Source organism: Ammospiza nelsoni, chromosome 10, assembly GCF_027579445.1.
Source record: "Ammospiza nelsoni isolate bAmmNel1 chromosome 10, bAmmNel1.pri, whole genome shotgun sequence".
NCBI classification, from domain to species: domain Eukaryota; kingdom Metazoa; phylum Chordata; class Aves; order Passeriformes; family Passerellidae; genus Ammospiza; species Ammospiza nelsoni.
This window is the reverse complement of record NC_080642.1, coordinates 26,414,276-26,844,406: the sequence shown is the minus strand read 5'-3', so window position 1 is coordinate 26,844,406 and position 430,131 is coordinate 26,414,276. Positions and strand designations below refer to the sequence as shown.

The 430,131-nt window shown below is 51.1% G+C and overlaps 1 protein-coding gene and 1 pseudogene across 1 annotated transcript; both read left to right on the top strand.

The window, feature by feature from the left end:
• The first annotated feature begins 26,018 nt into the window (after positions 1-26,018).
• Positions 26,019-429,480, top strand: LOC132077835 (zinc finger protein 208-like; annotated as a pseudogene).
• Positions 277,899-287,502, top strand: LOC132077838 (synaptonemal complex protein 1-like). Its single transcript, XM_059479743.1, is given in 17 exon segments — positions 277,899-278,243; positions 280,325-280,387; positions 281,051-281,113; positions 281,962-282,024; positions 282,026-282,082; positions 282,665-282,724; positions 282,727-282,780; positions 283,449-283,541; positions 284,445-284,519; positions 284,968-285,027; positions 285,165-285,295; positions 285,495-285,506; positions 285,668-285,701; positions 286,207-286,327; positions 286,330-286,373; positions 286,673-286,759; positions 286,845-287,502. Coding segments are annotated over 16 exon segments (1,161 nt in total). The 5' UTR covers positions 277,899-278,243; the 3' UTR covers positions 286,989-287,502.
• Positions 429,481-430,131: the final 651 nt, after the last annotated feature.

Genomic DNA, 430,131 nt, shown 5'->3' with positions numbered 1-430,131 from the left:
CACACAGGGGGATGTCCTTGGTGCAGCGCCGGGACACAGCAGTGACAGGAGGGTGCAGCCGCAGGCTCTCCTTGATGCACATGGTGGTGAAGGGCAGCTGGGATGGGTCCTCGCTGGGGACAAGTGGGGGTGGCACGTGTCCCCGAGCCACATGACCGGGGTGGCCCTGGGGATGTCTCACCATTCAATGTCTGCAGTGTCCTGGCCAGCCAGGAGCTCCTGGACCTCCTGGCAGCATCGCTCCTGGTGCTCAGGATGGCTGGCCAGGTTGTAGAAGAGCCATGCCAGGCCACTGGCCGTGGTGTCATGGCCTGTGGGGACACTGGGTGAGTGAGGGGACACTGAAGGGCCTCTTCCCCAATGGCACCTGGGAGCTCGTGCTCACCCTCAAACATGAAGGTGTCAGCCTCAGCCGCGATGTCCTCGTCCGACAGGGTGCGGCCATTCTCGTCCTGCAGGGGCAAGGTGAGCCACAGGCCACTGGGGTCACCAGTCTGTGGCCACCTGGGGCCAAATCCCATCCATGGCCACCACCCTATGGCACCACAATCCCACTGGCCACCAGCTCTATGGTCAATACTGCCCATGGCCACCACTGTTCCCCTGTGGCCACCAGTCTATGCCCAAGCCCCCCATGGCCACCAGCATCCTACTGACCTCTATGGCCAATCCTTCCATGGCCACCACCACTCTCTTGACCACTTCCATGTTCCATGGCCACCCCCCCAGCCCCACCTTGGTGAGCAGCAGGATGTACTTGCTGGGCCGTCTGCACCAGGGACAATGGGGGGACACTGTGGCCACCAGCATGGATGATAGCAGGACCATTGGGGCCACCAGAATGGCCAGCAGGGACAGTGATTGGAAAGGATGGCCAGTGGGGACCGTGGCAGAGCCAGCACAGCCACCAGGATGGCCAGCAGGTGTGGAGAGTATTATTAATAATTGGTTAGCTGAGAAAGGCCATGCTGACATAATGCCGCTGGTTAAGCTGAGAGAGGGAAGTCAGCAGTCAGTAAGCTGAAAGGAGAAGTCAGCAGTCGGTGACCAATGAGAGGCAAGGACAGAATGCCCTTGCCGCAACATGAGGATAGGGAAGAGAGATTCTTCCTGAGAATATGTAGAAAGTATCAAAAGTATAACCATAAGAATGCAGAAGTAGGCGTAGTTGCTGATATGTAACTAACCAATCCTGAGCTCAACTTCTGCAGTATGTATGAAGCTCATTATGAACTGTATTTAACCTGCTGTACTGATCAATAAAATTGGGCCTGTGATGATCTAATTGATGTCCTGGTCTCCTTCCGTCGACAAGCAGGGACAGTGGTAGGGTCACCAGGGCCACCAGGATGGCCAGCAGGGACAATGGTAGGGTCACCAGGGCCACCAGGATGGTGTCATGATCCGCTCGTACAAGCAGGGGTCATGATGGTTCGTTAACTGATCTCAGAGTGCAGAAGCAACACGGAAGGGGATTTTAGTATCAATCAAAACAAATGCACCTTTTATTGAGTGCCCACAGCAGATGTGATAGGAGGATTAGAAAGGAGAATAAAGGACAGAGAGAAAGAGAGGGAGAGAGAAAGAGGGGAGGAATAGCTGCCAGTGGAGAGATGAAACCCTCATGGTCCAGCCAATAGATCCGTCTTGTCACGTCAGGGAGAATCTCAAAGTGTTGGTTCTATTATAGTCCTCCACCAAGGGGGGGAACAGGTAAGTCTATTGAAACCACCGAGAGGGAACAGGTAAGTTTACGGACAGTCCATGTTCTCAGCAGTGAGTGAGACCAATTGGTCCAGGGAACACACCTGCAGGCAACACTTGGCAAACATCTGGCTTCAGTCCGGCCAGCCCCCTGTGTTAGAGTTATCGGGGTCTCAGTCTCAGCCCTTGGGAGGGGGCTTCAGTCTCCGTCCATCACAGTGGTCGTGAGGCAGATGAGGGAAACTTCACACTGTCTCTTACAGATGATCAGTGGGGACAGGTGACACTCACTCCTGGCAGTGGCTCTCGTGGCTGAAGATGCACTTCTGGAGCGTGTCCAGGGCGAGGAGGCTCAGGGGCTGCAGCACCTCCAACTCCACTGGCCCCCACCAGCTGCCACTGCTGCTGCCGCCCACTTATGGGGAAGGACTGGGTTGGGGAGGGAACAGGGAGGGGATCAGGGACAGGGGATAAATTTGGGGGTGGGACAGGGGTGGGAGAGGGGGAGGAGTTGAAGAGAGGGTGTGGAACAGGGATGTGGTGATGAACGAGGGATGGGGTTGGGGTTTGGGTGCAGCTTTGAGTTTGGGATATGGGACAGTAAAGAATTTGGGTACGGGGCTTGGGGTGCAGGACGGAACTCAGGATGCAGCAGTGGGTGCAGGACAGAATTTTGGGTGCAGGACTGTCCTACAGTGATGTTATGATGGTTGTATCCCCATCCATGTGTTCTGTTTATGCTGGATATTATGTTCTGTGCCTTCAAGACTGGCTCTGAAGTTTTGTTTTGGTTTTGTTATCAGCCGCTCCCCCACGGCTGGCAGGACACAGAGACAGGGCAGTACATGGTGCTGCTTTTGCTTTTTTCTTGGCTTTTTGCTTTGCTCTTGCTTTTGTTTCTGCTCATTAGTTAGTTTAGTTAAGCACTTCGAATTTTTCCCTGGACTGTTTTCCTTTCCCTTTTTTGGAACCACTCGAACCTGCTCCAGACTGGGACCTGTAAAACACCGAGAGTTTGCACCTTGTGGCTGCAGCAGCTGCCCCAGCACCGGAGGGACTGATAACAGAGCGACCACTCCCAAGAGAGACTTTCTGAATTTGTCATCTTTTTCAGAGTGGTGAAAGAGTGTTGTCACCTGGTATTGTTCATTTTGTGTGCTGGGGGTGCTTTGCCTGTTAAATAAACAGGTTCTTTCCACTTCACTCCAGGGAATCCTTCCCGACCCGGTTGGGGAGAGGGGCTGTGTGGGTTTGCTTTCTGGAGGGGCCCCTTTGGAGGTTTTCTCCCAAATTTGCCCTAAACCAGGACAAAATTTGGTGCCCAATGTGTGGGGCTTGAGAGAGAGTGGAAAAACCCCTGGTCTGACTGCCATTACTGCCATTTTGTTGCCATTACTCTGTGTTGGTATAAAGCAGTTAATGGCCATGCTTTTTGAATTCATAATGTCTCTTGGGGTGGAGGCTTGCATACATTTCTGGTCCCTAGGTGCGGAGGATCATTAACGGGACATCACACCATGATCAATATGATCAAGTGAAGCCAATTTATTACAAAAAGCAAGCCATATTTATACTGTTCTCTATTGTTCACACCTCAAGCTAATACGTGATTGGTTAAATCCTTTTTGCACATGCATTTTGACATTTCAGTTAATTTTAGCTTGTCTTTCTTCTTCATGCATCTTGCTGTGGTTTTCTTGTCTGCCTTTGCATCCTGAACCTGAGTGTGTTGTTCTTCTTTTGTGTCTTTCAAGGGCACGGTGACCTTACTAAGTTTCTATGAAGGCTGGATTGTGCATATGTTGCATATATCCATTGTCCTGCAAAAAACCCTCAGCACTCCTCCCAATGCTTTCTGGTCATTCAAGTGCCCTTCAGCTGACTGGTTTCATGCTTTGAGCTTCAGGGAATTGCCCAATCTTTCTGAAGCTCAAATAAATATCGTATTAGTCAACATCTTAATTGTGTTTATATCTCACAGAATTACCTTTTCTTTTGTCTTTGTCTGAAACTGTTGCTGTACGGAAATCTCTGGGGGATGGTGGACATGTCAGATGGTGCTGGGACATCCCAGTGCACTTGGACCTTGGCTCTGCACAGGAGAGCACTTCATCCCCTTTCTCTCTTTTCCTCCCTCTGGGCATGGAGGGAGCTCCTGACTTCAGTGTGTGACTCGTGTGTGCAAAGAGCAAATCTGGGCAGAACTGGGGCAGGGAGGGTTTGGGGAGACCTTGGGATCTGTGCTGGGCACAGAAGGTGTTTTCCATTGCTCTGAGGCTGTCTGCGGTGGAAAGTGGATTTAATATCCAGCAGAGGGATGACTTTTGCATTCGATGGAGCTGTGCTTTCCCTTGGCTTTGTTGGCTGACAAGAAATGAACATCCCTCTGTGTCTCAGGCAGCTCCTTCTCCAAGGAAAGCAGGTGGGAGTTGGAGCCAAGGAGCTGAAAGCTGCAGGTGCAGCCTGGGCTGGAGGGAGCTCGGATTTGCACAAGGCTGCTCTGAGTGCCCGGCCTTGGATTGGGGGAAATGGTGGGGTGGGGGCAGGGACAGAGTCTGATTGATTGTCAGCCGTGAAGGGTCTTGATTTTCATATCTATTCCAACTGCATGAGGAGGTACTTGGATTCAGTGTCAATTGAAGATTGCACATATCAATTTATTAACAGGGAAAAAAACCTAAACGGGACCTAAGAAATCTTTTCTCACTGTTTTTTAAAATAGAATATATTAAGTTTGAATGCACTTCTGAAATCTGCTCAATTAACCACACAATATTTAAAAACTGAAATCAAATTATCCCCAGAGGCTTGGCTTGTTAAAGTGTTCTAAATGTTAATGAGCCCTGGGACACTGAATTCCTGCACTGAAGAGCTGAAGGCTGAACAAGCCTCTGGAGTTGTAAAATTCAGCAGCAGCCTCCAAGCTGCTGAGGATGTCAGCAGCCCCCACTGAGGCCATCCCTGCCCAGAGACCGTGGGGGAATGGGCAGACAAGGAGAGCGTCCCTGGGGCTGGGGCAGCACAACTCAGAGGCACCAGTGGCTCCAGCTGGGAAATGGAGTGTGGAATGTGGCTGGGAGCTCAAAAGAACAAAACAGCCTTTACTGGGAACTTCAGAAAAATCAGAGGAACTTTGGCAAAAGGGTTAGTATGACATTCAATCAACAAAAACCAATTCTCAAAGCACTGACTTGGCCCATTCACCTTCGCAAACTCTTAGCGTGATCAATTTTAAGTTACTCAAATTTTACAAGAAGCGTGAATTAAAAAGAGAGAAAGACAAAAATGATACAGAGAAGCACACAAACAGCTACCAACTCCTGGATTCCAGCAGTGTTCAGATAGAAATTCCAAGAGGAGGTAGGTTCAAGATGTGTGCTTGCATTGTGGTCAGCCTTTAATACCCCTTGGTCTCCCTGGGCCCTTCCCCCAGGTGGGACTTGGGCTCATTTGGTCCCTCAGGAGCTGGGCTGGGGGCTGCAGGGGTGGCTGTGGAGCATTGCCTGTGCTGTGCCAGGGACTGGCAGCCACTGCTGGGCTGGGATAGAGGCTCTGGGGGGATTGGGGTTCCAGGGCAGGGCAGGGCTGGGGTTCCAGGGCAGGGCAAGTTTGGACCTGCCCCTTCCTCCCCCACACACAAAATGTTTCTAGCCAACAATCTCCTCCAGTCTGTCACTACAGGGAATGCTGGAAGTGAAATCCCAATTGTGGCCATGGGCACCTGGCTGAGAAGGACAGTTCTTTTCCATAGGAAGGAAAGAACAGAGCCTCAGTGTTTGGAAGGCAGGTGAGAGTCTCACTAGGCAAGGCCAGCCAGACTTGTCAGGAATGGCAGATTTTTGTCTGGGAGCAGTCTTTGGATTTAGGGAATTCTGGAGGTGGAACCCAATCTCAGCCATGCATGCCTGGAGAAGTAGGACAGTTCTTTCTCATAGGGAGGAAAGCACAGAGCCTTCCCCAGTGTTTTGGGGACAGACGGGAGGTGACTCATCTGAAACCACTGCCTGCCACACTTGTCCTGGCAATATTCCTATGGGAAAAATTTGGAGTTGAAATCCCAGTTCTGGCCATGGGTATTTAGAAGAGATTGACAGTTCTTTTCCTAGCAAGGAAAGCACAGAGCCGCAGTGCTCCAGGAGCTGATGAGAGGCAGCGCTTGACATTCCAACATCAGCCAGAGCTGTCCGGTGGCCCCTGGGAGGCCAAGCCAGCCAGGCCTGTTCCATGTTGCCTCAGTTCCATGGGAGCCAATGGTCCCTTGCTTCCATGTGTCCCTGAGGTGCCATAATGCCCCCTTGGTGACACGAGGCCCTGAAGGGTCCCAATGGTCTCCGTGGTTCCATCAGGCCCCACAGAGCCATAATGGTCTCTGGGTTCCATGAAGCCCCGCTGTGTCACCAAGGCCCCTTGGTTCCATGGGCTCCAGTGGTGCCACAATGATCCCCTTGATTCCATGAGGTTCCCTAGTGTCACCACGGTGTCCTTGGACCCTCTGGGACTCTCAGTGTGTTCCCAGTCACCCCCAGTATGGTTACAGACCCTCCCAGTATATCCCAGTTGCCCTCAGCACACTCACAGTCATTCCCAGTCACATCCACTTGGCCCAGTAAGGTTCCACTTTCCACCAGTATGATCCCAGTCACTCCCAGTGAAGGGAGGGGACCGGGACAGACTGGGACAGGCTGGGATGGACTGGGACACCGGGATACACCAGGATAAACTGGGATACACTGGGACACACTGGGACACACTGGGACGAAGCTGGGAGCAACTGGGAGCAGCTAGGACCAAGCTGGAAGCAACTGGGATCATCATGGCATCAGAGTAGGATCATACTGGGAGGGACTGGGTCTGTGCTAGAGCCAACTGGGATCATACTGGGAGGAAATGGAACTATGCTGGGATAAATAGGATCATACTGGGAGCAACTGGCACCACACTGAGGGTGACTGGGATCCTTCTGGAATCATACTGGAAGTGACTAGGAGCAGGCTGAGGGCAATTGGGACCATGGTGGAGCAACTGGGATATACAGGAAGTGACTGGAATCATGCTGGAGGTGACTGGGAGTGGCTGTGAGCAAATGGAATCATACTGGAAGCTACTGGGAGCAACTGGGAGTGAGTGGAAACACATTAGGGACAACTGGGATGTACTGGAAGAGACCAGGAATGACTGGAATCACAAAAGAACCATAAAGGAAGTTACTGGAATAATACTGGGAATATCTGGGAGTGACTGGAATCCTACTGGGAGTGTCTGGAATCCTACTGGGTGATTTGGAGTGACTGGGACCATACTGGGGGCAAACGGCACCGTACTGAGAGTGACTGGGTTCATCCTGGAATCATACTGGGAAGGACTTGAACCATACTGGGAGTGCCTGGAACTATAGTAGGGGTGAATGGGAACACCTGGGATCATGCTGGGATCATGCTGAGAGTGACTGGGATGATACTGGGATCACACTGAGTGTAACTGGAAGTGACTGGGACCATCCTGGGGGTGACTGGGAGCCACAGGGCCCATGCTGGGAGTGACCTGGGGGGAACTGGCCCAGCTGGGGCTCAGGGTTGTTCTCCCCCAGGGCTGCCCTGGCTCCTGCTGCTGTCCCTGGCCCCACAGAGCCGAGGGACAGGGGACAGCTGAGGGACAGGAGACAGGGGCAGGGATGTGGATAGGTAGAAGGGAGTTCCAGGGGGTCCTTGAGCCCAGGAAATGGGAGTCCAGGGTTTCCCAAAAAGGGGGGACCAGGGTGGGGACACTCGGGATGTTCAGGAAGGGGCAGTTCAGGGTGTCTCTGGTTTTGCACAAAGCTGGAGCTGGGGGCTGGGAAAGGCAGGAATGGGGGTCCAAGGCATTCCAGGGCGTCCCAGGGTCAAGACAATGGCCAGTCTGGAGGCTGGGAGCCATGGGATGGCCAGGAAAAGGGGAGCAGGGGGTCCTCATGTCCAGAAATGGGGTGTGAAAAATGCATGTATTTTATGATTGGCTTTTTGCAAATATTAAAATGAATATTATATGTGTTGTGTTAGAAAATAATGCTGTATTAATTTTCTTCAGTACTGTGTTAAATATAGTTTTAGGTTATAAAAATTGTTAAAATAGAAACGATGCTATGTAAGATGCTTTGTTTAAAAGAAAGGACTTGCAGCAAGGTAGCAGCCACAGGACACCTAGATCTTTCAGAGAAAAAGAATTTATGGCCTTCTTATTGGAAGAAACAAACTTCTTCCCACCTTGGAGGCGCTATTAGGATTAGAAGGAAGAAGTTGACACTGATCAGACAGAATCCTGTGTTTGAATGGAATTTATGCATCATGTATGAAGTGTATGAATATGCAACGGGCTATTGTTCTTAAGGGTTAATCCTTTGTTACCGGGGATCCTTTTTCGGGCCCATGATGCCCAGAAAAAGGTACCCGGACATCCGTAACTCTTTGTTTTTCTTGTCTCGTATTGTCTTAATTCAATTTGTCCAAATTGTTATTACTCTAATTGTGTTACTATATAACCATCTTATTGCTATTAAACTTTAAAAATTTTAAAAACAAGTGATTGGCGTTTTTCACAATTTGGTAGCAGAGGATGGTTGCTAACACCTCGCTGCCGGTGCTTTAGGAGAGTCAGAGTGGGCAAGGCGCGCCCTGCCCTCTTTGGCAGCCTCGCTCTGCTTCCCCTGAAGTGACAGACAGACGCAGGTTACGATCTGTGGACAAAAGGAGACAATAAAACAAATAAAAGGGAAAAAGGCTCCCTACAACCGCGGTAATTAGCCCCTAAGACTCGTAGTGCGCACGAATAACCCGGGAAGGAAAAAGGATTGGTAAGTACTTCTGGGGGGGGCAGGCACGGGGGATGAATGCGTGTGAATGAGGGAGGGCTGGTTGTCCCAGACCTGCACAGTGAGTGCGGAGTCTCCCATGCTGTGTTTCCGTATTTTTGCGAGAAAAGCGGCCAGTAAAGAGACGAAGCAATTGATAAGAGAGTGAAAGAATCCCCCGGGGTAACTGGGACTGGGTCTCAGGGAGGGGTTGGACCCCTCGGAGGTGGGGAGCAAGGTTTCCTAGCCCAATCCACTAGGAAAAAGGACAGGAGGGGCCCCTAAAACCTGCTGGGTTGAGGGATTTATATTCCAAGAGCATCCAAGAGCAGGGTTGAGCAGAATTCTGTCGGACTGAGGATATGCCCCAGAACACTGAGGGTGGGACAACACAGCTAGATTGGGGGATGAAAATTTTGCCTAACAAGATCCAGGGTTGAACAACACAGCCGGATTGAGGGATAAAAAATGCCCAAGAACATCCAGGGTTGGACAACACAGCAAAACAAATTAAATGCCCAAGAGCATCTGTAGTTGTACCACACCTCTGGGTTGAGGGACAGAAAATGCCCAAGAGCATCTGGGGTTGAACAACACAGCTGGATTGAGGGAAAAATACCCAAGAGCATCTGGGGTTGGACAACACAGCAGGATTGAGGGAAAACTTGCCCAAGAGCATTTGGGGTTGGATAACACAGCTGGGTTGAGGGATATCCAATAGCACCAGGACTGGCCACTAACACCTAAACTTGTAATAGGTGATGTGAAAGTAAAAGGTACCTTATTGCTGTTTTGTGGTGTGTGAGAGTGAGACACCCACAGAGTCAGCCTCAACTTCCCGGGCGGGTGGGAAGGGGGAGGCAGCGGAAAGAGGAGTGAGTGACCTGCACACCAGGCTGTAGCTCCCGGCTGGGTGGGGGCTTCTGGGCTGAAGAGGAGTGAGTGACCTGCGAACCAGGCTAGCGTTCCCTGGGCGTGTGAGGGGCCGTAGCTGAAGAGTGTGAAAGACACGCAGACAGCCTCACAGGGGAACGGACACCAGAGGCAGCCAGAGTCAGGGCCCTTCTAGGGGGCCTGGTGACACTGAGACCTGGAGGTAAACCCCAAAGCAAAAGAGGGGGCCACAAGGACCTGTGATTTTCTAGCAATAAGGATCCACTTTGTGTCTTGAGAGTGTGAAGGAATGTGTGAAAGTGAATGAGAAATAAAAGTGAGTGAATGGAGACGAATGAAAGTATAGGTAATGTCGATTGTGCATTTTAAGCCTTACCATATCTCCTTGGAGGGAGGTGGATTGTATTGAAAAGCAGTGTGAAAAAAAGGGGTTTTGGGTGTAAGTAGCTGAAAGAAAAGTGGTATTTAAGTTGTTAGTAAAAAGTGAAAAACGGAAGCAGGGGACGAATAGATAGAATATTGAAAAATGAGACAGAAATCCAGTAATGTGAATACAGGAAAAGAAAAACAGGAAAAAAATTACCAACAGAATTACCCCAAGATAGCACTTTGGGAGTTATGTTAACAAACAGAAATACAACTCCTTGCAAAATACAGGGTATGCAGAAGTTGATGAGAAAAAACATGCAAACTTGTGAATTATATACTTAAAAAGAGCATTAGAAAATTTAACACAAAAGAAAGGAGTTATATATTGATTCAAGGCATGCCTTTAGAGTAGCACATACCTTAAGAAAAATTTAAAAAGGGAGATTACTTAATTAAAGAAGAAAAAGATTAGTACATGAGAAACTTATTTTCGAGGTTTTAGAGGCATTAAAACTACCTAAGGGAGATAGCAATACTACATATTAAAGGACACCAAAAGGTAAAGACCCAGAAATAAGAAGAAATAATTTGGCAGATCAGGAAGCTAAAGATGCAGCAGAAAATAGAGCTGAAAGAGTTAATATTTACTCCAAATTAAGAAAAATTGGAAATTCCAAAGTTTAGAGAAGCAAAAAAAGGGAATTAAAACAAGATAGGTGGCGAACAATATGAATTGGGGAAATTGAAACACCTTGATGGAAGACAATTAGATAATAAAACGCTCACTAGGGAATAACAGAGGACATGTATCAAAAAAGCCCGGTGGGATACTCAGGCTTTGTGTGTTCATTTTTTTAAAGAACTATGGGTGCACTGAGACTTTTAGAGTAGAAAAACAAGTACCTGAAACATGTATAATTTGCCAAAAGATAAATAAAAGGGTGATAAGAAAAACAATATGAGAAGGTCGTGAGTTAGCTCGTCGACCATTTCAAAGTATCCAAGCAGAAGTTTAGATTTGTTAAGCTCTGGATTTATTTGTAAAAACCGTTTAATCCAGAAGAAAAAGAGTATACCACATGCTGGGGAGGGGGGAGGCTGTAATAAAATAACACTTTTGAAAGGCAATAAAAGCAAAACGGGGAAAGTATAGAGCTGAGAACAAATTACCTCATCCATTCCCGTTCGTTCCCCCACTCGTTCGCACCAGCCCTCCCAGCCCCTGTGCCGGCTCCGGCACACTCCGTCTGTCCCAGTCCGTCTGTCCCAGTCCGTCTGTCCCGGTCCGTCTGTCCCGGTCCGTCTGTCCTGGTCCGTCTGTCCCGGTCCGGCCGCCTGGCCCGCGGCCGCTCCGCAGTTCGTGCCGGGGCTGGGGGCCTGTCCTGCCGTGTGCACCGTGGTTACCGCGCTGATCGCACCGAGGGGGTCCCGTCTGTCCCATCCCCGGCTGCCCTGACTCTGTCGGCTCCCGCCGCTGCAGCCGGGGTCAGTCCCGGCTTTGTCTGTGCCGGATCAGCCACCGTGAGCCGTGAGGGGGCGATCCCCGCTCCAGCTCGGCCTGCACCGGAACGGCCCCTCGGGCGATCCGAACCATAGACCCCGCCTTTGGAGCCCCCAGACCCTGAGCTGTGCCGATCCCCTCGGGCGATCCCAACCACAGACCCCGCCTTTGGAGCCCCCAGACCCTGAACTGTGCCGATCCCCTCGGGCGATCCCAACCACAGACCCCGCCTTTGGAGCACCCAGACCCTGAGCTGGGCCGATCCCCTCGGGCCATCCCAACCACAGACCCCGCCTTTGGAGCACCCAGACCCTGAGCTGTGCCGATCCCCTCGGGCCATCCCGGCTGCAGACCCCGCCTTTGGATCACCCAGACCCTGAGCTGTGCCGATCCCCTCGGGCCATCCCGGCTGCAGACCCCGCCTTGGGAGCCCCCAGACCCTGAGCTGGGCCGAGTCTCCCCGTCCTGCCCTGAGCTCCATTCCCTTGGTAACCACAGCTCCGGCTGCTCAGGGAAACTCTCTAAAGGAATCACTTTATCGAAACACTAAAAGTTCAGTTAGAAGAAAGCCCTCTCCTGATTCTTCCTAAAAATACGGGAGAAAGGCTGTAGAAGATAAAAATCCAAAAAGAATGAGATAAAGAGATTGGTCTATTTCCATTAAGAGAGGTTCTCATAGGAGGGGACGGATCAGAGTTTGTAAATGCTCCTTTGACTTCATCTGAGGTCTGAAATTTTAAGAAATAAATAAAAGGGATATTTGGAGAATCCCATAGGCATAGCTGAACAATTAGACCAACTTTTAGGTCCAAACATTTATACTTGAGAAGAGATGCGGTTGGTAATGAAAATAATATTTTTCTCAGGAAGAAAAGCAATCAGAGCAACTGAAATAAAAGCTTAAGAAAAAGATAGTGGAGACCCCCAGAGAAGACAAAATGCCAACTGTACCTCCTGAGTGGGGTTAAAATAATGAGGAGGGGAGTAAACACATGAATTGTTATCGTAATTACATAACCAAGAGAATAAATGAGACAGCATATCAAAGGCGAAATGCCAAAACAAAAGGTTTTTGAAGGGCAGCTTTTAAAGGGGAAAGAAGAAACTCCAACTAAATAGATAAACAAACTTGAGAGAAAAAGGAAAATGGTCCTAAGTAAGCGGAAGATCTGAAAATCTTTAAAGAAATGGGCACATAAAATAAATAAAGTAATAGGTTCTAATTTTTTTTGGAGACAAGTACCATCTGGAGCCTGTGATAACTTTAAAAGTGGGAGAACTGGAATTTGTAATAGACACAGGGGCAAAGAGAACCTGCCTGTTAAATGTCCCAAAAGGTTATAATGTAAGCAAACATATAGTGAAAGTAACAGGGGCAAAAAGAGAAAGTTTTAAATTTCTAGTCATTAAAGATGTGGTAATTGAAGGAAGAAACTAAAATTTAGATGGGAGATGTGTTATTGGTCCCAGGGGCAGGTAGCAATTTATTGGGAAGAGTCTTACAAGTGCAATTAAGAATAAGAGTTATATCAGAAAATAGGAAAATGACAGGTAGAGTTTTGAAATTAGGCCAAGAGGATGAAGGAAAAAAAATCAACAAAGAAGTTTAGGCAGAAGAAAGAAATAGGGGAAGATTAAATATCGACCCCATAAGGGTTACAATTGAGAGAGAAGAAAGAGAGAAGTTGAAGTAGAGAGGTAGTTGAGAAACTCTGAGATGTTAGAATGTGAAGTGATGACATCTTGGTGCTAGAAGAGAGTAGAAGTGTGAATGAAGGTTTTTGTATGAAAGGCAGAGAAATGTCTTAACACATGGTTGTTGGGAGGTTATTCAATGCCACACTGGGGTCCGGAAAAGCCTTAGCAGAACGGGCCCTGCTTGAAAGGAAAAGAGGATAAGTTGCCTAGAGAAAGAGAAAGAATGTCAGGAGCACCTGAGCACCGGGAGCACGCCAAGTTTGGGGTTGTCAGGGCTGGGAGGTGTCTGAGCGCTCCCTAGAGCGGCGGGGTCTCGGGGCTGCGGCAGGGACCGATCCATGGAGGTGCCCCGGGCGGCGCTGGCAGCAGAGGACACAGGTTTGCGGCCAGGAGCGGGCTGGCTCCGGGGCAGAGCTGCCGGGGGGCTCCCACACTGTCGGGGTGCCGAGCCCAGGATGGCAGCGTCGGCCCGGGAAGTGGGCCGGGAGAGAGAAGGAGAGAGAGAGAGAGAGAGAGAGAAGGAAAGAGAGAGACAGAGAGAGAGAGACAGAGAGAGGGCAAAAGAGACCCAGGGCAGCCCCCAGGGTCCCCATGCCCGGGGCTGCTCTCCCCGGCTCCGGCCCTGCAGCCAAGGGGCCGCACCGGGGGAAGGGCCAAGAACAGCACTGACAGCAGGGCTGTGAAAAGAGGGGCAGGGGGGACTAGCACTAAAAGATAAAATCAAAGCAGAGATTGCTGACTCTCCAAACCTCACAAAGCGGTTTGTTTTTCTTAAGTAAGATGTTTTTTGGTTTTTTTTTTCCTTTTGTGTGTTTTGCTTGCTGTTAAAGAGTTTTGTTTTTTTTTTTTTTTTTTTTTTTTTTTTTTTTTCTCTGAATAATAGGTTTGTAAAGCTAAAACAATTAAATGCTGCCCCAAAAGTAAAAAGCAATAGATGTAATACATCTCGTGTTAAAATTGGTCTAGCTTTTCTTATTTAACTAACTGTAACTCACAGAAAGAAGAATTTGCCTCTGCAGCTATTAGCACGGTTGGATAGAAGAAGAGGCTGCTATGGAGAAAGCCTTTAGCTAAACCCAGAAAGTTTGGGGAAAAAACCCACGAATCGTAAAAGTTAACGCAGTATTATCTTTCTTTTATTACTATGCTATTAAGAAGTCCTTTCAAGGTACTACTGAAGCAACAATCAGAATCACAGAAAGAAGGTGAATTCATGCCAGCAGAATCAAAGGACTTGTGAAGAAACCTGAGGAATGGACTATCACATTTAAACTGGGTGATACTGAACTGACTTTCCAATGGGGACTGGGTGGTAATAGTTTAGAAAAACCCAAATTATCCGAGAAATGTACAAAGAATAACACTGAATTAAGAAATAAGACAACACTTATATCACTAGTTTCAAGCACTGCCTGAACAAAACATCTCCTTGGGGGAGGAAAACTTCAGATAGAAGGATCAAGACTGTGTTTGTATTCTGACCTTAGCCTGAGAATTGTACAGGGGAGAAGGGGAATTACCATTTCCATTAGTAAGCTTCATTTGATTCATTCCAATACTGGACATGCTAGCTGGGTTATAAGTAAATGCTTAAATTGTCAGAGTAATTAGTATTGTAATTCACAAAATTTATGCTCTGTTTGCAAAAAGGCGTTAAAGTAATAACTTTGTTTTGTGGATGGGAAATTCTAGTGCCTGTTGAATGGGAGATACCTGAGGAAAGGTAGGAGACCACAGTTAAAGAGTGTCGAAAACAATTTGCCTAGAAATTAGTTAAGAGAAAGTGAAAAGGAAATAGAGGGCGAGACCGGATTGGCCTCGGTATTCGCCACCGAGAAGATCAAATACACCTGCTGTGGGATGCAGCCTCACAGGCATGGGAGGTGGGAGTATAAGCCATACTGGCCCTCTGTTATTCCTGTTTCCAGCACTCATTTGTTGCCTTTTCCCTTTCGGCATACCAGCAAGATCGTGTCAAAAATGCTACAGAAAGCATCACATAGAAAGAAACCAAAGTTCCTCTTTTATTACACACACCTATGTCAACAGCCACTGTTATGACCCATCCAAATTAAGAACCTGTAGGCAAAATGGAGTAAATTATTGGATTACAAGAAACTTAAGAAAAAGTGGTAATAGATTTGGAATTGAATGTCCAAAAGGAGAGAGATGGATTTGTTTTAAATTTAATCTTGAAGACACAGTTCAAGATTTGGTAAAAAAAGAAATAATAAACGAAAAGGTAAAACCAGCACAGCAATCTAACTCTGCATTGACTCCAAATTTTCTGTTGAATCGTATTACAAGACTCCAAGCAGTTACAGAAATGGTAGCAAATAAGGCTGCCCAAGCATTAGAGTTAATATTAAGCCAGCTAAGCCAAACAAAAACTGTAGGATATCAGAATAAGTTGGCTTTAGACTATTAATTGGCCTAAGAAAGGGGTGTTTGTGGAAAGTTCAATATATCAGATTGTTGAAAATTGATGACCACAGAAAAGTCATTCTAGCAAAAGCAAAAGAAATCAAAGAAGAAAAAATATATATGCATACAGTAACCCAGGTACCAGTCCAAAAATTAGAAAACAATGTTAAATCTAACTGGTGGGGGAATGTATTACAAGAAATTAAGATTTTTCATTTTGTGTTACAACTGTTTTTATGTTTCTTCCTTGTGTAATCCCCTGTTTTATTTGGCCAGTATAGTCCAGAAGATGCAAGTAGATAAGAAATATTGTTCAAGCCAAATTATTTACAAAGAATAAGTGTGGGGATTGTGAAAAATGCATGTATTTTATGATTGGCTTTTCGCAAATATTAAAATGAATGTTATATGTGTTGTGTTAGAAATTAATGCTGTATTAATTCTCTTAAGTACTGTGTTAAATATAGTTTTAGGTTATAAAAATTGTTAAAATAGAAACTATGCTATGTAAGATGCTTTGTTTAACAGAAAGGACTTGCAGAGAGATAGCAGTCACAGGACACCTGAATCTTTCAGAGAAATTTATTTATTGAATTTATTGCCTTCTTATCAGAAGAAATGAACTTCTTCCCGCCTTGGAGGTGCTGTTACGATTAGAAGGAAGAAGTTGACAATGACCAGACAGAATCCTGTGTTTGAATGGAATTTATGCATCACATATGAAGTGTATGAATATTCAACGGGCTATTGTTCTTAATGGTTAATCCTTTGTTACCGGGGGTCCTTTCTCGGGTTCCTCATGCCCAGAAAAAGGTACCCGGACATCCGTAACTCTTTGTTTTTCTTGTCTCATATTGTCTTAATTCAATTTGTCCAAATTGTTATTACTCTAATTGTGTTACTATTTTTTGAACCATTTTATTACTATTAAACTTATAAAAATTTTAAAAACAAGTGATTGGAATTTTTCACAGTCCCTCAATGTACCAAAACCCCAAATCCCAAAAAGAGCCTCCCAAAATACTCTAAACTCCCCCAGACTCAGCGGGGCCGTCCTGGATCAGGGGGCACCGGCCGGTGGAACAGCAGACACTTCAGGGGGCCCTCGGAGCTTTTTGGGGAGGGGGCACCATGGGAGACCCCCAAAAACCGGAGGGGGGGGAACCCCTGCTGTGCCCCTGCCCCCTGAAACCCCCAGACCCCGGTTCAGGGTGGGCCTGGGACCCCTCGGGACTCCCAAATCTCCCCCGAGACTACTCCAGGAACCCCCAACCCCCAAGAGCTCCCCCAGGGTTGGCCCAGGACCCCCTGAGAGCCCCCCAGACCCTGCCCCGACCCCCTCTCAGGCCCCTCCCGCTCCCGTCCCGGCCGCCTCAGCAGCTCCCGGAGCGCTCCCGCCGCTCCCAGCGCCCCCAGGGCACCCGCCCGAGACCGGGGGGGCCGGGACCGGCAGGAGATGGGGGGGGGGGCCGCTCCCGGCTCGCCTCTGATTGGCTGAGGCAGCGCGGAGGAGGCGGGCGTTGTTATGGAGAGGCGCGCCGTGATTTGTTGGTTTGCGAAGTGCAGCGCAGTCATTGGTTGGCTCGGCGAGGCGCGCCGCTATTGCCTTGGGGAGCCCGCGCACGCGGCGGAGGTGAGCCGGGGGGAAACTGGGGGTGTTTGGGGCAGGTCTGAGGGGAAATTGGGGATTTTTGGGGGCATCGACGGGAAACACGAGGGTGTGCGGTGGGATTGGCGAGAATGAGGGGATCTGAGGTGGGTCTGAGGGGGCTTAGGGAGCTTTGGGGGAGCTTGAGAAGGTCTGGAAGGTTCTCAGGTGGGTTTAGGGAGATCTGAGGGGAATTGGGAGGGTCTGAGGGGATTTTGGGGGATTGTGAGAGGAACGGTGGGGTTGTGAGGGAATCTTGGGGATTCTGAGGTGGCTCTGGAGAAATACGGGGGAGTCTGAAGGGATTTCATAGGGTTTGGGGGGGATTGAGGGGTCTGTGGGGGATGTGGGGCAGTCTGATGGATTTGGGGGGGGGTCTCAGGTGGGTCTGGGATGAATTTTCGGAGGAAATGGGGGGGGTCTGAGAGTCCTGGGGAGGTTTTGGTGTCCAGGGCGGTGCTGGGCCAACCCTGGGGGACTCTGGGGGGTTTGGGGATCCTGGAGGGGTCCCGGGGGAGATTTGGGGGTCCCGGGGGGTCCCAGGCCCACCCTGAACCGGGGTCTGGGGGTTTCAGGGGGCAGGGGCACAGCAGGGGTTCCCCCCCCCTCCCCGGTTTTTGGGGGTCTCCCATGGTGCCCCCTCCCCAAAGAGCTCCGAGGGCCGCCTGAAGTGTCTGCTGTTCCACCGGCCGGTGCCCCCTGATCCAGGACGGCCCCACTGAGCCTGGGGGGTTCTGGGGGCATTTGTGGGGATTTCGGGGTTTTGAGAGGGGTTTTGGGGATTTCAGAGTGGCTTTTTAGGGCATTAGGGGATTTTGTTGGGGGTTTGGGGAGAATTATTGGGGTTTTTGGAGGAGAATTATTGGGTTTTGGGATGGTTGCGTGATTTTGGGGGGGTTTTGTTGATTTGGGGTGTTTTGTTCGGGTTTTGGGGTTTTCTTGGGGGGGAATTTGTTGAAATTTTTGGGATTTTTTTTTAATTTGAGTGAGTTCCACTGGGATTTTTAGAGATTCTCTGGGGTTTTTGAGGGTTTTTTTTATACTTATTGGGGATTTTGTGGCATTTTAGTGGAATTCTAGGGGGGCTTTGGGGCATTCCCTGGGTGTGGGGACAGGCTCAGAGGCACCAAAATCTCCTTAAAAGCCCCAAAAGTCCCAATAAAACCCACTGAATCCCAATTAAATCTCTCAAAATTCCATTAAAACACCCTAGAATCCCAATAAAAGCCCAAAAATCTCTTGAAATCCTAATCATCCCAAAAATCCTGATTAAACTCTGCAAATCCCCCAAAAATGTCCCCAAAACCATAAAATGTCCCACAAAATCTTCCCCCAAGATCCAAAGAAATTCTGGCAACACCCAAAAAATCCCACCAAAAGTCCCAAAAAACCCCAAATCCCCAGTGAATCCCACTGAATGCTCCCACAATGCCAATAAAATGCCCACAGAGTCTCCTGAAAATCCCAATAAACCCTCCAGAATTTCTGAGAATCCCAAAAAATCCTAACAAAATCCCAGTAAAAGCCCCAAAATTCAAAAACAGCCACAAAAATTTCAATAAACCCCCAAACACTTCCAGAAAAACTCCCCCTCAAAATGCCAATAAAGCCCCCCAAAATCCAAACCCCCCAAAATCCACAAAACCAGCCACTCCCAGTCAATCCCAGTATGATTCCAGTCGCTCTCAACGAGATCCCAGTGTAACCCAGTATGGATTCAGCTGCTCTCACTGTGATCCCAGTGTGATCCCAGCTGCTCCCAGCATAATTCCAGATGTGCCCAGTTCCTCCCATTATGATCCCAGTTGTTCCAAGATTAGTCCCAGTCCCTCCCAGCAGGGTCCCAGTCGTGTCCAGTTGCCTCCAGGGTAGATTCAGTTTCCCCCAGCATCGTGCCAGTTACTCCCAGCGTGATCCCAGCTGTTCCCAGTGTGGTTCCAGTCCCCCCAGTATGGTTAGAGACACTCCCAGTATGTTTTAGTTACCTCAGAATGATCCCAGTCTTCCCCAGTCACTCCCAGTTTCCTCTAGCACAATCCCAGTTTCTATCTGTTGCTCAAAGGGTGGTCCCAGTTGCTCCCAGTATGATCCCAGTTGTAGTCTCAGTCCTCTCAGCACGGTTCCAGTACCTTCCAGCCGATCCCAGTTGCTCCCAGTGTGTCACATTTTCCTCCCAACACGGGCCCAGTAGCTCCCAGTAACCCCCAGTCAGGTTCCATTCACACCCAGTATAATCCCAGTATGAGTGTAGCCAGTCCCAGTATGACCCAAATCACTTGCAGTCTAATCCCAGTTGCTCCCAGTCACTCCCAGTCTGATGCCAGTGCCCCCAGTGTGATCCCAGTTGCTCCCAGCATGGACGCAGCTGTTCCCAATGTGCTTCCATCACTCCCCTGTTGTTACAGACACTCCCAGTATGGTCCCAGTTGAACCCAGTTGCCCCTGCTCTAGTCCCAGTTACTCCCCATACGGTCCCAGTCCCTCCCAGCATGGTCCCACTCACTCCCAGTTGCCCCCAGCATGGTCCCAGTTGTTCCCAGTGTGGTTCCAGTCCCCCCAGTATGGTTACAGACACTCCCAGTATATCCCAGTAGTACCCAGCATGTCTGTAGTCATTTCCAGGCACTGCCAGTGGCCCCAGTAAGGTGTTAGTTATCCCAATATGATCCCCCAGTCATGCCCAGTATATCCCAGTTGCCTCCAGCATGCATCCAGTCCTTCCCAGTTTCTCCAGTTTGCTTGCAGCATCGTCCCAGTTTCTCTCAGTTGCGCCCAGTAGCCCAAAGTGTGATCCCAGTTGCTCCCTTTCAGCCACAATATGATCCCAGTAAGCTCCAGTTTGATCCCAGTCACATGCCAGCCCTCCCAGTGTGGTCCCAGTGTAATCCCAGTTGCTTCTCCCAGTAAGGTCCCAGCTGCCTCCAGCATGGTTCCAGTTGCTTCCTGGATCAACCCAGTCAGTCCCAGTATGATGCCATTTGCTGCCAGCATGCTCCCAGTCAGGCCCAGTATGGGGGATGATGTGCAGGGTGTGTTCCCAGTCACTTTCAGTTACTCCCAGTATTAGTCCAGTCCCTCCCAGTATGATCCAAAAATGATCCCAGTGTGCTCCCAGTCCCTGCCAGTATGAACCAGTTGTGCTCCACATGGTTCCAGTTGTTCTCTTTCACCCTCACTTTCCTTCCCGTCACTCCCAGTATCTCCCAGTGTACCCCAGTTCCCTCCAGCATCTTTCCAGTTCTTTCCAGTATGATCCCATTTGTTTACAAGCACTCCCAGTCAGCCTCAGTGTAGTGGCACTCACTGCCAGTATGATCCCAGTCACCTCCAGCATCATCCCAGTTGAAGTTCAGCAGTTTCCAATCACCTGCAGCATGCACCCAGTCACTCCCACTTCCTCCCAGTTGCTCCTATCATGTCCCCACTTGCTCACAGCTACTCCCAGTCATCCTCAGTATAATCCCAGTCACTCCCAGTGTATCCCATTTGCCGCTAACATGGTCTCAATTGCTCCCCGCAGGCTCCTGCTCACTCCCAGTATGATCCCAGTATGATCCCAGTGTCCATCAGTGCGATCACACGCTGGCCTGCAATGGCAGTACGATCCGAGTATGATGTCAGTACAAACACAGTACAATCCCAGCCACTCCCAGTATGTTCCCAGTATAATATCAACACAAACCCAGTACAATCCCAGTACAATCCTAGTATGATGTCAGTACAAACTCAGTACAGCTCAAGTCACTCCCAGTACGATCCCAGTCCAGCCCAGTCCCTGGCAGTGCTGCCTCTGCTGGGATCCCCCAGCCCTGTGTGCGTTCCCCCCCGGCGGATGTGCCGAGAGGAGCCCCAAGGGCTGGCAGTGGCCAGGCAGGGTCCCCAGCAAGGCCCCCAGTTTGCCCAGTTTGCCTCTCCTTTGGCCCGGGCCGGGCTCCCCCCGCCCACAGCGGCTGGGAGCAGCCGAGAGCCCTGCGCTGCCCATCCCGACCTGTCCCCGCTCCTGCCACGGGCTGCGAGGGCTGCGGGAACGGGGGCCTTCCTTGAATTCTCAGCCCCCACCCGTGGGATCATCGCCCCTCACAAAGCGCAGGCGAGCGGCGATTGGGGGGGGGGGGAGCTCAGCCCAGATATCCCGGGGGGTCCCTGGGTTGGGTTTTTGGGGGGATGTTTGGAGAATGAAGCAGTCCAAGGCTGAGCAGAAAAGGCCCCTCGGGGGGACATCGAGGGGTGCCGGTGGCGGCTGCCGGCAGAGGTAGCCTGGAGGAGCAGAGCCCTGTGTCCCCCAGGAGCCCAAAGTGGGGAGCCCAGAGAGGGGGCACCTGCGGGATGGGGGGCGATGCTCTTGGGTTCCAGAGTTCAGGCAGCGCTGGAGCCGCATGATTCCGGCCGTCCTGTGCTCCCGCCGCTTCCTGCTGCCGCTCCGCCTCTTCCTCCCTCCTCCTCGTCCAGTCCCGGAGCCCTCGCAGCCGGCGTGAGGAGCGGGGATGGAGCCGGGTCAGGTCGGAACGGGGCGAGGGGTGGGGGGATGGCAGCAGTGGGAGTGACTGGGCTGTACTGGGATCATCCTGGGAGCAGCTCGCGGGTGACTGAGTTCTACTGGGACCATACTGGGATCACACTGGGAGTGAGGAGGAGCAGCACGATAGCTCTAGCGCTGGGGGCGCTCCTGGGGCCTGGGGGGCGGCGAGAGCTGAGGGGGATCCCCAGTACCGGGACGCTCTGATCGCCCATCCCGGAGCACCGGGGGTTCCTGAACCCCCATTCCTGGGCACCGGGATCCCCTCGAGTCCCCATTCCCGGGCATGGGATCCACCCTGCACCCCCTGATCCGGCACCAACAACCCCCGCACCCCCATTCCTGGGCAGGGGATCCACCCTGCACCCCCTGATCCGGCACCAACAACGCCCGCACCCCCATTCCTGGGCAGGGGATCCACCCTGCACCCCCTGATCCGGCACCAACAACCCCCGCACCCCCATTCCTGGGCAGGGGATCCACCCTGCACCCCCTGATCCGGCACCAACAACCCCCGCACCCCCATTCCCGGGCATGGGATCCACCCCGCACCCCCTTCCCGGCCATCTTGCCTCTCCCAGCCCCTAGAGCCCCCTTTTCCTTCCCGCAGAGACCCCCTGGACCCCAGTTCCTGCCTTTCCCAGCCCCCAGCCCCTCCTTTCCTTAACACCGAGGACACCTGGGACCCTTATTCCCGGCCATCCCGGGTTTTCCCACCTTTTGCTGGGAATGGGGACACCGGGGATCCTTGGAGCTCCCTTTCCTGCATGCAGGAACCCCCTTAGCCCAGCCCGTGCCCCCTCTACCCACCGTAGCCTCCCCTTTTCTCAGTCCTGGAACCCCCAAACCCCATTCCCTGCTTGCCCAGCTCTCCCTTTGGTTCCCCCGTGCCCCCCAGCCCCCAAATCTCGGTGTCCCCCCAGTTCTCCTGTCCCTGCGTTCTCTGCCCGTGGCGCTGTCGGAGCCCGGCCCGGGCTTCCCCCAGTTGGTGTCCATGGGGTCCCTGGCTGGGATCCCCTTCCAGCGGGATCTCGGCACAGCCAGAGCCGGCACCACGAGCGGCACTGGCACGGGGCCACCGGGGAGCTGCCGCTGCTGCAGCTGCATCCTGCCATTCCCAGTTGCTCCCAGTTCCTCAGTGGCTGTGCATTCGGCTCCCAGCATACGCCTGGCAGCTCCCAGCACCCCCCAGACAGGGACTAATCACACCCCCTGCAATCCCAGTCCGATTGTAGCTACTCCCAGTATGATCCCAGTAACTCCCAGTATGATCCCAGTCAGTCCCAGTATGATCCCAGTTACTCCCAGTATGATCCCGGTCACTTGCAGTGTAACTCCACTCACTCCCAGTCGGATGCCAGTGGCCCCCAGTATGATCCCAGCTGCTCCCTGTCAATGCCAGCATGACCCCAGGAGCCTCCAATATAATCCCAGTGATTCCCAGTCTCTCCCAGTATATCCCAGTCCTCCCCAGCATGCTTCCAGTCACTCTCAGTTCCCCTCAGTTGCTTTCAGCATGATTCCAGTTGCTCACAGCCATTCCCAGTTAATCCCTGTATGACTCCAGTCATCCTCAGTGTGATCCCAGTCTCACCCAGCATGGATCCAACTGCTCCCACTGTCAAACCAGTATGATCCCAGTTGCTGCCAGAGTAGTTCCACTTGTTCCCAGTTCCTCGCAGCATGGTCCCAGTTGTCCCTAGAATAGTCCCAGTCCCTCTCACCGAGGTCCAACTCACTCCCAGTTGCCCCCAGCATGGTCCCAGCTGTTCCCTGTGTGCTTCCAGTCCCCCCAGTATGGTCACAGACAGTCTCAGCATATCCCAGTTGGCCTGGTACAGTTCTAGTTAGATCAGAATGATCCCAGTCTTTTCCAGTTCCTCCCAGTTGCCTCCAGCATGATCCCAGTTTCTGGCAGTTGCCCAAAGTGTGATCCCAGTGGCTCCCAGGATGACCCCAGCAGGAGCAGTAGTCACTCCCAGTATGGTTCCACTCACTTCTTGGATGATCCCAGTCACTCCCAGTATGATGCCAGTGGCCCCCATTATGATCCCAGTTGCTCCCTGTCAATGCCAGGATTACCCCAGGAGCCTCCAGTATGATCCCAGTGATTCCCAGTCTCCCCCAGTATATCCCAGTCAGCCCCAGCATGCTCCCAGTCACTCCCAGTTCCCCCCAGTTGCTTTCAGCATGATTCCAGTTGCTCACAGCCACTTCCAGTCACTCCCAGTATGGTTCCAGTCACCCCCAGTATGACCCCAGTCAGTCCCAGATACTCCCAGCGTTATTGCAGTCATGCTCAGAGTGACTCCCTGGCACTCCCAGTGTGGGCCCAGTTGCTCCCAGTCACTTCCAGTATGGTTCTAGTCAGAACCAGCACCTTCCCAGTCACTCCCAGTATGATCCCAGCCATTTCCCATAGGATCCCAGTAGGATCCCAGCATGGGCACAGCTGCTCCCATGATCATCCAGTGTGGCTCCAGTTGCTGCCATTTACCCCCTTTGTGGTTTCAGTGTATCCCAGTTGCTCCCAGCATGTTCCCAGTCATTCCCAGCTGCCCTGAGTTGCTTCCAGCCTGATGCCAGTTGCTCACAGCCACTCCCAGTCACCCTCAGTGCAGTCCCAGTGGCTGCCAGTATGATCCAGTATGATGCCAGTCACTCCCAGCATTGGCCAGCTCCTCCTACTGTGATCCCAGTAGCCCCCAGCAAGGTTCCAGTCACTCCCTGTTCCTCCCAGTGTGATCCCAGTTGTTCCAGTATAGTGCCAGGTACTCCATAGATGATCCCAATCCCTGCCAGCATGGTCCCAGTCATGCCCAGTTGTCCCCAGTGTACATCCAGTCATTCCCACTCGCTCCCAGGTACCCCCAGCATGGTGTCCCAGTTCTCCCCAGCATGGTCCCACCTGTTCCCAGTGTGGTTCCAGTCATCCGAGTATGGTTAACAGACACTCCAGGTATATCCCAGTGTCCCTCAGCATGCTCACAGTCATTCCCAGTCACTCCCAGTGGAAACCAGTCCCAGTGCTGCCACTGCTGGGATCCCCCAGCCCTGGTGCGCTCCCCCCCGGCGGATGTGCCGAGAGGAGCCCCAAGGGCTGGCAGTGGCCAGGCAGGGTCCCCAGCAAGGCCCAGTTTGGATGTGCAGCCCCCAGTTTGCCTCTCCTTTGGCCTAGGCCGGGTTCCCCCCGCCCGCAGCGGCTGGCAGCAGCCGAGAGCCCCGCGCTGCCCATCCCGACCTGTCCCAGCTCCATCCCCGCTCCTGCCGAGTGCTTCGAGGGCTGCGGGAACAGGGCACCGAGAGTGTGACTGCTGCTGGAGGAGGAGGAGGAGGAAGGGAAGGGCAGGGATGGAGGGGGTGGCGGGATTAGGGGGGAGGAGGGATGGAAGAGGAGAGGGAGGAAGAGGAGGGACAAAGGAGAATCAAGGAAAGAAGAAAACCACGCGGTCATTCCTCCCCTGAATTCGCAGCCCCCACCTGTGGGATCATCACCCCCCCCTCACCATCGAGCAGGTGAGTGGGGAGGGGGAGGGAGCTCAGCCCAGATATCCCGGGAGGTCCCTGGGTTGGGTTTTTGGGGGGATGTTTGGAGAATGAAGCAGTCCAAGGCTGAGCAGAAAAGGCCCCTCGGGGGGACATCGGGGGGTGCCAGTGGCGGTGCCGGCAGAGGCAGCCTGGAGGAGCAGAGCCCTGTGTCCCCCAGGAGCCCAAAGTGGGGAGCCCAGAGAGGGGGAACGCCGCCATTGGCGGGAGCCTCAAGAGCCTGGAGAGGGGCAGGGGGGACTCCTTGGAGCCGCTGCAGCCCAGAGCAGAGAATGAGGGGAGAAGGGAGCCCAGGAGCTCAAACAGCCCCGGCATCCCGAAATGGGGAGAGCGAAGAGGGGGGAGCTTTTGGCATTGCTGGGACTGCCAGCAGCCTGAGCAGGGCAGGCACCGAGGAGAATGGGGGCCCCCAATCCAAGCGTGACCCCAGCAGCTGGGACAGGGGGAACCCCCAAACACCAAAGAGGAGGGACCAGGCACAGGAAACTCCTGGGAGGCTTTTCCAGGGCTGAATCTTGGTGTTTGGGAGGTTTTTATGCCACCCAGATTGCCAGTGACTCCTAGAGATGGACTTGGGCAGAGGGACCTTCAAACTCAATGTGCTCATCCCTTGTTTTCCCCAAACCAGGATTTCCCATTCCCAACCCTTGGGAGGCTGCAAGGCAGAGGAATATGCCCCAGGACACTGATGCAGGTGAGGAGGAAGTCAGTGCCCTTTTCCCCTCTGTGCTGCTCCATCTCCTAGCCCAGCATGGCCCCGGCTGCAGCTCAGCCCTGGCGGGATCTCCTTGCCCTTGCCTGTGGTATGGAGGCAAATCCCATCCTGTCCTTGTCCTTCCTCCCCCAGAGCAGGAGCTGAGCATGGAGAGCAGGGAGGACAAATGCCCGCGGCAGAACCTGGTGGAAGAGGCCGTTTTGAGCGGCTCCACAGCGCAGGAATCCAACACGGAGGAAAAGCCCTGGAGATGCCGCACGAGGAAGGGCTGCAAACGCAGCTGGTGGGGATCTGAGGGGGAAAGAGCCAACCTGGGCCGCGAAGGCGGCCAGAGATGGAGCCAGAGCTCGGAGCTGGTGCTCCATGAGCAGCTCCATGATGGGGAGAAGCCCCAGAAACGTGTGCAGTGTGGGAAGAGGTTCCGGATGAGCTCCAACCTGATCAAGCACCAGAGGACCCACACTGGGGAACGGCCCTACGATTGTGATCAATGCAGGAAAAGATTTAAGACCAGCTCCCATCTCCTCCAGCACCAGCGCACGCACATGGAGGAGATGCCCTTCCACTGCCCCGACTGTGGGAAGGGATTCAGGCACAAGTCCCATCTTGTCATGCACCAACAAACCCATACTGGGGAGAGGCCCCATAAGTGTGAGGAATGTGGGAAGAGCTTCAGCCGGAGCTCCAGCGTGATCCGGCACCAGGTAATCCACACCGGGGAGAGGCCCTATGAGTGTGAGGAATGTGGGAAGAGCTTCAGCTTGAGATCCCAGCTGATGAGGCACCAGGTGGTCCACACTGGGGAGAGGCCCTACGAGTGTGAGGAATGTGGGAAGAGCTTCAGCTGGAGCTCCACCCTGATCAGGCACCAGAGGACCCACACTGGGGAAAGGCCCTATGAGTGTGAGGAGTGTGAGAAGAGGTTTAGCTTGAGATCCGAGCTGAATCAGCATCAGAGGACCCACACTGGGGAACGGCCCTACGAGTGCGATCAGTGCAGGAAGAGATTTAAGTCCAGGTCTGATCTCCTCCAGCACCAGCGCACGCACACAGAGGAGAGGCCCTTCCGCTGCCCCGACTGTGGGCAGGGCTTCAGGCACAATTCCCATCTTGTCATGCACCGACAAATCCATAGTGGGGAGAGGCCCCACGAGTGTGAGGAATGTGGGAAGAGCTTCAGTCGGAGCTCAACCCTGATCAGGCACCAGAGGACCCACACTGGGGAACGGCCCTACGAGTGTGGGGAGTGTGGGAAGAGGTTCAGACAGAGCGCCAACCTGATTCAGCACCGGAACATCCACACTGGAAAACGGTCGCACAGGTGTGGGAAATGTGGAAAGAGCTTCAGGCTGCATTCCCAGCTGATCCGCCACCAAAAGATCCACACAGGGGAGAGGCCCTACGAGTGTGATAAATGCAGGAAGAGGTTTAAGACCAGCACCTATCTCCTCAAGCACTATTGGATTCACAGAGAGGAGAGGCCCTTCCAATGCCCCGACTGCGGGAAGGGATTCAAGCGCAACTGCACCCTCATCACCCACCGGCGCATCCACACTGGGGAGAGGCCCTACAAGTGTGAGGAGTGTGGGAAGAGCTTCTCACAGCGCTCTCACTTGAACAAGCACCAACGGAGCCACCGGTAAGGGAAGCCCTGCGAGTGCCCCGAGTGCGGGAGGAGCTTCGTGCGCTGCTCCAGCTCCATCCCCCACTGCAGGAGGCACTTTGGGCACAGCCCTGGTCACTCACATTCCTGTGATCCATGTTGGGAACACACCTGGCTGCTTCTCCTTTACGTTTGGCCTGAATTTTCCTCTGCTTCATCTTCATCTCTTAAAAGCAGCCAAACAGGGTTAAATGAATGAAATTGATCAAAGATGTCCAAAGTCCCTCCATTAATCAGGAGTTTGAGGGGGAATTTAGGACTTGGGGACACATTCTGTGTGGAGTGGCTCTGTGTCTAAGAGGCAGGAATTTGATTTCACCTTTCTTGTGTTGCTAAGAACTCCTCCCTTGACCCAAACCCCAACTCCAGCCCTGGGATACCCTATAAAAACCCCATGGCTCTGCCTTTGCTCTGTCTGTCGGGGGTCAGAAATGGATTCTGGAGCTTTCTCAAACCAAGACCCAACTTGTTTGTTCCCGACATCAGCAGCTGTGGCCTCCCTGGATACCATGAACTCTGGAGAATGGGGGCAGCCAGTGAGGACAGGTCCTCGATTGCAAGGTAAGTGTGTTTTCTGTTTGCCATCTGTCAGAGGTGGGGCAGTTATCTTCTGTTCATTGGGCAGTTTATCTCTTCCACAACCAATCCTCCCTCCAGGAGATATCTTCTGATAATGGACTGGCCATTAATTATTAATTATCTGCTGTTAATGGGCCATTGAGTGTCCCTGCATGGCTGATAAAATGACATCCTGCCATTAGGTGATGCTCCGCCCAGGAGGAGGAGCCAAGCATTCCTACCTGGATAGAATCTGAGGTTTGGAACACCACAGCAGCCTTTTCCCACTGGATTCCCAGAGGATCAGCCTTTTCCCACTGGATTCCCAGAGGATCAGCCTTTTCCCACTGCATTGCCAGAGGAGCAGCTGTCTTCTCCACTGGATTCCCAGAGGACGGAAGATTCCCCAGCCCATCTGCAGCAGCCCGGACCTTCAGAGGAAAACTCCACCCTTCTCCAGGCTCCCTGCTCCAACAGAACCACACCTGGCACTGCAGGAGGGCTGCAGCCACCATTGACTGGGACTGCTGCCAATACCCTGACCCACAAGGTGTCAGGTACTGTTCTGACTCTGTCAGTGGTTTTGTTTGTTTGTACTACAGCATTTGTATTTTTAATTTTTCCTTATAAAACCTGTTATTCCTATTCCCATATCTTTGCTTGAGAGCCCCTTAATTTCAAAATTACAACAATTCAGAGGGAGGGGGTTTACATTTTCCATTCCAGGGGAGGAACCTGCCTTCCTTAGCTGACACCTGTCTTTTCAAACCAAGACAATAACAGTTACTTTAACACACAGATATAAAATACATTTTAATATCTTTGAAAAGCCAATATTATAATATATGTGTATAATGATAGTGACCTTAAAAACATGGGACTAGAAAGCTTATGAGGAGGGGAATTTCCAGTAAGGGAAGCAAAATTCCCAGTACTGGGACTGGGCCATGGGACCGACATCTACCATCATTCAGCGAGAGGTTTATTTTTATGGATACGTATTATAATATTGGCTTTTCACAGATATTAAAATAGATTTTATATGTGTGATGTTAAAGTAACTGTGTTGTAAAGATATAGTTTTGTTTTCTGTCATTAATTAAGCTTAGTGAAATGGCTGCTTGTGTTAAACTGCCTGCTTGAATGGGATAACATCCAATGCACGCAGGATGAGGACACCTGTACAGATCTGCCAACTATCAGCACTCCCCGTCTGAAGGCAGAGTGGACCAAGGCCCAAAAACTGGAGGTGATAAGAATGGACTAAAACCACAACCAAGGAATCTGCATGCCCTAAAAAGGCAGATCCAAGGAAGAGCCATGCTAAACCGTTCTTGAAGCATGTAAACTAGTTTGGGGTAAAGTTTGCTGTGCATGAGGGTCTGTGAATATGCAACAGGCTGATGTAAGGGGAAAGGTATTTCAGGGGGATCCCCAGTGCCAAGATGCACCCGGCTGTGATAACCTTTGCTCCATGGTCCTGGTCTCCCATTGTCCTTTATTAAACTTTTTACATTTTCACAGGAGAGTGAACGTGTTTTTCACATTTAGGAACAGTTTAAGATTTTTTGTTTTTCATGGGAGGGAGTTTTGAAGTGGCTAATCTGCCTGCAACAAGGACCATTTCACGGGCTCTTGTCACCTTTCCTGACAAGTCTGCTGCAGCTCATGGAGGGTAAAGCCCTGGAGGCTCGTTGGGGGCGGTTATGGATGATTGCAGGCAGCGCCTCGATGCCCTGGATCAGCGGTGCCCCCTCCTGGGAACCCCCACATTTTGGGGGAGAATTTGGAGGGTTTTGAGGAGATTTGAGGGAGATTTTGTCTGGGTTTGAATCCTGTGCCAAATTTGGTGTCGGGGAGGTACCAAAACCACCCAAAATCCACCCAGAATTGACCCAAAATTACCAAAAATTAACCCAAAATTTCCTCCAAATCCATCCTCTGGGGGTTTGGGGGAGATTTGGAGGGATTTTAGGGGAATTTTAGGGGGGAATTTTTAGTGGGTTTGAATCCTACGCCCACTTCGGCATGCATGAGGTACCCAAACCCCCCCCAAAATCCACCCAAAATTTTTCCTGAAGTGGTTGGGAGGAAGTTTGAGGGGGTTTGAGTGAATATGGGGGTTCCGGGGGAGATTTTATGGTGGTTTTTGGCAGTCATCATCATCCAAAACACAACACCCCATGCCAAAGCCTAGACCAAACCCTAAGGACTGTGCCCCCCATGGAGAGGAGATCAAAGAACTGCACCCCTTCTGGGGAGGAGATCAAAAGCCAGAGGAGACTGAGCTATTAACTCATTAAGTAAAAACATATTCATTTAATCAAGTATCATAATTTCTGTGACTTTATCCTTTGTAATTAAGTCTCGAATGCTTTTCTATTCCTTGTTAATTTAGCTGAATAATATTCATTTTGGTTTTGTAAACTATTAAGTCGTATTCCTGATCTTATATATGTGGTCCCATATGTCTAATAAACCACAAACTTACAATTTAGCAGCAGTTTTAATTGAGATAAAATAATATGATCAAATAGCATCCAGTAGTTACAAAAAGAAATTTGGCAGTGGTTCAGATGAAGCATAAGCAAAACCCATCGATCGGGGTACGGGGAGGGCTTCCCACCCTGCCTCATGTGCAAAAGGCAAAAGGATCCCAACACAACTTATATACTGTGTGCTAATACATATTCATCAATATTTTCCTGTAAATCTCCTCCTATTTCCGGTTCTTGAAATCTACATCACCACAGCACACACAGCGCATGCTTCCGCTGTGGCTAAGGGGGCTTCTGGCTCTTTGCTTCTCTTCTTGGAGGAAGGCCAACAGTCTTCCTCGCTGTCCTCTGAATAACCTGGCAGGTTGTGCACGTGCCCCAAGTCCTGTGTTATGTAAGTAAGCACTGTGTTCCAAGTAAGCCTTATTATTTTATAGATAAGAGCACTATTCTAGACTCCCTGTCTGGAATTGTCCCAACTTTATTCATGTCACGGCCGATCCTGTCCTGGGAGTTGTCTTAACTTTGTCTTGATGTCAATTCTGACTTGGGAGTCTTCCTAACTTTTGTTCATCCAGTCTCCCATATCCTGTTTCCTACATGTATCATCTAAAAGAAACCCATGTGCTTCATAACATTAATCACATATACCTTTCCAATTATTTTCCAAAAATATTTATATAATTACAATTTTGTTAGCACAAATCACATCCATTTATCACAGGAGGCCAAAAACTTGGAAAAGGAGGAAAGAAACACTCCAATAATGACAAAAAAATCCCAATTTATTTTTGACAGCAAATGAACACCGGCCGCCCTCCAGCCCTCCCAGCCTGGCAGGCTGAGTGGGGCCATTCCCATGGCATGAGGTGCTGGCAGCCTGCGGAGAGAAACCAGAGAGCCACGGTCAGTCGCAGCAGGCTCCTGTGCCCCTGTCCTGCCATGGCTGTGCCTGGGCCAGGCTGCTGGCTGTGCTCAGAGCCCAAACCTCCCGACCCATTCTCTGTTTTTAGAGAAGGGCAGCGTTTCAGGCCACGTTCCACCTCCTCTGCTTAATCACAGCACAGCAACCTCCTCAGCAGCTGCAAGAGCGGGATGCCCGTGTGCCCGCTGCCGCCTGCCCTGAGCCATTCTGCCAGCTGAGCTGTGGAGCCGGGTGCCCACCTCTGGAGAGTTGCTGCCAGGAGAGGAGCCGATCCCGCACCAGGTCCTTGTCCTTCTGGAAGGGGCTGTCCCCACAGACCGTGGCCCCTGGGGTAGCGCTGGCACTGGACGCTGCAGGCGCTCCCCCGTCCGGTCCGGGAACCAGGTGTAATCCTCCTGGGAAAAACAAAGAGCAAAAGCACGAAAGTCAATTCAAAACGAGACCTGGAAACAAAGCACAAAGCTTGTCACCATTTCACGGCCCTGTGGAGGGTCTGACCACTCCATGTGAGAATTAAACCTGTCCACGGGTGGGGAAAATCCCCACCTTTCCTGCCCATAAACGCAGCCCTTCCTCAAGGGGCGGCAGAGCAGACCAGCTGGGGCACAGCTTCAGAACCCGTCCCCCTCTGCTGCCTCCCATCCACATGGATGGATGCTTTTGTCAGGCTGGCTGCCCCCGCCTCAGCCCGTGCCAGGCTGGCTGGCAGAAGCTGTCAAGAAGGCCAGGAGCTGGCTCTCCTTCCACAACATCCGTCCCCTGTCCCACCAAAAAGCAGCTCGGCGGCCGGCAGGAAAATTAATATTCCCCAGCGCCGCCGAGTGGGGAACCTCCGGCACATGGCCAGGCTGAGCCCTGCTGTGCCTGGAAGCACCAGCATCCCCCCGTCCCTGCGCCGGCTGGGGACTCCTCTTGATTACATTGGGGCACAGAGCGTGTCCTCCAGGCAGGGGCCGCAGCCGAAGCCAATGGGCTCTGCCCCGCCGGCGGCCAGCTCCAGGATGGTGTTCCCAGCTCCAGGATGGTGTTCCCAGCTTCACGTCGTGCTCCAGAAGAACATGCCAGTTGTGCCTTGGCTTGTGGGGACATCACGATGCCATTGAGCTGCAGGGGGATGTTTCCCCTCTCCCAGTCCGTGGCACCTTCACTGCACTGCCACCACTTCTCCAATGGGACGGGCAGCATGGAGCCGCTCCCTCCACAGCTCGCGGGGACCAGCGGAAGCATCTCCTCAGCTGCGCTCTCTCCTCCGCGCCGCGGCCGCAGGGAAACGCTCCGGGGTTTACTTCCAGTGCCACGAGACCCGTGCCGGTGCTACTTGCTGGGCTCCTGGATCCTACTGTGCACAGGGATGGATCTCTGCTGTCTTCTGGGCCAGGCAGGGCTCCTGCAGCCAAGAATGCTCAAAAAGGTCCTCCAGTGATGGCCTGTCTGTGGGGGTCCATGCAGAAACACCACCTGATTAGGTGCTGCCACTCTGTGGAGAGAAACCAGAAACCACCGCTCAGCGGGACAAGGCTCCTGTCCATGCTCTCCCACATTCCACAATGCCCAGGCCACCAGGAGTGCTCAGAGCTGCACCCAAAAGCTTCCTATTGATCGTCTCTTGTGGATGACACCAGCAGAGAGGCACAGGTGCCACCTCCTTCAGCTAAGCCCAGGAGATCCACTCCTCACCAGCTGCAAGAGTAGGATGCTTATGTGCCAGCTGCCTCTCACAACCCTGTTCTTCCCCTCGTGCCTTGAAGGCACATCCCCACCTTGAGACATCCAGGAAGAAGAGCTGGCCCTGGACAATGTCCTCGTTGGTGTGGAAAGGAAAGTGCCCGCAGACCAGCTCATAGAGCAGGATGCCCAGGGACCAGATGGTGGCTGGCTGGCCATGGTAGCAACCAAAGAGGATCCACTCCGGTGGGCTGTACTCTGATGCTCCTATGGGGGACACAGGCGCAGCTCATCAGGCCCATGCTGCTCCCTCCCTCCCAGCCAGCTCCCGTTCCACAACAGCCAGCCTCTGCCCTGCCAAAAAGCAACTTGGCTGCAGCTGGCTGAAGAAGGATTCCCCCTCCTTCCCTCCCTCCTTCCTTCCCTCCCTCTTCCCCCTCTGCCAGACAAAGGGGAACTTTGCTGCCCTGCTGGGCCCTGGCTTTGGGCTCACCTGACATCTGGGTGTAGAGGATCGTGCCGCAGCCGAAGTCGAGGAGTTTCGCCTCACCCGTGGCCAGGTCGACGAGGACATTCTCGGCCTTGATGTGGTGGCGCAGGACGCCCTGGCTGCTGCAGCGCCACACGGCCTCCAGCACCTGGCAGAGCAGCCCCCGCGCCACGGACTCCGTCAGGAACCGCCGCTCGTGCAGGAAGTACCAGAGGTGCTGACAGCGCTGCGGACGCTCCATGAGCAGCGCGAAGCCCTCGGGCACCTCGAACCAGTCCAGGAGCCACACGACACCGCGGAAGCCAGGCCGCAACACCTTCCACAGCAGCGCCGGCTCCAGGGGCACAAGGGCGCCCTTGCGCTGCTGGGGGACAACGATGCCGTCAGCGGGGCCGATGCTGCGCCGTGCCTCGGGCAGCCCCTGCCCGGCCCCGCCGCGGCTCGCCATGGCCAGGCCCGGGGCGCTGCGTGGCCCCTGCTCACTCCACGCTCGCTGCCCTCGCAGCGTTCCGGCTGCTGCCCTGCCGGGCCTCGCCTCAGCCCCGCCCGGCACGGCCCGCCGGCTCCTCCCGCTGGCCCCGCTCACTTACCAGCCATGCCCACTCCGAGATGCGCTCCCGGGACACTCTCTTGATGGCCACCTGCGAGCCAAGGCCAGTGGTGGACTGAAGATCACGCTTGGTTAAACGTGTATAAGCTGGAGAACACGCAGAATAAAAAATCTTTTTTCTTCTTGGACCCTGATCACAAGTGTATGTCACATCCGGCCTAATGGTGACAGCTGCCCCATCTCTGGGTCAAGAAACGAGTATTGTCTGACAGGTAACTTATCGACAAACTGAGAAAGAAATTAGTACATGGGCATGCAGATTTCTGAAGGGAGGAAAGAAAAGTGTTGACAAGAATAAGCCTAAATTTTAAATGCCTGAAACACTCAAAAATAACATGTTTTGGGCTATTGTACCATATGTTACACAGGGTTCAAACAAACCACAACTCATTAGTATCTGGACTTCATTGCCCACTATGCTTTGAAATGTTGCTAAAGGCACTTTGTGTCAAAGATCCAGTTCCTGTAGGTCACTGTAGATGTAGATCAAAATCCTACCAAAAAATCCGTGTCCAAACCAGCAAGAGTGAGACTTTTGTCCTTGGCAGTAGCTTCCAGGTGCTCCTGGAAACTACCAGGCCTAGACACAAAGATGTGCATTTAACAAAGGGAGAGAAGCACCATGCTTAGCTCTAACTGTGACCTTTGCTAGCAGATCTACTAGCAGGTAATAAATTCCATTTGTTCTGCTCTTAGCCAGAGCCAAGATGGGAATCAAAGTCTAGATCACAGGAGAAGATCACAGTAGTCTCAGCTTTTCCAAATGAGGAAAAATACAAAGGATGGTAAATTTGTGTTGGGTTTACAGGGTTTTTTTACAGATCAATAGACAAGTGATGAAGCTTAAAAGATGACAGCAAAGGAAAATCAACAGATATGCTGAAACTGCGTGAAGACGAAGGAGACTTCAAATTAACTGAAAAGCTGCACAGAAAGCTTCTCTACTTTTTGCAGATGCTTCAAGTTTTAAATGAAAAAATCTAGCAGCACTTCCAACTTCTTTTTATCAATTCTAGAATAAAGACAATGAAAACTGTGTACTGCTGCTTACAGTATGAAGGAAAGCACAGGAAGCCATTAGAGTAAGAACAATTGTGTTTAGAAGGCTGAGGCACCCTTTGGGGTAGGAGGAATGGGGAGGCGTGGAAATCAGGCCCGTGGACACCATTCAAGGAGCATCCAGGCCCTGAGCAGTCCCTCACAGTGGGTATCCCAGCAGATGGAGTCCAAATGCAGCCACAGCTGGGTGGGAAATGTGCCGGGCTGTTGAGCCGTGGTTAGCAGGGGCTCCTCCATCAAATTGTTCCCTGACAGGTGTGGTATGCTCTGTGTGTGTGTGCCCAACAGCTGGCAACAGCAGGCTGGCCCAGATGTGGGAAAAAGCCAAGGAGGCAGCAGAGTGGGAATGGGGCTCTGCAGGATTCCCTGGTGGTTGCACACACCCGTGGGGGATGAGGCTGGCCCAGATGGTCCCTGGGGCTCTGAGCTGAAAAGGGGGGAAAAGAGAAGCAGGGAGGAAGGGCCAGATGCCACTATGACAATGCCATTCCATCCCATAGGTGACATAGTGAGAGGAGGGTGGGAACCAAATGGTGATTGCTGCTGATCGCCCTGACATCTCCAAGACAAGAGGCCCAGAAAGGACTGCACATCTGCCTCCTAGTGTTGTCCTGAATGGGAGCTCATCTCCTGGCGTTCATTATCTGCAAGTCTTGCAGCTTCCCAGGGACACTCCACACTTCAGGTAAGCAAAGCTGCTTACCTCACTGTGTTCTTTGGGCTTCTGAAAGGGACTGTCCACTCAGCTACAGCCTGGCAAGGAAGGGAGTCTTACAACACTCTGGATATTTTAGACTTTTATTGGCATTTGGGCTGAAACAAAGTATCCCCTCGCTACTTCTCCATCTTCATCCTTCGGTCCTGCAGGTGGCCTGTTCAGGCTGACAGCTTGGAGCGCCTGCAGGCTCCAGTTGGGCTGCAGCCCAGCTTTTCCTCTCACAGCTTAATTCTTATTATGACAATTCCTTCATTTCTACTTAAAAGCTTTCCTAAATTAACAACACTCTATTCTAAGCTAAACAATCTTCTTTTATCTAAGCTATCTACGTTCCATAATCCTTAAAACTTGATCCCTATATTTCCTAATTTTTTTCAACTTTCATCTTTTTGAGAAAGAAAAAACAACAGAGCTTTAAACTGAACCTAACACACAGCTAACCTAACCTAATCTAACCTAACACCTATGTGCGAGGGCGTTCGCGGCCCTATGTCCGGCTAGCAGAAGGGGGTGAGAATGGCCGACGCCCCTACGCATCGGAGGCCAGCCCCTCTTGGCGTCTTGGCCTTGGGCTGGGCTGGATCTCGGAATCGGACTACTTGTGCTTGAGAGGACGAATAAGGAGGCGACCACTTGCTAGGGGTATCACGTCGGTTTATTGGAGAATCCCACAGCAGAGGGCAACCAACGGAGGGTAGAACCCCCAGCAAATGGCACCGAACAGGGGAAGCAACAAGGTTTTAAAGGCAAGGGGTGGAGAAGGGAGGGAAACCCGGCAAACCAATCTGTGAATAGATAGGGAGGTACACAACATAAGTGACATGAGGATATAGCCAATAAACGTAAAGCAGAGGAGGGGCCCCGGGACACCAGCCAACCACAACCCCCAGAGAGAAGAAGTTTCTCGAAGCCTGGGAGGAGTGGGGGGTGATTGACAGGGCCCAGGGAGGAGGGAAGACTTACTTACAAGGCAAAGCCTGGGAGGGGAAATTACATAACATAAGAGATTGGCAGTGCAGGGGAAGGGGTATCCATGGTAACTTAACTGTCAGGTCCACAGTGGCGGGAAAACTGTGTAGGGAGGAACCATTTAACACAGAACAAAGGGGGAGCATACATAAAATAGGGGAGAAAACTGGAGAACTTAAAAACACATCACAACAACCTAAACTGAGCAAATATGAAAACTGTCACATTTCCTATCTATGGCACAGCTCCTCTTAATACTCGGGGGATGGCTGAAGCTCTGCCTCAAGATGACACATCCCCTTTTCACAGAATCACAGAATTACAGAAATTCTAGGCTGGAAGAGACCTGTAAGATCAACGAGTCCAACCCATGTTCTAACACCTTAACTAGATCATGGCACCAAGTGCCACATCCAGTCTTTTTTTAAAGTGTTTGAGGGATGATGACTCCACCACCTCCCTGGGTAGATGATTCCAGTATTTGACCACTCTTTCTGTAAAATACTTCCTCCTTAATTCTAGCTTGCATCTCCCTTGGCGCAGCTTGAGACTGTGTTCTCTTGTTCTGTCTGTTGTTGCCCGGAGAAAGAGACTGACCCCCAGCTCACCACAGCCACCCTTCAGGAAGTTGAAGAGGGTTATAAGGTCACCCCTGAGTCTCCTTTTCTCCAGGCTGAACAACCCCAGCTCCCTCAGTCGTTCTTCATACGGCTTGTGTTCCAAGCCCCTCACCAGCCTCGTTGCTCTCCTTTGGACACACTCAAGCATCTCAACGTCCCTCCTAAAATGAGGGGCCCAGAACTGGACACAATACTCCAGGTGAGGCCTCACCAGTGCTGAGTCCCTCCTCTTGGCTGGCGGGGCATAAGGGCCTCCTCAGGCGCAGGTGTCTCCTCTCCAGTCTTCCTGCACTTGCTTGGCTGAAATGATCAGAGCAGCCAGGCTGGAGGCAGGATTGCCTGAGGTCACAAAGGGATGTTGCCCAGAGGATAAAGAACAAAGAAAGGAACTCTTACTTTCCAGGATCCTACCCTCACGGGCTCATGCAGGATTCCCTGGCTACCAGGAAGACACACAAAGAGCACCAAGGGCAGCGTGTCTCCCTGCGCCTTCCTGTCCTGGGAGCTGTCTGTGCCACGTGGCCCACACTCCTCCTCATCCCTTCATGCAGGTGTCCTCAGCTGACAGGGCTTTTTGCCCCTTTGCTTTTTCTTACCCGCAGGAGTTCCTGGGCAGAGCAGCGCCTGTCCTTGTCTGCCTGCAGGCAGCAGCGGAGGAAGTCATGCAGGAGAGCTGAGTGGTGCCTGGGCTTCTGCAGTTTTGGGGGCCCGTTCCTTTCTATCAGTTCATAAACCTACAGCAAAAGGATGCAAGAGGACACTGCACCTGCTCCTTTGCTAGCCACATCAGCTCTCTCCACACAGAGCCCTCTTGCTAAGCTGCACCTTACCCTGAGACGGGCTTCCCCCTCGTAAGGAGCTTCCCCTTCCACCATTTCCAGCCCCATGATCCTCAGGGACCAGATGTCCACTTTGGGGCCATAGGCTTCTCCTCTCACCACCTCCGGTGCCATCCAGCTGGGAGTGCTGACGCTGGAGCTGCGCTTGTTGGGCTCAGGGCTGAGCTGAGCACAGAGGCCAAAGTCACCTGAGGACAAAAACAAAGTCTGTCAAAGCCAGCTACCACTGGCAAAGCGGCCAAAACCATTGCCCACTCCAAGCCTGACCAGGCCATGCTGAATCGAGCTGAAAAAGCAGCTCAGCTCTCCTTTCACGTGCCTGGAGCCAGGCAAACAGGGCATTGGCCACTTCCAAAACACCCTCACCATTCACGCACTGGCCAAGCGGCGCTTCTGCCCAAGCGGCACTCACCAAAATGCAAGCACATGGCATGTGCTGGAAATGCTGCAGCCCAGCAGGGATACCCATCCAACTTGACAGATCCATCCATGCCCACAAGGACGTTGTTGCTTTTGATGTGTCTGTGGATGACTTGGCGGGAATGAAGGAAATGCAGTCCTTGCAGGCACTGAGAGAGAAAAAGGAGGGAGGGAAAGTTAACGTGCACGATCTGATTTCATCCCACCAGAAAGGAAAGAGCTCGATGGGATTGACGGCTTTCTCAGGCAACTGTGAGCGAGGGCGCAGCATCATGGTGCTGTCACCAAGAAGAGCTTGCTGCTTCAACACTCTTGGAAGTTTTTTCTCGATTTCCAAGCAAAGGCATCTGGGCTTCCAAAAGTTCCACCGGCCTTCGGTAGGAAGCGCGTCACCTTTGGCTGGGAGGCAGCATGGCAAAAATTTTTGGGGAAGCCTAGTGGCAGCAGAGGAGGAAGCAGCACCTTAGAGCTGTTCCAGAATCCATCGCCATCGGGGCTGCAATGCTATCCTTTGAAGCTAACGCCAGCTCCTCTCCCTTAGCTTGAAATTCTGCCACCTGCATGCTGCCTTCCAGTGGCAAGGAATGTAGGACAGACAGACAGGCTCCAGGAAAACATTGCCAGGCAAAGCTGAGAAGAGGAAGCAAGTGAAACCAAGTGAGTGAGCGAGCACCAGTGCCACAGGACAGACAGGATGGAAGAGTGCAAGAACAGAGCCTGAGGAGTGCGGGGACAGTGGCAGGCAGTTCACTTCCCATGCTCTTTCTTCTCCTGTGTGTCGTGACATCAGCAGTAGCAGCAAAGGAAAGGTGAGAGCAAGAAATCTCGGCTCTCCTTAACCTCCAGCTGGCAAGCGGCATCCTGGGCAGGCTCGGGGAAGCACAAGTGGGATCCCTCACCTCCTGATAGACAGTGCCTATCTGTCCTTCCTCCAGGTACACTGCCCCGAGCACATCAAACAAGGTGCCACCATCCATGAACTCCAAACTCCATGGCCAGCCAAAGCTCTGCATCCATCAGGTAGCTGAAAGAAGAAAACCACAGCATGGAGAGACAGCAATGGGCACAGCCTCAGTCACCCCAGAGCCTGCTCTCCAAGCTACGTGTGCCACAAGAGGTTATTGAACACCAGCTCCACCTCCTCCCATGCTCTGGAGACCAGCAGAGAAATCATCAACAGCTCCCTTCTCTGCCGGTGACCAAAGGGCATAGTCTCTTGGGGCTTGCACTAGCTAAAGCTACGTTGACATGAGAATACGCCAATCTGTCTAAGTAGGCAACGATATTGGGACTCCTGTTGTCCCTCATGGCCAGGATTTCATTGGCAGCCAGCTCCTCGGACATCCCCTCCTCAAGTGACATGATCTTGATTGCCACCTGAAATGACCTTGGCCACCATTCCCTTGAGAAGACGCACCCTGCTCAAGATCACAAGGAGCACGGAGCGAGTGCTGGTGCAATGAGGCAGCGGGCAGGGCCAAAGTGCCTTGTCACTAGACAGCAGAGCTTAGCAGAAGCACCAAAGGCCATCCCAAATGCATTCTGCCCCCTGAGCCTAGACTGTACTTTAGAGGAACAGCCTCTGCTGCAGACATGGACCTGCCAGCCAAACCTCCAGGGAGAGCTCACAGCAGTGGGGAAAGTGCTCCAGAGCTGCAACATGCCATGGGGCTGTTGGCACTTTACCTGTTGTCCGCTGCTGGTGTCAAGGGCTCTATAAACAGCTCCAAATCCCCTGGAAAGACAAAAGCAGACGAAAGAGCCCTTTAGCCCTTGGCACTGGAATCAAGCCTAGGCAGCAGATCTCCCCAGGCTGCCTGCATGCCTTCCTTAGAAAATGCCTGGCTGCGGCGTCTCTTCGGCCAACAGCACGTCAGCCCGCGAGCCCTCTGCCTTGCGGGGCAGGCTGCCCAAGGGAACACTAAGATGCAGCATGAAGACCAAGGGCCGCTGGAAACCTCCAAGGCTCAGCCAGGTCATTTCCAAACCTAAGGGGAACTCTCCTCCTTGTGCGGGTGTGTATGCATGTGTGTGTCAAATAAGTGAGAAAAATTAAAGTCAGAAGACTGTCCTTGAGAATCTGACATTTCTTGAATGGCAAGGTGCTCTTTCAGGCCAGAAAGCTGCAGGGGTAGGGGATTTCCCACGTCCTTCTCCTCATTGCTGAAAGCAAGACAATGCCAGCATCAACTTGTCTTTGATGAGGCCTTCGGATTGCTTGGACCGAGCAGTCCAGGCAGGCAACAGGAGGTCAAGCCAGAGCCTGACCATGATTGGAGCTTGCCTGACTTCACGCTTGATATTGCACCAGCCAAAGACCTGGCTCACACTTTTGTAAAAGGAGCCGACGCCACGCTTACCCTCATCCCAGTTCTTCAAGTGCCGTGTATTTGCTCGTTGCCTGGCCCACACTCACAATGCTCCCTGAAAGACAAAAGCAGTGCAGGGCGCTCACTCGCACACAGAGACGCTGCTGCCCAGAGCCTCCCAAAGGCAGCCCCGCTGCCGGCAGCTCTGGACCCTTTGCGGTCTCTTGGCTTCCAGCTGCTGAGACCAGAAAGTGGGAGGGCCATCTTCTCCACCTTGCATCAGGTGGCCTTTCCAAGAAGGCCTTGATTTCCTTCAAGCACTGCATCCCATGCCATAAGCCCAAATGAGGAGCTCTTAAGAAGGGGGCCCTAAGAGGTCACCAAGGGCCTTTGCAGCCTCTGCAGGTACACCCACCATCACTGGCAGGTCCACTGCCAGGGGCACAAAGTGTCTGAGCCGGAGAAGGAGTAAGAACAGGAGCCCGAAAACAGCTGGGGCCAGAGAGCTCCCTGGAGCCTAGTCACTTGCTAGGTGCCAGCCTTCTGCTCAAGCAGAAACAATCTCTGCTTTTGTCTTTGGCACAGAAGGCAGCCCAGGCAGAGCCAAGCCAGGTCCAGCCACCCTCACAGGCAGCAGGAACTCCCTGAGCGCTGCCGCACTGCCTCAAAGCACAACAGGTTCTGCAGAGAGGCCTAAATTCCTCTGAGACCGAGGGGCAGCTTCTGGCACAGCCTACACCCAGACACGCACACAACACACTGCTCTGGCAGACAAGAAATGCACCCGCTCCTCCCTGTTCAGGCTCTGCTCCTGCCTCATCTCGGGCTGCTGGGCTGCGCTGCTGCTGTCAGTGCCAGCAGCGGGGGCGAGCTGGCTGCTGCAGGCCACGCTGCTCCAGCGGCACCAGGTTGAATTGCAGAGCCTGTGCTGAGCTGGGACAAGGAAGGATTGCCCGTCAGAAGGGCGGCTGACACACATGCCCCGTGGAGCGCACAGCCAAAACAAGGCCTTGGCAATGTACTGTTAGCCACCGCCAGGCCTCTCCAGCTGGGGCGTTTCCCATGTCCCCTTCTCAAAGGCAACTCTGGGAAAAGCCCAAAGGCTGCTTGGATCCAGCCTCTCACGGCCACCTGCATGCTCCATGTTTGCAGATTTTCTGCAAGACACTGGCAACAAGGTAGCGATGGGGCTGCCAAGATCCAGAAAGAGATCAGAGCAGGGCCCTAGAGCCTCATTGCTTTCCTCCCCCTGTCTTTCCCTGGCCAATGAAATCAGCCCGGAGCTGGCATGCAATGGTCTGCTCAGAAGCCCACAGCATGTCCCTTCTCTGATGTGTTTCACGGATTTCCCCTCTCCGTGGCAGCCTTTGGGGAGCGGCCCTTCGGAGACGCCTTCCAGCCCTGCCCAGACCCACCTGCCCTTTACAATGTAGGGCTGCCAAGGATTCTCCTCTTCAAACTCTGCTCTGAGCGGCTGGAAGTGAAGCACAGCCTGAAGCTAATTAGTCCATGGACACAGCAGGTCCCTTCCAGGGGCCAGTGTCTCCCAGGTCCCCTGCAAGGCTGTCAACTGCGTCTTTGGGCCGCTCCGTCTGCTGACCACAGGCAGCCTGCACTGACAATGGGCACAAGGGGCTGACTCCTACACTGAGAATCATTGAATGCTGCCTCCTGTCTGATGCCAAGAGACATTCTCGGGCCCTCTCAGCATGCCAGCTTAAATGTCCAACTTCAGAACCCATTGGCCAGGGCTGCCTGGCTTGCCTGAAGCAGCACTACGTCACAGTAGGCACACAGCCGCCAGCATATTCAGCCACCAGCAACAAGGGCTGCTCCAAAACTGGAAGCCTGGCCCTGCACCAAAGGCAGTGGCAAGTTCAGCTGCCACTTACTGGCTCTGCACGTTCAGGCTGTGGAGGGACAGCAGCTGGAGGCTTGATGTTCCTTTGCTCCTCTTCAGCCTCTTCCTCAATGACAGAGGCAGCCAGAGGAGCTTCTGACCCTGCTGTTGAGCCCTGCAGACAGACAGAAGTGAGAGAGATGAGCAAAAGCCAATCCCTTAGGAGCTGCTTTCTATTGAGCTGGGAAAGGACCCAGAAGAAGGGGAAATCATAGACTTTGATCCAAGTGGGAGTCTGAGGCATGAAAACCCGAGGAAGTTGGCTGAATGAGGTGCTACTCCATCTTGCTGTGCATTTGAGCTTCCCTGCTGCCTAGAAGCAGCAAGATGCCTTGGAGCTGTCCCATTTGCCTTTCATCTCTTGAAAGGCTCTTCACTGGAAAATCAGCAAACAGCCAGTGCTCCCTTTGCTGCTGCTGATGCCACCGGGCAGTTGGCCTTTCTTTCAGCCTCCCACACTGGCACTCCACACTCAACTGCCGCACAATTCTCACATGCCAGCAACGTCACAGCTTCCTTTGCCACTCACCAAAGGACAGGCTTGCCTCCATCCGCGTGTCAGGTGACCTGCAGCAAGCAAGGGAAAAGGAACCAGAGGCCCTTAGAAAAGTGCCTGTGCTGGCCACTCGCACAGCACAAGGCAGTCCCAACACAGAGCATTTCCCTTTCCCAACATGCCTGCAGGAGCAACAGCTCTTTCCCACAGCAAGCAAGAGAACAACAAGGGCGCTATAGTAGGCTCTGTCTACATTTGGGCCTCTTTTGCCAAGAGAGAAATAGAAACACGGTGGTGGAAATGCCCCTTGCTCTTCAACACTCTGAGGTTCTGTTGTGCCCACCAGCTCAAGCAACATTTTCCTCTTCTCTTTCCTGCATTTTAGATAGATATTCTTTTAAATGGCATGCCCTAATTGCCATCCCTTGGCTGAAGATGATAGCCCAGCAAAGCTTCCACAAAGGGCCCCTTCCCTGTGGCAGCTCCCTGCTGAAGCAGCCCAGGAACAGCTGCTGGACTCAGCAGCAAACCCTCCCTGCATTGGACTTTGTGCTGCATGGCCAAGGGAATCGCAGTCTTGGCACAGCATCAAAGGGTCAAGTCACGCAGCCAAGGCCTCTAAGGGGCAGAATTTGGAGTGAGAGGTGCTTTTCTTTGCTCCTGGAGAGAACCACAGAGTTGCTAGAAGTACTTCTGAGGATCTCCCCGCAGAGTCTGCAATTTGCAGCTTCCCTTGCTTGAGGCAGCAAGCGGAGGAAATGACAGACTCCGCTGCCGCGAACTCTCTTGGGGAGGGAAGGCAGGCGCTGCAGGTGGCACGGCAAATACTCTGCACCTGCCACCCAGTATACAGATGCCGCCTTTTTAGCTGATGCTGCTGGCAGGACATTGACCAAAGTGGCGGCATCTTCATGGCCATTTTGTTCCCAAATAAACTGGGTCACTGGTGCGGCATCAAGAGCAGAGTGAAGCAAAAGGCGGGTGATGCCAGCCCCAGGAGAAACCTTTACTTATGAGTCAGCTGGGTCAGGTAGTAGCCAGAATAGACAAGAAAAAAGACCATGCAAACCACAGCACAGACCTGCCTGATCATTTTGGCAGCGCTGTGCGAGTTTGCACACTGAATGCCACCCAAGGGAAAGCCCAGACTCCTCTCGGGGTGCAGACCATCTGCTGAGAACTCCTTGAGCACAAGGATCCTCCTGCAGGGAACGAGCGGAAGAGCTGCTCTGGACAAGCAGGCCTTGCACGCACCAGAACAACGCTGTGCTGCCAGCACTGTGATGTGGCACCGCTGCCTTGACCTCACAATAGCAGCTGCTCTGTGGCTTTCTTGTGCCCAGCAAGCCAACCTTCTGTACAGCTGATGCCACAGAAAAGCCTGGCAAGTTCTCCTCACTCATAAAGCAGCAGAAAATGTCCTCCCAGTCCATAAGGCAGTGCTCAAGGCATCCCAGGGGAACTCAGAAAATGCGCCAAGCCAAGCGACATCCAAGGAATCCAAGCAAACATGCCCTTTGGTCCCAAAAGCTTTGCCTGAAAGCAAGGCTGCTTCTTCTAGGTGGCATCGAAGCTGGTTCTGAAAAGTCTCACTTCTTCAATGTCATTTAGGGGGAAAAAGAAGCAAAGATAATAAATTTCCAGGAGTATTTTAGGCTGTAGTCTCTTCTTGAGCACGTGGGTGCATGCTGTCCTTTGTTCTGACTTGCTTTGGAGGCTGCCCTCCCTTTGCATCAGGGACAGGCTGGCTTAGGTCTTGACGCAGAGCTCCTGTGGTCCTGCTTGCTATTTCTCTGGCAACTGAAAGTCTCAGAACATCCCAAAGAGACGTGCGCTGATTCTTGGACTGCCACACTTTCGTTGTGTCAGAGCTCTGGCAGCAGCCTGCAGCCCGCTGCTCTGCAATGGCCTGCAGGTGTCGATCCCAAAGGAGGCCCCTTTGCAACAGTCCAAAGCTGCAGTGGGACAGATGTTTGCCCAAGCTCCATGCTCCCTGTAAGATTCCCTCCAGAAATTTGGATAGCTGCATCCCAGTACAAATGAGATGCCGTCACTCCCTTCTCTGTCAAAATCTTGAGGCAGACCCAGGAGGCCTCTTGAAAATGGAACAAAATCCTGGGTGGGAGGGGGAATGAAGTGCATGCAACTCCTCTGCAAATCAGCTCTGTTCACCCATGGAATCATGAGCCTTGGCTTAGCTTTCTTTTGTGGTGACTGAGCACAGACATGTCATCTGATATTCCACAGGACCGTGTCTTTGAGGAGCTTTAGAATGGGCCCATCAGACTTTGGATTTATAGGATTGGATTGCACTTCCGCCATGTGGAAGATCTGAAGAGCACATGTGAGTAGGAAGAAGGTTTGCCTTACCATCCCAGGACATGTCAGCTACTTTTTATTTTAAGGAGATTTTTCACAAGTAGTGGTGACTTGAAGACATCCCTGGATTTGATTGCCCATTCTGAGTCACAGTATTGCAGGTTGACTTTTTAACCCAACACTTTCAAAACCAGGGATTACCCAAATGGTTTTTCTCAATCTTCTACAAATTTACCTCTGCTTTGTGAGCAAAGTTTCCTTATGGCTTTTTAATCAACTCACAGATCTTCTAATTTCCCCTACTTTGGCTTAAAGTACTAAAGCACCTCTTTTTGAAATGCAGCTAAAATGCAACTGTTTCTGCTACTTTGTGTATCTTTTCTTCCATGAGATGGAAATAGTCAGTTTTGCTCTGCTTTATAGCATATTTCATAATTGTAGGACTGAAAACAGACCACAGGAACTTCTCCCAGCATTAGAAAGTATGTAGAATAGCATTATAAAGATGCTCTGGCAATATTCATTTTATGCTTTATATGTAACTTTATTGAATTTATACTTCAGAGTAAATGTTACCTTGCAGAATTTCAGCTCAATTGTAGGAATTGATTTCCAGCAGTCTAATTTTCCTGTAAGACTGGACAGGGAAACTAATAATTTAGGAAAATGAATTTTCCACATACATGTGCAGTACTGTCATGTCCGCCTTATTCTTGAAATGGCTCCATCTCGTTGACTGAGCCCACAAGAAACTTAGTTTTTCTTGAAAAGAAAGTAATCTGGTCCGTTAAATTACAAAATGGCATCTGAAACACCTCTCCAAAGTACTATGTGCTTCTAGGACCAACAACTCCACGGTAGATCCCTGCTGTGGATGCATCCCTCAGAATTAAAATCAAGCATCCTTGGGAATCTCGAGTTTGATTCAGAGATATCATGGTCAAAAGTCACACCTTAAAACACAGCTCCCATCAGTTTTAAAATAAAATAAAATTCTTCCATATATGTGCAATTCAGAGATGAGGAGGAAGGGAGGGAATGTACTGGAGGTTTCTGAGAGGAGGAAAAAAATATTATAAAACTACTCATCCTTGTTCATTATTGCACCTGAGTGAACTCCTTGCTGGTCAATTATTAGAGTAAAATTACAAAATGATCAGCAACTCTATTAAAGTTTAAAGGTTTAACTTAAGAGTTATGTTCCCTCCTTCCCATACTACTGCTCTGGGGATGGGGCACATTGTCACTCATTTCTAATGGAGTAGAGGAATATATTACTTCAAGTGGATTCTGTCCAAGAACACAATGTGAGCTATTCTAAGTAGTAAGTAAAGTTGCAAGAACTGAGAAATTTGTCAGAACCCTATTTTTCCATTGCTTTTTCATTCTTGGTCCATAAATTCCTTTGACAAGCCAGATTGTACCTGGGACTAAATTTTCAAGTACACTCAGGTTTCAGTATGTCCAGCTCTCTCAGTTGCTAAGGGTTGGACATTTATACATTTACTGAGACCCCTGGTGCTGAAACCAGCCTCATTTCATCTCCTCCTGTCCTGGCTGATCTCCCCTCTTTCCTCTTCCACCCACTGGCTTTTCTCTCCTCCCAGCCCCCTGTGAATAGCCTGGCTCTGTTCTCCATCCCCTCCTCGCTGGCACTGCCAGGCTGGGGTGAGGAGCCCCTCAGCCTTCCCTGCTCCAGGCTGGACCAGCCCAGCTCCCTCAGCCTCTGCTCACAGCCCAAGGGCTCCAGTCCCACCTTGGAGGCCTTTCCCAGACCCTGCCCCAGCTGCCAGACATCTTTCCTGCCCTGGGCAACCCAAACCCGGCCACAGTGACCTGGATAATCCCCGTCCTTGATGTCCTGGTCACACAGCCCTGGCCCCTTGTCCCCTGTCAGGCTCTGGGGTGGATCCTGTGGAACATCCTTTGGTGGAGGCTGTGGCTCCAGGTGGGCTGGGGGGATCCTGGGGGACAGGGACCCTGCTGGGCATGAACAGCATTGGACTTGTTGGGAGAAACTGTGAGGGGGAGCTGGGGCAGAGTGACCAACCCAGTGACCTGACACAGCCCTGCTGGGATGCCACACAGCCCCTCTGTGATGTCACAGCCCATTCTCTAATGTCACACAGCTGGTCTCTGATGTCACAGCCAACTCTGTGATGTCATAGTCTGCCCTGTGATGTCACAGCTGGATCTCTGATGTCACAGATATGGCCTATGATGTCATAGCTGCTCAATGACTTCAGATACCCCACTCTGTGATGTCACAATCCACTCTGTGACGTCATGTTACCAGATAAATTGTCTCAACCAGCTGAGCTCACACCTGGTTCTCCACAACCCCAGGCCTGTGGAAACCACACAATGCCCATTGTGTGAGAAGGGGAACTGGAAGTTCACCAGCCTCAGTGTCCTGCCAGCTCAGCCAGGCCCACAGGAACATTGGGATCCACAACCACCAGGGACCAGCAGAGAGACCCCCAGGACAGAAGAACACATGGGTAAAGGGGAGGGGAAATATGTAAATGATTTTGGAGAAATGATTATCACATGTGTGAAAAAGAATAGAAAATCACCAAATTTGCAGACGACACCAAGCTGGGTGTGAGTGTGGATCTGCTGCAGGAGGGCTCTGCACAGGGCCCTGGACAGACTGGATCCAGGGCCCAAATCCAACAAGGTGAGGTTTAACAAGTCCAAGTGCCGGGTCCTGCACTTTGTTCACAACAACCCCTGCAGCACTACAGGCTGGGGACAGAGTGGCTGGAGAGCAGCCAGGCAGAAAGGGACCTGCAGGCACTGATGGACAGCAGGCTGGGCATGAGCCAGCAGTGTGCCCAGGTGGTGAAGAAGGCCAATGGCTCCTGGCCTGGATCAGGAATGGTGTGGCCTGCAGGAGCAGGGCAGGGATTCTTCCCCTGTGCTCAGCACTGCTTGGGCAGCACCCTGAATGCTGTTTGCAGTTCTGGGGCCCCAATTTAGGAAGGACATGGAGGGGCTGGAGCGTGTCCAGAGAAGGGCAACAAGGCTGGGGAGGGAGCACAAGAGTTTTGAGGAGCAGCTGAGGCAGCTGGGGTTGCTTATCCTGGAGGAGGCTGAGGAGACAAGGCAGTGTCAGGGCACAGGTTGGACTTGATGATCTCCAAGGCCTTTTCCAACATTGCTGATTCTGTGATTCTCTGGAACACCCTTGGAGCAGTTGCAGGAGGAGCCCTGGGCCTCCTCTTCAGGAGCTCCAGCAGCCCAGGTCCCTCAGCTTCTCCTGCCAGCCCCAAAGCCCATCCTGTCAGTCCTGCAGAGCCTCTGCAGCTCCTCCTCACTGCCCAGAACAGGGAGCCCCAGAGCCAGACACAGCAGCCCAGATGTGCCCCCCTGGCCTGGGGTGCCTCTGGCAAGGGAGCAGCACCAGGCACTGCAGGAGCCTGCAGACAATTCCTGCAGCACTTGTAGGATGATCCTGCTGCCCAAGGGACGTTCCCATGGTGCCAAGTCAGGAACTGCAATGGGGAGTGGGGCCAGAGAGGGAAGGGCAAACAGGGATGGGCTGTGTGCAGAGGAGGGAACAGGGGTGGGCAATGGGAAGACATTTGTATCAGGAAGAGGAAAGAAAGCAAAGGTGAAGCCAAGGAAATGCTCTGGGCAGTTTGGGGGTGGCTGCCAGGCAGCCCTGGCTCTGAGCAATAGCATCTGCAGTGGGGCAGGAAATTCCCAGCTGATGGGAACAAACTTTCTGGCTGACTGCAGAGGCCAGGACAAAGCTGAGTGGTTTCCCTGGTGTCCCCCAGCCCTTGCTGGCCCCAGGGGCTGATGGCATTTGTGCTCCCTCAGGTTCATGTCCCCACACCAACAGCATGGGGGTGCTCCAGCCTGCAGTGTGCAATGCAAACAGGGGCTGCTGAGCCAGTGCTGCCGTGTCTGTGCCTGCAAGGATGGGGCACCTGTGTGAGCTGGGGCAGAGGCCAGGGCTGCAGAGGGGGGATGTTGTTGGCAGCTCCATCAGGAGGCTCTGGGACGCTGCCCTGGGCTGTGCAGCGCACTGGGGATGGATCAGCCCCTGCTCTGCTGCTCCTTCCCGTCTGCCCCAGGGCCCTTGCAGAGCACCAGCTGTTGCTGCCCTCAGCTGCCACGGCATCCCTCAGGACAATGTGGTGCCAGGACTGCTCCAGGTACAATTACAGTGACACTCCTTGGTGCCACCAGGTGCCATGGCAACGGCCATGGAGGACCATTCCTTGGTTAGGTGCCATGGCAACCAATTCCCGGCCCTGTTGTGATGGTTGGTGGCCATGGAAAGCTGATGTGGCCCCTTGCTCAGGGCTGGTGTCAGTGCCAAGAGCCAGAGGGGATCCCTTGCTGGGGGCTGTGCCATGGCCACCTGCCCTGTGCCGCGCTGGCCGCTCAGGCACCAGGAACCAGCAGCCACCGGCGCTGCCAGGGCCAAAGGCCAGGTCAGCCAGACAGAAAGGGGCAGGGCTGGGCACTGTTTCCATGGCAACCGGCACTGGGGGGACACCTGGGTCACCTGGCCTGGCAGTTGCCATGGAAACCCCCGGCAGGGACTGAGGGCACAGCCCCTGGCACTGAGACACTGCTGGGCCGGGGGCTGAGCACAGGGCTGAGCATGCAGAGATGGTTTTGTTCTTGCTGAGCTGCAGCACAGCCAAGGCCTGTCCTGCCCCTCGTCCAGCCACGCTGGGGAGGGGCTGGGGCTGCGGGGGAGCTGGGCAGGGGACACAGCCAGGACAGGGGACCCCAACTGAGCCCGGGCATATCCCAGAGCAGAGCACATCATGCTCAGGGTGTGAAGGGGGGAACAGGGAGGAAGGGGGGAATTTTGGAGGGAGGGCTTTTGCCTTCCCAGGGAACACTTAGGCAAGAGGGGGCCCTGTTTCACCAGTGGGCAGGGGCACTACCAAAGGCACAGACACCAGCTTAAGGAATTCTGTCATTTATATCATGCACAGCTGCCAAGAATTACAAAAGGATAAGCTCAGCAAAGCACATCATCATTAGCAAAGAATTACAAAAGAAGCTCAGCAATCCATCATAACCCATCATTACATTTTGATGACCAATCCCTTTGTGAAACACTAGAGGTGTTTGTGGCAGATAAAGATTCTGGCTGACTATCAAGGTACACCTTACAGACATCAGTAGTACTTTAGTGACACTGTTCTTCATTCTTTTTTCTCAATCTCATTCAAATTAGGAACAAGAATTCTGCTGTCCATGGAGCAGGCACCTTTTTAATTCCAGAATAATGCCCCCAGGCCCTTTGCTGTTCAGCTTTCCCATGCTGTCTGTGGCTAACAAGGCTTGGGGGGGCCCTTTCCCCTCTGGCTGGAAGGGGCCGGGTCCCAGTCCCTGAGGGGCACCCAGGCTCCTGGATGGAATTCCTGTGCAAGTCCCTCAGTGTCACAGCAGCCTTCACATGGAGCCCCGTGGATCAGAGCATTTCCCAAAGCGGCCCTTGGGGCAAACAGGGAGATCTGGTCTGGCAGGATGTGTAAAACAATATCCTGGCAGATCTACTTGTTCTCACACAGAATCCTTGGCTGCAGGGACACATTCCCATTGTTCCTGTCCAGGTTCCAGGACTCAGAGTTATCTTTCCTAGCAGCTGCTCCTTCAGCTGCCTCGGGAGGGCCTTTTGGCCTCGGGACCCACACTCTCCACAAACAGTGGTGGCTGGAGGTGGATCTCCTGTTTTCACAATTGTTCTTAAAATTGCAAGATCAATAATTGTGCTACCTGTCATGGGGTTGAATAATCCAATCTTGTTCACTATTATTTAACAGAATTACTGTAATTTCTCCTGGATATTCTGCATCAGTTCCTCTTGCCATGACAGGAACACTTTGCAAGGCCAAGCTCCAAGTGAGCAGTTACCAAAGCAAAGTGTCCTGGAGGAATCTGAATTCCTATTTCAGAACTGATAGCTCTCATTGGCTTTGAATTTATCATAATGAATTCTAATGCATGAAGGCCCAGCCCTGCAGCCTCTGGGCTGGCCCTGCCAGGGGCCATCACAGCCAGAACAATTTCCCAGGCAGCCCAAGTCTCACTGCCCATGGCTGGATTTGCAAATTGGGGGCAGCCGTGCACAGCCAGGGGGTTTCCATTTCCCCCATGGGCCATTGTGAAGGGCATGGAGCACATCTGGGAGATGGGTTCTCCATGGGCAAAGGTTCCCATCTCCTCATCTTTGCAAATGCTCTTTTTTAAGAACCCCTTCACCCTTTTAACCAATCCTGCAGCTTGTGCATAGTCTGGTACATGAAAAACCCTGCAGGCAAAATCACTGTATTTTTCACAGGAACAGACAAAGGACTCTGCATCACAGTATCAGCAAATCCTGTAAAAATAGCCAATTTCCTCCCTTTCTCCCTTTTTCATTGTATACAATCTCACAAAGTTGACCACTGACACTAGGGTCCTGGCCAATCCTGTTCTGTAGGGTATTTAGTGTTACATCCCTGAGCAGCCAAAGATACCAAATTAGTATTTTCAGCAATATTTCACATTATTATTATTATTTTGTATGTACATATTGATATAGAAATATATATAGACATATATATAAATCTATAAACATAAGTATGAAGGTCTTATTATACTTTAAACATGTATATAGTTATTTATTATATTGAAATTTCACTTGCACAAGTGCATCTGAGCTCAACATTAAAACCTTCTTCTGTTGCTCCATAAGCAACAGAAAATTTGTTCCTTCTGAAGGTGCTGTTCCCAATGTACTCTTAACAAATTCATCTTTGTCTGCCCAAACCCACAAGGTCTTTTCCTTTTCCATTTGCAATTTTTGGATGCATTTGAAGCCATCCAGGGGTGCAGCTTCTTTTACCCGTCTGCCCCACTGCTCACACGGGGCTCTGACCTCAGCCCACTCCAGAGCCAGGGAACTCCAGGGAAGGGCTTCCCAGCTGGCAATTTCTGATGGCACTGATTCCTCACATTTACATTGAACAAGTGACATTTTGTTGGGATCTGGCCAGACTGTGCCAGTTTTGTTTTGCCAGTGGGCAGGGTCAGCACCAAAGACACAGACTCCAACTGAAGGAATCAGTGTCATTTCCTGCAGCTCAGAGCAGCAAAGAATCACAAAAGGAGCAGCTCAGCAATGCACCCAACCATCCCCACCAAAGAGTGCCTGCAGTGATTAACAAAGATCCAGCAGCATTTACCCTCAGCCTTTACCATCCCCCAGACCCACACAGCAGCTGGGGAAGCTGTCACAGCCAAGGGCTGCAGAGCCACTCCTGGGCACTGGGAATTCCTGCAGGTGCCTCCAGCCCCAGGTGAGGCTCCAACCCCGCTGGGAGAGGGCCCAGCTCTGACAGTGCTGAATGAACAAACTGACAGCACTGCTAGTGTGGCAACATCTGCTTTCATCCTCCTCTTGGGTCCCTCCCAAAGCCTGGCCAGGGCTCAAGGAGGAACCAAGGGAGCTGACTTTGACCATACAGCCCCAAACAAGGCCAGATGTCAGATTTCATGGCCTTGTCTGGCTTCTAAATACACAAAGGTCAATACATGTTTCACTAATGAGTGGCTACATCTATCACAGGGCTGATGACCATGCATACTTCATTAGGGAGCAGATACAAAGATAACCTTTGCTTGGAAGGTTCATCCAGAGGCCACCTTTGGCTCAGGGCCTGCTGTCCAGGCCTCACTCAGGGTTGGTGTCCAGGCCTTGGCACTCCAGGGACGTGGTTTACTGCTGGGCTTGGCACTGCTGGGTGAGCGGCTGCACTGGGTGAGCTCAGAGGGCTTTTCCAACAGAAAGGATTCTGTGATTCCATGATTATATCCACTGCATTCAGCTGGGGCTATTTTAGCAGCATTACTTTGCTCCAAAAGTTCCCTCTTGCCCAGCTCCTGTGGCCTGAGGCTTCAGCTCCTTCAGCTCCTGGTGCTGAGCTGCTCATGCTGAACAAGACGGCTCGGAGAGAAGAACACAGTCCATGCAATTCCTTCTGGGACACGGAGAGGGGAGGCTGTGCAAACAGGAGCATTGTTTGCTGTGGCCTCCTCTCTGCCCTTCACGCCTTTCAGTGCTTTGAACCAGCCAAGAGCTTTCTCCAAGAGTGCAATGGAGCAGCTGTTCCTACTCCCAGGCCTGGCTCTCTCCAGTCTCTGCCCTTGCCTGCTTCTGTCCCTCTTGCTGTGCCCTCTGTTCCCCCAGGGCTCGCTGGCTGCTGCCCAGGACTGTGGCACTGGCACAGATCCAGTGCTCCAGAGCCTCCTTTCTGTGCCCTTGGAGCTGCCTGGGCACAGCAGCCTTTTCCATCTGGAAGCTCCCCATGGACAGGGAGTGCCCAGCTCCGTTCCTTGCACAGCCTCCAGGAGCCCAGGGCTGCCATCTCCAGTCCCTGCTGCCACTGGGGGCTCCCAGGTGCCTCAGGCTGCTGTGACACCGCTGCACACGGGAGGGAAGAGGGGCAGGGGCTGTGCTCAAAGTCAGCTCCCTGTGCTGCTGCTGCTGCTGCTGCTGTGGGGTCATTTGTGCAGCCCTGTCTGCCCAGAGTCAGGGATCAGATCCTGCCAGTCTCTTCCAGCCCTGGCTGCTCAGAGTTTGGGCCTTGGAGCCTCAGGTGGCCAAAGGCAGCTGCTGCTGCTCCCTCTGTGTGCCCGTGTTCAGCAGTGCTGCTCCATCAGTCTGTGCCCAGCAACGGGGAAAAGCCTCAGCCCTGCAGGGCCAGGAGCTGCCAGGCTCTGCCTGAGCAGCTCAGCCAGCAGGAAGGGAGCTGCTCCACACGGGAACCAGGAGCAAAGGACATTGCTTTTGTAGGACATGTTTTCTATTAAAAGGAAAAAAGGGGGAAAAGGAAAAAAAATTGATAAATTGTAAAAGATAAGCATAAAATCCAAGTGTTAGTGAAAAAACATAACATACAGTTAATGAAAAAAAAAACCATAAATGCCAAGTTACATTCTTTGCATTAACAGGTAAATGATCTTTTTAAAAAGAGAACTCAGTTATTTACATTGTAAATGTGCTGATAGCATGGATCCATCTTTGTGACCTCAAAAGCCTCTTAAAAGATTTTGGGCTTTGTGTCCAACACTGGTATTTGAAATTGTGGTCGAAGCAAGAGGAAATTGCTTTGTACCCTTCCAGCTCCATGCAGGACTGGGAATGGAAACTCTGTCAAAGCCCAAATCCTTTAGAAGATGACCTTCCTTCTCAGCCTGGGAATGAGCCACACATTCCCTTTGAAACTGCCAGGGATTTCTTAGAGACACAAAGTCCCACTTACGGCTTTTTCCTCTGGTTTGGAAGTGCAGAAGGGCAGTTCTCCATCCATCAGCTCCAGACTGCACTGCCTCAGGAGCACGGCCCGCTTGCCAGCTTTGGCCCACTCGTGGCACTGCTAGAGGAGGAACAAAGTGCAATTGCACAATTCCAGCCAACAAAGAAGCAAGAATGGGACAGACAAAACACCCTGTACAGATCCAGGAATTCAGCCGGGACTGTGGAGAGTTTGGGTCCTTGCCAATTGGATGTGTGTCCCCAGCTGCAATCTCTGGGCCTGCAGCAGAGTCTCACTCACCTGCCAAAGCAGAAAGCTCAGGCGCTGTGCTCACAACGGGCTCGTCTGATGCAGAGCTGTCAGAGCAATGTGAGGGCAGAGCCAGCCCAGCTGGGCCCAGGGCTGAGCCCAGCAGAGCCCTGGCAGAGCCCAGAGCAGCCTCAGCACCCGCAGAGCCCGGCTGCAAGGAGAGAAAGCAGAAAGTGCCCGTCAGCTGAGGGCTCCTGTGCCCTTGTGCCAAGGCCTGCGGTGCCCAGGCCATGCTGGCTGTGCCCAGAGCTGTGCCCAGAGCTGCCCATCCCTGCTGCCTTTGGCAGCAGAGCAGGAGGGCAGGACATGTGCCCAGCCTGCAGCCAGCCATGGCACATCCAGCCCTCAGCAGCTGCCCAGAGCAGGATGCTCCTGTGCTCGCTGCCAGCTCCCAAAGGCTCTGATCCCACCCTGCCAAGCACACAGGGACCCACCTCACGCCAGCCACGGCTGCAAGAAAAGCTGCTCCCAAACCATGGCCTCAGCCTTCTCCAAGGGCACGGCCCATCCACCCCACAGCTGCTCCCAAGCACTTCCCCATCCAGACTGGACCACCTCGAACGCTTTCTCTGGAAAAACAAACAACACATTCTTGAAAAGACATTAGATTCAAAAAGGGAAAACAAGAAAAACAGTAAAAACTCTTATCTCTGTAAGGGCCTTGAGGAAGGCCCAACCCCTGCATTCCAGGGAAAAACCCAGCCATGGCTGTGGGAAGCCCACACTTTCTCTCTTCCCCCCTGCACTGCCCCCCAAAATCACGGTGACTCCAAAGCAAACCAGGGCAGTGGAGCAGCCCAGCCCTTCCTTGCCTGCACAGCAAAGCAGCCCCAGCACGGGTTCTGGAGCCCCACCTCTGCTCCCAACATGGGGCTTTGTTTGTGTTGGGCTGGCTGCCCCAGCCCAGCCCCACCCTGGGGCATGGGGGGTGCTGGGGGCTGTTGGCAGAACCAGGAGCCCACTCCCATTTCGTACCCACCCCAGCCCATCCTCCCAGCCCTGCCAAAAGCAGCTGGGCAACGACTGAAGAATGAGTTGCATCTGCCCCAGCAAAGGGAGAGCCTTTGGTTCCCAGCCAGGCTGGGCCATGCCCAAATCTGGCAGAATTTCCTCCGGTGGGGACTCATCTGCAAATTCCCTGTGAAGTTTGGCTTGTGCCAGAATCAAAGTCAATCACCTTCAGCCTCCCGTGGCCAGGCTGAGGAAGAGCTTGTCATCCTTTATGTCACCCTGGCTGTCTCCAGCAGCAGTAGTAGCAGCAGCAGCAGCAGCACCAGCAGCATCCCCACCCGGTACAGCTTCTCCAGGGGCTCCTTCTCCTTCCCTGGGGGGAGACCAGGCTCTCAAGGCTCTGCCCAGGGCCCCAGCTGTCAGGGAACCAGGACAAGCAAAACCAGCTTGGATGGCGGCAACCAGTGCTGGGCAGAGCAGCTCAGCTCCAGCACAAGGGCTGTGTGTTCCCATCCCATGACCCCGGTGCAGTGACATAGGCAGCACAAAAAGGGCTGGGTCCCTTTGCTTCTGACTGCCACGGCATGTGCGTAGCTGGAACTTACCAGGACCCTGGATACTCCAGGCACCTGGAGAACCATTCCCAGCAATTGGGAAAATCCTAGGTGCTCCATCCACCCATAGATGAGGTCTCCAAATTTGCCCCAAAATTGGATCCAGCTTTTAGAGGCCAAAAAGAGCAAGTCCAAGTGACTTGATATTTTTAGCCCAGAAAGCCCTTCAGCTGATGGCACACTTCACAATCAGCAGGGGACACAGCTAGGCCAAAGCCCAGACCCTAGCTGGGAAATGAAGAAAAGAAAAATCTTAAAGAAAAGGAAAATTACCCCTGGCACAGGTTGCCCCAGCAAAGACAGCCTCCCAGATCAGCTCTCCTCCTAAGTCGTCCGGCAGAGCAGGCACCCGAGCCCCGACAGGCGAGGCCGAGTCCTCCATGCCCTGCGCAGCTGATCCTGCAGCCTCTGGATGGTGGAATATCGCCCACGCTGTATTGCCAGGAGGTCATGCAGTGTTTCAAGTGCCAGCTGCGACACGGCACTGCTCCTGTCCCCCGTCAGGTGTTCCAGGGCTGCAAGAGAGAGGAACAGAGGCACGGTCAGAGCCGGATCTGCGGGGAGCCCAGGAGAGCCCCCTGCCAGGGCCATCCCAGCCGGCTCTTGCCATAGCCAGGAGGGAGCAGGGAGCAAGGGGATCAGCCCGAACCTGCTGGCCACCAATGGCACACGTGGCCCTGAAATCTCACGGGAGCAGAGACCTCCGCAGCTGGGGCAAAGCTTGCAGCTCTCCCCCCGGCAGCCCCCGCTGGCAGCCCGCTGCCCTCACTTACCAGTGCAGATCATCTGCAGCTCTTGCTGCTGCCCCCTCAGGTGCTGCCCGGCCATGCCTGTGAACACAGAGCCTGTCACGGCCCCAGCGGCACAGCTCCCTGCCAGCGGCGCTGCCGGCGCTGTGGCCACACGGGCTGCTGGCCCGGCAGGGCTCAGCCCGGCCCTTGCCGCACGCTGCCGGCCCAGGGCACGGCTGCCAGAGGGCGGCAGCAGCAATGCCCAGGCCAGGCGGGGCTCCACGGCGCCGGGCCCAAGCAGCAGGCAGGGTTGGGGCCGAGCTGAGGCTGGCCGGGGAGGAAAAGGTCAGCCTGGGCTCGTGGCTCACCCATGAACCTGACGGCCGCCTCTCGCAGGGGCTCCTGTGGGCTCTGCAGGTAGCGCAGGGCCCGGCGCAGGTGCTCGGCCGCTCGGCTCCTGTCCTCTGCCAGCTGCAGAGAGCGGCAGGAGGGAAGGGTTGGTGCGGGCTCAGCCCCTGGGCCGGGTGCTGCCTGCGCCCAGCCCCGGCCTCCCCTCCCCGCACAGCCCTGAGGCGCGGCCAGCAGCCGCTGGCCAAGGGCTCCTGAGGGCAGGGGGCAGAGGGCCGGCTGCTGCCCGGGGAGCCGCGGTGCCGGCCCGCCCCACAGCCCCGGGGCTCCATGGGCACCCGGCTCGGGCCCACGGGAGCCTGGAGCAGAGCCTGCACGGCCCAGAGAAGGCAGTGGCGTGTGGGGCTCAGGCTGACGGCCCTCGCTGCAGCACTGGGCAGGGACGCAGCTGCCGGCCGCACTCATTGAGCAGCGCGGTCAGGGGGCTTCTCCAGCCTGAGGCTGGGGCTTGCAGGCCGTCCTTACCAGGGCCTTGCCGAACCTCCAGGTCTGATCCAGCTGCAGCATGTGTTGGAGATCCTTCCTGTGCAGGAATGTGGCTGAAGAATGCAGCGTTTCCCGGGAGTCCTGGAGAGCAGCAGAGACCTGGAGATAGCACCAGAGCCCAGAGCCCAGGACCCGCACAGGTCCCTGCACCAAGGCCAGGAGGAGGCTGCAGCTCATGAGGTCCCAGAGCAGGAGGCAGCCAAGCCCCCCAGCCAGGGGGCCAGCAGCAGCCGCTGAGTCCTCACCTCTGCCACAAGCTGGTTCTCGTCATGGCAATGGAAGAACAGTGGGAGCAGGTTCTGGCGCACGTGTGACTTCAGGGCCTTTTTTTCCTCTTCTGGCCAAAAATACAGCATCTCTCGGAAGATGAACATGGAGCACACCTGCACCTGGCTATCATCCTGTATGAAAGAAAGAAGAGACTTCAGCATCGGCTGCTTCACACCCATCTGGGCACAGGCCTGAAAATGCACAGGGCACAAAGTTTGCGGGCAGCAGCCGGTGGCCATGGCTGGAGGCACAGAGCCTTACGTTGTCAAAGAGCGGCAGGAGCGCCTCAGCCAGCTGCAGGGCGAGGGGGCTGGCTAGCGGGGCACCATTGCACAGGAACAAATGGCTGAGGAGAACCACGGTCATCCTAAGCATGTTGCTGTCATTTTCCTGCAGCAGCTCCACGAGCCTTTCATGCAAGCTCCACATTCTTACTGCGGCCTGCATGGAAAATGAGTGTGTGAAAGGCCATCCTGCTGCCACAGGGCCCAGAGGCCAAAGGCCTGTGCCAAAGCACTGGAGCAGCTGAAGCGGGAGGCAGGACAGCTGGGAGCAGCTGCCTCAGCACCCCAAGGCCAGGCAAGGCCAAGCGACTGCCTTGCCCATTCCCACGCTGGCAGCATGGTTTCAGCCACTGCCGCCTTCTCACCGAGACACTGGTGCCAAGCACCAGGAGGCCTCTGAGGGCCAAGCGACGCATCTCCCTGCACTCGCTCTGCAGCTTCTTGGACATGACCTCCAGGACGCTGTCACGGCATTCACTCAAGTCCAGGCAGTCCAGGATCTGAAAGGCACGAGGCCAGTGACGGGGGAGCCGCACAGGGCCGGGCCCAGGCAGCAGCACAGGGCACGGGCACCGTCCTGGGCAGCTGCAGCCGCGAGAGGGCACAGAGCCGGGAGGCAGCTCAGCCAGGCAGCGCTGGCCTTCAGCCTCACCTCCACAAGGAACGCCATGGCCGCCAAATCCCGGCATGGCTTGTCTTTGCAGAGCAGCCCGAGCAGGTGGAATGCAATTGTGGAACACAAGGCTTCAGATGTGTGGTGCATTTCTCTGATAGGAGGAAATCGCAAGCAAAACCCTGAGGCAGCAGGGCTAAAGCTCTCCCAGGACTGACTCACAGAAGTCTGGCCTTTCTCCAGCACCCAGCAAGGGGGAGCCAGGCCCTCTGGGAGGTGGCTGCTCTTGGGCACGCCCCTCTCCCAGCCTTTTGCAGTCTCCTTGGCCGTCCCTTGGTGACAAGGCCTTGTGGCCCAAGACCTCGGGCCCCACTGTGTGGGGCACCCCGGGAACAGGGCACAAATGCCAGGGGCAGTTGGGGAGCAGGGGGTCTCACCTGGCCAGCATGCCCACAGCACAGTGGTGGGTGTCAGCACAGAGCAGCATGTCCCAGCCATGCTTGTCTTCCATTGCCACCACCACATCCTCATAGTGCAGTCGGCAGAGCAGGGCCTTCAGGGTCTGCTCTGCAAAGCTGTGTGCAGAGAAAAGCCCAGGTCATGCTGGGAGCACTGGCTCCTGGTCTGGGCACGTGGCAGGGACAGGAGGACTTGCATGCAGCACCTGCTGGGGCTGGTGGCAAGGCCGTGTTGCTGCTGACATCCCTTCCAGCAGGTGTTGGCCGCCTCTGGCATATCTAAGGTGCTGAAGAGCACTTGGAAGAGCAGATACACAAAGAGGCAGGAGAAATGCACGGTCACCACATGTGGGACGCAGGGCATCTGGAGGATCTTCCACATCACCACAGTTGCCTGCAAAGGACAGAGCAGCCCGAGCTCAGTGCCGAGGTGTCCATGTGGCAGGGCCCAAGCGTGGCAGGGAGAGGCCAGCGGAGATGCAGGGGGAGCACGGGGCCTGGTGGCTCTGAAGCTGCCCCTGGGCCAGGTTTCAGCCTAGCAGGGAGAGGCAGTGAGACACCGTGATGGAGGGAGGATGGAGACCTGATGGAGAGGTGAGCTTGGGCTGAGCAAAGGCCAGTTGCAGAAACTCACAGCCAGGGCAAGGACAGCCGTGTGGTCCCCATCGGAGGTGCATATGCTGTGCTCTGGCCAGCTGGCCAGCACGTCAAGGAGTACGAGCATGGCCGTCTCTGCAGTCCTGCACGAGCACATGATGCTCTTCCACATGGTCAAAGCAGCTCTGTAGGGTTAGAGCTCTGTCTCAGGGGGGTTTGGGACACAGCACTGTGGCCTGGGCCGCAGCGGGGAGCTGAGCTGGCTGCCAGCTCTGCCTCTGCCCACTGGCCCTCAGCACACAGGCAGCCCAGCCCCGTGGGGACTGGCCCCTGAGGAACAGGGAGGGAGTATGGCAGCACGGTGGGGACTGGCAAAGGGAGGAGCCAGAGACCCCTGGAATTCTCTGTGTGTCAGACCACTGGGACAGGCTGTACAGAGTGATGGGCTGCTGAGCCCTGAGCCTTGTGGGCCCGTGGGCCCTGTACCTGTCACATGATGGGGCCACACGCAGGAGAGCCATCACCACATCAGCGGGCTGTGCCTCTGTGAGATCCAGAAGGGGCCTGTGCAGGTTGTACTCAGGAAACTCATTTGCCACGAACCACTGGTGGATGTACCTGACCATGGCGGGCACCTGGAGAAGGCACAGGGAGACTTGGAAAGCTGCCAGAGGGAGTCATGTGCCCAGCTGCCCCAGAAAAGTGCTTCCCTTGCCACCACACTGCCATGGCCTCAAGGCTTACAGTGAGCAGCAGGCGTGGCTTGGGAGGCCAAGCAATTGCTGGAAGGATGGACGCCAGGCCACAAGCTGCTTACTTGCTTTGGACTGGAAGGACCCTCCTCCACAAGCATATCCAGCAGGGCAGCACTGGTGTTGGTTTTGAAGATGGGAGGGTATGCTCTGACCACGGTGCCCATGACGCTGGTCTCTTCCTCCCGAATCCTCTTCATGAATTTGCACACCATCTGTAGCAGAAGGGCAAGAAGCTGGGGATGTTGCATGGAGTGCTCCACACGGGCTAAGCAGGGACAGCAGGCCCAGCCCAGGTGGGGGTGGCTGCAGGTACCTGCGCTGTTCTTCGGAAGCGGCCACGGGTGCGCTCCTGCTTTTGTGTGCGCTCCAGGGCTGCATCTGGCAAAGAGCAAGCGCAGCCAGAGCTGAGGGGCTGCGGGAGAGGCCGGAGAGCATGGCCCAGACCTGCGCTGCCCAGGCAGGGAGAGCCCCGGGATGCTCCAGGGGATGAAGCACGGCCACTGTGGGGTGTCTGCCAGGCCCCTCTTCCATCCCGTCCGTGGGCATTTCTCCAGGGGATGGGATGGGATGGGATGGCATGGCATAGGGCCAAGTTAGCTGCAGGCTCCAGCCCTACAGCCCAGCTCAGCCACTCACCCTCCTGCGGTGGTTGGAACGGCACGACCTCTTCGGTCTCCTGTGCTGGAGCAGCACCAGGGCCTTCTTCCTCGTCCTCCACGCCGACCAGCTCCTGCAGGGCCTCCTGCGCCGTCCCTGCGGGCGGGACGCGGCGGTCAGTGCTCGGCTCGGGGCCAGCAACGGCCCCCGAGCGCCTCTCACCCGCCCCGGGCCGGCCATGCCCAGGCGTTCGTTCTCGGGAACGCGGCACGGGAGGCTCGGGGCCGGCGGCCGCGCTGCCGAGCGGCGGAGCTCGGGCCGGGGAAGCCGCGGCGGAGGCGGCGGGAGCGGCCGCGCCGCGTGTGTCCTCCGCGGGCCCCGGGAGGAGCCCGGGCCGGGGCCGGGACTGGACCCTGCCTCGGGTCCGGGGCCGGGCTCGGGCCAGGCGAAGGCAAAGCGCGGCGATGCCGCCCCGGCCCCCGGCGCTGATTCCCGCCCGGCAGCGCCACCACCAGTACGGCCAGAGCCGGGCGGAGGCGAGACCGCGGCGGGACGGCCGGGGCCGGGCACGGGGCAGCCCCGCCCGGGGCCGGGGGCGGGCCGGGGGCATGGCCCGGCCCTGCAGGGGAGAGGGAGGCGGGGAGAGGAGAGGGACGTCGGGCTAGGGACCCCGAGAAAAGGGTGCCCGACAGCGGGAAAGGGACAAAGAGAAAGAGAGAAAGAGAGAGAGAAAGACTATTCGAAACTATCTGCTTTGCTGCTGCTGCCGCTATTGCTGCCGCCGCTGCTGCCGCCGCTGATGCTGCCGCCGCTGCCGCCGCTGCAACTGAAGCACCGGGGCCGTTCGTCCCCGTGTCCGTTCCCCGCTCGCCCCACGAGCCCCACGTTCGAGCCCCGCGCGCCCCGGGGACAGCCCCTCCGTCTGCCCAAACACGGGAACTTTGCAGCCGTGAGCCCGGATGCAGAGCCCTGACTCCTGCACTCTGGCATAGCGATCCCCTCGCTTGCTGCTGTGCATTGTCCTTGCTTAGGGTCAGACACTGCCGGGCCACCTTCCCTTGGGGTAGGATTCCTACCTGACCCGAGCACTGCACTTTCATCTCCATGTTGCTTTCCAGTAAAAACAGGGGAAGGAAAACTGCGTCTGGCTCATGGTATTTTAGAGTGGCTAAAAATCCCTAAGTCACCTGTCTTCGAGGTGAGGTGCATCTGGAATTACTGGGATGGAGAAGTAGTGCAACATGGAAAAGGGGAGCATATAAATTAATAGAGAAAAACATCTTGAATTGTTTCTTTCATTTTCATTTCACTTCTGGAAAGCTGTTTCAGTTTTCCAGGAATCTTATCCTGTCTGCTCTTCCCAAGAATCTCTCATGGAGAGCAAGGTCAAGCTTCTGTCGCAAGATATGCCACCAGGAAATTAGGCCACTGGTGAAATTTGCATGATGACAGTTTGTGCTGGTTTAGGGCAAATTTTGTGAGGAAATCTCCAAAAGGGGTCTGTCTAGAAAGCAAGTTCAAGCGGCCTCTCCCCCTACTAGTCAGGAAAAGACTTCCCTTGAGAAAAGTGAAAAAACCCCAGTTTATTTAACAAGTGAAGTATTCACAAGCATGAAAAATGAATAATATTAAATAAAACCTCGGAGAGTGCTGAAGAGATGGCAAATTCAGAAAGTCCTTTTTGTGGGTTGCAGTTGGCTCACTCAATCTCTTCTAAGTCCCTTTGGTGCTGGAATGCAGCGTCCCAGACCTTGGTGGGTCACAGGTGTGAGCTGCCGGTGTTTGTCTGGTTTTCAGTCCAGAGCAGGTTTAAACAGTTCCAAGAAAAAAGGAAGCCACAGTCCGAGGAACTTCTCTTCCTAAGCTAGCTAAAACCAAATTACTAGACCTGGGCTGTGAAGGCATTAGGAAATTTCCAAATCTGGGCATTGGCGGTCCCAGCAAACACCAGAGCTGGATGGTGTCATTGCCAGGGATAGAAATCTGCCAGATTTGGGCTCTGCTGGCATCGGGAAATTTCCAAATCTGGGTAGTGATGCAGCAAACACAAGATGTGGGTGGTACCAGACCCAGTAGCAGGAAGCTGCCACAGGTTTTAGCTTTCTGTGCCAGCAAATTGCTGGACACGGGTGGTGCTGGAACAGGGAAATTTCCAGATCAGGGCACTGGCAGTGCCAGCAAACACCAGTGAAAGCTTCTGGTCCTCGTCTGGACCGTTGACCAGTGGTTTCACAGAGAACCAGCTCTGGCCACTTTACAGACAGAGACTGCTTTCATCTCGTTGTCTGGAAACAGAACTTTACTGAAGGCAAACACAACAAACAGGATGGCATGCACAGTACAGAGAGTGAAGCAGAAAAAGGCCTGGGTCCAGGGTCTAGCAGGAATATTTATACATTTATTTATGGGGAGGAGTTAAGGTGGGATCTGAGGGAAGGATCCAAGAGGAAGGAACGATTAAGAATATTACAATTTTGCAGCAAAAAGTAACCAATGGTAGCAAAGAGAACTCAGAACTTTCTAGTAACAATCTGCATAACTGAACAAGAGGATTATGGGCGGGAGCTCCTGCTCACCCTAAAGAGGGTTTTCCCACAGCCTTAAGCCGATGTCTCATTCTTTTAAACCAACCCAAACGCAGCAGATCTGGGCGCTGCCAAGTTTGGGCTTTCTTTGCCAGAAAATTGCTGCTTTTCGGTTTTGCTGGCACCGAGAAATTGCCAGATGTGGGCACTGGCAGTGCCAGTGCACACCAGATCTGGGTGGGGAATGTGCCGGCACCCGGAAATTGCCAAATGCGAACCTTCTCTGCCAGCACATTGCTGGAATTATGCTGTGCAGGCATCTGAAAAATTCCGGATCTGGGCACTGGCGTCATCAGCAAACATGAGATTGGGTTGCTTTAAATACCTTTTAAATCCAGGTATTTGCTTGATTTAGGCTTTCTTTGCCAGCAAATTGCTGGAATTGGGCTGTGCCAGCACCAGGAAATTGCCATGTTTGGACAATGGCAATGCTGGAAAACACCAGATCTGCGTGGTGCCGGCCCCAGGTATTTGCCAGGTTTTGGATTTCCGTGCCAGCAAATTGCTGCACTTGGGCTTTGCCAGCACTGGGAAATTTCTGCATCTGGGCAATGGCAGTGCTGGGAAACTCCAGGTCTGGGCAGCAACAGAGCCAGCAGTGGAAAATTGCCAGATTTTGGGGTTTTTTGCCTGCAAATTGCTGCACTTGGGCTGCACCAGCACCAGGAAATTTCTGGATCTGGGCACTGGCAGTTCTGGGAAACACCAGTTTGTGAGAGCCGAAATGAGGGATGTGGGACTCCAAATGCTCTTCAAAATGCAGTTTATTGTTTCCAAGGTGATACAGCAGTCCAGGGTCGTGGGTGACAGAGCTGTGCTGCAGCTGTCAGCTCCAGCTGCAGGCCTGGGGACCCTTAGTTTAGGTTACAAATGCATTATATACCTTTCCTTGCTGAGCATCTTAATACAGTAGAACTAATCTATACCTTAACTTTTACCTATAGCCAACCATAACTACTATAATTACCATATTCATGTTACTATTCTCCAATCACTAAAAGTTAGTACATTACAGTTTAAGCTAAAAATTGTTTTCCAGTTTTCTTGCAGTGGAAAATTCTGAGACCTTTGTTCTACTTGCAAAATTTGCTGACTTGTTTGCCTGTGCTCTCTTTCTGCTTGGTAAAAACATATTCTTGTTTGAAGTGGGTTTATCCTTTGCTCTAAGTCATAAAAACCCCTTCTAACTAACATACACTTTGCCTTCTTAGCTATCCAAAAAGACTGGCTCATCCATTCTTTTCTTTTCTATCAAAACTTGCTTTGATTTCTATTCTTCTTCAGACATTATATTCAAAAATCTTTCAGCCAAGCATACATATCTATGAGACTTTCTTGTCAAACTGCATCCCAGTATAGTGCTCAAGTGCCTGAGACCAAGAGGGCCTGGACAATGGGGACAGTTCTTTTCTATAGGAAGGAAACAACAGAACTCCAGGGTTTTGAAGGCACATGAGAAGCAGTTCCCAGAGGCCAAGGCAAGCCATACCTGTCCGTCGTTGCAGCTTTTGTCTGAAAGCAGCCCCTGGATATATGGGGAGTTTTAGGGTGGAATTCCGTTTCAGCCATGGGTTCCTGGACAAGAATGACAGTTCTCCATAGGAGGGCAAGGGCCCCTCACAGCCCCTCATGGCCCCTCACAGTCGCCCACAGCCCCTCACATCCCCTCAGGGCCCCTCACGGCCCCTCACAGCCCCTCACAGCCCCAGACGCGGGGCTCCTCCCAGAGGAGGAGGGGTCGGGCCTGGTTGTTCTCCTTTCATTTCAGTCCCTTCACAGCCACGAGTGCAGAAAGGCTGAAATGGAGCCTTTCCCCAGCATTTCCCTCGGGGTTAACTGCGGGCTGAAGCTCTGTGCTGGCACTGGCCCCAGCGCCACCATCCCTGCAGCCGCCCGGCCTTTGCTGTCCCCCCGTGTCCGTTCCCTGTCCCCGAGTCCCGCCCGGCTCTGGCAGCAGCAGCAGCCGCAGCGCAGGGGGCGCCGGCCCGGCCCAGCCGGGGCTCCCGGCCAGGAGCAGCAGCAGCGCCGGCCCCTTCCCGCCTGCTCCTGCCTCTGCTCCCAAGGGCTTTTTCCAGCTCAATTCTGGATTAGAGCAGCCATCACCCACACACAGCCCTGATTGCTCAGGGCCCGCCTGTGCTGCCCTGAGCCAGCCCTCAGAGGAAGAAAGGATCGGGCTCCAGCGCTGTTTTCAACACTCTTTTACTCACCCTGAGCAGACAGCAGGAGGCTGCTGGTGCCTTTGCCTTGGCAATTGGAGATCACGGCTGCTCTTGGCCCTCTTCTGCTTGCCACCTGAATTTTATCAGTACAACAGCACTTGCCTCTTTCAATCACTGCTACCCACTGTGCTTTTGTGATGGTGAACTCAGTGTTTTTGTCACAGGCATCATGATTAGCAGAGATTAAAATGTTCACAAGTCCTTGAGCAGTAAGTTGAGGGGAATGAAAGCCTCACAGACCACTTTTGCAGCACTCAAACACCGCCCTGCTGCTGCTGCTGTTGAAATAGAATCAACCTACAGAGACCATCAGAGAAATTGCCTCTGGAGTGGCAAATCAAATGAAAAAATCCACCAGGAGAACGAAAAACCAGAAATTGACTGCCTTCATTGCTTCCTCAGAGCAGCAGAAAATGGAGATGCCCGGAGGTATTTTGCACTGCTGCTGATCCCACTTGGAGCCCAGCTCTCTGCAGAGTCCCAGCGGGAACCTGAGCCCAGCCCAGGGAGCTCCCAGAGTGTCCTGGAGATTCTTTCTCTGCATTCCGTCAGCCTTGCATTCCCCAGCAAGTCCCCAACAAAACCTCCTGTTCTCTTGGGTTAGAACAGGCACAATGAAAAACTCAGCAATGGCACAATTGCCCAGCCCACAAGGAAAAGAAAGGACAAGTTGTCAAGGAATCCAAACATTTGTCTTGCTTTGCCGCAGAAGTCGTGCTGTACTCATGGTGTGGAAAGCCAAGAGAAGCTGCAGTTGGGGGCACATCTTGTGACAGAAACTGCACCTTGTTCTCCAGGAAAGGTTCTTGAAAAGGGCAGACAGGACTGGGGAGAAGATTCCTGGGGAAGTTAAACAGCTTTCCAGAGGTGAAATGAAAATGGAAAGGAACAATCCGAGATGTTTTCCTCTATTTATTTCTATGCTCCCCATTTCCATGTTGCACTACTTCTCCATGCCATGAGTTCCAAATGCATCTCACCTCTAAGATTGGTGACTTAGCGAGTTTTAGACACTGTAAAATACCATGAGCTACGCACAGTTTGCCTTGCCCTGGTTTTGTTGGAAAGCAATGCTGGGGCCATCAGTGCAGTGCTTAGGTCAGGCACGAATCCTGCAGGCGGGGAATGTGCCCTGCCAGTGTCTGAGCCTCAGCAGGGACAATGCACAGCAGCGAGTGAGGGATTTGCTGTGCCCCGTGCAGGAGTCAGGACTCTGGATCTGGGCTCAACACAGCGAAGTTCCCGTGTTTGGACAGACTCAGGGGCTGCCCCGAGGGCAGCGAATGGGAGAGTTCCTGGCTGGGAGAGGCCCCAGCAGAGGAGATGATCTTGTCCCTCCTCAAGGCCCTTTGAGGGTCTTCAGGCCGCTTTGCAATGGAGGTTTTCTTTTATAAGATTTTTTTGGGGGGATCCCACCACTCCAAGTGTGTTTTTTCCTTCCCATTTTAGGGTGTTTGTGGGGCTGCAGCCACACAAGCCCCTTTCAAGGGGGGATCATGACAATTTTAAGAGGCATTTTTATGGGGCCCCCACTTCAAGCCCCTGCAGGGGATGTTTTGCCTCCCAGGGTGGTTTTTGGGGTTCTCTCTACCATTGCCACTTTAAGGACCCCCACTATGGTCGGGTCCCATGATAAGTCCCCTTAAAAGGGCAACACCACTCCTGTTGATTCCAGACACTGGAGCCCGGGAGGGGGAGTTAGAGATCCTGGGAATGTTTGGAGTCCCAAGGGATTTTGGAAGTCCCAGGAGGGTTTTAGAGTCCTTGGGTGATGACGATGGGGACTCAGTACTGGGTATAAACTGTTGTGAGGGCTTCCTGGGGAGGTTTTGTATATACTGGTGGTTTTGGGGGGTCATGGTGGATTTTTGGGGGTTCCCAAGGGAGGTTTTCTGGTGTCCAAAGGGGGGATTAGGTGATGCCAGGGGGAACCCAAGGCTGTTTTGGGGTACCTGCTGTCCTGGGTTGACTATATGGTGCTTTTATCCCAAATCGTCTCATTCTGTTTATGTTGAATAATAAGTTTTGCACCTTTAAGAGTGTTCCAGAGAGTGAAGGGTGGGGAGAGAAGAAGCGTGCAGTTTGTTTTCAGACACTGCACTCCACTCCTCCACACTCTTCCTCCTGGACTGTTGTTGTCTGTGGACAGACAGTGGGACGGAGCTCTTCTGCTTTTTTAGTTAGCTAGCTGAGGCAAAGAAGTTCCCTGGACTGTTTTTTTCCCCTTTTCTTTGGACCTCTTGAAACTGCTCTGGAATGAACACCCAGGGGAGCACCAACAGCTGCAGCTGTGGCCCACCGGGCCAGGCCTGGCCTGCGACAATTCCAGCACCGGAGGGCCTGATCAGAGACTGAGCTGCAACCCGAGGACGGGGTTTTCTCAGTTTGTCATCTCTTTTAGAGTGGCAAGGGGTCTCATTGTTTGATATTGTTTTGGTTTTATTGTTTAATAAACAGTATTTTCCACCTTTCTCCAAGGAGGTATTTTTTCCTCCCGGACCAGTTGGGGGGAGGGGCCGATTGGATCTGCTTTTCCCACTGGAGCTCCTTTGGGGGATTCTTCCCCAAATTTGCTCTAAACCTGGACAAATACATCTATTGGCGCTCAACGCACGGCTGGAAAAGGTGGAAAAAAGCTCTATTAATTGTGCGTTTGTTGTTGTTAAAGCAGTTAGTAGCCATGCTTGAATACGTACTGTCTCTGGGGGTGAAAGCCTTCGTGGCGCTCTGGACTATAGACCTTTTTGAGGTTTCAATACCTTTCTGGTCACTAGGATTATTGTCCATAACATGTAATTTTTACGGTGGAGGGGTACGAATTGGAATAGCTGTTGTGCTGTCCTTGGTGATAATGATTTATAAAGCGTTTACAAAGATACTGGCCTCTGTTTATGATAGGTATGGTTTATGGTTTCTTCATCCTGCCCTGCATCCCAATTCCACTAGTACATTTTGGGAATTTATTAGTAATTACACTCAGTCTGTTAGAGGAGGAGCCAAGAATAAGGCTTTCCAGCCTTTCCTTCCCTTCTTCTCCTTTGGATCTGTTATGTCACTTTTTGAGAATGTTCAGTTTCCGCTGAATGTTAAAGAGACCATCTTTCTGGTATTTAAATTGGTAAGCTTCCTCTAATGGTCTGCAGCTTCTCTAGAATGAGGGCTGAGATATCCAGAGGAGCTGGTGAGACCCCTGACCCCGAAGCAGATGCAGGTGTGAAAAATCCTGAGTGGTGTGGAAAATGGGAAAATATAGGCCAGGCCCTGAAGGAATTTTCTAATCCTGTAGACTGTGATTTTCCACAGGAACAAATTCAGAATGCAGCAGAAGTGGGGAAATACCTAAAAGAGAAGTGCCATGATGATTCTAAGGAGAAAACACTAATTGCAATAAGCTGGGCCCTGGCCTATGCTTATCACACTCTGTTAGATAGTGTAGGGCAGCAGACAGAGGCAGGGGGGCAGGGAGATAAATCAGCTATCCCAGTCACTCAAGCTGTAGCCAACAGCCCAGGCTCAAAGCCAGCAGCCAAACCACACAGTGAGCCTAAGCCAGCATCTAAACCCATGGCTGTTGCTACCAGTACTAGAAGTGGGAAATGCATGGAAAAAACTAATCGTCTAGTGGATGATGATGATGATGGTGATACAGGAGAAGGAACCTCAGTGCCTCCTGACATAAAATCAGGAGTCCAAGCAGCAGGTGCAAGATCAGACGCAAATGTTGAGTCCTCTTCCCTGAAGGACCTTCGTGGCTTACAGAAGGATTACACCCGACGACCTGATGAATCCATAATTAGTTGGTTAGTTTGGCTCTGGGATGCTGCAGGCAAGGCTACAATTCTGGATGGCACTGAAGCCAGGCATTTGGGATCCCTGTCACAGGATCCTGTCATCGACCAAGAAATTATGAGGGGGGCTAATCCACGCAGCCTCTGGTCACGGGTCTTGGACAGTGTTGCACATAGACACCAGTGTGCAGATGATCTCTATATGCAACAAACTCAGTGGAAGACCATAGAGCAAGGGATCCAATGCCTGAGAGAAATGGCAGTGGCAGAGATTGTCTTCTCAGATGATGTGACAACTAGGAACCGAGACTTAGTACCATGCACGCCTGTGATGTGGTGGAAACTTGTACGACTTGGGCCACACGAATATGCTTCTGCCTTAGCCATCATGAATAGGGATGAGAGGGATGAGACTGTGCTGGACATGGCAAGGAAGCTCCAAGCATATGCAGGTGCTGTGCACGGCCCAACACGTGCCAGAATTGCAGCAGTAGAAACACGTCTGCAGAACTTAGAGGATAAGATAGAGGAGAATCATAAGAAGCTCAGAGAGGAGATTAAAGAAGACCTTCTCCAAATCTCGGCAGTATGGATCAGAGGTTCTGGTATCCAAGGCAGACGTTTCCCAGGTGGTGAGAGAAGGTACACCCCACGGGCTGAGCTGTGGTTCTACCTGTGTGATTGTGGAGAAAACATGGGGAGGTGGGATGGAAAACCTACTGCTGTTCTGTCACGACGGGTGCGTGAACTGAAGGAAGCCACCAGGAGGAAAGCAGCTCCAGTTGCCCGTAGCTGAACAGCCAGGTATGATGATGATGACATGTCTGATCCCCTCAAAGGAACATCCAAAACATACGCCCAGGGAAAGAAGGATAACCAGGCTTAGAGGAGCCCTGCCTCTAGCCAGGTAGAGGCCAGGGAAAATCGTGTTTTCTGGTCTGTGTGGATTTGTTGGGCTGGCACATTGGAACCACAAGAGTACAAAGCTTTGGTCGATACTGGTGCACAATGCACATTAATCCCATCAAAACATGTGGGGACAGAGTCTGTTTCTATTTCTGGTGTGACAGGGGGATCCCAGGATTTCACTTTGGTGGAAGCTGACGTGAGCCTAACTGGAAATGAGTGGACGAAGCATCTTATTGTGACTGGCCCAGAGGCCCCATGTATTTTGGGCATGGACTACCTTTGAAGCGGGTATTTCAAAGACCCAAAAGGACTCAGGCATTTGGGATAGCAGCTGTAGCGACAGAGGGCATCCAGCAATTGAACACCTTGCCTGGGTTGTCTGAGAATCCATCTGCAGTAGGATGCTGACGGGAGAAGAGCAACAGGTGCTAATTGCTACTTCCACAGTGCATCGCCGACAGTATAGAATGACTCGAGATGCTGTGATCCCCATCCATATGATGATCCGAGAGCTGGAGAGCCAAGGGGTGGTCAGCAAGACCCACTCACCCTTCAATAGCCCCATCTGGCCTGTGCGAAAATCTGAAGGAGAATGGAGATTGACTGTGGACTACCGTGCATTGAATGAAGTGACTCCACCACTGACTGCTGCCCTGACAGATATACTAGAACTCCAGTATGAGCTTGAGTCCAAGGCAGCAAAGTGGTATTCCATTATAGACATTGCCAATGCATTTTTCTCCATCCCTCTGGCAGCAGAATGCAGGCCTCAGTTTGCCTTCACATGGAGGGGAGTGCAGTACACCTGGAACCGACTGCCCCAGGAGTGGAAGCACAGCCCCACCATCTGCCATGGACTGATCCAGGCTGCACTGGAAAAGGGTGAGGCTCTAGAACATCTGCAGTATATTGATGACATCATTGTGTGTGGGAACACAGCTGCGGAAGTGTTTGAGAAAGGGAAGGAAATCATCCAGATCCTCCTGGGAGCTGGTTTTGCCATTAAAAAGGGCAAAGTAAAGGGACCAACTCGTGAGATTCAATTCCTGGGAGTGAAGTGGCAAGATGGACGGCATCAGATTCCTACAGATGTCATCAACAAGATCACAGCAATGTCTCCACCCACCAATACAAAAGAGACATAAGCTTTCCTAGGTGCCATAGGTTTTGGGAGGATGCATATTCCTGAGTACAGTCAGATCGTGAGCCCTCTTTACCTGGTCACCTGCAAGAAGAACAATTTCCAGTGGGGCCCTGAGCAGCAACAAGCCTTTGTCCAGGCTTGGTGAAAGAAGAAAGCCTTGGTCCTGTCCCGTCCTGCAGTAGCCCTTGGCCCAGTCAGGACAGGACCAGAGGTAAAGGACATGCTCTACTCTGCAGCCGGGAACCATGGCTTGTCCTGGAGCCTTTGGCAGAAGGTGACTGGGGAGATTCAGGGTCGACCACGGGGATTTTGGAGTCGAAGCTACAGAGGGTCTGAAGCCAATTATACTCCAACAGAGAAGAAAATCTTGGCTGCCTATGAAGGAGTCCAGGCTGCCTCGGAGGTAATAGGCACTGAAGCACAACTCCTCCTGGCACCCCGACTACCAGTGCTGGGGTGGATGTTCAAAGGCAAGGTTCCTTCCACTCACCATGCCACCAGTGCTAAATGGAGCAAGTGGATTGCTCTTATCACTCAGCACACCTCTATAGGTAAACTGAATCACCCTGGGATTTTGGAGGTCATTACAAATTGGCCCGAAGGTGAGAATTTTGGTGTCACAGATGAAGAGGAACAAGAACCAGTGACATGTGCTGAAGAGGCTCCTCCCTATAACCAACTGCCACCAGAGGAAACACGCTACGCTCTCTTCACTGATGGTTCCTGTCGCATCGTAGGGATGAACCGGAAGTGGAAAGCAGCCATATGGAGCCCCACATGACAGGTTGCACAAGCTACCTAAGGAGAAGGTGGATCAAGCCAACTTGCTGAACTCAAAGCTATTCAACTGGCCCTAGACATGGCAGAAAGAGAGAAATGGCCAAAGCTCTGCCTCTGCACTGATTCATGGATGGTAGCCAATGCTCTGTGGGGATGGCTGGAGAGGTGGAAAAAAGCTAACTGGCAACGTAGGGGGAAACCAATTTGGGCTGCTGATGAGTGGAAAGACATTGCTACCAGGGTAAGGAGGCAACCTGTGAAAGTCCGCCATGTAGATGCCCATGTACCCAAGAGTAGGGCCAATGAGGAGCACCAAAACAATGAGCAGGTAGACCAAGCTGCAAAGATAGGGGTGTCCAAAATAGACCTAGATTGGGACATAAGGGAGAATTATTCCTAGCTCGATGGGCCCATGATGCCTCAGGCCACCAGGGCAGAGATGCCACCTATAAGTGGGCACGAGACCGAGGGGTGGATTTAACCATGGGCAGTATTTCTCAGGTTATCCATGACTGTGAGACGTGTGCTGCCATCAAGCAGGCCAAGCGAGTGAAGCCCCTGTGGTACGGTGGGCGGTGGTCCAAGTACAAGTATGGGGAGGCCTGGCAGATTGACTCCATCACACTGCCCCAGACACGCCAGGGCAAGCGCTACGTGCTGACCATGGTGGAAGCCACAACTGGATGGTTGGAAACCTACCCTGTGTCTCATACTACAGCCCGGAACACCATCCTGGGCCTTGAAAAGCAAGTTCTGTAGAGACATGGCACCCCTGAGAGGATCGAGTCCGACAATGGGACTCATTTCAAGAACAGTCTTATCAACACCTGGGCTAGGGAACATGGCATTGAGTGGGTGTACCATATCCCCTACCATGCACCAGCTGCAGGAAAAGTGGAGAGGTACAATGGACTACTAAAAACTCAGTTGAAAGCTTTGGGTGGGGGATTTTTCAAAAATTGGGACCAGCATTTAGCAAAGGCCACCTGGTTAGTTAACACCCAAGGTTCCACCACCCGAGCAGGTCCTGCCCAGTCTGAGTCCCTGAATATAACAGGAGACAAAGTCCCAGTGGTAGATATCAGAGGTTTATTAGGGAAGACTGTGTGGATCAATTCTGCCTCGAGTACAGACAAACCCATTTGTGGGGTTGTCTTTGCTCAGGGACCAGGTTGCACGTGGTTGATAATGCAAAGAGATGGAACAACACGATGTGTACCTCAGGGAGATCTGATTGTGGGGTAAGAATGATATGCAAAATCACTGTTCATTGGATGTTACTGCCATTGTCTGTACATTAAACCATATAGAAGGAAATATGTAAGTGTTGAAGGTCTGGGCAAGTGGAAGATGGAGAAGAAAATGTGTGTCAAAGGTCTGAGCAAGTGATAGATGGAGCTTTAAGTGACTAAAGTGAAAGGGGGAATCCTGCAGCTCTGTAATATAGGGCCTGGATACAGTGGTCCAGTGTGGGGATGTGAAGAGGGCATGATGTGTATTGCTTGTAAATTTTGGGGGAACAGATGGAAATTTTGTATAAATAATGCATGATGTGTGGTAACATGTTGATGATATGGGGATAAAGGGTGGAATGTCCTGGGGTGACGTTATGATGCTTGTATCCCTATTCATATGTTCTGTGCCTTTAGGACTGTCTCTAAAGAGTGAAAGTTTGTTTGGGTTTCTCTTATCAGGGACACAGAGACAGGCAGTACATAGGGCTGTTTTCGCTTTTTGCTTTTGGCTTTCTGCTTTGCTTGCTCTCTCTCTGCTGTCGCTTCTGCTTGCTTTTGCTTCTGCTTATTAGCTAGTTCTAGCTAAACAGTCCAAATTCCTTCCTGGACTGCTTCTCCTCTCCTTTTTTCTTCGACCATCTCTAACCTGCTCTGGACTGGGACCTGGGAACACCGAGGGTTGCACCGTTTGGCCTGCAGCAGCTGCCCCAGCACCGGAGGGACTAACAGAGCAACCACCCCTGAAAGAGACTTTCTGATTTTGTCACCTGTTAAATAAACAGGTTCTTTCCACTTCTCTCTGAGGAATTCTTCCCGAACCGGTTGGGGGGAGGGGCCGTGTGGGTCTGCTTTCTGGAGGGGCCCTCCTTTGGAGGTTCTTTACCAAATTTGCCTTAAACCAGGACAGATGTATAAGGGGAAAATATTTTCCAGAACTCTAAAACTAGTATCAAAAATACAGATGTGTGGTGGAAACAAGAATGAAACATTTGGGGATTTCTCTCTACAAAAGATATTTCTAAATATTTCTAAAGATGAAAAGTGAAGACAAAATGAGGTCACTTTTCCTGGATTCTAAAACTACTTAGAAAAATCTTTACTACTATAGTAATTGGGAAGAAATACTTGGGGATGTGTCTCTACAGAAAAACTATTTTGAAATATTTCGACAAATTTCTAATTTCTAATACTGAAAAACAAAGAAAATGGGGTTGCTTTTTCTAAGGAGCCCCATGCTGCTGCCTGACCCCTGGGCTCCCCCAGCCTTCGGGACCCCGCCACTGGTCACAGCAGCCCCTGCCTGGCTCCTGCCTGCCCACACCGTGGGCATCCACAGCTGCTTCTGGCAATGGAGCTCAGCCAGTGCTGCTGCCGGCTGGGCTTTGCTGCTGCTGCCACCCAGACATTGGCTGTCAGCTCCATCTCTTCATGGCAATAGAAGAAGGGGCCATCAGCTACTCCTGCAGAGGTGGGTCAATGTCTGTGTTGTTGAGAGGGCATGGCCAGGGGGCTCAGGGGCAGAGGAAGGGACATGTTGGACTCCAGAGGGGCTGGATGTTGCTGGGCTGCTCTTGGGGTCTCTAAAAAAATCGGGAATGGGTTGGGACGGGACAGAGGAAGATCAAAAATGAGATAAAGGCAGCTTGGGGATACACATGGGGAGAGAAGGTGGCAGTGGGATCTACAGGGGCCTAAGAGGTTTCCTTGATGGCTGTTCTGGCGTCTTCTGTTCAGAACTCCTGACAGGGCTGACCAGGCCCTCCGGGTGTGAGGTGCAGCCGCCTTTCAACTCCTGTCCAGAGGTGGAACTATGGAAAGAAGAGGTGGCTGAGGCCCCAGCCGCCAGTGGCACACAGGGAGCCCCCTGCACAGCTGGGCCCAGAGCTGGCAAGGCTCCCCAGCATGGCTGGAGCTGCTGGCACAGCTTGGCCCAGCTGCACAGCTGTCCCTCAAGGCCCCAGCAAGCAGGGCACAGCTCTGGGCAGGCTCCCTGGCCAGGAGCAGGCCCCAGAGCGCCTCTGCCTTTCAAGGGCAATCTCGTCCCTGCTCTTGCTCCTCCCCACCGTGCTTTGCCTCTGCCCTGTGCCCCTGGGCCTGCTCTGGGCTAGGCAGCATCAGTGGGAGCCAGCACTGGCTGCAGCCCCAGTGGGCCCCCCGGGACAAGGCCCAGCAATTAGGAGGCCAATGAAAGCTCTCGGCAGCAGCAGAACCCTCAGCAGAGTTCTTTGGACAATCATGGACTGGCCACCCCTACACTGCCGCCTCACTGGGAATGTTTCCTATGTACAGTAGAATTTCAAAAGAAGCTGTTTGAGGGAAAGGTGAACTAAACACTCACTGTCTCCTCTTCAAGTAAGTCCAAATTCAGGCAGAGGATAGGATGAAGATAAGCTCCAAAACAAGCAGGCCTGCCAGTAACCCTAGCCAGCAGCCTGTTCCCTGACAGAAACCCCTTCCAAGGCCCTTCTGGGCATCAGGAACATGTGCTGTGGTTCCAGCTGCACCTGTGGGAGCAATGGGGAGCGTCAGCCCGTGGTGTGCTGCACTGCTGAGCTGGCAGCATGGTGGATGCGGGCGGGATGTTCTCCATTTCCCCCAGAGCTGGGGCCTGCAGGCACCTTGCCGCCCCTTGGCACAGGCTGTGCCACCCAACAAAGCCCAGCAGGCCGGGAGGAGAGCCCGGGGGCAGTGCAGCTTCTTGGGCAGTCACTGCTTGGAGGGACACGGGCCAAAGCCATCCCTGAGCAGCCACTGCCAGCCCTGGCCCTCCCTGCCCCGTGACAGCTCCCCCAGCCCCAGGGCGCAGAGTCAGGCCCTGTCAGGACCCAGTGCAGCCCCTGCCCAGTCGGGAGCCAAGGCTGGATCTGGCCCTGGGCTTGCGGCAGGGCTCCCACTCGGGGCTGCTCCTCTGCCTTGGGCCTCTGGGCACTCAGGGCCAGCTCCAGAGCAGCTGCAGCGGGAGGGACGTTGGTGCACCAGTCCCTTTTCCCCAGGGCTGTGAACGAGCTCCAGAGGTGCCTCCAGCTTTGGCTGCTGCCGGGCCGTGCAAGGGCAGGCCCTAGTGGAAGAGCTGCAGCCACCCAGCCCTGCCAAGGGCTGAGCCCCACTGAGCCCGGCACAGCAATTACCTTCTAAGCCTGTGCCCGTGCCCATGCCTGTGTTTGGCTTGGCCTTCCTTCCTGCAGCAGAGGCTGCCAATCGGCCTCTGCTTCTTTGGGGAAACACCTCCTTCTGTCCTGCCTTTTGGCCCATCACTTGAGAAACAAAAAGTACACCTTAACAGATGGAAAAATTCTCCATTTCTTTAATGGCATGTTCAGGACGTCATGCTTATGAAAAATCGGGTGTAATCAACAAATCATCTGGTCTTTTTCAGCTGGGCCAGGGCCCACCCTCCTCCAAACAGCTGCCAGTGCTGAGCAGAAGTTGTGAGGTGATCGTGCAGGGCGAGGGCACACACATGCATGGCTCTGTTCTGGCACCTGCAGTGATGCCCCCCTGGCTGAGCTTTGGGCTCTGAGCTGGCAGCTCTCCCAGGGGAAAGGCCTTGACCTACCCTCACCATCTCCCAGAGGTTCAATCCTGAACGTGGGCTGGGAATCCAGATCACCTTTACCAACAGGCTCAGCTGCAAAGAAAGGCAGGACACAACAGCTCCAATGGCACTGCTGAAGATTCTCCTTCAGGCCTGAGTGGCAGTGAGAGCACCTGGGTGATTGGTGCCCTCCAAGGCACTCCCTTGGCTCTGCCTTCCACTCAGGAGCAGGGCCAGGGGGACCTCGTGCCTGCAGTGACCCCACACTGGGATTGAAGGAGCCCCTTGCAGGGCAGTCGGGGCAGAAAGGACTCCCTGGAGCTGCCAGCAGCTCCAAACCCAGCCCCAGGCAGGGCCAGGGCTTGGCAGTGGCAGCAGGAGCAGCTCAGGCTCCCTGGGGGCAGGAAAGGAGCTGAGAAAGGCTCAGCCCTGGGCCCAGCCCCTTCCCTCTCTGCTCTTCTCTGTGGCTGCACAGAGCACACAGAAGGACACAGTGCCATTGCACATGGGAGGAGGATGGACAGCTAAATGCCCCTTCTTCCCACTGACAGCGATCCTGTGGGATCTCTCAGGGCTCCAGAAGGGAGCAGGGCAACATTTCCAGAACTGATCAACCTTCAGTGAAATTTAAGGGGAATGGCACAAATGAGATCTTGCCACACTGACACAGATTATTCTGGCAGGAAAGGTACATTGAGAACTTGCCTTCAACATCTAGCAAGGTCTTCAAGTATCATTCACCAGCATTTCCAACTACTCCAAGTCACGTGCCAGTCGAGAAGGGAGCACAGATGCTGCAGAACCATTTCCATGGTGTGCTGAGATCCCCTTCTGTCTTGGGGAATTGGGCACTGCAAGGGGGTGGGGTAAGGCTGTGGGAGCCTGTGGCTCCTGGTCACTCTCCACGCTCTTTGCAGGTCCTGTGCAACATGCCTGGAGGAGCAGCTGGAGCAGCCCAGGGCCCTGGGGCTCTCTCCCTCCCACACAGGAAACCCTCACTAAATGCTTGGGGAAATCTGCAGTGCCACTGCTGTCTCTCCCAACCTCCGTCCCTCCCTCCTGCTTGCCCACCTACCCATGGAACAGCTCCCACAGCCCACGGGCACATGGCCAGGGCCTCTCAGGACGCACTGGAGCCTTGCTCTCCCCCTCTGCCCTTTCCCCACCATGGGCACTCTGTGCAGCTGCTCCCAGGTTTCGGGACGTGTCTCCCACGGAGGGAGCCCAGCAGGACAGCTCAGTACCCGAGTGCCCTGAGCCTGCTCGGGATAATTCCTCTGGGCTGTGCTCGTCTTGTCCGGGCTGTGCCCGCAGTGCCAAGCAGCAGAGAGGGCAGCTCAAGCCTTGGCAGGACTCAGACCCAGAGGCACAGCAATTAACTCCTGTGACTGTGCCTGGCATCGCCTCCCTTCCTGCAGAAATGCCACCTTCCATAGAGCCTCTCTGTCCATCCCTTGAGAAATGAAGAGGCACAGCTGGATCAGATGGAATCATTGCACATTCAGTAGGCGGCTTCTTCAGGAGGCAATACTTGTCCAAAACATGGATAAGGATCAGGAAAATCTTGATGCCCCCAGGCCTTTGGGGCTGGCTATGGCCCTCCCTCCTCCAACAGCCACACCTCAGGATGTGCCTGGGGACCGAGAAAATGCAGGGGATCTTTGGTGAGTTTGGGCTGCGTGTCAGCTGATGCCCAATGCCTTCCTGCAGAGGCTGGGGAGAAGCTGCAGCCAGGCCAGGCTGGGAAACTGCCCTGCAGGGCATAGAGGCAGCAGCGGGGCAGCGAGGCTGCCATGGATCCCTTCCCGCTGTTCCGGGCACGGCGTGTCCAGATGTGCAGCCAGAGCCCTCGGCTGCTGAGCCCCAGGACAAGGCTGAGGGAAATGCACCCACAATTCCCTTTGAGCAGTTCTCTCACCATGTGCTTCAGGATGTTGTTTGGCCCCTGGTGGGGAAAGGGCAGAGGTGGGGTGAGGCTGCCATGGATCCCTTCCCGCTGTTCCGGGCTCTGCTCTGACATGGGGGACCCTGGCTCACTCTAGGATCTCTCCCAGGTCTCCTCCCAGAGCTTCATCCCACAGCTCAGCCCAAAGGGCCAGACAGATATTAGGAATTTCACAGCCTACCATTGGTGACTCATAGTCAGAATGCACAGGAAAACTCTAGGGGTGTTTCAAAATACCAGATGCTGTGTTGTTTCCTTCCCACTGCAGATTTCCCATTTCCCCAGCCTCAGTCCCTGGCAGCCTGCCTGGATGTTCTCCCCGCGCCGCTTCTGCAATCCCACTCGTCCAGGTCCTCTTGGTTCTGTGGGCAGCCCTTCGGGCCACTGAGGCCCTGTTCCTCCTTTGTTTGTGAGCATGTCCGAGTGAGAGATGATTCAAGGGCTCAGCACCCAGACCTCCAGCAGCAGTGGTCAGTTCCTGAGCACACTCGGTGGCCACAGGCAGCTGCCCATGGCTCTGGCAGGGATGTGAAGGGGAGGCCGTGCAGGGGAGCAGCCCCCACGCCCCCGCCCTGCCCATGGGGGCCTGCAGCCCATGGGGATGGAGCAGCAGTTTCTGGTTGTAAAAGTCCATCCGAAAATCCTTCATTTTTTGCCTCACAATTGTCATGAGAAAAGACCACCGAAAGGTTAAAAACTGTTGAGCCAGTTGGGAAAGAAAGTCTCATGCTTATTCAGTGTGTTCACAGGTGGTGTTTTCAGAACATGCCATGCTGAACTCGAAGGGGCATGCTGCCCTTTTCTGAACAATGGAACTGGACTTTCTTGCGACCTCCTGACTTGGTTGGACTGAGCTCTGGGGGGGCTCCCCCCCTTCCAAGAGAAGACCCCTCTCGCCTGCCTTTAACCATCGTGACAGACAAACAGAGATGTGAGTCCCCTCATCAAGGACCCAAGACAAGACAAGAAACCCCCCTGGCACCCCCCTGGCACCCCCCTGGCACCCCCTTCCAGAGACTGGGACTGAACCCCCCCCCAGCTTGGGGAGGGAGGGAAAAACTGCCCAGAATAAACGTACCTGCGAGCATTCAGCCATGAAAACAATGGAATAACATGCCCCTCCTCCTGTTCCTATTCTCTTCCCCTCCATGGAAACCTCATTTCGGCCACCCTTCCCCCAACAAAAAACGGTGTATTTTTGGGGTGCAATCCGACCATCCTTTGAGATCTCCCCGAGACGTGCATCAGTGAGCTTCGACGGCTGGACCCCCGAAGGACAACGACACTTTTTGGTCGCTATAGCCCCTACCTGACCCTTCTTTCCTCCCTCTTCCCTTGTCTTACCCTTTTCTTCCCTAGATTCCCTAACCAAACACATATTCAGCTGTGGTTATTATCAATAAAATTGCATTTTGTTGATTTGTTACTGCAAAGCCCCTGTGCCTTGTTGGTTATTTTTTGCACCAAAAAATCATCCGTCACCCGTTTATTCGGGCGGACCTCGACATGGTCTCTTAACTGCTTCGTGTGCTGGAAAGGCTGGGCTCGCGTGGACTCTCGAATTGTCCCTGCTGCCGAGCTCCGGCCGGCAGCACTGAGCCTTGTGCACTGGAGACACTGTCCATGGCGGCACCGGCTGAGCCGCGGAGCTATGCTTGCAGTCTGTTAAGGTACAGTCTATTTAGGTTGCCAAGTCGAAACTAAGGCTCCTGCTGGCCGCAGGGCGGAGGGAGAAGCGCTCACACAGGGAAAGTGGTCCAGTCCTGCACTGCCGGCCGCATTGGAGCGGGGCAACCCCCCCGCACTGGGCTTCCTGTTTCGCGAGATGCGCTGTAGGCTGACTGACTGCGTGAGCCTGACCCAGTGCAGCATCCGTGGCGGGGCAGGTCGCTTCCCCCTGCGGCAGGGCTCTGCTCCCCCTGCTGCTGCCACCGCTACCGCCGCTGCAGTGCAGCATCCCCGGTGGTGCGGGTCACTCCCCCCGCAGCGGGGCTCGGCTTCCCCTGCCGCCGCTGCTCGCAGCCACTCGGAGCTGCCGCTGCCGCCCCAGGTGAGCTGCCTGCCGTGGCTGCTCCCCATGGCACAGTGCCCATGCTGAGTTCAGAGTGGCACAGCCCCGCAGGCACCCCGAGCAGCTGCTGCTGCCGCCATCACAGCAGGGCCGCTGATTTATTGTGCATCTAGTTGCAGCGCCAGCACCACAACTCATGTTTTTGCAAGTCTATATGCAGCAATCTCGGGAATTCTCTTCCCAAGTCAACATTCTATAGTCCACGCTTTTCTAAAAAGCACTTAAATGTTCATACACCGCTTGTCTGCCCATTACCTTCTAACCTGATTTTTCAGCGCGCTGCAGCCCTTTGCAAGACGTCGGTGGCTTTCTGTCAGCTGGACTCTCCTATGAGGTCACCAGCGCACTGAAGCCCACCCTTACACCTTTCTTCAAGTTTCCTCTATAGTATCGCCTGTTGCACGGATCCTGCCTTTTGTGCCTCCCGGCCTGCGTTGGGACTGACACCAAAATACTGCACCGGACCATGGCTCGCAGGTTCAAATCAGCCATAAGACGTCATCTCCTGTTCGGGCGGCCATTTGTTGCAGAATGAGCCATTTGTTGGGGATGAGCCATTTGTCGGGTGCCGGGAAAACTTGGGACGCTCAATAGGAGAATCAGCAAGCTCCGTTTATTGCAAAGAGCATCAAACTTTTATACACAACAAATAATAAGCTCATGCATATTCTGTAAGTTAGCAGTCTATTGCTTATATGTTACTGGGCTTCCAAGGGTTGCAGGGTGAAGAGAGAGGCGAGAATCTTGACCTCATGTTCAGAAGGCTGATTTATTATTTTATGCTATATATTACATTATTACTATGCTAATACAAATAGAGAGAAAAAGTCTCAGAAGCTTACTAAGCTAAGAATAGAAAAAGAATGAATAAATAAAGGAGCTCTCTCTGATTCTGTCCCAGAGAGAGCTCGATCTTTGATTGGCCCTTAATTGCAACATGGGCCAATCACAGGTGCACCTGTTGCATTCCACAGCAGCAGATAACCATTGTTTACATTCTTCTTCTGGGGCCTCAGCTTCCCAAAAGGAAAAATCCCAAAGAAAGGATTTTTCACAAAAGATATCTGTGACACTTATATACGGATATCAGCTTCTTCATTCCAAAGGAGCTACATTTGCTTTTTCTCATGTCTCTAGTCTCTCAACTACAGCACTTGTTATAGTAACACAGCTATGCTCTCACCTTGCAGGTGCAGAACTTAGATTAGCTGTGTTCTTGTCATGCAGCTATTTCTCTACAATGAAGGGTCTTGATTTTTCATATCTATTCAGATTGCATTAGAAGGTGTTGGGGGTCAATATCAATTGGACGTTAGTGATATCAACTTATAAACACGAATAAAAAACAGGAAAAAGCAGTTCACTTTGCAATGTTTTCAATACAATATATTCACTTTGCATTAACTTCTGAAGTCTGTCTAATTAACCACAGAAGAATTGAAAATTTTTATTATTCCCAGGGGCTTTAAATGAAATGTTCAGGTGTTTTAAAAAATGTTTCTGAGTATTTTTCACTGAATTCCTGAACTGAAGAGCTCAATCAAGAAGAGGCCTCTGGAGTAATAAAATTCATCAGCAACCTCCAGGTGGCTGAGGATCCATCCCCATCAGAGCAGCAATGAACAGAAATGGGCACAGCTTTGTGGCTGCCCCAGCTTTGGCATGGGCCCTTATTACTGCTCTGACACGTTGGGTCACCAGATATTACTGCGCCTGAGTGGGTCGCAGCTGGTGAGAGAGAGACGGTGAATCTTGTTTCTTGAATCAGAAGGCTTGATTTATTAAGATATTATATATAATACATTATGACTATACTAAATAGAATATAGAGAGAGGTTTGCAGAGCAGCTAGGCTAGGCTAAGAATAGATAGAAAGAAATCACAACAAAAGGACTCAGTCCCCTGGCTTACACTTTGTGATTGGCCCTTAATTATAAACATAGAAAATGAGCCAATCAGGAAACTCCTGTTACATTCCACAGCATCTGATAATAATTGTTTACCTTGTCTTCTGAGGCCTCTGGCCTCCAGAAGACACAGAAATCCGAAAGAAAGGATTTCTGTGGAGAAATGTCTGCGACAGGCCCTGGCTGGAGCAGGAGCAGTTCTTGAGGGCCCCAAGGCCGGGGCTCTTGTGCTGCCCTGGGCAGATGGGATGGCAGAGCTGCAGAGCTCTCAGCACCTCAGCCCGAGAGGAGCAGGGCAGCCAGGGAGCCTCCTTTGGCCTTGGCCAAGCACCTTCCCCCATGGCTGTGGCTGAGTCCTGTGGCAGCTGCAGCTGCTGCTGTGCCCTTGCCAGGGGCTGAGGCTGTGGGCCAGTGCCCAGAGCAGCCTGGCCTGAGCAGAGCTGTGGGGCCAGAGCCGGCTGGGCTGGGCTAGGCTGGGGAGAGGCCCTTGGTGCTGCCCAGAGCTCAGGGCAGCTGGCAGAGCTTGCAGGGAGCTGGGCTGGGCTCAGAGAGCCTGGCCCAGAAACCATCAGTGTCCATCTCAGCCTGGCTGAGCGTGCAGGGGCCAAGAAGAGCAGCCCAGGGTCTGCAAGTTCTCTTTGTGGGAGATGAGCTTGTGATCTCTGAGCCCTCTAAGTGCTGGGGCTGCACTTCCAGCTCCAGAGGAGATGTGACAGATGGGGGCAGAGACAAAAATAATTTCTGCTGGATTCTTTCTGGTGTTTGCTTATACAGGTGTCCTGGTTTAGGACAAATTAGGGGAAATCTCCAAAAGGGAGCCCCCCAAAACAAAACAAACCTCCAACCACCCCTCCCCCAATACCGGGTTCGGGAAGGAATTTCTCGGAGGAGCAAAGTGGAAAACAAAACCTATTTATTTACAAGTAACAAAAGAGCACTCCCCAACACAAGAAAAGAAAAGAAACCAGGCTGTATTGTGGAGGGCGCGGAGCTTCTCTTGCAAACTCCAGGGGTCCTGGACGTCCAGGTCAGGTCCGAGCCAGTCCAGTATCTTCAGGGGAGGATAAGAAGGAGGGAACAAAAGAAAAGGAAAAAAACCAGCGTAGAAAGCAGAAAGCAAGCAAACAAGCGGCTAGCCAAGCCAAGCAGCCAAAAGCCAAAAGTGAAAGTGCCTGGTCACACTCCCTCCTCTCTTCCCCGCCCCGCCGCAGCAAGACGGCCGGGGGTGGGGGGGGGGGGGGGGGGGAAGAGAGAGAAAAGGCACAGCTGCCAGACACACCACACAGTATTGGGATAAAGGCTGTCACCCCACGACACTCCACCCCTTATCCCATATTGTGAACATACAATAAAAAACTTTCACTTACTCACACCTTTGACACTTACGCATTCCTCTCATCTTACTTGCTCAGACCTTTGACACTTACAGTTTCCTTCTGTCTCACATTCAACAAACAATGACATTCATATATGAGTCTCATCCCACAATCAGGTCTCCCTGAGGTACACACCGTGTTGTTCCATCTTTCTGCATTATCCACCATGTATAACCTGGTCCTTGAGCAAAGACAATCCCACAGATGGGTTTGTCTGTACTCGAGGCAGGGTTGACCCATACAGTCTTTCCCAACAAACCTCTGACATGGGCCACTGGCGCTTTATCCCCATCTACTATATTAAGGAGCTCACACTGAGCAGGACCCGCTCGGTTGGTGGAACCTTGAGTGTTAACTAACCAGGTAGCCTTTGCCAAATGCTGCTCCCAGTTTTTTAAAAATCCCCCACGCAATGCTTTTAAGGTGGTTTTTAACAATCCATTATACCTTTCCACTTTCCCTGCAGCTGGTGCATGATAGGGGATATGGTATACCCACTCGATGCCATGTTCCCTAGCCCAAGTATTAATAGGATTGTTTTTAAAATGAGTTCCATTATCTGACTGAATTCTCTCGGGAGTACCGTGCCTCCAAAGGACCTGCTTTTCAAGGCCCATGGTAGTGTTACGGGCTGTAGCATGAGACACAGGGTAGGTTTCCAACCATCCCGTGGTGGCTTCTACCATGGTTAGTACATAGCACTTGCCTTGGCGGGTTTGAGGCAGTGTGATGTAATCAATCTGCCAGGCCTCCCCGTATTTGTACTTAGACCACCACCCCGCATACCCGAGGGGCTTCACCCGCTTGGCCTGCTTGATGGCAGCGCACGTCTCACAGTCACGAATAACCTGAGAGATACTGTCCATGGTTAGATCCACCCCTCGGTCTTGTGCCCACTTATAGGTGGCATCTCTACCCTGGTGGCCTGAGGCATCATGGGCCCATTGTGCTAAGAATAACTCTCCCTTATGCTACCAGTCGAGATCTATCTTCAACTCCCCTATCTTTGCAGCCTGATGGACTTGCTGGTTGTTTTGCTGCTCTTCATTGGCGCTACTTCTGGGGACATGGGCATCTACGTGGTGAACCTTCACAGGTAACTTCTCTAACCGAGTAGCGATATCTTTCCACTCTTCCGCAGCCCAAATTGGTTTTCCTCTGCGCTGCCAGTTGGCCTCTTTCCATCTCTTCAGCCATCCCCATAGAGCGCTGGCTGCCATCCAAGAATCGGTATACAAATAGAGCCTTGGCCACTTCTCTCTCTCTGCAATACCCAGGGCCAGTTGAATAGCTTTGATTTCAGCAAATTGACTTGATTCACCCTCTCCTTCAGTAGCCTCTGCAATCCGTCAAGTGGGACTCCATACAGCTGCTTTCCACCTCCGTTTCATCCCTATGACGCGACAAGAACCATCGGTGAATAGAGCATAACGTGTTTCTTCTACTGGCAACTGATTGTAGGGTGGAGCTTCCTCAACCCGGGTCACTGGCTCTTGTTCCTCATCCGCGACACTAAAGCTTTCACCTTCGGGCCAATTTGTAATTATTTCCAGAATCCCAGGGCGATTTAACTTCCCAATTTGAGCGCGCTGCGTAATGAGGGCAATCCACTTACTCCATTTAGCACTGGTGGCATGGTGGGTAGAGGGAACCTTTCCTCTGAACATCCATCCCAGCACCGGTAGTCAGGGTGCCAGAAGTTGTGCCTCTGTACCAATCACCTCCGAGGCGGCTTGGACTCCTTCATAGGCGGCCAAGATTTCCTTTTCTGTTGGAGTATAGTTATCTTCAGACCCCCTGTAGCTCCGACTCCAAAATCCCAATGGTCGGCCTCGGGTCTCGCCAGGTACCTTTTGCCAAAGGCTCCAGGACAGACCATGGCTCCCGGCTGCAGAGTAGAGCACATTCTTCACATCTGGTCCCATCCTGACTGGATCAAGGGCTACAGCATGAGCGATCTCCTGCTTGATCTGGACGAAAGCTTGCTGCTGCTCAGGGCCCCAATGGAAGTCGTTCTTCTTGCAGGTAACCAGATAAAGCGGTCTCACAATCTGACTATACTCAGGGATGTGCATCCTCCAGAAACCTATAGCACCTAGGAAAGGTTGTGTTTCCTTCTTATCAGTTGGTGGGGACATAGCAGTGATTTTGTTAATAACATCCGCAGGAATCTGACGCCGTCCATCTTGCCACTTCACCCCCAAGAACTGAATTTCTCGGGCAGGTCCCTTGACTTTGCTCTTCTTAATGGGAAATTTGGCTTCCAGGAGAATATGAATTACCTTCTCTCCTTTCTCGAACACTTCTATTGCCGTGTTCCCCCACACAATGATATCATCAATATATTGTAAATGTTCTGGAGCCTCACCCTCTTCTAGTGCAGCCTGGATCAGTCCATGGCAGATGGTGGGACTGTGTTTCCACCCCTGGGGCAGTCGGTTCCAGGTATACTGCACTCCCCTCCATGTAAAAGCAAACTGAGGCCTGCATTCTGCTGCCAGAGGGATGGAGAAAAACGCGTTAGCAATATTGATGGTCACGTACCACTTTGCTGCCTTGGACTCCAGCTCGTACTGCAGTTCCAGTATGTCCGGTACAGCCGCACTCAGTGGTGGAGTCACTTCATTCAAGGCACGATAGTCCACAGTCAATCTCCATTCTCCGTCAGATTTTCGCACGGGCCAGATAGGGCTGTTAACGGGTGAGTGGGTTTTACTGACCACCCCTTGGCTCTCCAGCTCTTGGATCATCTTGTGGATGGGGATCACGGCATCTCGATTCGTCCAGTACTGCCTGTGGTGCACTGTTGAGGTGGCAATTGGCACTCGTTGCTCCTCTACTTTCAAGAGTCCTACTGCAGATGGGTTCTCTGATAGTCCAGACAAGGTATTCAATTGTTTAATACCCTCTATCTCCACTGCAGCTATTCCAAAAGCCCACCTGAATCCCTTGGGATCTTTGTAATAGCCATTCCGAAGGAAGTCTATGCCCAAAATACATGGAGCCTCTGGACCAGTCACAATTGGATGTTCCTGCCACTCCTTCCCAGTCAAGCTCACCTCAGCTTCCAACAAAGTCAACTGTTGTGATCCTCCCGTCACTCCAGCAATGGAAACAGGTTCTGTCCCCACGTGTTCCGATGGCATTAAGGTACACTGTGATCCAGTGTCAACCAATGCTTCATAGTCTTGTGGCTCTGATGTGCCAGGCCATCTGATCCACACCTTCCAAAAAACCCAGTTCTCCCGTGCCTCTTCCTGGCTGGAGGCAGGGCCCCTCTAAGCCAGATTGTCCTTCTTTCCTTGGGTGTATGCCTTAGAAGTTCCTTCAAGGGGATCGGACATGTCATCATCATCATCATACTTAACATCTCGGCTACGAGCGACCGGAGCTACTATCTTTTTGGTGATACTTCCTCTTTTCTTCAAATCACGCACCCGTTGTGCCAAACAGCGGTGGGTTTTCCATCCCATCTCCTCATGTCTTCTCCAGACTCACGCAGAAAAACCCATAACTCAGCCTGTGGGATGTACCTTCTCTCCCCATCAAAGGAGCGCCAGCGTTGGATACCAGGGCCTCTAATTTGTACAGCTGAGATTTGAATAAGGTCCTCCTTAATCTCTTCTTGGAGTTTCTTATGATTCTCCTCTATTTTGTCCTCTAGTTTCTGCAGTCGGGTTTCCACTGCTGCAATTCTGGCATGAGTTGGGCCATGCACAGCATCTGCATACGCTCGAAGCTTCTTTGCCATATCGAGCACAGTCTCATATGTATCATCCCGCTTCATTATTGCTAGGGCAGAAGCGTATTCAGGTGGCCCAAGTCGCACAAGTTTCCTCCACATTACAGGTGTGCATGGTACCAGGTCCGGATTCCTAGTTGTGTCATCTGAGAAAATGAGCTCTGCCACCGCCATCTCTCTCAGGCGTTGGATCCCCTGTTCTATGGTCTTCCACCATGTCTGCTGTATATAGAGATCATCCGTACACAGGTATCGTTCTGCTATGCTTCTTAGGACCCGTTCCCAGAGGCTGTGAGGGTTAGCCCTGCTCATCATACCTTGATCGATGACAGGATCATGTGACAGGGATCCCAAATGCCTCGCTTCGGTACCATCCAAAATCGTAACCTCCCCTGCAGCATCCCAAAGGCGGACTAACCAACTAATTATAGATTCGTCAGGTTGTCGTCTGTAATCCTTTCTTAGGCATCTGAGGTCCTTCAGAGAAAAGGAGTCAATATTAGCTCTAGATTCTGTGCCCCTTGATGTGGCGTCTGATTTTGGTGAGGGTCCTTCTCCTGCATCATCATCATCATCATCCTCCACCTTTCGATCGGTTGCATCATCATCATCATCCTCCACCTTTCGATCGGTCTTGCCTTTACACTTTCCACCTCTTGTATTAGCTGCAACAGCCATGGTTTGGGGCCTACTGTCTGATTCAGCTGCTAGCCTGGAGCCTGGGATGTTAGCTGCAGCCTGGGTCACTGGGGTAGTAACTAACTTATCTCCCTGTTCCCTTTCTGCTATCTGCTGCTCCACAGTATCTAGCAGAGTACGGTAAACAAATGCTAAGGCCCAGCTCACTGCAGTAATCCTTTCTTCCTTAGTATTACCATGGCACTTCTCCCTCAAATACTTTGCCACCTCGACTGGATTCTGAATTTGATCAGATGGAAAGTCCCAGTCTATAGGATCAGAAAATCCCTTTAAAGTCTGGCCCATATCCTCCCATTTCCCACTCCAGTCAAGATTTTTCCTGCTTTGTTTTACTCCTGAGTCAGGAATGTCTCTAACCCCTCTAGAAATTTCAGCTTTCATTTTATACACACTCTAGACAGTATAGAAAAGGCTTAATAAATTAAATGCCAGAAAGATGGTTTCTTTCAAACTCAGGGGAAATTCAGTATTTTCTAATAGAGATGTCAACAGTTTGGAGGAGAAGAAGGAAGACACAGGCTGAAAAACCCCTTCCCCTTCTTCTCCCCAAACAAACTGAGTACACAGCCATAACAACAGTCCATACATTCCTGACCGACACATCATCCCACATAAGACCAGTACAATGACTATTCTGGTTAGTGCCCCCTGCTTACAAAAGCTACTTATTAGGGACAACACCAGAGCTGTTTTTGAGTAAGGAAATAACCCCAGGGACCATAAGGGTAGCAAAACTTCAAAAACCCCTAGAGACCAGAAATACTGGCAAACTTCCCCTCCAAATGACATTATGAATCACCAATATGCCCACAAAATAACCAAAACCAAAATATTATTGTTATAGGGTTTTTTTCCACTGTTTTTTTTTTTTGGCCTCGATTTCCCGGCCAACGCACCAAAAAATATACTGTCCTGGTTTAGGACAAATTAGGGGAAATCTCCAAAAGGGAGCCCCCCCAAAACAAAACAAACCTCCAACCACCCCTCCCCCAATACCGGGTTCGGGAAGGAATTTCTCAGAGGAGCAAAGTGGAAAACAAAACCTATTTATTTACAAGTAACAAAAGAACACTCCCCAACACAAGAAAAGAAAAGAAAACCAAAACAGACTGTGTTGAGAGGGCGCCACTCTTCTTTGCAAGCTTCGGGTGTCCTGGAGCTCTCAGGTCAGGTCCGGAGCCGGTCCAGTATCTTCAGGGGAGGGTAAGAAAGAGGGAACAAGAGAAAAGAAAAAAAACAGCGCAAAAAGCAGAAAGCAAGCAAGCAAAGCGGCTAGCCAAGCCAAGCAGCAAAAGCAAAAAGCCAAAGAGGCCTGGTCAAACCCTCCCTCCTCTCTTCCCCGCCCCGCCGCGGCAAGTGGGCCGCAGGGGGGGGGGGGAAGAGAGAAAAGGCACAGCCGCCAGACACAACACACGATATTGGGATAAAGGCTGTCAACCCATGACACTTGTGTTTCGCTGTCTTTTGGAATTCGTGCCGGAGCGGGAGTGCTCTCTGCCCTTCCCCTCCGGCTCTGCAGCGCAGCCTGCTCGGCTCTCTCCACGTGGTCAAGGTATATCTCTCTCTCTCTGTGCGGGGGAGGGGGGTTCTCTGCACACGCGGCACGGGGGGGCCCCGGTTTCAGCTTGCCACGTGGCGTGGCTGCTCTCTCTGTTCCGCGGGGAGGCTGCATTCCATGACAGGGGAGGCTTTGTTTCTGCCTTGGCTTGGCAGGGCGTGCCCTGCTGCTGCTGCCCGGGAATTTTAAAAGCAGTATATACAGCTGCCTTGTGAAGCTTTAGTCTGTTTCCTATCTGTGGATTTTTTTAGAAATTGGTAGCTGATTTTGGCTTTGTTTTTGGTCAGGTGGTATTTAGTACTTTGCCTTTTACATCTAACATGGGTTTGAAACTCAGCATTGTACAAAAAGGGATGTATTATAATATTGTTAGCATTTTAGACAGTGGTAATGTTAAGTTCTCAAAGGGAAAATTGAAACAGTTTATAAGATGGCTTTTTCTGCACTTCCCATGAGCAACAGCACCTGCAGTGGGACAGGAAACTCCCAGCTGATGGGAACAAACTTTCTGGCTGACTGCAGAGGCCAGGACAAAGCTGAGTGGTTTCCCTGCTGTCCCCCAGCCCTTGCTGGCCCCAGGGGCTGATGGCATTTGTGCTCCCTCAGGTTCATGTCCCCACACCAACAGCATGTGGGGTGCTCCCCCTGCTCTGTGCAATGCAAACAGGGGCTCCTGAGCCAGTGCTGCCGTGTCTGTGCCTGCAATGATGGGGCACCTGTGTGAGCTGGGGAGAGGCCAGGGCTGCAGAGGGGGGATGTTCTTGGCAGCTCCATGAGGATGTTCTGGGACGCTGCCCTGGGCTGTGCAGCGCACTGGGGATGGATCAGCCCCTGCTCTGCTGCTCCTTCCCGTCTGCCCCAGGGCCCTTGCAGAGCTAGCCATGCTGTTTGCCCCCAGCCTGCCTACGGCCAGCCTGGAGCTGCTCACGGATGTTTTCTGTGCTGAGCATTGGCCTGGCCGTGTTCTTGAGAGAGCCTGGGCAAGGAGCCTGGAGCCCCCAGGCCCTGTGCTGAGGCGTCAGCGCTGCCCCAGCAGTGCCCATGGCCTGTCCCTGCTGCAGCCCCGGCACTGCCACCCCCAGGGCTGTGCCCGGCCCCGAGAGCACTCAGGCCCTGCAGCAACACCAGGGCCACCAGGGCAGCGGAGCAGGGCCACGGCAGCAGCACTGGCAACACCAAGTGCTGCTGGGCCCAGCTCCTGTGCCAGCACTGATCTGCCCCCAGCTCTGCACACAGACATTGCTGCTGCACCTCCAGAGAAAGCAACAAAAGGGCATCTCTGCAGAAAACTTTGCTTGGAGATCCTTTAGTTCCTTTAAATCCACCAAGAGCGCAGCCCCTCATTGACACAGTCCGTGGCCACAGGCAAGGTAGAGAGAAACAAAATGAAAAATGGCACAGAAAATATAATTTTTTTGTGGACAATATGAAAAAAAGAAAACAAAGGAAAAGAATCCCCAAAATGAAGCCAGTAAGAAGTATTAAAGATGATTTTTATTACAAGTTATTTGTGATTTTTACTACAAATGATTTGTAATAAAAGAGAAGATTAATGTTTTTTAAACTATCCAGTCATCAGTCTCCATACTGCAGCCTTGAGCTCCTGGTTCCTCAGGCTGTAGATGAAGGGGTTAAGGGCTGGAGGCACCACCAAGTACAGAACTGACAGGGCCAGATCCAGGGATGGGGAGGACATGGAGGGGGCTTCAGGTAGGCAAATGTGCCAGTGCTGAGGAACAGAGAAACCACAGCCAGGTGAGGGAGGCAGGTGGAAAAGGCTTTGTGCTGTCCCTACTCAGAGGGGATCCTCAGCACAGCTCTGAAGATCTGCACATAAGAGAAAACAATGAACAGAAAACAACCAAATACCAAAGACACACTGACAGCAACTATTACCGCGACCTGAGTGGGTCGCAGCTGGAGAGAGAGAGACGGTGAATCTTGTTTCTTGAATCAGAAGGCTTGATTTATTAATATATGGTATAATACATTATGACTATACTAAATAGAATATAGAGAGAGGTTTGCAGAGCTGCTAGCTAAGCTAAGAATAGATAGAAAAGAATCCACAACAAAGTTGTGGCCAAGGACTCAGTCCCCTGGCTTGAACTGGTGATTGGCTCTTAATTATAAACATAGAAAATGAGCCAATCAAGGTGTTCCTGTTGCATTCCCCAGCAGCTGATAATAATTGTTCACCTTCTCTTCGGGGGCCTCTGGCCTCCCGAAGATGCAGAAATCTGAAAGAAAGGATTTCTGTGAAGAAATGTCTGTGACATCTCACCTTTTCTAAATTGTATAAAAATAAAAGAAAAAATGCTGATGTGGAATGAACAGGAAATTCCTTCACCTATAAAATATAGAAGACTAATAAATCACTAAAACAATCCTACAATATAAGAAAATTGCCAAAAACAATTCAAAGGAAATTGAAGTCCATGCAGCTGAGTTTCAGGAGCAGTCCAAGAGCCGAAGTTGTTTCCCTTGGAATATCTGAGAGTCCTTTTGGTCCTGAAACAGACTGCTGCAAAAGAGTTCCATCAATAGTTATCAAAAACCATTGACAGTCTTAATACAATTTAAAACAATTTAAAACAATTTGTACAATTTTGAAATGTCCTTTCTGCTGGCCTTTCTGTGCTTCAGCGCTTCAGAGCTGCTGCCCACGATTTTCAATCTTTTTTTATTTAATTTTTAATTTTTTTTTATTTTTTTTTTTTATTTGAAAAGCAAAAGAAGTAGCAACCGAGCAGAGCAGTGCCAGAGAAGGAAAGGCCCTGGGGGCCCTGGCCCATACTGGACCAGGAACCCCAAAACTGGCTCGCACAGGGGGACCCGGACCGGTAGGACAAACCAGAATCCCCAAAAACGTCAGGAGGCCTCGCAGTGGGCCCGGCCCAGAAATTTCCTGAGCCAAACGGCCCAGGCCAAACCCATGAGGAAGGCTCTGCATTCCCGCAGGCCTGAACCCTGCTGCCAGTAGAATGGCAGCACGGGTAGTGAGACGCTTCCTTTCCCCTAAACCACTGAGGCATGCCAGCAGCAGGGAAATAGAAGCCTTCCCCAGCAATCCCATCTGGGGTCTGGAGATGTTTGTTTCCCACAGCATCACGGCACCACCCCCACTGGGCTGGGGACCAAAGGCAAAACTTTCGGGAGCCCCCTCCCCCTCGCCGCTAGGGCACAAGAGGGGCGGCAGAGATGGCAGCCTCCATAGGACAGCAACCGAAACACCACCCCCCAAACCGCCGAGCTTGAAAGCCGGCAGCCGGACTGCCGCAAGAGTCAGCTGGCGGGCAGCCCCCACTCCACTGAAGGAGAGACCAGCCTCCGGGGCCGCTTCCTGGGGTGGGCCCAGGGCTGGTGGGCCGGCCATGGGGGGCACCGGGCTGGGGTGGGGGCCCGCGGGGCTGTGGGTGACGCTGGGGCTGGCCTGGAATGCGGCAGTGACTCTGGCCGCGGAGGAGCCGGCCGAGGAGGGAATCACACTGATCGTGGGATCAGCCGCGGGCTGCTCCGAGAATCCCGCAGGTTCAACGGCGTTTTCAGCCCCATCCTGAACAGGAACTGTCTCGGCTGGAGGAGGCGGGGACGCGCGGGAACACGCTGTTGCTTCGTCCCTTGGCTCTGAAAGCGGCGGCGGGCACGGCACCAGCGAAGCTGGGAGAAATGGCGGAGCGTCGCTGTTGCTTAGCAACAGGTCAATTGGCGAAAGTGCTGTCTCTTCTTCCTTCTCCGACGCTGAGCCGGAAGCTGGAGACGCATCCTCGTCACCTAGCAACAGCTCAGGGACCGGAAGTGCTTCTTCAGTCTCCGACGCAGGCTCTTGCAGGGGCGTGGAGGAAGCCTCAGAGACCGGTGCCGCCCCCATGTCTGAAGGCGGAGTCTGAGAGGCCGGCGCTGGCTTGAGCGGCCGCTCCCATCCCCCCAGAGAGAGAGAAGGGGGGGGAGGAGAAGGCTCCATCTGAGCATGCTCCGGAGCAAGAGTAAAAAAACTTCTTCGCGCCGCGAAGTTTCGCCCCCCCCCCGCCGTGAAGCAGGGGGGGCTGGGAAGAAAAATGTCCTCCCCCACCGCGTCTTCTGCCAAAGGTGGTGGAAACGGAGCTTGGCCATAACAGTTAGAGATCCATTGAAAACAAGCTGCTCTGCGTTTCAGGACAGGGAAAAGCTTTATAAATGCTGGGTAGATAGAAGGCAACACGCGTCCCTCAATGTAGACGCACTGGATAATGGAGTCCATGCACTCCCAGACAAAAGCATCCAAAGCATACAGAATATCAGCAAAGAACCCAAAAAGCTTTGCCCATTGAAAGAACCCATAGATATCTGTTTTTGACAAAAAGCAACCATCTTCTCTGCACCAATATTTCCAGAGGGCAATAAGCTTTTACTCTGAAGGAGAGAATTGAATCTCTTCTGGCAAGGCATGTGTCTGCCAAACGAACAGCCACAAGCTACGAAGGGCTGGTTCATCAGGGATAGAAAAGTGAACAGTACCTTTTGAAAGAGTCCAGCTTGCTCTGGCCAGCTCCACAGGTCTGCTGCTCTTTTCCATCATCTTTCCTGATCGTTTTCCAGAAGAAGGTTCTGTTGTGGTCAGCCTTGGCTGTGAACTCTGTCCAAATCAGGATCTTCAGTTCTTCAGCTCCTGGCTTGAATCCAGTTTTGTGGTCACTTCAAAGCAACCATCAAATGCCACACATACAGGATTTTTACCCAGTGCAGCAATTTTGCTCCTCTGGTCTTATCAGATTAATTTTTGCTCTGACACGAGGGGTCACCAGATATTACAGCGACCTGAGTGGGTCGCTGCTGGTGAGAGAGAGACGGTGAATCTTGTATCTTGATCAGAAGGCTTATTTATTAAGATATTATATAATACATTATGACTATACTAAATAGAATATAGAGAGAGGTTTGCAGAGCTGCTAGCTAAGCTAAGAATAGATAGAAAAGAATCCACAACAAAGTTGTGGCCAAGGACTCAGTCCCCTAGCTTGAACTGGTGATTGGCTCTTAATTATAAACATAGAAAATGAGCCAATCAAGGTGTTCCTGTTGCATTCCCCAGCAGCTGATAATAATTGTTCACCTTCTCTTCGGGGGCCTCTGGCCTCCCGAAGACGCAGAAATCTGAAAGAAAGGATTTCTGTGAAGAAATGTCTGCAACAAGCAACAAGTCCCAGTTCCCTGAGGTAGGATCTGGAGCAGGAGAGCTTGAGGATCTGGGGGATATCACAGAAGAACTGGCCCAGGGCATTGCCGTGGCACAGGGGCAGGGGGCAGGGAAAATGTATTGGCTGTGTGTAGCAGAGCATTGAGAAAGGCACTGGCCCAGGCAGCTGCTGCCATGCGGGCACAAGCTCTGCTGCCCAGGAGGGTCCCGTAGTGCAAGGGTTTGCAGATGGACACGTAGCGGTCATAGCACATGATGGTCAGGAGATAAAACTCTGATCCAAGAAAGAAGAAAACCAGAAAGAGCTGTGAAGCACATCCTGTGTAGGAGATGTTCCTGGTGTCCCAGAGGGAATTGTGCATGGCTTTGGGGACAGTGGTGCAGATGGAGCCCAGGTCGCTGAGGGCCAGGTTGAGCAGGAAGAAGAACATGGGAGTGTGCAGGTGGTGGCCGCAGGCTACGGCGCTGATGATGAGGCCGTTGCCCAGGAGGGCAGCCAGGGAGATGCCCAGCAAGAGGCAGAAGTGCAGGAGCTGCAGCTGCCGCATGTCTGCCAATGCCAGCAGGAGGAAGTGCCTGATGGAGCTGCTGTTGGACATTTGCTGGGGATGCACAGGGGACCTGTTAATGGAGAAAAGGACAGTGACAAGTCAGCAGAGGCTGCTTTGGGCCAAACCTGGGCCATCTCGTACAAACAAACCCTGCTGGGACTCACCCACCCTTGTTTGGGAAAACCTTCACCCAGGTCCCTGCCTGAGCTCCAGTTTTGCTAGCTGAGTGTGCCAGGGGCAGCCAGATCTGTGTGTGGGGGCTCTCAAGGAGCTATCCCTGCCCTACTGCCCTGGGTTTGTGGCCACGTGGCAGAGGGACAAGCCTGGATAGTCAGGATTTGTCAGGGGAATCACTACTAATGGAGATAGGCTTTGTAGCATCTGCAATCTCAAGACCAAATGATGGCAGGAGTTGGTTTTAGGAATTGTGTTCCTATCCACAGATCATTCCTGGCTCTCTGAGGTCAGAAATCCCCAGCATTTCTGCTGCACTCAGAGTTTGCCACTGAGAGATGGGAGAGGCAAAGATTCCCTGTGGCTGAGGGAAGATGAGGGGCTGGATGGGCTTGTTCCCAGCTGCCCTGGCTTTGCACCTTTGGCTGCAATCAGAGCACAATCACACTCCTGGGTCAGCCTGGGATAAACCAGACCCTGCCCAGAGCAGAGGGATCCCTGAATGTCTCACCCTCCCTAAAGGTCTCTGGGCAAGGTCTCAGCACCCCCTTGTGCCAAGGACACTCACGGCTCCCTTGGCAAACCCAGCAGCATTTCCTCAGCTGTGGCAGCTCTGCCCTTCCCCGTGGGACAATCAGGGAACTCCCAGAGGCTCTGGCACAGGTTTGCACCCAGGAGGGCAGCTCAGAGCTTGGAAAGGCACAGCAAGGAGATCCCTGGCTGTGCCCATGATGGGATCCAAGGGAGGGGGTTCAGCTCATTCCCCTTTCCCATGGACTGCTTTGCCCACAGCCCCACAGGTGCCAGGCAAGCTTGGACACCCCATTCCCATGGACACCCCTGCCTGGCAGGAATGCCAAGGGCAGTGCGTGACTCAGCTGCTGCAAATGCCAGAGCCTCCCTGAGAGCAGCAGATAACAGTGACAATATCAGGGCAGGGCAGAACCAAGAGAAGATGTTGTGGTGCTGTGCCTGAGAGGGCAGGGCAGAGACAGCCAGGCACTCAGGACAGTGTTCCCATGCCCAGCTGTGCCCGGCACCTCCCACACACCAACAGTGCCCTCATCCTGCCCCCAGCACTGCTCTCTTCAGCCCCCTGTCCTTCCCTGAGCATCTCCCTGGGCCTGGACATTCCCTCCTGAGAGGAGCCTTGTCCCTGCCAGCACTCACAGAGCCCATCCCAGCCTGTGTGCCCTGGCTGGGCCCTACAGAAACCTGCCTGTGTGCAGGGCCCTGGCTGGGGCAGGCTCTGTGTGCAGCTGCCAAGGGCAGCTCAGGAGAGCCCTGCTGGGCCCTGCAGAGGTGATGCTGCTGCTGTTCAGGGCTGAGGAGTGGCTGAGGGCCCTTTGGGAGGCTCCCAGCAGAGAGACTGACCACCCAAAGTTACAGTTCTGGAGTCTCTGTAAATGTTCAACCATTCCTTTGGTGATCCTGTGTGTCCCTTTCAACTCAGAATGTTCTGTGATTCTGGGATTATAATTCCTGTTCTGCTTCTCTTATCCCCCTGTTGTCTAAAACCCAAAGAGAAAAAAAACCCCACTTGCAACAGTGTTAGAACAGTAAAGTAAAAACCACACATTTATTGGAAGCTTCCAGGCATCCCAGTGGGGATGGGGCACAGCCGGGGCCTGATTTCAACGCTTTATTAAGGATGATTAATTAGGATATTTAACAGGAAAATCCAATGGGAGGTTCAGTTTCCCTAGTTACACACCCCTGGCAAAACCTGTTGGATTAGGTCCAAGGGCTTGTTTGCCAAAAATTTTTGTTATTACTGCTCACATTCTGGTCAATCCAAAAAATGTTCCTGTAGGTCCTCTTCCTGATAATAAGACTACACAGTATATCAGAAATATATTTAGACTGTCTAAACTGTCTATTGTTCTAAAATCTACGAGAAAGGTTAAGAAACATACTAGAGCTAATTAAGGATTGTGGTTATATAAGCGTATAATAATAGTTTAAGAGTTGTTAAGAGTTTAATAGAGTAAAGATTATAGTTTTATAACTATATAATAGCAATTTACAGAACTATGCATATATTAAAAAAATATAAAAAGCTAAAATCTTTCTGTCATCACCCCAAATTTCCCATCCTTCTCCAAATAGGAAATTGAAACACTCTCAGGAAAGCTCCTGATCTTTACAGCAATCCCTGGCTTACCTTCTTTGGGAAGTGCCCTCTGGAGCTGTGCCCAGGCTGGTCTGGAGCTGGGAGCAGCCCTGCCCCACCCAGCCCCTCTCAGCAGCTGCCCCTGCCCTGCTCAGGGTGGCTCCTTCCCCCCAGAGCTTCTCCCCAGCACTGAGAGCAGCTCCCCGGGCCGGCTGAGAGCTGTCCCTGGCAGGCAGCAGAGTCCGTGGCCCAGCACAGCGCCCTGGGCTGCAGGACCCTGCTCTGCACGACAGCCCTGGGCACCCCTGGCTGCAGCCCCGGCTGCTCAGCCCTGCAGCAGAGCCTGGCAACAGGAGCTGCCTTGGGCTGTGCCTGGGCTGGGGCAGCAGGGAAAGCCAGCCCTGCCCTAGGGCCACAGCCCTGCCCTGGAGCAGCTCTGAGTCCTCCTGAAAGGTCCTCAAAGCTGTGGGATGTGCCAGCTCCAGGAGATCTCTGCAGGAACTGCAGCTTCTCTTCCCACAGCCAGGGAATGACTGTTTCAAACCTGGGACGATTTCTGCTCTAGTGAACCCCGAGTGAGCTCTGCTCTGTGCTCCCAGCCCAGGCTGAGTTTAACCCTTCTGTGCCTCTGTGCTGTGCCCAGGGTGGCTGCAGGCAGTGCCCCAGCCCTGCTGGGCTGTGCACAGGAGCTGCTCCTGGCCAGAGCTGTCTCTCTGCAGCGCTGCCCTTGCCAGGAGCTGCCTTTGGGCCAGGAGCCTCTGTGCAGGTTTTTCAAAGGACTTTTTGTTTGGCTTTTGCCTTGAAGTCTGTGACAGGTTTGTGCAATCCTGGCCTCCAATTATCTGCTGTAATTAGTCCCTGGAGAGGCTTTGTCAGTAACAACACTCAGTGGCCTCATTAATCCTTCAAGGTACTCAGATATTTTAAGGTATTTGGTGTTTCCCTTTTGATAAAGACTCTGTGAGATGTTTGTGCAATCATGGCCCCAATTATCTGCTTGAATGAGTCCCTTGAGAGCTTTTCATTAACACTCAGTGGGGCTCATTAATACTTTGAGATATTCAAGGGTTTTAAGGTACTTTAGGATTTAAGAGTACTTTTAGATACTTTAAGGAATTTTCCTTCCCACACTTAGTCTCTAAGGGGTTTTTGTGCCATCCTGGCCTCCAATTCTCTCCTCCAAGAAGTCCCTGAGGAGGCTGTTTTGGGTATCTTTCCCGTTTCTGTTTTACAACAAAGATGAAACTGAAAGAATTTTGTAAGACTTTCTAAAAGCATCCAAACAAACATGGGACAATTAACAATACAACAACAACCACTAAGAGAATTATTAGTCCTGTTTTAGCTAGACATCATCCAACCCTTTAGTCCCTTGGATTGGAAGAGTTTATTGAATCAGTCTTTGTTTTCCACTTGAAGATTCTTGAACCCTTCCTTCAGTACCTGAATGCTCTTGTGGATTGACTCACTGTGGCTGAAGAGGTTCATGCAACACACGCCCTCAGAGTCTACACTGCCATGCCCATGTGCCCAGAGTAAAAGCTCTATCACTGTTCTGCAAGGTGGCATGTCTGATGGTCTCTATGTCTGAGAGCATGCCACTCAATGTGAGGGAGGTAGCATTGGTTTGCTCACTTAAGAGGCACCCTAGATGGTCTAATTGTCCTAAAGCTTTAGCTGCAGCCACCCAAGGTAGTTCAAATTGGGGGTTCTACCATCCAATACCTGGATTAAAGCTTTCAAAGCCATCTCTTTGATATCATCCAATACTTCTCTGGAGATACCTGCTGCCTGATCATCTGGTAGGCTGTGTTGTCCTTCTCCAGCTAGGTGGTTGATTGTCAATTCTGCCCTTGCCTCATTATTAGCATAGTCTGCTATTAATTGATTTAGTAAACATTTCCATCCCCCTTCCCACAGAGGTGACAACATTCTGGTCATATTCTGTATTCTGTAGGTGACAACAACATGGTCATAATACATTTTAAATCATAGGGGGTTCAGACATGTGCTGTAAACATGGCCCTCATTAGGTCATTAAAACAAGGTAAGTCCTTTCTATGTTTTTTAGCTGCCCTACACAGCTCCTTGATTTCCCCATAAACCAGTGGCTGATACCTGGGATGCTGCCCCCTTCTTTCATAACATACAGGGGCAATGAGTATTTTCGAGACTATTTGCCACTCTCCTTCCTTAACAGCTTCTTTCTGGATCCTTTCCTAGGAATCTTCTGGTGTTGATGGGCAAGGTGGCTCTGGGGAATCCAAACTGTCTTCTGGGGAGGAAGAAGAACTTGGAGCAGAAATATTTGGATTAGAAATAGTGTGACAGTTGGGCTTAGTATATGTGACCACAGGGTTATATTGTTGCTGGAGGGTGAGGTAAAGGGCACTGCCATTTTGTCAGGTGTTGGGAAGGAAGGGCCTTGATTTAGGATGGCAGACTTCCAGACTGGCCTTCTGGAGGCATGCCCCAGGGTGAAGGTGGAATGATTGACAGTGGGGCATGACCCGCAGTTGTGGGGGTGGAGTCTGGAGGTTCATTCAGGGCAGAATAGAAGGTTGTGGTAGCAGGAAGTGGAGGAGCCAAGATGGAGGGAGGATGGTTGGGCGCTCGAGTGACATATGGTCTCCTTCCATTTTAACTCTCAGAGGCATGATACTCGAAGACAGCATGGCCATTGCCATCTTGGACCAGTGTGGAAGGTCTGAAAAAGGCAGGTTTGAGGGGAGGTCCCGAGTTAGGTGTGACCAATGGATTGAGTTTTCAACACACTGCTTGCTGGTGAAGGGTCTCAAGGATGGTGTGGAAGATGGGGCGCATGTGGTGTGCAATGGGGTCCCTTTTGATCAAAAGGTTGTACAATTTAACTCCCAATGAGTCCCAAAACTGGTGTGGATTTGAGTGGTATTGATTTTGTCAGCAGAGGTGTCTGGAAAATTTTTAATGATCCACCCCTGATTGATTTTAATTCATTCTTTGAAGATATTATGTCATGATCAGTGAGAATAAAAGCATCCATATATGCTCCTTTCTACTTTTAACATCTGGCTGCCCATTTTTCTCTTTCTCTGCCTTATGGGGAAAAGCCACTGGAACACCCCAAATCAGTTATTGAACGTGGTTGCATATTGTAAAAACACAGTGGCAAAATGGGAAATAAATGTCTTGCATTTCCCCAAACCCACCTGCAATCCTATGCAGGTGAAACTGTCGTTGTCCCTGCTGATCCTGGGCAAGGTCCCTTGAAGCAACGATGTATCCAATCGGCCAAGCACAATGCAAAATCCTGGGGAGCACGGGCGTATCCATCAGCTAACCCCAGCTGACGTGACTGACACAGGGAGCTCTGAATGTCATGGTCCCTATTCGGGTGCCAAATGCGACAATGAAGGTGGCTGCAACAAAGCTCTCTGGGTCCATGACTTCAGGGCAAGGGTGCCAAAAATTAAAAGGGGCAGGATGAATGGAGTGGTTTGAAAGGAACTTTAATAACAGGGTGAAAAACAATAAACATGGAGAAGTCAAGAACAGTATGAGGGGCAGGATCCAAAAACCCGAGACAAAGGGGAAGCAACAACATGTACACTTAGAAGTAGAACACTCTAGAACAATAATATAGGGGAAACAAGTAACCAATAGGGGAGTAGAACTTGAACAAGATAGCATAACAACACGAAAGGCTTATTGAGTAACTGTCAAGTTCACCCTAAGTTAAACAAATGATTCCCAGGGCTTGAAACTCAGGCCAACTTCTTCTGGGGTAAAATCAGACTGACTCTGAGTTACAGCTGGGCTAAGTCCCACGCCACTGCTTTGCGCTGGCCCCTTGAGTCCATGTGGCCTACAGGGCCGCAATGATGTCCTTGGTTCCATGAGACTCCACAGTGTCACAATGGTCCCTTGGATCCATGGTGCTCTACAGTGTCACAATGGTCCCTTGATTCCATGGTGCTCCGCAGTGTCACAATGGCCCCTTCATTTCACAAGGCTCCCAATCTGACATTGGTCTCCATAGGAAGGAAACCATGGAGCCCCCAATTTCAGGACCTGATGAATGGCTGCCACCAGAGGCCAAGGCAAGCCTGACCTGTCTGTCCTGGCAGGTTTGCTTAGAGCAACCCTTAGATATTTGAAATTATGAATGTGAAGTCCTAATTTCAGACATTTGTGCCTGGAGAAGAGGGGTGTTTTTCTTCCATTAAAAAAAAAAGCAGAGAGCCCTTTCTGGTGTTTGGAAAACAGGTGAGTGCTGCCCCTAAAGAGGCAAAGACCAGCCAGACCTGTCTTTCCTGGCAGCTTTTTTCTGGCAGTAATCCTTGGATACACAGAAATTTGGAGGTGGAATCCTAATTTTGGCAATGGATACCTGGAAAAGATTGACATTTGTTTTCCATACAAAGGAAAGCCCAGACCCCCAGTGTTTAAGGGGCAGATGGCAGTGGCCTTCCACATTCCAAGGTCAGTCACACCTGTCAGGTGACCCCTGGGAGGCCAAGGCAGCCACACTTATAGCATGTTCCCTTGGCTCCACAGGACCCTGCAGTGCCACAATGGTTCTCTTGCTTCCATGATGTCTTCAGGTGTCATAATGGCCCCTTGGTTAGACAAGTCCTTAAGGATCCTAATGGTCTCCATGGTTCCACAAGGCTTCACAGTGTCATAATGGTCTATTGGTTCCATGAACCCCCCTCTGTGTCTCTGTGGCCCCTTGGTTCCATTGGGGCCAGTAATGCAACAATGATCCCCTTGTTTCTGCAACTCCCCACAGTGTCACAATGGCCCCTTCCTTCCATGAGACCCTGCAGGGTCACAATGTTCCTTTGGTTCCATGGGGCGCCACAGTGTTACAATGGTCTCCATGATTCCATGGGGCCTCGCAATGTCACAATGGTCTCCATGGATCCAAGGTGCCCTGCAGGATCACCACGGCTCTTTGGCTCCACAAGGCCCTGAAATGCAGCAATGGCCTCTTGGTTCCACAAAGCCCCGCTGCTTCACACTGGTCCCTTGGGACCATGCAGCCCAACAGAGACAGAAAGATGTTCTTGGTTCCACAAGGCCCCACAGTGTCACAGTAGCCCCTGGGATCCATGGTACCCACAGGGTCACAATGTTCCTCTTGGTTCCTTAAGGGCCTAGAGTGTAACAGGTTCCACAAGGGCCTGCAGTGTCACCATGGCCAATTGGTTCCACAATGCTCCGCAGTGTCACAATGGTCTCCATAGGAAGGAAGCAATTGAGCCCCAGTGGTGCAGGGGCAGTCACCAGAGAGGCAGTCACCAGAGGCCAAGTCTAGCCAGACTTGTGTCACCCTGATTTTTTAAGATTTTCTAAGCCTTCTGATGTTGACATTTTTGTAGTGAACTTTCTTATACACTTTCTGTAAATAATTTATTGTTTTGCATTCCTTTATGAAGGAGGAGAGAGTTGAAGGGCTGTTGGTTTGACCAGTGTCATTGGAGAGGTGGCACTGTCACCTTCCAATCCACTGTCACTATTGGGAAACTATAAATGTTGGAGTCAGAAAATAAACTTCCCTTTATTCCTTCACCTTGAGAACAGCAGTGTGTGCTTCTGTTCTTTCTTGTCCTCAAGTGACATCTGGTGACTGCCGGCATGTACTGCAGCCTGGGCTGAGACACAGAGTCGGGATTGCCGGTGAGGTTTTATTGTCACCCCTCTTTGGTGCTTTGCCTGCCATTCTTGGGGTAATGGCAACTGCTGTGGGTTTCAAGGAGGATTCCCTCATTTTGGATCTCTGGAGGGAGGTCCTGGAGTGGAAACAGGTTTCTATTTCCTGGAATGATTTTGAGAGATTGTTTCTGTGGACCCGTGAGCGAGGGCCCTTTTTGATCCCTGGGAAGGCGTTCTCCAGGGAGGAGTGGTGTCTCATGGGGCTCCGCTTCATGGAGGCCCTCTTTGATGGTTGCACTGTAGACGTGGGATCGCTGCTGGGGCAGTGGAAAAAGTGTGAGGAGCTTTGGCGAGGGTCTGGTTCTTGTACCTCTCAGAGTTCCCAGGGAAGGCCTTCTGTCTCGAACATGGACGAGGGGGAGTTTGAGTTTCTGTGCGATGTGGAGCTCTCTCCCCCGCCCTGGGACGGTGTGCTGGGGGACGGGTCCAACTTGGGGGATGGCGATTGTTCCCCTGGGGTGGATTTTGCTCTTGGCCAGCTGTTCCCTAGCCCGGGGGGCTGTCTGCATTCGGCAGGCCATCCTCGCCTCGCCCTGTGCAGGCGGCGGGGCAGAGGGCGTGCTGCCCTCTCTTTGTGCCTTCCCGGTGCTTGAGGATCAGCCTCCACCTCAGATTGAGTCTGATTCGTTGAGGACACTCTGTCCGAACTGCGGTGTTTCCACGACGCTCCCCATGAGCACAGCAGGGGCATGTTTGCCCGCCTCTGAGTCGGGCTCATTTGTGGGAGGGGTGGCTTTGCCCATCTCTGAGTCTGTGCAGTCTGCCGGGGATGCGCAGTCGGTGGAAGCCGCCGGGTGTGGGGCCATGGACAGTGTTCCGTCCAGTCCCACTTCAGTGGGTGGGCAGCCCAGCCCACTCCTCTCGGCAGGGGGAGTGTCTGCTGTGGAGTCTCACGTCTCAGGTCAGACGCTCACAGGGCCTCTGCCGGGCTCCCTTGTGCTGCCCCGCAGTGACGCGGCTCCACAGGCTGCATCTCTCATGGCACCCCGCCCCACCCCCATACTGGGTGATGGGGGCCCCACACTGGTCTTGTCCCAGTCCACACCGGGTTTGCGGGCCGTGCTGCTGGCACCTGTGCCTGCCAAGGCGCCCCCTGCCAGGGCTGCAGCGCAACAGGGCACTGAGGTATTTACCTTTAGCGCGAATGCTTACATGGCTGGCAGGAGGCCAGTGGCTGCCCGGGGCTGTGGCCCCTCCTCGTCAAATTTGTGGATGCTTCCCACGTGCCAGATGACTCTGTGTCCGAGGAACCCCGGGTATTTCTGGCAAGAAGCTAATACTAAGATCGACAAGATGTGTCAGCCTGCTTCCTTGCGGCATCTGCAGGGTCATGGAGGGGGCTCCTCTGGCTCTGCCAGTGCTGCAGGGGGTGCAGAGGAGAGTGGTGTTGACCTGGCTCTCAGTCAATCATCTGTTCTTGTCCCTGTGGGGCGCTTTGTTGGATGGTCCCCAGGCTTTCCCTGTGCTCAAGGGTGTTACTCATAACACCCATCAACCCCTTTTGTATAAACTGGAGAAGGAAGTCCGTGATGCGGTTACTCAGCATGGTTTGGGGTCTGCTGAGGTTATGCAGACTCTCCGGAGGGTTGCTACAGACGTGCTGACGCCTCATGACCTCCGTTGTGTGGCGTGCTCTCTTTTTGACCCTGTGCAATTTGATGGTTTTGAGAACAAGTGGGCTCATTTGGCAGCCCAAGCGGTGGTGCAGAATGCTGCATTGGCACCGCAGGACCCCAGGCATGGGATTGTCGCTGACATGCTGTTGGGCATGGGGCTTTATGCCAATGTTCGGGGGCAGGCTGGATTCAATCCCCTTGTGCTTGACCAGTGCCACACGTTGGGCTTTGCAGCGATTGTTCGGACCCTGGAAATGGCTACTCCGAGGCAGCCGTTTGTGACCATTGTCCAGGGGGTTGATTTGATGAGTCTTTCATGGCATTTGCAGCAAGGCTGACGGAATCTGTGGAGAGGCAGGTGCCTGATCCTGTGGCAAGGAGGATTGTGATTGCAAACCTTGCGAGGTGTAATTGCAATGATGCTTGTAGGAGGGTCGTAGTGGCTCTGCCTGGTTTTCCTACTGTCTCCCAGATGGCGGAGGCCTGTGCGGACATCATCCCCTCGGGTCAGGAGCTGGCTGCCGTGGCTGCCGCTGTGCAGCCAGTCTGGGTGGCACCGCAGGGCAGGCGGGCACAGCAGAGCAGTCTGGCAAGAAGCAGGGGAAGAAAGCACAGAGGGTCAAATTCCCCATGTTTTTGTGTGGTTGGTGTGGTAGGCCGAATCACATGTCCAATGTCTGCAAGGTGACTGTTCATGTTAATGGCCAGGCTTTACTGGGCTTGGGAAACGTGAAGCGGAGTGCGCAGCAGGGACGCACCCAGACACAAGCTTCTCTCCATACCCAGGAGCCGATGGAGGTCTCCTTTGCTGGCATGCAGCCAGCACCCGAGGATCAGCAGGTGTGGATGTCTGCACCACAGCAACAGTCGTAAAATACACAAGGTTCCCCTGGATGCCTTTGGTCCCTTGGGCGGGGGCATGAGTGCTCTCCTGATGGGGAAGTCTAGTGCCACCCTTCAGGGCATCATTGTGCACCTGTAGGTCATTGATGCAGATATCACAGGGCAGATTTCTGCCATGGTCTCCATACCTACCCCCTCCTGTCACGATCCCGAAAGGGATGCGACTTGCTCAACTTGTGCCTTTTGAGTCCTCTGTTCGCAGGACAGCTGACCAGTTGTGTAGAGCTGGTGGCTTTGGATCCACTGGGCTGCCTCCAGTTCACCGGACTGCTGTCCTGACCAAGGACCGTCCCGAGATGCTGTGTACCCTGTCCGTTCCTGGTGCGACGCCGTTGGAGATCCACCTCCATGAGCTTCTTGACAGCAGTGCTGACATCACGGTTCTCTCCCTTGCCGCCTGGCCCCCAGAGTGGCCCTTGGCTCCAGTGGGGATGTCTGTTATGGGCCTGGGAGGGACGGCACAATGCTACGTGAGCCTGCTGCCCATGCTGGTTGCGAACCCAGAGGGACAGATGGCCTGGGTTAGGCCTCATGATACTTTTACTCCTGCCAACCTCTGGGGGAGGGATGTTCTGTCTGTCTGGGGGGTGCGCATCGGGACAGATTTTTGATGTGGGCCACTGCAATGAAGAGCGCCTCCTATTCAGCAGCTGGTGGACAAACCTGTCTCGGAGTGGCCCCTCCTTCAAGATAAATTGGTCGCCCTTCAGAATCTGGTGCGGGAGCAGTTGGACCAGGGTCATCTGGAGCCTTCTACCATTCCCTGGAACACTCCTGTCTTCTGCATCAAAAAGAAATCTGAGAAATTGAGGTTGTTGGAAGACCTCCAAAAGATTAATGTCATGATGGAAAGCATAGGAACATGGCAAGTGGGCGTGCCATCCCCTACCATGCTTCCCGCAGACTGGCCGGTCCTCATTGTGGATCTGAAGGATTGTTTCTTTACGATTCCTTTGCATACTGATGACAGATCGAGGTTTGCCTTCTCAGTGCCAGAGATTAACAAGGCTGAGCCTGCACAGAGATATCAATGGTGGACATTGCCTCAGGGCATGCACAATTCTCCTGCCATTGGTCTGTGGTTCTCCTGCCATGCCAGTGGCCTGTGGCCCATGCCTTGTCTGGAGTTCGCAAGCAGTTTCCTGATGTGAGTCTGTATCATTATATGGACGACATTTTGGTGGCTGCGTCCACCCAGGATGAGGTGCTGAGGATTCAGCCTCGGTTGCTCGATGCTTTGCATGCTCATGGACTGCAGGTGGCTCCAAAAATTGTTCAACAACAACCGCCTTGGAAGAACTTGGGGGTCAAAATTCTGGAATGGATGATCTGTCACCAGGAGGTGCAATTTGTGCATTCTGTGAAGACAGTGAATGATGCTCAGAAATTTATAGGTGTCATCACTTGGTAACATCCATACTTGGGACTAACCGACCCACAGCTGTCTCCTCTGTATGATTTGTTGGAAGGAGACTCTGATCTAAAGTCACCTTGCACACTGACCCCTGAGGCGCCTAAGGCGTTGGAGGTGGTTCAGCAAGCTGTTTCGGCTTGCCGAGTTTATTGCATTGATCCCTCCGTTGATGTCACTGTGTTCAGCACCACTCCAGATTCGCATCCCACAGGTATCATTGGTCAATGGAGTGACAAATGGTCTGATTCCTTGCACATTTTGGAAGGGGTTTTCCTGCCCCATCAGCCTCAGAAGATGGCAACTGCATTGTTTGAGCTGATGCTCACTTGATAATCAAATGCCGGCAACAGCGTTTGCAATTGGTGAGTGCAGATCTTGCAAAGATCATACTCCCGGTGCAACGGGAGGATTTTGACTGGAGCTTTGCAAACAGTGTGTCCCTGCAGAGTGCTCTGGAAAACTTTTCAGGACAGATCATTGATCATCTGCCCAGTCATAGGCTACTGCATATGGTGAAATTCAGACAAATCTCTTTGTGGCCCAAAAATAGCCAGGAACACGTGCAAGGACCCACCGTCTTCACTGACGTTTCAGGGAGAACAGGAAAGGCCATTGTTAACTGGAGGGACGGATCAGAGTGGCAGGTTCTGGAAGGTCATGAGGATGGATCAGCCCAATTTGTTGAACTGAGTCCTGCTGTCATGGCATTTGAGAAATTTTCCCTGGAACCTTTCAACTTGGTCACAGATACTGCCTATGTGGCTGACATCGCACAGTGGTTGGGTCATTTGGTTTTCAAGGAGGTCAGTAATCCTGCCTTGTTTCATTTACTGAAGACCTTGTGCTGTGCCATTTAGGCCCAGGTTCATCCATTTTATGTTCTGCATGTGAGGAGTCACACCAATTTGCCAGGCTTTATAGTGGAAGGTAATGCAAGGGCTGACAAGTTGTCTAACCCAGCGTGGGTAGCGCCTCAGCCTGATACACATGCGCTGACCAAGGCATCCCATGGGTTTTTCCACCAGAATACACATACCTATCAGAAGTAGTTTCAACTGATGCCAACTGAGGCTCATGACATTGTTGAGTCATGTAATGACTGCCTTTGCCGGCAGAGGTAAACCCTGGAGGCCTTAGGGCCTTGGAGCTTTGGCAGACCAATGTCACCCAGATTGCCGAGTTTGGCCGGCTCAAGTATGTGCATGTCCTGGTGGACACGTTCTCCTCTGCGATGTGGCTTTGGCTCACACTGGGGAGAAGGCCCGTGATGTCCTCTCCCACTGGAGGCGGGCCTTTGCTGTTCTGGGCATACCTTCTGCTGTGAAAACCGACAATGGTCCTGCTTACGCATTGCAAAAGGTGCGGCAGTTCCTGCAGTTGTGGGGTGTCTCACACAAGTTTGGTATCCCTCATTCTCTGACCGGTCAAGGTATTGTAGAATGCCCTCATGGTATTCTGAAGCAGGTTCTTCAAAAACAAAAATGGGGAATGCAAGGTGAAACCCCCCACAGTCGGTTGGCAAAAGCTTTGTGCACAATCAGTCATCTCACTGTGCCACAGAACTCAAATAATCCTGTCATTTTGAATCACCATCTCTCATTGCAGGCTATGGACGAGGCACATCAGCCTTGAACAAAGGTTCTGGTGCAGAATTTAGTCACCAAACAGTGGGAAGGCCCCTATGAGCTTATCCCTTCGGGGAACAGGTATGCTTGTGTATCCACATACACTGGGGTATGCTGGGTACTGTGGGATCTCAGCACCTCAGGATGGAGGTGCAGAGTGGCCGAGAACACCCTTGGGGGGCTCGGGAGTCCTGGAATGTTGCCAGAAGTGTCTGGTGGCTGGACTTTGATCCAACACAGGAAATGACACCTGTATGAGGACTGGGAAGGTTTCACTGAGTGAATTGTGAAGGGATAAGTTAGTTAGAGTGTAAAACACAGGGTTTAAGATTTCTGTACAGGGGGGTCTAAAGAAGTAAGATGGAGGAATTGAGGCGTGTCCTGTTCTTCTTCTTCTTCTTCTTGGCCTCCATCTTCTGTAGTGATGGTGGCACTTTGAGATTGGTTATTACTAAAAGTGCACCGGTTAATAAAGGTAGAAGATATTGAAGAAAAATTATAAATATTGTATACGTAACTTCAAGTATAAAGATAAGTGACCGCCCCGGGGGCTCGCAGTGAGCCCATGGCTGGCTTGCTGTGCAGACCTCTGTCGAGCTGAAAGAAAATCTTTTAGATAAACAATTAATAAACACCGAGACCGAGACAAGATCAGAAGTCTCTCCTCGTCCTTTGAAGCGCCGGGCTGTCCAAAGCCACCCTGGGCCTTTCCAGGCCACCTAAACAACTGAGAAAGCAACAGGTACCTTTGAAATGTGTTCGCCCTGACCTGCGACCGCAGAGACAAAATCCAGCTGATGAGCAAGATGGAAACTGTGACCAACCTGAAAGGCATCAAGCGCTTGAATCATTGAGTGATGACTCGGATGCAGATGATGAGAGTGATCGCTCTGATGATTCCTCAACAAATGGACGCTAAACATTGTTCACGTTTTCTTTTTCATATTGTTCATTTTCTTTTCTTTTTTTCTTTTTTAAATGGAAAAGGGTGAGATGTCACCCTGGTTTTTTTTAAGATTTTCTAAGCCTTCTGATGTTGACATTCTTGTAGTGAACTTTCTGACACAACTTTCTGTAAATAACTCATTGTTTTGCATTCTTTTATGGAGGAGGAGAAAGTCGATGGACTGTTTGTTTGACCAGTGTCATTGGAGAGGTGTCACTGTCACCCTCCAATACGCTGTCACTTTTGGAAAACTATAAATGTTGGAGTCAGAAAATAAACTTCTCCTTTTTTCTTAACCTTGAGAACAATGGTGTGAGCTTGTGTTCTTTCGTGTCCTATAGTGACACTCCTGGGCCAGCGACTCCCTCTGAGTGGGGCCTCTCCCAGCCGGGAACTCTCCTGTTTGCTGCACTCGGGGATCCTGAAAAACGACAGAGCCTGGGCCGATCCCCCCACTTCTCCAGGCTCAGCCCTTTGCCCCCTGGGGAGATGGCAAAGGATCCACAGGGAGCATTTCCTGTCCTCAGGGGAATTGCTCACTGGTGCCTTGCACTGACTTTTTGTGTCTGTGTGGACACAGGAGTGCCTTTGCTGGGGAAATGTGGCAGAAATGCTGCTCTCTGAGGGGTTGGAGTGCCTGAGATAGCTGAGTCAGTCAGGCCTGTAAGGTTAAGTCAAAAGGTCTAAGTTAAGTTAAAGGCTGCTAAGAGTACTTTTGCTAAGTTGTTAAGTTAAAGTTATTAGCTAAGTTAAACATTTTTATGTGTTATTCCTCTATTAAATTGTTAAGACATAGGTTTTAAGTTTGGTCAAATAATGTTAAGTGCTGTTCTTTTCCTAGATTGTGAAGTTGAAGGTATCAGTTAAGTCCTGTTAAGTGTGACCTCTGATAAGCTTTTGGGCCATATTCCTTTTATCCTTGCCCTCACTGTCCTTGTGTTTCACACACACAGGGACAGTTCTTGCCTAATTTCTGGTTTGATTGCCTGGATTTGGTTTGGTTTTGTTATTGCTTTGTTTCCTTGGTGTTCCTGAAGTGTCCAGTCAGGAGCAGAGTGACTCTTGCCAAGGAACTTTGTGCTGCTATCCCTTAATATTAAATCTGGTTTTTGCTGTTCCCTTGCTGGGGATTTTTTCAGCGCTCTCAAGCTCTCATTGGTACCAGGGTGAAGGAGCCCTGGCCCAGGCTCTGGCCCTGGGGGACATGGGGACACTGCTGGGGGTCCCTTTCCCCTGTGCCACCCCCAGGGCCCCGTCCCCCCGTCCCCGTGTCAGGCTCTGGGGTCGATGTCGTGGAACATCCTCTGGGGGAGGCTGCGGGGCCAGGGCCAGGAGGACCCGGGGAGACAGGGGACCCCGCTGTGCACGAGCAGAGTTGGACTGCTCTGGGGGGAACTGTGAGGGGGGCCGGGGCAGAGTGACCTCCCCAGTGACCTCACACAGCCCCTGTGATGTCACACAGCATCCTGTGATGTCACACGGCCCCTGTGATGTCACAGACCCAACTCTGAGATGTCACGCTGTGATGTCATCCAGCTGCTCTGTTGTGGTAGTGTTCACAGGGGTCCCAGAATGAGGGAAGAGACGAGAATCTTGACTCCATGTTTCAAAAGGCTGATTTACTATTTTATGATATATATTATATTAAAAGAAATTATAAATTAAAACTATACCTAAAGAATAGAAGAAAGTAATTAATCAGAAGGCTAGCAAGGAGTAGAAAAGAATGGAATGACTATAAAATCTTGTGACTGACCAGAGAGTGCGAGACAGTCCTGTGATTGGCCATTAAGTAGAAACAACCACATGAGACCAATCAGAGATGTACCTGTTGCATTCCACAGCAGCAGATAATTATTGTTTACCTTTTGTTTCTGAGGACTCTCAGCTTCTCAGGAGAAAAATCCTGGCAAAGGATTTTTCATACAATATGTCCATGACACTCTATGATGTCACAGTAGACTCTGTGATATCAAAAAGTCACACTGTGACATCATAGTCTGTTTTATGATGTCATCACCAGTTCTGTGATGTTAATCAGTCACCCAGTGATGTCACAACCCACTCTCTGATGTCACAGAGACACCCTCTATGAGTCTGCACTATGGTGTCGCACCCTGCTCCATGACATCACAGCCAGCTCTGTGATGCTCTTTGACATCACAGCCTGCTCTATGATGCCATACAGCCATGCCATGATGTCACAGCCTGCTCTGTGATGTCCCACAATCCCCTGCATGTTGCTGTAGCAACCGATGAACTCACACAACAAACTCTGTGATGTCATAGCCCAATCTGTGACCTCACACATCCCACTCTGTGCTGTCACACAACCCCTTGCTGACATCACAGTTGCTCTGTGCCTCTATGACACAGCCACAGAGGTGCTGCTGTGACACAGCCCCCTCTGGGACATGCCACAGCCCCTGCCAGTGCTGAGCCCCTGTGAGCTCTGTCTGTGCCCTGCTGGTGTCCCTGAGGGGCCCTGGCAGTGCCCCAGCTCTGCTGGGCTGTGCACAGGAGCTGCTCCTGGCCAGAGCTGTCTCTCTGCAGCGCTGCCCTTGCCAGGAGCTGCCTCTGGGCCAGGAGCCCGGCCCAGCTCAGCAGCACAGACACAGCACAGAGACTTTAATGAGCCTCTGGGACTTTGGTGCGCTTTGCATCAGACACAGTCCCTCAGAGAGGGCTCACAAATTTTCTCAAGAACCCAATGTAAGATTGAAACACTGAAGATTCTTGTACTTTGAGTAGATCCCTGTGAGGCACAAGACTGACAAAGTGTCCCCAGGTTCCAGCTAGAGCAGAGAACTGGTGGCAGTGATGACAATTTGGGGCAAGCAGGGGAAAGGTGTTTCTGATGCTGAGAAAACCTGTGTCTCTGTCCCTGCAGGCCGTCGGCATCCCCCAGCTGCCCCACCTGGCTGGGCCCTTCCTTTGCTGACAGCTCTGACTCCTGCCTGCCCCTGCCTGCCCACACAAAGCCTTGGGCTGCTCCAGGCTCCTGCTGGGGGACGTGCTGCACCACAGCCCTGCCCTGGCAGGGAAATTCTTTTCTCCTGCTGTCCAGTCTGGGTCTTCCCAGCTGCCCTTGGAATTATTTCTTTCTTTCTCTGGCTGTCCTCTACTATGTCAAAAAGATCCAACATCTCTGAAACCACCCTTCAATCCCTCCCAGGGCTCTCCTCTGCTGTCTTCAGTCTCCACCCCACTGAGCACAGAGCTCCTGTGTCTCTATACAGTGGTCAAGTGCCTGAGGCCAGGAGCACCTGGACAAGAGGGACAGTTTTTTTCCATAGGAAGGAAACCTCAGAGCACCAGGGTTTGAAGGCAGATGAGAAGCAGTCATCAGAGGCCAAGGCCAGCCAGATCTGTCTCTCCTTGCAGCTTTTGTCTGAAAGCAACCTTCAATATACGGGGAGTTTTTGGGGTGGAATTCTATTTCAGCCACGGGTTCCTGGACTGGAATGACAGTTCTCCATGGGAAGAAAAGGGCAGAGCCCCAGTGTTTCAAAGGCTGATTAGAGGCGGCCCCAAGGAGGCCAAGACCAGCCAGAGCTGTTGTCAGGAATACTTTGACAGACAGAATTTGGAAGGCCAAATCCACTTTTGTCTGTGGGCATCTGGACAAGAAGGACAGTTCCACGGGAATGAAAGTACAGAGCCCCAGAGTTTCAAAGCCAGATGAGAGCTGGATCCTCAGGAAGCCAAGGGAACCTGGATAGTCCGGGCAGCTTTTGTCTGGGAGCTATCCTTGGATATAAGGAATTTCAGAGGCTGATTCTCAATTTTGTCCATGGATGCCTGGACTTGAGAGATGGTTTTTTCCATGAGAAGAAAAGCACAGGTCCCCAGTGTTTTGAAAGCAGATGAGAGGTGATCCCCAGGAGGCCAAGGCCAGAACAGAGTGGATTGTGTGAAGTCACAGATTGGGCTATGACATCACAGAGTTTGTTGTGTGAGGTCATTGAACAGTTACACAATAATAGAGGGGACTGTGTGACATAACAGAGCAGACTGTGACATCATGGCATGGCTGTATGTCATCATAGAGCAGGCTGTGAGGTGAAAGTGTGTGCTGTGCCATTACAGAGTGTCAGTATGACATCACAGAGAGGGTTTTATGACATCATTGAGGTGGTAGTGACATCACACAGCTGTCTATGACATCATAGAGTAGGGTGTGAGGCCATAGAGCAGATCCTACCATCATAGAACGTGGCTCTGTGACATCAGAGAATGGGTTGTGACATCACTGGCTGGCTGTAAAATCATAGAGCAGGCTGTGAAATTACAGGACAGATTCTGACATCACATGGTGACTCTCTGATATCACAGAGTCTTCTGTGACATCACAGTGCTGCTGCATAACATTCCAGGATGACATCCCAGAGTTGGCTCTGTGACATCACAAGGGTGCTGTGTGATGTTCCAGAGTAGTCTGTGACATCACATGAGACTGTGTGACATCACAGGGGCTGTGTGAGGTCACTGGGGAGGTCACTCTGCCCCGGCCCCCCTCACAGTTCCCGCAGAGCAGTCCAACTCTGCTCATGCACAGCAGGGTCCCCTGTCCCCCCAGGTCCCCCTGTCCCCGTCCCCGCAGCCTCCCCCAGAGGATGTTCCACGAGATCGACCCCAGAGCCTGACACGGGGACGGGGGGATGGGGCACTGGGGGTGGCACAGGGGAAAGGGACCCCCAGCAGTGTCCCCATGTCCCCCAGGGCCAGAGCCTGGGCCAGGGCTCCTTCACCCTGGTACCAATGAGAGCTTGAGAGCGCTGAAAAAATCCCCAGCAAGGGATCAGAAAAAAACAGCAAAAATTTAATATTAAGGGATAGCAGCACAAAGTTCCTTGGCTAGAGTCACTCTGCTCCTGACTGGACACTTCAGGAACACCAAGGAAACAAAGCAATAACAAAACCAAACCAAATCCAGGCAATCAAACCAGAAATTAGGCAAGAACTGTCCCTGTGTGTGTGAAACACAAGGACAGTGAGGGCAAGGATAAAAGGAATATGGCCCAAAAGCTTATCAGAGGTCAAACTTAACAGGACTTCACTTAACCTTAACTGATACCTTCAACTTCACAATTTAGGAAAAGAACAGCACTTAACACTATTTAACCTAACTTATCACCTATGACTTAGCAATTTAATAGAGGAATAACACTTAAAAATGTTTAACTTAGCTAATAACTTAAACTTAACAACTTAGACAAAGAACAGCCTTTAGGAGCATTTAACATAGCTAAGACCTTGTGATTTAACCTCACTTACAGGCCTGATTGACTCAGCTATCCAAGGCACTCAAGCCCCTCAGAGAGCAGCATTTCTGCCACATTTCCCCAGCACAGGCACTCCTGTGTGCACACAGACACAAAGAGTCAGTGCAAGGCACCTGTGAGCAATTCCCCTGAGGGCAGGAAATGCTCCCTGTGGATCCTTTGGCATCTCCCCAGCAAAGGGCAAAGGGCTGAGCCTGGAGGAGTGGGGGGATCGGCCCAGGCTCTGTCATTATTCAGGGATCCCCGAGTGCAGCAAACGGGAGAGTTCCAGGCTGGGAGAGGCCCCACTCAGAGGGAGTGGCTGGCCCAGGAGAGCTCCAAGGGCTCCTTTTGGAGCGCTGTTTGCAGGGCCCCACGAGAGGGGCTTCAGTCCCAGCAATGGCTCATCCTGGCTGCACTTGGCATCAACAGCTTACTTTGGCAGTGTGAGAACAGGGATGTTGTGCCACTGAGGGAACAAAAACAGTTCCCAGGGCTGCTCCTCCAGAAACCAGGAGCTGGTGGGGCAGCAGCAGTGCCTGGAGCAGACAGTGTTTGTGATGAGCTGCAGAGGAGCTGAGCCCAGGGGCTGTTGGCCCAGGCCGAAGCCCAAGGAGCATTTCTCAGCTGGCAGGGCGGCCTGAGAATGGAAGGGGGAATGCAGCAGCACAGGGCCCATGGAACCAAGGGACCATTGTGACACTGTGGGGCTTTGTGAGACCAAGGGACCAGTGTGACACTGTGGGGCCTTGTGAGACCAAGGGACCATTGTGACACTGTGGGGCCTCATGGAATCATGGAGGGCGCTTTGACATTTCTGGGCCTCATGGAACCAAGGGGACTGTACTGATGCTGTGTGGCTCCATGGAATGTAGAGATTATTGTGACACTGAGAGGCCTTATAGAACTTTGGAGGACATTATGACACTTTGGGGTGTCGCGGAACCGGGGGGCCATTGTGGCACTGCAAGACCTCATGGGCCAAAGGTCCATTGTGACATTGCAATCATGAAATGATGAAGACACCATTAAGACACTTCCACAGCCTCATGGAACCAAGGGGCCATTGTCACACTGAGGGCTCTCGTGGAATCATGGAGACCATTGTGACACTACGAGGCCCCAGGGAATAAGCAAAGCATCATAACACTTTGAGGCCTCATGGAACTAGTGAGACCAATGTGACCCTGGGGGTCCCCACAGAACCAAGAGGACCATTGTGATACTGTGGGGCCTTGTGACACCAAGAGGTCCTTTGTGACACTGCAGGGCTGCATGGAACCAAAGCTCCAGGGTGGCACAAAGAGGCCTCCAGTCATCATTGGTCCATTGTGACACTGTGGAGCCAAAGGAGACGATTGTGACACTGCAAACCCCCAGGGTCCAAAGGTCCATTGTGACATTGCAGTGCTCATGGAATAGAGGAGTGATGTGACATTGTGGGGCCTGGAGAACCACGGAGACCATTGTGACACTGCAAGGCCTCATGGAATTGTTGGGACCATTGTGACACTTCATGGCCTTCTAGAACCTAGGGGACCATTGTGACACTGTGGGACCCTATGCAAACAAGTCACCATTGTGGCACTGTGGGGCCTCATGAATCCAAAGCAGCATTGTGGTACTATAGGGCCCCACAAAACCAAGGGACCACAGGACAGCTCTGGCTGGTTTGGCCTCCCAGGGGCCGCCTGACTGGTCCAGCTGACCTTGGCATGTTGAGGGTCTCTTCTCATCTGCTGCTGAAACACTGTGATTCCATGCTTTTCTTGCCATGGGAAAGAACTCTCCTCCTCCTCCAGACACCCATGGCCAGAATTAAGGTTTCACCTCCAAATTTCCTTATTTCCAGAGATTGTTCCCATAGGAATATTGCCAGGACAAGTCTGGCTGACAATTTTTTTCACAAGGATCACCTCTCATCGGTCCTCGAAACACTGAGGAAGGCTCTGTGCTTTCCTTGCTATGGGAAAGAACTGTCCTGCTTCTCCAAGCACTCATGGCCAAGACTGGGCTTCCACCTCTAAAATTCCCTGTGTTCAAAGAATGGTCCCAGAAAAAATCTGCTCTTACTGACAAGTCTGGCTGGCCTTTACCCAGTGAGGCTCTTGCCTGCCTTCCAAACACTGGGGCTCTGTGCTATGGAATAGAACTGTCCTTGCCCAGGTGCCCATGGACAGAATTAGGATTTCCACCCCCAACATTGTCCATTGTGAAAGACTGGAGGAGATTTTTGGCTGAAAACATTTCATGTGTGGGGGAGGAAGGGGCAGGTCCAGACTTGCCCTGCTCTGGAACCCCAGCCCTGCCCTGCTCTGGAACCCCAATCCCCTTAGAGCCTCTATGCAGCCCAGCAGTGGCTGCCAGTCCCTGGCACAGCACAGGCAATGCTCCACAGCCACCCCTGCAGCCCCCAGCCCAGCTCCTGAGGGACCAAATGAGCCCAAGGCCCACCTGGGGGAAGGGCCCAGGGAAACCAAGGGGTATTAAAGGCTGACCACAAGGCAAGCACACATCTTGACCCTACCTCCTCTTGGAATTTCCGTCTGAGCAGTGCTGGAATCCAGGAGTTGGTAGCTGTGTGTGTGCTTCTCTAAATCTTATGTTTTTCTCTCTTTCTGTGTCTTCTTCTTCTTCTGTTTCTGTGCTCCTGCAAATTTTGATTAACATTAAATTGAACAGGCTTAGAGTTTATGAAGTTGAATGGGCCAAGTCAATGCCTTGAGAAGTGTTTATTGTTGATTGAATATCTGTCATAGTCTGACGTGAGAAGAATTTTTAAAAGTAGTACAAAAGTTTTTGTGTAACTGACAACCTGTTAAACCACTAAGATACTGAACACACCACTGTGAAACACATATGTTAAAAATCCTCAGGAACCTCCTCTTTCTTGTCCAGTCAACAAAGAAGCAGTGGGCCCTGGCCCTGGCCTGCATCTGAACCAAACCAAAGCAAACCAAACCAAACCAAATCAAACTAAACCAAACCAAATCAAACCAAACCAAGCAAGAGCCCCTTCTCCCCTCCCCAGGCTGCGCCCTCCCCATCGGCCTCATTCTAACCATACTAAACCCCAACAACTACCAAACAGGGAAACAGAAGAGGCCACAAAACCCCAACCAGAACAAAACCAGCCACAGCTATTAAAATCTTACCATCAAGTGTCGTGGGTTGACAGCCTTTATCCCAATATCGTGTGTTGTGTCTGGCAGCTGTGCCTTTTCTCTCTTCCCCCCCCCCGGCCGTCTTGCTGCGGCGGGGCGGGGAAGAGAGGAGGGAGGGTTTGACCAGGCCATTTTGCTTTTGGCTTTTGCTGCTTGGCTTGGCTAGCCGCTTTGCTTGCTTGCTTTCTGCTTTTTGTGCTGTTTTTTTTCCTTTTCTCTTGCTCCCTCTTTCTTACCCTCCCCTGAAGATACTGGACCGGCTCCAGACCTGACCTGAGAGCTCCAGGACACCCGAAGCTTGCAGAGAAGCGCCGCGCCCTCTCAACACACAGTCTGTTTTTTTGTTTTCTTTTCTTTTCTTGTGTTGGGGAGTGTTCTTTTGTTACTTGTAAATAAATAGGTTTTGTTTTCCACTTTGCTCCTCCGAGAAATTCCTTCCCGAACCCGGTGTTGGGGGAGGGGTGGTTGGAGGTTTGTTTTGTTTTGGGGGGCTCCCTTTTGGAGATTTCCCCTAATTTGTCCTAAACCAGGACAATATACTTTTTGGTGCGTTGGCCGGGAAACGGAGGCCAAAAAACAGTGGAAAAAAACCCTATAACAATAATATTTTGGTTTTGGCTATTTTGTGGGCATATTGGTGATTCATAATGTCATTTGGAGTGGAAGCTTGCCGGTCGTTCTGGTCCCTAGGGGTTTTTGAAGTTTTAATACTTTTGTGGTCCCTAGGGTTATTTCCTTACCCAAAAATAGCTCTGATGTTGGCCCTAATAAGTAGCTTTTGTAAGCGGGGGGCACTAACCAGAATAGTCATTGTGCTGGTCTTATGTGTGATGATGTGTCGGATAAAAATGCTGGACTTTATTTCAGGAATGTATGGACTGTTATTATGGTTGTTTACTCAGTTTGTTTGGGGAGAAGAAGGGGAAGGGGCTTTTCAGCCTTTGTCTTCCTTCTTGTCCTCCAAATTGTTGACATCTCTATTAGAAAATACTGAATTTCCCCTGAGTTTGAAAGAAACCATCTTTCTGGCATTTAATTTATTAAGCCTTTTCTATACTGTCTGGAGTGTGTATAAAATGAAGACTGAGATTTCTAGAGGGGTTAGAGACACTCCTGACTTAGGAGTAAAACAAAGCAGGAAAAATCTTGACTGGAGTGGGAAATGGGAGGACATGGGCCAGACTTTAAAGGAATTTTCTGATCCTATAGACTGGGACTTTCCATCTGATCAAATTCAGAATCCAGTCGAGGTGGCAAAGTATTTGAGGGAGAAGTGCCATGGTAATACTAAGGAAGAAAGGATTACTGCAGTGAGCTGGGCCTTGGCATTTGTTTACCGTACTCTGCTAGATACTGTGGAGCAGCAGATAGCAGAAAGGGAACAGGGAGGTAAGTTAGTTACTACCCCAGTGACCCAGGCTGCAGCTAACATCCCAGGCTCCAGGCTAGCAGCTGAATCAGACAGTAGGCCCCAAACCATGGCTGTTGCAGCTAATACAAGAGGTGGAAAGTGTAAAGGCAAGACTGATCGAAAGGTGGAGGATGATGAGGATGATGATGCAGGAGAAGTACCCTCACCAAAATCAGAGGCCACATCAAGGGGCACAGAATCTGGAGCTAATATTGACTCCTTTTCTCTGAAGGACCTCAGAGGCCTAAGAAAGGATTACAGACGACAACCTGACGAATCTATAATTAGTTGGTTAGTCCGCCTTTGGGATGCTGCAGGGGAGGTTACGATTTTGGATGGTACTGAAGCGAGGCATTTGGGATCCCTGTCACATGATCCTGTCATCAATCAAGGTATGATGAGGGGGGCTAACCCTCACAGCCTCTGGGAACGGGTCCTAAGAAGCGTAGCAGAACGATACCTGTGTACGGATGATCTCTATATGCAGCAGACATGGTGGAAGACCATAGAACAGGGGATCCAACGCCTGAGAGAGATGGCGGTGGCAGAGCTCATTTTCTCAGATGATACAACAACTAGGAATCCGGACCTGGTACCATGCACACCTGTAATGTGGAGGAAACGTGTGCGACTTGGGCCACCTGAATACGCTTCTGCCCTAGCAATAATGAAGCGGGATGATACATATGAGACTGTGCTCGATATGGCAAAGAAGCTTCGAGCGTATGCAGATGCTGTGCATGGCCCAACTCATGCCAGAATTGCAGCAGTGGAAACCCGACTGCAGAAACTAGAGGATAAAATTGAGGAGAATCATAAGAAACTCCAAGAAGAGATTAAGGAGGACCTTATTCAAATCTCAGCTGTACAAATTAGAGGTCCTGGTGTCCAACGCTGGCGCTCCTTTGATGGGGAGAGAAGGTACATCCCACAGGCTGAGTTATGGGCTTTCCTGCGTGAGTCTGGAGAAGACATGAGGAGATGGGATGGAAAACCCACCGCTGTTTGGCACAACGGGTGCGTGATTTGAAGAAAAGAGAAAGTATCACCAAAAGGATAGCAGCTCCGGTCGCTCGTAGCCGAGATGTTAAGTATAATGATGACGATGACATGTCTGATCCCCTTGAAGGAACTTCTAAGGCATATGCCCAAGGAAAGAAGGACAATCTGGCTTAGAGGGGCCCTGCCTCCAGCCAGGAAGAGGCACGGGAGAACTGGGTTTTTTGGAAGGTGTGGATCAGATGGCCTGGCACATCAGAGCCACAAGACTATGAAGCGTTGGTTGACACTGGATCACAGTGTACCTTAATGCCATCGGAACACGTGGGGACAGAACCTGTTTCCATTGCTGGAGTGACAGGAGGATCACAACAGTTGACTTTGTTGGAAGCTGAGGTGAGCTTGACTGGGAAGGAATGGCAGGAACACCCGATTGTGACTGGTCCAGAGGCTCCGTGTATTTTGGGCATAGACTTCCTCCGGAATGGCTATTACAAAGATCCCAAGGGATTCAGGTGGGCTTTTGGAATAGCTGCAGTGGAGATAGAGGGTATTAAACAATTGAATACCTTGTCTGGACTATCAGAGAACCCATCTGCAGTAGGACTCTTGAAGGTAGAGGAGCAGCGAGTGCCAATTGCCACCTCAACAGTGCACCGCAGGCAGTACCGGACGAATCGAGATGCCGTGATCCCCATCCACAAAATGATCCGAGAGCTGGAGAGCCAAGGGGTGGTCAGTAAAACCCACTCACCCTTTAACAGCCCTATCTGGCCTGTGCGAAAATCTGACGGAGAATGGAGACTGACTGTGGACTATCGTGCCTTGAATGAAGTGACTCCACCACTGAGTGCGGCTGTACCGGACATACTGGAACTGCAGTACGAGCTGGAGTCTAAGGCAGCAAAGTGGTACGTGACCATCAATATTGCTAACGCGTTTTTCTCCATCCCTCTGGCAGCAGAATGCAGGCCTCAGTTTGCTTTTACATGGAGGGGAGTGCAGTATACCTGGAACCGACTGCCCCAGGGGTGGAAACACAGTCCTACCATCTGTCATGGACTGGTCCAGGCTGCACTAGAAGAGGGTGAGGCTCCAGAACATTTACAATATATTGATGATATCATTGTTTGGGGGAGCACGGCAATAGAAGTGTTCGAGAAAGGAGAGAAGATAATTCATATTCTCTTGGAAGCTGGATTTGCCATTAAGAAGAGCAAAGTCAAGGGACCTGCCTGAGAAATTCAGTTCTTGGGGGTGAAGTGGCAAGATGGACGGCGTCAGATTCCTGTGGATGTTATTAATAAAATCACTGCCATGTCCCCACCAACTGATAAAAAGGAAACACAAGCTTTCTTAGGTGCTATAGGTTTCTGGAGGATGCACATCCCTGAGTATAGTCAGATTGTGAGACCCCTTTATCTAGTTACCCGCAAGAAGAACGACTTCCATTGGGGCCCTGAGCAGCAGCAAGCTTTTGTCCAAATCAAGCAGGAGATCGCTCATGCTGTAGCCCTTGGTCCAGTCAGGACGTGACCAGATGTGAAGAACGTGCTCTACTCTGCAGCCGGGAGCCATGGTCTGTCCTGGAGCCTTTGGCAGAAGGTACCTGGCGAGACCCGAGGCCGACCATTGGGATTTTGGAGTCGGAGCTACAGGGGGTCTGAAGATAACTATACTCCAACAGAAAAGGAAATCTTGGTCGCCTATGAAGGAGTCCAAGCTGCCTCGGAGGTGATTGGTACAGAGGCACAACTCTTTTTGGCACCCCGACTACCGGTGTTGGGATGGATGTTCAAAGGAAAGGTTCCCACTACCCACCATGCCACCAATGCTACTTGGAGTAAGTGGATTGCCCTCATTACGCAGCGCGCTCGAATTGGGATGTTAAATCGCCCTGGGATCCTGGAGATAATTACAAATTGGCCTGAAGGTGAAAGCTTTAGTGTCGCAGATGAGGAACAAGAGCCAGTGACCCGGGTTGAGGAAGCTCCGCCATACAATCAGTTGCCAGTAGAAGAAACACGTTATGCTCTATTCACCGATGGTTCTTGTCGTGTCATAGGGATTAAACGGAGGTGGAAAGCAGCTGTGTGGAGTCCCACTCGACGGGTTGCAGAGGCTACTGAAGGAGAGGGTGAATCCAGTCAATTTGCTGAAATCAAAGCTATTCAACTGGCCCTAGGTATTGCAGAGAGAGAGAGGTGGCCAAGGCTCTATTTGTATACCGATTCCTGGATGGCAGCCAATGCTCTATGGGGATGGCTGAAGAGATGGAAAGAGGCGAACTGGCAGCGAAGAGGAAAACCAATTTGGGCTGCGGAAGAGTGGAAAGATATCGCTACTCGGTTAGAGAAGTTACCTGTGAAGATTCGCCATGTAGATGCCCATGTCCCCAGAAGTAGAGCTAATGAAGAGCAGCAAAACAACCAGCAAGTCCATCAGGCTGCAAAGATAGGGGAGTTGAAGATAGATCTCGACTGGTAGCATAAGGGAGAGTTATTCTTAGCACGATGGGCCCATGATGCCTCAGGCCACCAGGGTAGAGATGCCACCTATAAGTGGGCACGAGACCGAGGGGTGGATCTAACCATGGACAGTATCTCTCAGGTTATTCGTGACTGTGAGACGTGCGCTGCCATCAAGCAGGCCAAGCGGGTGAAGCCCCTCTGGTATGGGGGGCGGTGGTCTAAGTACAAATACGGGGAGGCCTGGCAGATTGATTACATCACACTGCCTCAAACCCGCCAGGGCAAGCGCTATGTACTAACCATGGTAGAAGCCACTACGGGATGGTTGGAAACCTACCCTGTGTCTCATGCCACAGCCCGTAACACTATCTTGGGCCTTGAAAAGCAGGTCCTTTGGAGGCACGGTACTCCCGAGAGAATTCAGTCGGATAATGGAACTCATTTTAAAAACAATCCTATTAATACTTGGGCTAGGGAACATGGCATGGAGTGGGTATACCATATCCCCTATCATGCACCAGCTGCAGGGAAAGTGGAAAGGTATAATGGATTGTTAAAAACCACCTTAAAAGCATTGGGTGGGGGGTCTTTAAAAAACTGGGAGCAGCATTTGGCAAAGGCTACCTGGTTAGTTAACACTCGAGGTTCCACCAACCGAGTGGGTCCTGCTCAGTCTGAGCTCCTTAATATAGTAGATGGGGATAAAGCCCCAGTGGCCCATGTCAGAGGTTTGTTGGGAAAGACAGTATGGATCAACCCTGCCTCGAGTACAGACAAACCCATCCGTGGGATTGTCTTTGCTCAAGGACCAGGTTATACATGGTGGATAATGCAGAAAGATGGAACAACACGGTGTGTGCCTCAGGGAGACCTGATTGTGGGATGAGACTCATATATGAATGTCATTGTTTGTTGAATGTGAGACAGAAGGAAACTGTAAGTGTCAAAGGTCTGAGCAAGTAAGATGAGAGAAATGTGTAAGTGTCAAAGGTGTGAGTAAGTGAAATGAAAGTTTTTTATTGTATGTTCACGATATGGGATAAGGGGTGGAGTGTCGTGGGTTGACAGCCTTTATCCCAATATCGTGTGTTGTGTCTGGCAGCTGTGCCTTTTCTCTCTTCCCCCCCCCCCCCCGCCGTCTTGCTGCGGCGGGGCGGGGAAGAGAGGGGGGAGTGTTTGACCAGGCCTTTTTGCTTTTGGTTTTTGCTGCTTGGCTTGGCTAGCCGCTTTGCTTGCTTGCTTTCTGCTTTTTGCGCTGTTTTTTTTCCTTTTCTTTTGTTCCCTCTTTCTTACCCTCCCCTGAAGATACTGGACCGGCTCCGGACCTGACCTGAGGGCTCCAGGACACCCGAAGCTTGCAAAGAAGCGCCGCACCCTCTCAACACACAGTCTGTTTTTTTCTTTTCTTTTCTTTTCTTTTCTTTTCTTTTCTTTTCTTTTCTTTTCTTTTCTTTTCTTTTCTTTTCTTTTCTTTTCTTTTCTTTTCTTTTCTTTTCTTTTCTTTTCTTTTCTTTTCTTTTCTTTTCTTTTCTTTTCTTTTCTTTTCTTTTCTTTTCTTGTGTTGGGGGAGGGGTGGTTGGAGGTTTGTTTTGTTTTGGGGGGCTCCCTTTTGGAGATTTCCCCTAATTTGTCCTAAACCAGGACATGGACACACACAGTTCCCTCCATCTTGCCCCCTGAACCCCCATACCAGAAACCCCAAAATCTACTTTTTCACCCCGTAATAGCTTCACTAATATGCTACCTAAACTGTTGTGGCTTGCTGATCTTCATAGAAGGTTGGTAACTTGCTCCATGGGTCATAATCAAAACCAGAGGGGCATTCTGGGCTCTGTGCCAGCGTCTCTGAGCCCCCTGGCAGGGGTCTGGGCTGCTCAGGACAGCCAGAGGGATGTCCTGGGTCCTGACAAATCTTGGTTTCACAACAATGACAAACCCTGCTTCAGAGCCTAGACATAACAAGAAAACTACAGGTACATCTTAATCCCCGAGCCCCCTGCCCATCACTGGGGACTCTGGGGGTTTCTCCCCCTGTGCCAGTGTAGGATTGATGGGGGTAGCACGGTCAGGACGCATGGAGATGAGAGATCTCTGCAGCCAGGTCGTGGAACTTGGGGTTTATTGCAAAGGGCCTGGGTGCAGGGCCCTGCTGGGATTTGGGGTTTATTGCAAAGGGCCTGGGTGCAGGGCCCTGCTGGGATTTGGGGTTTATTGCAGAGGGCCTGGGTGCAGGGCCCTGCTGGGATTTGGATTTTATTGCACAGGGCCTGGGTGCAGGGCCCTGCTGGGATTTGGGGTTTATTGCAGAGGGCCTGGGTGCAGGGCCCTGCTGGGATTTGGGGTTCATTGCACAGGGCCTGGGTGCAGGGCCCTGCTTGGAGCTGCAGCCACAGCTCGGAGCAGGCCTAAGAGAAGAGAGGGGGAGAGAGGATGAAAGGGTAAGAGAGTAAAAGCATATGAGAGTAAAAGGGGTAAGAGCATCAAAGGCAAGAGCTAAGAGACAAGAGGTAAGAGCAAGAGTAAGAGAGGTAAGAGCTAAGACAGCGAAGTTCCCGTTACAATACAATAAATCTTCTTCTATGTTGAATATTCTGATTCTCACTAACCAATCTAGTACAATATAGAAATCCTACAGCATTTCCATACTGCCTGTAAGAATCACTGCATTACCATACAGGGCTACATTTTAAACCCTAAAAACTCCTCTGTGGACCCCTTCTTGTAGGGGCAGCTCTGACCCTGGGACCTGCCTGCAAGCAGAGGGAATTGTTCCATCAAAAGGGGATTACTTTCAGTGGCCTCACCGTTATTTTCCCATTGTTCAGTAACTGAGGGATCTCAAAGCTTGCTTTCATTTCAATCTCGCTTATAGTTTCCATATTCTCAAAATCTTTTGCCAGACAATCATATTTGTAAGGCTTTCCTCTTTCGTCTTCCCCAACACCCCAGAGCCGGCGCTGCTGCGGCCGTGGGGCAGAGGGGCTGTGAAAGGGGGATCCGGGATTGGAGCGGGAGGAAGGGGAGGGAGAGGAGAAGCGGAGGAGCAGGAACAGGAGCAGCACGGAGGGAGCAGCCCGAGGAGGAGCAGCAGCCGGGAAGGAGCATTGCGGGGTTCCACGGCGAGCCCGCAGCTCGGCTGGGCCCGGCAGCATCGCATTGCCCCGCGTCCCGCAGGTGAGCGCCGAGGGGAAGCGGCAGCTCCGGAGGGGTTTTGGGGGGGAAGAGGAGGATTCTGCTGGGGTTTGGACCTTGCCGATTCCGGAGTTGGGAAAAGTGCGTATTGTAGGGCTCTATGCAGATATGTACTGTGGGAATCCATAAAATCAGAGGGGTTTGGGAAAGCTGCAAAAGGCAGGCCTCGGAGACAGCAGAACTGTGAGTAGAGCACAGCCATGAGATAGGTCAGCAGAAAAATTATTTAAACTGTAGAAAAAGCAAGGGCAAATAGAACAATGGCCTGTGTATTAACGCTTGTCTGAATAGCTCTCTAAGCTGCAGAAAGTTTATTTAGCAAGATATTAGGAAAGTTGAAGCTTAAGAATGGAGCTCTGTGCGTTGTGTTTTAAGGCTTACAAGCAGGTATTGTATTCGAAATAAGCAAGCATTGTTTTAAGCAAAGGTACGTGTGCTTATGGCGTGTGAAAAACGGCAATCACTTGTTTTTAAAATTTTAAAAGTTTAATAGTAATAAAATAGTTCTACAAATAGTAATACAATTAGAGTAATAATAATTTGGACAATTTGAACTAGGACAATACGAGACAACAAATATAAAGAGTTACGGACGTCTGGGTACCTTTTTCTGGGCAGCACGAGCCCGAAAAAGGATCCCCGCTAACGAAGATTAACCCTTAAAAACAATAACTCATTGCATATTCATACACCTCATAGATTATGCATAAATTCCATTCAAACATTCAAACACAGGATTCTGTGGTTCTGGTCAGTGTCGGCTTCTTTCTCTGAATCCTAACAGTGCCTTCGAGGCGGGAAGAAATTCGTTTCTTCTGATAAGAGAGCAATAAATTCTTTTTCTCTTAAAGGTTTAGGTGTCCTGTGGCTGCTATCTTGCTGCAAGTCCTTTCTTTAAAAAAGTATCCTACATAGTATCATTTCTATGTTAACAATTTTTATTACCTAAAACTATATTTAACACGGTACTTAAGAGAATTAATACAGCATTACTTTCTAACACAACACATATAATATTCATTTTAATATTTGCAAAAAGCCAATCATAAAATACAGGCATTTTCACATTTACCATATGTATTTTGATGTATTGATGAGTAGTGCTGTATTAACAGTTTAATAATAAATGTAGTCTTGTAATTAAAAGGTAACTTTTGCAGTTAGAAGAACTATGTTAGTGGGGTTTTTTTAAAGAAAGGAATGAGGCACTCGCATCAGATAGCAGCCACAGGACACCTGAATCTTTCAGAGAAAAGAATTTATTGCTGTCTTATCAGAAGAAATGAACTTCTTCCCACCTCAAAGGGGCTGTTAGGATTACAGGGAAGAGGTTGATGATGGCCAGACAGAATCCTGTGTTTGAATGGAATTTATGCATCATGTATGAGGTGTATGAATATGCAATGGGTTGTTTTTTTTAAGGGTTAATCCTTTGCTAACGGGTGTCCTTTTTCGGGCTTGTGCTGCCCAGAAAAAGGTACCCAGACGTCCATAACTCTTTATATTTGTTGTCTCGTATTGTCCTAGTTCAAATTGTCCAAATTATTATTACTCTAATTGTGTTAGTATTTGTAGAACTATTTTATTACTATTAAACTTTTAAAATTTTAAAAACAAGTGATTGGCATTTTTCTCAGGAGTTGAGTCCCAAATATATTTTGGTCGCTGAGAGAGGTATTTTTAATTCATTTGATGAGAGTATATTTTTGGATCTCTCAGGAATGCAAAGGGGAGCAGGCGAAGCGTTGAGTGCCTGGAGTGGAGGTATGCTGGGGAAAGGGGACCCTGGAACACCTGATATAAAATTTCAATGGTCAATCCAAATTTTACTTCTATACCTTTTATTTTAAAGCAAGCAAGCAGCGCTGGGTGGCCGGGGAGTCACTGCTCCATTCACAACACACAGTTCAGTAAAGTATATATACTGTTTTTAAGCCTACAAAGCAGTTTCTAATGTGCTTGGTTAGTCCAAATGAGCAAATATCAATAAGCTGGGAGCAGTAATTTCATAATATTTCTAGGTGGTCATTGATTGGTATCCTTGTAGTTGTCTGGAGGGAGGCCTTGCACTGGTGTCTGCTACATGATTTTGTCAAGTGCATCAAGCTTTTTATTATACAGAAGCTTTTAATTGCTTTGTTGCAATATCTCTTAGCTTTACCCCAACTTCCTCTAATTTATTCTAAGCATCAGTCATCTTGCTACCTCATCTCTTTTGCTCTACTGTACTTCTTTGATTTTGATGCTTTTTTTGGCTGTTTGGTCAGAAAGTTTCAAAAGCTTTCTTTGTGTCTATTTTGGACACAGCAGATAGAAGCATTTGCTGATTCCATTGCCAATTGGCATGAATCACAAAAACAATTTCCACAGAATCAGGGGAGGGTGAGCCCTGGGACCCCCCAAAACCCCCTCAGCATGCCTGAGCAGGACCTGGGAGATGGGGGGATGCCCAGGACCCACAGGCCCCCCAGCAGCTCTGAGAAGAGGGACCCCCATAACCCCAAAGTGAGGACACTGGAAACAGGGAACTCCTGGGAGAGGTTTTTGGACTTCTTGATTTTTGGAGGTATTTCTGGCCACCAGACACCCGGTGACTTCTATAGATGGACTTGGCCAGTGGGACCATCAAAGGCAATGCACTCACATCTTGTTTTTTCCCCAAACCAGGATTTCCCATTCCCAAACCTCATCTGGATGGAGAAGGCTGTGAAGAAGAGGAAGATGCCCCAGGGGCACTGAGGCAGGTGAGGAGGAAGTCAGTGCCCCTTTCTCCCTCTCTCCTGCTCCATCTCCCAGCCCAGCATGGCCCCGGCTGCAGCACAGCCCCACTGCTGATGCTGTCCAGTCAGGGATGCACTGGGGGGATCTCCTTCCCCTTCCCTCTGGCACACAGGCAAATCCCATCCTCTCCTTGTCCTTCCTCCCCCAGGGAAGGAGCTGAGGATGGAGAGCAGGGCAGACAAATCCCCATGGCAGAACCTCGTGGCAGAGGCCATTTTGAGCAGTTCTAGGGCGCAGGAATCCAACGGGGAGGAAAAGCCATGGAGATCCCTCAGGAGGAGGGGCTGCAAACCCAGCCCAGGGTGCTCCGAGGAGGAAAGACTCAGCCTGTGCCAGGAAGGCAGCCAGATCTGGCCAGATCTCTGAAGTGGTGGTCCATGAGCAGATTGACAATGGCAAGAAGCCCCACCAGTGCTTGGAATGTGGGAAGAGTTTTGGCAGGAGCAACCACCTGCTCATCCACCAGAGGACCCACACTGGGGAATGGGCCTATGAGTGTGGGCAATGTGGGAAGAGCTTCAAGTTCAGCTCCCACCTCATTGTCCACCAGAGGATCCACACCAATGAATGGCCTTATAAATGTGGAGAATGTGGGAAGGGCTTCAGGAGGAGCTCCAGCCTGAAACTCCACCAGATCATCCACACTGGGATACGACTCTTTGTATGTGGGGAATGTGGAAAGGGCTTCCGTGACAGATCCTGCCTGATCATCCACTAGACAGTGCACACTGGGGAATGCCCCTACACATGCTCAGAGTGTGGGAAGAGCTTCATTGAGAACTCCAGCCTGATTCTGCACCAGAGGATCCACACTGGGGAGAGGCCCTACAAGTGCAGGGAATGTGGGAAAAGCTTTAGGCAGAGCTGCCATCTGAATGCCCACCAGAGGATCCACACTGGGGAGAGGCCCTACAAGTGTGGGGAATGTGGGAAAAGCTTTAGGCAGAGCTGCCATCTGAATGCCCACCAGAGGATCCACACTGGGGAGAGGCCCTACAAGTGCAGGGAATGTGGGAAAAGCTTTAGGCAGAGCTGCCATCTGAATGCCCACCAGAGGATCCACACTGGGGAGAGGCCCTACAAGTGCGGGGAATGTGGGAAAAGCTTCAGTCAGAGCACTAGGCTGATTCTGCACCAGAGGATCCACACTGGGGAGAGGCCCTACAAGGGTGAGGAAGGTGGGAAAAGCTTCAGGCAGAACTCCAGCCTGATTGCCCACCAGAGAATCCTCACTGGGGAGACACCCTATGAGTGTTCTGAGTGTGGGGAGAGGTTTCAGAGCTGATACCGTCTCCTCAAGCATCAGCAGATTCACACAGAATAGAGGCCCTTCTGCTGCCCTGACTGCAGGAAGGGCTTTAAGAAAAACTCTACCCTCGTCACCCACCAGCAGATCCACACTGGGGAGAGGCCCTGAACGTGTTCCAAGTGTGAGAAGAGCTTCTCCCAGAGCTCTACCGTGACTCAACACCAAGGGAGGCAACAGTAAGGGATGCCCTACAGCTGCCCTGTGTGCAGGAAGAGTGTTGCCTTGATTTTTTAAGATTTTTTGAGTCTTCTGATGTCTACATTCTTGTAGCAAACTTTCTCAAACATTTTCTGTAAATAACTTCTTGTTTTGCGTTCTTTCATAGAAGAAGAAAAATTTGATGGACTGTTAGTTTGTCCAGTGTCATTGGAGAGGTGGCACTTTCACCCTCCAATCCATGGTCACTTTTAGAAAACTATAAATGTTGGAGTCAGAAAATAAACTTCCCTTTTCTTTCCCTTGAGAGCAGCAGTGTGTGCGCTCGTGTTGTTTTGTGTCCTACAGTGACAGGAAGAGCTTTGAGCGCTGCTTCAACTCCATCCCCCGTTGGGGACCCCCACTGGATGGTCCACAGTGACCCTCACTGTGCAGAGACTTGGTCATCCATGGTCCTGGTGATCCGTGTTGGGAAGACACCTGGCTGGTGGTCTCCACATCTTCCTGGCTCTCCTTGGGCACTTGAACACGGCCAGAGAAAAATCCATTGGGATGCAAACAGACATCAGAATTTCACAGGGGACAGCATAGTTTTTTACTTTTGACACCAAAAAAGTCTCACCTTTTGCATCCTATCATTCTTCGGGTGGCATCCAGGAACTCCAAATGGTGTTGGAGGTCTTTTCCAACCTGAATCATTCCATGATTCTAATTCTCTCTGGCCCACCGGCATCTTCCACAGCCAAATGGTGATGGACTGGGGCAAAAAACCAGGATTTTGGAGACAATGGAGTAGAAACTCCTCTTAAAAAAGGTCGTTCCTACTCACCCAAGCACATGGATACTCAGCAGCAGGGACACATAAATGCTTTTATTTTGGCCTTTATTTTCTTTCATTTTTCATTATCCTTCACCCAACATTGGGGTAAATATAAAGTCATTTAACTAACACACGGATGGTGACATTGTGGGACATGGGTGGGGACATGGTGGGGATGGGGACAAGGACCTGCGTGGGGATGTGGTGGGGATGGGGACAAGGACCTGGGTGGGGATATGGTGGGGATGGAGACAAGGACATGGCTGTGGATGGCGATATTGGGCATGGGGGGTGTCACAGATAGAGATGGTGACATGGGGCTCTATGGCCATGGAGGAGGACATGGGGGACATGGCCATGGATGGCGACACAAGTGACCTAGAGACAAGTCCATGGGTTGACATGTCCATGCCATGGGGTGTCCCATGGCCAAGGACAACACATCCCCACCACCACCATGATACTGTCCCTTTCATGCTACCATTTATTCCCTGCTCCTCCCCACTGTCATCCCACTGTGAACCCAGCTAGGGAGAGGGGTGGCACCTGGGGACACTCCTGTCCCCACTCAAGCACATGCCTGGGGCCAGAGAAGCAGAGAAGGGGATCAAGGACGACGGGGACCGTTCCTTGCTGTTCTCCAGACTGAACCTCAAAGGACTGAACACCTGGGGTGACACCAACACAGTCACACCGAGGGGACACAGCTGTCACCACCATGGTGACAGGGACACCTCAGAGGGTGGCCCTACCTCAGGCTTGGGCCAGAAGTCAGGGTTGTGGTGGGTCCCGTAGATGCTCATCAGGCAGATGACCCCTGGTGGGATGGGAATGGCCACTTTGGGGACAGCAGATGAGGGTGGGTGGTGACACTGGGGACACCCTGGCCATGCCATACCCTTGGGGATGACACGGCCATCACACAGGGGGATGTCCTTGATGCAGCGCCGGGACACAGCAGTGACAGGAGGGTGCAGCCGCAGGCTCTCCTTGATGCACATGGTGGTGAAGGGCAGCTGGGACGGGTCCTCCCTGGGGACAAGTGGGGGTGGCACATGTCCCCGAGCCACATGACCAGGGTGGCCCTGGGGACGTCTCACCATTCAATGTCTGCAGTGTCCTGGCCAGCCAGGAGCTCCTGGACCTCCTGGCAGCATCGCTCCTGGTGCTCAGGATGGCCGGCCAGGTTGTAGAAGAGCCATGCCAGGCCACTGGCCATGGTGTCATGGCCTGTGGGGACACTGGGTGAGTGAGGGGACACTGAAGGGCCTCTTCCCCAATGGCACCTGGGAGCTCGTGCTCACCCTCAAACATGAAGGTGTCAGCCTCAGCCGCGATGTCCTCGTCCGACAGGGTGCGGCCATTCTCGTCCTGCAGGGGCAAGGTGAGCCACAGGCCACTGGGGTCACCAGTCTGTGGCCACCTGGGGCCAAATCCCATCCATGGCCACCACCCTATGGCACCACAATCCCACTGGCCACCAGCTCTATGGTCAATACTGCCCATGGCCACCACTGTTCCCCTGTGGCCACCAGTCTATGCCCAAGCCCCCCATGGCCACCAGCATCCTACTGACCTCTAATGGCCAATCCTTCCATGGCCACCACCACTCTCTTGACCACTTCCATGTTCCATGGCCACCCCCCCAGCCCCACCTTGGTGAGCAGCAGGATGTACTTGCTGGGCCGTCTGCACCAGGGACAATGGGGGGACACTGTGGCCACCAGCATGGATGATAGCAGGACCATTGGGGCCACCAGAATGGCCAACAGGGACAGTGATTGGAAAGGATGGCCAGTGGGGACCGTGGCAGAGCCAGCACAGCCACCAGGATGGCCAGCAGGTGTGGAGAGTATTATTAATAATTGGTTAGCTGAGAAAGGCCATGCTGACATAATGCCGCTGGTTAAGCTGAGAGAGGGAAGTCAGCAGTCAGTAAGCTGAAAGGAGAAGTCAGCAGTCGGTGACCAATGACAGGCAAGGATAGAATGCCCTTGCCGCAACATGAGGATAGGGAAGAGAGATTCTTCCTGAGAATATGTAGAAAGTATCAAAAGTATAACCATAAGAATGCAGAAGTAGGCGTAGTTGCTGATATGTAACTAACCAATCCTGAGCTCAACTTCTGCAGTATGTATGAAGCTCATTATGAACTGTATTTAACCTGCTGTACTGATCAATAAAATTGGGCCTGTGATGATCTAATTGATGTCCTGATCTCCTTCCGTCGACAAGCAGGGACAGTGGTAGGGTCACCAGGGCCACCAGAATGGCCAGCAGGGACAATGGTAGGGTCACCAGGGCCACCAGGATGGTGTCATGATCCGCTCGTACAAGCAGGGGTTGTGATGGTTCGTTAACTGATCTCAGAGTGCAGAAGCAACACGGAAGGGGATTTTAGTATCAATCAAAACAAATGCACCTTTTATTGAGTGCCCACAGCAGATGTGATAGGAGGATTAGAAAGGAGAATAAAGGACAGAGAGAAAGAGAGGGAGAGAGAAAGAGGGGAGGAATAGCTGCCAGTGGAGAGATGAAACCCTCATGGTCCAGCCAATAGATCCGTCTTGTCACGTCAGGGAGAATCTCAAAGTGTTGGTTCTATTATAGTCCTCCACCAAGGGGGGGAACAGGTAAGTCTATTGAAACCACCGAGAGGGAATAGGTAAGTTTACAGACAGTCCATGTTCTCAGCAGTGAGTGAGACCAATTGGTCCAGGGAACACACCTGCAGGCAACACTTGGCAAACATCTGGCTTCAGTCCAGCCAGCCTCCTGTGTTAGAGTTATCGGGGTCTCAGTCTCAGCCCTTGGGAGGGGGCTTCAGTCTCCGTCCATCACAGTGGTCGTGAGGCAGATGAGGGAAACTTCACACTGTCTCTTACAGATGATCAGTGGGGACAGGTGACACTCACTCCTGGCAGTGGCTCTCGTGGCTGAAGATGCACTTCTGGAGCGTGTCCAGGGCGAGGAGGCTCAGGGGCTGCAGCACCTCCAACTCCACTGGCCCCCACCAGCTGCCACTGCTGCTGCCGCCCACTTATGGGGAAGGACTGGGTTGGGGAGGGAACAGGGAGGGGATCAGGGACAGGGGATAAATTTGGGGGTGGGACAGGGGTGGGAGAGGGGGAGGAGTTGAAGAGAGGGTGTGGAACAGGGATGTGGTGATGAACGAGGGATGGGGTTGGGGTTTGGGTGCAGCTTTGAGTTTGGGATATGGGACAGTAAAGAATTTGGGTACAGGACGGGGCTCGGGGTGCAGGACGGAACTCAGGATGCAGCAGTGGGTGCAGGACAGAATTTTGGGTGCAGGACTGTCCTACAGTGATGTTATGATGGTTGTATCCCCATCCATGTGTTCTGTTTATGCTGGATATTATGTTCTGTGCCTTCAAGACTGGCTCTGAAGTTTTGTTTTGGTTTTGTTATCAGCCGCTCCCCCACGGCTGGCAGGGCACAGAGACAGGGCAGTACATGGTGCTGCTTTTGCTTTTTTCTTGGCTTTTTGCTTTGCTCTTGCTTTTGTTTCTGCTCATTAGTTAGTTTAGTTAAGCACTTCGAATTTTTCCCTGGACTGTTTTCCTTTCCCTTTTTTGGAACCACTCGAACCTGCTCCAGACTGGGACCTGGGAAACACCGAGAGTTTGCACCTTGTGGCTGCAGCAGCTGCCCCAGCACCGGAGGGACTGATAACAGAGCGACCACTCCCAAGAGAGACTTTCTGAATTTGTCATCTTTTTCAGAGTGGTGAAAGAGTGTTGTCACCTGGTATTGTTCATTTTGTGTGCTGGGGGTGCTCTGCCTGTTAAATGAATAGGTTCTTTCCACTTCACTCCAGGGAATCCTTCCCGACCCGGTTGGGGAGAGGGGCTGTGTGGGTTTGCTTTCTGGAGGGGCCCCTTTGGAGGTTTTCTCCCACATTTGCCCTAAACCAGGACAAAATTTGGTGCCCAATGTGTGGGGCTTGAGAGAGAGTGGAAAAACCCCTGGTCTGACTGCATTTTTGTTGCCATTACTCTGTGTTGGCATCAAGCAGTTAATGGCCATGCTTTTTGAATTCATAATGTCTCTTGGGGTGGAGGCTTGCATACATTTCTGGTCCCTAGGTGCGGAGGATCATTAACGGGACATCACACCATGATCAATATGATCAAGTGAAGCCAATTTATTACAAAAAGCAAGCCATATTTATACTGTTCTCTATTGTTCACACCTCAAGCTAATACGTGATTGGTTAAATCCTTTTTGCACATGCATTTTGACATTTCAGTTAATTTTAGTTTGTCTTTCTTCTTCATGCATCTTGCTGTGGTTTTCTTGTCTGCCTTTGCATCCTGAACCTGAGTGTGTTGTTCTTCTTTTGTGTCTTTCAAGGGCACGGTGACCTTACTAAGTTTCTATGAAGGCTGGATTGTGCATATGTTGCATATATCCATTGTCCTGCAAAAAACCCTCAGCACTCCTCCCAATGCTTTCTGGTCATTCAAGTGCCCTTCAGCTGACTGGTTTCATGCTTTGAGCTTCAGGGAATTGCCCAATCTTTCTGAAGCTCAAATAAATATCGTATTAGTCAACATCTTAATTGTGTTTATATCTCACAGAATTACCTTTTCTTTTGTCTTTGTCTGAAACTGTTGCTGTACAGAAATCTCTGGGGGATGGTGGACATGTCAGATGGTGCTGGGACATCCCAGTGCACTTGGACCTTGGCTCTGCACAGGAGAGCACTTCATCCCCTTTCTCTCTTTTCCTCCCTCTGGGCATGGAGGGAGCTCCTGACTTCAGTGTGTGACTTGTGTGTGCAAAGAGCAAATCTGGGCAGAACTGGGGCAGGGAGGGTTTGGGGAGACCTTGGGATCTGTGCTGGGCACAGAAGGTGTTTTCCATTGCTCTGAGGCTGTCTGCGGTGGAAAGTGGATTTAATATCCAGCAGAGGGATGACTTTTGCATTCGATGGAGCTGTGCTTTCCCTTGGCTTTGTTGGCTGACAAGAAATGAACATCCCTCTGTGTCTCGGGCAGCTCCTTCTCCAAGGAAAGCAGGTGGGCGTTGGAGCCAAGGAGCTGAAAGCTGCAGGTGCAGCCTGGGCTGGAGGGAGCTCGGATTTGCACAAGGCTGCTCTGAGTGCCCGGCCTTGGATTGGGGGAAATGGTGGGGTGGGGGTAGGGACAGAGTCTGATTGATTGTCAGCCGTGAAGGGTCTTGATTTTCATATCTATTCCAACTGCATGAGGAGGTACTTGGATTCAGTGTCAATTGAAGATTGCACATACCAATTTATTAACAGGGAAAAAAACCTAAACGGGACCTAAGAAATCTTTTCTCACTGTTTTTTAAAATAGAATATATTCAGTTTGAATGCACTTCTGAAATCTGCTCAATTAACCACACAATATTTAAAAACTGAAATCAAATTATCCCCAGAGGCTTGGCTTGTTAAAGTGTTCTAAATGTTAATGAGCCCTGGGACACTGAATTCCTGCACTGAAGAGCTGAAGGCTGAACAAGCCTCTGGAGTTGTAAAATTCAGCAGCAGCCTCCAAGGTGCTGAGGATGTCAGCAGCCCCCACTGAGGCCATCCCTGCCCAGAGACCGTGGGGGAATGGGCAGACAAGGAGAGCGTCCCTGGGGCTGGGGCAGCACAACTCAGAGGCACCAGCGGCTCCAGCTGGGAAATGGAGTGTGGAATGTGGCTGGGAGCTCAAAAGAACAAAACAGCCTTTACTGGGAACTTCAGAAAAATCAGAGAAACTTTGGCAAAAGGGTTAGTATGACATTCAATCAACAAAAACCAATTCTCAAAGCACTGACTTGGCCCATTCACCTTCGCAAACTCTTAGCGTGATCAATTTTAAGTTACTCAAATTTTACAAGAAGCGTGAATTAAAAAGAGAGAAAGACAAAAATGATACAGAGAAGCACACACACAGCTACCAACTCCTGGATTCCAGCAGTGTTCAGATAGAAATTCCAAGAGGAGGTAGGGTCAAGATGTGTGCTTGCCTTGTGGTCAGCCTTTAATACCCCTTGGTCTCCCTGGGCCCTTCCCCCAGGTGGGCCTTGGGCTCATTTGGTCCCTCAGGAGCTGGGCTGGGGCTGCAGAGGTGGCTGTGGAGCATTGCCTGTGCTGTGCCAGGGACTGGCAGCCACTGCTGGGCTGGGATAGAGGCTCTGGGGGGATTGGGGTTCCAGGGCAGGGCAGGGCTGGGGTTCCAGGGCAGGGCAAGTTTGGACCTGCCCCTTCCTCCCCCACACACAAAATGTTTCTAGCCAACAATCTCCTCCAGTCTGTCACTACAGGGAATGCTGGAAGTGAAATCCCAATTGTGGCCATGGGCACCTGGCTGAGAAGGACAGTTCTTTTCCATAGGAAGGAAAGAACAGAGCCTCAGTGTTTGGAAGGCAGGTGAGAGTCTCACTAGGCAAGGCCAGCCAGACTTGTCAGGAATGGCAGATTTTTGTCTGGGAGCAGTCTTTGGATTTAGGGAATTCTGGAGGTGGAACCCAATCTCAGCCATGCATGCCTGGAGAAGTAGGACAGTTCTTTCTCATAGGGAGGAAAGCACAGAGCCTTCCCCAGTGTTTTGGGGACAGACCGGAGGTGACTCTCCTGAAACCACTGCCTGCCACACTTGTCCTGGCAATATTCCTATGGGAAAAATGTGGAGTTGAAATCCCAGTTCTGGCCATGGGTATTTAGAAGAGATTGACAGTTCTTTTCCTAGCAAGGAAAGCACAGAGCCGCAGTGCTCCAGGAGCTGATGAGAGCCAGTGCTTGACATTCCAACATCAGCCAGAGCTGTCCGGTGGCCCCTGGGAGCCCAAGCCAGCCAGGCCTGTTCCATGTTGCCTCAGTTCCATGGGAGCCAATGGTCCCTTGCTTCCATGTGTCCCTGAGGTGCCATAATGCCCCCTTGGTGACACAAGGCCCTGAAGGGTCCCAATGGTCTCCGTGGTTCCATCAGGCCCCACAGAGCCATAATGGTGTCTGGGTTCCATGAAGCCCCGCTGTGTCACCAAGGCCCCTTGGTTCCATGGGCTCCAGTGGTGCCACAATGATCCCCTTGATTCCATGAGGTTCCCTAGTGTCACCACGGTGTCCTTGGACCCTCTGGGACTCTCAGTGTGTTCCCAGTCACCCCCAGTATGGTTACAGACCCTCCCAGTATATCCCAGTTGCCCTCAGCACACTCACAGTCATTCCCAGTCACATCCACTTGGCCCAGTAAGGTTCCACTTTCCACCAGTATGATCCCAGTCACTCCCAGTGAAGGGAGGGGACCGGGACAGACTGGGACAGGCTGGGATGGACTGGGACACTGGGATACACCAGGATAAACTGGGATACACTGGGATACACTGGGACACACTGGGACGAAGCTGGGAGCAACTGGGAGCAGCTAGGACAAGCTGGAAGCAAAAGGGATCATCATGGCATCAGAGTAGGATCATACTGGGAGGGACTGGGTCTGTGCTAGAGCCAACTGGGATCATACTGGGAGGAAATGGAACTATGCTGGGATAAATAGGATCATACTGGGAGCAACTGGCACCACACTGAGGGTGACTGGGATCCTTCTGGAATCATACTGGAAGTGACTAGGAGCAGGCTGAGGGCAATTGGGACCATGGTGGAGCAACTGGGATATACAGGAAGTGACTGGAATCATGCTGGAGGTGACTGGGAGTGGCTGTGAGCAAATGGAATCATACTGGAAGCTACTGGGAGCAACTGGGAGTGAGTGGAAACACATTAGGGACAACTGGGATGTACTGGAAGAGACCAGGAATGACTGGAATCACAAAAGAACCATAAAGGAAGTTACTGGAATAATACTGGGAGTATCTGGGAGTGACTGGAATCCTACTGGGAGTGTCTGGAATCCTACTGGGTGATTTGGAGTGACTGGGACCATACTGGGGGCAAACGGCACCGTACTGAGAGTGACTGGGTTCATCCTGGAATCATACTGGGAAGGACTTGAACCATACTGGGAGTGCCTGGAACTATAGTAGGGGTGAATGGGAACACCTGGGATCATGCTGGGATCATGCTGAGAGTGACTGGGATGATACTGGGATCACACTGAGTGTAACTGGAAGTGACTGGGACCATCCTGGGGGTGACTGGGAGCCACAGGGCCCATGCTGGGAGTGACCTGGGGGGAACTGGCCCAGCTGGGGCTCAAGGTTGTTCTCCCCCAGGGCTGCCCTGGCTCCTGCTGCTGTCCCTGGCCCCACAGAGCCGAGGGACAGGGGACAGCTGAGGGACAGGAGACAGGGGCAGGGACGTGGAGAGGTAGAAGGGAGTTCCAGGGGGTCCTTGAGCCCAGGAAATGGGAGTCCAGGGTTTCCCAAAAAGGGGGGACCAGGGTGGGGACACTCGGGGTGTTCAGGAAGGGGCAGTTCAGGGGGTCTCTGGTTTTGCACAAAGCTGGAGCTGGGGGCTGGGAAAGGCAGGAATGGGGGTCCAAGGCATTCCAGGGCGTCCCAGGGTCAAGCCAATGGCCAGTCTGGAGGCTGGGAGCCATGGGATGGCCAGGAAAAGGGGAGCAGGGGGTCCTCATGTCCAGAAATGGGGTGTGAAAAATGCATGTATTTTATGATTGGCTTTTTGCAAATATTAAAATGAATATTATATGTGTTGTGTTAGAAAATAATGCTGTATTAATTTTCTTCAGTACTGTGTTAAATATAGTTTTAGGTTATAAAAATTGTTAAAATAGAAACGATGCTATGTAAGATGCTTTGTTTAAAAGAAAGGACTTGCAGCAAGGTAGCAGCCACAGGACACCTAGATCTTTCAGAGAAAAAGAATTTATGGCCTTCTTATTGGAAGAAACAAACTTCTTCCCACCTTGGAGGCGCTATTAGGATTAGAAGGAAGAAGTTGACACTGATCAGACAGAATCCTGTGTTTGAATGGAATTTATGCATCATGTATGAAGTGTATGAATATGCAACGGGCTATTGTTCTTAAGGGTTAATCCTTTGTTACCGGGGATCCTTTTTCGGGCCCATGATGCCCAGAAAAAGGTACCCGGACATCCGTAACTCTTTGTTTTTCTTGTCTCGTATTGTCTTAATTCAATTTGTCCAAATTGTTATTACTCTAATTGTGTTACTATATAACCATCTTATTGCTATTAAACTTATAAAAATTTTAAAAACAAGTGATTGGCGTTTTTCACAATTTGGTAGCAGAGGATGGTTGCTAACACCTCGCTGCCGGTGCTTTAGGAGAGTCAGAGTGGGGAAGGCGCGCCCTGCCCTCTTTGGCAGCCTCGCTCTGCTTCCCCTGAAGTGACGGACAGACGCAGGTTACGATCTGTGGACAAAAGGAGACAATAAAACAAATAAAAGGGAAAAAGGCTCCCTACAACCGCGGTAATTAGCCCCTAAGACTAGTAGTGCGCACGAATAACCCGGGAAGGAAAAAGGATTGGTAAGTATTTCTCGGGGGGGCAGGCATGGGGGGATGAATGCGTGTGAATGAGAGGAGGGCTGGTTGTCCCAGACCTGCACAGTGAGTGCGGAGTCTCCCATGCTGTGTTTCCGTATTTTTGCGAGAAAAGCGGCCAGTAAAGAGACGAAGCAATTGATAAGAGAGTGAAAGAATCCCCCGGGGTAACTGGGACTGGGTCTCAGGGAGGGGTTGGACCCCTCGGAGGTGGGGAGCAAGGTTTCCTAGCCCAATCCACTAGGAAACAGGACAGGAGGGGCCCCTAAAACCTGCTGGGTTGAGGGATTTATATTCCAAGAGCATCCAAGAGCAGGGTTGAGCAGAATTCTGTCGGACTGAGGATATGCCCCAGAACACTGAGGGTGGGACAACACAGCTAGATTGAGGGATGAAAATTTTGCCTAACAAGATCCAGGGTTGAACAACACAGCCGGATTGAGGGATAAAAAAATGCCCAAGAACATCCAGGGTTGGACAACACAGCAAAACAAATTAAATGCCCAAGAGCATCTGTAGTTGTACCACACCTCTGGGTTGAGGGACAGAAAATGCCCAAGAGCATCTGGGGTTGAACAACACAGCTGGATTGAGGGAAAAATACCCAAGAGCATCTGGGGTTGGACAACACGACAGGACTGAAGGAAAATTACCCGAGAGCATCTGGGGTTGGACAACACGGCAGGATTGAGGGAAAACTTGCCCAAGAGCATTTGCGTTTGGATAACACAGCTGGGTTGAGGGATATCCAATAGCACCGGGACTGGCCAGTAACACCTAAACTTGTAATAGGTGATGTGAAGGTAAAAGGTACCTTATTGCTGTTTTGTGGTGTGTGAGAGTGAGACACCCACAGAGTCAGCCTCAACTTCCCGGGCGGGTGGGAAGGGGGAGGCAGCGGAAAGAGGAGTGAGTGACCTGCACACCAGGCTGTAGCTCCCGGCTGGGTGGGGGCTTCTGGGCTGAAGAGGAGTGAGTGACCTGCGAACCAGGCTAGCGTTCCCTGGGCGTGTGAGGGGCCGTAGCTGAAGAGTGTGAAAGACACGCAGACAGCCTCACAGGGGAACGGACACCAGAGGCAGCCAGAGTCAGGGCCCTTCCAGGGGGCCTGGTGACACTGAGACCTGGAGGTAACCCCCAAAGCAAAAGAGGGGGCCACAAGGACCTGTGATTTTCTAGCAATAAGGATCCACTTTGTGTCTTGAGAGTGTGAAGGAATGTGTGAAAGTGAATGAGAAATAAAAGTGAGTGAATGGAGACGAATGAAAGTATAGGTAATGTCGATTGTGCATTTTAAGCCTTACCGTATCTCCTTGGAGGGAAGTGGATTGTATTGAAAAGCAGTGTGAGAAAAAGGGGGTTTTTTGGGTGTAAGTAGTTGAAAGAAAAGTGGTATTTAAGTTGTTAGTAAAAAGTGAAAAACGGAAGCAGGGGACGAATAGATAGAATATTGAAAAATGAGACAGAAATCCAGTAATGTGAATACAGGAAAAGAAAAACAGGAAAAAAAATACCAACAGAATTACCCCAAGATAGCACTTTGGGAGTTATGTTAACAAACAGAAATACAACTCCTTGCAAAATACAGGGTATGCAGAAGTTGATGAGAAAAAACATGCAAACTTGTGAATTATATACTTAAAAAGAGCATTAGAAAATTTAACACAAAAGAAAGGAGTTATATATTGATTCAAGGCATGCCTTTAGAGTAGCACATACCTTAAGAAAAATTTAAAAAGGGAGATTACTTAATTAAAGAAGAAAAAGATTAGTACATGAGAAACTTATTTTCGAGGTTTTAGAGGCATTAAAACTACCTAAGGGAGATAGCAATACTACATATTAAAGGACACCAAAAGGTAAAGACCCAGAAATAAGAAGAAATAATTTGGCAGATCAGGAAGCTAAAGATGCAGCAGAAAATAGAGCTGAAAGAGTTAATATTTACTCCAAATTAAGAAAAATTGGAAATTCCAAAGTTTAGAGAAGCAAAAAAAGGGAATTAAAACAAGATAGGTGGCGAACAATATGAATCGGGGAAATTGAAACACCTTGATGGAAGACAATTAGATAATAAAACGCTCACTAGGGAATAACAGAGGACATGTATCAAAAAAAGCCCGGTGGGATACTCAGGCTTTGTGTGTTCATTTTTTTAAAGAACTATGGGTGCACTGAGACTTTTAGAGTAGAAAAACAAGTACCTGAAACATGTATAATTTGCCAAAAGATAAATAAAAGGGTGATAAGAAAAACAATATGAGAAGGTCGTGAGTTAGCTCGTCGACCATTTCAAAGTATCCAAGCAGAAGTTTAGATTTGTTAAACTCTGGATTTATTTGTAAAACCCGTTTAATCCAGAAGAAAAAGAGTATACCACATGCTGGGGAGGGGGGAGGCTGTAATAAAATAACACTTTTGAAAGGCAATAAAAGCAAAACGGGGAAAGTATAGAGCTGAGAACAAATTACCTCATCCATTCCCGTTCGTTCCCCCACTCGTTCGCACCAGCCCTCCCAGCCCCTGTGCCGGCTTCGGCACACTCCGTCTGTCCCAGTCCGTCTGTCCCGGTCCGGCCGCCTGGCCCGCGGCCGCTCCGCAGTTCTTGCCGGGGCTGGGGGCCTGTCCTGCCGTGTGCACCGTGGTTACCGCGCTGATCGCACCGAGGGGGTCCCGTCTGTCCCATCCCCGGCTGCCCTGACTCTGTCGGCTCCCGCCGCTGCAGCCGGGGTCAGTCCCGGCTTTGTCTGTGCCGGATCAGCCGCCGTGAGCCGTGAGGGGGCGATCCCCGCTCCAGCTCGGCCTGCACCGGAACGGCCCCTCGGGCGATCCAAACCACAGACCCTGCCTTTGGAGCCCCCAGACCCTGAACTGGGCCGATCCCCTCGGGCGATCCGAACCACAGACCCCGCCTTTGGAGCCCCCAGACCCTGAGCTGTGCCGATCCCCTCGGGCGATCCCAACCACAGATCCCGCCTTTGGAGCCCCCAGACCCTGAACTGGGCCGATCCCCTCGGGCGATCCCAACCACAGACCCCGCCTTTGGAGCCCCCAGACCCTGAGCTGTGCCGATCCCCTCGGGCCATCCCAACCACAGACCCCGCCTTTGGATCACCCAGACCCTGAGCTGTGCCGATCCCCTCGGGCCATCCCGGCTGCACACCCCGCCTTTGGATCACCCAGACCCTGAACTGTGCCGATCCCCTCGGGCCATCCCGGCTGCAGACCCCGCCTTGGGAGCCCCCAGACCCTGAGCTGGGCCGAGTCTCCCCGTCCTGCCCTGAGCTCCATTCCCTTGGTAACCACAGCTCCGGCTGCTCAGGGAAACTCTCTAAAGGAATCACTTTATCGAAACACTAAAAGTTCAGTTAGAAGAAAGCCCTCTCCTGATTCTTCCTAAAGTACATGAGAAAGGCTGTAGAAGATAAAAATCCAAAAAGAATGAGATAAAGAGATTGGTCTATTTCCATTAAGAGAGGTTCTCATAGGAGGGGACGGATCAGAGTTTGTAAATGCTCCTTTGACTTCATCTGAGGTCTGAAATTTTAAGAAATAAATAAAAGGGATATTTGGAGAATCCCATAGGCATAGCTGAACAATTAGACCAACTTTTAGGTCCAAACATTTATACTTGAGAAGAGATGCGGTTGGTAATGAAAATAATATTTTTCTCAGGAAGAAAAGCAATCAGAGCAACTGAAATAAAAGCTTAAGAAAAAGATAGTGGAGACCCCCAGAGAAGACAAAATGCCAACTGTACCTCCTGAGTGGGGTTAAAATAATGAGGAGGGGAGTAAACACATGAATTGTTATCGTAATTACATAACCAAGAGAATAAATGAGACAGCATATCAAAGGCGAAATGCCAAAACAAAAGGTTTTTGAAGGGCAGCTTTTAAAGGGGAAAGAAGAAACTCCAACTAAATAGATAAACAAACTTGAGAGAAAAAGGAAAATGGTCCTAAGCAAGCGGAAGATCTGAAAATCTTTAAAGAAATGGGCACATAAAATAAATAAAGTAATAGGTTCTAATTTTTTTTGGAGACAAGTACCATCTGGAGCCTGTGATAACTTTAAAAGTGGGAGAACTGGAATTTGTAATAGACACAGGGGCAAAGAGAACCTGCCTGTTAAATGTCCCAAAAGGTTATAATGTAAGCAAACATATAGTGAAAGTAACAGGGGCAAAAAGAGAAAGTTTTAAATTTCTAGTCATTAAAGATGTGGTAATTGAAGGAAGAAACTAAAATTTAGATGGGAGATGTGTTATTGGTCCCAGGGGCAGGTAGCAATTTATTGGGAAGAGTCTTACAAGTGCAATTAAGAATAAGAGTTATATCAGAAAATAGGAAAATGACAGGTAGAGTTTTGAAATTAGGCCAAGAGGATGAAGGAAAAAAAATCAACAAAGAAGTTTAGGCAGAAGAAAGAAATAGGGGAAGATTAAATATCGACCCCATAAGGGTTACAATTGAGAGAGAAGAAAGAGAGAAGTTGAAGTAGAGAGGTAGTTGAGAAACTCTGAGATGTTAGAATGTGAAGTGATGACATCTTGGTGCTAGAAGAGAGTAGAAGTGTGAATGAAGGTTTTTGCATGAAAGGCAGAGAAATGTCTTAACACATGGTTGTTGGGAGGTTATTCAATGCCACACTGGGGTCCGGAAAAGCCTTAGCAGAACAGGCCCTGCTTGAAAGGAAAAGAGGATAAGTTGCCTAGAGAAAGAGAAAGAATGTCAGGAGCACCTGAGCACCGGGAGCACGCCAAGTTTGGGGTTGTCAGGGCTGGGAGGTGTCTGAGCGCTCCCTAGAGCGGCGGGGTCTCGGGGCTGCGGCAGGGACCGATCCATGGAGGTGCCCCGGGCGGCGCTGGCAGCAGAGGACACAGGTTTGCGGCCAGGAGCGGGCTGGCTCCGGGGCAGAGCTGCCGGGGGGCTCCCACACTGTCGGGGTGCCGAGCCCAGGATGGCAGCGTCGGCCCGGGAAGTGGGCCGGGAGAGAGAAGGAAAGAGAAAAGGAGAGAGAGAGAAGGAAAGAGAGAGAGAGAGACAGAGAGAGAGAGACAGAGAGAGGGCAAAAGAGACCCAGGGCAGCCCCCAGGGTCCCCATGCCCGGGGCTGCTCTCCCCGGCTCCGGCCCTGCAGCCAAGGGGCCGCGCCGGGGGAAGGGCCAAGAACAGCACTGACAGCAGGGCTGTGAAAAGAGGGGCAGGGGGGACTAGCACTAAAAGATAAAATCAAAGCAGAGATTGCTGACTCTCCAAACCTCACAAAGCGGTTTGTTTTTCTTAAGTAAGATGGTTTTTGGTTTTTTTTTTTTCCTTTTGTGTGTTTTGCTTGCTGTTAAAGAGTTGTTGGTTTTTTTTTTTTTCTGAAGAATAGGTTTGTAAAGCTAAAACAATTAAATGCTGCCCCAAAAGTAAAAAGCAATAGATGTAATACATCTCGTGTTAAAATTGGTCTAGCTTTTCTTATTTAACTAACTGTAACTCACAGAAAGAAGAATTTGCCTCTGCAGCTATTAGCACGGTTGGATAGAAGAAGAGGCTGCTATGGAGAAAGCCTTTAGCTAAACCCAGAAAGTTTGGGAAAAAACCCCACGAATCGTAAAAGTTAACACAGTATTATCTTTCTTTTATTACTATGCTATTAAGAAGTCCTTTCAAGGTACTACTGAAGCAACAATCAGAATCACAGAAAGAAGGTGAATTCATGCCAGCAGAATCAAAGGACTTGTGAAGAAACCTGAGGAATGGACTATCACATTTAAACTGGGTGATACTGAACTGACTTTCCAATGGGGACTGAGTGGTAATAGTTTAGAAAAACCCAAATTATCCGAGAAATGTACAAAGAATAACACTGAATTAAGAAATAAGACAACACTTATATCACTAGTTTCAAGCACTGCCTGAACAAAACATCTCTTTGGGGGAGGAAAACTTCAGATAGAAGGATCAAGACTGTGTTTGTATTCTGACCTTAGCCTGAGAATTGTACAGGGAAGAAGGGGAATTACCATTTCCATTAGTAAGCTTCATTTGATTCATTCCAATACTGGACATGCTAGCTGGGTTATAAGTAAATGCTTAAATTGTCAGAGTAATTAGTATTGTAATTCACAAAATTTATGCTCTGTTTGCAAAAAGGCGTTAAAGTAATAACTTTGTTTTGTGGATGGGAAATTCTAGTGCCTGTTGAATGGGAGATACCTGAGGAAAGGTAGGAGACCACAGTTAAAGAGTGTCGAAAACAATTTGCCTAGAAATTAGTTAAGAGAAAGTGAAAAGGAAATAGAGGGCGAGACCAGATTGGCCTCTGTATTCGCCACCGAGAAGATCAAATACACCTGCTGTGGGATGCAGCCTCACAGGCATGGGAGGTGGGAGTATAAGCCATACTGGCCCTCTGTTATTCCTGTTTCCAGCACTCATTTGTTGCCTTTTCCCTTTCGGCATACCAGCAAGATCGTGTCAAAAATGCTACAGAAAGCATCACATAGAAAGAAACCAAAGTTCCTCTTTTATTACACACACCCATGTCAACAGCCACTGTTATGACCCATCCAAATTAAGAACCTGTAGGCAAAATGGAGTAAATTATTGGATTACAAGAAACTTAGGAAAAAGTGGTAATAGATTTGGAATTGAATGTCCAAAAGGAGAGAGATGGATTTGTTTTAAATTTAATCTTGAAGACACAGTTCAAGATTTGGTAAAAAAAGAAATAATAAACGAAAAGGTAAAATCAGCACAGCAATCTAAATCTGCATTGACTCCAAATTTTCTGTTGAATCGTATTACAAGACTCCAAGCAGTTACAGAAATGGTAGCAAATAAGGCTGCCCAAGCATTAGAGTTAATATTAAGCCAGCTAAGCCAAACAAAAACTGTAGGATATCAGAATAAGTTGGCTTTAGACTATTAATTGGCCTAAGAAAGGGGTGTTTGTGGAAAGTTCAATATATCAGATTGTTGAAAATTGATGACCACAGAAAAGTCATTCTAGCAAAAGCAAAAGAAATCAAAGAAGAAAAAATATATATGCATACAGTAACCCAGGTACCAGTCCAAAAATTAGAAAACAGTGTTAAATCTAACTGGTGGGGGAATGTATTACAAGAAATTAAGATTTTTCATTTTGTGTTACAACTGTTTTTATGTTTCTTCCTTGTGTAATCCCCTGTTTTATTTGGCCAGTATAGTCCAGAAGATGCAAGTAGATAAGAAATATTGTTCAAGCCAAATTATTTACAAAGAATAAGTGTGGGGATTGTGAAAAATGCATGTATTTTATGATTGGCTTTTCGCAAATATTAAAATGAATGTTATATGTGTTGTGTTAGAAATTAATGCTGTATTAATTCTCTTAAGTACTGTGTTAAATATAGTTTTAGGTTATAAAAATTGTTAAAATAGAAACTATGCTATGTAAGATGCTTTGTTTAACAGAAAGGACTTGCAGAGAGATAGCAGTCACAGGACACCTGAATCTTTCAGAGAAATTTATTTATTGAATTTATTGCCTTCTTATCAGAAGAAATGAACTTCTTCCCGCCTTGGAGGTGCTGTTAGGATTAGAAGGAAGAAGTTGACAATGACCAGACAGAATCCTGTGTTTGAATGGAATTTATGCATCACATATGAAGTGTATGAATATTCAACGGGCTATTGTTCTTAATGGTTAATCCTTTGTTACCGGGGGTCCTTTCTCGGGTTCCTCATGCCCAGAAAAAGGTACCCGGACATCCGTAACTCTTTGTTTTTCTTGTCTCATATTGTCTTAATTCAATTTGTCCAAATTGTTATTACTCTAATTGTGTTACTATTTTTTGAACCATTTTATTACTATTAAACTTATAAAAATTTTAAAAACAAGTGATTGGAATTTTTCACAGTCCCTCAATGTACCAAAACCCCAAATCCCAAAAAAAGCCTCCCAAAATACTCTAAACTCCCCCAGACTCAGCGGGGCCGTCCTGGATCAGGGGGCACCGGCCGGTGGAACAGCAGACACTTCAGGCGGCCCTCGGAGCTCTTTGGGGAGGGGGCACCATGGGAGACCCCCAAAAACCGGAGGGGGGGGAACCCCTGCTGTGCCCCTGCCCCCTGAAACCCCCAGACCCCGGTTCAGGGTGGGCCTGGGACCCCTCGGGACTCCCAAATCTCCCCCGAGACCCCTCCAGGAACCCCCAACCCCCAAGAGCTCCCCCAGGGTTGGCCCAGGACCCCCTGAGAGCCCCCCAGACCCTGCCCCGACCCCCTCTCAGGCCCCTCCCGCTCCCGTCCCGGCCGCCTCAGCAGCTCCCGGAGCGCTCCCGCCGCTCCCAGCGCCCCCAGGGCACCCGCCCGAGACCGGGGGGGCCGGGACCGGCAGGAGAGGGGGGGGGGGGGCCGCTCCCGGCTCGCCTCTGATTGGCTGAGGCAGCGCGGAGGAGGCGGGCGTTGTTATGGAGAGGCGCGCCGTGATTTGTTGGTTTGCGAAGTGCAGCGCAGTCATTGGTTGGCTCGGCGAGGCGCGCCGCTATTGCCTTGGGGAGCCCGCGCACGCGGCGGAGGTGAGCCGGGGGGAAACTGGGGGTGTTTGGGGCAGGTCTGAGGGGAAATTGGGGATTTTTGGGGGCATCGACGGGAAACACGAGGGTGTGCGGTGGGATTGGCGAGAATGAGGGGATCTGAGGTGGGTCTGAGGGGGCTTAGGGAGCTTTGGGGGAGCTTGAGAAGGTCTGGAAGGTTCTCAGGTGGGTTTAGGGAGATCTGAGGGGAATTGGGAGGGTCTGAGGGGATTTTGGGGGATTGTGAGAGGAACGGTGGGGTTGTGAGGGAATCTTGGGGATTCTGAGGTGGCTCTGGAGAAATACGGGGGAGTCTGAAGGGATTTCATAGGGTTTGGGGGGGATTGAGGGGTCTGTGGGGGATGTGGGGCAGTCTGATGGATTTGGGGGGGGGTCTCAGGTGGGTCTGGGATGAATTTTCGGAGGAAATGGGGGGGGTCTGAGAGTCCTGGGGAGGTTTTGGTGTCCAGGGCGGTGCTGGGCCAACCCTGGGGGACTCTGGGGGGTTTGGGGATCCTGGAGGGGTCCCGGGGGAGATTTGGGGGTCCCGAGGGGTCCCAGGCCCACCCTGAACCGGGGTCTGGGGGTTTCAGGGGGCGGGGGCACAGCAGGGGTTCCCCCCCCCTCCCCGGTTTTTGGGGGTCTCCCATGGTGCCCCCTCCCCAAAGAGCTCCGAGGGCCGCCTGAAGTGTCTGCTGTTCCACCGGCCGGTGCCCCCTGATCCGGGACGGCCCCACTGAGCCTGGGGGGTTCTGGGGGCATTTGTGGGGATTTCGGGGTTTTGAGAGGGGTTTTGGGGATTTCAGAGTGGCTTTTTAGGGCATTAGGGGATTTTGTTGGGAGTTTGGGGAGAATTATTGGGGTTTTTGGAGGAGAATTATTGGGTTTTGGGATGGTTGCGTGATTTTGGGGGGGTTTTGTTGATTTGGGGTGTTTTGTTCGGGTTTTGGGGTTTTCTTGGGGGGGAATTTGTTGAAATTTTTGGGATTTTTTTTTAATTTGAGTGAGTTCCACTGGGATTTTTAGAGATTCTCTGGGGTTTTTGAGGGTTTTTTTATACTTATTGGGGATTTTGTGGCATTTTAGTGGAATTCTAGGGGGGCTTTGGGGCATTCCCTGGGTGTGGGGACAGGCTCAGAGGCACCAAAATCTCCTTAAAAGCCCCAAAAGTCCCAATAAAAACCACTGAATCCCAATTAAATCTCTCAAAATTCCATTAAAACACCCTAGAATCCCAATAAAAGCCCAAAAATCTCTTGAAATGCTAATCATCCCAAAAATCCTGATTAAACTCTGCAAATCCCCCAAAAATGTCCCCAAAACCATAAAATGTCCCACAAAATCTCCCCCCAAGATCCAAAGAAATTCTGGCAACACCCAAAAAATCCCACCAAAAGTCCCAAAAAACCCCAAATCCCCAGTGAATCCCACTGAATGCTCCCACAATGCCAATAAAATGCCCACAGAGTCTCCTGAAAATCCCAATAAACCCTCCAGAATTTCTGAGAATCCCAAAAAATCCTAACAAAATCCCAGTAAAAGCCCCAAAATTCAAAAACAGCCACAAAAATTTCAATAAACCCCCAAACACTTCCAGAAAAACTCCCCCTCAAAATGCCAATAAAGCCCCCCAAAATCCAAACCCCCCAAAATCCACAAAACCAGCCACTCCCAGTCAATCCCAGTATGATTCCAGTCGCTCTCAACGAGATCCCAGTGTAACCCAGTATGGATTCAGCTGCTCTCACTGTGATCCCAGTGTGATCCCAGCTGCTCCCAGCATAATTCCAGATGTGCCCAGTTCCTCCCATTATGATCCCAGTTGTTCCAAGATTAGTCCCAGTCCCTCCCAGCAGGGTCCCAGTCATGCCCAGTTGCCTCCAGGGTAGATTCAGTTTCCCCCAGCATCGTGCCAGTTACTCCCAGCGTGATCCCAGCTGTTCCCAGTGTGGTTCCAGTCCCCCCAGTATGGTTAGAGACACTCCCAGTATGTTTTAGTTACCTCAGAATGATCCCAGTCTTCCCCAGTCACTCCCAGTTTCCTCTAGCACAATCCCAGTTTCTATCTGTTGCTCAAAGGGTGGTCCCAGTTGCTCCCAGTATGATCCCAGTTGTAGTCTCAGTCCTCTCAGCACGGTTCCAGTACCTTCCAGCCGATCCCAGTTGCTCCCAGTGTGTCACATTTTCCTCCCAACACGGGCCCAGTAGCTCCCAGTAACCCCCAGTCAGGTTCCATTCACACCCAGTATAATCCCAGTATGAGTGTAGCCAGTCCCAGTATGACCCAAATCACTTGCAGTCTAATCCCAGTTGCTCCCAGTCACTCCCAGTCTGATGCCAGTGCCCCCAGTGTGATCCCAGTTGCTCCCAGCATGGACGCAGCTGTTCCCAATGTGCTTCCATCACTCCCCTGTTGTTACAGACACTCCCAGTATGGTCCCAGTTGAACCCAGTTGCCCCTGCTCTAGTCCCAGTTACTCCCCATACGGTCCCAGTCCCTCCCAGCATGGTCCCACTCACTCCCAGTTGCCCCCAGCATGGTCCCAGTTGTTCCCAGTGTGGTTCCAGTCCCCCCAGTATGGTTACAGACACTCCCAGTATATCCCAGTAGTACCCAGCATGTCTGTAGTCATTTCCAGGCACTGCCAGTGGCCCCAGTAAGGTGTTAGTTATCCCAATATGATCCCCCAGTCATGCCCAGTATATCCCAGTTGCCTCCAGCATGCATCCAGTCCTTCCCAGTTTCTCCAGTTTGCTTGCAGCATCGTCCCAGTTTCTCTCAGTTGCGCCCAGTAGCCCAAAGTGTGATCCCAGTTGCTCCCTTTCAGCCACAATATGATCCCAGTAAGCTCCAGTTTGATCCCAGTCACATGCCAGCCCTCCCAGTGTGGTCCCAGTGTAATCCCAGTTGCTTCCAGTCTCTCCCAGTAAGGTCCCAGCTGCCTCCAGCATGGTTCCAGTTGCTTCCTGGATCAACCCAGTCAGTCCCAGTATGATGCCATTTGCTGCCAGCATGCTCCCAGTCAGGCCCAGTATGGGGGATGATGTGCAGGGTGTGTTCCCAGTCACTTTCAGTTACTCCCAGTATTAGTCCAGTCCCTCCCAGTATGATCCAAAAATGATCCCAGTGTGCTCCCAGTCCCTGCCAGTATGAACCAGTTGTGCTCCACATGGTTCCAGTTGCTCTCTTTCACCCTCACTTTCCTTCCCGTCACTCCCAGTATCTCCCAGTGTACCCCAGTTCCCTCCAGCATCTTTCCAGTTCTTTCCAGTATGATCCCATTTGTTTACAAGCACTCAGAGTCAGCCTCAGTGTAGTGGCACTCACTGCCAGTATGATCCCAGTCACCTCCAGCATCATCCCAGTTGAAGTTCAGCAGTTTCCAATCACCTGCAGCATGCACCCAGTCACTCCCACTTCCTCCCAGTTGCTCCTATCATGTCCCCACTTGCTCACAGCTACTCCCAGTCATCCTCAGTATAATCCCAGTCACTCCCAGTGTATCCCATTTGCCGCTAACATGGTCTCAATTGCTCCCCGCAGGCTCCTGCTCACTCCCAGTATGATCCCAGTATGATCCCAGTGTCCATCAGTGCGATCACACGCTGGCCTGCAATGGCAGTACGATCCGAGTATGATGTCAGTACAAACACAGTACAATCCCAGCCACTCCCAGTATGTTCCCAGTATAATATCAACACAAACCCAGTACAATCCCAGTACGATCCTAGTATGATGTCAGTACAAACTCAGTACAGCTCAAGTCACTCCCAGTACGATCCCAGTCCAGCCCAGTCCCTGGCAGTGCTGCCTCTGCTGGGATCCCCCAGCCCTGTGTGCGTTCCCCCCCGGCGGATGTGCCGAGAGGAGCCCCAAGGGCTGGCAGTGGCCAGGCAGGGTCCCCAGCAAGGCCCCCAGTTTGCCCAGTTTGCCTCTCCTTTGGCCCGGGCCGGGCTCCCCCCGCCCACAGCGGCTGGGAGCAGCCGAGAGCCCCGCGCTGCCCATCCCGACCTGTCCCCGCTCCTGCCACGGGCTGCGAGGGCTGCGGGAACGGGGCACCGAAGGTGTGGCTGCTGCTGGGGGAGGAGGAGGAGGGAGGGAAGGGCAGGGTTGGAGGGGGAGAAGGAGGCGGGGTTAGGGGGGAAGAGGGATGGAAGAGGAGAGGGAGGAAGAGGAGGGACAAAGGAGCATCGAGGAAAGGAGAAAGAAGCACTCAGTCGTGCCTTCCTTGAATTCTCAGCCCCCACCCGTGGGATCATCGCCCCTCACAAAGCGCAGGCGAGCGGCGATTGGGGGGGGGGGGAGCTCAGCCCAGATATCCCGGGGGGTCCCTGGGTTGGGTTTTTGGGGGGATGTTTGGAGAATGAAGCAGTCCAAGGCTGAGCAGAAAAGGCCCCTCGGGGGGACATCGAGGGGTGCCGGTGGCGGCTGCCGGCAGAGGTAGCCTGGAGGAGCAGAGCCCTGTGTCCCCCAGGAGCCCAAAGTGGGGAGCCCAGAGAGGGGGCACCTGCGGGATGGGGGGCGATGCTCTTGGGTTCCAGAGTTCAGGCAGCGCTGGAGCCGCATGATTCCGGCCGTCCTGTGCTCCCGCCGCTTCCTGCTGCCGCTCCGCCTCTTCCTCCCTCCTCCTCGTCCAGTCCCGGAGCCCTCGCAGCCGGTGTGAGGAGCGGGGATGGAGCCGGGTCAGGTCGGAACGGGGCGAGGGGTGGGGGGATGGCAGCAGTGGGAGTGACTGGGCTGTACTGGGATCATCCTGAGAGCAGCTCGCGGGTGACTGAGTTCTACTGGGACCATACTGGGATCACACTGGGAGTGAGGAGGAGCGGCACGATAGCTCTAGCGCTGGGGGCGCTCCTGGGGCCCGGGGGGCGGCGAGAGCTGAGGGGGATCCCCAGTACCGGGACGCTCTGATCGCCCATCCCGGAGCACCGGGGGTTCCTGAACCCCCATTCCTGGGCACCGGGATCCCCTCGAGTCCCCATTCCCGGGCATGGGATCCACCCTGCACCCCCTGATCCAGCACCAGCAACCCCCGCACCCCCATTCCCGGGCATGGGATCCACCCTGCACCCCCTGATCCGGCACCAACAACCCCCGCACCCCCATTCCTGGGCAGGGGATCCACCCTGCACCCCCTGATCCGGCACCAACAACCCCCGCACCCCCATTCCTGGGCAGGGGATCCACCCTGCACCCCCTGATCCGGCACCAACAACGCCCGCACCCCCATTCCCGGGCATGGGATCCACCCCGCACCCCCTTCCCGGCCATCTCGCCTCTCCCAGCCCCTAGAGCCCCCTTTTCCTTCCTGCAGAGACCCCCTGGACCCCAGTTCCTGCCTTTCCCAGCCCCCAGCCCCTCCTTTCCTTAACACCGAGGACACCTGGGACCCTTATTCCCGGCCATCCCGGGTTTTCCCACCTTTTGCTGGGAATGGGGACACCGGGGATCCTTGGAGCTCCCTTTCCTGCATGCAGGAACCCCCTTAGCCCAGCCCGTGCCCCCTCTACCCACTGCAGCCTCCCCTTTTCTCAGTCCTGGAACCCCCAAACCCCATTCCCTGCTTGCCCAGCTCTCCCTTTGGTTCCCCCGTGCCCCCCAGCCCCCAAATCTCGGTGTCCCCCCAGTTCTCCTGTCCCTGCGTTCTCTGCCCGTGGCGCTGTCGGAGCCCGGCCCGGGCTTCCCCCAGTTGGTGTCCATGGGGTCCCTGGCTGGGATCCCCTTCCAGCGGGATCTCGGCACAGCCAGAGCCGGCACCACGAGCGGCACTGGCACGGGGCCACCGGGGAGCTGCCGCTGCTGCAGCTGCATCCTGCCATTCCCAGTTGCTCCCAGTTCCTCAGTGGCTGCGCATTCGGCTCCCAGCATACGCCTGGCAGCTCCCAGCACCCCCCAGACAGGGACTAATCACACCCCCTGCAATCCCAGTCCGATTGTAGCTACTCCCAGTATGATCCCAGTAACTCCCAGTATGATCCCAGTCAGTCCCAGTATGATCCCAGTTACTCCCAGTATGATCCCGGTCACTTGCAGTGTAACTCCACTCACTCCCAGTCGGATGCCAGTGGCCCCCAGTATGATCCCAGCTGCTCCCTGTCAATGCCAGCATCACCCCAGGAGCCTCCAATATAATCCCAGTGATTCCCAGTCTCTCCCAGTATATCCCAGTCCTCCCCAGCATGCTTCCAGTCACTCTCAGTTCCCCTCAGTTGCTATCAGCATGATTCCAGTTGCTCACAGCCATTCCCAGTTAATCCCTGTATGACTCCAGTCATCCTCAGTGTGATCCCAGTCTCACCCAGCATGGATCCAACTGCTCCCACTGTCAAACCAGTATGATCCCAGTTGCTGCCAGAGTAGTTCCACTTGTTCCCAGTTCCTCGCAGCATGGTCCCAGTTGTCCCTAGAATAGTCCCAGTCCCTCTCACCGAGGTCCAACTCACTCCCAGTTGCCCCCAGCATGGTCCCAGCTGTTCCCTGTGTGCTTCCAGTCCCCCCAGTATGGTCACAGACAGTCTCAGCATATCCCAGTTGGCCTGGTACAGTTCTAGTTAGATCAGAATGATCCCAGTCTTTTCCAGTTCCTCCCAGTTGCCTCCAGCATGATCCCAGTTTCTGGCAGTTGCCCAAAGTGTGATCCCAGTGGCTTCCAGGATGACCCCAGCAGGAGCAGTAGTCACTCCCAGTATGGTTCCACTCACTTCTTGGATGATCCCAGTCACTCCCACTATGATGCCAGTGGCCCCCATTATGATCCCAGTTGCTCCCTGTCAATGCCAGGATTACCCCAGGAGCCTCCAGTATGATCCCAGTGATTCCCAGTCTCCCCCAGTATATCCCAGTCAGCCCCAGCATGCTCCCAGTCACTCCCAGTTCCCCCCAGTTGCTTTCAGCATGATTCCAGTTGCTCACAGCCACTCCCAGTCACTCCCAGTATGGTTCCAGTCACCCCCAGTATGACCCCAGTCAGTCCCAGATACTCCCAGCGTTATTGCAGTCATGCTCAGAGTGACTCCCTGGCACTCCCAGTGTGGGCCCAGTTGCTCCCAGTCACTTCCAGTATGGTTCTAGTCAGAACCAGCACCTTCCCAGTCACTCCCAGTATGATCCCAGCCATTTCCCATAGGATCCCAGCATGGGCACAGCTGCTCCCATGATCATCCAGTGTGGCTCCAGTTGCTGCCATTTACCCCCTTTGTGGTTTCAGTGTATCCCAGTTGCTCCCAGCATGTTCCCAGTCATTCCCAGCTGCCCTGAGTTGCTTCCAGCCTGATGCCAGTTGCTCAGGAGGAGCTGGAGGAGGAGGAGGAGGAAGGGAAGGGCAGGGATGGAGGGGGTGGCGGGATTAGGGGGGAGGAGGGATGGAAGAGGAGAGGGAGGAAGAGGAGGGACAAAGGAGAATCAAGGAAAGAAGAAAACCACGCGGTCATTCCTCCCCTGAATTCGCAGCCCCCACCTGTGGGATCATCACCCCCCCCTCACCATCGAGCAGGTGAGTGGGGAGGGGGAGGGAGCTCAGCCCAGATATCCCGGGGGGTCCCTGGGTTGGGTTTTTGGGGGGATGTTTGGAGAATGAAGCAGTCCAAGGCTGAGCAGAAAAGGCCCCTCGGGGGGACATCGGGGGGTGCCAGTGGCGGTGCCGGCAGAGGCAGCCTGGAGGAGCAGAGCCCTGTGTCCCCCAGGAGCCCAAAGTGGGGAGCCCAGAGAGGGGGAACGCCGCCATTGGCGGGAGCCTCAAGAGCCTGGAGAGGGGCAGGGGGGACTCCTTGGAGCCGCTGCAGCCCAGAGCAGAGAATGAGGGGAGAAGGGAGCCCAGGAGCTCAAACAGCCCCGGCATCCCGAAATGGGGAGAGCGAAGAGGGGGGAGCTTTTGGCATTGCTGGGACTGCCAGCAGCCTGAGCAGGGCAGGCACCGAGGAGAATGGGGGCCCCCAATCCAAGCGTGACCCCAGCAGCTGGGACAGGGGGAACCCCCAAACACCAAAGAGGAGGGACCAGGCACAGGAAACTCCTGGGAGGCTTTTCCAGGGCTGAATCTTGGTGTTTGGGAGGTTTTTATGCCACCCAGATTGCCAGTGACTCCTAGAGATGGACTTGGGCAGAGGGACCTTCAAACTCAATGTGCTCATCCCTTGTTTTCCCCAAACCAGGATTTCCCATTCCCAACCCTTGGGAGGCTGCAAGGCAGAGGAATATGCCCCAGGACACTGATGCAGGTGAGGAGGAAGTCAGTGCCCTTTTCCCCTCTGTGCTGCTCCATCTCCTAGCCCAGCATGGCCCCGGCTGCAGCTCAGCCCTGGCGGGATCTCCTTGCCCTTGCCTGTGGTATGGAGGCAAATCCCATCCTGTCCTTGTCCTTCCTCCCCCAGAGCAGGAGCTGAGCATGGAGAGCAGGGAGGACAAATGCCCGCGGCAGAACCTGGTGGAAGAGGCCGTTTTGAGCGGCTCCACAGCGCAGGAATCCAACACGGAGGAAAAGCCCTGGAGATGCCGCACGAGGAAGGGCTGCAAACGCAGCTGGTGGGGATCTGAGGGGGAAAGAGCCAACCTGGGCCGCGAAGGCGGCCAGAGATGGAGCCAGAGCTCGGAGCTGGTGCTCCATGAGCAGCTCCATGATGGGGAGAAGCCCCAGAAACGTGTGCAGTGTGGGAAGAGGTTCCGGATGAGCTCCAACCTGATCAAGCACCAGAGGACCCACACTGGGGAACGGCCCTACGATTGTGATCAATGCAGGAAAAGATTTAAGACAGCTCCCATCTCCTCCAGCACCAGCGCACGCACATGGAGGAGATGCCCTTCCACTGCCCCGACTGTGGGAAGGGATTCAGGCACAAGTCCCATCTTGTCATGCACCAACAAACCCATACTGGGGAGAGGCCCCATAAGTGTGAGGAATGTGGGAAGAGCTTCAGCCGGAGCTCCAGCGTGATCCGGCACCAGGTAATCCACACCGGGGAGAGGCCCTATGAGTGTGAGGAATGTGGGAAGAGCTTCAGCTTGAGATCCCAGCTGATGAGGCACCAGGTGGTCCACACTGGGGAGAGGCCCTACGAGTGTGAGGAATGTGGGAAGAGCTTCAGCTGGAGCTCCACCCTGATCAGGCACCAGAGGACCCACACTGGGGAAAGGCCCTATGAGTGTGAGGAGTGTGAGAAGAGGTTTAGCTTGAGATCCGAGCTGAATCAGCATCAGAGGACCCACACTGGGGAACGGCCCTACGAGTGCGATCAGTGCAGGAAGAGATTTAAGTCCAGGTCTGATCTCCTCCAGCACCAGCGCACGCACACAGAGGAGAGGCCCTTCCGCTGCCCCGACTGTGGGCAGGGCTTCAGGCACAATTCCCATCTTGTCATGCACCGACAAATCCATAGTGGGGAGAGGCCCCACGAGTGTGAGGAATGTGGGAAGAGCTTCAGTCGGAGCTCAACCCTGATCAGGCACCAGAGGACCCACACTGGGGAACGGCCCTACGAGTGTGGGGAGTGTGGGAAGAGGTTCAGACAGAGCGCCAACCTGATTCAGCACCGGAACATCCACACTGGAAAACGGTCGCACAGGTGTGGGAAATGTGGAAAGAGCTTCAGGCTGCATTCCCAGCTGATCCGCCACCAAAAGATCCACACAGGGGAGAGGCCCTACGAGTGTGATAAATGCAGGAAGAGGTTTAAGACCAGCACCTATCTCCTCAAGCACTATTGGATTCACAGAGAGGAGAGGCCCTTCCAATGCCCCGACTGCGGGAAGGGATTCAAGCACAACTGCACCCTCATCACCCACCGGCGCATCCACACTGGGGAGAGGCCCTACAAGTGTGAGGAGTGTGGGAAGAGCTTCTCACAGCGCTCTCACTTGAACAAGCACCAACGGAGCCACCGGTAAGGGAAGCCCTGCGAGTGCCCTGAGTGCGGGAGGAGCTTCGTGCGCTGCTCCAGCTCCATCCCCCACTGCAGGAGGCACTTTGGGCACAGCCCTGGTCACTCACATTCCTGTGATCCATGTTGGGAACACACCTGGCTGCTTCTCCTTTACGTTTGGCCTGAATTTTCCTCTGCTTCATCTTCATCTCTTAAAAGCAGCCAAACAGGGTTAAATGAATGAAATTGATCAAAGATGTCCAAAGTCCCTCCATTAATCAAGAGTTTGAGGGGGAATTTAGGACTTGGGGACACATTCTGTGTGGAGTGGCTCTGTGTCTAAGAGGCAGGAATTTGATTTCACCTTTCTTGTGTTGCTAAGAACTCCTCCCTTGACCCAAACCCCAACTCCAGCCCTGGGATACCCTATAAAAACCCCATGGCTCTGCCTTTGCTCTGTCTGTCGGGGGTCAGAAATGGATTCTGGAGCTTTCTCAAACCAAGACCCAACTTGTTTGTTCCCGACATCAGCAGCTGTGGCCTCCCTGGATACCATGAACTCTGGAGAATGGGGGCAGCCAGTGAGGACAGGTCCTCGATTGCAAGATAAGTGTGTTTTCTGTTTGCCATCTGTCAGAGGTGGGGCAGTTATCTTCTGTTCATTGGGCAGTTTATCTCTTCCACAACCAATCCTCCCTCCAGGAGATATCTTCTGATAATGGACTGGCCATTAATTATTAATTATCTGCTGTTAATGGGCCATTGAGTGTCCCTGCATGGCTGATAAAATGACATCCTGCCATTAGGTGATGCTCCGCCCAGGAGGAGGAGCCAAGCATTCCTACCTGGATAGAATCTGAGGTTTGGAACACCACAGCAGCCTTTTCCCACTGGATTCCCAGAGGATCAGCCTTTTCCCACTGGATTCCCAGAGGATCAGCCTTTTCCCACTGCATTGCCAGAGGAGCAGCTGTCTTATCCACTGGATTCCCAGAGGACGGAAGATTCCCCAGCCCATCTGCAGCAGCCCGGACCTTCAGAGGAAAACTCCACCCTTCTCCAGGCTCCCTGCTCCAACAGAACCACACCTGGCACTGCAGGAGGGCTGCAGCCACCATTGACTGTGACTGCTGCCAATACCCTGACCCACAAGGTGTCAGGTACTGTTCTGACTCTGTCAGTGGTTTTGTTTGTTTGTACTACAGCATTTGTATTTTTAATTTTTCCTTATAAAACCTGTTATTCCTATTCCCATATCTTTGCTTGAGAGCCCCTTAATTTCAAAATTACAACAATTCAGAGGGAGGGGGTTTACATTTTCCATTCCAGGGGAGGAACCTGCCTTCCTTAGCTGACACCTGTCTTTTCAAACCAAGACAATAACAGTTACTTTAACACACAGATATAAAATACATTTTAATATCTTTGAAAAGCCAATATTATAATATATGTGTATAACGATAGTGACCTTAAAAACATGGGACTAGAAAGCTTATGAGGAGGGGAATTTCCAGTAAGGGAAGCAAAATTCCCAGTACTGGGACTGGGCCATGGGACCGACATCTACCATCATTCAGCGAGAGGTTTATTTTTATGGATACGTATTATAATATTGGCTTTTCACAGATATTAAAATAGATTTTATATGTGTGATGTTAAAGTAACTGTGTTGTAAAGATATAGTTTTGTTTTCTGTCATTAATTAAGCTTAGTGAAATGGCTGCTTGTGTTAAACTGCCTGCTTGAATGGGATAACATCCAATGCACGCAGGATGAGGACACCTGTACAGATCTGCCAACTATCAGCACTCCCCGTCTGAAGGCAGAGTGGACCAAGGCCCAAAAACTGGAGGTGATAAGAATGGACTAAAACCACAACCAAGGAATCTGCATGCCCTAAAAAGGCAGATCCAAGGAAGAGCCATGCTAAACCGTTCTTGAAGCATGTAAACTAGTTTGGGGTAAAGTTTGCTGTGCATGAGGCTCTATGAATATGCAACAGGCTGATGTAAGGGGAAAGGTATTTCAGGGGGATCCCCAGTGCCAAGATGCACCCGGCTGTGATAACCTTTGCTCCATGGTCCTGGTCTCCCATTGTCCTTTATTAAACTTTTTACATTTTCACAGGAGAGTGAACGTGTTTTTCACATTTAGGAACAGTTTAAGATTTTTTGTTTTTCATGGGAGGGAGTTTTGAAGTGGCTAATCTGCCTGCAACAAGGACCATTTCACGGGCTCTTGTCACCTTTCCTGACAAGTCTGCTGCAGCTCATGGAGGGTAAAGCCCTGGAGGCTCGTTGGGGGCGGTTATGGATGATTGCAGGCAGCGCCTCGATGCCCTGGATCAGTGGTGCCCCCTCCTGGGAACCCCCACATTTTGGGGGAGAATTTGGAGGGTTTTGAGGAGATTTGAGGGAGATTTTTTCTGGGTTTGAATCCTATGCCAAATTTGGTGTCGGGGAGGTACCAAAACCACCCAAAATCCACCCAGAATTGACCCAAAATTACCAAAAATTAACCCAAAATTTCCTCCAAATCCATCCTCTGGGGGTTTGGGGGAGATTTGGAGGGATTTTAGGGGAATTTTAGGGGGGAATTTTTAGTGGGTTTGAATCCTACGCCCACTTCGGCATGCATGAGGTACCCAAACCCCCCCCAAAATCCACCCAAAATTTTTCCTGAAGTGGTTGGGAGGAAGTTTGAGGGGGTTTGAGTGAATATGGGGGTTCCGGGGGAGATTTTATGGGGGTTTTTGGCAGTCATCATCATCCAAAACACAACACCCCATGCCAAAGCCTAGACCAAACCCTAAGGACTGTGCCCCCCATGGAGAGGAGATCAAAGAACTGCACCCCTTCTGGGGAGGAGATCAAAAGCCAGAGGAGACTGAGCTATTAACTCATTAAGTAAAAACATATTCATTTAATCAAGTATCATAATTTCTGTGACTTTATCCTTTGTAATTAAGTCTCGAATGCTTTTCTATTCCTTGTTAATTTGGCTGAATAATATTCATTTTGGTTTTGTAAACTATTAAGTCGTATTCCTGATCTTATATATGTGGTCCCATATGTCTAATAAACCACAAACTTACAATTTAGCAGCAGTTTTAATTGAGATAAAATAATATGATCAAATAGCATCCAGTAGTTACAAAAAGAAATTTGGCAGTGGTTCAGATGAAGCATAAGCAAAACCCATCGATCGGGGTACGGGGAGGGCTTCCCACCCTGCCTCATGTGCAAAAGGCAAAAGGATCCCAACACAACTTATATACTGTGTGCTAATACATATTCATCAATATTTTCCTGTAAATCTCCTCCTATTTCCGGTTCTTGAAATCTACATCACCACAGCACACACAGCGCATGCTTCCGCTGTGGCTAAGGGGGCTTCTGGCTCTTTGCTTCTCTTCTTGGAGGAAGGCCAACAGTCTTCCTCGCTGTCCTCTGAATAACCTGGCAGGTTGTGCACGTGCCCCAAGTCCTGTGTTATGTAAGTAAGCACTGTGTTCCAAGTAAGCCTTATTATTTTATAGATAAGAGCACTATTCTAGACTCCCTGTCTGGAATTGTCCCAACTTTATTCATGTCACGGCCGATCCTGTCCTGGGAGTTGTCTTAACTTTGTCTTGATGTCAATTCTGACTTGGGAGTCTTCCTAACTTTTGTTCATCCAGTCTCCCATATCCTGTTTCCTACATGTATCATCTAAAAGAAACCCATGTGCTTCATAACATTAATCACATATACCTTTCCAATTATTTTCCAAAAATATTTATATAATTACAATTTTGTTAGCACAAATCACATCCATTTATCACAGGAGGCCAAAAACTTGGAAAAGGAGGAAAGAAACACTCCAATAATGACAAAAAAATCCCAATTTATTTTTGACAGCAAATGAACACCGGCCGCCCTCCAGCCCTCCCAGCCTGGCAGGCTGAGTGGGGCCATTCCCATGGCATGAGGTGCTGGCAGCCTGCGGAGAGAAACCAGAGACCCACGGTCAGTCGCAGCAGGCTCCTGTGCCCCTGTCCTGCCATGGCTGTGCCTGGGCCAGGCTGCTGGCTGTGCTCAGAGCCCAAACCTCCCAAACCATTCTCTGTTTTTAGAGAAGGGCAGCGTTTCAGGCCACGTTCCACCTCCTCTGCTTAATCACAGCACAGCAACCTCCTCAGCAGCTGCAAGAGCGGGATGCCCGTGTGCCCGCTGCCGCCTGCCCTGAGCCATTCTGCCAGCTGAGCTGTGGAGCCGGGTGCCCACCTCTGGAGAGTTGCTGCCAGGAGAGGAGCCGATCCCGCACCAGGTCCTTGTCCTTCTGGAAGGGGCTGTCCCCACAGACCGTGGCCCCTGGGGTAGCGCTGGCACTGGACTCTGCAGGCGCTCCCCCGTCCGGTCCGGGAACCAGGTGTAATCCTCCTGGGAAAAACAAAGAGCAAAAGCACGAAAGTCAATTCAAAACGAGACCTGGAAACAAAGCACAAAGCTTGTCACCATTTCACGGCCCTGTGGAGGGTCTGACCACTCCATGTGAGAATTAAATCTGTCCACGGGTGGGGAAAATCCCCACCTTTCCTGCCCATAAACGCAGCCCTTCCTCAAGGGGCGGCAGAGCAAACCAGCTGGGGCACAGCTTCAGAACCCGTCCCCCTCTGCTGCCTCCCATCCACATGGATGGATGCTTTTGTCAGGCTGGCTGCCCCCGCCTCAGCCCGTGCCAGGCTGGCTGGCAGAAGCTGTCAACAAGGCCAGGAGCTGGCTCTCCTTCCACAACATCCGTCCCCTGTCCCGCCAAAAAGCAGCTCGGCGGCCGGCAGGAAAATTAATATTCCCCAGCGCCGCCGAGTGGGGAACCTCCGGCACATGGCCAGGCTGAGCCCTGCTGTGCCTGGAAGCACCAGCATCCCCCCGTCCCTGCGCCGGCTGGGGACTCCTCTTGATTACATTGGGGCGCAGAGCGTGTCCTCCAGGCAGGGGCCGCAGCCGAAGCCAATGGGCTCTGCCCCGCCGGCGGCCAGCTCCAGGATGGTGTTCCCAGCTCCAGGATGGTGTTCCCAGCTTCACGTCGTGCTCCAGAAGAACATGCCAGTTGTGCCTTGGCTTGTGGGGACATCACGATGCCATTGAGCTGCAGGGGGATGTTTCCCCTCTCCCAGTCCGTGGCACCTTCACTGCACTGCCACCACTTCTCCAATGGGACGGGCAGCATGGAGCCGCTCCCTCCACAGCTCGCGGGGACCAGCGGAAGCATCTCCTCAGCTGCGCTCTCTCCTCCGCGCCGCGGCCGCAGGGAAACGCTCCGGGGTTTACTTCCAGTGCCACGAGACGCGTGCCGGTGCTACTTGCTGGGCTCCTGGATCCTACTGTGCACAGGGATGGATCTCTGCTGTCTTCTGGGCCAGGCAGGGCTCCTGCAGCCAAGAATGCTCAAAAAGGTCCTCCAGTGATGGCCTGTCTGTGGGGGTCCATGCAGAAACACCACCTGATTAGGTGCTGCCACTCTGTGGAGAGAAACCAGAAACCACCGCTCAGCGGGACAAGGCTCCTGTCCATGCTCTCCCACATTCCACAATGCCCAGGCCACCAGGAGTGCTCAGAGCTGCACCCAAAAGCTTCCTATTGATCCTCTCTTGTGGATGACACCAGCAGAGAGGCACAGGTGCCACCTCCTTCAGCTAAGCCCAGGAGATCCACTCCTCACCAGCTGCAAGAGTAGGATGCTTATGTGCCAGCTGCCTCTCACAACCCTGTTCTTCCCCTCGTGCATTGAAGGCACATCCCCACCTTGAGACATCCAGGAAGAAGAGCTGGCCCTGGACAATGTCCTCGTTGGTGTGGAAAGGAAAGTGCCCGCAGACCAGCTCATAGAGCAGGATGCCCAGGGACCAGATGGTGGCTGGCTGGCCATGGTAGCAACCAAAGAGGATCCACTCCGGTGGGCTGTACTCTGATGCTCCTATGGGGGACACAGGCGCAGCTCATCAGGCCCATGCTGCTCCCTCTCTCCCAGCCAGCTCCCGTTCCACAACAGCCAGCCTCTGCCCTGCCAAAAAGCAACTTGGCTGCAGCTGGCTGAAGAAGGATTCCCCCTCCTTCCCTCCCTCCTTCCTTCCCTCCCTCTTCCCCCTCTGCCAGACAAAGGGGAACTTTGCTGCCCTGCTGGGCCCTGGCTTTGGGCTCACCTGACATCTGGGTGTAGAGGATCGTGCCGCAGCCGAAGTCGAGGAGTTTCGCCTCACCTGTGGCCAGGTCGACGAGGACATTCTCGGCCTTGATGTGGTGGCGCAGGACGCCGCGGCTGCTGCAGCGCCACACGGCCTCCAGCACCTGGCAGAGCAGCCCCCGCCCCACGGACTCCGTCAGGAACCGCCGCTCGTGCAGGAAGTACCAGAGGTGCTGACAGCGCTGCGGACGCTCCATGAGCAGCGCGAAGCCCTCGGGCACCTCGAACCAGTCCAGGAGCCACACGACACCGCGGAAGCCAGGCCGCAACACCTTCCACAGCAGCGCCGGCTCCAGGGGCACAAGGGCGCCCTTGCGCTGCTGGGGGACAACGATGCCGTCAGCGGGGCCGATGCTGCGCCGCGCCTCGGGCAGCCCCTGCCCGGCCCCGCCGCGGCTCGCCATGGCTGGGCCCGGGGCGCTGCGTGGCCCCTGCTCACTCCACGCTCGCTGCCCTCGCAGCGTTCCGGCTGCTGCCCTGCCGGGCCTCGCCTCAGCCCCGCCCGGCACGGCCCGCCGGCTCCTCCCGCTGGCCCCGCTCACTTACCAGCCATGCCCACTCCGAGATGCGCTCCCGGGACACTCTCTTGATGGCCACCTGCGAGCCAAGGCCAGTGGTGGACTGAAGATCACGCTTGGTTAAGCGTGTATAAGCTGGAGAACACGCAGAATAAAAAATCTTTTTTCTTCTTGGACCCTGATCACAAGTGTATGTCACATCCGGCCTAATGGTGACAGCTGCCCCATCTCTGGGTCAAGAAACGAGTATTGTCTGACAGGTAACTTATCGACAAACTGAGAAAGAAATTAGTACATGGGCATGCAGATTTCTGAAGGGAGGAAAGAAAAGTGTTGACAAGAATAAGCCTAAATTTTAAATGCCTGAAACACTCAAAAATAACATGTTTTGGGCTATTGTACCATATGTTACACAGGGTTCAAACAAACCACAACTCATTAGTATCTGGACTTCATTGCCCACTATGCTTTGAAATGTTGCTAAAGGCACTTTGTGTCAAAGATCCAGTTCCTGTAGGTCACTGTAGATGTAGATCAAAATCCTACCAAAAAATCCGTGTCCAAACCAGCAAGAGTGAGACTTTTGTCCTTGGCAGTAGCTTCCAGGTGCTCCTGGAAACTACCAGGCCTAGACACAAAGATGTGCATTTAACAAAGGGAGAGAAGCACCATGCTTAGCTCTAACTGTGACCTTTGCTAGCAGATCTACTAGCAGGTAATAAATTCCATTTGTTCTGCTCTTAGCCAGAGCCAAGATGGGAATCAAAGTCTAGATCACAGGAGAAGATCACAGTAGTCTCAGCTTTTCCAGATGAGGAAAAATACAAAGGATGGTAAATTTGTGTTGGGTTTACAGGGTTTTTTTACAGATCAATAGACAAGTGATGAAGCTTAAAAGATGACAGCAAAGGAAAATCAACAGATATGCTGAAACTGCGTGAAGACGAAGGAGACTTCAAATTAACTGAAAAGCTGCACAGAAAGCTTCTCTACTTTTTGCAGATGCTTCAAGTTTTAAATGAAAAAATCTAGCAGCACTTCCAACTTCTTTTTATCAATTCTAGAATAAAGACAATGAAAACTGTGTACTGCTGCTTAGAGTATGAAGGAAAGCACAGGAAGCCATTAGAGTAAGAACAATTGTGTTTAGAAGGCTGAGGCACCCTTTGGGGTAGGAGGAATGGGGAGGCGTGGAAATCAGGCCCGTGGACACCATTCAAGGAGCATCCAGGCCCTGAGCAGTCCCTCACAGTGGGTATCCCAGCAGATGGAGTCCAAATGCAGCCACAGCTGGGTGGGAAATGTGCCGGGCTGTTGAGCCGTGGTTAGCAGGGGCTCCTCCATCAAATTGCTCCCTGACAGGTGTGGTATGCTCTGTGTGTGTGTGCCCAACAGCTGGCAACAGCAGGCTGGCCCAGATGTGGGAAAAAGCCAAGGAGGCAGCAGAGTGGGAATGGGGCTCTGCAGGATTCCCTGGTGGTTGCACACACCCGTGGGGGATGAGGCTGGCCCAGATGGTCCCTGGGGCTCTGAGCTGAAAAGGGGGGAAAAGAGAAGCAGGGAGGAAGGGCCAGATGCTGCTGTGACAATGCCATTCCATCCCATAGGTGACATAGTGAGAGGAGGGTGGGAACCAAATGGTGATTGCTGCTGATCGCCCTGACATCTCCAAGACAAGAGGCCCAGAAAGGACTGCACATCTGCCTCCTAGTGTTGTCCTGAATGGGAGCTCATCTCCTGGCGTTCATTATCTGCAAGTCTTGCAGCTTCCCAGGGACACTCCACACTTCAGGTAAGCAAAGCTGCTTACCTCACTGTGTTCTTTGGGCTTCTGAAAGGGACTGTCCACTCAGCTACAGCCTGGCAAGGAAGGGAGTCTTACAACACTCTGGATATTTTAGACTTTTATTGGCATTTGGGCTGAAACAAAGTATCCCCTCGCTACTTCTCCATCTTCATCCTTCGGTCCTGCAGGTGGCCTGTTCAGGCTGACAGCTTGGAGCGCCTGCAGGCTCCAGTTGGGCTGCAGCCCAGCTTTTCCTCTCACAGCTTAATTCTTATTATGACAATTCCTTCATTTCTACTTAAAAGCTTTCCTAAATTAACAACACTCTATTCTAAGCTAAACAATCTTCTTTTATCTAAGCTATCTACGTTCCATAATCCTTAAAACTTGATCCCTATATTTCCTAATTTTTTTCAACTTTCATCTTTTTGAGAAAGAAAAAACAACAGAGCTTTAAACTGAACCTAACACACAGCTAACCTAACCTAATCTAACCTAACACCTATGTGCGAGGGCGTTCGCAGCCCTATGTCCGGCTAGCAGAAGGGGGTGAGAATGGCCGACGCCCCTACGCATCGGAGGCCAGCCCCTCTTGGCGTCTTGGCCTTGGGCTGGGCTGGATCTCGGAATCGGACTACTTGTGCTTGAGAGGACGAATAAGGAGGCGACCACTTGCTAGGGGTATCACGTCGGTTTATTGGAGAATCCCACAGCAGAGGGCAACCAACGGATGGTAGAACCCCCAGCAAATGGCACCGAACAGGGGAAGCAACAAGGTTTTAAAGGCAAGGGGTGGAGAAGGGAGGGAAACCCGGCAAACCAATCCGTGAATAGATAGGGAGGTACACAACATAAGTGACATGAGGATATAGCCAATAAACGTAAAGCAGAGGAGGGGCCCCGGGACACCAGCCAACCACAACCCCCAGAGAGAAGAAGTTTCTCGAAGCCTGGGAGGAGTGGGGGGTGATTGACAGGGCCCAGGGAGGAGGGAAGACTTACTTACAAGGCAAAGCCTGGGAGGGGAAATTACATAACATAAGAGATTGGCAGTGGAGGGGAAGGGGTATCCATGGTAACTTAACTGTCAGGTCCACAGTGGCGGGAAAACTGTGTAGGGAGGAACCATTTAACACAGAACAAAGGGGGAGCATACATAAAATAGGGGAGAAAACTGGAGAACTTAAAAACACATCACAACAACCTAAACTGAGCAAATATGAAAACTGTCACATTTCCTATCTATGGCACAGCTCCTCTTAATACTCGGGGGATGGCTGAAGCTCTGCCTCAAGATGACACATCCCCTTTTCACAGAATCACAGAATTACAGAAATTCTAGGCTGGAAGAGACCTGTAAGATCAACGAGTCCAACCCATGTTCTAACACCTTAACTAGATCATGGCACCAAGTGCCACATCCAGTCTTTTTTTAAAGTGTTTGAGGGATGATGACTCCACCACCTCCCTGGGTAGATGATTCCAGTATTTGACCACTCTTTCTGTAAAATACTTCCTCCTTAATTCTAGCTTGCATCTCCCTTGGTGCAGCTTGAGACTGTGTTCTCTTGTTCTGTCTGTTGTTGCCCGGAGAAAGAGACTGACCCCCAGCTCACCACAGCCACCCTTCAGGAAGTTGAAGAGGGTTATAAGGTCACCCCTGAGTCTCCTTTTCTCCAGGCTGAACAACCCCAGCTCCCTCAGTCGTTCTTCATACGGCTTGTGTTCCAAGCCCCTCACCAGCCTCGTTGCTCTCCTTTGGACACACTCAAGCATCTCAACGTCCCTCCTAAAATGAGGGGCCCAGAACTGCACACAATACTCCAGGTGAGGCCTCACCAGTGCTGAGTCCCTCCTCTTGGCTGGCGGGGCATAAGGGCCTCCTCAGGCGCAGGTGTCTCCTCTCCAGTCTTCCTGCACTTGCTTGGCTGAAATGATCAGAGCAGCCAGACTGGAGGCAGGATTGCCTGAGGTCACAAAGGGATGTTGCCCAGAGGATAAAGAACAAAGAAAGGAACTCTTACTTTCCAGGATCCTACCCTCACGGGCTCATGCAGGATTCCCTGGCTACCAGGAAGACACACAAAGAGCACCGAGGGCAGCGTGTCTCCCTGCGCCTTCCTGTCCTGGGAGCTGTCTGTGCCACGTGGCCCACACTCCTCCTCATCCCTTCATGCAGGTGTCCTCAGCTGACAGGGCTTTTTGCCCCTTTGCTTTTTCTTACCTGCAGGAGTTCCTGGGCAGAGCAGCGCCTGTCCTTGTCTGCCTGCAGGCAGCAGCGGAGGAAGTCATGCAGGAGAGCTGAGTGGTGCCTGGGCTTCTGCAGTTTTGGGGGCCCGTTCCTTTCTATCAGTTCATAAACCTACAGCAAAAGGATGCAAGAGGACACTGCACCTGCTCCTTTGCTAGCCACATCAGCTCTCTCCACACAGAGCCCTCTTGCTAAGCTGCACCTTACCCTGAGACGGGCTTCCCCCTCGTAAGGAGCTTCCCCTTCCACCATTTCCAGCCCCATGATCCTCAGGGACCAGATGTCCACTTTGGGGCCATAGGCTTCTCCTCTCACCACCTCCGGTGCCATCCAGCTGGGAGTGCTGACGCTGGAGCTGCGCTTGTTGGGCTCAGGGCTGAGCTGAGCACAGAGGCCAAAGTCACCTGAGGACAAAAACAAAGTCTGTCAAAGCCAGCTACCACTGGCAAAGCGGCCAAAACCATTGCCCACTCCAAGCCTGACCAGGCCATGCTGAATCGAGCTGAAAAAGCAGCTCAGCTCTCCTTTCACGTGCCTGGAGCCAGGCAAACAGGGCATTGGCCACTTCCAAAACACCCTCACCATTCACGCACTGGCCAAGCGGCGCTTCTGCCCAAGCGGCACTCACCAAAATGCAAGCACATGGCATGTGCTGGAAATGCTGCAGCCCAGCAGGGATACCCATCCAACTTGACAGATCCATCCATGCCCACAAGGACGTTGTTGCTTTTGATGTGTCTGTGGATGACTTGGCGGGAATGAAGGAAATGCAGTCCTTGCAGGCACTGAGAGAGAAAAAGGAGGGAGGGAAAGTTAACGTGCACGATCTGATTTCATCCCACCAGAAAGGAAAGAGCTCGATGGGATTGACGGCTTTCTCAGGCAACTGTGAGCGAGGGCGCAGCATCATGGTGCTGTCACCAAGAAGAGCTTGCTGCTTCAACACTCTTGGAAGTTTTTTCTCGATTTCCAAGCAAAGGCATCTGGGCTTCCAAAAGTTCCACCGGCCTTCGGTAGGAAGCGCGTCACCTTTGGCTGGGAGGCAGCATGGCAAAAATTTTTGGGGAAGCCTAGTGGCAGCAGAGGAGGAAGCAGCACCTTAGAGCTGTTCCAGAATCCATCGCCATCGGGGCTGCAATGCTATCCTTTGAAGCTAACGCCAGCTCCTCTCCCTTAGCTTGAAATTCTGCCACCTGCATGCTGCCTTCCAGTGGCAAGGAATGTAGGACAGACAGACAGGCTCCAGGAAAACATTGCCAGGCAAAGCTGAGAAGAGGAAGCAAGTGAAACCAAGTGAGTGAGCGAGCACCAGTGCCACAGGACAGACAGGATGGAAGAGTGCAAGAACAGAGCCTGAGGAGTGCGGGGACAGTGGCAGGCAGTTCACTTCCCATGCTCTTTCTTCTCCTGTGTGTCGTGACATCAGCAGTAGCAGCAAAGGAAAGGTGAGAGCAAGAAATCTCGGCTCTCCTTAACCTCCAGCTGGCAAGCGGCATCCTGGGCAGGCTCGGGGAAGCACAAGTGGGATCCCTCACCTCCTGATAGACAGTGCCTATCTGTCCTTCCTCCAGGTACACTGCCCCGAGCACATCAAAGAAGGTGCCACCATCCATGAACTCCATGGCCAGCCAAAGCTCTGCATCCATCAGGTAGCTGAAAGAAGAAAACCACAGCATGGAGAGACAGCAATGGGCACAGCCTCAGTCACCCCAGAGCCTGCTCTCCAAGCTACGTGTGCCACAAGAGGTTATTGAACACCAGCTCCACCTCCTCCCATGCTCTGGAGACCAGCAGAGAAATCATCACCAGCTCCCTTCTCTGCCGGTGACCAAAGGGCATAGTCTCTTGGGGCTTGCACTAGCTAAAGCTACGTTGACATGAGAATACGCCAATCTGTCTAAGTAGGCAACGATATTGGGACTCCTGTTGTCCCTCATGGCCAGGATTTCATTGGCAGCCAGCTCCTCGGACATCCCCTCCTCAAGTGCCATGATCTTGATTGCCACCTGAAATGACCTTGGCCACCATTCCCTTGAGAAGACGCACCCTGCTCAAGATCACAAGGAGCACGGAGCGAGTGCTGGTGCAATGAGGCAGCGGGCAGGGCCAAAGTGCCTTGTCACTAGACAGCAGAGCTTAGCAGAAGCACCAAAGGCCATCCCAAATGCATTCTGCCCCCTGAGCCTAGACTGTACTTTAGAGGAACAGCCTCTGCTGCAGACATGGACCTGCCAGCCAAACCTCCAGGGAGAGCTCACAGCAGTGGGGAAAGTGCTCCAGAGCTGCAACATGGCATGGGGCTGTTGGCACTTTACCTGTTGTCCGCTGCTGGTGTCAAGGGCTCTATAAACAGCTCCAAATCCCCTGGAAAGACAAAAGCAGACGAAAGAGCCCTTTAGCCCTTGGCACTGGAATCAAGCCTAGGCAGCAGATCTCCCCAGGCTGCCTGCATGCCTTCCTTAGAAAATGCCTGGCTGCGGCGTCTCTTCGGCCAACAGCACGTCAGCCCGCGAGCCCTCTGCCTTGCGGGGCAGGCTGCCCAAGGGAACACTAAGATGCAGCATGAAGACCAGGGGCCGCTGGAAACCTCCAAGGCTCAGCCAGGTCATTTCCAAACCTAAGGGGAACTCTCCTCCTTTTGCGGGTGTGTATGCATGTGTGTGTCAAAAAAGTGAGAAAAATTAAAGTCAGAAGACTGTCCTTGAGAATCTGACATTTCTTGAATGGCAAGGTGCTCTTTCAGGCCAGAAAGCTGCAGGGGTAGGGGATTTCCCACGTCCTTCTCCTCATTGCTGAAAGCAAGACAATGCCAGCATCAACTTGTCTTTGATGAGGCCTTCGGATTGCTTGGACCGAGCAGTCCAGGCAGGCAACAGGAGGTCAAGCCAGAGCCTGACCATGATTGGAGCTTGCCTGACTTCACGCTTGATATTGCACCAGCCAAAGACCTGGCTCACACTTTTGTAAAAGGAGCCGACGCCACGCTTACCCTCATCCCAGTTCTTCAAGTGCCGTGTATTTGCTCGTTGCCTGGCCCACACTCACAATGCTCCCTGAAAGACAAAAGCAGTGCAGGGCGCTCACTCGCACACAGAGACGCTGCTGCCCAGAGCCTCCCAAAGGCAGCCCCGCTGCCGGCAGCTCTGGACCCTTTGCGGTCTCTTGGCTTCCAGCTGCTGAGACCAGAAAGTGGGAGGGCCATCTTCTCCACCTTGCATCAGGTGGCCTTTCCAAGAAGGCCTTGATTTCCTTCAAGCACTGCATCCCATGCCATAAGCCCAAATGAGGAGCTCTTAAGAAGGGGGCCCTAAGAGGTCACCAAGGGCCTTTGCAGCCTCTGCAGGTACACCCACCATCACTGGCAGGTCCACTGCCAGGGGCACAAAGTGTCTGAGCCGGAGAAGGAGTAAGAACAGGAGCCCGAAAACAGCTGGGGCCAGAGAGCTCCCTGGAGCCTAGTCACTTGCTAGGTGCCAGCCTTCTGCTCAAGCAGAAACAATCTCTGCTTTTGTCTTTGGCACAGAAGGCAGCCCAGGCAGAGCCAAGCCAGGTCCAGCCACCCTCACAGGCAGCAGGAACTCCCTGAGCGCTGCCGCACTGCCTCAAAGCACAACAGGTTCTGCAGAGAGGCCTAAATTCCTCTGAGACCGAGGGGCAGCTTCTGGCACAGCCTACACCCAGACACGCACACAACACACTGCTCTGGCAGACAAGAAATGCACCCGCTCCTCCCTGTTCAGGCTCTGCTCCTGCCTCATCTCGGGCTGCTGGGCTGCGCTGCTGCTGTCAGTGCCAGCAGCGGGGGCGAGCTGGCTGCTGCAGGCCACACTGCTCCAGCGGCACCAGGTTGAATTGCAGAGCCTGTGCTGAGCTGGGACAAGGAAGGATTGCCCGTCAGAAGGGCGGCTGACACACATGCCCCGTGGAGCGCACAGCCAAAACAAGGCCTTGGCAAGGTACTGTTAGCCACCGCCAGGCCTCTCCAGCTGGGGCGTTTCCCATGTCCCCTTCTCAAAGGCAACTCTGGGAAAAGCCCAAAGGCTGCTTGGATCCAGCCTCTCACGGCCACCTGCATGCTCCATGTTTGCAGCTTTTCTGCAAGACACTGGCAACAAGGTAGCGATGGGGCTGCCAAGATCCAGAAAGAGATCAGAGCAGGGCCCTAGAGCCTCATTGCTTTCCTCCCCCTGTCTTTCCCTGGCCAATGAAATCAGCCCGGAGCTGGCATGCAATGGTCTGCTCAGAAGCCCACAGCATGTCCCTTCTCTGATGTGTTTCACGGATTTCCCCTCTCCGTGGCAGCCTTTGGGGAGCGGCCCTTCGGAGACGCCTTCCAGCCCTGCCCAGACCCACCTGCCCTTTACAATGTAGGGCTGCCAAGGATTCTCCTCTTCAAACTCTGCTCTGAGCGGCTGGAAGTGAAGCACAGCCTGAAGCTAATTAGTCCATGGACACAGCAGGTCCCTTCCAGGGGCCAGTGTCTCCCAGGTCCCCTGCAAGGCTGTCAACTGCGTCTTTGGGCCGCTCCGTCTGCTGACCACAGGCAGCCTGCACTGACAATGGACACAAGGGGCTGACTCCTACACTGAGAATCATTGAATGCTGCCTCCTGTCTGATGCCAAGAGACATTCTCGGGCCCTCTCAGCATGCCAGCTTAAATGTCCAACTTCAGAACCCATTGGCCAGGGCTGCCTGGCTTGCCTGAAGCAGCACTACGTCACAGTAGGCACACAGCCGCCAGCATATTCAGCCACCAGCAACAAGGGCTGCTCCAAAACTGGAAGCCTGGCCCTGCACCAAAGGCAGTGGCAAGTTCAGCTGCCACTTACTGGCTCTGCACGTTCAGGCTGTGGAGGGACAGCAGCTGGAGGCTTGATGTTCCTTTGCTCCTCTTCAGCCTCTTCCTCAATGACAGAGGCAGCCAGAGGAGCTTCTGACCCTGCTGTTGAGCCCTGCAGACAGACAGAAGTGAGAGAGATGGGCAAAAGCCAATCCCTTAGGAGCTGCTTTCTATTGAGCTGGGAAAGGACCCAGAAGAAGGGGAAATCATAGACTTTGATCCAAGTGGGAGTCTGAGGCATGAAAACCCGAGGAAGTTGGCTGAATGAGGTGCTACTCCATCTTGCTGTGCATTTGAGCTTCCCTGCTGCCTAGAAGCAGCAAGATGCCTTGGAGCTGTCCCATTTGCCTTTCATCTCTTGAAAGGCTCTTCACTGGAAAATCAGCAAACAGCCAGTGCTCCCTTTGCTGCTGCTGATGCCACCGGGCAGTTGGCCTTTCTTTCAGCCTCCCACACTGGCACTCCACACTCAACTGCCGCACAATTCTCACACGCCAGCAACATCACAGCTTCCTTTGCCACTCACCAAAGGACAGGCTTGCCTCCATCCGCGTGTCAGGTGACCTGCAGCAAGCAAGGGAAAAGGAACCAGAGGCCCTTAGAAAAGTGCCTGTGCTGGCCACTCGCACAGCACAAGGCAGTCCCAACACAGAGCATTTCCCTTTCCCAACATGCCTGCAGGAGCAACAGCTCTTTCCCACAGCAAGCAAGAGAACAACAAGGGCGCTATAGTAGGCTCTGTCTACATTTGGGCCTCTTTTGCCAAGAGAGAAATAGAAACACGGTGGTGGAAATGCCCCTTGCTCTTCAACACTCTGAGGTTCTGTTGTGCCCACCAGCTCAAGCAACATTTTCCTCTTCTCTTTCCTGCATTTTAGATAGATATTCTTTTAAATGGCATGCCCTAATTGCCATCCCTTGGCTGAAGATGATAGCCCAGCAAAGCTTCCACAAAGGGCCCCTTCCCTGTGGCAGCTCCCTGCTGAAGCAGCCCAGGAACAGCTGCTGGACTCAGCAGCAAACCCTCCCTGCATTGGACTTTGTGCTGCATGGCCAAGGGAATCGCAGTCTTGGCACAGCATCAAAGGGTCAAGTCACGCAGCCAAGGCCTCTAAGGGGCAGAATTTGGAGTGAAAGGTGCTTTTCTTTGCTCCTGGAGAGAACCACAGAGTTGCTAGAAGTACTTCTGAGGATCTCCCTGCAGAGTATGCAATTTGCAGCTTCCCTTGCTTGAGGCAGCAAGCGGAGGAAATGACAGACTCCGCTGCTGCGAACTCTCTTGGGGAGGGAAGGCAGGCGCTGCAGGTGGCACGGCAAATACTCTGCACCTGCCACCCAGTATACAGATGCCGCCTTTTTAGCTGATGCTGCTGGCAGGACATTGACCAAAGTGGCGGCATCTTCATGGCCATTTTGTTCCCAAATAAACTGGGTCACTGGTGCGGCATCAAGAGCAGAGTGAAGCAAAAGGCGGGTGATGCCAGCCCCAGGAGAAACCTTTACTTATGAGTCAGCTGGGTCAGGTAGTAGCCAGAATAGACAAGAAAAAAGACCATGCAAACCACAGCACAGACCTGCCTGATCATTTTGGCAGCGCTGTGCGGGTTTGCACACTGAATGCCACCCAAGGGAAAGCCCAGACTCCTCACGGGGTGCAGACCATCTGCTGAGAACTCCTTGAGCACAAGGATCCTCCTGCAGGGAGCGAGCGGAAGAGCTGCTCTGGACAAGCAGGCCTTGCACGCACCAGAACAACACTGTGCTGCCAGCACTGTGATGTGGCACCGCTGCCTTGACCTCACAATAGCAGCTGCTCTGTGGCTTTCTTGTGCCCAGCAAGCCAACCTTCTGTACAGCTGATGCCACAGAAAAGCCTGGCAAGTTCTCCTCACTCATAAAGCAGCAGAAAATGTCCTCCCAGTCCATAAGGCAGTGCTCAAGGCATCCCAGGGGAACTCAGAAAATGCTCCAAGCCAAGCGACATCAAAGGAATCCAAGCAAACATGCCCTTTGGTCCCAAAAGCTTTGCCTGAAAGCAAGGCTGCTTCTTCTAGGTGGCATCGAAGCTGGTTCTGAAAATTCTCACTTCTTCAATGTCATTTAGGGGGAAAAAGAAGCAAAGATAATACATTTCCAGGAGTATTTTAGGCTGCAGTCTCTTCTTGAGCACGTGGGTGCATGCTGTCCTTTGTTCTGACTTGCTTTGGAGGCTGCCCTCCCTTTGCGTCAGGGACAGGCTGGCTTAGGTCTTGACGCAGAGCTCCTGTGGTCCTGCTTGCTATTTCTCTGGCAACTGAAAGTCTCAGAACATCCCAAAGAGACGTGCGCTGATTCTTGGACTGCCACACTTTCGTTGTGTCAGAGCTCTGGCAGCAGCCTGCAGCTCGCTGCTCTGCAATGGCCTGCAGGTGTCGATTCCAAAGGAGGCCCCTTTGGAACAGTCCAAAGCTGCAGTGGGACAGATGTTTGCCCAAGCTCCATGCTCCCTGTAAGATTCCCTCCAGAAATTTGGATAGCTGCATCCCAGTACAAATGAGATGCCGTCACTCCCTTCTCTGTCAAAATCTTGAGGCAGACCCAGGAGGCCTCTTGAAAGTGGAACAAAATCCTGGGTGGGAGGGGGAATAAAGTGCATGCAACTCCTCTGCAAATCAGCTCTGTTCACCCATGGAATCATGAGCCTTGGCTTAGCTTTCTTTTGTGGTGACTGAGCACAGACATGTCATCTGATATTCCACAGGACCGTGTCTTTGAGGAGCTTTAGAATGGGCCCATCAGACTTTGGATTTATAGGATTGGATTGCATTTCCGCCATGTGGAAGATTTGAAGAGCACATGTGAGTAGGAAGAAGGTTTGCCTTACCATCCCAGGACATGTCAGCTACTTTTTATTTTAAGGAGATTTTTCACAAGTAGTGGTGACTTGAAGACATCCCTGGATTTGATTGCCCATTCTGAGTCACAGTATTGCAGGTTGACTTTTTAACCCAACACTTTCAAAACCAGGGATTACCCAAATGGTTTTTCTCAAACTTCTACAAATTTACCTCTGCTTTGTGAGCAAAGTTTCCTTATGGCTTTTTAATCAACTCACAGATCTTCTAATTTCCCCTACTTTGGCTTAAAGTACTAAAGCACCTCTTTTTGAAATGCAGCTAAAATGCAACTGTTTCTGCTACTTTGTGTATCTTTTCTTCCATGAGATGGAAATAGTCAGTTGTGCTCTGCTTTATAGCATATTTCATAATTGTAGGACTGAAAACAGACCACAGGAACTTCTCCCAGCATTAGAAAGTATGTAGAATAGCATTATAAAGATGCTCTGGCAATATTCATTTTATGCTTTATATGTAACTTTATTGAATTTATACTTCAGAGTAAATGTTACCTTGAAGGATTTCAGCTCAATTGTAGGAATTGATTTCCAGCAGTCTAATTTTCCTGTAAGACTGGACAGGGAAACTAATAATTTAGGAAAATGAATTTTCCACATACATGTGCAGTACTGTCATGTCCGCCTTATTCTTGAAATGGCTCCATCTCGTTGACTGAGCCCACAAGAAACTTAGTTTTTCTTGAAAAGAAAGTAATCTGGTCCGTTAAATTACAAAATGGCATCTGAAACACCTCTCCAAAGTACTATGTGCTTCTAGGACCAACAACTCCACGGTAGATCCCTGCTGTGGATGCATCCCTCAGAATTAAAATCAAGCATCCTTGGGAATCTCGAGTTTGATTCAGAGATATCATGGTCAAAAGTCACACCTTAAAACACAGCTCCCATCAGTTTCAAAATAAAATAAAATTCTTCCATATATGTGCAATTCAGAGATGAGGAGGAAGGGAGGGAATGTACTGGAGGTTTCTGAGAGGAGGAAAAAAATATTATAAAACTACTCATCCTTGTTCATTATTGCACCTGAGTGAACTCCTTGCTGGTCAATTATTAGAGTTAAATTACAAAATGATCAGCAACTCTATTAAAGTTTAAAGGTTTAACTTAAGAGTTATGTTCCCTCCTTCCCATACTACTGCTCTGGGGATGGGGCACATTGTCACTCATTTCTAATGGAGTAGAGGAATATACTACTTCAAGTGGATTCTGTCCAAGAACACAATGTGAGCTATTCTAAGTAGTAAGTAAAGTTGCAAGAACTGAGAAATTTGTCAGAACCCTATTTTTCCATTGCTTTTTCATTCTTGGTCCATAAATTCCTTTGACAAGCCAGATTGTACCTGGGACTAAATTTTCAAGTACACTCAGGTTTCAGTATGTCCAGCTCTCTCAGTTGCTAAGGGTTGGACATTTATACATTTACTGAGACCCCTGATGCTGAAACCAGCCTCATTTCATCTCCTCCTGTCCTGGCTGATCTCCTCTCTTTCCTCTTCCACCCACTGGCTTTTCTCTCCTCCCAGCCCCCTGTGAATAGCCTGGCTCTGTTCTCCATCCCCTCCTCGCTGGCACTGCCAGGCTGGGGTGAGGAGCCCCTCAGCCTTCCCTGCTCCAGGCTGGACCAGCCCAGCTCCCTCAGCCTCTGCTCACAGCCCAAAGGCTCCAGCCCCACCTTGGAGGCCCTTCCCAGACCCTGCTCCAGCTGCCAGACATCTTTCCTGCCCTGGGCAATCCAAACCAGGCCCCAGTGACCTGGATAATCCCCGTCCTTGATGTCCTGGTCACACAGCCCTGGCCCCTTGTCCCCTGTCAGGCTCTGGGATGGATCCTGTGGAACATCCTTTGGTGGAGGCTGTGGCTCCAGGTGGGCTGGGGGGATCCTGGGGGACAGGGACCCTGCTGGGCATGAACAGCATTGGACTTGTTGGGAGAAATTGTGAGGGGGAGCTGGGGCAGAGTGACCAACCCAGTGACCTGACACAGCCCTGCTGGGATGCCACACAGCCCCTCTGTGATGTCACAGCCCAGTCTTTAATGTCACTGAGCTGGTCTCTGATGTCACACCAGAGTCTGTGATGTCATAGTCTGCCATGTGATGTCACAGCTGGATCTCTGATGTCACAGATATGGCCCATGATGTCATAGCTGCTCAATGACCTCAGATACCCCACTCTGTGATGTCACAGTCCACTCTGTGATGTCATGTTACCAGATAAATTGTCTCAACCAGCTGAGCTCACACCTGGTTCTCCACAGCCCCAGGCCTGTGGAAACCACACAATGCCCATTGTGTGAGAAGGGGAACTGGAAGTTCACCAGCCTCAGTGTCCTGCCAGCTCAGCCAGGCCCACAGGAACATTGGGATCCACAACCACCAGGGACCAGCAGAGAGACCCCCAGGACAGAAGAACACATGGGTAAAGGGGAGGGGAAATATGTAAATGATTTTGGAGAAATGATTATCACATGTGTGAAAAAGAATAGAAAATCACCAAATTTGCAGACGACACCAAGCTGGGTGTGAGTGTGGATCTGCTGCAGGAGGGCTCTGCACAGGGCCCTGGACAGACTGGATCCAGGGCCCAAATCCAACAAGGTGAGGTTTAACAAGTCCAAGTGCCGGGTCCTGCACTTTGTTCACAACAACCCCTGCAGCACTACAGGCTGGGGACAGAGTGGCTGGACAGCAGCCAGGCAGAAAGGGACCTGCAGGCACTGATGGACAGCAGGCTGGGCATGAGCCTGCAGTGTGCCCAGGTGGGCAAGAAGGCCAATGGCTCCTGGCCTGGATCAGGAATGGTGTGGCCAGCAGGAGCAGGGCAGGGATTCTTCCCCTGTGCTCAGCACTGCTTGGGCAGCACCCTGAATGCTGTTTGCAGTTCTGGGGCCCCAATTTAGGAAGGACATGGAGGGGCTGGAGCGTGTCCAGAGAAGGGCAACAAGGCTGGGGAGGGAGCACAAGAGTTTTGAGGAGCAGCTGAGGCAGCTGGGGTTGCTTATCCTGGAGGAGGCTGAGGAGACAAGGCAGTGTCAAGGCACAGGTTGGACTTGATGATCTCCAAGGCCTTTTCCAACCTTGCTGATTCTGTGATTCTCTGGAACACCCTTGGAGCAGTTGCAGGAGGAGCCCTGGGCCTCCTCTTCAGGAGCTCCAGCAGCCCAGGTCCCTCAGCTTCTCCTGCCAGCCCCAAAGCCCATCCTGTCAGTCCTGCAGAGCCTCTGCAGCTCCTCCTCACTGCCCAGAACAGGGAGCCCCAGAGCCAGACACAGCAGCCCAGATGTGCCCCCCTGGCCTGGGGTGCCTCTGGCAAGGGAGCAGCACCAGGCACTGCAGGAGCCTGCAGACAATTCCTGCAGCACTTGTAGGATGATCCTGCTGCCCAAGGGACGTTCCCATGGTGCCAAGTCAGGAACTGCAATGGGGAGTGGGGCCAGAGAGGGAAGGGCAAACAGGGATGGGCTGTGTGCAGAGGAGGGAACAGGGGTGGGCAATGGGAAGACATTTGTATCAGGAAGAGGAAAGAAAGCAAAGGTGAAGCCAAGGAAATGCTCTGGGCAGTCTGGGGGTGGCTGCCAGGCAGCCCTGGCTCTGAGCAATAGCATCTGCAGTGGGGCAGGAAACTCCCAGCTGATGGGAACAAACTATCTTGCTGACTGCAGAGGCCAGGACAAAGCTGAGTGGTTTCCCTGGTGTCCCACAGCCCTTGCTGGCCCCAGGGGCTGATGGCATTTGTGCTTCCTCAGGTTCATGTCCCCACACCAACAGCATGGGGGTGCTCCAGCCTGCAGTGTGCAATGCAAACAGGGGCTGCTGAGCCAGTGCTGCCGTGTCTGTGCCTGCAAGGATGGGGCACCTGTGTGAGCTGGGGCAGAGGCCAGGGCTGCAGAGGGAGGATGTTGTTGGCAGCTCCATCAGGACGCTCTGGGACGCTGCCCTGGGCTGTGCAGCACACTGGGGATGGATCAGCCCCTGCTCTGCTGCTCCTTCCCATCTCCCCCTGGGCCCTTGCAGAGCACCAGCTGTTGCTGCCCTCAGCTGCCACGGCATCCCTCAGGACAATGTGGTGCCAGGACTGCTCCAGGTACAATTGCAGTGACACTCCTTGGTGCCACCAGGTGCCATGGCAACGGCCATGGGGGACCATTCCTTGGTTAGGTGCCATGGCAACCAATGCCCGGCCCTGTTGTGATGGTTGGTGGCCATGGAAAGCTGCCCTGGGCCCTTGCTCAGGGCTGGTGTCAGTGCCCAGAGCCAGAGGGGATCCCTTGCTGGGGGCTGTGCCATGGCCACCTGCCCTGTGCCGCGCTGGCCGCTCAGGCACCAGGAACCAGCAGCCACCGGCGCTGCCAGGGCCAAAGGCCAGGTCAGCCAGACAGAAAGGGGCAGGGCTGGGCACTGTTTCCATGGCAACCGGCACTGGGGGGACACCTGGGTCACCTGGCTTGGCAGTTGCCATGGAAACCCCCGGCAGGGACTGAGGGCACAGCCCCTGGCACTGAGACACTGCTGGGCCGGGTGCTGAGCACAGGGCTGAGCACGCAGAGATGGTTTTGTTCTTGCTGAGCTGCAGCACAGCCAAGGCCTGTCCTGCCCCTCGTCCAGCCACGCTGGGGAGGGGCTGGGGCTGCGGGGGAGCTGGGCAGGGGACACAGCCAGGACAGGGGACCCCAACTGACCCCGGGCATATCCCAGACCAGAGCACATCATGCTCAGGGTGTGAAGGGGGAACAGGGAGGAAGGGGGGAATTTTGGAGGGAGGGCTTTTGCCTTCCCAGGGAACACTTAGGCAAGAGGGGGCCCTGTTTCTCCAGTGGGCAGGGTCACTACCAAAGACACAGACACCAACTTAAGGAATTCTGTCATTTATATCATGCACAGCTGCCAAGAATTACAAAAGGATAAGCTCAGCAAAGCACATCATCATTAGCAAAGAATTACAAAAGAAGCTCAGCAATCCATCATAACCCATCATTACATTTTGATGACCAATCCCTTTGTGAAACACTAGAGGTGTTTGTGGCAGATAAAGATTCTGGCTGACTATCAAGGTACACCTTACAGACATCAGTAGTACTTTAGTGACACTGTTCTTCATTCTTTTTTCTCAATCTCATTCAAATTAGGAACAAGAATTCTGTTGTGCATGGAGCTGGCACCTTTTTAATTCCAGAATAATGCCCCCAGGCCCTTTGCTGTTCAGCTTTACCATGCTGTCTGTGGCTAACAAGGCTTGGGGGAGCCCTCTCCCCTCTGGCTGGAAGGGGCCGGGTCCCAGTCCCTGAGGGGCACCCAGGCTCCTGGATGGAATTCCTGTGCAAGTCCCTCAGTGTCACAGCAGCCTTCACATGGAGCCCCGTGGATCAGAGCATTTCCCAAAGCGGCCCTGGGGCAAACAGGGAGATCTGGTCTGGCAGGATGTGTAAAACAATACTGGCAGATCTACTTGTTCTCACACAGAATCCTTGGCTGCAGGGACACATTCCCATTGTTCCTGTCCAGGTTCCAGGACTCAGAGTTATCTTTCCTAGGAGCTGCTCCTTCAGCTGCCTCAGGAGGGCCTTTTGGCCTCGGGACCCACACTCTCCACAAACAGTGGTGGCTGGAGGTGGATCTCCTGTTTTCACAATTGTTCTTAAAATTGCAAGATCAATAATTGTGCTACCTGTCATGGGGTTGAATAATCCAATCTTGTTCACTATTATTTAACAGAATTACTGTAATTTCTCCTGGATATTCTGCATCAGTTCCTCCTGCCATGACAGGAACACTTTGCAAGGCCAAGCTCCAAGGGAGCAGTTACCAAAGCAAAGTGTCCTGGAGGAATCTGAATTCCTATTTCAGAACTGATAGCTCTCATTGGCTTTGCATTTATCCTAATGAATTCCAATGCATGAAGGCCCAGCCCTGCAGCCTCTGGGCTGGCCCTGCCAGGGGCCATCACAGCCAGAACAATTTCCCAGGCAGCCCAAGTCTCACTGCCCATGGCTGGATTTGCAAATTGGGGGCAGCCGTGCACAGCCAGGGGGTTTCCATTTCCCCAGTGGACCATTGTGAAGGGCATGGAGCACATCTGGGAGATGGGTTCTCCATGGGCAAAGGTTCCCATCTCCTCATCTTTCCAAATGCTCTTTTTTAAGAACTCCTTCACCCTTTTAACCAATCCTGCAGCTTGTGCATAGTCTGGTACATGAAAAACCCTGCAGGCAAAATCACTGTATTTTTCACAGGAACAGACAAAGGACTCTGCATCACAGTATCAGCAAATCCTGTAAAAATAGCCAATTTCCTCCCTTTCTCCCTTTTTCATTGTATACAATCTCACAAAGTTGACCACTGACACTAGGGTCCTGGCCAATCCTGTTCTGTAGGGCATTTAGTGTTACATCCCTGAGCAGCCAAAGATACCAAATTAGTATTTTCAGCAATATTTCACATTATTATTATTATTTTGTATGTACATATTGATATAGAAATATATATAGACATATATATAAATCTAGAAACATAAGTATGAAGGTCTTATTATACTTTAAACATGTATATAGTTATTTATTATATTGAAATTTCACTTGCACAAGTGCATCTGAGCTCAACATTAAAACCTTCTTCTGTTGCTCCATAAGCAACAGAAAATTTGTTCCTTCTGAAGGTGCTGTTCCCAATGTACTCTTAACAAATTCATCTTTGTCTGCCCAAACCCACAAGGTCTTTTCCTTTTCCATTTGCAATTTTTGGATGCATTTGAAGCCATCCAGGGGTGCAGCTTCTTTTACCCGTCTGCCCCACTGCTCACACGGGGCTCTGACCTCAGCCCACTCCAGAGCCAGGGAACTCCAGGGAAGGGCTTCCCAGCTGGGAATTTCTGATGGCACTGATTCCTCACATTTACATTGAAAAAGTGACACTTTGTTGGCATCTGGCCAGACTGTGCCAGTTTTGTTTTGCCAGTGGGCAGGGTCAGCACCAAAGACACAGACACCAACTGAAGGAATCAGTGTCATTTCCTGCAGCTCAGAGCAGCAAAGAATCACAAAAGGAGCAGCTCAGCAATGCACCCAACCATCCCCACCAAAGAGTGCCTGCAGTGATTAACAAAGATCCAGCAGCATTTACCCTCAGCCTTTACCATCCCCCAGACCCACACAGCAGCTGGGGAAGCTGTCACAGCCAAGGGCTGCAGAGCCACTCCTGGGCACTGGGAATTCCTGCAGGTGCCTCCAGCCCCAGGTGAGGCTCCAACCCCGCTGGGAGAGGGCCCAGCTCTGACAGTGCTGAATGAACAAACTGACAGCACTGCTAGTGTGGCAACATCTGCTTTCATCCTCCTCTTGGGTCCCTCCCAAAGCCTGGCCAGGGCTCAAGGAGGAACCAAGGGAGCTGACTTTGACCATACAGCCCCAAACAAGGCCAGATGTCAGATTTCATGGCCTTGTCTGGCTTCTAAACACACAAAGGTCAATACATGTTTCACTAATGAGTGGCTACATCTATCACAGGGCTGATGACCATGCATACTTCATTAGGGAGCAGATACAAAGATAACCTTTGCTTGGAAGGTTCATCCAGAGGCCACCTTTGGCTCAGGGCCTGCTGCCCAGGCCTCACTCAGGGTTGGTGTCCAGGCCTTGGCACTCCAGGGACGTGGTTTACTGCTGGGCTTGGCACTGCTGGGTGAGCGGCTGCACTGGGTGAGCTCAGAGGGCTTTTCCAACAGAAAGGATTCTGTGATTCCATGATTATATCCACTGCATTCAGCTGGGGCTATTTTAGCAGCATTACTTTGCTCCAAAAGTTCCCTCTTGCCCAGCTCCTGTGGCCTGAGACTTCAGCTCCTTCAGCTCCTGGTGCTGAGCTGCTCATGCTGAACAAGACGGCTCAGAGAGAAGAACACAGTCCATGCAATTCCTTCTGGGACACGGAGAGGGGAGGCTGTGCAAACAGGAGCATTGTTTGCTGTGGCCTCCTCTCTGCCCTTCATGCCTTTCAGCGCTTTGAACCAGCCAAGAGCTTTCTCCAAGAGTGCAATGGAGCAGGTGTTCCTACTCCCAGGCCTGGCTCTCTCCAGTCTCTGCCCTTGCCTGGTTCCGTCCCTCTTGCTGTGCCCTCTGTTCCCCCAGGGCTCGCTGGCTGCTGCCCAGGACTGTGGCACTGGCACAGATCCAGTGCTCCAGAGCCTCCTTTCTGTGCCCTTGCAGCTGCCTGGGCACAGCAGCCTTTTCCATCTGGAAGCTCCCCATGCACAGGGAGTGCCCAGCTCCGTTCCTTGCACAGCCTCCAGGAGCCCAGGGCTGCCATCTCCAGTCCCTGCTGCCACTGGGGGCTCCCAGGTGCCTCAGGCTGCTGTGACACCGCTGCACACGGGAGGGAAGAGGGGCAGGGGCTGTGCTCAAAGTCAGCTCCATGTGCTGCTGCTGCTGCTGCTGCTGTGGGGTCATTTGTGCAGCCCTGTCTGCCCAGAGTCAGGGATCAGATCCTGCCAGTCTCTTCCAGCCCTGGCTGCTCAGAGTTTGGGCCTTAGAGCCTCAGGTGGCCAAAGGCAGCTGCTGCTGCTCCCTCTGTGTGCCCGTGTTCAGCAGTGCTGCTCCATCAGTCTGTGCCCAGCAACGGGGAAAAGCCTCAGCCCTGCCGGGCCAGGAGCTGCCGGGCTCTGCCTGAGCAGCTCAGCCAGCAGGAAGGGAGCTGCTCCACACGGGAACCAGGAGCAAAGGACATTCCTTTTGTAGGACATGTTTTCTATTAAAAGGAAAAAAGGGGGAAAAGGAAAAAAAAATTGATAAATTGTAAAAGATAAGCATAAAATCCAAGTGTTAGTGAAAAAACATAACATACAGTTAATGAAAAAAAAAACCCATAAATGCCAAGTTACATTCTTTGCATTAACAGGTAAATGATCTTTTTAAAAAGAGAACTCAGTTATTTACATTGTAAATGTGCTGATAGCATGGATCCATCTTTGTGACCTCAAAAGCCTCTTAAAAGATTTTGGGCTTTGTGTCCAACACTGGTATTTGAAATTGTGGTCGAAGCAAGAGGAAATTGCTTTGTACCCTTCCAGCTCCACGCAGGACTGGGAATGGAAACTCTGTCAAAGCCCAAATCCTTTAGAAGATGACCTTCCTTCTCAGCCTGGGAATGAGCCACACATTCCCTTTGAAACTGTCAGGGATTTCTTAGAGACACAAAGTCCCACTTACGGCTTTTTCCTCTGGTTTGGAAGTGCAGAAGGGCAGTTCTCCATCCATCAGCTCCAGACTGCACTGCCTCAGGAGCACGGCCCGCTTGCCAGCTTTGGCCCACTCGTGGCACTGCTAGAGGAGGAACAAAGTGCAATTGCACAATTCCAGCCAACAAAGAAGCAAGAATGGGACAGACAAAACACCCTGTGCAGATCCAGGCGCTCAGCTGGGACTGTGGAGAGTTTGGGTCCTTGCCAATTGGATGTGTGTCCCCAGCTGCAATCTCTGGGCCTGCAGCAGAGTCTCACTCACCTGCCAAAGCAGAAAGCTCAGGCGCTGTGCTCACAACGGGCTCGTCTGAAGCAGAGCTGTCAGAGCAATGTGAGGGCAGAGCCAGCCCAGCTGGGCCCAGGGCTGAGCCCAGCAGAGCCCTGGCAGAGCCCAGAGCAGCCTCAGCACCCGCAGAGCCTGGCTGCAAGGAGAGAAAGCAGAAAGTGCCCGTCAGCTGAGGGCTCCTGTGCCCTTGTGCCAAGGCCTGCGGTGCCCAGGCCATGCTGGCTGTGCCCAGAGCTGTGCCCAGAGCTGCCCATCCATGCTGCCTTTGGCAGCAGAGCAGGAGGGCAGGACATGTGCCCAGCCTGCAGCCAGCCACGGCACATCCAGCCCTCAGCAGCTGCCCAGAGCAGGATGCTCCTGTGCTCGCTGCCAGCTCCCAAAGGCTCTGATCCCACCCTGCCAAGCACACAGGGACCCACCTCACGCCAGCCACGGCTGCAAGAAAAGCTGCTCCCAAACCATGGCCTCAGCCTTCTCCAAGAGCATGGCCCATCCACGCCACAGCTGCTCCCCAGCACTTCCCCATCCAGACTGGACCACCTCGAACGCTTTCTCTGGAAAAACAAACAACACATTCTTGAAAAGACATTAGATTCAAAAAGGGAAAACAAGAAAAACGGTAAAAACTCTTATCTCTGTCAGGGCCTTGAGGAAGGCCCAACCCCTGCATTCCAGGGAAAAACCCAGCCATGGCTGTGGGAAGCCCACACTTTCTCTCTTCCTCCCTGCACTGCCCCCCAAAATCACGGTGACTCCAAAGCAAACCAGGGCAGTGGAGCAGCCCAGCCCTTCCTTGCCTGCACAGCAAAGCAGCCCCAGCACGGGTTCTGGAGCCCCACCTCTGCTCCCACCATGGGGCTTTGTTTGTGTTGGGCTGGCTGCCCCAGCCCAGCCCCACCCTGGGGCATGGGGGGTGCTGGGGGCTGTTGGCAGAACCAGGAGCCCACTCCCATTTCGTACCCACCCCAGCCCATCCTCCCAGCCCTGCCAAAAGCAGCAGGGCAACGACTGAAGAATGAGTTGCATCTGCCCCAGCAAAGGGAGAGCCTTTGGTTCCCAGCCAGGCTGGGCCATGCCCAAATCTGGCAGAATTTCCTCCGGTGGGGACTCATCTGCAAATTCCCTGTGAAGTTTGGCTTGTGCCAGAATCAAAGTCAATCACCTTCAGCCTCCCGTGGCCAGGCTGAGGAAGAGCTTGTCATCCTTTATGTCACCCTGGCTGTCTCCAGCAGCAGTAGTAGCAGCAGCAGCAGCAGCACCAGCAGCATCCCCACCCGGTACAGCTTCTCCAGGGGCTCCTTCTCCTTCCCTGGGGGGAGACCAGGCTCTCAAGGCTCTGCCCAGGGCCCCAGATGTCAGGGAACCAGGACAAGCAAAAGCAGCTTGGATGGCGGCAACCAGTGCTGGGCAGAGCAGCTCAGCTCCGGCACAAGGGCTGTGTGTTCCCATCCCATGACCCCAGTGCAGTGACATAGGCAGCACAAAAAGGGCTGGGTCCCTTTGCTTCTGACTGCCACGGCATGTGCGTAGCTGGAACTTACCAGGACCCTGGATACTCCAGGCACCTGGAGAACCATTCCCAGCAATTGGGAAAATCCTAGGTGCTCCATCCACCCATAGATGAGGTCTCCAAATTTGCCCCAAAATTGGATCCAGCTTTTAGAGGCCAAAAAGAGCAAGTCCAAGTGACTTGATATTTTTAGCCCAGAAAGCCCTTCAGCTGATGGCACACTTCACAATCAGCAGGGGACACAGCTAGGCCAAAGCCCAGACCCTAGCTGGGAAATGAAGAAAAGAAAAATCTTAAAGAAAAGGAAAATTACCCCTGGCACAGGTTGCCCCAGCAAAGACAGCCTCCCAGATCAGCTCTCCTCCTAAGTCGTCCGGCAGAGCAGGCACCCGAGCCCCGACAGGCGAGGCCGAGTCCTCCATGCCCTGCGCAGCTGATCCTGCAGCCTCTGGATGGTGGAATATCGCCCACGCTGTATTGCCAGGAGGTCATGCAGTGTTTCAAGTGCCAGCTGCGACACGGCACTGCTCCTGTCCCCCGTCAGGTGTTCCAGGGCTGCAAGAGAGAGGAACAGAGGCACGGTCAGAGCCGGATCTGCGAGGAGCCAAGGAGAGCCCCCTGCCAGGGCCATCCCAGCCGGCTCTTGCCATAGCCAGGAGGGAGCAGGGAGCAAGGGGATCAGCCCGAACCTGCTGGCCACCAATGGCACACGCGGCCCTGAAATCTCACGGGAGCAGAGACCTCCGCAGCCGGGGCAAAGCTTGCAGCTCTCCCCCCGGCAGCCCCCGCTGGCAGCCCGCTGCCCTCACTTACCAGTGCAGATCATCTGCAGCTCTTGCTGCCGCCCCCTCAGGTGCCGCCCGGCCATGCCTGTGAACACAGAGCCTGTCACGGCCCCAGCGGCACAGCTCCCTGCCAGCGGCACTGCCGGCGCTGTGGCCACACGGGCTGCTGGCCCGGCAGGGCTCAGCCCGGCCCTTGTCGCACGCTGCCGCCCCAGGGCACGGCTGCCAGAGGGCGGCAGCAGCAATGCCCAGGCCAGGCGGGGCTCCACGGCGCCGGGCCCAAGCAGCAGGCAGGGCTGGGGCCGAGCTGAGGCTGGCCAGGGAGGAAAAGGGCAGCCTGGGCTCGTGGCTCACCCATGAACCTGACGGCCGCCTCTCGCAGGGGCTCCTGTGGGCTCTGCAGGTAGCGCAGGGCCCGGCGCAGGTGCTCGGCCGCTCGGCTCCTGTCCTCTGTCAGCTGCAGAGAGCGGCAGGAGGGAAGGGTTGGTGCGGGCTCAGCCCCTGGGCCGGGGGCTGCCTGCGCCCAGTCCCGGCCTCCCCTGCCCGCACAGCCCTGAGGCGCGGCCAGCAGCCGCTGGCCAAGGGCTCCCGAGGGCAGGGGGCAGAGGGCCGGCTGCTGCCCAGGGAGCCGCGGTGCCGGCCCACCCCGCAGCCCCGGGGCTCCATGGGCACCCGGCTCGGGCCCACGGGAGCCTGGAGCAGAGCCCGCACGGCCCAGAGAAGGCAGTGGCGTGTGGGGCTCAGGCTGACGGCCCTGGCTGCAGCACTGGGCAGGGACGCAGCTGCCGGCCGCACTCGTTGAGCAGTGCGGTCAGGGGGCTTCTCCAGCCTGAGGCTGGGGCTTGCAGGCCGTCCTTACCAGGGCCTCGCCGAACCTCCAGGTCTGATCCAGCTGCAGCATGTGTTGGAGATCCTTCCTGTGCAGGAAAGTGGCTGAAGAATGCAGCGTTTCCCGGGAGTCCTGGAGAGCAGCAGAGACCTGGAGATAGCACCAGAGCCCAGAGCCCAGGACCCACACAGGTCCCTGCACCAAGGCCAGGAGGAGGCTGCAGCTCATGAGGTCCCAGAGCAGGAGGCAGCCAAGCCCCCCTGCCAGGGGGCCAGCAGCAGCCGCTGAGTCCTCACCTCTGCCACATGCTGGTTCTCGTCATGGCAATGGAAGAACAGTGGGAGCAGGCTCTGGCGCACGTGTGACTTCAGGGCCTTTTTTTCCTCTTCTGGCCAAAAATACAGCATCTCTCGGAAGATGAACATGGAGCACACCTGCACCTGGCTATCATCCTGTATGAAAGAAAGAAGAGACTTCAGCATCGGCTGCTTCACACCCATCTGGGCACAGGCCTGAAAATGCACAGGGCACAAAGTTTGCAGGCAGCAGCCGGTGGCCATGGCTGGAGGCACAGAGCCTTACGTTGTCAAAGAGCGGCAGGAGCGACCCAGCCAGCTGCAGGGCGAGGGGGCTGGCTAGCGGGGCACCATTGCACAGGAACAAACGGCTGAGGAGAACCATGGTCATCCTAAGCATGTTGCTGTCATTTTCCTGCAGCAGCTCCACGAGCCTTTCATGCAAGCTCCACATTCTTATTGCGGCCTGCGTGGAAAATGAGTGTGTGAAAGGCCATCCTGCTGCCACAGGGCCCAGAGGCCAAAGGCCTGTGCCAAAGCACTGGAGCAGCTGAAGCGGGAGGCAGGACAGCTGGGAGCAGCTGCCTCAGCACCCCAAGGCCAGGCAAGGCCAAGCGACTGCCTTGCCCATTCCCACGCTGGCATCATGGCTTCAGCCACTGCCGCCTTCTCACCGAGACACTGGTGCCAAGCACCAGGAGGCCTCTGAGGGCCAAGCGACGCATCTCCCTGCACTCGCTCTGCAGCTTCTTGGACATGACCTCCAGGACGCTGTCACGGCATTCACTCAAGTCCAGGCAGTCCAGGATCTGAAAGGCACGAGGCCAGTGACGGGGGAGCCGCACAGGGCCGGGCCCAGGCAGCAGCACAGGGCGCGGGCACCGTCCTGGGCAGCTGCAGCCGCGAGAGGGCACACAGCCGGGAGGCAGCTCAGCCAGGCAGCGCTGGCCTTCAGCCTCACCTCCACAAGGAACGCCATGGCCGCCAAATCCCGGCATGGCTTGTCTTTGCAGAGCAGCCCGAGCAGGTGGAATGCAATTGTGGAACACAAGGCTTCAGATGTGTGGTGCATTTCTCTGATAGGAGGAAATCGCAAGCAAAACCCTGAGGCAGCAGGGCTAAAGCTCTCCCAGGACTGACTCACAGAGGTCTGGCCTTTCTCCAGCACCCAGCAAGGGGGAGCCAGGCCCTCTGGGAGGTGGCTGCTCTTGGGCACGCCCCTCTCCCAGCCTTTTGCAGTCTCCTTGGCCGTCCCTTGGTGACAAGGCCTTGTGGCCCAAGACCTCGGGCCCCACTGTGTGGGGCACCCCGGGAACAGGGCACAAATGCCAGGGGCAGTTGGGGAGCAGGGGGTCTCACCTGGCCAGCATGCCCACAGCACAGTGGTGGGTGTCAGCACAGAGCAGCATGTCCCAGCCATGCTTGTCTTCCATTGCCACCACCACATCCTCATAGTGCAGTCGGCAGAGCAGGGCCTTCAGGGTCTGCTCTGCAAAGCTGTGTGCAGAGAAAAGCCCAGGTCATGCTGGGAGCACTGGCTCCTGGTCTGGGCACGTGGCAGGGACAGGAGGACTTGCATGCAGCACCTGCTGGGGCTGGTGGCAAGGCCATGTTGCTGCTGACATCCCTTCCAGCAGGTGTTGGCCGCCTCTGGCATATCTAAGGTGCTGAAGAGCACTTGGAAGAGCAGATACACAAAGAGGCAGGAGAAATGCACGGTCACCACATGTGGGACGCAGGGCATCTGGAGGATCTTCCACATCACCACAGTTGCCTGCAAAGGACAGAGCAGCCCGAGCTCAGTGCCGAGGTGTCCATGTGTCAGGGCCCAAGCGTGGCAGGGAGAGGCCAGCGGAGATGCAGGGGGAGCACGGGGCCTGGTGGCTCTGAAGCTGCCCCTGGGCCAGGTTTCAGCCTAGCAGGGAGAGGCAGTGAGACACCGTGATGGAGGGAGGATGGAGACCTGATGGAGAGGTGAGCTTGGGCTGAGCAAAGGCCAGTTGCAGAAACTCACAGCCAGGGCAAGGACAGCTGTGTGGTCCCCATCGGAGGTGCATATGCTGTGCTCTGGCCAGTTGGCCAGCACGTCAAGGAGTACGAGCATGGCCGTCTCTGCAGTCCTGCATGAGCACATGATGCTCTTCCACATGGTCAAAGCAGCTCTGTAGGGTTAGAGCTCTGTCTCAGGGGGGTTTGGGACACAGCACTGTGGCCTGGGCCGCAGCGGGGAGCTGAGCTGGCTGCCAGCTCTGCCTCCTCCCACTGGCCCTCAGCACACAGGCAGCCCAGCCCCGTGGGGACTGGCCCCTGAGGAACAGGGAGGGAGTATGGCAGCACGGTGGGGACTGGCAAAGGGAGGAGCCAGAGAGCCCTGGAATTCTCTGTGTGTCAGACCACTGGGACAGGCTGTACAGAGTGATGGGCTGCTGAGCCCTGAGCCTTGTGGGCACGTGGGCCCTGTACCTGTCACATGATGGGGCCACACGCAGGAGAGCCATCACCACATCAGCGGGCTGTGCCTCTGTGAGATCCAGAAGGGGCCTGTGCAGGTTGTACTCAGGAAACTCATTGGCCACGAGCCACTGGTGGATGTACCTGACCATGGCGGGCACCTGGAGAAGGCACAGGGAGACTTGGAAAGCTGCCAGAGGGAGTCATGTGCCCAGCTGCCCCAGAAAAGTGCTTCCCTTGCCACCACACTGCCATGGCCTCAAGGCTTACAGTGAGCAGCAGGCGTGGCTTGGGAGGCCAAGCAATTGCTGGGAGGATGGACGCCAGGCCACAAGCTGCTTACTTGCTTTGGACTGGAAGGACCCTCCTCCACAAGCATATCCAGCAGGGCAGCACTGGTGTTGGTTTTGAAGATGGGAGGGTATGCTCTGACCACGGTGCCCATGATGCTGGTCTCTTCCTCCCGAATCCTCTTCATGAATTTGCACACCATCTGTAGCAGAAGGGCAAGAAGCTGGGGATGTTGCATGGAGTGCTCCACACGGGCTGAGCAGGGACAGCAGGCCCAGCCCAGGTGGGGGTGGCTGCAGGTACCTGCGCTGTTCTTCGGAAGCGGCCACGGGTGCACTCCTGCTTTTGTGTGCGCTCCAGGGCTGCATCTGGCAAAGAGCGAGCGCAGCCAGAGCTGAGGGGCTGCGGGAGAGGCCGGAGAGCATGGCCCAGACCTGCGCTGCCCAGGCAGGGAGAGCCCCGGGATGCTCCAGGGGATGAAGCACGGCCACTGTGGGGTGTCTGCCAGGCCCCTCTTCCATCCCGTCCGTGGGCATTTCTCCAGGGGATGGGATGGGATGGCATGGCATGGCATAGGGCCAAGTTAGCTGCAGGCTCCAGCCCTACAGCCCAGCTCAGCCACTCACCCTCCTGCGGTGGTTGGAACGGCACGACCTCTTCGGTCTCCTGTGCTGGAGCAGCACCAGGGCCTTCTTCCTCGTCCTCCACGCCGACCAGCTCCTGCAGGGCCTCCTGCGCCTTCCCTGCGGGCGGGACGCGGCGGTCAGTGCTCGGCTCGGGGCCAGCAACGGCCCCCGAGCGCCTCTCACCCGCCCCGGGCCGGCCATGCCCAGGCGTTCGTTCTCGGGAACGCGGCACGGGAGGCTCGGGGCCGGCGGCCGCGCTGCCGAGCGGCGGAGCTCGGGCCGGGGAAGCCGCGGCGGAGGCGGCGGGAGCGGCCGCGCCGCGTGTGCGCTCCGCGGGCCCCGGGAGGAGCCCGGGCCGGGGCCGGGACTGGACCCTGCCTCGGGTCCGGGGCCGGGCTCGGGCCAGGCGAAGGCAAAGCGCGGCGATGCCGCCCCGGCCCCCGGCGCTGATTCCCGCCCGGCAGCGCCACCGCCAGTACGGCCAGAGCCGGGCGGAGGCGAGACCGCGGCGGGACGGCCGGGGCCGGGCACGGGGCAGCCCCGCCCGGGGCCGGGGGCGGGCCGGGGGCATGGCCCGGCCCTGCAGGGGAGAGGGAGGCGGGGAGAGGAGAGGGACGTCGGGCTAGGGACCCCGAGAGAAGGGTGCCCGACAGCGGGAAAGGGACAAAGAGAAAGAGAGAAAGAGAGAGAGAAAGACTATTCGAAACTATCTGCTTTGCTGCTGCTGCCGCTATTGCTGCCGCCGCTGCTGCTGCCGCTGCTGCCGCTGCCGCCGCTGCCGCCGCTGCAACTGAAGCACCGGGGCCGTTCGTCCCCGTGTCCGTTCCCCGCTCGCCCCACGAGCCCCACGTTCGAGCCCCGCGCGCCCCGGGGACAGCCCCTCCGTCTGCCCAAACACGGGAACTTTGCAGCCGTGAGCCCGGATGCAGAGCCCTGACTCCTGCACTCTGGCACAGCAATCCCCTCGCTTGCTGCTGTGCATTGTCCTTGCTTAGGGTCAGACACTGCCGGGCCACCTTCCCTTGGGGTAGGATTCCTACCTGACCCGAGCACTGCACTTTCATCTCCATGTTGCTTTCCAGTAAAAACAGGGGAAGGAAAACTGCGTCTGGCTCATGGTATTTTAGAGTGGCTAAAAATCCCTAAGTCACCTGTCTTCGAGGTGAGGTGCATCTGGAATTACTGGGATGGAGAAGTAGTGCAACATGGAAAAGGGGAGCATATAAATTAATAGAGGAAAACATCTTGAATTGTTTCTTTCATTTTCATTTCACTTCTGGAAAGCTGTTTCAGTTTTCCAGGAATCTTCTCCTGTCTGCTCTTCCCAAGAATCTCTCATGGAGAGCAAGGTCAAGCTTCTGTCGCAAGATATGCCACCAGGAAATTAGGCCACTGGTGAAATTTTCATGATGACAGTTTGTGCTGGTTTAGGGCAAATTTTGTGAGGAAATCTCCAAAAGGGGTCTGTCTAGAAAGCAAGTTCAAGCGGCCTCTCCCCCTACTAGTCAGGAAAAGACTTCCCTTGAGAAAAGTGAAAAAAACCCAGTTTATTTAACAAGTGAAGTATTCACAAGCATGAAAAATGAATAATATTAAATAAAACCTCGGAGAGTGCTGAAGAGATGGCAAATTCAGAGAGTCCTTTTTGTGGGTTGCAGTTGGCTCACTCAATCTCTTCTAAGTCCCTTTGGTGCTGGAATGCAGCGTCCCAGAGCTCGGGGGGCCAGAGGTGTGAGCTGCCGGTGTTTGTCTGGTTTTCAGTCCAGAGCAGGTTTAAACAGTTCCAAGAAAAAAGGAAGCCACAGTCCGAGGAACTTCTCTTCCTAAGCTAGCTAAAACCAAATTACTAGACCTGGGCTGTGAAGGCATTAGGAAATTTCCAAATCTGGGCATTGGCGGTCCCAGCAAACACCAGAGCTGGATGGTGTCATTGCCAGGGATAGAAATCTGCCAGATTTGGGCTCTGCTGGCACCGGGAAATTTCCAAATCTGGGTACTGATGCAGCAAACACAAGATGTGGGTGGTACCAGACCCAGTAGCAGGAAGCTGCCACAGGTTTTAGCTTTCTGTGCCAGCAAATTACTGGACACGGGTGGTGCTGGAACAGGGAAATTTCCAGATCAGGGCACTGGCAGTGCCAGCAAACACCAGTGAAAGCTTCTGGTCCTCGTCTGGACCGTTGACCAGTGGTTTCCCAGAGAACCAGCTCTGGCCACTTTACAGACAGAGACTGCTTTCATCTCGTTGTCTGGAAACAGAACTTTACTGAAGGCAAACACAACAAACAGGATGGCATGCACAGTACAGAGAGCGAAGCAGAAAAAGGCCTGGGTCCAGGGTCTAGCAGGAATATTTATACATTTATTTATGGGGAGGAGTTAAGGTGGGATCTGAGGGAAGGATCCAAGAGGAAGGAACGATTAAGAATATTACAATTTTGCAGCAAAAAGTAACCAATAGTAGCAAAGAGAACTCAGAACTTTCTAGTAACAATCTGCATAACTGAACAAGAGGATTATGGGCGGGAGCTCCTGCTCACCCTAAAGAGGGTTTTCCCACAGCCTTAAGCCGAGGTCTCATTCTTTTAAACCAACCCAAACGCAGCAGATCTGGGCGCTGCCAAGTTTGGGCTTTCTTTGCCAGAAAATTGCTGCTTTTGGGTTTTGCTGGCACCGAGAAATTGCCAGATGTGGGCACTGGCAGTGCCAGTGCACACCAGATCTGGGTGGGGAATGTGCCGGCACCCGGAAATTGCCAAATGCGAACCTTCTCTGCCAGCACATTGCTGGAATTATGCTGTGCAGGCATCTGAAAAATTCCGGATCTGGGCACTGGCGTCGTCAGCAAACATGAGATTGGGTTGCTTTAAATACCTTTTAAATCCAGGTATTTGCTTGATTTAGGCTTTCTTTGCCAGCAAATTGCTGGAATTGGGCTGTGCCAGCACCAGGAAATTGCCATGTTTGGATAATGGCAATGCTGGAAAACACCAGATCTGGGTGGTGCCGGCCCCAGGTATTTGCCAGGTTTTGGATTTCCGTGCCAGCAAATTGCTGCACTTGGGCTTTGCCAGCACTGGGAAATTTCTGCATCTGGGCAATGGCAGTGCTGGGAAACTCCAGGTCTGGGCAGCAACAGAGCCAGCAGTGGAAAATTGCCAGATTTTGGGGTTTTTTGCCTGCAAATTGCTGCACTTGGGCTGCACCAGCACCAGGAAATTTCTGGATCTGGGCACTGGCAGTTCTGGGAAACACCAGTTTGTGAGAGCCGAAATGAGGGATGTGGGACTCCAGGTGGCTCTTCAAAATGCAGTTTATTGTTTCCAAGGTGATACAGCAGTCCAGGGTTGTGGGTGACAGAGCTGTGCTGCAGCTGTCAGCTCCAGCTGCAGGCCTGGGGACCCTTAGTTTAGGTTACAAATGCATTATATACCTTTCCTTGCTGAGCATCTTAATACAGTAGAACTAATCTATACCTTAACTTTTACCTATAGCCAACCATAACTACTATAATTACCATATTCATGTTACTATTCTCCAATCACTAAAAGTTAGTACATTACAGTTTAAGCTAAAAATTGTTTTCCAGTTTTCTTGCAGTGGAAAATTCTGAGACCTTTTTTCTACTTGCAAAATTTGCTGACTTGTTTGCCTGTGCTCTCTTTCTGCTTGGTAAAAACATATTCTTGTTTGAAGTGGGTTTATCTTTGCTCTAAGTCATAAAAACCCCTTCTAACTAACATACACTTGGCCTTCTTAGCTATCCAAAAAGACTGGCTCATCCATTCTTTTCTTTTCTATCAAAACTTGCTTAAATTTCTATTCTTCTTCAGACATTATATTCAAAAATCTTTCAGCCAAGCATACATATCTATGAGACTTTCTTGTCAAACTGCATCCCAGTATAGTGCTCAAGTGCCTGAGACCAAGAGTGCCTGGACAATGGGGACAGTTCTTTTCTATAGGAAGGAAACAACAGAACTCCAGGGTTTTGAAGGCACATGAGAAGCAGTCCCCAGAGGCCAAGGCAAGCCATACCTGTCCGTCGTTGCAGCTTTTGTCTGAAAGCAGCCCCTGGATATATGGGGAGTTTTAGGGTGGAATTCCGTTTCAGCCATGGGTTCCTGGACAAGAATGACAGTTCTCCATAGGAGGGCAAGGGCCCCTCACAGCCCCTCATGGCCCCTCACAGTCGCCCACAGCCCCTCACAGCCCCTCAGGGCCCCTCAGGGCCCCTCACGGGCCCTCACAGCCCCAGACACGGGGCTCCTCCCAGAGGAGGAGGGGTCGGGCCTGGTTGTTCTCCTTTCATTTCAGTCCCTTCACAGCCACGAGTGCAGAAAGGCTGAAATGGAGCCTTTCCCCAGCATTTCCCTCGGGGTTAACTGCGGGCTGAAGCTCTGTGCTGGCGCTGGCCCCAGCACCATCATCCCTGCAGCCGCCCGGCCTTTGTTGTCCCCCCGTGTCCGTTCCCTGTCCCCGAGTCCCGCCCGGCTCTGGCAGCAGCAGCAGCCGCAGCGCAGGGGGCGCCGGCCCGGCCCAGCCGGGGCTCCCGGCCAGGAGCAGCAGCAGCGCCGGCCCCTTCCCGCCTGCTCCTGCCTCTGCTCCCAAGGGCTTTTTCCAGCTCAGCTCTGGATTAGAGCAGCCATCACCCACACACAGCCCTGACTGCTCAGGGCCCGCCTGTGCTGCCCTGAGCCAGCCCTCAGAAGAAGAAAGGATCGGGCTCCAGCGCTGTTTTCAACGCTCTTTTACTCACCCTGAGCTGACAGCAGGAGGCTGCTGGTGCCTTTGCCTTGGCAATTGGAGATCACGGCTGCTCTTGGCCCTCTTCTGCTTGCCACCTGAATTTTATCAGTACAACAGCACTTGCCTCTTTCAATCACTGCTACCCACTGTGCTTTTGTGATGGTGAACTCAGTGTTTTTGTCACAGGCATCATGATTAGCAGAGATTAAAATATTCACAAGTCCTTGAGCAGTAAGTCGAGGGGAATGAAAGCCTCACAGACCACTTTTGCAGCACTCAAACACCGCCCTGCTGCTGCTGCTGTTGAAATAGAATCAACCTACAGAGACCATCAGAGAAATTGCCTCTGGAGTGGCAAATCAAATGAAAAAATCCACCAGGAGAACGAAAAACCAGAAATTGACTGCCTTCATTGCTTCCTCAGAGCAGCAGAAAATGGAGATGCCCGGAGGTATTTTGCACTGCTGCTGATCCCACTTGGAGCCCAGCTCTCTGCAGAGTCCCAGCGGGAACCTGAGCCCAGCCCAGGGAGCTCCCAGAGTGTCCTGGAGATTCTTTCTCTGCATTCCGTCAGCCTTGCATTCCCCAGCAAGTCCCCAACAAAACCTCCTGTTCTCTTGGGTTAGAACAGGCACAATGAAAAACTCAGCAATGGCACAATTGCCCAGCCCACAAGGAAAAGAAAGGACAAGTTGTCAAGGAATCCAAACATTTGTCTTGCTTTGCTGCAGAAGTCGTGCTGTACTCATGGTGTGGAAAGCCAAGAGAAGCTGCAGTTGGGGGCACATCTTGTGACAGAAACTGCACCTTGTTCTCCAGGAAAGGTTCTTGAAAAGGGCAGACAGGACTGGGGAGAAGATTCCTGGGGAAGTTAAACAGCTTTCCAGAGGTGAAATGAAAATGGAAAGGAACAATCCGAGATGTTTTCCTCTATTTATTTCTATGCTCCCCATTTCCATGTTGCACTACTTCTCCATGCCATGAGTTCCAAATGCATCTCACCTCTAAGATTGGTGACTTAGCGAGTTTTAGACACTGTAAAATACCATGAGCTACGCACAGTTTGCCTTGCCCTGGTTTTGTTGGAAAGCAATGCTGGAGCCATCAGTGCAGTGCTTGGGTCAGGCACGAATCCTGCAGGCGGGGAATGTGCCCTGCCAGTGTCTGAGCCTCAGCAGGGACAATGCACAGCAGCGAGTGAGGGATTTGCTGTGCCCCGTGCAGGAGTCAGGACTCTGGATCTGGGCTCAACACAGCGAAGTTCCCGTGTTTGGACAGACTCAGGGGCTGCCCCGAGGGCAGCGAATGGGAGAGTTCCTGGCTGGGAGAGGCCCCAGCAGAGGAGATGATCTTGTCCCTCCTCAAGGCCCTTTGAGGGTCTTCAGGCCGCTTTGCAATGGAGGTTTTCTTTTATAAGATTTTTTTGGGGGGATCCCACCACTCCAAGTGTGTTTTTTCCTTCCCATTTTAGGGTGTTTGTGGGGCTGCAGCCACACAAGCCCCTTTCAAGGGGGGATCATGACAATTTTAAGAGGCATTTTTATGGGGCCCCCACTCCAAGCCCCTGCAGGGGATGTTTTGCCTCCCAGGGTGGTTTTTGGGGTTCTCTCTACCATTGCCACTTTAAGGACCCCCACTATGGTCGGGTCCCATGATAAGTGCCCTTAAAAGGGCAACACCACTCCTGTTGATTCCAGACACTGGAGCCCGGGAGGGGGAGTTAGAGATCCTGGGAATGTTTGGAGTCCCAAGGGATTTTGGAAGTCCCAGGAGGGTTTTAGAGTCCTTGGGTGATGACGATGGGGACTCAGTACTGGGTATAAACTGTTGTGAGGGGTTCCTGGGGAGGTTTTGTATATACTGGTGGTTTTGGGGGGTCACGGTGGATTTTTGGGGGTTCCCAAGGGAGGTTTTCTGGTGTCCAAAGGGGGGATTAGGTGATGCCAGGGGGAACCCAAGGCTGTTTTGGGGTACCTGCTGTCCTGGGTTGACTGTATGATGCTTTTATCCCCAATCGTCTCATTCTGTTTATGTTGAATAATAAGTTTTGCACTTTTAAGAGTGTTCCAGAGAGTGAAGGGTGGGGAGAGAAGAAGCGTGCAGTTTGTTTTCAGACACTGCACTCCACTCCTCCACACTCCTCCTCCTGGACTGTTGTTGTCTGTGGACAGACAGTGGGACGGAGCTCTTCTGCTTTTTTAGTTAGTGTTAGCTAGCTGAGGCAAAGAAGTTCCCTGGACTTTTTTTTTTCCCCTTTTCTTTGGACCTCTTGAAACTGCTCTGGAATGAACACCCAGGGGAGCACCAACAGCTGCAGCTGTGGCCCACCGGGCCAGGCCTGGCCTGCGACAATTCCAGCACCGGAGGGCCTGATCAGAGACTGAGCTGCAACCCGAGGACGGGGTTTTCTCAGTTTGTCATCTCTTTTAGAGTGGCAAGGGGTCTCATTGTTTGATATTGTTTTGGTTTTATTTTTTAATAAACAGTATTTTCCACCTTTCTCCAAGGAGGTATTTTTTCCTGCTGGACCAGTTGGGGGGAGGGGCCGATTGGATCTGCTTTTCCCACTGGAGCTCCTTTGGGGGATTCTTCCCCAAATTTGCTCTAAACCTGGACAAATACATCTATTGGCGCTCAACGCACGGCTGGAAAATGTGGAAAAAAGCTCTATTAATTGTGCGTTTGTTGTTGTTAAAGCAGTTAGTAGCCATGCTTGAATACGTACTGTCTCTGGGGGTGAAAGCCTTCGTGGCGCTCTGGGCTCTAGACCTTTTTGAGGTTTCAATACCTTTCTGGTCACTAGGATTATTGTCCATAACATGTAATTTTTACGGTGGTGGGGTACGAATTGGAATAGCTGTTGTGCTGGCCTTGGTGACAATGATTTATAAAGCATTTACAAAGATACTGGCCTCTGTTTACGATATGTATGGTTTATGGTTTCTTCATCCTGCCCTGCATCCCAATTCCACTAGTACATTTTGGGAATTTATTAGTAATTACACTCAGTCTGTTAGAGGAGGGGCCAAGAATAAGGCTTTCCAGCCTTTCCTTCCCTTCTTCTCCTTTGGATGTGTTATGTCACTTTTTGAGAATGTTCAGTTTCCGCTGAATGTTAAAGAGACCATCTTTCTGGTATTTAAATTGGTAAGCTTCCTCTAATGGTCTGCAGCTTCTCTAGAATGAGGGCTGAGATATCCAGAGGAGCTGGTGAGACCCCTGACCCCGAAGCAGATGCAGGTGTGAAAAATCCTGAGTGGTGTGGAAAATGGGAAAATATAGGCCAAGCCCTGAAGGAATTTTCTAATCCTGTAGACTGGGATTTTCCACAGGAACAAATTCAGAATGCAGCAGAAGTGGGGAAATACCTAAAAGAGAAGTGCCATGATGATTCTAAGGAGAAAACACTAATTGCAATAAGCTGGGCCCTGGCCTATGCTTATCGCACTTTGTTAGATAGTGTAGGGCAGCAGACAGAGGCAGGGGGGCAGGGAGATAAATCAGCTATCCCAGTCACTCAAGCTGTAGCCAACAGCCCAGGCTCAAAGCCAGCAGCCAAACCACACAGTGAGCCTAAGCCAGCATCTAAACCCATGGCTGTTGCTACCAGTACTAGAAGTGGGAAATGCATGGAAAAAACTAATCGACCAGTGGATGATGATGATGATGGTGATACAGGAGAAGGAACCTCAGTGCCTCCTGACATAAAATCAGGAGTCCAAGCAGCAGGTGCAAGATCAGACGCAAATGTTGAGTCCTCTTCCCTGAAGGACCTTCGTGGCTTACAGAAGGATTACACCCGACGACCTGATGAATCCATAATTAGTTGGTTAGTTTGGCTCTGGGATGCTGCAGGCAAGGCTACAATTCTGGATGGCACTGAAGCCAGGCATTTGGGATCCCTGTCACAGGATCCTGTCATCGACCAAGAAATTATGAGGGGGGCTAATCCACGCAGCCTCTGGTCACGGGTCTTGGACAGTGTAGCAGAAAGATACCAGTGTGCAGATGATCTCTATATGCAACAAACTCAGTGGAAGACCATAGAGCAAGGGATCCAGTGCCTGAGAGAAATGGCAGTGGCAGAGATTGTCTTCTCAGATGATGTGACAACTAGGAACCCAGACTTAGTACCATGCACGCCTGTGATGTGGTGGAAACTTGTACGACTTGGGCCACACGAATATGCTTCTGCTTTAGCCATCATGAAGAGGGATGAGAGGGATGAGACTGTACTTGACATGGCAAGGAAGCTCCAAGCATATGCAGATGCTGTGCACGGCCCAACACGTGCCAGAATTGCAGCAGTAGAAACACGTCTGCAGAACTTAGAGGATAAGATAGAGGAGAATCATAAGAAGCTCAGAGAGGGGATTAAAGAAGACCTTCTCCAAATCTCGGCAGTATGGATCAGAGGTTCTGGTATCCAAGGCAGACGTTTCCCAGGTGGTGAGAGAAGGTACACATCGGAACCACAAGAGTACAAAGCTTTGGTCGATACTGGTGCACAATGCACATTAATCCCATCAAGACATGTGGGGACAGAGTCTGTTTCTATTTCTGGTGTGACAGGGGGATCCCAGGATTTCACTTTGGTGGAAGCTGATGTGAGCCTAACGGGAAATGAGTGGAAGAAGCATCTTATTGTGACTGGCCCAGAGGCCCCATGTATTTTGGGCATGGACTACCTTTGAAGTGGGTATTTCAAAGACCCAAAAGGACTCAGGCATTTGGGATAGCAGCTGTAGCGACAGAGGGCATCCAGCAATTGAACACCTTGCCTGGGTTGTCTGAGAATCCATCTGCAGTAGGATGCTTGACGGGAGAAGAGCAACAGGTGCTAATTGCTACTTCCACAGTGCATCGCCGACAGTATAGAACCACTCGAGATGCCGTGATCCCCATCCATATGATGATCCGAGAGCTGGAGAGCCAAGGGGTGGTCAGCAAGACCCACTCACCCTTCAATAGCCCCATCTGGCCTGTGCGAAAATCTGAAGGAGAATGAAGATTGACTGTGGACTACCGTGCATTGAATGAAGTGACTCCACCACTGACTGCTGCCCTGACAGATATCCTAGAACTCCAGTATGAGCTTGAGTCCAAGGCAGCAAAGTGGTATTCCATTATAGACATTGCCAATGCATTTTTCTCCATCCCTCTGGCAGCAGAATGCAGGCCTCAGTTTGCCTTCACTTGGAGGGGAGTGCAGTACACCTGGAACAGACTGCCCCAGGAGTGGAAGCACAGCCCCACCATCTGCCATGGACTGATCCAGACTGCACTGGAAAAGGGTGAGGCTCTAGAACATCTGCAGTATATTGATGACATCATTGTGTGTGGGAACACAGCTGCGGAAGTGTTTGAGAAAGGGAAGGAAATCATCCAGATCCTCCTGGGAGCTGGTTTTGCCATTAAAAAGGGCAAAGTAAAGGGACCAGCTCGTGAGATTCAATTCCTGGGAGTGAAGTGGCAAGATGGACGGCATCAGATTCCTACAGATGTCATCAACAAGATCACAGCAATGTCTCCACCCACCAATAAAAAAGAGACATAAGCTTTCCTAGGCGCCATAGGTTTTGGGAGGATGCATATTCCTGAGTACAGTCAGATCGTGAGCCCTCTTTACCTGTTCACCTGCAAGAAGAACAATTTCCAGTGGGGCCCTGAGCAGCAACATTGCCTTTGTCCAGGCTTGGTGAAAGAAAAAAGCCTTGGTCCTGTCCCGTCCTGCAGTAGCCCTTGGCCCAGTCAGGACAAGACCAGAGGTAAAGGACATGCTCTACTCTGCAGCCGGGAACCATGGCTTGTCCTGGAGCCTTTGGCAGAAGGTGACTGGGGAGATTCAGGGTCGACCATGGGGATTTTGGAGTCGAAGCTACAGAGGGTCTGAAGCCAATTATACTCCAACAGAGAAGAAAATCTTGGCTGCCTACGAAGGAGTCCAGGCTGCCTCGGAGGTAATAGGCACTGAAGCACAACTCCTCCTGGCACCCCGACTACCAGTGCTGGGGTGGATGTTCAAAGGCAAGGTTCCTTCCACTCACCATGCCACTAGTGCTAAATGGAGCAAGTGGATTGCTCTTATCACTCAGCACGCCTCTATAGGTAAACTGAATCACCCTGGGATTTTGGAGGTCATTACAAATTGGCCCGAAGGTGAGAATTTTGGTGTCACAGATGAAGAGGAACAAGAACCAGTGACACGTGCTGAAGAGGCACCTCCCTATAACCAACTGCCAGCAGAGGAAACACGCTACGCTCTCTTCACTGATGGTTCCTGTCGCATCGTAGGGATGAACCGGAAGTGGAAAGCAGCCATATGGAGCCCCACACGACAGGTTGCACAAGCTACCTAAGGAGAAGGTGGATCAAGCCAACTTGCTGAACTCAAAGCTATTCAACTGGCCCTAGACATGGCAGAAAGAGAGAAATGGCCAAAGCTCTGCCTCTGCACTGATTCATGGATGGCAGCCAATGCTCTGTGGGGATAGCTGGAGAGGTGGAAAAAAGCTAACTGGCAACGTAGGGGGAAACCAATTTGGGCTGCTGATGAGTGGAAAGACATTGCTACCAGGGTAGGGAGGCAACCTGTGAAAGTCCGCCATGTAGATGCCCATGTACCCAAGAGTAGGGCCAATGAGGAGCACCAAAACAATGAGCAGGTAGACCAAGCTGCAAAGATAGGGGTGTCCAAAATAGACCTAGATTGGGAACATAAGGGAGAATTATTCCTAGCTCGATGGGCCCATGATGCCTCAGGCCACCAGGGCAGAGATGCCCCCTATAAGTGGGCACAAAACCCAGGGGTGGATTTAACCATGGACAGTATTTCTCAGGTTATCCATGACTGTGAGACGTGTGCTGCCATCAAGCAGGCCAAGCGAGTGAAGCCCCTGTGGTACGGTGGGCGGTGGTCCAAGTACAAGTATGGGGAGGCCTGGCAGATTGACTCCATCACACTGCCCCAGACACGCCAGGGCAAGCGCTACGTGCTGACCATGGTGGAAGCCACAACTGGATGGTTGGAAACCTACCCTGTGTCTCATGCTATGGCCCGGAACATCATCCTGGGCCTTGAAAAGCAAGTTCTGTAGAGACATGGCACCCCTGAGAGGATCGAGTCCGACAATGGGACTCATTTCAAGAACAGTCTTATCAACACCTGGGCTAGGGAACATGGCATTGAGTGGGTGTACCATATCCCCTACCATGCACCAGCTGCAGGAAAAGTGGAGAGGTACAATGGACTACTAAAAACTCAGTTGAAAGCTTTGGGTGGGGGATTTTTCAAAAATTGGGACCAGCATTTAGCAAAGGCCACTGGTTAGTTAACACCCGAGGTTCCACCACCCGAGCAGGTCCCTCCCAGTCTGAGTCCCTGAATATAACAGAAGGAGACAAAGTCCCAGTGGTAGATATCAGAGGTTTGTTAGGGAAGACTGTGTGGATCAATTCTGCCTCAAGTACAGACAAACCCATTTGTGGGGTTGTCTTTGCTCAGGGACCAGGTTGCATGTGGTTGATAATGCAAAGAGATGGAACGACACGATGTGTACCTCAGGGAGATCTGATTGTGGGATAAGAATGATATGCAATATCACTGTTCATTGGATGTTACTGCCATTGTCTGTACATTAAACCATACAGACATGAGATAGAAGGAAATGTGTAAGTGTTGAAGGTCTGGGCAAGTGGAAGATGGAGAAGAAAATGTGTAAGTGTCAAAGGTCTGAGCAAGTGATAAATGGAGCTTTAAGTGACTAAAGTGAAAGGGGGAATCCTGCAGCTCTGTAATATAGGACCTGGATTCAGTGGTCCAGTGTGGGGATGTGAAGAGGGCATGATGTGTATTGCTTGTAAATTTTGGGGGAACAGATGGAAATTTTGTATAAATAATGCATGATGTGTGGTAACATGTTGATGATATGGGGATAAAGGGTGGAATGTCCTGGGGTGATGTTATGATGCTTGTATCCCTATTCATATGTTCTGTGCCTTTAGGACTGTCTCTGAAGAGTGAAAGTTTTGTTTGGGTTTCTCTTATCAGGGACACAGAGACAGGCAGTACATAGGGCTGTTTTCGCTTTTTGCTTTTGGCTTTCTGCTTTGCTTGCTCTCTCTCTGCTGTCGCTTCTGCTTGCTTTTGCTTCTGCTTATTAGCTAGTTCTAGCTAAACAGTCCAAATTCCTTCCTGGACTGCTTCTCCTCTCCTTTTTTCTTCGACCATCTCTAACCTGCTCTGGACTGGGACCTGGGAACACCGAGGGTTGCACCGTTTGGCTGCAGCAGCTGCCCCAGCGCTGGAGGGACTAACAGAGCAACTACCCCTGAAAGAGACTTTCTGATTTTGTCACCTGTTAAATAAACAGGTTCTTTCCACTTCTCTCTGAGGAATTCTTCCCGAACCGGTTGGGGGGAGGGGCCGTGTGGGTCTGCTTTCTGGAGGGGCCCTCCTTTGGAGGTTCTTTACCAAATTTGCCTTAAACCAGGACAGATGTATAAGGGGAAAATATTTTCCAGAACTCTAAAACTAGTATCAAAAATACAGATGTGTGGTGGAAACAAGAATGAAACATTTGGGGATTTCTCTCTACAAAAGATATTTCTAAATATTTCTAAAGATGAAAAGTGAAGACAAAATGAGGTCATTTTTCCTGGATTCTAAAACTACTTAGAAAAATCTTTACTACTATAGTAATTGGGAAGAAATATTTGGGGATGTGTCTCTACAGAAAAACTATTTTGAAATATTTCGATAAATTTCTAATTTCTAATACTGAAAAACAAGGAAAATGGGGTTGCTTTTTCTAAGGAGCCCCATGCTGCTGCCTGACCCCTGGGCTCCCCCAGCCCTCGGGACCCCGCCACTGGCCACAGCAGCCCCTGCCTGGCTCCTGCCTGCCCACACCGTGGGCATCCACAGCTGCTTCTGGCCATGGAGCTCAGCCAGTGCTGCTGCCGGCTGGGCTTTGCTGCTGCTGCCACCCGGACATTGGCTGTCAGCTCCATCTCTTCATGGCAATAGAAGAAGGGGCCATCAGCTACTCCTGCAGAGGTGGGTCAATGTCTGTGTTGTTGAGAGAGCATGGCCAGGGGGCTCAGGAGCAGAGGAAGGGACATGTTGGACTCCAGAGGGGCTGGATGTTGCTGGGCTGCTCTTGGGGTCTCTAACAAAATCGGGAATGGGTTGGGACGGGACAGAGGAAGATCAAAAATGAGATAAAGGCAGCTTGGGGATACACATGGGGAGAGAAGGTGGCAGTGGGATCTACAGGGGCCTAAGAGGTTTCCTTGATGGCTGTTCTGGCATCTTCTGTTCAGAACTCCTGACAGGGCTGACCAGGCCCTCCGGGTGTGAGGTGCAGCCGCCTTTCAACTCCTGTCCAGAGGTGGAACTGTGGAAAGAAGAGGTGGCTGAGGCCCCAGCTGCCAGTGGCACACAGGGAGCCCCCTGCACAGCTGGGCCCAGAGCTGGCAAGGCTCCCCAGCACGGTTGGAGCTGCTGGCACAGCTTGGCCCAGCTGCACAGCTGTCCCTCAAGGCCCCGGCCAGCAGGGCACGGCTCTGGGCAGGCTCCCTGGCCAGGAGCGGGCCCCAGAGCGCCTCTGCCTTTCAAGGGCAATCTCGTCCCTGCTCTTGCTCCTCCCCACCGTGCTTTGCCTCTGCCCTGTGCCCCTGGGGCTGCTCTTGGCCAGGCAGCCTCAGTGGGAGCCAGCACTGGCTGCAGCCCCAGCTGCCCCCCGGGATAAGGCCCAGCAATTAGGAGGCCAATGAAAGCTCTGGGCAGAAGCAGAACCCTCAGAAGAATTCTTTGGACAATCATGGACTGGCCACACCTACACTGCAGCCTCACTGGGAATGTTTCCTATGTACAGTAGAATTTCAAAAGAAGCTGTTTGAGGGAAAGGTGAACTAAACACTCACGGTCTCCTCTTCAAGTAAGTCCAAATTCAGGCAGAGGATAGGATGAAGATAAGCTCCAAAACAAGCAGGCCTGCCAGTAACCTAGCCAGCAGCCTGTTCCCTGACTGAAACCCCTTCCAAGGCCCTTCTGGGCATCAGGAACATGTGCTGTGGTTCCAGCTGCACCTGTGGGAGCAATGGGGAGCGTCAGCCCGTGGTGTGCTGCACTGCTGAGCTGGCAGCATGGTGGATGCGGGCAGGATGTTCTCCATTTCCCCCAGAGCTGGGGCCTGCAGGCACCTTGCCGCCCCTTGGCACAGGCTGTGCCACCCAACAAAGCCCAGCAGGCCGTGAGGAGAGCCTGGGGGCAGCGCAGCTTCTTGGGCAGTCACTGCTTGGAGGGACACGGGCCAAAGCCATCCCTGAGCAGCCACTGCCAGCCCTGGCCCTCCCTGCCCCGTGACAGCTCCCCCAGCCCCAGGGCGCAGAGTCAGGCCCTGTCAGGACCCAGTGCAGGCCCTGCCCAGTCAGGACCCAAGGCTGGCTCTGGCCCTGGGCTTGCGGCAGGGCTCCCGCTCGGGGCTGCTCCTGTGCCTTGGGCCTCTGGGCACTCAGGGCCAGCTCCAGAGCAGCTGCAGTGGGAGGGACATTGGTGCACCAGTCCCCTTTCCCCAGGGCTGTGAACGAGCTCCAGAGGTGCCTCCAGCTTTGGCTGCTGCCAGGCCGTGCAAGGGCAGGCCCTAGTGGAAGAGCTGCAGCCACACAGCCCTGCCAAGGGCTGAGCCCCGCTGAGCCCGGCACAGCAATTACCTTCTAAGCCTGTGCCCGTGCCCATGCCTGTGTTTGGCTTGGCCTTCCTTCCTGCAGCAGAGGTTGCCAATTGGCCTCTGCTTCTTTGGGGAAACACCTCCTTCTGTCCTGCCTTTTGGCCCATCACTTGAGAAACAAAAAGTACACCTTAACAGATGGAAAAATTCTCCATTTCTTTAATGGCATGTTCAGGACGTCATGCTTATGAAAAATCGGGTGTAATCAACAAATCATCTGGTCTTTTTCAGCTGGGCCAGGGCCCACCCTCCTCCAAACAGCTGCCAGTGCTGAGCAGAAGTTGTGAGGTGATCGTGCAGGGCGAGGGCACACACATGCATGGCTCTGTTCTGGCACCTGCAGTGATGCCCCCCTGGCTGAGCTTTGGGCTCTGAGCTGGCAGCTCTCCCAGGGGAAAGGCCTTGACCTACCCTCACCATCTCCCAGAGGTTCAATCCTGAACGTGGGCTGGGAAGCCAGATCACCTTTACCAACAGGCTCAGCTGCAAAGAAAGGCAGGACACAACAGCTCCAATGGCACTGCTGAAGATTCTCCTTCAGGCCCGAGTGGCAGTGAGGGCACCTGGGTGATTGGTGCCCTCCAAGGCACTCCCTTGGCTCTGCCTTCCACTCAGGAGCAGGGCCAGGGGGACCTTGTGCCTGCAGTGGCCCCACACTGGGATTGAAGGAGCCCCTTGCAGGGCAGTCGGGGCAGAAAGGACTCCTTGGAGCTGCCAGCAGCTCCAAACCCAGCCCCAGGCAGGGCCAGGGCTTGGCAGTGGCAGCAGGAGCAGCTCAGGCTCCCTGGGGGCAGGAAAGGAGCTGAGAAAGGCTCAGCCTGGGCCCAGCCCCTTCCCTCTCTGCTCTTCTCTGTGGCTGCACAGAGCACACAGAAGGACACAGTGCCATTGCACATGGGAGGAGGATGGACAGCTAAATGCCCCTTCTTCCCACTGACAGCGATCCTGTTGTTGCCCGATTGATAAATGACACAAAACTCGGATAAGTTTTGTGGGTGCTTTATTAAGGGCCCGGTGAACTGGGGGACTCACGTCCCAAAGTCCGAGCCCCCGAATTCGCGTATGGGTGCTTCCCTCTTATACATGCGATTCACAACAAAGTCTCTAAGGAACAGTTTCCCCGTTCCCCTTGCCTGGTCACAGACCCCTTGTGATACATTCCTTGGTTCACAAATAAGATCATTAATCCTCTGCTTATCTTATTCTAAGAGCATTGTATGCTGCCTCTAGACAGTTTAGCATTCTTACCTTCTTGCACTAGTTTAATTATTTATTAAATCTCTAAGACTACCTGCTAGGTAACACACAAAACCCAACACACTTTCAACGGCTACAAAACTACTTTTTAACAAACCAGTTCACACACAACTCACTATAATTAAATATTTTGCTAAATTTCATTTCTTTTCCAACATTTCCCCCCTTTTGAGCATCCTTCAGTCCTGCTGCAAGGATGCTCAATCAACAGTAACATCTTCATAACGAGGTGGGGAGTGTTCTTCATTCTGCCGCCCACGGGTCATCGCCTTCAGCAACCGGAGAGATCGCCTCTTTTCCTTTTCAATCACACCTAAGAGGCATCTGGTGGGGTCCGCTCCATGATTCCCGTAGCGGATCCGTGATCCACTTCTTGACGTACACCTGGTCCTCAGGCTGGATGTCGTGGACAGCGTGAGCGGTCTATTCCACTGTAACGTATTTCTTAAAGAATTCAAGATCTTATTAAGTGACATAACATACTCTGCAATCGCCTGGTCCCCACTCACATGTACCTCCCCTTTTAATACAGTTGCATTATATGGTTTGCCATATAATATCTCATATGGACTTACGCCTACCTTTTCCTTTGGTTTAATTCGAATTCTGAGTAGGGCCAAAGGCAAAGCTTGGGGCCAGTGCAGTTTAGCTTCCTGGCAAATCTTTTTGATTTGTCCTTTCAGGGTTTGATTCATCCTTTTCACCTGCCCACTAGACTGAGGTCTCCAGGGGGTATGCAAATTCCAGGTTATATCTAACATTCGTGCTAATTCCTGCACTACCCCGGCTATAAAATGCGGACCCCTATCTGATGACAATTCTAAAGGTACTCCAAATCTTGGTATTATTTCTTTTAACAAGGTTTTTATCACCTCCTTAGCCTGATTAGTTCTACACGGAAAAGCTTCCGGCCACCCTGAGAATGTACATACATACACTAACAAGTATCTGTATCCCTGTGCCCTAGGCAATTCGGAAAAATCAACTTGCCAGTAATCTCCTGGTTGTGGCCCGACTTGCAACTTTCCCATTTGTATTTGTCTCCTACTGGATTATCTTTCAAACATACTGGGCACATTGCATTAACTCTTTTTGCCATTGTTAACATCTGATTAGAGATTATCTCATTCTTCAAAAATTTTACCAATACTTCTGCCCCCCAATGACATTTATTATGTTCTGATTCTAAAATAAATTTCATTATGCGGGTAGGTACCACTATTTGTCCCATTGGTGTAACGTACCACCCAAGTTGATTCTTCTGTGCCTCTAGCAAGTTTATTAGTTTTCCATCTTCTATTGAATATTTGGGCTCCTGATTCAGGTATGGGGTAGCCGGATTTGTTCTTACCGGTACCAATGCCATTTAAGTCCATACTTCCCGTGCCACTTGCCGAGCTGTAACATCAGCAAATCGATTTCCTCTGTAAACATCTCCTTCTGCAGTCTGATGTCCTCTAACATGCATTACTGCAACTGCTTTGGGACTGTGTACCGCATCTAGTAGCTGTAGCACTTCTTCCCGGTGCTTGATGTTGGTTCCCTGTGAATTCAAAAGCCCCCTTTCCTTCCATAACGCCCCATGTACATGAACCACACCAAAGGCATATTTAGAATCTGTCCAGATATTAACCCTTTTGTCCTTGCTCAAATACAGGGCTCTGGTGAGTCCAATCACCTCTGCCTTCTGGGCCGAAGTTCCAGGTAACAAAGCCTTTGCCTCTATTACCTGATCCAATGTTACCACTGCATACCCGGCATAGCGAGTCCCATTCTCGACAAAACTGGATCCATCAGTGTATAGTTCCCATTCAGGTTCTTCCAATGGTTCATCCTTTAGGTCGGGTCTGCTGGCATATACTTGTTCAATTACCTCTACGCAATCATGCACCAGTCCCCCAGCCTCCTGGTCACTGCGTAAAAACTCTGCTGGATTAACATGATTAGTAGTCCTTATTTCAATATCATCCTGTTCTCTCAGGATGGCCTGGTATTGCAACATTCGACTGGATGATAGCCAGTGACCCCCCCTTTTGCTCCAAAACGGCCATGACCATATGGGGAACAAACACTTTCATTTTTGCCCCCAAAGTCAATTTCCGGGCCTCTTGAATAAGAATTATTGTTGTCGCCACGGCTCGTAAACACGAGGGCCACCCGGAACTTACCGAATCCAGTTGTTTAGAGAAGTATCCCACTGGCCTCTTCCAGGATCCCACCTTCTGGGTGAGGACCCCCAATGCCAGTTTTTGCCTCTCATTCACGTACAACTGGAATTCCTTGGTCACGTCAGGGAGTCCTAGGGCTGGGGCCTCCTTTAGTGCCTGCTTCAATTCCTGGAAGGCCTTCTTTTGCTGTGTCGTCCACTCCAACCGATGCTGCTTCAAGGCCTCATATAGTGGCTTGGCTAGGAGACCGAAATTCATGATCCACAGTCGACACCATCCCACCATTCCTAGAAAAGATCTCAATTCCTGATGGTTACGAGGCAAAGGAATAGCACATATTGCCTCTATTCGGTTTACTCCCAAACGTCTCTGCCCTTGTGTGATCTCACAACCGAGGTAAATAACGCTATTTTTGACCAATTGAGCTTTTTCCTTAGAAACCCGATACCCTGCTTGGCCAAGCATGTTGAGTAATTTAATTGTTAATTCCACGCACATTTCCCTTTCCTTAGTAGCCAGAAAAATGTCGTCCACGTACTGCAGGACTACATACAAGGATGGGGATATTGTTACCTGGGTTATCTTCCATTCCTCCAGCTCCTTGGCCAGTTGGTTTCCAAAAATAGTAGGGGAGCATTTAAATCCCTGTGGGAGTCTCGTCCACATAAGCTGCTTCTTTCTCCCAAAATCAGGACTCTCCCACTCGAAGGCAAAATATTTCCTACTCTCTATTGCCAGTGGGATGCAGAAGAAGGCATCTTTAAGGTCAATCACTGAGAACCATTTAAACTCCTCTGATACAGATGTTAACAAAGTATAAGGATTAGCAACAACTGGATGTATGTCTTTCACTATTTCATTAATAGTCCTCAAGTCCTGTACCAAACGGTACTTACCATTAGGTTTCTTTACTGGAAAAATTGGAGTATTATACTCCGATTCACATTCCTGTAATATTCCTTGAGCCAAAAATTGTTTAATTAACGGGGCTACTCCCCTCCTTGCCTCAAGCTTCAAGGGGTATTGCTTTATCCTCACTGGTCGGGCCCCTTCCTTTAGTTCCACCTTTACTGGCTGTGCAGCTTTAGATTTTCCGGGGACCCCTGACTCCCATACCCAGGGTACTACAGCCTGCTCAATTTCTTCTGAATAGGAGAGGCATCCACTTCCTTGATCACAAAAATGCCTGCTATTTGTTCCTCAGGTATTTCCAATTTCACCCTTCCCCCTTCAAATATTATTTTCACATTAAGTCGGGACAACAGGTCTCTGCCAAGAAGGGGTGTGGGGCAGTTTGGCATATACAAAAATTGGTGATCTAATTCTTTCTTCCCAAACCTGAGATTTAAAGGTTGTAAAAATGGTTGTTCCTCTAGCTTCTCTGTTGCCCCCACCACCTGTACCATTGTGTCACTCAAAGGTCCCAAACGTCTATTGAGTACAGAATAAGTAGCTCCAGTGTCTACCATAAATTCTTGATCCTTTCCACCTATTTCTAAAACTACCCTTAAATCCTTTTCTAGTCAGCTTTGATTCTGATAGTTTCCCAAAACTAGTGCTTGAGCGACTTCTGTTGGTCCTCCCGTGAATCCTCCCACAGGGGCATTTCCCATTGGGGCTGTCCTTAATCCCATGTTTCCCATGCCCATACCTCCTCTAACCGGGCATTCATTTTTCCAGTGTCCCAATTGTCGACAAAACGCACACTGGTTTGGATCCAACCTCCCCATGTTAGGTGCAAACCCAAATCCTCCCCGACCTCTTGGCAACCCCCTCTGTCCGTGATTAGCTCCTCCCCGACCTCGACCCCTAATGGGTCTTCCTCCTGCCCCTGCCTGTTGCATTACAGCCAGAATACTAGCTTGTTGTCTTTTTGCAGTTTCTTTTTCCCTGTTGTTGTATACCTTCCACGCTACCTCCAGCATTTTATCCAAACTTCTAGTATCCTCTCCTTCCAGCTTTTGTAACTTTTTCCTAATATCCTCTTGTGATTGCCCCATAAACAACAATGCCAATTGAAGTTTTCCTGATTGATCCTCTACATCTAAATTAGTAAACTTCCGAGCCATGTCTTTTAATCGTTCTAAAAAGGCAGACGGAGACTCATTCTTGTCCTGCTTGACCGAATACAACTTAGACCAGTTCATAGTCTTAGGTATTCCTGTCCTAATTCCTTCCACCAACAATTCCTGATATCGTTTTACAGCCCTTATTCCTCCCGTAGAGTTTGGGTCCCACTTAGGTTCCTCACTTGGTACCAATTCATCAACTGTCTCATTTAGTTGTCTCAACCGAATTTCCTCACGAGCCTTTTCTCTAGTGGCTCTAATAACCATTTCCTTTTCCGTGGAATCCATTATAGTATCTAATAATACCTGTAAATCATTCCAGTCCGGATTCTGAGTCTTTATTACCAATTTAACCACCCTTGCCACCCTTTCAGGATCCTCCCGATAACTCCCCGCTGATTGCTTCCATATTACCAGATCCCCGGGGGAGAAAGGCACCTTTATAAGTATCCTTTCTCCCTGTGGTCCCACAGCTTCCCTCAACGGCGCAATTAACTGTGGCCCCTTCTGCCCCTTCCTTCCCTTGCGAGTCCGCCCTGCTAACGGAGTTCTTTTAACACTCTCATTCTTTTCACCATCACCACCATCACTATCACTCTCACTAGATCCCGTTTTTATAGCTATATCCGCAGGGGGAGCAGGGGGCACATTAGGAGCAACTGGAACCCTTGGAAGTGCTATACAATAGGACAAATCTTCCTCGACTGAAGGATACAAATTACGCTCCTTTCTTTCTTTACATCCCACACACTCCCTTTCATCATTCACTTCTAAAACCAAGATACCACATTCCTTTTGCCATTCCTCTTTCCGATATAAAACGAAAAACAAATCCAAATATGGTATTTCATCCCATTTCTCATTTCTCCTTAAAAATTGCATCAAAGATTCCATTATCCCCAATTCCAGTGTACCATTCACCGGCCATCCCGCTTCCCCAATCTCATATTCAGGCCACTAATGATTACAATAACCTATCATTTTACTTTTATCCAATTCTTGATAATACCCTTCACTTTTCTACCGTTTCAATATACAACCTAATGGTGTATTTCCAGGTATTTTACCATTGGCTTGCACTAAGGTTTTAAAAGTTTTAAAAGACATCATATTACGACCTTTAATTCTACTATTAATCCCAATAAACCAATATACCTTAAACCAATATACCTTCTCGCCGTCCTTCCCTAAAACAAACAGGAGGCGAGTTCCGGTCCTGCGTCCTTAGACGTCTTATGGCCGGAGCCTAGGCTTTTTTACCAACCACCAAATCCAAATCCAATTACCACCTTTTTCCAATATAAAGCACCTTCGGGCTTACCTTGGCAGTTGTCCAACAGGCGCGGGGTGTCGGTCACGACCGATGACTCCCCGAGAAGTGCTCGGTGCCGGCTTGGAGTAGATCGGGACGCGAACCGCCCCAGCAGCCCTTGGAGTCCTGCCGCGGTCGCCAGAAAACTGTTGCCCGATTGATAAATGACACAAAACTCGGATAAGTTTTGTGGGTGCTTTATTAAGGGCCCGGGGAACTGGGGGACTCATGTCCCAAAGTCCGAGCCCCCGAATTCGCGTATGGGTGCTTCCCTCTTATACATGCAATTCACAACAAAGTCTCTAAGGAACAGTTTCCCCGTTCCCCTTGCCTGGTCACAGACCCCTTGTGATACATTCCTTGGTTCACAAATAAGATCATTAATCCTCTGCTTATCTTATTCTAAGAGCATTGTATGCTGCCTCTAGACAGTTTAGCATTCTTACCTTCTTGCACTAGTTTAATTATTTATTAAATCTCTAAGACTACCTGCTAGGTAACACACAAAACCCAACACACTTTCAACGGCTACAAAACTACTTTTTAACAAACCAGTTCACACACAACTCACTATAATTAAATATTTTGCTAAATTTCATTTCTTTTCCAACACTGTGGGATCACTCAGGGCTCCAGAAGGGAGCAGGGCAACATTTCCAGAACTGATCAACCTTCAGTGAAATTTAAGGGGAATGGCACAAATGAGATCTTGCCACACTGACACGGATTATTCTGGCAGGAAAGGTACATTGAGAACTTGCCTTCAACATCTGGCAAGGTCTTCAAAGTACCATTCACCAGCATTTCCAACTACTCCAAGTCACGTGCCAGTCAAGAAGGAGCACAGATGCTGCAGAACCATTTCCATGGTGTGCTGAGATCCCCTTCTGTCTTGGGGAATTGTGCACTGCAAGGGGGTGGGGTAAGGCTGCGGGAGCCTGTGGCTCCTGGTCACTCTCCACGCTCTCTGCAGGTCCTGTGCAACATGCCTGGAGGGGCAGCTGGAGCAGCCCAGGGCCCTGGGGCTCTCTCCCTCCCACACAGGAAACCCTCACTAAATGCTTGGGGAAATCTGCAGTGCCACTGCTGTCTCTCCCAACCTCCGTCCCTCCCTCCTGCTTGCCCACCTACCCATGGAACAGCTCCCACAGCCCACGGGCACATGGCCAGGCCCTCTCAGGATGCACTGGAGCCTTGCTCTCCCCCTCTGCCCTTTCCCCACCATGGGCACCCCATGCAGCCGCTCCCAGGTTTCAGGACGTGTCTCCCACGGAGGGAGCCCAGCAGGACAGCTCAGTACCCGAGTGCCCTGAGCCTGCTCGGGACAATTCCTCTGGGTTGTGCTCGTCTTGTCCGGGCTGTGCCCGCAGTGCCAAGCAGCAGAGAGGGCAGCTCAAGCCTTGGCAGGGCTCAGACCCAGAGGCACAGCAATTAACTCCTGTGACTGTGCCTGGCATCGCCTCCCTTCCTGCAGAAATGCCACCTTCCATAGAGCCTCTCTGTCCATCCCTTGAGAAATGAAGAGGCACAGCTGGATCAGATGGAATCATTGCACATTCAGTAGGTGGCTTCTTCAGGAGGCAATACTTGTCCAAAACATGGATAAGGATCAGGAAAATCTTGATCCCCCCAGGCCTTTGGGGCTGGCTATTGCCCTCCCTCCTCCAACAGCCACACCTCAGGATGTGCCTGGGGACCGAGAAAATGCAGGGGATCTTTGGTGAGTTTGGGCTGCGTGTCAGCTGATGCCCAATGCCTTCCTGCAGAGGCTGGGGAGAAGCTGCAGCCAGGCCAGGCTGGGAAACTGCCCTGCAGGGCATAGAGGCAGCAGCGGGGCAGCGAGGCTGCCATGGATCCCTTCCCGCTGTTCCGGGCACGGCGTGTCCAGATGTGCAGCCAGAGCCCTCGGCTGCTGAGCCCCAGGACGAGGCTGAGGGAAATGCACCCACAATTCCCTTTGAGCAGTTCTCTCACCATGTGCTTCAGGATGTTGTTTGGCCCCTGGTGGGGAAAGGGCAGAGGTGGGGTGAGGCTGCCATGGATCCCTTCCCGCTGTTCCGGGCTCTGCTCTGACATGGGGGACCCTGGCTCACTCTAGGATCTCTCCCAGGTCTCCTCCCAGAGCTTCATCCCACAGCTCAGCCCAAAGGGCCAGACAGGTATTAGGAATTTCACAGCCTACCATTGGTGACTCATAGTCAGAATGCACAGGAAAACTCTAGGGGTGTTTCAAAATACCAGATGCTGTATTGTTTCCTTCCCACTGCAGATTTCCCATTTCCCCAGCCTCAGTCCCTGGCAGCCTGCCTGGATGTTCTCCCTGCACCGCTTCTGCAATCCCACTCGTCCAGGTCCTCCTGGTTCTGTGGGCAGCTCTTCGGGCCACTGAGGCCCTGTTCCTCCTTTGTTTGTGAGCATGTCCGAGTGAGAGATGATTCAGGTGCTCAGCACCAAGGCCTCCAGCAGCAGTGGTCAGTTCCTGAGCACACTCGGTGGCCACAGGCAGCTGCCGATGGCTCTGGCAGGGATGTGAAGGGGAGGCCGTGCAGGGGAGCAGCCCCCACGCCCCCGCCCTGCCCATGGGGGCCTGCAGCCCATGGGGATGGAGCAGCAGTTTCTGGTTGTAAAAGTCCATCCGAAAATCCTTCATTTTTTGCCTCACAATTGTCATGAGAAAAGACCACCGAAAGGTTAAAAACTGTTGAGCCAGTTGGGAAAGAAAGTCTCATGCTTATTCAGTGTGTTCACAGGTGGTATTTGCAGAACATGCCATGCTGAACTCGAAGGGGCATGCTGCCCTTTTCTGAACAATGGAACTGGACTTTCTTCCGACCTCCTGACTTGGCTGGACTGAGCTCTGGGGTGGCTCCCCCCCTTCCAAGAGAAGACCCCTCTCGCCTGCCTTCAACCATCGTGACAGACAAACAGAGATGTGAGTCCCCTCATCACGAACCCAAGACAAGACAAGAAACCCCCCTGGCACCCCCCTGGCACCCCCCTGGCACCCCCTTCTAGAGACTGGGACTGAACCCCCCCCAGCTTGGGGAGGGAGGGAAAAACTGCCCAGAATAAACGTACCTGCGAGCATTCAGCCATGAAAACAATGGAATAACATGCCCCTCCTCCTGTTCCTATTCTCTTCCCCTCCATGGAAACCTCATTTCGGCCACCCTTCCCCCAACAAAAAACGGTGTATTTTGGGGTGCAATCCGACCGTCCTTTGAGATCTCCCCGAGACGTGCATCAGTGAGTTTCGACGGCTGGACCCCCGAAGGACAACGACACTTTTCGGTTGCTATAGCCCCTACCTGACCCTTCTTTCCTCCCTCTTCCCTTGTCTTACCCTTTTCTTCCCTAGATTCCCTAACCAAACACATATTCAGCTGTGGGTATTATCAATAAAATTGCATTTTGTTGATTTGTTACTGCAAAGCCCCTGTGCCTTGTTGGTTATTTTTTGCACCAAAAAATCATCCGTCACCCGTTTATTCGGGCGGACCTCGACATGGTCTCTTAACTGCTTCGTGTGCTGGAAAGGCTGGGCTCGCGTGGACTCTCGAATTGTCCCTGCTGCCGAGCTCCGGCCGGCAGCACTGAGCCTTGTGCACTGGAGACACTGTCCATGGCGGCACCGGCTGAGCCGCGGAGCTATGCTTGCAGTCTGTTAAGGTACAGTCTATTTAGGTTGCCAAGTCGAAACTAAGGCTCCTGCCGGCCGCAGGGCGGAGGGAGAAGTGCTCACACAGGGAAAGTGGTCAAGTCCCGCAATGCCGGCCTCATTGGAGCAGGGCAACACCCCTGCACTGGGCTTCCTGTTTCGCGAGATGCGCTGTAGGCTGACTGACTGCGTGAGCCTGACCCAGTGCAGCATCCGTGGCGGGGCAGGTCGCTTCCCCCTGCGGCAGGGCTCCGCTCCCCCTGCTGCTGCCACCGCTACCGCCGCTGCAGTGCAGCATCCCCGGTGGTGCGGGTCACTCCCCCCGCAGCGGGGCTCGGCTTCCCCTGCCGCCATTGCTCGCCGCCACTCGGAGCCGCCGCTGCCGCCCCAGGTGAGCTGCCTGCCGTGGCTGCTCCCCATGGTGCAGTGCCCATGCTGAGTTCAGAGTGGCACAGCCCTGCAGGCGCCCTGAGCAGCTGCTGCTGCCGCCATCACAGCAGGGCCGCTGATCTATTGTGCATCTAGTTGCAGCGCCAGCACCACAACGCACGTTTTTGCAAGTCTATATGCAGCAATCTCGGGAATTCTCTTCCCAAGTCAACATTCTATAGTCCACGCTTTTCTAAAAAGCACTTAAATGTTCATACACCGCTTGTCTGCCCATTACCTTCTAACCTGATTTTTCAGCGCGCTGCAGCCCTTTGCAAGACGTCGGTGGCGTTCTGTCAGCTGGACTCTCCTATGAGGTCACCAGGGCACTGAAGCCCACCCTTACACCCTTCTTCAAGTTTCCTCTATAGGATCGCCTTTTGCACGGATCCTGCCTTTTGTGCCTCCCGGCCTGCGTTGGGACTGACACCAAAATACTGCACCGGACCATGGCTCGCAGGTTCAAATCAGCCATAGGATGTCATCTCCTGTTTGGGCGGCCATTTGTTGCAGAATGAGCCATTTGTTGGGAATGAGCCATTTGTCGGGTGCAGGGAAAACTTGGGACGCTCAATAGGAGAATCAGCAAGCTCCGTTTATTGCAAAGAGCATCAAACTTTTATACACAACAAGTAATAAGCTCATGCATATTCTGTAAGTTAGCAGTCTATTGCTTATATGTTACTGGGCTTCCAAGGGTTGCAGGGTGAAGAGAGAGGGGAGAATCTTGACCTCATGTTCAGAAGGCTGATTTATTATTTTATGCTATATATTACATTATTACTATGCTAATACAAATAGAGAGAAAAAGTCTCAGAAGCTTACTAAGCTAAGAATAGAAAAAGAATGAATAAATAAAGGAGCTCTCTCTGATTCTGTCCCAGAGAGAGCTCGATCTTTGATTGGCCCTTAATTGCAACATGGGCCAATCACAGGTGCACCTGTTGCATTCCACAGCAGCAGATAACCATTGTTTACATTCTTTTTCTGGGGCCTCAGCTTCCCAAAAGGAAAAATCCCAAAGAAAGGATTTTTCACAAAAGATATCTGTGACACTTATATACGGATATCAGCTTCTTCATTCCAAAGGAGTTACATTTGCTTTTTCTCATGTCTCTAGTCTCTCAACTACAGCACTTGTTATAGTAACACAGCTATGCTCTCACCTTGCAGGTGCAGAACTTAGATTAGCTGTGTTCTTGTCATGCACCTATTTCTCTACAATGAAGGGTCTTGATTTTTCATATCTATTCAGATTGCATTAGAAGGTGTTGGGGGTCAATATCAATTGGACATTAGTGATATCAACTTATAAACACGAATAAAAAACAGGAAAAAGCAGTTCACTTTGCAATGTTTTCAATACAATATATTCACTTTGCATTAACTTCTGAAGTCTGTCTAATTAACCACAGAAGAATTGAAAATTTTTATTATTCCCAGGGGCTTTAAATGAAATGTTCAGGTGTTTTAAAAAATGTTTCTGAGTATTTTTCACTGAATTCCTGAACTGAAGATCTCAATCAAGAAGAGGCCTCTGGAGTAATAAAATTCATCAGCAACCTCCAGGTGGCTGAGGATCCATCCCCATCAGAGCAGCAATGAACAGAAATGGGCACAGCTTTGTGGCTGCCCCAGCTTTGGCATGGGCCCTTGTTACTGCTCTGACACGTCGGGTCACCAGATATTACTGTGCCTGAGTGGGTCACAGCTGGTGAGAGAGAGACGGTGAATCTTGTTTCTTGAATCAGAAGGCTTGATTTATTAAGATATTATATATAATACATTATGACTATACTAAATAGAATATAGAGAGAGGTTTGCAGAGCAGCTAGGCTAGGCTAAGAATAGATAGAAAGAAATCACAACAAAAGGACTCAGTCCCCCGGCTTACACTTTGTGATTGGCCCTTAATTATAAACATAGAAAATGAGCCAATCAGGAAACTCCTGTTACATTCCACAGCATCTGATAATAATTGTTTACCTTGTCTTCTGAGGCCTCTGGCCTCCAGGAGACACAGAAATCCGAAAGAAAGGATTTCTGTGGAGAAATGTCTGCGCCAGTCCCTGGGCCTGGAGCAGGAGCAGTTCTTGAGGGCCCCAAGGCCGGGGCTCTTGTGCTGCCCTGGGCAGATGGGATGGCAGCAGGGACTGCAGAGCTCTCAGCACCTCAGCCCGAGGGGAGCAGGGCTGCCAGGGAGCCTCCTTTGGCCTTGGCCAAGCACCTTCCCCCATGGCTGGGGCTGAGTCCTGTGGCAGCTGCAGCTGCTGCTGTGCCCTTGCCAGGGGCTGAGGCCGTGGGGCAGTGCCCAGAGCAGCCTGGCCTGAGCAGAGCTGTGGGGCCAGAGCCTGCTGGGCTGGGCTGGGCTGGGGAGAGGCCCTTGGTGCTGCCCAGAGCTCAGGGCAGCTGGCAGAGCTTGCAGGGAGCTGGGCTGGGCTCAGAGAGCCTGGCCCAGAAACCATCAGTGTCCATCTCAGCCTGGCTGAGCGTGCAGGGGCCAAGAAGAGCAGCCCAGGGTCTGCAAGTTCTCTTTGTGGGAGATGAGCTTGTGATCTCTGAGCCCTCTAAGTGCTGGGGCTGCACTTCCAGCTCCAGAGGAGATGTGACAGATGGGGGCAGAGACAAAAATAATTTCTGCTGGATTCTTTCTGGTGTTTGCTTATACAGGTGTCCTGGTTTAGGACAAATTAGGGGAAATCTCCAAAAGGGAGCCCCCCAAAACAAAACAAACCTCCAACCACCCCTCCCCCAATACCGGGTTCGGGAAGGAATTTCTCGGAGGAGCAAAGTGGAAAACAAAACCTATTTATTTACAAGTAACAAAAGAACACTCCCCAACACAAGAAAAGAAAAGAAACCAGGCTGTATTGTGGAGGGCGCGGAGCTTCTCTTGCAAACTCCAGGGGTCCTGGACATCCAGGTCAGGTCCGAGCCAGTCCAGTATCTTCAGGGGAGGATAAGAAGGAGGGAACAAAAGAAAAGGAAAAAAACCAGCGCAGAAAGCAGAAAGCAAGCAAACAAGCGGCTAGCCAAGCCAAGCAGCCAAAAGCCAAAAGCGAAAGTGCCCGGTCACACTCCCTCCTCTCTTCCCCACCCCGCCGCAGCAAGACGGCCGGGGGTGGGGGGGGGGAAGAGAGAGAAAAGGCACAGCTGCCAGACACAACACACAGTATTGGGATAAAGGCTGTCACCCCACGACACTCCACCCCTTATCCCATATCGTGAACATACAATAAAAAACTTTCATTTCACTTACTCACACCTTTGACACTTACGCATTCCTCTCATCTTACTTGCTCAGACCTTTGACACTTACAGTTTCCTTCTGTCTCACATTCAACAAACAATGACATTCATATATGAGTCTCATCCCACAATCAGGTCTCCCTGAGGCACACACCGTGTTGTTCCATCTTTCTGCATTATCCACCATGTATAACCTGGTCCTTGAGCAAAGACAATCCCACGGATGAGTTTGTCTGTACTCGAGGCAGGGTTGATCCATACAGTCTTTCCCAACAAACCTCTGACATGGGCCACTGGGGCTTTATCCCCATCTACTATATCAAGGAGCTCAGACTGAGCAGGACCCGCTCGGTTGGTGGAACCTCGAGTGTTAACTAACCAGGTAGCCTTTGCCAAATGCTGCTCCCAGTTTTTTAAAAATCCCCCACCCAATGCTTTTAAGGTGGTTTTTAACAATCCATTGTACCTTTCCACTTTCCCTGCAGCTGGTGCATGATAGGGGATATGGTATACCCACTCGATGCCATGTTCCCTAGCCCAAGTATTAATAGGATTGTTTTTAAAATGAGTTCCATTATCCGACTGAATTCTCTCGGGAGTACCGTGCCTCCAAAGGACCTGCTTTTCAAGGCCCATGGTAGTGTTACGGGCTGTAGCATGAGACACCGGGTAGGTTTCCAACCATCCCGTAGTGGCTTCTACCATGGTTAGTACATAGCGCTTGCCTTGGCGGGTTTGAGGCAGTGTGATGTAATCAATCTGCCAGGCCTCCCCGTATTTGTACTTAGACCACCACCCCGCATACCAGAGGGGCTTCACCTGCTTGGCCTGCTTGATGGCAGCGCACGTCTCACAGTCACGAATAACCTGAGAGATACTGTCCATGGTTAGATCCACCCCTCGGTCTCGTGCCCACTTATAGGTGGCATCTCTACCCTGGTGGCCTGAGGCATCATGGGCCCATCGTGCTAAGAATAACTCTCCCTTATGCTACCAGTCGAGATCTATCTTCAACTCCCCTATCTTTGCAGCCTGATGTACTTGCTGGTTGTTTTGCTGCTCTTCATTGGCGCTACTTCTGGGGACATGGGCATCTACATGGCGAACCTTCACAGGTAACTTCTCTAACCGAGTAGCGATATCTTTCCACTCTTCCGCAGCCCAAATTGGTTTTCCTCTGTGCTGCCAGTTGGCCTCTTTCCATCTCTTCAGCCATCCCCATAGAGCGCTGGCTGCCATCCAAGAATCGGTATACAAATAGAGCCTTGGCCACTTCTCTCTCTCTGCAATACCTAGGGCCAGTTGAATAGCTTTGATTTCAGCAAATTGACTGGATTCACCCTCTCCTTCAGTAGCCTCTGCAATCCGTCAAGTGGGACTCCATACAGCTGCTTTCCACCTCCGTTTCATCCCTATGACGCGACAAGAACCATCAGTGAATAGAGCGTAACGTGTTTCTTCTACTGGCAACTGATTGTAGGGTGGAGCTTCCTCAACCCGGGTCACTGGCTCTTGTTCCTCATCCGCGACACTAAAGCTTTCACCTTCAGGCCAATTTGTAATTATTTCCAGAATCCCAGGGCGATTTAACTGCCCAATTCGAGCGCGCTGCGTAATGAGGGCAATCCACTTACTCCATTTAGCACTGGTGGCATGGTGGGTAGAGGGAACCTTTCCTCTGAACATCCATCCCAGCACCGGTAGTCGGGGTGCCAGAAGGAGTTGTGCCTCTGTACCAATCACCTCCGAGGCGGCTTGGACTCCTTCATAGGCGGCCAAGATTTCCTTTTCTGTTGGAGTATAGTTATCTTCAGACCCCCTGTAGCTCCGACTCCAAAATCCCAATGGTCGGCCTCGGGTCTCACCAGGTAGCTTTTGCCAAAGGCTCCAGGACAGACCATGGCTCCCGGCTGCAGAGTAGAGCACATTCTTCACATCTGGTCCCATCCTGACTGGACCAAGGGCTACAGCATGAGCGATCTCCTGCTTGATCTGGACAAAAGCTTGCTGCTGCTCAGGGCCCCAATGGAAGTTGTTCTTCTTGCAGGTAACCAGATAAAGGGGTCTCACAATCTGACTATACTCAGGGATGTGCATCCTCCAGAAACATATAGCACCTAGGAAAGGTTGTGTTTCCTTCTTATCAGTTGGTGGGGACATAGCAGTGATTTTGTTAATAACATCCGCAGGAATCTGACGCCGTCCATCTTGCCACTTCACCCCCAAGAACTGAATTTCTCGGGCAGGTCCCTTGACTTTGCTCTTCTTAATGGGAAATCTGGCTTCCAGGAGAATATGAATTACCTTCTCTCCTTTCTCGAACACTTCTATTGCCGTGCTCCCCCAAACAATGATATCATCAATATATTGTAAATGTTCTGGAGCCTCACCCTCTTCTAGTGCAGCCTGGACCAGTCCATGACAGATGGTAGGACTGTGTTTCCACCCCTGGGGCAGTCGGTTCCAGGTATACTGCACTCCCCTCCATGTAAAAGCAAACTGAGGCCTGCATTCTGCTGCCAGAGGGATGGAGAAAAACGCGTTAGCAATATCGATGGTCACGTACCACTTTGCTGCCTTGGACTCCAGCTCGTACTGCAGTTCCAGTATGTCCGGTACAGCCGCACTCAGTGGTGGAGTCACTTCATTCAAGGCATGATAGTCCACAGTCAGTCTCCATTCTCCGTCAGATTTTTGCACGGGCCAGATAGGGCTGTTAAAGGGTGAGTGGGTTTTACTGACCACCCCTTGGCTCTCCAGCTCTTGGATCATCTTGTGGATGGGGATCACCGCATCTCGATTTGTCCGGTACTGCCTGTGGTGCACTGTTGAGGTGGCAATTGGCACTCGTTGCTCCTCTACTTTCAAGAGTTCTACTGCAGATGGGTTCTCTGATAGTCCAGACAAGGTATTCAATTGTTTAAAACCCTCTATCTCCACTGCAGCTATTCCAAAAGCCCACCTGAATCCCTTGGGATCTTTGTAATAGCTATTCCGGAGGAAGTCTATGCCCAAAATTCACGGAGCCTCTGGACCAGTCACAATTGGATGTTCCTGCCACTCCTTCCCAGTCAAGCTCACCTCAGCTTCCAACAAAGTCAACTGTTGTGATCCTCCCGTCACTCCAGCAATGGAAACAGGTTCTGTCCCCACGTGTTCCGATGGCATTAAGGTACACTGTGATCCAGTGTCAACCAATGCTTCATAGTCTTGTGGCTCTGATGTGCCAGGCCACCTGATCCACACCTTCCAAAAAACCCGGTTTTCCCGTGCCTCTTCCTGGCTGGAGGCAGGGCCCCTCTAAGCCAGATTGTCCTTCTTTCCTTGGGCATATGCCTTAGAAGTTCCTTCAAGGGGATCGGACATGTCATCGTCATCATCATACTTAACATCTCGGCTACGAGCGACCGGAGCTGCTATCTTTTTGGTGATACTTCCTCTTTTCTTCAAATCACGCACCCGTTGTGCCAAACAGCGGTGGGTTTTCCATCCCATCTCCTCATGTCTTCTCCAGACTCACGCAGAAAAACCCATAACTCAGCCTGTGGGATGTACCTTCTCTCCCCATCAAAGGAGCACCAGCGTTGGACACCAGGGCCTCTAATTTGTACAGCTGAGATTTGAATAAGGTCCTCCTTAATCTCTTCTTGGAGTTTCTTATGATTCTCCTCTATTTTGTCCTCTAGTTTCTGCAGTCGGGTTTCCACTGCTGCAATTCTGGCATGAGTTGGGCCATGCACAGCATCTGCATACGCTCGAAGCTTCTTTGCCATATCGAGCACAGTCTCATATGTATCATCCCACTTCATTATTGCTAGGGCAGAAGCGTATTCAGGTGGCCCAAGTCGCACAAGTTTCCTCCACATTACAGGTGTGCACGGTACCAGGTCCGGATTTCTAGTTGTTGTGTCATCTGAGAAAATGAGCTCTGCCACCGCCATCTCTCTCAGGCGTTGAATCCCCTGTTCTATGGTCTTCCACCATGTCTGCTGTATATAGAGATCATCCGCACACAGGTATCGTTCTGCTACGCTTCTTAGGACCCGTTCCCAGAGGCTGTGAGGGTTAGCCCTGCTCATCATACCTTGATCGATGACAGGATCATGTGACAGGGATCCCAAATACCTCGCTTCGGTACCATCCAAAATCGTAACCTCCCCTGCAGCATCCCAAAGGCGGACTAACCAACTAATTATAGATTCGTCAGGTTGTCGTCTGTAATCCTTTCTTAGGCCTCTGAGGTCCTTCAGAGAAAAGGAGTCAATATTAGCTCCAGATTCTGTGCCCCTTGATGTGGCCTCTGATTTTGGTGAGGGTACTTCTCCTGCATCATCATCATCATCATCCTCCACCTTTCGATCGGTCTTGCCTTTACACTTTCCACCTCTTGTATTAGCTGCAACAGCCATGGTTTGGGGCCTACTGTCTGATTCAGCTGCTAGCCTGGGGCCTGGGATGTTAGCTGCAGCCTGGGTCACTGGGGTAGTAACTAACTTATCTCCCTGTTCCCTTTCTGCTATCTGCTGCTCCACAGTATCTAGCAGAGTACGGTAAACAAATGCTAAGGCCCAGCTCACTGCAGTAATCCTTTCTTCCTTAGTATTACCATGGCACTTCTCCCTCAAATACTTTGCCACCTCGACTGGATTCTGAATTTGATCAGATGGAAAGTCCCTGTCTATAGGATCAGAAAATCCCTTTAAAGTCTGGCCCATATCCTCCCATTTCCCACTCCAGTCAAGATTTTTCCTGCTTTGTTTTACTCCTGAGTCAGGAGTGTCTCTAACCCCTCTAGAAATTTCAGCTTTCATTTTATACACACTCCAGACAGTATAGAAAAGGCTTAATAAATTAAATGCCAGAAAGATGGTTTCTTTCAAACTCAGGGGAAATTCAGTATTTTCTAATAGAGATGTCAACAGTTTGGAGGAGAAGAAGGAAGACACAGGCTGAAAAACCCCTTCCCCTTCTTCTCCCCAAACAAACTGAGTACACAGCCATAACAACAATCCATACATTCCTGACCAACACATCATCACACATAAGACCAGTACAATGACTATTCTGGTTAGTGCCCCCCGCTTACAAAAGCTACTTATTAGGGACAACACCAGAGCTATTTTTGAGTAAGGAAATAACCCCAGGGACCATAACGGTAGCAAAACTTCAAAAACCCCTAGAGACCAGAAATACCAGCAAACTTCCACTCCAAATGACATTATGAATCACCAATACGCCCACAAAATAACCAAAACCAAAATATTATTGTTATAGGGTTTTTTTCCACTGTTTTTTTTTTTTGGCCTCGATTCCCGGCCAACGCACCAAAAAATATACTGTCCTGGTTTAGGACAAATTAGGGGAAATCTCCAAAAGGGAGCCCCCCCAAAACAAAACAAACCTCCAACCACCCCTCCCCCAATACTGGGTTCGGGAAGGAATTTGTCAGAGGAGCAAAGTGGAAAACAAAACCTATTTATTTACAAGTAACAAAAGAACACTCCCCAACACAAGAAAAGAAAACCAAAACAGACTGTGTTGAGAGGGCGCCACTCTTCTTTGCAAGCTTCGGGTGTCCTGGAGCTCTCAGGTCAGGTCCGGAGCCGGTCCAGTATCTTCAGGGGAGGGTAAGAAAGAGGGAACAAGAGAAAAGAAAAAAAACAGCGGAAAAAGCAGAAAGCAAGCAAGCAAAGCGGCTAGCCAAGCCAAGCAGCAAAAGCAAAAAGCCAAAGAGGCCTGGTCAAACCCTCCCTCCTCTCTTCCCCGCCCCGCCGCGGCAAGAGGGCCGCCGGGGGGGGGGGGGGGGGGAAGAGAGAAAAGGCACAGCTGCCAGACACAACACACGATATTGGGATAAAGGCTGTCAACCCACGACACTTGTGTTTCGCTGTCTTTTGGAATTCGTGCCGGAGCGGGAGTGCTCTCTGCCCTTCCCCTCCGGCTCTGCAGCGCAGCGTGCTCGGCTCTCTCCACGTGGTCAAGGGATATCTCTCTCTCTCTGTGCGGGGGAGGGGGGTTCTCTGCACACGCAGCGCGGGGGGGCCCCGGTTTCAGCTTGCCACGTGGCGTGGCTGCTCTCTCTGTTCCGCGGGGAGGTTGCATTCCATGGCAGGGGAGGCTTTGTTTCTGCCTTGGCTTGGCAGGGCGTGCCCTGCTGCTGCTGCCCGGGAATTTTAAAAGCAGTATATACAGCTGCCTTGTGAAGCTTTAGTCTGTTTCCTATCTGTGGATTTTTTTAGAAATTGGTAGCTGATTTTGGCTTTGTTTTTGGTCAGGTGGGATTTAGTACTTTGCCTTTTACATCTAACATGGGTTTGAAACTCAGCATTGTACAAAAAGGGATGTATTATAATATTGTTAGCATTTTAGACAGTGGTAATGTTAAGTTCTCAAAGGAAAAATTGAAACAGTTTATAAGATGGCTTTTTCTGCACTTCCCATGAGCAACAGCACCTGCAGTGGGACAGGAAACTCCCAGCTGATGGGAACAAACTTTCTGGCTGACTGCAGAGGCCAGGACAAAGCTGAGTGGTTTCCCTGCTGTCCCCCAGCCCTTGCTGGCCGCAGGGGCTGATGGCATTTGTGCTCCCTCAGGTTCATGTCCCCACACCAACAGCATGTGGGGTGCTCCCCCTGCTCTGTGCAATGCAAACAGGGGCTCCTGAGCCAGTGCTGCCGTGTCTGTGCCTGCAATGATGGGGCACCTGTGTGAGCTGGGGAGAGGCCAGGGCTGCAGAGGGAGGATGTTCTTGGCAGCTCCATGAGGATGTTCTGGGACGCTGCCATGGGCTGTGCAGCGCACTGGGGATGGATCAGCCCCTGCTCTGCTGCTCCTTCCCGTCTGCCCCAGGGCCCTTGCAGAGCCCCAGCCATGCTGTTTTCCCCCAGCCTGCCCACGGCCAGCCTGGGGCTGCTCACGGATGTTTTCTGTGCTGAGCATTGGCCTGGCCGTGTTCTTGAGAGAGCCTGGGCAAGGAGCCTGGAGCCCCCAGGCCCTGGCCTGAGGCGTCAGCACTGCCCCAGCAGTGCCCATGGCCTGTCCCTGCTGCAGCCCCGGCACTGCCACCCCCAGGGCTGTGCCCGGCCCCGAGAGCACTCAGGCCCTGCAGCAACACCAGGGCCACCAGGGCAGCGGAGCAGGGCCACGGCAGCAGCAGTGGCAACACCAAGTGCTGCTGGGCCCAGCTCCTGTGCCAGCACTGATCTGCCCCCAGCTCTGCACACAGACATTGCTGCTGCACCTCCAGAGAAAGCAACAAAAGGGCATCTCTGCAGAAAACTTTGCTTGGAGATCCTTTAGTTCCTTTAAATCCACCAAGAGCGCAGCCCCTCATTGACACAGTCCGTGGCCACAGGCAAGGTAGAGAGAAACAAAATGAAAAATGGCACAGAAAATATAATTTTTTTGTGGACAATATGAAAAAAAGAAAACAAAGGAAAAGAATCCCCAAAATGAAGCCAGTAAGAAGTATTAAAGATGATTTTTATTACAAGTTATTTGTGATTTTTACTACAAATGATTTGTAATAAAAGAGAAGATTAATGTTTTTTAAACCATCCAGTCATCAGTCTCCATACTGCAGCCTTGAGCTCCTGGTTCCTCAGGCTGTAGATGAAGGGGTTAAGGGCTGGAGGCACCACCAAGTACAGAACTGACAGGGCCAGATCCAGGGATGGGGAGGACATGGAGGGGGCTTCAGGTAGGCAAATGTGCCAGTGCTGAGGAACAGAGAAACCACAGCCAGGTGAGGGAGGCAGGTGGAAAAGGAGGGAGGCAGGTGTGCTGTCCCTACTCAGAGGGGATCCTCAGCACAGCTCTGAAGATCTGCACATAAGAGAAAACAATGAACAGAAAACAACCAAATACCAAAGACACACTGACAGCAACTATTACCGCGACCTGAGTGGGTCGCAGCTGGAGAGAGAGAGACGGTGAATCTTGTTTCTTGAATCAGAAGGCTTGATTTATTAATATATGGTATAATACATTATGACTATACTAAATAGAATATAGAGAGAGGTTTGCAGAGCTGCTAGCTAAGCTAAGAATAGATAGAAAAGAATCCACAACAAAGTTGTGGCCAAGGACTCAGTCCCCTGGCTTGAACTGGTGATTGGCTCTTAATTATAAACATAGAAAATGAGCCAATCAAGGTGTTCCTGTTGCATTCCCCAGCAGCTGATAATAATTGTTCACCTTCTCTTCGGGGGCCTCTGGCCTCCCGAAGATGCAGAAATCTGAAAGAAAGGATTTCTGTGAAGAAATGTCTGTGACATCTCACCTTTTCTAAATTGTATAAAAATAAAAGAAAAAATGCTGATGTGGAATGAACAGGAAATTCCTTCACCTATAAAATATAGAAGACTAATAAATCACTAAAACAATCCTACAATATAAGAAAATTGCCAAAAACAATTCAAAGGAAATTGAAGTCCATGCAGCTGAGTTTCAGGAGCAGTCCAAGAGCCGAAGTTGTTTCCCTTGGAATATCTGAGAGTCCTTTTGGTCCTGAAACAGACTGCTGCAAAAGAGTTCCATCAATAGTTATCAAAAACCATTGACAGTCTTAATACAATTTAAAACAATTTAAAACAATTTGTACAATTTTGAAATGTCCTTTCTGCTGGCCTTTCTGTGCTTCAGCGCTTCAGAGCTGCTGCCCACGATTTTCAATCTTTTTTATTTAATTTTTAATTTTTTTTTTTTTTTTTTTTTTTTTTTTTTTATTTGAAAAGCAAAAGAAGTAGCAACCGAGCAGAGCAGTGCCAGAGAAGGAAAGGCCCTGGGGGCCCTGGCCCATACTGGACCAGGAACCCCAAAACTGGCTCGCACAGGGGGACCTGGACCGGTAGGACAAACCAGAATCCCCAAAAACGTCAGGAAGCCTCGCAGTGGGCCCGGCCCAGAAATTTCCTGAGCCAAACGGCCCAGGCCAAACCCATGAGGAAGGCTCTGCATTCCCGCAGGCCTGAACCCTGCTGCCAGTACAATGGCAGCACGGGTAGTGAGACGCTTCCTTTCCCCTAAACCACTGAGGCATGCCAGCAGCAGGGAAATAGAAGCCTTCCCCAGCAATCCCATCTGGGGTCTGGAGATGTTTGTTTCCCACAGCATCACGGCACCACCCCCACTGGGCTGGGGACCAAAGGCAAAACTTTCGGGAGCCCCCTCCCCCTCGCCGCTAGGGCACAAGAGGGGCGGCAGAGATGGCAGCCTCCATGGGACAGCAACCGAAACACCACCCCCCAAACCGCCGAGCTTGAAAGCCGGCAGCCGGACTGCCGCAAGAGTCAGCTGGCGGGCAGCCCCCACTCCACTGAAGGAGAGACCAGCCTCCGGGGCTGCTTCCTGGGGTGGGCCCAGGGCTGGTGGGCCGGCCATGGGGGGCACCGGGCTGGGGTGGGGGCCCGCGGGGCTGTGGGTGACGCTGGGGCTGGCCTGGAACGCGGCAGTGACTCTGGCCGCGGAGGAGCCGGCCGAGGAGGGAATCACACTGATCGTGGGATCAGCCGCGGGCTGCTCCGAGAATCCCGCAGGTTCAACGGCGTTTTCAGCCCCATCCTGAACAGGAACTGTCTCGGCTGGAGGAGGCGGGGACGCGCGGGAACACGCTGTTGCTTCGTCCCTTGGCTCTGAAAGCGGCGGCGGGCACGGCACCAGCGAAGCTGGGAGAAATGGCGGAGCGTCGCGGTTGCTTAGCAACAGGTCAATTGGCGAAAGTGCTGTCTCTTCTTCCTTCTCCGACGCTGAGCCGGAAGCTGGAGACGCATCCTCGTCACCTAGCAACAGCTCAGGGACCGGAAGTGCTTCTTCAGTCTCCGACGCAGGCTCTTGCAGGGGCGTGGAGGAAGCCTCAGAGACCGGTGCCGCCCCCATGTCTGAAGGCGGAGTCTGAGAGGCCGGCGCTGGCTTGAGCGGCCGCTCCCATCCCCCCAGAGAGAGAGAAGGGGGGGGAGGAGAAGGCTCCATCTGAGCATGCTCCGGAGCAAGAGTAAAAAAAACTTCTTCACGCCGCGAAGTTTTGCCCCCCCCCCGCCGTGAAGCAGGGGGGGCTGGGAAGAAAAATGTCCTCCCCCACCGCGTCTTCTGCCAAAGGTGGATGAAACGGAGCTTGGCCATAACAGTTAGAGATCCATTGAAAACAAGCTGCTCTGCGTTTCAGGACAGGGAAAAGCTTTATAAATGCTGGGTAGATAGAAGGCAACACGCGTCCCTCAATGTAGACGCACTGGATAATGGAGTCCATGCACTCCCAGACAAAAGCATCCAAAGCATACAGAATATCAGCAAAGAACCCAAAAAGCTTTGCCCATCGAAAGAACCCATAGATATCTGTTTTTGACAAAAAGCAACCATCTTCTCTGCACCAATATTTCCAGAGGGCAATAAGCTTTTACTCTGAAGGAGAGAATTGAATCTCTTCTGGCAAGGCATGTGTCTGCCAAACGAACAGCCACAAGCTACGAAGGGCTGGTTCATCAGGGATAGAAAAGTGAACAGTACCTTTTGAAAGAGTCCAGCTTGCTCTGGCCAGCTCCACAGGTCTGCTGCTCTTTTCCATCATCTTTCCTGATCGTTTTCCAGAAGAAGGTTCTGTTGTGGTCAGCCTTGGCTGTGAACTCTGTCCAAATCAGGATCTTCAGTTCTTCAGCTCCTGGCTTGAATCCAGTTTTGTGGTCACTTCAAAGCAACCATCAAATGCCACACATACAGGATTTTTACCCAGTGCAGCAATTTTGCTCCTCTGGTCTTATCAGATTAATTTTTGCTCTGACACGAGGGGTCACCAGATATTACAGCGACCTGAGTGGGTCGCTGCTGGTGAGAGAGAGACGGTGAATCTTGTATCTTGATCAGAAGGCTTATTTATTAAGATATTATATAATACATTATGACTATACTAAATAGAATATAGAGAGAGGTTTGCAGAGCTGCTAGCTAAGCTAAGAATAGATAGAAAAGAATCCACAACAAAGTTGTGGCCAAGGACTCAGTCCCCTAGCTTGAACTGGTGATTGGCTCTTAATTATAAACATAGAAAATGAGCCAATCAAGGTGTTCCTGTTGCATTCCCCAGCAGCTGATAATAATTGTTCACCTTCTCTTCGGGGGCCTCTGGCCTCCCGAAGACGCAGAAATCTGAAAGAAAGGATTTCTGTGAAGAAATGTCTGCAACAAGCAACAAGTCCCAGTTCCCTGAGGTAGGATCTGGAGCAGGAGAGCTTGAGGATCTGGGGGATATCACAGAAGAACTGGCCCAGGGCATTGCCGTGGCACAGGGGCAGGGGGCAGGGAAAATGTATTGGCTGTGTGTAGCAGAGCATTGAGAAAGGCACTGGCCCAGGCAGCTGCTGCCATGCGGGCACAAGCTCTGCTGCCCAGGAGGGTCCCGTAGTGCAAGGGTTTGCAGATGGACACGTAGCGGTCATAGCACATGATGGTCAGGAGATAAAACTCTGATCCAAGAAAGAAGAAAACCAGAAAGAGCTGTGAAGCACATCCTGTGTAGGAGATGTTCCTGGTGTCCCAGAGGGAATTGTGCTTTGGGGACAGTGGTGCAGATGGAGCCCAGGTCGCTGAGGGCCAGGTTGAGCAGGAAGAAGAACATGGGAGTGTGCAGGTGGTGGCCGCAGGCTACGGCGCTGATGATGAGGCCGTTGCCCAGGAGGGCAGCCAGGGAGATGCCCAGCAAGAGGCAGAAGTGCAGGAGCTGCAGCTGCCGCATGTCTGCCAATGCCAGCAGGAGGAAGTGCCTGATGGAGCTGCTGTTGGACATTTGCTGGGGATGCACAGGGGACCTGTTAATGGAGAAAAGGACAGTGACAAGTCAGCAGAGGCTGCTTTGGGCCAAACCTGGGCCATCTCGTACAAACAAACCCTGCTGGGACTCACCCACCCTTGTTTGGGAAAACCTTCACCCAGGTCCCTGCCTGAGCTCCAGTTTTGCTAGCTGAGTGTGCCAGGGGCAGCCAGATCTGTGTGTGGGGGCTCTCAAGGAGCTATCCCTGCCCTACTGCCCTGGGTTTGTGGCCACGTGGCAGAGGGACAAGCCTGGATAGTCAGGATTTGTCAGGGGAATCACTACTAATGGAGATAGGCTTTGTAGCATCTGCAATCTCAAGACCAAATGATGGCAGGAGTTGGTTTTAGGAATTGTGTTCCTATCCACAGATCATTCCTGGCTCTCTGAGGTCAGAAATCCCCAGCATTTCTGCTGCACTCAGAGTTTGCCACTGAGAGATGGGAGAGGCAAAGATTCCCTGTGGCTGAGGGAAGATGAGGGGCTGGATGGGGTTGTTCCCAGCTGCCCTGGCTTTGCACCTTTGGCTGCAATCAGAGCACAATCACACTCCCGGGTCAGCCTGGGATAAACCAGACCCTGCCCAGAGCAGAGGGATCCCTGAATGTCTCACCCTCCCTAAAGGTCTCTGGGCAAGGTCTCAGCACCCCCTTGTGCCAAGGACACTCACGGCTCCCTGGGCAAACCCAGCAGCATTTCCTCAGCTGTGGCAGCTCTGCCCTTCCCCGTGGGACAATCAGGGAACTCCCAGAGGCTCTGGCACAGATTTGCACCCAGGAGGGCAGCTCAGAGCTTGGAAAGGCACAGCAAGGAGATCCCTGGCTGTGCCCATGATGGGATCCAAGGGAGGGGGTTCAGCTCATTCCCCTTTCCCATGGACTGCTTTGCCCACAGCCCCACAGGTGCCAGGCAAGCTTGGACACTCCGTTCCCATGGACACACCCCTGCCTGGCAGGAATGCCAAGGACAGAGCCTGACTCAGCTGCTGCAAATGCCAGAGCCTCCCTGAGAGCAGCAGATAACAGTGACAATATCAGGGCAGGGCAGAACCAAGAGAAGATGTTGTGGTGCTGTGCCTGAGAGGGCAGGGCAGAGACAGCTGGGCACTGAGGACAGTGTTCCCATGCCCAGCTGTGCCTGGCACCTCCCACACACCAACAGTGCCCTCATCCTGCCCCCAGCACTGCTCTCTTCAGCCCCCTGTCCTTCCCTGAGCATCTCCCTGGGCCTGGACATTCCCTCCTGAGAGGAGCCTTGTCCCTGCCAGCACTCACAGAGCCCATCCCAGCCTGTGTGCCCTGGCTGGGCCCTACAGAAACCTGCCTGTGTGCAGGGCCCTGGCTGGGGCAGGCTCTGTGTGCAGCTGCCAAGGGCAGCTCAGGAGAGCCCTGCTGGGCCCTGCAGAGGTGATGCTGCTGCTGTCCAGGGCTGAGGAGTGGCTGAGGGCCCTTTGGGAGCCTCCCAGCAGAGAGACTGACCACCCAAAGTTACAGTTCTGGAGTCTCTGTAAATGTTCAACCATTCCTTTGGTGATCCTGTGTGTCCCTTTCAACTCAAAATGTTCTGTGATTCTGGGATTATAATTCCTGTTCTGCTTCTCTTATCCCCCTGTTGTCTAAAACCCAAAGAGAAAAAAAAACCCACTTGCAACAGTGTTAGAACAGTAAAGTAAAAACCACACATTTATTGGAAGCTTCCAGGCATCCCAGTGGGGATGGGGCACAGCCGGGGCCTGATTTCAACGCTTTATTAAGGATGATTAATTAGGATATTTAACAGGAAAATCCAATGGGAGGTTCAGTTTCCCTAGTTACACACCCCTGGCAAAACCTGTTGGATTAGGTCCAAGGGCTTGTTTGCCAAAAATGTTTGTTATTACTGCTCACATTCTGGTCAATCCAAAAAATGTTCCTGTAGGTCCTCTTCCTGATAATAAGACTACACAGTATATCAGAAATATATTTAGACTGTCTAAACTGTCTATTGTTCTAAAATCTACGAGAAAGGTTAAGAAACATACTAGAGCTAATTAAGGATTGTGGTTATATAAGCGTATAATAATAGTTTAAGAGTTGTTAAGAGTTTAATAGAGTAAAGATTATAGTTTTATAACTATATAATATTAATTTACAGAACTATGCATATATTAAAAAAATATAAAAAGCTAAAATCTTTCTGTCATCACCCCAAATTTCCCATCCTTCTCCAAATAGGAAATTGAAACACTCTCAGGAAAGCTCCTGATCTTTACAGCAATCCCTGGCTTACCTTCTTTGGGAAGTGCCCTCTGGAGCTGTGCCCAGGCTGGTCTGGAGCTGGGAGCAGCCCTGCCCCACCCAGCCCCTCTCAGCAGCTGCCCCTGCCCTGCTCAGGGTGGCTCCTTCCCCCCAGAGCTTCTCCCCAGCACTGAGAGCAGCTCCCCGGGCCGGCTGAGAGCTGTCCCTGGCAGGCAGCAGAGTCCGTGGCCCAGCACAGCGCCCTGGGCTGCAGGACCCTGCTCTGCACGACAGCCCTGGGCACCCCTGGCTGCAGCCCCGGCTGCTCAGCCCTGCAGCAGAGCCTGGCAACAGGAGCTGCCTTGGGCTGTGCCTGGGCTGGGGCAGCAGGGAAAGCCAGCCCTGCCCTAAGGGCCACAGCCCTGCCCTGGAGCAGCTCTGAGTCCTCCTGAAAGGTCCTCAAAGCTGTGGGATGTGCCAGCTCCAGGAGATCTCTGCAGGAACTGCAGCTTCTCTTCCCACAGCCAGGGAATGACTGTTTCAAACCTGGGACGATTTCTGCTCTAGTGAACCCCGAGTGAGCTCTGCTCTGTGCTCCCAGCCCAGGCTGAGTTTAACCCTTCTGTGCCTCTGTGCTGTGCCCGGGGTGGCTGCAGGCAGTGCCCCAGCCCTGCTGGGCTGTGCACAGGAGCTGCTCCTGGCCAGAGCTGTCTCTCTGCAGCGCTGGCCTTGCCAGGAGCTGCCTTTGGGCCAGGAGCCTCTGTGCTGCAGGTTTTTCAAAGGACTTTTTGTTTGGCTTTTGCCTTGAAGTCTGTGACAGGTTTGTGCAATCCTGGCCTCCAATTATCTGCTGTAATTAGTCCCTGGAGAGGCTTTGTCAGTAACAACACTCAGTGGCCTCATTAATCCTTCAAGGTACTCAGATATTTTAAGGTATTTGGTGTTTCCCTTTTGATAAAGACTCTGTGAGATGTTTGTGCAATCATGGCCCCAATTATCTGCTTGAATGAGTCCCTTGAGAGCTTTTCATTAACACTCAGTGGGGCTCATTAATACTTTGAGATATTCAAGGGTTTTAAGGTACTTTAGGATTTAAGAGTACTTTTAGATACTTTAAGGAATTTTCCTTCCCACACTTAGTCTCTAAGGGGTTTTTGTGCCATCCTGGCCTCCAATTCTCTCCTCCAAGAAGTCCCTGAGGAGGCTGTTTTGGGTATCTTTCCCGTTTCTATTTTACAACAAAGATGAAACTGAAAGAATTTTGTAAGACTTTCTAAAAGCATCCAAACAAACATGGGACAATTAACAATACAACAACAACCACTAAGAGAATTATTAGTCCTGTTTTAGCTAGACATCATCCAACCCTTTAGTCCCTTGGATTGGAAGAGTTTATTGAATCAGTCTTTGTTTTCCACTTGAAGATTCTTGAACCCTTCCTTCAGTACCTGAATGCTCTTGTGGATTGACTCACTGTGGCTGGAGAGGTTCATGCAACACATGCCCTCAGAGTCTACACTGCCATGCCCATGTGCCCAGAGTAAAAACTCTATCACTGTTCTGCAAGGTGGCATGTCTGATGGTCTCTATGTCTGAGAGCACGCCACTCAATGTGAGGGAGGTAGCATTGGTTTGCTTACTTAAGAGGCACCGTAGATGGTCTAATTGTCCTAAAGCTTTAGCTGCAGCCACCCAAGGTAGTTCAAATTGGGGGTTCTACCATCCAATACCTGGATTAAAGCTTTCAAAGCCATCTCTTTGATATCATCCAATACTTCTCTGCAGATACCTGCTGCCTGATCATCTGGTAGGCTGTGTTGTCCTTCTCCAGCTAGGTGGTTGATTGTCAATTCTGCCCTTGCCTCATTATTAGCATAGTCTGCTATTAATTGATTTAGTAAACATTTCCATCCCCCTTCCCACAGAGGTGACAACATTCTGGTCATATCCTGTATTCTGTAGGTGACAACAACATGGTCATAATACATTTTAAATCATAGGGGGTTCAGACATGTGCTGTAAACATGGCCCTCATTAGGTCATTAAAACAAGATAAGTCCTTTCTATGTTTTTTAGCTGCCCTACACAGCTCCTTGATTTCCCCATAAACCAGTGGCTGATACCTGGGATGCTGCCCCCTTCTTTCATAACATACAGGGGCAATGAGTATTTTCGAGACTATTTGCCACTCTCCTTCCTTAACTGCTTCTTTCTGGATCCTTTCCTAGGAATCTTCTGGTGTTGATGGGCAAGGTGGCTCTGGGGAATCCAAACTGTCTTCTGGGGAGGAAGAAGAACTTGGAGCAGAAATATTTGGATTAGAAATAGTGTGACAGTTGGGCTTAGTATATGTGACCACAGGGTTATATTGTTGCTGGAGGGTGAGGTAAAGGGCACTGCCATTTTGTCAGGTGTTGGGAAGGAAGGGCCTTGATTTAGGATGGCAGACTTCCAGACTGGCCTTCTGGAGGCATGCCCCAGGGTGAAGGTGGAATGATTGACAGTGGGGCATGACCCGCAGTTGTGGGGGTGGAGTCTGGAGGTTCATTCAGGGCAGAAGAGAAGGTTGTGGTAGCAGGAAGTGGAGGAGCCAAGATGGAGGGAGGATGGTTGGGCTCTCGAGTGACATATGGTCTCCTTCCATTTTAACTCTCAGAGGCGTGATACTCGAAGACAGCATGGCCATTGCCATCTTGGACCAGTGTGGCAGGTCTGAAAAAGGCAGGTTTGAGGGGAGGTCCTGAGTTAAGAGTGACCAATGGATTGAGTTTTCAACACACTGCTTGCTGGTGAAGGGTCTCAAGGATGGTGTGGAAGATGGGGCGCATGTGGTGTGCAGTGGGGTCCCTTTTGATCAAAAGGTTGTACAATTTAACTCCCAATGAGTCCCAAAACTGGTGTGGATTTGAGTGGTATGGATTTTGTCAGCAGAGGTGTCTGGAAAATTTTTAATGATCCACCCCTGATTGATTTTAATTCATTCTTTGAAGATATTATATCATGATCAGCGAGAATAAAAGCATCCATATATGCTCCTTTCTACTTTTAACATCTGGCTGCCCATTTTTCTCTTTCTCTGCCTTACGGGGAAAAGCCACTGGAACACCCCAAATCAGTTATTGAACGTGGTTGCATATTGTAAAAACACAGTGGCAAAATGGGAAATAAATGTCTTGCATTTCCCCAAACCCACCTGCAATCCTATGCAGGTGAAACTGTCGTTGTCCCTGCTGATCCTGGGCAAGGTCCCTTGAAGCAACGATGTATCCAATCGGCCAAGCACAATGCAAAATCCTGGGGAGCACTGGCGTATCCATCAGCTAACCCCAGCTGACGTGACTGACACAGGGAGCTCTGAATGTCATGGTCCCTATTCGGGCGCCAAATGCGACAATGAAGGTGGCTGCAACAAAGCTCTCTGGGTCCATGACTTCAGGGCAAGGGTGCCAAAAATTAAAAGGGGCAGGATGAATGGAGTGTCTTGAAAGGAACTTTAATAACAGGGTGAAAAACAATAAACATGGAGAAGTCAAGAACAGTATGAGGGGCAGGATCCAAAAACCCGAGACAAAGGGGAAGCAACAACATGTACACTTAGAAGTAGAACACTCTAGAACAATAATATAGGGGAAACAAGTAACCAATAGGGGAGTAGAACTTGAACAAGTTAGCATAACAACACGAAAGGCTTATTGAGTAACTGTCAAGTTCACCCTAAGTTAAACAAATGATTCCCAGGGCTTGAAACTCAGGCCAACTTCTTCTGGGGTAAAATCAGACTGACTCTGAGTTACATCTGGGCTAAGTCCCACGCCACTGCTTTGCGCTGGCCCCTTGAGTCCATGTGGCCTACAGGGCCGCAATGATGTCCTTGGTTCCATGAGACTCCACAGTGTCACAATGGTCCCTTGGATCCATGGTGCTCTACAGTGTCACAATGGTCCCTTGAATCCATGGTGCTCCGCAGTGTCACAATGGCCCCTTCATTTCACAAGGCTCCCAATCTGACATTGGTCTCCATAGGAAGGAAACCATGGAGCCCCCAATTTCAGGACCTGATGAATGGCTGCCACCAGAGGCCAAGGCAAGCCTGACCTGTCTGTCCTGGCAGGTTTGCTTAGAGCAACCCTTAGATATTTGAAATTATGAATGTGAAGTCCTAATTTCAGACATTTGTGCTTGGAGAAGAGGGATGTTTTTCTTCCATTAAAAAAAAAAAGCAGAGAGCCCTTTCCAGTGTTTGGAAAACAGGTGAGTGCTGCCCCTAAAGAGGCAAAGACCAGCCAGACCTGTCTTTCCTGGCAGCTTTTTTCTGGCAGTAATCCTTGGATACACAGAAATTTGGAGGTGGAATCCTAATTTTGGCAATGGATACCTGGAAAAGATTGACATTTGTTTTCCATACAAAGGAAAGCCCAGACCCCCAGTGTTTAAGAGGCAGATGGCAGTGGCCTTCCACATTCCAAGGTCAGTCACACCTGTCAGGTGACCCCTGGGAGGCCAAGGCAGCCACACTTATAGCATGTTCCCTTGGTTCCACAGGACCCTGCAGTGCCACAGTGGTTCTCTTGATTCCATGATGTCCTCAGGGGTCATAATGGCCCCTTGGTTAGACAAGTCCTTAAGGATCCTAATGGTCTCCATGGTTCCACAAGGCTTCACAGTGTCATAATGGTCTATTGGTTCCATGAACCCCCCTCTGTGTCTCTATGGCCTCTTGGTTCCATTGGGGCCAGTAATGCAACAATGATCCCCTTGTTTCTGCAACTCCCCACAGTGTCACAATGGCCCCTTCCTTCCATGAGACCCTGCAGGGTGACAATGTTCCTTTGGTTCCATGGGGCGCCACAGTGTTACAATGGTCTCCATGATTCCATGGGGCCTTGCAATGTCACAATGGTCTCCATGGATCCAAGGTGCCCTGCAGGATCACCACGGCTCTTTGGCTCCACAAGGCCCTGAAATGCAGCAATGGCCTCTTGGTTCCACAAAGCCCCGCTGCTTCACACTGGTCCCTTGGGACCATGCAGCCCAACAGAGACAGAAAGATGTTCTTGGTTCCACAAGGCCCCACAGTGTCACAGTAGCCCCTGGGATCCATGGTACCCACAGGGTCACAATGTTCCTCTTGGTTCCTTAAGGGCCTAGAGTGTAACAGGTTCCACAAGGGCCTGCAGTGTCACCATGGCCAATTGGTTCCACAATGCTCCGCAGTGTCACAATGGTCTCCATAGGAAGGAAGCAATTGAGCCCCAGTGGTGCAGGGGCAGTCACCAGAGAGGCAGTCACCAGAGGCCAAGTCTAGCCAGACTTGTGTCACCCTGATTTTTTAAGATTTTCTAAGCCTTCTGATGTTGACATTTTTGTAGTGAACTTTCTTATACACTTTCTGTAAATAATTTATTGTTTTGCATTCCTTTATGAAGGAGGAGAGAGTTGAAGGGCTGTTGGTTTGACCAGTGTCATTGGGGAGGTGGCACTGTCACCTTCCAATCCACTGTCACTATTGGAAAACTATAAATGTTGGAGTCAGAAAATAAACTTCCCTTTATTCCTTCACCTTGAGAACAGCGGTGTGTGCTTCTGTTCTTTCTTGTCCTCAAGTGACATCTGGTGACTGCCGGCATGTACTGCAGCCTGGGCTGAGACACAGAGTCGGGATTGCCGGTGAGGTTTTATTGTCACCCCTCTTTGGTGCTTTGCCTGCCATTCTTGGGGTAATGGCAACTGCTGTGGGTTTCAAGGAGGATTCCCTCATTTTAGATCTCTGGAGGGAGGTCCTGGAGTGGAAACAGGTTTCTATTTCCTGGAATGATTTTGCGAGATTGTTCCTGTGGACCCGTGAGCGAGGGCCCTTTTTGGTCCCTGGGAAGGCGTTCTCCAGGGAGGAGTGGTGTCTCATGGGGCTCTGCTTCATGGAGGCCCTCTTTGATGGTTGCACTATAGACGTGGGATCGCTGCTGGGGCAGTGGAAAAAGTGTGAGGAGCTTTGGCGAGGGTCTGGTTCTTGTACCTCTCGGAGTTCCTAGGGAAGGCCTTCTGTCTCGAACATGGACGAGGGGGAGTTTGAGTTTCTGTGCGATGTGGAGCTCTCTCCCCCGCCCTGGGACGGTGTGCTGGGGGACGGGTCCAACTTGGGGGATGGCAATTGTTCCCCTGGGGTGGATTTTGCTCTTGGCCAGCTGTTCCCTAGCCCGGGGGGCTCTCTGCATTTGGCAGGCCATCCTCGCCTCGCCCTGTGCAGGCGGCGGGGCAGAGGGCGTGCTGCCCTCTCTTTGTGCCTTCCCGGTGCTTGAGGATCATCCTCCTCCTCGGATTGAGTCTGATTCGTTGAGGACACTCTGTCCGAACTGCGGTGTTTCCACGATGCTCCCCATGAGCACGGCAGGGGCAAATTTGCCCACCTCTGAGTCGGGCTCATTTGTGGGAGGGGTGGCTTTGCCCATCTCTGAGTCTGTGCAGTCTGCCGGGGACGCGCAGTCGGTGGAAGCCGCCGGGTGTGGGGCCATGGACAGTGTTCCGTCCAGTCCCACTTCAGTGGGTGGGCAGCCCAGCCCACTCCTCTCGGCAGGGGGAGTGTCTGCTGTGGAGTCTCACGTCTCAGGTCGGACGCTCACAGGGCCTCTGCCGGGCTCCCTTGTGCTGCCCCGCAGTGACGCGGCTCCACAGGCTGCATCTCTCATGGCACCCCGCCCCACCCCCATACTGGGTGATGGGGGCCCCACACTGGTCTTGTCCCAGTCCACACCGGGTTTGCGGGCCGTGCTGCTGGCACCTGTGCCTGCCAAGGCGCCCCCTGCCAGGGCTGCAGCACAACAGGGCACTGAGGTATTTACCTTTAGCGCGAATGCTTACATGGCTGGCAGGAGGCCAGTGGCTGCCCGGGGCTGTCGCCCCTCCTCGTCAAATTTGTGGATGCTTCCCACGTGCCAGATGACTCTGTGTCCGAGGAACCCCGGGTATTTCTGGCAAGAAGCTAATACTAAGATCAACAAGATGTGTCAGCCTGCTTCCTTGCGGCATCTGCAGGGTCATGGAGGGGGCTCCTCTGGCTCTGCCAGTGCTGCAGGGGGTGCAGAGGAGAGTGGTGTTGACCTGGCTCTCAGTCAATCATCTATTCTTGTCCCTGTGGGGCGCTTTGTTGGATGGTCCCCAGGCTTTCCCTGTGCTCAAGGGTGTTACTCATAACACCCATCAACCCCTTTTGTATAAACTGGAGAAGGAAGTCCGTGATGCGGTTACTCAGCATGGTTTGGGGTCTGCTGAGGTTATGCAGACTCTCCGGAGGGTTGCTACAGACGTGCTGACGCCTCATGACCTCCGTTGTGTGGCGTGCTCTCTTTTTGACCCTGTGCAATTTGATGGTTTTGAGAACAAGTGGGCTCATTTGGCAGCCCAAGCGGTGGTGCAGAATGCTGCGCTGGTACCACAGGACCCCAGGCATGGGATTGTCGCTGACATGCTGTTGGGCATGGGGCTTTATGCCAATGTTCAGGGGCAGGCTGGATTCAATCCCCTTGTGCTTGACCAGTGCCACACGTTGGGCTTTGCAGCGATTGTTCAGACCCTGGAAATGGCTACTCCGAGGCAGCCGTTTGTGACCATTGTCCAGGGGGTTGATTTGATGAGTCTTTCATGGCATTTGCAGCAAGGCTGACTGCATCTGTGGAGAGGCAGGTGCCTGATCCTGTGGCAAGGAGGATTGTGATTGCAAACCTTGTGAGGTGTAATTGCAATGATGCTTGTAGGAGGGTCATAGTGGCTCTGCCTGGTTTTCCTACTGTCTCCCAGATGGCGGAGGCCTGTGCGGACATCATCCCCTCGGGTCAGGAGCTGGCTGCCGTGGCTGCCGCTGTGCAGCCAGTCTGGGTGGCACCGCAAGGCAGGCGGGCACAGCAGAGCAGTCTGGCAAGAAGCAGGGGAAGAAAGCACAGAGGGTCAAATTCCCCATGTTTTTGTGTGGTCGGTGTGGTAGGCCGAATCACATGTCCAATGTCTGCAAGGTGACTGTTCATGTTAATGGCCAGGCTTTACTGGGCTTGGGAAACGTGAAGCGGAGTGCGCAGCAGGGACACACCCAGACACAAGCTTCTCTCCATACCCAGGAGCCGATGGAGGTCTCCTTTGCTGGCATGCAGCCAGCACCCGAGGATCAGCAGGTGTGGATGTCTGCACCACAGCAACAGTCGTAAAATACACAAGGTTCCCCTGGATGCCTTTGGTCCCTTGGGCGGGGCATGAGTGCTCTCCTGATGGGGAAGTCTAGTGCCACCCTTCAGGGCATCATTGTGCACCTGTAGCTCATTGATGCAGATTTCACAGGGCAGATTTCTGCCATGGTCTCCATACCTACCCCCTCCTGTCACGATCCCGAAAGGGATGCGACTTGCTCAACTTGTGCCTTTTGAGTCCTCTGTTCGCAGGACAGCTGACCAGTTGTGTAGAGCTGGTGGCTTTGGATCCACTGGGCTGCCTCCAGTTCACCGGACTGCTGTCCTGACCAAGGACCGTCCCGAGATGCTGTGTACCCTGTCCGTTCCTGGTGCGATGCCATTGGAGATCCACCTCCATGAGCTTCTTGACAGCAGTGCTGACATCACGGTTCTCTCCCTTGCCGCCTGGCCCCCAGAGTGGCCCTTGGCTCCAGTGGGGATGTCTGTTATGGGCCTGGGAGGGACGGCACAATGCTACGTGAGCCTGCTGCCCATGCTGGTTGCGAACCCAGAGGGACAGATGGCCTGGGTTAGGCCTCATGTTACTTCTACTCCTGCCAACCTCTGGGGGAGGGATGTTCTGTCTGTCTGGGAGGTGCGCATCGGGACAGATTTTTGATGTGGGCCACTGCAATGAAGAACGCAGAGTGTCCTACGCCTCCTATTCAGCGGCTGGTGGACAAACCTGTCTCGGAGTGGCCCCTCCTTCAAGATAAATTGGTCGCCCTTCAGAATCTGGTGCGGGAGCAGTTGGACCAGGGTCATCTGGAGCCTTCTACCATTCCCTGGAACACTCCTGTCTTCTGCATCAAAAAGAAATCTGAGAAATTGAGGTTGTTGGAAGACCTCCAAAAGATTAATGTCATGATGGAAAGCATAGGAACATGGCAAGTGGGCGTGCCGTCACCTACCATGCTTCCCGCAGACTGGCCAGTCCTCATTGTGGATCTGAAGGATTGTTTCTTTACGATTCCTTTGCATACTGATGACAGATCGAGGTTTGCCTTCTCAGTGCCAGAGATTAACAAGGCTGAGCCTGCACAGAGATATCAATGGAGGACATTGCCCCAGGGCATGCACAATTCTCCTGCCATATGCCAGTGGTCTGTGGCCCATGCCTTGTCTGGAGTTCGCAAGCAGTTTCCTGATGCGCGTCTGTATCATTATATGGATGACATTTTGGTGGCTGCGTCTACCCAGGATGAGGTGCTGAGGATTCAGCCTCGGTTGCTCAATGCTTTGCATGCTCATGGACTGCAGGTGGCTCCAAAAATTGTTCAACAACAACCGCCTTGGAAGAACTTGGGGGTCAAAATTCTGGAATGGATGATCTGTCACCAGGAGGTGCAATTTGTGCATTCTGTGAAGACACTGAATGATGCTCAGAAATTTATAGGTGTCATCACTTGGTAACATCCATACTTGGGACTAACCGACGCACAGCTGTCTCCTCTGTATGATTTGTTGGAAGGAGACTCTGATCTAAAGTCACCTTGCACACTGACCCCTGAGGCGCTTAAGGCGTTGGAGGTGGTTCAGCAAGCTGTTTCGGCTTGCCGAGTTTATTGCATTGATCCCTCCGTTGATGTCACTGTGTTCATCACCACTCCAGATTCGCATCCCACGAGCATCATTGGCCAATGGAGTGACAAATGGTCTGATTCCTTGCACATTTTGGAAGGGGTTTTCCTGCCCCATCAGCCTCAGAAGATGGCAACTGCATTGTTTGAGCTGATGCTCGCTTGATAATCAAATGCTGGCAACGGCGTTTGCAATTGGTGAGTGCCGATCTTGCAAAGATCATACTCCCAGTGCAACGGGAGGATTTTGACTGGAGCTTTGCAAACAGTGTGTCCCTGCAGAGTGCTCTGGAAAACTTTTCAGGACAGATCATTGATCATCTGCCCAGTCATAGGCTACTGCATATGGCGAAATTCAGACAAATCTCTTTGTGGCCCAAAAGTAGCCAGGAACACGTGCAAGGACCCACCGTCTTCACTGACGTTTCAGGGAGAACAGGAAAGGCCATTGTTAACTGGAGGGACGGATCAGAGTGGCAGGTTCTGGAAGGTCATGAGGATGGATCAGCCCAATTTGTTGAACTGAGTCCTGCTGTCATGGCATTTGAGAAATTTTCCCAGGAACCTTTCAACTTGGTCACAGATACTGCCTATGTGGCTGACATCGCACAGTGGTTGGGTCATTTGGTTTTCAAGGAGGTCAGTAATCCTGCCTTGTTTCATTTACTGAAGACCTTGTGCTGTGCCATTTAGGCCCGGGTTCATCCATTTTATGTTCTGCATGTGAGGAGTCACACCAATTTGCCAGGCTTTATAGTGGAAGGTAATGCAAGGGCTGACAAGTTGTCTAACCCAGCGTGGGTATCGCCTCAGCCTGATACACACGCGCTGACCAAGGCATCCCATGGGTTTTTCCACCAGAATGCACATACCTATCAGAAGTAGTTTCAGCTGATGCCAACTGAGGCTCATGACATTGTTGAGTCATGTAATGACTGCCTTTGCTGGCAGAGGTAAACGCTGGAGGCCTTAGGGCCTTGGAGCTTTGGCAGACCAATGTCACCCAGATTGCCGAGTTTGGCCGGCTCAAGTGTGTGCATGTCATGGTGGACACGTTCTCCTCTGCGATGTGGGCTTCGGCTCACACTGGGGAGAAGGCCCGTGATGTCCTCTCCCACTGGAGGCGGGCCTTTGCTGTTCTGGGCATACCTTCTGCTGTGAAAACCGACAATGGTCCTGCTTACGCATTGCAAAAGGTGCAGCAGTTCCTGCAGTTGTGGGGTGTCTCACACAAGTTTGGTATCCCTCATTCTCTGACCGGTCAAGGTGTTGTAGAATGCCCTCATGGTATTCTGAAGCAGGTTCTTCAAAAACAAAAATGGGGAATGCAAGGTGAAACCCCCCACAGTCGGTTGGCAAAAGCTTTGTGCACAATCAGTCATCTCACTGTGCCACAGAACTCAAATAATCCTGTCATTTTGAATCACCATCTCTTGTTGCAGGCTATGGACGAGGCACATCAGCCTTGAACAAAGGTTCCGGTGCAGAATTTAGTCACCAAACAGTGGGAAGGCCCCTATGAGCTTATCCCTTCGGGGAACAGGTATGCTTGTGTATCCACATACACTGGGGTATGCTGGGTACTGTGGGATCTCAGCACCTCAGGATGGAGGTGCAGAGTGGCCGAGAACACCCTTGGGGGGCTCGGGAGTCCTGGAATGTTGCCAGAAGTGTCTGGTAGCTAGACTTTGATCCAACACAGGAAACGACACCTGTATGAGGACTGGGAAGGTTTCACTGAGTGAATTGTGAAGGGATAAGTTAGTTAGAGTGTAAAACACAGGGTTTAAGATTTCTGTACAGGGGGGTCTAAAGAAGTAAGATGGAGGAATTGAGGCATGTCCTGTTCTTCTTCTTCTTCTTTTTGGCCTCCATCTTCTGTAGTGATGGTGGCACTTTGAGATTGGTTATTACTAAAAGTTCACCGGTTAATAAAGGTAGAAGATATTGAAGAAAAATTATAAATATTGTATACGTAACTTCAAGTATAAAGATAAGTGACCGCCCCGGGGGCTCGCAGTGTGCCCATGGCTGGCTTGCTGTGCAGACCTCTGTCGAGCTGAAAGAAAATCTTTTAGATAAACAATTAATAAACACCGAGACCGAGACAAGATCAGAAGTCTCTCCTCGTCCTTTGAAGCGCCGGGCTGTCCAAAGCCACCCTGGGCCTTTCCAGGCCACCTAAACAACCGAGAAAGCAACAGGTACCTTTGAAATGTGTTCGCCCTGACCTGCGACCGCAGAGACAAAATCCAGCTGATGAGCAAGATGGAAACCGTGACCAACATGAAAGGCATCAAGCGCTTGAATCATTGAGTGATGACTCGGATGCAGATGATGAGAGCGATCGCTCTGATGATTCCTCAACAAATGGACGCTAAACATTGTTCACGTTTTCTTTTTCATATTGTTCATTTTCTTGTCTTTTTTTCTTTTTTAAATGGAAAAGGGTGAGATGTCACCCTGGTTTTTTTAAGATTTTCTAAGCCTTCTGATGCTGACATTCTTGTAGTGAACTTTCTCACACAACTTTCTGTAAATAACTCATTGTTTTGCATTCTTTTATGGAGGAGGAGAAAGTCGATGGACTGTTTGTTTGACCAGTGTTATTGGAGAGGTGTCACTGTCACCCTCCAATACGCTGTCACTTTTGGAAAACTATAAATGTTGGAGTCAGAAAATAAACTTCTCCTTTTTTCTTAACCTTGAGAACAATGGTGTGAGCTTGTGTTCTTTCGTGTCCTATAGTGACACTCCTGGGCCAGCGACTCCCTCTGAGTGGGGCCTCTCCCAGCCGGGAACTCTCCCGTTTGCTGCACTCGGGGATCCTGAAAAACGACAGAGCCTGGGCCGATCCCCCCACTCCTCCAGGCTCAGCCCTTTACCCCCTGGGGAGATGTCAAAGGATCCACAGGGAGCATGTCCTGTCCTCAGGGGAATTTTTCACAGGTGCCTTGCACTGACTTTTTGTGTCTGTGTGCACACAGGAGTGCCTTTGCTGGGGAAATGTGGCAGAAATGCTGCTCTCTGAGGGGTTGGAGTGCCTGAGATAGCTGAGTCAGTCAGGCCTGTAAGGTTAAGTCAAAAGGTCTAAGTTAAGTTAAAGGCTGCTAAGAGTACTTTTGCTAAGTTGTTAAGTTAAAGTTATTAGCTAAGTTAAAGATTTTTAAGTGTTATTCCTCTTTTAAATTTTTAAGTCATAGGTTTTAAGTTAGGTCAAATAATGTTAAGTGCTGTTCTTTTCCTAAATTGTGAAGTTGAAGGTATCAGTTAAGTCCTGTTAAGTTTGACCTCTGATAAGCTTTTCCATATTCCATATTCCTTTTATCCTTGCCCTCACTGTCCTTGTGTTTCACACACACAGGGACAGTTCTTGCCTAATTTCTGGTTTGATTACTTGTATTTGGTTTGGTTTTGTTGTTGCTTTGTTTCCTTGGTGTTCCTGAAGTGTCCAGTCAGGAGCAGAGTGACTCTTGCCAAGGAACTTTGTGCTGCTATCCCTTAATATTAAATCTGGTTTTTACTGTTCCCTTGCTGGGGATTTTTTCAGCTCTCTCAAGCTCTCATTGGTACCAGGGTGAAGGAGCCCTGGCCCAGGCTCTGGCCCTGGGGGACATGGGGACACTGCTGGGGGTCCCTTTCCCCTGTGCCACCCCCAGGGCCCCGGCCCCCCGTCCCCGTGTCAGGCTCTGGGGTCGATCTCATGGAACATCCTCTGGGGGAGGCTGTGGGGCCGGGGGCAGGGGGACCCGGGGGGACAGGGGACCCCGCTGTGCACGAGCAGAGTTGGACTGCTCTGGGGGAAGCTGTGAGGGGGGCTGGGGCAGAGTGACATCCCCAGTGACCTCACACAGCCCCTGTGATGTCACACAGCATCCTGTGATGTCACACGGCCCCTGTGATGTCACAGACCCAACTCTGAGATGTCACGCTGTGATGTCATCCAGCTGCTGTGTTGTGGTGGTGTTCACAGGGGTCCCAGAATGAAGGAAGAGACGAGAATCTTGACTCCATGTTTCAAAAGGCTGATTTACTATTTTATGATATATATTATATTAAAAGAAATTATAAATTAAAACTATACCTAAAGAATAGAAGAAAGTATTTAATCAGAAGGCTAGCAAGGAGTAGAAAAGAATGGAATGACTATAAAATCTTGTGACTGACCAGAGAGTCCGAGACAGTCCTGTGATTGGCCATTAAGTAGAAACAACCACATGAGACCAATCAGAGATGTACCTGTTGCATTCCACAGCAGCAGATAATTATTGTTTACCTTTTGTTTCTGAGGACTCTCAGCTTCTCAGGAGAAAAATCCTGGCAAAGGATTTTTCATACAATATGTCCATGACACTCTGTGATGTAACAGTAGACTCTGTGATATCAAAAAGTCACACTGTGACATCATAGTCTGTTTTATGATGTCATCGCCAGTTCTGTGATGTTAATCAGTCACCCAGTGATGTCACAACCCACTCTCTGATGTCACAGAGCCACCCTCTATGAGTCTGCACTATGGTGTCACACCCTGCTCCATGACATCACAGCCAGCTCTGTGATGCTCTTTGACATCACAGCCTGCTCTATGATGCCATACAGGCATGCCATGATGTCACAGCCTGCTCTGTGATGTCACACAGTCCCCTCTATGTTGCTGTAGCTGCTCAGTGACCTCACTCAACAAACTGTGATGTCATAGCCCAATCTGTGACCTCACACATCCCACTCTGTGCTGTCACACAACCCCTTGCTGACATCACAGCTGCTCTGTGCCTCTATGACACAGCCACAGAGGTGCTGCTGTGACACAGCCCCCTCGGGGACATCCCACGTCCCCTGCCAGTGCTGAGCCCCTGTGAGCTCTGTCTGTGCCCTGCTGGTGTCCCTGAGGGGCCCTGGCAGTGCCCCAGCCCTGCTGGGCTGTGCACAGGAGCTGCTCCTGGCCAGAGCTGTCTCTCTGCAGCGCTGCCCTTGCCAGGAGCTGCCTCTGGGCCAGGAGCCCGGCCCAGCTCAGCAGCACAGACACAGCACAGGGACTTTAATGAGCCTCTGGGGATTTGGTGCTCTTTGCATCAGACACAGTCCCTCAGAGAGGGCTCACAAATTTTCTCAAGAACCCAATGTAAGATTGAAACACTGAAGATTCTTGTACTTTGAGTAGATCCCTGTGAGGCACAAGACTGACAAAGTGTCCCCAGGTTCCAGCTAGAGCAGAGAACTGGTGGCAGTGATGACAATTTGGGGCAAGCAGGGGAAAGATGTTTCTGATGCTGAGAAAACCTGTGTCTCTGTCCCTGCAGGCTGTCGGCATCCCCCAGCTGCCCCACCTGGCTGGGCCCTTCCTTTGCTGACAGCTCTGCCTCCTGCCTGCCCGTGCCTGCCCACACAAAGCCTTGGGCTGCTCCAGGCTCCTGCTGGGGGACGTGCTGCACCACAGCCCTGCCCTGGCAGGGGAATTCTTTTCTCCTGCTGTCCAGTCTGGGTCTTCCCAGCTGCCCTTGGAATTATTTCTTTCTTTCTCTGGCTGTCCTCTACTATGTCAAAAAGATCCAACATCTCTGAAACCACCCTTCAATCCCTCCCAGGGCTCTCCTCTGCTGTCTTCAGTCTCCACCCCACTGAGCACAGAGCTCCTGTGTCCCTATACAATGGTCAAGTGCCTGAGGCCAGGAGCACCTGGACAAGAGGGACAGTTTTTTTCCATAGGAAGGAAACCTCAGAGCACCAGGGTTTGAAGGCAGATGAGAAGCAGTCATCAGAGGCCAAGGCCAGCTAGATCTGTCTCTCCTTGCAGCTTTTGTCTGAAAGCAACCTTCGATATACGGGGAGTTTTTGGGGTGGAATTCTATTTCATCCATGGGTTCCTGGACTGGAATGACAGTTCTCCATGGGAAGAAAAGGGCAGAGCCCCAGTGTTTCAAAGGCTGATTAGAGGCGGCCCCAAGGAGGCCAAGACCAGCCAGAGCTGTTGTCAGGAATACTTTGACAGACAGAATTTGGAAGGCCAAATCCACTTTTGTCTGTGGGCATCTGGACAAGAAGGACAGTTCCACGGGAATGAAAGTACAGAGCCCCAGAGTTTCAAAGCCAGATGAGAGCTGGATCCTCAGGAAGCCAAGGGAACCTGGATAGTCCGGGCAGCTTTTGTCTGGGAGCTATCCTTGGATATAAGGAATTTCAGAGGCTGATTCTCAATTTTGTCCATGGATGCCTGGACTTGAGAGATGGTTTTTTCCATGAGAAGAAAAGCACAGGCCCCCAGTGTTTTGAAAGCAGATGAGAGGTGATCCCCAGGAGGCCAAGGCCAGCACAGAGTGGATTGTGTGAGGTCACAGATTGGGCTATGACATCACAGAGTTTGTTGTGTGAGGTCATTGAACAGTTACACAATAATAGAGGGGACTGTGTGACATAACAGAGCAGACTGTGACATCATGGCATGGCTGTATGTCATCATAGAGCAGGCTGTGAGGTGAAAGTGTGTGCTGTGCCATTAGAGAGTGTCAGTATGACATCACAGAGAGGGTTTTATGACATCATTGAGGTGGTAGTGACATCACACAGCTGTCTATGACATCATAGAGTAGGGTGTGAGGCCATAGAGCAGATCCTACCATCATAGAACGTGGCTCTGTGACATCAGAGAATGGGTTGTGACATCGCTGGCTGGCTGTAAAATCATAGAGCAGGCTGTGAAATTACAGGACAGATTCTGACATCACATGGTGACTCTCTGATATCACAGAGTCTTCTGTGACATCACAGTGCTGCTGCATAACATTCCAGGATGACATCCCAGAGTTGGCTCTGTGACATCACAAGGGTGCTGTGTGATGTTCCAGAGTAGTCTGTGACATCACATGAGACTGTGTGACATCACAGGGGCTGTGTGAGGTCACTGGGGAGGTCACTCTGCCCTGGCCCCCCTCACAGTTCCCCCAGAGCAGTCCAACTCTGCTCGTGCACAGAGGGGTCCCCTGTCCCCCCGGGTCCCCCCGTCCCCGGCCCCGCAGCCTCCTCCAGAGGATGTTCCACGAGATCGACCCCAGAGCCTGACACGGGGACGGGGGGCTGGGGCCCTGGGAGTGGAACAGGGGGACAGGGACCCCCTGGCAGCGTCCCCGTGTCCCCCAGGGCCAGAGCCTGGGCCAGGGCTCCTTCACCCTGGTACCAATGAGAGCTTGAGAGAGCTGAAAAAATCCCCAGCAAGGGATCAGAAAAAAACAGCAAAAATTTAATATTAAGGGATAGTAGCACAAAGTTCCTTGGCAAGAGTCACTCTGCTCCTGACTGGACACTTCAGGAACACCAAGGAAACAAAGCAACAACAAAACCAAACCAAATACAAGTAATCAAACCAGAAATTAGGCAAGAACTGTCCCTGTGTGTGTGAAACACAAGGACAGTGACGGCAAGGATAAAGGGAATATGGCCTGAAAGTTTAACAGAGGTCAAACTTAACAGGACTTCACTTAAACTTAACTGATACCTTCAACTTCACAATTTAGGAAAAGAACAGCACTTAACACTATTTAACCTAACTTATCCCCTATGACTTATCAATTTAATAGAGGAATAACACTTAAAAATGTTTAACTTAGCTAATAACTTAAACTCAACAACTTAGACAAAGAACAGCCTTTAGGAGCATTTAACATAGCTAAGACCTTGTGATTTAACCTCACTTACAGGCCTGATTGACTCAGCTATCCAAGGCACTCAAGACCCTCAGAGAGCAGCATTTCTGCCACATTTCCCCAGCAAAGGCACTCCTGTGTGCACACAGACACAAAAAGTCAGTGCAAGGCACCTGTGAAAAATTCCCCTGAGGACAGGAAATGCTCCCTGTGGATCCTTTGGCATCTCCCCAGCGGGTGAAGGGCTGAGCCTGGAGGAGTGGGGGCATTGGCCCAGGCTCCGTCGTTGTTCAGGATCCCCGAGTGCAGCAAACGGGAGAGTTCCCGGCTGGGAGAGGCCCCACTCAGAGGGAGTGGCTGGCCCAGGAGAGCTCCAAGGGCTCCTTTTGGAGCGCTGTTTGCAGGGCCCCAAGAGAGGGGCTTCAGTCCCAGCAATGGCTCATCCTGGCCGCACTTGGCACCAACAGCTTTCTTTGGCAGTGTGAGAACAGGGATGTTGTGCCACTGAGGGAACAAAAACAGTTCCCAGGGCTGCTCCTACAGGAACCAGGAGCTGGTTGGGCAGCAGCAGTGCCTGGAGCAGACAGTGTTTGTGATGAGCTGCAGAGGAGCTGAGCCCAGGGGCTGTTGGCCCAGGCCGAGGCCCAAGGAGCATTTCTCAGCTGGCAGGGCGGCCTGAGAATGGAAGGGGGAATGCAGCAGCACAGGGCCCATGGAACCAAGGGACCATTGTGACACTGTGGGGCTTTGTGAGACCAAGGGACCATTGTGACACTGTGGGGTCCTGTGAGACCAAGGCACCACTGTGACACTGTGGGGTCCTGTGACACCAAGGGACCAGTGTGACACTGTGGGGCCTTGTGAGACCAAGGGATCATTGGGACACTGTGGGGCCCTGTGAGACCAAAGGACCATTGTGACACTGTGGGGCCTCATGGAATCATAGAGGGCACTTTGACATTTCTGGGCCTCATGGAACCAAGGGGACTGTACTGATGCTGTGTGGCTCCATGGAATGTAGAGATTATTGTGACACTGAGAGGCCTTATAGAACTTTGGAGGACATTATGACACTTTGGGGTGTCGCGGAACCAGGGGGCCATTGTGGCACTGCAAGACCTCATGGGCCAAAGGTCCATTGTGACATTGCAATCATGAAATGATGAAGACACCATTAAGACACTTCCACAGCCTCATGGAACCAAGGGGCCATTGTCACACTGAGGGCTCTCATGGTATCATGGAGACCATTGTGACACTATGAGGCCCCAGGGAATAGGCAAAGCATCATAACACTTTGAGGCCTCATGGAACTAGTGAGACCAATGTGACCCTGGGGGTCCCCACAGAACCAAGAGGACCATTGTGATACTGTGGGGCCTTGTGACACCAAGAGGTCCGTTGTGACACTGCAGGGCTGCATGGAGCCAAAGCTCCAGGGTGGCACAAAGAGGCCTCCAGTCATCATTGGTCCATTGTGACACTGTGGAGCCAAAGGAGACGATTGTGACACTGCAAACCCCCAGGGTCCAAAGGTCCATTGTGACATTGCAGTGCTCATGGAATAGAGGAGTGATGTGACATTGTGGGGCCTGGAGAACCATGGAGACCATTGTGACACTGCAAGGCCTCATGGAATTATTGGGACCATTGTGACACTTCATGGCCTTCTAGAACCTAGGGGACCATTGTGACACTGTGGGACCCTATGCAAACAAGTCACCATTGTGGCACTGTGGGGCCTCATGAATCCAAAGCAGCATTGTGGTACTATAGGGCCCCACAAAACCAAGGGACCACAGGACAGGTCTGGCTGGTTTGGACTCCCAGGGGCCGCCTGACTGGTCCAGCTGACCTTGGCATGTTGAGGGTCTCTTCTCATCTGCTGCTGAAACACTGTGATTCCATGCTTTTCTTGCCATGGAAAAGAACTCTCCTCCTCCTCCAGACACCCATGGCCAGAATTAAGGTTTCACCTCCAAATTTCCTTATTTCCAGAGATTGTTCCCATAGGAATATTGCCAGGACAAGTCTGGCTGGCAATTTTTTTCACAAGGATCACCTCTCATCGGTCCTCGAAACACTGAGGAAGGCTCTGTGCTTTCCTTGCTATGGGAAAGAACTGTCCTGCTTCTCCAAGCACTCATGGCCAAGACTGGGCTTCCACCTCTAAAATTCCCTGTGTTCAAAGAATGGTCCCAGAAAAAATCTGCTCTTACTGACAAGTCTGGCTGGCCTTTACCCAGTGAGGCTCTTGCCTGCCTTCCAAACACTGGGGCTCTGTGCTATGGAATAGAACTGTCCTTGCCCAGGTGCCCATGGACAGAATTAGGATTTCCACCTCCAACATTGTCCATTGTGAAAGACTGGAGGAGATTTTTGGCTGAAAACATTTCATGTGTGGGAGAGGAAGGGGCAGGTCCAGACTTGCCCTGCCCTGGAACCCCAGCCCTGCCCTGCCCTGGAACCCCAATCCCCTCAGAGCCTCTATGCAGCCCAGCAGTGTCTGCCAGTCCCTGGCACAGCACAGGCAATGCTCCACAGCCACCCCTGCAGCCCCCAGCCCAGCTCCTGAGGGACCAAATGAGCCCAAGGCCCACCTGGGGGAAGGGCCCAGGGAAACCAAGGGGTATTAAAGGCTGACCACAAGGCAAGCACACATCTTGACCCTACCTCCTCTTGGAATTTCCGTCTGAGCAGTGCTGGAATCCAGGAGTTGGTAGCTGTGTGTGTGCTTCTCTAAATCTTATGTTTTTCTCTCTTTCTGTGTCTTCTTCTTCTTCTGTTTCTGTGCTCCTGCAAATTTTGATTAACATTAAATTGAACAGGCTTAGAGTTTATGAAGTTGAATGGGCCAAGTCAATGCCTTGAGAAGTGTTTATTGTTGATTGAATATCTGTCATAGTCTGACGTGAGAAGAATTTTTAAAAGTAGTACAAAAGTTTTTGTGTAACTGACAACCTGTTAAACCACTAAGATACTGAACACACCACTGTGAAACACATATGTTAAAAAACCTCAGGAACCTCCTCTTTCTTGTCCAGTCAACAAAGAAGCAGTGGGCCCTGGCCCTGGCCTGCATCTGAACCAAACCAAACCAAACCAAACCAAACCAAACCAAACCAAACCAAACCAAACCAAACCAAGCAAGAGCCCCTTCTCCCCTCCCTGGGCTGCGCCTTCCCCATCGGCCTCATTCTAACCATACTAAACCCCAACAACTACCAAACAGGGAAACAGAAGAGGCCACAAAACCCCAACCAGAACAAAGCCAGCCACAGCTATTAAAATCTTACCATCAAGTGTCTACCTCCACCCCAACACAATTAAAACTAAAAACTCCTACAACCTTCAACCCATACAAAATAACCCCACCACTAAAATTAAACATGTAAAAACCAAATAACCAACCATAAAACTAATCCTAACACAACTTCCACCACAGGTTACTGGCGGGTCAGTTGTTAATCCTTTCAATACTTACATCCTCCCTCAAGTAAGGGCAAAAAACAAAATACAAACATTAAAAAAAAAAAGATAAGACCATCAAAGTCAGTAAAGAAGAAATTAAACCCCAAATAAAACAGAAAAAAAACACCTTAATATTAAAACTAAAATCCTCTTACAAACTATAAAGAAAAGACTATTTTTCTTTATTACATATAAAACTATAAAAAATTAAAATATTCAAAATAATATCAAACAAAAAAGTCTTTACTAAAAAAACAAATGTTAAAATAAATGTAATTTCATAAAAAGTTTAAGCAGAAAGAAAATAGCAATCCAGTACCCCCAAGAGAAGATCTCTATTCCTAGAGATAAAAATGATTTTAAAAGTAAATAATAAAAACATTTACCTTTAAATAACTAATCTTTAAAACAAAATCCCATAGGTCTACATGGCCCATCAACAAGCTGTAAAAAAGCTTGGAGCAATAAAAAAAATATATTCATAATAACAAATTCCCCCAGACAGTTGTTATGCATGAGAGAATTAAGAACCACAAAAAAACCTAATTTTTCCCCTTTTAAAAAATCTTCATAACCTTAACAAGAAAAAATTTCTCTCCCTAAGTAAAATTAAAAAAGACTATTCTTGAAATAGTAAACTAATTAGAAATTTTAAGTTTACTTTGTTTCCATTGTCAGTAAAAAGAAAAAGTTGGAAAGAAAAAAAAATGTACTGAAAAGTTTTTTTAATTCTAAATGCCTTTTGTACTTAGACTGCTTTTAATGAAATTTTCTTTATACCCTTTTAAAATTTTAAGCCTACTTTATGTTTCTCATACTCCCATTTCAGAACAAAACAAATACATAAATAATTAACGGACACTAAAACCCATTACACTCCCAGAAGTAATCAATACATTAATTAAGAAATCTCAAGAACAGAAAAATCTTAAATTGACAAACGACAACCACTATGATGTCATAATAAACTTTTTGCCAAGTTTCTCTGCTTTTCTAAAGTACTCAGTAATAGCTGGTTTGTTGTTTTGAGCTCCTGAGAATCTCTTGTTGGTATTTCTCCAATGCCTCAAACTCAGAGTACACAAACAATTGTAATTCCTTTTAAATATCTCCTTGAGAGAGTTGTTCAGCGTTTGGAAGTCAGGGCTTGTCTGTCCTGCTTGGCACAGCCCAGGCAGGGCTTTCCCAGCCACATTCCACACTCCATTTCCCAGCTGGAGCCGCTGGTGCCTCTGAGTTGTGCTGCCCCAGCCTCAGGGACGCTCTCCTTGTCTGCCCATTCCCCCACGGTCTCTGGGCAGGGATGGCCTCAGTGGGGGCTGCTGACATCCTCAGCACCTTGGAGGCTGCTGCTGAATTTCACTGCTCTAGGGGCTTGTTCAGCCTTCAGTTCTTGAGTTTAGGAATTCAGTGTCCCAGGGCTCATTAACATTCAGAACATCTTAACAAGCCAAGCCTCTGGGGATAATTTGATTTCAGTTTCCAAATCTTGTGTGGTTAATAAGAGAGATTTCAGAAGTGCATTCAAACTGAATATATTCTATTTTAAAAACAGTGAGAAAAGATTTCTTAGGTCCCGTTTAGGTTTTTTTCCCTGTTAATAAATTGATATGTGCAATCTTCAATTGACACTGAATCCAAGTACCTCCTCATGCAGTTGGAATAGATATGAAAATCAAGACCCTTCATGGCTGACAATCAATCAGACTCTGTCCCTACCCCCACCCCACCATTTCCCCCATCCCAGCCCTGGCACTCAGAGCAGCCTTGTGTAAATCCGAGCTCCCTCCAGCCCAGGCTGCACCTGCAGCTTTCAGCTCCTTGGCTCCAACGCCCACCTGCTTTCCTTGGAGAAGGAGCTGCCTGAGACACAGAGGGATGTTCATTTCTTGTCAGCCAACAAAGCCAAGGGAAAGCACAGCTCCATCGAATGCAAAAGTCATCCCTCTGCTGGATATTAAATCCACTTTCCACCGCAGACAGCCTCAGAGCAATGGAAAACACCTTCTGTGCCCAGCACAGATCCCAAGGTCTCCCCAAACCCTCCCTGCCCCAGTTCTGCCCAGATTTGCTCTTTGCACACACGAGTCGCACACTGAAGTCAGGAGCTCCCTCCATGCCCAGAGGGAGGAAAAGAGAGAAAGGGGATGAAGTGCTCTCCTGTGCAGAGCCAAGGTCCAAGTGCACTGGGATGTCCCAGCACCATCTGACATGTCCACCATCTCCCAGAGATTTCCGTACAGCAACAGTTTCAGACAAAGACAAAAGAAAAGGTAATTCTGTGAGATATAAACACAATTAAGATGTTGACTAATACGATATTTATTTGAGCTTCAGAAAGATTGGGCAATTCCCTGAAGCTCAAAGCATGAAACCAGTCAGCTGAAGGGCACTTGAATGACCAGAAAGCATTGGGAGGAGTGCTGAGGGTTTTTTGCAGGACAATGGACATATGCAACATATGCACAATCCAGCCTTCATAGAAACTGACTAAGGTCACCATGCCCTTGAAGGACACAAAAGGATAAGAACACGCTCAGCAGCAGATGGTTCAGGATGCAAAGGCAGACAAGAAAACCTGCAGCAAGATGCATGAAGAAGAAAGACAAACTAAAATTAACTGAAATGTCAAAATGCATGCGTAAAAAGGATTTAACCAATCATGTATTAGCTTGAGGTGTGAACAATAGAGAACAGTACAAATATGGCTTGCTTTTTGTAATAAATTGGTTTCACTTGATCATATTGATCATGGTGTGATGTCCCGTTAATGATCCTCCGCACCTAGGGACCAGAAATGTATGCAAGCCTCCACTCCAAGAGACATTATGAATTCAAAGAGCATGGCCATTAACTGCTTTATACCAACACAGAGTAATGGCAACAAAAATGCAGTCAGACCAGGGGTTTTTCCACTCTCTCTCAAGCCCCACGCATTGGGCACCAAATTTTGTCCTGGTTTAGGGCAAATTTGGGAGAAAACCTCCAAAGGGGCCCCTCCAGAAAGCAAACCCACACAGCCCCTCTCCCCAACCGGGTCAGGAAGGATTCCTTGGGGAGAAGTGGAAAGAACCTGTTTATTTAACAGGCAAAGCACCCCCAGCACACAAAATGAACAATACCAGGTGACAGCACTCTTTCACCACTCTGAAAAAGATGACAAATTCAGAAAGTCTCTCTTGGGAGTGGTTGCTCTGTTATCAGTCCCTCCGGTGCTGGGGCAGCTGCTGCAGCCACAAGGTGCAAACTCTCGGTGTTTTCCGGGTCCCAGTCTGGAGCAGGTTTGAGTGGTTCCAAAAAAGGGAAACAGTCCAGGGAAAAATTCGAAGTGCTTAACTAAACTAACTAATGAGCAGAAAGAAAAGCAAGAGCAAAGCAAAAAGCCAAGCAAAAAGCAAAAGCAGCACCATGTACTGCCCTGTCTCTGTGCCCTGCCAGCCATGGGGGAGCGGCTGATAACAAAACCAAAACAAAACTTCGCTCTTCAGAGCCAGTCTTGAAGGCACAGAACATAATGTCCAGCATAAACAGAACAGACAGCTGGGGATACAAGCGTCCTAATGTCACCCTAGGACAGCACAGTTATTCCAAACTGCCCCCCAGCAGCCCTCTCCTCACCCATGCCATCTGCTGGGGCTGTGCCAGCTTCAGGAGATCCCTCCAGGGCCTGCATTACCTGTGTGAAAAATGTATATTGTATGACTGGCTTTTCACAAATATTAAAATGAATATTATATGTGTTGTGTTAGAAAGTTATGTTGTACTGATTTTCTTAAGTAGTGTGTTAAATCTAGTTTTAGGTTATAACATAATGTTAAAATAGAAACTATGCTACATAAGATACTTTTATAATTAGAGTATTAATAATTTGGACAATTTGAATTAGGACAATATAAGATAATAGAAACAAAGAATTACAGACGTCTGGGTAACTTCTTCTGGGCAGCATAAGCCTGAAAAAGGACACACATTAACAGAGGGTTAACCCTTAAAAACAATAGCCTGTTGCATATTCATACTCCTCACACATGATGCATAAATTCTATTCAAACACGGCATTCTGTCTTCTTCCTCTGAATCCTGACGGCGTCTTCATAGCTGAGCAGGCAGGAAGAAGTTCGTTTCTTCTGATAAGAGAGCAATAAATTCTCTTTCTCTGAAAGATTTAGGTGTCCTGTGGCCGCTATCTCGTTGCGAGTCCTTTCTTTAAAAAAAGTATCTCATATAGCATAGTTTTTATTTCAACATTACGTTATACCCTAAAACTAGATTTAACACACTACTTAAGAAAATTAATACAGCATAACTTTCTGACACAACACATATAATATTCATTTTAATATTTACGAAAAGGCAATCATAAAACACGCATTTTTCCCACGGGAGGACTGGGCTCCCCCAGTTATTCCCTATGCAGGCGGGACCCCCCTTCCCCTCAGAGCTCTCCCGCGCTGAGGGGCCGCTGCCGCTTCCCGCCCTTCGCGCCAGCCCTCAGCGGCCGCCGGGAGCTGGGGCAGCCCCGCCCGCCCTTTTATCGGAGCCATGGAGAATGAAAACCGCTTTAAATTGTTCATGCCGCCGCGCCTGAGCGCTGGGCAGGTGTCTGCGGGCAGATCCCAGGTGAGCGCTCGGCCGCGGGGCCGCTGAGGGCGGTCCATACCACACCCCCCCCCGGCAGCCCCCTCGGGCTGTGCTGCTCTGGAGGCCGCGGCTGAGGAGGGGACGAGGGGAAAGTGCAGGGGCCCTTCCCGGGGACACGGGGACAGTGCTGGGCCCGGGAAGTGCCCCGGCAGGGCCCCGAGCTGGAGCACACGCACACCTGCTCCTTGCCCCGGGCTGGAGCACACACACACCTGCCCCTTGCCCCCAAAGAGCCCCGGGCTGGAGCACACACACACCTGCCCCTTGCCCCGGCAGAGCTGGAGCACACACACACACCTGCCCCTGCATAGGCCGGGACGGCTCCTGCACTGGACTCATTTCTGTGCGTATGCCTAGAGTGGCACATGCACAGACATCTTCGGTTTGAATTTCAAAGACTTTTGTTGTTGTGTTCTCTCAAAACTGAAGGGAATCATCTTCTGGAGCTTCCGCTCTGTGTTGTAAGTCCGCGTTTGCTGTGGGTAATTCAGCCCAGAGGGTGAGCAGGGCTCTATCGCTGACCGGGGTCTGTGTACAAATCACCAATGGGTTGGGGCTGCTGAGGAACTGCCTTGAGCTGTTTTATTTTCCAGCATCAGTCGTATTACATGGTTGTGACAATGGGAAGATGCCAGCAGCTCACATCCCAGGCAGCAGACAAAGAACTTAATGTTACAACTTACTTTAAAAGTTTTTTGACCAATCACACAAAGCAAAAGCAGATTGATAGTAGTTCTATCCAACCACTATACGCACAGGTACCTTTGGTTAAAACAATGCTTGCCTTTTTTGAATACAATACCTGCTTGTAAGCCTTGAAACACAATGCACAGAGCTCCATTATTAAGCTTAGAACTTCCTAATACCTTGCTAGATAAACTTCTCTGTAGCTTAGGGAGTTATTCTAGCCAAGCATTAATACACAGACCATTGTTCTATTTGTCCTTACTTTTCTACTTTTTGCATAATTTTTCTGCTGACCTATCTCATGGCTGCTGCTTGGCTCTGATCACAGTTCTGCTCTCTCTGAGGCCTGCCTTTTGCAGCTTTCCCAAACCCCTCTGATTTTATGGATTCCCACAGGCCCCACTCAGATGCTCGCACTGGCATTGGTGTCTTGGTCTCACCAGATCAGGTGTGCTGTGAAAATGTTCTGTCCCCACACTGAGGTATGAGAATTCAACAAGTTATTTTTTCATGTCGAAGCTCCTTATGAAATATGTTGAGAATCAAACAGGATATTCTGACATCAGATGAGTTAGCTGTTTACAGGATGAACTTATGTGACTTCAAAAACTTGTAAAAGGGTATTTTCATATTGAAACATAATCAGATATGGTTTAGAAGTGCCCTTGGAAGTAAAGCAAAAAAGAAATATCAACTACTGAAGTCTTCAGAAAAGTAATTTTTCTCCTTGAGTCCTTTGCCATGCACCAGTGCCCAGACAGGCAGGAGCTGCTGAGTTCCCTGCTTTGAAAGCTCCCCTTTGGCCACAGTCTATAAATCAAACTGCAGGACACCAACAGTTTGATCAGCCACTGGGAAGTAAGAAGTGAGTTCCAAAGCCATTACCAATACCTTGGGCTTTGAAAATTGTAGGCAGCTCTTTAATTAATGACACATTCTATTTTCACATCATCTGTAGGGATTTTTTCTGGCTTTTATAATTCTTCTTTGCAAATCTACTCTTAAGGAACTAATTTTTAAATTTGTGCAGGGTATTAACAGACACTCAGTTGATGAATTTAAGCTGCCATTCGATGTGTCGAGCTGTGGCGAAATCACTGATTCAGGTACGATTGGAATATTTGCCATGCATCTTCTTTAGATTTTTATATATTGTCAAGTTTTAATTTTCATGAGTAGTCTCACAGTTTCATATCTGTAACTGTTAAATACAGTTTCACTGTTACTTTTTTTAGAAATACATTGATCAAAATCTCTTCATGTTTCAGATACAATTTCACAGCAAGTGAAACTTTGCTCTGAAGTAGATGAAGAGGTCAGCTAAGTATCAGCTCTGCACATGTAATTCCTTGGGGTCTTTTGAATTTGTTCCCAAACAGCGCCTAAAGCATTATTCAGTAGATATTTCAGGGCTAAAGGAAGTAGTCAGAAGAGAATAAGGTTTTCTGTCTCCTGTTTAAAGCTGAATCCCTTTAGAGGAGATACTTGTGATTTAGTGAACATGCCTGGAAATGAATCTTTAAAAATTAAGGTGATTGCAATGTTGTTGTTGTTTTCTCTTTGTTTGAAGTGTCTGCAAAGTCTATGAGCTTTAATTAGAGTAAGATTTAAACACTTAAGTATCCTTGTGGAACTGCTTCTGAATACTCTGTTGAGGGGCAGAAGGGTTGAAGTCAGAGTATTATTTGGAAAACTGAAGTGGATTATCCCAATTGCCTGGTCTGGCTTTATTTTATCTGTAAAACAATGAATTCAGTGGTTTCCTCAAGCACTGGATTCCTTTCACAGTGTCTTTACCAGCACATCTCTGCTTTAGCACAACTCAGTACAGCTCATTTTTTTTGCAATAGCTTCTGTACTTTGCAGCTACAAAACACTGTTTGCTAGCACAAAACACATTTCTTGTGCTCTCCCTGCTGATTTTCCTATCCCTGACAACTTTTTAGACTTTTTTATCCTAAGCTATTGAAGTACCATCAGGACTGTAACAAAACTGTGATGCAGCCAGAACAAGGATGTTGTTTGGGGCTGTTGTAAGTGAACCAAAGGGCCCTTGGGGCTCATGTGTTGCTCTCCCTGCCTCAACCACTGGCCCAGCCCTGCTTGTAGGGCACTTTCAAGGTGTTCTAAGGGCACAAGGGTGGTACTTTTCCTTCCTGCTCCGTGTGTGAGCAGAGAACTGCTGGGACACTTGGATATTTATAAATCCCTGGGTCCAGATGGGATCCATGCCAGGGTGATGAGGGAGCTGGTAGATGAGCTTGCCAAGCCTCTCTCCATCATTTATCAGGAGTTGTGGCTCACTGTGAGGTTCCAGATGATTGGACACTGGCCAGTGTGACACCCATGTACAAAAAAGGTAGGAAGGAGGATCCTGGTAATTCCAGGCCAGTCAGCCTGGCCTCAGTGCCAGGTGAGATAATGCAGCAGTTCACACTGAGTGCTATCACACAGCACTCCCAGCATGGCCAGGCTATCAGACCCAGCCAGCAGGGCTTTACCAAGGGTGGGTCATGTCTGACCAACCTGGGCTCCTTCTGTGAGCAGGTGACCGCCTGGTGTGTGCAGGAAAGGCTGTGGGTGTTGTGTATCTGGGCTCCAGCAAGGCCTTTGGCACTGTCTCCCACAGCACACTCCTGGAGAAGCTGCAGCCATGGCTGGGACAGGAGCACTCTGTGATGGGCTCAGAACTGGCTGCATGGCCGGGCCAGAGAGTGATGGTGAATGGTGCTGCATCCAGCTGGCAGCCAGGCACCAGTGCTGTCCCTCAGGGCTGTACTGGGACCAGTTCTGTTTCATATTTTTATAGATGACATGGGTGAGGGCATTGAGTCCTTCATGAGTAAATTTGCAGAGGACACTAAGCTGGGAGCTTGTGTTGATCTATTGGAAGGAAGGAGGGCTCTGCAGAGAGACTTAGATCAGTGGAATGGATGGGCAGAGTCCAGCAGCATGAAGTTTAATCAGTCCAAGTGCTGAGTTCCACATTTTGGCCACAAAAGTCCCCTACAACGTTCCAGGCTGGGGACAGTGTGGCTGGGCAGTGCTCAGGCAGAAAGGGCCCTGGGGGTGCTGGTGACAGCTGGTTGAACATGAGCCAGCAGTGTGCCCTGGTGGCCAGGAAGGCCAATGGCATCCTGGCCTGGATCAGGAATGGTGTGGCCAGCAGGAGCAGGGAGCTCATTCTGCCCCTGTATGGGCACTGCTGAGGCTGCACCTTGAGTGCTGTGTCCAGTTCTGGGCCCTCAGCTTAGGAAGGACGTTGAGACGCTGGAGCACATCCAGAGGAGGGCAGCAAGGCTGGGTAGGGGTTTGGAACACAAGCCCTGTGAGGAACGTTTGAAGGAGCTGGGGCTGTTTAGCCTGGAGAAGAGGAGGCTCAGGGGTGACCTTATTGCTCTCTACAGCTTCCTGCAGGGAGGTTGGAGCCAGGTGGGGTCGGTCTCTTCCACCGGGCAGCACTGACAGAACCAGAGAACACAGTCTCCAGCTACATCAGGGAAGGGATAGGTTGGATATTAGGGAAAAAATTTTCACTAAAAGAATAATGAAGCACTGGAATGCTCTTCCCAGGGAGGTGGTAGAATCTCCATCTCTGTATGTGTTTAAAAAAGCCTGGACATGGCACTTGGTGCTGCAGTTGAGGTGTCAGGGCATAGGTTGGACTCGATGATCTGAGAGGTCTCTTCCAACCTCATTCTGTGATTCTGTGATTCTGTGATTCTGTGATTCTGTGTGTGTCCATGGCAATATCACAGGTACTCCTGGGCAAAGTCTCTGAAGCTGCTTTTACTTAACTCAGCAGTGTCTGTCAGAAGGAGAGGACAGAAATGTGTGAAGAACCTGCTAGAAGGAATTTTGGCTTCACTGATAATTCTGGCAAAACTTTTATTGATTTTGGTGGACTGCAGTTGTCTGTGTCTTTAAGCCCATCTATTTGGTGATGTCTGAAGGGGTTTTGGGATATTTCATTGTATTTGTATCTCCTATGTGCCCTGTAATGCCTTTTGATACATACACAGAGGATGCACAAAGATTTAAACTTGGGCTCCTGATCATATATAAGCTTATATCACCATCTGTGGAAAAAAAATATTACTCTTGTGATGTTTCTAAGAGATAAATACATTATCTACAACAGTATTAATTAGATATTATATACTATTAATTAGATAGTATTTGAGATTAACTTGTGGAACCTGTTTTAATAGAATCCAGAAACAACGAATGAATTGTTCTCAAAACTCTACAAAGAGGCTGAGATGATCAAGCAGTGGAAACTGACTGTGGAAACTGAACTAAACCAGAAAGAAAGAAAACTCCAAGAGAATAGAAAGATTATTGAAGCACAGAATAAAGCCATTCAAGAACTGCAGGCCAGTATTGTATAGTGTACATTGAATAGATGAAGTTCAGTGCTTCCTGATTCAGTATGACACTATTATTGATACAATTAAATATTAAAGACTGTTGCAGTTTGGTTTGTGCCTTGAGAAAATGATTATTTTGAGAAGTTGCAGGCACCTGTCCTGTGTGAGGGTGTGTATGAAGAATATACCTGTAAATGTCTCAGTTGCTGGTAAATGATTGTTCATTAATTATTACATCTTTCATGCAAAAGATGACTCAGCATGTAATACCAGATAAAACAGACTTCTGTCTACTGATGCCCCAAATGACTTTTTCATGAGAGATTTGAGAAGTTCAAGTGCATTTCTAATATATATTTTCAATAACAGTGTCTTTTTGCATTTGTTCCCTATGAAATCTGTTTGAAAATGAGAAACTCCATTTGAAACTGGAAGATGAGATATGTGAAAATAAAGATCTCTTGAAAGAGTAAGTAATAGAACCAAGGATATATTTTTGTGGTGGAAATAATCAGTTTCCATGTGGGCAGTTTTGTGTAGCTGTTAAATTTTGAAGGTCATTTCCATTGTTGCTCCTTAGGTGCACAAAGCACTGTGCACTCCTGTGCAAACATGATATTTTCCCCTCCTTCAGAGCTGCTGCTTCGGGGCATCTGTGTAATCTGCTCAAGGAAACCTGCACTCGCTTCGCAGAGAAGACCAGCAAATGTAAATGCTTTTTTAGTTTTTATTTATCAGAGTAAATGTACTTTTAGCTTGCTCTAAATTCACAAACAGAAGCAAGAAGAAGAAATTTCTCCTGCTGTTCAGAAAAGTTCTGCAGTTGAGATCTACTGGATGTGGCTCTCAGAATGAGAAATGAATTTTAAGTGGCTCACAAAATTGGAAGTGAAGCCCCAGGTCTAACAGACTTGTGGTTTGTAATGCTGAATGCAGAGGGCTTTAGAAGGCAGTGAGATTGTTTGCTGCAAGGTTGCCAGCCTGGGAGCTCCTTGGGTGCCCAAACAGTGCTCCAGGTTTGAGGCAGTGCCCACAGCCCCGACTGGCACTGGAGCCACTGCAGGGCAGGGCTCCCCAAGGCTGCTCAGCCCATTGAAGCTTTGCAGTCCCAGCCACACTCTGGGAATATATTCAGACATGAGAAGTGACACTTCATGCCTGGTTTTAGGCAGTAGAATCTACTCTGAATTCCCAGCACTCTGAAACAAATTTCCCTAGCTGACATTTCCTGTTTTCAGCCATCACACATTTATGGGGAAAAAAGGTCTTAACCCCAAGGTATAATGAGTAACTGGAATTCTTCTCATGAAACTGAACAAGCCAAGTCAGTTGGATAACTTAATGAAGTTTAAATTCTTGAGGTTTTAAAATATGTTCTTGATTGGAAATCCTACTTTATATGTAGTTTAGAATCGTTATTATAATAATTAGAATTTTACTAACTTGATCCTGGATACTTAAATGTCTGTTTCTTTTTAGCCTTAATTCTAGAAACACTTGTATATAGATGTGTTGTTCTTTTTTGATAGCTGTTTCTGTTACTGTTCTCTTTTTAATTGTTTTCTTAGGAAAAAATAGTATCAATCACAAAAGTGAAAGGAAAGAAGGAAAATATGGACCTGGAGTGTTGTTGCAATTTTATAATGACAGCTCTGTGGGTATAGGTATCTGCTGATAGGAAGAAATTCAGTGCTAACCCTAGATTACAGTTTATAAATACTACTAACAGTTCTGATACATTATTATTCAACAGCATTAATACTATAATAATTAATATGGTCACATAAACTGATCCAGAATTACACTTTTCACAGAAAAAAAAATCTTAGGAAGGAAATTTAAAAGCTGAGCTTGCTCAGTGTTTCAATGAAATACACATTTTCCCTAGATTCTGTAACTTTTGGCACCATGTTTCATAATGACTTATTTAATAAGAATGGAGCTGAGAATTCCTTTTTTAATTCATTTTGCTGATTGAGTGTAATGACTTGGGCAGCTGGCATTCTTGTTCAAAAGAAAAACTTTCTCATATGTTCTTGCTTTGATAGATGAACAGGAAAAGGAAGCAACAATACAATTGTATGAGGAACTTCACAGCAACATAGAAGTAAGTGAGCAAGCTGGATGAAAGGAATGTGAGTTATGTGAGCTGAGCTGAGTTCCATGTTTTTGTTGGGATACTGTTTGTATCCATCCTGTGTGGGTATCATGTCATGTGTGATGCAGGAAGTTGGGTTTTCAATCCCTTTTCAAGAATTATTTTTGTGTTCTATCAAACACATTCAATGGAGAAGGTGCAGCAGTGTGTGGGATGTAGATCCTGTGATCTGGGTGATGTGTGCTTAGTGCTGGGTCACTGCCACAGCTTCTGGCTTCTCTTTGGGCTCTGTTTCACCTCCCTGCTGGTTCCTTAGAATGGCTGAGGTGGGCAGCAGCCCCTGGAGAAGTTCCAGGGTTTCCAGTATTGAACTTCAAATATAAAATTTTGTTTTTAGAGAATGACAGTGGCATTTGAAGAGCTTCGTGTGCAAGCAGAGAACGACAGATTGGAAATGAGTTTCAAATGTGCGAATTCTGTTTATTGTGTTTATGCAGCTGGCTCAGTTTTGTACTTCATAGCTTGTGTTACACATGCAGTGTCAGGGCAGAGAAATGTGAAGGGCTGGAATGGTGAGCAGCTCACACTGAGACACTGGGACCCTTCTTTTATTCCTGCTGCCTTTGGTCACTGCCTGGCCCCTTCTGTTGCTGTTCCACTGGGCCAAAGCTGGAACTTTATTTCTCAAACAGTCACTCAAAATTGAAGTTTTGTCTGTGAAGTACAGTCTAGAGATCAATACTTACTTCCCATAGTTTGTTTATTTAAATGACAATGCACTAGTGTATAGCTACAGAAACTTTAGCTAAATGCTCTCTCTCTGTATGTATAGCCTGGTATGTTCCTGTTTCATTTTCACATGCTCTTTTCTGTTTGTATTTTGATTATAAAATCAAACATTGCCTCAACAATTACTCTGGGGAAACAAATGGTACAGCTGTACAATTCCAAGCAGTCTTAAAGTGGAAGTTGTATTGAACTTGGAGTATATTTCAGCTAGAATGTTAACTATGGATGTTACTGTATCTCCAAAGTAAAAGAAGAAGCAAAAAAAGTGGACAAGTTTGAGAAAGAATGCAAACTGGAAGTCAGTCAAAAGGAAAAGCAGGTTTGCTCGTTTTACTATCTAAGATGTAGAGCTTTATTTGTGCCTAAAGGGGCAATGCAAGAGCCAAGAAGTGTTTCTGGGCATTAGTAAAAAAGACAAAATAACATCTGAAGCTGCATTTAAGTCAAATTCTGCTAAGTTTAGTGGTGTTTCAGTACCTTTAGTCTCCTGGAATTTATGGTTTGATTTTGAATTGGAGAACTTTTTTGTTTAGATTTATGTGACTTGATCAATATTTGGCTAAGATTATATCTAGCCAAATATTATCTATCTATCTATCTATCTATCTATCTATCTATCTATCTATCTATCTATCTATCTATCTATCTCATCTTATCTATCTATCTCATCTTATCTATCTAATCTAATCTATCTATCTAATCTAACTTGAATGACAGCAAAATGGCTGCTAACCATACCTAGAGTACAAATGAAAATCAATATCTGTCCCTTCTCCAGACTTCATGATGATATTTCTTGCACTTTTCTAGATTTCAGCTCTTACCATACAGAGACATGAAAAAGATGATGTCATAAAAGACATCAAGGCTCAGCTGCAGACGTCACAAAATAAGATTGCTGACTTAATGGAAGCAAAATGTAAGAGTTCTGCCTGCTGTGTTTAAATGTAATTGTTTCTAGAATTGAAATGTAGTTGTTTATGATTGTTTATTTATTAGATGTAATTGTTTATAGAAGCATAGGAAACAGGGCCATGATAGTCTTATTCTGTTGCTGGTTGGCAGCAGAATTTTGGGGCCTTGAAGGCCTTATTTTTGTTTGGAGCAGGAGCTGCTCATGTGGGAGCAGGACTGGCAGGGCAGTTTTTAGGGGGAGTCAAGCAGTGAGAGCTTTTGAAAATTGCAAGGGGAAAATATGTTGCTTCAGTTTTGCAAATGTACAGTCAGGCAGATGTCACTGAGGACACTTTTCAGAACTTGATTTTCAATATTTTTAAGCCATCTTTATTCAAACTTTATATATTATTTTATAGTAGATGATATTAGTACCATTGATCTTTGTTACATTCTTTAAATGTATGTAATTTTCCATTTTTAGCAGCATTTTTTAGTAAATATCCTATTTTTAAAAATATAAACATCTTTTTTTGTTTAGTACATAATGAAGAAATGTTAAAGGAATCCCAGGTCAGTAAAGAACATTTGAGGGCAGAGCTGGAAGAGGCTAAAATTCCATTGCAAAAGGCAGAGGTACCCCTTGCTTATAGTTTTACAGTAGAAATAGATTAGATGAGCATTTGCATAAATAATAATGGATACTTTACACATGAAACAGCTGTAGCTGTTTGTTGCAAAACATGTTTAGAAATGATATCATGTCTTGAAGGTGTCTCAAAAGAAGTTGGAAACTGAATTCCAGACTACAGTGAAGACATTAATTCAGGTCACTGGAGAAAAGGAAGAGCAGGAGGAAGAATGTAAAAAACTGAAGGCTTTGCTTGCAGCCCTGACAGAGGAGTTTGAGACTTCTGTTGCCAATTTGAAAAGCTTGCTGCAAGAAGAGCAAAATAGGTAAATGAATGAGTTTAAATTCCAAGAGTGATCTTACAAGTTGCAGTCTATGACAAAATCAAGAACAATTGGAAATGAAGCTGAAATTTGGAGGTTTTTTCCCCACAGTGGTCTAAATGCAGAGAGTTTAATGTAATTTTTTTTGTTTGTGATAGTTGATACTGTATAAAAACTAAATTTTTGCCCCTTCCAATTTTCACAATTCTCTCTTTAAGAAATACAGATTTCTGTAGGTATATATTTGTTTACTTTTATGTCTACTGTTCTGAGGTTGTAAAAGTGAAATTTGATGTGTGTTGCAGGCAGATCTATCACCTGCCTGTTGGAAGGTAAATGTTCTTAAAGTGCTTGTGCTAAGACTTTGTCTTATTGTCCTTGAAGTTTCAAATGCAGTGCTTTTTACTCTACATTTGGGGTTTTTAATCTACCATTTTCTTAGATTAAAGAAATCTGAAGATGATTCAAAGCTGCTTACCTTGGAGCTCCAGAATAAATCTGCTGAACTGGGTAAGACTTGTAGAAAGGCAGAAAATGAGCTGGGCAGTAATAAAAATGTTTTCTGCTGTTGTCTGGAAATGGACTGTCTCTTGTAGTTGAGAAATGATTTTACAGTACCTGTGCCTGTCAGGAATGCCTGGATTTATTTTTACTCAGCTGATCCCTTTTCTTTGGGGGTCATTGGTGCTGGCAGCAGCCACAGGGCAGTGCTGTGCACAGCTCCAATAGTCAGACTATTCATGCATTAATTCCTCTGGAGATAATTTTGGTTTGCAGCTCAGAGCAGCAGCACTGCAGGTGCCAGGAGTGACTTCTGCAGCAGAGATAAAACCCTCCCATGGAGGTTTCTGTGACCCTCCCCATGCTAGAAGTGGAATGATGCTGGCAGGGGTTGTCTTTAAATATCATCAATTTGATATCCTGTGGTTTCTAGGGATGTGCTCCTTAGTCCCCAGAGTAAGAGCTCTGCCTTGCTGTTGAGAACTTGCAAAAAATCCCAGAATTGTGAATGTGCACATAGAAACCATCTGGAAGTTAGTAACAACTAGTTTCCTTTCTCAGCATATCCATCTGATACCTTCAGCAGTTCAGATTTTTTTTCTGGAACAATGCAGGTGCATCAATACTTGGAGAACACTCCAGTCTTACAGTCCATGGTTTATTTGAAGCTATATTAGTGGAAAACATAATAGGCTCTAAATTTTATTTAAGATAAATATTTAGTTTCTCTTCAGATATAGATTTGCTAATGTCTGAATCATTTTCTCAAGTCTACATTTAGATTAAGTCATAAATTAGCTTTTCAGTTTCTTAACTTAATCCAACAAGTTTTGAGAACTGGGTATTGCAAAAGGGTAAATGTTTTATACTGCCTGCTAAATATGAAAAATCATTTCTGTTCCATTCATTTTACATTCCATGTGCTGTAAAAGAGATGACTAAAGTGAAATGTGATAAAGAAGTGCAACTTGAAGAGCTGTCAGAAACTCTGGTGAATGTTCATTTTATTAATCTCATGGCATTTGCTCTTCATATGAAATTCCTCTTGCTTTGTAAGTATCTTAAATGCCATAAATAAACTCTTCTCTAGTCAACCTTAACATTTCTACTAAACTTTCTCACACACAATTTCAATGTTTTCTTTGAAGAACTTCTTTATTGCCTCTGTTTTTCTTGTCTCCTGTGCTTTTGGTTTTTCTTGTCTCCCATGTTTTTGGTTTTCCATCTCAAGGTTTTTGGTTATTTCCTTCTTTGTTCATGCCCATTCAAATGCCACTCCCTCTGGATATAAAGTTTTCCCATTTTTCCTTCCTTCCAGAAAGGTAATTAGCTCTGGCCTCTGTGAACCCTGCTGTGCTGTGACACAGGCCCATTTTCTGTCACAGCAGTCTAAGCTATATGAAATACACTCTTAACAGAGGTTTATTTTCATTATGATTTTATATTTACAAGCCTAACAAGAATCCATATCAACTAAAGTTAAGATAGTCTGAAATCACGTGTGCATTTTACTGTGTCTGCTTGTTCTTATAATCTGTGCATTGAATGTTCTGAACTAAGTTTCACTCATTTTCTAAAATGGACGACTTTTATTGAAGAAGAATCTTGAGGCTACTGTAGAAAATATGCAGAGAGAGAAAAATGTGGAGAGAGAAATGAAAATGCTCTCCAGATGAGAGAGGTCTGAAGCAGGGCAATAGTAACATGTTTTTAGAAATAGTGAAGTTACACATCATGACTTGGATTCAAGTTTATACATAAGAAACAGCACCCAGAGCAGGGTCCCACCCTAATTGTGCAGCCCAGGTAATGAAACTCACAGCAGGGGACAGACATGAACAGCACCGGTGTCACAGTTCACTGTCTCACACCACTTCCAGATCCCAGCAGAGATTGTAAAGATCCAATCTGGATAATCCATGACATGGATGTTGTTGGGTTCTTCTGAAAGCCTTGTGCTCTTAGCTCATGTCTGATAACCTCCAGCAGTTGGAGTTTACTCATGGATACTGAAAACTCTTCCTTTTCATTTTGCAGAAAGAATTCCAGGATTTGAAAGCACAGCTGACATGTACAGCTGAGAAGGAACAAGATTATTTAAAGCAGCTTGTGACTCTGAAAACAGATCTTGAACAAGAGGTGTATGACCATTTTGAAAATATAATATTGAATTAGTTTTGGTGTAATATAGAAGTTTCTTTAATCCACAGTGAAATGAACTATGATTGTTTTCTAATGGAAGTTTTGAACCACATATATGCCATTAATTATATACTTACATTTCTAAATTCCACTTTCTCTATTTGTATATATTCTATGGCATATGTAGTTGTTCCATATCTCTCTGACTTATTTAACAAGAAGAGAAAGTTTCTGAATTCATTGCTAATCTTGCTTTGAACTACATCACCTTTACTAACCATTATATTTATATAAAAGTTGACTCTGATTTTCTTTCCTTCTTCTGTCACCTTTTTACATCTCTCTGACTCTGCTGCAAAGCTTATATTTGTAGATAAAGGCCTGGACTTTTTTTCAGCATGGAATAACACTTGATAATGGGTAAGTTTAATTTAAAAGGAGAATTCAAAATGTATCTTCTTATTCTTCTTGGGCATTTGATTTAAATTAGGTTAAAGAATGAACAGCTAACAGTGTATCTCAGTAAGCTTTCACTAGAGAAAGAACAAACAGCACAAGAGAAAAATGCTGTGGCTGCAAAACTCCAGAAGCTGCAAGAACAACAAGAGGCAAGTTGTAAACTTCCAGCTTTCTTGAAAGGACAACATTCAATTTGACAAATTACTCAGTTTCACAAATTAGATGATGAGCTGCAACATGACTTGGGTCTGTAGAGTACCTGAGCTATTTTTTGTATTTGAATTGGAAAGGAAGTGTATTTACACTTGTGAACAAGGCAGGTCAGTGTGCTTTGGATGTCTTTGAATTGTTTAAGAAGTCACTTTGAATTTTATTTCTTTGCTGACACATGGGTCTTTATTTAGGATAGTAAGAAAGAAGAAGAAAATACAAAGCAGTTAGTTGAAAACCTAGAAGAGGCAAATAGCCAGCTAAGGCAAGTAAAAACAAATAATAATAACTGATATTGTTAAAGGAAGTAGACTCAGTTTGTTCTGTTTAAATGCTGCTTTCTGGGATTTTTTGATTAATGTTTTTCTAGATTACATAGCTAAACAGAAACTATTCAGAATTGCTGTTGGCCAAGTAGAATTTTTCTCAGATTAGAAATACCAATTGCTGCAGGAGCAATGTTTGCCATCATTTTGTATTACACAGTAGGAGCTGTCTTGTTTTGCATTAGACATCTCAGGTGTGAAAGAAATTAAAATGGAAACTGAAGGTTATGGATTAAATGTGACGAGGCAAAACTGGATCAGAGTTACTCTCTGTGTCCCCAGTTCAACAGACAGGCAGCTCCCGTGTTTCACAGCTGCATTGCAATAGTCCAGGTCAGGATGTATCTTCCTTGGGTTCCTGGAACATCTTTTCCTACTTAAAAGAAGTATGGACTGTTCACATATTGACTTACTGGGCATGTTGCTGCATTTTAACAACATTTTCATTGAGCAGCTTATGAAGTTCCCATCAACACCAGCAGCTCTTTTCAGAAAATAAAATCTGGGTTTATTAGAAGTACTGAAAATAAGTTAAAGGCAATAAGGAAATATTTACTAATGCTTGTTAATTTGGCACTTAGAAATCAACTGGAGTCTTTGAAGGAGAAAATGGCAAAGACAGGTGAAGAGATGAAAAGTTCACTGGATGAAAGAGAAGAAAATGTATGTCCTGTGTCATGAAAATATCTCACAGAACCTGCAGGGCGGCATTCAATGTAAAATCTTTGTTGGGGTTTTTTCTGCAAAGCTCTGCCTGGGGGATGTGATCTCTGCCAGAGGTTTCTTCTTTCCCAGCTGCTGCCGGCTGTGCCCTTGTGTGTCCACATGTGAGCCCTGGTATTTCAAAAGACAAGCACAGTCACTGGGATGTTCACTCTGTGCTGGAAGTTTAATATTAAAGATTTGTTTGTTTGTTTTCAGGCAAACAGAGAACCTGCTTTTCTGTTTTTTCATATACCCACTCAGTGATGGATGGGCTCTGGATTAGCTTTTTATATGTAGTGTGAGTTTGAGCTTAAGTAGATTCAAACATTTTTACTTTTCTTTCTATTGGTTCAAAGCAACCTGGGGTTTTTAGCAAATTTCAAAATTTCATTGTAAAAGTCAAAGATTTACAATTTAATTTCAGGTTAAGAGAACTGAGAATGAAATTTCAAGACAGGAAAGCCATTGAAGATTCTAGAAAATAATTGGGAAAATTCATTTTTTCATGGATGTAGGGAACTTCACACAAGAGCATTTTTTAAATTGTGAAGATCTTGGGGTTTTTTTCTTCTTCTTTCTTAACTCCATAACCACTAAAGAACTGGTTCACTCTTATTAATTAACATCTTGTGGTACTTTATGGCTAAAACTCTGATTATTCTAACATGGCAGCTGGTGTTTCAGTCCCATTGGAACAAACCAGACTGGTGCAAGTGCAGGTTTGAGAACATCTACAGGAATTGCTCACATAGGGAGTCATTTGTAGAACTTACTAATTCATGTCTGAAATATCTCTTTCAGATGAATAATTTAAAGAAACAGATGGAAAATAAAACCAAATGCATTGAAGAGTTGCAGCAGGAGGTGTGTAGAGATTTTAAATGTCACAAATACATAAGCACATTATATTTTGGGTTGCCCTTTCAGCAGGTTTGTGTCTGCTGTGATGTCTTTAGATACACCTATGTAATTTAAAAATTCTCCTTTCTTATCCTAACCCTGAGCAAATTAGAGAGTCATCTTAGGGATCACTTGATTTGTTAAATGAGCCTTCATTTGAAAAGAGCAATTACAAAAATAATATCTTTAATAAACTTCTACTCTTTTTCATTTAGTGCATAGTGTTATTTATGTACGTGTATGAGTATCTCAGTTAGAGAGTAGAAAAGAATTCTGCACTGGCACAAACTGTAGTAACTTCACTGTAAAAATAAAGAACTTGTGGTTTTGGTCATGACATCTTCACACCTTCTGTCAGCAGCATCTTAGTTTTAATTCCCATTCTGCACCTCATTTGTTATTCCCTGCTGCTGCTCAGGAGGAGCCTTTCTTAAGGTCATGAAGAAACAGTAATTATCACAGAAATTAGCTGAACATTCATTTGTTTGAAGAATTGTTCTGGAACCTGAGCTAGACAACAGAGAGTTATTTGCTTGATGAAAGCTAGAATTTCTTGATGCAGTTAAACCATGACATAATTCTGTTAACTTATTAAGGTACAAGGCTTGTTTTGTTTAATTTCAACAGAATAAGGTGCTGAAAAAGAAAATTACTGCAGAAAGCAAGAAAAGCAATACTTATGAAGGGAAGGTAGGTTTGAATAACATCATGTAGAAGATGAGGTGAGTGTTTTTAACTCCCAGTGTAAGTAATGATAATACTTGTTAAATACATTCTGAACTGGTTTTTGGATCTGGGATACAGACTTTGCAGGAATGAGCTCATAGTTTTTAGAAGATGCTTCCATTTTTAATCATTGGGCACTGACTATTGGACATTTAAGAGATGGATTCACATTGCAATTAATGATGTTTCCAATCTGTTCCTTTTTTTTTCTTTTGTTGATAGTGGACTGAACAGGGTTCAGCAACCTCATTGTAACAGAAAAGCATTTAAAAGAAATATACATATATATAAAAATATATTACTCTTTTTAGTCTGTTCTTTAAATGTGTTCTGCAGTGGCAATCCCTCTGATGGGAATGTTGTGTCCAGCTTTGGGTACTGCACTTGAAGAAAAGTGGAGTTTTTTGAGGATATTCATATGATAAACTTAAAAGGAAAAACTGTAATCAAAATGCACAGCTGGGAGGAAAATGTACCATAAAACCTGTGAAAATCTGATACAGATTTACAAGAGAGAAAAAACAAACATGTGTTTGTTTTTTCTTGAGGCATTCACAGCATTTAGGGTGAGTGCTTAGGGCAGTCTTCCCCATTGTGCTGTTGCCATTGTTCCTTTGAGTATTTTCTAACTCACTTCAGGCCAAAGTTCAACTCTTTATTAAAAAAAAAACACCTGAACTTTTAAATAGGAAACACTTGAATCATATACCTGAAAAGTAACAGTGTTTGTGCTCAAAAATAAGAGGTAAGAAAAAATCATTAACATAGTAATTCCTAAACAAATAAGAGCAGCAATTCTGCATTCTCCAAAGGTGAATAAATTGCAGTTAGAGATGGAAAATATGAACAAGCAACATAAGGAAGAAGTTGACATCTATCTATAAAAAAGACATAGAAACAAGAAAAGTAAATGAAAATAAACTTTGTGAAGAGGTGAGAGGTGTTAATTTTTACTGCAATTTAATTTTTTTTAATTTAAAATGTTTTTATGAAGCTTTATTGGCCAGAGTCCTTGCTCATATTTCAGTCTTATTAACATAAATGGAACTTGTTGTGAATCCCTGTGAGCAAAGCTTTAGTACATTAGGTGCTTAGGTTGAAGTATTTGAATATGTCTTTGAAAATGAGAACTCCATTAAAAATTCTTTCTTTCAAGATACAGTTCAAAGAAATTCCACCCTTGCTATAAGGTCAGCCCAGTTAAATTAGATTATAACTTCTCCCATATTAGTATTTTTCTGCCCACGCATTTTTTGATGGCAATGCTAAGAAATGTTAGGGCAGAGTGCTTGAAATGGCATTTTGGTTTGCAGTGAGCTTGCCTGCCATGGCTGTACCTTTGATCTTGCCCATTTTACCAATCTGCAGAAAAGATGAGGGATTGCAAAGGGATCTTGAAAGCAAATAAAGCCCAAGTGGGATTGCAAACTTTGTACCACAGGGAGAAGAAGAAATTAAGATTTAAAAGAAATGTATTGCTATGTTGATGAATGAAATGCAATTTATTACTAACAGGTAGAAAAGATGAGGTTGCTTTGTAATGAAACTGCAATGATACAGAGAGAAACTGATGCCAGATATCTTGTCAGCACAAGATAACTGAGATGGTGGCACTGATGGAAAAGCACAAGGTCAGAGATTTTCCTGCTTGCTGTGGTTTGCAATGGGTGATACCATGTCAATACCATGTTTATAACTTGTGACACCACGTTAATGACCTTTCAAAAGCAGAAACAGGCCTGAGTCTGGGAAAAGGAAGCTGAACACATGCTGGACTTTGCATCATCTAAAATCCAATTCATTTGAAGATTTTGAAAAGATTCCTATGGGCAGATAAATTCCAGTCATCTAAACTTCTGGGATTTTTAGATTTTTGTTTTCAGTTCAGGCTTCCTTTGATACCATCTGAATGCAATATTTTCCAGTATCAGTTTGGCCTCTTTCTCAAAGGTTACCTAGTGACTGTCAGCAGTTTAGCCTGACACATTTTAGTTTACCTTTCTATTCCTCATTTTGCAATATCTTTAGCAGATACATTAATAAAGATGGCACAGCTGGCTCTTAGTGCTGAGCACATATTGCTGCACAGAAATAAAGCACTCTCTGCCAGTCCACAAAATAATACTTGAATTGAGCATTTCCTGTTTTACAGTTTCTGCAGAAGCATCAATGAATCTTTTCTTTATGAATCTTAAGAGCCTGGTTTGAAAAAATGATGTTTTAAGACTGGATAACTCTATAATTGTAACATTTAGTCACATGTTTTGAGTTGGTTGTTGGTTTGGTTTTTTTGACACAGAATGAATATGATAAAATGGTTGAAGAAAAAGATGCAGAGTTAAAAGTATGTAAAATGAAACAGCAAAAGCAGTTCTCATCAGAAAGAGCCCTGGTAAGGAGCACTTTGCAATGGTCAATAATTCAGGGAAGGGGCTGATGTCCTTGTGTAGGGGTTTTATACTGGCTAAGTGCAGGCACACACAAAAAAACATTCACTCATTTTTCTTTGCTATTGTTGAGCAGAGGAGGGGAAAGAAAAATTCAAGGACTGAGTTAAGATAAAGATTAGGAGAAAAACACTTTGAGGGTAAAGCAGATTCAAACTTAAATAGTATCAAAAATTATTATTAATAGAATTAAAAGTGAGTAATAAGAGTTAATATAAACCTTTAAAACACCTTTTGTTCCAATCCCTCCCTCTTGCCCACCGTCAGCACAGAGAGACAAAAGATGTGATCTTCAGTCAGTTTGTGACTTCTAAAGATCTTTTTTCAATTTGCTTAGAGTTTCTTTTCCTGCTGTGCTCTGGGGTCTTCCCACCAGAGACATTCTCTGGGAACTTTTCCGGTGTGGTTTGAATTTTTACCAGTAGCAGTCCCACCCAACCTGCTGCAACAGATCTTATTCTGGGCACTAAAAACTCCAAATGTTTCTAAAAATAAATTGGAGTAGCAGTGTGTTTGTGTCTGCTCCTCCAGATAGTGTGTCATGTTCTGACTCCCGACTTTGAATAGGAAACTTTTGTTTTAAATATTTAGATTGTGCCCTTTACCCCTGCTCTCCCAAGGGTTTTAAGGTATTACCTTGAACATTTCTGATCAAGTACCTGTTTCTGACAGTGCTTCAGTCTTTTGTAAACAAGCTAAAGCAAAGCTTCAAGTATAGGGCTGAAAAGCAAATAGAATTATCTTGTGTACCTAATGAGTGTCCCTGTTAATTACTGCCTCACTTGGGACTGTTTTCCTTTTTCTGGGCTGTGCAGAGTTAACCCTGTCCTTTATTTAACAGTTTGTAGGAAAATGAGCTGTCATGTTTGAAAAAGGAACTGTCCTCCCTTAAGGCACAACTGAGAGCAGAAATAGAAGAAAAGGTGGAGTTTTTTATTCCCTGAGCACTGGGGGTGAGAGGTGTGGCCTGGGCTTGTGCTGTGGGAGGAGTTGGATAAGAAATGAAACTGAACAGAAAAACAGTGACTTTGGAATGCTGGGGTTGTGCTAAATCTGGTCATAGATTTGTGTGAACTTTGTAACAGTCTGTGATTATAGATTATATATAAATAAACAAACAACAAAACAAAACTCTCCTTTATTTTTGGTAATTTTAACTGGCTAAAGCAAAAAAGTTCCCTAAACTGCAGGGTTTTTTTCAGTGACTTTTGAATGCTGGGGTTGTACTAAACCTGGTCACATTTTTCATATTTTTGTGTGAACTTTGTAACAGTCTGTGATTATAGACTGTGCTCTGTCATTACACCAAGAAGATTTTTAACAACTGAAATCAAATAAATACTTCCTTGCTGTCACATAACTCTTTTGTAGGAGAATCTTGTAAAAGAGCACTCTGGCAGTATGATTCCTGACAGTGAAAAGAAACACAAGGTAACTTCAACTTTTTAATTGCTTTTAGAATTTGGGAGTGTTTATATGTGTAGAGTCAATTGAAGTGCCATGAGAATTTATTTGCATTCAACAAAAGACATTGGAATGCTTTTGACTTCAAACTTTTTATATTATAGAAAATACAAACTTATGTTCCTAGGACTCCTAAACCTTGTTTAGATCTATATAGTGAATCTATTAATGTAAAAAATAGAAAGTCTCCAAATTATATTCCTAAAATTAAAAAAATAAAAGTAAAAAAAAAAATGTGTTCGTCAGAACAGGAAGTCCCTTGGGCAGTCCAACATTGAAGTTTTGTAACTCCTAACAGTGAATTTTTCTTGTTGCATTTTTCTGCCTGTATTTCTTACTTCTCTGTAGATGATTTTTTTTTCCCCCCTGGGATAAGAAGGGGTTTTAAAGGGTCACACCATTCCATGGAGATATTAGACAGCAGTTTCTGGAAGGGCTCCCAGTGTGTAATTTTTCTTGCTCAGTTGCTGATTTTTTATGTCTCTAGAATTCTTTTACTTAGTCTTACAAGTGTCCATTTGTAAAGGCACTTTTCCTCTATGGAAGAGAAAAAAGCTGATCTAGCTGTAAAAATGGTCAAAGTATCAAAGTAGTCCTGAGTGCAGAGCTCACCCTTCTTCCCTGTCAGGAGTTCACTTGTGGTTTTCACAGTGGAACAATGGAATCCAGCACCATTTTGATGTTATCTGTCTAAAAAAGGACTGCACTGGGCCATTCAATGCTTCTCTGTTTAACTTCTAATGAAAAAACTATTTTAAGTAACACCAATCTTGATGTAGCTATCAATCTTTCTCTGAAAGTTTTTCCTGCAGTTTTGTTTGTTCCCATTTTCTTTGATGTTTGATAGAGTCCAGCGTAGTGGCTACAGTTCAGAATAACCTGAATTTCTGCAGATAAGCATGGAGAACTTAAATACAATGTACAATGAAACTCAGCTCTTCCATAGCTTCCCCTTCATTCTCCTAATTTGGCAACAAAAATAGTATAAAAAATTATATTTCCACCCCACTTTGTTTGGGTCTTTGCTCCATGTTTGGATGGAAAGATCAGAGTTCCACCATTTCTGTCAGGTGAATTCTTGGAAAATCAGACTGTAAACTGGCTTTAGAGTCCATATTTACCCTATAAAATATGATCTAAAAATAGAAACATTTTCTTTCCCAGACATATGTTATAAAGACTCCTCCAAGGGATAAAATGCAGAGTGGAAGAAGCACAAACCTGCCTGCAGAGCAGAGCAGCAGGAAAAAGCAGAAAGTGCTTGTGCAGCTGACACTCAGTCAGACAGCTCTGAGCACACTGACCTCCTGAGAGCCAGAGAACAAATCATGGGCTGAGCAGCTCTTTGTGCTCATTGTTGGGGCTGAGAATGAAATAAAGAGTTTGGGCTTCCACATTCCAGCCAATATTTATGTATATTTTTAATTTATTGGTTCTTTCTGGAATTGTAGTTGTATGTACATAATTAACATTCTTTTTATTGAACTGTTATGCCTCATAATGACAACTTTTCTTTTTCATAATTTAATATCCTTAGGCGGAAAGAAAAAGTAATTTTAATATAGTGTGACTAAGTAACTTTTAATTTAACTTTCAACTTTTAATCATGTAGAGCATAGTCTCGGAAGAAAAAACATTTAAAAATTTGTACAAAGATTATCCACAAGCTTCACAGTTACATTCCACAGCACCAAAAAAGGTATGCTAGCCTTTCCTAAGATTAAAGCAAGCAGTTAATCAGATTGTTTACAGAAACTAAAGGATGGCTTTATTTTCCTTCCCAGAGCCCAGCTCCATGCAGTGTGAAATCTCCAGGCTCTGCTCTGAAACTCAAAACCATGAGGAGGATGCGCCAGGCGGGCTGGACTATGCTCTCCAAAATGGACAGGAAAAGGAAAATTAAAGATAATGTAAAGCTCTTTGCTTAAAATGCAGAAATGCCCAGTGCCCTGGCATTGCTTGCACGGTTGTTCTTCTCTCAGAGTTAGGAATTTGTTGCTTTTTTCTGTCATATTCAGTGTGTTTAATAATTCAAAATGTTGGGACAAAAATGAGCCAATTTTAAATTTTGAAATAAATAGAACTACATAGAAAGTTGTTTCAAAGCTGTTTCTGGCATTATAAACTCTGGTTTTAAAAACTTCTGTTCTTTTACATTTGCTCTGTTTTTCTAAACACATAAATACTTAGTGGAAGAAATGTAGCTGTTAAATCAATGTTCTTTTACCTGAAGTCCTCTTGCTTTTTTCTGCATTTTAATGGCTGTTAGACCTGTCTTTTTAGACTGTTTTGTTTTCAGTATGTTAAAATGGTTTTGAAACTTCTAAAATTTCAGTAGAATTACTTGTATTTAAAAAGATTTCACAAGGAGTAAAATATGCACATTATAAGATTGTGAAAACAATGTTAAGATGCCATTAAATTCTTTATCTGAAATATAAAGTGTGGGACTATTTGTTGTTGCTTTAAATATTTGAACACAGACAGAAATCACCCACCAGCCTTCCTAGGGACCAGCAGAAGTGCAAGGATAGATTAGAACATCTATTTCTGTATTAATCCTTGATTAATCTGCATCAGGGTCTCTGGCTGGTCAGAGTGACCCCGAGAAAAGTTCCAAAGTCTCTTTTCCCAGCCCGGCGCTTGAAGAAGGGGTCAGGGCTCTTCATTTCTCAGTCTCAAGGTTGTTTCATTTATCTTATCTGTAAAAAATTTTCTCCTGCCCTGCCAAGGTCAGCTCAGCGGGACAGTCTGAGGCATTCTGCCTCCCCCGGGGCAGTGTTATGTCTTTATACTACAAACTGCGTGTACAATGTTTACAATTACTTTCCAATACCTATCATCTATGTTAGACAGTGGGCTTTTACTCTAAACCAATCTGTAAGTGCCACCATCACAGCAGAAGAAGAAGGAGAAAGCTGGACACACACAGTTCCCTCCATCTTGCCCCCTGAACCCCCCTACCAGAAACCCCAAAATCTACTTTTTCACCCCGTAATAGCTTCACTAATATGCTACCTAAACTGTTGTGGCTTGCTGATCTTCATAGAAGGTTGGTAACTTGCTCCATGGGTCATAATCAAAACCACAGGGGCATTCTGGGCTCTGTGCCAGCGTCTCTGAGCCCCCTGGCAGGGGTCTGGGCTGCTCAGGACAGCCAGAGGGATGTCCTGGGTCCTGACAAATCTTGGTTTCACAACGACAAACCCTGCTTCAGAGCCTAGACATAACAAGAAAACTACAGGTACATCTTAATCCCCGAGCCCCCTGCCCATCACTGGGGACTCTGGGGGTTTCTCCCCCTGTGCCAGTGTAGGATTGATGGGGGTAGCACGGTCAGGACGCATGGAGATGAGAAATCTCTGCAGCCAGGTCGTGGAACTTGGGGTTTATTGCAAAGGGCCTGGGTGCAGGGCCCTGCTGGGATTTGGGGTTTATTGCAAAGGGCCTGGGTGCAGGGCCCTGCTGGGATTTGGGGTTTATTGCACAGGGCCTGGGTGCAGGGCCCTGCTGGGATTTGGGGTTTATTGCAAAGGGCCTGGGTGCAGGGCCCTGCTGGGATTTGGGGTTTATTGCAGAGGGCCTGGGTGCAGGGCCCTGCTGGGATTTGGGGTTTATTGCAAAGGGCCTGGGTGCAGGGCCCTGCTGGGATTTGGGGTTTATTGCACAGGGCCTGGGTGCAGGGCCCTGCTGGGATTTGGGGTTTATTGCACAGGGCCTGGGTGCAGGGCACTGCTGGGATTTGGGGTTTATTGCACAGGGCCTGGGTGCAGGGCCCTGCTGGGATTTGGGGTTTATTGCACAGGGCCTGGGTGCAGGGCACTGCTGGGATTTGGATTTTACTGCAGAGGGCCTGGGTGCAGGGCCCTGCTTGGAGCTGCAGCCACAGCTCGGAGCAGGCCTAAGAGAAGAGAGGGGGAGAGAGGATGAGAGGGTAAGAGAGTAAAAGCATAAGAGAGTAAAAGGGGTAAGAGCATCAAAGACAAGAGGTAAGAGCAAGAGTAAGAGAGGTAAGAGCTAAGACAGCGAAGTTCCCGTTACAATACAATAAATCTTCTTCAATGTTGAATATTCTGATTCTCACTAACCAATCTAGTACAATATAGAAATCCTACAGCATTTCCATACTGCCTGTAAGAATCACTGCATTACCATACAGGGCTACATTTTAAACCCTAAAAACTCCTCTGTGGACCCCTTCTTGTAGGGGCAGCTCTGACCCTGGGACCTGCCTGCAAGCAGAGGGAATTGTTCCATCAAAAGGGGATTACTTTCAGTGGCCTCACCGTTATTTTCCCGTTGTTCAGTAACTGAGGGATCTCAAAGCTTGCTTTCATTTCAATCTCGCTTATAGTTTCCATATTCTCAAAATCTTTTGCCAGACAATCATATTTGTAAGGCTTTCCTCTTTCGTCTTCCCCAACACCCCAGGCCGTGGGGCAGAGGGGCTGTGAAAGGGGGATCCGGGCTTGGAGCGGGAGGAAGGGGAGGGAGAGGAGAAGCGGAGGAGCAGGAACAGGAGCAGCACGGAGAGAGCAGCCCGAGGAGGAGCAGCAGCCGGGAAGGAGCATTGCGGGGTTCCACGGCGAGCCCGCAGCTCGGCTGGGCCTGGCAGCATCGCATTGCCCCGCGTCCCGCAGGTGAGCGCCGAGGGGAAGCGGCAGCTGCGGGAGGGGTTTTGGGGGGGAAGAGGAGGATTCTGCTGGGGTTTGGACCTTGCCGATTCCGGAGTTGGGAAAAGTGCGTATTGTAGGGCTCTATGCAGATATTTACTGTGGGAATCCATAAAATCAGAGGGGTTTGGGAAAGCTGCAAAAGGCAGGCCTCGGAGACAGCAGAACTGTGAGTAGAGCACAGCCATGAGATAGGTCAGCAGAAAAATTATTTAAACTGTAGAAAAAGCAAGGGCAAATAGAACAATGGCCTGTGTATTAACGCTTGTCTGAATAGCTCTCTAAGCTGCAGAAAGTTTATTTAGCAAGATATTAGGAAAGTTGAAGCTTAAGAATGGAGCTCTGTGCGTTGTGTTTTAAGGCTTACAAGCAGGTATTGTATTCGAAATAAGCAAGCATTGTTTTAAGCAAAGGTACGTGTGCTTATGGTGTGTGAAAAACAGCAATCACTTGTTTTTAAAATTTTAAAAGTTTAATAGTAATAAAATAGTTCTACAAATAGTAATACAATTAGAGTAATAATAATTTGGACAATTTGAACTAGGACAATACGAGACAACAAATATAAAGAGTTACGGACGTCTGGGTACCTTTTTCTGGGCAGCACGAGCCCGAAAAAGGACCCCCGCTAACGAAGATTAACCCTTAAAAACAATAACTCATTGCATATTCATACACCTCATAGATGATGCATAAATTCCATTCAAACATTCAAACACAGGATTCTGTGGTTCTGGTCAGTGTCAGCTTCTTTCTCTGAATCCTAACAGTGCCTTCGAGGCGGGAAGAAGTTCGTTTCTTCTGATAAGAGAGCAATAAATTCTTTTTCTCTGAAAGGTTTAGGTGTCTGTGGCTGCTATCTTGCTGCAAGTCCTTTCTTTAAAAAAGTATCCTACATAGTATCATTTCTATGTTAACAATTTTTATTACCTAAAACTATATTTAACACGGTACTTAAGGGAATTAATACAGCATTACTTTCTAACACAACACATATAATATTCATTTTAATATTTGCAAAAAGCCAATCATAAAATACAGGCATTTTCACATTTACCATATGTATTTTGATGTATTGATCAGTAGTGCTGTATTAACAGTTTAATAATAAATGTAGTCTTGTAATTAAAAGGTAACTTTTGCAGTTAAAAGAAGAACTATGTTAGTGGGGTTTTTTTAAAGAAAGGAATGAGGCACTCGCACCAGATAGCAGCCACAGGACACCTGAATCTTTCAGAGAAAAGAATTTATTGCTGTCTTATCAGAAGAAATGAACTTCTTCCCACCTCAAAGGGGCTGTTAGGATTACAGGGAAGAGGTTGATGATGGCCAGACAGAATCCTGTGTTTGAATGGAATTTATGCATTATGTATGAGGTGTATGAATATGCAGTGGGTTATTGTTTTTAAGGGTTAATCCTTTGCTAACGGGTGTCCTTTTTCGGGCTTGTTCTGCCCAGAAAAAGGTACCCAGACGTCCATAACTCTTTATGTTTGTTGTCTCGTATTGTCCTAATTCAAATTGTCCAAATTATTATTACTCTAATTGTGTTAGTATTTGTAGAACTATTTTATTACTATTAAACTTTTAAAATTTTAAAAACAAGTGATTGGCATTTTTCTCAGGAGTTGAGTCCCAAATATATTTTGGTCGCTGAGAGAGGTATTTTTAATTCATTTGATGAGAGGATATTTTTGGATCTCTCAGGAATGCAAAGGGGAGCAGGGGAAGCGTTGAGTGCCTGGAGTGGAGGTATGCTGGGGAAAGGGGACCCTGGAACACCTGATATAAAATTTCAATGGTCAATCCAAATTTTACTTCTATACTTTTTATTTTAAAGCAAGCAAGCAGCGCTGGGTGGCCGGGGAGTCACTGCTCCATTCACAACACACACAGTTCAGTAAAGTATATATACTGTTTTTAAGCCTACAAAGCAGTTTCTAATGTGCTTGGTTAGTCCAAATGAGCAAATATCAATAAGCTGGGAGCAGTAATTTCATAATATTTCTAGGTGGTCATTGATTGATATCCTTGTAGTTGTCTGGAGGGAGGCCTTGCACTGGTGTCTGCTACATGATTTTGTCAAGTGCATCAAGCTTTTTATTATACAGAAGCTTTTAATTGCTTTGTTGCAATATCTCTTAGCTTTACCCCAACTTCCTCTAATTTATTCTAAGCATCAGTCATCTTGCTACCTCATCTCTTTTGCTCTACTGTACTTCTTTGATTTTGATGCTTTTTTTGGCTGTTTGGTCAGAAAGTTTCAAAAGCTTTCTTTGTGTCTATTTTGGACACAGCAGATAGAAGCATTTGCTGATTCCATTGCCAATTGGCATGAATCACAAAAACAATTTCCACAGAATCAGGGGAGGGTGAGCCCTGGGACCCCCCAAAACCCCCTCAGCATGCCTGAGCAGGACCTGGGAGATGGGGGGATGCCCAGGACCCACAGGCCCCCCAGCAGCTCTGAGAAGAGGGACCCCCATAACCCCAAAGTGAGGACACTGGAAACAGGGAACTCCTGGGAGAGGTTTTTGGACTTCTTGATTTTTGGAGGTATTTCTGGCCACCAGACACCCGGTGACTTCTATAGATGGACTTGGCCAGTGGGACCATCAAAGGCAATGCACTCACATCTTGTTTTTTCCCCAAACCAGGATTTCCCATTCCCAAACCTCATCTGGATGGAGAAGGCTGTGAAGAAGAGGAAGATGCCCCAGGGCACTGAGGCAGGTGAGGAGGAAGTCAGTGCCCCTTTCTCCCTCTCTCCTGCTCCATCTCCCAGCCCAGCACGGCCCCGGCTGCAGCACAGCCCCACTGCTGATGCTGTCCAGCCAGGGATGCACTGGGGGGATCTCCTTCCCCTTCCCTCTGGCACACAGGCAAATCCCATCCTCTCCTTGTCCTTCCTCCTCCAGACAAGGAGCTGAGGATGGAGAGCAGGGCAGACAAATCCCCATGGCAGAACCTCATGGCAGAGGCCATTTTGAGCAGCTCTAGGGCACAGGAATCCAACGGGGAGGAAAAGCCATGGAGATCCCTCAGGAGGAGGGGCTGCAAACCCAGGCCAGGGTGCTCCGAGGAGGAAAGACTCAGCCTGTGCCAGGAAGGCAGCCAGATCTGGCCAGATCTCTGAAGTGGTGGTCCATGAGCAGATTGACAATGGCAAGAAGCCCCACCAGTGCTTGGAATGTGGGAAGAGTTTTGGCAGGAGCAACCACCTGCTCATCCACCAGAGGACCCACACTGGGGAACGGGCCTATGAGTGTGGGCAATGTGGGAAGAACTTCAAGTTCAGCTCCCACCTCATTGTCCACCAGAGGATCCACACCAATGAATGGCCTTATAAATGTGGAGAATGTGGGAAGGGCTTCAGGAGGAGCTCCAGCCTGAAACTCCACCAGATCATCCACACTGGGATACGACTCTTTGTATGTGGGGAATGTGGAAAGGGCTTCCGTGACAGATCCCGCCTGATCATCCACTAGACAATGCACACTAGGGAATGCCCCTACACGTGCTCAGAGTGTGGGAAGACCTTCATTGAGAACTCCAGCCTGATTCTGCACCAGAGGATCCACACTGGGGAGAGGCCCTACAAGTGCAGGTAATGTGGGAAAAGCTTTAGGCAGAGCTGCCATCTGAATGCCCACCAGAGGATCCACACTGGGGAGAGGCCCTACAAGTGCAGGGAATGTGGGAAAAGCTTTAGGCAGAGCTGCCATCTGAATGCCCACCAGAGGATCCACACTGGGGAGAGGCCCTACAAGTGCGGGGAATGTGGGAAAAGCTTCAGTCAGAGCACTAGGCTGATTCTGCACCAGAGGATCCACACTGGGGAGAGGCCCTACAAGTGTGAGGAAGGTGGGAAAAGCTTCAGGCAGAACTCCAGCCTGATTGCCCACCAGAGGATCCTCACTGGGGAGACACCCTATGAGTGTTCTGAGTGTGGGGAGAGGTTTCAGAGCTGATACCGTCTCCTCAAGCATCAGCAGATTCACACAGAATAGAGGCCCTTCTGCTGCCCTGACTGCAGGAAGGGCTTTAAGAAAAACTCTATCCTCGTCACCCACCAGCGGATCCACACTGGGGAGAGGCCCTGAACGTGTTCCAAGTGTGAGAAGAGCTTCTCCCAGAGCTCTACTGTGACTCAACACCAAGGGAGGCAACAGTAAGGGATGCCCTACAGCTGCCCTGTGTGCAGGAAGAGTGTTGCCTTGATTTTTTAAGATTTTTTGAGTCTTCTGATGTCTACATTCTTGTAGCAAACTTTCTCAAACACTTTCTGTAAATAACTTCTTGTTTTGCGTTCTTTCATAGAAGAAGAAAAATTTGATGGACTGTTAGTTTGTCCAGTGTCATTGGAGAGGTGGCACTTTCACCCTCCAATCCATGGTCACTTTTAGAAAACTATAAATGTTGGAGTCAGAAAATAAACTTCCCTTTTCTTTCCCTTGAGAGCAGCAGTGTGCGCTCGTGTTGTTTTGTGTCCTACAGTGACAGGAAGAGCTTTGAGCGCTGCTTCAACTCCATCCCCCGTTGGGGACCCCCACTGGATGGTCCACAGTGACCCTCACTGTGCAGAGACTTGGTCATCCATGGTCCTGGTGATCCATGTTGGGAAGACACCTGGCTGGTGGTCTCCACATCTTCCTGGCTCCCCTTGGGCACTTGGACATGGCCAGAGAAAAATCCATTGGGATGCAAACAGACATCAGAATTTCACAGGGGACAGCATAGTTTTTTACTTTTGACACCAAAAAAGTCTCACCTTTTGCATCCTATCATTCTTCGGGTGGCATCCAGGAACTCCAAATGGTGTTGGAGGTCTTTTCCAACCTGAATCATTCCATGATTCTAATTCTCTCTGGCCCACCGGCATCTTCCACAGCCAAATGGTGATGGACTGGGGCAAAAAACCAGGATTTTGGAGACAATGGAGTGGAAACTCCTCTTAAAAAAGGTTGTTCCTACCCACCCAAGCACATGGATACTCAGCAGCAGGGACACATAAATGCTTTTATTTTGGCCTTTATTTTCTTTCATTTTTCATTATCCTTCACCCAACATTGGGGTAAATATAAAGTCATTTAACTAATACACGGATGGTGACATTGTGGGACCTGCGTGGGGATGTGGTGGGGATGGGGACAAGGACCTGGGTGGGGATGTGGTGGGGATGGGGACAAGGACATGGCTGTGGATGGCGATATTGGGCATGGGGGGTGTCACAGATAGAGATGGTGACATGGGGCTCTATGGCCATGGAGGAGGACATGGGGGACATGGCCATGGATGGCGACACAAGTGACCTAGAGACAAGTCCATGGGTTGACGTGTCCATGCCATGGGGTGTCCCATGGCCAAGGACAACACATCCCCACCACCACCATGATACTGTCCCTTTCATGCTACCATTTATTCCCTGCTCCTCCCCACTGTCACCCCACTGTGAACCCAGCCAGGGACAGGGGTGGCACTTGGGGACACTCCTGTCCCCACTCCAGCACATGCCTGGGGCCAGAGAAGCAGAGAAGGGGTTCAAGGATGATGGGGACCGTTCCTTGCTGTTCTCCGGACTGAACCTCAGAGGACTGAACACCTGGGGTGACACCAACACAGTCACACCGAGGGGACACAGCTGTCACCACCATGGTGACAGGGACACCTCAGAGGGTGGCCCTACCTCAGGCTTGGGCCAGAAGTCAGGATTGTGGTGGGTCCCGTAGATGCTCATCAGGCAGATGACCCCTGGTGGGATGGGAATGGCCACTTTAGGGACAGCAGATGAGGGTGGGTGGTGACACTGGGGACACCCTGGCCATGCCATACCCTTGGGGATGACACGGCCATCACACAGGGGGATGTCCTTGGTGCAGCGCCGGGACACAGCAGTGACAGGAGGGTGCAGCCGCAGGCTCTCCTTGATGCACATGGTGGTGAAGGGCAGCTGGGACAGGTCCTCCCTGGGGACAAGTGGGGTGGCACGTGTCCCCGAGCCACATGACCGGGGTGGCCCTGGGGACGTCTCACCATTCAATGTCTGCAGTGTCCTGGCCAGCCAGGAGCTCCTGGACCTCCTGGCGGCATCGCTCCTGGTGCTCAGGATGGCCGGCCAGGTTGTAGAAGAGCCATGCCAGGCCACTGGCCGTGGTGTCATGGCCTGTGGGGACACTGGGTGAGTGAGGGGACACTGAAGGGCCTCTTCCCCAATGGCACCTGGGAGCTCGTGCTCACCCTCAAACATGAAGGTGTCAGCCTCAGCCGCGATGTCCTCGTCCGACAGGGTGCGGCCATTCTCGTCCTGCAGGGGCAAGGTGAGCCACAGGCCACTGGGGCCACCAGTCTGTGGGCCACCTGGGGCCAAATCCCATCCATGGCCACCACCCTATGGCACCACAATCCCACTGGCCACCAGCTCTATGGTCAATACTGCCCACGGCCACCACTGTTCCCCTGTGGCCACCAGTCTATGCCCAAGCCCCCCATGGCCACCAGCATCCTACTGACCTCTATGGCAAATCCTTCCATGGCCACCACCACTCTTCTTGACCACTTCCATGTTCCATGGCCACCCCCCCAGCCCCACCTTGGTGAGCAGCAGGATGTACTTGCTAGGCCGTCTGCACCAGGGACAATGGGGGGACACTGTGGCCACCAGCATGGATGATAGCAGGACCATTGGGGCCACCAGAATGGCCAGCAGGGACAGTGATTGGAAAGGATGGCCAGTGGGAACCGTGGCAGAGCCAGCACAGCCACCAGGATGGCCAGCAGGTGTGGAGAGTATTATTAATAATTGGTTAGCTGAGAAAGGCCATGCTGACATAATGCCGCTGGTTAAGCTGAGAGAGGGAAGTCAGCAGTCAGTAAGCTGAAAGGAGAAGTCAGCAGTTGGTGACCAATGAGAGGCAAGGACAGAATGCCCTTGCCGCAACATGAGGATAGGGAAGAGAGATTCTTCCTGAGAATGTGTAGAAAGTATCAAAAGTATAACCATAAGAATGCAGAAGTAGGCGTAGTTGCTGATATGTAACTAACCAATCCTGAGCTCAACTTCTGCAGTATGTATGAAGCTCATTATGAACTGTATTTAACCTGCTGTACTGATCAATAAAATTGGGCCTGTGATGATCTAATTGATGTCCTGGTCTCCTTCCGTCGACAAGCAGGGACAGTGGTAGGGTCACCAGGGCCACCAGGATGGCCAGCAGGGACAATGGTAGGGTCACCAGGGCCACCAGGATGGTGTCATGATCCGCTCGTACAAGCAGGGGTCATGATGGTTCGTTAACTGATCTCAGAGTGCAGAAGCAACACGGAAGGGGATTTTAGTATCAATCAAAACAAATGCACCTTTTATTGAGTGCCCACAGCAGATGTGATAGGAGGATTAGAAAGGAGAATAAAGGACAGAGAGAAAGAGAGGGAGAGAGAAAGAGGGGAGGAATAGCTGCCAGTGGAGAGATGAAACCCTCATGGTCCAGCCAATAGATCCGTCTTGTCACGTCAGGGAGAATCTCAAAGTGTTGGTTCTATTATAGTCCTCCACCAAGGGGGGGAACAGGTAAGTCTATTGAAACCACCGAGAGGGAACAGGTAAGTTTACAGACAGTCCATGTTCTCAGCAGTGAGTGAGACCAATTGGTCCAGGGAACACACCTGCAGGCAACACTTGGCAAACATCTGGCTTCAGTCCAGCCAGCCTCCTGTGTTAGAGTTATCGGGGTCTCAGTCTCAGCCCTTGGGAGGGGGCTTCAGTCTCCGTCCATCACAGTGGTCGTGAGGCAGATGAGGGAAACTTCACACTGTCTCTTACAGATGATCAGTGGGGACAGGTGACACTCACTCCTGGCAGTGGCTCTCGTGGCTGAAGATGCACTTCTGGAGCGTGTCCAGGGCGAGGAGGCTCAGGGGCTGCAGCACCTCCAACTCCACTGGCCCCCACCAGCTGCCACTGCTGCTGCCGCCCACTTATGGGGAAGGACTGGGTTGGGGAGGGAACAGGGAGGGGATCAGGGACAGGAGATAAATTTGGGGGTGGGACAAGGGTGGGAGAGGGGAGGAGTTGAAGAGAGGGTGTGGAACAGGGATGTGGTGATGAACAAGGGATGGGGTTGGGGTTTGGGTGCAGCTTTGAGTTTGGGATATGGGACAGTAAAGAATTTGGGTACAGGATGGGGCTCGGGGTGCAGGACGGAACTCAGGAGGCAGCAGTGGGTGCAGGACAGAATTTTGGGTGCAGGACTGTCCTACAGTGATGTTATGATGGTTGTATCCCCATCCATGTGTTCTGTTTATGCTGGATATTATGTTCTGTGCCTTCAAGACTGGCTCTGAAGTTTTGTTTTGGTTTTGTTATCAGCCGCTCCCCCATGGCTGGCAGGACACAGAGACAGGGCAGTACATGGTGCTGCTTTTGCTTTTTGCTTGGCTTTTTGCTTTGCTCTTGCTTTTGTTTCTGCTCATTAGTTAGTTTAGTTAAGCACTTCGAATTTTTCCCTGGACTGTTTTCCTTTCCCTTTTTTGGAACCACTCAAACCTGCTCCAGACTGGGACCTGGGAAACACCGAGAGTTTGCACCTTGTGGCTGCAGCAGCTGCCCCAGCACCAGAGGGACTGATAACAGAGCGACCACCCCAAGAGAGACTTTCTGAATTTGTCATCTTTTTCAGAGTGGTGAAAGAGTGTTGTCACCTGGTATTGTTCATTTTGTGTGCTGGGGGTGCTTTGCCTGTTAAATAAACAGGTTCTTTCCACTTCGCTCCAGGGAATCCTTCCCGACCCAGTTGGGGAGAGGGGCTGTGTGGGTTTGCTTTCTGGAGGGGCCCCTTTGGAGGTTTTCTCCCAAATTTGCCCTAAACCAGGACAAAATTTGGTGCCCAGTGTGTGGGGATTGAGAGAGAGTGGAAAAACCCCTGGTCTGACTGCATTTTTGTTGCCATTACTCTGTGTTGGTATCAAGCAGTTAATGGCCATGCTTTTTGAATTCATAATGTCTCTTGGGGTGGAGGCTTGCATACATTTCTGGTCCCTAGGTGCAGAGGATCATTAACGGGACATCACACCATGATCAATATGATCAAGTGAAGCCAATTTATTACAAAAAGCAAGCCATATTTATACTGTTCTCTATTATTCACACCTCAAGCTAATACGTGATTGGTTAAATCCTTTTTACGCATGCATTTTGACATTTCAGTTAATTTTAGTTTGTCTTTCTTCTTCATGCATCTTGCTGCAGGTTTTCTTGTCTGCCTTTGCATCCTGAACCTGAGCGTGTTCTTCTTCTTTTGTGTCCTTCAAGGGCACGGTGACCTTACTAAGTTTCTATGAAGGCTGGATTGTGCATATGTTGCATATGTCCATTGTCCTGCAAAAAACCCTCAGCACTCCTCCCAATGCTTTCTGGTCATTCAAGTGCCCTTCAGCTGACTGGTTTCATGCTTTGAGCTTCAGGGAATTGCCCAATCTTTCTGAAGCTCAAATAAATATCGTATTAGTCAACATCTGAATTGTGTTTGTATCTCACAGAATTACCTTTTCTTTTTTCTTTGTCTGAAACTGTTGCTGTACGGAAGTCTCTGGGGGATGGTGGACACGTCCGATGGTGCTGGGACATCCCAGTGCACTTGGACCTTGGCTCTGCACAGGAGAGCACTTCATCCCCTTTCTCTCTTTTCCTCCCTCTGGGCATGGAGGGAGCTCCTGACTTCAGTGTGCGACTCGTGTGTGCAAAGAGCAAATCTGGGCAGAACTGGGGCAGGGAGGGTTTGGGGAGACCTTGGGATCTGTGCTGGGCACAGAAGGTGTTTTCCATTGCTCTGAGGCTGTCTGCGGTGGAAAGTGGATTTAATATCCAGCAGAGGGATGACTTTTGCATTCGATAGAGCTGTGCTTTCCCTTGGCTTTGTTGGCTGACAAGAAATGAACATCCCTCTGTGTCTCGGGCAGCTCCTTCTCCAAGGAAAGCAGGTGGGAGTTGGAGCCAAGGAGCTGAAAGCTGCAGGTGCAGCCTGGGCTGGAGGGAGCTCGGATTTGCACAAGGCTGCTCTGAGTGCCCGGCCTTGGATTGGGGGAAATGGTGGGGTGGGGGCAGGGACAGAGTCTGATTGATTGTAATCCATGAAGGGTCTTGATTTTCATATCTATTCCAACTGCATGAGGAGGTACTTGGATTCAGTGTCAATTGAAGATTGCACATATCAATTTATTAACAGGGAAAAAAACCTAAACGGGACCTAAGAAATCTTTTCTCACTGTTTTTTAAAATAGAATATATTAAGTTTGAATGCACTTCTGAAATCTGCTCAATTAACCACACAATATTTAAAAACTGAAATCAAATTATCCCCAGAGGCTTGGCTTGTTAAAGTGTTCTAAATGTTAATGAGCCCTGGGACACTGAATTCCTGCACTGAAGAGCTGAAGGCTGAACAAGCCTCTGGAGTTGTAAAATTCAGCAGTAGCCTCCAAGCTGCTGAGGATGTCAGCAGCCCCCACTGAGGCCATCCCTGCCCAGAGACCGTGGGGGAATGGGCAGACAAGGAGAGCGTCCCTGGGGCTGGGGCAGCACAACTCAGAGGCACCAGCGGCTTCAGCTGGGAAATGGAGTGTGGAATGTGGCTGGGAGCTCAAAAGAACAAAACAGCCTTTACTGGGAACTTCAGAAAAATCAGAGGAACTTTGGCAAAAGGGTTAGTATGACATTCAATCAACAAAAACCAATTCTCAAAGCACTGACTTGGCCCATTCACCTTCGCAAACTCTTAGCGTGATCAATTTTAAGTTACTCAAATTTTACAAGAAGCGTGAATTAAAAAGAGAGAAAGACAAAAAAGATACAGAGAAGCACACACACAGCTACCAACTCCTGGATTCCAGCAGCGTTCAGATAGAAATTCCAAGAGGAGGTAGGGTCAAGATGTGTGCTTGCCTTGTGGTCAGCCTTTAATACCCCTTGGTCTCCCTGGTCCCTTCCCCCAGGTGGGACTTGGGCTCATTTGGTCCCTCAGGAGCTGGGCTGGGGGCTGCAGAGGTGGCTGTGGAGCATTGCCTGTGCTGTGCCAGGGACTGGCAGCCACTGCTGGGCTGGGATAGAGGCTCTGGGGGGATTGGGGTTCCAGGGCAGGGCAGGGCTGAGGTTCCAGGGCTGGGCAAGGCTGGACCTGCCCCTTCCTCCCCCACACACAAAATGTTTCTAGCCAACAATCTCCTCCAGTCTGTCACTACAGGGAATGCTGGAAGTGAAATCCCAATTGTGGCCATGGGCACCTGGCTGAGAAGGACAGTTCTTTTCCATAGGAAGGAAAGAACAGAGCCTCAGTGTTTGGAAGGCAGGTGAGAGTCTCACTAGGCAAGGCCAGCCAGACTTGTCAGGAATGGCAGATTTTTGTCTGGGAGCAGTCTTTGGATTTAGGGAATTCTGGAGGTGGAACCCAATCTCAGCCATGCGTGCCTGGAGAAGTAGGACAGTTCTTTCTCATAGGGAGGAAAGCACAGAGCCTTCCTCAGTGTTTTGGGACAGACGGGAGGTGACTCTCCTGAAACCACTGCCTGCCACACTTGTCCTGGCAATATTCCTATGGGAAAAATTTGGAGTTGAAATCCCAGTTCTGGCCATGGGTATTTAGAAGAGATTGACAGTTCTTTTCCTAGCAAGGAAAGCACAGAGCCGCAGTGCTCCAGGAGCTGATGAGAGGCAGCGCTTGACATTCCAACATCAGCCAGAGCTGTCCGGTGGCCCCTGGGAGGCCAAGCCAGCCAGGCCTGTTCCATGTTGCCTCAGTTCCATGGGAGCCAATGGTCCCTTGCTTCCATGTGTCCCTGAGGTGCCATAATGCCCCCTTGGTGACACGAGGCCCTGAAGGGTCCCAATGGTCTCCGTGGTTCCATCAGGCCCCACAGAGCCATAATGGTCTCTGGGTTCCATGAAGCCCCGCTGTGTCACCAAGGCCCCTTGGTTCCATGGGCTCCAGTGGTGCCACAATGATCCCCTTGATTCCATGAGGTTCCCTAGTGTCACCACGGTGTCCTTGGACCCTCTGGGACTCTCAGTGTGTTCCCAGTCACCCCCAGTATGGTTACAGACCCTCCCAGTATATCCCAGTTGCCCTCAGCACACTCACAGTCATTCCCAGTCACATCCACTTGGCCCAGTAAGGTTCCACTTTCCACCAGTATGATCCCAGTCACTCCCAGTGAAGGGAGGGGACCGGGACAGACTGGGACAGGCTGGGATGGACTGGGACACCGGGATACACCAGGATAAACTGGGATACACTGGGATACACCGGGACACACTGGGACGAAGCTGGGAGCAACTGGGAGTAGCTAGGACCAAGCTGGAAGCAACTGGGATCATCATGGCATCAGAGTAGGATCATACTGGGAGGGACTGGGTCTGTGCTAGAGCCAACTGGGATCATACTGGGAGGAAATGGAACTATGCTGGGATAAATAGGATCATACTGGGAGCAACTGGCACCACACTGAGGGTGACTGGGATCCTTCTGGAATCATGCTGGAAGTGACTAGGAGCAGGCTGAGGGCAATTGGGACCATGGTGGAGCAACTGGGATATACAGGAAGTGACTGGAATCATGCTGGAGGTGACTGGGAGTGGCTGTGAGCAAATGGAATCATACTGGAAGCTACTGGGAGCAACTGGGAGTGAGTGGAAACACATTAGGGACAACTGGGATGTACTGGAAGAGACCAGGAATGACTGGAATCACAAAAGAACCATAAAGGAAGTTACTGGAATAATACTGGGAGTATCTGGGAGTGACTGGAATCCTACTGGGAGTGTCTGGAATCCTACTGGGTGATTTGGAGTGACTGGGACCATACTGGGGGCAAACGGCACCGTACTGAGAGTGACTGGGTTCATCCTGGAATCATACTGGGAAGGACTGGAACCATACTGGGAGTGCCTGGAACTATAGTAGGGGTGAATGGAAACACCTGGGATCATACTGGGATCATGTTGGGAGTGACTGGGATGATACTGGGAACATCCTGAGTGTAGCTGGAAGTGACTGGGACCATCCTGGGGGTGACTGGGAGCCACAGGGCCCATGCTGGGAGTGACCTGGGGGGAACTGGCCCAGCTGGGGCTCAGGGTTGTTCTCCCCCAGGGCTGCCCTGGCTCCTGCTGCTGTCCCTGGCCCCACAGAGCCGAGGGACAGGGGACAGCTGAGGGACAGGAGACAGGGGCAGGGATGTGGATAGGTAGAAGGGAGTTCCAGGGGGTCCTTGAGCCCAGGAAAGGGGAGTCCAGGGTTTCCCAAAAAGGGGGGACCAGGGTGGGGACACTCGGGATGTTCAGGAAGGGGCAGTTCAGGGGGTCTCTGGTTTTGCACAAAGCTGGGGCTGGGGGCTGGGAAAGGCAGGAATGGGGGTCCAAGGCATTCCAGGGCATCCCAGGGTCAAGCCAATGGCCAGTCTGGAGGCTGGGAGCCATGGGATGGCCAGGAAAAGGGGAGCAGGGGGTCCTCATGTCCAGAAATGGGGTGTGAAAAATGCATGTATTTTATGATTGGCTTTTCGCAAATATTAAAATGAATATTATATGTGTTGTGTTAGAAAATAATGCTGTATTAATTTTCTTCAGTACTGTGTTAAATATAGTTTTAGGTTACAAAAATTGTTAAAATAGAAACGATGCTATGTAAGATGCTTTGTTTAACAGAAAGGACTTGCAGCAAGGTAGCAGCCACAGGACACCTAGATCTTTCAGAGAAAAAGAATTTATGGCCTTCTTATTGGAAGAAACAAACTTCTTCCCACCTTGGAGGCGCTATTAGGATTAGAGGGAAGAAGTTGACACTGATCAGACAGAATCCTGTGTTTGAATGGAATTTATGCATCATGTATGAAGTGTATGAATATGCAACGGGCTATTGTTCTTAAGGGTTAATCCTTTGTTACCGGGGATCCTTTTTCGGGCCCATGATGCCCAGAAAAAGGTACCCGGACATCCGTAACTCTTTGTTTTTCTTGTCTCATATTGTCTTAATTCAATTTGTCCAAATTGTTATTACTCTAATTGTGTTACTATATAACCATCTTATTGCTATTAAACTTTAAAAATTTTAAAAACAAGTGATTGGCGTTTTTCACAATTTGGTAGCAGAGGATGGTTGCTAACACCTCGCTGCCGGTGCTTTAGGAGAGTCAGAGTGGGGAAGGCGCGCCCTGCCCTCTTTGGCAGCCTCGCTCTGCTTCCCCTGAAGTGACGGACAGACGCAGGTTACGACCTGTGGACAAAAGGAGACAATAAAACAAATAAAAGGGAAAAAGGCTCCCTACAACCGCGGTAATTAGCCCCTAAGACTAGTAGTGCACACGAATAACCCGGGAAGGAAAAAGGATTGATAAGTATTTCTCGGGGGGGCAGGCATGGGGGGATGAATGTGTGTGAATGAGGGAGGGCTGGTTGTCCCAGACCTGCACAGTGAGTGCGGAGTCTCCCATGCTGTGTTTCCATATTTTTGCGAGAAAAGCGGCCAGTAAAGAGACGAAGCAATTGATAAGAGAGTGAAAGAATCCCCCGGGGTAGCTGGGACTGGGTCTCAGGGAGGGGTTGGACCCCTCGGAGGTGGGGAGCAAGGCTTCGTAGCCCAATCCACTAGGAAACAGGACAGGAGGGGCCCCTAAAACCTGCTGGGTTGAGGGATTTATATTCCAAGAGCATCCAAGAGCAGGGTTGAGCAGAATTCTGTCGGACTGAGGATATGCCCAAGAACACTCAGGGTGGGACAACACAGCTAGATTGAGGGATGAAAATTTTGCCTAACAAGATCCAGGGTTGAACAACACAGCCGGATTGAGGGATAAAAAATTGCCCAAGAACATCCAGGGTTGGACAACACAGCAAAACAAATTAAATGCCCAAGAGCATCTGTAGTTGTACCACACCTCTGGGTTGAGGGACAGAAAATGCCCAAGAGCATCTGGGGTTGAACAACACAGCTGGATTGAGGGAAAAATACCCAAGAGCATCTGGGGTTGGACAACACGACAGGACTGAAGGAAAATTACCCGAGAGCATCTGGGGTTGGACAACACGGCAGGATTGAGGGAAAACTTGCCCAAGAGCATTTGCGTTTGGATAACACAGCTGGGTTGAGGGATATCCAATAGCACCGGGACTGGCCAGTAACACCTAAACTTGTAATAGGTGATGTGAAGGTAAAAGGTACCTTATTGCTGTTTTGTGGTGTGTGAGAGTGAGACACCCACAGAGTCAGCCTCAACTTCCCGGGCGGGTGGGAAGGGGGAGGCAGCGGAAAGAGGAGTGAGTGACCTGCACACCAGGCTGTAGCTCCCGGCTGGGTGGGGGCTTCTGGGCTGAAGAGGAGTGAGTGACCTGCGAACCAGGCTAGCGTTCCCTGGGCGTGTGAGGGGCCGTAGCTGAAGAGTGTGAAAGACACGCAGACAGCCTCACAGGGGAACGGACACCAGAGGCAGCCAGAGTCAGGGCCCTTCTAGGGGGCCTGGTGACACTGAGACCTGGAGGTAACCCCCAAAGCGAAAGAGGGGGCCACAAGGACCTGTGATTTTCTAGCAATAAGGATCCACTTTGTGTCTTGAGAGTGTGAAGGAATGTGTGAAAGTGAATGAGAAATAAAAGTGAGTGAATGGAGACGAATGAAAGTATAGGTAATGTCGATTGTGCATTTTAAGCCTTACCATATCTCCTTGGAGGGAGGTGGATTGTATTGAAAAGCAGTGTGAGAAAAAGGGGTTTTGGGTGTAAGTAGCTGAAAGAAAAGTGGTATTTAAGTTGTTAGTAAAAAGTGAAAAACGGAAGCAGGGGACGAATAGATAGAATATTGAAAAATGAGACAGAAATCCAGTAATGTGAATACAGGAAAAGAAAAACAGGAAAAAAATTACCAACAGAATTACCCCAAGATAGCACTTTGGGAGTTATGTTAACAAACAGAAATACAACTCCTTGCAAAATACAGGGTATGCAGAAGTTGATGAGAAAAAACATGCAAACTTGTGAATTATATACTTAAAAAGAGCATTAGAAAATTTAACACAAAAGAAAGGAGTTATATATTGATTCAAGGCATGCCTTTAGAGTAGCACATACCTTAAGAAAAATTTAAAAAGGGAGATTACTTAATTAAAGAAGAAAAAGATTAGTACATGAGAAACTTATTTTCGAGGTTTTAGAGGCATTAAAACTACCTAAGGGAGATAGCAATACTACATATTAAAGGACACCAAAAGGTAAAGACCCAGAAATAAGAAGAAATAATTTGGCAGATCAGGAAGCTAAAGATGCAGCAGAAAATAGAGCTGAAAGAGTTAATATTTACTCCAAATTAAGAAAAATTGGAAATTCCAAAGTTTAGAGAAGCAAAAAAAGGGAATTAAAACAAGATAGGTGGCGAACAATATGAATCGGGGAAATTGAAACACCTTGATGGAAGACAATTAGATAATAAAACGCTCACTAGGGAATAATAGAGGACATGTATCAAAAAAAGCCCGGTGGGATACTCAGGCTTTGTGTGTTCATTTTTTTAAAGAACTATGGGTGCACTGAGACTTTTAGAGTAGAAAAACAAGTACCTGAAACATGTATAATTTGCCAAAAGATAAATAAAAGGGTGATAAGAAAAACAATATGAGAAGGTCGTGAGTTAGCTCGTCGACCATTTCCAAGTATCCAAGCAGAAGTTTAGATTTGTTAAACTCTGGATTTATTTGTAAAACCCGTTTAATCCAGAAGAAAAAGAGTATACCACATGCTGGGGAGGTGGGAGGCTGTAATAAAATAACACTTTTGAAAGGCAATAAAAGCAAAACGGGGAAAGTATAGAGCTGAGAACAAATTACCTCATCCATTCCCGTTCGTTCCCCCACTCGTTCGCACCAGCCCTCCCAGCCCCTGTCTCCCATGGTGCCCCCTCCCCAAAGAGCTCCGAGGGCCGCCTGAAGTGTCTGCTGTTCCACCGGCCGGTGCCCCCTGATCCAGGACGGCCCCACTGAGCCTGGGGGGTTCTGGGGGCATTTGTGGGGATTTCGGGGTTTTGAGAGGGGTTTTGGGGATTTCAGAGTGGCTTTTTAGAGCATTAGGGGATTTTGTTGGGAGTTTGGGGAGAATTATTGGGGTTTTTGGAGGAGAATTATTGGGTTTTGGGATGGTTACGTGATTTTGGGGGGGTTTTGTTGATTTGGGGTGTTTTGTTGGGGTTTTGGGGTTTTCTTGGGGGGGAATTTATTGAAATTTTTGGGATTTTTTTTTTTAATTTGCGTGAGTTCCACTGGGATTTTTAGAGATTCTCTGGGGTTTTTGAGGGTTTTTTTATACTTATTGGGGATTTTGTGGCATTTTAGTGGAATTCTAGGGGGGCTTTGAGGCATTCCCTGGGTGTGGGGACAGGCTCAGAGGCACCAAAATCTCCTTAAAAGCCCCAAAAGTCCCAATAAAGCCCACTGAATCCCAATTAAATCTCTCAAAACTCCATTAAAACACCCTAGAATCCCAATAAAAGCCCAAAAATCTCTTGAAATCCTAATCATCCCAAAAATCCTGATTAAACTCTGCAAATCCCCCAAAAATGTCCCCAAAACCATAAAATGTCCCACAAAATCTTCCCCCAAGATCCAAAGAAATTCTGGCAACACCCAAAAAATCCCACCAAAAGTCCCAAAAAACCCCAAATCCCCAGTGAATCCCACTGAATGCCCCCACAATGCCAATAAAATGCCCACAGAGTCTCCTGAAAATCCCAATAAAACCTCCAGAATTTCTGAGAATCCCAAAAAATCCTAACAAAATCCCAGTAAAACCCCCAAAATTCAAAAACAGCCACAAAAATTTCAATAAAACCCCAAACACTTCCAGAAAAACTCCCCCTCAAAATGCCAATAAAGCCCCCCAAAATCCAAACCCCCCAAAATCCACAAAACCAGCCACTCCCAGTCAATCCCAGTATGATTCCAGTCGCTCTCAACGAGATCCCAGTGTAACCCAGTATGGATTCAGCTGCTCTCACTGTGATCCCAGTGTGATCCCAGCTGCTCCCAGCATAATTCCAGATGTGCCCAGTTCCTCCCATTATGATCCCAGTTGTTCCAAGATTAGTCCCAGTCCCTCCCAGCAGGGTCCCAGTTGTGTCCAGTTGCCTCCAGGGTAGATTCAGTTTCCCCCAGCATCGTGCCAGTTACTCCCAGCGTGATCCCAGCTGTTCCCAGTGTGGTTCCAGTCCCCCCAGTATGGTTAGAGACACTCCCAGTATGTTTTAGTTACCTCAGAATGATCCCAGTCTTCCCCAGTCACTCCCAGTTTCCTCTAGCACAATCCCAGTTTCTATCTGTTGCTCAAAGGGTGGTCCCAGTTGCTCCCAGTATGATCCCAGTTGTAGTCTCAGTCCTCTCAGCATGGTTCCAGTACCTTCCAGCCGATCCCAGTTGCTCCCAGTGTGTCACATTTTCCTCCCAACACGGGCCCAGTAGCTCCCAGTAACCCCCAGTCAGGTTCCATTCACACCCAGTATAATCCCAGTATGAGTGTAGCCAGTCCCAGTATGACCCAAATCACCTGCAGTCTAATCCCAGTTGCTCCCAGTCACTCCCAGTCTGATGCCAGTGCCCCCAGTGTGATCCCAGTTGCTCCCAGCATGGACGCAGCTGTTCCCAATGTGCTTCCATCACTCCCTGTTGTTACAGACACTCCCAGTATGGTCCCAGTTGAACCCAGTTGCCCCTGCTCTAGTCCCAGTTACTCCCCATACGGTCCCAGTCCCTCCCAGCATGGTCCCACTCACTCCCAGTTGCCCCCAGCATGGTCCCAGTTGTTCCCAGTGTGGTTCCAGTCCCCCCAGTATGGTTACAGACACTCCCAGTATATCCCAGTAGTACCCAGCATGTCTGTAGTCATTTCCAGGCACTGCCAGTGGCCCCAGTAAGGTGTTAGTTATCCCAATATGATCCCCCAGTCATGCCCAGTATATCCCAGTTGCCTCCAGCATGCATCCAGTCCTTCCCAGTTTCTCCAGTTTGCTTGCAGCATCGTCCCAGTTTCTCTCAGTTGCTCCCAGTAGCCCAAAGTGTGATCCCAGTTGCTCCCTTTCAGCCACAATATGATCCCAGTAAGCTCCAGTTTGATCCCAGTCACATGCCAGCCCTCCCAGTGTGGTCCCAGTGTAATCCCAGTTGCTTCCAGTCTCTCCCAGTAAGGTCCCAGCTGCCTCCAGCATGGTTCCAGTTGCTTCCTGGATCAACCCAGTCAGTCCCAGTATGATGCCATTTGCTGCCAGCATGCTCCCAGTCAGGCCCAGTATGGGGGATGATGTGCAGGGTGTGTTCCCAGTCACTTTCAGTTACTCCCAGTATTAGTCCAGTCCCTCCCAGTATGATCCAAAGATGATCCCAGTGTGCTCCCAGTCCCTGCCAGTATGAACCAGTTGTGCTCCACATGGTTCCAGTTGCTCTCTTTCACCCTCACTTTCCTTCCCGTCACTCCCAGTATCTCCCAGTGTACCCCAGTTCCCTCCAGCATCTTTCCAGTTCTTTCCAGTATGATCCCATTTGTTTACAAGCACTCAGAGTCAGCCTCAGTGTAGTGGCACTCACTGCCAGTATGATCCCAGTCACCTCCAGCATGATCCCAGTTGAAGTTCAGCAGTTTCCAATCACCTGCAGCATGCACCCAGTCACTCCCACTTCCTCCCAGTTGCTCCTATCATGTCCCCACTTGCTCACAGCTACTCCCAGTCATCCTCAGTATAATCCCAGTCACTCCCAGTGTATCCCATTTGCCGCTAACATGGTCTCAATTGCTCCCCGCAGGCTCCTGCTCACTCCCAGTATGATCCCAGTATGATCCCAGTGTCCATCAGTGCGATCACACGCTGGCCTGCAATGGCAGTACGATCCGAGTATGATGTCAGTACAAACACAGTACAATCCCAGCCACTCCCAGTATGTTCCCAGTATAATATCAACACAAACCCAGTACAATCCCAGTACGATCCTAGTATGATGTCAGTACAAACTCAGTACAGCTCAAGTCACTCCCAGTACGATCCCAGTCCAGCCCAGTCCCTGGCAGTGCTGCCTCTGCTGGGATCCCCCAGCCCTGTGTGCGTTCCCCCCCGGCGGATGTGCCGAGAGGAGCCCCAAGGGCTGGCAGTGGCCAGGCAGGGTCCCCAGCAAGGCCCCCAGTTTGCCCAGTTTGCCTCTCCTTTGGCCCGGGCCGGGCTCCCCCCGCCCGCAGCGGCTGGGAGCAGCCGAGAGCCCTGCGCTGCCCATCCCGACCTGTCCCCGCTCCTGCCACGGGCTGCGAGGGCTGCGGGAACGGGGCACCGAAGGTGTGGCTGCTGCTGGGGGAGGAGGAGGAGGGAGGGAAGGGCAGGGTTGGAGGGGGAGAAGGAGGCGGGGTTAGGGGGGAAGAGGGATGGAAGAGGAGAGGGAGGAAGAGGAGGGACAAAGGAGCATCGAGGAAAGGAGAAAGAAGCACTCAGTCGTGCCTTCCTTGAATTCTCAGCCCCCACCCGTGGGATCATCGCCCCTCACAAAGCGCAGGCGAGCGGCGATTGGGGGGGGGGGGAGCTCAGCCCAGATATCCCGGGGGGTCCCTGGGTTGGGTTTTTGGGGGGATGTTTGGAGAATGAAGCAGTCCAAGGCTGAGCAGAAAAGGCCCCTCGGGGGGACATCGAGGGGTGCCGGTGGCGGCTGCCGGCAGAGGTAGCCTGGAGGAGCAGAGCCCTGTGTCCCCCAGGAGCCCAAAGTGGGGAGCCCAGAGAGGGGGCACCTGCGGGATGGGGGGCGATGCTCTTGGGTTCCAGAGTTCAGGCAGCGCTGGAGCCGCATGATTCCGGCCGTCCTGTGCTCCCGCCGCTTCCTGCTGCCGCTCCGCCTCTTCCTCCCTCCTCCTCGTCCAGTCCCGGAGCCCTCGCAGCCGGCGTGAGGAGCGGGGATGGAGCCGGGTCAGGTCGGAACGGGGCGAGGGGTGGGGGGATGGCAGCAGTGGGAGTGACTGGGCTGTACTGGGATCATCCTGAGAGCAGCTCGCGGGTGACTGAGTTCTACTGGGACCATACTGGGATCACACTGGGAGTGAGGAGGAGCGGCACGATAGCTCTAGCGCTGGGGGCGCTCCTGGGGCCCGGGGGGCGGCGAGAGCTGAGGGGGATCCCCAGTACCGGGACGCTCTGATCGCCCATCCCGGAGCACCGGGGGTTCCTGAACCCCCATTCCTGGGCACCGGGATCCCCTCGAGTCCCCATTCCCGGGCATGGGATCCACCCTGCACCCCCTGATCCAGCACCAGCAACCCCCGCACCCCCATTCCTGGGCATGGGATCCACCCTGCACCCCCTGATCCGGCACCAACAACCCCCGCACCCCCATTCCTGGGCATGGGATCCACCCTGCACCCCCTGATCCGGCACCAACAACGCCCGCACCCCCATTCCTGGGCAGGGGATCCACCCTGCACCCCCTGATCCGGCACCAACAACCCCCGCACCCCCATTCCTGGGCAGGGGATCCACCCTGCACCCCCTGATCCGGCACCAACAACGCCCGCACCCCCATTCCCGGGCATGGGATCCACCCCGCACCCCCTTCCCGGCCATCTCGCCTCTCCCAGCCCCTAGAGCCCCCTTTTCCTTCCCGCAGAGACCCCCTGGACCCCAGTTCCTGCCTTTCCCAGCCCCCAGCCCCTCCTTTCCTTAACACCGAGGACACCTGGGACCCTTATTCCCGGCCATCCCGGGTTTTCCCACCTTTTGCTGGGAATGGGGACACCAGGGATCCTTGGAGCTCCCTTTCCTGCATGCAGGAACCCCCTTAGCCCAGCCCGTGCCCCCTCTACCCACTGCAGCCTCCCCTTTTCTCAGTCCTGGAACCCCCAAACCCCATTCCCTGCTTGCCCAGCTCTCCCTTTGGTTCCCCCGTGCCCCCCAGCCCCCAAATCTCGGTGTCCCCCCAGTTCTCCTGTCCCTGCGTTCTCTGCCCGTGGCGCTGTCGGAGCCCGGCCCGGGCTTCCCCCAGTTGGTGTCCATGGGGTCCCTGGCTGGGATCCCCTTCCAGCGGGATCTCGGCACAGCCAGAGCCGGCACCACGAGCGGCACTGGCACGGGGCCACCGGGGAGCTGCCGCTGCTGCAGCTGCATCCTGCCATTCCCAGTTGCTCCCAGTTCCTCAGTGGCTGCGCATTCGGCTCCCAGCATACGCCTGGCAGCTCCCAGCACCCCCCAGACAGGGACTAATCACACCCCCTACAATCCCAGTCCGATTGTAGCTACTCCCAGTATGATCCCAGTAACTCCCAGTATGATCCCAGTCAGTCCCAGTATGATCCCAGTTACTCCCAGTATGATCCCGGTCACTTGCAGTGTAACTCCACTCACTCCCAGTCGGATGCCAGTGGCCCCCAGTATGATCCCAGCTGCTCCCTGTCAATGCCAGCATGACCCCAGGAGCCTCCAATATAATCCCAGTGATTCCCAGTCTCTCCCAGTATATCCCAGTCCTCCCCAGCATGCTTCCAGTCACTCTCAGTTCCCCTCAGTTGCTTTCAGCATGATTCCAGTTGCTCACAGCCATTCCCAGTTAATCCCTGTATGACTCCAGTCATCCTCAGTGTGATCCCAGTCTCACCCAGCATGGATCCAACTGCTCCCACTGTCAAACCAGTATGATCCCAGTTGCTGCCAGAGTAGTTCCACTTGTTCCCAGTTCCTCGCAGCATGGTCCCAGTTGTCCCTAGAATAGTCCCAGTCCCTCTCACCGAGGTCCAACTCACTCCCAGTTGCCCCCAGCATGGTCCCAGCTGTTCCCTGTGTGCTTCCAGTCCCCCCAGTATGGTCACAGACAGTCTCAGCATATCCCAGTTGGCCTGGTACAGTTCTAGTTAGATCAGAATGATCCCAGTCTTTTCCAGTTCCTCCCAGTTGCCTCCAGCATGATCCCAGTTTCTGGCAGTTGCCCAAAGTGTGATCCCAGTGGCTCCCAGGATGACCCCAGCAGGAGCAGTAGTCACTCCCAGTATGGTTCCACTCACTTCTTGGATGATCCCAGTCACTCCCAGTATGATGCCAGTGGCCCCCATTATGATCCCAGTTGCTCCCTGTCAATGCCAGGATTACCCCAGGAGCCTCCAGTATGATCCCAGTGATTCCCAGTCTCCCCCAGTATATCCCAGTCAGCCCCAGCATGCTCCCAGTCACTCCCAGTTCCCCCCAGTTGCTTTCAGCATGATTCCAGTTGCTCACAGCCACTCCCAGTCACTCCCAGTATGGTTCCAGTCACCCCCAGTATGACCCCAGTCAGTCCCAGATACTCCCAGCGTTATTGCAGTCATGCTCAGAGTGACTCCCTGGCACTCCCAGTGTGGGCCCAGTTGCTCCCAGTCACTTCCAGTATGGTTCTAGTCAGAACCAGCACCTTCCCAGTCACTCCCAGTATGATCCCAGCCATTTCCCATAGGATCCCAGTAGGATCCCAGCATGGGCACAGCTGCTCCCATGATCATCCAGTGTGGCTCCAGTTGCTGCCATTTACCCCCTTTGTGGTTTCAGTGTATCCCAGTTGCTCCCAGCATGTTCCCAGTCATTCCCAGCTGCCCTGAGTTGCTTCCAGCCTGATGCCAGTTGCTCACAGCCACTCCCAGTCACCCTCAGTGCAGTCCCAGTGGCTGCCAGTATGATCCAGTATGATGCCAGTCACTCCCAGCATTGGCCAGCTCCTCCTACTGTGATCCCAGTAGCCCCCAGCAAGGTTCCAGTCACTCCCTGTTCCTCCCAGTGTGATCCCAGTTGTTCCAGTATAGTGCCAGGTACTCCATAGATGATCCCAATCCCTGCCAGCATGGTCCCAGTCATGCCCAGTTGTCCCCAGTGTACATCCAGTCATTCCCACTCGCTCCCAGGTACCCCCAGCATGGTGTCCCAGTTCTCCCCAGCATGGTCCCACCTGTTCCCAGTGTGGTTCCAGTCATCCGAGTATGGTTAACAGACACTCCAGGTATATCCCAGTGTCCCTCAGCATGCTCACAGTCATTCCCAGTCACTCCCAGTAGAAACCAGTCCCAGTGCTGCCACTGCTGGGATCCCCCAGCCCTGGTGCGCTCCCCCCCGGCGGATGTGCCGAGAGGAGCCCCAAGGGCTGGCAGTGGCCAGGCAGGGTCCCCAGCAAGGCCCAGTTTGGATGTGCAGCCCCCAGTTTGCCTCTCCTTTGGCCTGGGCCGGGTTCCCCCCGCCCGCAGCGGCTGGCAGCAGCCGAGAGCCCTGCGCTGCCCATCCCGACCTGTCCCAGCTCCATCCCCGCTCCTGCCGAGTGCTTCGAGGGCTGCGGGAACAGGGCACCGAGAGTGTGACTGCTGCTGGAGGAGGAGGAGGAGGAAGGGAAGGGCAGGGATGGAGGGGGTGGCGGGATTAGGGGGGAGGAGGGATGGAAGAGGAGAGGGAGGAAGAGGAGGGACAAAGGAGAATCAAGGAAAGAAGAAAACCACGCGGTCATTCCTCCCCTGAATTCGCAGCCCCCACCTGTGGGATCATCACCCCCCCCTCACCATCGAGCAGGTGAGCGGGGAGGGGGAGGGAGCTCAGCCCAGATATCCCGGGGGGTCCCTGGGTTGGGTTTTTGGGGGGATGTTTGGAGAATGAAGCAGTCCAAGGCTGAGCAGAAAAGGCCCCTCGGGGGAACATCGGGGGGTGCCAGTGGCGGTGCCGGCAGAGGCAGCCTGGAGGAGCAGAGCCCTGTGTCCCCCAGGAGCCCAAAGTGGGGAGCCCAGAGAGGGGGAACGCCGCCATTGGCGGGAGCCTCAAGAGCCTGGAGAGGGGCAGGGGGGACTCCTTGGAGCCGCTGCAGCCCAGAGCAGAGAATGAGGGGAGAAGGGAGCCCAGGAGCTCAAACAGCCCCGGCATCCCGAAATGGGGAGAGCGAAGAGGGGGGAGCTTTTGGCATTGCTGGGACTGCCAGCAGCCTGAGCAGGGCAGGCACCGAGGAGAATGGGGGCCCCCAATCCAAGCGTGACCCCAGCAGCTGGGACAGGGGGAACCCCCAAACACCAAAGAGGAGGGACCAGGCACAGGAAACTCCTGGGAGGCTTTTCCAGGGCTGAATCTTGGTGTTTGGGAGGTTTTTATGCCACCCAGATTGCCAGTGACTCCTAGAGATGGACTTGGGCAGAGGGACCTTCAAACTCAATGTGCTCATCCCTTGTTTTCCCCAAACCAGGATTTCCCATTCCCAACCCTTGGGAGGCTGCAAGGCAGAGGAATATGCCCCAGGACACTGATGCAGGTGAGGAGGAAGTCAGTGCCCTTTTCCCCTCTGTGCTGCTCCATCTCCTAGCCCAGCATGGCCCCGGCTGCAGCTCAGCCCTGGCGGGATCTCCTTGCCCTTGCCTGTGGTATGGAGGCAAATCCCATCCTGTCCTTGTCCTTCCTCCCCCAGAGCAGGAGCTGAGCATGGAGAGCAGGGAGGACAAATGCCCGCGGCAGAACCTGGTGGAAGAGGCCGTTTTGAGCGGCTCCACAGCGCAGGAATCCAACACGGAGGAAAAGCCCTGGAGATGCCGCACGAGGAAGGGCTGCAAACGCAGCTGGTGGGGATCTGAGGGGGAAAGAGCCAACCTGGGCCGCGAAGGCGGCCAGAGATGGAGCCAGAGCTCGGAGCTGGTGCTCCATGAGCAGCTCCATGATGGGGAGAAGCCCCAGAAACGTGTGCAGTGTGGGAAGAGGTTCCGGATGAGCTCCAACCTGATCAAGCACCAGAGGACCCACACTGGGGAACGGCCCTACGATTGTGATCAATGCAGGAAAAGATTTAAGACCAGCTCCCATCTCCTCCAGCACCAGCGCACGCACATGGAGGAGATGCCCTTCCACTGCCCCGACTGTGGGAAGGGATTCAGGCACAAGTCCCATCTTGTCATGCACCAACAAACCCATACTGGGGAGAGGCCCCATAAGCGTGAGGAATGTGGGAAGAGCTTCAGCCAGAGCTCCAGCGTGATCCGGCACCAGGTAATCCACACCGGGGAGAGGCCCTATGAGTGTGAGGAATGTGGGAAGAGCTTCAGCTTGAGATCCCAGCTGATGAGGCACCAGGTGGTCCACACTGGGGAGAGGCCCTACGAGTGTGAGGAATGTGGGAAGAGCTTCAGCTGGAGCTTCACCCTGATCAGGCACCAGAGGACCCACACTGGGGAAAGGCCCTATGAGTGTGAGGAGTGTGAGAAGAGGTTTAGCTTGAGATCCGAGCTGAATCAGCATCAGAGGACCCACACTGGGGAACGGCCCTACGAGTGCGATCAGTGCAGGAAGAGATTTAAGTCCAGGTCTGATCTCCTCCAGCACCAGCGCACGCACACAGAGGAGAGGCCCTTCCGCTGCCCCGACTGTGGGCAGGGCTTCAGGCACAATTCCCATCTTGTCATGCACCGACAAATCCATAGTGGGGAGAGGCCCCACGAGTGTGAGGAATGTGGGAAGAGCTTCAGTCGGAGCTCAACCCTGATCAGGCACCAGAGGACCCACACTGGGGAACGGCCCTACGAGTGTGGGGAGTGTGGGAAGAGGTTCAGACAGAGCGCCAGCCTGATTCAGCACCGGAACATCCACACTGGAAAACGGTCGCACAGGTGTGGGAAATGTGGAAAGAGCTTCAGGCTGCATTCCCAGCTGATCCGCCACCAAAAGATCCACACAGGGGAGAGGCCCTACGAGTGTGATAAATGCAGGAAGAGGTTTAAGACCAGCACCTATCTCCTCAAGCACTATTGGATTCACAGAGAGGAGAGGCCCTTCCAATGCCCCGACTGCGGGAAGGGATTCAAGCACAACTGCACCCTCATCACCCACCGGCGCATCACACTGGGGAGAGGCCCTACAAGTGTGAGGAGTGTGGGAAGAGCTTCTCACAGCGCTCTCACTTGAACAAGCACCAACGGAGCCACCGGTAAGGGAAGCCCTGCGAGTGCCCCGAGTGCGGGAGGAGCTTCGTGCGCTGCTCCAGCTCCATCCCCCACTGGAGGAGGCACTTTGGGCACAGCCCTGGTCACTCACATTCCTGTGATCCATGTTGGGAACACACCTGGCTGCTTCTCCTTTACGTTTGGCCTGAATTTTCCTCTGCTTCATCTTCATCTCTTAAAAGCAGCCAAACAGGGTTAAATGAATGAAATTGATCAAAGATGTCCAAAGTCCCTCCATTAATCAAGAGTTTGAGGGGGAATTTAGGACTTGGGGACACATTCTGTGTGGAGTGGCTCTGTGTCTAAGAGGCAGGAATTTGATTTCACCCTTCTTGTGTTGCTAAGAACTCCTCCCTTGACCCAAACCCCAACTCCAGCCCTGGGATACCCTATAAAAACCCCATGGCTCTGCCTTTGCTCTGTCTGTCGGGGGTCAGAAATGGATTCTGGAGCTTTCTCAAACCAAGACCCAACTTGTTTGTTCCCGACATCAGCAGCTGTGGCCTCCCTGGATACCATGAACTCTGGAGAATGGGGGCAGCCAGTGAGGACAGGTCCTCGATTGCAAGATAAGTGTGTTTTCTGTTTGCCATCTGTCAGAGGTGGGGCAGTTATCTTCTGTTCATTGGGCAGTTTATCTCTTCCACAACCAATCCTCCCTCCAGGAGATATCTTCTGATAATGGACTGGCCATTAATTATTAATTATCTGCTGTTAATGGGCCATTGAGTGTCCCTGCATGGCTGATAAAATGACATCCTGCCATTAGGTGATGCTCCGCCCAGGAGGAGGAGCCAAGCATTCCTACCTGGATAGAATCTGAGGTTTGGAACACCACAGCAGCCTTTTCCCACTGGATTCCCAGAGGATCAGCCTTTTCCCACTGGATTCCCAGAGGATCAGCCTTTTCCCACTGCATTGCCAGAGGAGCAGCTGTGTTCTCCACTGGATTCCCAGAGGACGGAAGATTCCCCAGCCCATCTGCAGCAGCCCGGACCTTCAGAGGAAAACTCCACCCTTCTCCAGGCTCCCTGCTCCAACAGAACCACACCTGGCACTGCAGGAGGGCTGCAGCCACCATTGACTGTGACTGCTGCCAATACCCTGACCCACAAGGTGTCAGGTACTGTTCTGACTCTGTCAGTGGTTTTGTTTGTTTGTACTACAGCATTTGTATTTTTAATTTTTCCTTATAAAACCTGTTATTCCTATTCCCATATCTTTGCTTGAGAGCCCCTTAATTTCAAAATTACAACAATTCAGAGGGAGGGGGTTTACATTTTCCATTCCAGGGGAGGAACCTGCCTTCCTTAGCTGACACCTGTCTTTTCAAACCAAGACAATAACAGTTACTTTAACACACAGATATAAAATACATTTTAATATCTTTGAAAAGCCAATATTATAATATATGTGTATAACGATAGTGACCTTAAAAACATGGGACTAGAAAGCTTATGAGGAGGGGAATTTCCAGTAAGGGAAGCAAAATTCCCAGTACTGGGACTGGGCCATGGGACCGACATCTACCATCATTCAGCGAGAGGTTTATTTTTATGGATACGTATTATAATATTGGCTTTTCACAGATATTAAAATAGATTTTATATGTGTGATGTTAAAGTAACTGTGTTGTAAAGATATAGTTTTGTTTTCTGTCATTAATTAAGCTTAGTGAAATGGCTGCTTGTGTTAAACTGCCTGCTTGAATGGGATAACATCCAATGCACGCAGGATGAGGACACCTGTACAGATCTGCCAACTATCAGCACTCCCCGTCTGAAGGCAGAGTGGACCAAGGCCCAAAAACTGGAGGTGATAAGAATGGACTAAAACCACAACCAAGGAATCTGCATGCCCTAAAAAGGCAGATCCAAGGAAGAGCCATGCTAAACCGTTCTTGAAGCATGTAAACTAGTTTGGGGTAAAGTTTGCTGTGCATGAGGGTCTATGAATATGCAACAGGCTGATGTAAGGGGAAAGGTATTTCAGGGGGATCCCCAGTGCCAAGATGCACCCGGCTGTGATAACCTTTGCTCCATGGTCCTGGTCTCCCATTGTCCTTTATTAAACTTTTTACATTTTCACAGGAGAGTGAACATGTTTTTCACATTTAGGAACAGTTTAAGATTTTTTGTTTTTCATGGGAGGGAGCTTTGAAGTGGCTAATCTGCCTGCAACAAGGACCATTTCACGGGCTCTTGTCACCTTTCCTGACAAGTCTGCTGCAGCTCATGGAGGGTAAAGCCCTGGAGGCTGCTTAGGGGCGGTTATAGATGATTGCAGGCAGCGCCTCGATGCCCTGGATCAGCGGTGCCCCCTCCTGGGAACCCCCACATTTTGGGGGAGAATTTGGAGGGTTTTGAGGAGATTTGAGGGAGATTTTGTCTGGGTTTGAATCCTATGCCAAATTTGGTGTCGGGGAGGTACCAAAACCACCCAAAATCCACCCAGAATTGACCCAAAATTACCAAAAATTAACCCAAAATTTCCTCCAAATCCATCCTCTGGGGGTTTGGGGGAGATTTGGAGGGATTTTAGGGGAATTTTAGGGGGGAATTTTTAGTGGGTTTGAATCCTACGCCCACTTCGGCATGCATGAGGTACCCAAACCCCCCCCAAAATCCACCCAAAATTTTTCCTGAAGTGGTTGGGAGGAAGTTTGAGGGGGTTTGAGTGAATATGGGGGTTCCGGGAGAGATTTTATGGGGGTTTTTGGCAGTCATCATCATCCAAAACACAACACCCCATGCCAAAGCCTAGACCAAACCCTAAGGACTGTGCCCCCCATGGAGAGGAGATCAAAGAACTGCACCCCTTCTGGGGAGGAGATCAAAAGCCAGAGGAGACTGAGCTATTAACTCATTAAGTAAAAACATATTCATTTAATCAAGTATCATAATTTCTGTGACTTTATCCTTTGTAATTAAGTCTCGAATGCTTTTCTATTCCTTGTTAATTTAGCTGAATAATATTCATTTTGGTTTTGTAAACTATTAAGTCGTATTCCTGATCTTATATATGTGGTCCCATATGTCTAATAAACCACAAACTTACAATTTAGCAGCAGTTTTAATTGAGATAAAATAATATGATCAAATAGCATCCAGTAGTTACAAAAAGAAATTTGGCAGTGGTTCAGATGAAGCATAAGCAAAACCCATCGATCGGGGTACGGGGAGGGCTTTCCACCCTGCCTCATGTGCAAAAGGCAAAAGGATCCCAACACAACTTATATACTGTGTGCTAATACATATTCATTAATATTTTCCTGTAAATCTCCTCCTATTTCCGGTTCTTGAAATCTACATCACCACAGCACACACAGCGCATGCTTCCGCTGTGGCTAAGGGGGCTTCTGGCTCTTTGCTTCTCTTCTTGGAGGAAGGCCAACAGTCTTCCTCGCTGTCCTCTGAATAACCTGGCAGGTTGTGCACGTGCCCCAAGTCCTGTGTTATGTAAGTAAGCACTGTGTTCCAAGTAAGCCTTATTATTTTATAGATAAGAGCACTATTCTAGACTCCCTGTCTGGAATTGTCCCAACTTTATTCATGTCACGGCCGATCCTGTCCTGGGAGTTGTCTTAACTTTGTCTTGATGTCAATTCTGACTTGGGAGTCTTCCTAACTTTTGTTCATCCAGTCTCCCATATCCTGTTTCCTACATGTATCATCTAAAAGAAACCCATGTGCTTCATAACATTAATCACATATACCTTTCCAATTATTTTCCAAAAATATTTATATAATTACAATTTTGTTAGCACAAATCACATCCATTTATCACAGGAGGCCAAAAACTTGGAAAAGGAGGAAAGAAACACTCCAATAATGACGATGACAAAAAAATCCCAATTTATTTTTGACAGCAAATGAACACCGGCCGCCCTCCAGCCCTCCCAGCCTGGCAGGCTGAGTGGGGCCATTCCCATGGCATGAGGTGCTGGCAGCCTGCGGAGAGAAACCAGAGACCCACGGTCAGTCGCAGCAGGCTCCTGTGCCCCTGTCCTGCCATGGCTGTGCCTGGGCCAGGCTGCTGGCTGTGCTCAGAGCCCAAACCTCCCGACCCATTCTCTGTTTTTAGAGAAGGGCAGCGTGGCAGGCCATGTTCCACCTCCTCTGCTTAATCACAGCACAGCAACCTCCTCAGCAGCTGCAAGAGCGGGATGCCCGTGTGCCCGCTGCCGCCTGCCCTGTGCCATTCTGCCAGCTGAGCTGTGGAGCCGGGTGCCCACCTCTGGAGAGTTGCTGCCAGGAGAGGAGCCGATCCCGCACCAGGTCCTTGTCCTTCTGGAAGGGGCTGTCCCCGCAGACCGTGGCCCCTGGGGTAGTGCTGGCACTGGACGCTGCAGGCGCTCCCCCGTCCGGTCCGGGAACCAGGTGTAATCCTCCTGGGAAAAACAAAGAACAAAAGCACGAAAGTCAATTCAAAACGAGACCTGGAAACAAAGCACAAAGCTTGTCACCATTTCACGGCCCTGTGGAGGGTCTGACCACTCCATGTGAGAATTAAACCTGTCCACGGGTGGGGAAAATCCCCACCTTTCCTGCCCATAAACGCAGCCCTTCCTCAAGGGGCGGCAGAGCAGACCAGCTGGGGCACAGCTTCAGAACCCGTCCCCCTCTGCTGCCTCCCATCCACATGGATGGATGCTTTTGTCAGGCTGGCTGCCCCCACCTCAGCCCGTGCCAGGCTGGCTGGCAGAAGCTGTCAACAAGGCCAGGAGCTGGCTCTCCTTCCACAACATCCGTCCCCTGTCCCGCCAAAAAGCAGCTCGGCGGCCGGCAGGAAAATTAATATTCCCCAGCGCCACTGAGTGGGGAACCTCCGGCACATGGCCAGGCTGAGCCCTGCTGTGCCTGGAAGCACCAGCATCCCCCCGTCCCTGCGCCGGCTGGGGACTCCCCTTGATTACATTGGGGCGCAGAGCGTGTCCTCCAGGCAGGGGCCGCAGCCGAAGCCAATGGGCTCTGCCCTGCCGGCGGCCAGCTCCAGGATGGTGTTCCCAGATCCAGGATGGTGTTCCCAGCTTCACGTCGTGCTCCAGAAGAACACGCCAGTTGTGCCTCGGCTTGTGGGGACATCACGATGCCATTGAGCTGCAGGGGGATGTTTCCCCTCTCCCAGTCTGTGGCACCTTCAGCACACTGCCACCACTTCTCCAATGGGACGGGCAGCATGGAGCCGCTCCCTCCACAGCTTGCGGGGACCAGCGGAAGCATCTCCTCAGCTGCGCTCTCTCCTCCGCGCCGCGGCCACAGGGAAACGCTCCGGGGTTTACTTCCAGTGCCACGAGACGCGAGCCGGTGCTACTTGCTGGGCTCCTGGATCCTACTGTGCACAGGGATGCATCTCTGCTGTCTTCTGGGCCAGGCAGGGCTCCTGCAGCCAAGAATGCTCAAAAAGGTCCTCCAGTGATGGCCTGTCTGTGGGGTCCATGCAGAAACACCACCTGATTAGGTGCTGCCACTCTGTGGAGAGAAACCAGAAACCACCGCTCAGCGGGACAAGGCTCCTGTCCATGCTCTCCCACATTCCACAATGCCCAGGCCACCAGGAGTGCTCAGAGCTGCACCCAAAAGCTTCCTATTGATCCTCTCTTGTGGATGACACCAGCAGAGAGGCACAGGTGCCACCTCCTTCAGCTAAGCCCAGGAGATCCACTCCTCACCAGCTGCAAGAGTAGGATGCTTATGTGCCAGCTGCCTCTCACAACCCTGTTCTTCCCCTCGTGCCTTGCAGGCACATCCCCACCTTGAGACATCCAGGGCAGGAAGAAGAGCTGGCCCTGGACAATGTCCTCGTTGGTGTGGAAAGGAAAGTGCCCGCAGACCAGCTCATAGAGCAGGATGCCCAGGACCAGATGGTGGCTGGCTGGCCATGGTAGCAACCAAAGAGGATCCACTCCGGTGGGCTGTACTCTGATGCTCCTATGGGGGACACAGGCGCAGCTCATCAGGCCCATGCTGCTCCCTCCCTCCCAGCCAGCTCCCGTTCCACAACAGCCAGCCTCTGCCCTGCCAAAAAGCAACTTGGCTGCAGCTGGCTGAAGAAGGATTCCCCCTCCTTCCCTCCCTCCTTCCTTCCCTCCCTCTTCCCCCTCTGCCAGACAAAGGGGAACTTTGCTGCCCTGCTGGGCCCTGGCTTTGGGCTCACCTGACATCTGGGTGTAGAGGATCGTGCCGCAGCTGAAGTCGAGGAGTTTCGCCTCACCCGTGGCCAGGTCGACGAGGACATTCTCGGCCTTGATGTGGTGGCGCAGGACGCCGCGCTGCTGCAGCGCCGCACGGCCTCCAGCACCTGGCGGAGCAGCCCCCGCGCCACGGGCTCCGTCAGGAACCGCCGCTCGTGCAGGAAGTACCAGAGGTGCTGACAGCGCTGCGGACGCTCCATGAGCAGCGCGAAGCCCTCGGGCACCTCGAACCAGTCCAGGAGCCACACGACACCGCGGAAGCCAGGCCGCAACACCTTCCACAGCAGCGCCGGCTCCAGGGGCACAAGGGCGCCCTTGCGCTGCTGGGGGACAACGATGCCGTCAGCGGGGCCGATGCTGCGCCGCGCCTCGGGCAGCCACTGCCCGGCCCCGCCGCGGCTCGCCATGGCCGGGCCCGGGGCGCTGCGTGGCCCCTGCTCACTCCATGCTCGCTGCCCTCGCAGCGTTCCGGCTGCTGCCCTGCCGGGCCTCGCCTCAGCCCCGCCCGGCACGGCCCGCCGGCTCCTCCCGCTGGCCCCGCTCACTTACCAGCCATGCCCACTCCGAGATGCACTCCTGGGACACTCTCTTGATGGCCACCTGCGAGCCAAGGCCAGTGGTGGACTGAAGATCACGCTTGGTTAAACGTGTATAAGCTGGAGAACACGCAGAATAAAAAATCTTTTTTCTTCTTGGACCCTGATCACAAGTGTATGTCACATCCGGCCTAATGGTGACAGCTGCCCCATCTCTGGGTCAAGAAACGAGTATTGTCTGACAGGTAACTTATCGACAAACTGAGAAAGAAATTAGTACATGGGCATGCAGATTTCTGAAGGGAGGAAAGAAAAGTGTTGACAAGAATAAGCCTAAATTTTAAATGCCTGAAACACTCAAAAATAACATGTTTTGGGCTATTGTACCATATGTTACACAGGGTTCAAACAAACCACAACTCATTAGTATCTGGACTTCATTGCCCACTATGCTTTGAAATGTTGCTAAAGGCACTTTGTGTCAAAGATCCAGTTCCTGTAGGTCACTGTAGATGTAGATCAAAATCCTACCAAAAAATCCGTGTCCAAACCAGCAAGAGTGAGACTTTTGTCCTTGGCAGTAGCTTCCAGGTGCTCCTGGAAACTACCAGGCCTAGACACAAAGATGTGCATTTAACAAAGGGAGAGAAGCACCATGCTTAGCTCTAACTGTGACCTTTGCTAGCAGATCTACTAGCAGGTAATAAATTCCATTTGTTCTGCTCTTAGCCAGAGCCAAGATGGGAATCAAAGTCTAGATCACAGGAGAAGATCACAGTAGTCTCAGCTTTTCCAGATGAGGAAAAATACAAAGGATGGTAAATTTGTGTTGGGTTTACAGGGTTTTTTTACAGATCAATAGACAAGTGATGAAGCTTAAAAGATGACAGCAAAGGAAAATCAACAGATATGCTGAAACTGCGTGAAGACGAAGGAGACTTCAAATTAACTGAAAAGCTGCACAGAAAGCTTCTCTACTTTTTGCAGATGCTTCAAGTTTTAAATGAAAAAATCTAGCAGCACTTCCAACTTCTTTTTATCAATTCTAGAATAAAGACAATGAAAACTGTGTACTGCTGCTTACAGTATGAAGGAAAGCACAGGAAGCCATTAGAGTAAGAACAATTGTGTTTAGAAGGCTGAGGCACCCTTTGGGGTAGGAGGAATGGGGAGGCGTGGAAATCAGGCCCATGGACACCATTCAAGGAGCATCCAGGCCCTGAGCAGTCCCTCACAGTGGGTATCCCAGCAGATGGAGTCCAAATGCAGCCACAGCTGGGTGGGAAATGTGTTGGGCTGTTGAGCCGTGGTTAGCAGGGGCTCCTCCATCAAATTGTTCCCTGACAGGTGTGGTATGCTCTGTGTGTGTGTGCCCAACAGCTGGCAACAGCAGGCTGGCCCAAATGTGGGAAAAGGCCAAGGAGGCAGCAGAGTGGGAATGGGGCTCTGCAGGATTCCCTGGTGGTTGCACACACCCGTGGGGGATGAGGCTGGCCCAGATGGTCCCTGGGGCTCTGAGCTGAAAAGGGGGGAAAAGAGAAGCAGGGAGGAAGGGCCAGATGCCGCTGTGACAATGCCATTCCATCCCATAGGTGACATAGTGAGAGGAGGGTGGGAACCAAATGGTGATTGCTGCTGATCACCCTGACATCTCCAAGACAAGAGGCCCAGAAAGGATTGCACATCTGCCTCCTAGTGTTGTCCTGAATGGGAGCTCATCTCCTGGCGTTCATTATCTGCAAGTCTTGCAGCTTCCCAGGGACACTCCACACTTCAGGTAAGCAAAGCTGCTTACCTCACTGTGTTCTTTGGGCTTCTGAAAGGGACTGTCCACTCAGCTACAGCCTGGCAAGGAAGGGAGTCTTACAACACTCTGGATATTTTAGACTTTTATTGGCATTTCGGCTGAAACAAAGTATCCCCTCGCTACTTCTCCATCTTCATCCTTCCGTCCTGCAGGTGGCCTGTTCAGGCTGACAGCTTGGAGCGCCTGCAGGCTCCAGTTGGGCTGCAGCCTAGCTTTTCCTCTCACAGCTTAATTCTTATTATGACAATTCCTTCATTTCTACTTAAAAGCTTTCCTAAATTAACAACACTCTATTCTAAGCTAAACAATCCTCTTTTATCTAAGCTATCTACATTCCATAATCCTTAAAACTTGATCCCTATATTTCCTAATTTTTTTCAACTTTCATCTTTTTGAGAAAGAAAAAACAACAGAGCTTTAAACTGAACCTAACACACACCTAACCTAACCTAATCTAACCTAACACCTATGTGCGAGGGCGTTCGCGGCCCTACGTCCGGCTAGCAGAAGGGGGTGAGAATGGCCGAGGCCCCTACGCATCGGAGGCCAGCCCCTCTTGGCGTCTTGGCCTTGGGCTGGGCTGGATCTCGGAATCGGACTACTTGTGCTTGAGAGGACGAATAAGGAGGCGACCACTTGCTAGGGGTATCACGTCGGTTTATTGGAGAATCCCACAGCAGAGGGCAACCAACAGATGGTAGAACCCCCAGCAAATGGCACCGAACAGGGGAAGCAACAAGGTTTTAAAGGCAAGGGGTGGAGAAGGGAGGGAAACCTGGCAAACCAATCCGTGAATAGATAGGGAGGTACACAACATAACTGACATGAGGATATAGCCAATAAATGTAAAGCAGAGGAGGGGCCCCGGGACACCAGCCAACCACAACCCCCAGAGAGAAGAAGTTTCTCGAAGCCTGGGAGGAGTGGGGGGTGATTGACAGGGCCCAGGGAGGAGGGAAGACTTACTTACAAGGCAAAGCCTGGGAGGGGAAATTACATAACATAAGAGATTGGCAGTGGAGGGGAAGGGGTATCCTTGGTAACTTAACTGTCAGGTCCACAGTGGCGGGAAAACTGTGTAGGGAGGAACCATTTAACACAGAACAAAGGGGGAGCATACATAAAATAGGGGAGAAAACTGGAGAACTTAAAAACACATCACAACATCTCCCCGTTTCTTAACAAATAAAAATAAAAAGAAACTAGAACGTCCATAAAATTTCAAAGTTCGGGAATCCACGGCCGGCCCAGCTATTTCTCGCCTCCTTCGAGCTGGAGTTCGTCAGTCTCTAGGTGTTCCTGAGGCTGCCCAGTTGACCTCTCTTTGTCAGCATCCTCTTCAGCCTCTGGGGTGAGGTCTTCCAGCTCGAAGGGCACTTCTGATGGAATAGTAGCATGGTTCACAGCTGGCGAGATGGCCTTCGCTATCAGTTTTCGGACCAGTCTGTGGATCAACACAATCACAACTGAAATGACAATTAAGCTCAACACAACTTTAGCAACTGATTCTAGAATAGAACTGGCCCACCCGCTGAGGCCCCAACCCTTAAAGATGTTCCCCAGCCAGTCGGATGTTTCTTGTTTAACCTGGTGTAAAAGGTCTTGGAGTCTTCTGGTGGAATGTCTGGCGTCCTCAGCTCGAGAGGACAGGTTCAGACAGCAGAGGCCCTCAAACTCCTCACAATGATGGTGGTGGAGCAGCAATAGAAAATCTATTGCTGCTCTATTTTGGAGTGTCGCCTTCCTTGTTATTTCCTCGTCAGTGAGGAGGTCGTAAAGCGCAGCTGATGTAAGATTCGCTTGTTTAGCTACCCAACACTCAAGGCGGCCCAATTCACCTAGAGCCTTCGCCACCGATATCCAAGGCAACAGAATGGTAAAGGCAACAGATTTTGAGTGCGACCAATGCGTAATTTCGTCATCACAGTCTTCTGTGAGATCCTTCAGATCTCTTTTGGCTCTGCTCAGTTCAGCTGTGATGTTTGTTCTCTTCCAATTAATAATTTGGGTGATGTTGGGAGTAAACAGCGTCAGCCGGCCAAAAGTGCACGGCCCTCCGACCAGGCCAGAGGGGATGCCTGCCCACGCTTGGTCGCCACAAATTAGAAACACGCCTCTTGGAAGGAGTAAGGGGTCCATCCAGTAGTGGTGGGGCCGAGGATTTTAAGAACGGCCTGGCACCACTGCCTGGCTTGGTACTCTTTCTTGGACTGGTGGACCACCTCACTACCCTTCTCAACGGGGGTAATGCTGTAATCGAACTGAAAACAAATGGAGGCGTTGGCTGACCCGAGGAGATGTAATTCGGTGGGCTCGGAGGGTACAGGATCCAGCCTGACCACTCCGTCTCTCCAGGCATTGGATGAATCAAAACTGGGGAGAATGGTGAGACTCTGGGATAGGACTGGGGAAAAGGCACGTTGGAACGTAACAGGGAACTCGCCTGGAGAGAAGGGGATCCCCACAAGGCAAGACGACATCGGGTCCTCTGCTGTGCCGGTGTCTAGGCATATACTGTCCTGTCCTAGCGATTGAGCCAAGGCACACCAGACGTTGACCTTTGGCTGGGGGATGACCCACGGCTCCGAAGGTGACAACAGGAATCTGCAGGTCGCCATGAACATCATCAGTAGACAAGGGTTGGGAGCCAGCGCTGTTGACACCAAGGCCATTGAGGAGATGTAACTAAAACGAAAGAGACAAGTAAAAGTATCACAAAATCACAAAAATGGTTCCTCTCCAAATAGCCAACTTAGATAGAACGTGCGAGGGGTAATAACCGGAGCAGGGGGTGAATGGGAAGCAACATAACATAAGAGATCCAGGGGTGGAGGTGAAGAAGGAGGGGAGGGCTCCTCAGTCACAGGGAGGAGATCAGGAGAGAAAGACAAAGGATGATTGCGTGACTTCCTCCGCCGACGCCAACAAGCCTGCCGGACCTGTGGTACCGCCTCCTGCTTTGTCCTCTGCTTCGGGACGAATGGCCTGACCCATTTGGATGGTATCCACTTGGGGCCTGAGGGAGTGGACACACACGCGTATCCCCTCCCCCAGGTCACCAGGTCAAAAGGGCCCTCCGTCCGCCAGGTCTCCGGATCTTTTACAAGAACCGGGGGCCTGGCTTTCGGCTGCAGCTGCTGGTGACTGCCGAAGTGCCGGACCACCGGAGGATTCTGGCTGTCAAAAGAGCAGTTGAAAAAATTAAGTGTATATAAAGCTCTTGCCAGTCGGACGTGGGGGGTTTCCACCTTCATCGCCGATTGTTGTCGGGATAGGATCTTCTTAAGGCTCTGGTGGGCCCTTTCCACCATGGCTTGGCCTGTCGGGGAATAGGGGATGCCAGTCTTGTGCACTATTCCCCATTGCTGCAGGAAGCTCCGCAGCTCCTTGGAAATATACGCAGGGCCATTATCTGTTTTTAGGGCCCTAGGGATGCCCAAGACAGCGAATGCCTGAAGCAGATGCTTCTGGACATCCACTGCCTTCTCTCCTGTGTGGGCAGAGGCATAGATAGCCCTGGAGAAAGTGTCCACTGAGACATGGATGTAACACAGTCGACCAAAAGATGGGACATGTGTTACGTCCATCTGCCACACCTCGCAGCTTGCCAAACCTCGGGGGTTAGCCCCCGAGGTCACAGTGGGCATTTGGTCCTTTTGGCACTGGGGACATGTGGCCACTATCGCCTTAGCCTGGTCCTGCGTAAGATTGAACTGCAAACCAGGCCAGGCGCATTCTGATGGAAGAGCTGGTGGCTGATTTTAGCCTGGCCGAACATGTCTGGGAGAGGGCCCTGCATCACGGCAGCTGCGGCCAGGGAATCAGCTTGATGGTTGCCCTCCGCTATGAACCCAGGCAGCTCAGTATGCGACCTAACACGTATAACATAAAAGGGATGCTCGTGGTGGGAGACCAATTCCACGAGCTTATTAAGTAATTCAAACAATCTCTTGTTGGACACTTCTTGAAGAACTGCTTGTTCAGCCCGAGACACTACACCCGCGACATACGCAGAATCTGTGACCAGATTAAAAGGTTCAGGGAATCTCTGAAATGCCCTGACGACTGCGTCTAACTCAGCAATCTGTGGAGAACCCTCCACAATAGCAACATCAGTCTCCCACTGCTGAGTCTGAGGATCCTTCCAAGTCATTACTGACTTGTGGGATGCTCCAGACTCGTCCGTGAAAACTGTCATGGCATCTAGTGGCTCCCTGCTTTGGACCTTTCTCAGAGATAATTTAAACTCCGAATTAAACAATTTGTGGGCCAGCCGATCTACTGCGATGCGCCCAGTGTAGCTATCGAGTGCAAACTGTAGATATTCATTAGTTTGCAGCAGTTCTTCAAAGGTCCTTAATTTAAGTTGGCCCAATTCCAATTTAATTGGGATATGTATGCATGAAAAATCGCATCCTGCCAACTCCCTGATCCTCGATCTTGCCTTGAGGATCAGTTCGGCTACCAACTCTTGTGGCCTTGTCATTCTTTTGGACCGATGATGACTGAGGAACACCCACTCTATTATTAAGAGGGGGTCACCCAGCCCTTGGTCCCTTACCTCGATGTCCCATTGGTGAATGATGCCATGGAGGTGTGGCAACTTTCCCAGTATTATGAACTTAAAGGGCAGGCCCGGGCGATACCGGTGGGCCTGCCTGGCCGAAATGGCCTTTTGGATTTTCTCCAAGGCTACCCGTGCCTCTGGGGTGAGAGCCCTAGGGGAACTAAGCCCCTCTCCCCCTTTCAACAAACTGAAAAGGGGGGCTAGATCTTCGGTCGAAATGCCCAGCCAGGGTCTCACCCAATTTAAAGACCCACACAGTTGGTGAACATCCGCTAGGGTCTGGACTTTTGTCCTAATAGCCAATTTTTGCGGAACAATGGTCCGCTTGGTGATTTCAAGGCCCAGGTATTTCCAAGGTGGCATCCGCTGAATCTTATCCTACTGGAGCTCGAACCCTGCAGCAACCAACGCATTGGTTGTCAGGCCCAGCACATGGGCAAGCAGACTGTGGTCGGGTGCACACACGAGGATGTCATCCATGCAATGATGAATGATGACAACATCCCCGAGGGCTGTACGTATTGGAGACAGCAGCGAAGTGACATACCATTGGCAGATCACAGGGCTGTTCTTCATGCCCTGTGGTAGTACCCGCCAATGATAGCGCTTGGCTGGGGACTCACGGTTGATGGACGGAACCGTGAATGCGAAAGGCGGGGCATCGTCAGGGTGAAGAGGAATTTGAAAAAAACAATCCTTTATATCTATCACTGCCAGATCCCAATTTCGGGGGAGCATTGCTGGGGAGGGCATCCCTGGCTGGAGAGACCCCATATCTACAATTTTATCAATAATTTGGCGAAGGTCGGTCAGGAGCCGCCACTTATCTTTATTGGGCTTCTTGATAACAAAAACTGGAGAATTCCAGGGAGACATTGTCTCCACAATGTTGCCCTTAAGTAGCTGCTCCTGAACGAGCTCGTTGAGTGCCTTCAATTTTTGTTTATTAAGTGGCCACTGCAAGACCTGTACTGGTTCATCAGTCAGCCAATCCAGCTTCCAGGTCTGGCGCTCTTCAGTGGCCACTGCCTGAAAAACCTGAGGAGCCTTCGGAAGGTAAATTTTGGCTCCCCACTGGGCTAGTAGGTCTCTCCCCCAGAGAGGCTCGGTGTAATCTAATACGAACTGGGCGTACAGAAGCCAATTGCCCATCTGGCCCCGTAATTTGGACAACGCTCCTTGATTGTTTGGCCAATTGAAGCCCTCCAACACCCTGAATCATGCCGGCAGCGTTTGCAAGCCCCAATGTGACGGCCACTCCTGAGAGGGAATGATCGTCACATCTGCCCCCGTGTCCAATAGACCCCTCACGATCTTCCGGTCCCCGCCCAACGAAAGCTGACAAGTCAGGCGGGGCTTCTCCCTCCCCACTACCTGCGCCCAGGCCACCGTCGGAGGCGATGATTGCTCCGGAGTCTTCTTCCAATGATCTTTCCCTGGAACTGGAATGGCCTGGGCGATAACCTGTCCTTTGGGGAGGAAGAGCGGAGGTCGGACACAGTACAGCCCTACCGCGAAACGGTCCCGGTCGGTAGTTACCAAACCCGGGATGATGTAAATGTCTCGCGGCGTGTGCTTCGTGTCTCCAACGACGGTCCACCTCCAACGTCCTAATTTCCTCCAGTGACCCGGATGTTGGAGGTCGACAGACACCAGCTGTAAATCACTATTAGGAAGATGTATGTCTCTAGTGAGCTGCAGCCTGTAAGGAGAAGCAGAGGACATGGTGTTAAGAGCAGGTGTGGGCTGAATACCACAGGTGTGTGTCACGTCTGGTGAAAGGTAAGACAAATCCGGCAAAGCATAAGGCGGCTCTCCTTTATCTCCCTCCTCCCCGCTGGATGTTATTTGTCCCGCTGCACTTATATCCTCGCGCAGGGAGGGGCTGTGCTCTTGGTCTAGTTTTTTTGCTTCTTATTTTCCTCCCTTTCCCGCTTCTTGCGGTATTCTAGGTAGTCCAGTCACATCGGGCACTGGGGCATCCAGTGCCCGGTCTTACCGCAAAGATGGCAGGGGTGGGTGGCCGTTGATCTCCTGCCGGACCCTGGTGTTGGGGGTCCAGCAACGGGGGCAGCTTCCAGCTCAAGGAAGTCCGGCTCGGGGCATTCTACAAAAGCCACTGATGACCTCTTAGGTCGCGATGTTAAGGCGACCTGGCCAACCACGGCCTCTATCATGGCCTCTACCGTGGGCCGGGGACTTCGAGGGAGTGTTTTGATTGCCCTTCGACACTCCGAGTTGGCGTTACTATATGCCATTCTTTGGAGCGTCTTCTCCCTGTCCTCGTCCCCGGTCGCCTGCGCCTCCACATATCGGTAGAGGCGCCCGATAAAAGCCATGTAAGGCTCTTGTGCCCCTTGCCAAACCTCCTCGTCCTCCCACTGGGAGGTTACCACCTGCAGCTTGTAAAAAGCCCGCTCGGCTGCCCTGGTGGTCTCCACAAGCTGCGGCGGGAATAGAGCCTTTGCTTGTACTGCCCCCTCTGCCCATTGTCCCTCGCCCAACAGATGTTCCAGAGAAACCACCAGCCCATCCGCATCATGAGATGTTGAAGGACTCCCCCAGAGAAATGGGAGAGCCTCCAAGATCTCCCTCCTCCATTCCGCCACCCAGACCCGGAACTCCATGGGCCTAGTAAGGCTGGAGAAGAGGGCCCTCAGGTCTGCAGGCACCAGATCTCCCCGCGCAAGGGCATTGCGGAGCATCCCCCGGACGTACTCAGGCTCCCGGGAGTAGTCCTTCTGCACTTTGCACAGTTCTTTGATCTGGGCCTGTGCCAGTGGCACCCATTGGGCCTGAGAGCTCCCCTCCCCGCTGAGGTGGTAGGTGACCGGAGCGGCTTCCAATAAAGGCGCCTGCTCCGGCTTCCGGTCATCCACCCCCCCCCCTCCCGGAACACAAAGCGTGGGAACCGGAAGGGGGAGCATGGGAACCGGAACTGGAGGAGGTTGAGGCGGGGTCTGGCAGTGAGGCGGGGCGAGGGAATGGGCGCGGCACACCACCCCTCTCCGCCTCCTTGGTGGGGTTTGGAGGCGGAGCAGAATACAAAGGCAGAGTGGGGGAGGAGTCAACGAGGGGCAGAACTGGGGGAGGAATCTGGGGAAGAGCCGAAGGAGGAGCAGAGGGTGGAGAAATGGGTGGGACGGAGGGCGGATACAAAGGAGGGACACCCGAAAAAGGGCTTGGATCAAGGGGAAGGAAGGGGTTGGCGTCAGGGAGGAAAGGGTTAGGAGAGGAAGAAGGAGCCCTGGCGGGAACGGCCGCATGGCCGCCGCCATCTTGGGCTCCAAGGGAGCCATTTTGAGAATCTTCAACAAACCGTACAACCTTGGGATTTAAAACTGGGGACTTGGGTACTGGGGCAGAGGGTGAGGGAAGAGAAGGAGCCTGGCCAGGGCTCCTCGAAGGGGGAGGCTGAGCAGGTCGAGGGGGAGCAGGGGCAGGATGGACCCCCTGCCTCTGGTCGGCCCTTAAGATCCCCCTCGAGGGCTCCTGCCTACGGGATACGGGTAAGGTTTGAGGGGCAAGGGCAACAGAACGAGGGGAACGAGGGGATAAACTAGAACCAGCGGGATCTTTCTTAAGCTCCCCAAACGCATGGAGTGCCGCATGCACTCTGTGCGCCCAATAAGCCACGGTGGCCAACTTCGCCTCCCCGGAATTTATGGCCTCGTCTAATTTTGCTATAACAGCTGCCCAATATCATGGCACACTGCGCGAGGGCGTTCGCGGCCCTATGTCCGGCTAGCAGAAGGGGGTGAGAATGGCCAACGCCCCTACGCATCGGAGGCCAGCCCCCCTTGGCGTCTTGGCCTTGGGCTGGGCTGGATCTCGGAATCGGACTACTTGTGCTTGAGAGGACGAATAAGGAGGCGACCACTTGCTAGGGGTATCACGTCGGTTTATTGGAGAATCCCACAGCAGAGGGCAACCAACAGATGGTAGAACCCCCAGCAAATGGCACCGAACAGGGGAAGCAACAAGGTTTTAAAGGCAAGGGGTGGAGAAGGGAGGGAAACCCGGCAAACCAATCCGTGAATAGATAGGGAGGTACACAACATAAGTGACATGAGGATATAGCCAATAAACGTAAAGCAGAGGAGGGGCCCCGGGACACCAGCCAACCACAACCCCCAGAGAGAAGAAGTTTCTCGAAGCCTGGGAGGAGTGGGGGGTGATTGACAGGGCCCAGGGAGGAGGGAAGACTTACTTACAAGGCAAAGCCTGGGAGGGGAAATTACATAACATAAGAGATTGGCAGTGCAGGGGAAGAGGTATCCATGGTAACTTAACTGTCAGGTCCACAGTGGCGGGAAAACTGTGTAGGGAGGAACCATTTAACACAGAACAAAGGGGGAGCATACATAAAATAGGGGAGAAAACTGGAGAACTTAAAAACACATCACAACAACCTAAACTGAGCAAATATGAAAACTGTCACATTTCCTATCTATGGCACAGCTCCTCTTAATACTCGGGGGATGGCTGAAGCTCTGCCTCAAGATGACACATCCCCTTTTCACAGAATCACAGAATTACAGAAATTCTAGGCTGGAAGAGACCTGTAAGATCAACGAGTCCAACCCATGTTCTAACACCTTAACTAGATCATGGCACCAAGTGCCACATCCAGTCTTTTTTTAAAGTGTTTGAGGGATGATGACTCCACCACCTCCCTGGGTAGATGATTCCAGTATTTGACCACTCTTTCTGTAAAATACTTCCTCCTTAATTCTAGCTTGCATCTCCCTTGGCGCAGCTTGAGACTGTGTCCTCTTGTTCTGTCTGTTGTTGCCCGGAGAAAGAGACTGACCCCCAGCTCACCACAGCCACCCTTCAGGAAGTTGAAGAGGGTTATAAGGTCACCCCTGAGTCTCCTTTTCTCCAGGCTGAACAACCCCAGCTCCCTCAGTCGTTCTTCATACGGCTTGTGTTCCAAGCCCCTCACCAGCCTCGTTGCTCTCCTTTGGACACACTCAAGCATCTCAACGTCCCTCCTAAAATGAGGGGCCCAGAACTGGACACAATACTCCAGGTGAGGCCTCACCAGTGCTGAGTCCCTCCTCTTGGCTGGCGGGGCATAAGGGCCTCCTCAGGCGCAGGTGTCTCCTCTCCAGTCTTCCTGCACTTGCTTGGCTGAAATGATCAGAGCAGCCAGGCTGGAGGCAGGATTGCCTGAGGTCACAAAGGGATGTTGCCCAGAGGATAAAGAACAAAGAAAGGAACTCTTACTTTCCAGGATCCTACCCTCACGGGCTCATGCAGGATTCCCTGGCTACCAGGAAGACACACAAAGAGCACCGAGGGCAGCGTGTCTCCCTGCGCCTTCCTGTCCTGGGAGCTGTCTGTGCCACGTGGCCCACACTCCTCCTCATCCCTTCATGCAGGTGTCCTCAGCTGACAGGGCTTTTTGCCCCTTTGCTTTTTCTTACCTGCAGGAGTTCCTGGGCAGAGCAGCGCCTGTCCTTGTCTGCCTGCAGGCAGCAGCGGAGGAAGTCATGCAGGAGAGCTGAGTGGTGCCTGGGCTTCTGCAGTTTTGGGGGCCCGTTCCTTTCTATCAGTTCATAAACCTACAGCAAAAGGATGCAAGAGGACACTGCACCTGCTCCTTTGCTAGCCACATCAGCTCTCTCCACACAGAGCCCTCTTGCTAAGCTGCACCTTACCCTGAGACGGGCTTCCCCCTCGTAAGGAGCTTCCCCTTCCACCATTTCCAGCCCCATGATCCTCAGGGACCAGATGTCCACTTTGGGGCCATAGGCTTCTCCTCTCACCACCTCCGGTGCCATCCAGCTGGGAGTGCTGACGCTGGAGCTGCGCTTGTTGGGCTCAGGGCTGAGCTGAGCACAGAGGCCAAAGTCACCTGAGGACAAAAACAAAGTCTGTCAAAGCCAGCTACCACTGGCAAAGCGGCCAAAACCATTGCCCACTCCAAGCCTGACCAGGCCATGCTGAATCGAGCTGAAAAAGCAGCTCAGCTCTCCTTTCACGTGCCTGGAGCCAGGCAAACAGGGCATTGGCCACTTCCAAAACACCCTCACCATTCACGCACTGGCCAAGCGGCGCTTCTGCCCAAGCGGCACTCACCAAAATGCAAGCACATGGCATGTGCTGGAAATGCTGCAGCCCAGCAGGGATACCCATCCAACTTGACAGATCCATCCATGCCCACAAGGACGTTGTTGCTTTTGATGTGTCTGTGGATGACTTGGCAGGAATGAAGGAAATGCAGTCCTTGCAGGCACTGAGAGAGAAAAAGGAGGGAGGGAAAGTTAACGTGCACGATCTGATTTCATCCCACCAGAAAGGAAAGAGCTCGATGGGATTGACGGCTTTCTCAGGCAACTGTGAGCGAGGGCGCAGCATCATGGTGCTGTCACCAAGAAGAGCTTGCTGCTTCAACTCTTGGAAGTTTTTTCTCGATTTCCAAGCAAAGGCATCTGGGCTTCCAAAAGTTCCACCGGCCTTCGGTAGGAAGCGCGTCACCTTTGGCTGGGAGGCAGCATGGCAAAAATTTTTGGGGAAGCCTAGTGGCAGCAGAGGAGGAAGCAGCACCTTAGAGCTGTTCCAGAATCCATCGCCATCGGGGCTGCAATGCTATCCTTTGAAGCTAACGCCAGCTCCTCTCCCTTAGCTTGAAATTCTGCCACCTGCATGCTGACTTCCAGTGGCAAGGAATGTAGGACAGACAGACAGGCTCCAGGAAAACATTGCCAGGCAAAGCTGAGAAGAGGAAGCAAGTGAAACCAAGTGAGTGAGCGAGCACCAGTGCCACAGGACAGACAGGATGGAAGAGTGCAAGAACAGAGCCTGAGGAGTGCGGGGACAGTGGCAGGCAGTTCACTTCCCATGCTCTTTCTTCTCCTGTGTGTCGTGACAGCAGCAGCAGCAGCAAAGGAAAGGTGAGAGCAAGAAATCTCGGCTCTCCTTAACCTCCAGCTGGCAAGCGGCATCCTGGGCAGGCTCGGGGAAGCACAAGTGGGATCCCTCACCTCCTGATAGACAGTGCCTATCTGTCCTTCCTCCAGGTACACTGCCCCGAGCACATCAAACAAGGTGCCACCATCCATGAACTCCATGGCCAGCCAAAGCTCTGCATCCATCAGGTAGCTGAAAGAAGAAAACCACAGCATGGAGAGACAGCAATGGGCACAGCCTCAGTCACCCCAGAGCCTGCTCTCCAAGCTACGTGTGCCACAAGAGGTTATTGAACACCAGCTCCACCTCCTCCCATGCTCTGGAGACCAGCAGAGAAATCATCACCAGCTCCCTTCTCTGCCGGTGACCAAAGGGCATTGTCTCTTGGGGCTTGCACTAGCTAAAGCTACGCTGACACGAGAATACGCCAATCTGTCTAAGTAGGCAACGATATTGGGACTCCTGTTGTCCCTCATGGCCAGGATTTCATTGGCAGCCAGCTCCTCGGACATCCCCTCCTCAAGTGCCATGATCTTGATTGCCACCTGAAATGACCTTGGCCACCATTCCCTTGAGAAGACGCACCCTGCTCAAGATCACAAGGAGCACGGAGCGAGTGCTGGTGCAATGAGGCAGCGGGCAGGGCCAAAGTGCCTTGTCACTAGACAGCAGAGCTTAGCAGAAGCACCAAAGGCCATCCCAAATGCATTCTGCCCCCTGAGCCTAGACTGTACTTTAGAGGAACAGCCTCTGCTGCAGACATGGACCTGCCAGCCAAACCTCCAGGGAGAGCTCACAGCAGTGGGGAAAGTGCTCCAGAGCTGCAACATGGCATGGGGCTGTTGGCACTTTACCTGTTGTCCGCTGCTGGTGTCAAGGGCTCTATAAACAGCTCCAAATCCCCTGGAAAGACAAAAGCAGACGAAAGAGCCCTTTAGCCCTTGGCACTGGAATCAAGCCTAGGCAGCAGATCTCCCCAGGCTGCCTGCATGCCTTCCTTAGAAAATGCCTGGCTGCGGCGTCTCTTCGGCCAACAGCACGTCAGCCCGCGAGCCCTCTGCCTTGCGGGGCAGGCTGCCCAAGGGAACACTAAGATGCAGCATGAAGACCAGGGGCCGCTGGAAACCTCCAAGGCTCAGCCAGGTCATTTCCAAACCTAAGGGGAACTCTCCTCCTTGTGCGGGTGTGTATGCATGTGTGTGTCAAAAAAGTGAGAAAAATTAAAGTCAGAAGACTGTCCTTGAGAATCTGACATTTCTTGAATGGCAAGGTGCTCTTTCAGGCCAGAAAGCTGCAGGGGTAGGGGATTTCCCACGTCCTTCTCCTCATTGCTGAAAGCAAGACAATGCCAGCATCAACTTGTCTTTGATGAGGCCTTCGGATTGCTTGGACCGAGCAGTCCAGGCAGGCAACAGGAGGTCAAGCCAGAGCCTGACCATGATTGGAGCTTGCCTGACTTCACGCTTGATATTGCACCAGCCAAAGACCTGGCTCACACTTTTGTAAAAGGAGCCGACGCCACGCTTACCCTCATCCCAGTTCTTCAAGTGCCGTGTATTTGCTCGTTGCCTGGCCCACACTCACAATGCTCCCTGAAAGACAAAAGCAGTGCAGGGCGCTCACTCGCACACAGAGACGCTGCTGCCCAGAGCCTCCCAAAGGCAGCCCCGCTGCCGGCAGCTCTGGACCCTTTGCGGTCTCTTGGCTTCCAGCTGCTGAGACCAGAAAGTGGGAGGGCCATCTTCTCCACCTTGCATCAGGTGGCCTTTCCAAGAAGGCCTTGATTTCCTTCAAGCACTGCATCCCATGCCATAAGCCCAAATGAGGAGCTCTTAAGAAGGGGGCCCTAAGAGGTCACCAAGGGCCTTTGCAGCCTCTGCAGGTACACCCACCATCACTGGCAGGTCCACTGCCAGGGGCACAAAGTGTCTGAGCCGGAGAAGGAGTAAGAACAGGAGCCCGAAAACAGCTGGGTCCAGAGAGCTCCCTGGAGCCTAGTCGCTTGCTAGGTGCCAGCCTTCTGCTCAAGCAGAAACAATCTCTGCTTTTGTCTTTGGCACAGAAGGCAGCCCAGGCAGAGCCAAGCCAGGTCCAGCCACCCTCACAGGCAGCAGGAACTCCCTGAGCGCTGCCGCACTGCCTCAAAGCACAACAGGTTCTGCAGAGAGGCCTAAATTCCTCTGAGACCGAGGGGCAGCTTCTGGCACAGCCTACACCCAGACACGCACACAACACACTGCTCTGGCAGACAAGAAATGCACCCGCTCCTCCCTGTTCAGGCTCTGCTCCTGCCTCATCTCGGGCTGCTGGGCTGCGCTGCTGCTGTCAGTGCCAGCAGCGGGGGCGAGCTGGCTGCTGCAGGCCACGCTGCTCCAGCGGCACCAGGTTGAATTGCAGAGCCTGTGCTGAGCTGGGACAAGGAAGGATTGCCCGTCAGAAGGGCGGCTGACACACATGCCCCGTGGAGCGCACAGCCAAAACAAGGCCTTGGCAATGTACTGTTAGCCACCGCCAGGCCTCTCCAGCTGGGGCGTTTCCCATGTCCCCTTCTCAAAGACAACTCTGGGAAAAGCCCAAAGGCTGCTTGGATCCAGCCTCTCACGGCCACCTGCATGCTCCATGTTTGCAGCTTTTCTGCAAGACACTGGCAACAAGGTAGCGATGGGGCTGCCAAGATCCAGAAAGAGATCAGAGCAGGGCCCTAGAGCCTCATTGCTTTCCTCCCCCTGTCTTTCCCTGGCCAATGAAATCAGCCCGGAGCTGGCATGCAATGGTCTGCTCAGAAGCCCACAGCATGTCCCTTCTCTGATGTGTTTCATGGATTTCCCCTCTCCGTGGCAGCCTTTGGGGAGCGGCCCTTCGGAGACGCCTTCCAGCCCTGCCCAGACCCACCTGCCCTTTACAATGTAGGGCTGCCAAGGATTCTCCTCTTCAAACTCTGCTCTGAGCGGCTGGAAGTGAAGCACAGCCTGAAGCTAATTAGTCCATGGACACAGCAGGTCCCTTCCAGGGGCCAGTGTCTCCCAGGTCCCCTGCAAGGCTGTCAACTGCGTCTTTGGGCCGCTCCGTCTGCTGACCACAGGCAGCCTGCACTGACAATGGACACAAGGGGCTGACTCCTACACTGAGAATCATTGAATGCTGCCTCCTGTCTGATGCCAAGAGACATTCTCGGGCCCTCTCAGCATGCCAGCTTAAATGTCCAACTTCAGAACCCATTGGCCAGGGCTGCCTGGCTTGCCTGAAGCAGCACTACGTCACAGTAGGCACACAGCCGCCAGCATATTCAGCCACCAGCAACAAGGGCTGCTCCAAAACTGGAAGCCTGGCCCTGCACCAAAGGCAGTGGCAAGTTCAGCTGCCACTTACTGGCTCTGCACGTTCAGGCTGTGGAGGGACAGCAGCTGGAGGCTTGATGTTCCTTTGCTCCTCTTCAGCCTCTTCCTCAATGACAGAGGCAGCCAGAGGAGCTTCTGACCCTGCTGTTGAGCCCTGCAGACAGACAGAAGTGAGAGAGATGGGCAAAAGCCAATCCCTTAGGAGCTGCTTTCTATTGAGCTGGGAAAGGACCCAGAAGAAGGGGAAATCATAGACTTTGATCCAAGTGGGAGTCTGAGGCATGAAAACCCGAGGAAGTTGGCTGAATGAGGTGCTACTCCATCTTGCTGTGCATTTGAGCTTCCCTGCTGCCTAGAAGCAGCAAGATGCCTTGGAGCTGTCCCATTTGCCTTTCATCTCTTGAAAGGCTCTTCACTGGAAAATCAGCAAACAGCCAGTGCTCCCTTTGCTGCTGCTGATGCCACCGGGCAGTTGGCCTTTCTTTCAGCCTCCCACACTGGCACTCCACACTCAACTGCCGCACAATTCTCACATGCCAGCAACGTCACAGCTTCCTTTGCCACTCACCAAAGGACAGGCTTGCCTCCATCCGCGTGTCAGGTGACCTGCAGCAAGCAAGGGAAAAGGAACCAGAGGCCCTTAGAAAAGTGCCTGTGCTGGCCACTCGCACAGCACAAGGCAGTCCCAACACAGAGCATTTCCCTTTCCCAACATGCCTGCAGGAGCAACAGCTCTTTCCCACAGCAAGCAAGAGAACAACAAGGGCGCTATAGTAGGCTCTGTCTACATTTGGGCCTCTTTTGCCAAGAGAGAAATAGAAACACGGTGGTGGAAATGCCCCTTGCTCTTCAACACTCTGAGGTTCTGTTGTGCCCACCAGCTCAAGCAACATTTTCCTCTTCTCTTTCCTGCATTTTAGATAGATATTCTTTTAAATGGCATGCCCTAATTGCCATCCCTTGGCTGAAGATGATAGCCCAGCAAAGCTTCCACAAAGGGCCCCTTCCCTGTGGCAGCTCCCTGCTGAAGCAGCCCAGGAACAGCTGCTGGACTCAGCAGCAAACCCTCCCTGCATTGGACTTTGTGCTGCATGGCCAAGGGAATCGCAGTCTTGGCACAGCATCAAAGGGTCAAGTTACGCAGCCAAGGCCTCTAAGGGGCAGAATTTGGAGTGAAAGGTGCTTTTCTTTGCTCCTGGAGAGAACCACAGAGTTGCTAGAAGTACTTCTGAGGATCTCCCTGCAGAGTATGCAATTTGCAGCTTCCCTTGCTTGAGGCAGCAAGCGGAGGAAATGACAGACTCCGCTGCCGCGAACTCTCTTGGGGAGGGAAGGCAGGCGCTGCAGGTGGCACGGCAAATACTCTGCACCTGCCACCCAGTATACAGATGCCGCCTTTTTAGCTGATGCTGCTGGCAGGACATTGACCAAAGTGGCGGCATCTTCATGGCCATTTTGTTCCCAAATAAACTGGGTCACTGGTGCGGCATCAAGAGCAGAGTGAAGCAAAAGGCGGGTGATGCCAGCCCCAGGAGAAACCTTTACTTATGAGTCAGCTGGGTCAGGTAGTAGCCAGAATAGACAAGAAAAAAGACCATGCAAACCACAGCACAGACCTGCCTGATCATTTTGGCAGCTCTGTGCGAGTTTGCACACTGAATGCCACCCAAGGGAAAGCCCAGACTCCTCTCGGGGTGCAGACCATCTGCTGAGAACTCCTTGAGCACAAGGATCCTCCTGCAGGGAGCGAGCGGAAGAGCTGCTCTGGACAAGCAGGCCTTGCACGCACCAGAACAACGCTGTGCTGCCAGCACTGTGATGTGGCACCGCTGCCTTGACCTCACAATAGCAGCTGCTCTGTGGCTTTCTTGTGCCCAGCAAGCCAACCTTCTGTACAGCTGATGCCACAGAAAAGCCTGGCAAGTTCTCCTCACTCATAAAGCAGCAGAAAATGTCCTCCCAGTCCATAAGGCAGTGCTCAAGGCATCCCAGGGGAACTCAGAAAATGCGCCAAGCCAAGCGACATCCAAGGAATCCAAGCAAACATGCCCTTTGGTCCCAAAAGCTTTGCCTGAAAGCAAGGCTGCTTCTTCTAGGTGGCATCGAAGCTGGTTCTGAAAAGTCTCACTTCTTCAATGTCATTTAGGGGGAAAAAGAAGCAAAGATAATAAATTTCCAGGAGTATTTTAGGCTGTAGTCTCTTCTTGAGCACGTGGGTGCATGCTGTCCTTTGTTCTGACTTGCTTTGGAGGCTGCCCTCCCTTTGCATCAGGGACAGGCTGGCTTAGGTCTTGACGCAGAGCTCCTGTGGTCCTGCTTGCTATTTCTCTGGCAACTGAAAGTCTCAGAACATCCCAAAGAGACGTGCGCTGATTCTTGGACTGCCACACTTTCGTTGTGTCAGAGCTCTGGCAGCAGCCTGCAGCCCGCTGCTCTGCAATGGCCTGCAGGTGTCGATCCCAAAGGAGGCCCCTTTGCAACAGTCCAAAGCTGCAGTGGGACAGATGTTTGCCCAAGCTCCATGCTCCCTGTAAGATTCCCTCCAGAAATTTGGATAGCTGCATCCCAGTACAAATGAGATGCCGTCACTCCCTTCTCTGTCAAAATCTTGAGGCAGACCCAGGAGGCCTCTTGAAAATGGAACAAAATCCTGGGTGGGAGGGGGAATAAAGTGCATGCAACTCCTCTGCAAATCAGCTCTGTTCACCCATGGAATCATGAGCCTTGGCTTAGCTTTCTTTTGTGGTGACTGAGCACAGACATGTCATCTGATATTCCACAGGACCGTGTCTTTGAGGAGCTTTAGAATGGGCCCATCAGACTTTGGATTTATAGGATTGGATTGCATTTCCGCCATGTGGAAGATCTGAAGAGCACATGTGAGTAGGAAGAAGGTTTGCCTTACCATCCCAGGACATGTCAGCTACTTTTTATTTTAAGGAGATTTTTCACAAGTAGTGGTGACTTGAAGACATCCCTGGATTTGATTGCCCATTCTGAGTCACAGTATTGCAGGTTGACTTTTTAACCCAACACTTTCAAAACCAGGGATTACCCAAATGGTTTTTCTCAAACTTCTACAAATTTACCTCTGCTTTGTGAGCAAAGTTTCCTTATGGCTTTTTAATCAACTCACAGATCTTCTAATTTCCCCTACTTTGGCTTAAAGTACTAAAGCACCTCTTTTTGAAATGCAGCTAAAATGCAACTGTTTCTGCTACTTTGTGTATCTTTTCTTCCATGAGATGGAAATAGTCAGTTGTGCTCTGCTTTATAGCATATTTCATAATTGTAGGACTGAAAACAGACCACAGGAACTTCTCCCAGCATTAGAAAGTATGTAGAATAGCATTATAAAGATGCTCTGGCAATATTCATTTTATGCTTTATATGTAACTTTATTGAATTTATACTTCAGAGTAAATGTTACCTTGCAGGATTTCAGCTCAATTGTAGGAATTGATTTCCAGCAGTCTAATTTTCCTGTAAGACTGGACAGGGAAACTAATAATTTAGGAAAATGAATTTTCCACATACATGTGCAGTACTGTCATGTCCGCCTTATTCTTGAAATGGCTCCATCTCGTTGACTGAGCCCACAAGAAACTTAGTTTTTCTTGAAAAGAAAGTAATCTGGTCCGTTAAATTACAAGATGGCATCTGAAACACCTCTCCAAAGTACTATGTGCTTCTAGGACCAACAACTCCACGGTAGATCCCTGCTGTGGATGCATCCCTCAGAATTAAAATCAAGCATCCTTGGGAATCTCGAGTTTGATTCAGAGATATCATGGTCAAAAGTCACACCTTAAAACACAGCTCCCATCAGTTTTAAAATAAAATAAAATTCTTCCATATATGTGCAATTCAGAGATGAGGAGGAAGGGAGGGAATGTACTGGAGGTTTCTGAGAGGAGGAAAAAAATATTATAAAACTACTCATCCTTGTTCATTATTGCACCTGAGTGAACTCCTTGCTGGTCAATTATTAGAGTAAAATTACAAAATGATCAGCAACTCTATTAAAGTTTAAAGGTTTAACTTAAGAGTTATGTTCCCTCCTTCCCATACTACTGCTCTGGGGATGGGGCACATTGTCACTCATTTCTAATGGAGTAGAGGAATATATTACTTCAAGTGGATTCTGTCCAAGAACACAATGTGAGCTATTCTAAGTAGTAAGTAAAGTTGCAAGAACTGAGAAATTTGTCAGAACCCTATTTTTCCATTGCTTTTTCATTCTTGGTCCATAAATTCCTTTGACAAGCCAGATTGTACCTGGGACTAAATTTTCAAGTACACTCAGGTTTCAGTATGTCCAGCTCTCTCAGTTGCTAAGGGTTGGACATTTATACATTTACTGAGACCCCTGGTGCTGAAACCAGCCTCATTTCATCTCCTCCTGTCCTGGCTGATCTCCCCTCTTTCCTCTTCCACCCACTGGCTTTTCTCTCCTCCCAGCCCCCTGTGAATAGCCTGGCTCTGTTCTCCATCCCCTCCTCGCTGGCACTGCCAGGCTGGGGTGAGGAGCCCCTCAGCCTTCCCTGCTCCAGGCTGGACCAGCCCAGCTCCCTCAGACTCTGCTCACAGCCCAAGGGCTCCAGTCCCACCTTGGAGGCCTTTCCCAGACCCTGCCCCAGCTGCCAGACATCTTTCCTGCCCTGGGCAACCCAAACCCGGCCACAGTGACCTGGATAATCCCCGTCCTTGATGTCCTGGTCACACAGCCCTGGCCCCTTGTCCCCTGTCAGGCTCTGGGGTGGATCCTGTGGAACATCCTTTGGTGGAGGCTGTGGCTCCAGGTGGGCTGGGGGGATCCTGGGGGACAGGGACCCTGCTGGGCATGAACAGCATTGGACTTGTTGGGAGAAACTGTGAGGGGGAGCTGGGGCAGAGTGACCAACCCAGTGACCTGACACAGCCCTGCTGGGATGCCACACAGCCCCTCTGTGATGTCACAGCCCATTCTCTAATGTCACACAGCTGGTCTCTGATGTCACAGCCAACTCTGTGATGTCATAGTCTGCCCTGTGATGTCACAGCTGGATCTCTGATGTCACAGATATGGCCTATGATGTCATAGCTGCTCAATGACTTCAGATACCCCACTCTGTGATGTCACAATCCACTCTGTGACGTCATGTTACCAGATAAATTGTCTCAACCAGCTGAGCTCACACCTGGTTCTCCACAACCCCAGGCCTGTGGAAACCACACAATGCCCATTGTGTGAGAAGGGGAACTGGAAGTTCACCAGCCTCAGTGTCCTGCCAGCTCAGCCAGGCCCACAGGAACATTGGGATCCACAACCACCAGGGACCAGCAGAGAGACCCCCAGGACAGAAGAACACATGGGTAAAGGGGAGGGGAAATATGTAAATGATTTTGGAGAAATGATTATCACATGTGTGAAAAAGAATAGAAAATCACCAAATTTGCAGACGACACCAAGCTGGGTGTGAGTGTGGATCTGCTGCAGGAGGGCTCTGCACAGGGCCCTGGACAGACTGGATCCAGGGCCCAAATCCAACAAGGTGAGGTTTAACAAGTCCAAGTGCCGGGTCCTGCACTTTGTTCACAACAACCCCTGCAGCACTACAGGCTGGGGACAGAGTGGCTGGAGAGCAGCCAGGCAGAAAGGGACCTGCAGGCACTGATGGACAGCAGGCTGGGCATGAGCCAGCAGTGTGCCCAGGTGGTGAAGAAGGCCAATGGCTCCTGGCCTGGATCAGGAATGGTGTGGCCAGCAGGAGCAGGGCAGGGATTCTTCCCCTGTGCTCAGCACTGCTTGGGCAGCACCCTGAATGCTGTTTGCAGTTCTGGGGCCCCAATTTAGGAAGGACATGGAGGGGCTGGAGCGTGTCCAGAGAAGGGCAACAAGGCTGGGGAGGGAGCACAAGAGTTTTGAGGAGCAGCTGAGGCAGCTGGGGTTGCTTATCCTGGAGGAGGCTGAGGAGACAAGGCAGTGTCAGGGCACAGGTTGGACTTGATGATCTCCAAGGCCTTTTCCAACATTGCTGATTCTGTGATTCTCTGGAACACCCTTGGAGCAGTTGCAGGAGGAGCCCTGGGCCTCCTCTTCAGGAGCTCCAGCAGCCCAGGTCCCTCAGCTTCTCCTGCCAGCCCCAAAGCCCATCCTGTCAGTCCTGCAGAGCCTCTGCAGCTCCTCCTCACTGCCCAGAACAGGGAGCCCCAGAGCCAGACACAGCAGCCCAGATGTGCCCCCCTCGCCTGGGGTGCCTCTGGCAAGGGAGCAGCACCAGGCACTGCAGGAGCCTGCAGACAATTCCTGCAGCACTTGTAGGATGATCCTGCTGCCCAAGGGACGTTCCCATGGTGCCAAGTCAGGAACTGCAATGGGGAGTGGGGCCAGAGAGGGAAGGGCAAACAGGGATGGGCTGTGTGCAGAGGAGGGAACAGGGGTGGGCAATGGGAAGACATTTGTATCAGGAAGAGGAAAGAAAGCAAAGGTGAAGCCAAGGAAATGCTCTGGGCAGTTTGGGGGTGGCTGCCAGGCAGCCCTGGCTCTGAGCAATAGCATCTGCAGTGGGGCAGGAAATTCCCAGCTGATGGGAACAAACTTTCTGGCTGACTGCAGAGGCCAGGACAAAGCTGAGTGGTTTCCCTGGTGTCCCCCAGCCCTTGCTGGCCCCAGGGGCTGATGGCATTTGTGCTCCCTCAGGTTCATGTCCCCACACCAACAGCATGGGGGTGCTCCAGCCTGCAGTGTGCAATGCAAACAGGGGCTGCTGAGCCAGTGCTGCCGTGTCTGTGCCTGCAAGGATGGGGCACCTGTGTGAGCTGGGGCAGAGGCCAGGGCTGCAGAGGGGGGATGTTGTTGGCAGCTCCATCAGGACGCTCTGGGACGCTGCCCTGGGCTGTGCAGCGCACTGGGGATGGATCAGCCCCTGCTCTGCTGCTCCTTCCCGTCTGCCCCAGGGCCCTTGCAGAGCACCAGCTGTTGCTGCCCTCAGCTGCCACGGCATCCCTCAGGACAATGTGGTGCCAGGACTGCTCCAGGTACAATTACAGTGACACTCCTTGGTGCCACCAGGTGCCATGGCAACGGCCATGGAGGACCATTCCTTGGTTAGGTGCCATGGCAACCAATTCCCGGCCCTGTTGTGATGGTTGGTGGCCATGGAAAGCTGATGTGGCCCCTTGCTCAGGGCTGGTGTCAGTGCCAAGAGCCAGAGGGGATCCCTTGCTGGGGGCTGTGCCATGGCCACCTGCCCTGTGCCGCGCTGGCCGCTCAGGCACCAGGAACCAGCAGCCACCGGCGCTGCCAGGGCCAAAGGCCAGGTCAGCCAGACAGAAAGGGGCAGGGCTGGGCACTGTTTCCATGGCAACCGGCACTGGGGGGACACCTGGGTCACCTGGCCTGGCAGTTGCCATGGAAACCCCCGGCAGGGACTGAGGGCACAGCCCCTGGCACTGAGACACTGCTGGGCCGGGGGCTGAGCACAGGGCTGAGCACGCAGAGATGGTTTTGTTCTTGCTGAGCTGCAGCACAGCCAAGGCCTGTCCTGCCCCTCGTCCAGCCACGCTGGGGAGGGGCTGGGGCTGCGGGGGAGCTGGGCAGGGGACACAGCCAGGACAGGGGACCCCAACTGAGCCCGGGCATATCCCAGAGCAGAGCACATCATGCTCAGGGTGTGAAGGGGGGAACAGGGAGGAAGGGGGGAATTTTGGAGGGAGGGCTTTTGCCTTCCCAGGGAACACTTAGGCAAGAGGGGGCCCTGTTTCACCAGTGGGCAGGGGCACTACCAAAGGCACAGACACCAGCTTAAGGAATTCTGTCATTTATATCATGCACAGCTGCCAAGAATTACAAAAGGATAAGCTCAGCAAAGCACATCATCATTAGCAAAGAATTACAAAAGAAGCTCAGCAATCCATCATAACCCATCATTACATTTTGATGACCAATCCCTTTGTGAAACACTAGAGGTGTTTGTGGCAGATAAAGATTCTGGCTGACTATCAAGGTACACCTTACAGACATCAGTAGTACTTTAGTGACACTGTTCTTCATTCTTTTTTCTCAATCTCATTCAAATTAGGAACAAGAATTCTGTTGTCCATGGAGCAGGCACCTTTTTAATTCCAGAATAATGCCCCCAGGCCCTTTGCTGTTCAGCTTTCCCATGCTGTCTGTGGCTAACAAGGCTTGGGGGGGCCCTTTCCCCTCTGGCTGGAAGGGGCCGGGTCCCAGTCTCTGAGGGGCACCCAGGCTCCTGGATGGAATTCCTGTGCAAGTCCCTCAGTGTCACAGCAGCCTTCACATGGAGCCCCGTGGATCAGAGCATTTCCCAAAGCGGCCCTTGGGGCAAACAGGGAGATCTGGTCTGGCAGGATGTGTAAAACAATATCCTGGCAGATCTACTTGTTCTCACACAGAATCCTTGGCTGCAGGGACACATTCCCATTGTTCCTGTCCAGGTTCCAGGACTCAGAGTTATCTTTCCTAGCAGCTGCTCCTTCAGCTGCCTCGGGAGGGCCTTTTGGCCTCGGGACCCACACTCTCCACAAACAGTGGTGGCTGGAGGTGGATCTCCTGTTTTCACAATTGTTCTTAAAATTGCAAGATCAATAATTGTGCTACCTGTCATGGGGTTGAATAATCCAATCTTGTTCACTATTATTTAACAGAATTACTGTAATTTCTCCTGGATATTCTGCATCAGTTCCTCTTGCCATGACAGGAACACTTTGCAAGGCCAAGCTCCAAGGGAGCAGTTACCAAAGCAAAGTGTCCTGGAGGAATCTGAATTCCTATTTCAGAACTGATAGCTCTCATTGGCTTTGAATTTATCATAATGAATTCTAATGCATGAAGGCCCAGCCCTGCAGCCTCTGGGCTGGCCCTGCCAGGGGCCATCACAGCCAGAACAATTTCCCAGGCAGCCCAAGTCTCACTGCCCATGGCTGGATTTGCAAATTGGGGGCAGCCGTGCACAGCCAGGGGGTTTCCATTTCCCCCATGGGCCATTGTGAAGGGCATGGAGCACATCTGGGAGATGGGTTCTCCATGGGCAAAGGTTCCCATCTCCTCATCTTTCCAAATGCTCTTTTTTAAGAACCCCTTCACCCTCTTAACCAATCCTGCAGCTTGTGCATAGTCTGGTACATGAAAAACCCTGCAGGCAAAATCACTGTATTTTTCACAGGAAGAGACAAAGGACTCTGCATCACAGTATCAGCAAATCCTGTAAAAATAGCCAATTTCCTCCCTTTCTCCCTTTTTCATTGTATACAATCTCACAAAGTTGACCACTGACACTAGGGTCCTGGCCAATCCTGTTCTGTAGGGTATTTAGTGTTACATCCCTGAGCAGCCAAAGATACCAAATTAGTATTTTCAGCAATATTTCACATTATTATTATTATTTTGTATGTACATATTGATATAGAAATATATATAGACATATATATAAATCTAGAAACATAAGTATGAAGGTCTTATTATACTTTAAACATGTATATAGTTATTTATTATATTGAAATTTCACTTGCACAAGTGCATCTGAGCTCAACATTAAAACCTTCTTCTGTTGCTCCATAAGCAACAGAAAATTTGTTCCTTCTGAAGGTGCTGTTCCCAATGTACTCTTAACAAATTCATCTTTGTCTGCCCAAACCCACAAGGTCTTTTCCTTTTCCATTTGCAATTTTTGGATGCATTTGAAGCCATCCAGGGGTGCAGCTTCTTTTACCCATCTGCCCCACTGCTCACACGGGGCTCTGACCTCAGCCCACTCCAGAGCCAGGGAACTCCAGGGAAGGGCTTCCCAGCTGGCAATTTCTGATGGCACTGATTCCTCACATTTACATTGAACAAGTGACATTTTGTTGGGATCTGGCCAGACTGTGCCAGTTTTGTTTTGCCAGTGGGCAGGGTCAGCACCAAAGACACAGACTCCAACTGAAGGAATCAGTGTCATTTCCTGCAGTTCAGAGCAGCAAAGAATCACAAAAGGAGCAGCTCAGCAATGCACCCAACCATCCCCACCAAAGATTGCCTGCAGTGATTAACAAAGATCCAGCAGCATTTACCCTCAGGCTTTACCATCCCCCAGACCCACACAGCAGCTGGGGAAGCTGTCACAGCCAAGGGCTGCAGAGCCACTCCTGGGCACTGGGAATTCCTGCAGGTGCCTCCAGCCCCAGGTGAGGCTCCAACCCCGCTGCGAGAGGGCCCAGCTCTGACAGTGCTGAATGAACAAACTGACAGCACTGCTAGTGTGGCAACATCTGCTTTCATCCTCCTCTTGGGTCCCTCCCAAAGCCTGGCCAGGGCTCAAGGAGGAACCAAGGGAGCTGACTTTGACCATACAGCCCCAAACAAGGCCAGATGTCAGATTTCATGGCCTTGTCTGGCTTCTAAATACACAAAGGTCAATACATGTTTCACTAATGAGTGGCTACATCTATCACAGGGCTGATGACCATGCATACTTCATTAGGGAGCAGATACAAAGACAACCTTTGCTTGGAAGGTTCATCCAGAGGCCACCTTTGGCTCAGGGCCTGCTGTCCAGGCCTCACTCAGGGTTGGTGTCCAGGCCTTGGCACTCCAGGGACGTGGTTTACTGCTGGGCTTGGCACTGCTGGGTGAGCGGCTGCACTGGGTGAGCTCAGAGGGCTTTTCCAACAGAAAGGATTCTGTGATTCCATGATTATATCCACTGCATTCAGCTGGGGCTATTTTAGCAGCATTACTTTGCTCCAAAAGTTCCCTCTTGCCCAGCTCCTGTGGCCTGAGGCTTCAGCTCCTTCAGCTCCTGGTGCTGAGCTGCTCATGCTGAACAAGACGGCTCGGAGAGAAGAACACAGTCCATGCAATTCCTTCTGGGACACGGAGAGGGGAGGCTGTGCAAACAGGAGCATTGTTTGCTGTGGCCTCCTCTCTGCCCTTCACGCCTTTCAGTGCTTTGAACCAGCCAAGAGCTTTCTCCAAGAGTGCAATGGAGCAGCTGTTCCTACTCCCAGGCCTGGCTCTCTCCAGTCTCTGCCCTTGCCTGCTTCTGTCCCTCTTGCTGTGCCCTCTGTTCCCCCAGGGCTCGCTGGCTGCTGCCCAGGACTGTGGCACTGGCACAGATCCAGTGCTCCAGAGCCTCCTTTCTGTGCCCTTGGAGCTGCCTGGGCACAGCAGCCTTTTCCATCTGGAAGCTCCCCATGGACAGGGAGTGCCCAGCTCCGTTCCTTGCACAGCCTCCAGGAGCCCAGGGCTGCCATCTCCAGTCCCTGCTGCCACTGGGGGCTCCCAGGTGCCTCAGGCTGCTGTGACACCGCTGCACACGGGAGGGAAGAGGGGCAGGGGCTGTGCTCAAAGTCAGCTCCATGTGCTGCTGCTGCTGCTGCTGCTGTGGGGTCATTTGTGCAGCCCTGTCTGCCCAGAGTCAGGGATCAGATCCTGCCAGTCTCTTCCAGCCCTGGCTGCTCAGAGTTTGGGCCTTGGAGCCTCAGGTGGCCAAAGGCAGCTGCTGCTGGTCCCTCTGTGTGCCCGTGTTCAGCAGTGCTGCTCCATCAGTCTGTGCCCAGCAACGGGGAAAAGCCTCAGCCCTGCAGGGCCAGGAGCTGCCAGGCTCTGCCTGAGCAGCTCAGCCAGCAGGAAGGGAGCTGCTCCACACGGAAACCAGGAGCAAAGGACATTGCTTTTGTAGGACATGTTTTCTATTAAAAGGAAAAAAGGGGGAAAAGGAAAAAAAATTGATAAATTGTAAAAGATAAGCATAAAATCCAAGTGTTAGTGAAAAAACATAACATACAGTTAATGAAAAAAAAAAACCATAAATGCCAAGTTACATTCTTTGCATTAACAGGTAAATGATCTTTTTAAAAAGAGAACTCAGTTATTTACATTGTAAATGTGCTGATAGCATGGATCCATCTTTGTGACCTCAAAAGCCTCTTAAAAGATTTTGGGCTTTGTGTCCAACACTGGTATTTGAAATTGTGGTCGAAGCAAGAGGAAATTGCTTTGTACCCTTCCAGCTCCACGCAGGACTGGGAATGGAAACTCTGTCAAAGCCCAAATCCTTTAGAAGATGACCTTCCTTCTCAGCCTGGGAATGAGCCACACATTCCCTTTGAAACTGCCAGGGATTTCTTAGAGACACAAAGTCCCACTTACGGCTTTTTCCTCTGGTTTGGAAGTGCAGAAGGGCAGTTCTCCATCCATCAGCTCCAGACTGCACTGCCTCAGGAGCACGGCCCGCTTGCCAGCTTTGGCCCACTCGTGGCACTGCTAGAGGAGGAACAAAGTGCAATTGCACAATTCCAGCCAATAAAGAAGCAAGAATGGGACAGACAAAACACCCTGTACAGATCCAGGAATTCAGCCGGGACTGTGGAGAGTTTGGGTCCTTGCCAATTGGATGTGTGTCCCCAGCTGCAATCTCTGGGCCTGCAGCAGAGTCTCACTCACCTGCCAAAGCAGAAAGCTCAGGCGCTGTGCTCACAACGGGCTCGTCTGATGCAGAGCTGTCAGAGCAATGTGAGGGCAGAGCCAGCCCAGCTGGGCCCAGGGCTGAGCCCAGCAGAGCCCTGGCAGAGCCCAGAGCAGCCTCAGCACCCGCAGAGCCCGGCTGCAAGGAGAGAAAGCAGAAAGTGCCCGTCAGCTGAGGGCTCCTGTGCCCTTGTGCCAAGGCCTGCGGTGCCCAGGCCATGCTGGCTGTGCCCAGAGCTGTGCCCAGAGCTGCCCATCCCTGCTGCCTTTGGCAGCAGAGCAGGAGGGCAGGACATGTGCCCAGCCTGCAGCCAGCCATGGCACATCCAGCCCTCAGCAGCTGCCCAGAGCAGGATGCTCCTGTGCTCGCTGCCAGCTCCCAAAGGCTCTGATCCCACCCTGCCAAGCACACAGGGACCCACCTCACGCCAGCCACGGCTGCAAGAAAAGCTGCTCCCAAACCATGGCCTCAGCCTTCTCCAAGGGCACGGCCCATCCACCCCACAGCTGCTCCCAAGCACTTCCCCATCCAGACTGGACCACCTCGAACGCTTTCTCTGGAAAAACAAACAACACATTCTTGAAAAGACATTAGATTCAAAAAGGGAAAACAAGAAAAACAGTAAAAACTCTTATCTCTGTCAGGGCCTTGAGGAAGGCCCAACCCCTGCATTCCAGGGAAAAACCCAGCCATGGCTGTGGGAAGCCCACACTTTCTCTCTTCCCCCCTGCACTGCCCCCCAAAATCACGGTGACTCCAAAGCAAACCAGGGCAGTGGAGCAGCCCAGCCCTTCCTTGCCTGCACAGCAAAGCAGCCCCAGCACGGGTTCTGGAGCCCCACCTCTGCTCCCAACATGGGGCTTTGTTTGTGTCGGGCTCGCTGCCCCAGCCCAGCCCCACCCTGGGGCATGGGGGGTGCTGGGGGCTGTTGGCAGAACCAGGAGCCCACTCCCATTTCGTACCCACCCCAGCCCATCCTCCCAGCCCTGCCAAAAGCAGCTGGGCAACGACTGAAGAATGAGTTGCATCTGCCCCAGCAAAGGGAGAGCCTTTGGTTCCCAGCCAGGCTGGGCCATGCCCAAATCTGGCAGAATTTCCTCCGGTGGGGACTCATCTGCAAATTCCCTGTGAAGTTTGGCTTGTGCCAGAATCAAAGTCAATCACCTTCAGCCTCCCGTGGCCAGGCTGAGGAAGAGCTTGTCATCCTTTATGTCACCCTGGCTGTCTCCAGCAGCAGTAGTAGCAGCAGCAGCAGCAGCACCAGCAGCATCCCCACCTGGTACAGCTTCTCCAGGGGCTCCTTCTCCTTCCCTGGGGGGAGACCAGGCTCTCAAGGCTCTGCCCAGGGCCCCAGATGTCAGGGAACCAGGACAAGCAAAACCAGCTTGGATGGCGGCAACCAGTGCTGGGCAGAGCAGCTCAGCTCCAGCACAAGGGCTGTGTGTTCCCATCCCATGACCCCGGTGCAGTGACATAGGCAGCACAAAAAGGGCTGGGTCCCTTTGCTTCTGACTGCCACGGCATGTGCGTAGCTGGAACTTACCAGGACCCTGGATACTCCAGGCACCTGGAGAACCATTCCCAGCAATTGGGAAAATCCTAGGTGCTCCATCCACCCATAGATGAGGTCTCCAAATTTGCCCCAAAATTGGATCCAGCTTTTAGAGGCCAAAAAGAGCAAGTCCAAGTGACTTGATATTTTTAGCCCAGAAAGCCCTTCAGCTGATGGCACACTTCACAATCAGCAGGGGACACAGCTAGGCCAAAGCCCAGACCCTATTTGGGAAATGAAGAAAAGAAAAATCTTAAAGAAAAGGAAAATTACCCCTGGCACAGGTTGCCCCAGCAAAGACAGCCTCCCAGATCAGCTCTCCTCCTAAGTCGTCCGGCAGAGCAGGCACCCGAGCCCCGACAGGCGAGGCCGAGTCCTCCATGCCCTGCGCAGCTGATCCTGCAGCCTCTGGATGGTGGAATATCGCCCACGCTGTATTGCCAGGAGGTCATGCAGTGTTTCAAGTGCCAGCTGCGACACGGCACTGCTCCTGTCCCCCGTCAGGTGTTCCAGGGCTGCAAGAGAGAGGAACAGAGGCACGGTCAGAGCCGGATCTGCGGGGAGCCCAGGAGAGCCCCCTGCCAGGGCCATCCCAGCCGGCTCTTGACATAGCCAGGAGGGAGCAGGGAGCAAGGGGATCAGCCCGAACCTGCTGGCCACCAATGGCACACGTGGCCCTGAAATCTCACGGGAGCAGAGCCCTCCGCAGCTGGGGCAAAGCTTGCAGCTCTCCCCCCGGCAGCCCCCGCTGGCAGCCCGCTGCCCTCACTTACCAGTGCAGATCATCTGCAGCTCTTGCTGCTGCCCCCTCAGGTGCTGCCCGGCCATGCCTGTGAACACAGAGCCTGTCACGGCCCCAGCGGCACAGCTCCCTGCCAGCGGCGCTGCCGGCGCTGTGGCCACACGGGCTGCTGGCCCGGCAGGGCTCAGCCCGGCCCTTGCCGCACGCTGCCGCCACAGGGCACGGCTGCCAGAGGGCGGCAGCAGCAATGCCGAGGCCAGGCGGGGCTCCACGGCGCCGGGCCCAAGCAGCAGGCAGGGCTGGGGCCGAGCTGAGGCTGGCCAGGGAGGAAAAGGGCAGCCTGGGCTCGTGGCTCACCCATGAACCTGACGGCCGCCTCTCGCAGGGGCTCCTGTGGGCTCTGCAGGTAGCGCAGGGCCCGGCGCAGGTGCTCGGCCGCTCGGCTCCTGTCCTCTGCCAGCTGCAGAGAGCGGCAGGAGGGAAGGGTTGGTGCGGGCTCAGCCCCTGGGCCGGGTGCTGCCTGCGCCCAGCCCCGGCCTCCCCTCCCCGCACAGCCCTGAGGCGCGGCCAGCAGCCGCTGGCCAAGGGCTCCTGAGGGCAGGGGGCAGAGGGCCGGCTGCTGCCCGGGGAGCCGCGGTGCCGGCCCGCCCCACAGCCCCGGGGCTCCATGGGCACCCGGCTCGGGCCCACGGGAGCCTGGAGCAGAGCCTGCACGGCCCAGAGAAGGCAGTGGCGTGTGGGGCTCAGGCTGACGGCCCTCGCTGCAGCACTGGGCAGGGACGCAGCTGCCGGCCGCACTCATTGAGCAGCGCGGTCAGGGGGCTTCTCCAGCCTGAGGCTGGGGCTTGCAGGCCGTCCTTACCAGGGCCTCGCCGAACCTCCAGGTCTGATCCAGCTGCAGCATGTGTTGGAGATCCTTCCTGTGCAGGAATGTGGCTGAAGAATGCAGCGTTTCCCGGGAGTCCTGGAGAGCAGCAGAGACCTGGAGATAGCACCAGAGCCCAGAGCCCAGGACCCGCACAGGTCCCTGCACCAAGGCCAGGAGGAGGCTGCAGCTCATGAGGTCCCAGAGCAGGAGGCAGCCAAGCCCCCCTGCCAGGGGGCCAGCAGCAGCCGCTGAGTCCTCACCTCTGCCACAAGCTGGTTCTCGTCATGGCAATGGAAGAACAGTGGGAGCAGGCTCTGGCGCACGTGTGACTTCAGGGCCTTTTTTTCCTCTTCTGGCCAAAAATACAGCATCTCTCGGAAGATGAACATGGAGCACACCTGCACCTGGCTATCATCCTGTATGAAAGAAAGAAGAGACTTCAGCATCGGCTGCTTCACACCCATCTGGGCACAGGCCTGAAAATGCACAGGGCACAAAGTTTGCGGGCAGCAGCCGGTGGCCATGGCTGGAGGCACAGAGCCTTACGTTGTCAAAGAGCGGCAGGAGCGCCTCAGCCAGCTGCAGGGCGAGGGGGCTGGCTAGCGGGGCACCATTGCACAGGAACAAACGGCTGAGGAGAACCACGGTCATCCTAAGCATGTTGCTGTCATTTTCCTGCAGCAGCTCCACGAGCCTTTCATGCAAGCTCCACATTCTTACTGCGGCCTGCATGGAAAATGAGTGTGTGAAAGGCCATCCTGCTGCCACAGGGCCCAGAGGCCAAAGGCCTGTGCCAAAGCACTGGAGCAGCTGAAGCGGGAGGCAGGACAGCTGGGAGCAGCTGCCTCAGCACCCCAAGGCCAGGCAAGGCCAAGCGACTGCCTTGCCCATTCCCACGCTGGCAGCATGGTTTCAGCCACTGCCGCCTTCTCACCGAGACACTGGTGCCAAGCACCAGGAGGCCTCTGAGGGCCAAGCGACGCATCTCCCTGCACTCGCTCTGCAGCTTCTTGGACATGACCTCCAGGATGCTGTCACGGCATTCACTCAAGTCCAGGCAGTCCAGGATCTGAAAGGCACGAGGCCAGTGACGGGGGAGCCGCACAGGGCCGGGCCCAGGCAGCAGCACAGGGCACGGGCACCGTCCCGGGCAGCTGCAGCCGCGAGAGGGCACAGAGCCGGGAGGCAGCTCAGCCAGGCAGTGCTGGCCTTCAGCCTCACCTCCACAAGGAACGCCATGGCCGCCAAATCCCGGCATGGCTTGTCTTTGCAGAGCAGCCCGAGCAGGTGGAATGCAATTGTGGAACACAAGGCTTCAGATGTGTGGTGCATTTCTCTGATAGGAGGAAATCGCAAGCAAAACCCTGAGGCAGCAGGGCTAAAGCTCTCCCAGGACTGACTCACAGAAGTCTGGCCTTTCTCCAGCACCCAGCAAGGGGGAGCCAGGCCCTCTGGGAGGTGGCTGCTCTTGGGCACGCCCCTCTCCCAGCCTTTTGCAGTCTCCTTGGCCGTCCCTTGGTGACAAGGCCTTGTGGCCCAAGACCTCGGGCCCCACTGTGTGGGGCACCCCGGGAACAGGGCACAAATGCCAGGGGCAGTTGGGGAGCAGGGGGTCTCACCTGGCCAGCATGCCCACAGCACAGTGGTGGGTGTCAGCACAGAGCAGCATGTCCCAGCCATGCTTGTCTTCCATTGCCACCACCACATCCTCATAGTGCAGTCGGCAGAGCAGGGCCTTCAGGGTCTGCTCTGCAAAGCTGTGTGCAGAGAAAAGCCCAGGTCATGCTGGGAGCACTGGCTCCTGCCCTGGGCACGTGGCAGGGACAGGAGGACTTGCATGCAGCACCTGCTGGGGCTGGTGGCAAGGCCGTGTTGCTGCTGACATCCCTTCCAGCAGGTGTTGGCCGCCTCTGGCATATCTAAGGTGCTGAAGAGCACTTGGAAGAGCAGATACACAAAGAGGCAGGAGAAATGCACGGTCACCACATGTGGGACGCAGGGCATCTGGAGGATCTTCCACATCACCACAGTTGCCTGCAAAGGACAGAGCAGCCCGAGCTCAGTGCCGAGGTGTCCATGTGGCAGGGCCCAAGCGTGGCAGGGAGAGGCCAGCGGAGATGCAGGGGGAGCACGGGGCCTGGTGGCTCTGAAGCTGCCCCTGGGCCAGGTTTCAGCCTAGCAGGGAGAGGCAGTGAGACACCGTGATGGAGGGAGGATGGAGACCTGATGGAGAGGTGAGCTTGGGCTGAGCAAAGGCCAGTTGCAGAAACTCACAGCCAGGGCAAGGACAGCCGTGTGGTCCCCATCGGAGGTGCATATGCTGTGCTCTGGCCAGTTGGCCAGCACGTCAAGGAGTACGAGCATGGCCGTCTCTGCAGTCCTGCACGAGCACATGATGCTCTTCCACATGGTCAAAGCAGCTCTGTAGGGTTAGAGCTCTGTCTCAGGGGGGTTTGGGACACAGCACTGTGGCCTGGGCCGCAGCGGGGAGCTGAGCTGGCTGCCAGCTCTGCCTCTGCCCACTGGCCCTCAGCACACAGGCAGCCCAGCCCCGTGGGGACTGGCCCCTGAGCAACAGGGAGGGAGTATGGCAGCACGGTGGGGACTGGCAAAGGGAGGAGCCAGAGACCCCTGGAATTCTCTGTGTGTCAGACCACTGGGACAGGCTGTACAGAGTGATGGGCTGCTGAGCCCTGAGCCTTGTGGGCCCGTGGGCCCTGTACCTGTCACATGATGGGGCCACACGCAGGAGAGCCATCACCACATCAGCGGGCTGTGCCTCTGTGAGATCCAGAAGGGGCCTGTGCAGGTTGTACTCAGGAAACTCATTTGCCACGAACCACTGGTGGATGTACCTGACCATGGCGGGCACCTGGAGAAGGCACAGGGAGACTTGGAAAGCTGCCAGAGGGAGTCATGTGCCCAGCTGCCCCAGAAAAGTGCTTCCCTTGCCACCACACTGCCATGGCCTCAAGGCTTACAGTGAGCAGCAGGCGTGGCTTGGGAGGCCAAGCAATTGCTGGAAGGATGGACGCCAGGCCACAAGCTGCTTACTTGCTTTGGACTGGAAGGACCCTCCTCCACAAGCATATCCAGCAGGGCAGCACTGGTGTTGGTTTTGAAGATGGGAGGGTATGCTCTGACCACGGTGCCCATGACGCTGGTCTCTTCCTCCCGAATCCTCTTCATGAATTTGCACACCATCTGTAGCAGAAGGGCAAGAAGCTGGGGATGTTGCATGGAGTGCTCCACACGGGCTGAGCAGGGACAGCAGGCCCAGCCCAGGTGGGGGTGGCTGCAGGTACCTGCGCTGTTCTTCGGAAGCGGCCACGGGTGCGCTCCTGCTTTTGTGTGCGCTCCAGGGCTGCATCTGGCAAAGAGCAAGCGCAGCCAGAGCTGAGGGGCTGCGGGAGAGGCCGGAGAGCATGGCCCAGACCTGCGCTGCCCAGGCAGGGAGAGCCCCGGGATGCTCCAGGGGATGAAGCACGGCCACTGTGGGGTGTCTGCCAGGCCCCTCTTCCATCCCGTCCGTGGGCATTTCTCCAGGGGATGGGATGGGATGGGATGGGATGGCATGGCATAGGGCCAAGTTAGCTGCAGGCTCCAGCCCTACAGCCCAGCTCAGCCACTCACCCTCCTGCGGTGGTTGGAACGGCACGACCTCTTCGGTCTCCTGTGCTGGAGCAGCACCAGGGCCTTCTTCCTCGTCCTCCACGCCGACCAGCTCCTGCAGGGCCTCCTGCGCCGTCCCTGCGGGCGGGACGCGGCGGTCAGTGCTCGGCTCGGGGCCAGCAACGGCCCCCGAGCGCCTCTCACCCGCCCCGGGCCGGCCATGCCCAGGCGTTCGTTCTCGGGAACGCGGCACGGGAGGCTCGGGGCCGGCGGCCGCGCTGCCGAGCGGCGGAGCTCGGGCCGGGGAAGCCGCGGCGGAGGCGGCGGGAGCGGCCGCGCCGCGTGTGTCCTCCGCGGGCCCCGGGAGGAGCCCGGGCCGGGGCCGGGACTGGACCCTGCCTCGGGTCCGGGGCCGGGCTCGGGCCAGGCGAAGGCAAAGCGCGGCGATGCCGCCCCGGCCCCCGGCGCTGATTCCCGCCCGGCAGCGCCACCGCCAGTACGGCCAGAGCCGGGCGGAGGCGAGACCGCGGCGGGACGGCCGGGGCCGGGCACGGGGCAGCCCCGCCCGGGGCCGGGGGCGGGCCGGGGGCATGGCCCGGCCCTGCAGGGGAGAGGGAGGCGGGGAGAGGAGAGGGACGTCGGGCTAGGGACCCCGAGAGACGGGTGCCCGACAGCGGGAAAGGGACAAAGAGAAAGAGAGAAAGAGAGAGAGAAAGACTATTCGAAACTATCTGCTTTGCTGCTGCTGCCGCTATTGCTGCCGCCGCTGCTGCCGCCGCTGCTGCTGCCGCCGCTGCCGCCGCTGCAACTGAAGCACCGGGGCCGTTCGTCCCCGTGTCCGTTCCCCGCTCGCCCCACGAGCCCCACGTTCGAGCCCCGCGCGCCCCGGGGACAGCCCCTCCGTCTGCCCAAACACGGGAACTTTGCAGCCGTGAGCCCGGATGCAGAGCCCTGACTCCTGCACTCTGGCATAGCGATCCCCTCGCTTGCTGCTGTGCATTGTCCTTGCTTAGGGTCAGACACTGCCGGGCCACCTTCCCTTGGGGTAGGATTCCTACCTGACCCGAGCACTGCACTTTCATCTCCATGTTGCTTTCCAGTAAAAACAGGGGAAGGAAAACTGCGTCTGGCTCATGGTATTTTAGAGTGGCTAAAAATCCCTAAGTCACCTGTCTTCGAGGTGAGGTGCATCTGGAATTACTGGGATGGAGAAGTAGTGCAACATGGAAAAGGGGAGCATATAAATTAATAGAGAAAAACATCTTGAATTGTTTCTTTCATTTTCATTTCACTTCTGGAAAGCTGTTTCAGTTTTCCAGGAATCTTATCCTGTCTGCTCTTCCCAAGAATCTCTCATGGAGAGCAAGGTCAAGCTTCTGTCGCAAGGTATGCCACTAGGAAATTAGGCCACTGGTGAAATTTGCATGATGACAGTTTGTGCTGGTTTAGGGCAAATTTTGTGAGGAAATCTCCAAAAGGGGTCTGTCTAGAAAGCAAGTTCAAGCGGCCTCTCCCCCTACTAGTCAGGAAAAGACTTCCCTTGAGAAAAGTGAAAAAACCCCAGTTTATTTAACAAGTGAAGTATTCACAAGCATGAAAAATGAATAATATTAAATAAAACCTCGGAGAGTGCTGAAGAGATGGCAAATTCAGAAAGTCCTTTTTGTGGGTTGCAGTTGGCTCACTCAATCTCTTCTAAGTCCCTTTGGTGCTGGAATGCAGCGTCCCAGACCTTGGTGGGTCACAGGTGTGAGCTGCCGGTGTTTGTCTGGTTTTCAGTCCAGAGCAGGTTTAAACAGTTCCAAGAAAAAAGGAAGCCACAGTCCGAGGAACTTCTCTTCCTTAGCTAGCTAAAACCAAATTACTAGACCTGGGCTGTGAAGGCATTAGGAAATTTCCAAATCTGGGCATTGGCGGTCCCAGCAAACACCAGAGCTGGATGGTGTCATTGCCAGGGATAGAAATCTGCCAGATTTGGGCTCTGCTGGCATCGGGAAATTTCCAAATCTGGGTAGTGATGCAGCAAACACAAGATGTGGGTGGTACCAGACCCAGTAGCAGGAAGCTGCCACAGGTTTTAGCTTTCTGTGCCAGCAAATTGCTGGACACGGGTGGTGCTGGAACAGGGAAATTTCCAGATCAGGGCACTGGCAGTGCCAGCAAACACCAGTGAAAGCTTCTGGTCCTCGTCTGGACCGTTGACCAGTGGTTTCACAGAGAACCAGCTCTGGCCACTTTACAGACAGAGACTGCTTTCATCTCGTTGTCTGGAAACAGAACTTTACTGAAGGCAAACACAACAAACAGGATGGCATGCACAGTACAGAGAGTGAAGCAGAAAAAGGCCTGGGTCCAGGGTCTAGCAGGAATATTTATACATTTATTTATGGGGAGGAGTTAAGGTGGGATCTGAGGGAAGGATCCAAGAGGAAGGAACGATTAAGAATATTACAATTTTGCAGCAAAAAGTAACCAATGGTAGCAAAGAGAACTCAGAACTTTCTAGTAACAATCTGCATAACTGAACAAGAGGATTATGGGCGGGAGCTCCTGCTCACCCTAAAGAGGGTTTTCCCACAGCCTTAAGCCGATGTCTCATTCTTTTAAACCAACCCAAACGCAGCAGATCTGGGCGCTGCCAAGTTTGGGCTTTCTTTGCCAGAAAATTGCTGCTTTTGGGTTTTGCTGGCACCGAGAAATTGCCAGATGTGGGCACTGGCAGTGCCAGTGCACACCAGATCTGGGTGGGGAATGTGCCGGCACCCGGAAATTGCCAAATGCGAACCTTCTCTGCCAGCACATTGCTGGAATTATGCTGTGCAGGCATCTGAAAAATTCCGGATCTGGGCACTGGCGTCATCAGCAAACATGAGATTGGGTTGCTTTAAATACCTTTTAAATCCAGGTATTTGCTTGATTTAGGCTTTCTTTGCCAGCAAATTGCTGGAATTGGGCTGTGCCAGCACCAGGAAATTGCCATGTTTGGACAATGGCAATGCTGGAAAACACCAGATCTGCGTGGTGCCGGCCCCAGGTATTTGCCAGGTTTTGGATTTCCGTGCCAGCAAATTGCTGCACTTGGGCTTTGCCAGCACTGGGAAATTTCTGCATCTGGGCAATGGCAGTGCTGGGAAACTCCAGGTCTGGGCAGCAACAGAGCCAGCAGTGGAAAATTGCCAGATTTTGGGGTTTTTTGCCTGCAAATTGCTGCACTTGGGCTGCACCAGCACCAGGAAATTTCTGGATCTGGGCACTGGCAGTTCTGGGAAACACCAGTTTGTGAGAGCCGAAATGAGGGATGTGGGACTCCAAATGCTCTTCAAAATGCAGTTTATTGTTTCCAAGGTGATACAGCAGTCCAGGGTCGTGGGTGACAGAGCTGTGCTGCAGCTGTCAGCTCCAGCTGCAGGCCTGGGGACCCTTAGTTTAGGTTACAAATGCATTATATACCTTTCCTTGCTGAGCATCTTAATACAGTAGAACTAATCTATACCTTAACTTTTACCTATAGCCAACCATAACTACTATAATTACCATATTCATGTTACTATTCTCCAATCACTAAAAGTTAGTACATTACAGTTTAAGCTAAAAATTGTTTTCCAGTTTTCTTGCAGTGGAAAATTCTGAGACCTTTGTTCTACTTGCAAAATTTGCTGACTTGTTTGCCTGTGCTCTCTTTCTGCTTGGTAAAAACATATTCTTGTTTGAAGTGGGTTTATCCTTTGCTCTAAGTCATAAAAACCCCTTCTAACTAACATACACTTTGCCTTCTTAGCTATCCAAAAAGACTGGCTCATCCATTCTTTTCTTTTCTATCAAAACTTGCTTTGATTTCTATTCTTCTTCAGACATTATATTCAAAAATCTTTCAGCCAAGCATACATATCTATGAGACTTTCTTGTCAAACTGCATCCCAGTATAGTGCTCAAGTGCCTGAGACCAAGAGGGCCTGGACAATGGGGACAGTTCTTTTCTATAGGAAGGAAACAACAGAACTCCAGGGTTTTGAAGGCACATGAGAAGCAGTTCCCAGAGGCCAAGGCAAGCCATACCTGTCCGTCGTTGCAGCTTTTGTCTGAAAGCAGCCCCTGGATATATGGGGAGTTTTAGGGTGGAATTCCGTTTCAGCCATGGGTTCCTGGACAAGAATGACAGTTCTCCATAGGAGGGCAAGGGCCCCTCACAGCCCCTCATGGCCCCTCACAGTCGCCCACAGCCCCTCACATCCCCTCAGGGCCCCTCACGGCCCCTCACAGCCCCTCACAGCCCCAGACGCGGGGCTCCTCCCAGAGGAGGAGGGGTCGGGCCTGGTTGTTCTCCTTTCATTTCAGTCCCTTCACAGCCACGAGTGCAGAAAGGCTGAAATGGAGCCTTTCCCCAGCATTTCCCTCGGGGTTAACTGCGGGCTGAAGCTCTGTGCTGGCACTGGCCCCAGCGCCACCATCCCTGCAGCCGCCCGGCCTTTGCTGTCCCCCCGTGTCCGTTCCCTGTCCCCGAGTCCCGCCCGGCTCTGGCAGCAGCAGCAGCCGCAGCGCAGGGGGCGCCGGCCCGGCCCAGCCGGGGCTCCCGGCCAGGAGCAGCAGCAGCGCCGGCCCCTTCCCGCCTGCTCCTGCCTCTGCTCCCAAGGGCTTTTTCCAGCTCAATTCTGGATTAGAGCAGCCATCACCCACACACAGCCCTGACTGCTCAGGGCCCGCCTGTGCTGCCCTGAGCCAGCCCTCAGAAGAAGAAAGGATCGGGCTCCAGCGCTGTTTTCAACACTCTTTTACTCACCCTGAGCAGACAGCAGGAGGCTGCTGGTGCCTTTGCCTTGGCAATTGGAGATCACGGCTGCTCTTGGCCCTCTTCTGCTTGCCACCTGAATTTTATCAGTACAACAGCACTTGCCTCTTTCAATCACTGCTACCCACTGTGCTTTTGTGATGGTGAACTCAGTGTTTTTGTCACAGGCATCATGATTAGCAGAGATTAAAATGTTCACAAGTCCTTGAGCAGTAAGTTGAGGGGAATGAAAGCCTCACAGACCACTTTTGCAGCACTCAAACACCGCCCTGCTGCTGCTGCTGTTGAAATAGAATCAACCTACAGAGACCATCAGAGAAATTGCCTCTGGAGTGGCAAATCAAATGAAAAAATCCACCAGGAGAACGAAAAACCAGAAATTGACTGCCTTCATTGCTTCCTCAGAGCAGCAGAAAATGGAGATGCCCGGAGGTATTTTGCACTGCTGCTGATCCCACTTGGAGCCCAGCTCTCTGCAGAGTCCCAGCGGGAACCTGAGCCCAGCCCAGGGAGCTCCCAGAGTGTCCTGGAGATTCTTTCTCTGCATTCCGTCAGCCTTGCATTCCCCAGCAAGTCCCCAACAAAACCTCCTGTTCTCTTGGGTTAGAACAGGCACAATGAAAAACTCAGCAATGGCACAATTGCCCAGCCCACAAGGAAAAGAAAGGACAAGTTGTCAAGGAATCCAAACATTTGTCTTGCTTTGCTGCAGAAGTCGTGCTGTACTCATGGTGTGGAAAGCCAAGAGAAGCTGCAGTTGGGGGCACATCTTGTGACAGAAACTGCACCTTGTTCTCCAGGAAAGGTTCTTGAAAAGGGCAGACAGGACTGGGGAGAAGATTCCTGGGGAAGTTAAACAGCTTTCCAGAGGTGAAATGAAAATGGAAAGGAACAATCCGAGATGTTTTCCTCTATTTATTTCTATGCTCCCCATTTCCATGTTGCACTACTTCTCCATGCCATGAGTTCCAAATGCATCTCACCTCTAAGATTGGTGACTTAGCGAGTTTTAGACACTGTAAAATACCATGAGCTACGCACAGTTTGCCTTGCCCTGGTTTTGTTGGAAAGCAATGCTGGGGCCATCAGTGCAGTGCTTAGGTCAGGCACGAATCCTGCAGGCGGGGAATGTGCCCTGCCAGTGTCTGAGCCTCAGCAGGGACAATGCACAGCAGCGAGTGAGGGATTTGCTGTGCCCCGTGCAGGAGTCAGGACTCTGGATCTGGGCTCAACACAGCGAAGTTCCCGTGTTTGGACAGACTCAGGGGCTGCCCCGAGGGCAGCGAATGGGAGAGTTCCTGGCTGGGAGAGGCCCCAGCAGAGGAGATGATCTTGTCCCTCCTCAAGGCCCTTTGAGGGTCTTCAGGCCGCTTTGCAATGGAGGTTTTCTTTTATAAGATTTTTTTGGGGGGATCCCACCACTCCAAGTGTGTTTTTTCCTTCCCATTTTAGGGTGTTTGTGGGGCTGCAGCCACACAAGCCCCTTTCAAGGGGGGATCATGACAATTTTAAGAGGCATTTTTATGGGGCCCCCACTTCAAGCCCCTGCAGGGGATGTTTTGCCTCCCAGGGTGGTTTTTGGGGTTCTCTCTACCATTGCCACTTTAAGGACCCCCACTATGGTCGGGTCCCATGATAAGTCCCCTTAAAAGGGCAACACCACTCCTGTTGATTCCAGACACTGGAGCCCGGGAGGGGGAGTTAGAGATCCTGGGAATGTTTGGAGTCCCAAGGGATTTTGGAAGTCCCAGGAGGGTTTTAGAGTCCTTGGGTGATGACGATGGGGACTCAGTACTGGGTATAAACTGTTGTGAGGGCTTCCTGGGGAGGTTTTGTATATACTGGTGGTTTTGGGGGGTCATGGTGGATTTTTGGGGGTTCCCAAGGGAGGTTTTCTGGTGTCCAAAGGGGGGATTAGGTGATGCCAGGGGGAACCCAAGGCTGTTTTGGGGTACCTGCTGTCCTGGGTTGACTATATGGTGCTTTTATCCCAAATCGTCTCATTCTGTTTATGTTGAATAATAAGTTTTGCACCTTTAAGAGTGTTCCAGAGAGTGAAGGGTGGGGAGAGAAGAAGCGTGCAGTTTGTTTTCAGACACTGCACTCCACTCCTCCACACTCTTCCTCCTGGACTGTTGTTGTCTGTGGACAGACAGTGGGACGGAGCTCTTCTGCTTTTTTAGTTAGCTAGCTGAGGCAAAGAAGTTCCCTGGACTGTTTTTTTCCCCTTTTCTTTGGACCTCTTGAAACTGCTCTGGAATGAACACCCAGGGGAGCACCAACAGCTGCAGCTGTGGCCCACCGGGCCAGGCCTGGCCTGCGACAATTCCAGCACCGGAGGGCCTGATCAGAGACTGAGCTGCAACCCGAGGACGGGGTTTTCTCAGTTTGTCATCTCTTTTAGAGTGGCAAGGGGTCTCATTGTTTGATATTGTTTTGGTTTTATTGTTTAATAAACAGTATTTTCCACCTTTCTCCAAGGAGGTATTTTTTCCTCCCGGACCAGTTGGGGGGAGGGGCCGATTGGATCTGCTTTTCCCACTGGAGCTCCTTTGGGGGATTCTTCCCCAAATTTGCTCTAAACCTGGACAAATACATCTATTGGCGCTCAACGCACGGCTGGAAAAGGTGGAAAAAAGCTCTATTAATTGTGCGTTTGTTGTTGTTAAAGCAGTTAGTAGCCATGCTTGAATACGTACTGTCTCTGGGGGTGAAAGCCTTCGTGGCGCTCTGGACTATAGACCTTTTTGAGGTTTCAATACCTTTCTGGTCACTAGGATTATTGTCCATAACATGTAATTTTTACGGTGGAGGGGTACGAATTGGAATAGCTGTTGTGCTGTCCTTGGTGATAATGATTTATAAAGCGTTTACAAAGATACTGGCCTCTGTTTATGATAGGTATGGTTTATGGTTTCTTCATCCTGCCCTGCATCCCAATTCCACTAGTACATTTTGGGAATTTATTAGTAATTACACTCAGTCTGTTAGAGGAGGAGCCAAGAATAAGGCTTTCCAGCCTTTCCTTCCCTTCTTCTCCTTTGGATCTGTTATGTCACTTTTTGAGAATGTTCAGTTTCCGCTGAATGTTAAAGAGACCATCTTTCTGGTATTTAAATTGGTAAGCTTCCTCTAATGGTCTGCAGCTTCTCTAGAATGAGGGCTGAGATATCCAGAGGAGCTGGTGAGACCCCTGACCCCGAAGCAGATGCAGGTGTGAAAAATCCTGAGTGGTGTGGAAAATGGGAAAATATAGGCCAGGCCCTGAAGGAATTTTCTAATCCTGTAGACTGTGATTTTCCACAGGAACAAATTCAGAATGCAGCAGAAGTGGGGAAATACCTAAAAGAGAAGTGCCATGATGATTCTAAGGAGAAAACACTAATTGCAATAAGCTGGGCCCTGGCCTATGCTTATCACACTCTGTTAGATAGTGTAGGGCAGCAGACAGAGGCAGGGGGGCAGGGAGATAAATCAGCTATCCCAGTCACTCAAGCTGTAGCCAACAGCCCAGGCTCAAAGCCAGCAGCCAGACCAGACAGTGAGCCTAAGCCAGCATCTAAACCCATGGCTGTTGCTACCAGTACTAGAAGTGGGAAATGCATGGAAAAAACTAATCGTCTAGTGGATGATGATGATGATGGTGATACAGGAGAAGGAACCTCAGTGCCTCCTGACATAAAATCAGGAGTCCAAGCAGCAGGTGCAAGATCAGACGCAAATGTTGAGTCCTCTTCCCTGAAGGACCTTCGTGGCTTACAGAAGGATTACACCCGACGACCTGATGAATCCATAATTAGTTGGTTAGTTTGGCTCTGGGATGCTGCAGGCAAGGCTACAATTCTGGATGGCACTGAAGCCAGGCATTTGGGATCCCTGTCACAGGATCCTGTCATCGACCAAGAAATTATGAGGGGGGCTAATCCACGCAGCCTCTGGTCACGGGTCTTGGACAGTGTTGCACATAGACACCAGTGTGCAGATGATCTCTATATGCAACAAACTCAGTGGAAGACCATAGAGCAAGGGATCCAATGCCTGAGAGAAATGGCAGTGGCAGAGATTGTCTTCTCAGATGATGTGACAACTAGGAACCGAGACTTAGTACCATGCACGCCTGTGATGTGGTGGAAACTTGTACGACTTGGGCCACACGAATATGCTTCTGCCTTAGCCATCATGAATAGGGATGAGAGGGATGAGACTGTGCTGGACATGGCAAGGAAGCTCCAAGCATATGCAGGTGCTGTGCACGGCCCAACACGTGCCAGAATTGCAGCAGTAGAAACACGTCTGCAGAACTTAGAGGATAAGATAGAGGAGAATCATAAGAAGCTCAGAGAGGAGATTAAAGAAGACCTTCTCCAAATCTCGGCAGTATGGATCAGAGGTTCTGGTATCCAAGGCAGACGTTTCCCAGGTGGTGAGAGAAGGTACACCCCACGGGCTGAGCTGTGGTTCTACCTGTGTGATTGTGGAGAAAACATGGGGAGGTGGGATGGAAAACCTACTGCTGTTCTGTCACGACGGGTGCGTGAACTGAAGGAAGCCACCAGGAGGAAAGCAGCTCCAGTTGCCCGTAGCTGAACAGCCAGGTATGATGATGATGACATGTCTGATCCCCTCAAAGGAACATCCAAAACATACGCCCAGGGAAAGAAGGATAACCAGGCTTAGAGGAGCCCTGCCTCTAGCCAGGTAGAGGCCAGGGAAAATCGTGTTTTCTGGTCTGTGTGGATTTGTTGGGCTGGCACATTGGAACCACAAGAGTACAAAGCTTTGGTCGATACTGGTGCACAATGCACATTAATCCCATCAAAACATGTGGGGACAGAGTCTGTTTCTATTTCTGGTGTGACAGGGGGATCCCAGGATTTCACTTTGGTGGAAGCTGACGTGAGCCTAACTGGAAATGAGTGGACGAAGCATCTTATTGTGACTGGCCCAGAGGCCCCATGTATTTTGGGCATGGACTACCTTTGAAGCGGGTATTTCAAAGACCCAAAAGGACTCAGGCATTTGGGATAGCAGCTGTAGCGACAGAGGGCATCCAGCAATTGAACACCTTGCCTGGGTTGTCTGAGAATCCATCTGCAGTAGGATGCTGACGGGAGAAGAGCAACAGGTGCTAATTGCTACTTCCACAGTGCATCGCCGACAGTATAGAATGACTCGAGATGCTGTGATCCCCATCCATATGATGATCCGAGAGCTGGAGAGCCAAGGGGTGGTCAGCAAGACCCACTCACCCTTCAATAGCCCCATCTGGCCTGTGCGAAAATCTGAAGGAGAATGGAGATTGACTGTGGACTACCGTGCATTGAATGAAGTGACTCCACCACTGACTGCTGCCCTGACAGATATACTAGAACTCCAGTATGAGCTTGAGTCCAAGGCAGCAAAGTGGTATTCCATTATAGACATTGCCAATGCATTTTTCTCCATCCCTCTGGCAGCAGAATGCAGGCCTCAGTTTGCCTTCACATGGAGGGGAGTGCAGTACACCTGGAACCGACTGCCCCAGGAGTGGAAGCACAGCCCCACCATCTGCCATGGACTGATCCAGGCTGCACTGGAAAAGGGTGAGGCTCTAGAACATCTGCAGTATATTGATGACATCATTGTGTGTGGGAACACAGCTGCGGAAGTGTTTGAGAAAGGGAAGGAAATCATCCAGATCCTCCTGGGAGCTGGTTTTGCCATTAAAAAGGGCAAAGTAAAGGGACCAACTCGTGAGATTCAATTCCTGGGAGTGAAGTGGCAAGATGGACGGCATCAGATTCCTACAGATGTCATCAACAAGATCACAGCAATGTCTCCACCCACCAATACAAAAGAGACATAAGCTTTCCTAGGCGCCATAGGTTTTGGGAGGATGCATATTCCTGAGTACAGTCAGATCGTGAGCCCTCTTTACCTGGTCACCTGCAAGAAGAACAATTTCCAGTGGGGCCCTGAGCAGCAACAAGCCTTTGTCCAGGCTTGGTGAAAGAAGAAAGCCTTGGTCCTGTCCCGTCCTGCAGTAGCCCTTGGCCCAGTCAGGACAGGACCAGAGGTAAAGGACATGCTCTACTCTGCAGCCGGGAACCATGGCTTGTCCTGGAGCCTTTGGCAGAAGGTGACTGGGGAGATTCAGGGTCGACCACGGGGATTTTGGAGTCGAAGCTACAGAGGGTCTGAAGCCAATTATACTCCAACAGAGAAGAAAATCTTGGCTGCCTATGAAGGAGTCCAGGCTGCCTCGGAGGTAATAGGCACTGAAGCACAACTCCTCCTGGCACCCCGACTACCAGTGCTGGGGTGGATGTTCAAAGGCAAGGTTCCTTCCACTCACCATGCCACCAGTGCTAAATGGAGCAAGTGGATTGCTCTTATCACTCAGCACACCTCTATAGGTAAACTGAATCACCCTGGGATTTTGGAGGTCATTACAAATTGGCCCGAAGGTGAGAATTTTGGTGTCACAGATGAAGAGGAACAAGAACCAGTGACATGTGCTGAAGAGGCTCCTCCCTATAACCAACTGCCACCAGAGGAAACACGCTACGCTCTCTTCACTGATGGTTCCTGTCGCATCGTAGGGATGAACCGGAAGTGGAAAGCAGCCATATGGAGCCCCACATGACAGGTTGCACAAGCTACCTAAGGAGAAGGTGGATCAAGCCAACTTGCTGAACTCAAAGCTATTCAACTGGCCCTAGACATGGCAGAAAGAGAGAAATGGCCAAAGCTCTGCCTCTGCACTGATTCATGGATGGTAGCCAATGCTCTGTGGGGATGGCTGGAGAGGTGGAAAAAAGCTAACTGGCAACGTAGGGGGAAACCAATTTGGGCTGCTGATGAGTGGAAAGACATTGCTACCAGGGTAGGAAGGCAACCTGTGAAAGTCCGCCATGTAGATGCCCATGTACCCAAGAGTAGGGCCAATGAGGAGCACCAAAACAATGAGCAGGTAGACCAAGCTGCAAAGATAGGGGTGTCCAAAATAGACCTAGATTGGGACATAAGGGAGAATTATTCCTAGCTCGATGGGCCCATGATGCCTCAGGCCACCAGGGCAGAGATGCCACCTATAAGTGGGCACGAGACCGAGGGGTGTATTTAACCATGGGCAGTATTTCTCAGGTTATCCATGACTGTGAGACATGTGCTGCCATCAAGCAGGCCAAGCGAGTGAAGCCCCTGTGGTACGGTGGGCGGTGGTCCAAGTACAAGTATGGGGAGGCCTGGCAGATTGACTCCATCACACTGCCCCAGACACGCCAGGGCAAGCGCTATGTGCTGACCATGGTGGAAGCCACAACTGGATGGTTGGAAACCTACCCTGTGTCTCATGCTATGGCCTGGAACACCATCCTGGGCCTTGAAAAGCAAGTCCTGTAGAGACATGGCACCCCTGAGAGGATCGAGTCCGACAACGGGACTCATTTCAAGAACAGTCTTATCAACACCTGGGCTAGGGAACATGGCATTGAGTGGGTGTACCATATCCCCTACCATGCACCAGCTGCAGGAAAAGTGGAGAGGTACAATGGACTACTAAAAACTCAGTTGAAAGCTTTGGGTGGGGGATTTTTCAAAAATTGGGACCAGCATTTAGCAAAGGCCACCTGGTTAGTTAACACCCAAGGTTCCACCACCCGAGCAGGTCCTGCCCAGTCTGAGTCCCTGAATATAACAGGAGACAAAGTCCCAGTGGTAGATATCAGAGGTTTATTAGGGAAGACTGTGTGGATCAATTCTGCCTCGAGTACAGACAAACCCATTTGTGGGGTTGTCTTTGCTCAGGGACCAGGTTGCACGTGGTTGATAATGCAAAGAGATGGAACAACACGATGTGTACCTCAGGGAGATCTGATTGTGGGGTAAGAATGATATGCAAAATCACTGTTCATTGGATGCTACTGCCATTGTCTGTACATTAAACCATATAGAAGGAAATATGTAAGTGTTGAAGGTCTGGGCAAGTGGAAGATGGAGAAGAAAATGTGTGTCAAAGGTCTGAGCAAGTGATAGATGGAGCTTTAAGTGACTAAAGTGAAAGGGGGAATCCTGCAGCTCTGTAATATAGGGCCTGGATACAGTGGTCCAGTGTGGGGATGTGAAGAGGGCATGATGTGTATTGCTTGTAAATTTTGGGGGAACAGATGGAAATTTTGTATAAATAATGCATGATGTGTGGTAACATGTTGATGATATGGGGATAAAGGGTGGAATGTCCTGGGGTGACGTTATGATGCTTGTATCCCTATTCATATGTTCTGTGCCTTTAGGACTGTCTCTAAAGAGTGAAAGTTTGTTTGGGTTTCTCTTATCAGGGACACAGAGACAGGCAGTACATAGGGCTGTTTTCGCTTTTTGCTTTTGGCTTTCTGCTTTGCTTGCTCTCTCTCTGCTGTCGCTTCTGCTTGCTTTTGCTTCTGCTTATTAGCTAGTTCTAGCTAAACAGTCCAAATTCCTTCCTGGACTGCTTCTCCTCTCCTTTTTTCTTCGACCATCTCTAACCTGCTCTGGACTGGGACCTGGGAACACCGAGGGTTGCACCGTTTGGCCTGCAGCAGCTGCCCCAGCACCGGAGGGACTAACAGAGCAACCACCCCTGAAAGAGACTTTCTGATTTTGTCACCTGTTAAATAAACAGGTTCTTTCCACTTCTCTCTGAGGAATTCTTCCCGAACCGGTTGGGGGGAGGGGCCGTGTGGGTCTGCTTTCTGGAGGGGCCCTCCTTTGGAGGTTCTTTACCAAATTTGCCTTAAACCAGGACAGATGTATAAGGGGAAAATATTTTCCAGAACTCTAAAACTAGTATCAAAAATACAGATGTGTGGTGGAAACAAGAATGAAACATTTGGGGATTTCTCTCTACAAAAGATATTTCTAAATATTTCTAAAGATGAAAAGTGAAGACAAAATGAGGTCACTTTTCCTGGATTCTAAAACTACTTAGAAAAATCTTTACTACTATAGTAATTGGGAAGAAATACTTGGGGATGTGTCTCTACAGAAAAACTATTTTGAAATATTTCGACAAATTTCTAATTTCTAATACTGAAAAACAAAGAAAATGGGGTTGCTTTTTCTAAGGAGCCCCATGCTGCTGCCTGACCCCTGGGCTCCCCCAGCCCTCGGGACCCCGCCACTGGTCACAGCAGCCCCTGCCTGGCTCCTGCCTGCCCACACCGTGGGCATCCACAGCTGCTTCTGGCAATGGAGCTCAGCCAGTGCTGCTGCCGGCTGGGCTTTGCTGCTGCTGCCACCCAGACATTGGCTGTCAGCTCCATCTCTTCATGGCAATAGAAGAAGGGGCCATCAGCTACTCCTGCAGAGGTGGGTCAATGTCTGTGTTGTTGAGAGGGCATGGCCAGGGGGCTCAGGGGCAGAGGAAGGGACATGTTGGACTCCAGAGGGGCTGGATGTTGCTGGGCTGCTCTTGGGGTCTCTAAAAAAATCGGGAATGGGTTGGGACGGGACAGAGGAAGATCAAAAATGAGATAAAGGCAGCTTGGGGATACACATGGGGAGAGAAGGTGGCAGTGGGATCTACAGGGGCCTAAGAGGTTTCCTTGATGGCTGTTCTGGCGTCTTCTGTTCAGAACTCCTGACAGGGCTGACCAGGCCCTCCGGGTGTGAGGTGCAGCCGCCTTTCAACTCCTGTCCAGAGGTGGAACTATGGAAAGAAGAGGTGGCTGAGGCCCCAGCCGCCAGTGGCACACAGGGAGCCCCCTGCACAGCTGGGCCCAGAGCTGGCAAGGCTCCCCAGCATGGCTGGAGCTGCTGGCACAGCTTGGCCCAGCTGCACAGCTGTCCCTCAAGGCCCCAGCAAGCAGGGCACAGCTCTGGGCAGGCTCCCAGGCCAGGAGCGGGCCCCAGAGCGCCTCTGCCTTTCAAGGGCAATCTCGTCCCTGCTCTTGCTCCTCCCCACCGTGCTTTGCCTCTGCCCTGTGCCCCTGGGCCTGCTCTGGGCTAGGCAGCATCAGTGGGAGCCAGCACTGGCTGCAGCCCCAGTGGGCCCCCCGGGACAAGGCCCAGCAATTAGGAGGCCAATGAAAGCTCTCGGCAGCAGCAGAACCCTCAGCAGAGTTCTTTGGACAATCATGGACTGGCCACCCCTACACTGCCGCCTCACTGGGAATGTTTCCTATGTACAGTAGAATTTCAAAAGAAGCTGTTTGAGGGAAAGGTGAACTAAACACTCACTGTCTCCTCTTCAAGTAAGTCCAAATTCAGGCAGAGGATAGGATGAAGATAAGCTCCAAAACAAGCAGGCCTGCCAGTAACCCTAGCCAGCAGCCTGTTCCCTGACAGAAACCCCTTCCAAGGCCCTTCTGGGCATCAGGAACATGTGCTGTGGTTCCAGCTGCACCTGTGGGAGCAATGGGGAGCGTCAGCCCGTGGTGTGCTGCACTGCTGAGCTGGCAGCATGGTGGATGCGGGCAGGATGTTCTCCATTTCCCCCAGAGCTGGGGCCTGCAGGCACCTTGCCGCCCCTTGGCACAGGCTGTGCCACCCAACAAAGCCCAGCAGGCCGGGAGGAGAGCCCGGGGGCAGCGCAGCTTCTTGGGCAGTCACTGCTTGGAGGGACACGGGCCAAAGCCATCCCTGAGCAGCCACTGCCAGCCCTGGCCCTCCCTGCCCCGTGACAGCTCCCCCAGCCCCAGGGCGCAGAGTCAGGCCCTGTCAGGACCCAGTGCAGCCCCTGCCCAGTCGGGAGCCAAGGCTGGATCTGGCCCTGGGCTTGCGGCAGGGCTCCCACTCGGGGCTGCTCCTCTGCCTTGGGCCTCTGGGCACTCAGGGCCAGCTCCAGAGCAGCTGCAGCGGGAGGGACGTTGGTGCACCAGTCCCTTTTCCCCAGGGCTGTGAACGAGCTCCAGAGGTGCCTCCAGCTTTGGCTGCTGCCGGGCCGTGCAAGGGCAGGCCCTAGTGGAAGAGCTGCAGCCACCCAGCCCTGCCAAGGGCTGAGCCCCACTGAGCCCGGCACAGCAATTACCTTCTAAGCCTGTGCCCGTGCCCATGCCTGTGTTTGGCTTGGCCTTCCTTCCTGCAGCAGAGGCTGCCAATCGGCCTCTGCTTCTTTGGGGAAACACCTCCTTCTGTCCTGCCTTTTGGCCCATCACTTGAGAAACAAAAAGTACACCTTAACAGATGGAAAAATTCTCCATTTCTTTAATGGCATGTTCAGGACGTCATGCTTATGAAAAATCGGGTGTAATCAACAAATCATCTGGTCTTTTTCAGCTGGGCCAGGGCCCACCCTCCTCCAAACAGCTGCCAGTGCTGAGCAGAAGTTGTGAGGTGATCGTGCAGGGCGAGGGCACACACATGCATGGCTCTGTTCTGGCACCTGCAGTGATGCCCCCCTGGCTGAGCTTTGGGCTCTGAGCTGGCAGCTCTCCCAGGGGAAAGGCCTTGACCTACCCTCACCATCTCCCAGAGGTTCAATCCTGAACGTGGGCTGGGAATCCAGATCACCTTTACCAACAGGCTCAGCTGCAAAGAAAGGCAGGACACAACAGCTCCAATGGCACTGCTGAAGATTCTCCTTCAGGCCTGAGTGGCAGTGAGAGCACCTGGGTGATTGGTGCCCTCCAAGGCACTCCCTTGGCTCTGCCTTCCACTCAGGAGCAGGGCCAGGGGGACCTCGTGCCTGCAGTGACCCCACACTGGGATTGAAGGAGCCCCTTGCAGGGCAGTCGGGGCAGAAAGGACTCCCTGGAGCTGCCAGCAGCTCCAAACCCAGCCCCAGGCAGGGCCAGGGCTTGGCAGTGGCAGCAGGAGCAGCTCAGGCTCCCTGGGGGCAGGAAAGGAGCTGAGAAAGGCTCAGCCCTGGGCCCAGCCCCTTCCCTCTCTGCTCTTCTCTGTGGCTGCACAGAGCACACAGAAGGACACAGTGCCATTGCACATGGGAGGAGGATGGACAGCTAAATGCCCCTTCTTCCCACTGACAGCGATCCTGTGGGATCTCTCAGGGCTCCAGAAGGGAGCAGGGCAACATTTCCAGAACTGATCAACCTTCAGTGAAATTTAAGGGGAATGGCACAAATGAGATCTTGCCACACTGACACAGATTATTCTGGCAGGAAAGGTACATTGAGAACTTGCCTTCAACATCTAGCAAGGTCTTCAAGTATCATTCACCAGCATTTCCAACTACTCCAAGTCACGTGCCAGTCGAGAAGGGAGCACAGATGCTGCAGAACCATTTCCATGGTGTGCTGAGATCCCCTTCTGTCTTGGGGAATTGGGCACTGCAAGGGGGTGGGGTAAGGCTGTGGGAGCCTGTGGCTCCTGGTCACTCTCCACGCTCTTTGCAGGTCCTGTGCAACATGCCTGGAGGAGCAGCTGGAGCAGCCCAGGGCCCTGGGGCTCTCTCCCTCCCACACAGGAAACCCTCACTAAATGCTTGGGGAAATCTGCAGTGCCACTGCTGTCTCTCCCAACCTCCGTCCCTCCCTCCTGCTTGCCCACCTACCCATGGAACAGCTCCCACAGCCCACGGGCACATGGCCAGGGCCTCTCAGGACGCACTGGAGCCTTGCTCTCCCCCTCTGCCCTTTCCCCACCATGGGCACTCTGTGCAGCTGCTCCCAGGTTTCGGGACGTGTCTCCCACGGAGGGAGCCCAGCAGGACAGCTCAGTACCCGAGTGCCCTGAGCCTGCTCGGGATAATTCCTCTGGGCTGTGCTCGTCTTGTCCGGGCTGTGCCCGCAGTGCCAAGCAGCAGAGAGGGCAGCTCAAGCCTTGGCAGGACTCAGACCCAGAGGCACAGCAATTAACTCCTGTGACTGTGCCTGGCATCGCCTCCCTTCCTGCAGAAATGCCACCTTCCATAGAGCCTCTCTGTCCATCCCTTGAGAAATGAAGAGGCACAGCTGGATCAGATGGAATCATTGCACATTCAGTAGGCGGCTTCTTCAGGAGGCAATACTTGTCCAAAACATGGATAAGGATCAGGAAAATCTTGATGCCCCCAGGCCTTTGGGGCTGGCTATGGCCCTCCCTCCTCCAACAGCCACACCTCAGGATGTGCCTGGGGACCGAGAAAATGCAGGGGATCTTTGGTGAGTTTGGGCTGCGTGTCAGCTGATGCCCAATGCCTTCCTGCAGAGGCTGGGGAGAAGCTGCAGCCAGGCCAGGCTGGGAAACTGCCCTGCAGGGCATAGAGGCAGCAGCGGGGCAGCGAGGCTGCCATGGATCCCTTCCCGCTGTTCCGGGCACGGCGTGTCCAGATGTGCAGCCAGAGCCCTCGGCTGCTGAGCCCCAGGACAAGGCTGAGGGAAATGCACCCACAATTCCCTTTGAGCAGTTCTCTCACCATGTGCTTCAGGATGTTGTTTGGCCCCTGGTGGGGAAAGGGCAGAGGTGGGGTGAGGCTGCCATGGATCCCTTCCCGCTGTTCCGGGCTCTGCTCTGACATGGGGGACCCTGGCTCACTCTAGGATCTCTCCCAGGTCTCCTCCCAGAGCTTCATCCCACAGCTCAGCCCAAAGGGCCAGACAGATATTAGGAATTTCACAGCCTACCATTGGTGACTCATAGTCAGAATGCACAGGAAAACTCTAGGGGTGTTTCAAAATACCAGATGCTGTGTTGTTTCCTTCCCACTGCAGATTTCCCATTTCCCCAGCCTCAGTCCCTGGCAGCCTGCCTGGATGTTCTCCCCGCGCCGCTTCTGCAATCCCACTCGTCCAGGTCCTCTTGGTTCTGTGGGCAGCCCTTCGGGCCACTGAGGCCCTGTTCCTCCTTTGTTTGTGAGCATGTCCGAGTGAGAGATGATTCAAGGGCTCAGCACCCAGACCTCCAGCAGCAGTGGTCAGTTCCTGAGCACACTCGGTGGCCACAGGCAGCTGCCCATGGCTCTGGCAGGGATGTGAAGGGGAGGCCGTGCAGGGGAGCAGCCCCCACGCCCCCGCCCTGCCCATGGGGGCCTGCAGCCCATGGGGATGGAGCAGCAGTTTCTGGTTGTAAAAGTCCATCCGAAAATCCTTCATTTTTTGCCTCACAATTGTCATGAGAAAAGACCACCGAAAGGTTAAAAACTGTTGAGCCAGTTGGGAAAGAAAGTCTCATGCTTATTCAGTGTGTTCACAGGTGGTGTTTTCAGAACATGCCATGCTGAACTCGAAGGGGCATGCTGCCCTTTTCTGAACAATGGAACTGGACTTTCTTGCGACCTCCTGACTTGGTTGGACTGAGCTCTGGGGGGGCTCCCCCCCTTCCAAGAGAAGACCCCTCTCGCCTGCCTTTAACCATCGTGACAGACAAACAGAGATGTGAGTCCCCTCATCAAGGACCCAAGACAAGACAAGAAACCCCCCTGGCACCCCCCTGGCACCCCCCTGGCACCCCCTTCCAGAGACTGGGACTGAACCCCCCCCAGCTTGGGGAGGGAGGGAAAAACTGCCCAGAATAAACGTACCTGCGAGCATTCAGCCATGAAAACAATGGAATAACATGCCCCTCCTCCTGTTCCTATTCTCTTCCCCTCCATGGAAACCTCATTTCGGCCACCCTTCCCCCAACAAAAAACGGTGTATTTTTGGGGTGCAATCCGACCATCCTTTGAGATCTCCCCGAGACGTGCATCAGTGAGCTTCGACGGCTGGACCCCCGAAGGACAACGACACTTTTTGGTCGCTATAGCCCCTACCTGACCCTTCTTTCCTCCCTCTTCCCTTGTCTTACCCTTTTCTTCCCTAGATTCCCTAACCAAACACATATTCAGCTGTGGTTATTATCAATAAAATTGCATTTTGTTGATTTGTTACTGCAAAGCCCCTGTGCCTTGTTGGTTATTTTTTGCACCAAAAAATCATCCGTCACCCGTTTATTCGGGCGGACCTCGACATGGTCTCTTAACTGCTTCGTGTGCTGGAAAGGCTGGGCTCGCGTGGACTCTCGAATTGTCCCTGCTGCCGAGCTCCGGCCGGCAGCACTGAGCCTTGTGCACTGGAGACACTGTCCATGGCGGCACCGGCTGAGCCGCGGAGCTATGCTTGCAGTCTGTTAAGGTACAGTCTATTTAGGTTGCCAAGTCGAAACTAAGGCTCCTGCTGGCCGCAGGGCGGAGGGAGAAGCGCTCACACAGGGAAAGTGGTCCAGTCCTGCACTGCCGGCCGCATTGGAGCGGGGCAACCCCCCCGCACTGGGCTTCCTGTTTCGCGAGATGCGCTGTAGGCTGACTGACTGCGTGAGCCTGACCCAGTGCAGCATCCGTGGCGGGGCAGGTCGCTTCCCCCTGCGGCAGGGCTCTGCTCCCCCTGCTGCTGCCACCGCTACCGCCGCTGCAGTGCAGCATCCCCGGTGGTGCGGGTCACTCCCCCCGCAGCGGGGCTCGGCTTCCCCTGCCGCCGCTGCTCGCAGCCACTCGGAGCTGCCGCTGCCGCCCCAGGTGAGCTGCCTGCCGTGGCTGCTCCCCATGGCACAGTGCCCATGCTGAGTTCAGAGTGGCACAGCCCCGCAGGCACCCCGAGCAGCTGCTGCTGCCGCCATCACAGCAGGGCCGCTGATTTATTGTGCATCTAGTTGCAGCGCCAGCACCACAACTCATGTTTTTGCAAGTCTATATGCAGCAATCTCGGGAATTCTCTTCCCAAGTCAACATTCTATAGTCCACGCTTTTCTAAAAAGCACTTAAATGTTCATACACCGCTTGTCTGCCCATTACCTTCTAACCTGATTTTTCAGCGCGCTGCAGCCCTTTGCAAGACGTCGGTGGCTTTCTGTCAGCTGGACTCTCCTATGAGGTCACCAGCGCACTGAAGCCCACCCTTACACCTTTCTTCAAGTTTCCTCTATAGTATCGCCTGTTGCACGGATCCTGCCTTTTGTGCCTCCCGGCCTGCGTTGGGACTGACACCAAAATACTGCACCGGACCATGGCTCGCAGGTTCAAATCAGCCATAAGACGTCATCTCCTGTTCGGGCGGCCATTTGTTGCAGAATGAGCCATTTGTTGGGGATGAGCCATTTGTCGGGTGCCGGGAAAACTTGGGACGCTCAATAGGAGAATCAGCAAGCTCCGTTTATTGCAAAGAGCATCAAACTTTTATACACAACAAATAATAAGCTCATGCATATTCTGTAAGTTAGCAGTCTATTGCTTATATGTTACTGGGCTTCCAAGGGTTGCAGGGTGAAGAGAGAGGCGAGAATCTTGACCTCATGTTCAGAAGGCTGATTTATTATTTTATGCTATATATTACATTATTACTATGCTAATACAAATAGAGAGAAAAAGTCTCAGAAGCTTACTAAGCTAAGAATAGAAAAAGAATGAATAAATAAAGGAGCTCTCTCTGATTCTGTCCCAGAGAGAGCTCGATCTTTGATTGGCCCTTAATTGCAACATGGGCCAATCACAGGTGCACCTGTTGCATTCCACAGCAGCAGATAACCATTGTTTACATTCTTCTTCTGGGGCCTCAGCTTCCCAAAAGGAAAAATCCCAAAGAAAGGATTTTTCACAAAAGATATCTGTGACACTTATATACGGATATCAGCTTCTTCATTCCAAAGGAGCTACATTTGCTTTTTCTCATGTCTCTAGTCTCTCAACTACAGCACTTGTTATAGTAACACAGCTATGCTCTCACCTTGCAGGTGCAGAACTTAGATTAGCTGTGTTCTTGTCATGCAGCTATTTCTCTACAATGAAGGGTCTTGATTTTTCATATCTATTCAGATTGCATTAGAAGGTGTTGGGGGTCAATATCAATTGGACGTTAGTGATATCAACTTATAAACACGAATAAAAAACAGGAAAAAGCAGTTCACTTTGCAATGTTTTCAATACAATATATTCACTTTGCATTAACTTCTGAAGTCTGTCTAATTAACCACAGAAGAATTGAAAATTTTTATTATTCCCAGGGGCTTTAAATGAAATGTTCAGGTGTTTTAAAAAATGTTTCTGAGTATTTTTCACTGAATTCCTGAACTGAAGAGCTCAATCAAGAAGAGGCCTCTGGAGTAATAAAATTCATCAGCAACCTCCAGGTGGCTGAGGATCCATCCCCATCAGAGCAGCAATGAACAGAAATGGGGACAGCTTTGTGGCTGCCCCAGCTTTGGCATGGGCCCTTATTACTGCTCTGACACGTTGGGTCACCAGATATTACTGCGCCTGAGTGGGTCGCAGCTGGTGAGAGAGAGACGGTGAATCTTGTTTCTTGAATCAGAAGGCTTGATTTATTAAGATATTATATATAATACATTATGACTATACTAAATAGAATATAGAGAGAGGTTTGCAGAGCAGCTAGGCTAGGCTAAGAATAGATAGAAAGAAATCACAACAAAAGGACTCAGTCCCCTGGCTTACACTTTGTGATTGGCCCTTAATTATAAACATAGAAAATGAGCCAATCAGGAAACTCCTGTTACATTCCACAGCATCTGATAATAATTGTTTACCTTGTCTTCTGAGGCCTCTGGCCTCCAGAAGACACAGAAATCCGAAAGAAAGGATTTCTGTGGAGAAATGTCTGCGACAGGCCCTGGCTGGAGCAGGAGCAGTTCTTGAGGGCCCCAAGGCCGGGGCTCTTGTGCTGCCCTGGGCAGATGGGATGGCAGAGCTGCAGAGCTCTCAGCACCTCAGCCCGAGAGGAGCAGGGCAGCCAGGGAGCCTCCTTTGGCCTTGGCCAAGCACCTTCCCCCATGGCTGTGGCTGAGTCCTGTGGCAGCTGCAGCTGCTGCTGTGCCCTTGCCAGGGGCTGAGGCTGTGGGCCAGTGCCCAGAGCAGCCTGGCCTGAGCAGAGCTGTGGGGCCAGAGCCGGCTGGGCTGGGCTAGGCTGGGGAGAGGCCCTTGGTGCTGCCCAGAGCTCAGGGCAGCTGGCAGAGCTTGCAGGGAGCTGGGCTGGGCTCAGAGAGCCTGGCCCAGAAACCATCAGTGTCCATCTCAGCCTGGCTGAGCGTGCAGGGGCCAAGAAGAGCAGCCCAGGGTCTGCAAGTTCTCTTTGTGGGAGATAAGCTTGTGATCTCTGAGCCCTCTAAGTGCTGGGGCTGCACTTCCAGCTCCAGAGGAGATGTGACAGATGGGGGCAGAGACAAAAATAATTTCTGCTGGATTCTTTCTGGTGTTTGCTTATACAGGTGTCCTGGTTTAGGACAAATTAGGGGAAATCTCCAAAAGGGAGCCCCCCAAAACAAAACAAACCTCCAACCACCCCTCCCCCAATACCGGGTTCGGGAAGGAATTTCTCGGAGGAGCAAAGTGGAAAACAAAACCTATTTATTTACAAGTAACAAAAGAGCACTCCCCAACACAAGAAAAGAAAAGAAACCAGGCTGTATTGTGGAGGGCGCGGAGCTTCTCTTGCAAACTCCAGGGGTCCTGGACGTCCAGGTCAGGTCCGAGCCAGTCCAGTATCTTCAGGGGAGGATAAGAAGGAGGGAACAAAAGAAAAGGAAAAAAACCAGCGTAGAAAGCAGAAAGCAAGCAAACAAGCGGCTAGCCAAGCCAAGCAGCCAAAAGCCAAAAGTGAAAGTGCCTGGTCACACTCCCTCCTCTCTTCCCCGCCCCGCCGCAGCAAGACGGCCGGGGGTGGGGGGGGGGGGGGGGGGGAAGAGAGAGAAAAGGCACAGCTGCCAGACACACCACACAGTATTGGGATAAAGGCTGTCACCCCACGACACTCCACCCCTTATCCCATATCGTGAACATACAATAAAAAACTTTCACTTACTCACACCTTTGACACTTACGCATTCCTCTCATCTTACTTGCTCAGACCTTTGACACTTACAGTTTCCTTCTGTCTCACATTCAACAAACAATGACATTCATATATGAGTCTCATCCCACAATCAGGTCTCCCTGAGGTACACACCGTGTTGTTCCATCTTTCTGCATTATCCACCATGTATAACCTGGTCCTTGAGCAAAGACAATCCCACAGATGGGTTTGTCTGTACTCGAGGCAGGGTTGACCCATACAGTCTTTCCCAACAAACCTCTGACATGGGCCACTGGCGCTTTATCCCCATCTACTATATTAAGGAGCTCACACTGAGCAGGACCCGCTCGGTTGGTGGAACCTTGAGTGTTAACTAACCAGGTAGCCTTTGCCAAATGCTGCTCCCAGTTTTTTAAAAATCCCCCACCCAATGCTTTTAAGGTGGTTTTTAACAATCCATTATACCTTTCCACTTTCCCTGCAGCTGGTGCATGATAGGGGATATGGTATACCCACTCGATGCCATGTTCCCTAGCCCAAGTATTAATAGGATTGTTTTTAAAATGAGTTCCATTATCTGACTGAATTCTCTCGGGAGTACCGTGCCTCCAAAGGACCTGCTTTTCAAGGCCCATGGTAGTGTTACGGGCTGTAGCATGAGACACAGGGTAGGTTTCCAACCATCCCGTGGTGGCTTCTACCATGGTTAGTACATAGCGCTTGCCTTGGCGGGTTTGAGGCAGTGTGATGTAATCAATCTGCCAGGCCTCCCCGTATTTGTACTTAGACCACCACCCCGCATACCCGAGGGGCTTCACCCGCTTGGCCTGCTTGATGGCAGCGCACGTCTCACAGTCACGAATAACCTGAGAGATACTGTCCATGGTTAGATCCACCCCTCGGTCTTGTGCCCACTTATAGGTGGCATCTCTACCCTGGTGGCCTGAGGCATCATGGGCCCATTGTGCTAAGAATAACTCTCCCTTATGCTACCAGTCGAGATCTATCTTCAACTCCCCTATCTTTGCAGCCTGATGGACTTGCTGGTTGTTTTGCTGCTCTTCATTGGCGCTACTTCTGGGGACATGGGCATCTACGTGGTGAACCTTCACAGGTAACTTCTCTAACCGAGTAGCGATATCTTTCCACTCTTCCGCAGCCCAAATTGGTTTTCCTCTGCGCTGCCAGTTGGCCTCTTTCCATCTCTTCAGCCATCCCCATAGAGCGCTGGCTGCCATCCAAGAATCGGTATACAAATAGAGCCTTGGCCACTTCTCTCTCTCTGCAATACCCAGGGCCAGTTGAATAGCTTTGATTTCAGCAAATTGACTTGATTCACCCTCTCCTTCAGTAGCCTCTGCAATCCGTCAAGTGGGACTCCATACAGCTGCTTTCCACCTCCGTTTCATCCCTATGACGCGACAAGAACCATCGGTGAATAGAGCATAACGTGTTTCTTCTACTGGCAACTGATTGTAGGGTGGAGCTTCATCAACCCGGGTCACTGGCTCTTGTTCCTCATCCGCGACACTAAAGCTTTCACCTTCGGGCCAATTTGTAATTATTTCCAGAATCCCAGGGCGATTTAACTTCCCAATTTGAGCGCGCTGCGTAATGAGGGCAATCCACTTACTCCATTTAGCACTGGTGGCATGGTGGGTAGAGGGAACCTTTCCTCTGAACATCCATCCCAGCACCGGTAGTCAGGGTGCCAGAAGTTGTGCCTCTGTACCAATCACCTCCGAGGCGGCTTGGACTCCTTCATAGGCGGCCAAGATTTCCTTTTCTGTTGGAGTATAGTTATCTTCAGACCCCCTGTAGCTCCGACTCCAAAATCCCAATGGTCAGCCTCGGGTCTCGCCAGGTACCTTTTGCCAAAGGCTCCAGGACAGACCATGGCTCCCGGCTGCAGAGTAGAGCACATTCTTCACATCTGGTCCCATCCTGACTGGATCAAGGGCTACAGCATGAGCGATCTCCTGCTTGATCTGGACGAAAGCTTGCTGCTGCTCAGGGCCCCAATGGAAGTCGTTCTTCTTGCAGGTAACCAGATAAAGCGGTCTCACAATCTGACTATACTCAGGGATGTGCATCCTCCAGAAACCTATAGCACCTAGGAAAGGTTGTGTTTCCTTCTTATCAGTTGGTGGGGACATAGCAGTGATTTTGTTAATAACATCCGCAGGAATCTGACGCCGTCCATCTTGCCACTTCACCCCCAAGAACTGAATTTCTCGGGCAGGTCCCTTGACTTTGCTCTTCTTAATGGGAAATTTGGCTTCCAGGAGAATATGAATTACCTTCTCTCCTTTCTCGAACACTTCTATTGCCGTGTTCCCCCACACAATGATATCATCAATATATTGTAAATGTTCTGGAGCCTCACCCTCTTCTAGTGCAGCCTGGATCAGTCCATGGCAGATGGTGGGACTGTGTTTCCACCCCTGGGGCAGTCGGTTCCAGGTATACTGCACTCCCCTCCATGTAAAAGCAAACTGAGGCCTGCATTCTGCTGCCAGAGGGATGGAGAAAAACGCGTTAGCAATATTGATGGTCACGTACCACTTTGCTGCCTTGGACTCCAGCTCGTACTGCAGTTCCAGTATGTCCGGTACAGCCGCACTCAGTGGTGGAGTCACTTCATTCAAGGCACGATAGTCCACAGTCAATCTCCATTCTCCGTCAGATTTTCGCACGGGCCAGATAGGGCTGTTAACGGGTGAGTGGGTTTTACTGACCACCCCTTGGCTCTCCAGCTCTTGGATCATCTTGTGGATGGGGATCACGGCATCTCGATTCGTCCAGTACTGCCTGTGGTGCACTGTTGAGGTGGCAATTGGCACTCGTTGCTCCTCTACTTTCAAGAGTCCTACTGCAGATGGGTTCTCTGATAGTCCAGACAAGGTATTCAATTGTTTAATACCCTCTATCTCCACTGCAGCTATTCCAAAAGCCCACCTGAATCCCTTGGGATCTTTGTAATAGCCATTCCGAAGGAAGTCTATGCCCAAAATACATGGAGCCTCTGGACCAGTCACAATTGGATGTTCCTGCCACTCCTTCCCAGTCAAGCTCACCTCAGCTTCCAACAAAGTCAACTGTTGTGATCCTCCCGTCACTCCAGCAATGGAAACAGGTTCTGTCCCCACGTGTTCCGATGGCATTAAGGTACACTGTGATCCAGTGTCAACCAATGCTTCATAGTCTTGTGGCTCTGATGTGCCAGGCCATCTGATCCACACCTTCCAAAAAACCCAGTTCTCCCGTGCCTCTTCCTGGCTGGAGGCAGGGCCCCTCTAAGCCAGATTGTCCTTCTTTCCTTGGGTGTATGCCTTAGAAGTTCCTTCAAGGGGATCGGACATGTCATCATCATCATCATACTTAACATCTCGGCTACGAGCGACCGGAGCTACTATCTTTTTGGTGATACTTCCTCTTTTCTTCAAATCACGCACCCGTTGTGCCAAACAGCGGTGGGTTTTCCATCCCATCTCCTCATGTCTTCTCCAGACTCACGCAGAAAAACCCATAACTCAGCCTGTGGGATGTACCTTCTCTCCCCATCAAAGGAGCGCCAGCGTTGGATACCAGGGCCTCTAATTTGTACAGCTGAGATTTGAATAAGGTCCTCCTTAATCTCTTCTTGGAGTTTCTTATGATTCTCCTCTATTTTGTCCTCTAGTTTCTGCAGTCGGGTTTCCACTGCTGCAATTCTGGCATGAGTTGGGCCATGCACAGCATCTGCATACGCTCGAAGCTTCTTTGCCATATCGAGCACAGTCTCATATGTATCATCCCGCTTCATTATTGCTAGGGCAGAAGCGTATTCAGGTGGCCCAAGTCGCACAAGTTTCCTCCACATTACAGGTGTGCATGGTACCAGGTCCGGATTCCTAGTTGTGTCATCTGAGAAAATGAGCTCTGCCACCGCCATCTCTCTCAGGCGTTGGATCCCCTGTTCTATGGTCTTCCACCATGTCTGCTGTATATAGAGATCATCCGTACACAGGTATCGTTCTGCTATGCTTCTTAGGACCCGTTCCCAGAGGCTGTGAGGGTTAGCCCTGCTCATCATACCTTGATCGATGACAGGATCATGTGACAGGGATCCCAAATGCCTCGCTTCGGTACCATCCAAAATCGTAACCTCCCCTGCAGCATCCCAAAGGCGGACTAACCAACTAATTATAGATTCGTCAGGTTGTCGTCTGTAATCCTTTCTTAGGCATCTGAGGTCCTTCAGAGAAAAGGAGTCAATATTAGCTCTAGATTCTGTGCCCCTTGATGTGGCGTCTGATTTTGGTGAGGGTCCTTCTCCTGCATCATCATCATCATCATCCTCCACCTTTCGATCGGTTGCATCATCATCATCATCCTCCACCTTTCGATCGGTCTTGCCTTTACACTTTCCACCTCTTGTATTAGCTGCAACAGCCATGGTTTGGGGCCTACTGTCTGATTCAGCTGCTAGCCTGGAGCCTGGGATGTTAGCTGCAGCCTGGGTCACTGGGGTAGTAACTAACTTATCTCCCTGTTCCCTTTCTGCTATCTGCTGCTCCACAGTATCTAGCAGAGTATGGTAAACAAATGCTAAGGCCCAGCTCACTGCAGTAATCCTTTCTTCCTTAGTATTACCATGGCACTTCTCCCTCAAATACTTTGCCACCTCGACTGGATTCTGAATTTGATCAGATGGAAAGTCCCAGTCTATAGGATCAGAAAATCCCTTTAAAGTCTGGCCCATATCCTCCCATTTCCCACTCCAGTCAAGATTTTTCCTGCTTTGTTTTACTCCTGAGTCAGGAATGTCTCTAACCCCTCTAGAAATTTCAGCTTTCATTTTATACACACTCTAGACAGTATAGAAAAGGCTTAATAAATTAAATGCCAGAAAGATGGTTTCTTTCAAACTCAGGGGAAATTCAGTATTTTCTAATAGAGATGTCAACAGTTTGGAGGAGAAGAAGGAAGACACAGGCTGAAAAACCCCTTCCCCTTCTTCTCCCCAAACAAACTGAGTACACAGCCATAACAACAGTCCATACATTCCTGACCGACACATCATCCCACATAAGACCAGTACAATGACTATTCTGGTTAGTGCCCCCTGCTTACAAAAGCTACTTATTAGGGACAACACCAGAGCTGTTTTTGAGTAAGGAAATAACCCCAGGGACCATAAGGGTAGCAAAACTTCAAAAACCCCTAGAGACCAGAAATACTGGCAAACTTCCCCTCCAAATGACATTATGAATCACCAATATGCCCACAAAATAACCAAAACCAAAATATTATTGTTATAGGGTTTTTTTCCACTGTTTTTTTTTTTTGGCCTCGATTTCCCGGCCAACGCACCAAAAAATATACTGTCCTGGTTTAGGACAAATTAGGGGAAATCTCCAAAAGGGAGCCCCCCCAAAACAAAACAAACCTCCAACCACCCCTCCCCCAATACCGGGTTCGGGAAGGAATTTCTCAGAGGAGCAAAGTGGAAAACAAAACCTATTTATTTACAAGTAACAAAAGAACACTCCCCAACACAAGAAAAGAAAAGAAAACCAAAACAGACTGTGTTGAGAGGGCGCCACTCTTCTTTGCAAGCTTCGGGTGTCCTGGAGCTCTCAGGTCAGGTCCGGAGCCGGTCCAGTATCTTCAGGGGAGGGTAAGAAAGAGGGAACAAGAGAAAAGAAAAAAAACAGCGCAAAAAGCAGAAAGCAAGCAAGCAAAGCGGCTAGCCAAGCCAAGCAGCAAAAGCAAAAAGCCAAAGAGGCCTGGTCAAACCCTCCCTCCTCTCTTCCCCGCCCCGCCGCGGCAAGTGGGCCGCAGGGGGGGGGGGGAAGAGAGAAAAGGCACAGCCGCCAGACACAACACACGATATTGGGATAAAGGCTGTCAACCCATGACACTTGTGTTTCGCTGTCTTTTGGAATTCGTGCCGGAGCGGGAGTGCTCTCTGCCCTTCCCCTCCGGCTCTGCAGCGCAGCCTGCTCGGCTCTCTCCACGTGGTCAAGGTATATCTCTCTCTCTCTGTGCGGGGGAGGGGGGTTCTCTGCACACGCGGCACGGGGGGGCCCCGGTTTCAGCTTGCCACGTGGCGTGGCTGCTCTCTCTGTTCCGCGGGGAGGCTGCATTCCATGACAGGGGAGGCTTTGTTTCTGCCTTGGCTTGGCAGGGCGTGCCCTGCTGCTGCTGCCCGGGAATTTTAAAAGCAGTATATACAGCTGCCTTGTGAAGCTTTAGTCTGTTTCCTATCTGTGGATTTTTTTAGAAATTGGTAGCTGATTTTGGCTTTGTTTTTGGTCAGGTGGTATTTAGTACTTTGCCTTTTACATCTAACATGGGTTTGAAACTCAGCATTGTACAAAAAGGGATGTATTATAATATTGTTAGCATTTTAGACAGTGGTAATGTTAAGTTCTCAAAGGGAAAATTGAAACAGTTTATAAGATGGCTTTTTCTGCACTTCCCATGAGCAACAGCACCTGCAGTGGGACAGGAAACTCCCAGCTGATGGGAACAAACTTTCTGGCTGACTGCAGAGGCCAGGACAAAGCTGAGTGGTTTCCCTGCTGTCCCCCAGCCCTTGCTGGCCCCAGGGGCTGATGGCATTTGTGCTCCCTCAGGTTCATGTCCCCACACCAACAGCATGTGGGGTGCTCCCCCTGCTCTGTGCAATGCAAACAGGGGCTCCTGAGCCAGTGCTGCCGTGTCTGTGCCTGCAATGATGGGGCACCTGTGTGAGCTGGGGAGAGGCCAGGGCTGCAGAGGGGGGATGTTCTTGGCAGCTCCATGAGGATGTTCTGGGACGCTGCCCTGGGCTGTGCAGCGCACTGGGGATGGATCAGCCCCTGCTCTGCTGCTCCTTCCCGTCTGCCCCAGGGCCCTTGCAGAGCTAGCCATGCTGTTTGCCCCCAGCCTGCCTACGGCCAGCCTGGAGCTGCTCACGGATGTTTTCTGTGCTGAGCATTGGCCTGGCCGTGTTCTTGAGAGAGCCTGGGCAAGGAGCCTGGAGCCCCCAGGCCCTGTGCTGAGGCGTCAGCGCTGCCCCAGCAGTGCCCATGGCCTGTCCCTGCTGCAGCCCCGGCACTGCCACCCCCAGGGCTGTGCCCGGCCCCGAGAGCACTCAGGCCCTGCAGCAACACCAGGGCCACCAGGGCAGCGGAGCAGGGCCACGGCAGCAGCACTGGCAACACCAAGTGCTGCTGGGCCCAGCTCCTGTGCCAGCACTGATCTGCCCCCAGCTCTGCACACAGACATTGCTGCTGCACCTCCAGAGAAAGCAACAAAAGGGCATCTCTGCAGAAAACTTTGCTTGGAGATCCTTTAGTTCCTTTAAATCCACCAAGAGCGCAGCCCCTCATTGACACAGTCCGTGGCCACAGGCAAGGTAGAGAGAAACAAAATGAAAAATGGCACAGAAAATATAATTTTTTTGTGGACAATATGAAAAAAAGAAAACAAAGGAAAAGAATCCCCAAAATGAAGCCAGTAAGAAGTATTAAAGATGATTTTTATTACAAGTTATTTGTGATTTTTACTACAAATGATTTGTAATAAAAGAGAAGATTAATGTTTTTTAAACTATCCAGTCATCAGTCTCCATACTGCAGCCTTGAGCTCCTGGTTCCTCAGGCTGTAGATGAAGGGGTTAAGGGCTGGAGGCACCACCAAGTACAGAACTGACAGGGCCAGATCCAGGGATGGGGAGGACATGGAGGGGGCTTCAGGTAGGCAAATGTGCCAGTGCTGAGGAACAGAGAAACCACAGCCAGGTGAGGGAGGCAGGTGGAAAAGGCTTTGTGCTGTCCCTACTCAGAGGGGATCCTCAGCACAGCTCTGAAGATCTGCACATAAGAGAAAACAATGAACAGAAAACAACCAAATACCAAAGACACACTGACAGCAACTATTACCGCGACCTGAGTGGGTCGCAGCTGGAGAGAGAGAGACGGTGAATCTTGTTTCTTGAATCAGAAGGCTTGATTTATTAATATATGGTATAATACATTATGACTATACTAAATAGAATATAGAGAGAGGTTTGCAGAGCTGCTAGCTAAGCTAAGAATAGATAGAAAAGAATCCACAACAAAGTTGTGGCCAAGGACTCAGTCCCCTGGCTTGAACTGGTGATTGGCTCTTAATTATAAACATAGAAAATGAGCCAATCAAGGTGTTCCTGTTGCATTCCCCAGCAGCTGATAATAATTGTTCACCTTCTCTTCGGGGGCCTCTGGCCTCCCGAAGATGCAGAAATCTGAAAGAAAGGATTTCTGTGAAGAAATGTCTGTGACATCTCACCTTTTCTAAATTGTATAAAAATAAAAGAAAAAATGCTGATGTGGAATGAACAGGAAATTCCTTCACCTATAAAATATAGAAGACTAATAAATCACTAAAACAATCCTACAATATAAGAAAATTGCCAAAAACAATTCAAAGGAAATTGAAGTCCATGCAGCTGAGTTTCAGGAGCAGTCCAAGAGCCGAAGTTGTTTCCCTTGGAATATCTGAGAGTCCTTTTGGTCCTGAAACAGACTGCTGCAAAAGAGTTCCATCAATAGTTATCAAAAACCATTGACAGTCTTAATACAATTTAAAACAATTTAAAACAATTTGTACAATTTTGAAATGTCCTTTCTGCTGGCCTTTCTGTGCTTCAGCGCTTCAGAGCTGCTGCCCACGATTTTCAATCTTTTTTTATTTAATTTTTAATTTTTTTTTATTTTTTTTTTTTATTTGAAAAGCAAAAGAAGTAGCAACCGAGCAGAGCAGTGCCAGAGAAGGAAAGGCCCTGGGGGCCCTGGCCCATACTGGACCAGGAACCCCAAAACTGGCTCGCACAGGGGGACCCGGACCGGTAGGACAAACCAGAATCCCCAAAAACGTCAGGAGGCCTCGCAGTGGGCCCGGCCCAGAAATTTCCTGAGCCAAACGGCCCAGGCCAAACCCATGAGGAAGGCTCTGCATTCCCGCAGGCCTGAACCCTGCTGCCAGTACAATGGCAGCACGGGTAGTGAGACGCTTCCTTTCCCCTAAACCACTGAGGCATGCCAGCAGCAGGGAAATAGAAGCCTTCCCCAGCAATCCCATCTGGGGTCTGGAGATGTTTGTTTCCCACAGCATCACGGCACCACCCCCACTGGGCTGGGGACCAAAGGCAAAACTTTCGGGAGCCCCCTCCCCCTCGCCGCTAGGGCACAAGAGGGGCGGCAGAGATGGCAGCCTCCATAGGACAGCAACCGAAACACCACCCCCCAAACCGCCGAGCTTGAAAGCCGGCAGCCGGACTGCCGCAAGAGTCAGCTGGCGGGCAGCCCCCACTCCACTGAAGGAGAGACCAGCCTCCGGGGCCGCTTCCTGGGGTGGGCCCAGGGCTGGTGGGCCGGCCATGGGGGGCACCGGGCTGGGGTGGGGGCCCGCGGGGCTGTGGGTGACGCTGGGGCTGGCCTGGAATGCGGCAGTGACTCTGGCCGCGGAGGAGCCGGCCGAGGAGGGAATCACACTGATCGTGGGATCAGCCGCGGGCTGCTCCGAGAATCCCGCAGGTTCAACGGCGTTTTCAGCCCCATCCTGAACAGGAACTGTCTCGGCTGGAGGAGGCGGGGACGCGCGGGAACACGCTGTTGCTTCGTCCCTTGGCTCTGAAAGCGGCGGCGGGCACGGCACCAGCGAAGCTGGGAGAAATGGCGGAGCGTCGCTGTTGCTTAGCAACAGGTCAATTGGCGAAAGTGCTGTCTCTTCTTCCTTCTCCGACGCTGAGCCGGAAGCTGGAGACGCATCCTCGTCACCTAGCAACAGCTCAGGGACCGGAAGTGCTTCTTCAGTCTCCGACGCAGGCTCTTGCAGGGGCGTGGAGGAAGCCTCAGAGACCGGTGCCGCCCCCATGTCTGAAGGCGGAGTCTGAGAGGCCGGCGCTGGCTTGAGCGGCCGCTCCCATCCCCCCAGAGAGAGAGAAGGGGGGGGAGGAGAAGGCTCCATCTGAGCATGCTCCGGAGCAAGAGTAAAAAAACTTCTTCGCGCCGCGAAGTTTCGCCCCCCCCCCGCCGTGAAGCAGGGGGGGCTGGGAAGAAAAATGTCCTCCCCCACCGCGTCTTCTGCCAAAGGTGGTGGAAACGGAGCTTGGCCATAACAGTTAGAGATCCATTGAAAACAAGCTGCTCTGCGTTTCAGGACAGGGAAAAGCTTTATAAATGCTGGGTAGATAGAAGGCAACACGCGTCCCTCAATGTAGACGCACTGGATAATGGAGTCCATGCACTCCCAGACAAAAGCATCCAAAGCATACAGAATATCAGCAAAGAACCCAAAAAGCTTTGCCCATTGAAAGAACCCATAGATATCTGTTTTTGACAAAAAGCAACCATCTTCTCTGCACCAATATTTCCAGAGGGCAATAAGCTTTTACTCTGAAGGAGAGAATTGAATCTCTTCTGGCAAGGCATGTGTCTGCCAAACGAACAGCCACAAGCTACGAAGGGCTGGTTCATCAGGGATAGAAAAGTGAACAGTACCTTTTGAAAGAGTCCAGCTTGCTCTGGCCAGCTCCACAGGTCTGCTGCTCTTTTCCATCATCTTTCCTGATCGTTTTCCAGAAGAAGGTTCTGTTGTGGTCAGCCTTGGCTGTGAACTCTGTCCAAATCAGGATCTTCAGTTCTTCAGCTCCTGGCTTGAATCCAGTTTTGTGGTCACTTCAAAGCAACCATCAAATGCCACACATACAGGATTTTTACCCAGTGCAGCAATTTTGCTCCTCTGGTCTTATCAGATTAATTTTTGCTCTGACACGAGGGGTCACCAGATATTACAGCGACCTGAGTGGGTCGCTGCTGGTGAGAGAGAGACGGTGAATCTTGTATCTTGATCAGAAGGCTTATTTATTAAGATATTATATAATACATTATGACTATACTAAATAGAATATAGAGAGAGGTTTGCAGAGCTGCTAGCTAAGCTAAGAATAGATAGAAAAGAATCCACAACAAAGTTGTGGCCAAGGACTCAGTCCCCTAGCTTGAACTGGTGATTGGCTCTTAATTATAAACATAGAAAATGAGCCAATCAAGGTGTTCCTGTTGCATTCCCCAGCAGCTGATAATAATTGTTCACCTTCTCTTCGGGGGCCTCTGGCCTCCCGAAGACGCAGAAATCTGAAAGAAAGGATTTCTGTGAAGAAATGTCTGCAACAAGCAACAAGTCCCAGTTCCCTGAGGTAGGATCTGGAGCAGGAGAGCTTGAGGATCTGGGGGATATCACAGAAGAACTGGCCCAGGGCATTGCTGTGGCACAGGGGCAGGGGGGCAGGGAAAATGTATTGGCTGTGTGTAGCAGAGCATTGAGAAAGGCACTGGCCCAGGCAGCTGCTGCCATGCGGGCACAAGCTCTGCTGCCCAGGAGGGTCCTGTAGTGCAAGGGTTTGCAGATGGACACGTAGCGGTCATAGCACATGATGGTCAGGAGATAAAACTCTGATCCAAGAAAGAAGAAAACCAGAAAGAGCTGTGAAGCACATCCTGTGTAGGAGATGTTCCTGGTGTCCCAGAGGGAATTGTGCATGGCTTTGGGGACAGTGGTGCAGATGGAGCCCAGGTCGCTGAGGGCCAGGTTGAGCAGGAAGAAGAACATGGGAGTGTGCAGGTGGTGGCCGCAGGCTACGGCGCTGATGATGAGGCCGTTGCCCAGGAGGGCAGCCAGGGAGATGCCCAGCAAGAGGCAGAAGTGCAGGAGCTGCAGCTGCCGCATGTCTGCCAATGCCAGCAGGAGGAAGTGCCTGATGGAGCTGCTGTTGGACATTTGCTGGGGATGCACAGGGGACCTGTTAATGGAGAAAAGGACAGTGACAAGTCAGCAGAGGCTGCTTTGGGCCAAACCTGGGCCATCTCGTACAAACAAACCCTGCTGGGACTCACCCACCCTTGTTTGGGAAAACCTTCACCCAGGTCCCTGCCTGAGCTCCAGTTTTGCTAGCTGAGTGTGCCAGGGGCAGCCAGATCTGTGTGTGGGGGCTCTCAAGGAGCTATCCCTGCCCTACTGCCCTGGGTTTGTGGCCACGTGGCAGAGGGACAAGCCTGGATAGTCAGGATTTGTCAGGGGAATCACTACTAATGGAGATAGGCTTTGTAGCATCTGCAATCTCAAGACCAAATGATGGCAGGAGTTGGTTTTAGGAATTGTGTTCCTATCCACAGATCATTCCTGGCTCTCTGAGGTCAGAAATCCCCAGCATTTCTGCTGCACTCAGAGTTTGCCACTGAGAGATGGGAGAGGCAAAGATTCCCTGTGGCTGAGGGAAGATGAGGGGCTGGATGGGCTTGTTCCCAGCTGCCCTGGCTTTGCACCTTTGGCTGCAATCAGAGCACAATCACACTCCTGGGTCAGCCTGGGATAAACCAGACCCTGCCCAGAGCAGAGGGATCCCTGAATGTCTCACCCTCCCTAAAGGTCTCTGGGCAAGGTCTCAGCACCCCCTTGTGCCAAGGACACTCACGGCTCCCTTGGCAAACCCAGCAGCATTTCCTCAGCTGTGGCAGCTCTGCCCTTCCCCGTGGGACAATCAGGGAACTCCCAGAGGCTCTGGCACAGGTTTGCACCCAGGAGGGCAGCTCAGAGCTTGGAAAGGCACAGCAAGGAGATCCCTGGCTGTGCCCATGATGGGATCCAAGGGAGGGGGTTCAGCTCATTCCCCTTTCCCATGGACTGCTTTGCCCACAGCCCCACAGGTGCCAGGCAAGCTTGGACACCCCATTCCCATGGACACCCCTGCCTGGCAGGAATGCCAAGGGCAGTGCGTGACTCAGCTGCTGCAAATGCCAGAGCCTCCCTGAGAGCAGCAGATAACAGTGACAATATCAGGGCAGGGCAGAACCAAGAGAAGATGTTGTGGTGCTGTGCCTGAGAGGGCAGGGCAGAGACAGCCAGGCACTCAGGACAGTGTTCCCATGCCCAGCTGTGCCCGGCACCTCCCACACACCAACAGTGCCCTCATCCTGCCCCCAGCACTGCTCTCTTCAGCCCCCTGTCCTTCCCTGAGCATCTCCCTGGGCCTGGACATTCCCTCCTGAGAGGAGCCTTGTCCCTGCCAGCACTCACAGAGCCCATCCCAGCCTGTGTGCCCTGGCTGGGCCCTACAGAAACCTGCCTGTGTGCAGGGCCCTGGCTGGGGCAGGCTCTGTGTGCAGCTGCCAAGGGCAGCTCAGGAGAGCCCTGCTGGGCCCTGCAGAGGTGATGCTGCTGCTGTTCAGGGCTGAGGAGTGGCTGAGGGCCCTTTGGGAGGCTCCCAGCAGAGAGACTGACCACCCAAAGTTACAGTTCTGGAGTCTCTGTAAATGTTCAACCATTCCTTTGGTGATCCTGTGTGTCCCTTTCAACTCAGAATGTTCTGTGATTCTGGGATTATAATTCCTGTTCTGCTTCTCTTATCCCCCTGTTGTCTAAAACCCAAAGAGAAAAAAAACCCCACTTGCAACAGTGTTAGAACAGTAAAGTAAAAACCACACATTTATTGGAAGCTTCCAGGCATCCCAGTGGGGATGGGGCACAGCCGGGGCCTGATTTCAACGCTTTATTAAGGATGATTAATTAGGATATTTAACAGGAAAATCCAATGGGAGGTTCAGTTTCCCTAGTTACACACCCCTGGCAAAACCTGTTGGATTAGGTCCAAGGGCTTGTTTGCCAAAAATTTTTGTTATTACTGCTCACATTCTGGTCAATCCAAAAAATGTTCCTGTAGGTCCTCTTCCTGATAATAAGACTACACAGTATATCAGAAATATATTTAGACTGTCTAAACTGTCTATTGTTCTAAAATCTACGAGAAAGGTTAAGAAACATACTAGAGCTAATTAAGGATTGTGGTTATATAAGCGTATAATAATAGTTTAAGAGTTGTTAAGAGTTTAATAGAGTAAAGATTATAGTTTTATAACTATATAATATTAATTTACAGAACTATGCATATATTAAAAAAATATAAAAAGCTAAAATCTTTCTGTCATCACCCCAAATTTCCCATCCTTCTCCAAATCGGAAATTGAAACACTCTCAGGAAAGCTCCTGATCTTTACAGCAATCCCTGGCTTACCTTCTTTGGGAAGTGCCCTCTGGAGCTGTGCCCAGGCTGGTCTGGAGCTGGGAGCAGCCCTGCCCCACCCAGCCCCTCTCAGCAGCTGCCCCTGCCCTGCTCAGGGTGGCTCCTTCCCCCCAGAGCTTCTCCCCAGCACTGAGAGCAGCTCCCCGGGCCGGCTGAGAGCTGTCCCTGGCAGGCAGCAGAGTCCGTGGCCCAGCACAGCGCCCTGGGCTGCAGGACCCTGCTCTGCACGACAGCCCTGGGCACCCCTGGCTGCAGCCCCGGCTGCTCAGCCCTGCAGCAGAGCCTGGCAACAGGAGCTGCCTTGGGCTGTGCCTGGGCTGGGGCAGCAGGGAAAGCCAGCCCTGCCCTAGGGCCACAGCCCTGCCCTGGAGCAGCTCTGAGTCCTCCTGAAAGGTCCTCAAAGCTGTGGGATGTGCCAGCTCCAGGAGATCTCTGCAGGAACTGCAGCTTCTCTTCCCACAGCCAGGGAATGACTGTTTCAAACCTGGGACGATTTCTGCTCTAGTGAACCCCGAGTGAGCTCTGCTCTGTGCTCCCAGCCCAGGCTGAGTTTAACCCTTCTGTGCCTCTGTGCTGTGCCCAGGGTGGCTGCAGGCAGTGCCCCAGCCCTGCTGGGCTGTGCACAGGAGCTGCTCCTGGCCAGAGCTGTCTCTCTGCAGCGCTGCCCTTGCCAGGAGCTGCCTTTGGGCCAGGAGCCTCTGTGCAGGTTTTTCAAAGGACTTTTTGTTTGGCTTTTGCCTTGAAGTCTGTGACAGGTTTGTGCAATCCTGGCCTCCAATTATCTGCTGTAATTAGTCCCTGGAGAGGCTTTGTCAGTAACAACACTCAGTGGCCTCATTAATCCTTCAAGGTACTCAGATATTTTAAGGTATTTGGTGTTTCCCTTTTGATAAAGACTCTGTGAGATGTTTGTGCAATCATGGCCCCAATTATCTGCTTGAATGAGTCCCTTGAGAGCTTTTCATTAACACTCAGTGGGGCTCATTAATACTTTGAGATATTCAAGGGTTTTAAGGTACTTTAGGATTTAAGAGTACTTTTAGATACTTTAAGGAATTTTCCTTCCCACACTTAGTCTCTAAGGGGTTTTTGTGCCATCCTGGCCTCCAATTCTCTCCTCCAAGAAGTCCCTGAGGAGGCTGTTTTGGGTATCTTTCCCGTTTCTGTTTTACAACAAAGATGAAACTGAAAGAATTTTGTAAGACTTTCTAAAAGCATCCAAACAAACATGGGACAATTAACAATACAACAACAACCACTAAGAGAATTATTAGTCCTGTTTTAGCTAGACATCATCCAACCCTTTAGTCCCTTGGATTGGAAGAGTTTATTGAATCAGTCTTTGTTTTCCACTTGAAGATTCTTGAACCCTTCCTTCAGTACCTGAATGCTCTTGTGGATTGACTCACTGTGGCTGAAGAGGTTCATGCAACACACGCCCTCAGAGTCTACACTGCCATGCCCATGTGCCCAGAGCAAAAACTCTATCGTTGTTCTGCAAGGTGGCATGTCTGATGGTCTCTATGTCTGAGAGCATGCCACTCAATGTGAGGGAGGTAGCATTGGTTTGCTCACTTAAGAGGCACCCTAGATGGTCTAATTGTCCTAAAGCTTTAGCTGCAGCCACCCAAGGTAGTTCAAATTGGGGGTTCTACCATCCAATACCTGGATTAAAGCTTTCAAAGCCATCTCTTTGATATCATCCAATACTTCTCTGGAGATACCTGCTGCCTGATCATCTGGTAGGCTGTGTTGTCCTTCTCCAGCTAGGTGGTTGATTGTCAATTCTGCCCTTGCCTCATTATTAGCATAGTCTGCTATTAATTGATTTAGTAAACATTTCCATCCCCCTTCCCACAGAGGTGACAACATTCTGGTCATATTCTGTATTCTGTAGGTGACAACAACATGGTCATAATACATTTTAAATCATAGGGGGTTCAGACGTGCTGTAAACATGGCCCTCATTAGGTCATTAAAACAAGGTAAGTCCTTTCTATGTTTTTTAGCTGCCCTACACAGCTCCTTGATTTCCCCATAAACCAGTGGCTGATACCTGGGATGCTGCCCCCTTCTTTCATAACATACAGGGGCAATGAGTATTTTCGAGACTATTTGCCACTCTCCTTCCTTAACAGCTTCTTTCTGGATCCTTTCCTAGGAATCTTCTGGTGTTGATGGGCAAGGTGGCTCTGGGGAATCCAAACTGTCTTCTGGGGAGGAAGAAGAACTTGGAGCAGAAATATTTGGATTAGAAATAGTGTGACAGTTGGGCTTAGTATATGTGACCACAGGGTTATATTGTTGCTGGAGGGTGAGGTAAAGGGCACTGCCATTTTGTCAGGTGTTGGGAAGGAAGGGCCTTGATTTAGGATGGCAGACTTCCAGACTGGCCTTCTGGAGGCATGCCCCAGGGTGAAGGTGGAATGATTGACAGTGGGGCATGACCCGCAGTTGTGGGGGTGGAGTCTGGAGGTTCATTCAGGGCAGAATAGAAGGTTGTGGTAGCAGGAAGTGGAGGAGCCAAGATGGAGGGAGGATGGTTGGGCGCTCGAGTGACATATGGTCTCCTTCCATTTTAACTCTCAGAGGCATGATACTCGAAGACAGCATGGCCATTGCCATCTTGGACCAGTGTGGAAGGTCTGAAAAAGGCAGGTTTGAGGGGAGGTCCCGAGTTAGGTGTGACCAATGGATTGAGTTTTCAACACACTGCTTGCTGGTGAAGGGTCTCAAGGATGGTGTGGAAGATGGGGCGCATGTGGTGTGCAATGGGGTCCCTTTTGATCAAAAGGTTGTACAATTTAACTCCCAATGAGTCCCAAAACTGGTGTGGATTTGAGTGGTATTGATTTTGTCAGCAGAGGTGTCTGGAAAATTTTTAATGATCCACCCCTGATTGATTTTAATTCATTCTTTGAAGATATTATGTCATGATCAGTGAGAATAAAAGCATCCATATATGCTCCTTTCTACTTTTAACATCTGGCTGCCCATTTTTCTCTTTCTCTGCCTTATGGGGAAAAGCCACTGGAACACCCCAAATCAGTTATTGAACGTGGTTGCATATTGTAAAAACACAGTGGCAAAATGGGAAATAAATGTCTTGCATTTCCCCAAACCCACCTGCAATCCTATGCAGGTGAAACTGTCGTTGTCCCTGCTGATCCTGGGCAAGGTCCCTTGAAGCAACGATGTATCCAATCGGCCAAGCACAATGCAAAATCCTGGGGAGCACGGGCGTATCCATCAGCTAACCCCAGCTGACGTGACTGACACAGGGAGCTCTGAATGTCATGGTCCCTATTCGGGTGCCAAATGCGACAATGAAGGTGGCTGCAACAAAGCTCTCTGGGTCCATGACTTCAGGGCAAGGGTGCCAAAAATTAAAAGGGGCAGGATGAATGGAGTGGTTTGAAAGGAACTTTAATAACAGGGTGAAAAACAATAAACATGGAGAAGTCAAGAACAGTATGAGGGGCAGGATCCAAAAACCCGAGACAAAGGGGAAGCAACAACATGTACACTTAGAAGTAGAAAACTCTAGAACAATAATATAGGGGAAACAAGTAACCAATAGGGGAGTAGAACTTGAACAAGTTAGCATAACAACATGAAAGGCTTATTGAGTAACTGTCAAGTTCACCCTAAATTAAACAAATGATTCCCAGGGCTTGAAACTCAGGCCAACTTCTTCTGGGGTAAAATCAGACTGACTCTGAGTTACAGCTGGGCTAAGTCCCATGCCACTGCTTTGCGCTGGCCCCTTGAGTCCATGTGGCCTACAGGGCCGCAATGATGTCCTTGGTTCCATGAGACTCCACAGTGTCACAATGGTCCCTTGGATCCATGGTGCTCTACAGTGTCACAATGGTCCCTTGAATCCATGGTGCTCCGCAGTGTCACAATGGCCCCTTCATTTCACAAGGCTCCCAATCTGACATTGGTCTCCATAGGAAGGAAACCATGGAGCCCCCAATTTCAGGACCTGATGAATGGCTGCCACCAGAGGCCAAGGCAAGCCTGACCTGTCTGTCCTGGCAGGTTTGCTTAGAGCAACGCTTAGATATTTGAAATTATGAATGCGAAGTCCTAATTTCAGACATTTGTGCTTGGAGAAGAGGGATGTTTTTCTTCCATTAAAAAAAAAAGCAGAGAGCCCTTTCTGGTGTTTGGAAAACAGGTGAGTGCTGCCCCTAAAGAGGCAAAGACCAGCCAGACCTGTCTTTCCTGGCAGCTTTTTTCTGGCAGTAATCCTTGGATACACAGAAATTTGGAGGTGGAATCCTAATTTTGGCAATGGATACCTGGAAAAGATTGACATTTGTTTTCCATACAAAGGAAAGCCCAGACCCCCAGTGTTTAAGGGGCAGATGGCAGTGGCCTTCCACATTCCAAGGTCAGTCACACCTGTCAGGTGACCCCTGGGAGGCCAAGGCAGCCACACTTATAGCATGTTCCCTTGGTTCCACAGGACCCTGCAGTGCCACAATGGTTCTCTTGCTTCCATGATGTCTTCAGGTGTCATAATGGCCCCTTGGTTAGACAAGTCCTTAAGGATCCTAATGGTCTCCATGGTTCCACAAGGCTTCACAGTGTCATAATGGTCTATTGGTTCCATGAACCCCCCTCTGTGTCTCTGTGGCCCCTTGGTTCCATTGGGGCCAGTAATGCAACAATGATCCCCTTGTTTCTGCAACTTCCCACAGTGTCACAATGGCCCCTTCCTTCCATGAGACCCTGCAGGGTGACAATGTTCCTTTGGTTCCATGGGGCGCCACAGTGTTACAATGGTCTCCATGATTCCATGGGGCCTTGCAATGTCACAATGGTCTCCATGGATCCAAGGTGCCCTGCAGGATCACCACAGCTCTTTTGCTCCACAAGGCCCTGAAATGCAGCAATGGCCTCTTGGTTCCACAAAGCCCTGCTGCTTCACACTGGTCCCTTGGGACCATGCAGCCCAACAGAGACAGAAAGATGTTCTTGGTTCCACAAGGCCCCACAGTGTCACAGTAGCCCCTGGGATCCATGGTACCCACAGGGTCACTGTTCCCCTTGGTTCCTTAAGGGCCTAGAGTGTAACAGGTTCCACAAGGGCCTGCAGTGTCACCATGGCCAATTGGTTCCACAATGCTCCGCAGTGTCACAATGGTCTCCATAGGAAGGAAGCAATTGAGCCCCAGTGGTGCAGGGGCAGTCACCAGAGAGGCAGTCACCAGAGGCCAAGTCTAGCCAGACTTGTGTCACCCTGATTTTTTAAGATTTTCTAAGCCTTCTGATGTTGACATTTTTGTAGTGAACTTTCTTATACACTTTCTGTAAATAATTTATTGTTTTGCATTCCTTTATGAAGGAGGAGAGAGTTGAAGGGCTGTTGGTTTGACCAGTGTCATTGGAGAGGTGGCACTGTCACCTTCCAATCCACTGTCACTATTGGAAAACTATAAATGTTGGAGTCAGAAAATAAACTTCCCTTTATTCCTTCACCTTGAGAACAGCAGTGTGTGCTTCTGTTCTTTCTTGTCCTCAAGTGACATCTGGTGACTGCCGGCATGTACTGCAGCCTGGGCTGAGACACAGAGTCGGGATTGCCGGTGAGGTTTTATTGTCACCCCTCTTTGGTGCTTTGCCTGCCATTCTTGGGGTAATGGCAACTGCTGTGGGTTTCAAGGAGGATTCCCTCATTTTGGATCTCTGGAGGGAGGTCCTGGAGTGGAAACAGGTTTCTATTTCCTGGAATGATTTTGCGAGATTGTTCCTGTGGACCCGTGAGCGAGGGCCCTTTTTGGTCCCTGGGAAGGCGTTCTCCAGGGAGGAGTGGTGTCTCATGGGGCTCTGCTTCATGGAGGCCCTCTTTGATGGTTGCACTGTAGACGTGGGATCGCTGCTGGGGCAGTGGAAAAAGTGTGAGGAGCTTTGGCGAGGGTCTGGTTCTTGTACCTCTCGGAGTTCCTAGGGAAGGCCTTCTGTCTCGAACATGGACGAGGGGGAGTTTGAGTTTCTGTGCGATGTGGAGCTCTCTACCCCGCCCTGGGACGGTGTGCTGGGGGACGGGTCCAACTTGGGGGATGGCAATTGTTCCCCTGGGGTGGATTTTGCTCTTGGCCAGCTGTTGCCTAGCCCGGGGGGCTCTCTGCATTCGGCAGGCCATCCTCGCCTCGCCCTGTGCAGGCGGCGGGGCAGAGGGCGTGCTGCCCTCTCTTTGTGCCTTCCCGGTGCTTGAGGATCAGCCTCCGCCTCGGATTGAGTCTGATTCGTTGAGGACACTCTGTCCGAACTGCGGTGTTTCCACGACGCTCCCCATGAGCACGGCAGGGGCAAGTTTGCCCACCTCTGAGTCGGGCTCATTTGTGGGAGGGGTGGCTTTGCCCATCTCTGAGTCTGTGCAGTCTGCCGGGGATGCGCAGTCAGTGGAAGCCGCCGGGTGTGGGGCCATGGACAGTGTTCCGTCCAGTCCCACTTCAGTGGGTGGGCAGCCCAGCCCACTCCTCTCGGCAGGGGGAGTGTCTGCTGTGGAGTCTCACGTCTCAGGTCAGACGCTCACAGGGCCTCTGCCGGGCTCCCTTGTGCTGCCCCGCAGTGACGCGGCTCCACAGGCTGCATCTCTCATGGCACCCCGCCCCACCCCCATACTGGGTGATGGGGGCCCCACACTGGTCTTGTCCCAGTCCACACCGGGTTTGCGGGCCGTGCTGCTGGCACCTGTGCCTGCCAAGGCGCCCCCTGCCAGGGCTGCAGCACAACAGGGCACTGAGGTATTTACCTTTAGCGCGAATGCTTACATGGCTGGCAGGAGGCCAGTGGCTGCCCGGGGCTGTGGCCCCTCCTCGTCAAATTTGTGGATGCTTCCCACGTGCCAGATGACTCTGTGTCCGAGGAACCCCGGGTATTTCTGGCAAGAAGCCAATACTAAGATCAACAAGATGTGTCAGCCTGCTTCCTTGCGGCATCTACAGGGTCATGGAGGGGGCTCCTCTGGCTCTGCCAGTGCTGCAGGGGGTGCAGAGGAGAGTGGTGTTGACCTGGCTCTCAGTCAATCATCTATTCTTGTCCCTGTGGGGCGCTTTGTTGGATGGTCCCCAGGCTTTCCCTGTGCTCAAGGGTGTTACTCATAACACCCATCAACCCCTTTTGTATAAACTGGAGAAGGAAGTCCGTGATGCGGTTACTCAGCATGGTTTGGGGTCTGCTGAGGTTATGCAGACTCTCCGGAGGGTTGCTACAGACGTGCTGACGCCTCATGACCTCCGTTGTGTGGCGTGCTCTCTTTTTGACCCTGTGCAATTTGATGGTTTTGAGAACAAGTGGGCTCATTTGGCAGCCCAAGCGGCGGTGCAGAATGCTGCGCTGGTACCACAGGACCCCAGGCATGGGATTGTCGCTGACATGCTGTTGGGCATGGGGCTTTATGCCAATGTTCAGGGGCAGGCTGGATTCAATCCCCTTGTGCTTGACCAGTGCCACACGTTGGGCTTTGCAGCGATTGTTCAGACCCTGGAAATGGCTATTCCGAGGCAGCTGTTTGTGACCATTGTCCAGGGGGTTGATTTGATGAGTCTTTCATGGCATTTGCAGCAGGGCTGACGGCATCTGTGGAGAGGCAGGTGCCTGATCCTGTGGCAAGGAGGATTGTGATTGCAAACCTTGTGAAGTGTAATTGCAATGATGCTTGTAGGAGGGTCATAGTGGCTCTGCCTGGTTTTCCTACTGTCTCCCAGATGGCGGAGGCCTGTGCGGACATCATCCCCTCGGGTCAGGAGCTGGCTGCCGTGGCTGCCGCTGTGCAGCCAGTCTGGGTGGCACCGCAAGGCAGGCGGGCACAGCAGAGCAGTCTGGCAAGAAGCAGGGGAAGAAAGCACAGAGGGTCAAATTCCCCATGTTTTTGTGTGGTCGGTGTGGTAGGCCGAATCACATGTCCAATGTCTGCAAGGTGACTGTTCATGTTAATGGCCAGGCTTTACTGGGCTTGGGAAACGTGAAGCGGAGTGCGCAGCAGGGACGCACCCAGACACAAGCTTCTCTCCATACCCAGGAGCCGATGGAGGTCTCCTTTGCTGGCATGCAGCCAGCACCCGAGGATCAGCAGGTGTGGATGTCTGCACCACAGCAACAGTCGTAAAATACACAAGGTTCCCCTGGATGCCTTTGGTCCCTTGGGCGGGGGCATGAGTGCTCTCCTGATGGGGAAGTCTAGTGCCACCCTTCAGGGCATCATTGTGCACCTGTAGCTCATTGATGCAGATTTCACAGGGCAGATTTCTGCCGTGGTCTCCATACCTACCCCCTCCTGTCACGATCCCGAAAGGGATGCGACTTGCTCAACTTGTGCCTTTTGAGTCCTCTGTTCGCAGGACAGCTGACCAGTTGTGTAGAGCTGGTGGCTTTGGATCCACTGGGCTGCCTCCAGTTCACCGGACTGCTGTCCTGACCAAGGACCGTCCCGAGATGCTGTGTACCCTGTCCGTTCCTGGTGCGACGCCGTTGGAGATCCACCTCCATGAGCTTCTTGACAGCAGTGCTGACATCACGGTTCTCTCCCTTGCCGCCTGGCCCCCAGAGTGGCCCTTGGCTCCAGTGGGGATGTCTGTTACGGGCCTGGGAGGGACGGCACAATGCTACGTGAGCCTGCTGCCCATGCTGGTTGCGAACCCAGAGGGACAGATGGCCTGGGTTAGGCCTCATGATACTTTTACTCCTGCCAACCTCTGGGGGAGGGATGTTCTGTCTGTCTGGGGGGTGCGCATCGGGACAGATTTTTGATGTGGGCCACTGCAATGAAGAGCGCAGAGTGTCCTACGCCTCCTATTCAGCAGCTGGTGGACAAACCTGTCTCGGAGTGGCCCCTCCTTCAAGATAAATTGGTCGCCCTTCAGAATGTGGTGCGGGAGCAGTTGGACCAGGGTCATCTGGAGCCTTCTACCATTCCCTGGAACACTCCTGTCTTCTGCATCAAAAAGAAATCTGAGAAATTGAGGTTGTTGGAAGACCTCCAAAAGATTAATGTCATGATGGAAAGCATAGGAACATGGCAAGTGGGCGTGCCATCACCTACCATGCTTCCCGCAGACTGGCCGGTCCTCATTGTGGATCTGAAGGATTGTTTCTTTATGATTCCTTTGCATACTGATGACAGATCGAGGTTTGCCTTCTCAGTGCCAGAGATTAACAAGGCTGAGCCTGCACAGAGATATCAATGGAGGACATTGCCCCAGGGCATGCACAATTCTCCTGCCATTGGTCTGTGGTTCTCCTGCCATGCCAGTGGCCTGTGGCCCATGCCTTGTCTGGAGTTTGCAAGCAGTTTCCTGATGCGCGTCTGTATCATTATATGGACGACATTTTGGTGGCTGCGTCCACCCAGGATGAGCTGCTGAGGATTCAGCCTCGGTTGCTCGATGCTTTGCATGCTCATGGACTGCAGGTGGCTCCAAAAATTGTTCAACAACAACCACCTTGGAAGAACTTGGGGGTCAAAATTCTGGAATGGATGATCTGTCACCAGGAGGTGCAATTTGTGCATTCTGTGAAGACAGTGAATGATGCTCAGAAATTTATAGGTGTCATCACTTGGTAACATCCATACTTGGGACTAACCGACCCACAGCTGTCTCCTCTGTATGATTTGTTGGAAGGAGACTCTGATCTAAAGTCACCTTGCACACTGACCCCTGAGGCGCGTAAGGCGTTGCAGGTGGTTCAGCAAGCTGTTTCGGCTTGCCGAGTTTATTGCATTGATCCCTCCGTTGATGTCACTGTGTTCAGCACCACTCCAGATCCGCATCCCACAGGTATCATTGGTCAATGGAGTGACAAATGGTCTGATTCCTTGCACATTTTGGAAGGGGTTTTCCTGCCCCATCAGCCTCAGAAGATGGCAACTGCATTGTTTGAGCTGATGCTCACTTGATAATCAAATGCCGGCAACAGCGTTTGCAATTGGTGAGTGCAGATCTTGCAAAGATCATACTCCCGGTGCAACGGGAGGATTTTGACTGGAGCTTTGCAAACAGTGTGTCCCTGCAGAGTGCTCTGGAAAACTTTTCAGGGCAGATCATTGATCATCTGCCCAGTCATAGGCTACTGCATATGGCGAAATTCAGACAAATCTCTTTGTGGCCCAAAAATAGCCAGGAACACGTGCAAGGACCCACCGTCTTCACTGACGGTTCAGGGAGAACAGGAAAGGCCATTGTTAACTGGAGGGACGGATCAGAGTGGCAGGTTCTGGAAGGTCATGAGGATGGATCAGCCCAATTTGTTGAACTGAGTCCTGCTGTCATGGCATTTGAGAAATTTTCCCTGGAACCTTTCAACTTGGTCACAGATACTGCCTATGTGGCTGACATCGCACAGTGGTTGGGTCATTTGGTTTTCAAGGAGGTCAGTAATCCTGCCTTGTTTCATTTACTGAAGACCTTGTGCTGTGCCATTTAGGCCCGGGTTCATCCATTTTATGTTCTGCATGTGAGGAGTCACACCAATTTGCCAGGCTTTATAGTGGAAGGTAATGCAAGGGCTGACAAGTTGTCTAACCCAGCGTGGGTAGCGCCTCAGCCTGATACACATGCGCTGACCAAGGCATCCCATGGGTTTTTCCACCAGAATGCACATACCTATCAGAAGTAGTTTCAACTGATGCCAACTGAGGCTCATGACATTGTTGAGTCATGTAATGACTGCCTTTGCCGGCAGAGGTAAACCCTGGAGGCCTTAGGGCCTTGGAGCTTTGGCAGACCAATGTCACCCAGATTGCCGAGTTTGGCCGGCTCAAGTATGTGCATGTCCTGGTGGACACGTTCTCCTCTGCGATGTGGCTTTGGCTCACACTGTGGAGAAGGCCCGTGATGTCCTCTCCCACTGGAGGCGGGCCTTTGCTGTTCTGGGCATACCTTCTGCTGTGAAAACCGACAATGGTCCTGCTTACGCATTGCAAAAGGTGCGGCAGTTCCTGCAGTTGTGGGGTGTCTCACACAAGTTTGGTATCCCTCATTCTCTGACTGGTCAAGGTATTGTAGAATGCCCTCATGGTATTCTGAAGCAGGTTCTTCAAAAACAAAAATGGGGAATGCAAGGTGAAACCCCCCACAGTCGGTTGGCAAAAGCTTTGTGCACAATCAGTCATCTCACTGTGCCACAGAACTCAAATAATCCTGTCATTTTGAATCACCATCTCTCATTGCAGGCTATGGACGAGGCACATCAGCCTTGAACAAAGGTTCTGGTGCAGAATTTAGTCACCAAACAGTGGGAAGGCCCCTATGAGCTTATCCCTTCGGGGAACAGGTATGCTTGTGTATCCACATACACTGGGGTATGCTGGGTACTGTGGGATCTCAGCACCTCAGGAGGGAGGTGCAGAGTGGCCGAGAACACCCTTGGGGGGCTCGGGAGTCCTGGAATGTTGCCAGAAGTGTCTGGTGGCTGGACTTTGATCCAACACAGGAAACGACACCTGTATGAGGACTGGGAAGGTTTCACTGAGTGAATTGTGAAGGGATAAGTTAGTTAGAGTGTAAAACACAGGGTTTAAGATTTCTGTACAGGGGGGTCTAAAGAAGTAAGATGGAGGAATTGAGGCGTGTCCTGTTCTTCTTCTTCTTCTTCTTGGCCTCCATCTTCTGTAGTGATGGTGGCACTTTGAGATTGGTTATTACTAAAAGTGCACCGGTTAATAAAGGTAGAAGATATTGAAGAAAAATTATAAATATTGTATACGTAACTTCAAGTATAAAGATAAGTGACCGCCCCGGGGGCTCGCAGTGTGCCCATGGCTGGCTTGCTGTGCAGACCTCTGTCGAGCTGAAAGAAAATCTTTTAGATAAACAATTAATAAACACCGAGACCGAGACAAGATCAGAAATCTCTCCTCGTCCTTTGAAGCGCCGGGCTGTCCAAAGCCACCCTGGGCCTTTCCAGGCCACCTAAACAACTGAGAAAGCAACAGGTACCTTTGAAATGTGTTCGCCCTGACCTGCGACCGCAGAGACAAAATCCAGCTGATGACCAAGATGGAAACTGTGACCAACCTGAAAGGCATCAAGCGCTTGAATCATTGAGTGATGACTCGGATGCAGATGATGAGAGTGATCGCTCTGATGATTCCTCAACAAATGGACGCTAAACATTGTTCACGTTTTCTTTTTCATATTGTTCATTTTCTTTTCTTTTTTTCTTTTTTAAATGGAAAAGGGTGAGATGTCACCCTGGTTTTTTTTAAGATTTTCTAAGCCTTCTGATGTTGACATTTTTGTAGTGAACTTTCTGACACAACTTTCTGTAAATAACTCATTGTTTTGCATTCTTTTATGGAGGAGGAGAAAGTCGATGGACTGTTTGTTTGACCAGTGTCATTGGAGAGGTGTCACTGTCACCCTCCAATACGCTGTCACTTTTGGAAAACTATAAATGTTGGAGTCAGAAAATAAACTTCTCCTTTTTTCTTAACCTTGAGAACAATGGTGTGAGCTTGTGTTCTTTCGTGTCCTATAGTGACACTCCTGGGCCAGTGACTCCCTCTGAGTGGGGCCTCTCCCAGCCGGGAACTCTCCTGTTTGCTGCACTCGGGGATCCTGAAAAACGACAGAGCCTGGGCCGATCCCACCATTCCTCCAGGCTCAGCCCTTTGCCCCCTGGGGAGATGGCAAAGGATCCACAGGGAGCATTTCCTGCCCTCAGGGGAATTTCTCACTGGTGCCTTGCACTGACTCTTTGTGTCTGTGTGGACCAGGAGTGCCTTTGCTGGGGAAATGTGGCAGAAATGCTGCTCTCTGAGGGGTTGGAGTGCCTGAGATAGCTGAGTCAGTCAGGCCTGTAAGGTTAAGTCAAAAGGTCTAAGTTAAGTTAAAGGCTGCTAAGAGTACTTTTGCTAAGTTGTTAAGTTAAAGTTATTAGCTAAGTTAAACATTTTTAAGTGTTATTCCTCTATTAAATTGTTAAGACATAGGTTTTAAGTTACGTCAAATAATGTTAAGTGCTGTTCTTTTCCTAGATTGTGAAGTTGAAGGTATCAGTTAAGTCCTGTTAAGTGTGACCTCTGATAAGCTTTTGGGCCATATTCCTTTTATCCTTGCCCTCACTGTCCTTGTGTTTCACACACACAGGGACAGTTCTTGCCTAATTTCTGGTTTGATTGCCTGGATTTGGTTTGGTTTTGTTGTTGCTTTGTTTCCTTGGCGTTCCTGAAGTGTCCAGTCAGGAGCAGAGTGACTCTTGCCAAGGAACTTTGTGCTGCTATCCCTTAATATTAAATCTGGTTTTTGCTGTTCCCTTGCTGGGGATTTTTTCAGTGCTCTCAAGCTCTCATTGGTACCAGGGTGAAGGAGCCCTGGCCCAGGCTCTGGCCCTGGGGGACATGGGGACACTGCTGGGGTTCCCTTTCCCCTGTGCCACCCCCAGGGCCCCGTCCCCCCGTCCCCGTGTCAGGCTCTGGGGTCGATCTCGTGGAACATCCTCTGGGGGAGGCTGCGGGGCCGGGGGCGAGGGGACCCGGGGGGACAGGGGACCCCGCTGTGCACGAGCAGAGTTGGACTGCTCTGGGGGGAACTGTGAGGGGGGCCGGGGCAGAGTGACCTCCCCAGTGACCTCACACAGCCCCTGTGATGTCACACAGCATCCTGTGATGTCACACGGCCCCTGTGATGTCACAGACCCAACTCTGAGATGTCACGCTGTGATGTCATCCAGCTGCTCTGTTGTGGTAGTGTTCACAGGGGTCCCAGAATGAGGGAAGAGACGAGAATCTTGACTCCATGTTTCAAAAGGCTGATTTACTATTTTATTATATATATTATATTAAAAGAAATTATAAATTAAAACTATACCTAAAGAATAGAAGAAAGTATTTAATCAGAAGGCTAGCAAGGAGTAGAAAAGAATGGAATGACTATAAAATCTTGTGACTGACCAGAGAGTCCGAGACAGTCCTGTGATTGGCCATTAAGTAGAAACAACCACATGAGACCAATCAGAGATGTACCTGTTGCATTCCACAGCAGCAGATAATTATTGTTTACCTTTTGTTTCTGAGGACTCTCAGCTTCTCAGGAGAAAAATCCTGGCAAAGGATTTTTCATACAATATGTCCATGACACTCTATGATGTCACAGTAGACTCTGTGATATCAAAAAGTCACACTGTGACATCATAGTCTGTTTTATGATGTCATCACCAGTTCTGTGATGTTAATCAGTCACCCAGTGATGTCACAACCCACTCTCTGATGTCACAGAGACACCCTCTATGAGTCTGCACTATGGTGTCGCACCCTGCTCCATGACATCACAGCCAGCTCTGTGATGCTCTTTGACATCACAGCCTGCTCTATGATGCCATACAGCCATGCCATGATGTCATAGCCTGCTCTGTGATGTCCCACAATCCCCTGCATGTTGCTGTAGCAACCGATGAACTCACACAACAAACTCTGTGATGTCATAGCCCAATCTGTGACCTCACACATCCCACTCTGTGCTGTCACACAACCCCTTACTGACATCACAGTTGCTCTGTGCCTCTATGACACAGCCCCAGAGTTGCTGCTGTGACACAGCCCCCTCGGGGACATCCCACGTCCCCTGCCAGTGCTGAGCCCCTGTGAGCTCTGTCTGTGCCCTGCTGGTGTCCCTGAGGGGCCCTGGCAGTGCCCCAGCTCTGCTGGGCTGTGCACAGGAGCTGCTCCTGGCCAGAGCTGTCTCTCTGCAGCGCTGCCCTTGCCAGGAGCTGCCTCTGGGCCAGGAGCCCGGCCCAGCTCAGCAGCACAGACACAGCACAGAGACTTTAATGAGCCTCTGGGACTTTGGTGCTCTTTGCATCAGACACAGTCCCTCAGAGAGGGCTCACAAATTTTCTCAAGAACCCAATGTAAGATTGAAACACTGAAGATTCTTGTACTTTGAGTAGATCCCTGTGAGGCACAAGACTGACAAAGTGTCCCCAGGTTCCAGCTAGAGCAGAGAACTGGTGGCAGTGATGACAATTTGGGGCAAGCAGGGGAAAGGTGTTTCTGATGCTGAGAAAACCTGTGTCTCTGTCCCTGCAGGCCGTCGGCATCCCCCAGCTGCCCCACCTGGCTGGGCCCTTCCTTTGCTGACAGCTCTGCCTCCTGCCTGCCCCTGCCTGCCCACACAAAGCCTTGGGCTGCTCCAGGCTCCTGCTGGGGGACGTGCTGCACCACAGCCCTGCCCTGGCAGGGAAATTCTTTTCTCCTGCTGTCCAGTCTGGGTCTTCCCAGCTGCCCTTGGAATTATTTCTTTCTTTCTCTGGCTGTCCTCTACTATGTCAAAAAGATCCAACATCTCTGAAACCACCCTTCAATCCCTCCCAGGGCTCTCCTCTGCTGTCTTCAGTCTCCACCCCACTGAGCACAGAGCTCCTGTGTCTCTATACAGTGGTCAAGTGCCTGAGGCCAGGAGCACCTGGACAAGAGGGACAGTTTTTTTCCATAGGAAGGAAACCTCAGAGCACCAGGGTTTGAAGGCAGATGAGAAGCAGTCATCAGAGGCCAAGGCCAGCCAGATCTGTCTCTCCTTGCAGCTTTTGTCTGAAAGCAACCTTCAATATACGGGGAGTTTTTGGGGTGGAATTCTATTTCAGCCACGGGTTCCTGGACTGGAATGACAGTTCTCCATGGGAAGAAAAGGGCAGAGCCCCGGTGTTTCAAAGGCTGATTAGAGGCGGCCCCAAGGAGGCCAAGACCAGCCAGAGCTGTTGTCAGGAATACTTTGACAGACAGAATTTGGAAGGCCAAATCCACTTTTGTCTGTGGGCATCTGGACAAGAAGGACAGTTCCACGGGAATGAAAGTACAGAGCCCCAGAGTTTCAAAGCCAGATGAGAGCTGGATCCTCAGGAAGCCAAGGGAACCTGGATAGTCCTGGCAGCTTTTGTCTGGGAGCTATCCTTGGATATAAGGAATTTCAGAGGCTGATTCTCAATTTTGTCCATGGATGCCTGGACTTGAGAGATGGTTTTTTCCATGAGAAGAAAAGCACAGGCCCCCAGTGTTTTGAAAGCAGATGAGAGGTGATCCCCAGGAGGCCAAGGCTAGAACAGAGTGGATTGTGTGAAGTCACAGATTGGGCTATGACATCACAGAGTTTGTTGTGTGAGGTCATTGAACAGTTACACAATAATAGAGGGGACTGTGTGACATAACAGAGCAGACTGTGACATCATGGCATGGCTGTATGTCATCATAGAGCAGGCTGTGAGGTGAAAGTGTGTGCTGTGCCATTAGAGAGTGTCAGTATGACATCACAGAGAGGGTTTTATGACATCATTGAGGTGGTAGTGACATCACACAGCTGTCTATGACATCATAGAGTAGGGTGTGAGGCCATAGAGCAGATCCTACCATCATAGAACGTGGCTCTGTGACATCAGAGAATGGGTTGTGACATCGCTGGCTGGCTGTAAAATCATAGAGCAGGCTGTGAAATTACAGGACAGATTCTGACATCACATGGTGACTCTCTGATATCACAGAGTCTTCTGTGACATCACAGTGCTGCTGCATAACATTCCAGGATGACATCCCAGAGTTGGCTCTGTGACATCACAAGGGTGCTGTGTGATGTTCCAGAGTAGTCTGTGACATCACATGAGACTTTGTGACATCACAGGGGCTGTGTGAGGTCACTGGGGAGGTCACTCTGCCCTGGCCCCCCTCACAGTTCCCCCAGAGCAGTCCAACTCTGCTCATGCACAGCAGGGTCCCCTGTCCCCCCGGGTCCCCCTGTCCCCGTCCCCGCAGCCTCCCCCAGAGGATGTTCCACGACATCGACCCCAGAGCCTGACACGGGGGACGGGGGGATGGGGCCCTGGGGGTGGCACAGGGGAAAGGGACCCCCAGCAGTGTCCCCATGTCCCCCAGGGCCAGAGCCTGGGCCAGGGCTCCTTCACCCTGGTACCAATGAGAGCTTGAGAGCGCTGAAAAAATCCCCAGCAAGGGATCAGAAAAAAACAGCAAAAATTTAATATTAAGGGATAGCAGCACAAAGTTCCTTGGCTAGAGTCACTCTGCTCCTGACTGGACACTTCAGGAACACCAAGGAAACAAAGCAACAACAAAACCAAACCAAATACAAGTAATCAAACCAGAAATTAGGCAAGAACTGTCCCTGTGTGTGTGAAACACAAGGACAGTGACGGCAGGGGTAAAGGGAATATGGCCTGAAAGTTTAACAGAGGTCAAACTTAACAGGACTTCACTTAACCTTAACTGATACCTTCAACTTCACAATTTAGGAAAAGAACAGCACTTAACACTATTTAACCTAACTTATCACCTATGACTTAGCAATTTAATAGAGGAATAACACTTAAAAATGTTTAACTTAGCTAATAACTTAAACTTAACAACTTAGACAAAGAACAGCCTTTAGGAGCATTTAACATAGCTAAGACCTTGTGATTTAACCTCACTTACAGGCCTGATTGACTCAGCTATCCAAGGCACTCAAGCCCCTCAGAGAGCAGCATTTCTGCCACATTTCCCCAGCACAGGCACTCCTGTGTGCACACAGACACAAAGAGTCAGTGCAAGGCACCTGTGAGCAATTCCCCTGAGGGCAGGAAATGCTCCCTGTGGATCCTTTGGCATCTCCCCAGCAAAGGGCAAAGGGCTGAGCCTGGAGGAGTGGGGGGATCGGCCCAGGCTCTGTCATTGTTCAGGGATCCCCGAGTGCAGCAAACGGGAGAGTTCCAGGCTGGGAGAGGCCCCACTCAGAGGGAGTCGCTGGCCCAGGAGAGCTCCAAGGGCTCCTTTTGGAGCGCTGTTTGCAGGGCCCCACGAGAGGGGCTTCAGTCCCAGCAATGGCTCATCCTGGCCGCACTTGGCATCAACAGCTTACTTTGGCAGTGTGAGAACAGGGATGTTGTGCCACTGAGGGAACAAAAACAGTTCCCAGGGCTGCTCCTCCAGAAACCAGGAGCTGGTGGGGCAGCAGCAGTGCCTGGAGCAGACAGTGTTTGTGATGAGCTGCAGAGGAGCTGAGCCCAGGGGCTGTTGGCCCAGGCCGAAGCCCAAGGAGCATTTCTCAGCTGGCAGGGCGGCCTGAGAATGGAAGGGGGAATGCAGCAGCACAGGGCCCTTGGAACCAAGGGACCATTGTGACACTGTGGGGCTTTGTGAGACCAAGGGACCAGTGTGACACTGTGGGGCCTTGTGAGACCAAGGGATCATTGCTGGACACTGTGGGGCCCTGTGAGACCAAGGGACCATTGTGACACTGTGGGGCCTCATGGAATCATGGAGGGCACTTTGACATTTCTGGGCCTCATGGAACCAAGGGGACTGTACTGATGCTGTGTGGCTCCATGGAATGTAGAGATTATTGTGACACTGAGAGGCCTTATAGAACTTTGGAGGACATTATGACACTTTGGGGTGTCGCGGAACCAGGGGGCCATTGTGGCACTGCAAGACCTCATGGGCCAAAGGTCCATTGTGACATTGCAATCATGAAATGATGAAGACACCATTAAGACACTTCCACAGCCTCATGGAACCTAGGGGCCATTGTCACACTGAGGGCTCTCATGGTATCATGGAGACCATTGTGACACTACGAGGCCCCAGGGAATAAGCAAAGCATCATAACACTTTGAGGCCTCATGGAACTAGTGAGACCAATGTGACCCTGGGGGTCCCCACAGAACCAAGAGGACCATTGTGATACTGTGGGGCCTTGTGACACCAAGAGGTCCTTTGTGACACTGCAGGGCTGCATGGAACCAAAGCTCCAGGGTGGCACAAAGAGGCCTCCAGTCATCATTGGTCCATTGTGACACTGTGGAGCCAAAGGAGACGATTGTGACACTGCAAACCCCCAGGGTCCAAAGGTCCATTGTGACATTGCAGTGCTCATGGAATAGAGGAGTGATGTGACATTGTGGGGCCTGGAGAACCACGGAGACCATTGTGACACTGCAAGGCCTCATGGAATTGTTGGGACCATTGTGACACTTCGTGGCCTTCTAGAACCTAGGGGACCATTGTGACACTGTGGGACCCTATGCAAACAAGTCACCATTGTGGCACTGTGGGGCCTCATGAATCCAAAGCAGCATTGTGGTACTATAGGGCCCCACAAAACCAAGGGACCACAGGACAGGTCTGGCTGGTTTGGACTCCCAGGGGCCGCCTGACTGGTCCAGCTGACCTTGGCATGTTGAGGGTCTCTTCTCATCTGCTGCTGAAACACTGTGATTCCATGCTTTTCTTGCCATGGAAAAGAACTCTCCTCCTCCTCCAGACACCCATGGCCAGAATTAAGGTTTCACCTCCAAATTTTCTTATTTCCAGAGATTGTTCCCATAGGAATATTGCCAGGACAAGTCTGGCTGACAATTTTTTTCACAAGGATCACCTCTCATCGGTCCTCGAAACACTGAGGAAGGCTCTGTGCTTTCCTTGCTATGGGAAAGAACTGTCCTGCTTCTCCAAGCACTCATGGCCAAGACTGGGCTTCCACCTCTAAAATTCCCTGTGTTCAAAGAATGGTCCCAGAAAAAATCTGCTCTTACTGACAAGTCTGGCTGGCCTTTACCCAGTGAGGCTCTTGCCTGCCTTCCAAACACTGGGGCTCTGTGCTATGGAATAGAACTGTCCTTGCCCAGGTGCCCATGGACAGAATTAGGATTTCCACCTCCAACATTGTCCATTGTGAAAGACTGGAGGAGATTTTTGGCTGAAAACATTTCATGTGTGGGGGAGGAAGGGGCAGGTCCAGACTTGCCCTGCTCTGGAACCCCAGCCCTGCCCTGCTCTGGAACCCCAATCCCCTTAGAGCCTCTATGCAGCCCAGCAGTGGCTGCCAGTCCCTGGCACAGCACAGGCAATGCTCCACAGCCACCCCTGCAGCCCCCAGCCCAGCTCCTGAGGGACCAAATGAGCCCAAGGCCCACCTGGGGGAAGGGCCCAGGGAAACCAAGGGGTATTAAAGGCTGACCACAAGGCAAGCACACATCTTGACCCTACCTCCTCTTGGAATTTCCGTCTGAGCAGTGCTGGAATCCAGGAGTTGGTAGCTGTGTGTGTGCTTCTCTAAATCTTATGTTTTTCTCTCTTTCTGTGTCTTCTTCTTCTTCTGTTTTTGTGCTCCTGCAAATTTTGATTAACATTAAATTGAACAGGCTTAGAGTTTATGAAGTTGAATGGGACAAGTCAATGCCTTGAGAAGTGTTCATTGTTGATTGAATATCTGTCATAGTCTGACGTGGGAAGAATTTTTAAAAGTAGTACAAAAGTTTTTGTGTAACTGACAACCTGTTAAACCACTAAGATACTGAACACACCACTGTGAAACACATATGTTAAAAAACCTCAGGAACCTCCTCTTTCTTGTCCAGTCAACAAAGAAGCAGTGGGCCCTGGCCCTGGCCTGCATCTGAACCAAACCAAACCAAACCAAACCAAACCAAACCAAACCAAACCAAATCAAACTAAACCAAACCAAATCAAACCAAACCAAGCAAGAGCCCCTTCTCCCCTCCCCAGACTGCGCCCTCCCCATCGGCCTCATTCTAACCATACTAAACCCCAACAACTACCAAACAGGGAAACAGAAGAGGCCACAAAACCCCAACCAGAACAAAACCAGCCACAGCTATTAAAATCTTACCATCAAGTGTCGTGGGTTGACAGCCTTTATCCCAATATCGTGTGTTGTGTCTGGCAGCTGTGCCTTTTCTCTCTTCCCCCCCCCCGGCCGTCTTGCTGCGGCGGGGCGGGGAAGAGAGGAGGGAGGGTTTGACCAGGCCATTTTGCTTTTGGCTTTTGCTGCTTGGCTTGGCGAGCCGCTTTGCTTGCTTGCTTTCTGCTTTTTGTGCTGTTTTTTTTCCTTTTCTCTTGCTCCCTCTTTCTTACCCTCCCCTGAAGATACTGGACCGGCTCCGGACCTGACCTGAGAGCTCCAGGACACCCGAAGCTTGCAGAGAAGCGCCGCGCCCTCTCAACACACAGTCTGTTTTTTTGTTTTCTTTTCTTTTCTTGTGTTGGGGAGTGTTCTTTTGTTACTTGTAAATAAATAGGTTTTGTTTTCCACTTTGCTCCTCCGAGAAATTCCTTCCCGAACCCGGTGTTGGGGGAGGGGTGGTTGGAGGTTTGTTTTGTTTTGGGGGGCTCCCTTTTGGAGATTTCCCCTAATTTGTCCTAAACCAGGACAATATACTTTTTGGTGCGTTGGCCGGGAAACGGAGGCCAAAAAACAGTGGAAAAAAAACCTATAACAATAATATTTTGGTTTTGGCTATTTTGTGGGCATATCGGTGATTCATTATGTCATTTGGAGTGGAAGCTTGCCGGTCGTTCTGGTCCCTAGGGGTTTTTGAAGTTTTAATACTTTTGTGGTCCCTGGGGTTATTTCCTTACCCAAAAATAGCTCTGATGTTGGCCCTAATAAGTAGCTTTTGTAAGCGGGGGGCACTAACCAGAATAGTCATTGTGCTGGTCTTATGTGTGATGATGTGTCGGATAAAAATGCTGGACTTTATTTCAGGAATGTATGGACTGTTATTATGGTTGTTTACTCAGTTTGTTTGGGGAGAAGAAGGGGAAGGGGCTTTTCAGCCTTTGTCTTCCTTCTTGTCCTCCAAATTGTTGACATCTCTATTAGAAAATACTGAATTTCCCCTGAGTTTGAAAGAAACCATCTTTCTGGCATTTAATTTATTAAGCCTTTTCTATACTGTCTGGAGTGTGTATAAAATGAAGACTGAGATTTCTAGAGGGGTTAGAGACACTCCTGACTTAGGAGTAAAACAAAGCAGGAAAAATCTTGACTGGAGTGGGAAATGGGAGGACATGGGCCAGACTTTAAAGGAATTTTCTGATCCTATAGACTGGGACTTTCCATCTGATCAAATTCAGAATCCAGTCGAGGTGGCAAAGTATTTGAAGGAGAAGTGCCATGGTAATACTAAGGAAGAAAGGATTACTGCAGTGAGCTGGGCCTTGGCATTTGTTTACCGTACTCTGCTAGATACTGTGGAGCAGCAGATAGCAGAAAGGGAACAGGGAGATAAGTTAGTTACTACCCCAGTGACCCAGGCTGCAGCTAACATCCCAGGCTCCAGGCTAGCAGCTGAATCAGACAGTAGGTCCCAAACCATGGCTGTTGCAGCTAATACAAGAGGTGGAAAGTGTAAAGGCAAGACCGATCAAAAGGTGGAGGATGATGAGGATGATGATGCAGGAGAAGGACCCTCACCAAAATCAGAGGCCACATCAAGGGGCACAGAATCTGGAGCTAATATTGACTCCTTTTCTCTGAAGGACCTCAGAGGCCTAAGAAAGGATTACAGACGACAACCTGACGAATCTATAATTAGTTGGTTAGTCCGCCTTTGGGATGCTGCAGGGGAGGTTACGATTTTGGATGGTACTGAAGCGAGGCATTTGGGATCCCTGTCACATGATCCTGTCATCGATCAAGGTATGATGAGGGGGGCTAACCCTCACAGCCTCTGGGAACGGGTCCTAAGAAGCGTAGCAGAACGATACCTGTGTACGGATGATCTCTATATGCAGCAGACATGGTGGAAGACCATAGAACAGGGGATCCAACGCCTGAGAGAGATGGCGGTGGCAGAGCTCATTTTCTCAGATGATACAACAACTAGAAATCCGGACCTGGTACCATGCACACCTGTAATGGGGAGGAAACTTGTGCGACTTGGGCCACCTGAATACGCTTCTGCCCTAGCAATAATGAAGCGGGATGATACATATGAGACTGTGCTCGATATGGCAAAGAAGCTTCGAGCGTATGCAGATGCTGTGCATGGCCCAACTCATGCCAGAATTGCAGCAGTGGAAACCCGACTGCAGAAACTAGAGGATAAAATTGAGGAGAATCATAAGAAACTCAGGGAAGAGATTAAGGAGGACCTTATTCAAATCTCAGCTGTACAAATTAGAGGTCCTGGTGTCCAACGCTGGCGCTCCTTTGATGGGGAGAGAAGGTACACCCCACGGACTGAGTTATGGGCTTTTCTGCGTGAGTCTGGAGAAGACATGAGGAGATGGGATGGAAAACCCACCGCTGCTTTGGCACAACGGGTGCGTGATTTGAAGAAAAGAGAAAGTATCACCAAAAGGATAGCAGCTCCGGTCGCTCGTAGCCGAGATGTTAAGTATAATGATGACGATGACATGTCTGATCCCCTTGAAGGAACTTCTAAGGCATATGCCCAAGGAAAGAAGGACAATCTGGCTTAGAGGGGCCCTGCCTCCAGCCAGGAAGAGGCACGGGAGAACCGGGTTTTTTGGAAGGTGTGGATCAGATGGCCTGGCACATCAGAGCCACAAGACTATGAAGCATTGGTTGACACTGGATCACAGTGTACTTTAATGCCATCGGAACACGTGGGGACAGAACCTGTTTCCATTGCTGGAGTGACGGGAGGATCACAACAGTTGACTTTGTTGGAAGCTGAGGTGAGCTTGACTGGGAAGGAATGGCAGGAACACCCGATTGTGACTGGTCCAGAGGCTCCGTGTATTTTGGGCATAGACTTCCTCCAGAATGGCTATTACAAAGATCCTAAGGGATTCAGGTGGGCTTTTGGAATAGCTGCAGTGGAGATAGAGGGTATTAAACAATTGAACACCTTGTCTGGACTATCAGAGAACCCATCTGCAGTAGGACTCTTGAAGGTAGAGGAGCAGCGAGTGCCAATTGCCACCTCAACAGTGCACCGCAGGCAGTACCGGACGAATCGAGATGCCGTGATCCCCATCCACAAAATGATCCGAGAGCCAAGGGGTGGTCAGTAAAACCCACTCACCCTTTAACAGCCCTATCTGGCCCGTGCGAAAATCTGACGGAGAATGGAGACTGACTGTGGACTATCGTGCCTTGAATGAAGTGACTCCACCACTGAGTGCGGCTGTACCGGACATACTGGAACTGCAGTACGAGCTGGAGTCTAAGGCAGCAAAGTGGTACGTGACCATCAATATTGCTAACGCGTTTTTCTCCATCCCTCTGGCAGCAGAATGCAGGCCTCAGTTTGCTTTTACATGGAGGGGAGTGCAGTATACCTGGAACTGACTGCCCCAGGGTTGGAAACACAGTCCTACCATCTGTCATGGACTGGTCCAGGCTGCACTAGAAGAGGGTGAGGCTCCAGAACATTTACAATATATTGATGATATCATTGTTTGGGGGAGCACGGCAATAGAAGTGTTCGAGAAAGGAGAGAAGATAATTCATATTCTCTTGGAAGCCAGATTTCCCATTAAGAAGAGCAAAGTCAAGGGACCTGCCCGAGAAATTCAGTTCTTGGGGGTGAAGTGGCAAGATGGACGGCGTCAGATTCCTGTGGATATTATTAATAAAATCACTGCCATGTCCCCACCAACTGATAAAAAGGAAACACAAGCTTTCTTAGGCGCTATAGGTTTCTGGAGGATGCACATCCCTGAGTATAGTCAGATTGTGAGACCCCTTTATCTGGTTACCCGCAAGAAGAACGACTTCCACTGGGGCCCTGAGCAGCAGCAAGCTTTCGTCCAGATCAAGCAGGAGATCGCTCATGCTGTAGCCCTTGGTCCAGTCAGGACGTGACCAGATGTGAAGAACGTGCTCTACTCTGCAGCCGGGAGCCATGGTCTGTCCTGGAGCCTTTGGCAGAAGGTACCTGGCGAGACCCGAGGCCGACCATTGGGATTTTGGAGTCGGAGCTACAGGGGGTCTGAAGATAACTATACTCCAACAGAAAAGGAAATCTTGGTCGCCTATGAAGGAGTCCAAGCTGCCTCGGAGGTGATTGGTACAGAGGCACAACTCTTTTTGGCACCCCGACTACCGGTGTTGGGATGGATGTTCAAAGGAAAGGTTCCCACTACCCACCATGCCACCAATGCTACTTGGAGTAAGTGGATTGCCCTCATTACGCAGCGCGCTCGAATTGGGATGTTAAATCGCCCTGGGATCCTGGAGATAATTACAAATTGGCCTGAAGGTGAAAGCTTTAGTGTCGCAGATGAGGAACAAGAGCCAGTGACCTGGGTTGAGGAAGCTCCGCCATACAATCAGTTGCCAGTAGAAGAAACACGTTATGCTCTATTCACCGATGGTTCTTGTCGTGTCATAGGGATGAAACGGAGGTGGAAAGCAGCTGTGTGGAGTCCCACTCGACGGGTTGCAGAGGCTACTGAAGGAGAGGGTGAATCCAGTCAATTTGCTGAAATCAAAGCTATTCAACTGGCCCTAGGTATTGCAGAGAGAGAGAGGTGGCCAAGGCTCTATTTGTATACCGATTCCTGGATGGCAGCCAATGCTCTATGGGGATGGCTGAAGAGATGGAAAGAGGCGAACTGGCAGCGAAGAGGAAAACCAATTTGGGCTGCGGAAGAGTGGAAAGATATCGCTACTCGGGTAGAGAAGTTACCTGTGAAGATTCGCCATGTAGATGCCCATGTCCCCAGAAGTAGAGCTAATGAAGAGCAGCAAAACAACCAGCAAGTACATCAGGCTGCAAAGATAGGGGAGTTGAAGATAGATCTCGACTGGGAGCATAAGGGAGAGTTATTCTTAGCACGATGGGCCCATGATGCCTCAGGCCACCAGGGTAGAGATGCCACCTATAAGTGGGCACGAGACCGAGGGGTGGATCTAACCATGGACAGTATCTCTCAGGTTATTCGTGACTGTGAGACGTGCGCTGCCATCAAGCAGGCCAAGCGGGTGAAGCCCCTCTGGTATGGGGGGCGGTGGTCTAAGTACAAATACGGGGAGGCCTGGCAGATTGATTACATCACACTGCCTCAAACCCGCCAGGGCAAGCGCTATGTACTAACCATGGTAGAAGCCACTACGGGATGGTTGGAAACCTACCCTGTGTCTCATGCCACAGCCCGTAACACTACCATGGGCCTTGAAAAGCAGGTCCTTTGGAGGCACGGTACTCCCGAGAGAATTGAGTCAGATAATGGAACTCATTTTAAAAACAATCCTATTAATACTTGGGCTAGGGAACATGGCATCGAGTGGATATACCATATCCCCTATCATGCACCAGCTGCAGGGAAAGTGGAAAGGTATAATGGATTGTTAAAAACCACCTTAAAAGCATTGGGTGGGGGGTCTTTAAAAAACTGGGAGCAGCATTTGGCAAAGGCTACCTGGTTAGTTAACACTCGAGGTTCCACCAACCGAGCGGGTCCTGCTCAGTGTGAGCTCCTTAATATAGTAGATGGGGATAAAGCCCCAGTGGCCCATGTCAGAGGTTTGTTGGGAAAGACTGTATGGATCAACCCTGCCTCGAGTACAGACAAACCCATCTGTGGGATTGTCTTTGCTCAAGGACCAGGTTATACATGGTGGATAATGCAGAAAGATGGAACAACACGGTGTGTACCTCAGGGAGACCTGATTGTGGGATGAGACTCATATATGAATGTCATTGTTTGTTGAATGTGAGACAGAAGGAAACTGTAAGTGTCAAAGGTCTGAGCAAGTAAGATGAGAGAAATGTGTAAGTGTCAAAGGTGTGAGTAAGTGAAATGAAAGTTTTTTATTGTATGTTCACGATATGGGATAAGGGGTGGAGTGTCGTGGGTTGACAGCCTTTATCCCAATACTGTGTGTTGTGTCTGGCAGCTGTGCCTTTTCTCTCTTCCCCCCCCCCCCCCCCCCGCCGTCTTGCTGCGGTGGGGCGGGGAAGAGAGGGGGGAGTGTTTGACCAGGCCTTTTTGCTTTTGGTTTTTGCTGCTTGGCTTGGCTAGCCGCTTTGCTTGCTTGCTTTCTGCTTTTTGCGCTGTTTTTTTCCCTTTTCTTTTGTTCCCTCTTTCTTACCCTCCCCTGAAGATACTGGACCGGCTCCGGACCTGACCTGAGGGCTCCAGGACACCCGAAGCTTGCAAAGAAGCGCCGCGCCCTCTCAACACACAGTCTGTTTTTTTCTTTTCTTTTCTTTTCTTTTCTTTTCTTTTCTTTTCTTTTCTTTTCTTTTCTTTTCTTTTCTTTTCTTTTCTTTTCTTTTCTTTTCTTTTCTTTTCTTTTCTTTTCTTTTCTTTTCTTTTCTTGTGTTGGGGGAGGGGTGGTTGGAGGTTTGTTTTGTTTTGGGGGGCTCCCTTTTGGAGATTTCCCCTAATTTGTCCTAAACCAGGACATGGACACACACAGTTCCCTCCATCTTGCCCCCTGAACCCCCATACCAGAAACCCCAAAATCTACTTTTTCACCCCGTAATAGCTTCACTAATATGCTACCTAAACTGTTGTGGCTTGCTGATCTTCATAGAAGGTTGGTAACTTGCTCCATGGGTCATAATCAAAACCAGAGGGGCATTCTGGGCTCTGTGCCAGCGTCTCTGAGCCCCCTGGCAGGGGTCTGGGCTGCTCAGGACAGCCAGAGGGATGTCCTGGGTCCTGACAAATCTTGGTTTCACAACAATGACAAACCCTGCTTCAGAGCCTAGACATAACAAGAAAACTACAGGTACATCTTAATCCCCGAGCCCCCTGCCCATCACTGGGGACTCTGGGGGTTTCTCCCCCTGTGCCAGTGTAGGATTGATGGGGGTAGCACGGTCAGGACGCATGGAGATGAGAAATCTCTGCAGCCAGGTCGTGGAACTTGGGGTTTATTGCAAAGGGCCTGGGTGCAGGGCCCTGCTGGGATTTGGGGTTTATTGCAGAGGGCCTGGGTGCAGGGCGCTGCTGGGATTTGGGGTTTATTGCACAGGGCCTGGGTGCAGGGCCCTGCTGGGATTTGGGGTTTATTGCACAGGGCCTGGGTGCAGGGCCCTGCTGGGATTTGGGGTTCATTGCACAGGGCCTGGGTGCAGGGCCCTGCTTGGAGCTGCAGCCACAGCTCGGAGCAGGCCTAAGAGAAGAGAGGGGGAGAGAGGATGAGAGGGTAAGAGAGTAAAAGCATATGAGAGTAAAAGGGGTAAGAGCATCAAAGGCAAGAGCTAAGAGACAAGAGGTAAGAGCAAGAGTAAGAGAGGTAAGAGCTAAGACAGCGAAGTTCCCGTTACAATACAATAAATCTTCTTCTATGTTGAATATTCTGATTCTCACTAACCAATCTAGTACAATATAGAAATCCTACAGCATTTCCATACTGCCTGTAAGAATCACTGCATTACCATACAGGGCTACATTTTAAACCCTAAAAACTCCTCTGTGGACCCCTTCTTGTAGGGGCAGCTCTGACCCTGGGACCTGCCTGCAAGCAGAGGGAATTGTTCCATCAAAAGGGGATTACTTTCAGTGGCCTCACCGTTATTTTCCCGTTGTTCAGTAACTGAGGGATCTCAAAGCTTGCTTTCATTTCAATCTCGCTTATAGTTTCCATATTCTCAAAATCTTTTGCCAGACAATCATATTTGTAAGGCTTTCCTCTTTCGTCTTCCCCAACACCCCAGAGCTGGCGCTGCTGCGGCCGTGGGGCAGAGGGGCTGTGAAAGGGGGATCCGGGATTGGAGCGGGAGGAAGGGGAGGGAGAGGAGAAGCGGAGGAGCAGGAACAGGAGCAGCACGGAGGGAGCAGCCCGAGGAGGAGCAGCAGCCGGGAAGGAGCATTGCGGGGTTCCACGGCGAGCCCGCAGCTCGGCTGGGCCCGGCAGCATCGCATTGCCCCGCGTCCCGCAGGTGAGCGCCGAGGGGAAGCGGCAGCTCCGGAGGGGTTTTGGGGGGGAAGAGGAGGATTCTGCTGGGGTTTGGACCTTGCCGATTCCGGAGTTGGGAAAAGTGCATATTGTAGGGCTCTATGCAGATATTTACTGTGGGAATCCATAAAATCAGAGGGGTTTGGGAAAGCTGCAAAAGGCAGGCCTCGGAGACAGCAGAACTGTGAGTAGAGCACAGCCATGAGATAGGTCAGCAGAAAAATTATTTAAACTGTAGAAAAAGCAAGGGCAAATAGAACAATGGCCTGTGTATTAATGCTTGTCTGAATAGCTCTCTAAGCTGCAGAAAGTTTATTTAGCAAGATATTAGGAAAGTTGAAGCTTAAGAATGGAGCTCTGTGCGTTGTGTTTTAAGGCTTACAAGCAGGTATTGTATTCGAAATAAGCAAGCATTGTTTTAAGCAAAGGTACGTGTGCTTATGGTGTGTGAAAAACGGCAATCACTTGTTTTTAAAATTTTAAAAGTTTAATAGTAATAAAATAGTTCTACAAATAGTAATACAATTAGAGTAATAATAATTTGGACAATTTGAACTAGGACAATACGAGACAACAAATATAAAGAGTTACGGATGTCTGGGTACCTTTTTCTGGGCAGCACGAGCCCGAAAAAGGATCCCTGCTAACGAAGATTAACCCTTAAAAACAATAACTCATTGCATATTCATACACCTCATAGATGATGCATAAATTCCATTCAAACATTCAAACACAGGATTCTGTGGTTCTGGTCAGTGTCAGCTTCTTTCTCTGAATCCTAACAGTGCCTTCGAGGTGGGAAGAAATTCGTTTCTTCTGATAAGAGAGCAATAAATTCTTTTTCTCTTAAAGGTTTAGGTGTCCTGTGGCTGCTATCTTGCTGCAAGTCCTTTCTTTAAAAAAGTATCCTACATAGTATCATTTCTATGTTAACAATTTTTATTACCTAAAACTATATTTAACACGGTACTTAAGAGAATTAATACAGCATTACTTTCTAACACAACACATATAATATTCATTTTAATATTTGCAAAAAGCCAATCATAAAATACAGGCATTTTCACATTTACCATATGTATTTTGATGTATTGATCAGTAGTGCTGTATTAACAGTTTAATAATAAATGTAGTCTTGTAATTAAAAGGTAACTTTTGCAGTTAGAAGAACTATGTTAGTGGGGTTTTTTTAAAGAAAGGAATGAGGCACTCGCATCAGATAGCAGCCACAGGACACCTGAATCTTTCAGAGAAAAGAATTTATTGCTGTCTTATCAGAAGAAATGAACTTCTTCCCACCTCAAAGGGGCTGTTAGGATTACAGGGAAGAGGTTGATGATGGCCAGACAGAATCCTGTGTTTGAATGGAATTTATGCATCATGTATGAGGTGTATGAATATGCAATGGGTTGTTGTTTTTAAGGGTTAATCCTTTGCTAACGGGTGTCCTTTTTCGGGCTTGTGCTGCCCAGAAAAAGGTACCCAGACGTCCATAACTCTTTATATTTGTTGTCTCGTATTGTCCTAATTCAAATTGTCCAAATTATTATTACTCTAATTGTGTTACTATTTGTAGAACTATTTTATTACTATTAAACTTTTAAAATTTTAAAAACAAGTGATTGGCATTTTTCTCAGGAGTTGAGTCCCAAATATATTTTGGTCGCTGAGAGAGGTATTTTTAATTCATTTGATGAGAGTATATTTTTGGATCTCTCAGGAATGCAAAGGGGAGCAGGGGAAGCGTTGAGTGCCTGGAGTGGAGGTATGCTGGGGAAAGGGGACCCTGGAACACCTGATATAAAATTTCAATGGTCAATCCAAATTTTACTTCTATACCTTTTATTTTAAAGCAAGCAAGCAGCGCTGGGTGGCCGGGGAGTCACTGCTCCATTCACAACACACACAGTTCAGTAAAGTATATATACTGTTTTTAAGCCTACAAAGCAGTTTCTAATGTGCTTGGTTAGTCCAAATGAGCAAATATCAATAAGCTGGGAGCAGTAATTTCATAATATTTCTAGGTGGTCATTGATTGGTATCCTTGTAGTTGTCTGGAGGGAGGCCTTGCACTGGTGTCTGCTACATGATTTTGTCAAGTGCATCAAGCTTTTTATTATACAGAAGCTTTTAATTGCTTTGTTGCAATATCTCTTAGCTTTACCCCAACTTCCTCTAATTTATTCTAAGCATCAGTCATCTTGCTACCTCATCTCTTTTGCTCTACTGTACTTCTTTGATTTTGATGCTTTTTTTGGCTGTTTGGTCAGAAAGTTTCAAAAGCTTTCTTTGTGTCTATTTTGGACACAGCAGATAGAAGCATTTGCTGATTCCATTGCCAATTGGCATGAATCACAAAAACAATTTCCACAGAATCAGGGGAGGGTGAGCCCTGGGACCCCCCAAAACCCCCTCATCATGTCTGAGCAGGACCTGGGAGATGGGGGGATGCCCAGGACCCACAGGCCCCCCAGCAGCTCTGAGAAGAGGGACCCCCATAACCCCAAAGTGAGGACACTGGAAACAGGGAACTCCTGGGAGAGGTTTTTGGACTTCTTGATTTTTGGAGGTATTTCTGGCCACCAGACACCCGGTGACTTCTATAGATGGACTTGGCCAGTGGGACCATCAAAGGCAATGCACTCACATCTTGTTTTTTCCCCAAACCAGGATTTCCCATTCCCAAACCTCATCTGGATGGAGAAGGCTGTGAAGAAGAGGAAGATGCCCCAGGGCACTGAGGCAGGTGAGGAGGAAGTCAGTGCCCCTTTCTCCCTCTCTCCTGCTCCATCTCCCAGCCCAGCACGGCCCCGGCTGCAGCACAGCCCCACTGCTGATGCTGTCCAGCCAGGGATGCACTGGGGGGATCTCCTTCCCCTTCCCTCTGGCACACAGGCAAATCCCATCCTCTCCTTGTCCTTCCTCCCCCAGGGAAGGAGCTGAGGATGGAGAGCAGGGCAGACAAATCCCCATGGCAGAACCTCGTGGCAGAGGCCATTTTGAGCAGCTCTAGGGCACAGGAATCCAACAGGGAGGAAAAGCCATGGAGATCCCTCAGGAGGAGGGGCTGCAAACCCAGCCCAGGGTGCTCCGAGGAGGAAAGACTCAGCCTGTGCCAGGAAGGCAGCCAGATCTGGCCAGATCTCTGAAGTGGTGGTCCATGAGCAGATTGACAATGGCAAGAAGCCCCACCAGTGCTTGGAATGTGGGAAGAGTTTTGGCAGGAGCAACCACCTGCTCATCCACCAGAGGACCCACACTGGGGAACGGGCCTATGAGTGTGGGCAATGTGGGAAGAGCTTCAAGTTCAGCTCCCACCTCATTGTCCACCAGAGGATCCACACCAATGAACGGCCTTATAAATGTGGAGAATGTGGAAAGGGCTTCAGGAGGAGCTCCAGCCTGAAACTCCACCAGATCATCCACACTGGGATACGACTCTTTGTATGTGGGGAATGTGGAAAGGGCTTCCGTGACAGATCCCGCCTGAGCATCCACTAGACAATGCACACTGGGGAATGCCCCTACACGTGCTCAGAGTGTGGGAAGAGCTTCATTGAGAACTCCAGCCTGATTCTGCACCAGAGGATCCACACTGGGGAGAGGCCCTACAAGTGCAGGGAATGTGGGAAAAGCTTTAGGCAGAGCTGCCATCTGAATGCCCACCAGAGGATCCACACTGGGGAGAGGCCCTACAAGTGCGGGGAATGTGGGAAAAGCTTCAGTCAGAGCACTAGGCTGATTCTGCACCAGAGGATCCACACTGGGGAGAGGCCCTACAAGGGTGAGGAAGGTGGGAAAAGCTTCAGGCAGAACTCCAGCCTGATTGCCCACCAGAGGATCCTCACTGGGGAGACACCCTATGAGTGTTCTGAGTGTGGGGAGAGGTTTCAGAGCTGATACCGTCTCCTCAAGCATCAGCAGATTCACACAGAATAGAGGCCCTTCTGCTGCCCTGACTGCAGGAAGAGCTTTAAGAAAAACTCTACCCTCGTCACCCACCAGCAGATCCACACTGGCGAGAGGCCCTGAACGTGTTCCAAGTGTGAGAAGAGCTTCTCCCAGAGCTCTACCGTGACTCAACACCAAGGGAGGCAACAGTAAGGGATGCCCTACAGCTGCCCTGTGTGCAGGAAGAGTGTTGCCTTGATTTTTTAAGATTTTTTTAGTCTTCTGATGTCTACATTCTTGTAGCAAACTTTCTCAAACACTTTCTGTAAATAACTTCTTGTTTTGCGTTCTTTCATAGAAGAAGAAAAATTTGATGGACTGTTAGTTTGTCCAGTGTCATTGGAGAGGTGGCACTTTCACCCTCCAATCCATGGTCACTTTTAGAAAACTATAAATGTTGGAGTCAGAAAATAAACTTCCCTTTTCTTTCCCTTGAGAGCAGCAGTGTGTGCGCTCGTGTTGTTTTGTGTCCTACAGTGACAGGAAGAGCTTTGAGCGCTGCTTCAACTCCATCCCCCGTTGGGGACCCCCACTGGATGGTCCACAGTGACCCTCACTGTGCAGAGACTTGGTCATCCATGGTCCTGGTGATCCGTGTTGGGAAGACACCTGGCTGGTGGTCTCCACATCTTCCTGGCTCTCCTTGGGCACTTGAACACGGCCAGAGAAAAATCCATTGGGATGCAAACAGACATCAGAATTTCACAGGGGACAGCATAGTTTTTTACTTTT